The following is a 546,085-nucleotide window of genomic DNA, read 5'->3' as shown; positions in this document are numbered from 1 at the left end:
TGGAGTTACTGTGACCAGGTGACACTATGGAATAAGGGTTAGTAATCATTTCCTCAGTCAAAGTTTAACCTGGCTCTGAGGGAGGCGCAAATTCAAAGGCACAGCAGCTCCTGCCCCCCGTGGGCTGGGAGACCTTGGCTCTGGAGCCCTGGACGCCATGGGGCTGCCCCCGCCCCTCAGCATCCCTGCTGTCTCTTGGCCTGGCTGTGCTGGTGCGGTGCTGAGGGCTCACCCAGGAGAAGTGCTGCCCGGGGTCCTCTTAATCTGGGGGCTGGTGTGAGGCTGGAGCAACATCTGTGTGCTGTGAGGACTTCTGCGTGTGTGTGTATGTGTGTGTGTGTGTGTGTGTGTGTGTGTGTGTGTGGGGCCTGAGTCACCGGCAGGCATCCGAACCCCATGCGTCCCAGCCAGTGTGGCCCAGCCCACCACCCGTGGCCCCTCACGTCTACATGTTCAGTGTCACCAGACACCCCGTGGGTTCCTCAAGTTCAGTGTTACCCCAAGATCTCTGCCCCCTCCCCCAATCTACTCCCAAATCCTGTGTCTTGTTTCATGCCTTCTGCTCCTCACCTCTCAAGCCATCCAGTGGCCAAGCCCTACTAACGTCTCCTCCCCCACCTCTCTGTCTCCACAGCTGTCCCCTCCCTGGTCTCCCTGCCTCTGTTCCTGTCCCTTCAACCCATCTCCCACACTGCAAAACCCTCCTGTCAAATCCTGCTTAAAAGCCAGGGGGCTCCCCCTCAGCAGCAGCTAGCCAATGCATCCCATGGCCAGGGAGGGGTGGGGGAGTCAAGAAAGACTGGACCTGAGCCAAGAGAGCCCCGCTTGGTTGCAGTAGTTAATTCTCCAGGCTAAGAGCAACGAACTGTGTGTGCATGTATACCAGAGTGCACGGATGTGTGTGCCTGTGTGTGTACACGGGTGTGCAGAAGTGTGTGTACATGTATGTGCACAAGTGCATGGATGTGTGTGCATGTGTGTACACGAGTGTATAGAGGTATGTGCACATAGATGTACATGAGTGTGTTCAAGTGTGTGTGACGTGTGGCCGATAAAGAGTGGGCCATGGAGCAGTGATGGTGACCCAGCCACTTGTTCTCATGTGCTTTGGGGCACGAGGCTGCCCATTTTAGGAATATCTCCCCTCCCCTGCTTTTTTTTGTTTTGCCCACTCTTCCCTCTGCTCATTCATGTAACTAACAGGTACAACCTCTTCCCCTCCCTGGCCTCTGTGCCTCAACTCACCCACTCCTGCATGCACCCTGTGCTGGCTCAGTGGGCTCTGGCCCTTGCTCAGGCAGTGCCCTTAGCCTAGAATGCTCTCTCCAGGCTCACCCTTGGGCTACATCCTGCGTGTACTATAAGAGCCTCCTCCTCCAGGGAGCTCTACTTGCTTATTCCTGTCTCCCCCTGGAGCTGGGAGTGGGCAGTGGCACTTATCTTCACACTGTCCTGCTCCCTTTTTGTTATTGTCAAGCTGGCCTCAATTCCATCCAGTTCATGTTGGGCAGGGACCCTTCTTTAGAGCATCCTTGAAACTCAGGTTTGGACAGCAAACAAAGGTTCCACGAAGATGTGCTTCAGCTATTTTTAAAAACAACTTCTTTTTTTCCCCTGATAATAAAATTAATGTATTTACCTCCCCCCAAAATTCAGAAAATATTGAAAGATAGAAAGAAAACAAAGCTCTCTCCTAAACTCACCAACCAGTGATCACCACTGGTAACACTTTGGTGTAAATATTGATACTTCCAGACTCTATTTTAGTCATTGTATGTTCTGCTTCATAAGCCTGGAATGCAAAACTAAGCTTAACATCTCTTTTTGTAAAATCCAAGTGAAAAGCCTCTGCCTTTTACCTAGTAATTCTAGCCTATTTACACTTATTGTGGTTATGGTCACATTTGGCCTTTTGATGCATTTTCTTCTTTACCATATTTTCCCTTGAAATCTTTGTCTCCTTGTTTCTATTTTCTATGGGATCCATTGCCTTTTTCTTGTTCTATTTTTCTTCTGTCGTGGTTTGGCAGTGACACATTTTATTTCTGTTAGCCTTATATTTGAACACACAAACTAGGAGCTATTTTATACCATCTCCTCTCTTCAAAACTCCCACCTCCTCTTATGTCTTCTCAATAGATGTCTTTTCTCCTTATTTCACTAAGAAAATGGAAACCATCAGAAGCCAAAAGTCTGATTCACCAGCCCGCCTGCCTCAGTGCCCCCACATTCTGCTTTCCATCCTGCCTCTGTAAATTCCCTATGCATACCCTCACATCATGGGCAGCCCCTCCCTGTGTACCCTGCAGCCCACCTCTCCACCTACTCAAGACTCCCCTCCCTCTTTGGCATCTGTCTTTCCCTCCCTACTGGACAACTCCCATCAATGTACGAATATGCTGCTTTTTCTCTAATTCTCAAAACAGCCCCCTCCCTTTCAACCTCTCATCTCTCTTAAGCTGCCACCCTCTTTTTCTGTTTCTATTTACTGTACAATTCCACAAAAGTCTGTTGACACTCATCTCTAATTTCTCTCTTCCCACTATGTTTGGATTCCTCCCCATCAAGTTTTTGCCCCATCACTCCATGGTCACTAATGATGTCCAGCTGTGAGTTCAGTGGCATTTTCAGTCTTCATCTCACTTGAGCCATCACAACCTCTGAGCCTTCTCCTTTCATAAGACCCTTCCTCCCTGGGCCCCAGGTCTTGCCCAGTTGTCCTCCCATCCCCTCCTTCTCAGTCTCTTTGGCTGATTCCTCCTCTTCTCCCCACACTCATACACTTGGGTTGACAGGGCTCAGTCCTTAGTCCTTTTCTCTGTTTCTCTCCTTTATCATTGGGACAATTCACCTCTTCAAGGACCTCTTCTTGGAATGCTAGACTTTAATCCAACCCCCTAAACATAGGGGCTTGTTGAGATACTCAAGGTGCCAGATGGAGCTGCTCTTGCAGGGGGTGCCATGGCAACAAAGGAAAACAGGTAACATTTGTGTTCCTGTAAATGCTCTGCTTGACTAGAAATGCAGTGTATGCAGTCAGCTGGTCCCCAGATGCCAAGCCAACCCTGGGCTCTATACTTATTGCCTTGTTGCTTCTCATTCCAAACAAGGTTGACCATGTAGCCCCAGCCAATCATATATTTTCTGCTTTTCTCATCCTGTCATTCTTTATCCTATAAAACTTCCTGTCTTCCCTGTTCCCATTTTGCAGTTCTCTGAATGGAGACTGGTCTATGTCATGAAGTGGTTTTTGTTTGTTTATTTGTTTGTTTTGGGGTGGTTTCTTTTTGCAATTTTTGTCTAATTCACTGGGTTTTAAAAAATTTTATTGGAGTTTAATTAATTTACAATATTGTGTTAGTTTCAGGTGTATAGCATAGTGATTCAGTTATACATATACACATACTCATTCTTTTTCGGATTCTTTTTTCCCATACAGGTTATTGCAGAATATTGAGTAGAGTTCCCTATGCTATACAGCAGGTCTTTGTTGGTTATCGATTTTATATATAGTGTATGTATATGTTAATCCCAAGCTCCTAATGTTTCCCACCCCCCCATATTTCTCCTTTGGTCACCATAAGTTTGTTTTCGAAATCTATGAGTCTTTTCTGTTTTGTAAATACATTCATTTATATCATTTTTAAAAATTTAGATTCCAAATTAAAAAAATAAAAAAATTAGATTCCACATATGCCTTATTTCATATGTTATTTGTCTTTCTCTGTCTGACTTACTTCACTTAGTATGATCATCTCTAGGTCCATCCATGAAGTGTTAAATAAACTTTGTACACCTCATTTATCTTCTTTAATCATTTTCTAACAGGCCTAACAAACGTCCCACACTTACTGAGGCCAAAGCTGAGCTCCCTTTAACAGTTCTTCTCTGTGGCACTCCCATCTCAGAGGTCAGGGCCTCCATCTTTCCAGTTGCTGAGGACAAAACCCTGGTGCCATCCCTGTCACACCTCATCTGCCATTTGCCAGGATGTCCTGTTGGCTTGACCTTCAAGCTATGCCCGCTTCTCACCTCCTTCACTGCTACCCTCTTGGCCAAAGCTGCCGTGTTTCCCTGGATCATTGCAAGGGCCTCCTCATTGGCCTCCCTGCCTCCACCTTTGACCCTCTGCCATCCATTCTCTACAGGCAGATAGACAGGCTCTCTTTTACTTTGTCAATGAAAAAAATTAATCGATAGTCAACCTAAGAAAGAAAGGGAAAATTTTATTTGAGCCAAATCGAGGATTACGACCTGAGAGACAGTCTCTCAGAGAGCTCCAAGGGTTGTTCTGAAGAGGTAAAGGGGTGAGGCCAGCATAGATATGATTTTGGCGAAGAGGGTACAGGCACATGTCTCAGTAGAAGGTTGCCGCTAATCACAAGGAAGAGACATCTTAGTTAATAGCCTTAGTGCTTTTCTAAATGTGAGAAACTGCAAGAATCTGAGTTCATAAAAAATTTCTCCTGAAAATAGCTAATTATCCTAAGGCCTGTTCTGCAAGTGTTCCCAGAGCCTAAAGTACCGCATCTTGATCTTCGGCCTCAATTTTTTTAGGGTTACTGTAGGTCAGAGATTACATTGGCTAATGACTTGATTCTTGTAGAACTGGATGGTGGGCAACATTCTTTATTTTACAATCCCTTCCCTTTCGGACCTAGTTTTAACCAAGGTTTAGGAGGCATTTTGTGACCAATTTGTCCCACAGCACTAGGAATGCTCATTCCCAGGTCAGGCGAGGATTTTGTTGATAGGTCACTCAGTGTGCTATTCCTGGATAGGCCCTGTTAACAGTAGCCAAAATCTCTGCTCTGCCTGTCTTATTAGTCTCTTATGGTCTAGGAAACGGTTCCCTCTTGTTGCTTCTTCCCATATCTAGAGTTACACCATTACAATCATTGATCTTACAGAACTGAATATTTGATCTATCATTTCAAGTCACCTAATCATCACTAATTTTATCAGAGGCTCAGTCATACATTTGGTAATGCAAGAAACAGTAATCTTATAATTTAGGCAGAATACAAGTAATACAGCTAGTAACCTTAATAAAGTTGTACGTATTTAAGCTAAGAGCTTCCATTAGGTGTGTCCCAGTATCTCTTCAGGTCATCTAACCAGTCTGTTCTGGGCCATACAAAGTGGGTGGTGGGTCATCATGACCCTGTGCAGGGTTGAGAAAGGAATGCTATCTTCTAAGGAGTTGTGTGGCTGGCACCAGGAGAAAAATTGATCTTTATGGTTGAACAGGTATCTCTGCCATTGGGGAGGTCTGGTTAACACATAACGTGGACACAAGATGCACACCAGAGGGGAAGGAGGAGACCTAAAGGCAGAGAAAACGTTTTATGCTAAAAATTTTCTTGTCTTGCTTTAAGATGTGAATTTTTACTTTTTCAACTTCCATCAGACTGTGTCACTGCTGTGCCTCCTCACCTCATGCAGACTGAAAGTCAAAGTCCCCTCGCTTTCAACCTCTGCCACCTCGGTAGCCTCCTCCCTTGTCCTTGCTGCCTCTACACCAGCCCCATTGGCTCCTCCTGTTGCTCCATGTCTCTGCCTCAGGGCCTTTGCACTTGCTACTCCTTCTCCCAGGAACCCTTTTCTCCCAGAAATCCGCATGGCTCACTTCATCCAACTCTTTGTGAAGAAGTCTCATTCTCAGCGAGACCCTCCCTGACCCCCCTATTTAAATGTTAACTGCCCCCGCCCTTTCACTCCCCAGCCCCCTTCCCTGCTCCTCTTCTCCCCATTGCCCTCACCACCATCCAGCACATTTTATCTTTTACGCATAGATTCCCTTGTTGTCTGGCTTCCCGCTGCTGGGATGTAAGCTCCTTCGAAGTGGGGACTTGGTCAGTTTTGCTCACTGCTGTTTCACCATTGCCCAGAGCAACGTCTGACACTTAGGAGGCACTCAGTAAGTGTGGACTGAATGAATGAATGAGCAAATACTTAAACTGCATGGTACAAACACATTCTAGAATTCATCAGAATCAACCTCCTCCTGGTGGGAGGTATTCCACTCCAATGTCCAGCTCACTGAGTTGCTCTTTAGTTGAATTCATTCTTCTCTGCAGCTGTTCAGCTGATACTCTGATTTCCCAAATCGTGGGGATTTTAATTTCAGAATTTATACTTCTCATTTCAAAATTACTATTCAGTCCTTCCTACAACTGCCTGTTTGTGTTTCCTAACTTCCACTTCTTGTTTCCTGGGTGGCATCATTTCCTTGATCTCTTAGAGGATATCAAGTGTGTTTTTCTTTTCTTTTTTTTCATTTTGTTGATTGTTTCTTTTTTTCAATTAATTAATTAATTTTATTGGCTGGGTTGGGTCTTTTTTGCTGTGCGCAGGCTTTCTTTAGTTGTGGTGAGCGAGGGGTACTCTTCATTGTGGTGCGCGGGCTCCTCATTGCCGTGGCTTCTCTTGTTGGGGAGTACGGGCTCCAGGTGCGTGGGCTTCAGTAGTTGCAGCACATGGGCTCAATAGTTGTGGCTCATGGGCTCTAAAGTGCAGGCTCACTAGTTGTGGTGCACGGGCTTCGTTGCTCCACGACATGTGGGATCTTCCTGGAGTAGGGATCAAACCCAGGTCCGCTGCATTGGCAGGTGGATTCTTAACCACTGCTCCACCTAGGAAGCCCCCAAGTGTGCTTTTCTCTTACTATTGTGGAGATTCACTCATTCACTGAGCAGATTTTACTTGGCAGTGGGCACGCAGCAGAGAACAAAGCTAAAAGTCCCTGCCCTTGTGCTCTGTGGAGGCCATGCCGGTGGGGAGGGGAAGCAACCCAAGAACAAGATGAACATAAGCCAACAATGAGTGGTGATCATGCCATGGAGAGGAATGGGGTGGCATAAGGGCTGAGAGTGAGGGGGTTGCTTTAGACACAGCAGTCAGGGAAGACCTCTCTGTGGAGGTGACATTGGAAGAGACGTGAATAGGTGAGGGGACAAGGCGCACAGAACATCCTGGGCAGAGGGAAAAGCAAATGCAAAGGCCCTGAGGTGGGCATGTGCCTGCTGTGCTCAAGTCCTGGTGAGGAGGCCCGCTGGGGGCTGGAGAGGAGTGAGCGAGAGAGAGTAGGGCAGGTGAGGGCAGAGTGGTTATAGGACCGGAACATACAGATGCTTATAGGAGGGGAGCAGCGTGGTCTGACATGTTTTAAAAAGATCAGGACTTCCCTGGTGGTCCAGTGGTTGAGACTCTGTGCTTCCAATGCAGGCAGCACAGGTTCGATCCCTGGTCAGGGAACTAAGATCCCACATGCCATGCAGTGTGACCAAAAAAAAAAAAAACCTCTCCTGGCTGCTTTGTGGAGAATGCACTGAAAAGGAAGCACAGTAGGAGGGGGTCCTCAGAGGTGGAGTCCCCATGAGCAGAGACAAGGGTCAGCTCTAGGGCGTTAGGGCAGGTGGGAGAAGCACTTAGACTCAGTGTGTATTGGTTTGTTTTGTGTTGGGTGTGGGTGCTGAGAGGGGAGGGATGGATGACCCTGTGGTCGGGCGGGTGAATGGGGGGCCATCTCCTGAGATGGAGAACAGTGGGGTGAAGTGAGTTTGAGGGGGTAGTAAATCATCTGGCTTTGGATTTGATAACACTGACCTGTCGAGGACTTCCCTGATGGTCCGGTGGTTAGGACTCTGCACTTCCACTGCAGGGGCACGGGTTCCATCCCTGGTGGGGGAACTAAGATCCTGAAAGCTACGCAGTGCAGCCAAAAAACCAAACCCCAAAAACCAAAACATAAAAACCCTGACCTGTCTGTTGGCGGTGGCTGTGGAGTGAGAGTTGGTATTTGGGGATCACTGGGACTGAAAGGCATTTCAAGTCCAGGACGGGCTGAGCCCACCTAGGGAGAGACCTTTCACAGCAGGGAAATGAGGTCTGAGGCTGAGCCCTTGGTCTCCAGTGTTTAGAAGCCAGGAAGATGAGGCTCCAGTGAAAAAGAGTCTGGATCATGACCGTGGGGGTGAGTGGTGGGTGGAGAGAAAGTCAAGGAGCAGAGAGGTCAGGCAGTTGAGGCTAAGGGACCAGGGGAGGAGCTACTGCAGGAAGGTGCGGCGCCTTTGTTCTGGGGCCAGCCCTGGTGAATATCAGGGGTTATGACCAGCGAGGTTGTGTACTTTCCAAAAATGGGCACGGGCAAGCTGTTCATCAACATATTTTCTTTTGTCTTTTTTTGTTTGTTTGTTTTTTTGGACCTGGGGATGCGCCGTGGACTTTTCTGGCCAGATGGTGCAGCAGGTTTTTGTGATTCCTCCCAGCCCCCCATGTCCTGTGGTGACAGCAGCTGCCCTTGGTCCCAGGCCAGGTGGGAGAAAGGCCAGTAGGAGTGCTTACTGTCAGTGACTCAGCAAAGTCCCCAGTGGCCAGCAGGGCTGGCTGCATCCAGGCAGGTGGCTGGAGGAGACGGCAGCCCCAGCCAACGGGGTTTGTTCATGCCGCCGGGGTCCCCAGAACTTGGGACAGAGTATAATGCAGCACCTGAGCTCCATTCTCCTCCCCTCCCTCATCCACTTTGAGATGAGATGGCAATCCTGGGAGGACAGTCTGGGTTGGTCCCTCTGAAGGTGTCTGCCAGCCTCCGGCTTGGCTCCCTTACTCAAAGCCTCCAATGACTCCTGAGTGCTTCAGAGACAAGGCCAAGCCAGCCAGAGCCCTCCTCCCCCAGCCCATCTTCAGAGCCTTCACTTTGCCGCCTCCTTCATGTGGCCTGAAATGCCCTGCACCCCATTTTCCCTTGTGTGCTGTTTCTTCTCTCTGAGGGCCATTGCCACCATCCCTCCATGCTTCTTCCTCCCCATCCCTGCCCATCTCCCCCGCAGTCCCACCCGTGGGAGGAGGCTCGAGCTCTTCCCTCTGACGGGTAATGGGCTACAAGCTTCCCAAGGACTGGGCCTGAGTCATCACGTCCCCCGTGGTGTCCAGAGCAGGACCCGACACGAGGACCAAGGCCCAGGCAGGGTGCAGGGAGGCCATGTGGTCTTCACGGTCTCGGTTTGAATTCAGGCTCTCAGGGCCCTTCTTCCCTCATCTGTAAATACAGCCTCCCAACCCCCACTTTGCAAGGTTGCTTTCAGGAGAAGTCATGGTTCTTTGAGGGTCCTCACCTTCTCCAACCGCCCGAAGTGTCCAAGTAAGGATAATTAGAGCCTCTGACACATGTGAAGCCTGAGTGTTCCAACTCCTCCAGAACCTCTGAAGATCTGGTCTCCTGGGTGTTATTTTTTTCCAAACTCCTCTCCAGTTCTGAAAATCTCAGCCACCGCTGTCCTGGGTAAACACGCTGGCCCCACTCTTCGTTACTACCAAGTGTGCCCCAGATTTGGTCACAGGCTCAACTCAAAATTCCCTGTAGAACAGCTGAGGCTTAATGAGGATGATGGTGGTGAGGCTGGTGATGGTGTTGGTTGCGGTGAGGATGACGACGGCGATGATGATACCTAATGGTCCTTCATCCTCTCCCCCCGTCCCCGCGGTGTTATTGAAATGTAATTAACAAATAACGCTGCATAAGTTTAAGGTGTACAATGTGTTGATTCGATACTTTTATAAACTGCAAAATGATGACCACCATATATCAGCTACCACCTCTATCCCGTCACGTAGTTACCATTCCTTGCTTGTGATGAGCACATTTAAGATCTACTCCCTTAGCAACATTCAAGTATATGGTACAGTATTATTAGCTATAATCACCATGCTGTACAGTAGATCCCCAAATTTGTTAACCTTATAACTGGAAGTTTGTACCCTTTAACCAACATCCTCCATTTCCCCGGTGCCCCTAGCTGTTCTACTCTGTTTCTCTAAGTTCGTCTTTTTTAGATTCCACACATAAGTGATATATTGAGTCTTTACATGCGTTTAGCACAGTTCTAAGTCCTCTTCCTGAAATAACTCATGTAATCCTTCCGACAACCCTTGTAATTAGATAGATGATCCTTATACCCGTCTTCGCAGATGTGGAAACTGAGGCTCAGAGAGGTGAGTCTGAGTCATACAGCTACTCTGTGGCAGAATCAGGACTCCAATCCAGGTCTGCCCAGCTCCACTGTTTATGTTTTTAACTCCTGAGATTGGCTGAAGGCTTTCCAGTAGCAATGGAGGACTCCAGGAGGCATCCCTGCTTCAGCACCCTTGCCCCTCTGCCTGGGCTCCTACTCCATCAGATCTGCAGCCCCTTCCCTCACATCCTCTCTTCCGGGGCCCCCTTCCCCTAGCTCAGAACCTCCTTAGAGAAAGCCCCAAATCAATCCCTCTCACAGCCCTTCAGGGCCCAGGGAAGAGAGCCATTTACTTCCCGACGCCACCCGCTTGGCCTCCCCTCCTTCTGGACCAGATTCTAGCTTTACTTTTGTGTAGCCAAAAGGCCCAATAAAAGGTTTTAGCAGACAGAAAACCAGCCTCCCCCCAGGCTAACTTCCAGAATCACTCATTCCCACTTCTGGGGCACTGCGTGTGGCACCTGCCTGGTACCCAGCACAACCCTGCTTCCTGCCCCTGGCATCACTCCAGAGCAGTCACAGGCATTGGCTGCGTGGAAATGCACTTTCCTCCGGCTTCAAGGCTGCTGACCTCTGGGAGCAGGCGAGGCTGGACTACCTGCCTGTACCCACAGCCCAGGCGAGGGGGGAGGCCATGGGCGGTCGGCTCAGCCTCATCTCGGGCAGGTGGCCAAGGCTTGGGGGTGCGTGTACCATGGCTGTAATTGGCCCCCTTGTGCGGGCTGCCGCGGCCCTGGCCACAGCCCCCGTTTGTTTCGGCTTCCCAGGAGCCCCTGGCCCCAGGTTCCCCTGGCCCATTGAACACATTGGCTCTAAGTAGGTCAAGGAGAGCGCTGGGCAGCCGTGGCTCCGGCTCCTTCCCTTTCATGTGCCTGGCGGCTCCTGCAAGCCTGGCCTGCCTTCACCAAAGGGACTTCGCTCTCCTTGTTGTGTCAAAAAGATATTTCATGTTAAAATTCAACGGAGAGGTGTTAACCAGCCGTCAGAATAAGGCTCTTCAGAACGCGAGCTGCTCAAACAGGTTGAACTTTGCCCCGCTCCGCGGAGGGTCCTGGCCACAGCTGGCAGCGAGCAGCTGGCATATTTTAACAAGGCTGGATGAAAACACTGCCCCACCCAGCCCCTGCACCACCTCCCTGGAACCCGTGCCATGGGGCCCCTGTTCCAGGGGTCCGGACCCCCCTGCTGGCACCCCTGGTTCTCAACCTTTACTTTAGGATTCCAGCATCTCTACTAAGTCGTGTGCTAGCTTAGCTGCATTCTTAGGAGCGCCTGGTCCTCTAGCAGAGCACTGTCTCTTTTTGATTTTGAGGGTTGCAGCCTATTGTTAAGAAGAATAATTTCAGGTAGTTGCACAGAAGAGCTGGGGGGAGTGTAAGGGAAAGCGTGACATGGATTTTGGCAAAATCCCTCTCATTTCACCGGAAAACACAGGGGCAGGATTTGGCTGGCAGTGTGGAAACACACCGTGTGATCAGAAGCTTTCTTTTCTGCTTCTGTGGATGAGACATGCAGGGCCTGAGATTGGAGCAGCCAGTGCTGGCCATGGTTTTAGCAAACCCATGAATTCTCCCTAAATGAGAGGCAGTGTGGCTCGATGGTTACTCACAGACTCTGGGGCGGGCTGTCTGGATTTGAATCCCTGCTCTGCCCAATCTGTGTGGCCTTAGGAAAGGCGTTAAGCCTCAGTTTCTTCCTCTGTAAAATGGGTATAATAGTTCTGATGTCATGTAGCTCTTGTGAAGACTGAGTAAGTTTATGTAGATCACTTATAACAGTTCCTGATGAGAAGCAAATGCCTGTTATTAACAGTGACATCACCATCTTCATTTTCTTTGACCACGAGGACCGTGAGAGACATATACGGGACCTGGGAGACCACCTTGAGAGGGGCTTATGGGGAGCGGGGTTCGGTCCCAGATCAGATCAGGCAGGTATAGATGCTGTTTGAACAAACACCAAGCTGTACACCTCAGAGTGAGGCTGGTGTAAATCCGAGTCAAAATGTGATTCATCTTTTCACATATAACTAATGTTGTGTGGCGGTTGTAATGAAGAACTCTTATTTTTCGAGGAAGAACTCTTGTAATGCAATTGTCAGAGGGACTGGCCCTTTGGGCTCTCTCCCCATCCGTGCTATTTGAGCACAACGTAGGAGGGTTTTCTGAGGAGGAGGAGGGCGGAGGTGGGGCTTCCAGGCTCCTGCTTACTTCCTGTCCTGCTGGAATCGCTGTCTGCTACTGGCTTATGATTCCCTATGGTCCTCTCCTGGCTGGGTCTGTACCCTGGAAACTGAATGTCAGCCCCCAGCCTTTATTTACACAAACACACACGTGCCCACACACATATGCAACATTTGCCTAAGTCCTAGAGGCTTAAGGAGACAGAGGGCTTATTTTTCTGTAGCCATGAGAACATCCGTGCCTGGATGGAACTGGACAGGCTTGCTCGCTGGACGCCTTTGCCTATGGGTTCACTGGGCAGCCTCTACTCTACCCTCTCTTGTTGGCTTTCTCCCATCCCAGGATCATTCTGTCTTCTCTCCTGCTGCTGTTTGTCCTGAAAAAACTGGTGATCTCAGGGTCTCACCTTGACCCATGTGACCCAGCCAAGGGAGATTCCAAGGCCAAGATGGCTGTCCCCCTGAGAAGTCAGTGCTCAGCTGTGAGGACCGCTACATATAAATGGTGCTCCATTAGCACCGCCTTGGGGACCCAGGCAGGCACGCAGCCTCAGCACGTCCCCCACCACCCACTGAGCCTGAAGGGATGTGCGTGGCTCCTGTGGGTGCCCTGCCTTCCCCCCCCACCCGGTGCTAGGCCCAGGACCCCAGCGTAGCATCACCAGGCTTTGGGTTGGACCAACGCTATCCCCAGCTTGCGTGACATCAGGGGGAGGGTTGCACTGGGGACTTGGGCGCTGCATCCCTCCTCTGTCCTTTGCTTCTGCTTCTGTCTTGGCTTCATTCTTGCTGCCCATCTGTTTCCTCCACACAGGGGAGAGTGTGGCGGCCATGGCCCCAGAATGTCAATTCTTCCTCCTCCACCCCCAGAGAGGGGCTGATTTTCTCTCTCCATTTTCCTTAGAAATGTCCCAGGAGAGGGCTTTGGTGGGCCCAGTGAGGGCACACATAGCGCCTGGGCCCAGAGGACGCGATGACACCTTGGGGCGGGAGGGGCGTGGGCGGGTAGTGAGGTCTGATGTCTGTGTCTGGAGGGGGGTGGAAGGGGGTGTTTGTGGATGGGAGGGGGCCCATACTCTAACCTTGGGGGGGGTGCTTGAGGCTGTCCCCATGGACCCCAGGAAGGGCTGAGCTTTCAGCAGGTGGAGGCAAACGGAACGGAAACACCACGGAAAAGCGGGAGGCTCTCTTCGGCCTCCTCACTCTCTTCTCTCCCATTCATTCATTCATTTTCATTCCGTCATTCATTCACCCAGCAAACAATTATCGGATACCTTGAGTCAGGCCCTGAAGCAAAGCTCTGGGGATGTCGTGAGAGCAGGACAGAAGCATCCCAGCCTGCAGGGTGGAGGGAGGGGGCCACATCTCAACAGGCCCCCCAACCGCTGATTTCGTGAAGACAGATTCTACGGGTGATGACGGGCATCAGGAGGGCACGGGGGCAACGGAGGGGGGCCCTGCTGGCTGTCAGGACGGCCTCACCAAGGAGGCACGAGCGTTACCCCGGGGCGGAGAAGAAGCCTAGTGTCCAGGCTGGTGAGGCTGCTGAAACTGGAAGAGGAGAGTGGCTTGGCTCCTCCAGACACTTTTGGCACAAAGGCTGTGTTTTAAATTGAGCCGACGTTGAACATTTTGGAGATTTCACATGAAAATTGTGACCTCTGACTGATTTGCACCCTTGGGTTCACAAGCTCCAGGGGCACAGTGGTTGGGCCTGGGTGGTCACTGCCCTCACCCACCTTGGGTCCTCCACTGCCTGGTCTCCCCTGATGGGTGAGTTCACAACCTTCACTGTCCCCTTGGGGAAAAGAAGGCACCCGTCTCAGTAAAACGCCACCAAGCCATCCTTCCGACACACCGTACAAAGTCCCTTCGCAATTCCTCTTTCAAATTCCACTCCTAACCTTTCAGTAAACCCAAAGGACTCTTCCTACAAACCACGCCCCCACCCCATTCCTCCACGTGGGTACTGCTGGCATCCGGCCAAGCCAGTCACCTCCTGCCCAGACGCAGTAGCCCTGAATGGGTCTTGCTGCCCAAGTCCCTGGCCTGGTCCCCCATTCCCTACTCCCAGCCAGAGCATCTTCCAGAATCAGGTCAGATCCCATCAGCCCTCCGTTCAAAACCTTGCACAGCCCCTTCTCACACAGAATGAGTCAACATTCCTCCCCACAGACACGGGCTCCAGGGACCCAGCCTCGTCACCTGCGTGACCCCAGAGCCCACTCTGTCCCCCAGCGTCGTGCCCCCGGGCTACACTGGCCTCCTGCCATGAACTTGTGGCCTCGGACCCCAGTTGGGAGCTGTTCCCCTGCAGATTCGCGGCTGCCTGAGGTTTGCTTTCAAGCTTAATAAATGATAAAGGGGAGAAAAGTAGCAAACCATAGCCACAATCGATCACTGACAACATTGTGTCTCAAACACGTAACATTGCCGTTGAAAAATGTGGCTGAAGACCACGGGATTCCATGCTGGTGTCGCCAAACAGCGTGTTGCTGAGGGGGGTGTAAGTAGGTGGCACATTTGGAAGGAAAACACAAGAAGGTATGGTAGCGGTGACGTTGGGTCATGGGTAGGGGGCCACACGGGGGGCTGCTGAGTACTCACAAGGCCTTATTTCTTAAGTACATGGGTGTTTGATTATAATTTTTAAATTTGATTATAGTTTTCTTGAGGATAATTGACTGTACTTATTTAAGTTTACAAAAAATGTGTGCAATTTGATGCTTTGGGATATATCCACACACCTGTGAAACCACCTCCAGAATCAAAGTAATGAATGTATCCATCGCCCCAGAGATTCCCTGTTGCACCTTGGAAATCCCTCCTTCCCTCCTCTCTCCCTGTCTTGGGCAACCACTAATCTGCTTTCTGTCCCTGAAGGTTAGTTTGCCTTTTCTAACATGTTATGAAAATATACGTTTTATATAATTTGTATCCCATTGTATAGATATACCCATATCTGTCACCTGTTCATCCCGTTGACTGACCTTTGGGTTGTTTCCAGATTTGGGCAGTTGCAAATAAAGCTGCTGTGAGCACTTGAGGGCAAGTCTTCGCGTGGGCAAATTTACCAACAGAAATGGGAGCGGCTGGGTCCTATGGTTGGCATATGTGTAACTTTTTAAGAAACTGCCACACTGTTCTCCAGAGTGGTCATGCCATTTTACATTCCCACAGTTTTTCCACCTTCTCCCCGACACTTGGTCTTTTACATTTTTGCCCTTCTTTGGATGTGTGGTGGCATTTTGTTGTGATTTTAATTTGCATCTTCCTAATGATGTGGAGCATCTTTTCATGTGCTTATCTGTCATCTGTATATCCTCTTTGGTGAAGCAGCTGTTCAAATCTTTTGCCCGTTTTAAGATTGGATGTCTTTTTTGTTGTTGAGTTGTAAGAGTTCTCTATATTTTCTAGATAGTAGTCCTTTGGCAGATATAGATTTTTCAAATATTTTCCTCCAAAGTTTGTGGCTCGCAGTTTCGTTTTTGTAACAGTCTCTTTACAGTCTCTTTGGAAAGCACAAGTTTTGTTTTATGAAGTCCAATATATCATTTTTTTCTTCTATAGCTCATGTTTTGTGTTCTATTGAAGATATCTTTGCCAAGCCCAAGGTGGCTAAGATTTTCTCCTGTTTTCTAAACTTCTAAAAGTTTTATAATTTTAACTCTTATGTTTAGGTCTATGATACATTTAAGGTTAATTTTTGCATATGGTGTGAAGTGGGGTTGAGTTTCTTCCCTCCTTCCTTCCTTCCTTCCTTCCTTCCTTTCTTCCTTCCTTCCTTCCTTCCTTCCCTCCCTCCCTCCCTCCTTCCTTCCTTTCTTCCTTTCTTCCTTCCCTTCTTCTTTCTTCCTCCCTCTCTCTTTCTTTCCTCCCTCCCTCCCTCTCTCCCTTTCCTTTCTTTAACTAACCAACTGTTCCAGCATCATTTGCCAAAAAACATTATCCTTTCCCCATTTACTTTATTTGGCACCTTGGTCGAGAATCGATTAACCGTATATGCATGGCTGTATCTGAACCCTTGATACTATTATATCCAACACAAGTTGTCCAGCTTTCTTCCTCTTTTTGAAAATTGATTTGGCTGATCTAGGTGCTTTGCATTTCCATATAAACTTTAGGCTGAGCTTGTCAATTTGTACCCGCAAATCTGCTGGCATTTGACTGGGATTGCAGTGAATCTGTAGATGAATTTGTGGGGAACTGACATCTTGATACTATTGACCTTCCTGATACATGCACATGTTACATCCCTCCATTTATCTAGTCTTCTTCATCCCTCTCAGCAATGTTTTGTAGTTTTCAGTTACAGAGCTTGCCTTTCTTTGACTGAATTTATCCCTGGGTTTCGCATTTCCCCCAGGCCGTGTTAAATGGTATTGTATTAAAACAGTCCATTCCTGATTGTTCCTAGCATCCTGAAATACAATAGATTTTTATGTGTTGACCTTGTATCCTGCAGCCTGGCTGAACTGATCTATCAGTTCTAGTAGAATTTGGGGGGACGTCTTAGAATTTCCGACAACTATATCATCTGCAAATTAAGGCAGTTTTATGTCTTCCTTTCTAATGTATATGCCTTTATTTTTTCTTGCCTTATTGCACTGACAAGGAACAAGGTTGAACAGAAGTGGTGAGAGTGGACATCCACGCCTCATTCCTGATTTTAACAGGAAAGCTTTCAGTCTTTCACCATGAAGTACGATGTTACCTCTAGGTTTTTCATAGCTTGCCCCTTATTGGGTTGAAGAACTTGTATTCCTAGTTTGCTGAATGTTGTTTCTTAGGAATAGATGTTGAGGGACTTCCCTGGTGGTCCAGGGGTTAAGACTCAGTGCTTCCAATGCAGGGGGCCTGGGTTTGATCCCTGGTTGGGGAACTAAGATCCCATATGCTGCAACTAAGCCGGTGTGCTGCAACTACTGAGCCAGCATGCTACAACTAGAGAGCCTGAGTCCCACAACAAAGACCCAGCACAGCCAAAATTAATTAATTAATCAATCAATTAAAAATGATTTTAAAAAGGAATGGATGTTGAGTTTTGTCGAATGCACTTTCTATATCTATTGAGATGATTATACGGCTTTTCTTCTACAGTTTGTTGATAATTTAGTTTGTTAACCTTGATTTTTGAATCCTAAATCAACATATTGTTGGATTCAATCCTCTAAATGTTTGTGATGAATTTTTGTGTCTATGTTTGTAAGAGAAATTGACTTATAGTTTTCCATTCTTATAAAGTCTTTTTCTGATTTTGGTATCAGGGCAATGCTGAACTCAGAGAATGAGTTGGAAAGTTTTATCTCTTTTTCAGTTTTATGGGAGCTTTTGTGTAGAATTGGTATTATTTCCTGCTTAAATGTTTGGCAGAGTTAATCGGTGGAGCCATCCAGGCCTGGAGTTTTCTCTGTGGGAAGCTTTTAAGACATAAATTCAATTTCTTTAATAGTTACAGGGCTAATAATGCTATTTATTTCTTCCTGAGTGAATTTTAGTTGTTTGTATTCAAGAAACTTAATTTTATCTGTCGTCAAATTTATTGGTAAAATATTCCTCATAATAGTCCCTTATCATTTTTAAAATATTTTTTTGTTTATTTGGCTTCACTGGGTCTTAGTTGTGGCATATGGGGTCTTCATTGTGGCATGTGGGATCTAGTTGGCTGACCAGGGATTGAACCCAGGCCTCCTGCATTGGGAGCTCTGAGTCTTAACAACTGGACCACCAGGAAAGTCCCTAGTCCCTTTTCATTTTAATATCTGTAGGATTTGTAGTGATGTTTCCTCTTTCATTCTATTTTTAATTAATTAATTTTAGTTTTGGCTGTGTTGGGTTTCATTGCTGCCCATGGGCTTTCTCTAGTTGTGGTAAGTGGCGGCTGCTCTTTGTCACGGTGCACAGGCTTCTCATTGCCATGGCTTCTCATCTGGAGCATGGGCTCTAGGTGCAAGGGCTTCAGTAGTTGTGGCACGTGGGCTCAGTAGTTGTGGCACACGGGCTTAGTTGCTCCGCGCCATGTGGGATCTTCCTGGACCAGGACTCGAACCTGTGTCCCCTGCATTGACAGGTGGATTCTTAACCACTGTGTCACCAGGGAAGCCCCTCCTCTTTCATTCTTGATGTTGGTAATGTGTGCCTTTTCTCTTTCTAACTCTTTTTTTTTTCTGATCAGTATGGCTATAGCATCTTTTACAATTTTTATTTATCTCAAAAAAACAGCTTCAGGTGTCAATGATTTTCTTGATCATTTTGCATTTCTCTGCTTTCTGCTGTTTATTATTCCCTTTCTTCTACTTACTTTAGGTTTAATTAGTTCTGTTTCTAGTTTCTTAAGCTGAGGTATTTGATTTGAGACCTTCTTCCTTTCTAATGGAAGCACTTAATGATATAAATTTTCCTCTAATCACTGCTTTAGCTTCATCCCATAAATTCTGACACATCGTTTAAAGTTTTTTTTCATCCAGCTCAAAATATTTTCTAATTTCCTTTGTGATTGCTTCTTTGACTCGTGGGTTATTTAGAAGTGTGTTTTTCAGTTTTCTAGATGTCTCTGCTACTGATTTCTAATTTAATTTCATGATGATCCAAGAACATGCTTTGTGTGATTTAGGTTTATTATATGTGAAGTAAGGCTGGGGACCTATCAGGGCCCATTGGTGGCGGGGGAGGAGGGGGGCAGGGTATGCTCTTTATCTTGAACCACCAGAGGGTGTTACACACACAGGGAATTTGATTTGACTTGGGTTTGATTGGTCTGGTGTGCATCAGGTGTGAAAGTGGAGAAACAGGTGGGGGAAACTGGGGCTTCGGGTTTCTCTGAGCTGTCCAAGAAGAGTGGGCAATTGTCTAAAGGGTCTGGATCTCCAGGGAAGGGTGCAACTTTGTGATAGGGCTGCAGATATCAGAGCACAGAGGGGTACAGGTGAGGGTGAGGCGCTGGGTGTTCTGGAAAGAGCCCTGGACTGGGGGTCAGGCCAGGGTTCAGCTGTGTGACTCTGAGCATGTCACTCCACCTCTCTGGGCTTTAGTTTCCTCACTTCTGAAATAGGTGATCAGCCTCAGGGGTCCAATCATCTTCACAGCTTGGGCTGTATGAATGAGGAAACGGTGACCCCTCAAGACAGACACACAGAAGGGTGGCCCTGAAACATAAGGCTTAAATTTCTGTGCTGCCTTCACATCTGGTGAAACCAGGAGGGTCTCAGTGGCCTAAGGGCAGTCCCCCTCCTCACTCTGCTCCTGCCGGTAAGGTCCCCCAGCCAACAGCACTTCTCATGGCGGGGGCAGAGGGCACAGCACAGCTCTTGCCATCCTTGAGCAGTGGGGGTCGGCTCCCTGCCAACCTGCGGAATGATTCAAACAAGCCAATCACATGCTCCTGTGGAACCAGGGGTCCCCCCCACCCCCACATCCTCTTGCTACAAGGAAGCCCACCTCCCACAGCCTTTTGTGGTTCTCTCTGTTCCTGAGTGCAACCCATGTGACCCTGCGTGGTACACAGTGTTGACCTCCCTGGGCTGTGAGTGTATGTGGTTAATAGACTGGTGTGCATCTTATCTGTGCAGTGCTAGGTTGCGTCTTCCCTAAAACCATATAACCACAGGGCAGGAGGCCTTCCTCACCCATGGGGGTAAACAGGAGGAGATTAAAACAGCCCCTTGCTAGGAGTGAACCCAGCCTCTGTTAGGGCAAGTGGCTGAGTCGGTGCCGCCTGGGCTGGGTTTCTGCTCCATGTGCCTCCTCTGCGGGTGCCCCGAGGCAGGCCACACCTGGATGCCTGTTCCTAGCAGCTCTGGGAGCAGCTTCTACTTGTTGGAATCTGGTCTGTGTTGAGATCTGCTAACCTTGTCACCCACCCTAGGAGGTAGGTTCATGAGTCCCATTTTACTGATGAAGACTCTGTGAATGGTGGGGGAAGACTGGAACCCAGGTCTGTCTGGACCCTGCCCATGATCCACTCTGGAAGCTGGGAGATGAGAAACCTGCAGGGCCAGGTTCTGAGAAGTGAGAAGAAGGCGGTGGCTGAGTGAAGGTGTGAAGACGAGAGCCTGGCAGGGAAGGGAGAGGACCCATCGTGTTAACCAAGTGGACTGGGGGCAGCCAGGCTGGGCGTGCTTGTCTGCTGGGGGCTCCTGCGGGGCTGAGGCAGGTGGAGAGTCTGGCAGGGCAGGGGGAACAGAAGTGAGTGGTGATGTGGCCTTTAGCCTCAATAGACGGCCATGCTGCCCACTCAGCCACGCCAAACCCTCAAGGCTGCCCAAATCGCTTCGACCCTCTGATCACATAAGAGACAATTCCCTCCAGAGGGATCTTTGGCCCAAGGGGCTCCCACAGGCAGATTTTCTAGAACCAGGTGCTTTTTGTAATGACCACCTCTCACTGGCCACCCCTGGCTGCAGCTGGCCTCCTGGAATGATGAAAAGGGAGAGCAGTTGTGTGCGGTGATGGCTACAGGTCTGGGGTTTGGAGGGCAGAAATGGAGGTCAAGTCTTAGGTGAATGTAAGCTCTATGAGATTAGGGTTTTATTTACGACTGTTACTCACAACACGGGATGATGCCTGAAATGTAGTAGATACACAACAAAAAATGAATTAAGTGAAAGAGTAAATTAAGTCCTAGCTTTCCTGCCTCTTAGCTGGGTGTCCTTAGGCAACTTGCATAACTTCTCTGTGTCTTCATTTCCTTGACAATGAAATTGGACGGAACAGCACCTGGTGGGCTTGTTGCATGGATCAAATCAGATGCTGTATTAAAACAAGAAAGGCTCACTAAGCCCCCACTGTTATTATTGCTATTATCATGATCTTGGCTCCTGTTTAGCAAGGAGAGCGCCCCATGAACCCTGTTGCCTGAGACACAGCAGCCACATTTACTGAGCACGTGCTGTGAGCCAGGACTCTCCTTGGTGCTTTTGTATAATTACTCCCTTAAACCCAAATACAACTCTTTGAGCTAGACTGTTTTTGGTTTTGTTTTTGTTTTGTTTTTTGTAACACGCATTTTACCAATGAGGAAGTGGAAACCTAGAGGTGATCCTGGCTATAAAAGAAAGTTGAGGAACGTTCCTTTGTTCTGCTTCGCTTAAAGAACGCACAGGAGAATAGCATGGTTTGTTCCTGGAGGGCGGGGGGAAGGCACCTGATAATCCGTCTGGGCCTGAGCTTCTTTGCAGGAAGCCTTAAGGAGGATAGTCGAGGCTCTCTTTCTCTTCTTGCGTCAGTTTGGTAAGAGAGGGAAGGCACTTGCCCCTTGTAGGCAGGGATTTGGTCTTGGGCAGTCTGGCCATAGAGCTGGGCTCTTGACCAGTACATACTCCTATCTAAGGTACAATCACTTTCTATCTGTGAGGCCTCAAAAAAGTCAGTTCATCTCTCTGAGCCTCTTGTAAACCCCTCCTGGCAGGGATGTTGTAAAGATTAAATGGTTTCAGAAACACTCAGCCCTGAACGTGGCATCGAGAGCGCTCTGGGCACTGAACAAGCTCAAGCTGCCGGCGTCCTCACGATAAGCAGCCCGGTCCTGTTCCTGCCCTCTCTGCCCAGGACGTCTCCCGACCCTTGGGCTCTCCTGTCCCCAGGCTGTGGTGCACCTCTCACCATGTCTGCAGCCCTGCCCAGCTGCATCACTCCCAGGGTGACCATGGGTCACTCACTGTTTCTCCAGGTCCTGGATGGTGTCAGGGAGTGGAAGTCCCCAGGTCTCCGGGAGGAAGAGGACAACGAGGCTGGAAATGATGGGGATGATGCTGTAAGGAGGGGGGGGCAGTAAGGGCAGGACCTGGTGGGTCATCCTGATCAGGGGGCCCATCACAGACCCCAGCCGAGCTGCTGAATTCAGGCAGCCTTCTGCCACCATCCTGTGGGTAGAGAAGAGGGCCAGGACCGTTGTCACAGCTGCCACTTCAGAGGGGCTACTTGGCTGGGCCAGAGAATGAAAGACTGGGCAGATAGAGTCACTCTCCTCAAGGGCTCTTCTAATACCACCTCTTCCAGGGAGCCCACCTAGATTTTCCCATCCAAGTGGGCGTCTGCCTCCTGGAAACATTCAGAGTCCTTCACGGGAACTCTCCAGGGCCCACCCCATTCTTCCTGGTCTCAGGTAATTTGGAGGCTTGTCTCAGGGCTCCTGCTGGGCCACTGAGCTCCCAGGTCAGGCTTTCTATAAAGTATCAAAGAAATCAATAAATATGTGTCCAAAAAAAAAAAGAGTGGACAAGTGAGTGGGTGAGTGAGCGCCCCTGGGCCAGGCCTCTGGGGGCTGGGCTCCAGCCCTGCCCTTCATCTAAGTCCTTGGCCACCCTGAGCCTCAGTCTACCCCACTGCCCAGTGTGGGTGGGGGTGGTCTCACTCTTGACCACTGGGTTCTGAGGAGGTGACCTGGGGCTCCCTTGGGGCAAGGAGGGGACGGTGGGAAGCTAGCGGAGTTCCCCACTACCCTCCAGCAGCTCTTGGTCTCCTTGCCGGGGCTCTTATAAGATTTCACCGGAGCAGAGGGCCCTGTGGCTCAAAGCAGTTTCCAGTCCAAAGGCCTCCTGGGGGCCCTCTCTGGGGCTGCCCCTGAGCCTGGACTCTTGGGCGGGACTGTTTGCGGAGGCCCTGGCTGAGCAGGTGCCTTTGGGGGAAGGACTCCAGGGCGTCTGCTCCGTTCCCTGCGGGTGCTGGGTCCCTCTCGCCCTCCGCTGTGTGTCCCTGGGTGCCCAGTCCCTCCCCGCCCTCCCTGCGGGCCCTCACAGGGGTGTGCCTCTCTTGACCGCCCCAGGCCAGCAGCCAGCCCATCCTACCGCAGCGAAGTGGGGACGAGTTCTGGCTTGCAGCTCACGATGCAGGTTAAGTTAACGCCAAAACATTCTTTTCCCAGCGCAGCAAAGACCGCGTGCAGGGTCTGCAGATCTAGGCAGAGGGAAGCGCGAGGGTGGGGTCTGCCCAGGAGGGTCCCCAGGAGCCTGGAGCAGAGTGGCTGGGTTCTCCCACAAGGCTGCCTTGGGCTGAAGGCAGATCCCTGGCAACGTGACCCGGCGCCAGGCTGCCCCGGGCCAGGGGCAGATGCGGCACCAGATGACATTGTGGTGAGTGGGTTGGAGGCGGGGTGCAGGGCAAGAACCCAGGCGGGTCTGGGGTGGCTGAGCCTGGGGGCAGCTGCGGGTGGCGCTCGAGGGGGGACAGGGCCAGTGTTCCTTGGGCCCTGAGGGTGCTTCTTGCCTTGAAGGGGAGGGTCACGTCAGGCCCAGGCCCACAGCAGGGGCCCTGGGGTGCCCAGCTACCCAGAAACCTTCTAGCCACCCTTCAGCCTGCCTGTGGGGCCCCTGCTTCCACGGGGAGCCTCAGCCGGGAACTGAGGTGCAGGTCACACTCCAGCAGTGGGCCTCACCTCCCTTCCCGCACGTCCTTAGGAAGAGTCCTGTAACTGTCAAATGCTTGTCTTTGAAGTCTTTCTCAGGGCTCTGCATCTTGCTTAGAGTTTGGGCTCCGGACTGGCCCTCATCCTCACCCAGGCCTTCCCGGCTGCTGGTCCTCCCTCGCCTCCCTCCTGGCTTTGCTGCCACCGCGGGACGCCTGTCCCTGCTTCTCCCCCTCCCCCAGTCACCCACCTTGAACAGTACAATGAGACACAGTTGGAAAGGAGAGTGAGACCACGGCTCTCCCCAGCCTCCTCAGTGCTCCGCCTCTCACTGCTTTTTTTTCCTTGGCCATGTGGGATCTTAGTTCCCCAACCAGGGATCGAACCTGAGTCCCCTGCAGTGGAAGTGCAGAGTCTTAACCACTGAACCACCCTCTCGCTTGTTTAACAAGAGGAAACACCACACACACTCGGCCTGGCGCCTCTCCTGCCTCACTTGGAGCCATTCTCAGCCTCTCAGACCCTTCCTCCCATCACAGAGTCGGCCTCCGACCTGAAGTCTGGTCCAGTCCTGGCTCTGTCACTTGCAGCTGATCTCAAGCACCTGGCTCCGCCTCCCTGAACCTCAGTTTTCTCAGGAAAATGGGTGGGGGCCGCTCGGGCTGTGGTAGTAATGGCCTTGGGCAGAGCCGGGGCATGGGGGGGGTCCCTGCCCGACCTTGGGGCCAGGGGAGGGGGAGGGGAGGAGGCCGGTGGTGGGTGTGGGGTAGTGGACAGGCCAGCGAGATCCCCGGGTTCGCAGCCCCTCAGATCTCCCTCCTGCTGCCCTGGCCGCACCTTGTGGGACCAGCACTTTGGCCAGGATGGCGAGGCCGGCCACAGCCAGGGAGCCAGCCAGGGCGGGGCGGCGGCCTCAGCAGGAAGGTGGTGATGGTCCGGGCTAAGAAGTCACGGCCCCGAAGAGAACCTGGAGGAGGAAGATGTCGCTCCCCAGGTTCTGCAGGTCGAGGACTAGCCCGTAGTAGGAGAGGGGAAGGGAGATGCTGTGGGGAGAATCCGGAAGTCAGGTCCCTGCCCTGCGGAGGAGCGGGCACCCTGGCAGCATCACCCACGCCGGGGCAGCGCCAGGAGTGGAATGCAGGATGCATCTCCCCCAGCGTCAGGCTGTCCCAGGAAAGGGTGGGGAGGGCGGTGGCCCCATCCATTCCGCGTGCGGGCCTTGGGTGTTGGCCATGGTGCGCTGGGTGTCGCCTCTCAGGCTCCCTGTCCATCACCAGCAGGAAGCTGTGACCCTCTCTGGGCAGATGGGGCCGTGGGTCAAGCGGACCCGCCCTTCGTCAGGCTCTAGCGCCCTCTGGCTTTGTTTCCTGTTCCCCAGTCTCGGCCTGGAACCGTGATCTGGGCCCTGCTCCACTCGCTGTGAACCTGGGCGAGTCTCCGCCTGCCCCTCTCTGGATGCCAGTATCTCTGTCTCGAAACATGGGGTTAGTAACAGAACGGGGTCTCGGTGGAGGATGCTGGGCTGCCCCCTTCCGGATGGAAAGTCTTATTTCCCCAGCCCCTGGGAGTGCTACCCCCCAGCTGGGGAGAGCATCCCATGGCTGGTCTACCATGGGATGGGGCCTGGCTGTGACAGCAACGCCGCTACTTCTCCCCTGCCCCTGCTGCTTCCTGCCCTCCCGGCCCCCTCCCCTTCCACAGGAGGGATCCCTAGAACCGTCCGTGAACGTCCTGCTGGTGGACCTCCATCTCAGAGTCTGTTTCCCAGGGGACCCCTGCCACAGGCTCCTGAGTAGCTGAACTTGCAGTAGCTGAATTTCTGCACCTTGGAGAGTGAACCTGGCTCCGCAAGTGGCCGTGGTGGGAAACGATTCTTGACCGCGTTTCCAATCTGGCCCCATCCCTGCTTCACCTCAAGGCTCCCCCCAGCCCTCCCCTGCGAGGACACCTGAGTGCTGCCCCTGGGAGACATCTGGCTCCACCGGGCCAACAACTGCAGAGAAAAGCTGTGATTCCTGCAGAAGCGCAGGGCTTCCTGGAGTTTGTGAAAGGGACTGGGAGAGGGGCCTGGCTGGTGCTGAAAACAGCTGACCCAAGAGGCTGACCAGTGGCATCTAGAGCCTTAGCTGGTAACAGCTGGGTTAACAGAGATGAGAAAACCCACGAGGGTGGCTGCTTCACAGCCTGTGATTTGAATAACAAAAGGTGCAGAGCAGCCCCTGGGAGAACTGAGGAAGCCTTGATGGTTTTTGAAAGGATGGCCCTGGACATTCAGTGGCTCCGGGCACTCCTTCTAATTTACCAGAAAAAAAAATAACTTAAGAGAGAGGCAGAAAGAGAGGGAAGCATTTGATGCATTCTTTGTCTGAGATGTAGCCATTATAACCCATATGTGCTTAAATATAGTGTAAAATAAATGTTTTCCTAATTCTGAATTTTACTTTAAGATCAAGGCCCAATCAAACCTGACCCTCACTTTCAATCCGCTCTTCTGGAAGTCACTTAAACTGAATTTGTCTTAAGGAGGCTTTTCCTGGTCCCAGGCACCCCTGGGAGACGGGGCCTCCTGGAGCGGGATGGGGAGTCCACGCTGAAAGTGGGGCTGGAGGGTCACAGAGCAGGATGAGCAGGTAGCTCAGCCTGGGTTCAAATGCCTGCTCCATCATCTTGGGAAAGTTCCTTGCCTCTCCCAGCCCCTCTTTCCCGTCTGTAAAGTGGGGTGTAAATGAACTTATCTCATGGGGTGGCTCAGAGGGGGATGTGTGTGGCCCAGCACGTGGTCCCTTCCACACTCTAGGAGTCCAGCTGTCAGGGTGAGTCCAGTGCTGACCAGCAGTGGTCCTTTCCAGCTCTGAGGACACGGCTCGGCCTCTGCCCTGGGCTTCAGGCTGACCCTGGCATCCGGCTCAGGACCACAGCCCAGCCCTGCCTTCCAGCTGGCTTCCTGAACAAGCGGACCACCTCCTGACCACATCTGTACGTACTCTGTCTCCCCCACCTGCTAGGCTCCTGCCTCCTGGGGGAGCTACCTGTCCTGGCCAGAAATGTACCCCGTGAGGCCTGTAAGGGCTGTTTTCCCCCTGGATACGCCCTCCCTCCTTAGCCCTGGAGGGATGCTAAGGACGGCATACCTCACCACCAATAGCCTGCAGCTTCTCCAGTGGAGCAAGGGCACGTGGAACAGGTCCAGCACTGCCTGGCGGGACTTCGCAGAGACCACCTCCTCCTCCATGATGGACATCAGTACCTCCAGGGACAGTGGGGGCAGTGAATGTTGCGGCCATGGCCCGGCCCCACCCTCATGCTGGGGTAGATGTGCAGATGGGCAGAATGATGGGGAAACCTTGGCCTCTGGAGACTAGAGAGTCCTGGGGGTGGGGGTGGGGCTGAGGGCAGAAAGGGTTCTCTCTGGCCCCTGGCTGAGCTCTCTTCTGCAGACCCAGCCCCCTACTCAGAGCCAAGGAGTGGGTCTTGTGTCCCAGAGGCTCTAGCCTCTGAATTGCAGGCTGCAGGATGTTTTTGGCAATTACTTCACAGAGCCCTACCATCCCTCTTCATTCCTCTTGGCTGGCATCAGCACATGCCCCCTCCAGCCATTGGATCTTCCCTGCATCCCAAGTACCCATCCAGTCTCTACATGCACCCTGGGCCCGGCCTGCCCTGTGCTTAGCTCAGCCCTGGTCAACTCTAGCTCACCTCTTCCTGGAAGCCTTCCCTCATCCCTCTGCCCCCAGGGAGCTCTGTATCCTCTAGTCTCTGTCTGCACATCCTCCCACAACTACGTCCTTGAAAAGTTACCTTCAGATAAGCACATCCTGTTTCCCCAAATACGTTGAGAAGCCCCATGAGGTAAACGAGCAATATATTGGATTAAGGTGATGAATCATAGAGATGGGGATGTCCATGTGCTGTTGTTGATAATGGTGGTGGTGGTGGTGGTGATGGTGGTGGTGGTGGTGGGGTTGATGGTGGTGGTGGTGAGGTTGATGGTGGTGGTGGTGATGGTGGTGGTGGTGGTGGTGAGGTTGATGGTGGTGGTGGTGATGGTGGTGGTGGTGGTGCGGTTGATGGTGATGGTGGTGATAGAGATGGCGAAGGTGACAATAGTGGTGATGATGTTGATGGTGGTGTTTTGATGGTGTTCCGTGCTAACGAAGGTGGTACTGGAGCGGATTGGGGTGGTGTTGGTGATAATAATGGTAAAGCATCAGTGGATGTCCTTCCCTGGCTCATGTCCCACACTCTGGGTCACAAAAAGCAGCATCTCACCTCTACGGTCAGTGTCTTTTTGGCTTCCTTGTAGGAATTTATCTTGGCCACTTTTTTGAGTTCCTGAAGCGCTTGATCTGGTTTGCCCACAATAGTCAGCCACAGGGTGGATTCTGGCAGCCACCTGTTAAAGAAGCAGGTGCTTGGCTGGGTCTTTGCCTCCTTCATAGAGACTGGGCACTCCCTCCAGGTCAGGTGGGGAGGATTGTGTGCAGCAGACCCTCCGGCTGCAGCAGGAATGGGGAGAAGGCAGCTGCTTCTCCCTCTGCACTGCTAATGCCGGGCTAGGAAGTCCCTGAGGGTCTCAGAATAAAGATGAGTCCCAATGCCTGGCCACCTTCTTCACCAGCCCCCACTCCCTGCCACCCCATCTGGCTTCCCTGCTGCCAGGAGCCTGCCCACCCAAGCCTCACATTCAGCCAGCTCACAGGCTGACTGGACATGGGGTGATTCTGGGGCCATTTGTAAGGCAGAAATCTTGCATAATGCTGAAATTTTTCAAAAACACATTTAAAACATCCCCAACCAGAACCAGGTGGTTTTATAAAAGTAGTCGGCTTCTTCCCGGCCTCAGGGGCAGGTGGACAGGGAGAAGCATCTCCCTGGTGAAAGGGTCAGGGTTTTCCCACCCCATAGGAGCTCAGCGTTGTTTTGCAGGGAAGCTAAGAAGAACATCTGGGGGCAGTCTGACATGGTGGTTAGAAGAGCCAGCCTGCGTGGATTCAAATCCTGCCTCTGGCATGCAACGACTGTGTGGCCTTGGGCAAGTCACTGAATCTCTCTGGGCCTCAGTCCCTCATCTGAAAGCGGCCGTAATAACGTCATCTTGCTTTTTAGAAGAAGTGTTGATACACATCTGGTGTTACCAACAGCACCTGGGATATACGCAATCAGTGTGACCAGGGGTAGCTTTTTTTTTAATTAATTAATTTATTTATTTATGGCTGTGTTGGGTCTTTGCTGCTGCATGTGGGCTTTCTCTAGTTGTGGCAAGTGGAGGCTACTCTTCATTGCAGCCCTCGGGCTTCTCATTGCGGTGGCTTCTCTTGTTGCAGAGCACGGACTGTAGGCGTGCGGGCTTCCGTAGTTGTGGCGCGTGGGCTCTAGAGCGCTGGCTCAATAGTTGTGGCGCACAGGCTTAGTTGCTCCATGGCATGTGGGAATCTTCCCAGACCAGGGCTCAAACCCATGTCCCCTGCATTGGCAGGTGAATTCTTAACCACTGTGTCACCAGGGACGTCCCCAGGGTGGCTTAATAAGTGTAACTATGGGATGGTCTTCCTCCTTTCTTACTGGTCCTGTTGATACAATAAAACTCCATCTGGTCGGTGACTTTTGGTCTATTTTATTTGCTGATGGGTCCCCAATGCCTAAAGGCATGTTTGGCAAATAGCAAGAGTGCGATAAATATTTGAGAATGAATGAATGTGTCCTTACTCTTCTCTGCACCCCCACAGCAGACCTGCTCAACTCTGGCCCACGGGCACAAGAGAACTTATGAGGACAGGAATTTGTGTTTATTTCCCTGTATCTCTGCCTCTAGTCCCCACCCAAGCAGGTATTTCCAGACCTCAGGGATTTTCGCAGCACCAAAAATAACAGTAATAATATCTTTCCGTATCCGACGCCTGACTTGGATGCCCACAGGCTGGGCAAGTGATGTGAAGGAGTGAGGCTGGTGAGTGTGGGGGAGCTGGTGCCAAAGTGAGGGAGGACAGGGCCCTCAGCCTCGGGCCCAAAGGGCAGTGGTCTGGAAGGAACCCCAGACCCCTGGCTGAAATGCCAGCCCCGGAACTTTGAGTCCCCAAGATGTCGCTCCCCAGTGGGGTCTGCTCACATCATTTTCTTCCATGGTCTCGGCACCTTGGGAGCCATGGCCAGCCAGAGCGGTAGGGGTGAGGGGCACCCGTTCACCCCGGGTTCCCCTCTCGTTCAGTGATGTTCTCCCCAAGGGAAAAGACCCCACACTGTATCGACCAGGATATCAGGAAGATGAGAAGAAGGGCACTGACAAGGTCAGCTGAAGGGCTCACCAGTTCTGCAGGGCAAAGGCCAGGCTGCCCACGGCCGTCTGGCCAATGCTGTAGGTGCCTCCCAGGATCGTCATGGTGACGGCCCTTTTGCGGGTCGTGGTCCACTCCACCCCTGAAAGGCGGTGCAGATGGGGACTCACGGAGCGTCGCCCTGGTCAGGATGATGCCAGGCAATCCCAAAGCACGCAAAACTCAGAGGCCACAGTAGATGAGGAAACTGGGGCAACGATGGCGCCGACGCTGGCCACGGCCACCTGCAGGCAGCACCAGCTCAGAACTGGCTTCCACCCAAACCTGTTTCTGGAGACAAGCACAGTGGGGGCCTGGAGAGGGACCCTGGGGACTTGGGCGTAGAGGCAGGGACTCGCCGTTGGAGGGCTGAAGGAGGCTGGAGCACCTCCCAGTGCAGGCAGCACCTCCTTCTCGGATCTCCTAGGACCACGTTCACAGTGCATTTGTAATAAAAATGACAGATGCCTTGCTCTTCGGGGGGCAGCGTGGCCTCGCGGTCAAGAATAGATTTTGGCTTCAGATTTCTGGGTTTGAGGCCAACTCTGCCCTTCCCGGGTGACCTGGGGCACGTGACCCAATGTCTTTGGGCCACAGTTTTTCCATCTATAAAATGCAGGTATTCATGATGACACACTGAACAAGGGAGCAGCGTAGCAGGAGGCTGAGCGCGCGTGGCCTTGGGCGACTCGGGCAGCTCCTCCACGTCTGTACGCGGTGACGGGAAGGCCCTCAGCCCCTGGCCCGCGTGGTCACCGTGCTGCTGCTGCCCCGAGGTCAGTTTAGCCTGAGCCACGGCCTGCATTTAGCTGAAGTGTGTGTCGGTCAGACTGGAGCGATATGGGCAAAACCTGGCCTTGCCTGTCTGAGCAGTCTCGGGGTGAGGTCTGGGGGCTGACACCTGGCGCTGACCCAAGGCTCGCCAGGCGAACTGCAGACTGATTGCAGTTTGGCTCCTGGTGTGGGTGACCTCTGGGGTAGGAGCAATGGCTGCACGGCGGCCAGTCCTCTGAAAGTGCGAACTGGAGCCCCTCCTGCCCTGCTGCTCAGGGCGCTCGGGCTACTATAAGGCCCACGAAGAGCAACCACGGTGCCGGCCCGGCCCACGCTCTGCGTGTGGTTAACTCACTTACCCATCATAACCCCATGGGTAGCTGGCAGGGTCCCGCACCTACAGTAGGAAGCGAGGGACACAGAAGCAACAAGCCTGCCTTCTAAGAAGCCGGGACACATGAGCCCCAGAGCCTGCACTGCCCAGAGTCGGGAAACCACGCATGCGCTCAGCGTATGATTGTGTGCTACGTGCTGGGCGCTGAGGATACGGCCCCAAGGCCCCTGCCTTCTTGGAGCTACTTTCTCGTGCGGACACACACAGTGAGGAGCGCCGGGCACCGGCAGAGAGAGCCAGGAGCTGTGATGGGAGCGCGGGCAGGGCCATGGGACCTTTGTGCCTGAAGCCGGCAAGGCCTCTCCAAGGAGCGGCCTGGAGCTGAGGCTTGCATGCTGGCCGTGGAGCAGCTGTGGGTGGAAACCTCTAGGCGAGGCTCAGCCACTGGCTGCGGTGGGTTCTGCGGGCTGGGCGGAGCGGGGGTGCTTCAGGAGGGGCCGGCGTGGCAGAAGGGGAGAAGCCAAGTGCGGAGCAGGGGTGGCAGGGTGGGCGGAGACTGTCCTCTGTGTGGGGGCCCAGAGGACCTCAGGCCGGCAGCGACCAGATCCACACGTGAGCCTTTGCAAAGTCACTGTGAGCGCTGCAGCAGCACGGAAGGCCCAGTACAGGCAGGAGACCCCAAAGGAGGCCCTGTCCAGCCCAGGCCAGAGAGGGCAGTGGCTTGGGCAGGGGAAAGTGGCTGGGGGAGAGGGTGCTGGGCGGCGGCGGGGCTGTGCTTTGGAGGATGAGTGTCAGGGGTGAGGGAGGGAGCACAGGGCTGGCTCCTAGGGGGCAGTTTTCCAGGATGCAGTTTGGTGAGGAGGGGGCTGGGCGGGGGGTGGGGAGTGCGCGGTTCAGCGATGGCCCTGGTAAGTGTCAGGTGCCTCCACGTCTGCAGTTGGCTGTAAGCTGAGGGGGTGCAACGTGGGCGTTTTCAGACCTGGACAACGACGCCCCATGCAGGAGGGGAGCGCAGACCAAGAGAAGGTCCTGGACAGGGTCCTGGGTGCTCCACCTCAGGAGGGGTGGAGCGGGGAGAGAAGGGGCGAGGATGGGGGAGGAGGGAGAGGAGTATTTCTATTTCACTACACTTCATGTACTTGGAGTTAAAAGCAAGACGGGTCTGCCTCACCGCGGAAGAACACCAGCTCGCTGAGCGTGGGGGCTGTGCAGCGTTTGGCATGCAGTAGGTTCTCCATAAAGTTTGGTGCAATAAGGGGCTTCCCTGGTGGCGCAGTCGTTAAGAATCCTCCTGCCCATGCAGGGGACACGGGTTCAGTCCCCGGTCCAGGAGGATCCCACATGCTGTGGAGCAGCTGAGCTCAAGCACCACAACTATGGAGCCCATGTGCGGCAACTGCTAGAGCCCGTGCTCCGCGACAAGAGAAGCTACCGCAATGAGGAGCCCACGCACCGCACCAAAGAGGAGCCCCCACGCGCCGCAACGAGAGAAAGCCTGCATGCCGCAGTGAAGACCCAATGCAGCCCATCAATAAACAAATAAATAAATTTATTTTTTTAAAAAAAGTTTGGTGCAATAGCTGAAGATGAGAGCGAGTGTTCAGGGCGCTCTCTCAACTCAACCCGGCATCGAGATTCAGACATTGGGTTCTCAGCCCCCTGGGAACCTGGGATTCAGATCCCAGACCGGGGGAGGCCCTCTCTTAGGAGACACGAATGTTCACTGGACGTTGCCTTACCTTTGTCCCCATGATGCTGTTTTTGTTTTGAAAGAGCTGGGCGGGGGTGCTCACCGGTGGGAGAGGAGGCCCCAGACGATGCACCCCACCCTGGCCTCGGCCAGGTAGATGGACTGGCCTAGGGGCTTCAGGCCCTGGTGGTTGCACACCAGGCCCCACTGGAAGACAAGGAGGGTGCGTCAGCCCGGCTCAGGGGGTGTGGAATAGCAGGGTCAGGGTGGCAGAGGGAGGTCCAGGACCCCCGGAGGGGATCTGGCCATCCCCAGTGGGGTTCCCAGATTCCTAGGGTCAGGTGACAACTTGCGGCCGGCAGTGTGGCGCACGTGACACGGCTCCGGGTCTGACGGCAAGACGGCCACTCCGAGTGGACAGCGGTGGGTGGTGGTTAAACCACAAGGCTCGAAATCTGAGTCAGCTGATGACCGACATGCTGGTGACCCTGGGTGCGTTCCTGCACCGGGCTGAGCCCATCTCCAGAAATGGGGGTAGTGTTGCTACTCTCACGGGGCCTGAAGTTGAGTACAAATGGCTGAGCACATGTCACCGTGATTTTTCCCTGCTGCCTGCGGCGGACCAGGCAGCCATCGCCTGAAAGTAGAACCCCCCCATCCCCATCCCCCACCCCCAAGTCAGCCCTTCCCTTCACCGAGGCCTGGCCGCTTCGCCCACGGCTCCCTCTCCGTCTCCACCTCTCTTGCCTGAACCACTGCAGGAGGATCCCCCCCACCCCACACAGCATTCTCCACCCTGCAAAGTCACCTCTTGAAAATGCAAATCAGATCACAGCATCCCAAGCCCCCAGTGACTTTCCTTTGCACTTGAAGAAAATCCAGGCTCCTTCCCCACGCGCCCCGGCCATCGCCAGACCCCCCGTCCCCCTGTGCTCTTTCAACACCCAGACACGTCCTACTCGGACCTCTGTCCCATTTGGGCTTTCTCCCGACCTTCATGTGACTGATCCCTTTTCTTTTAATCCAAGTCTCATTTTAAATGTCACTTCTTCGGAGAGCTCTTCCCTGCCTGCCTCTCCCTTCCCTACTCGCAGAAGCCACTCTCTCCTTTGTGCTCACTTATGACACAGGGGCCTTGAGACTCAAGGCAGGACGGAAAGTGATGGAGACGTGCTGGTGCCTGGCTGCCTGGGTTGAATCAGATTCAAGTGTGCTTTAGCTGTGTATCGTGGGGCAAATTACTCAACCTCTCTGAGCTTCTGCTTTGTCACTTATTAAATGGGGTCAATAAGAAGACCCGCCTCAAGAGATAGTTGTGAAATTGTGACAACGGGGAAAGCTTCGAAACAGTGGCTGCCACTGAAAGGGTGCAGGATGTGGACACGTGGACTTGGTCTGCTGTTATTACTGGTTTGAATGTGCATCGATTCTGACTTCTCCAACAGAATGTTAGCTCCTAGACGTCTCCCTGTCCATCCTGTAACTCAGCGGTCCCCAACATTTTTGGCACCCGTGACTGGTTTTGTGGAAGACAATTCTTCCACGGACAGGGGGAGGAGAGGGGGACGGTTCAGGCGGTAATGTGAGTGATGGGGACCGGCAGATGACGCTTCGCCCACTCCCCCACCACTCACCTCCTGCTGGGCAGCCCGGTTCCTAACAGGTCGAGGACCAGTACTGGTACCAGGGGCTGGGGACCTCTGCTGTAACCCTAGCCCTAGATCAGAATCTAGGCCATTCCCAGTAATCAGTAATCAGGTATCGAGGGAGTGGCCTATCATTTAACAGCGGTGATGGAGTCAATCTAATCCTCCCAGTCACTGGGAGGCTGGGAAGGAAGTGGCGGGGTTGGCTGGGGGCGGGGAGGCCCTCACCTCGGTCACCACGGTGGAGGTAAAGGTGCTGCCGTGGTAGACCCAGCCGTCCACACACAGCTCCGTGCGAGGCAGCCTCACTCCAATTGGAGACTGTGCGTCAGGGTCCAGGAGCTGCCGCTGTGGTTGGCGGAAGCGGAGACACTGGCGGAGCTCCTGGTTGGGGCCCCGTGGGATGGAGATGGCCAGGAGGGCCTTGGGGGTAAGGTTTGCGGGGACTTCAGAGCCATTGTCCAGCATGTGAGCCCAGCAGCGGTGGCCTGGGACAGCGGCGGCCTGGGACAGCAGCTGAAAAGTTCTGGATGGGCACCCAGACAGAGAAGAGGAAAAAGGTGAGGACCCGTAGGGCCTGGAGGAGACCCACACCCCCAACCTGCTCCAAGAGTTCAGTGAACTCCATGGATAGAACTGCCAGCACCCAGGGTGGGTCTCTTGGGGGTCAGGGAGCTGGTGAGCACCTAGCCTGCTGCCCAGGACAACTAGCAAGTACAGGGTCGCCAGACCTTCTGCCTCCGCACACCACTCGGCCCTGTGGGGGTGGGGCAGCTGGTCAGCAGCCCGTCAAGTGTGTCCTAAGATGCCCAAAGTACTTTGAAGAAACTCCTCACCGGATTTCTAGGAAGGACCGCTCAAATGTTTCACTGCGATGGAAAGGGGACAAAACTCCCTGGGGCATCTGGGGCACACTTTTTCTCCAACACCAAGAGTGAAAAGCCAAGAAGATTTAAAAAAAAAAAAAAAAAAGACTCCATGCCATGATGTTACTGAATTACAGCTGTGGAATAAACATCAACTGGGCCGTGGGCTCATTGCCACGGTTAAGGTTAATATTCCAGCGAGGGATCCTGGGGGAGAAAGGCAGGCTCAGCCACTCCTGAGAAAGAAAGGCCTGAGAAAGGCCTCAGCAGCTCCCTGCGGGCGGCCTGATGGCATCCTTCAGTCTGAACTTTCAGAACCCTCTGCGTGCGCCCCTTTAAATCAGAAAACTGTTGCCCGAACTTTCATCCTTCCTGGACCATTTCAGTTCATTTTCATAAAGCATAGCAGTGAGGATTGGGTAGGGGGTGGGGCCCTTCGGAGCTGGGCTCCACCGCCCTGAGGCTGCAGGGAAGATGGGGGAGGTGGAGGGGGTGGTGAGCAGAGCTGGCAGGAAGGCTCAGGCCTGGGCTCTGTCCCTCCCTACTGTGCGCCTCCTACCAGGGAGCATGGGGAGACCACCTCGGCAGACACACTATTTCGGGAAGTTTCTATTTTGAGGTTCCAGGTTGCCTTTATTAGACTGTAAGCTCCCCCAGGGTGGAAACCATGGCTACGATTTCCTGGCATCCCCGCGAAGGCCCTTGTGGGCCTGGGAGCTCAGCAGGTGTGCAGACTAGGGAAGTGAGGAAAGTCACATCGCCCTGATCCAGTGTCTGATGCCCGCCCAGCCTGGTGTGGGGAGGCGGGGAGCCCCCACCCCAGCGCCCCACCCTGCGCTGTGCCTCTTAGTAACAGCTGCTCCTGGCACCCAGGGCTTGCTACAGGCTCAGCTCCATGCCAACCACGCTGCCTGTACTCTCATTCACTCCTCACAGCATCCCAGGAATGAAGCAGTGCTGATTCCCTCAGACAGGGAAACTGAGGCTCTGAGAGGGCAGGCAGTTTGCCCAACGTCACACAGCATAGTCCAATACAAACCAGACACTACAGCCTGTGCTCTCTCAAGTGCCCCTGGCCAGCTGCTGTGTGGCCTCCAGCCTGCCATGGACCAAATCCCAGCTAAAGGCTGGAATTCAGAATTTGGGGCAGAATTAGGGCCAGTCACCACCAAGGTGCAAGAAGAATTGGCTGAGTCAGTTCCAGAGAGAAGGCTGAAGGGTGCTGGAAGTGTGCGTGAGGTGTGGGTGGGTGTCTGGACCCTAAACTTCCCACAACCTCCCCAGGGAGCTTGGGGAACTCAGCCAAGATTGGCATCCAGCCAGCAAACTGGGAGTCAGGGTTCTGGGCCTGGATTTCAAAGCCTGGGCCCCTGCTTCTCGGGGAGGAACTCATTATGAATTTTAAAATAGCAAATAGACGGGTGGGGAGAGAACCAGCCCAAACCAAAGCCCAGGAGAGAGGGGCTGACTGGGAGCAGGCCCCTCCAGAACTGCCCCAGGCTGAATTTTACATGGAAAGAATCATGCTTCGTGGCTCGATTTGTGCGAACACCGCCCTCACAGGCGAAGGCCTGGACCATGACCTTGAGCAGTGACTGCCCCCTCTGGCCCCTGGTTTCTGACCTGGGAAAGGAAGTGTTTTTATGTTGGTGTTTCAGACCTTAGCTGGCATCAGAAACCACAGGGGTGCTGGTGAAGATACAGTTCCCCTGTGGGCCCAGGAATCTGCATTTAAAAATAAGCCCCAGGTGATTCTGCTGCACTAGGACCCAGGCCTCGCTTGGATAGTGGCTGGGCTAGAGGTGGCTACTGAAATCCCAGGGTCTGCGAGGGAATTCTTTTCTCCTTCTACCTCTTTCCGTATGCTTTAAAAAATGTCTCTTCTTCCCTGCCCTTTGCCTGTCATGGACGTCCCTAGGCTTTGCTTACAGCAGAAGGTCAGACTTCATGGATTTGCCAGAAGGCTCCCGGAATCTCCAACTGACTTTCCACTTCCAGGCCAAGGAATTTTTAATCTGTATTTTCTGTTTTCCTGGGGCTGCTGGGGCAGGGCTGGGTGCAGCTGCTCCGCCACCTGGTGGTCACACCCGGGACTGCAGCGTTCCCAGCATGAAGCTCATCCTCACCTAGGTGCCCATCCCCCAAGAGTACCCAAGCAGAGGTGGGAAGTCGGGGGCCTTGGGTTGGGATGCAGGCAGCCTCAGACTGTAGCCACCAAGCCCTCCAGAGTGTCGCATTAAATTAATTCATGTAAAGTGAACCCCTGGTTCTCGCAGAACCAGAATTGCCCTTGGGGTTGACTTTTCTAGCCAAGGGCTCCAAGCTTGACTGCTAAATGAGCTTAGGAAGTTCACTTCCCTTCCCTGAACTCCAGGGTCCCTTCTTTGGCTCTCTAAGGTGGAGGCCTTCCTCTTACCGTGAGATTAGAGATAATGAATGGCCTGACAGTGGGTATTCACCACCACCACCATCACTGGCATCACAATTGACCCTTTATTCTTCCCTTTTTTCTTTCCCACTTGAAGTCACAGCATTTCAGATCCAGCTGGGCGCACTGGATTTGGTCTCTCGCTGCAATCCTAGGAGATCCTGGGACTGGGAGAAGGTGAGGGTCTTTCCTGGGCTCACACAGCAGGGCTGGTGTAGGGCCTTGTATAAGTCACAGACTCATGGGGCAAATGAAAGGAAGGCCCTTTCTCTGCTGTCCTGACTCCAACACGCCCATGCCCCAGAGGAACCCACTCAAATACTTTTTTCTATGTATTCAGGAACACGTCAAGATTAATAATTAGTTGTCTCTAATGCGTACATGGCAAACGACCCAATGGTCCAGAAGTTCGTAAAACGACAAGTAAAATTCCTTTTCCCCCACCACCCTCACCTGCCTGGAGGCAGGTGCCACCAACATTGGATATTCTTCCAGAAAAATCTTAGAGCATCTTCAAATATATGCATCAAGTTTTACAATTGTTGAATAGGTAGTCAATTTGCCTGGTTCAAAACAGAAAATGTAAACAAGGTATACAACGAAGATGCTCTCTCTCCCATCTCCCCCCTTCCACAGAGTTCCCACTTGCCAAACACTCAGGTAACCACTTTAAATTTCTTGTGCACCCTTTCAGATTTTCCTCCTAAGAACATAAGCAGAGGCAAATGTGCATTCTTATTTTGCTCCCGTATATGCAAAAGGTAACTTTACACTTTGTGTTTATTCCCTCACAACAGTATACCTTGTGAGTCCGAAAACAGCCTGGTTCACTTTCACAGTTGTGTAGTATTCCATTGTGTGGATTTCCGTACTTTATCTACCTGGTTTCCTGTCAGTGGACAGTCGGATTGCAAGTAATATTTTGATATTACAAAAAATGTTGTCATGAGTAACTTGGCACATATGCTATTTTGAATGTGTGCCACTGTATCTGTAGAATAAAATTCCAGTGGTGGGATTACGGATTGAAATGTCAGTGAGCTGGTGGCCTTGAGAGGCAGCCCTGATGGCCTCCCCAGGGACACCATCATGTAGACTGTCCCCAGCTTCCTAACACACTGCATTATAACCACACTTGTGGGGTTTTCCCAATATCATGGGTGACAAGTAGTATTTCAATGCAGCTTTATTTCATCTTTGTTTTCTTACGAGTGAGGTTGAGCATCTTTTCACATATTTAAGATATATTTGTACTTCTTTTTCCATGAACTGTCTTTTTAAAAATGTTATTTATTTGTTTGTTTGTATATTTTTTTAGGCTGCATTGGGTCTTCATTGCTGCACGTGGGCTTTCTCTAGTTGCAGCAAGTGGAGGTTACTCTTCGTTGCTGTGCACGGGCATCTCATTGCGGTGGCTTCTCTTGTTGCAGAGCACAGGCTCTGGGTGCAAGGGCTTCAGTAGTTGCAGAAGGTGGGCTCAGTAGTTGTGGTGCACGGGCTTAGTTGTTCAGCGGCATGTGGGATCTTCCCAGACCAGGGCTTGAAACCGTGTCCCCTTCATTGGCAGGCGGATTCTTAACCACTGCATCACCAGGGAAGTCTCTCCATGAACTGTTTCTTCATGTTCTTGGTCTATTTTTTGATTACGGTCTGTGGCTTCCTTACCAGTTTCCACAAGCCCCTTATACATTAGGGAGGTTGGCTCTTTACCTGTGATAAAAGTTGTGAATATTTTTTCCAGTTTCTCTGGACTTTGTCACCATGCTATTGTTACTGATCTTCTTGCATGCAGATTTTGGAGGGGGCGGTAATCGAACTTTCAGTCTTTTCTTTTTTGACTTTCAGATACTTGCGTCATAATCCGAAAGGCCCCCTCCACTCTACAGTGATAAAGGACTTTTTTTTTAATGGTTTGCCTCTTTTTAAATCAAGAAGAATTGTTGAATTTGTCACATATCTTTTCAACACCTATGGGGTTGACAGGGTGACTTTTCTTGTTAAATCAATAAATATAATGAATTATGTTAATAAATCTCCTGAATTATATGAGTGAGTTTTCCAAAGAATGTTGAACCATCCTTTCATTCCAGAAGCAAACCTACTTAGACAAGGGGTGTTATTCCTTCAATGTGCAGCTAGATTCTGCTTGTTAAGGTTTTATTTAGAGTTTTCCGTGACTCTTCACATGTAAGATTGGGCTGTGGTTTCCTCCCTTCCTCCCTACAATCTTTGTAGGTTTTGGTACCAATATGATACTTCATTAAAAATAATTTGGGGCTTTCCTAGGTGGCGCAGTGGTTAAGAATCCGCCTGACAATGCAGAGGTCACAGGTTCGATCCCAGCTCCAGGAAGATCCCACATGCCACGGAGCAACTAAGCCCGTGTGCCAAAAAAAATAATAATAATAATAATAATAATTTGGCCATGTTTTCTCGTGCCCTGCCTCAGTTTACATACTAGAGGGTTTCTCTAGTATATAACAGGAGGCCCTGGGACCAGGGAGGAGAGATGGTGGGAGAGGGTCTGAGCCGCATCTGCAGGTTCCAGGAGGTTGGATTTGACCAGACAGTCTCATATCTGAGCTCTATTTCCTCAGATGGGTCCAGGAGGCCAAGCGCTCGTGTTCAGAGGTTGTCTCTTCTCCAGTGGACCCTGGTCACCACAGTCCCCTCCCCGCCAACCTCCCCCCTCTTATGCTTTGACCAGATGCAAGAACCATGATGTCTGGAAACTGCTGGAATCATCCTGCAAGCCACAGCGTTGTCCACTGGCCTTTCTCAAATCGGGTGGCCTGAGGCTAGACTTTCCCTCAGTCCCAGCTATGAAGATTCAGCCCTTAATATCTGCCTTCTGCTTACTTCCTTTGTTTCTGTGGGAAAGGGGGCCTTCTTTTCTGTGCCTTCTGACGGCACTGACAAAAGGTACCTGAGGGTTTTCTCTGGCTGCAGGAGCTCGAGGGGGCCATGTGGAGCAAGTCAGAAGCTTCAGAGACGTGAAGCCCCCAGAGCAGCCTCCAGCCCAGAGATGGTGGGTCCACCCCCAGCTTGTCCGGCCCCAGTGCCGTGATGGTGGCCAGCTTGATGCCATCCCCTGTGGGCCTCCTTCTCTTCCCTGTCTCCCCTCCCCTCCTGAGATCACCTCCGGATAAACAGTTTACACTCAGACCTTTGGAGGAGCCCAACCTAAGGCAGGGGGTCCCAAGCGTCTCTTGTGAGGCGTGACAGTCAGTCAACAGGGGCCCTGGGACTACATGCGGGCAGCAGGTCGATGCCTTGGTCGCGCTCCGGACACCCTCGGAGGTGCGTGGGTGACTCAGAGACGTCGGACGTTGTCCTCAAGCCTCACAGGGCTGCCACGGGGCAGTGAGCCCCACATCCAACCCCACCCCATCCCCTTCGCGGTGTCTGCTGCTGCGGGGTCCCCTCTGTGCATTTGGTCAACAGACCAAAGGGACCCCAGGACAGAGATGTCAAGACGGGAGGATCCTGAGATGCGTCCTAACCCCTCATCTTGCCACAGAGGAGAAGAGCCTCAGAGACGTAAAGTGCTGGCCCCCGGCGGGGAGGGGTGATGGCGGAGGGGCCAGGATCCCCACTCTGTTCTCTCCACGCTGCCTGTGGCCAGCAGAGAATGACCATGCAGTCACTGGTCACCCGGGCTCTTCCTGCCTGGACTGACCCACTCCCAGCTGTTACGAGACCCACTCTTGCACTTGCCTCAGAGGGGTTGAATGGTGGTCCCCAACGTGATACGTCCACGCCCTACTCTCCAGAGCCTGTGGATGTGACCTTAGTTGGCAAAAAGGTCTTTGCAGATGTGATGAAGTAAAGGATCTAGAGATGAGAACATCCTGGATTACCCTAAATCCAATGCCAAGTGACCTTGTAACACACACACACAGAGGCATGGGGAGGAAAGGAGGTCAGGTGAAGACAGAGGCGGAGATCAGAGCAATTCAACCACAAGCCCAGGAGGACCTGGAGCCCCCAGAAGCTGGAAGGCACGCAGAGAGGTGGTCCCCCAGAGCCTGTGGAGGGGCATGGATCTGCAGAGACCTTGGATTTGAACTTCTGGCCTTCAGACCCATGAGAGAATAAATGTCCGCTGTTGTTAGCCATCTGGTTTGTGGTGCTTGGTTACTGCAGCCCTAGGAAACTCAGACACACGTTTAGTTACTCCACTTGGTTCTTAAATTTTTTTCCAGAAATTTCCCTCCACCTACCAAGACTCAGATCCCAAAGGCTGTGAAATAATTCATCATTGCTTCAGCTCCACAAATACGTATGAAACATCTACCAGGTGTCGGGCCCCATGCTGGGCCTTGGGGACCCAAGATGAGTCAGAAAGGAGTTATGTCGAGTGGGAAGACAGAGGTAAAAAGTCATCATGACATAGTCTGATCGCACAATGTCAGCAGAACCCAACACACATCAGGACAAAGCAGAAGACTAACTGTTGGGGAGGGGGCTCGGGAAGAACCGAGAGAGGGCATAGGTCTGAGGCAGAGAGGGAGAGGTGGGGTGGGTATTTGAGGAAGGAGAACAGCATGTGCAAAGGTCCTGAGGCTGGGGGGCGGGCAGGGAGAAGAGGTGGGAGGAAAGGGTCTGGGCCCCAGGAGAATGTATGGGGATGGAGCACTATAGGACTGGAGTAGGTAGGGGGCCTGAGCACAGAGCCCACCCACTGGCTCTGTCCCCAAGGGTGATGAGCTGGTTCGAGCATGACAGCACCACTTATGTTCACGTTTTTCTTTTTTTTTAATTTTATTTATTTTTGGCTGTGTTGGGTCTTCATTGCCCTTGCGGGCTTTCTCTAGTTGCGATGAGTGGGGGTTACTCTTCGTTGCGGTGTGCAGGTGTCTCATTGTGGTGGCTTCTCTTGTTGTGGAGCAGGAGCTCTAGGCATACAGGCTCTAGGAGTTGCACCACGGGGCTCAGTAGTTGTGGCCCAAGGGCTCTAGAGTGCAGGCTCAGTAATTGTGGCTCAGGGGCTTAGTTGCTCCGTGGCATGTGGGATCTTCCCAGCCCAGGGATCAAACCCGTGTCCCCTGCTTTGGCAGGCAGATTCCCAACCGCTGCACCACCAAGGAAGTCCCTGTTCACAATTTTGAGAGATCTTCTTGGCCAGTGGGTATGGGCTTGGACAAGACGGGGCCAAAAAGAGGAAACGCAGCAAGAGGCTTTTGCCAGGCCCCATACCAGGCGGGGGGGCTGGGGATGGTGAGAGAATGAAGGTTCAATAAATGCTAAAGACGTACCCACACAAACCACCTGCAGAATGACGTGCTGGCCCCACCAACATCCCTCCAGATAAGTATTAATATCATCATCCACAACCCTTTTGAAGGTCTTGATGGCATGTACTGTCCTTTAGAATTCTTTTTTTTTTAATGCATGTATTTATTTATTTATTTATTGGCTGTGTTGGGTCTTCATTGCTGTGTGCGGGCTTTCTCTAGTTGCAATGAGTAGGGGCTACTCTTCATTGTGGTGCGTGGGCTTCTCATTGTGGTGGCTTCTCTTGTTGCGGAGCACGGGCTCTAGGCACGTGGGCTCAATAGTTGTGGCCATTCTTCAGAATTCTGAAGTGTCTCTTTTTGGTAACGGGGCATCTTCCTGACCCACAGAGCAAGCCTGTCTAGGTCACACACTGGATTAACCTTTAAGCCTGTTTATCAGGTCAGCCGCCCTCCTGACATGCACATCTGCCTTGAAAGGGGCCCTCGAAGCTCCGTGGTTGGGGAGGGTTTTCCCAGCTTGGTTCCCAGGGTGGCCCACGCCATCCTGGCCCCCGGCCAATACCACGAGCTGCTGAGTCACTTGGCCCCGAGACAAACAAGGGTTCCTGGGCACCCGCCACGTGTGCTGGCTCCATGCACAGCCCTCACTTTGTACTCACAGGGGCCTGAGGACAAACTAAAACAGGACGTGTGGATGCCCACAGGACCCCGTCTGACCCAGGCTCCCACTCCGGAACAGAGCCAGCTCCCAACGTTCTGAAGAGGGTTCTCAAGCCCCCAAGCGGATGGGCACTGTTCTCCCCGGTCAAACCCACCCCAGCACTTTCCCCCTGGGGTGGCATGAATCCCTGGCCAGTGAGATGCCCGGCAGGAGGGCCTGCAGCCCGGCCGGCCCAGCACCGAGACTCAGGCCTGCGCAGGTCTGGACTTGGGCACAGCATCTCCCCCAGAGACCGCAGGACTCTGCTCCTGGAGGGGTTCCCGGGGGCCCCCCCATCACCCACAGCTTGGGAGCAAGGGAATCACCGGAAGATGTGGCGTCCCTCTCCCCTTCCTACTGAAAGCATCAGCATCACCCGGGAACATGTAGAAGTGCAGGATCTCAGGCCCCACCCAGACCTCTTGAGTCAGAACCTGCCTTTACCAAGACCCCCGAGAAACCTGTGTGCCTGTTCACGTTCAAGGGGCGCTGGCTTGGACCGTTCTCCTCCACCAGCCACTGCTGCTCCAACCTTTCCACCTCCTCGAAGGAGCTTTCTAAGAGGCCTTTGTTGTTATTTCCATCACTGCTTTCTCACTGAAACGTAATCTCTTCAGGAATGGGATCTTATGTCATCCTAAATTTCCCAGCACCCAAGCTTCCCTGTGCATGCGAGGCAACTGCTGGGTGTTTGCTGTGTGAAGGAGGGAACGTTGTCAGGAAGCTTGCAGAATGATGCCTCATCAACTTTTTTTTTTAATTAATTAATTAATTTTTAAAATTTATTGGCTGCATTTGGTCTTCGTTGCTGCACTCAGGCTTTCTCTAGTTGTGGTGAGCGGAGGCTACTCTTCCTTGTGGTACATGGGCTTCTCATTGTGGCAGGTTCTTTTGTTGTGAAGTACAGGCTCTAGGCGCGTGGGCTCCAGTAGTTTGCAGCATGTGCGCTCAATAGTTGTGGCTCACAGGCTCTAGAGCACAGGCTCAGCAGTGGTGGCACACGGGCTTAGTTGCTCCACGGCATGTGGGATCTTCCTGCCCCAGGGCTTGAACCCGTGTCCACTGCATTGGCAGGTGGATTCTTAACCACTGCGCCACCAAGGAAGCTCTGCCTCGTCAACTTTTATTCTCTGCTGGCACAGAGGGCAGGGCAATGGACCCTGCTGCCCCTGCCAGCGCTGGGCTGGAATTTGCACTTTGCACAGAGCATTAGAGAGAGACACCTGGAGACGTGTGTTCCCCACCCCCTTTCCTGTTCTGCCCTTGACAGCAGGTAGATCCCAAACTCTCCTCTGCATTGATCTCAGCTATGGAAGGACCTCACTCAGCCACAGCCTCCCCAGCTACAGAGCATGCCATTAAGGAACCTGCCAGGTGCCATTGCCCAGGGGATGTACAGGGCCTGAGGCCCTGCTTCACACGGGTATCCTGAGCCCTTGTACCTGGTTTCCCAGGGTATGAAGGTGGGCCTGGGGTTCAAGATAACCTGCAGAGCACTTGTTTATCTCCCCTCCCCAAATTCAAGCAGATTGAGAGAGCTGACAAATGGCAAAGGAGGAAAGGAACACACGCAAGATATAAAGATCATGGGGCAGATGGACAAGGAGACCCCCCAGGCAGAGGGACCCACCACCCCACACAGGAGGAAAAGGAGGAGCTTTTGCAGGAGAGGAATAGTGCCAGGTGGGAGGCTGTGGGGGAGAGGAGGGGAGGAGTGTTTTGGTAATTAATAGAAGGGGTTTCAGCAGAATAGTCATGCCAGCCCCCCTCCCTAACCCCCCCTTAGCCACCAACTCCAGTGTTTGCCCAGGGCCAAAGCCTCAAGTACAGATAAAAGGGATTTGGAAACTGGGGGCTAGGCCCAGAGAATAAGGCCAGCATCCCAGCAATGTAAGTGTCCCACATCTGAATGGAGCCCTTTAATCAGAAACTCATGTCCACTCACTCCCCCTGGCTACGGGCCTTGATCTCTGGTCCCCACTTCACAACTACCATGGCCAGGGCTCCTGCAATCAGAGAGCTCCCTCACGGCTAGGTGGCAGGAATTCCCACTTGGCTTGAGGAAAGATGTTCCAGCAACCAACAATTTTGTCCAGACACCCCTCTTCTTCAAACATGAATGGACAACCAAGAAACATCAACACTTAGGCATTCCAATGCACTGAGAGAGAGAGAGACACCAGATCTATAAACAGAAGAATCAACTCAGGAGGTAAGTGAAGTAATGCAGTAAACAGAAGAAAAATCTAACATAACTACAGTTTATATTTTCAGAGAAATATAAGAGGACAACTGTTTCTTAAAAACAGGCTGCTGTGAAAAAGAAACATCCTCAGCATTTTGGAAATTGCAAACATGACTGTCAAATTCTGAAACTGTCAATGAACGGGTTGAACAGTGAAGTGGATGCAGTGACCTGGGAGTTCCCACTAAGGGAATTTCCCAGAATACAGTACAAAAGGACAAAGAGATGAAAAATACATACAAAAAGTTACAAGTCAGGGAAATTAGGGTTTTTGACATCTAATAGATGTTGGAGAAAACATTTAACATAGGATTTGAAATAATTGAAAAAAATAGAGGAGAAAACATCTCTGAGCTGAATGCTTTAGATAGCTGAGCAGGAAAAATGAAAAAATAACACACACACTTGGTGAAATGCCTAAACTCCAAGAACAGAGATGGGTTTATACATTAAGTTCCCACCGTGACTGTCACAATATATAGGTCACCTAGGCCTTCATTCATTATTTCAATTACAAATCTTTATTGAGGACCTGAGCACTGTGCCAATTACAGGTATCCCCACTTTTCAAAGTTCGCTTTACTCCAGTTCACTTTTTTTAATAGTATTTTCTTTTATAAATTTATTTATTTATTTATTTATTTTTGGCTGTGTTGGGTCTTTGTTGCCGTGCGAGGGCTTTCTCTGGTTGTGGTGAGCAGGGGCTACTTTTCGTTGCTGTGTGCGGGCTTCTCATTGCTGTGGCTTCTCTTGTTGCAGAGCTTGGGCTCTAGGCACATGGGCTTTAGTAGTTGTGGCGCATGGGCTTAGTTGCTTTGCAGCATATGGGATCTTCCCAGCCCAGGAATCGAACCCATGTCCTCTGCTTTGGCAGGCAAATTCTTAACCACTGCGCCATAAGGGAAGCCCTACACCGGTTCACTTTTACAAAGAGTTACATTAGCACCTTTTTTCATTAATTGAAAGAAATCTGAGGATGACTTTCACTTTTAAGGAAAAAAGTGAAAATAGGGAACAGTATTTGTTTTGCAGTGAGCCCTTATAGAGGCAGCACCACATCCCAGGAACCAGGAGTGGTCCTGCCAAGTTCCTTCCCCAGGAGCTACTCCCAGCACCTCACAGTTTCATAGGAATACCCTACTTTTGGATAGTGGCGGAAACCTGTACTACGGATATAAAGGTGAAAAAAACAGACATGACCTGATCTCTCAAAGCTTCTGGTCCAGGGGGAATGAAGCCAGACATCCAAGACAGAGGTGCATCTGGCAGGGGTTAAGAACACAGGGGCTGTGCAGTGTGAATCCAGCTCTACCTTTTCCCAGTTCAGTGACTTTGGGCAAGTGACTTAACTTCTCTGTGCCTCAGTTTCCTTCTCTGCAAAATGGGAATTCTAATAGCAGTTCCTGTCTCGTAGGTCGTGTTGAGGCCATAAGTAAAGCACTTAGAACAGTGACTTGGACATAATACAGGTGAGCACCATATACGTATTTGATAAAGACATAAAGGCAGTGGTAAATGCTAACGATCAGGGATATGGAAGTGCAAAGGAGGTGGCTGAGCCTCCCTGTGGGATCCGGGGGCCCTGAAAGCGAGTGGGAGTTGCTCTAAGGAGGTTTCAGGCCCGGGTTCACTTAAGCAGGCACTGCAGCCTCCTCCCCCGGAGTGGAGCCTCGCTGTCCACCTCATTCATGGAAGGACGGTGAGGCCCTGGGCTTGTCACATCCTGTCTGGGTGATGCTGACAAGGATGGCAGTGGCACCAGTGCCTGAAGGAAGCAGCCCTGGCACTCGGGATGCTTCACATCTCATGAGGGAGCTCTGTTCATCCACCAGCTGATTTCTTTTCAGCGCATCACAGTTCCTCAGCCCCAAGGCCAAGGGCCAGGGCCAATTCGTGGGCAAGGAGGGCCCTGACAGATGAAGAAAGTGGGGGAGGCGGTCTGTTACATTCATCTGGAATCGCGGCAAGGGAGGTGGCTGTGAGGGGCTGCCTCTCAGGCTCTCAGTGGAAACACAAAGAGAAGTAGAGCGTCTGGGGCACAGGCAGCCAGGAGAAGGGGCTTTGGGCCAAGTGCTCTCCCAGGGTCTGTCCTCAGGGACACAGTGGGGGGGGGAGGGACATGCAACCTCTGGGCAGGGGCTCTGGCGGTGAGTCTGGATTTCCATGAGGCCCTGGGAGGAGGACAAACACTGGTTGACTTGATAATTCTCTTCTCCTCTTGGAGGGTTCTGCTTCCTGCTTCTGGAACGATGGCTACAAAAGGCAAATGCATCTCCCAAGGGGCTGGGCTTGTGGTCAGGGGACATGCAGTCTGGGCTCTGAGGCTCTGGGGTAGCACGGGGACAGCTGGGTCCCATGATGTACAGATGCCCCGAGGCCCCTTTTCAGCTCCCCCATGGTGGCCTAGGGTCACTGACTGCAGCCCTCTAGGGCTTACAATGCTGGACAGACCACGACCTGGAGCCCAGGGGAAGAGCTAGACCCCCAGAGCCTGTCCCGAGTCCATGGGGACTCCAGCACCTCTGGGCTTTCTCTGTGATCTCCAAGGAGCTTCCTTGCCCTGTGATTTTGTCCCCAGAACCTCACCTCTCTTTCCCACTAGGTTCCCCTCACCATCCTCCATGTCCTGGGTGGTGTCTGGCAGGGGAAGAAATTTCAAGAAGGAGAAAAGGCCCCAGACTGGCCATACTTGGAAGGACGCGGTAGCTGATGTATGGAATGGAGGTAAAATGTCTCCTGTGACCTTCAAGACCCAGGCCAGGGTGCTCCCCAGGCCAGCGGATACCTGGTCCACTCCCCTGCTGTGGGAAGTCGGAACATTCTCCAACACCCCCATCCTGGAGGGGAGCCTGCTGGTCCTCGTTTTATGTTTCAGTGACCAGCACTCCCCTAACTCTGCCCTGGAAGGACAATGACCACCACTTTCAGTGCTTTCAGCTTTCCCCAACCAGGTGACACCAGCCAAGGGAGCAGTGACTATAGTCTAAAGAGAGGATTTCCACCCCCAATCCTTTGTGTCTCCCTCAGTCCCCAAAACACCAGGGCCCCTCCTGATGCTGTGGTCCCAGCACCTCTGCAGTAAAGGACGATGCAGCCCCAAGAGGTTCCAAGGCAGCCGGCCCCAGCAAAGTCCTGGCAAAAGGCCTGCGTTTCTGCAGAGCACCGTCTGCTGGGAAATGCCTTTGAAAAAGCTATCTGGGAACCAAATTGCCGCGCTGACATTGAACTACTGAGCATGAGGTCTGGGAAGCCAAGACCCTGTGAGAGTTCACAGCCCAGACTCTGGAGCCAGCCAAACTTGTTCAAATCCCAGCTCTGACCTCTGGGCAGTTAGCTAACCTCACCGTGCCTCAGTTTCCTCATCTGTAAAATGGGGACAGTAGTACTGATCTCACAGGTGTGAGGATGAAATGAAATATTAGTAAAGTTCTTAGAATAGTGCATAACCACAAAGAAAAGCCGTGTACATATTTAATAAAGAAATACTTGTTCCAGGTTTCCAAAATCCTCGAGGCCCAGGTTCAAGTCGCCAAAAAAGCCCAAGACAAGGACACAGTAATAAAACGAGTTTCTGCCCTGGCTGACGTTCATCATCTTGCTCTGAGCACTGTATTTTTTCAAACTTCCATCATTTACATGTCTTCCTGACTTCTGTCACATCCTCAATTCCCTTGTACTATTATTTATTTATGTTTTTCTTTCAGTCCACAGACTTCTAAATAATTTATCTTCTGCAGGATATTTGTCAACTACCATAACTGGAAAACCAGTATCACTTGTCATAAATAGAAGGAAACTGTAAAAATACATCCTGTGGAAATAAAACAAACAGTATGAATGTTCTAGCTGGATCCCTTCGCCTGCCAAGGGCTCTGAGCCTTCCCTTTGTTTTTAAGAATAAAGCATCGGCAAGGGTTAAGAAGATTCTCCCTTCAGCCAATCAGGGGGCGGAAAGAGAAATGACTGGGGAATTGACTTCTTACCCTGGGAACGCACGCATTTCTCCCTCCTGGGACACCGCTTAGAATGACCCCTGCCCCGTGGGGCGTGCGCCCCATAGAGGAGTGAGAGTTTGGGGGCAGCGCTTTCACAGTCGCCACGGCCAGATGCGCGCGGGCAGGGACCCAGAACAGGTGAGGCGGGAGGGGAGGGGCGGCCGCAGCTCAGCGCTGGGTTTGTCTAACTTGGGCCCCCTGGCGGCTGCTGCCTTTGGGCAGGAGCACGTGCGCGCGGGGTCTCGGTGGAGGACCTGCTAAAACAGCTGGGCTCCGGCCCAGGACCCGCTGGACACCCCAGGATATGAAGTCATTGCGCGACCACGGCGGGGGAAGGGGGAGGGATGCCCGCTCCGCCCCGCCTTCTTCCTCCGGTCCACCTCGTGGCCATGGGCAACATGGAGCAGACCGCTGGCACTCAGGCCCCCTCAACCTCCCGGAGACTCCTCGCCGCTCCCAGCACACGTCAACCTGGCTCTACCCGTAGCATCACAAGCCGTCCTTCCCCACCAAGCAGGACCAACAGACGTGAACCGCTACCAGTTAGTCAGCTCGAAGAGAGGGAGGGGCTCAGACCCCGAATGCACCAGCTGCCGTTCAGGGCTAGGGCGATGGCCCCCGTCTGCCCTGCGCACTCACCTGGGCGCCCAGGTGGTGACGAGCACGCTGGCTCCGCCCAGGAGCAGGACCAGCGCCCGCGCGACTCGGAGGCAGGTTTGCAGGCGGCGTGTGCACTTCGCCCAGCAGCGCAGGGACGGGGCTTGTGGCTCCCTGCAGCCTGCAGGGCCGCGGGGGCGACCAAACCTGCGGGCGGGTGCAGAGAATCTGCCTGGGGTGGGACAGCCTCAGGGCGCCCCAGCACCACCAACTGCGCACCAGGCGCGCCCAGGGCACGGTGGATCGGTGGATCGTGAGAGGCTGAATGCACAAACCGACCAAGGCCAGACCACATATAAAAATAGAACGCTGCGCGAGCCGCAGCAAAGCAGCCCAGGGAAGCCACACCTCAGCTTCTGCAGCATCAGCCCCAACAGGCCAGAACTCAATCAGTAGCCACCAGCGGCCCTAATTTTTCCTCCACTCCACCCTAGGACCAACCAGAGAAAGCCAAACCTGCTCCCCTGGCCAATCACATAGGATGCCCCCCTTCTAATTAGCCCACCTCCAGCTTCCCGGCGCTGACAGCCTCCAATCCCCGCACACCTGACGCCTCCCCTTTTCCACTGTGAAGCACCTGTGGTTGGAAGCAGATGGCGTGAGACTCAGGGAGCAGCAAGGGCTCGAGGGCCCCCAGGTCTGTGCCCTGGGTGGTGGCCTCGGGCTCCCCCATGGTCCTCATCCCTGGGAGCAGGCAGAGAGCTTGGGATGAACACTAAACTCATTCCTTCGTTAGTTCATTCATTCAACAGACGTTTCCTGAGCACTTGCTGTGTCATGGCTGAGGCCGCGCCCCTGAGCCCCCGCCGCACAGAACCTCCACTCCAGCAGAGGAAGAGAGGCAGCAAACAACTCGCAGCCATAGAAATGGAGGGCAGAGGACGACATAGCAGAGCGGGAGGGAGGAGGCCGGGAATCCTCTAACTCAGCTGTGGCATTCTTCCTGTTTGTTTAGGGCGACTTGGGAGAACTAGGGGGCACTACCCCCATCTCCCTGCCGCTGTCCAGGACAGCAGTGCTGCCCATGTTGCCTCGCAGCCCCCATCAGCCACGTGCTCTGTTCCTGAGGCACAGGAAGGACAGATGGGCAGCCAGCATCAACCCATGGGGACAAGCATCGCACGTGAGGCTGCAGTGCCCTCCGGAACTGGGTGCTTTAGGGTACCCCAAAGCTGGCTCAGGGCTGCGAACAGAGGCGTTACAAGACACAGCAAAATACCAGCCCAGATATAGGTTTGATGTCTTACTGTCCACAAGGAAAGGAATGTGGCTCAGCTTTGGAAAGAGGGAGCCGGGTGAAATCTCACCTTGTCACCATATGACGTGGGGCCAATTACTTAACCTCTTTACTAAGCCTCACTCTCAGCACCTGGAACCTGAGATGAAAAAGTAGCCCTCTCACAGGGCTATTGCGAGGTTTCCATGAGCTAATCTATGTGAAGCCCAGAACCTAGAAAACCCCTAAAACTTACAGTGAACACTACTCGGCCTGTGTTAACCTGGCATCTGGAAAGCCCAGGGGCTTAAGGGATGGGTGGTGTTTGCTCCCAAAGAGGAAACCGAGGCTGGAGAGCTTAACCCAGCCCCGTGAAGACTCAGAGTAGGGCTCTGTGGGTCCTTTTCCAGCTCACCTCCCGACCTGTCCAGGGTTCTGTCCTGTTCTACATAGCAGCCCCCAGAGAAGGCTCTGGTTCTGTCTCTCTTGCCTACACTTGACTTTCCACGGATTTGTCTGTGCCTGTATATATATGTATTTTTTTTCTTTTTTTACACAAATCATAGCCCCTATCCATTTCCACTACCAACAATTCTTGGAACTCATTCCATATTTGTACACACAGAGCTTCCTGATTCTTCTTTAAGCCCAAGTGATACCCTGCTATATGGATGGATGCAATTTACTCCCCACAGGTGAGTATACTGGTAGGTAAATTCCCAGAAGCTGAGTGGCCAACTTGGAGGCATGTGCGTTTGTAATTCTGAAACTGTCACAGTTATAATAGATGACCTGCCTCCCTCACCATCTACGGCGCCTGCTTTCACATTGTGGATCTTGGCCCATATGATGGGGGAAAACTGGTATTTCAGCCTTCTTTTAACACGTGTCCTGCTTATAATGAGTAAGCATTTTTCACATGCTCAATAGCCATTTGTACTTCATTTCTGTGAATCTCCTCTGCCCAGCCACACCGTTCCCCCCCTCCACCGCCACCATCAATTAGGCTGTTAGTCATTTTCTTGTTGATTTGTAAATGCTCTTTGTATTTTAGGAAAATTAGCCCTTGTCTGTGATGTGAGTTACAGATATTCTCCCCAGGCTGTCATTCAGAGCAGCAATTTTAACCTCTCCGCTAGAGACAATACCCTATGCTGTCTCTCTTTTTGTTGTTGTTGTTGTTTGATGTCAAGACTTTTTTATATTGTTTTATTAACCCAATCCGTAAGTTAAAAGGAAACGGAGTCCTGAGATTCTTTCTTTTCTACTAGTCAACTTAATTAGGGCTTGAATAAAATTCTTAGACTAAATTAGTCATTTCATTTCTCCCCCTAAAAATAATTTATAGACAAACTCCACAGAAATGATGGTGCTCTAGTTATCACAACACACCTGATAATGCAACACAGCTCTCAGTCCATCTCCCATTTCACACAAGAAGGACAGTCTCTGGCCCCTCCCATCCCCTGCGGTACCAAAGATGCATAGTTAGACACAAACGTACAGATATGTTGTCTCTCTTTTTAAAAACTCCGCCATTATTGAGTTTTAAGAGTTCTTTATATTTTCTGGATATAGTCCTTTGCCAAATATATGTATTGTGAACATGTTATATGCATTCTCCTCTGTGTAAGCACAGACTAAAAACAAATGACTACAGTCTTTTCATTAAAAAAAAAAAAATTCCCCCAGCATCTAGCACAGTTCTTTGCCTATGGTAGAAAATCAATAAATGCTTGACGATTAGATTAGTGGTGTAAAAACGTTCTCTATCATCTTCATTAAACAAAAAGTTTAAAGCATTATTCTCACCATTTCATGTGTATTTAGTTATAAATATATACTTAGACGCCTATCCTAATATATTAAAGATAATATAAAAGATAGTCAAGATATGGACATTTAAAAGAACAAGCTAAAAATAAATACAAATGGGTGTTCTGACATTTCTTCCCTTACCCCAGCAGGTTGTCTGGCGCCTCCCCTAGAAGCATGCTACCCCTTTTGGAGATCTCTGAATCGCACCTTGTTTCCTGTGAACTTCAGCTTAACTGCGATGTGAATTGGTGTGGCCCCTGGGGTTGGCTGTGAAATGTTTGGCTTGTCTCCCCTGATCTAACATCAGGCATCTCTGAGCCGTCACGGGAACCAGCTCATACCTGCCGGGAGTACAGGAAGGGGGATGGAGACAGTGAGGTGCAGGAGGTGCCAGTCTGGGTGCAGTAGCCCAGGGCCCCCAGCGGTCTGAGGCTCACCGGTAGTGACAGGCGATGATGGCCACCACTGTGGTTCAGGCCATTTGCCATCCACTCCACCATGGCAAGGAAGCCCACAGGAGAGGCTGCGTTAGGGCCCAGGGGGCCAAGAAAGGGACCCACAGCTAGGCCACAGGGTGTGCCACCTGCAGACTTACAGTGAGGTCCTGGGCTCGTTACCATACGAGCCACACCCACTGACAATGGGGCCACTGTCAAGTTTGAGCACCCGGGACCAATGACCGGGACAGGTGCTGAGACATTCTCCACTAAATGGTGAGATGTCAGCAGTTCGCTGGGGAAGAGGATGGACTGAAATCTCCCCAGGCCCCCCACTCGGTCCAAGGGGTCAGCAAGGGCCATGGGGCCCCTGGGGAAGAGTTGTGGCGTCACAGGGAGCCAAGGACAAGGACACGCTCCTCTTGCTGCTGTGACAGTGACCACCAACGTGGTGGCTTAAAACCGCACATTTCTTCTCTGACAGTCTGGAGTCCAGAGGTCCACCATCAGTGTCTCCCTGGTCTGAAATCAAGGTGACGGCAGGGACTTGCTCCCTCCAGAGGCTCGAGGGAAGAGTCTGGCTCCTTGCCCTTTCCAGTTTCCACAGCTGAATTCCTTGTGCTCGGAAGCATAGGCTCCTGTTTCAGTGCTCTCATCACCACAACTTTCATTATTTATTTATTTATTTATTTATTTTTGGCTGCATTGGGTCTTCATTGCTGCGCCAGGTTTTCTCTAGTTGCGGAGAGGAGGGGCTACTTTTCATTGCAGTGTGCAGGCTTCTCATTGTGGTGGCTTCTCCTGTTGCAGAGCATGGGGTCTAGGCACGCGGGCTTCAGCAGTTGCAGCACGCGGGCTCAGTAGTTGTGGTACATGGGCTTAGTTGCTCCATGGCATGTGGGATCTTCCTGGACCAGGGATCGAACCTGTGTCCCTTGCATTGGCAGGTGGATTCTTAACCACTGCGCCAGCAGGGAAGTCCTGCCTCTCTCTTACAAGGACACTTGTGACCACATTTAGGGCCCACCTGGATAATCCAGGATAATATTACTTAATCTCAAAAACCTTAATTCCATCACATCTGCAAAGTCTCTTTTGCCATAAAAGGTAGCATTTGCAGGTTGCAGAGATTAGGACCTGGATATTTGGGGGGGGGGAGGGGTATTATTCTGCCTACCACAGAAGGCAACGCCAAGCAGACAAGAGGCTCCGAAGACCAGAGGGCGTCAGGGGTGTCCAAGCTCATTTCTCACAGAGGCTTCGAGGTACAGGGGCTAGGACTTCCAATGACCCTCCCAGGTCTCTGCCATAGCCCAATGGCTGCTTTGGGGGGTATCTTCAAGTTAGGGATGGGGAGAGTAAGGTGGGAGCCTGGATCCAGGGCTCACATCACCGCCTCATGGGCACCATCTGCCAGACCGATTGCGCCATTGATCCAGGATGTTGGCTGGGCAGGTAGCTGCTGAGTCAGCCTCCTTCCAGCCTCCTAGCATCCCAATCCAAGGATTTTTCCGGCGTTTGGAGGACAGTTTTTGGGCAGAGAAAAGACTTTTCAGAAATACTTTGGCCCTAATTCTTCACTGAGCTTTCAAAAGCAATTCACAAATCTTATTCTATGAATAGATCCAGCCAATTTTAACAATCATTTTAAAGGCGAACTTTGATTAATGTTTGTAGCATTTACCTACTTAGCTAATTAAACTCCTTTAAACATTTTAAGCTGTAATCAAAATGTATTATATTCCGTTTTCTAAGTTTTTCAATTATCTAATAAATCTTCCCAAGTCCATAAGTGATCCTTATCAATCAGATATATTAAACTTATGATGATTTTTAAATATTCAAAAACTGTTTACCAACTTCGTAAGATTTCAATTTACAATCACAGGTCAAAACCAATGACTCAAGAGCACATTTAAAATTAGGCTCACAAGCCTGATGTTAACACTCAGATATGCCCAATTTGCTTAAACTTTCTGGGTTCTGAAAATGCCAAAGATACAAAGTAGATTTCTGAGCTTAACACAAAAAGATAAATGCTATACTTTTGATTCACTTCATCATCACTATACTTGGTTCTAAATTTCCCTGGGTTAAACGTGTTCTCCAAACAGATTTGGGGGTTTCCTTTTCAAGCGCATCCTTCTTAGCTGGATGTGGGTTCTTAACCCCCAGATGTAGGGCGAGTCAATTCTGACATGCACTTTCCTTCCATTTTGTGAATGGTCCACACTATCCATTTCACCGAGGCGGACATTCGGGTTCTTTCCAATTTGGGGTTCTCATAAATGAAGCTGCTCTGGGGGCTCGTGTGATGTCTCTGTTTGATGCACACTCATTTCTGTCATGTCTACACCAAGGGGGGACCCACTGGGCAGAGTGTGAGCATCTGTTTAGCTTTCCTAGACATCGCCAAACACTCTTCTGAAGTTTGCACCGCCAGTCTCCCTGCTCTCAAGAAAGAAAGCCCTGAGCAGAAAGGACGCAGCTTTCCAGCCTGTTTACTCTCCATCTGCCTTGCCTCAGAGCCCTCCCACAGCTCACAGATCTCTCAGTTCATTGTATCTCTGAGTACCTAACTGCTCCTCAAACCCCTGCGGCATCCACAATCGCGGGGTAGCTGTGTGTCCAGCACAGTGCTGACCCAGAGGGCCCAGGTGAGCCAGGCTGGGTCCTCATCAGGGGCTCATGGGGTGGGGAGGCAGGCAAGCAACTGGCCACCAAGGATGTGCTGTGGTCAGTGACAGCCCTGGCATATATGTCCACAGGGGCTCCAGGTCCGCGCTGGTGTATCAGAGAGGGCAGTGTAGACTTGGGCGGTGTCCCCAAGTATCCAGTGTTCCTTCCCCTTGTGCTAACATCAGCTCTTTGTGTAACACCCCTCCCCCACTCCTGTGAACCAGACTGAATCCATTTCTGTTGCATCCGCAGGATTGTGAGCAATCCCAAAGTTTTCCCAGGAAGTGACAGCCAAGCTGGGTCTTGAAGGATGAATAGGAGTTGACAGATGAGGGATGGGAGGAAGGGCAGAAGGAACCACATGTATGACGGTGAAGAGGCAAGAACTGACCTGGAACAATGGGAGAAATGCAATTCTGTCTGCAGTCTGGGAGATGAAGCGGGAATCGGCACCAGGTCCTGAAGAGTAGGACTGCAAGGCTAGGGATGTGGGATTTCATCCTAAAAGGTAACCCAGAGCTGTCAGTAGATATTTTAAGCTGAGTGACTTAGATTCCCACCTTGGAAAGCTTACTCTGGCCACAATGCTTAGGCCAGATGGAGGCAGGACACCAGCCAAGAGGCAGTTGGGATGGAGCCGGGCCAGGTGGAACGGGGGAGGGGAGAGGCCTGACAACAAGAACCAGGCTTGTAATAGGGGTGGGGCAGGGACAACCTATAGCAGCCCCGCTCAGCCATTGGTGGGTGCCACAGTGGGCCCCTCCCTCCTCTGTATAAAAGGAGCCTGAATTTGGACAAGAGGCTCAGTAACAGGCTGAGGACTTTCCAGACCCAGACCACAGCACGGTTGAGCTGACAGCTGCACCCTGAGCCCAACGAGCTATGGCCTTTCTGGAAAGTTCCCAGCTCTGCCCTGCCCCCAGTGCCCTTCCTCATTCCCTTCCCCACAAGGAGAATCAGCTGCTGCCCTTCCCTTGGGACAGCAAGGAGTGACATTTGGTCCTAATCTCCAGATCCTGTAAATGATACCTTATAGGCAAGAGACTTTGCAGATGTGACTAAATTAAAGATCTTGAGATGGAGAGATTATCCTGGATTATCCTGGTGGATACAGAAGCAGAGAGAGATTTGAAGATGCTACTCTGCTGGCTTAGAAGATGGAGGTGCAGCCTCTAGATGCTGGAAGAGGCAAGGAACAGATTCTCCCTGGGAGCCTCCAGGAGGAACTGGCCCTATTGGCACCTTGATTTTTGCTCAGTGAGACCCATTTCAGATTTTTGACCTCCAGAAATGTAAGATAATTTATGCTGCTTTTAAGCCACTAAATATGGGGTTATTTGTTACAGCAGCAATAGATTACTCATACATACACCAAGGTAACAGGAGCAGCCAGTCTCCACCAATAGGTGAGGATGGTCTTTCTCTGCCCCCGCCCCCTGCCCCGTACTCTGTTCTGCCCATCTGGCCTCTACAAGGCAACACAGCACCCTCAACCTCCTCTATATGGGGTCAGGTGGGGGCTTGGCTTAAATAGATCATCCCATCCTGCTGGGGCAGGTTGGACACCCCCTGCCACCCTGCAGGCTGAATAAGAAGCTCACTGCTAGAACTTCTTATCATTTGGGAGTCCCAGCATATGTGTTTTCTCCCTGCACAAGGGCCCCAGTAGTACTCTCTCTGGGGGACTGTAAGGCTACACTACAAAATCCAGAGGCTGGTCTGTGTGGTGACTCAAGCCCCCACTTTCATACTCAGCCCAAGGCAATGGTGGTTATTCTAAGCCATTTAGGACAGTCCAGCATTCCTTACAGCTAGAGGAAGCAGAACATGACTCAGCACTGACCAGCACCGTTGTGTTCATTAACCTGCTGTGCATTCATGTACAGAATCAGTATGAGTGTATTTGGTTGCAAGTAGAAAACCCAACCAGCTATATTTTAGACAGATGGGATTTCTTTTTTGTATGTAACTGTAAATCCAGAATGAAGAGCCTACCAGAAATAATGGGTGCATCACATTCAGTGGGCAAGAGCAGGAATGTCTTTAGTGATAGTTCCAGGACAAGTGTCTGCAATATGGAAAGGAAAGTTGGAGCCACACCTCACATCACACAAGAAAACAAATTGCACATGTATTAAATAAGAGGAAGAATAACCCCCAGAAATCTAGAAGACACTATTTATAAATGGGAAGCAATAAATAAAGACAAAGCAGATATCAAGTAGACTGTATTTGGTGGCTGGGAGGGCACAGTAGGCTTGCACCCCCCCCCATCACAGTGGGTTTTTTTGTCCCGTGTTAATATGACCCCAACCCCTACAAGAATGAACACTCACACACCTAATACCAGACCATCAAATTATGTGAAGCAAAAACTGATAGAACTGAAGGCAAAAACAGACAGTTCTATAATAGTTGGAGACTTCCATACCCCACTCTCAATAATGGGTAGAAAGACCAGACGGAAGGTAAGTAAGAAAATAAAGGACTTAACACAATGAATTGACTAGACTTAATGGACATATACAGAACACTCCACCTGATGAGGAGGAGGGGGAGGAGGAGGATGACAACAGCATACATGTTCTTCCCAAGTGCACAAGGGACATTTTCCAGAATAGACCATATGTAAATGGATTCTGAACCCAATTCCAATGTAAGGGGCGGGGGGTAGGTCAGAAGGGAGGTTCGCTCCACATCACCAAGCAATCCTCCAGACACCAGTTGGGTGTATCACCACTCAACACAATCCTGACACTGTCTACCTGGAGTAGCATCAGATCCCACAGATAAAGTCAGTCCCACAAGACTCTTCCCCTCCCCCACTTCAAATGCAAGTCACAAACCCAGATTGTCACCTGTGGTCCTGACCGACTGGCTATAGATTGCAGGTTCCAGCGACCCCCTCCTAGAACTTTCAGGTTGTGACTTCATGGATTCAGCCTAGTCCCTTTCCAGGGCCTGAAGGGGTAGGGAAAAGTAAACAGGTAAGTACAGATGACAGAGATAAAACAGAACTGAAGTCTAAGATCTGGAGCAATAGAGTCCTTTATTTATTTGTCTTTTTAAAGAAAAAAAAAAGGTGGGAATTCCCTGGTGGTCCAGTGGTTGGGACTCCTTACTCCCAATGCAGGGGGGTGAAGGTCTGATCCCTAGTCGGGAAACTAAGATCCCACATGCTGCACAGTGTGGCAAAAAACAAAAAACAAACAAAAACACAAACAAAAAAAGCAGAAAGAGAGAGAGAGAGAGATTAAAGAAAAAAGAAAAAAGGAAAGGAAAAAAAAGTATTCGAGGTGGCCCAGAAAGGGCTGACAACAGTGCTGACTCAGAGCCAAAGTCACAGGTCCAATAAAGCTCAGGGGTTAGGAGGCAAATACCAGTGATACAGTGAAGATGTGATACATTGAGAGAAGGAATTTTTAAAAAATAGAATAACCAACTTGAGGTCAGGAGGGGAATAGCTGAAGATATCCAATTAGTTGAATCAAGCCATTTTCAACACTGTCGCATAAAAAATTTCCCTACATAGAGATTCCTTCGAGTTTATAAATTTCTCTTGGAAAAGAAAGGAATCTTTTTTTTTAAAGGAAAGTTTTTCTTTCTTTTTCTATTTTTTATAAATTTATTTATTTATTTATTTAGGCTGCATTGGGTCTTCATTGCTGTGCACAGGCTTTCTCTAGTTGCAGTGAGCAGGGGCTACTCTTCCTTATGGAGCGTGGGCTTCTCTTGTTGCAGAGCACGGGCTCTGGGAGCATGGGCTTCAGTAGTTGTGGTGCATGGGCTTAGTTGCCCTGCAGCATGAGGGATCTTTCCGGACCAAGGCTTGAACCCATGTACCCTGCATTGGCAGGTAGATTCTTAACCACTGCACCACCAGGGGAGTCCAATGAAAAGGATCTTTAAGGGTCAATTCTTTGGGCCGTTTCCTACTTAAATTCCTCTGAATAGCAGAGACCCACTGGGTTAGGGCTTGGCTGGGGTCAGGGAAAGATGATATTTAATCAAGGACAGTTCATACAGTTGGAACTTTAAGGAATGAGACAGGGGACTGGGTTTCTCAGGACGCAGGGGCAGGAAATGGGGAGCAAAGTCCCAGAAGGTGGGAGGAAAGGATTTGGAAGAGTTGGTGGGAGAAAGACCCCAGCCCAGGGGTCAGCAGGGTCAGCCCCTGTGGTGCACCCCCTCGGGCGGCAGTGTGTACTCAGAAACAGACACAGAATATTGTGACCCATATTGTCCCACTGGGTTTCTCTTTCTTTCTCCAGCTACCTCTTCGGATATAGCCAGGGTGATTTTCAATCTTAATCATCACAAACTCAGAACATGTGCCTGAGGGTCCCAGAGCACACATGATTTGAGGGTCCACTAGTTTAATCATAGAACAATCTTTCAGCTCATTCCTACTCCAGTGATTGAACTGCCATCTAAGTAACTCAGCAGGAGGTTGAGCCCCACTTGCCCCCAGAGCGGGCAGGTTGATGTCATCCACAAAGACAACCCGAGAACAGAAAGAGAAGAGGTATCAGAAAATATTAACATCTGCACATAGTGTCCTATTAGGCAAACAAGGTTCAGGCAAAGAATTAAATTACCTTCTTGTTGAGTAACTAGGTGGGAAGTGATGGTTTCTTTTCCAATCAAGAATACTGTCCCTTTGCATCCATGCTTTTAAGGAACAGGGAGACATTCTCATTACTAACCTTCATAGGTTAATAGTTTAGGACTCCTAATCCTCTCACACAATTTATTTCTCAGCATATCTTGTCTTTTTTCCTTGTACAATGCCAATACATTAAAATAGATGAGAAAGGTGTGACTTCAAAATGAGCACAGCTTTTGAGTGGTGAGGGTGAGGGTGAGAAGGGTGTTCTTTGCAGAGGAACACGGATGAATCAGTGGACAGCTGGGCTGTTAAAAAGCCTAGATGGTCAAGCAGCTGACTCTGCTGAAGGTAAAAAATTCCCCAGATGAATATTCTACTTTTAATTCAAAGGGAAGCTGCTTGTTTTGAATGTCAAGTTGTCCAGTGCACATACAAATGTGACCACAATTTTAGGAAAACTTCTAAATCGAAATTTGTGATTTAAAAGAAAACTGTACACAAAGCAGTCAAGTTCAAGAATAGTTGGTTTTCTTGTTCTAACCACAGCTGTGTACATGAATAGGACTGGTACAGTCCTATGTGGATAGAAACCAGTCTCACCATAGAACAGTTACCAGTCTCTTGACCAAAGAACCCCAAGCTCCCTTTCTTCTTCCATCCCATTCTGATATGATACTATTCTGAGTTTCAGCTGCCGTAGTTGGTGCTGAGAAATTAATTAGCAGAGGCTTGTAGGTTTCCTTATTAAGTTAATCAAATAGAAAATTCTATATAATAGGAAATAACAAACTGAGCCATAGTTGGAATTATGTTTGCTATTTCAAAATAAACACTAAAGATCGTTGTTGACAGACTCAAATTTAACCTTTAAGTGTCACAAAAATGCGAAAAGAGATGGCATCCATGGGAGTAACCATCACCATGTTAGTGGACTGTCTCTATTCGTCCAGGGCATGTATCCGGTTCTCTGATTTCCACAACCACCACTCAGAGTAGGTTCCTTCTTTTATTTCTTTATTTCTTTATTTATTGGCTGCATTGGGTCTTCATTGCTGTACACAGGCTTTCTCTAGTTGCAGCGAGTGGGGCTACTTTTCGTTTCGGTGTGCAGGCTTCTCATTGTGGTGGCTTCTCTTGTTGTGAAGCACAGGCTCTAGGAGTGTGAGCTCAGGCTTCAGTAGTTGTGGCTCATGGGCTCAGTAGTTGTGGCTCGTGGCTCTAGAGTGCAGGCTCAGTAGTTGTGGCACACAGGCTTAGTTGCTCCACAGCATGTGGGAATCTTCCCAGCCCAGGAATTGAACCCATGTCTCCTGGATTGGCAGGCAGATTCTTAACCACTGTGCCACCAGTGAAGTCCCATAGATTCCTTCTTAACATGAAGTCACGGGACTGAGAGGGTAAGAAATTTGCCTAAGATCTCAGAGATGGGGCAAGATTTTGACTGCCATTTTTTCCCCAAATTAATGTCCTTTTTAACATACCTTATTGTCTTCCCACTTACATATCAAGTTATTTGAAAAGATAGATTATCAATAAAAGAATGACAATTAGGCTAAAAACAAGCTTATCCCCAGCTACAATGGAAGCCAGAAGACAGTGTAATGATATTTTCGAAGTGCCATTAATGCTCAATAAAGATTTTACAAACAAATAAAAATAGAGAGTTTACCAGCCACAGATGCCAACCAAAGGAGGTTTAAAGGAAATACTTCAGGAAGAAGGAAAACAATCGCATAAGAAAAGGCCTGAGATGAAAGAAGAAATGGTGGGCAAATCAATTGGTAAATATGCAACATGGATTATCCTACACCAACACAGACTGTGTTGAGAGATTAAAAAACAAATGAAAGCTAAGGCACTTTTATGTAGCCACTGTAATTTTCTGTCCCACTGCATGGTGGAAGAGGATGGACTGAAGTGTGCAGAAGTCCCTTATGAAATTATAGTCTCAGCTCCAAACCACCCTTCTCCACTTGGCTTTGTGATCCTGGGGCTGGAAACGTTTCTGCTTTGTCAGCAGGGTCCCTGTCAGGTTCTGCCCATAGGGGGCACTAGAGAGAGACTGTAAAGCTACAGGAAGAAGAGGGGACTAACTCCTTGTTTGCTTCCTGTTCTGGTGAACTTTATCCCAGTGATGCTTCTTCAGCCCAGCAGCAGCAGTTCCTGCCCACAGCAGCAGGTGGGATCCAGTTTGCAGTTGTGAACATTAATAAACAGAAACCTCATTTGAAATGGAGTCAGGAGGTCAGAAAGGGGAGCTCTCATGCCCTGCCACTTGACCTCCATTGCAGATCCAACAGGAAAAGCAGTACCTTGCCTGTCCAAGGAAGAACGTTGCAGCTTACCACCCAATAGGAGGAAGGAAGAATTTCTCCCTGCCTGGCAACAGCCCAACCAATGAGAGACTGTCACACTAAACCAATGAAAAGTCACTACATTCTGAGCTCCCAGTTTCCTCCAGTGGACTCTGTTTATAACAGCCCCTCCCAGCTCCCCCTTCCCCTCTATAAAAGAACATAGCTCTCCTTTGTTCTTGGACTTGCCTATAGTTCATAGTAGACTGTATGTCCTGAGTTGCAATACTTTGCTATTTTATGTTTAATTGATGGGATATTACACAGCTGTAAAAACAAATTAAGAAGCTCTTTACATACTAATGTGGATAATCCCTAATATATATTGTTAAGGACAAACTAAAACACATTTCAGAACTAAAGGCACAGGGGGACTTCTCTAGTGGTCCAGTGGGTAAGACTCCGTGCTCCCAATGCAGGGGGCCGGGGTTCTATCCCTGGTTGGGGAACTAGATCCCACATGCCGCAACTAAGAGCCTGTATGCCACAACTAAGAGTCTACATGCCACAACTAAGAGCCCACATGCTGCAACAAAGACCCGGCATAACCAAAAGGAAGGAAAAGAAGGGAGGGGGGAGGGAGAGAGAAAGAGAGACAGAAAGAAAGAAAGAAGAAAGAAAGAAAGAAAGAAAGAAAGAAAGAAAGAAAGAAAGAAAGAAAGAAAGAAAGAAAGAAAGAAAGAGAAAAAGAAAAAGAAAAAGAAAAAGAAAAAGAAAAAGAAGAAAGAAAAGAAAAGAAAGAAAGAACTAAAGGCATAGGATTTGTCTAAGAAGGGAGAAAGGAATATATGCATATTTACAAATGCAAATGATATGTTTATATGCCCATCTATACACATTTTGAACTATATCTGAGACACAAACTCAGTTAATGACTAATATTAGTTGCTTATGGGTGTCTGGCTGGGGGGAGGGGGAAAAAGGGACAGTTTTCCTTGTAGACCTTTTAGGCTTTTTGGATTTTGAAACTTTTGAATGCATTGCCTACCTCCCAACTAAAAGAAGAAAACAAAATTGTTTTAACCCTATACCTCTACATCACTCTTGAATCAACTGAGAAATCATAATGGAAATCTAAAAATAAATAGAACTGAATAGTAGTGAACACTCTCCAAAGGTGTAGGATGCAACTAAAGCAGTACTTGTAGGGAACTTCAGAACCACAAATGCATTTATTAACCAAGAACAAAGGCAGAAAATGGATGAGCATTTCAAACGAGGTCACGGAAGAGAGAGGTGTCTCGGATGTTTGTCAAATCTATCTGTTAACTGTGGTTTTAAAAAATAATGTTAAATAAATAAACTTTTGATTCCATCCCCAAGTAGTTTTTAAAGAGCTTAAAGAGTACTTAGAGGTCAGCTAGTACCACACTCACCCCTGGTTGGAGAAGTGAGGGCTTGGGGTCGGGGGAGGGTGTTTGGAAATTCCCTGGCGGTTAGGACTCGGGGCTTTCACTGCGGTGACCGGGGTTCAATCCTTGGTCCAGGAACAAGCTGCGAGGAATGGAAAAAAAAGTAGGGCCAGGGGAAGTTTGGAGACATCAGTGCTCACGTCCCCACCTTCTCCTACCTTCGTTGTGGCCTGACGGTGTCCTCACGCATATCCCTGTGGTCAGCTGCAGCTGCAGCTGATGGAAAACAGCTTTAGAAGGATGCTCCGCGGAGGGCTCTGAGACACTGGACTTTCAGGACCACAGTTAACCAGGCCATACGCGGTACTGGCCTCGAGGAAACTCTGTACACACAGGTACAGTGAGCTCAAGCTGGGATGGAGACGGTTCTGGCCAATGGAGAGGCAGCCCCAGAGGTCTATTTCCTCAAGGAACAGGGAGTCAGGGATGGGGGGGTGGGGACGGGGGGGGGGGGGGGGGGCGGGGTGCTGATCCATTAAAAGTGGAGTTCACCACAGGGGGCGCCCAAGATCACAGCCAAGTGTCTACCGCTCAGCCCCGGCCCCTGCCCAGGTTGGGCACATCTGGGTCCTAGAGGGGAAGCCTGAAACAGCTTGAGATCTTCTGGACACAGAGGGCTCAGTGGCAGGGCCTAATCCCTTCTGCAGACCAGGGAGGGGGCTCTTCTCCCCCACCTGCCACCTGGAGCTCTGGGAGGGCAGAAGCCTGGAGGCTGGGCCAAGGGAAGGGACCCCTTGGCCCAGCAGAGGCAGACGCTGGCGTGCTAACTGGTATTGGTACCCAGCAGAAGCCAGCTGGTAGCTGCCTGGACATGAGTGTAGTGGGATGCCCAGGAGGAATATTGGGGAGGTAGGGGGGGCAGGGATGCTCACTGAAAGAACTCTGCAGGGGGCTAAGACCCCCAACAAGGGTGGTGCCAGAGCCCATCACAGGTTTGCCAGACCTGTGACACCAACCACCCTCAGGGTCCCTTCACGCCCAGATCCGGGGAGGCCTGGGTGGCACCAGCTCCACAAGCAGATGCTTCCAGCATATACAGCCTAGAGAAGAGCTCTGGAGCCCATCAAACTACGTAACCAGCAACTCCAATCTCATGAAAACACAGGGCAACTGAGACCTGCTCAAAGAATAGAGAATAAAACACTTCGTGATTTACAGTACAGACAAGATTGCACATAAAAGGTTACGTTAGTTCTGAATTTGAAATTTACACTGGTTCTAAAAAGTACACATTTGCAAGTATTTTCACTTTAGAATATTACAAAAACAATTTCCAGAGGACATAAAGGTTCTGATTTTGAATTACAGAAGGGAAAGTGGAAGAGGCTGCTATCGGAAAATTAGAATAAATGTCAGCAAATGGCACAAACAGCAGAGCCATGATTTTATGGGCAAAACAGATTTCTTGAAGCAATATCAAAGAGGCTGAGTTGAGCAGTTACTTTGAATATCCTAATTTCCAAGGAATTTGCCTCCTCTTTGCCGAAACACTTTGCCTTGTCAGAACACACAAGCACACAGACACTTCACAACAAACATATTATTAAGCAAATAGGTTTTTGTTTGATAACCCCAAGTCCGAGGCAGCCTTGTTCCCAGGGGCAGGTGGCGGGGGGGGGCACGTACATCCCTGGGCAGCACAGCCAGGGCACCACACTGGCCCTGAGGATGCATTCGCAGGCAAGAATAATTTGCTCTCAGCCAGGCTCCCTCCACTGCCTTTATATACTGGGGGGGGGGGGGTGGCTTCTTGCAACAGAAACAAAGGGGTTTCCTCCAGAAACATCCTAGCCAAGAGATGCTTCCATGGCTGAAAGAAGATCTGGGAAACTGCTCTCCCACTACCACCAAGACCAGCCACAGAGAATGCTCACTTCTGCGAGGGCAGCCGTGACCAAGGGGGTGTCTGGTTTGGGGGTGAACATGAGAGCTAGGAGTTGGCTTCTCTGTCTCAACAGGAACTCTTATATTTCCTGCTCAAGGTGCAAACTGCTACCTCCGTTTGGAGAACAGTTTGGCCAGACCTGATAAAATGGAGAAGCACATATCCCTGTCTTGCAGTTCCCCACTTGGGTCTGTCCCCTCAGACACACACACACACACACACACACACACACAGATGTTCATGTTTTAGTGAAAAACTTGGAAACATCTGGAATGCCCATCAATAAGAGAATGATATGGTAGTCACTGTAAATTCAAACAATGGGATACTGAACAGCCAGGTAAAATGAACAAACTAGAGCTGCATCCCTCAACATGGGGGAATCTCAGACACAGCATGCTGAGTGGGAAAAGCGCACTGTTGCGTGTATCATGTAATGCTGTTTCTACAAAATTCAGAAACGTACAAGGCAATATCATATACTGTGTATGAGGACTTTCTCGTGGAGGAGAAGTTGCACCCCTGCTGGGATGGATAATACTAACAGAGGAGAGAGAGAGAACCACCCAGGAGGAGACGGACGGCAGGTAGGGACATACATCGTGTGGCAGCGTGGGGTGTCTTAGGTCAGGTGGCTGTACGTGGATTTCATTATCTTATTCTTGCTGCTTCTTTTTGCATGCTTGATATATTTCATTAAAACAACAACAACTAGGGGCATTCCTGGCAGTGAAAAACAAAAACAAAACAAGACAAAACAAAAAAAACCAACAACAGCTAGAAGGCAGAAACAACCCAAATGTCTCCAAATGTCCACTGGTGGATGGATGGATAAATAAAATGTGATTTCGTTAAAACATACCCAGGATTTGCTTTAATCAGGTATGGTAAGACACGTAGACTCAGAAACGATTGTCATGAAGGAAGAAGGTTACTCTCACAGATCTCCAGAAACAGGAGGCACAAAACTCCAGACAGGGCCATGTGGGGAAGCACCAGGGTCAATCGGAAGGCAGAAGAGAGAAGAAAAGGAAGAGCATGGCCCTGAGCCTTTATTGGGGTTTTTGTGGGAGGGAATGGGAGAGGAGGGTAGGTACCTTGAGTAAGCTTAGCATTGGATAATTTGCATAATTGCAGCAGGGTCTGCGCTGTAGAGGTGGTCCTGAGTTATCCAGCACCTGGCCCTGGGGTGATTTAGGGCAGGGAGAATAGTGGCTTCATGTGAGAGTTTGATAAAGGGGATGGTTGGGTGTGTGGGCCCTGGCTTGGTGGTTTGTACATCAAAGGCACACTCGCAGGGCAGTCATTTGCTATCTCCAGGAATCAGTGAGTCCTGATCAATGCCCCCAGTGCTGGCGCATCAAGAATACAGGAAATATGAAAAGATAGCCAATGCAGTGGTATAAACATACAATGGACTATCATTCGGCCTTAAAAAGGAAGGAAATGCTGACACACGCAACAGCATTGGTGGACCTTGAAGGAATTATGCTGAATGAGAAACCAGTCACAAAAGGATAAATACTTATGATTCCACTCATATGAGGTCCCCAGAGTCAAATTCATAGAAACAGGAAGTAGAATGGTGGTTATCAGGGGCCGGGGAAGGGGAGAATGGGGAGCTGCTGTTTAATGGGTACAGAATTCCTGTTGGGGAAGATGAGAAAGTTCTGGAGGTGGATGGTGGTGAAGGTTGCACAACTAGATGCGTGTGTTTAATGCACTGAATGGTTAAAATCGTAAATTTAATGTTGTGTATATTTTACCCAATTAAAAAACCCCATAGTGGTAAAAGACCTCTTTTACACGCGTTAATATATGTGATTCTTTCACTTATTCAGTTATTCTCAGCTGACTCTTTTACACGTAAGTGGGATATTTTCTGAGATTACTAAAATTTTGTTTTGTTCAAACAAAACAACAACACAGTGATTTGCAGAGCTTATTCCTAAGGGTCAGGGTGACCCATCTGATCCAGGGATCCTGGCTGAGATTTTATGTTTTTTCCTCAATGAGGGGATCTTCTGGACACCAGGTAAGGACATGCTGTCACATCCCTCCCACCCCAGCCAGCGCACGTCAGAGCTGGGCTCTGTTCCAGAGGAGAGTAAGATGGCTTGGGCCCAGCAGCTGCCTTTGGAAGACAAAGGACACAGGGTAGATCTGCAAGAAGTATTCGAGAAGGGCCGGATGTGCTAAGGGCTCAAGGAGCCTGTACATAGAGCACAGAGGGAATACAGAGGAGAAATACAGTACTTCCAGGCGGGAGGGCTGGGGAGACCAGCAAGGGGGAGGCACTTGGAAGGGCTCCCAAGATATGGATGCTGGTGCCAGCACTCAGCAATGGGGACAGGGAGGTGCTCTAACTGGGTCACACAACATCTGGGCAGAAAGGCACGCAACCTGCTCAGGGCAGAGGATATCTCAGCGAGGGATGAAGCCGGACAAATGCAGGCTGGAAACAGAGGGACCGAATCCCTGGCTAAGGCCCCTGGGCTTCGTCGGGGAGATTTGGGGACCAATGCACAAGCTTCTGTGGCAGGAATAGTGCAGTCAGAGCAGGGCTGTGAGAGCTTGTTTCCCCATCAAGCACAGAGGAAAAGGGAGGAGGGGCCGATGGTGGACAAAACCTGCCAAATTACACAAACAAGTGTAAACTGAAAACTGTGGCTGCTGTTCGCAGAGAGGGTACAGGTTCACAGGACAAGGTATACAGGGGGCTTTGATGTGGCTGCAGAGGTCACAGGCAGCCCCCCGAGGAAGCCATGCCCAAGCCAAGGGTTGCAGCGTGAGTAGAAATCAACTAAGTGAGGAGGAGAGGCAAGAGGCTCCCAGCAGAAGGAGCAGCATATGCCAAGGCCCTGTGGCAGGATGGAGCATGGGACATTCTGGGAGAAGGGGTGTGGCCAGACCAGAATGAGGGGAGGGGTGGAGAGGTTTGTGGGGTCCTTAAGTAAAAGATGCACTGTCATTTATCTGACCATCACCTCCGGGTGGTCCTGTGGCTTCAGACACCAGCCAGGCCCTGATGGCTCCCAGATGTGTACCTCCAATCCAGGCGCCAAACTCACACCAACTGTCTACTTAACATTGGCACTGGGCTAACAAGCCTCTCAAACTTAACAGGTCCCATCCTCGATCCTCCCCGGGTCTTGCTCCATCTCAGTAATGGCAGCAGCATCCACCTGGATGCAGGTAACCTGGGTGCCATCCTCAAGTCCTCCTTCTCCTCTACCCCCTTGGTTGTGTGCTCAACTGATCCCCTCAGATCCTCTTTCCTGGTTGTGTGCCCCTCCCCCAGCCACTGCGAGCTTCCTTCCTGGGCTGGGACCTGCCATATTTTCTTGCTCCTGGAGCCACTTTAACTGAATACCCCTGTGATTGCACCTTTGTTGGCTTCATCTTCCTTATCCTGCTTCTCCCACTCTCCTAGCTTCTCCTGGTCGCGCTTCCTCAATCAGTCCTTTGCATGTGAGCCCCATCTCACAGTCTGCGTCTATGAGAACACAATCTAAACACCCCTTGTTTACTCTTTTACCAAATCCTGTGGTCTGCCTCTACCACTTTTCCCCATCTCCCTGGACACTCTAAGCTAAACAAGTGCAATGGCCTACTAGCTGCTCTACCTGAGTTCTCTCTTGTCCCCTCCTCTCCTCCACGTTCTCCACCCTAATCACATCACTGCCTGTGGAAAGCCATCTCTCTCCTCTCCGATCAGCGAGGATGGTCTGTTTGGGCTCCTCTGGTGCCCACATGCATGTACACACACACACACACACCAGCTAGGGCAGGGATGAATCGCTCTGACACTGACATTTATTAGCTGTGTGTTCTCAGGCAAATCGCTTACTCTCTCTGTGCCTAGGGTTGCTTATTTGTATAATGGGTTTATTAAAACTTTCTTCAAGAGGTGTTGGAAGGATGTAAAGTACTTGGCACAGTGCCTGGCTCAGAGTAAGTACTGAATAAATATTAGCCAGTTTCCATTCATTCAATTCATCAAGCAAAAATCTATTAAGCACCTGCTGTGTGACAGGCACTGTTCTAGATGCTGGGGACACACCCGTGAAGAAAACAGTAAAGATCCCTGCCCTCTTGGAGCTTACAGTCTAGCAGGGGAGACAGGCAGTAAACAATAATTATAATAAACAAAGAAATGACCTAGTGTGCTGAGGGTGAGGGCGCTGCAGAAGTAAGACAAAGCAGAGCGTGCAGGGGGCATTAGGGTGGTCAGAACGCAATTGTAAGTGGGGTGGTCAAGGCTGGCATCAGCAAAAGGGTGGTGTCAGCAAAGACTTAGAGGTGAGGGAGTAAGGCATGCAGATGTCTGGGAAATGCATTCGAGGCAGAGGGAAGAGCAGTGCAGAGGTCTTGGGTTGAGGAAGAGCAAGGAGACAGGGAGGAGGGGATGAAGTCGTGGGGAGCGGTAGGAGGTACGATTATAGCGTCTATACGCCAGTCTATAAACAGATGATAAAACAGAAACAAATGCATAATTAATATTTTTCCTTTTTGCATATCTTCCAATTTCTTTAATGGGCATTTTAAAACCTGTTTTTTCGCTTTTTTTAAAATAGTTTTTATGTTGTATTCTTTTTTTTTAAAGAGCTTAAAACTTTTTATTGGAATATAATTGCTTTACACTTTTGTACCAGCTTTTGAGGTACACCAAAGTGAATCAGCTGTATTTATACATATATCCCCATATCCCCTCCCTCCCGCGACTCCCTCCCGCTCTCCCTGTCCTGGCCCTCTAAGGCATCACCCATCATTGAGTTGATCTCCCTTTGTTATACAGCAACTTCCCACTAGCTATCTATTTTACAGTTGGTAGTGTATATATGTCTATGCTACTCTCTCACTTCGTCCCAGCTTCCCCTTCGCCCCCCGCTCCCCCAACCCCATGTCCTCCAGTCCATTCTCTGCATCTGCATGCTTATTCTTGCCCTGTCACTGGGTTCATCAGTACCATTTTTTTTTTTTAGATTCCGTATATACGAGTTAGCATACAGTATTTGTTTTTCTCTTTCTGGCTTACTTCACTTTGTATGACAGACTCTAGGTCTATCCACCTCATTACATATAGCTCCATTTCATTCTTTTTTATGGCTGAGTAATATTCCATTGTATGTATGTGCCACATCTTCTTTATCCATTCATCTGTTGATGGGCATTTAGGTTGCTTCCATGTCCTGGCTATTGTAAGTAGTGCTTCAGTGAACATTACGGTACATGTTTCTTTTTGGATTATGGTTTTCTCTGGGTATATGCCCAGTAGTGAGATTACTGGATCATATGGTAGTTCTATTTTTAGTTTTTTAAGGAACCTCCAAACTGTAAAATCTGTTTTTAAAATCTTGCATTTCAAAAGTTTTCAAAGCGTGGAAAAGGACATCTTTTCACAATAAAGAAAGCTCTAGAGTTGTGGGGAGGGAAGGAGCAAAATGTACACTGTCCTTAGACATCTTCCCTTTAGCCCTTTAGAGAATCTACCATCTGGGACTTTTGAGGCGTTAGGATGATGTGGTGAGCTCCCTTGGGTCCTCGGGATCCTGGTTCCCTCCCCCCACCCACAGGCACGCTCTGGCGTCATTTTGGACCCTCATTCTACAGGATCAGCGGTCAAGGACAATGTGACCCAAGTCCACCAGTCAGAGGGCTGGGCCCCCCACTATTTTGTGATTTATCCCTTGACTGCTGGAGGGGGGGGGATGTGGGAGGAAGGCGGGCAGGGGAGATGGGGGAGGGGGGTCAGATTTGGTGGGATTGGGTGTGTATTTGAATGAGGTCACTGAATTTGGGTCTAAGTTAAAAGTTGTGAAGTTCTTTAAATTGTTCCTGTCGTCTCTGGTGCATCTCCATGACGGTTTGTCACCAAAGGAGAGATCCTAAGGGCGTTTGCCTCCAAGAATGCTGTATTTTGCTGGAATTTCAAAACACCTTTGATAATTAAGCACCCTGCACTTCCATCCTCTGCATTCGGAGCCTCTCCAGCCCAAATGTCCACCACGTTCCCATTATAATCCCAACTCTTTACTCTTTGTCCAAAGACTTTTGGTACCTTTCAGATTCCGGTGAATATTACATCACTGCCGGTGTTGGCTGGAGACCTACTGCCTCGGGGACAAGGGCACCTTGGTTCCCTGAATGCCTTTGGCCTTGCCAACCCCGGAGAAGCAACCCTGAGGAGGGAACAGACCTTCATGCATCCACCTCCCTATCCTTCCCTCCTCAGCTGTAAACGGCCCCTGAATCCTTCTGTTTTGTTGTCTCAGGGCCAGGCACCTGTTCTCTCCCATTGAGGCAGGAAAGACAGGACTGGGCCCAGGGACAGCCTTCTCCTGTATAGGCATTAGGCAGAAGGCAAAGCTACCTCCTCGCTTTGCGCTTAATGAGGCCTTGATGCATTGAAGAATGGCATCTAAAACAGAAACTTTGTAGCATCTGAGTAAGAAACTCTGACCAGGAAAACCCTAGCACATGCAATAGAAATGCACAGACTGCTGATGATGCCGTAGGACCTTCCACATGTGGTACCCGGCTCGCAAGGGAAAAGCGCTCTTAAAGTGCACGTACAGTGGCTACAGGAGACAAATGCGCGAGACCGGGGGCTGATGCACCCTGGTGCAATCCAGGCCGCACCTCAAGCCTCCCCTCAATGAATATTCCCACCCCACCCCCCCAGTCAAAAAGACTCCAACCCAGGTAAAGGGCTAAAAATAAGATTAAAAAAAAAAACAAACCTGCTGGGTGCCCCTCACTCGTGAGGATGCACACCTTCTGAGTGTGTCCTTTCCCTTTTGTCTCAATAAACTGCTTCTTTGTTCTCTGCTCCTCAGTCTCAGTGTGGGTCCCCCCCCCCCCCCCACTTTGTGTTCCTTGTCCAAATTCTTTTTGGAGTTGTTGAAAAAGAACCTGGACTTTGGATAAAGCTTTTCCAGTGTTGCCGTGATGGTTGATATGTGTATGTTTCCTTGTTTTCTTGTTTACTCTCTGTCTTCTCACCACACACACACCCAGGCTGCCCACTCTGGGGGGGCAGGAGTCTGACTTCTACCCCACCACACACTGTGCACCACGGCAGGCGCGGCTCTGGATGTGTTTTATGAATGAATAGTCACAGGTATCTTTTCTCACCGGGAAAGTGCCTCTTTCCACCTTTAATCAGGCCCTTCTCAGCCTTTCTCTGTTCCATGTCCTTCTCTAGTGAGCTGGGGTGAACTCCATTGGTACACATGTAATAGGGAAGAAACTTTGTATCCTATTACAAGTTAATCACTAAAGGGATGTTGCCTATAAGCTTAAATTATACCTAATGGCCCATCTCTGAGATCCATGCCTCCCAGGTAACCAGTGTTAAGCTAAAATACCTTTCTTTAGTTCACAGGAAACATCCTGACCAGGGCCGCCTGTGAGTGGCTGCAGGAAGGAAGAAATTAACACATCCCTCCAGAGTCTGGCTGGAACCAGGACTTCACTCCCTCCACTTTTAGTATGAAAGAAGACTGAATTCTAACTCGGGGAAGATGGTTCTTTGGGACACCAGTCCACCATCTTCTAGGTCTGCTGGTTTTCTGAATAAAGTCCCCATCCTTGTCCCAACAACTTGTCTCTCATTTTATTGGCTTATCATGTGGTGAAATAACACAGAGGCTGAGGCTTCCCCGTTGCCCGAGCTGCGGAAGCCGTCCCAAGGGTCCTGTTTGAATAGAAGCCTGACGAGCACTGTTTTTTCCAAGGCTGTGACCCACTTTGCTCTGCAACACAAGCCAAAGCTTTATAAAGCCCCACAGAGGTGGCAAGAGCCTCAGGCAGTCGGAAGTTCTGGTACAACTCACAGTGCCAGCCCAGCTCATGCTCTAAACTCAGTTCTCAGTGAGCAGAACCAGAAATGCGGGCGGCCGGGAGTTCACAGAGGCACTTTGTGTGTGGGTCACAGTGACTGGGTGGGGTCCTGTGATGACCAAGAATCACCACGCCTGCATCCTGAAAGACTTTCAAATGTTCCTGGACTGGACTTCCAATCATTTAAAATCATTATAGGAACTTCCCTGGTGGCACAATGGTTAAGAATCCTCCTGCCATCCCTGGTCCTGGAAGTTCCCACACACTGAGGAGCAACTAAGCCCCTGTGCCACAACTATCGAGCCCACGTGCCACAACTACTGAAGCTCACGTGCCTAGAAGCCCATGCTCCACAACAAAGAGTAGCCCCTGCTTGCCACAAATAGAGAAAGCCCGCCAGCAGCAATGAAGACCCAACGCAGCCAAAAATAAATGAATACATAATTAAATACATAAATAAATACATAAAATGTTTTTTAAATTCCATATTAAAATTTTTTTTAAATAAAATCATTATAAATGTACCATGGTTTTTTTAAAGTTACAGAATTGTTTTCAAAGTTAATTTTTACTAAAAGAGCCTGTTTATAATCATTCAGCACCTAAAAACTAACATCATTTCATATGGTTTTTTTTAATACACACAATTTTTCTGGACTGCAACCATCATGTGAAATGAGGGGAAATCGTATGGAAAGTGTCATGTTCTGATTTTTACTGAGAGTTGGTCACCAGTTTGGGAGCCCATGTCAGCAACAGTAATATCAGCACTTTGATACTTGCGTCACCGATACAGCACACCTGTATATTTGCGTCACGGACACAGCACACCTGTATATTTGCATCACCGACACAGCACACCTGTGTCGGTCAGCAGGTGTCGCTCTCAGGGCCACAGTGCTGGCTTCTCAGGGGCCTGTGGCAACACAGCGGTAGACTAGTTACGGAGAACTAACCAGTTTGCAAAACTGATGGACAGATACGGAAATGGGTGTAGATGTAAATGTGTGTATACATGCACACCTTCCCTAGCTGCTTTATCCACCGACAAGGCCTGGGAGCAATAGCAACCAGCCCGCCCAGTACCCAGAGTGCGGTTTCTCCCCTAACAGGAACCAGGGCTTCGTGGGAAAATGGCCAGTTTCAAGTTAGAGGCAGGAAGAGTACAAAATGAGCCAATAACATCTTTTGTGCCAGAATATAAGGATGTGCTCAGAAACTGATGGGGCCAAATCAGAAGGACAGGGGCGCCAGCTCGGAGGGGCTCCCACTGGCTCTGAGATAACTGAGCACCAGAATAAATAATAACAGATTAGAGCCCATGGGATGAAACAGCTAAAAAGGAATGACTAATTAAATGAGAAAAATACTAGTTACACTAAAATGCTAACTAATAAATGCAGAAGGAATGATGGGATTAAAAATTTATCCCTTGACAACCATCACAGTTATTCATCATTTAGCCTAGAAGTATCAATAGATGCTAAAACCGGTGGGTGAAAGTTTGAAGAGGCAGGGATACTTACAGAGCCTCAGGGTTCTTCCCCACAAAACACAAAATTTCAAAGGGAAAAAGAATGCCTCTACAGTAGGGACGCCTGGCAATTACCACGTTACTCAAGTGATCAAAGTCACAATGTCACATCACCGGTCATGGGACAAATTCAAGTTGTGTTCTCTCTGATCAGCTGCAAAGAGGAAAACATAACACAAGGTCTGCGATATTCCAGCCAAAAATGCATAACCTGAATCTAATCAAAAGGAAACATTAAACAAACCCGACTGGAGGGACATTCTACAAAATAGCTGACCTCTACTCTTGGAAAGTGTCAAGGTCATGGACATCAAGGAAAGACTGAGAAACTGCCACAGATGGAAGGAGACTAAAGAGGCCAGACAGCTAAATACATCTTGTGATCCTGGATTGGATCCTACGGCTATAAAGGGCGTTACTGGAAAATCATCAAAACTTAAAAGGGGGGTTCTGTTGATTAGATGGCAATAACATGTGAGTTTTTTAACATCCGGATTCTGATGGTGTCTTGTAGTTATGCAGGAGAATGTCCTCGTCTGCAGGAAATATACTATAAACTATCTGAGATCATGGGGCATCAGATTGGCAATGTACTCTCAAATGGTTCAGAGGGGGAGAAAAGCTATTTGTACTATTTGTATAATTTTCTGTAAGTACAAAATCATTTCAAAATTAAGATTATCTTTAGCATTAACAAGTAAGAAGAAATGATGAACAAAGAAATTGGTAATTATGTGGGCAAATCCAAATATTGACTATGAAACAATAATAATAATGTTTAATTTTAGAAGTTAAAATACCAGACAACAATAGTATATGAGTTGGGGACTTCCCTGGTGATGCAGGGGTTAAGAATTCGCCTGCCAAAGCAGGGGACACGAGTTCAAGCCCTGGTCTGGGAAGATCCCACATGCCACAGAGCAAGTAAGCCCATGTGCCAAAACTACTGAGCCTGCGTGCCACAACTACTGAACTTTTGTGCCATAGCTGTTGAGGGCTGCATGCCTAGAGAATGTGCTCGGCAACAAGAGAAGTCACCACAAAGGAGAAGCCCGCGCACTGCAACCAAGAGTAGCCCCCACTCACTGCACCGAGAGAAAGCCTGCACGCAGCAATGAAGATGCAACACAGCCAAAATACATAAATATAAAATAAAATAAAATGAAATAAAATAAAACAAAATACACACTCGTCACAATGTGTATGTGTGTATGTATATATACATAAAGAAAATCTTGATATCTTAAAAGTAGAGGATTTAAGACCACATCTTCTAAACATGATCCAAAATGATTAGGAAAAGTTAATACAGAGATGATCCCAAAAAGGTTCATGACTTTGAGACATGTTCCTAGCTTACACTTAGCTCAAAGAAGAAATGAAAAACCAGTGGCATACTATCTTGAAAGCAAAGAAAAAGCAGACATTTCATCCCCAATCTATATGAATCCTCAAAAAAATGACACTCAGAGGGAAGTTTATCACTTTAAATGCTTTTGCTATTAAAGTAGAAAGATGGAGAGTAAAAGAATTAATATCTTATATTCATTATGATAAATTAGGAAAGGAAAACAAAATTATCAAAAAGAAACGGAGAGAGGAGGAATTCCCTGATGGTCCAGTGGTTAGGATTCTGGGCTTTTACTTGCTGAGGGCCTGGGTTGGGTCCCTGGTCATGGAACTAAGATCCCCGGAAGCACATGGTGGCGGCCAAGAAAAAGAGAAACGAAGAGAGGAAATTAACAAAGGTGAAAAGTGCCGTTGATGGAGGGAGGAGCAGGAGGCCACTCAGTGCAGGGTTTGAGGATGGTCCAGATATTTGCATCCATCCTTGGGGCCCAGGGAAGCCACTGAGCAAGGCAATGTGATCAGAAAGCCTGCAGGGTGGAGGGTGGATGAAGGAGGGGGCAGAGAGGAACACACAAGGGTACAGATTGGCCCAAGCAAGTCAGATCACACGGATGGTGGAGGAGAGGGTATGCCAGGGGGCACTGACGGCCCTTCTCCAGAAAGACTCCCCCGAGGATCGGATTTAGCAGGAATCAGGTGGGATCCTGAACGTGTATTTTTCAACAAGATCCCTCACAGGATTCCATCAGAGCCACGAATTACTAAATTTACACAAATTACTACACAGCTATTATTAACTGGAACATAGACGGTGGTAGAACACGAAACAGAGCAGTCAGAGGAATCGCAGGAACCAGGGCCCCGTGGATTTGTTTGAGCAACGTGAGTGTGAGAGTGTGTGTATGTTTGTGCGTGTGGGCAATATGTGTGTGTGTGTGTGTGTGTGTGTGTGTGTGTGTGTGTGTGCGCGCGCGCGCGCGCACGTGTGTAGTTTCCAGGAGATGATCAAAGAATGAACACCCACCAAGGGCCTTAGTCATTAAGCAGAAATGTAACCATCATTTTTGAAAACACACGGGTCTCTGGATGTATTAATCAGATGCCCCAGTGTCCAATACTGGTCAGTATGAGGGCGAAGTAAGACCCAGCATCAAAGCGCCATGGTGAGGTGACAGGAAAGGACGAGCGTCAGAGGAGACGTCTCTGTGACCCTAAAATCTGCAGGGCCACGGGCTCACTCTGAGTCACTGCGAATAGCGATTTGGCCTCACCATCTTGGGATAAACCCTGGGGTGCAGCCCTGGAACCCCCGAGTAGGGGCGGCCAACCCCAGTGGACACCAGGAGGTTGTCGGGCCCTCTGACTGAGGTCGTTCGGGGAAAGAGCTCCATCCATTCTTCCCCCTCGACATCCGGTGGTTCCTTCCGGGGCTGTGTTTATTAATGGAAGTCTCCTAAATGGCTGAAGCTGAGCTGAAGGCCTAAAACCTGCACAGCCCTTCAGCCCTGAGACCCTGCTCTGGCTGATGGCCACGAGTATCCATGGCAACCATGGTGGACCACAGAGGAGGGTGCTGACCTCCCTGGGAGCAAACCCAACCGGAACTTGGATCCCGCTTGTGTGGGGCGCCCCCACGTGGTCAATTATGGCAGAGGCGCGTGGCTGTCTGGGAGACCAAGACATTGGATTTTAGGAAAGTGGCCAAAGCTGGGCTTTTCCTGAGCACGCGGCCGAGGGGAAGTGAGTTTGCCACACTGCAGATCCCCTCCCTGCCCCACCTTGGCATCTAGCAGTGAGTCATTCTCTGTCTTTGTTCGTGCATCCTCTACTCTCTGGGCCCAGGGGACCCAGGGGTGACAAGACTCATCAAGCCCCCACCCTGGAGGAAAGTGTATGACATCTGAGTGAGTGTGTCTCGTTCGCTGGGGTGAAACCATTCAAGTAGTCATTTTACATTTTTATCGTAAAACAAAAACAGAGAGTTTCTGGCGTAGCATGAACAATGCATAAGAATTTTTCAGGTAAAACAGATGTTCAAGTAATTTTACACTTGGGAGGGTCATTTCCAGCTCCTTCTCCGTGTCCCCAAGGGATGCACATTACTCTTCTGTGTTGAGGATGCTTCTGTGGGAACATTAGGAAAGGGTGGCACAGGCTTTAGAATCCGAAAGACCTGGGTTCAAGTCTCAACTCAGCCTTTAACCAGCCGTGTGGCCCTGGGCGAACTGCTTAATCTCTCAGAGCCTGTGGCTTCATCTCTAAAATGGAGGTTATATCTGTTTTCCACAAGGCAAAGAAACCTTAAATACATTCCTATGAAAGAAGAAGAGCCACAATTTTCTGAAAAGGTTATTATAATAGTCCTCCCTTTCTCTGATTCCATCTCTGTGTGAGTATTTTCTTCATATATTTCAATCAAAGCAATATACTACTATAGACTGAACACAGAAACAAACACCAGCTGTCTTCTATTAAGCTAGGCTTAACAATATTTGCAGAAATGTAAAATAATGCCACTTATTAAACTTCTTGTTTTGGAAAAAAAAAAAACATTCCTAAACCTTTTAGGAATTTCAGATTACAGTTGATTCTTATTATTCATGGTAGTTATGTTCTATAAAATCACCACAAACAATGAATTATCAAAATCCAACCACTGCCCATAAGGAAAATACAGGGTTAGGAAAACCTGCCAGCCTCTGGTCCCAACATTTTGTCAACCCATGACTACGTAACCTTGTTTTATGTGTGTTTCTGTTCAAAAGCACCTTATTTGATATACATTATTGACTCATTAATATTGAATACACAGCCCACAGCTCATGCCTGAAGCTTCCCTAACACAAATGTGTTCTAAGTCACATCCCATTCTTTTCCTGCTTGGGAGCAGTAGACAGCATTTCAGTGCTACCCTCGGGGGCCATTTTAAACAATAAAATCACTGCAAAAAAGAACAAAGGTGCAAAAACGGTGGCAGTAAATAGACTTTGAAAAGGACACCTGTTTACAGCATGACGGCTGAAGCCAGAAGGCAGAGGTCGCCCTGTTGGGCCTCAGCTAGGAATGTGCTCTTCAGACAATTCAGAAATTCTCATGCTCTGCGCATGTCCACAATGACTGGGAAAGCGTGGTGAGTATTAACTTGGGGTTACAAATAAATCTTAGCAAGTAGGCGGATTTGCAAATATGGAATCCGCAAATAATGAGGCCCGGCTGTGCCTACACTTGGGTTCTCCACGCCTCCATCAGCTGTCACCTGTTTGAAGCACTGAGCATTTTGTAGCTTTGGATTTGGGGCGCGGGGGGGGGGGGGCAGGGATCTGCCTGGGCTGGGACCCTCAGTAACGGCTTCTCACAGAGATCACTCAAGAGCAGGCCTACCCCACGCTCATATCAACCTTGGCAAAACCATGATAGAACAGCAAGGGCTTGATTTTCCTTTTGTCTTTTTGGGGCTTAGGGCAGGCTGCCCCAAGATATATCACAATGGCTTATAGATTATTTTGAATTAAAGTTACTTGAGAAAGAGCCGGTAGGGAAAAATGATATAAAAAACCACTCTGACTGCCCCCCCCCCTTTCCCCTGAAAGCAAGAAATAAATCTTCCATGGGAAGGTAGTCTCCCTATACCAGGAGGATAGAAAGCCTCTTTATCCCCAGAGTACGGGTTCAAGATAAGAAAGCTGTATAGGCAAATTCTGTTACTTCATTAGTCAGCTACCCCAAAGACAAGACTCTCTGTTTTGTTAAATCTTCAAAAAAAATTGTTTCTTTGTCTAAAAATGAAACAGCCTGCTTTGGTCACTTCAGTGGTCCCATCTCTATGAGATCTTTGTAAGTAAGAATTAAAAAAAAATTTTTTTTGTCTCTTGTTGCTCTGCCTTGTGTCAATTTAATTATCAGACCAGTCAAGAGAACTCAAGAGGGGTGGGGGGGAATCTCCCCGCCTGACAGCCTGAAGATCGTTTGGGTGATGTTCAATCCTAGGTCTTCACTCTTCAATTTTCCCTCTAATGAGAAAGGCAATAAAAAGAGACCAAAGTTCACCTCTGGGGCCTGTACTCATCCCTGTTCAAGACAGAGACCAGGGATATTGGTCCCCTATCACGTGGGGGGGAGGGGCATTTCTCCCTGATGCAGAGCAGAGAACATACCAGCTAAACCCCCATTCCCCACGTACCCACCCCTGCCCAGAGCTGCTTCTGAACCGCTCCTGACACCATCCTCAGCTAATTCCTCCAAAGCAGGACCAGCTACATAAATTGTGGGATCCCGGCAAAACGAAAATGCAGGGCCCCAGGTCCAAATTATTAAGAATTTCAAAGAGCACTAGACCACGTCTGGGCCCTTCTAAGGGTGGGGTCCCGCCTCAAAGCCCTAGTTCCCCAGGCCCTTCTCCCGCTCAGCCCCTACCAGCCTGGCGGTCCTTGCTGCCCCGGCCAGCACCCTTTGCAGGTTTCCCAGGGCGGCCAGCAGGCTCCACCCACTGACGGGGCGGGGGCAGGTCTTGGGTCTCCGGCGGGAGGTAAGTATCTGGTCAGGTAACCACTCCTTCCCCGCCTCCCCTCCCCACTCCTGGGTAGGACAAGTTTGTTAACTGTGTCAGGATATGAACTTGAACGGCGGGGGGTGGGGGACGGGGGGTGGGATGGGCGTGTTGGGGAGTGGTTGCCAGACCAGTCATGCCCAGAGCTGAGGAGAAGCTTGCCCTACAGGCGCCAGGCCCTCAAAGCCAATGCAGCTTGGCAGGCGAGGAGCCGGGAGAAGACACCCCCCCACCCTGTACTCTTCTCCTGCCTTCTGACCTCCTGCCAGGGCCCCCCACCCCCCACTGGCGGAGCCCACCGAGAAGGCCCTCGCCTTCTGCACGCGCCTCTGACAGCTCCTACCCCATTCTGTTGTGATTCTGCATTTAGGGTTTATGCGCCCCGCCCCGCCGCTGAATCCCTGTCCCGAGAAGGGGTCATGACATACTCATCTGGGAGTTAGCAGCGCCTGGGCCAGCACCACCGGATCCCTTCTCCCGAGGGCACCCCCTGCAGCGTTCTCATGAGCCGGCGGACCCCTTCCCTCCAGCCTGACCCCTTAGCACATCTTCCGTGATGTGCCCATCCGGGGGCACATCCGGAGTCCCTCCGTGGGGACTGCGCCAGATCACGGGGAAGCTCCTCTCCGGGCCATGCCGGCTGAGTCGGACCTCACGGTTCTCCTGTGTTTTCTTCCCCCAAATTCTCACAGTGATTCCTCACAAGAAAGCAGAGAGGGAGGAGGGCCTGCCGGCGCCCGGGTGTGGGAGTGAGGCCAGTGGCTGGTCCCGGTGAGAGGCCTCCGGGGGCTGCCAGACGGTGCAGAGGTCCTGCAGGGAGGCCGATGAAGGCAGTGAGGGAGGGGCAGAGAGATTCCAGCAACTTCTTTGAGTGGGGGACGTTGAGGAGGGGAGGAGAATCCTAAGCTGGACTTATGGGATTGCTGTTTATTGTCAGAACAGTAAGAGGGACAGAGTGACAGGGCAACAGGGAAAGGGGCCGTGGGAATAAAAATCCTACAAAGGGGCTGGAAAAAGTGTCTCTCAAGACAAATACAACAGCAGACCATCTGGAGTCTGTGCTGCCTTCTCTGTGCCTCCCAGGCCTTGACTCACTCCATGCTCACATCCAGTCCGTAATTATCCCCATTCTACAGATGAGGACACTGAGGCACAAAGAGATGAACTGACTGCTCCACAGTCACTCGGCCAGTGGTGGCGGAGCCGGGATGCACCTGGGTTGCAGGGGGTGAGGGGGAGTTTCCAGATTCCATATAACCAGTCTCCTCACTGCCTCCCGAACAGAATGAAATGCTTGAGGGGCAAGTTCTGTTGTCAGTCTCACCCTCGTTCCTTTCTTTCCCTTTCAGCCAGTCCAAAAAAAAAAAAAAATGATTAGACTGTTAGACTTCCCTTGACCTAGTTATGTGAATGATCAGCAGTGGCTTCTCCATCTCTAAGATGGAAGTGATTTCTTCCATTCTCCATCCAGAGCTGTGCCCTTGACCTTGTCATTAGGATAACAGTAGCTCTCCACTTTCTCTGGTCCTCACCTCCCATCCTCTTGCCTTCTAGGACCCAACAATTTCACAGCCCCCGCCCTCCTTTTCACCATCTCTCCCATCCTGCTCTTGCTTCTGACTGCAAAACTTCAGCCCAAGTTAAATGAACCTCTCCTCCAGCGCAGCTGCACACCTGGGAGAACCCCATCCTGGCCTGCTGCGTTCCCCTGGCCGTGAGTGTCACCCCTCCCCACTCCTCAACTCCCTACGGCCTCTCCCACCCTCACTTTCTCACTTCCTCCTCCCTGAGAACCTCTGTGATCGCTTCCCTCCCCACCCCTGCCCGCCCACCCGCCCTGCCCGCACATGCTGCACCTGCCCCCGGGCACCTTGTGGGCTCCCCCACCTCGGGCCAGCATCCCCCTTCTCGCCTACTTCATCATTGCCTTCCTCTCTCGGGTAATCAGGGTTTCCCTCTCTTGTCAAGACCGCCAGTGATTTCCTTGTTGCTACATCTGGGGGTCAGCTCTCACATCTTGGATACTTGACTTTTCTGTAGCACCTGACACAGCTGCTCATTCCTTCTGGGAATGTTCTCTCTGCTTGGCTCCCAGGGCTCGGCACTGCGCTGGGGACACCTGCTGTTTCCCCCGCTGCCCCTCCCCAGTCCACTAAGGGCTCGCTGGCACTGAGGCTCTGCTCTCTCCACACCCACCCCAGGCGGTCTCAGCCAGATCCACAGTCCAGCCGTGATTTCTACCTTTAACTCCCTTAAGTCCAGTTTTCTACTGAATGTCTCCAGTGGATTGTTCAAGCGGCGTCTCAACGTAACACGGCCAAATCCTCGCCATTGAATAGAAGCTACTTCTGGCCAGTGGCTCAGACCGAAATCCTTTAAGTCATCCTTGGTTCTTCCCTTTCTCTCACTCTCCACGCCCAATGCCCCCAGCAAATCTGATTAGTGCCACCTTCAGAGTAAACCCAGACTCCAGCCTCATCTCCCCTCTCTGTCCCCAACTCCTGACCTGGACCAGGCCTCCACCATCTCACTGGCCCTCCTGTCTCCACCCTCATCCCATGTCTAGTTTCCACCAGCAGCCCAGTGACCCTTTTAAAATAGTATTTCTCAGGGACATTTCCAAGGGCACATTTGGAGATAAGTAGGAGCCACTCTGGTTATTGCAGTGACTGTGCTTGGCATCGTGCTTGCCAGAGCAACCCCCGATGCCTGGGACAGGCTCTCCTGTCAGTCAGGCCCTGAAGGCAGGGTGGCCAAGAAGAGGTTTCACAGCTCATCAATGCTAGAACCTAAAACGGTCGAGATGGATGAGGTATTTGCAAAAGGGTTTCTTTCGAGAGAGCTGGAAGTCCCACCTCCCCCAAGTGGGTGGAGGGGATAATAGGGGGGTCTGCCTCCCACCTCAAGCCTGGAGATACTGGGCCTCCCCAAGGGCTTGATGGGGCACATTGATGGGGTAAGAGACTGGGGTGCCCCCATGGCCCATTTTACAAGCAGGGACCAGCCACATCCCAGAGTTGGTCCAGACAGAGGAGTCAATGGTCATACTGTGAGAGAGATGCTGGAGTCCAGTGGGTCACCTAGAAGGGCACACAGCCCTCTCAGAGCTGGGCTGCTTAGTTCCCAGGATCTGAGGAGGGAGGGAGTGAGCACGGGAATAAAGAATGTCCTCCAGGTGCACAGGGGCTGCTGATGAGGGACCTCTGCCCTGGAGTATCTTCACCTCGCCCATGTCAGCCCCCAGGAGAGGGAGTGGCCACGCCCAGTCTCACAGACCTGAGACAGCAGAGCGATCTTAGATCTTAGGACGTGCTTTTTCTGCTTCCCCATCCCCCTCCCCCATCCTGCCCCACACCCACACCCTCACAGCTCCACCCTGGCCTCTGCCCTGCAGCTGCAGAGGGGAAAGGAGGCCAGAGAGGAAGAGGATGCTGTCCAGCCCTCCCTCCCCTGCAGACAGCCATCAGCCTGCAGCCAGGTCAACGTGCCTGGGCTCAGAGTGAAGAAGGATGTGTGGACTAATACACTGGACTGGAAACCTTGAATTTCTGAATTGAGACTCTATTTTGGACTTAAAGTGACTATAGGACACTTCCCCCCGAGGGTGATCAGAAAAGTCATGGGACTACCCAAATTTTCATCTCCCACTGTACTGGGTTGAACAGTGTTTCCCCAGAAACTGTTCTGTCCACCCAGAACCTCAGAATGTGAGCTTATTTGGAAGTAGATCTTTTTTTTAAATAAATTTATTTATTTAGTTAGTTAGTTATTGGCTGTGTTGGGTCTTCATTGCTGCACGCGGGCTTTCTCTAGTTGCGGCAAGCGGGGGCTACTCTTGTTGCAGTGCGTGGGCTTCTCATTGAGGTGACTTCTCTTGTTGTGGTGCATGGGCTCTAGGTGCGCAGGCTTCAGTAGTTGTGGCACGAGGGCTCAATAGTTGTAGCTCATGGGCTGTAGAGCTAAGGCACAGTAGCTGTGGCGCACGGGCTTAGGTGCTCCGTGGCATTTGGGATCTTCCCAGAGCAGGGATCGAACCCATGTCCCTTGCATTGGCAGGTGGATTCTTAACCACTGCACCACCAGGGAAGGCCCAGAAATAGACCATTGCAGAGGAAAAAATTAAGATGAGGTCACACTGGATTAGAGTGAGCCCTACATTCAATGACTGCTGTCCCTGTAAGAGGAGGGAAATTTGGACACAGACACGCATAGATGGAAGACATGGGAAGACACAGAGACATGGGGAAGAAGGCCATATGATGACAGAGGCAGAGATTGGAGTGATGCTTCTACAAGCTAAGGAACTCCAAGATCACCAGCAGGTACCAGAAGAGAAAGAAGCTAGGAAGGATCCTCCCTAGAGCCTTTGGAGAGAGCATGGCCATGCTGACACTTTAATTTCAGACGCCTAGCCTCCAGAACTGTGAATGGACAAACTGCTGTTGTTTTAAGTCACCCAGTTCATGCCATGTTGTTAAAGCAGCCACAGAAAACTAATACACCCACTAAGTACAAATTTGAGTAAGGTAGTGGGGGACAAAAAGAAAGCTGCTTTCTAATGCCTGCAGGATGACTAGGTCAGCAAAACAGCCAACTACAGGCTCGTGTTTCATCTTTGAAACCTCCGAGGCGTTGCTGGGTCCACTTGACATAAGAAAACTCCTCCAAAATCCAAATCAGGCCTGCCAAGTGCAAAGCCAAAATCTGCAGTGTTCCTCTGAGGGACGACCCAGTGCCTCCCAGGCTTTTCTTATCAGCCTGTGTCAAGTGATACTCCCCACATTTGTATTCAGTTAGTTCATCGATTGGTATAAATCTAAGATGCCAAGGCTTAAACAAGAGCCCTTAATTCTAATTAAAATCTCACCAGCCACAAAGCTGCTGCCACTCTTGGGAAATGCCCGTATAAGACCATGTTTTCTTATCTCAGTGGTCAATGTGTCTCCGGCTTGCTTTTTCCCATTCATTTGTGCTGGTTTTCCGTGTGTTTTGAACTCCAAATCTAGTTTGCCCGAGGTAATCAGCCCACTGGGAGACCCTGCCAAATACCCATCTGGGCTCAGATTTCCCTGAGAAACATTTAATGCAGCTCGCTAACACTAGCAATGGCCGGATAACTAACGCTCACAGCAAAGAAGCATCACCGGCAGCCTAGCTCATTAGGGCCCAGGATGTCAGCATTGTGTACAGATTCTTTCTAAGTCAGAAGTCCACCTTTCCATCAAATAATTAGTGCCCAGAGCCAATGAAAATGGAATTGAATTTCACAGCTAAGTTAGACAGTCATACCTTTTTCTATTTACAACTGCACTGACTCTAGCTCCTTTACAGACAGCAATGATTCAGATTCTTTGTCTACTTCTTTCTTGTTTTATTTCTTCTTCATTATGAATGTTAATAATGCCTTTTGTTTACGGCCCAGACAACAGAGCCATCCTCATTTTGTAGATGAGGCTGGTGCAGCTACTGATTAGGTAGGCAAACTTCCAAAAACCTCTAGGCTCTCATCTTCAATTCAAGATTTTGTCGCGTGTTGCTTTCTCCTTAAAGTTAATGAATGAACATTTGCAGTAAAAGGACCTCGAGAGTCCACTTATTCGAATCACTCTGGAAAACTGGTCAGAATCTATGAACCAGAAGACCCCTTGCATGCAAGTCTGGTAAAATGATCCGAGGAGAATTCCTCCTCCCTCCCAAAGGAGTGGGACTCTGGCGAGAGAATCCCCCAGTGACGTTCGTCGCTTCTCCCAAACCAAAATTAGCAGAAGCACAGCTGTGTTTGTGACTTGCCTGCTCCCAGAGGGTTCCCAGTGTGGGCTGCTTGGGCCACTGCACTTACACTCAGTTCCCCAGCCCTGCCAGAGGCCTGGCTCTCAGGAGAGAGAGAGAGAGACAGTTTGCTAGGTTTTATGGGCTAAATTTTGCCCTCCCAAGATTCATATGTTAAAGCCCTAACCCCTACTATGTCAAAATGTGACTGTATCTGGAGACAAGGCCTATAAAGAGCTGATTAAGGTAAAATGAGGCTGTTAGGGTGGGCCCTAGTCCAATGTGCCTGATTTCTTTATAAGAAGAGAAAATTTGGACGCCTGGGATGCCCACACACAGAGGAAGACGAGGACACAGCGAGAAGGCGGCCATCTACAAGACAAGGGAGAGGACTCAGGAGAAATCCAAGCTGCCAACACTTTGATCTTGCACTACTAGCCTTCAGAACTCTGAGACAAGAAATGTCTGTTGTTTAAGCCACCCATTCTGTGGTATTTTGTTACAGCAGCCAGAACTGACTGATACACTCACTGCCCGAGTCATTTGACCTCCCTGACCTTAAGGTTCTCATCTGCCAGAGGGGATGGGTTCCTGCCCACCTCACAAGGTCAGTATTGAGGCCATGGACACAAAAGCCCTTTGCAAGACAAATAGCACCAAACACCCAGGAGACTGGAGGGTATGTGCCCATGTCCAAGGCTGGGGCCAGGAAAAGCTGGGGTCAGATAATCACAAAGCATCTGCCCCTGGCTTGACATGAACTTTCAAAGCCAGTGTGGGTCTTTCAGAGACTAATGTGTACAAAAATGCTGAAAATGTGCATTGCCTTAGGCTCAACAATTCCACGTCTAGGAGAGAAGCCAACAAGTGAACTGACATAATGGAAAAAAGATGTTCGTCCTGGAGTTGTTTATGGTGGCAAAAAAAAAAGTTCCAATAGGGAATGAGTTAAGGAAAAATCATATGACAGGAGAATTTGCATCTGTTAAAAACCATACAGTAGGAAAAAACTGATCAGATTGAAAGATGGTGTTAATAGATTACTGTCAGGAAAAAGAACTTACCTGACAACAGAACCATATGTAAAAACCAACTACTTTGTAAGCCTCCACCTATATCTATCTGAATATATACATAAAGAAAAAATAGAAAATACATCAAAATACTAACAGTGGACAGGTGATTATGGATTTAGGGATGTACTTTTCTTAAGCTTTTCAACGTTCTTTGATTTTTCTGCATTGAACAATTGTTCATGTGTGTTTTTTTTTAAAGCAGTAACCGCTATTTTAAAATAAATGTATAAATGGCACCTAGAATCCAGAAAATAAATCTCACAGTTAAATGAATGATTTTTATATGTAATAACATAGAGTGGTTTGGGCAGAAATTAAAAAGATGGATTGCATGTAGGACTGGGGTAGATATGGGGCAAAGTATCCTCATAAATTGCTGGTGGGGGTGTAAAGTGATATAATCTTTTTGGAAAGTAATTCAGCAAGATATATTAAAACTTTAATATGCATACTGTTTTGTACAATAGCATCCTTGGAAATCTATCCCATGGAAACCAAAGCAGCACTACCTAGGGATATGTGGATGTGAGTGTGGACAGTGAGAGTGCCTGGGACACAGTGAAAGGCCGTCACACAGGGTGAGTGAAGGGTAGTAGAGCCACATCATGGGCTTCTGTGCAACCAAGAAAGAGCAGGCAATTTATACAAATGACCTGGAGGATTCCTGTGGTGCATGAAGTGAAGAAAGCAAGATGCAGAGGAATATATATGATGTGGTTCCAATGTAAGAATATTTTTAATTAATTAATTAATTTATTTATTGGCTGTGTTGGGTCTTTGTTGCTGTGCACAGGCTTTAGTTGCAGAGAGCAGGGGCTACTTTTTGTTGCAGTGCACAGGCTTCTCATTGCGGTGACTTCTCTTGTTGTGGAGCACGGGCTCTAGGCACATGGGCTTCAGTAGTTGCGGCATGTGGGCTCAGTAGTCGTGGCTCATGGGCTCTAGAGCGCAGGCTCAGTAGTTGTAGTGCACGGGCTTAGTTGCTCCACCACATGTGGTATCTTCCCAGACCAGGGCTTGAACCCGTGTCCCCTGAGTTGGCAGGCGGATTCCCAACCCCTGCACCACCAGGGAAGTCCCCAGTGTAAGAATATTAAGCAATGATTCTGTTGAAAGCCCCGCTGTGAGTTGCTTGAAAGAATCAGTAACTATATTCACACAGCTAAGTTCTCTGCTCAGCAACCCTTGGAATGTGCTACAAAATCCACCCATGTGAGAAGCAAGTCACTTGGCACATTTTCTTGGCTGCAGACTTTCCTACCTGATTCCTGAGAGCCTGCACCGCAATAACTGCCCTTTAGAGAACGTTTGCCTGGGTCACAGCAGCCTCAGTCTGTGTCCATTCCAAGAGATCCACCCACGTATCCCTTTCCCAGATGTCCTTGACACTAGTGATCCACTCTTGTTCTTTCCTGTCCCCCCAGCTGTGACATAATAAGAAATATATGTTTGGTCTTTATCCCTAGTTCCTGATGCAGAGCTCCTAAATCCCTTGGAATTTCCTGAGTGATAGGAGCATCTTTTGTTCTAAACAGGCAACTCTTGGTGGGCACCTGGACCGCTTCAGCATGGAGGCTGGTCACCAGGAGGAGCAAACCCTGATTAGAAAGTTGGAACTTTCATCCCCACCCACGACCTCTGGGAGGAGGAGAGGGGCAGGAGGTGGAGTTAATAATTGATCTTGTTGTGGGAGGGGGGGGTATGGGGATATATGTATAAATACAGCTGATTCACTTTGGTGTACCTCAAAAATTGGCACAACAGTGTAAAGCAATTATATTCCAATAAAGAGCTTTAAAAAATAATAAAAAATAAAATTGATCACAATTCATCAAAATAATAATAATAATAATTGATCATGCCCATACGAGGAAGCCTCCATTAAAACCCTCCAAAAGACAGGGTTTGGGGAACTTCCGGGTTGACAAGTACCAGAAGCTGGAAGGGTGACTCTCCTGCAGAGGAGAGGGCATGGAAGTTTACGCACGCGCGCACACACACACACACACCATTTCTTCCATTTGGCTCTCCCTGATTTTGTATCCTTTATCATAAACTAGTATTGGTAAGCAAAGTGACTTCTTGAGTTCTGTGAATTGTTCTAGCAAATTGTCAAACCTAAGGAGGGACACGTGGGAACCTTCAATTTATAGCCAATTGATCAGAAGTGGGGGGGCAAGATTGCAACTGGGGTCTGAGTGGGAGCGGTCTTATGGAACTGAGTCCTTTGATGTGTGGGATTTGATGCTAACTCTGGGTAGATAGTGTCAGCATTGAGTTGAATTGTTGGACACCTGGCTGGTGTCAGAGAATTGGTTGATGTCTCAGTTTGGGCTGCGGTAACAAAGGACCACAGACTGGGTGGCTTATAAACATTAGAAATCTACCTCTTACAGTTCAGGAGTCTGAAGATCTGAGATCAAGGTTCCAGCCTGGTCAGTGATGGACAACAAGCCAAGCCCACATCAAGATGGTGGCCAGTCACTGGGCCAAGCCTGAGTGTGGGCCAGAGGCTGCTAGGGGCCTGGCCTATGGCTCTCCAGACTGGCCCACGCTCTTACTGGCCAAATGTGGCCCTTACTTTGCCTCCTTTGTGATCCCTAGGCCAGTGCAGGTGGTCAAAGCTTAGCTAAGGACTGATGGTCAAGAGCAAATGCCTGGGGACAGGGCACTGAACACTCTTCTTCTGTCCTGTTCTAAGTGTCAGATCTTAGTACCACATTGCTCCAACTTCAGGCATGTGTCACCAACGGTGCTGGGTCTTGTTCAGATTAGGGAGCCTAGCATTACCAAGGAGCAGTTTTTGTTTTTTGTTTTCTTTTCAAATCAAGGTCTAACAATTTCCCTAAATCACAATTGCATGTAGGCCATAGGCAAATAGTTTTCAGTTTTGAGAAAATGTAAAGGCTTTGTTTAATAGATCAGTTAAAACATGCCTGAGTTGAAGAATAAATTCTGTTTTTCCTGAGCTAATAGGACCAAAAGAAAATGGAGAGAAGTTGAAGCCTTCCAAATTCTGAAATACCCCCATAGCATCACTCTCAAACTTAGTTCAAAATAAAATTTGTTGGAAGAGAGAGAGGTGAGAATGGAGGGGTTGCTTTTTTCCCCCCAAATATATGATCTTTATTGTATTTTCATGATTTTACTACAAATACATGCTTCTTGGAAAAATATCAAACATTACAGAAAAATACAAAGAAGAAAGTAAAAATTATAAAAACCTACAGTCTTAGCATTACCACCGTTGATGTTTTGGAGTGCACCCTTTCACACATTTTTCTATGCATCACCCCTATATTTTGCATATGGTGGATCATAGTAAACATGTTTTTTTATTGTTTATCCCTTTTACATTGTAATTTTTTGATAGTTCCCCCCCAACATCCGCTCCTTCTCCTACCCCAGTTACTCAGTAGTCACACTTTCCCTCCATACTCATTTAATTATGCACCAAGTCCCTACGTATAGGGACCAGCTTGATTTATAATAAAATTCCAATTCATTGGTAACAGGATTTGTTATTCAATGAAAATTTTGGTGTAATTAGCTACCCATTTGGAAAGAAACAAATTGGATGTCTACCTTACACCATATACACAAAATACTAATTCAACATTCACACATATGTGTATATATGTATATATATCAGTCATTTGAAACATAAGACGTTGTATTTATAAGTTTGGGGTGAGTAGGACCTCTCTCTAAACATAACACACAAGGCCAGAAGCCAAAAAAGCAAAGGCTTCCATATTTGATTACATAAAAATTTTAATTTCAGTGCAACAAAAGACATTATAATTATAGTTGAAAGACAGGTGACAGATGGGAGAAAAATCTTTGTAGCACATTTGTTCATTCATCATTCAACACATATTTAGTGACTGTCTACTATGTCCCAGGCATGATGCTATTGGCCCATAAAATTATTTAGAAAATATTCACAAATTTGCATTTTTATTCCAGTTTTTAATATATATGTGACGAAGCAACAGGTTAATGTTCAAAATATGTGAACTGACACACTTAAAATAAAGCAACATTGAAATTAAACAACAAAATAAAAATAAAACAACAAAAATTGAAAATGAAGGCACACACATAAAAGATATATCTGATGTACGTTATGATTAGTTTTCGCTAAATATTAAAAGCCAAAAAGGAGTGGCTTAAACACAGTAAAAGTACATTTTTCTCTTTCACATAAAAAGATGCAAATGAAGGCCATCCAGAAATGGTACAGCAGTTCCACTGTCAGCAGGAACCTGGCATTCAACCTTCTTCTTGTTCCACTATTCCAGTACTTGGTGCCACCCTCAAGGCAACCTCACGTTCCAAGATGGCTGCCAGACTTCCAGCCATCCCAATCAGCATTCCAGATAGCAGAAAGGGGAAAGGGAAACAGAACAAAAGGGTGGACTCCCCACCAGGTTGACTCCCTTCAAGCAACTTTTCTGTCCTGCCAACATTTCATGGGCCACACCCTGCTGCAAGAAAGGCTACTTAATATAGTCCTTTAGCCAGGTGCATTTTCACCACGAACACGATTTGGGTCTGCTACTAAAAAAAGAATGGGAATCTTAATACTGCATGGCAACTAGAAACCTCTGCCACACTAGATAAATACTAACCAACAAAAGCTGGTCTGGCCATATTAAAATAAGAATTTATGGCAGAAAACATTATTGGGCATATATAAATAAATATACAACATAATGACAAAGTGTACTATCACCCAAATCATGAATTCATATGCACCTAACAATATAACTTCAACCTGCACAAAGCAAAAACTGACTCATTTATACTGAGAAATTGTAAAACAACAGGCATGGAGGAAGACTTTGATACTCGTCTATCAGAAACTAATAGAATAGCCAGATAAAAAAAGGTAATAATTATAATGTCTGAACAACATAATGCACAAGCTTAATCTACTTTATATATTTGGACCCAACAAATAGACAATGTTTATTGTTTTCAAGCACACACTGAACATGTGTAAAAATTAACAATTTACGAGGTCACAGAGGAGGCCTTAAGAAATGTCAAAGGGGAATTCCCTGGAAGTCCAGGGGTTAGGACCCCGTGCTTTCACTGCTGAGGGTTCGGGTTCGATCCCTGGTCAGGGAACTAAGATCCCACAAGCTGGGCCAAACAGTCAAAAAAAAAGAAAGAAAGAAAGAAATGTCAAAGAATCTATATCTTATAGCCAACAATCTTTGGGTACAAGGCAGTCAAACTGGAAAGCCACTATTTAAAACAATTTTTTTAATCCCACTCATTTAGAAATTAGCCTTAGATAACTATAGACTATAAAGGAACCTACAAATAAATGACAAAATATTGAGAACTACATGTCGACAGAAGTCGCTTTGGTTTTCAAAGCTTGTGGGATGCAGTTAAAGTGCATAGGTGCTTAGTTTTAAATTTATACCTTTAACTGTATTATATTTTTAAAAACAATGAAGATTGAAAACAAGGACTAAAAGCACTCAACTCAAGAATCTAGAAAAAACATTAAAGGAAAAAACCAAAGAAATTAGCAGGAATGAAATAAAAATGGTAAAAAAAAAAAAACCCTAATGAAATACTAACGAAATAGGTACTTTTAAATATTGGAGACAGTGTCAGGAGAGACTGTTTATTCCCTACTTCTGATGCTTCCCTCCAAGTTGAGGGAGGAATATGATGGCCCTCTCTCCTCTCACTTCACCTCATACTTCCTGGGGGACCAGATTGGGTCCCCTGACTGGACACCGACAATACGCATATGTTAACCTGCCTCTTCCCTTTCCCTCTTCTCTCTCAACCTGTCTCTGTCTCTGTCTCTGTCTTCCTCTCTCTCCCCACTCCAGTCAAGACTGTATTCCCTACTGTTCTTGACCACAGAGTAAGTCGAGCACAAAAACCCACTGAGTCTGCCTCACTCTGGGTTCAGTCCTGCAAGTGCCTTTGCCTCCACGTATCAGTTTCATTGTGTCAACCTCGTTGATAATAAAGATGATAATTTGGTGCTTTCCTTTCTATCTTATTTCCCAAGTGATCCACAAATTCCATAAGAAGGAATCTCAATCAACAGCAGCAAGAGCTGATTCCTTGAAAAGACCAATAAAATAAAGAAACTTCTAGCAAGTCCAATCAACTCAAAGGGTGAAGTCGTAAACCTTAACAACAAAAAGGATCATAACTATTAATACAGTGGGGATTTTTTTAAAGATTTATTTATTTATTATTTATTTATTATGTATTGGCTGCATTGGGTCTTCATTGCTGCGTGCAGGATTTCACTAGTTGCGGTGAGGAGGGGCTACTCTTCGTTGCAGTGCGCAGGCTTCTCCTTGTGGCAGCTTCTCTTGTTGCAGAGCATGGGCCCTGGGAGCACAGGCTTCAGTAGTTGTGGCATATGGGCTCAATAGTTGTGGCTCTCCGGCTGTAGAGCACAGGCTCAGTAGTTGCGGCGCCCAGGCTTAGTTTCTCCGGGGCATATGGGATCATCCTGGACCAGGGATGGAACCCAAGTCCCCTGCATTGGCAGGTGGATTCTTAACCAGTGCACCACCCAGGAAGTCCTGCAGTGGGGATTTTTAAAACAATTAGAGAAGATGATGAACAGCTTTAATAATGTTGAACCTGGGATGAAATTGTGTACAAAGTTTTGAAATAGTGTAAAAGGCAGACTCCACTTATTTTAGGAAGATAGACTAGTTGTTCAAAGATTGCACAAGAAAAGAAAATTATAAACCAATTTCACTTCTAAACATGTATATAAAAATCCTACATAAAATATAAGCAAAACAAATCCATGGTGTATTTGTAAAATATATGTATCATGAACAAGTTGGGAGTATCCTAGGCATGTAGTGGTCAATTTTAGAAAAATATTTAAATGGAATTTGCTGCATTAACAGATTAAAGAAGAGAAAATGTCACCATCTCAGTAGATACAGAAAAAGTGTCATAAAATTCAACAATTATTTAAGATACAAACTAAAAATAGAAAAGAACTCCCTTAGTTTGATCAAAGATATCTACCGAGAACTCATAGCAAATTGTCATACTTAATGTGAAAACATTAAAAGCATTACCATTAAAATTCAGGAATAAAATAAGAATGTCAGCAATCGCTCATCTTTCAACATTGCACTGGAGATCATAGCCAATCTAGTAAGACAAGAAAAAGGAATAAACAGTATAATAATAGAAAACAAAGAGCCAAAACATTGTGGGGGGGTTGCTGTTAATATGATTGTCTATATAGAGAATCCAGCGCATCTACAGACTTTGAAGAGTAATAAAGGTCCAGCAGGGTTGCCAGATACAAGGTCAACATAAAAGATCAATAATATCCTAGGCCCAGCAATAACCAATTAGAAAATATAATTTAAGAAGGCATCATTCACAATAGCAAAAGCAATTAGGAACTGAGATTAAAGAGAGAGATGTATAAAACCATTATGGAGGAAATTACAAAATATTACTGCAGAACACAAGAGATGTAAGCAAATAAAGATAAGTGACATGTTCATGGATGTAAAGACAACACATAAACAAAACAATTCTTCCCAAATTAATCTATAAAGTGAATGCAATTCCAACCAGATTCTGAATAAGGCTTTTCAGGGACCTTGACAGCATAATCCTAAAATGGAAATGGAGTAGTAAAAGATCAAGAATAGCCAAAACAATTATGAAGAAGTAGAGGTAAGGGGAAGGACTTTCTCTACCATGTATTAAGATTTATAAAGCTATAATAGTTAAAACAATGGCATAGTAACCCAGGGATAGAAAAATACACCCAGCATATGCGCCCAAAATTTGATATAATAAAAGCAATAAGAAAGTGTATGGGCTATTTAATAAATTGTACTGGAACAAAATAAATATAGGTTCCAGCTTCACACTGCTGTGGCCACGAGGGTGCCCTGCCTTTCATACTCTCGATGCAGACATGCAAATGTGTCCACTTACAAACACCTCTGAGATGCATGGGCTCCCATGCACCCGGCAAGAACCACCGGCTAGAAGTGCAGGCTGAGTCAGTGCCCCAGGAATGGCGCTCAGGTGGTCATGGGCAGAGTTGAAGGGTAAATACCACCACTTCCTCACCCCTCAAGCAGGACAAATGTGAGACTAGTTCTACACCATCGCCCCGAGGTCCCCAGGGGGTGCCTATTTGTCAGCACACCCTTCCTTGGCTTCCTCCCTTCCCCTTCCCATTGCTTGCACGCAAATCTTTCTCTTGTGTCAGCTCCTGGAGGAACCAAACCTAAGATAACACCAAGCCAAAAAAATAAAGCAGGTACCTAGGAGTCCCAACTATGAAAAGATGAAAAGCAAAGTTTTAAAACATTTACAAGAAGGATATATAGGAGAACCTGTTTTATGATGTCTGTGTAGGTGAAGGATTTCTTAAACAAGATGGAAAAAGCACACCCTAAAGGAAAAGATTGATACATGTGACAACATTAGAATGTGTAGCTCTGTTCAACGAAAGACACCATAAACAAAGTGAAAAAACAAACTACCGATTAGGAAAAGATATTCGAATCGCACTAAAGGGTCATGACCAGAATACACATGAACATCCTAGGAAGAATAAAGATAAGACAAAATTGGGAAAATGAACCAAGGATAGAAATAAGAAATCCACTAAATAAAAACGATAAGTGATCAATAGGCATTAAAATATGTTCTAGGGGATAGGGAGATATACATATAAATACAGCTGATTCACTTTGTTGTACAGCAAAAACTGGCACAACAGTGTAAGGCAATTATTTTCCAATAAAGAGCTTAAAAAATATGTTCTTCCTCAATAGTGCATAAGGAAGTGCAAATTAATGCAATGAGAGAGTCATATTTTATCTACCAGATAGGCAAAGTCTCAGGAGATGGAATTTTCTAGTAGGGGGAAGGACACACTTAAACACTTGCTCCGAACAGGCTTTGGTGTAACATTCTGGAAGAACAATTTGGTGATATCTGCAAACATTTGACATGCTATCCCGTGTGACCCAGCCATCCCCTCTTTGAGAAATGTATCCTACAGAAATAATAGCATGAATATATAAAAATATATTAAAGGGCATGTTTTTCTGCACTGTTAGTAAACAGAAAAATTTTGAAGGAAACCTAAATGTCTCTCAATACAGAATTTTTAAATAAAGAAAATGATACCACTCCAACATTAGAAGCAAGGGGTGAAGCGTGGTTACATACACAATGGAATACTGTTCAGCCTTAAAAAGAAAGGAAATTCTAACACCTGCTACAACATGCATGAACCTTTTGTGACTGGCTAAGTGAAACAGCCAATCACAAAAGGACCAGCGCTGTATGAATCCACTTATAGGAGGTCCCTAGAGTGATCAAGTTCATAGACACAGACAGCAGAACGGTGGGTGCCAAGGGCTGGGGGAGGGGGATGAGGAGTTCGTGTTTAATGAGGACAGAGTTTCAGTTTGGGATGATGAAAATGTTCTGGGGGTAGATGATGGAGATGATTGTACAACAATGTGAATGTACTTAATGCCACTGAATGGTACACTTAAAAATGGTTAAAATGGTAAATTGTACGCCATGTATATTTTACCACCATTTTTTAAGGCAAGGGGCAGATAGCATATATTGACCTAGAGAGAGTTGCTCATTTGCTCCTAAATGCTGGGGCTGACTTCCAGTGGGAGAGATCGACAATAAGTAAACAAACATAGACATGAGATAATTTCAAGCTGTAAATGCTACAGAAACAATACAGAAAATGCAGCAGGGGCATGTATTGACAAGGGGGCCCCCGTGAGATGGAGAGCTGGTGGGGTGCTCAAGGAGAAGGGGACATCTGCCTGAGGCCCGAGCAGTGACGACACTTCCTGAAAGCCCTCGTCTCACCTCTCCCCCTTCCAACACTCTCAGTCCCATTTCCCGCCTCCATGAGCCGAGAGAAAGCCCTGGACTCCTACCAGGGGAGGTGAATCCTCTCTAGATGTCACGGTAGTCCGTGAATGAGGGAAACCTTTGTAAAGAAACCCAGGGGGTTAAAAAGAAGTGAGTCATTTAGCCAGGGTTGGTGTTCACGAGGAAGAAAGCAAAGGTTACCTTAGTGAAGTGGGGAGGCTGTCACGGACACAGGATTTCAGGAAGGAAATCAACATCGGGGTAGCTGGTGCTGAGGAAGAGCAGGACACGGGGGTGCAGTCCTGCCCCGTAGATAGTATGTCATCCCCCCACTTCTAGATCCTAGAACAGTCTTGGTGCCGTATTACCACGCCCAAGACCGCTCCACTTCATTTAAAGCTGAGGCTCAGCCCTCAGGAAGCGCGCAGGGGCAGGTGTGTGTGTGTGTGTGTGTGTCCGTGTGTGTCTGTGTATGTGTGTCTGTGTGTGTGACAGGGAGAGGGGCTTCTTATTTTTCATACATCATTTTTTTAAACTAAGGTGAAATTCACATAACATGAAATTAACAGTTCTAAAGTATACCTTTCCGTGGCATTTAGTACACTCACAATGCGGCACGACCACCACCGCTATCCAGCTCCAAAACATTTCCATCACTCAAAAGAAAGCCTGTATCCATTAAGAATGAGGCAGGGGGCTTCCCTGGTGGCGCAGTGGTTAAGAATCTGCCTGCCAGTGCAGGCGTCATGGGTTGGATCCCCGGTCTAGAAAGATCCCACATGTCACGGAGCAACTAAGCCCGTGCACCACAACTACTGAGCCCACGCGCTGCAACTAGTGAAGCTTTCCCCAGAGGGAAAGCTCTGCAGAAGACACAGCAGTTAAGCCAGTGCACCCACCACCCGAAGCTCCATCTGCTGTCTCCTGGGTGGTGGGTCCCCCCCCTTGCCCCGCAGGGCCTGAGCCCAGCAGCCGCCCTCCTCGGCTCACACCAGCGCACCGAGCTGATCCACGGGCCCACCCACCTCCCTCCCCCCTCCTCCCAGCTGGTCATAGGGAGGCCCCCACCGGGTGGGAGCCGAGAGGGGCATGGGGGTGCCAGTGGTCCATGACACGGAAATCTGGACCATCTGTTCAGGCGTGTGGGGACCTTGGCGAGCCCAATGCACATTCACCTTGGAGGCCTGGCTTTGTGACCTGGAGGTGACTCATCAGCTTGTGGTGACAGACTGTGGCCACTGGGCACCGGATGCCCCCTGGTCAGGTGCCCAGTTCCTACCGGGGCCGGTGGCACACCAGGAGCCCTGCTCTGCGAGAGGCGGCCCGGCCTTGCTGCAGTGCCTGGGAAACCTCCCACAGAGTGACCTTTCCTATCACAGACACCTCTAGTCCCACGGGGTCTGGCGGGTCCCGTGACCCAAGCACGGATGCATACTTCACTGCAACTCCCAACCAGAAGCATCCTGTGTCACACAATCAGTGGGCCAAAGCAGTATTTTCAAGCACTGGATGTGCTGTCCTTAAACCCACAGAGGCCCGCTAGGAGGTGTGCTTCTTTCCTAATGGTGGAAAGTACGGGGTGCAATAAGCCGACCCTTACTTCGCAGGAGATGACCCGGCATGCAGGCCACTTCCCTGATGGGCAGGGCCCTGGATGTCAGTTTACCTCCCTCCAGCCTCCAGAGCACACACATTCTGCCAAGGCTTGTGGCACACCTACCACTCCTCGCTCCTCAGGTCCGGTTAACATGCCCGCTACTGCTGGAGTGGACGAAGGTGGCTGTCCAGATGGCCTGGTCCCTTTGGATCGTGTTGTATAGACAGCGGGAGAATGAACACAGCCCTGGGGGAAGGCCATCAATGCGTGTGTTGGCCAGATCAATAGCCGCACCACATAACCCAAGATGATATTAACCAGCTCCAGCAAAGACGCAGATCCTCCGTAGAGGCTGCACTGGGGGCTAAGACTTGGCTGAGTCTCTGGTCATCCACTGTCGTCTGCCACGACCCCTCTGGTTTTTGCAGGGGCCAGACTGGTGAATTGAACAGGGCTGTGATAAAGACCCCTACTCCTGCATCCTTTAAGTTTCCGAAGATGCCACTGATCTCTGTCATTCCTCCAGAAATTCAGTATTGATTTGGATTTGCTCTCTTAGCCAGGATGGGGCAGGGGAAGGAGGATCAAGGAGGCTGTATGCGGGGCTGCCACTCAGCCTTTCCTTATACAACTGCTCAAGCTCTGCAGTGCAGGGGACCCACATGAACGTTGTGCCAACTGCCAAATATTGTCTTCCATTCATACATGCAGGGACTGGGAAAATGACCACCAAGTGGGTCTCTGGATACAACAGGGCCATTGAAAGATGAATGATCACCTGGTCCCTGTGCTTTATTTTATTTTATTTTATTTTTGTCCATGCTGCACAGCATGCGGGATCTTACTTCCCTGACCAGGGATTGTACCTGCATGTCAGGTCATCTCCTCCAAAGTAAGTGCATTCTTATTCCACTATAACAGGAGGGCGTTTGGATCTCTGGTGTCATTGTCATTTTGGACCCTATATCCAACAGCCCTCGAACAATTTGGGTAGCCCAGGAGATGTCACCATGAGGCAGTGCTCTCACAGCCTCCACGTGCGGCCACAGTGTTGGAGCCAAGGCCATGCCCTCCCCTGGCAGCTCCGGGTCAATGGCGACACACAGCAGGGGTAGTAGGGCCTGGCATCCTCTTCCCAGTGAAGGGCAACCTCTGGGCTCTGGCTCCCCCAGAGCTGCACTATAGTTGGGGCTTCTCCTGCCCAAACCCCATTCCTTCCCACTCTCCTTCCACAGGCGTCAGACCCCCACCGCAGCCTGAAAGATTTCCTAGCCTCTCCTGCTCCACCCTTGGCCTTTCACAGGCGATGCCCCCATAGATCTCTTGCACCTGTGACTCCAGCTGCCTGCTCCCAGGAGACCTGAACTGACACACACACACACACACACACACACACACACACACACACCCCAAGTATGATTACTAGAATGAATGACTTAAGTTTCCTGTTACAGGTTGAATTGTATCTCCCCCTCCCCATCCAAAAAATGTTGAAGTCCAAATACCCAGTACCTGTGAATGTGACCCTATTTGGAAATAGGACCTTTGCAGTTGATCAAGTAAGATGGGGCCATTACGGTGGTCCAATCCAATATGACGGTGGCCTTATAAAAAGGGGAAATTTGGACATAGAGACAGGCACATACATGGGAGAAATGTCATCTGAAGGTGAAGCCAGAGGTTGGGTGATGTACCTACAAGCCAAGGGATGCCATAGATTGCCAGAAAACCACCAGAAGTTAGAGGAGTGGCCTGGAACCGACTCTCCCTCACAGGCTTCAGAAGGAAACAACCTTGCCAATCCTTTGATTTCTAACTTCTGGCCTCCAGAACTATGAGAAAATAAATTTCTGTTGTTTAAGCAACCCACTTTGTGATATTTTGTTACAGCAGCCCTAGGAAACTGATACAGTCTCTTTAGGGACAGACTGGAGAAATCGTTACTGTGTGTGCTTGCTATGGTATTGCAGGGTCCTTCCTCATGGAACCCACCCCTCTTTCAGCTGGTGGATTCTGACTTTGAGAACTGGTTCGAGTTCGGGCAAGGGATAGCCACTTTCCGTTGGGGCATCTGACCTCAGCCTCCTGCTAGTTCATTCTTGATCACTTCAATTATATGCATTAAATAACACCTGGCTGCTCGAATATCTTGCCCCTGGAAATGTCATGTCCTGTTAGCCATCTGCTGACCTCCCTCTCCTGCAGGTCAGGGCCCTTGAGCACCATCCCAACCTTGCTGTCCTTCCTGGTAATTGTACCCACCTTTGTGTCTACAGGAAAGTGCTGGCCTCTGGTATCTGCTCTCCCGAGATCCAATCATCCTCATTGCTACTGGGGAGCTCAGCTCTGTAGCAACATCTCCCATGGTCAGGCCCTGCCTACAGCAACCCCTGGGCTTCTCAACGATGCTCGTGCTGCCTCCCCAGCCCATTGGTTATCACCTTGGTAAAGAGGAGGACCTTCCCAGGAATTCAGTCAGCCCGCTGGTTTTCTGATCTAAAGCAGAAGACCCATTCTAGCTTTTCTGAGCCTTTGCACACTTTCCTCCATAGCCTGTCCCAGCATCTACTTCACTGAATGTGCACTATTGCTTCTTCTAAGGTTCCGAGAACCATCTCTCAAGGGCCTTCCCAAAAGTCAGATCTCAGAGAGTCTTTCAATACTGTTAAACTCTTCAATACCTAGCTTATATTCAGCCTCCTTGATCTGGAACCTTCAGAGTCCACTCCTAGAAATATTCTCCCAGTCTCTGCCAGCCCCTGCTGGCTTGCTCCTGCAGCTCCATCAGTGGTTAATTCCTCCTGTCCTGTAGCAGTAAAAACACTCCCCTGGTCAGGTCCTGCTGAGATGTTATTGTACTTTAGGGTCTGTGGTCAAGTGGAGAGGTGGGAGCAGATCCTGAAGAGGGTAAGCTTTATTTTGTAGGACAAGCACCCCTTATTTAAGGTTTCAGCATAGTCTTTAAGAAAGGCTGGGGGGACTTCCCTCGTGGTCCAGTGGTTAAGAATCCACCTGCCAATGCAGGGGACACTGGTTTGATCCCTGGTCTTGGAAAATCCCACATGCCGCGGAGCTACAAAGCCCGTGCACCACAATAAGAGAAGCCACCACAACGAGAAGCCCATGCACTGCAATGAAGAGTGGCCCCTGCTCGCCACAACTAGAGAAAGCCTGCACGCAGCAATGAAGACCCAAAGCAGCCAATGAATGAATAAATTAAACAAAAGTAAAATCCATCTTCCAATGCAGAGGACGCCGGTTCGATCCCTGGTTGGGGAACTAAGACCCCACTAAGCCCGCATGCCACAACTACTGAGCCCGCGCCCTCTAGAGCCCACGTGCCACAACTAGAGAGAAGACTGGGTGTCGCATCAAAAGACCCCACGTGCCGCAACTAAGACCTGACTCAACCAAATAAATAAATATATGAAAAGGGAAGGAAGGAGGGAAGGAAGGAAGGAAGGGGGTGATGTCCCTATTCCAACAGGGAGGATGGGCCACTTCTGTGGACCGAAGAGTACAGGAGGGTCTGGGGGTTCCAAGTTCTCAAGAGCATCTCCCTGACAGCTCCATCTCAGGTCTCGGGGTCCCTACCACTTCCCCTCAGGGCCCTGGCTTTGGAGGGGAGACTTCCTCTATCTGGGAATTCATCTTTCTCTGAAATTCTGTTACAGTTGGGTCCCAAGTCTGTCTGCAGCTGTCTGCCCTCTGGCTGCATAAGAGAAGGTTTCCTTAAACCCTGACAAGGAATCCTCCTGGCTTTGCTTTAAACAGGTGATCAATGGCCTGAACCAAAGCATCAATGTTCCCCAGCAATAGCCTCCCCATCCCACGGTCCTCAAGATTATTCTTTTCCCCACTGTCTCTCAAGCACCAGGGATACTGCACCAGCCGGTGCATCCCTGTCCACCTGAGTCCCGTCCCAGGTGTGACCAAGCTGAGTAGCTGGAACCGTCAGCTCTCCACCCCACAGTGACGGGCCTCATCACAACCGGCCGGCAAGGCATCCAATGCAGAATCTCATCCTTGGAGTCAGCTGCCTAAGACCACTTCCAATACTACCTGCCTTCGGGTGGCTGGAAGCAGAGCCCTAGACAGGGTTTCGGGAGCAGGGATTTACTCGGGGGAGCTCATCTGGACCAGCCCCTCTGGGAGTGAGGGAAGCAGGATGGGGAAGAGGAAAGCCCAAGGCCAACCTTAGCCTGATGCGCAAATTGTACCACAGACTCACCCCCATCTAGAGGCGAGGGGACAGCCTCTCACACCCTGTATAAGTTAGCCATTGGCTCTGGGCCATCCCCCCACTGAGGGCACTTCTCCAAGGAAGGGGGATTTGATCAGGACACCACCAGCATCTACCAGAACCACAGCCCTCTCTTCTGCTACCTCAGCCTGCATCACTAGCCAATCACCACTTCATGGTCTCTGGTGGGAGTCAGTCACCCACCCAAGCTGCAGGGGACACAGATCAACCCCTGTGAGCAGCTCTGTAAGGGCCTCTCCAAATCACCTCGAGGTAAGGTGAGTGGGGGCACCACAGGCCACACGATTCTCTTTGAAGAAAACACTCTGAATTCCCACTCCACTAGTGGCTTCTCTGACCTCTTTGATAAGCTGGACAGGTGTGTTTATCTTGGCGTTCCGAAGCCAGTTATCCACGACCAGCTCTGCAAGGATGGGAGACTTGCTGGCCTATTTTCTTAAAGGCTGCGCCCGAAGGAGCCAGAACGTCTGACATAACACCCCGTTATCTTAGTGTGTGAGCTGCATCTGATTCCAGCTTTCCACTCCCCACCCCTTATCCTCTGCACCAGGGCTCACCCCACCCCCACCGCCCAAAATCAGCAGAAACGGGGTCCCCGAGCTCCTGTCCCTCCGCGCACCGCCCTCCAAAAGGAAGCTAGGAAGAACGCAGAGGAGGAGAGCGCCACCTAGTGGACGTCATGGGAGGTGGCGTCTGCAGGTGGCTGAAGGGACTTGTGAGGCTGCAGGGCGGTGTCCCGGGGGAGGGGATGGCGGCGGCTGGATGGCAAGTGCAGGAACCAAGGCGCTTCCACGGAGGCGCCGCGAGCCCCGCCCCAGCCCACCTCTGCCCACACAAGGGAGCGGATTGGCCCACCCAGGGCACAGCGTGGAGCCTCTGCCCCACCCCTTGACTCCTGCAGGAAACTTCCTGAACATGCCAAGAAAGAGAAACTTAAAATCCATTTGAGTCTGGTGTTTGCATTATTCCAAGAAAAGAGGTAACAAAAATTCAGAAAACGGAGAGGGTGTCCCTGCTCCATGGTGGCCGGGGGCGGGGGAGCATTGGCCCACCCCGTAAGCAGTGAGCCAACGGCCCCCCGGAGGTGGGCATGGAAGGTCAGTCCTCCAGCCTTCCCCTCCAGACACCCCTGTGGGCAAAAAGGAGGCAGCTGCAGAGTTACAAGATATATGTTCTTCTAAGTACATTCAAAGGTCTGGAAGAAACTACCCAGCTGTTAGTAGAGGCTCTGGGGGGTGGGGAGTGGTATTGAGGGGACAGCTTTCACTTCTCAATTTACGCACTTCCCCAAAAAATGTGGCAGGATCATGGGTGAACTCCACTTTCAGTTTTGACCTCATTTTGTAGTTATCAAGTTAAAAAGCAGTTGGATAGATAAACAACCAGGACCTACTTATAGCACCAGGAACTATTTTCAATATTTTGTAATAACCTATAATGGAAAAGAACCTGAAAAAATATATATAGAGAGAGAGAGAGAACTGAATCACTTTGCTGAATACCTGAAACTAACACAACATTGTAAATCTGCTATAATTCAATTAAAAAAATTTTTTAAAAATCAGTTGTATCATAAAGACAGTATCACCCCCTGGGTCTGGGGGGTGCGGGCGATGGGGAGTGAGTGTTTAATAGAGACCATTTCCGTTTTACAAGATGAAAAGATTTATGGGGATGGGAGATAGTGATGGCTGCACAGCAATGTGAATGCATTTAGTAACCACAGAAGTGTACACTTAAAAATGATTAAGATGGAAAATTTTACATTATGTATATTTTATCACAATTTTTAAAGAGAGAGGAAAAAACAGTTGGAAACAATGAGACATGAATTGCCTCCTTAACACAGCAGCGCCAAAGAGATGCTGAACCAAACCTGAACCTGACCTAGCCTTAGATTTGGGCTCTGCGAGCCAGGGCCCCAATTCCAGTTTGACACATCCCTGCTCGTTTGTTTATGTATTGTCTACACTGCTTTCACGCTACAACACAGATTTGAGGAACTGCAACAGAACCCAAGTGGCACACAGAGCCTAAAGTATTTACTATCTGGCTTTTGACAGACAAAGTTTTCTACCCCCTGCTCTAGATCCAACCACCAAATTACAGGAAACACAGGGGACAAAGGAACATGCTGAACAACGCCAGTGGCATGCGACCAGCAAAATCCAGACTGCAGGAAATCATAGGACAAACCACCAGCGTCTCCAGTGCATAATTTCCAACAACAACAAAAAACGGAGGGGACCTACTGGTTTAAAAAGGGCTGGGCAGTGACAGATAATAGGAGTGGGGACACTAAGAAAGTAAGACCTCGTTTTCCATAGCAGCAAATGAAGAGATATATCCAAAGCTGAAAATCAGGAATTAAAGTGCAACCACTTCGTTGAGAAGTGGTGATTTAAAAAAAAAAAAAAAGAGGAAACATCTATTAAAAAGCTGAACGCGGTTTCTTCTGGAGAGGGGGTTTCGGGAGCCAGAGAAGTGAAGCCGAGAACTAATTTTTTTTTCAACTCTAGTGATAGTATTTGACTTTAAGTATGTATATGTTTAAACATAAAATATCAAAATGTAAATATTTGAATGAAATAGTAAGTTGAAATTTTAAAAATTTAACATTCGGGTGAATATTTTGATAATCTTGGATTATAGAAGATCTTTCTAAACATACTTGAAAATCAGAAACAACTGTGGAAATGGTTGACCTATTTGCATAAGAATCTAAAATGTCTTTATGGGAAAAGCCACTGTGTGTATAAGGTTACAAGACAAACAACAACCAGAAAAAAATTTGCAACAGATACTATGGACAAAGGGTTAATATTACAGTTGGGTTTTTTTGTTGTTCTAAGCAGTGGAAACTGACTTTAGCTGATTTAAGCAGGAAAGGGATGGATATTGTCTGGCATAGACTCTCTAGGAGGACTGGCCTCCCAGACAGGAATGGTGATTGTGCTACAGTCAGGCAACGACCCCACTGCTACCCCCCATACTGGTCACTGGCAGGGCCATAGGTCGGCTGCCATTGCTTCCATTCTCTCCAGAACAAAGTCTGCATAGTTCCTGCTCCCTCCCGTCACTAGCGTCCAATTGCATTTCTGAGACAAGAGCATCTGAGGGGCAGAGTCTCAATCACAGGCCTGCATCCTCTCTCCAAGGGGGGCTGGAAGGCGAGCCCCTGACATCTACAGCTTCCACTGCAGAAATCAGGGGATACTCCCAAGGGAGGAAGAGGAATCAGATGTCAGGTGGACAAGAATAATGACAGATGTGCACTGCGATCCCTAATACATCAGAAGACCTGACCAATCATTACCTAAAAGATGAAAACCTTGGTAGAAAAATAGGCAAGAGTAACACCAACAGGCAATTGACAAGAAGTGAAATCAGGCCATAAATATATAAAAAGCTGCTGAGCCTCACTAACGTAGCAGCCCCTGGGGGTCACCTACTCGAAATCAAGTCCCACCTTCTTCCTTGCTGACAAAATCCTGGTGTTGTTTGGATACCAACCCCACCTGCAAACAACTCAGGGAAGAGCTTGCGATCCAGTTCTGGTCAACGAGCTGTACCAGGAGACTTCCATGAAAGGTTTCTGAGTTAGCACAGGCTAGCTGCTGTAACGAACATACTGCACATCCCTACAGCTGACACAGCCGAAGTATATCTCTCGCTCATGCAAAGTCCAACACAGCACTCTTGGTTGGGTGCTCTGCCCGTGCAGTCCTGTTCCAGGGGGTGACTCAGAAACCCAAGATTCTCTCCACTGTGTGGTTCTGCCATCCTCAAGATACGCTCCCAGATCCCTGCACCTGTGCCTTCTGCTCACATTCCACGGGCCAGAACAGGTCACATGGTCACTTGGACCCACCCAGCTGCAGAGGACACTGGGAACTGTAGTTTACTCTGTTCCGGGAAGAAAACCAGCCAGATTTAGTGAACCTTGAGCACTGTCCTTGCCAGAGTGCTCCCTCTGGTCATCATGTATCCATTTGGCTCGTCCCCCCACATGAAGGACACTCCTTGATTGGGCCTCCACCCTCCGCTCTCAGCAAAGCTCTCTTTCCATTACTCCCCACGGCCTCAGGGTCCTTCTGCATTAACCTCCTTGCCCCGGACTGAAGTGGAGGTTGGGGGTCAAGCCCGCCATGGGGTCTGTACAGCTTTTGCCCTTGGCTTTCTGCTCCTTCTGCGGAGACCAGAGAGTACACAGGGCCCTCCCATAGCAGGCTCAGTGATGGGTCCCACCAGCCCTTGTTCTACCCGCTGGACTTCTGCTGCTGCTTCAAGCGGGCAGCCCCAGCTGGACAGGGATTCCTCTGCTCTCTGGGCGAAGGGAAGGGGCCTTAATGATACAGGTGAGAACTGCCAGCGGGGTGCACTCAGTACACAGAAAGGAGACATTGGAGATCTCAAAAGACACAACACACACGAGTTCCAGGATTAAAATTTAATAGAGGAAGTGAAAAAAGGAAAGGTCCTCTGAGAGCAGAAGCTGCATTTTAGAAGATGAGATGGAAAACCTTGCTCCCAGCACAGAGCCAAGACACAAAGAAACCAAAGCTCGAATAAGATCGTCAGACCCTGGACCGGAGAGTGTCAGTAATAGGGTTTCTAGAAGGAGAAAAATGACAAAAGGAGATGTGGTAATTTAAGGAATAGTCTAGTGGAAGAGAGACATTAATCTTGAGATTTGAAAGGGCTGCAGGCAGGAGGGATGAGTAAGAAACACACACTTCGACGCAGCCCAGCGAGATGTCTGAACTCCACAGATAAAGACGAAGTCTTTGGAACTTCCAGACAGAAAGTCTCCTGACAGACCGAGAGGCAGGCTTCTCCTGTGGTCCCTAAAAGTGAGTGAGGAGGGACGCAGCCAAAAACTGATGAGAGAAGGCAGTGGACCAGGAAAAGCCTCCTTCACCACCAAGAAGGAAAACAGGCCAGAAAGCACTCTGACAAGTTGGAAATCAAATTGGAACAGAAATTGTTTTTGTGTAGAAGACAGAGAATACAAGAAAGAGCAGTGAGCACAAAGCTTGCTTACAGTTACATTTCAGTGGGTGATGATGTGCCTGAGAAATAGAGTGTAATTGTTCAGGAGGGATCATTGAAAGCTAGGGAACAAACGAGAAGAGAAATCTTAATACCAAATAGCCTGAGGGACTTCCCTGGTGGCACAGTGGTTGACGCTGCCCTCCCAAGGCAGGGGGCCTGGGTTCAATCTCTAGTCAGGGAACTAGATCCCACGTGCGTGCCGCAACTAAGATTTCATATGCCACAACTAAGGAGCCATGTGCTGCAACTAAGGAGACCTTAAACCACAACTAAGGAGACTGTGAGCTGCAACTACAGAGCTCGCCTGCTGCAACTAAGACTCAGCACAAATAAATAAATAAATAAATATTTAACTAAAAAAAATAGCCTGAGACTGGAACTAAAATTTCTAAATGACATCAACAACATGCAGATGTTGGTTTGGTGGCAGCAACAAGGGAGCAAGAGAGGGGAAGTGAAGTGTCCCAGAATCCCCTTTTAGGGGGTTGTGGGCAGAGTGGGCAAGTAAAACATTAAGGGGTAAGGTATTTTTAATACTGAGCTTGGATAAAGGGGGAATTTGATGTTTAAATAGGGTTATTTAGGATGGAAAGTTAACCACCCTGTGAAAATTGGGAGCAGAATCAAAACTACAATGAGGTATCACCTCACACTGGTTAGAATGGGCGTCATCAGAAAATCTACAAATGCTGGAGAGGGTGTGGAGAAAAAGGAACCCTCTTGCACTGTTGGTAGGAATGTAAATTGGTACAGCCACTATGGAGAACAGTATGGGGGTTCCTTGCAAAAGTAAAAATAGAGTTACCATATGACCCAGCAATCCCACAACTGGGCATATACCCAGAGAACACCATAATTCAAAAAGACACATGCACCCCAATGTTCATTGCAGCACTGTTTACAATAGCCAGGACATGGAACCAACCTAAATGTCCATCAACAGATGAATGGATAAAGAAGATGTGGCACATAAATACAATGGAATATTACTCAGCCATAAAAAGGAATGAAATTGGGACATCTGCAGAGACATGGATGGACCTAAAGACTGTCATACAGAGTGAAGCAAGTCAGAAATTGAAAAAAATATATCATATATCAACACATATACGTGGAATCCAGAGAAATGGTACAAATCAACCAGTTTGCAAGGCAGAAATAGAGACACAGATGTAGAGAACAAACATATGGACACCAAGGGGGGAAAGTGGGAGGGGTTGGGGTGGGATGAATTGGGAGATTGGGATTGCCATATATACATTACTAATAAGAAAAAAAATAAAATTGTACACTTTAAATATATGCAGTTTATTGTATGTCAATTGTATCTCAATAAAAGTTGAAAAAATAATAAAATGAAAAATAAATTGGGAGCAGAGTGGGTGGGGGAGGAAAAAAATAAAAATGAAGTTGTTCAAACCAGTAAAAGTGAAAAAAGGAAAAAGGAAAACAACAAAGTCAAGTAATTGGAAAAACCCCAGCATCCCAACCTCTTGTAAAGCACCTTGCTGCTGGCTTGAAGGTGGAGAACAAAATGCATTTCCCAGCCTCCCTTATAGCCCTGTTCTGCCCATGACCTTGCTTCCACCAAGCAGCTGCACCTGGGTGAGATCTGAGAGCAAAAGTGAGGCCAGACCCTGCCTCTGCTTCTGGCAAATGAGGGTGATGGTGGTAAGGCCAAGGTCCCCAGGGCAGAGGCAGCATTAAGCATGGTCTGCTGGGGTGAGCTGTGGCCAGCCTGGGCCGTCCTGCAGCCCACAGTTGTGGCAGTGTGTCCTGACCTCCATGTCCAGCAGGGATGGTGTGGCCCTGGGCCAGCATCTAGGGTGGTGGTGGGCTGAGTCCCAGGCTTCCTGGTCATGCCAGAAACAGCTGCTCCCTCTGAGGCTGAATCTGTGGTGCCAGTCAGACAGTTCACTCCTGAAAGCTCAGCCCAAAACTAGTTCTTCCAGCTATTGCAACAATTTGGTAAGCACATGGGTCCTGATATAAATCTCCCTCTGCTTAAGCTAGGTGATTTCTATTACTTGCAACTGAACTGTAACTAATACAAATATAAATATAAAATAAGATGGAAATGATAAAAAAAAATAAATATGTCAATTGTCACAATAAACGTAAAGGGGCTAAATTCTCCTTTAACTTTGAAGTTGGGGAAGAAAGATATAAAGAGAGAGAGAGAAGAAGCTGAAGGGGAAGGAGAGGAGGAGGGAGAGAAGAAAAAGAGACAGAGAGAGAAAATCCCACATCCCATTACATGCAACCACTTTGGAAAACGATTTGGCCCTGTCTATCCACTAAAGCTAAACATATGCCTGCTTCCACAATGCTCCAGCAGCTCCACTCCTGCACAAATACACAAGAGAAATGCATGCATATTTCCACCAAAAGGAAAGTTCACAGCAAGATTACTCAATATAGCCCCCAAACTAGAAACAACCCAAATGTCCACCAGTGGCAGATAAATAACAGTATATTGATGCAGTGAACTACTACAGAGCAAAGAAAAAAAGAACAAACTACAGCTACACCTAACAATATGGATGACTCTCACAAACATAATACTAGGAGAAAAAACCCAGGCACAAAAGAGCACATATTGTGGGATTCAATTCATATGAAGTTCAAGGACAGACAATAGAACACACAAGAGCAACAGAAGTCAGAATAGTGGTTACCTCTGGGAGGGGCAGGAGGGAGCCTTCTGGTTGGGGGTGCGGGAAGGATGTCCTATGTCTCCATCTGGGTGCTGGTTACTCCAGTACAGATCTGTGTTCAATGTGAGCAAGTTGTCTACGTAAAATTAGTGCGCTTTGCACTTGATTCTAGATGTTTATTATACCTCGATAAATGTTTTAATCTAGTCATATTATTTAGAAAGAAGATATATCTAAAACAAAATGAAAAGAAATACTGAAAAGAAACTAATTTGCTTGAGGAAAAAAAACCCTAAAGAAAGATATTTCAAGACCAAATCTAGGGGGACTTCCCTGATGGCACAGTGGTTAAAAATCCGCCTGCCAGTGCAGGGGACACAGGTTCGATCCCTGGTCCAGAAAGATTCCCACCTGCCTTGGAGCAACTAAGCCCTTGTGCCACAGCCACTGAGCCTGTGCTCTAGAACCCCCAAGCCACAACTACTGAAGCCTGTGTGCCTAGAGCCCATGTTCCACAACAAGAGAAGCCACTGCAATGAGAAGCTCGCGTACCACAATGAAAGAGTAGCCCCACTCGCCTCAACTAGAGAAAGCCCACGAGCAGCAAAAAGACCTTACACAGCCAATCAATCAATCAATCAATAATTTTTTTTAAAGACCTAGGGACTTCCCTGGTGGTGCAGTAGTTAAGAATCCTCCTGCCAGTGCAGAGGACATGGGTTTGATCTCTTGTCCAGGAAGATTCCCATCTGCCTTGGAGCAACTAAGCCCATGAGCCACAACTACTGAAGCCCATGTACCTAGAGTCCATGCTCTGCAACAAGAGAAGCCACGGCAATGAGAAGTCCGCATGGTACAATGAAGAGTGAAGACTAGCCCCTGCTCACCACAACTAGAGAAAGCCCATACACAGTAACAAACACCCAATGCAGCAAAAAAAAAAAAAAAAAAGACCAAATCCAAACTCCTTTTGTGCTGCTCTCTTGGACTGTGCTTCTGGCTCTGTGGGAGGAATCAGCAAGTCCTTAAGAAGGGACCTCAAAGTCCCCCAGATCCCTGTTCCAGGTTCCTTTCCGCCTCCACCCAAGGGAAAATCTACTTCTTTCACTCCTGGACAGAAGACAAGACTTTTGAACTTAGACTTAAGTTCCCTGATTGAACACTGAGTAGGCACCTACTGCATGCACCACACTGCCAGGTGTGTTCTTCCCTGCCCTCCCCACCCTCTACACAGAAAAGCTGGATCAAACCAATTGCTCAGGCTTCTTGACTACCTGTCTCAGAGTTGGCTCCCAGCAGGGTCCTAGGGCCTCTTAGGAAGGGTCGAGCCCCAATGGAGTCAGCTACTGAAATGAGATGCTGACCCAAACCAGACTGTGCCCGTTTCACCCCATAGACTGATGTGTTAGCACCAACCCTATCTCTTGTGCATCACACCCTTGCTGTGGCCTGTTTGTGGGTAGGGGCACTTTCCTGTTCCCTGACTTTGAGGTTGTCCATGTGATGTGCATTGGCTAATGGCAGAACTAACAGTTGGCCAGGTCCTGAGAGGCCTCATGTGTTCCCCTCACCCTCTGGTGCCTCTGTCATAGAGACGCATGCCTGGCTAGCACACCAGCCCGAGAGGGATGAGATGCACATGGGGATGAGCTGCCCCCATGGCAGAAGAAGAACCTGAGCAGCCACAACCCAGCTGGCTCAGCCAAGCCCAACCAATCCACGAAGTCATGAGAATAAGTTGTTGTTCTAAGCCACTGAGTTTGGGGATGATTTGTTACATGGCAATAGCTGACCAATACATCCTGTCACTCAAGCAGTATGTGATCAGGACCACATGAGGGCATAATAGCTGTTGCAGCCATTCAAAGGAAGGTGAGATCAACGTGGAAGAAGAATCAGGAAGCTTCCCAGGGAAGGTAGCTCCATATATTGGCAGCCTGCTCTGCATCAGGTACTGTGTGTAGCCTCTCATTTATCCTCATCACTGTCTCTGCAAAGTAATGCTGGCAATGCTGAGCCTCTTCACTCTCATGTGACAACAGCTGACTAGAGCTGAGTGGTCACCTGTCCCTTCCACAGGACCCCTCCATCAGTTCACCACAGCCGCCTCCACTCTTTCTTGCCTCACACGTGGCCCAGGCCACTCCCCTACAGTACCTGCCCAGCCATTTCAGCCATCAGAGTTTGAGACCCCTGCTCTGCCCAGTCCCTGAATCTCTATCAGCTCTGCAGCGATTCACAATCTGTCTTTTTAGGGAGCGTACTGTTTCTGTGTTGAGAATTCACAACTTCCCAGGGCTGTCCATCCTCTCAGCAGAGACAGGGGACAGCTGGAACTATGGAGAAGGTGAATCTGCAGAAGACAAGGGAGCCAAGGGCAGACAGAGGGGACTCCAAGGGGAGGAAGTGGGACTCCAAGGGGAGGAAGTGAAACCCCAGTCCCCCAGGAGAGAGACAGAGATGTCCAGAGGCCAAGAGAAGCCTTGTCTCCAGAGGAAGGGATGCTCTAGATGCTGCTGAGGGGCTAAGAAGGGGAGAACCCAGCAAAGATCCCACATCAGACAGCAGGAGGGGGACCATGACCTCTGAGAAAACTGCTTCCACAGCACAAGAGGAAAGGAGCCAGACTGCAAAGTGTTGGGTTTGTTAGTTTTTTTTTAAAAAAAGAAAAAAACCAGAAACAGCTCCTGAGGTCTCAAAACCAGCTGCATGAAGGCTGATTGGACAAGCTTCCAGGTCCAGGCACTGACTGGTGTACACCCGGAGATACAGTACCGAAAATGGCTTCTCCGTTCCTTCCAAAATGTTCCTAAAATTGGGTTGTTTCCTCTGTTTTTCCCCAGGTCCTTCCATTTTGCTTTGCCTCACATTCTTTGGTACCAAAGAGAATAATGTATGTGAATAGGGTTGGGAGATTTCCCAGAAAAAAACAACAAACAGTTTGGTTTCCGTAGCTGTGAAATCGTTGCTTCCGTAATACTAGGGTCCATCATTTCTTTTCTAGACAAATCCCAGGAGAACAAGCCAAAATGCTACCCTGACTCATCCAGTCCCACCTCTGCCCCGGATATCTGAGCCCCAAGCAGGAGCATCAGTGGGGCCAAAGGTCAGACAAGACACACTGTCCAGTCCAGTCTCTGTGCAGGGCCAGACTCATATTCCAGAAGTTGTCAAAATACCCTCAACTAATAGGTCTCAGGAAAAGACACTGCATGAAATCTCCTCTCCTGTTCTTTCGTGGGCTGTCAGTGTCCCAGGCCTCCTTTCTCTCTCTTTCTCCCTCCTCTCCTCTCGTCTCCTTCTCACCAAAAATCTCCCAAACCCACCAGGGCATCTCCTAGCATCTCCTTGACTCTCTTTCCCATTCTCCCAATTTTGCATCAAAGAATCCAGGAACGGACCTGGCAGGGACAAGATTCATCTCAAAAGTGGGAGCAGAGACAGTGACCCAGCCAGGACAGAAGTCCCCTCAGGAGGCAGGAGGAGAGGGAAGGACTATCAGGGAACACTCACAGGGTGAAGAACTCTGCTCTTTAACAAAAATGAGCTCTTGTCACTCCAGAGCAGGTGGCCTCCGGACTGAAGGTCCTGCCCTGGTAATACACCACCCTGGCTGTCAAGCGGTATCATGCAGGATGCCCTCAAGAAAATGGGGAAATGTAACCCAAAAGTCCAGAGGTGAGGTGTGCTCAGACAGTATCATCTAAAAGCATGCTCTTTCTGTCTTTCTGCTCTGTCTTCTGAGGCACTACCTTTGTCCTACCCTCAGCCCCTCTGAGGGTCCTAGGGTGGCCACCGGCAGCAGCTGGGGCTGCCTGGCTCCTGGATCCCAGTTAGTGGATCAGTCAGCTCTCAGGGGCAGGGTTTGGTGGAGCTCTGATGTACAGCATTTGCCAATTTCTGTGGTGTAAATGCTCCCACCACGGTTGATTGCGAGCTACCAACTTGACAATGTATTTGGAAAAAGATGCTGACGATAGACTCATGCAAGCCAGTCCTAACCGACTCCATCCTTCTCTAGATAAAAGAAAATCCCCATGGAACAGAGGTAACATGGATTGGTTTAGACTAATCAGGGCCCACCCCTGGTCTGGGAGCAAGGTCAAGGTCAACTCCACCCAAACAGTTTGACAGCTGCACAGTGAGGCCCGGAGGAGGGACGAGCAGCTGTTGGGAGAGGCAGCCATGATGGACACTTCTCACCTTCCCAGATCTCCCTTCCCAACACTCCTCCCAGCCAGCATCTCGCAGCTTCCGGCAGCCCCAGGAGCAGGCTCCACCCAGGATGGTGGTGGGCCGTGGTTGATCCCTAGTTTGAGGAACCATGAAGACATGAGACAGACAGACCAAAGGACCTCAGGGATAACCAGAGGCAGCAAAGCCAACATCCCGCGAAAGGCCCCAGGAACCACGGCATGGGCCTTCATCACGCATGTGCGGAGGCAGCCTGCCTACTGGACAATAGTGGAGCCATTGCCAGGTGCAGTCACAGCCTGGCAACGTCCAGGCCAAAGGCGGAAGCCAGGACTCTTCACTCCCAGTCTGCAAGCTCTAGTCTCTTGGACCATCTCTGAAATGCACTGTAGGTGGAGGAAGCTGCGAGGCCAGTATCCCAACCACCTCTGTCGTGGTTCGCCATCATGTTGTCGGGCGGCTCATGTGTCATTCAAGCTGCACCTGTGGCTTTGGGAAGCCGGACAGCTTTGTGAGACGTTCACACCCCAGCCCTGACACGGCCCCCCAGGTCAGAGTTTCTGGCGCCTACTCCGGACCGAGACCGAAGCCCCCCTCCACCGCTGGCTTTCTGGCCCAGAGCGCGTGGTGGGCTGAAAGTGATCCTTCCCGCATCATCTGTGCGGAAACCTGTTTCTCTCTGCTGCCAGCAGAGCTAATTGCTGAGTTAATTGGCAATGTGTTGTTAGGTGAAGCAGAGCAAGTTATAAAACTGTATTTATAGTTTGACATTCTTGAGGAAAAGGAAATGTGTGTGTGTGTGTGTGTGTGTTGCAGGAGTGCCTGTGTGACTATAAATGGACCTAGGAAACAAGAACAGAGCAGGGGTTCTCACTGGGGACAATTTTGTTCCCCAAGGGACATCTGGCAACTTCTGCAGACAATTTTGGTTGTCATACTGGGGGGGGGGTATGGTGGGGGAGGTGCCACCAGCATCTAGTGGGTGGAGCCCAGGAACGCTGCTAAAACATCCCGCCATGCACAGGACCAGCCCGCAACAGAGACGTTGATGATGCCGAGGTTGAGGGAGCCTGATCTGGAGCAGTGGTTCTCAAAGTGGGGTCCTCGGCACAGGCAGCATCACCTGGGAACTCGTGAGAGATGCAAATTCTTGGCCACACCCCAGACCTACACTACAATCAAACAAACACTCTGAGGTGGACCCAAGGAGATCTGTGTTTTACAAGCCCTGGAAGTGATGCTAGTACACTCTCCAGCTTGAGAACCACTGGTCTAAGATACAGTGTTTTATCTCTGGGTGGACGGACAGTGACTTTTATGCTTTTCTTTCTCTCTGTGTTTTCTAAAATCTCTATATTTAAGTAGGTATTGCCTTTGTGACCAGGCAAACTATAATCTAAGTTCTTAATTAATCCGTGCAGCTAAGGTTTCCTTGACAGGGGAGAAGAGAACTGGGGGTTCCAAGATCAGAATGTAAATTCTGGCTCAATTTAACAAATGAGCTGTGTCACCTTGAAAGAGCAGGTGCCCCGAGCTTCAGCTTCCTCACCTGGGAAATAGGTGTGAGATGGTCACTCTCTCTCAAATTTATTGGGGGATGAGATAAAATATCCCAGGCAAAAGCACCCAGAATTGTTCTGGGTTTGTGGGAGACAGCCAGTAAGTTCTCTGCCCCTGGGGTGGCGTGAACGGTAGGTGGCTGGGGACAGGAAGAGTCCCTGAAGAAGAGGAGGGCAGCCCCCCCGTCACCCATCACTAGATGGAGGTCAGCGGAGTTTCGTTCTGTATTTCCGGCTCCCAAGTCCAGACAGAAAGCCAGGCGTTAGCTCTCTTACCTCTGGGGGACTGCTGTGATTGGACAAAAGCTCAAGTTTCCCCCAGTCTCTTTTTTTAAAAATCCCGAGACAGGGAGATTATCTGGGAGTCTTGGAGGGGAGAGAGAGGAAAGCAAAGATCCCCAGAGCTGGGGAAGGGCAGCACCCCCAGGTCCTCTGAAGAGTGAACTCCCAGAGACCCTGACTCACAGAAGCCGAGAAAGAGGTTGGCTGTGGTGTCCACAGAGAGCCTGGGCCCTGACCCCAAGGGGCCACAGAAACCACAGGACTCCAGGAGACCACGGGCATGGCAAAGTGTGTCTCTCTGGTGACTGTGAAGCCCAGAGACTGGTCCTCAAAGCTGCAAGCTGTGCAAGGTCCCCGGGACAGGGTTTGGAGAGGAGCCAGTGATGGCTGGGACTGCATTCCCTCCACCCGAGTCAGACTTCATTGGATGTAAATAAAGTCCTGTTGGGGCAACAACAACTCGTGTCCAAAACTTCCCAGTTACCACACACACTCCATCTTCTGAGGTAGGAATCTTCTGTGCCCATTTGACAGATGACAGAGACTGGAGAGGTAGGTACCTGGCCCAAGGCCATACACAGGGCAGGCCCTTGCTGAGTCCATAATGTCCAGGCTGTGCTGTCTCTAGCCTCAAGGTGATGCTTTACACCTGGCTTCTCCCACACAATCCTCAGAAGCCCCCTACCCACCAGCGCCACCCATGGAGCTCCAGTGCCCTAAGCCCCTCCCAAGAAGATCTCATCTGCAAAGATGTGAAGACACGTGAAAACAGCTCCAAAGCAGGCCGCACTGCACAACATGTTTCCCAAAAGAGGAAAACCAACAAGGAGGCACATGTCTGGGCACCAGGAGGCATGTGTCTTCTATTTGCAATGGGGGACAAAGACTGGGAGGTTGTGGAAGCAGCAGAACTTTCCAGGGATCCAGCATAGGCACCCAAAGGAAGACAGCCCTCGGGGGTCCAGGATCCCCACGGAGGGGTGGAGACGATGCTGTCCTAGTGTGAACCAGGCCACACAGGGACAAGAATCCCTCTGAGTCACCCCGGACCCCTCCCTCCTAACCAGAGAGCTAGGACAGTGCAATCACTGTGGGTGACGGTGTCCCCTCCCACGACCTAGGGAGCACATCAGCTCACATGACACCACTTCAATGTCCATGCATGCTTCTGGTGACGGGGACAGTGTGTTTAGGGGCATTTCCTCCACGGGTCCACCGAACTGGATGCTGTCAGATACTATTGTAGGACAAATAAGGAAAATGTCAAAGACTCAGGCCCAGCTCCACCGCCCAGCACTTGTGTGACCGTGCATCGGGCCGGGTGCACGGCAAGCAGACCCAGCGCCCTCATCCCCACCTGCCCCACGCAAGCTGGAGCCTGTCTGAGCCACGGTCAGAACTCGGGCACCACCCTGGGCTGCGTCACGAGTGGATCCTTTATACACATTAATGGTCAACTGAAAAATCTAGATACAGTTAGAGGTGTATAATCAATACAAGGTTATGTCCATCACCAGACCAGCTCCCAGCAGAGGGGACCTTGACAAGGGCAGACGGTCTGGGGCTGATTCTACAGGTAGGCAGCAGGGGGCCCTTTGGGTGATTTTGGACAGGTGACCTGAATTGATGGGGCTTCCATTCCTGCTTCTGTAAATACGGGTGAAGACAGAGTCCCCTTCAGGGGGTCCTTGTGAGGATTTGTGAGGTTGTGTGCCTTCAGCTCTAAAGGCCGCTGTGTCAGGTCTGGTTATGTGACACAATAAGTGCTGTTTAGATGGTGGGTCTTCGCAAATCTTACACTGCAACCACCTTACCACCAGTGACCACCAGTGCTATTCCTCCACTCCAGGAGCAGGCAGGGCCCTCAGTCTCAAATCCTCACAAATGAAGGCCCAGGATGGACTCTGAGCAGAAACACCCGTGTCCCCTGGAACCCCAGGGAAGACAACTTTCCGTGTACCCTTCACCCTAAACTACTCTCTCCCTGTGGCCTGAAAAGATTTGGGGTAAGCGGGGTGTTTTGAGAGAAAAGGGAGTGTTTATGAGATGCAGCCAGGACCCAGGGGAGGAAGCAGCACCCCCCCAAAGGCTCTCCAAGCCTTGTCTCCTCCCTTGGGGGCCCATTTTGGTGCCTGCACAAGCGTCTGAGCTAGCTTAGAAGGTGTCAGCATCTGGCTTTTAGCAGGACAAAGAAATAATGATCCTCAGAGGACCTGATGATTACCTTGTGGTTTCCTTGGAAACCAAGTCTCCCTCTCACCTTCCCCAGGCTTCTTCTTCCCTCCCTGCCACCTTGATCTGGGCAGTGAATCCAAGAAGAGCCAGGTCACTGTTGTAAAAGGGTGACCTCCCAGTAATGAAGAGGAAAGGACCCCACAATTTCCCTGTCTTTCATGTAGGGTCCATACTTTAGGGTCACTAAGGAACATAGCTGTGCTGAAGAAAAGAGTTCCTGCAAATAAATGTGGGAGGAATGGTAAAATTAGAAAAAGCACCATTTTGTAACTTCTAATAAAATAATGGATTGAGGCAATAATCACCGGGACTTCCCGGGTGGTACAGTGGTTAAGAAAACACCTGCCAAAAAAAAAAAAGAATCCACCTGCCAATGCAGGGGACATGGGTTTGATCCTTGGGCCAGGAAGATCCCACATGCCTCAGAGCAACTAAGCTCGTGCACCACAACTACTGAACCTGCGCCCCAGAGCCCACGTGCCACAACTACTGAAGCCTGTGCCTAGAGCCTGTGCTCCGCAACAAGAGAAACCACTGCACTGAGAAGCCCACCCACCGCAAAGAAGAGTAGCCCCTGCTTACTGCAACTAGAGAAAGCCTGCGAGCAGCAACAAAGACTCAACACAGCCAATAAATAAATAAATAAATAAATAAATAAATAAATAAAATTACCAATAGTTGAAACCTTGAGAGGGTAAGTCAGTGCATGTTCTGGTCAATAACAAGCCAACCAAGGCACTGTGGCTGACAATAACCATCCCATAGGCTGCCTTGCGGTCAGCGTGGACCCGGCTCAGCTGGGTGGGTCTCACTCCGGGTCTCTCAGACAGTTGGGATCAGATGGAGGCTGGGATTGGAATCATCAATCATCCTCTCCATCCATCATTCTCACGTCTGATGCCTCAGCTGAGATGACGAGAATGGGGCGACTGGTGGGGTATCCCTTTCATCGTGTGACCTTTCCACATGGCTAGCTTGGGCTTGCTAGCAGCATGGTAGACTCAGAACAGCCAGGCTTCTTACATGGCAGCCGGCTTCTCCTGGAGTGAGGTTCTGAATGACTAAGGGGGAAGCTACAAGACTGCCTCGGAAATCAGTGTCACTCTCACCACATGCTAGGGTCAAAGAGAAGGCTTAGAGCCAGCCAGATTTGAGAACTACAAAAGGGCATGAATACTGGGAGATATGGTTGGATGGGGGAACATGGGTGGAGACTAGCTGACAAATGAGGAGCCTTTACCGTGGAGGGGGACGACTGTCACCATCAAAACCTACAGATCATTTTTCGCGTCACTAGCAGAGGGACAAACTGATGTGTGTGTGTCTCTGATATGGTGCAGTGGGAAACCCTAGCCCCACCGTGGAGTATCGACTGATCCTAATTCTAATTGAGACGTCATTTCCCGAAAGTACAGGAGGAAAGAGGGAGCAAAAGGGGAGTCCAAAATGTGGAAAAATCCTCAGGGGAAATGACTAGACTTCTACAATAAGTCAATAGCATTACATTTAAGACTATACTACCCAAAGCAAGCTGAAGATTCATGCAATCCCAATCAAATTACCAATGGCATTCTTCACAGATTTGGAACAAAAAAATTTACAGCTTGCTTGGAAACACAGAAGACCCCAAATAGCCAAAACAATATTGAGAAAGAAAAATGGAGCCAGAGGAATCAGAGTACCCAACTTCAGACTATACTACAAAGCCACAGTAATCAAGACTGTATGGTACTGGCACAAAAACAGAAATATAGATCAATGGTACAGGATAAAAAGCCCAGCAATAAACCCACACACATATGGTCATCTAATTTATGAGAAAGGAGGCAAATACATTCAATGCAGAAAAGACAGCCTCTTCAGTACGTGGTGCTGGGAAAACTGGACAGCTACATGTAAAAGAATGAAATTAGAACACTCCCTAACATCATACACAAAAATTAACTCAAAATGGATTAAAGACTTAAATGTAAAACCAGACACTATAAAACTCTTAGAGGAGGGCTTCCCTGATGGCACGGTGGTTAAGAATCTGCCTGCTAATGCAGGGGACACGGGCTCAAGCCCTTGTCCAGGAAGATTCCACATGCCAAGGAGCATCTAAGCCTGTGGGCCACAGCTACTGAGCCTGCACTCTAGAGCCTTTGAGCCACAACTACTGATCCCATGCTCTGCAACAAGAGAAGCCACCACAATAAGAAGCCTGTGCACTGCAATGAAGAGTAGCCCCCACTCTCCGCAACTACAGAAAGCCTGCACACAGCAATGAAGACCCAACTCAGCCAATAAATTAAATAATTAATTAATTATTTTAAAAAAAAATAAACTCTTAAAGGAAAACACAGGCAGAACACTCTATGGCATAAACCATAACAAGATTCTTTTTGACCTACCTCCCAGAATAACGGAAATAAAAACAAAAATAAACAAATGAGGCCTAATGAAATGTAAAAACTTTGGTTTTCCAGCAAAGGAAACCATAAACATGACAAAAAGACAACCCTCAGAATGGGAGAAAATATTTGTAAATGAAGCAACTGACAAAGGATTAATCTTCAAAATACTCACAAGCAGCTCATGCAGCTCAGTGTCAAAAAAAACCAACAAGAAACCACAATCAAAAAATGGGTGGAAGACCTAAACAGACATTTCTCCAAGGAAGACATGCAGATGGCCAACAAACACATGAAAAGATGCTCAACATCGCTAATCATTAGAGAAACGCAAATCAAAACCACAATGAGATATCACCTCACACCAGTCAGAATGGCCATCATCAAAAAATCTAGAAATAATAAATGCTGGAGAGGGTGTGGAGAAAAGGGAACCCTCCTGTACTGTTGGTGGGAATGTAAATTGATACAGCGATTATGGAGAACAGTATGGAGGTGCCTTAAAAAACTAAAAATAGAAGTACCATATGACCCAGCAATCCCATTACTGGGCATATACCCAGAGAACACCATAATTCAAAAAGATATGTGTACCACAATGTTCATTGCAGCATTATTTACAACAGCCAGGACATGGAAGCAACCTAAATGTCCATCAACAGATGACTGGATAAAGAAGATGTGGCACATATATAAAATGGAACATTACTCAGCCATAAAAAGGAACAAAATTGAGATATTTGTAGTGTGGTGGATGGACCTAGAGTCTGTCATACAGAGTGAGGTAAATCAGAAAAAGATAAACAAATACCGTATACTAACACATATATATGGAATCTACAAAAATGGTACTGATGAAGCTAGTGGAAGGGCAGGAATAGAGATGCAGACATAGAGAACAGACTTGAGGACACAGAGGAGGGGAAGGGGAAGCTGGGATGAAGTGAGAGAGTAGCATTGACATATATACACCACCAAATGTAAAATAGATAGCTAGTGGGAAGCTGCCGCTTAACACAAGGAGAGCAACTCGGTGCTTGGTGACAACCTAGAGGGGTGGGAGGGAGGCTCAGGAGGGAGGGGATGTGGGGATATACATATACACACAGCTGATTCACTTTGTTGTACAGTGGAAAGTAACACAACATTGTAAATCAATTATACTCCAATGAAGATGGGGGGAAAAAAAGTACAAAAAAAAAAAAAAATAGCATTACATTTCAAAAAAGAAGGGAGGGGACCAGCACTAGATTGGAAAGATTTTAAGAGCCTTAAGGGCAAAACCCCACACACAGGACTTTTCTGGATCCAGAGTCCAACAGATCAACCATAATTTGGAAAGACACATTTGAGGAAAACAAGGAACTTTGATTATGGATTGGGTATTGGATGCACACAAGGGGTTATTATTTATTTTGTTAGGTGCGATCATGGCTTTGTGGTTGTATAAGAATGTGTGTGTGTGTGTGTGTGTGTTTAGAGAAATATATAGAAGTGAAGTCACATTATAATTGAGATTTTATTTTAAGTACTTCAACAGAAAGCAAGAAAAAGAGAGAGAGCGAGAGGAGTAAGTAGATGAAGCAAATGTAGCCAAATCTTGCTAACGATCCACCCTAGCTGGTGATGGGCGTACAGGCTTTATTGTACTATTCTTTCTACTTGTGCGTACATTGGAAATAGCTCATAATAAAAAGAAAAGTTTAAAGGGGGGCCATTGAGAGGGAGCCTTTTATCCCCGCTGCTCCTGACAGCACAGCCTCACACTGGAATCATTTGTCACAGTAAAGCCCAGCTGCCCAGACATCGTCAGGGACGCAGGCAGCCTTTCAAAGTCACCTTTCACAGAGCCAGAGGCCGAGTTTCTGAGCTGTCGCCTTCCACCCCTCCTATTGTTCAGTGGCGGCTCTGCTCAGCCAGACGGCAGGTTTTAGCGCCTGAAGAACAGCAGGGTCCCCCCCTAGCATGGCCCATCCCCAGCGGTCTGTCCCCATTGTGGGGGAGTGACATTGGCATCACATGGCTCCTGCAGGCCACGTGCGGCATCAGGGAAGAAACTCAAATACTTGGCACATAGAAGCCCACATGTGCATGTCCTTCCCAACCCACACGACAGGGATGGGGATGGAGGCACACTTGATGGGAACTGATTAGCAGTGACCAGTTCTCCTTCAGGCTGAATGATGCTTCTGCCTCTGTAAAAAGAAGGGCTAGATCAGGGTTACTCCCTCCTGGCCCACCCCCAAGTGATGTCTCTTCACAGGTATGAATTCTGCCTGTTTCGTAAATTCTTTGCTGATTTCCAGGTCATGGTCCTCAGAGCAGCATGTGGGGGCCCCAGGGCCTGAGTCTCTGGCCCCCTTCGGGCTCAGATGGGCTGCCTTAGGCCTCCTGGGAAGGAAAGGAGCATGGAGAGAGGTTGCTGGCCTGGAGATCAGGCAGCCAGGCCCAGCCACAGCTGAGCACCAGTGGAAGAGTCACCACACTTCTGGGTCTCCTCCGAAAGCTGGGAGCAAGGCCTGACACTGGGCCAGGGCCCTGACCTCTGGGATGCTATGACTTGTGAAAGGGTGAGGAGTAAATTACTGAGCACCTGTTCACCAGGCCAAGGCTGATGGCTTGTTTGACCTGCAGCAAGGCACAGCCACTGAGAGCGAGTTGGATTTCTCACAGGCAGGTCTGAGTCTAATATGTGCTACTTTTCCGAGGAGAACCCAGGCCGGGCCAGGGTGTCCCCTGGGAGATGTCCTCTGAGCCCCGGGTCTTACCTGAGCACAGGAGTGATAGAGCTTTACAAAGAAGGCATGGGAATTCAAGGTGTGACAGCATGGAGGGGCCAGTAGTGTGTATATTCAGCCAGAGGAAAGACACACGCCCAGACTGGGATGCCCTCAGCCCCAGAAAGATTCTTCGGAACCATTATGTGATCAAAGAATTCAACCCAATTGAATAAACCAAAATTAACCCAAGTTTTATTCTCTCCCATAGTTAACAAAGCTATAGAGTCTCCAGTATACCTGTCTAGCTTCCAGCTGGATGATGTCATGGAAACCCACTTGTGTACACACACTCAGGCACACGCAGAGTTCTTGGAAAGACATCAGGCCACCCAGAAAATGACTTTTTATAAGTCCCACCTGCAGACAAATCAGGTGCCCTGCCCCACCGTCACCTGACTAAGCCCTCCTTCTAAGGACCATCCCATAGATACTAGGCATTTCCCTGCCCCTCTCATCTGGAGGGAATGGATGGCACGTCCACAGACTGGCCAAGACCTGCTGGGCACTGAAATGGCACTAAACACATTACATCACATAACTGGGTAGGCAGTAGAGCTGGGGGAAATTTCAAAAGAGCCAGAATATTTTTCCTGTACAAACATTCCTATTTTTTAAAAAATATTCTTTCCTAACAAGGTGGCAGGGTGATAAGGGATTATTCTTTTCATTCTTCATTTTTTTTTTTGGCTTATCTGTATTCTCAACTATTTTTACAATAATCATGTAGAGCTGTCCCCATAATTCAGCACTATTACTATCTGGGGCCAGATAATTTTGCTGCTGGGGCCTGTCCTGTGCATTGCAAGACATTTAGCGGCATTCCTGATCTCTGCTTACCAGGTGCCAGTAGCATCTCCCCAACTGTGACAACCAAAAATATCTCCAAACATTGCCAAATATCCCCTGGTGGGCAAATCACCCACAGTTGGAAACCACTGCCCCAAAGTATCCCTGCTGAGACCAGGGATGGGTAGTCAGAGAGCTAAAGGAAGACCAGGAGACAGTAAGGACAATAATTGTCAGGTATTCATGCTTCCCAAGGGCCAGGTACCATAATCCATACTTCCCAGGTACCATCTCACTTAATCCTCTCAAGAACCCAATGACCATCCCCATTCTGTGGAAGCTAAATGACTTGTCCCAAGTAATGTGGCTATTAAAACCGTGTCATGAAAACCAAAAGAAAGGAGTTTCAAGAAGAAAGGATCTGTTAGTGGTCAAAGACTGTAAAGTGCTCTTAAAAATGAACATGTGGGTTTCCCTGGTAGTGGAGTGGTTAAGAATCTGCCTGCCAATGCAGGGGACACAGGTTTGATCCCTAGTCCGGGAAGATCCCACACGCCGTGGAACAACTAAGCCCACGTGCCGCAACTACTGAAGCCTAGAGCCCATGCTCCGCAACAAGAGAAGCCACCACAGTGAGAAGCCTGCACACTATAACGAAGAGCAGTCCCCGCTCTCCACAACTACAGAAAGTCCACACACAGCAACGAAGACCAAACACAGCCAATAAATAAATAAATAAATAAATTTATTTTTTTTTTAATGAAAATGTAAGTGGTACACCAACAAATTAGATAACTCAGGTGAAATGGACAAATTCCTGGAAAGACACACACTACAAAAACTAACTCTAGAAGAAATAAAAAATCCAAATATACATATAACAAGTAAAGAAATTGAATCATAAAACTACCCTCAAAGAAAAGTCCAGGCCCAAATTGCCTCGTTGGTGAATTCCACTAACCTATTTAAAGAATTAATATCAATTCTTTACAAATTCTTCCAAAACATAGAAAAGAACACTTACAAATGTATTCTATGAGGCCAGTATTACCCTGATACCAAACCTATACAAAAACATTAAAAGAAAACTGCAGACCAATATCTTTTATAAATACAAATGCAAAAATCCTTGACAAAATACTGGCAACCTGAATCCAGCAACGTGTGAAAAGGATTATACACCATGACAAAGTGAGATTTGGCTCGGGAATGAAAGGTTGTTTTAACACCTGAAAATCAATTCGTGCCATACATCCTATCAGTAGAATAAAAGACCAAAACCACATGATCATCTAAATAGATGCAGAAAAAGCCATCGACAAAATTCAACACTGCTTCATGATGAAAACAATCAAATTAGAAATAAAAGGGAATTCTCTCAACCGAACAAAGTGTATCTACAAAAATCCCAGAGCTAACATTATACTCAATGCTGAAAGATTCGATGCTTTTCCCCTAAGATCAGGAACAAGACTAGAATGTCTGCTCTCACCACTTCTATTCAACATTGTACTGGAGTTATAGCCAAGGCTATTAGGCAAGAAAATAAAATAAAATAAAATAAAATAAAATAAAATAAAATAAAATAAAATAAAATAAAAGACATCTATAATGAAAAGAAAGAAATAAAACTATTTTATTGATGATGACATAAATTTGCATGTAAAAAATCCTAAAAAATCCACTGATAATAACTATTAGAACTAATAAATGAGTTCAACCAGGTTGCAAGATACATGATCATAAACAAAAATCAATAATATTTCTATAATTGCAATAACAATTAAAAATGAAATTTAAAAACAATTCCATTTACAATGGCATCAAATTGAATAAAATGCTTTGTAAGAAATTTAGCAAAGAAGTGCAAAACTGACACTCTGAAAACTACAAAATATTGTTGAAAGAAATTAAGGAAGAGTGGAAAGACACAGTGTTCATGGATTGGAAGATTTAATGTTGTTAAGATGGCAATACTCCCCAAATTGATCTATAGATTTGATGCAATCTCTATCAAAATCCCAATCTGTATATTTGCAAAAATCAGCAAGTTGATCATAAAATTCACATGGAGGGGACTTCCTGGTGGTCCAGTAGCTAAGACTCCACATTTCCACTGCAGGGGGCATGGATTAGATCCCTGGTAAGGGAACTAAGATCACACATGTCTCACAGTGCGATCAAAAAATAAAATAAAATAAAATAAAATAAAATAAAATAAAATAAAATAAAATAAAATAAAATAAAATAATAAAATAAAATTTATATGAAAACTCAAGGGATCCAGAATAGCCAAAACAATATTTAAAAAGAAGAAAATGGAGAACTCACACTTCCCGATTTCAAAACTTACTACAAAGCAACAGAAATCAGGACAGTGTGGTATTGTCATAAGGATAGACATGTAGAGAACCACAGAGGACACAGAGAACACAGAGGACATTAACTTGGAGTAACAATCCTGAAAGCGAATGACAGGCTACATGGCTGCAAGCAGTTCTGAAAGCAAAACTAGTCTCAAAGGAAACGGATTGAGATAAAGCAGTCATATAGCCCAATGGCTCCAGGCTCCAGCTGTGAGTTAAAGATTAACTATCTCCCCTAGTAGTCATAAAAAACAAGGTGTTCTGCTTTTTTCTCTAATTGAAGCATATGCCTTGTGATGTCCATTATCGTGATTTATAATCCAGAATGCTAGAATGCTTTTGATCTTTCTCAATAAACACGCTATAGGAATCAGAGCTTGGGACTCTTGAGTTGCTTGGTCTTGAGTCCCCAGATCCCATGCTTTCCTAAACTCTTGTGTGAATTTTCTTAATTCCGCCGTGCCACTCACATTCAGGTTTGTTTGGGTGGATGAGGTCTCCACATAGACATATAGAGAAATGGAATAGAATTGAGAGTTCAGAAATAAATCCTCACATTTATGGTCAATTGATTTTTGACAAGGATGCCAGCAGAATTCAACAAGAAAAGAATAGTCTTTTTATTACTAAGTTGTAAGAGTTCTTTCCCTGCTGGGACAACTGGATATCCACATGCAAAAGAATTACACTATATACAAAAATTTACTCAAAATGGATCAAAGACCTAACCTATCAAGCAAGCACTAAAACTATTAAACTCTTAGAGGAAAATATAGGCATAAATCTTCATGACCTTGGATTAGGCAATGATTTCTTGATATGACACAAAAGTACAAGCTACAAAAGAAAAAATAGATGTATTAGACATCATCAAAAATAAAAACTTTTAGGGACTTCCCTGGCGGTCCAGTGGTTAAGACTTTGCCTTCCAATGAAGGGGCTGTGGGTTTGATCCCTGGTTGGGATGCTAAGATCCCACATGCCTCGGGCCAAAAAACCAAAAATAAAACAGAAGCAGTATTGTAACAAATTCAATAAAGACTTTACTAATGGTCCACATCAAAAAGAAAAAAAAATCTTTAAAAAAAAAAATCTTAAAAAAAAAAAAAACTTCTGTGCTTCAAAGAACACCATCAAGCACGTAAAAAGACTATCTACATAATGGGAGAAAATGTTTACAGGTCACATATCTCATGAAGGGCTAGTATTTAGTATATGTAAAGAATTCTTACAACTTAGTAGTAAAAAGACAAGTAACCCAATTGAAAAATGGCCAAAGAGTCTCAACGTACTTTTCTCCAAATAATATATACAAATGGCCAATAAACATATGAAGAGACACTCTCAACATCATTAGCCATTAGGAAAATGCTACTAAAATCACCATGAGGTACCACTTCACATCCACTAGGATGGCTGATAATCAAAAACAAACAAACAGTAACAGTGTTGACAAAGATGTGGAGAAATTGGAAACTTTGTATCCCACTGGTGGAAATGTAAAATGATGCAGTTACTAAGAAAGTCTGGAAGGTTAGAGTTACCATATAATCCAGCAATTATTCTCCTAGGTATACTCAAGAGAAATGAATATATCCATATTAATTAGCTTCCATTCAGAGGGAAACACCATCTGACCTGGTATCCAGATTCTAAGCTACAGCCTCACCCCACCCCAAACACTCAAAGACCAGAGATGGAGCAGGACCAGGAGCTGCAACTAGGAAGAGACTGGCAATCCCAAGGCACCAGGTCTTTTGGCCTTGGCTTCCAGAGGAAAGCACGCATCCATTGACAGAGAACTCCCTACTTCTGGAGCCATTAACCTCACAGCCTCTTCCGGAGACTGACCTCATTTTTCCTTCTGTCACCACTAAGCCTGGCCATCACCGTGTGCCTGTGCTTGACAACTGGTATCTATTTTCTCAGGTACTCCTACAGTAACCCTGGGAGGTTAGTGTTTTTATAGATCCACAGACCTTTTTCCAAAAGCCCTGAGGCCAGAGGTATTGCAGAAATCAGATTTCTTCAAATTTTAGAAAGGTAATGGGATGCGCACACTGTTTATTATGAAACACCCCCAGGGGAGCTGGGGCAGTGCCCTGTGATCAGATATATTAATATTTCCACAGTGAGATGGATGAATATTCACACTGAGTGAAATAAATAAAATCTATAAATAGCCTTTCATCAGTTCGGATCACATTTGCAGAGTCGAATGTATAACCAGGTCTGTCTGCTTTGAAGCCTCTGCCCTCTCCTCCTAGACATGCTCTTAAAACTTCAGCCGCATCCATTTCCCTTTTCCATCTTTCCATACAAAAGCCTGTCTTTGCCATATTCGGTGGCCCCAACCTATGTGCCCAGCCCTAGGGGGACTGAACCTATGTGCCCAGCCCCAGGAGGACTGAAGAAATTTGGTGCTTAGAGTCCATCCCTAACCTCCTGACCAATCCCTGCCTCAGAAAGCTCTTTGTGTATACAAACCCTGTTTAGGCTAAGCCAGGGACCAAATGCCCACCAGTGTGATAGTTTTGAAAAAAGAAATACTCCCTTGCCCTTTACCTTGGGAAAAGGCTCAGATCCCCTGACCCACTCAAGGTTTCACCTCTTCTGGGAAAACAGAAGGGCGGATTTGGCAGAGCAGACCCTGTTTTGAGTTTGAGACCTGCCATCATGTCCCTGCTCCAGAACTTGCTGTGGATCCCTGTTGCCTGTTATTTCCAATGACCCTCTTTCTCAGACTGGCCTTAAGAGAATTGGCTTCTGAATCCCAGTATAAGACTCGTCTACCTATATGCCAGGTGCTTCTGCAGAGACCACTTAATTTATTCATTCAACAAGTATTGGGGCTTCCCTGGGGGCACAGTGGTTAAGAATCTGCCTGCCACTGCAGGAGACCTGGGTTCGAGCCCTGGTCTGGGAAGATCCCACATACTGTAGAGCAGCTGAGCCCATGCACCACAACTATTGAGCCTGCGCTCTAGAGCTCTCAAGCCACAACTACTGAAGCCTAAGTGCCTAAAGCCCATGCTCTGCAATAAGAGAAGCCACCACAATGAGAAGCCCACATACTGCAACAAAGAGTAGACTGTGCTCTCTACAACTGCAGAAAGCCTGCATGAAGCAATGAAGACCCAATGCAGCCAATGAATAAAAAATAAAATAAAAATTTTAAAAAAATAAATCTTAAAAAAAAAGAAAGAAATGGAGATGCTATTTTAGATAGAGTAGTCACAGACAGCATCTATAAACATTTTAGCAGCAACCTGAATTAAACAAGTGAGCAAGCCAAGAGGATATCTGGAGGAAGAGCAGTATAGACAGAGAGAAAAGCAAATTCAAATGCCCTGAGTAGGAAATGGGCTTGCATATTCAAGGAAGGCAGGAAAAATGGGGCACAAAGGAATCACTGACCCATAGCAATTCTGATATCTAGCCAGGAGCTTAACTGTTTAGTTGAAGCCTGTGGACTTGAAGAATGCTTTGGGTGAGGACTTAAAGGAAACTTAGAGAAATGTGTTGGAAACTGGAGAGAAGAAGGTTAGCAGCCCTGCCCCCTGTGGTAACATGAAAAGTAGAAAATATACTTAATGAGATAGGTGATCTAGCTAAGGAGATTTCCAAGCAGAGTACTGAAGGTTCCACTTCATTTCTTCTTGCACGTGTTAGTAAAATGAGATAGGAGAGAAACAAGCTAAAAGAAGTACTGTTGAGCATAAAAGAACAAGGACTTTCTGGTTTTGAAACTCCCTAGCTTCTCTAGAAGGCAGATGACCCAAAAATTAAGAAATAGTTTCTGTGGGAAAAAAAATCAAATCCAGGGAAATATCAGGAAAATATGACCTAAAGATGAAGCTGAGGGTGTGGCTATAAAATCTGTCATTAAGCTCTTAGAGAATGTAAGGCAGTGCTTCAGGAAACCATTCACTTAATAAGCCTTCTAAAAAATTTAAAGGTGTTATCCCTCAGCAGTCTCAGCAGAATCTCAAAATAGAGAAAGATTTATCTCAAAAAGATTCATTAATGGAGAAAACCTCAATAAGATTTATAGGAGATCCAAAAAAGTCTTAGGAGAATTGTATTGTCAGAAACACTACTGGAACTGATAGAGACAGAAACAGTACAAAATGAAAAGAAGTCTTTGGACTTGCAAACTTCTACAGGTAGAAAGAAGGCTGAGAAAATCAATCAACTGCTAACATAAGCCACCTTTCATAGGAACAGAAAGATGACTCAGAAAGTGAAACCAAGATCCCATAGAGCCAAGAGCCATGGGGAATTATTTCCAGCCCTGAATTCCTAATGAAGTAACTCCCAACATGGGAAGTCCTGATATATTTCAGGATTGCTACTGACCAGTGACTCCTGTATGCCTCCTTTTTTGAATTTGGAGTGTCTAAAATAGTTATCCTATGCTTCTCAAACCACTGTATGCTCCATGAGTGGAAGGGTGGGGTGGTCATATAACTGTCTCTGTAGTTCACACATCTTCAGATCAAGAAGAAATGTCTCAAAGAGCAATCTTACCCAAGAAGTCATATCTGTACCTGATTTAGATGATGGGATTCTGGACTTTGGGAACCTTGAGAGGAAGTAAGAGAATTCACCTGTGGGGGGCACATGACTTATTGGGGACACAAAGGCAGACTATGGTAGATGGCCCCATATGATCTCCCCTCCTGGTGCTCACATGGTGACTTTTTCCCACATTGAATAGGAAGACCTGTGTAAACAAGAGGATATTGTTGAAATGATGGTGCATGACTTTTTTTTTTTTGGTTGTCAGGTCTTAGTTGTGACACACAGGATCTTCATTGTGGCTTGCGGGCTTCTCTCTAGTTGTGGTGTGCAGGTTTTCTCTTCTCTAGTTGTGGCGTGCAGGCTCCAAGGCCCCTGGGCTTCGTAATTTGCAGCACACAGTCTATCTCTAGTTGAGGCATGTGAGCTCAGTAGTTGTGGCACGTGGGCTTAGTTGCCTTGAGGCATGTGGGATCTTCGTTCCCTGACCATGGATAGAACCCGGGTCCCCTGCATTGGAGGGTGGATTCCTTACCACTGGACCACCAGGGAAGTCCCGGTGCATGACTTTTGAGTCTAGGTATAAAAGTCATTGTGGCTTCTTGCTCTCTCTTGGATCACTCATTCTGGAGGAATCCAGCTTCCAGGTTGTAAGGACGCTGAAGAAGCCCTATGAATAAGTCCACGTGATGAGGAACTGAGGAGTCCAACCAACAGCCAGCTCCAGTTCATCATCTATGTTAGTGACTCATCTTGGAAACGGAACTTCCAGCTCAGTCAAGCCAACAGATGGCTGCAGCCCTCAGCAACAACTTGACTACAATGTAATGAGAAACCTCTCATCTAAACCATCCCACTAAGCCATTCCTGAATTCCTGACCCACAGAAATGGAGATAATAAATGTTTGTTGTTGTGTTAAGCCACTGAGTTTGTGAGTAATTTGTGATGCTGTAACAGATAACTAATACAAATGGGTGTTCATCCTTTGCTTAAGTCCTTCCAGGATCAGAGCATTCATTTATTCATTCATTCAACAAATAGTTATTGAGCATCTACTCTGTGCCAGCCAAATAGTCACCACCCTGCCATGAGGGAGCTTGTATCTCCCCACCCCCAGTGATGACAGACATGGTCATATGACTTGCTTTGGCCAATAAAGTATGAACTGGAGTGATATACATTACTCTGAGCAGAGACTTTAGAGCCATTGCATGATTCAACCATACTCTTTTCCCTCTGCCTCAAAAACATCACTTTCCTAGCTGATCCTTCAGCCTGACTTCTGGAATGAAGAGGACATGGAGCAGGACTGCAGCTACACAGGCAACATGTACTATTATCAGCAAGAACAAACATTTGCTATTATAACTAAAACTGAACAGGACCCTATGGGGCTTCTGGGCACCGAAGCCATTCTGTGTACCCCTTTCTTTTTTGTAGGGAATAGATTCCAGCCTCCGTGACCTTCCCAGAGTTCCAAAGGACAGATTCAAAAAGTTGCTAATCAGGGAAGAGAGGAGATGCAGAGATAAGGGAGTAAGAGTCAAGAAACAATAGTGCAGCCTTGGGGCAGGGTCCTGGTTCTGCCTCAAGGGATACACATAATATCTTTGAGCTCCTCTGCAGAACTAAAACCCCCCAAAAATGGAAGATGTTAACTACTTGATGAAGCATTCTTCACTCCAGAGAGAAGGTCACAGTTTGATAACCTTGAGAACCACAGAAGCTATTTGGGAAACCACCTGAGGCCAGATTAAAGGAATGCAGGTCCTGCACACACCCTGATCCTTATCAGCAACCCTGCTCCTTGAACCATTGCTGTAAAACTCCTCACCAAATCCCCCTGGGTGGGGACACACAGTTTTTGAGGGCATGAGCCCACTGGTGTCCCCCTTTGCCTGGCAAAGCAATAAAGTTATCCTTTTCTATTTCACCCAAAACTCTGTCTCTGAGATTCAATTCAGTACCAGTGCACAGAGGCTGAGTTTTTGGCATCATAACCACTAAATTTTGGTGTTTGTTAATCACTCAACATAACCCAGCAGGAGCTGATGGATGACAGAGTTGCACTGCATCTGCCTCGTGGGATGCTGTTTTCTGAGCCTCTTCTCCTGGGTTTCCTCCTCAGAATGCTCTCTGGCTCATCAGTCTTCCTCAAAATGTGACTCCTGGGGCTCAGTGTGGCTCCCGGGGCTCACCACAACAGAGTCTGATCAACCCAGAGCAGTGGCCTCATCCCTCTCAGATCTGGTGTCACATGATCACTCCACAGCTTCCTGAAACTTGGGTGACTTCGCTCTCGACAACCTCACAGTCTGGAACATTGAAACCTCCCACATAGATAGAGACGAATGTCTCTGGGGACCAAAAAGACGTCATGAGTCCACACTCTGAGGCTTGGGAACTTGATCCTTAGGACAGCCTTCTATCCTCCTCAGAGTCTAAATTAAACATCTTAACCTACAACCTAACGAGCTTGATATGGTTGTCAAGTCCACAGCAGATTCAAAGGTGCAAATTCCAGCTAAATGGACATGCTAGGCAATGAGGTCAAATCAAGGAAAGAAATGATGGATTCGATGGATTCTGAAGGCCAAAGAGCGCCAAGGATGACCCAACTCACAACCACTCTGCAGGAGCAGTATTTACGTGCCCATTTTACAGGAGAGAGAACTGAGGCCCAGATAGGTTAGTAATTTGCTAAAGTCACAAGCTTGTCAGTAAGGATCCAAATTGGCATTAGCACATACTCTGTGAATAGTAGCTCCTGGTGCTTATTTTGACCTTGGTGTTGTTTGTCGATAAAGCAGAAAGAACCAGGCAGAGATAAAAGGGTGACAAGAGATTTTCATGGGACAATATCCCAGGTGGAAGGGGCACTGGGGGTAGGGGCACCTGAGAGCCCAGAGAACCCAGGAAAACCATCCCCACCTCAGTGAGGCCCTGTGAACAGGCTGCCCCCTTGCTCTTCTCCTGCAGAGACTGGCCTGACTGAGCCCAGCACCACCTCACCTGGGCTCATGCAGGCCTGGGGCTCTCTCAGGACTGCCCACTGAGATTGAGGGCCCTGAACCAACTAGGACGTATGTACAGGACCAGGTCAGACATCAGTGCTGGGTTTGCTGCTGGGAAAGCCAGACTGGAGAACTCATCCCTATGAACTGAGGTTGCTGGTCAAGGCCCAGTCGGAAGAAATGGCCAAGTGCAGGCCCCCGACAAGGGGTCCCCTGGGGGAGAGGAGACCAGGTGCCCCTGCACGTGGAGGCCCAAGAGACACAGAGACTGGAGGCTGGTGACCCCTGCTCCCCACCCTTTTGCCAGTCTCCATGATCCTCTGAGCCCTGTCTCCTCCTGACCTGAGGAGGGGAGCAGAGGCGCCCCAGCGTTCCTTCGCCCCGTTCCCTCCAGGGAGGTGAAGGGGATCCACGTCCCCCAGGAGAGGTGATGCATGGGCACAGACAGAGCTGGGAGGAGGAGCTGGGGTCGTGCCTCCTGTGTGCTCAGTCTGGAGACCCGGCCAAGACCAGAACCATCCCAGGATTTTGGAAGCCTCGGTGTACTCCTTCCCAAGGTTGACTTAATTTTTAATGTTTTTATTGTGATCAAATACACACATTAAATTTACCATTGTAACTATTTTGCAGTGTTCGGTTCAGTGGCATTAAGTACTTTCACACTGTGTTATCATCATTACCATCCGCCTCCAGAGTTTTTCCATTTTCCAAACTGAAACTCTGTACCTGTTAAACACTAACTCCCCATCTCCCCCTCCCCCAGCCCCTGGCAACCACCCTCTACTTTCTGTCTCTGTTTGACTACTCTAGGGACCTGATACAAGTGGAATTGTACAGTACTTGTCTTTTTGTGTGATTGGCTTATTTCACTTAGTATTATTATTGGTGTGAATTCACTGAGTCTTCAAGGTTCATCCGTGTTGTAGTATGTTTAAGAATTTCCTTCCTTTTTAAGGCTGAATAATATTCCATTGCATGTATAGACCACACTTTGTTTACCCATTCATCTGTTGATGGGCGCTGGGTTGCTTTCACATTTTGGCTACTGTGAGTAGCCAAACTTGGTGCACAAATATCTCTTTGGGACCCTGCTTTCCACTCTTTTTGGGTATATACCCCGAAGTGAAATTCCTGGATCATATGGTAATTCTATGTTTAATTTTTTGAGGAACCACTAAACCATTTTCCACAGTAGCTGCATCATTTTACATTCACATCAGCAGTGCACAAGATTTCAGTTTCTCCACATCCTTGCCAATAGATGTTACTTTCTTTTCCTTTTCCTTTCTTTCTTTCTTTTCTTTCTTTCTTTCATTCTCTCTTTCTTTCTTTCTTTTTCTTTCTTTCTTTTCTTCCTTCCTTCCTTCTTTCTTTTTCCCTTTCTTTCTTTCTTTTCTTTCTTTCTTTCTTTCTTTCTTTCTTTCTTTCTTTCTTTCTTTCTTTCTCTTTCTTTCTTTCTTTTTTTTCATAATGGGCATCCTAGTGGGTGTGAAGTGGTATCTCATTGTGGTTTTGATTCACACTTTCCTAGTGAGTAGTGATATTGAGCATTTTTCACATGATAATTAGCCATTTGTGTATTATCTTCGGAGAAATGTCTCTTCGAGTCCTTGCCTGTTATTTAATTGGCTTATTTCTTTGTTGTTCAGTCATAGGAATTCTTTTTATATACTAGATATTAACCCCTTATCAGACATATGGTTTGGAAATATTTTCTTCCATCCGATGTGTTGCCTTTTCACTCTGTTGATAGTGTCCTTTGATACACAAAAGTTTTTAACTTTGATGTAGTCCAATTTATCTAGTTTTCTTTTGTTGCCTGTGCTTTTGGTGTCACGTCTGTTAATCATTGCCAAATCCAGTGCCCTGAAGCTTTTCCCTTATTCTTCCTTCTAAGAATTGTATAGATCTTTGATCCATTTTGAGTTAATTTTTGTATATGGTATAAAGTAAGGGTCCAACGTCATTCTTCTGCATGTGGCTATCCAGTTTTCCCAGCGCCATTTGTTGAATAAATTATTTTTATACAAACACAAAAGCTATGTTTACAGTTCTTACAGAACTATAAGCCACAATGAATATACAAATTAAACACAAACAAAGCAAACGACCAGTACAATTCAAACAGCACTAAATTAACATAAAGGATGATGTTATTTTGCTGAGCAATAGCACAGCAGGTTCAAGCGATCGTCTCGCCACAGTTCTGCACTGGAACCGCTGCCTGAATACATCTGTCCCCCATTACTCCGATTCTTCTCTGTTCCCATTAGCTGTGACATTTAATACTCCAACGTGGTCACAAACACACACAGTAAGCATGAAACCACATGGCAGTGTGCATTCACACGTGGTCATGCAGGTGGTCCAGAATCAAGTGTCTAAGTTATGACTGACGTGAAACCCTAAATTAAGAATCCTTGAAAAAAAAAAAAACAAAACTTGTGAATCTCAAACATAGAGAACCGACTGGTGGTTGCCAAGAGGGAGGGGGTTGAGGGAGGGATGGAGTGGGAGGTTAGGGTTATCAGATGTGAGCTTTTATATATGGAATGGATAAACAACAAGGTCCTACTGTAGAGCACAGAGAACTGTATTCAAAATCCTATGATAAATCACAGGGGAAAAAAATATTTAAAAAAGAATGTATATATATTTATGTATAACTGAATCTCTTTGCTGTATAGCAGAAATTAACACAACATTGTAAATCAACTATACTTCAGTAAATAAATAAATAAGAACTAAATAAATAAATAAGAACTTGTGAATCGTGACGATATCTCCAGGACCTCAGGGAGACCACGGACTCCAGGTTAGAAACCTTGAGTTCGGCAGATGTAGCCCAAAACCTTCTAGAATACAGAGGTGTGAAGTGGCTTTTCTATGGCATTTAAAGGGTTCCTTTTACAAATGTAAACAATTAACTTTACAGGGGGCAGAACTGCATCTCTGCGGATTATCCTTGCTTAAGACAGATGTGTCTTTTCTAAATCTGGATTCCTGGGCTAACCTCCAGTAGGCCATTGGTGCTGCCTGGCCTCACTCCCCTGGTGGGGGCAACCCCCACTCCCAAGTGGCTACTTCATCCTCCTCTGCCTTCCTCCTCCTCCTCCCTCTCAGCCTGCATCCTTGCTTCCTTTTTCACTGAGAGCTTCCTCAGCCCCCACCGGCGCATCTGCTCAGCCTTCTCTCCTGATCCTTGGAGAATCTGTCCTGGCTGCTACCTAAGCTGCCCCTCCAGGGCATGCCAGAACCTGTCCCCTCTCTCGGGCTCAAGGACATCCTTCTGGTTAGTCTCCCTCCGCCTTCTGCTTCATGATGTTTTTCCTCTCTGTTCAAGCATTCCCATCAGCAACTCATTCTCCTGCCTTACATTTTAAAAACTCCTCTGGATCTCTCTCCCGCTTCAAATGCCATCTTACTTCTCTCCCCACTTCCCTCAAAGCCCCTCTGAAGTGTGGTCTCTGCCCTCCTCCCACTGTGGCTCCCACCCTCTCCTAAACCCTCTCCAGGCAGGCTCACAAGCCAAGCTGCTCTTGTCAAGGTCACTCCATCCCACGTTAGCAAGTCGATCGTCAGCCCTGTCGCACTTCACCTCCAGCAGCATCCGACCAGGCCCTCACTCTCCCTTCCTGAAACACCCCCTCCACTGGGCCTCCAGGTCACCGCTCACCTGGTTTTTCTCTTTCCTCATGGCCCAGCCTCTGCCATGGGTGTCCCTGGTGCACCTTGAGGTTTAAATGCCACCATATACTTATCACATCCAAGTTTACACCTCAGCCCAGGCATCCTCTTGCATCCATCCCTGGTTCACAGCCAGCTGCCAGTTCCACATCTCCATTGGGGGGTCAAACAGGTACATAAAATTTAACCTGTCAGGATTTCCTTGGTGGCGCAGTGGTTAAGAATCCGCCTGCCAATGCAGGGGACAGGGGTTTGATCCCTGCTATGGGAAGATCCCACATGCCAGGAAGATCCCACAAGCCTGTGTGCCACAACTACTGAGGCTGCGTGCCGCAGCTACTGAAGCCCATGTGCCTAGAGCCCATTCTCTGCAACAAGAGAAGCCACCACAATGAGAAGCCCTCGTACTGCAACAAAGAGTAGCCTCTGCTCGCAGCAACTAGAGAAAGTCCACGCGCAGCAATGACGACCCAACACAGCAAATAAGAATAAATAAATACTTGTTAAAAAAGAAAGAAACGGAATTTTAAAAAACAAACAAACAAACAAAAAACCTTGACCTGTCAAACTGAGTTCCCCTCCCACAGCCTTCCCCGTCTCACTTGCTGACAACTCTATCCTCTGGTTGCTCAGACCATCACCTTAGCTCCACTCATGGCCAACAAGCACATGAAAAGATGCTCAAATGGGATTTCCCTGGTGGTCCAGTGGTTAAGACTCCCTGCTTCCAATGCAGGGGGCGTGGGTTTGATCCCTGGTGGGGGAACTAAGATCTCACATACCTCACAGTCAAAAAAAAAAAAAAGATTAAAAAAACAAATGATGTTCCAACATCATTCATCATCAGGGAAATGCAAATCAAGACCACATGAGATACCCCTTCAAGCCCACTAGGATGGCTATAATTTAAACAAAAAACAGACAATAACAAGTGTTGGCAAGGATGTAGAGAAAGTGGATCTCTCATACATTGCTGGTAAGAATGCCAAATGGTACAGTCACTGTGGAAAACATTTAGGCGTTTCCTCAGGAAGTTAATGCAATGAGAAGCCTGTGCACTGCAGTGAAGAGTAGTCCCCGCTCTCTGCAACTAGAGAAAGCCTGCACACAGCAACAAAGACCCAACATAGCCAAGAAAGAAAGAAAAAGAAAGAAAGAAAGGAAGGAAGGAAGGAAGGAAGGAAGGAAGGAAGGAAGGAAGGAAGGAAGGAAGGAAAGAAGGAAGGAAGGAAGAAAGAAAAAGAAAGAAAGATAATTTATTTAAAAAAAAAAGTTAAGCATAGAGTTACCATACAACCCAGCAATTCCACACCTAGGAATATACCCAAAAGAATTGAAAACACATGTTCTAACAAAAACTTGTACACAAATGTTCCTAGCAGCACTGTTCACAGCAGCCAAAATGTGAAAGCAACTCAAATGTCCATCAACAGATGAATGGATGGACAAAATGTGGTATAATGGTATGATGATGCACTACTCAGCCTTAACAAGAAAGGAAATTGTGACACAGGCTACAGCACAGATGAACCTTGAAGACATTATGCTGAGTGACATAAGCCAGACACAAAGGCCAACATGTTGACTCTGTTTATGAGAAACACCCAGAATAAGTAAATTTATAAGAAACATCCAGAATAGGTAAATTTATAAGAAACACCCAGAATAGGTAAATTTATAAGAAACATCCAGAATAGGTATCTGTAGAGAAAGAGAGTAGATTAGTGGTTGTCAGGGACTAATGGGTGGGGGAAGGGGGAGTGATTGTTTAATGCATACAGGGTTTTCCTTTTCGGGTGATGGAGATAATTTGCAACTAGATAGATCTCGGTGTTGGTTGCACAACATTGTGAATGTAGTAAAGGCCACTGAATCGTATGCTGGAAAATGGTTAATTTTATAGCACGTAAATTTTGCCTCAATAAACAAACAAACCTTATTTCTTCCCCTCCTCCTGCACCTCATATCCAACTGCCATCAAAATCTGTCCCCTCCCACCCCTGTCACCTCTCACCAGAGGACTGCTGGACCCTCCTAACGGGTCGCCAGGATTCCATCCTTTTTTTAATTAATTTTTATTGGAGTATAGTTGATTTACAATGCTGTGTTAGTTTCAGGTGTACAGTAAAGTAAACCATATACATATATCCACTCTTTTTTTAAGATTCTTTTCCATATAGGTCACTACAGAGTATTGAGTATATTCCCTGTGCTATACAGTAGGTCCTTATTAGTTATCTATTTTACTCTTTTAATATTTATTTATTTATTTATTTGGCTGTGTCAGGTCTTAGTTGCAGTGCAGCCTTAGTTGCCCTGAGGCATGTGGGGGTCTCAGTTCCCCAACCAGGGATCGAACCCACGTCCCCAGCATTGGAAGGCAAATTCTTAACCCCTGAACCACCAGGGAAGTCCCTATCTATTTTATATAGAGTAATGTGTATATGTCAATCCCAATCTCCCAATTTATCCCTCCCCCTCTTCCCCCCTCTGGTAACCATAAGTTTGTTTTCTACATCTGTGACTCTATTTCTGTTTTGCAAGTAAGTTCATTTGTACCATTTTTTTTTAGATTCCACATATAAGCGATATCATATGATATTTGTCTTTCTCTGACTTACTTCACTCAGTATGATACTCTCTAGGTCCATCCATGTCACTGCAAATGACATTCTTTTGTTCTTTTTTGTGGCTAATACTCCGTTGTGTACATGTGCCACATCTTCTTTATCCATTTAGGTTGCTTCCATGTCCTGGCTATTGTAAACAGTGATGCAGTGAACATTGGGGTGCATGTATCTTTTTGAATTATGGTTTTCTCAGGGTATATGCCCAGGAGTGGGATTGTTGGATCATACAGTAGTTCTATTTTTAGTTTTTTAAGGAACCTCCATACTATTCTCCATAGTGACTGCACCAATTTACATTCTCAACAACAGTGTAGGAGGGTTCCCTTTTCTCCACATCCTCTCCAGCATTTATTGTTTGTAGATCTTTTGATGATCAGGCTTCCATGCTTGCCCAGCTTTGGCCTGTGTTTTTCACAGCAGCCGGGGATCCTGTTAAAACCCGAGTCAGATCCTGTCCTGCTTCTGTGCTAAACCCTCCCAGGGCCAGCATCACCCCTAGAGTCAAAGCCAAAGTACTTGCTGGGACCCAAGGCCCATGTAGCTTCCTGTCCCCATCCCCCCTCATCTCCACTATCCCAGCCACGTGCCAGCCACCTCCCTCACCAGCTCTGCAGCCACTCTGCTCTCTCCCTGCAGTGTGCCTCCCTGCTATCTGCATGGCTCACCCACTTCCCTCCTCTGCCGTCCCTCCCCTCTGTTTCAGCCCCACTCCCAGCGCCCCCACCGCCTTCCCTTATCTCTGTCACTTACTATTGTCTCACCTACTACAGTATGCAGTTTACCTCCTAACTGAACATGCAGTATGTCTCCTCCACTAACGCATAAGCTCTGTAGGGGCAGGGTTTTCCCCTTTTTCATTCACTGCTGTATCCTCAACATGCGGGACGGCGCCCCGAAGGGAGAACACACGAGCTCATCTATTTGTATTTGTTTTGCAGAGATTGCGTGTGTGTGTGTGTGTGTGTGTGTGTGTGTGTGTGTGTGTGTGTGTAAAACATTTGCCCTTAGAAACTTGATAGGAAACCAAGGAGGCAAAGTTGGAAAGATTTGCCACCATGGAGGGGAGGTTGTAAAAGGAACTGGATTAGCTTAGAGTGTCCCATACGGGATGTTACTCAAAAGTAAGTAACTCAGCCTCGGGGAATATTCCATGCTAGTGACATTTGCTGACAGCAGCTACCTTGAAGAGAGTAGATACTCCCACCATCATCCTAAGACAGGCAGAGCCTGGGCAGAGAAGTGAGGGCCTTTATCTGGGATGAGGCCACACCAGGCTGGGGGGCCTGCTGTGGGGCTGGGCTCTGAATGTGAGCACCTCCTTCAATTCCCCGCCCTCAGCCCCTCCCTATGGCCAGTTCCCAGGTGAGCTATACCTGTGAGCCAAGCTAGGGTGTCAATTTCATTTCAGAACCACAGCACAACTCCCCATAAAAGATGTCTTCATGGACAGATGTTTCACGGCGGCAGTTTGAGAAGGTTCACATTTCTTTGCAGCTGCTCCTCCTCTTCCCCCAAGCCTGCAGAGGTCGCGGGATGCATGGGGCCTGGAGAGTAATCATGAGATCTGCCGGTCAGAGGACACGGGCTACAGGTGTCTTACATCAAACTCAGCGGTGAGAGCAGCCGCATCTGGCCCCATCCCACCTCACTCCAGATGGGATTCGAGGTGGCTTAATGAGGATATATAAACTACAGCAAGAGAACATAAATTGGAAGAGATTGTGAAAGAAAATAAAATAAATGGGAACTACATTGGAATGAGCCAGAGGAGAGGGGGAGGGAGTATAAGAACAGAGAGGCGGATACTTAACCAGCCTGGAAGAGGGGAAGGCTTCCTGGAGGAGGTGGTATCCCAGCCGACTCTTGAAGGGTCAGCAGGAGTTTAATAGGCCAAGAACTGGAGGAGGGGCCCTCTAGGCTGAAGTACTGGGATGTGTAAAGGAACATGGTGAGAGAGGGAGAGCCCAGTGGGTAGTGGACCCCCCACAGGTGACCCCCTCCCCTCACAAAGTCTTAGACCCCTTTGGTCTGGCTCCCCAGGAAGTCTGGATGCACAGCTGGTTCCCCAGGTCCAGCTCAGGACACAGAAAGGCGGGTTCTGCTCCTGTCCCTCCTTGGACCTGCCTGAGCTCCAGGAGATCAGTCTGCACCACCTGCCTGTGAACACGAGAGATCAATTCAGAGGGGAAGGCAGAACCCTTGACTCCACAGTCCAGAAGCTACCAAGCTTCCACTAAAAAGCTGTGACCCACACTTGGGTCCCTGGATCTGTTCTCAGGGAGGAGGGGATGCTGAGTGATCATCAGGACCTCTCCCTCTCTGCACAGTGATCCACAGGGACTGGCATTCTGGGCCCCCGGTACCATGGGGAAGGGATGATGTCCTGGCCATCCGCAGGCCTTGAATCTGCACAGGATGTGACTGGCATTTATTAGAGTCACTGCTGATATGGAAGGGTGTGCCAGGGCAGATAAAGTCACATGGGACAAGGAAGAGGAAGAAAACCACACATGCAGGGAGGATTTCACCTTGGGATAGGTCAAGGCTTGTCCAGGAACTCCTCAAGCACAGACAGGACCCTGAGCTAAGATGGAGCTCAGGCTTGGATAAGAAGCAGCTGACCTCTGGGGACAAAGATTTATAGAGAGCTAGTCCCCAGGAGGCCAATGGAATAAAGTGGATTTTCAGTTGCATGTTTGTTTTTCCTTTTTACTCAATTTCTAAGCCAGCTCAGCAAACCTGGAATTTCAATTGCGCAAGCTCCAGGGGTGTGACTTTGGCCATTGGCAGACCCTGAAGCTGATGGGCCCCTCCCTTGAGCAGCCCCTGCCAAAGGCCAGGGAGGGGCTCAGGTAGAGCTAGAGTATGAGGTACCTGAACCTCATTTAATATGGGGCTGGGGGCATTCTTTAGAAAAAGAATGCAGAAGTGTGAATACAAATTGCTAGGGTTTGCTGGGAAAAAAAGTTAGAATCAGCAAAGGAAAATGGTGCATAGGGTAAGGTCAAGGAGAGACCAGGTGCAAGCTTCCAGCTGTCCTCTCCCAGTGGAGAGTTTAATGGGCCAAGAACTGGAGAAGGGATGGTGTTGAATTCTCCCAGTAACAACGTGGGACAACACCTGAAGCATTACCAACCAGCGACATCACCGAGCCTTGGTGTCCAGAGTTGTACTGGGGGTCAGTCTTGTAGGCACGTGCGCAGCACCCACATGGGTGACCTACATTAACCCACAGCCTCCCCAGAGGTCAGACTGATACAGTGTGAACAAAAGCAGGTGGTCACCAAAATCACAATGCTGGCAGAAACTAGCAGGTGGGGGCAAGGCCCCAGGGAAACAAAGACGCTCTATCAGGAAGGATGTTCCGAAGGCCCAGGCATTAGCTCCCAGGAGCTGGTCAAGGCCAGTTCTCTCTTGGGCTTGTGCAGACTTGGACCAGCCTACTTCCCACTCTTCTGTTGATTCAAGCCTTTAGTTCACAGAGCCCCTCCTACACAGGTGGAGTTAACATGGAACAGGTTCTGCCTGCTGGAAAAACTGCAGCTGGGTCCAGTGCTACTTCAGGAAGGGATTGCTTCTGCCGGAGTGAAGGGGTTTTGTGGCGGTGATGCTCACAGGGACAGGAGGGAGCAAGGCCCTTCCTCCTCCAGCCTCTAACATCCCCTATGGTCACAGTCCAGCCGGACCAGAGTCCCAGTGAGCATAACACCATAGAATAATATGGTACGCAGAATATAGCAAAATGTACAAATCAACCAGTTTGCAAGGCAGAAATAGAGACACAGCTGTAGAGAACAAACATATGGACACCAAGTGGGGAAAGCGGGGCAGGGGGGTGCAGAATGAATTGGGAGATTGGGATTGCCATATATACATTACTAAGAAAAAGAAATCAAATGATACACTTTAAATATATGCAGTTTATTGTATGTCAAGTGTATCTCAATAAAAGTTCTTAAAGAAGGAAAAAAAAGAAAAGAATAGTATGGAAGGGTGGTTTGAAGCTGCAAGATGCTAACTTGGAGATGGGCAAGGTACACCCTTTGCCTACTCAGCATCCGCATACACCCTCTGCTCACATTTGAACTTCCATACAGCAGCATAAATAACTCTATGAGGATATAACAAGATGAAATGATCTTTCACACAAAGACAATCTCACCCTCTCCCCCACATGGGAAGATGAAAATCCCAACAGTCACTGTGTTCATCCCAGGAGGCTGTAATAGGGAAGAACCTTTTGTATTCTATTGTGATTTAATCATTAAAGAGATGTTGCCTATAAACTTAAATTACACATAATGGCCCATCTCTGGGAACCCTGCTTCCCAGGTACTGAGCGTTAAGCTAAAATACCTTTGTTTAGCTCACAGGAAACATCCTGGCCAGGCCCACCCATGAATGACTGCAGGGAGGAAGAAATTAACACATCCCCTCCGGAGGCTGATGGGAACCAGGAAGTGTTTGACTGTACTCCCTCCCCTTTTAGTATAAAAGGAGCCTGAATTCTAATTCAGGCAAGATGGTTCCTTGGGGTCACAAGCCCACCATCTTCTGGGTTTGCTGGCTTTCTGAATAAAGTCGCTATTCCTTGCCCCAGCAACTCGTCTCTCAATTATTGGCCTGCTGTGCAGCGAGCAGTACGTACGAACTTAGACTCAGCAACAAGGCAAGCACATCCTCCATCTCCAGGACGTGCTAATTACTCCAATTCAGTCGCCACCCCATCTGAAAATTCTGCTACTTAAACTGTAAAGTTGACCTCCAGCTTGTATCAGATAATGATAAAATCAGGGAAAGGAGGAGAGAGAAGAAAGAAGAAACGAGCATTACAGAGCGGGAACCCGATGTCCCCTTGGTGATCAGGATCGGTAACCCCAAGAGTAGAGAAACTCCCTTTGCCTGTTGGTTAGAGAGTGAGGCGCCCAACAGGGCCAACTCAATTCAGTAACTAATTGTGACCCCTGGAGGAGGCAGTCCCTCCTTGGGAACTAAAGCCTCCAAACCAGCAGAGTTCAGAGCTGCCAGGAGAAGAAGCAAAAAATCCATGAGTGAGATATTAGGGTTGATGAGGACACTTACTCTCACCCTACCCCTTGATTCCTGGACCCACCTATTCCGGCCATGGAGAAGCAGCCCCATTCTTTGGTCCTGGGCTCAGGTGGATACAGCATCCTGTAAGGCAAAACTCCATCCTCTCAGAGTGATGTCTAAGTGAGTCTTCAGGAGGGCATCCCACCGTCCCATTAGGCAGCTGCTTCTGAGTGGTGGTGTATTTGGTAAAACCAGAGACTTCCATGGGCATAAAGCCATTGCCACCCTTCTTTTGCCGTGAAATGAACTCCTTGATGAGAAGAAAGCCCGTACCACGGCAGTGAATGAAGCACCCACAGAGTGTGTGGATGGTGATGCGGCGGAAGCAGGATGGCCAGGGAAGGCAAATCCATCTCCAGAATATGTGTCTCTTCCAGTGGAAGCACCATGGCCACAGTGAACGTGGACTCCTCCAGCAAGCGCCGACTGGGGAAAGAAGCCGAGGGACCTCCACAGTGAAACCCTTTCCTTCACGCCCACGTCATTCCGTCCACCTGACTCCTGAGAGCCTGGTCCGCAGTGAGGATGCCCCTTGGGAGCAGGCAGGGTGGTTTGCCATTCTGAGCACTCCAACCACTGATTTGTCTTTCTTGTATTTTTTCAGATCTATATTGCTTTACAATGTTGCTTTAGTTTCTGCTGTACAACAAAGTGAATCAGCTGTATGTATACATATCTCCCCTTATCCCCTCCCTCTTGAGCCTCCCTCCCTCCCTATCCCACCCCTCTAGGTCATCACCAAGCATCAAGTTGACCTCCCTACGTATGCAGCAGCTTCCCGCTAGCCATCCATTTTACATTTGGTAGTGTACATACGTCAATGCTACTCTCTGACTTCATCCCAGCTTTGCCTTCCACCCTGTATCCTCAAGTCCATTCTCTACGTCTGCGTCTTTATTTCTGCCCTGCCGCTAGGTTCATCAGTACTGTTTTTTTAGATCCACCACTGATTTCTTTTTGTTTGGTTTTGTTTCCGTTTTCTTTTTATAAATTTATTTATTTACTTATTTTTGGCTGCATTCGGTCTTTGTTGCTGCATGCGGGCTTAGTAGTTGTGGTGCACGGGCTTCGTTGCTCCACAGCATGTGGGATCTTCCCGGACCAGGGATCGAACCAATGTTCCCTGCATTGGCAGGCGGATTCTTAACCCCTGCACCACCAGGGAAGTCCCCACCACTGATTTCTTACCCATACCTCTTTTTCACCTTTTCATCACCCATCTTCCAGTTCTGTTCTTTCCAAATCCCTGACCATTCTGCTGGACCAGAGGTCAGCAGACTTTTTCTACCAAGTTATAAATACTTCAGGCTTTGTGGGCCGTATGGTCTCTGTCACCACTACTCAGCTGTGTCGTAATGACATGAAAGCAGCAGGACAGCAAGCAAACAACCGGGTATGGCTGTGCTCCAAGAAAACTTGATTTGCAAAATCAGACACTGGCCAGATTTGGCCTCCTAGAGCTAAACCATTAACAGCTGCCCATAAATTACTAGATCCAGAGTTCTGGTTTCTCATCAGTCCAAAGTAGAAAACTCAATGTCTTGCTTGAATGTCTGCTGCCTGGAAGGATTTCCCTTCACCACGTTCTTCGGGGCAACCCTGGATGTGGCTGCAATGCTGCAGGCATCCACTTGCAGTCAATGCCAGATATTAGGCAGAATCATCTATAAACCAGGCTCGCCATGTTTTCTCCTCGATCTCATGTTCATAAGGCCACAGGTGCAGATCGGGGGAGACCGAATCCGGGGTCCGTGTGGAAGAAGTCTGACCACCTGCTCACACAGCATCCTCACGCTGGAGCACATCCCCATTCTAAGGCAGGTGCTGCTGCATGTGCTACCTCCTGGTTTGGTGGGTCCGATGATACCCAGTTTCCGACTGGATGCTCTAGAGGATGCTGAGCTGTTCAGCGAGTCCCCCATCTCCAGGACGGTGCCTGCTGACGGCTTGCGGCTGAGTCACTCTGGGACTGGCTTCCGCCCAAGGACACAGCACCACCCTGGAGGAAGCCTGCTTCTGATGGCCAGGCCAATAGAGGGGGACAACAGCCCGGCTTCCCTGCCTCAATGTGGGACCTTGCTGAAGGGCTAACCGAGTTCCAGAGCTCCCCTGGGACTAGCTGAGCCCTCTGTTGTAGCTTCATCGTAGTTCAACATCTCCCTCTGCCCACTGCCATCTCCTTCATCCCATACAGAGGTTTATTTCTAAGAGTACTCCTCAAGAAATCTCCTGCTCACAAATCTCCATCCCAGAGCCTGTTTTAGGGGCACCCAGTCTGAGACAGAAGGTCAGCTGCATGGTCACTGGATGCCCAGGGTTCAGCCTCTACCAGGCCCACGGCCAGCCAGGGGATGTTTCTCAAAAGGAGAACAGGGAATTGTAGAAGAGGGTGTGGATTTGCTCCCAGATCCTGGAGGTCTGTGCCATGGCTCTCCTGCTGATGCACCAGCAGCTCTGGCAACATCCTGGTCCTCACATGCACCCCGAGCGCCACTGGTCAGCTGAGTCTTAACGCCCAAAGGGAAAGCAGCTTGCAGTACAGCCTGGACTTGCCGCAGAGTCTTCTCTTGATCTGGTCCCCACTCAAAACTGACACCTTCCAGCTTACTCAGTAAACAATTGGAGTAACTCAAATGTGGCGTCTATTGCCTCTGGGTTCAACAAAGAAAATCTCCATCCTTTTCGTAGGAGATGGTGCAAGGTACAGCAACTTGTCTCTAACCTTGGAAGGGATATCTTGACGTGCTTCTGAGCCCTGGACCCCCCCAGAAACCTCACTGAGGCAACTGGCCCCTGCATTTTTATGGGGTTGGTCTCTTTCATCTCATTTGCCTACGTCTTACTAATGTATCTAAAAAGCACTCTCTTGGGACTTCCTTGGCGATCCAGTGGTTAGGACTCTGTGCTTTCACTGCTGAGGACCCAGGTTTCATCCCTGGTCGGGGAACTAAAATCCCACAAGCCATGAGACGTGGCCAAAAAAAATAAAAATAAATAAAAAGCACTTGATCCCCAAGCCCAATCAGCACACTGCCATCCAGATAGTAGACCATTGTGTTGTTCTGTGGGTCATCAGAGATGGAGACCTTTGCTGATTACACAGTGGCAGAAAGCAGGAGAGCTGATGTGGCCCTGAGGCAGGACTGGGAAGGGGAGAAGTAAGAGCAAACCGCCCCGAGTGGGCACTGGAAATCGGTATAGAGAAAAAACGCATCGGGCAGGTCAAGCTCTGTGCCAGGGGCCAGGTGTGTGCTGCCTCGGTCCATGAAGATACTGTACCTGAAACAGCCGCTGCAGTTGAAGTCGCCACCTGATGAAGTTCCCTGCGGTGTCCAGTGATTCCCCAAGATCCACCCACCTTCCTGGAAGAGCTACAGACAAGGTAAATGGTGATGTGCTAGGAATCACCTCCCCTGCAACCCTCAAGCCTTTGATCTTAAAAAGCTGCCGAGAGTTCGGCACCGATCTGGTTTACTGTTCCAGAGGGAGGGGACGCTCCAGAGACTTCCACGTCACCCTCCATCCTCAGGGGTCTTCCTTCACAAGGCTGGAGGGCCAAGGTGGAATGTCTGCCTGTCCGCAAGAACTCCTCCAACTCTAGGTTCAGGAGCTGGGGAAATAAGCACAGGAGGAGTCCATGCACCCCCTGGGACTACTGTGATTGGAACTCAGGCCAAAACTCCATGTATCACTTGACCTACATTAACTGGGGGTCTGTAATAAAGAAAAGATTTTTTTAAAAAGCAAGTCTCCATGAGACTCTTACAAAGAGTGTAAGACTATGCATAGAAGAAAAAGAAAGGACCATGTAGGTTTTTATGTTTAAAAACATCACTGAGCCCACAGAAAAGCCTCAGTTCTCATCAATCCCAGCTGCTACACTTGTCTGAGAACTTTATTAAGACACAGGGCATACACCCAGAGAACACCATAATGCAAAAAGACACATGCACCCCAATGTTCATTGCAGCACTATTTACAATAGCCAGGACATGGAAGCAACCTAAATGCCCATCAACAGATGAATGGGTAAAGAAGATGTGGCACATACGTACAATGGAATATTACTCAGCCATAAAAAGGCATGAAATTGAGTTATTTGTAGTGAGGTGGATGGACCTAGAGTCTGTCATACAGAGAGAAGTAAGCCAGGAAGAGAAAAACAAATACCATATCCTAACGCATATATATGGAATCTTAAAAAAATGGTACTGATGAACCCAGTGACAGGGCAAGAATAAAGATGCAAATGTAGAGAACGGACTTGAGGATACAGGGTAGAGGGCAAAGGAGAAGCTGGGATGAAGTAAAAGAGTAACATTGAGATATATACACTACCAAATGTAAAACAGATAGCTAGGGGGAAGCTGCTGCATAACACAGGGAGATCAACTCGATCAGGTGATGACCTAGAGGAGTGGGCTAGGGACGGTGGGAGGGAGGCTCACGAAGGAGGGGATTTGGGGATATATGTATAAATACAGCTGATTCACTTTGTTGTACAGCAAAAACTGGCACAATAGTGTAAAGCAATTAAATTCCAATAAAGAGCTTAAAAAAAAAAAAGAAAGATAGCGATGTGCTCCCCTCGCCCACTCCCCTCCCAGATGGATTCATCAGAGTCGCCCGAAGTGGGACCTGAGCATGGGTGTAATTGTGATTGCAGTTGCTGGCAGAGTTGGGAAACGTCAGTGGGGAAGGAACTATGTGGGAAGGACCCATGGCTGGAAGCCTGACCCGCTGCTGCAGACACAGGAAGGACAGAAAGGAAGGCTCCTGCTGCCACTGTAGAAATAACACACACTACTCAAGTCCTAGAAAATTCAGAAGCCCATGGGAAAAAGACACTTTCCTGTCCCTGGGCCTCTGGGAACTCCAGGATTCGGAAGCCTCAGTAGCTGCTTTGGGTCAGGATTATTCTTTGGTGACCCTCCAGCTGAGACACCTGTGGGATGAGGGTCCCTGAAGTGAGATGCTCAGGTCTGGGGGATTCCTGAGTGAGCACAGCTGCTGAAGACCTCCCAACCCAGGGGCCAGGACTGCAGAAAATCAGAGCCGCTGCTCGGGGAAGGGCCTGTTGCATGTTGGGGTCAGGGGTGGGGGAGTGGGGTATCTCACAAAGAAATAAGAGGCTTTGCATATACTGGATGAGCACAGAGAGAGGGGGCGGGAAGCCTTAGATACATTCTGGAGACCAGAGTGACTTCACTGCAAATTTTGAGTTACCCAAGAAGACCAGGGTGTCCCCAACGCCACTCACTCTCTGAGAGGAAAGTGTGAGCCCACGTGGGTCTAGGGAGCAGGAGATACAGTTTGCCTCTCATTGGGCAATCTCCCCCAGTGGGGTTTAGATTCACGGTTTAGGGACGCTGGGTCTCCTGGTGAAGCTGAAACGTGCTTCTTCTTTTGCCTCCCTATCTCCGTCTGTCCCCTTTTCTCCAGCTAACACTGTCTCCTCTCCAGCGTGCGGCTGACCACTGGTCCAGATGGGACCCCAGGAATGTGTGTTTCTGGGTTCACAGCTGGGACGATGGAGGTGCTGTCTTTTATCTTTTATGCTCTGTGTGTTTGGGTCTAATAACACCTCATGTGTCTCAGTGACGGTGCCTCTATGGAAAAGTGAGGCTGGTAGGAAGTCTAGGATGGGGTTAACTTCACTCTGGCAGTGGAGGAAGAGCTGTGTCCACTCCCACAGGTGAGGCCAGGCTGCAGATGCCACCCAAGGAAGCCAACTCCAGAGTGTGGCCCCCAGGCTGGGGCGCAACACAGTAAGACACCAAAGAGGGAAGGATTCCCGATTCTAATTCACCTGGGCTTTACTTTATTTATTTTTTTAATAAATTTATTTATTATTATTCATTTTATTTGTTTATTGGCTGTGTTGGGTCTTTGTTGCTGGGCACGGGCTTTCTCTAGTTGCGGTGAGCGAGGGCTACTCTTCATTGTGGTGCCCGGGCTCCTCATTGAGGTGGTTTGTCTTGTTGCGGAGCACGGGCTCTAGGTGCGTGGGCTTCAGTAGTTGTGGCATACAGGCTCAATAGTTGTGGCTCACTGGCTTAGTTGCTCCACAGCATGTGGGATCTTCCTGGAGCAGGGCTCGAACCCGTGTCCCCTGCATTGGCAGGTGGATTCTTAACCACTGCCCTACCTAGGAAGTCCCTGGGCTTTACTTTAGATGGGAAAGGTGTTTCCATTTTTGAGCTTTGATGATGAGGCTTCTTATTCACATTTGGGCCATTTGTGTTGTAGGTTTAGTATGTTCTCCATATTCAACTCCCACCAGGCGCTTTATTGGACAATGTCATTTGGCTTAATTTAAGATGGAAAATAGAATAGGAAATGGATTTCTTCCTAGGGTGTCACATAGCTATAGCAGGTAGGAATGCTTCTGGCTGTGACAGAAAATCCACAGGGCGAAGGCTGAAGCAACAAGAGGCAAGATGGGAAGGGATGGTGCCAGGTTTGGAGTTCAGAACTGTCATCCAGGAGCCAGACCTCTTCTGGCTTTTTGCTCTGCTCAGCTTGTGGGCTTTCGGCAGGAAGAAAGGGGTATTCTTCTTATGAAGACAAAATATATTTCTCAGAAGCCCCCTCTTTCCTGCAGAAACGTCTTTACATCTCTGTGGCTAGAACCACATCCCATGGGCACCCCTAGCTGCAAGGGGGACTGGGAACATGAGTATCTGGCCCGGGGAAATCATATGGTCATGAGTGAGGGCTGGGCGCATTGCCTCCCCAAACAAAACCAGGGTTCTGGTGGCAAGAAAGAAGCAGGACTATCTGCCACTGTGGTCATTAACGTCCTATACTGTCATCTTTCCAAAACTGGAGGAACTCAACAATACAAAAGATATAACTCAATCATATATTTAAAATAACACAATTTTTTAAAATTTTTATTTATTTATTTATTTATTTATTGGTTGTGTTGGGTCTTCGTTGCTGCACACGGGCTTTCTTCTAGTTGTGGAGAGCGGGGGCTACTCTTCATTGTGGTGCACGGGCTCTTCATTGCAGTAGTTTCTCTTGTTGCAGAGCACAGGCTCTAGGCCCATGGGCTTCAGTACTTGCGGCACATGGGCTCAATAGTTATGACTTACGGGCTTAATTGCTCCTCGGCACGTGGCTTCTTCCTGGAGCAGGGATCAAACCCGTGTCTCCTGCATTGGCAGGCGGATTCTTAACCACTGCATCACCTAGGAAGTCCCAAAATAACACAATTTAAAAATGGACAAAGGATCTGAATAGACATTTCTCCAAAGAAGGTATACAAATGACCAATAAGCGCATGAAAAGATGCTCAACATCATTAGTCATTAGGGAAATGCAAATCAAAACCACAATGAGATACCACTGCACATCCACTAGGGTGCCTTTAATCAAAAAGAGGGACTGGGGGGTTTCCCAGGTGGTGCAGTGGTTAAGAATCTGCCTGCCAATGCAGGGGACATGGGTTCCATCCCTGGGCCAGGAAGATCCCACATGCGTCAGAGCAAACTAAGCCCGTGCGCCACAACTACTGAGCCTGAGCTCTAGAGCCTGCAAGCCACAACTACTGAGCCCATGTGCCACAACTACTGGAGCCTGCGTGCCTAGAGTCTGTGCTCTGCAACAAGAGAATCCACCTCAATGAGAAGCCCGTGCACCACCACAAAGAGTAGCCCCCGCTCACCGCAGCTAGAGCAAGCCCACGCAGCAAATAAATAAATAAATAAATAAAATTAATAAAAATTTTTTTTAATTGTTATAAAAAAAAAAGAGGGATTGGGAATTCCTTGGTGGTCCAGTGGTTAGGACTCGGCACATTCACTGCCACAGCCCAGGTTCAATCCCTAGTCAGGAAACTAAGATCCCACAAGCCGAGCAGCATGGTGGGGGAGGGGTGGGGGAGGGGTGGGGGAGGAGACTGAGGGACTGAGCAGAGTCAACTCTGGCCACAGTGTCCAACTTCAAGGACAGTAGGGGCTGCAGGGTCAGGTGGCACCTGGGGCACAGGGCCATAGGCTGCAGAGGGGCCAGATGTGGTGCCTAGTGCTCAGGGGTGGCCTCGGCAGACAGGTCCTATGTGTGATTTTGCCCTGAGTCCTGGAGCCCCCATTTCTGCTGCCTGGTTCTCCCGCATTCCGGGTACTTACACGCAGAAGAATTCCTTCTAGCCCCCGGGTGAGGTCAGGCGCCCCTCTCTTAGTGCTCCCTGGTACCACTTCCCTTCCTGCCCTCTCAGCTGCCGTCTTTGTCCTCCCACCAGACTAGCAGTCCCTCAGGCAGGTACCACGGCTGGCCATCTTCTTCGCTTCTCTACTCAGTCCCCCAGCCCAAGAAAGGCTTCTATTGTTAAATGAATGTCTGATTTTGGGGGAACAGAAACAATCCAGGAGGGTGTTGACCCAAAGGTCTCGTCCTGCAGGGAGACTCAAGGGATGAAGTAGGCAGGCTTTGAGAATCTCCCAGATCCAGCACTACAGAGGTGAGGCTTGGGAAACGGCCCCCAAAAGGAAATCAGGAAGCAGATCAGGGATGGACTTTCTAAGACCTGCCTGAGATTCAGGACCTTCTGTCCCCTCCCCACCAACCAGTGACCTGCAAGAACCACACAGAAGCAAGAGTTCTGGGATAACAGTCTTTCTCCCAAAAACAAATTCTAAGAAGCTGAGTGGTGGCCACTGCTTTAAAAGGAAAGGCTGGTCTCCGAGGCTTGTGGGAGCAGGGGGAGGGCTGGCCAGGGCCTGAATGGCATGGGATGGTGGTGCACGTGGGCCCTGGGGTCTAACAGGCCTGGATTGAGTCTCAGCCCTGATCCATGATGCAAGAGTTAAAACCTCCCTGTCCTCAGTTTTCACATCTGTAAATGGGGCTCCTGTGAGACCCACCACAGGCTGAAAGCAGATGACACCTGGGAGGTGCATGGCATACAGCAGGTGCTCTTACTGCTTTTTGCCTGCAGGTCACCATGAGTTTCCAAGATGGTGCCACCTGAGGAAAGACATGCAGGGAAATTCTGCCATGAAGAGTCTCTTTAGCCACTGCCAGCCTGGGGAGAAACAGACTTTGCTAAGAACACCAACCCCTTTTCTCCTCCTCAAGCTCCCCCAGCCAACTTCTGAGCCATTGCTGGCCTCTGCATTCAATTCCCCGCCAGGAGGGACCACTTCAGGCAAATTGCTGCCATCCATCGATTAGGTAGACAGAGAGCTGCCCAGCAGATTAATGAATTGGCTCTCCAGCCCATAAATCACCTCCTGTGACAAGCCTGGCCTGTTCCCAAGAGAATGTCCAGCCTCAGAGCGAGCCACATTCAGTACAGTTTTCCAAACCACATTCCAGGAAACCCTGGCACTTCACAGGTGTACCTGGGCCTGGGGTGGGAAACCCTGCGTCAAACAGGCATTGGGATGCAAGACTTCTCAGAGCCTTAAATATGTTAATGAACTTCGTGATTTTCCAAGAGGGGGCAAAGTAGACAGAGGATGACAAAAGCTTTTTTACAGAGCATCTATTATTTCTCACAACACCTTGAACTTTAAGGAACAGAGTTTGTAAAGTGCTCATTTGGGGCTGTTTCCCACTACTTTCCAGCTGAGGACACTGAGGTTCCACCCCCAGATGGGAGCAGCGGGAAGTCAGCCTGTTGTCCCCAAGCTGGGGGGTCTCCCCATGACATGAAATTTTGGAGCCGGCTGAGCTAAAACGCAGACCTGGGGTGTGAATTGGCCTCTGCCTCCTCCTCTGGGCCCTCCCCTGCACCCCCTTAGCTCCAGCTGGGCCACCGAGGCACAGAGCTCCCCCAGGCTCCGCGGCCACCCACCGACATTCCCCCTCTCCCAGCCAAGTCCTCTCTCCCATCCTTGCCCTGCCCACCGAAGGCTACAGGAAGGCCCCTCAGCAGTACCCACTGAAGCCTGGTAAATGAAAAACCTCAGCCCCCTCGGAAATCCTAACCCCTCCCCGGGACCTGCTCATCACCCCCGAGGGTGGGCGGGGCACAGTGGAAGGAACCCAGCCCCACTCCTGCCAGTCAGCTACCTGCTGGAGCACCGCGCCTCTGGGCTGGCCAGCGCCCACGTCCCATCCCACAGCTGATCCAGCCTTCCTGGGAACCTCTGCCATGGCCGAGCCCGCTCCCTCTGCCAGCTACACACATCTGCCCGGATGGGACCTATTGTTAGTGGACATAATGTTGTCTATGGGCTATAGGTAGCTATAGGGGCTCTGTGCTTCCTTGGCAATGGCTGGTGGAAACACAGGAGTGTGTATTCCATGCATCGTGACTTTGGCCAAGGTGTGACCTAGAATGGACTTGGGCTGCAGAGGGACAAAGTGGATGCCTGCAAGAAAATCAGGCTTTTTTAAGATGGTATAAGTGGGAGGGCAAGGATGCTGAGTACACTGTATGTGTTAAATGAAATCATGTATGGAGGCGGGGATGAAAAAGGAGATTGGGATTGACATATACACACCATTGATACTATGTATAAAATAGGTAACTAATGAGAACCTACTGCATAGCGCAGGGAACTCTACTCAGTGCTCTGTGTGGTAACCTAAATGGGAAGGAAATCCAAAAAGAGAGGATATACGTATATGTATAGCTGACTCACTTTGCTGTAGAGTAGAAACTAATACAACATTTAAAGCAACTATACACCAATAAAATTTTTTAAATAAAAACTAAATAAATAAATAAATGAAATCATGTATCGAAGGCACTTGGTGTTGGGCCAAGTTGAGTTGGTGCTCATAGATCAGTAGCGCTTTTCTTCTATTTCAACAAATATTTGAGGGACTTCCCTGGCAGTCCAGTGGTTAGGACTCCACACTTCCACTGCAGGGAGCATGGTTTGGATCCCCAGTCTGGGAACTAAGATCCCACATGCCATGTCGTGCAGCCCCCCCAAAAAAGACAGAAAGGTATATAAAATGAGCCTGAGGACTTCCTTGGTGGTGCAGTGATCACAGGTTTGAGCCCTGGTCCAGGAAGATCCCACATGCCATGGAGCAACGAAGCCCATGCGCCACAACTGCTGAGTCCGAGTGCTGCAACTACTGAAGCCCTCGCGCCTAGAACCCGTGCTCCACAACAAGAGAAGCCGCCACAATGAGAAGCCAGCACACCACAACAAAGAGTAGCCCCCGCTCACCTCAACTAGAGAAAGCCTGTGTGCAGCAACAAAGACCCAACACAGCCAATCAATCAATCAATCAATTTATTTTTTTAATGAGCCTGTATTCATTAAACAATGACCCCAAAGCTCCTACACATGATGTATATTTACAAGTGTGTTTGTATATGAGTAACAGGTTGTCAACATGGGCTACATGGAGGCAGGCAGTGAGGAGAATTCTAACAAAAAAGGGTAGAACAGAATTCCAGTTAAAAACCATGTGTGATATTAATGCATGTAAATGGAATTAGATAGTTTAAAAAAAAACAAATATTTTGACTAATAGTGAGCCCATCTTCCTTTAATGCTAATAGTTTGGAGAGTGGTAGGACAAAACAAAAATTCAAAGCCCTGATTTTTTTTTAATCAGTGATCAATCACTGTCTACATCATCATAATCAAGACCCCATCTTAGATTCTCCATCTGTAAATTGAGCGTTAAAATAACTCAGAAGAGAGACCAGTCATTATAAACTGTAGAGGCGCTGGCTGTTACGCTTCTGACCCTTGCTGTGTGTTTCAGATCCTTATTATGAGTATCAATTGGCAAAGGGATGTTTCTGAGGATGGATTCCTTTGGCAAACGGTAGGCCAGACAGGGCTGCTTGGACTGAGGTAGAAGTTTTTGCTTTAAAAATGAAAGTTGTATATACCTTTAAATCCATTCAGTTGAATTGCTGATTCAGTCAGCAAATATAGAACAGACTAAGAAAATTTGGTGTGAGCTCCAAGACAGCAAAGAGAGCTGTGAACTTCAAGGATCTTTACGGAGCAGTTGCTGAAACCAGCTTTGCAAAGGGGTAAGTCTCCACCAGATTGTAAGAAGGCTACCACACTGGGAGCCCAGCAGGATTTATGATGCTAATTAAGTTCATCAGATTCCAACTCCCTGTATGACCCACTCAGCTGCCTGAGGCTATAAACACAGGCTCTCCATACCCACGTCTAAACCACCAAGCATCTCAGCGCCCAGCTGCACACTCGCAGAGCCACCGCCCACCTCAGCGCCTTCTCGGGTGTTTCCTGTGTGGTTGGGTACAAGCCCAAACCTGTCTTCCTCCCTGGCCTCATCCCGTCTGTGTCCTCTGTTTCTACTGACCAGCCCTCCAGGAAAGCAGTACCCCCACTGCCGGCCATCAGGGCTGCCCTCCACCACTTCCGTGGTGCAAGGCTGCTCAGAGTCAGGTCAGACTGGGGTTGGGGCAGAAGAGCAAGGCTCTGTGCCCTCCCCAGAGCTGTCCTGTTCCAGGCCTGGAGGAGACACTGCCCGCGCCCAGAGGCTCACTACCTCTCACAGAAGCAGCTCCACGGTCTCTAGCCCCAAGCCCTCCCCTCCCCACCCTTCATGCTCCACTATTCTTGCCGCCCCCTCCTCTTGCTGGGCACTTCTGCACCAAATGCTTCCTTTCTCCCCTTCCCATCCTAAGACATGAAACCACATGTGGTCCATTCCTACAAAGAGGACCAGGCCAACACAAGCCCCCAGGCCTGCAAACTGCAGGCTTTACCTCCTGGTATACACACCCCGGGGGACACCCTCCTACATCCACATTAAACTCCTCTTTATTCAGGAAGAGAGATGGGAAATTGGTATCAGTTAAGAATTGCACCTGGCTATAAATAACAGAGAACCAAAACAACAGCGGCTAGAATAAAATAGAGGTTAAATTTTTCTCTCATGTAAAAAGAAGTCTAGAGGCAGCCAGTCTGGGGTTAATACAGCAGCTTCATAGCCACCCATGACCCAGGCTCCCAGCCTTGAGGTCACCTCGTGATCCCAAAATAGTCACTGCAGCTCGAGACATCACATCCACCTTCCAAGCAGCAGGGAGTAGAAAGGGGCAAGGGCAAAAGGGCATGCCTCCCAGCTAAGCAATCATGCTTTAAAGAGCATTCCCAGAAACCTCACCCAATAACTTTGCTTACATCTTATTGGCCTCTTCCTGAGAGGCAAGGAAATGCATTATAAAAAGCCCATTGACACACACAACACTATGAACTTCCTGTTACTAAGGAAGACAGGAGTGTGGATTTTGGATAAGGAAATAGCAGCCCTGGATATAGTTTCTTGAGAGCTAAACGAAAGTAAGGGAATAGAGCCTCAAACTAATTTCTCACCTGGTTTCTTGTGGAGAGCCACAGATGAGAATAATATAAATCCAAAAACAGTGATTATGGCATCAAAAAAGAGGCCATGTTGGGTATTCTTAGCCCAATCTGCACCTGAGATGGGATGCTGTTTTGTGGTGCTCACCTTAACAATTCTACTCCCATATTCCACTGCTAAGTAGATACTTAAAACTGTAGATACTAACACTCAACTGGTGATCTACTAGGACCTCAGGGTCTTTGTTTCCTAAATTTTTTCAGAATTTGTTACTCCTCAACCATCTTTTGTTCCTGTTGTTTGCTTTTCTGCTTGAAACGACCTACTCGAGAACCCTGTTTCTAGTCTTTCCAGACCACAGTCTTCACATTGTTGTACCACGTTGTTGATCAGAATGGAAAACTGAGCTGAGATGAGGGACACCGCAATGTCATGTGATGACTGGTATGTTTCATTTTTTAAAAGGGGTCGCTGACTTGTCTGCCTTTTTTGAGCTGGCAAGTCTGCCTCCAATAAAGAAAGGCCAGAGCTGGCATTTACGGCGCTTCAGGCTCTGCAAGTCGAGGCAAGAATCAGACCCTAGGTGCAAAGAAAGTTAAAACTTTTAGCAGAAGGAAGCAAATAACCACACATCTGTTAGGGGGAGACATCTTAAAGGTAGGAGATAACTTTGGGAGACAGTTTAACATTATGATTAAAAGGTTAGCGGAGGACTTCCTAGGTGGCGCAGTGGTTAAGAATCCGCCTGCCAATGAAGGGAACATGGGTTCGAGCCCAACTCTGGGAAGATTCCACATGCCACGGAGCAACTAAGCCTGTGAGCCACAACTATTGAGCCCATGTGCCGCAACTACTGAACACCACGCGCCTAGGGCCCGTGCTCCACAACAAGAGAAGCCACTACCATGAGGAGCCTGCACACCACAATGAAAAGTATCCCCCGCTCGCAGCAACTAGAGAAAACCCGTGTATAGCAACAAAGACCCAACACAGCCAATAAATAAATAAAATTAATTAATTAATTAGTTAAATAAAAAAAAGAGGTTAGTGGAGAGACCCGGGTTCCTGGGCCCGCACTCCTGGATGTGATTGTGTGACTTTGGACAGTTTACCTCTCTGAGCCTCATTTTCTTCATTTTATGGAGGTAAAATGATAATAACAGATAATAATAATAATGTAAGACCTAGTCGTGAAATTAAATCATCCATGCACAGTACTTGGCCCGGTGCCTGGCTCCTAGTACAGGTCAAGTGCCCCAAACATCAGCAATTACTATTATTCGTCTAACAACAAGAGTTATAATAAGGGTATTGACTTGTTCTGTTCGGCATGGAAGGCTTTAGCACAGGGTCTGGCACAGAAGACTCAATAAATGGGTTCAACATCACTATTTTCCTTGTCGGTAATGGAGGAAATATCCAGAAGGTGTTTCCTCTTTCCATAGGCAACGAAAGACACCACCGCCTGGACTTCCTTGGCGGTCCAGTGCTTAGGACTCAGCCCTTCCACTGCAGGGGCAGGTTTGATCCCTGGTAGGGGAACTAAGATCCAGCATGCCGTGTGAATGGCCAAAAAAAAAAAACCCAGAAAGACAGCACCTCTGGATCTGGTTCCCTCCAAGAAGAAGAACATTCTGGTGTGAGCCTCCAAGCCTCAGGCTGGGGAGAAGCAGGACATGGCAGCCCCTGTGGGTAAGCTTAAGGGACGCAGACCTGCAGGGTCTGCTTGGCATATGTGACTCCCTCCCTGCTGACCCAACAGTGCCCATCTGGGTTCATGGGCTCAAAGGCAGCTTCTCCCCACTTCCTTCTGTGTCCAGCATCCTCCCAGAAGTCTGCCTTGTGACAGGTTTTCGGGAACATCTGTCAGCCAGCAGGCCCTGTTGGTCCCTGATGGGCAGGAAAGCAACACACAGAGGATGGGGACGGGGGCATGATAGATGCCCCTACCCCACAGACTACCCTCCTTCCAGTGGAGTGATGATGGTCTGAATTTCTGGCAGAGGATACTGGTTTCTGAGAGCTCCTGCCATAAAATTGGATCTGTGTCGCTACGGAAAATTCCACGTTATAGAAAGCATGGCCAGTGAGGCAGAAAACTCAAGCTGGGAGCATTAGGAGACCTGGCTTTGCTCTTCTGCAGCCCTGTGACTGTGGCTGAGTCCCTTCCCCTCCGTTGTGCCTCAGTCTCCCCGTCAGAAAGGTTAGGGGCTTGGTGAGATGCATGGCTCTAAACGCTGAATGTGCATCAGGGAAGCTTGTTACAAAGGCAGATTCCAAGGCCCGATCCCAGAAACTCATTTTCAGCTGGACATAGAGGGCCCAGGAACCCTCCCACCCTCCTCCCAGGGGACCGAGCATCTCTGGCTACCACTCAGATGGCGGTTTCAGGCATCCCAGAGTCTCACTCTGAGCATGACTGTCTCCTGAGCCCCAGGGAGAGTCAGAGGTGTGGAGGGCCCAAGAGGGGAGCAGATGGGAGGCAGAGAGGTCCCAGAGGCCCTGGCCTGGTGACTGCTGTCTGCACACCACCCACAGCAAAGCCTGGCCACGTGTTGCACACCTGCCCCGGCACCAGCAGAGCAACAGCCACATGCAGGCGTTGCTGGGAGATGCACCTTATAGAAATCAGTCTCCTTGTCTTTCCTACTGAAAAGTCCTTACCTTTGAGGTTTTCAGAAATGTAAAAGGAACAGCTGTCTGGGCTCCCTGCACCCTTTAAGCAAGTAAGCAAGGGTTTTCTTTCAAAGAAGATGTGGTGCAAGACCACACTCACAGGCAGGTACACACCATCTTGTGGGAGCCAGCCTGGGTAGCTGGCTTGGATGGCAGTGACCTCCCTGCCTTGTCCCCAGGGATGCTTCCGCCCTCGGCCCCCTACTCGGCTCCATCATCAGCATTTAGTGACACCTGGGAGGTGTTTCACTCGCTTTGCGTGTCTCACCCCATCTAATCCCCACAACAAGCCCATGAGGTAGCCAGTATCATTGTCACCATTTCACGAATAAGATTACTGAGGTACAGAGAGCTTCAGTAATTTGCCCAAGGTGACCCAGCTAAGAATTGATGGAGCCAGGCTTTGCAGTTGGGCAGGGAGGCTTTCAGAGACCCGAGTGTCTTCAAGAGCTCGCCTCTGCAGCCCCACCCAGGACCACGAGACCATCCACCCCGGTCCAGGTCTGAATCCCGCACATCCCTGTTGGTAATAAAGCATAGCCGGGAAGCTGGCGGGGAGCTGGGGGGCAGGGCCAAGCAGAAAGAATAAGGTGGTTGCTGCAAAGCTTCTGCCCTGAGACTCTGTACCTTCCCCAGAGAGCCCAGTGAGAGCACACGCACACTCACACACACATTCACACATACACGCTCATATATGTGCACATTCTCACTCACATATACCCAAATAAACTCACACAACACGTGTTCTGCTCACACACGCACACGCAGTCACACTCTTACACACACTCACCCATCCTCACACACTCACACAACACATCCCTGGTGCACAGCACACCCACAGCCACACACCTGGGCAGACACCCTTGCACACGTTCTCGGAGCACACACATCCTCACACAATCACACACATGCATGTGCTCACATATCCTCACACTCACACACGTGTGACCTCACACGCGCACACACACATTCCTGTACTCACACGCACGCGGGTGTGTTCCCAACCGCCACCCACGCCCAGCTGGTTGGTGTGTTCTCAAGCTGCTGACAGCACGTCAGTGGGGAAAGCCGAGAGCCAGACTCACACAGGATGGTGGGCAGCAGGGGAGGGCGCCCATCTGGTCCCCACACCAGGGGGAGGCAGGGACACCGTCAGCACTGGTGGAAGCTGGAAGGAGGGCCCTGCGGGCTGCCGGGCAGGGGCCACAGGAGACTGGAGGGCACAAAGAGCATCCCCTCTGTCTTGCAGGACAAGGGCCCCTGTGGTGGACATGTCTCAGCCGATCCTCATTTTCCCTGGGTTCTCTTAATTTCTTCTCATTTAAGCTGCTATTTGTGGAGGGCTCACAGTGTGCCTGGCACCTTGCCAGTGGCCCTGCTGGACACCCCCCGGCTCTCCGAGGTGGGTGCAGTTCTAGTCCCACTCCACTCAATCGGCAGTGGAGACCCGGCCCCAGGGAATGGTTGACAATTGCACGGCTCAGTTCCCAGGCATCCCAGCCGCACCCCGCCTGCCCTCACCACACGCCAACTCCCTGGGTCTCCGTGGGGTTCACTGCCACCTTCCCCACAGAGATGCCCCCAGCCCATCCCCGCATGGAGGGGAGAGAGGGAGCGGCTTCCCATCATCACACTCAGGGGTCTCACGCCCCCACCTTCCCATGACAGCCCAGCCAGACTCCAGGCAGAAGAGAGAAGGGCCCCCTGGCGACCTCCAGGAGCTCTGCCAGGAAAAACGCAGGCAGGCGGGCGGGCAGGCAAGGACACACTCGGCTGGTGAGACATGTCGTTTCATTTTCAATGAGACAGCGTGTCTTGGATCTTGCCTGAGCTGCTGCAAATCACATACAATCTTTCTGAAGGGCAGTTTGATCGTATATATGGAAAGCCTTTAAAATGTGCAGGCATGGGCACATCCTTTAGTCCATTAATTCCACTTCCAGGAAATGCATCCTAAGGAAATATTGGGACAGGTAAGCAAAGATAGAGGCACAAGGATGTTCATTGCAGCACTGTTTAAGACAGCAAGGAATTGAAACCAGCCCAAGTAGCCAAAAATAGGGAACAGTCTAAATAAATCATAATATACCCACACAACAGAATATTATGTGACTACAAAAAAAAAAAAAAAGTTTCATGTAATTATTGACGTAGATACTCACAACCTATTTCTGAGTTTAAGGCAGGCTATAACAACTTATTTACATTTGATACCATTTCCGTTAAAAATCTCTATCAACAAAGAAAAATCAGGAAGTGGATACATCAAAATGTTCACTAACACAGATTATCTCTGGAAAGTAATGCCACCCATGAGTTCTCATTTTTTCCTGTCTGCATTTTCTGATTTTTTTTTTCTAAAACTGACATTCAATGAAGGTGAATTTTTTTCAATCATGTGTACATATTATTAGTTTGACTATAGTCATATATACATGAAATATCCCTGAAAGACTACATAAGAACTGGTAACCTTGGTGCCTCTGGTAACAACAGATCGGTGGCTAAGGGTCAGGACATATGGAAGGAAATTTTTTCACTATGTACCTTTGTAGCCTTTGAACCATATGAGATTATTTATGGAAAAACCCAAACAAACTTTTTGGCCAACCCAATACAAATATAAACTACATTTAAATTTTGAAACAAACAAACCGAAGATTCATGAGGCATCTTCGACATTTCACAAACCGCATTTTTGTGCAACAGTGAATGTGGAAGGAGACTACATGAGAGTTGCGGACTCAGATACCTACAGAGGTCAGGAAGATAAATGAGGGACAGAGCTGGTGTGAGCAATAGAGTGGCGAGGAGTGGAGCAAAGCAGAAAGCAGGGGCCCCCTCTATGCGGCAACGTGATTCCGCTTAGGCTGATCAGGCCATCAACAAAAGTCAAACATCCAGGCTTTCCTATGCAATTTCTCATTTTGAAACATGTGCCAGGACTTCCCTAGTTGTCCAGTGGTTAAGACTCTGCACTCCCAGTGCAGGGCCCGGGCTTTGATCCCTGGTCAGGGAACTAGATCCCGCATGCCGCAACTAAGACCCGGCACAGCCAAATAAACACATAATTTTTTTTTTTTAATGTGCTATTCCCCCCTCCCTGCAAAAACAAGTCTCTATAGGCCAGGCACTGGCCACCCGTTTGCAATCCCTACTACATCATTGTAGAATATTCTTGTTGAGAGATGCAGGGACAAATGGGGGTTGCGGGGCATGGACTAAAAGCCAGCACCCCGACTTCAGTTCTAACAACAATTGGTTAACAGTGACTTGGAGGGAGGTGAACATTTCCGGGCTGTCAGGCCTTCTCAAGGACATCAGCATTTTAAGAGCCGGGAGCCTGAGCTTACCCTCTGAGGCCATTTAAGAGTGGAATTAGAGGCCCTATGCAGAAAGCTCTCCCAGAAGACACAGTCTCCATGTAAGGCTGGGCTGGTCAGAGGACAAAGTCAAGGTGTAGAAGTAGGCTGCCAAACCGCAGGCCCTTATCACTTGCCTCTGGGCTCCCCACCTCCCTGCCTGTGGCCGCCCTCTCCCGCCCACTCTGCTGGGTTACACCGTGCCCAGCCTATAGCCCAAGTCTCATGCATCTCCCCTGCAGGCTCCCAGCCCACGTGGGGCAGAAGTAAGACTCAAATCAAGGCTGCTCATTCCTCTGAGTCCCAGCCCTTTCCATCCAACAGGCTCTCTCCTCAGGGTTTCTCTCATGCTCTAAGTCCCAAGAAATGAGGCTAGGCAGATCTTTCTTAGCGTGGCTGTGAGTTATGAGGGATGAAGGGTGAGAAAACTGAAAATAAGGGACTACTTTTTATCCATCAAAGTAGCAAAGGTTTTATCACTGAGTGATAACACTCAGTGCTTGTGAGCATATAATGAAATGGGACATTTTCACACCCTGCTTCTGAAACTGTATGCCAGTACATTTGTGAATGGCTATTTGAAAGTATATTTCAAAGTATATATCAAAGTACATAGGCAAATCTACAAAACAGGATTCAGTTGGGTGGTTGCCTAGGGCTGGAAGGTCAAGGGAAAGGAAGAATGATAGCCAGGGGGTATGGAGTTTCTTTTGGAGGTGAAAAAAGAGTTCTAAAACTACATTGCAGTGATGGTTGTACAACTCTGAATATTCTAAAAATCACTGGGGAATTCCCTGGTGGTCCAGTGGTTAGGACCCACCACTTTCACTGCGAGTTCAATCCCTGGTTGGGGAACTAAAAAAAAAAAAAATAAATCACTGAATTGTCTTCTCAAATGGGTGACTAATATGTTATATGAATAATATCTCAATTAAAAAGTGTATCTCAATGAAGCTTTTTTTTTTTTTTTGGCCACACCACGCAGCTTGTGGGATCTTAGTTCCCCAACCAAGGATTGAGCCCAGGCCCCAGCAGTGAAAATGCCGAGTCCTAACCACTGGACGGCCAGGGAATTCCCTCAATAAAGCGATTTTTTAAATGCCTAGATTTATGTACAAACTTGTCTCCTCATCATTTATGATAGAAACAAAGTTTTAAACAATCCAAACATCCAGCCTTGGGGTAAAATTAAAGCCCATCCTCACTACAGAACTCCTATGTTTGAGGGAAGTCTGGAATCAGACCACCAGGATGGAGGCCACTTCTAGCTGAGTGACCTTGACAAGGTGTTGACCTTCACTAAACACACTCTCATGTGTTCATTCTCTAGTTCATCCTAACTGCCATATGACTCCCTCTGGACAAATGGGGAAGCCTGGGACTGACTGTTAGGTGACTTTCTCAAATCACAGGGTCAGTAAAACAGGAGTCAGAATTAGGGATGCTTTCCCCTCCCCTCTCCGGACCTTCTCCTGGGCCCCTCCCTCCCCCTCACACCCCCCAACTGCCTTTGATCCACACCCATGGGGTCCCACCTGCCCACCAGGCCCACCTGGCTTTGCCCTGACTTGAGCATCTCTGGGGCCCCAGCTCCTATCCCCAGGCCTCCCAGTTACCTCCTCCTCTAAGAGGCAAACCTCAGAATAAGAGGGGAAGGTCCACCCTGAGATGACCCCACAGGGTGGCTACAGGTAGAGAGGGCCTGAAGCAGCCCAGAGTACTGTCCAGGCAGGTCCTTGGGGGGGGGGGCTCTCAGGACATCTGCACTGTATGGACACATAGCCCTGACCTGGGGGGCACAGAGGTGCTCAGGCCAATCTGCCCTATGGCCACAACCACCCAGCAGGGATCACACAACGGCAGTCTCACTCCCCCTGGCCCAGTGAGAGGGCCACACTCTGATCACTGCCAGGGCCATGGGTATGAGCTGCTCCCCTCCTGCTCTCCCTCCCTGACAGGCACCAAGCCCTGTCCAACTGGCCTCTGTCTAGGGACCACCAAGGGATGGTCCACCCAAGGAGCTTGCAGAGGGGAGTCCAAGATTCGGATCTAAGCCAATCAGCACACTGCATCCCTGGCCACAGTGATTGGTTCAGGGTAGGCACCTAAACTAAGTGGATCCAATCAGAGTACATCTCAGGATTCCCCTGGGGAATGCTAAAACAAGACCCTCTTTATCACCAGATTTCAATCTGTAGCTCCCTGGAGCACATGCCACCCATCTTGGGGCTAAAAGGAGAGTCCTCCAGTCTGCAACAACACCAAAAAATAAATAAATAAAATAAAAAGCTGAGACTGGGAAGCTGACTCCGATCATGTTTGTATCCTGACCAGGCCTTGCCTGAAGCTACCCCTGGACTGCGTAGTTCAAAAAGCCTAAAAATCCTGTTCTGCTGAAGCAAGTTTAGGTTAGTTTTCTATTATTTACAATCAGGAGAATCCTAAATGCTACATGTCAGAGCTGTCAGATACACACCCAAGATGATTGTTTGATCCTCATGTCAAAAGCCAAGGACAAAGGGTACCATCTTACAAAGAAGGGTCTGCCCTGTCCCTCCTCTTTGAGGCCCAAGTCCCCATTGGCTGGAAGTTAGCCCCAAGACCTCAGCCCCCACACATAACACACACGAATGCCCCACACAGCACTGGGTAGACTTTTATTTTAAAGTCAAAGGCACAGCCTGGATGGGCTGAGGCAGTGACTGTGGATGCCCAGCCCAGACCCCCAAGGCCCCACCCCAAGCTAGGGGCAGCTGTGCCAAAGGGGAGGGGATGGGTGAGAAGGGGGCCTCCCCTTTTAGGGGGTCACCTGCCTCCTTCCTTAGCCCCAATAGGGGGAAGCAGGTGACACAAAGTGAGGCAGAAATGCTTCATGGGGTCCCCCAGGGCCTCTCACTGAGCCCCCCAACACAGGTCTTTGGTGGACATAATTGCACAGACAGTCCGTAAAGTGACAGCTTGAGGGGTGCCCCCTCCCGAGAGCAGGACCTCAGAGGAGGGCAGGGGAGAGGTCCCAGTTTCTCCCTGTGGCAACTCAACTCAGTGCTTAGAAATGGAGGAGGAGCCCTGCCCTGCCGGGGCAGCCCCCTGGGGGTGAAGTGCCTTCCACCAGATGAGGCAGTATCTTGGCAGAGAGCGCCCCCCCACACACACACCCCACTCCCCAGCAGGCCCCCTCCCTCCCTGCATCTCTAGCTCTATTCTGGTAAGACATTAAAAAAATTTCTCTGCTTATAAAAATACATCTGCTCTGTCTGGGGGTGGGGTGGGGGAAGGGGAGAGAAGGGTGACAATCCCTGGGGATGGGGCGGGGCCGATGCAGGAGGCCTGGGGGCCGCGAGCCGGCCTCCTGGACCACAGCCCCGAAGGGGGTGGGAGTCACAGTGGCGGGGGCTAGGAGGGGGGCAGGGGACCGTTGGCTCGTCGGGGGGCTCCCTTGGCGGCGGGGGCTCGGCCCGGGGCGGCGGGCGCGGGGGAGACGCGGCGGGATGTGGCGGCGCTCCGCAGCTTCTGTTTCCGCCGCTTGGCCAGCGGCGCGTTTTCCACGCTCTTCAGGAAGAAACCCTCGCGTTTGCCCCGGTTGAACGCCTGGCGGAAAGGAGGACGTAAGTCCCACCTGCTAGGCCTCCACTTTCAAACCCCACCTTTGGCCCCCATCCCAGGCCCTCCTTCCCATCCCCCTAGGTCAGGGCCAACAAGTCTTTGGCCTCCAGCCTCTCAAAAGGTCAGGCCCCCGACAGGTCAGAGGCCTGGACTGGGAGAAACTCAAACTTTCAGGACTCTGCGGAGCCACCTCCCGGAGGCCCCGCCTCTCCGGGCTCGGTCCCCCACCCCCCGCAGGCCCCGCCCCTCACCATGAAGGTGGCGTTGAGCCCGGAGCGCACGGCGGACCCCGAGGACTCCAGCACGTCGGGCGTCCGGAGCGGAGGCGAAGAGCGCGCGCTGCCGTCTTGCAGCCACGAGCTGCCCCGCAGCCCCTCGAGCTTCAGCCGCTTGCTGGGGTCCACAGTCAGGAGCCCTGGAGGCAGCGCGGGGAAGTGTTGGGGGCCCGTGCGTAGAGGCTGTGCCCCAGAGACGTCCTATCAACCCCTCTCCCCCCCCACCCCGCCCCAAGTCCCCCACCAGGACACCTGACCCAGTGGCAATCCCTGTCCCATCACGACCCCATGGCCTCCCCCTCCCCAACCAAGATCTGTGACCTCTGGCTTCGCACCTCGGACCAGCTCCTTGGCTTCCTCAGATACGCCTTGCCAGGCCTCCCCGTCAAGGGAGAAGCGTCCCTCGCGAATCTTGCACATGATCTCCGCCGCCTGGCTCTGCCCGCCCTGGCCTGAGGCCCCCTGGAAGGGGACCTGGCCCGACAGCATCATGTACTGGGGGAGATGGGGGGTGGGGGGGAGAGGGGGTGTGTGAAACGTAAGACCAGTCCAGACTAGGGGACCAATGGAGGCCAGGAGACTGACAACCCACCGCAGGACCATTCACCCTCTCCAAGAGGCTAACTCCTGAGGCCCATGGGTGATGAACTCTTGACTTTCAACTGCTAAAACGAGGATGTACTGACCCCAGTACCAGAGCGACCACGCCTCTGTATTAGGATGGCTTCTGACCCCAGCCTCAGACCAAACCCTGCCACCCCCACCAAGAGGACTTCTGTCCCCAGGCTCGGGGACCCTGACATCTCCTCGGAGACCCCGTCCCATACCAGAATGACGCCGAGGCTCCAGAGGTCGCAGGATTCATCGTAGCCCTGCTGCGCCAGCAGCTCGGGGGCCGCGTACTGCAGCGTGAAGCAGGGCGTCTGCATGGGCCCCGCAGGGCTCTGCGGGCGCAGCCGCGCGAACCCGAAGTCGATGATCTTCACCGGGGCTCCGGGCGTGTCATCGGCGTACAGGATGTTCTATGAGGGCGGCGAGGCTGCCGTCAGAGACTGGCCCTCCGCGCCAGAGCCCTCCCAGTCCGCCGAGGCCCCGCGCCCACCTCGGGCTTGAGGTCGCGGTGCACCACGCCCGCCTCCTCGTGCATGAAGCTCACGGCCGACACGAGGCTGCGCAGGATCTGGCTCGCCTCGGACTCGCTGAAGTGCCGCTTCTTGCGGATGTGCTCCAGCAGCTCCCCACCCTGCAGTAGCTCCAGGACCAGGTACGTGTGCAGCTGAGGGCGGCGCGACGGGCCACGGTCACCGCCTGGGTTACTGTCACCACCCACCGACGGGGCCGGGCCCCACCCCCCAGCCAGATCCCGCCCCGCGATCAACATGAAGCTCCGCCCCCCCGCCCTCCGCCCCCAGCTTCAGGCTCGGTCCTGTTCGAACCCAGACCTCAAGACCACCCCAAGAACCGCCTTAAGACTCTCTTCAGGTTGTACCCCCTGCTGTTTTCCTGGCCCCCGTCCCTTTGGCCACCTTAAAACTCGCCCCCATAAATCCTCCCCCTGGCCCGTTCCCTTGGCCATCCTCAGCTCCGCCTTCCAGTCCTCCGGCGCTACTCCCCTCAAATCCCACCTCCCTGCGCTTGGGGTCCTCAGGCCCCCGCAAGGATCCTCAGGCCCCTCCCACGGCGCTCTCAGGCCCCGCCTCCTGTCCGCCTCCCCGCCCCCTCCCCGCCCTCCATGGGCAGCCTCTAGCGTCCCTGCGCTCCGCCCCAGCTCAGGAAGGCGTCACCTGGTCGTGATGCACTTCATGCAGCTTCACCACATTAGGGTGCGACTGGCACAGCCGCAGGGCGGCCACTTCGCGCTGCGTGTTCGTCTCCAGCCTGGGGGCAGGGCAGACGAGGTCAGGACGGCTGACCTCCGGCCCCGCCCTCCCCGAATCCGCTCTGCAGAACCCGGCCCACCCCGGGCCCGCCCACCTGCGGCTGAGGATTTTGACCGCGAACTCTTGGCCGCTCTGTAGCTGGCGGCAGCGGCGACACACGGAGAAGCTACCCTGGCCCAACGCGGGTTCCCGCAGGTCCAGTTCATACTGCTGAAAGAAAGGCGAGTCCTGGGGGCGAAGGGGACGCGTCAGAGGTCCTACTGGGAGCCTTGCGGCCATGCCACGCCCCACCCCCCGGAGAGGCTCCGGACCTCACGGGAGCCACAGCCAGCGCCTGGTGAAGCCAGGTCTGTAGTCCCCAAGCCCAGATGCCCCCAAGCCCACTTCTCCCCACCCTAGCCCAACCCACCTGCATCATGGCGCTCCTGGCCAAGGCTGCCCGACCGGGCCGGTCTCCAGCTCCAGAAGCTTCCAGCACATCGGTCATCACCGCGTTGTTGTGGTCAAACAGGATGGATGGCGCCACGAAGGAGTATCCCTGGCAGAAGAGGGGGGTTGTCAGGAGTGGATGAGCATCGGGGGCTGGAGGGGTAGATGGCGTCCCCAGAGGTCCAGACCCAGCTGGAAGACGGCGGGGCCTGAGGAAAAACCCTGGAGTAGGGGTGGGGGGGATGTTGCTTTTGCATCCTGGCACACACAGGATGCGTGGACATTTTACTGCACCTTGGCCTATGATTACTTGGGACCATGTCTGTCCCCGCACCAGTCTGTGACTCCACCTTTCTCATCACAGTGGTCTCCCAAGGGCCAAGGGCATCATCTAGCAGCAGGTAGTGGCCCAGAATATGATGGGCTGAATGCGTGAAAGAACAGTAGCCTGACATCATACATGCTCAGCTTATGAGAATTCAGCTGTACCCACTAAGGACAAAAAGTCTATATTCCTTCCTTTGAAATCAAACTTTGGCCTCCTCTGCAGGGTCGGTGGGGGGTATTGAGGAAATGTAAAGAGAACGCTAAGTTAATTCTTGGTCTTTCCTAACAATCCACATCCTGGCAATTCAAGGGATTCTCAGGGTAATTTTAACGATGTGTTGTTTTCTCCTAAAAATACAGTGCCACTGTGCACTAGAATGCAGGCTCCACACGGGGAGGATTTCTGTCTGTCAAGTTTATTGATACGTCCCCAGTGCCTGGCACATTGAAGGTACTCGATATATATTTTTGCATCAGTAAATGAATGAATGAAAGTAACCACTAATTCACAAGAAAACTTGCTCATTAGGACTGTGAGATCGAGGATGGATCCCAGTAGACTGAGGGATATTCACACACAGAGCTGTCACTTGTGAGAGCTTCACAGAGGGGACTGATCCATCCATACTTGACATTGGCCTATTCTTATTTAACATTTATGGACCGTGTGCTACAGGCCAGGCCCCCAAGCTGGCCCCAGGGACACAGAAATTAAACACATAGTCCCTGCCTGCTGGGAGCTTCGGACCAGGTGAGGCAGTCTCAGTCAGCGACAGGATACAACCTCACAAACTGCTTAGAAGGAGGTTTTGCAGGCTTCCCTGGTGGCGCAGTGGTAAAGAATCTGCCTGCCAATGCAGGGGACACGGGTAGAGCCCTGGTCTGGGAAGATCCCACATGCTGCGGAGCAACCAAGCCCGTCTGCCACAACTACTGTGCCTGCACTCTAGAGCCTGTAAGCCACAACTACTGAAGCCCGCACGCCTAGAGCCCATGCTCCGCAACAAGGGAAGCCACTGCACTAAGCCCGCGCACCCACAACGAAGAGTAGCCCCTACTCGCTGCAACTAGAGAAAGCCCACGTGTAGCAACGTAGACCCAATGCAGCCAATAAATAAAATAAATTAACTAATTTAAAAAAAAGAGAAGAAGAAGGAGGTTTTGCCTGCAGAGGGCTGGTGCACAAGGAAAGGGCTACCCAGGGCCAGAGGAGCAGGGAAGAATTCACACAGGGGCAGCACTGGACAGCAAGGCTTGAATTTTGCCAGGTGGGCAAAGGAACTCTAGGAAAGGAACTCCAGGTTGAGGGAACCGCATATGCAAAGGTACAGAGGTGTGTTCTGGAACCTCTCTGCAGTTCAGAGGTGCTAGAGCACCAAGTAGAATAACAGAGAGCACTGAGGCTAGGGCGCTGAGCAAAGACCACATGGTGCAAGGCCTTGTATGCTGAGCAAAGGAATTTGGATTTGTCCAACAGGCCTAAGCTGCTAAAACTGGGTGGAGGGGGCCTATGCCCCCAGGAATGCCATATGGTATGCCAAAGGGACACACAAAGCCACAGTATAAACAAGGGATCTCTTCTTAAGTGTTCCCTTAAGCAAGTAAATAATTTTAAATAATGTTTTTACATAACAATAGATATGATGAAAAAAGAAGGGAAGTTAACGTGAAATTTCAAGATGAACCAGGAAATTCAAAGACACGTCCTGCTGAGGAGGTCCCTATGACTGACAATTCCAGGTTCCGCACCAGTGGAGGGATCTAGAGATGCTGAGTCCTGATCAGGACACAGGGCCTGTGCAGTGCCCATAGGTCACCAGGGCTGAGGCTGGCAGTAGCATCCCACCTCCCCCACATCTGTGTTCTGTGAGCTCTCACTCACCTGGAAGATGCGAGGGTCCCCAGGTGGGGGGCTTCCAGGGGGTGAGTAGACAGGCTCCAGCCGGGTAAATTCCTCTGCAAAGTTGCCCACATCCAGCTCTGAGCGGATCTGGGGTTGGAATGGAGCTGGAATCTTCCTGGAAGCCAGAGCAGCCCAATCCAGACCCTGGAGAAAAGACATGAGAGATAGGGGGTCAAAGGGCAGGAAGTAGAAACCCCTGTCCACTCAGGCCACCCTCACCGGGCAGCTCCTCAGTGAGGCAAAGGTCTCACTGGCATTTGTGTGGGAAGCTGTTCTTCCTGCCTCCCCAGCTTCTGTTTCCCTTCCTCTGATAACAGAATCCCTATTTCCCTTGGAGAACCACCCATCCACCACACTCAGCCAATTCTGGGACTTTTAATAGAATTGGTGTGCAAAAAAAAAAAAAAAAAAATCTCTTTCTCCTTCTGGACTTAAATCTGGGAGGATATGGGCCTGGAACTGCTGGAGACCCCCTCAATGTCTAATGGTAAAGTACCTGTGCAGAAAAACAGAACCAAGAGACAAAGAAATTCCTAATAACATAGATTCAGCACCTGGATTCAGCTTTGCCTGAAACCAGACCACTTATCCTTGGACTTCTCATTTATAGGAGCTAAAACTTTCCTTTTTATGTTTAAACTAGTGTGGCAGAGCCTGTTCGTTGCCTGCCCAGCATCCATTCTCCTTGTCTTCCTTAGTACTATAGCCCCAATTTTATTTCAGGAGCTAATATACACAACTGAAAAATCGTATTTTACAAAATTCCTTGCAGTTAGCAGTGACCAATTACTTGTAGGCAAAATTAGTAGTAGGAATCCAGGGAAAAAGCGTGAAGAGGAGGGTGAAGAGTTGCTAAGTGCCCTTTTTGCCCTTCCCCTCCTTCTTCTTCACGCTTTCCACCTGGAGAGCAACTCAGATAGCAAGCGCTCCAGCAGTCATCTTGTATCAAGAGGCAACTCTGGGGATGGAGGCTACATGCTAAGAAAAGAGGAGCATTTAAAAAAAAAAAAAATTGGGGCTTCCTAGGTGGCGCAGTGGTTAAGAATCCGCCTGCCAATGCAGAGGTCACGGGTTCGATCCCAGCTCCAGGAAGATCCCACATGTCGCGGAGCAACTAAGCCCGTGTGCCAAAAAAAAAAAAAAAAAAATCAAGCTTGGCTTCATGAAGACACCACAGCAGCCCTAGTCTGCCAACCTCTGGACCTCTTTTATGTGAGAAAATAAATAAATAAATGGACCTCTATCTTGTTTAGATCCCTAGTCATTCTGATCTCTGTTCTTAGCAGCCAGACTATTCCACAGATATCACCATCTTGAGTTGGACTTTTTTTGTCACTTGCAGCCTAGAAGCCTGGCTTGGGCTTGAAGGCCCCAGTTCTGGGCCTGAAGAGAAGGGGGAATAAAGGTACCATAGACCTTGGGGGCCTCTCCAGTGTGACTACTGGTCCACCTACTCCCAGCATCCAGGGCCCAGCATGCGCTCAGGGTGGGTTGAGGAATTCACTCAAGGAAACTGACATTGCTCAGTCAGACATTGCTTCACCCAGAAAGGGACATCTTCACCCCGGAGAGTTAGATTTCTGTCCACGAAAGCTTCTCTGAGGGCCCTTCCAGGCAGTACTTGCTGGGAAGATTCATGGAAATGGTGCTCATAGCAAAGGTAACTGGGTGCCTGACCCAGTAGAAGTGCCCCATAAACGGATGCTTTTGTTACTACATCAGACAAGGCAAATTTAATACCCCCGTGTAAACAGAACATAACAGTTAAGAGCATGGGCCTTCAAGCCACCCAGACCTGGGTTTAAATCTGAGCTCCATCACTTGGCTCAGTGATCTTGGGCAAATAACCTCTCTGAACCTCAGTTTGCTCCCTGTAAAGGTGAGGGTAATCAGGATGGTTTCGAGGCTTACATGAGATACGGCAAGCAAGGGGCCAAGACACAGGTGCTCACTGTTACAGGGTCCTGCTGGGCAATGACGCTGGCCTCGCACAGTGCCTGAGCCAGCGAGATCTCACAAGGACGGAATTCACTCTGCACGGCCCCTAACCTGTGTGTGCTTTTAACAAGTGAACAAAACCCACGTGGCTAATTCAGACATGTCCACCTGAAGTACAGGCACACAGACTGTACAGGTACAAAGACCAAAACCCTGAGTGGATGCTAAGAGTCATAAGATGTGGGCTGACAGGAGACCTGTGCTCTGTTCCCAGCTCTGCACTTTCACTGTGTGATCTCGGGCAGGTCACCTCGCTTCTCTGAACCTGTCCAATGAAAGGACTGATGAATCCGTTCTCAAGTCCCTGCCAGCCCTACCAGGCAATGAACCTAGAATTCTTTCCCATAAGAACACATCTTCCAAGTTTCAATAGAGATGGATGACAGTGTATGTATGTCAATCCTAATCTCCCAATTCGTCGCACCCTCCCCTTCCCCCCCACCGTGTCCACATGTCCATTCTCTATGTCTATGTCTCTATTCCTGCCCTGCAAATAGGTTCATCTGTATCATTTTTCTAGATTCAGGATTAACATAGATACACTACCATGTGTAAAATAGATCGCTAGTGAGAACATGTCATAAAGCAGAGGAAGCTCAACTCAGTGCTCTGTGACGACCTCGAGGGGTGGGAGCGGGGTGAGGAGCGAGGTCCAAGAGGAAGGAGATATAGGTATACAAATAGCTGATCCATTCATTGTACGGCAGAAACTAACACAACATTGTAAAGCAATTATACTCCAATAAAAAAAAATTTTTTTTAAGTAGCGATGGGTGAGAAAAGTAGCCTGCTTTCTTTATCTGGAAGGGTTTCTAAATCAAGTGAAACTGGCCAGTCCCCCCAGTGTCCCCCAACCCAGAGCAGGAGCCCGGCCCCGGAGTGTGTAGAGAGGTATGGGGATGAGCGAGGAGCCTCACCTGGAAGAAGGGGTGGTTCTTAACTTCCTGTGCCCCCTGGGGTCCCGCACCCAGTCGCTTCTTGGGCTCCTTGCAAAGTAGCCGCTGCAGTAGGTCCTGTGCCACTGGCCCGATCCGGGGGGGGAAGGGAGGGGAGCACTTCAGGATCCGTCTGGGAGGATTGGGGGGGGCGTCAGGGGCAGCGAGCCCCCCCTCCAGCCCTGCCCAGGCCCCTCGGCCGCCCTCTGCTTCCAGCCCTGCTCACCGAGACACCTCTGCCTGTGTGTTCCTCTCGCCCTCCAGGGTGAAGGGCGAGGCCCCCGTCAGCAGCTCAAAGAGTAGGATACCCAGGCTCCACCAGTCCACAGCCTGCCAGGCAGAGCCAGGGTAAGAGCCTGCAGCCACCCCTGCCTCACTCCACCCTGCCTCCCGCTCCCCTGCCAACCCACCTTGCCGTGGCCTGATTTGCTGCGGATGATTTCAGGGGCCATGTACTCGATGGTGCCGCAGAAGGAGAAAGTCCGCTCTTTCTAGGAGGGCGAGAGGACCCGTTTGGACACCCAGCCACCCCCAAGGCTCAGAGTAACACTCGCTGGACTTGCGAGGGTCGGAGCAGTGGGAGCTGCTCGAAGGCAGAGCCTAGATCTACTCACCTCTGCACCCCCAAGCAATGCAGAACCAGGCCTGGAGCAGGAGTGGGGAAGGGAAGGCCCGCGTGGGGGTGCAGGAGGCCGAGACCACCCTTCACTCACCTCCTCCGTCAGGAACTCCTTGCTAAGCCCAAAGTCCGTGAGGACGACATGGCCATCAGAGTCCAGCAGCACGTTCTCCAGCTTCAGATCTCGGTAGATGATGCCCAGCTGGCAGGAGCAAGAGGGCACTGAGGATCCCTCCCCGACACCCCCCAGTCTTACAGCTCCCATTCCTGCACGGGGTCCCTGGGGAAGGGGATCTCCAGTGCTGGAGGGGCCCGGGGTGGGACTGGGCCATTGGACAGGGAAATCCATTTAAGATGTAAAAGCAAGGAAGGAGGACATCATGGAGAGGCCCCAGGGGAGCAGGTCCCGAGGTCCCAGGGAGAGGAAAGCCATGTGAGGAGCCCCATTTCATGACGGCTTTGGGAGCCAAGGCATGAGTTCTCCTTTTGAGGAAGTTCTGTGAATGTGGCCCCAGGAAGCAGCCTCGAGTTCCCTGTGAGAGGAAAGCCCCTTCGAGGAGGCTCCCGGGGAGGAGACCCCACCAGGCAGCACCGAGGCCTTCCTTCCAGGAGGCCTAAGGGAAGCAGTTCCAGTCCCCACCGAGGCCACCACCCCTCAGAAAGCCCAAGGCTGCTACACTTCCAGGCCTTCTAGGGCCCAGCCCCAGCCCTGATGGTCATAGCCAGGTGGCCAGGTCCTCACCCACCTTGTGCAGGTGCTCCAGGGCCAGCACGATCTCGCCCCCATACACGCGCACCTCAGCCTCCTTGAAGTACTGGCGCTGGTAGAGGTGGGTGAACATTTCACCACCGTTCACATAGTCTGGGGGGGAGGGTGCGGAAATTGGGAAGTAGCCCCCATGGGTGGCTACTTCCATGGCCCCCAAGGTCGGCAGGTGCCTGCCCTTACCCAGGATGAGGTGCAGCTTGGCATCCGTCTGGAAGGCATAGTGCAGTGTGACCAGGAAGGGCGCCTGGCGCACCAGCTCCAGCACAGAGCGCTCGGTGCGCGTGTGCTCCTGCGTCTTGGCACGCTGCACCAGCGCCGCCTTGCGCAGCACCTTCATGGCGTACAGCTTCCCCGCGTCGTGCCCGCCCGCCTTCCGCACCAGGAACACCTTCCCGTAGGCTGTGGGAGCAGCGAGTGGGTGGAGGGTAGGCCATGAGCAGGAGGGTGGTGCAGACTGGTGAGGGTGGGGGTGATGCCAACGCAGGAGGGTGTGCAAGTTGGGGGAAGGAGCCGGGGTGAGAGGCAGGTGTGCAAAAACTGGCAGAGCCTTCTAAGGAAAAGGTGTGCACACCCCCAGGCGGGTGCTCAGCAAAACCAGGGAGGGGGTGTGCAAACCAGGTGGCCGGGTGCACAATTCCCGGAGGCCTGCAGTGGGGGCGGGGGTGGGGTGGGGTGGGGTGGGGTGGAGGGCGGGTCATGTGCAAACCTGTGGAAGATGAGACAGATGCAAGAGGATGCAAAGGAGGGAGGATGCAAGGCAGGGAGGCAGACGAGCTTGCAGACAGGGGAAGGATGGTCAAACCCGAGGTGGGGAGTTTGCAAAGTGGGGGAGAGGGCTCTCACATCTCGCAAGGGGAGGAGCTCTGAAATCACTCTGGAGGGGTGCAAGCCCCCAAGAGTGTTGGCAAATCCGGGAGGACCTTCCAGGGAGGAGCGATGTCAACGCGGAGCAGCCCTGGGAGTGGGCATGCAAACCCTGGCAGGGCAGGGCGAAGCAGGCAAGGCGGGCTGTGCCGGGAGAGGGTGGGGGGCACTGCCGGCTGCCTGGCCCAACCCAGGCGGGTGTGCAGGCGGGAGGCCCAGGGCACCAGGCTGGGACACCTGCCGGTGGATAGGGGTCCTCACCTCCCGTGCCCAGCACCTTGAGCAGCTGGAAGTTCTCCACGCCCACCTTCTCCTCGTGCCCGGTCAGGTTGGCTGCGGGCACAGGGGGCAAATGAACCCAGCCAGTGCACGAACCCTCCCAGCCGGCCTGGGCAGCCATCCCCCGGCCTGCGCCCCGGGCCACCCCTGCCCCACCTTCCGTGATCTGCAGCTCCACCGCACAGCCCTCGTCCTCGTCCTCGTCCCCCATGGCCGGCGGGTCGATGCGGCCCGCGCGGCTCGGCTCCGGGCGGCGCCGGTTACATGGCGGCTCCGGCCGGGGCGGGAGCTTCCTGGTGCCGCCTCCGGGCCGAGGCGGGCGCCGGCGCCGCCTCCCGGCACCCCGCCCCGCGCGGCCTGAGTCAGGCGCTGGAACGTGACAGCGCCGGGCTGCGGGTGGGCGGGCGGGGGCGGTCCTGCCTCCCCCGCGGGCGCAGGGGGCTGGCGCCGGGGCTGTGCGCTCTGGGACCCGGGGCGACCTTCCTGGGGACCTGGGAACACCCCTGAGGAGCCATGCCTGGGGTCCGTGGATAACCTGGAGCCTCTATGGGGCGGACACTCCCAAGCCAGGTGTCGGCCCCAGGGCGGTAAGTCCACATCAGGTGTGCCCCAGGGAGGCTGGGGGTCCCATTCAGGTGCTTTAGAGCCACTTTCTCCTCCAGGGTGCCAGCCCTAAGGGCAGCCAAGCCGCTCTGTCCAATTCTTAGCCACCAGCGAAAGAGAGGGATTTCATAAAACTCACAACCCACTCACCTCATTTTTGCTCACTCCTTGATCTCAGCAAACAGGGGAGGGGATCTGTCAGTCCCCTTGCCAGACGAGCAGCCTGAGGGCACACGGCCACCCCTGTCCAGCTGCTGCCAGCACAGCCCCAGCCCAGCACCTCTCATTCAGTGTGGCTCTCATTCTTGGTGCTGGGCAAGCTGAGAGGGTCCCAGAAGCCACCCGGCCCACCCAGCTCCCTGTCTCTACCCCCGGCAGCCAGCGAGACCTTCTTCCCTTTAGACTTGCCTTTGCAGGGGAGGCCTGGGGGCACAGGCACCCTGAGGACCAAGCCCTGTCTCTGGGTCCCCCTACCCAGGAGAGCGCCTGCAGGGGGTACTGAGAGGGAGCCCACCCTGACCCCCCAGCATGGAGGGGCACCCTTTTTGAGGGTGTCAGAGCCACATAGGGGTGGCCTCCTCTCCCCATCAGGCCCAGAGACCCGGGCTGGCCTGTCCTCCAGAGCCTCGTCCCCCTCCCTGACAACTGATGGGGGCCACCAACTGGCTGGGCCGGCCATCAGAGCTCCCACCCTGAGGCCCACGGATGGGGGCGTCCCGCTGCTCAGCCCCACGGGAAGCCAGTGCGTCCACTCCCATGCCACCAACCTCAGAACCTCCGGCTGAGAGGAGGAAGGCAGAGCGGCGGGTAATCCCCAAGGGGAGAGCTGTGGAAACCCTGTGAGTCAGGCTGCAGTAGGTCACCCTGGGGCGGCTGGCCTGGCCACCCCTCCCAGCTCTTCCCACCCCCAGATTCAGGCTGCCTCACCTCAGCCAGGCAGCCCCAGGTGCCTTGACTCACGTCCTGTCGCCCAGGCTAATTGCCCCCTTCCCGGGCATCAGTCATCCTAGAGGCCCCGGTCAGAGACCCCAGTATCCTTCCCACCGCGTGTGTCCCTCCACGACAGCCCCTGGCGCCAGGCGGTAAACTCCCTGGGGAGCGGCTCAGCCCCAAAGGCGTGGAGGAGAGAGGATGAAGAGGTGGGAAGAAGTAAAAGGAGAGAAGGGGGTACAAGGGAGGGGGTGGGGGCGGGCCCTCTGGGTATTTTTACTGCCCCACACTCAGCAGCCCAGACCCCACCTTTCAAACAAAGGTTAAGCCCAGACTCAGACCCCACCCTCTGCTGGCCACCCAGAACCTCCGCCCCCTCCCCCCCACCACTGGGACTTCCAGACCAGCCCAACGGGCCCCTCCCATGAGGAAAGGCCTTTGCTGTCCCACGCAGGGCAAGGAAGCCAATGGCCACAGGCCCCTGCCTGCAGAGAAGGACTCCAGGCCACATGTACCCCTGGCACCTAGTGGCTCCTGGATGAGGCGGTAGACACAGAACGCAGATTCAGGTGGTTGCACCCCAGCTTTATTCTCGCGCCCCTCACATCCCAGCTAAGGCTCAGAGATAGGCCTGGGCCATCGTCCTCAGGGAATGGTCCTTGGCTCCCGTCCTGGACTGGGCAGGGGGCTCTCTTGCCCACTCCTGCCTGCCTCCTTCCGCTGGGGGCTTCCCCAGAGCCTGCCTCCTCAGGGAGGGCCGCGTGGCGGGGCCCCAGCAGGGAGCTCTTTGCAGGGGCCGGCCCTCTCCCCTGTCCACAAACTCATCCCAGCTCCAGCTCAGGGCCCTAGCTGTGGAGGATCTGGGGGCCCAGGCCTCCTTGTCCAAGGACTCGCCACGCGTGCCCTGCCTCCCCAAATTCTTGGGCTGCCTGGGGCCCCCAGGGAGACTCCAGTGTTGAGAAGACTCCACCCCCAAGCTCCCCGTCCACGCAGGGTCACTGGCTGAGGGAAGGGGCGAGAGTCCGTTTCTCCGGTTCCTGCACCTTGAGGCCTGGAGGGAAAAGCTCGGCTCAGGTTCACTCCCTCAGGGGACTCCCAGCCACCTTGCCAGGCCTCGAACGTGCCAGGCCTTCGCTTCGGCTGTTCCCTCTGCCTGGACAGCCATTCCCCAGACATGCGGACAGGACATGCCCTCACCACCGCCAAGCCTTTGCTCCAAGCTTCACCTCCTCTCAGAGACCTGCCTTGGGCACCCTCCTTAAAATTGTCACCTGCCCACCCAGTGCTCCTGATCTCACTCACCCTGCTCTCCTTCTTTTCCAAAACATTATCACCTCCTAATATCCTAGGGCTGAGCTGCCCAGTCTAGGACTGGGCACGTGAGATGTGGCTGGCCCAAACTGCAACGTGCTTGGGTGTAAAATACTACTGGACTTCAAAGACTTCATGTGAAAAAATAATATACAATAGCTCATTAATGATTTTTTACACTGACTACACATTAATAGTTTAAGCATATTAAGTTAAACAAAATACGTTATTAAAATTAACTTTACATGTGCCTTTTAGCGTCTTCTGATGAGGCTACTTAAGAATTTTAAATTACACATGGAGCTCACATCCCATTTCTACTGGACGAGCTGTTGTAGCTCATTATTATTTTTAGGCATATTATTTGCTGTCTCCCACCTCCCCATACCAGAATGTTCCCTGCTGTATCCCCAGCTCGCACATCACCTGGCACTTTGTAAAGGCTCGTTGTCAAATGAGTGCATGGGTGAATGAGGCCTGCCAGGGGCCCCAGGCAGGGCATACCCCCTCCCTCCCAGGCCCCTACCCACCCTCTCTGTTGACATCTGCTTCGTGTTCCGCCAGGGTCTCGACAGAGCCATTCCATCCCACGCCAGGTCCTGGGAGGGGCACGAGGCAGCCACTGGGCCATGAGGTCCACGACAGAGGCGGCAGGGCTTGTGGGGAGGCATAGACAGGAGGGAAGCCCCCTCCTCCAAGGAGCTGGGGGGTCCACAGGGAATTGGGGGGCTAATGGGGGCAGGGACCCTCTTTCCCTCACCTTTGCTGTGGGAGCTGGGTGCCCCCAGGGGACCTGGGCGCCGCTGTCGAAATCGCTGCCGGGGGGTGTCCCCGGGGCTGAATGATTCAGAGCTTCGCCCCACAGGGAATCTTGAGCTGAGTTTCCGCCGCTGCCCACCTGCCAGAGTCTCATCCCGCAGGCACAGGGAGCTCTGGGCCCGGCGCATGGGTGCCGGTGAGGGGGACACTGCAAGAGGCAGAGGCAGGGAGGGTGTCGGAGCAGTGCCAGGAGGGGCCGGGCAGAGCGGAGGGGCCAGCAGGGGGAAGCTGCACAGGGGCCGCAGGGGACAGGAGGCTGCAGAGGTGGGGGCAGGAGGGGGAGCAGGGTTGGGTGACTGAGGGCGGCGACGGGAGGCTGGACCCTGCACTGGCTCTGACACTAACCCACTGTGTGACCTTGGGCAAGGTGCTTTCCCTCCCTGGGCCTCGGTTTCCTCATCTGCTGACTGGCATAAATGACTTCTCACTAAAGTCCCCTGCTGCTCCGAGGTCCTCGGCACTGCTGTGGATGGGTGGGACCGGGTGGGTGGCGGTGCAGGCAGGGAGGATGGGCCAGCCCAGGGGGACACAGCAGGGATACAGGGCAAAGAGCCCCTGGACCCATCTGGGGGGTTGGGGGGAGGTTGCAGCAGGGAAGGCCAGCAGGGGGCATGTGTTCAAGCCACACAGGAAGACCAGAGACATTGGCAAACCCTGGGGCAGGGGGGAAGGGGACACAGGGTAGGGGCCATCTTGGTCACCTGGCCCCGAGACCCACCTGTCCCATCCGCCTCCCTGCCCTCGGAGAGCTCCGTCTCTGGGGGGACCCCCAGGCTCTCGGTGCTGCCAGCCCCATCGGCCCCTAGGCGCGGCCCCCCATGGGGGCCCCCCTCCCGCCGGGGCCGCATCAGCCTCTTCACCTTGTCTGCCAGCCAGCTGCCCTTCCTGGGGGCAAGAGGGCACAAGAGGGGGTAAGGCCAGGGAGGAAGGAGGGACGAGAGGGCCACGTCGGGGATGGCAAAAGCCAGGCAAACCCTCACTGGGGTCTGGACCTAGGCTGGGCCAGGGCTCAGAGGGCAGGGCAGGGACTAGGTAAGGAAGAGCCCCGGCCCACCAGGATGGAGGGGCCGCTCACTTGGTCCGGGGCAGGGGCCCAGGCTCCAGCACTCGGTACTGGTCCATGATCTTCTCCACCAGCTTCTGCTTCTCCCGGCGCAGGGCGTTGAGCTGGTCCCTGGGAGGATAGGGAGGGAGGAGGCGGGCTTGAGGCCTGGGCAGGAACACCCGGCTACAACGCTTCCTGTTAACACACTGATACACCCCTGCATGGGTGGATAAATCGCCGCTGCCCTGAGCCCCTTTCCCCAGGCCCTCCCAGGGCATCTCCCCATAAACAACACAAGGGGCAGCCACGCCGGCCCCCGCGGCCCCTCACAGGTACTCGCGCTGCTCGCGGTGCAGGTGGTCCCGGCTCTCGAGGCTGCGCTCCAGGAGCTCCCGGTTCTCCCGGCTCAGCGCCTGCACCTCGGCTAGCAGCTGCCGGTTCTCCTCTTCCTGGGCACTCCGGAGCTCCGTCAACAGCTGTCAGGGGCAGGCGGCAGGACAAGCAGGGGGTTTAACAGGGCTCAGGGTAGCCGCCTTCCACCCCCTCCACGCTGTCTCCAACCCCCAATCCCCCCTCCAAGCCACCCTCCCTCCCCAGCCGCCACCCGCCCTTCACCACACCTCACACTGTGTGGCCAGCCGGCAAGCGCTCAGGTCCAGCTGCTGGTTGGACTCTCGCAGTCGCTGGCTCTGCGCCTCCAGCTGTGCCCGCTCCAGCTCCAGCCTCGCCAGCCGGCCCCGCAGCTCCCCGCGTTCCCCCTGCAGCTCACCTCGCTCCCGGGACACCTCCGCCAGCAGCATCTGAGCTCTGCAGAGGCAAGGAGAGCCGCTCTCCAAGGGGACCTGCCCACCCTCCAAGACCCCTCGTGAGGGCCACGATGGGGAGAGGAGGCAAAGCAGGACCCCACGGGGAAAGTGACTAACTCACCACCAACCCACTTGACAGATGGGAACACTGAGAACCGGCCCAAGAGGGGAGGGGCTGCACCAGGGCTGGTACCTGTCATGCTCGCTCTGCAGCCTCCGGAGCTCCTCCTCCAGGCCCTGCTGTCGATGTCCGTCCTGCATCAGGCGTTCACGCTCTGCCAGCAGGGCCACCTCCTGCGCCTCCACGTTGGCCCTCTGGGCCTGCAGCTGCTCATGCCTGCGATGAACAAGGGGCTAAGAGGGTCGCAGGGACCGGGGCCAGGGCATGCAGGCAGCAGGACTGTCTGGACCTAGAAGTCCGATGTCTCCTAAGCATAGGCCCCAGGGCAAAGCCACAGGGCAGAGTACTGTGCCAGGCGCCCACCACTCCCGACCACCGATGAGCCCCAGCGTAGCCCATCCTGGAACTGTGAAGAGCTCAGCCACTCAAGAGGGCACAGCAATGGCGGTGGGTCGGCTGGTGGTGGTGCTTCCCTGGTGGCATCAGACCTGCCCAGAGAATCTGCTTGGGACAGGCAGGGGGTGTGCCCCGGAGAGCAGCCAGCAACTTGGAGGAGGCTCACCGGCCCTGCAGCTCCCGGTGAGCCAGCTCCAGGGCCCGCATGTTGGCCTTGAGGTCGCGGTGCCGGGCCAGCAGTCCCTCTAGCTCAGCCTCCTGCCGCCGCTGCAGCTGTGTCAGGGCCTCGTGGTCCCGAAGCAGGGCCTGCTGCTGCCTGCGGGTCTCCTCCTGGGAGCGCCGCGCCGCCTGCACCTCCTCCTCCAGCACCCCCAGCTTCCTGTGCAGCTCCTGGCCCTGCATCTCCAGTACAGACTTCTCGGCCTAGGCCAGAGGAAGGAGCAGGGGCTGCTGGGTGGCATCCCAGGCCGGAAAGGGGGTGAGAGAGAGGGGCAAAGGCAGAGGGTGGGGCAGAGGAGAGGAGAGAGAGCTGTCTAGGGAGCCGAAGGCAGAGGTGGCCGTGGAGGCGAGGGCACGTGGTACGAGGCAGGGCTGGCAGGGACGGGGCTGGGGTCGGGGCAGGGGCCGCAGGAGGGACTAACGGCTGGCTGTGGAGGAGGGCACTGGAGACAGGACGAAATGGGCACTGATGTAGAGGCTGGAGGCAGGGAGAGGCGCAGTGGAAGTGGGCAGAGACGGCGCAAGGGCCAGGTGCGGAGGCCGTCACCCACCTGCAGGCGGCTGCTGTGCTCCTGCGCCCGCTGACTCTGCAGCAGCAGTTCCTGGGCGCGCCCCTGCAGGCTTCCCAGCTGCCCCTCCAGGTGCTGCAGCTGCCCCTGCAGCGCTGCCTTCTCGGCTGCCAGCGTCGCATTCTGCCCGGAAGGCAGGGTTCAGCCGGGGCCAGGCCTCCGCGGCACACCCCCCAGCCCCGCGCCCAGCACACCCTGACACTCACGCTGCGCTCCACCTCGATGAGCCGCACGCTCTGGGCCTCCTTGACCCGCGGCTCAGCCTGCTCCTCGGGCCCCACAGCGCCCTGGCGCAGCTGCAAGGAGAGGCCCCGGGAGGTCACGCGGGGGAGTGGCAGTGGCCTGGGGACGGCGCAGTGGACCCTCACCCCCTTTAGTTGCCCTCTCACCCCCTTTGGCAGCCCTATCCCCCTATCACACCACCCCCCACCCGCCCCAGACCCCGCAGCCTTGCCCTCCTGGCTCCATCACTCTCCACCCTGCCCTTCTCACGTCTCTCAGTTCTGCAGCTGAGCCCGGCCTCTGCTCCTCCTCCTCTGGGCCCCAGTTTCAATACCACTTTCTCCAGAAAACCTCCCCTGACCAATCCCACACTTGCCAGCTAGGTGGTCTGCTGGGGGCCACTGGCATGTGTGCTTGCCTCTGACCCAGATGGGCAGTGAGCTCCCTGAGGGCGGCGGTGGCCTGATATGGGGCCGTACCACACCGGTGCTGAGCCCACGGCAGCAGGGGCGTCAGAAATGATTCCTGACTTACGACAATAGTCATCGAGCTCAGGAAGTGGGGGGACCCACGCACGAGAGACACAGCACTAAAGCCGCCAGGCTCTGTCCGTTTGAGGAATGGGGGAGACGAGCTGCCTGGCGCCCAGCACGGTGCTCCCTCCTACAGGCCCCGAAAGAGGGTGCAAGGCAAGCAACTGGCCAAGCATTGAGGGGCAAGTCCAGAGGGGGCGATGGGCGCGCACGCAGCCCTGGACGTCTGCATGCAGGATGGAGGGAGGAGTGGGCTGAGGCCCCGGCAAGCAGGGCGGTGGCCTCACCTGGAACAGCTCCTCCTCCAGCTGCAGGGCCCGCTTTTTGAGCGCCATCAGCGCCTCCTCCTTGCTGGTGGCCGCCGCCTGCAGCTCAGCTTCCAGCCGCTGCTCCAGGCCCTGGTACCTACAGGGAGAAGTCCTGGCACCCAGCCCTCCCCAAGTCCTTGCCTGCCCCTCTCTGCCCCTCAGCAACACCCCACCTTTGGTGCTGGAACTCCTGTTCCCGCAGAAATTCCTGGCGCTCCAGAGCCACCTGTTCCAGCTCACTCTGCAGACGCTCCAGCCGGGACCCCAGCTCCCGGCCCCGCACCACGGCCTTCTCTAGCTCCTGAGGGCAGGCAGAGCGGGCTCAGAGCCAGAAGGGAAGACCACCACCCTCACCCAGGACTGAGAGTCAGAGGAGGCCTGGCTCTCTGTCCTTGTTTTGTTGCCCTGGGCAAATATCTTTAACGCTTTGGGCCTCTACTTCCCCATCTGTAAAATGGGAGCAAAGCCTAGTCGCCTTGCAGAGTGGGTATGAAAGAGCTGGGGATTATAAGCCTGTCAGCGTGTGAGGGAGACCCCTGGGCCAGGTCAAAGACACTCGCTGGGCAAATGTCTCCACCTCTCTGAGCCCACGGTTCCTCATGTGCCCGGTGACAGCAGGACGAGCCCTATGTTCTGAGGCCACATAGGCCATGTGAAGGAAAGAGGGCCTGGGAGGAGGCGGGTCTGGAGAGTGCCCTCAGCCACAGGGGGGTGGCCACAGAGGGCAGGAACTCGGTGAAGGCCAGGCCTAACCACAGTGGCAGCTGGGAGGGGGAGGGCCAGGATGCTGCTGGCAAGGCAACCTGTGGCGGTTGGGCCATACCATTGCAGAAGTGGGTAGGAGACCCACTCTGGCCCCTGGGCCCCCGAGAGATAGGTAATACCATTCTGAGGTATGGGGTGGGGGGGTGGGGGGCCAGGCCCTGGCAGGATGAAACCATGGGGAAGGCCCAACCATGACAGCCACCTGCTAAATCCTGCCCTTGGACATGGAGTCTAGCAACCTTCGCTCTGATCTTCCTGGCTTAGCAACCCCACCTGGACCACCCCCCAGGGTCACTGCACTTTCAGACACCCTTGGCCACTGCCTGTCGTTGAAAAACTAGAAGTCCCATGAGTCCCTGCTGCCTGCGGCCACAGCCACAAGAGCCCGAGGGCGGAGAGTAGGAAGGCCGGCATCTCTGGCCAGACCCCTGCCCTGCCCCCTCCAAGCCCTGGCCACAGCCCTCAATGCCCCGTCCACTGTGCCTGCTGCCCTCCCCCTAGCTGGGAGGCCCACCTGGACAACCCCCTTCACCCCTGGCTCCCTGACCTCCCTCACCCAGCCAGCCACCTCCATCTGCACCACACCCAGTTATCACCAGGAACTGCTCCACCAGGAAATCTCACAAAATTCCCCTTTGTCCTCAGCCTCTTCCACCCTCTTGGTCCTCAGAGCTGGCTCTTCCAGCCACCCCGCCCTACCCCCACCTTCACTACCCACCGGCTGGCATTCCCTCTCCACGGATTAAGCCCATACTGAGTGCCAGGCACTGCCCCAAGCTCCCTACGTCCATCATCTTACAAGATCCTGTGACGCAGGTATCATTTTTATTCTGGTTTTACAGGTAAGGAAACTGAGACACAAAGAGGTTAAGTAACTAGCCCCAAGCCACACAGCTGAGTAGGGGATCTGAGACATAACCCAGGCCTGTCTGACAGCATTTCTCAGCCACCTCCTACAGAGCAGACCCCAGAGACACCCTCTCGGCCTTACCCTCTCACCCACACCCCCAATTCTCACACTCCCTAGGCCAAGCTAACAACCTGTTCCCCACTCCTCTCCATCAAGAGGCGTCTCGGAGCAAATAACTTCTCCTCTCTGAGTCTCAGTGTCCTCCTCTGTGTAACAGGGATGAAACGGGAAACTTCTCAGCTTCATCTGCTGCACGCCCTCCCCCAGCACTGGGCCCCTCTGGCCCAGACACCCATCCCCTCGCCTCGCGGTCTCCTCTGCTTCCCCCGAGGGGCCTCCAGACCCACAGATCAAACCCTAGCTCTGCTCACTTTAAACCCTCCAGTGACTCTTCATTGCCCTCGTGAAAACAGTTGCAACTCCTTCCTTTGCTCAGAAGGAAATGAAGCCCTGCCTGATAGGAAACCTGCTTAACGAAGTCTTAGTCTCACCCCCCTCCACTCCCAGCCTCACACTCCACCCCAACAAACGCAGGCCTGCTCCTCCTCCTGGCTCACTGCCATTCTCTCTCCTCCTCCAGGAAGCCTTCCTTGACGTGCCCCAGCCTGAGTCCAGTGTGCTTCCTGGACCCCCACGGCTCCCTGAACAGTCCTGTCTCCACCCCAGACTGTGAGTGAGCATCTCCCAGAGGATGCATTCGCTGGCTGCCTGGTACAAGGCCTGGTGCCAAGGAGATGCCCGCAAACACGCTTGAAGGAATGAATAGAGGGGTTTCCAGGTTTTCTCTCTCCTCCATCCCCCTTCCCACCTCTAGCCAGCCTCACCTGCCGCCTTTTTTTTTTGGCCGCACCACGTGGCTTGCAGAATCTTAGTTCCCCGACCAGGGATCAAATCTGTGCCCCTGTGGTGGAAGCGTGGAATCCTAACCCCTGGACCGCCAGGGAAGCCCCACACCTGCCACCCTGACCACTGGCACTGCCTCCTTATGGCCCCAGGTTCCCCTGTACACCACAGTGATCCTTCTCAAAGCCAGCCTCACACAGGTCTGCCCACACCCTTGGGTGAATTTCCCTGCCTGGGGATGGGGTACCAACACCCGCAACGCTGGTCCAGTGGACCTCTCCACCTTCCCCCACATTTCCTGGGCCCCTGAGCAGCTCTAATGCCTTCTAGTCTTTGCACATGCTCTTCCCTCTGGATGACATATCCTTCCCTGCCTAGCGAAATCTCAGTCTTTCCTTAGAATGCTCCCCGAAGCCTCCTCGCCCCAACCCTGGCCTCAGCTCCCCTTCCCATGGGCTCCCACGGCACTTTGCCCATAAGAACCAACATATCTTGAACCTCTGCCGAACACGAACTAGGCTCTTCACGCCATTATCTCCCTTGGTCTTCCAAACACCCCCTGAGGCAGCTCTGAAGAGCACCCCCATTTTACAGCAGAAGGCACTTGGGGCAGAGCTCAGTAAACCGCCACTGTCAGAGGGCCAGGATTTGCACCCAGCCATCTAGCTCCATGCCCGCCTCCTACAGCCACCCTGCAGAGGCAGGGGACATCCACCCCTGTCCCAGGCCCAGCACATCTTTGGGCGGCAGGAGCGGACTTTGCCTTTCTCTCTCTGTCCCCAGCTCGGTGCTGGGCACTCATTGGCTGCTGGTGGAATTAATAACCCAAAACCCCAGCAACTGGCCTGGAACCCTGTCTCCTGACCCCGGCAACCAGCCCCGACATACCTCCTGGAGGGCCTGCCTCTCCCGGCGCTCCCTCTCGGCCTCCTCCAGGTGCCCGCGGCCCTCGCTCTCCAGCACCTGCAGCCGCTCCTCGGCCGCCTCGGCCTGGGCCCGCAGCCTGGGCCCCTCTCGCTCCCACTGCCTCCGCTCGCGGCCCGTGGCTGCCAGCGCCTCCGTCAGCGCCTCCCGCTCCCGTGACGCAGCCTCCAACTCCCGGCCAGCGGTCTCCACTGCCTCCCGCAGGCGGGCCAGCTCCCGGGCCTGGGCCTCCACCTCCTGGTGGGCCTCGGCCTCTGCCCTCCGTGTCTGAGCCAGCTCCTCGCAGAGGCGGGCGACCTCCGTGCCCCGGGCCTCCAGCCTCCGGGCCTGGGCCTCCAGCTCAGCTCGAAGGGCCTCAGCCTCTCTCTTCAGCTGCGCCACCTCCTCCTGGAGGGCCTCCTGCTCTGGTACACTACTGGCCAGGACCTCCCCTGGGACCCGCCCCTCCCAGGTCTGGGCCTCAGGAACCCCTTCCAGCTTCTGCTGTGGTTTTTGTTGGACTGGGTCCTCAACCATCCCCTCCAACTTCTGTTCATGCTCTCTGGCCTCTGTTTGCCCCTTGGGTAGGTCCAGCCGCTGGTCTAGGGTCTCCTGCTCCTCCAACTGCCCACAGAGGCTGGGCTCCGAGAGTCCGGGCTTGCTCTCAGGGTCCTCCTGTCTCAGCCCTGGGGCCTCAGGCACTGACTCCCCAGTCTCTCCTCCCAGCGACAGCTGGGCCTGAATTTTGACCTCTGGACCCTGAGGTGGCACCACAGAGGCAGGGGTCTGGAGAGGGGCTCCAAGGCCAGCCTTTTGCAGGGACTCCTGTACCTCTACAGCAGGGCCTGACTCCTGGGGCAGCATGTCTAAGGGGACCATGACAGCCATCTGGAGACCAGATGCCTGGGGACACTCAGCTATCCCCTCGAGGGCTGAATCTGATGCCAGGGGAGCCGGGTCCAAGGCCTGGGGGCCTTCATCCCCTGCCTGACTAGCCAAGCCCTGGGGGCCATGGTCTGGGGCCAGCCAAGTCTGGGGAGCTGAGTCCGGCTCTGGAATCACGGAGTCCTCGTTCTGCTCCTCCAGCAGGGGGGGCTAAAGGCACATGAGAGGGATGGTCAAACCCAGAGAAGGATGCCAGGAAGGCCCTGCGGACAGTTGGGGGAGGGGACTCACCTGGCCACCTGGCTGCCCTTGCAGCACCCGTAGCAGGCCTCGAAGCTCCTGATTCTCCCGCTCCAGGGTCCGCAGCCGCCCAGCCTCTGCCTCCCTCACTTCATCGCGCAGAGAGGGAGCCGCACCTGGCAGGGGTGCTGCGGTGTGCGAGATGAGGTCAGGACCCCTCCACTCCCTATGGGTCCTCACCTACACCCCCCACCCCCACCCCCGACACACCTGGGGGAAGGGGATGACATCAGAAGCCGTCCCCACTACAGCTGCAGGAAAACACAGGCAGCCTCCCACCTGCAGCCCCTCCACCGGGGTCCCGCTGGCCCTCCCCAGGAGAGCTGGGGGGTGGCTCCAGGCTGCGCTGAAGCTCCAGCTCCAGCTCCACATTCTCCTCTGCCAGCTGGTCCACCTGATGCCTCAGAGAGTCCAGCTCCTGGGGGGTAGAGCAGGGTCAGACAAGCCCTCCCCCGTGGCCAAGCCAAGTGTGGGGGCTAGAGGGTCACTCCAGGAAACAAGAAGTAGGGGCCCCAGGGATCACCAAGGAACCCTGGGGACCACGGGGTCGCAGATCATCGAGTGGCCGGGGGTCACTAGCAATCTCACCGCATGGGCCTCGCCCAGCCGCGTACGCAGCAGCAGGTTCTCCCGCTGGGTCTCATGCAGCCGAGCACTGCGCTCCTGAGCGGCCTCCAGCTGTTCCTCCAGCAGCGCCTTCGAGGCCTCCAGAGCCCCTGAGAGAACCCGTTCCTCCTGGTGGGGGAGAGGAGAGAGCCGGTGGTGCCATGCCGCCAGCACTCCAGGGCCCCAGACCCTGGCTCCCCTCCGCCATGTGACCCTGCACCCCTGTTGCTCTCCAGGCCCCGCCCCTCCCCTCCATCTGCCCCTCCCCCTCCAAGGGGGTCTCTCCAGGTACCACTTTCCTAGCATCTGGCCCCGCCCTTTTCCTATGTAGGCCCTGCCTCTTCTCCCCAGGAACTGCCTTCCAAGGTGGCATCCCTCTGGGCCCCACTTATCCCCATTGCTGGGTGCTCTCTCCAGACACTGCCTCTCCTACAGCTGGCCCCACCCTCCTCTCCAGGACCTACCCTTACCTACAGCCTTCACCTCTCCCCTCCATCTGCCCCATCCTCCAGAGGGCCTGTCCCCAGACACCATCTCACCCAGTTCTCCTAACGGTGACTATTCCCTCCATAAGGCCTGACTCCTCTTGGCCCAAATTCGCTCTTCTCTTGGCCCACCACTTCCCCGGCAGGCCACGCCCGCCCCATGCCCCGCCCCCCGAAGCTCCGCCCCGAGGCCCCGCCTCCCGCCTCCCGCCTCACCTCCAGCTGGCCCTTGCAGGCCTCTGCAGCCCGCAGCCGCTCCCGGCAGCGTCGCAGTTCCTCCTGCAGGCGGGGCAGGCGGCCGGCCCGCTCCCGCAGCGCCTCTGCCTCCTCGCGGTACAGCTCGGCCCGCTTGGCCTGTCCCGACAGCGCCTGGGCCTGGACCAGACGATGCAGAGCTAGGGACGGCCACCCGCTAGCCAGAGGGATTAGGATGGGAAGGAGCCGGCTTGGGGGAGGCAATAGGAAAGGTGCGGGGGAGAGTGTTAAGGAATGCGCACCTCTTGGCGGAGCCTTCGAATTTCGGCTTCCAAGCCCTGCACCTCCACCTGGGAATCTAGCAGCAACTCGGCTTTTTCCTCCCTGGAGGGAACGGGCGCAGGAGGAATCTGGGGACTTGCACCCTCCAGCTCTTCCTAGGCCTGATCCCGACCTGGACCCCATCCAGACTTAACCTGCCGCCCGACTCCCGCCACCCCCCCCACCACATCCCTCCCCCCCAACCCCACCCCACCTCACGCCCACCCCCCGCCCCGCACTCACAGCTCCTGCCGCAGGCGCCGCAGCTGGGCCTTGGCATTGGCCAGCTGCAGGGCCAGGTGGTGCGAGGCGCCCTCCTGGGGAGTCCTGGCAGGAGCCTCAGGCAACAAGGGTGCTGGCTCCCGCTTCAGCAGCAGTTCAGCCAGCCGCTGTGGGAGGTCAAGGGTCAGGAATTAGGAGTTACCCATCCCAAGACCCCTACATCTGTCCCTCACTACCAAGAGATGAATCTGGCTGTTGCAGCCCTCCCGGCCCAAGACCTACAACACCAACGCCACCCCCTGCCCCAACGCCATCTCCCCCACATATCTAGCTCCCCATGGTCCTCCTGTTCCTCCTCCTGCCGCCTCTTACCTGGGCCCCCACATCACGCTCCCGTGCCAGCCTCAACAGTGTCCCCATCAGGCTCCGGGACAGCATCTCCAGCTCCGGAGGCGCCAGCTCCCCAGTCTCAGGCCCAGCCATCGCCAGCACCAAGCCCGCCCCGGGCTGGGTCACCTGGAGGCACAGGGAGAGCAGTTCAGCCAAAGAAGTAGGGGGCAGGGTGTCCCCAATGGCAGTCCAAAGTTGTACCTCCTGGATGGCAGCAGCCAGCTCACTCTGGACCTCGAGGCTGAGGCCCTGGATGTGTCGGATGAAGAGTTCCCGGTGTTCACACTGCAGGGGAACAAGGAGGGGTAGTGAGGCTGACACCAGAGTCTCCCATCTCCGCGGCCAAAGCTGGACCCTGCCTTTTCCTCCCCTCCGCCACCTCACCTGCACTGACGCCCCCAGCAATAGCCTGAGGATGCCTTCCAGCTCCTCGACCGCCTCCTCTGCAGGGCACAAGCCACAAAGGGTTAATGGGCAGGGATAGGGGGTAGAAGCAGGAAGGGGTGGTGGGAGAGAGCACCTGAGAAGGGGTCAAACCCCAAGGTCTGGAGGTCCGGGGGTGGCGACAGGACCAGCAGCTGCAGCTCCTCCTGGGATGGAGGGGACCGGAGATATGAGAAGGGCCTTCGTGAAGGGGGCTCCCAGGCTCAGCCTCCCCCTCCCGACCCCTCACCTGGTAGAAGTCCCTCAGTCGGCCCCACAGATGGTTCAGGTTCCACACCCGCCGGGCTACAGGACCATCATGGCCCCTGATCACTTGAGGGCCCCCTCGGGAACTGGGGGCACTGTGGGCACAGGGGCCGATAGGTGAGAGGGGTCACTGAGGACCCACCTCTCCTAATCCAGGCTCTGCCAACCACCCCTCAGGCTCCTCCCACCAAGCTGCCTGGCCCCCCTCCCCTCAGACCCCTCCGCAGCCGCCCCGGGTCCTCCTCTGATGTCCCTTACATGATGCCCAGAACCCGGAGGAGCAGGGCCCCATCGCTGAGATGTAAGAACCTCTTCTCCGGACAAAGGGGCCCCTCTCCTTCCTCCTCCTCTTCCCCCTCCGGCTCCTCCGCCTCCCCCACCAGCCCGGCCAGTCCCAGCGCCTGTGGGAACACAAAGGAGTCAGCTGGCCTGGGTGGGAGACCCTCACCAGTAGAGTGAACCCTGAGCCCCTCTGACCTGCCCGCTAAGCGCAAGCAGCCCCCTCCTCACCAGTTCCCTGAATGCCGGTGGCCCCGGGTCTGGACCCCTTTCCCTGCCCCACAGCTGCCTGGACTTCTCCATCCCCACTTGCGCTCACCCCTCCCCTCAGGCCCCAACTCTGCCCCCTCCCCCCCCCACTCCCACACCAGCCCCTCCCTGCTGCTCACTTCCCTTCCCTAGACCCCCTCCCGCTGCCGCCTCACCCAGGTGGCCAGGCTCCCACTCAGGAAGTCTCTGATCCTGGGCCCCTTGCCCCCATCCATGACGGGGTCAGGGTGTTGGTCCTGCTGTGGCAGCTACACCTGCCCTGAGAGGAAGAGGAAGTCCCCAAGTGGGGGATCCTAGGCCCAGCCACAGACACCCTGTGCAGCTTCCTCCTTCCGGGTGCTGCCGGGCCTGTGCACCCCCGGAGCCCTTCCTCAGCCTCCGCCCTTCGCCACTCCGCATCCTCCCGGTACCTCGGGCAGGGCCGGCCCAGAGGTCAGCAGGGGAAGGTGGAGTCAGGACCACCCAGGAGCAACACCCACAGCTCTCCTGGCTCGATGGACAATGGCGGGTGAGTCCTCCCCTTCTCTGGGCCTCGGTTACCAAGTTCGAAACCCAAGAGGATGACCTCAGCCTTGCACCTTCCAAGGCCTCGGAAGGGGCTCCAGGCCTTACATGGGGAGTCTAGGTGTCCACACCTGCAACTTCCCTTTCCCACTGATGTTTCTCAAACTTACCCAAACCACCCTCCGAACCTGTGAAGCTGGGGAGGTGCCGCCTCCCACATCAAGCCTCCTCTGAACACCTATGAGAATTGAGTACCCCTCCTGGGACCCCACCCTCCCCCATACTCTATATACACTGGACTGAGACAGGACGTCTAGCCCATGGGCTAGTGACCTCACAGGCCTCAATTTCCCGTCTATAAAAGAAGTGGGTTAGAATCCAACCACTGAGGGATGCAGTTCAATGCAGAGACCAGCAGCATGTGTCTCGAAGATAAACCAGGAGGACGCCCCAGTTCCCCCACTGCTCACTGCTGGGCTCTGTGTGGGACGCTGCTGGGTGCTGAGATGTAGTAAAAAGCCACATGGTTCCTGCCCCCTGTGGGATGCACAGCACGCTGGGGAGACAGCTATGCAGAAAATCACACACACACACACACACACACACACACACAATGTAACATTGCAGCTGTACTATGTGCATTGACAGGGAAGGAATTTAGCTTCAGTGGGAAGATCAGGAAAGGCATGGGGGAGGGGGTTGACCATGAAACCGAGATCAGGAATGACCTGGTTAACTAGGCAAAGTGGGGAGGAAGGACGGGCCTTCCAAGCAGCTGAAGCGGAACGTGCAAGGGTGCTGTGGCAGCTGGAAGCATGGCCAATGTAAAGTTCAGAGAACGTTCATGTTTCATTGATTCCCAGGCACTTTATTTCTCACACTTGAATCTCTAAAGTCGGGTTACATGGTAGAGTTGCTGGCTGGCTGGCAGCAGGCCTGACATCGTTGTCATTGGCTGCACGTGCCCACACTTCAGAAGCATCAAACCCTGCAGAAAGGGCATCAGCTCCTTGGAAGAAAACCCCAGAGATGAGAGCAGAGCACTCTTAACCCCAGGCCCCAAATGGTGGGAGCTCCCAGGGGAGGGGAACCAGACTTGTCAGCAACGCTACCGAAGCAGAAATCCAGAGTCAGCTCGCTCTGCAGTCCTGCAAAGCTGGCTCTGGCCTCCAATGGCTGCTGGTGGGTTTCCTGTTGTCTTATGACTTTTCTTCGTGGGTGGGGTGGCGGGCACGTGGCTCTCCCAAACTCTTGATGCCCCACAGGAGGGGATGGCAGGGAAACACACAGACCTCACACCTCTGTCAGATTCCAAATGTGAAGGAGTTTTCTGAACAGCGTAAACAATTTATTTTGCTTCTATTTTCCTTTGTATGTGTGCCTTAGAATTATATATGATGAGAATCTATGTCTAAGTCAAAAAGAGCTCCTTCGGGTGGTATAAAATAAAGAGTCTAGTGATGAAAGAGCCTTGGGACATAGTTAACTGGCAGCATTCCTCTTTAGTGGCAGCTTTTACAATCGTTGACATCTTAGACTTGCTGAAACAGGGCAGTAGTGCAGACACGAGCTTATCCTGAGCCAGTCCTGGTCACAAGCACGTTACACTTACTAACTTATTTGCACAGAACTAGGTTATGAAATAAGGACTGTGGATTAGCTCCAGTTTACAGAGGAGGAAACTGAGACTCAGAGAGGTTAAGAAACTTGCCCAACGTCACACAGCTCTGAAGTGGTAGCCTGACCAGGCCATGGAAAGTCGTGCGGGCTTGTCAGCAAACGAGCACACCCAGTTGTTTAAGCCTCCCTAGCCGCATCTGGAGATGCAGGTGATCCTCTCAGAGGGTTGTTATGAGGATTCTGTGAGATGGTGCCCGGCTTAAGGGTTCATTAAATGGTCCCTACTGTGGTTCTTATCTTTAGTGTTAATAATATCAAGGGTCCGGCCAGACTTGACCTATCTGCATCCTCCCTCCCCAGCCCCGCCCCCCAGGGATTCCAGCCTAGGAAGTACTCCATAACGCCCTGCCCTTGCTCAGCGGCTCCAGTCACACGCTTCCTCCAGCCTCCTGGGAGGCCTGGGCTGCACCGCCCCGTTGGTCTAGCTGATTGCTCTCGCATTCGTCACTCCAGACATGCCCGGCTGCACCTCAGTCCCTCAGTCTGGTGCTATGACTTGGTTCCGCTGAGTCAGGCAGAAGGCGGCTTGGGGGAAGGGAAGAGGCTGGGGAGGAGCTCCCTCATCAGCTGACACTGAGATCCTGGGATTTCCAGGCTCAATGAACTATCGAGGGACATTCACCAGGGGCTGGCAGGGGTCCCTGGCCTCAGGCTAGATTTTGTCCTTTAAAATCTTGTTCCAATGCAGGATCAACAATGTCAAGCTTGCATGAGGATAGAGAGAAAACGATCAAGGGTCTCGCTCAGCACGCCCAACCCCGGTCCCCAATGCCCCATTAGCATCCTCTGCGTCCTCCCTGAGCTGCAGCTGCCCAAGTCTGTCTATCACAGGTGGTTGCAGCTGCACACACACACACACACACACGTGTGCACCTCCATGCTTTGAAATATATTTCACTATCTGCTTCATTTCTGTTCAGAGCCATTGGCCTTGCCCTTTTGAATGGCTACATACTATTCTCCTGTGGGGCTATCCCATCATCACTTCGACTATCTCTCATTGACAAAGATTTTTAATATTTGCATCTTTTGCTATTACTACAGTGCCATAATGACTGTCTGTCTCAGAGATCTTTTTCTGGAAGTTTTTAAGGGGTGGGTTGGTGCCCACTGCCGCCAACATGTGGACCCAGGAGGCAGGCAAGAAGCAGAGAAAGACAGACAGACAAATGGACAATGTCGTCCACTGCCTGCGGCCTCCTCCCTCGGGGCTCAGCTTCCCTAGCTGCATAGGGTAGAAGCAGGAAGGACTCCCACTTCCCTTCTGGTTTGGAATTTTCTGGGTACCCCTGGTCTGACCCCAAAGGCCAGAGGCAGGAAGGCTCTGGGGCTCCGAGAAGTAGAGTCCAGGGAGGCCAGGGCAGGTGGCAGCTGGGTTCAACCAGAGCCCAGGACCAACTAGAGCTGAGTCAGAAAGCGGCTTTCTCTCCCTGCCTGCAGCGGCCCCACCTGGGCCCCCAGTGGCTTGGCTGGGCCCCAGCTCCCTAACCAGATGGTTCAAGAACGAAAATCCTAAAACAGCCTCCAGGGTCTTCTGGGCACCTGACCCTCTGGTGTTAGGTCTGAGGGACTCCCTCCTACCCAACCAAGTGTCTGAGAAGGGGTGGCTTTCCCACTCACCATTTGGGGGTGGAAATAGCCAGAGTTGGACAAGAGCAGGAATGCTCAGCCCAGTGGCCCAAACAAGCTGCGCAGGTGGGAGGAGGCAGTGGGGAACAGAGCCAGGGCGGGTGGGGCCCAGGGCCGTCTGTCGAGAGCGGGCCAGGCGCCCAGGGACTCGGGGTGCAGCCTGCAAGGCCTGGGCCCAGCTCTGAAGAAGGCCGGGTGCAGCCCAGCCCCCACGACCTGACACTCGGCCAGCTCTCCCTTCCTGCTGTCCCCAGGGCACCCCCACGCGCCTGGGGGCCCTGCCTCGCCCCGAGCCTCTCCCCAAGCCTGGCACCGCACCAGTCCTTCTCCTGGTGGCCTCCACCCAGTGCCCAGGGAGTCGTTCGGAAACGCTGACCGGCTTGTGACCCTTCCATGCTTAAAACCCTCCAGTGGCTTCTGCCTGTACTTTGAATCAAGTTCCAGCCTCTCACCATGACCTCCCAGGCCCCGCAGAGCAGCCCCGGCTCGCCATCTGACCCCTGCCCCTCATTGCACAGCCCCCTCCTCAGCTGCACACCCCCTCCCGTTGCCTCGGTCTCTCTCCCGCCCTCAGCACCTTTGCCTTTGCTGTTCCTCAGCCTGGAACACGCTTCCCAACCCACACAAATGCACACACACGCCCTCCCCCATCCATCTCCTTCTTACCCTGCTGGTGTGCCTAATGGCCTCTTTCTCAGAAAAGATTTTCCCTTTCTAAAGGAGACCCCCATCCTTCTCTCATAGTTGTCTTTTGTTTTTTCTCTTCTTTTTTTATTTATTTGGCTGCGCATGGTCTTAGCTGCCGCACACAGGATCTTTGTTGTGGCATGCGGGATCTTTTCATTGTGGCATGTGGCGTCTAGTTGCCTGAGCAGGGATTGAACCCGGGCCCCCTACACTGGGAGTGCGGAGTCTTAACCGCTGGCCCACCAGGGAAGTCCCTCCCCTCGTAGTCTTATGCCACCCTGCATCTTCCCTTGTTCGTTTCATCTGCTCTCCACTAGAGCGGAAGCTCCATGAGGGCAGGGACACCATGGGGTCATCAGGGCTGCAGTCTGGGCCGAAGAAACCAAGAGAGTGACAACACATGCTGACCATTTGCCCACGCTGGCTCTGTCCTTCACATGTTAATCACTCAGTCCCCTCTACAGCTGTAAAATACAGGTACCATTATTACCGTCTCCATTTTATGATGAAGAAACTGAACACAGAGAGGGTAAGTCACTTGCTTCAGGACACACAGCCAGGAAGTGTCAGAGCCATGATACAGAGACAGCGAATTAATGTGTTTGAACAAATGAATTCCTGTTTCAAGATGAGGAAATTGAGGCTCAGAGGGGTGTCAGGGGAGGTAGGGCATCTGAGGGTAAACCCAGGTCCTCGCTCTGAGAGCTGCGTCTTCTCCCCCGGTCCCCATGCCTTGTTGCTGCCTGGTGGGAGGGCAAGGCTGGAGCCCAGTTAGCAAGCACAGGGAGACCCAGAACCAAGGCCCGAGGTTGCCAGCCTCCCTCGTAATTAAAGACACACACATCAAAGACAGGTCCGAGGTACCACTGAATATTCATTAAGTGAACAAAAAATAAATCCAGAAGCTAAAACTCAGGTTAGCACACTGTGGGGAGAGGAACACAGGCACACATCCCCAAAGGCCTTTAAAATGGCCTCAGGGTTTTCAGACACCAGTGAAACCGCCAGCTCCCTTTGACTCAAGCACTCTTGGCATTTGGGAACATACCCAGAGGAAGAAGCCCAAGAGGAAACAAAATCAGAAACATGTCTGAAGCTGCCCCTAGCCAAATCGTGGAGATACCCAGATGTCCACCCGGAGAACTCAATCATCCATGGCTTGTGGATGGAATCCCAGCTCTACCCTCATCTGGGCTGCTTAGTCCGGACTCTCTTATCTGCCTCACCTTTAGCCTTTACACAGGCTGTTCCTGCCACTTGGAACACCCTTTTCATCCCTGCTCTTCTGGCTATCACCTCTTCATTTCTCCGCTGCAGCTAGAAGTCCTTTTCTCCCTTCCTTTCTCTCATGGGAGGTAGGGTAGTGGTCAGGGTCCTTCTTCTGTGATACCCCAAATGACCCAACCTGCTCCTCTCCTTCACAGCTTCACCATCCTGATTGCAAGCGCCCTGCTGGAGTCTGGTGCCTCCACTAGACTGTGAGCGCATGGAGGTGGGAACCAGAGCTGCACTGGCGCTGCCCAGGCCAGGAGCCCCGTGCTGGGGCCTGGAGTTGTGCCCTGCAGGGCCAGTGCCCGGCATAGTCACTGCTCTGTCCCGGAGCCCCACACAGAGCCTGGCACAGAGATGACTCTCAGCAAACAGCTGCCAGATGCAAGATACTGATGTGACTGTGGGGGTCCATGGGGGCAAGTGGAACCCCCGAAAGTCTGGACATGCTTTCATAAGTACACAAGGATGTGGACACATGCATTGCAATGCTCAGTGAGGCAAACAGCAGTTTCATCTTGGGAGAAGTCACTGAGATTAAAAATCTATCTTAGGGACTTCCTTGGTGGCACAGTGGTTAAGAATCCACCTGCCAATGCAGGGGTCATGGGTTCAAGCCGTTGTCCAGGAAGATCCCACATGCCGCGGAGCAACTAAGCCCGTGTGCCACAACTACTGAGCCTGTGAGCCACAATTACGGAGCCCACCTGCTGCAACTACTGAAGCCCGTTCGCCTAGAACCCAAAAATCTAACTTAGGGAATTCCCTGGCAATCCAGTGATTGAGACCCTGCTCTCTCACTGGAGGGGGCACAGGTTCTGTCCCTGGTTTCGGAACTAAGATTCCCACATGTCACATGGCTCAGCCAAAATCAATCAATCAATCAATCAATCAATCAATCAATCTAAGTAGCAGTGATGGCTGCACAACTTGGTGAATAGACTGAAAACCACTGACTTGTTAGCTTTGCAAGGGCAAATTTTATTATGATATGTGAATTATATGTTTAAAAAAACTCAATCTTTGATGAAGCTGAGGGTGTAGTCCGCATGGACTGGTTCAGAGAAGGGACCAGGAATAGACTGTTGTCCTCAACGAACAGGATGGATGTGGAGCCTCAAAGGTTAAAGTGACTTAGGCAGGGGTAGGAAAGGGATGGGCACCCGAGGCAGTGAACGTTGCTGGGAGATGCCGAAGAGGCAGGAGCTTAGAAGACCCACAAGCTAAGGAATTGGGGTGACTGTGGAGACCACAGTTGCAGGGATAGAGCTTGGGGACGTGAGGCAGCCACACAGGATCTGGGACAGCTTAGTATGTGCCCCTGCCAAGGCTGATGGGGGCAGCAGGGTAGTGACACTGTCGCTTGGGAGGCTGAGGAGCCCCCCAAATTTCCTCTGCTCAGAGGCAATCCCCTCATGTGGTCCACACTGCTTGTTGTCCACCCAAAATCCTTTCTCCTTTCTCCCATTCTCCCTTAGTAATATAACCCCTGACTTTTTTTTTTTTTTTTTTTTTTTTTTGGCTGCGTTGGGTCTTTGTTGTTGCGCTCTGGCTTTTCTCTAGTTGTGGTGAGCAGGGGCTTCATTGCAGTGCATGGGCTTCTCAGTGCCGTGGCTTCTCTTGTTGTGGAGCATGGGCTCAAAGTGCGTGGGCTTCAGTCGTTACAGCACGTGGGCTCAGTAGATGTGGCACACGGGCTTAGTTGCTTCGCAGCATGTGATATCTTCCGGGCCCAGGGATGGAACCTGTGTCCCCAGCACTGGCAGGCAGATTCTTAACCACTGTGCTACCAGGGAAGGCCCTAGTACTTGTCCCTGTGTCTGACTTTTAGTTAGACACACGACAGCCTGGAACAAAGTCAATGTTTCCCAGCCTCTCTGTGGCTACTATGACCACGTGGCTGTGTTCTGGCCAAGGAGATTTAAGCAGAAATGATACACGGCAGCTTCCAGAAAACCTTTTTTAAAAGACAGCTGTATCGGCCTTTTATCTCCTGTTCCTCATTTCCTGCTTCCTCTTGGCTGGACTTTGACTGTGATAGCTGGAACTCAAGCAGCCACATTGGATTGCAAGGTAGAAGTTACATGTTTAAAATGGCAGAGTGGCAAGAGGGAAGGAGCATGGGTTCCAAGTAATCATGGAACTGCCATACTAGCCCTAGATTTTCAACCTTCCTACTGCATGTCTGTGAGCTGAGCCTCTATATTAAGTCACTGGTATTTACATCACTCTCAAGCGAGTCTAGTTCTAGTCGGAACCACTATGGTCAAATTTATGTTGAAACAATGGCAGCCAATATCCAAGAAGCTGGAGAGAAGATAGCTTTCTCTCTCCCTCCTCTGCACTTCTTGACTCCTTCCCAAAACACGTGTTGAGTATTTCCCATGTTCCCTACCCTGAGCAGGGCACCTTACCTGTGTTAAGAAAAACATATGATGCCCAGCTCACGCCGGGAGAGCTGGTGCAAATATTAGTAACACAGCAGATTGATATGCGTGTTTATTTATTTTTATTTATTTATTTATTTATTTATTGGCTGCATCGGGTCTTCATTGCTGTACGTGGGCTTTCTCTAGTTGCAGCAAGCGGGGGCCATTCTTCATTGTGGTGCACGGGTTCCTCATTGTGGTGGCTTCTCTTTTGTGGAGCACAGGCTCTAGGCATGTGGGCTTCAATAGTTGCGGCACAAGGGCTCAATAGTTGTGGCTCACAGGTTTAGTTACTCCGCGGCATGTGGTATCTTCCTAGGGCAGGGCTCAAACCCGTGTCGCCTGCATTGGCAGGCAGATTCTTAACCCCTGCGCCACCTAGGAAGTACCAATATGCATGTTTATTAACACCAAAAATCTGTGCTTTCACACAGATGTTACCTAAACTTCTCTTGAAGTTATACAAACACACATGTATGTACACACACATACACACACACTTTCCAATGTCACTCCTCGATGCCTGTGCAGCCAACCAAACCCCAACCAAGACCAGCAGGGTGTGTTCACCTGGGGCCAGTAGCCTCCAGGGCTCCCAGTCATGGTGCCTGCATCATGGCTGCAGCCCAAGCCTAGTCCCAGAAGTGCCGGCACTCCCTCCAACCCTCTCTTGCTGTCAGAAGCTCAGGTTTGATTCGCTAGGAGATGACAAAGATTCCCCTGGAGATGTCTTCCCAGCTCCTTTGGGTGAGGCTTTGGGGGCCGGACAACATAAGGAGATCCTGGGGACCTAGAGACATTGGACGATAAGAGCATCGCTGGCCCCATTTTACTGAGGCCCAGACAGGCACAGAACAGGAATCACCATGGACAGGCCTGGGATTTGGTCTCTCTCCTAACTCCTAGCTCTTTCCCAACCAACATGAAGTCTGCATGGTGCAGCGCAGGGGTTCTTTTTCTTTTTCCAGCCATTTATTAGGCACTTAGTGCTAGGCACTGTGCCAAATGCTTTACGTAAACTGTCTCATGCGTTCCCCACAATGACCCTATGAGTTGGGTTGGATTATTTCCACTCTAATGATGAGGGAAGTGGGGTCAAGGAAAACTAAATACCCTGCCCAAGGTCCCTAGCTTCTTGGTAGCAGGCCAGGATTCAGAGTCTGGTAGTCTGAGCCTGAAGCCTGGCAACCCGTCTGCTATGATGCCTCCCAGGTGGGGGAGGGGGTTTACCTGGAATTCTGGTAGGACTTCAGGGGTTCCTTGAAACTTTTTTTAAATAAATTATTTATTTATTTATTGGCTGCGTTGGGTCTTCGTTGCTGCACACGGGTTTTTTTCTCTAGTTGCAAAGAGTGGGGGCTACTCTTCGTTGCAGTGCGTGGGCTTCTCATGGTGATGGCTTCTCTTTTTGTGGCTCATGGGCTCTAGGTGCGTGGACTTCAGTAATTGCAGTACATGGGCTCAGTAGTTGTGGCGCATGGACTTAGTTGCGTGCAGCATGTGGGATCTTCCCGGACCAGGGATCAAACCCATGTCCCCTGCATTGGCAGGCAGATTCTTAACCACTGCGCCACCAGAGAAGGTCCTCCTTGAAGCTTTTTTTCCTTTTTTTTGTTTTAATTAATTTATTTATTTACTTTGTTGCTGTGCGTGGACTTTCTTTAGTTGTGGTGAGTGGGGGCTACTCTTTGTTGCGGTGCGTGGGCTCCTCATTGCCGTGGCTTCTCTTGTTGTGGAGCAGGGGCTCTAGGCGTGTGGGCTTCAGTAGTTGCAGCACATGGGCTCAGTAGTTGTGGCTCACGGGCTCTAAAGCACAGGCTCAATAGTTGCAGTGCACGGGCTTAGTTGCTTCGCGGCATGTGGGATCTTCCTGGAGCAGGGATCAAACCTGTGTCCCCTGCATTGGCAGGTGGATTCTTAACCACTGCGCCATCTAGGAAGCCCCCTTGAAGCTTTTTAAAGAGCATGTAGGTGCCCCGTGTGTGCACACGTGTTCAAACGTGCATTTTCTAAGGAAAGGAGCATTGCTCTTAGCAATGCTTCAAAGGTTTTTTGTTTGTTTGTTTTTTTATTGGCTATGCTGGGTCTTCGTTGCTGCACACAGGCTTTCTCTAGTTGCTGCGAGTGAGGGCTACTCTTCATTGCGGTGCGCAGGCTCCTCATTGTGGTGGCTTCTCTTGTGGAGCATGGGCTCTAGGTGCATGGGCTTCAACAGTTGCAGCACGTGGGCCCAATAGTTGTGGCTCACAGGCTCTAGAGCACAGGCGCAATAGTTGTGGTGCACGGGCTTAGTTGCTCCATGGTATGTGGGATCTTCCCAGGGCAGGGCTTGAACCCATGTCCCCTGCATTGGCAGGTGGACTCTCAACCACTGCACCACCTAGGAAGTCCTCAAAGGAATTTTTGACCCAGAAAAAGCTCAGAATCGCTGATACTGAGCAGAGTCCTTGAACTTCTAGGTAGACGTTGCGATGGTCTTGGGCAGGTCAAGACATACCAGGGAGTTTTACTTGCAGATATGTCGGGTGGATGTTTGAAGGCTGGTTGACTGGTTTTAACGTTGGCCTTTCAGCCACCAACAGCCAAGAAAGGTCACCTTCAGTGCTCTGTCAGGTATAGACCCAGGCCTCCAGAACCTGCTGGTCCAAGCCACCGTGGCCTGGCCTGCCCTTATCTATGGGCCTGAAGCCTGATGTGTCCGCCCTGGAGGCATAGCTCTGCCAGATGCTATTGCCATGAGGTGGCTGATGGACCTTCCAGCACCTGGAGCAGCTCGCAGGACACCCGCCTCCCCAGTGAGCTGAGCCACGTGGCCAGCAGCCAGGCCCACTGAGGCCAAAGGCCCACCTCCACCCACACCCAGCTCCCATCATGCTGTCCAAAGGGGCCACCCGGGCCCTGGAAGCGCCCCCATCCTTCCCAAAAGGCCAAGGTAGCTGCAGCAGGATGCTGGAGGGGACACTTCCTCTCAGAGGCCTCACTGGACCTCAGCCAGCCTGACATGAGGCCAGAAGTGGAGGAACAGAGGCAGCTGAGTGGCATGGATGGAGACTGGGCTCGCCCTGAGGAGCACTGAGGAGCTGCCAGGGTAGCACGAGGTCTGCTGGGAAGAGGAATAAGGGCCCGTTTGACCCGCCACCTACACTGGCAGACACCTGGCTCCAAGAGCCCAGCTGCTGACTCGGTGCTCCTGGGGCCTCCAGACCACTCACCAGTGTGCGCATAGGTGACAGTGGGGGAAACCCTACATACGCCTCAGTTTCCTCATTTGTATGACAAGAGGATTGAGAGACAGTGTCCGGGAAAGAAAGGGGCTTCCCGCCATCCATCCCAGGACAGTGCTGTGACGCAGGGCTTGGCAGGGGCAGGTTACAAGGGCTTGGAAAGCTGGAAGGGTGGTCAGTCCCCTGCCCCCCGCCCCAGCCCGGGACCACTGAGGGGTGACAGGTTGTGGGAGAGAACTGAAGGGACAAAGGTCAGTGGGCATGCCATCTCGGGCAGGCTGAGCAGCTGGGACCCAAGCAGGGAGGCTGGCCCCCTGGCAAGGAACCACCCAGGTGGATACCACCCCAACCACCCACCCACCCCATAGACCTCCAGCTGACTGATCCCCTGGACTCACCCTTCCAACACCCACAGGTCCCGCCGTCCCAGCCCCCACCTCCTAGGCATCACTCAGTCATCAGTCCTGGCCTCTCCCCTGCCTCCGGCTCACCCTGCTCCAGCTCCACCTCCACACAGGAGCCCACTAGGAATCTGACCTGTCACTGCCCCGCAGACATCCTTCACTGGCCTGAGGGGCCTGCAGGTTGAAAGATAAGCAGCTTACAGAGCTTCGAAGGCCCCCCTGCCCTCCCGGCACTGCAGCGCCTTGGGGCTGTTCCACCCTTGATACCTATGGCCACTTTGTCCCCCACCAGGAACATCATTCCCCCCATCTCAAGGGTTGTGTCCTCCAAGAGACCTTTCCTTGACCTTCCCTGAGACCTCTCAGCCTGCCCTAGCCAGCTCTGCATCTGCCCTGAGCCTCTGCAGATGGCCAGGCAGGACAGGGCACATGGCAGGGCAGTGCCACACGAGTAAAGCTCCCAGAGGCCAAGTCCAAACTCCTTTTAAGTGGTTGGATGAGCCAGGCCTACTTACTTAACCTCTCTGTGCCATAACAAGGCAGTAACAGTTCACACGCCACAGGACTGCGGGGAGGATTTATAGAAGAACTCAAGCATCTGCCTCCCTTAGGCTGTGAGCTCCTGAATATGGCAGGTGTCTAATGATCACTGTCTGCCGCCCAACACAGGGCTTTCCATGGACAAGAAGCAGAGGCCCAAGGGCAGGGCCTGCAGGTGGCTATGAACCTCAGCCCCAATGCCTGCTGGCCTCCCTGATGCCCTGCTCCTCACAGTACACCCACTGCTGGGCAGGCCTCACGGCATCTCCTCCCCTCCACAGCTCACCCAGACTCTGCTCCCAGGAAGCCCCCCGGACTGAACCAGCACTGCCTCCACTGATGGAGTCCTTTCTGCCCATCAAATGGTCCCAAGTTGTCAGGGGTCTTTCTTGGGATGTGGGTCCTCCCAGAAGGGGTTCAGCAGAGTCTGAAAGAATGGTGGGTCTGAGGTTTGGCTCAGGTTGGGGTAGGGAGGGGCACCATGGGCCAAAGTTTCTACCCTGAGGTCTAAGGTTGAAATGAGATCAGCTATCACCCAGATATCAGATGCAAAAGGTCACAGACTCCAGACGAGCTCCCTCTTCACGTACTGCTCCTTCCCTCGCTCTTCAGACTCCTGGCCCTTTCTCAGCCTACGGATGGATGCTTCATAACACTCCTTCAAGAGGCCTTCGCTGATCACCTCTTAAGTTAAATCAGGGTCCCCTACTAGTCCCCACTTCAGCCCCTGCCCATCACCCTCACAGCTTGAGTGTCAATAAGACCTGGCCCTGGGCAAAGCAGCAATTCAAAATCAAGGTGGCACCATGGTTAAGAATCAGCCTGCCAATGCAGGGGACACGGGTTCAATCCCTGGTCCGGGAAGATCCCACATGCTGCAGAGCAACTAAGTCTGTGTGCCACAACTACTAAGCCCACGTGCTTCAACTACTGAAGCCCGCACACCTAGAGCCCATGCTCCACAACAAGAGAAGCCGCCTCAATAAGAAGCCCGCACATCACAACGAAGAGTAGCTCCCGATCGCAAAACTAGAGAAAGCCCACACACAAAGACAACAAAAACTCAATGCAGCCAAAAAAAAAAAAAATCAAGGAGACAGACGTGGACCAGAAGTGTTTACTGCAGAAATCTGGTCAAGGTTCCAATTGAGTAGCCCCAACTGAGGCTAGGCTGGGGCCCTCTGCTCAGGGCTGGGCAGGCGAAATAGGAAAGGGTAGAAGGAGTACATCTGGGCCCGAGGTCTCAGAGCTGTGAGATGATGTTGGGGGCCAGGCTGCAGGTGAGGCCTGTGCCATCTGGCTCCACGTTCAGGGACTTGACGATGCCATCCTCTATCACCATGGAGAACCTGCCAGAAAGAAGGGCCAGGCCAGCTGAAACAGCCTGGGCCTGGAGGCTGCGAATGGAGACAGGAGGGGTAGCAGGGGAACCCCATGGGGGACCTTCCTACTTTTACCTCTTCAGCCGTCGATTCCCAAAGAGGGACACCAGTGAATCATCTAGTAACAAATCTGTCTCCTGAAAGGAGAAGCAGAGGAAAGGTCAGGAACCCCTAGAACAGGCCAGGCCCCCTGGCTGCTCCCCACACTGGCCACGTCCCTCCAAGTCCCTGCTTCCACGATGGAGGCTGGGGGTGGGGGGAGTAGGGGGTGCACTCACCTTCCCAAAGGCCCCAGTGGGGTCTGCCAGGAGCCGAACCTACGGAGAAAGTAACGGTCACAAGAAAAATCTCCTGCTTGGTCCCTGGTCCCCGGCAGGACCCACACCTCACCTTGCCCTCTGTGTTGTGGGCTTGTCCCCACTCTTTCGTCACAAAGACATCATTCACGCTCACACACACCACCACCTGGATCCCCTTGGCCTTCAGAGCATCTGCCTGCTCCAAGTACCCTGGCAGGTGGGTCTGGGGAAGGGAAACAAACAGCAAACAGATAATCACCTCTGCTCTTCAGCCTACCCTTCATCTCCAGGCCCTCCTCACTTGCCTACTTCAACAGCTTTGATCAGACAGTGAGAACCATGTAAGCCACAGTTCCTTTTTGCCTTGGCCACTGGGAAGCTCGGATCCAAACTTAAGTGTTCCTTGGTCAAGACCATGAACTTCCCATGGACAGGACTATGTCTCATTTACCCGCATCCCAAGTCCCTTCCACAGTGACTGTCACCCAGCAGGATCAATGAGAGGTGATGGATTTCAGTGCATCACCTTTTCTCTGACATTCCTGGTACCTGTTCACAGGCTCAACTTATTTTTTAAAAACCCGATATGCTTTTTTAACTGTCACATCATCTACATTCTCTTGGTACAAGCTACCCAGGACTACATGGAGGACTAATGAACAATATAAACATGTACACAAGATCCCAACTGCTGAGCCCCAGAAGGGCAGCCCTCACCTGGGAACAGCCGGGGGTAAAGGCCCCAGGGACTCCAAACAGCACCCCCTTCTTGCCCTTGAACAGCTCTGCCAGGTTCACCTTGTTCCCAGGCTCCCCTTCAAATACCACCACTGATGGGATGGCATCTCCAACCTAGAGGGAATGACACCAAGGAAAGGGGGGTGGGTGGGTGCGGGAGGCCAAGGCCAGGGCAGCAATGGGGGGGTGGAACACAAAGGGCGGAGTAGCCCCACCTGGCCTGGTCCCGTGGAGCCAGGATCTGGCAGGGAAGTCCAACCTTGTTGGAGCTTCCAGAGGTCCCTCCTCAGCAACCACCTAGTTACCCCACATCCTCCAGGTTTCAAGGTGGCCCTATTCCTCTTAAGGGTCAGTTGGTGACAACAGAAAAAGGGAGAGGCCTCTCCGGGTGTTGGTGTTGCAAGAGGTTAAGTAAACAAGCTGTTACAGGAAAAGAGTAGGATAGATGGGCAGGAGGAGGAGGGGAGGAGGAGGAGGCCCTGACAACGTGAACGCCAGCCACGGCTGACTGTCCCAGCCTCAAGAAGAGAAAAAGGGAGGGCAGCAGAAGGAAAGCTGGGAAGCGGGCTGCAGGTTCCTACATCCAGATGGCAGAGAATAAAAGAAGGAATCTCTTGAAGGGGGAGGAATCAGTCCACCTGGGAGTGTGTGAGGGCTTCATGGGGCCAGAGGAGGTAAAGAAAAGGGAGAAAAGTCAAGGGTGAGGGGAGAGCCTCTGAAAAAGCAGCAGTTGGTTGTAGGATGGAGCAGAGGGAGGGGGTATCTCAGAAGACTGTGGGGGCAAGGGGGAGTCCCAAGGAGCTGGGGATGGTTCCAGAAGACGGGAAGGGTGAAAAACTCTGCAGAAGGGGGGGAATTAGCCACGAGTGGCGTGCAATGGGGGAGACAAACCAGGGTTCTAAGAAACACCACCTGTTTCAGAAGATGGATTGAGAGTGATACCCAATAACTTGACAAAAGCGAGCAGGAGAGTATGGAGGAGGGCACGTTATGGGGGTTGCAAAGGGCTCAGGAGGAGGAAGCCAATCTCCTGACAATGGCGGAGACCCATCACAGGTGTCCCAAAGTGGACGCAGGAGGGAGAGGAGGGGAAGGCCCCAAAGCCTTGGGAACTGTCCCAGAAGATGGGGCATGAGACCCCTAAAACTGGCGACAACGTTGCAGCCACGCGGCAGCTCTTGCTGAAGGGATGAGGGGGACAGACGGCGGGAGAAGCCTCTAGGGCGGCGGGGAGGGGTCCGGAGGGTAAGAAAGAGGGTAACCCTCCCCCAGACAAGCGGGACAAACGGGCTTGGGGAAACAGGCGAGGGAGCGGGGAGGAGGGGTTAAAGAGGTCAGGCCTGGCTGGGCCAGCGGTCACCTTGATTGGGGCCATGGCTACAGCGGCGCTTCTGAAACCTCGGACCCCAGCAAACGTCCACTCTAGACCTCCTTTCAGGCACCTTCCGGCTGCCGCTGCTGCCGCTGCCGCACACTCAAGGGTGGTCGCAGAGGAGACCACCGAGCCAGCTCTACTACCCAAGATGCGCAGGCACGCCACCGGCATGCCGGGTCTCTAAGCCACCACTGCCCCGCCCCTACCTCACCGCTGCGGTACAAAGCTGGGCGGGACCAGAGCCGCTATTACGCAACGCTGCGGAAGGCGGGGCAAAAGGCGGAGCGTAGGCCGCTCCGGCCCCCTGAGAGGAGCCTCCACTGCGCAGGCGTGGACGGCGCGCACGGGGCGGAGCTTCCTGCATTAGGGGCTGAGTCCCTTGCACACTTGCAAGTGGGCGGAGCTTTCGGAGGCCCCGCAGCTTATTTGCATACAAGGATAGGGCGCCGCTGTTTTGATTGGCGTAATTTACGGAGGAGGGCAGTACTTCCATGCCTTAACCGCAAGCAAGGGGCGGCAAATAATGGTGTCAGGCGCCTGTGTAAGAGTAAAGCGTATTTATTTTGCATTCCGCGAAGGCCCCTGGAATGCAGCTGTTTTACATATGGTTTGCACTGTACACGAATTGCAGCCATGTGAGGTCTGTCTCAGCCAAAACCAGGGGACCGGCGCCGTAGCAATCTCCCGCCAACACGCTTCCGGGAGCCGCGCGCTATCCCATCCGACCTCTGCTCCAGCGAGCTCAGGAAGTTCCAGCACCTTCGCGTTTCCGCTGCTCCCAGCTGTCCAACAGGATCGAGCGGAGCAGCCCCGGAAGTGACACCGCTGGAGTCGGGCCTCTTTCCGGTTCCGGCTTTGCGAGAGGGCGCTGCGTCGACATGAAGCTGCTCACCCACAACTTGCTGAGCTCGCATGTGCGGGGGGTGGGGCCCCGTGGCTTCCCCCTGCGCCTCCAGGTACCGGCCGCGGGCGACCTCGGGCCCCTCTCCCCGGGGCGGGGGTGGCTCCGGCCCCTGCCCAACTGAATCTCTCTGCCTCTCAGGCCACCGAGGTTCGCGTCAGCCCTGTGGAGTTCAACCCCGAGTTCGTGGCGCGTATGATACCCAAAGTGGAGTGGGCGGCGCTTCTGGAGGCGGCAGAGAACGTGAGGACCCTCCCTCCCTCGCGTGCACACCTTGGGGGGGGCGGTCTCACCGCAGCCCTTTACACCAGGCCAGGGAGCCTGGCCTCAGGGCGAATGTCAGGGATGCCCAGGGATGATTTAGGCCTCTCGCCCACAGTTGCATCTGATCGAGGTGCCCAAAGAGCCGATTCAGGGATATGAACATGATGAGAAGTTTCTCAGAAAGATGCACCACCTTCTGCTGGAGGTGAGAACCGGCCCATCACTTGCGTCTTGGCCATACACCCACACCTGGAGGCTGCCAGTGCTCAGCTCTGTTCCCCTCTTCCTGCAGGTGGATGTGTTGGAGGGCACCCTGCAGTGCCCAGAGTCGGGACGTCTATTCCCCATCAGCCGTGGGATCCCTAACATGCTGCTGAGTGACGAGGAAACTGAGACTTAAAACCGTGCCAGGCCCCCGTTTTTCATTCTACGACCGTGTGTACCTTTGTTTACATGTATCCTGTTTGCTAGTTCCGTCCTGTGTATCCCCAACCCCTGGCCCAGTGACACACTGGACACAGTGTTCTTGAGCTCGATATTATATTTTTTTTCTCATTAAAGGTTCAAAACCAAAAGCGGTTTCTTTTTGCAGCAAATATACATTAAAATAGAGTCTCTGTACAGCCAAGGGCTCTGGGCCCTGGCTTGCCCCATGTCCCTGCGCCTCCCTGGCCAAACCCAAAAATAAATATAGTGTTATTGCTCTGCAGGGCATAGAGGCAGTGCTCTCCCTATCCCCCTGAGGAGGCTGGGTGGGAGCTGATGGGGGGGGCCCTGGCCACCCCAGGGGTCCAGGGGCTGGAGCCTGCTTGGAGTTATTGCTTCAAGGGGGGGCAGTAATGCCCAATGCAAATGATGAGGAGAGGAGCGAAGGGAGCAGGGGCCTTTGCTCTCCAAATACCCCTCTGTTCTGGAGAGGAAGTCGGATTAAGCAGCAGCAAAAGCATCACCCACTGGGAGACTGTGACCTCCACTCCCTTCCCTCCCTGAGATCAGGCTTCTACCCCCCCCCCCCACCAGTCCCCTGCAGCCCCCTATGGCTTCCGCAAGGCCCCCTACACCCTGGGGGCACGTTATGGCTTGCAAGGGGCAGCACTGTGCCCAGAGCCTGGGCATGCACATTCCCAGCTTCTAACACCCCCAGGAGGGGGGAGGTGAGGGCGTAGGGCCTGCTCCCAGGGGCTGATGGTGTTCCCCTGGCCCTGCCAGCAGGCTGTGGCACCGACCAGACCCCAGCTCTGCCCCCTTTGGGCTGACCCCGTGCTGGGCGGGTCCTGCCAGCACCCCCACCCGTGCCCACCCCTTGCCTCAGTCCATCATGGCCTCGAGCATCTCCAAGAACAGCTTGTGCATGGGCACCTTGCCCTCCAGCTTCACCCCATAGAAATGGGCCAGCACTTTGCCCGCCGTCTGGCGAAGGAGCGGTAGAGTGAGCAGCAGCCTGCCTGCCCGCCTCCGCTCAGCACCCCCTCCGGGGCCTGCCCGGCCCGCTTCATACTCCAGCAGGGCCTCATGGAGAGCTTCCCGCAGCTGCTCCACAGCCTCAGCGTCTTCAATGTGCACAGAGTCTGCAAGGAGGGGAGAGAGAGTTGTTGATGGGGGCCGTCCCCAGAAAGAGCAGAGCCACACCTGCCTCGGCACTGCTGGATGGGGCCCGAGCAGCAGCCGGAGAAGGATGAAGGATGTGCTGAAGCACCGCTCATGGCTCCTGCCCAAGAGCCAGGGCCCACCCTTTCTTCCTCAGCTATGGCCACCTCCTGTCCCCATCACCTTCCCTCCCACTAAATGGTTCACCTTTCCACGAAGTATGGGCACTAGGGCTCAAAATCCTACGTGCAGTTCCTGGACCTGCAGTTGCCTGACTTTGTGACATTCAACAAGTCATTGTTCTTCCCTAAGCCTGTTTTCCTTGTCTGCAAAATGGGACTGTGCCACCGTCAGAATCAAAAAAAACAGAGGGCCTTATGGAAGGACCTTGTCAGTATCTGCCCAGACTCACCTGAATTGGCGAGGGCCAGCGCTTTCAGCAAAACATACTCCTCGCGCTCCAGCCGCAGGGCCTGCAATCGCCGCACCAGTTGCAGCAGAGCGGCCCCCAATTCCCCCAGGCCAGCTGCTCGAGCCCCCTCTTCATCCAGGACCAGGTCCTCAGCGAAGGCCAGCTCATCCTGCAGTGGCAGTGAGCGCTGGGCCACACCCAACACCAGTACCTCCATCCACACACTCTGCAGTACTGACATCTGGTCAGACAGCGACAGTGACGAGAAGCCTGGAGGGCAGAGGGGAGTAGAGCTGGCTGAGCAAGTGCACCAGAGCCCGGCGTGGCCTGGCCCACCCAGGGAAGCCCCACATCGCCTGGGCCCTTTACCTGGGATGCTCTTGGCCCAGCTAATGGTGACCACGATCTCTCGGTCAAAGAGGTCACAGAGGGTAGCCACGGCTGGGAGGTGTCCATCAGGGCCTGCTGGGTCGGGCATGGCATACAGCTTCTCAGGCTCAACCACCAGCAGGTGGGACACCAGTGCATTCACCGGGGCTGCAGTGATAGTTGGAAGAGGCACTCGAATTCATCACCTTGCCAGCCCTTCGGGGTCAAGCATCTTCCCAGAGTCAATCCCCCTGTGGCCTTCCTCAATAGTCACTGGCCAGCCAGGCTCAGACACCTCTCTCCAGGAAGGGCTGCACTATCTCCCAGGGAAAGCGGTCTGTTTCTGGACAGGTTCTGAGTGTTAGAAAACCTTCCCTGCTCCCAGCTGTACTGCTCGAGGCCTGACACAGAAAAAGGTATTTTTGTAAATACTCCTTGGGGGAAATGAGCAGATGAAGACATGAAGGGGAGATTTGGGTCGCAGTGCACAAGATAACTACTATCCCAGGTGAATGACATCACACAGGCCTCCCATCCTAGCCCTACCCCAACCCCAGAACCCCCAAGGACACCACTGCGCTCTCACCTGTCTTCCGAGGGCCTCCAGCTACTGCCAGGGGGCCAGCAGGGAAGGGGCCTGGGAAGGGCAGTGGGTCCACCTCTGGCCGCCGCTTGTACTTCTGTCGCCCACCCCGGACACGGTCCAGACGTACCCCTTGAAGTATAAGATAGAGCTGTGCCCGTGGGCTGGGGCTGGCCTGCTTTGCAGAGCCCACCTGCCCAGCCCACTCCGCCAGAACCTCCCAGGGCTCACTGAGCCCAACCCCATGCACTCAGCCCCCCAGCCTCGCCCAGGCGCCCACCAACGCTCACCCTCCTTGAGCATGCCCACCCGCAGGCACTTGGTGAAGCGACAGGCCTGGCAGGCCTTGCGTCTCCGCTTAGTGATCTCGCACTCGTTGGAGGCTGGACAGCTGTACTCGATGCTCCCTGCGAGGAAGAGGCAGGGCTCCAGTGGCGGCCTCCTGGGGCCCGGAGGGGGCCGAGCAGACAGGAGAGCCCTGACTCACCCCAGGCAAGCACAGGTCTGGGGAGAGCAGGAGTGCCGTGAATGGGGCAGGGAAGCCCAGGCACTGAGGGGAAAGGCTGCTGGGCTGGGGGCCCTCCTGGCCTGGGCAAGGGAGGGGCTGGGATGAGGGGAGTCAGGCTGCATCTGGCCCAAGCCTCTTGTCGAGTCACATCTCTGGGCTGTGCTGCCCTCATCTGCTCCCATCAAGGGCCACAATGGCCTCCACGTGGCTAGACCCAGCAGTCAATTCTCGTCCTTACGTTATTTGGCCTAAAGGAGCATCTAATGCTGTTGATCCCTCCTAGGAACAAACACTTTTCCTCTTTTGCTTCTAGGACACCGCACTCCAGGTTCTCCTCCCGCCTCATTGCCACTTTGTGGTGTCTGTGCCTCAGCCCATGCCCCTTCCATTGAAGACCCCCAGGGCGGCCCTCCGACCTGTCTCCACTGACCCACTCCCATGGTGACAACCTCACCCAGTCGTGGGCTTTCACATCTGTATCTCTGGCCTAGACCTGCCTGAACTCTATACACATATCCCACTGCCTCCTTTTGCATGTCCAGAAGACACTACAAACTTAACCTGTCCTAGGTGGAGCCCCTGACCTACCCCTCCAAAACCTGCAACCCCATGTGTGCAGCTGCTCAAGCAGTAATCGAGGAGACATTTTCAATTCCTCTCACACAGCCAATGCAACCTACTGACAGATCCTGGTGGGCTTTACCTCCTAATATGCCCAGAAGCCCACCCCTTCTGCCCCTGGCAACTGCTTCTACCCTTGACCAGAGTCACTGTCACCTCCCCTCCTGCTCTGTCTTTGTCTCCTTAGGTTACTGTCAACACAGAGGCATCCTGTTAAACCTAAGACAGGGAATTCCCTGGCGGTCCAGTGGTTAGGACTCCACGCGTTCTCTGCCAAGGGACCGGGTTCGATCCCTGGTCCAGGAACTAAGATCCCACAAGGCAAAAAAAAAAAAAAAAAAGAAAGAAAAACTAAGACAGATCCCATCCCTCCCCTGCTCAAAACCCTCCAGGTGAACCCCTGGTCCTCACCACCTTTCTGACCTCATCCCTCTTTGCACTCTGCCCAGCTCTGTTGACCACCTCGGTGTTCCTCAAACAGGCGCCGCCTCAGGGCGCACGCCTCCCTTACTGCCTCCAGGTCTCTGCCCCCTGAGGAGGCCTTCCCAGCTGCTGGGTGAGAGTGCCAAAGGCCCCTCAGCAGACACCTCCGGTCGCTTGTCCCTGCTTTACGGTTTCTCGTCAGCTCTTAGCACCATCTAATATGCTACATGTGTACCTATTCATCTTCTTTGCTGTCTACCCACTTTAGTGCCACCTCCACGAAGGCCAGGACTGTCTCCAGTGCTAGGAACAGGGTCTGGCTGAGCGAATGCATGGTGGCCCTCCCAGCCTCTCGGGGCTACCACAGGACTGAATGACACAACTGGCCAACACGCTCACAGTGCATTTCTCCTCGCAGCCTGCTTTCTCCTACACCCTATCCGGGCTTCTTCAGCTCATGACACCTCCTCAGGGAGGCCCTCCAGAGTCCCAGACCCAGCCAGGTTCCCTGGCGCACACCCTGCTCCTCACCCTCCAGCACTTACCACAGCTGTACTCTAACAATTGTGTGCAGTTCACTGTTTCCTCTCTCTCCCCTCTGCTGGAATATAAACTGCTTGAGGACAGGAGCGATCCTGCCTTAGTCCCCGCTATGCCCCCACCCCTGGAACAGTGGCCGGGACAGCAGAGCACAAGTTTGTGAACAGCAAGGATCCTGGAGGCTGCCACTTACCAGCTGTGTGACCTTGGGCAAGTCCCACTCCTAAGCCCTTGAACCCGCAGTTTTCCCATCTGTAAAACTGGGATGATTACAAACTACTTCTTACAAAGGTGAGTTGTGAGAACTAAATGGGATAATCAAGGTAAGATGTTTAGCACGGCTCACAGCACCTAAATGCTCAATAAATGGTCACTATTTATGGCTAGGGCTCAATTAATATTTGTCAACAGAGAACGAAGCATTCCAGGGTGGGCAGGAGACACCTGGACCTGGACCTAGACCTGTTGGCTCAGGTCTTGAGGGCCAGAAGAGAGCACAGAGCTTTTAGACCAGCGGGTCTCGGCCAAGTCAAAACTTCCTAGAATGTCACAATCTGTTGTGAGGCATCTGTCCAAAGTTCAGTTATTAGTAATAAGCAGAGGCAACAGTCTGGCCTTTACGAGCTTAGCTCTGGACCTCAATCGACCCAAGTTCAAATCTTGTTTCTGCCATTTTCTACCTGTAGGACCTGAAGAACGTTCTGAAAACCTCTCTGGGCCTCAGTTATAATACTGCTGGCACCTTAGAGATTGCCATGGGGGTTACTGAGGGCATAAACCTATTAGGACACAGTGCCTGGCACTCCTGAAACGTTCTCAAAAAGTCTACGTGTTATAACCCCAAAGTAACCAATGGTTTATATAAAAATATACGTAATGGGCACATCCCAAATAATGCTTATTACATCACCATCTTGCTGCCTCATATTTTGATATGCTTTCCTGAGTGAGAAAAATTAAGCACTCTTGGCAGGGATGCCTAATAGTCTTTGTAAAGTTAGGTGCTGAAATATGACATAGCCACTCTCAGTTACCCATAAAAACCTACCTTGTGCTGGTGCTGCTTTAGGGAAATCAACACAAAAGGGGGCATGTTTTCTGCTAGTGGGGGGGCAGCAGCTGCCAGAAGCCAGAATAAAGTTTAGGAGCCAGCAGAGGCTGCTTCGAATTTTTCAGAGCTGCTGTGGAAGGTACACTGGGCCTAGAGTACACAGAAACCTAGGAGGCATCCTGAGTCCCACTCTCACATCCCACATCCAATCCATCAACACATCCTGGTGGCTTTATTTAACTCTTAAGAAAAAGAGCATTCCTAGGAGGTAGGAGGGCCTGGAAACTCTAGGCTGCTAACCCCAAGTGGTACCATGGCAGCCTGGGGGCCTACTGCCACCCAGCAGTGCACCAGCTGGGTAGCGCCAGGCCCGGAGAGCAAAGGGCACAGGAGTGTAGTGGGGGCTCACCCTGGATGGTCCTCTTGAAGAAGGCTTTGCAGGCCTCACAGGATGCCACACCATAGTGGTAGCCGGAGGCCACATCCCCACAGACCAGGCAGAGGCGTTTGGGCAGGGAGCTGAGCACCAGCTTCCCACCACCCTGCTCGCCAGGCCCAGCCCCCTCCCCATCCTCCTCCTCCTTGTGGCCTGGGAGGCAGCGGGTGGGAGCTGGGCCAGGGGCCAGGGCCACGGGGGGCTCGGTCTCAGTCTCCGAGGAACCCTTTGGGCTGTCAGGGCTGGCCGGCTCTGCCTTGATGTAGAGAGGCTCAATGCCCACCACCTGGCTGGACATGGCTCTGGTCACCTGCGGGAAGAGACCACAGGGAGGTGCTGGGATGGGGGATGGAGACACCCTGTCACCCTGGTTGCCCAACCCCGGGCCTGGGGCCAGGCTTCCAGGCTCAGCAAGGGGGTTGGGGGGTGAACAGAGTCCAAGGAAGGAAGGAAGGCTGCCCAGGAAGAAGGCCCCCCCAGCTGTTGCCATGGAAACAGTCTCCAGAGCCTCCAGGGCCAGTAACTGACAGCAGGTCTCCCACTTGGGAACCTGCAGGAAGCCTGGAAACCCCCTACTCCTACCCAGGCCAAGGAACAGGGTAACCTTAGCGCCCAAGCAACCTTCAACCCCATCTGGAATCCCCAGCCAGGAGTGGGATACCTCTCAATTTTCTCCAGATGCTGGAGATCTCAGCGATCTCCCCCATACCTGGGTATCCTCCATTCAAGAGTGAAAGTAAACTGAGGCACACAAACCCAAGGGCAGTTGATGTGCTCACACATGCGTGCTTACACTCTCACACAGCCACTCATCTGGGTCTTCAGGTGTCCTCACCTGCACACACACGCTCACATGCTCACACACGATCACTCTGCTGGGCAGGTTCACACTCACACATGGCCTTTCCCAAACCCCATATCTCACTCACGCTCCCATCTGCCTTCGCACACTCCTCCTGAAATGCACACCCCATAACAAAGGCTCATAATCACACTCTTGCTCACACTCAAGGCTCATAATCACACTCTCGCTCACAATACTCTTACACACTCACCATGCCCCCACACTCACACACACAGGCACAGACCCTTGTGGAAATACATTCGGAGAGTCTCACACCTGACACATCGCCCCCTCCAGCCCCAGGCACACCAGCGGGCGCGGCTCCACCTCCTTGCACTCCCTCCAGCACATTCATTCTCACACTCCTGCTGCCGCAGAGTCCTCCACCACGGGGCGCCCCGCCCCCCCGCCCCCACCTGCGCACACCTACGGGAAGTTGCCTAAAGTTGCTGCGCCTTCCCTCCCCCTCCGCCCGCGGGGGACCTCTATCAGGTTATCAGGAAGTAATGGGGGAGCGCCAAGGAGGAGGAAGTTCTCCCCTGCCAGTACGATGACCTTTGACCCAGAGAGGAGGGTGGCCCTAGGCCCCTTCGAGCGCCCCCACGTGGTCTTCAAAGCCCCTTCCCCGATTGGGAACCCTTCCCATCTTCCACCCTGACCCGCCCCTGGGACTTCGGCATACTCCAGGTGCCGGATTGAACCCTGCCCTGGGACTGGATCCGAAGCCCAAGCCCGACCCTGGCCAGGACCTGCAGCCCGAGTCAGAGATGGCCCCAGTCTCAGGCCGGCGCTCTAAGACCTGGACGCCAGATCCCGCCCGGACCCTGACCCCGTCTGGCTTTCGACCGGGTCCCGACCGTGACCCGGGCCGGACCCCGCCTGTAGCCCGCCCCCCGCCCGCCTCCCTGCCGTGCTCGCACATGGCCCCCGCGCCCCGCCCGCCCACCCACCCTCCAGCGGCGCTCCCCTCCGCCCCCGGACCTGGGGCTCCGGCAGGGCCGGCGGGCAGGCATGGGGGCCGAGCGGCCCGGAGTGCCGGGGTGAGCCGGGGGCCGCGGGCGGCCCCACCTCCGCCGCCTCCTCGGGCCGCGCCGCCCCGCCGCGCCGCGTCCCCTCACTCGGCGGCGCCGCCGGCGGCTTGTAGGACACAAAAGGACATCGCGGCCGCTTCCTACTCCGCTTCCTCCAGCTGACAGCGGGGGCGGGGCTGGCAGTGCGCATGCAAAGCAGGGGGCGGGGCCAGCGCCCTATGCTAATCAGGCAAGTGGGGAGGGCAGCGCCTGCGCGTCGGGACGTGCGGGGCGGAGCCGGCGAAGCCAGGGAACGGCCCTTCATGAAGGTCCCCGCCCCGCCGCCGCCAAGCCACAGCGGCGCACTTGCTTGCGTAAGCGGCCGCTGAGGGGGCGTGGCCAGAGAAAACTCGGAGACTCTCCGGGAGGTGGGGCCAGGAGCGTTCTTACGTAAAGGAGGCGGGGCGCGCAGTGAGCGAGAGGAATGGGAGAGGTCTTTCAGTGGCCGCCGCTGTGGGGCCGGGAGACAAAATACACATGTAAACGAGAGGGCGGGACAAGCGCAGAGGCTAGCGTCTCTGTCTATGCACGGGGGGCGGAGCCTAGCAGAAGGGCATTAGAAGGGAGGTGCTGCCTCTTTCCCTTTTCCCCCTTACCCCAAGATAACATAATCGGGGCACTTGGACCGCACACCCAATATCCCCACAAAGCTGCAGAATCGGAGTGGGAGAGGCCGACCTAACGGATGCAAGAAGCCCTGGATTTCGAGTCCCGGGAAGGAGGAGCCGATAGGGCCCGAACCGAGAACGCTCAAGGTCACTGCGGTGACCGAGTGAAGGTCACAGGGAAAGGCGGGGCCACATGCGTCCGCCTCACGCGGGCAGCCACGCATTGACTCACGGACCATGTACAGACTCTTTTTTATTTCTCTAGGGCTCAAATTCCACGTGGATAGGGTCGGGCTAGGATCTGGGGACCGGACAGGGACCATTGCTGGAGTCGGGCGGTCACTCGAGCCCGAGGCGGTGCTCTCAGATCACCAAGACTTACAGCCTCTTGTTCCGGCGCCTTTTGAGCCCCTCGATGTATCGCTGCAGCTGCTTGGTCAGGAAATGGTCCCTGCCGATCTCCGATCGGTAACCTGAAGGGCAGAGCTCCACTCAGGGCAGTGAGCAGGGGCATGGCCTCCCCAGCAGCCAGTCTATGTTCCTTTGGGGAACTTTGGATCTCCAGGGTACTGGGACCTCTCGGTTTTGTTTGTTTCGAATGGCCAAGTCATAGACCTGTGCTCCAAACGGATGGGCGATTCAGAGCAGGATGGGGGTGTTGAAGTCGAGGATGGATGAGGAAGGCAAGTTTACAGAGGATGTTGCCGGCCTAAATTAGGTCAGCAGGAAGCTTTTGGGACACCTCTTGGACCACCCATTCTAAGCCGTTAGCACTCCCCACCCCACCCCAACTTTCATAAGGTAAGCAGGGCAAACCAAGGAAGTTTACTCAAATAATCCACTGTCCAAAGGCTCCTCACAGCACCCAGGGAGGGGCCAAAGCCACACAAAGGCTATCCCTCCCAATGGGCAAGTGGAGAAATGGCCTTAGAAAAGCCACATCAGGTTGAGAAGAGGCTGCACTGAGGCTAGAGCCCAGGCCCCTGACAGTCACCCCATCTCTCCCCATCGGGTCTCCTTGTGCCCAGTCTCCTCAATTACTTTTCGTGGTGCTTCTGGAATATTTGTGGGTTGTAAGGGAGTCTGACAAGGCAGACACATTCTGAAACCCCACCCCCAATGGCCCAAGCCCTGCAAAATCCCCCAGGGTCTCTTGTGGGAGCTGGGGGGTGGGGAGTGGGGACGCTCACTCCGGAGGGCTTTGGTGAGGATTTCCAGAGCTTCCTTCTCCATGAGTTCAGTCAGGGGCAGGGGCAGCTGGGGAGGCAGCAAGAGACTCAGATGTACAAGGGACCCAGCTCTGCCCACAGCTGAAATGCCCCCACCTGCTCCCTCCAGCCCCAAGACCCCCAACCGACCTGCCTGCTCCTCCACCCTACAAAACACCCCCACCCTCTCACCCCTTGCCTATCTCCCCCCCTCCATTAAACTCCCCAGTCTCCTTGGGTGCCTCCAACCCTGCTCTGCTGCTCCACCCAGTAGGCTCGATGGGGTCTGTGCTTCGAGATATTGAGCGATGACACTGAGGAAGACTTTTCTGGGAGAAGAGAAAAAAGGGATCAGTCATCTGCAGACTGCTGTTACTTCCCGGGAGCAGAGGAGATGTACGGGTAGGCATGTGAAGGGGGGTGGCCTTCAGAGACCAGCTCCAGGTGCCACTTTAGTGGGAAACAGTATGGGACAATGGCTTAAAGCCTGGGCTTTGTTGTTCCACCCTCCAGGGTTACAGTTCTGACTGACCCACTTTTTGAGACTTCAGGCTAATGACTGACTTTCTGACCCTCAAGTTCTTCATCTGTACGAGGGGATACTAAGAATGGCCCCTATGGAGCTTGTGAAGTTTAAACGTGATCATGCAAGGGAAGCCCAGTGCCTGGCACCACAGCAAGGGCTCAGTAAATGGCAGTTGTTATATTGTTATCTGTTCCAATTCCCTGATGAAGGGCTGGAGAGCAGAAGTGGTGGGGAGAAGGGGGAGGCATGTCCCAAAAAGCGCACAGCACAATGTAGGAAGTAAATACTTAAAAATCGTAACCAATGACTTAATGAATTAAAGATAGGCACCTCCTCAAACAGCGCAAATCCACAGAAAAGGCATTAACTACCTCCTTTCAACTATCCGGGTGATTCCCTTAAAAGCACAGATCGTGCCGCGCTGCCTTTGCGCATTTTCCAGGACGTCTCTATGGCCCCAGGATCTTGTACCACGCCTGCCCGGTAGGGGGCGTTCCTAGAATGTCTGGTTGATTCAAAGCGTGAACGATTAGCTTTGTCGCCTCTTCCAGAGAATCCGAAAACCTTGAGTCCTACAGTTTCCCCCCATTTTACAGCAATAGAAACTGAGGCTCTGGCCAGCCGCCTACCCTGTGGGCGCCCACAGCCCGGTGAAGCCACACTGACCGTCGTCGGTCTTGGAATCGTCCTCCTGTATACAGCCTCCCAGGGAGCTGCCGCGGCGCATCTCCAGCTTCATCAAGGTGTGCTCGTCCAGCTCCTCTGGCTTGAAACTGTCCTTGTCCTCTCCGTCATCCGATTCTTGCCAGCCACCGTCCGAGTCATGGCCAGCCTTCTTCTGGTTGTACGACCGGCGAGTCTTGCTGCTGCCGTCCAGTTCCGAGTCCTCGTGGACAGTGGGGAGCGGCACGTTCAGCTTCGGCTGCGACAGAGTGGCCGTGGTCCACAGGTTCCGGATGTCTTGCGGGCCCGACTTGCCTGAGCCACGGTGGCCCGAAGACTTGGCCAACGCCTGTGGGCCACATACAACGAGGGAAGCCAAGGGTCGTGGGGAATTGGGGAGGGAAGGAAGAGCAGGCTCAGGGCGGGGATCCAGAGCCCAACCAAGGCCGAGACTCCGTTGCGGGGATGGGGATGGGAGGGGGTGATTGTTGGGAGCTGCCCTGAGCCAGGGCTGAGTGAGAGGATAGCCAGGGGGCTAGGTGAGACCTAGGATGAGTCTGGGGGCTGACAGGGTGACAAGGACCAGGAAAACATTACTTCGAAAGGCTTTTCCTCCATAGTTCTGCCCCAACGGACCCAGTCGCCACAGGCCTCGGGGCGAAGAGGAGAGGGTCACGCACCAGGAAGGGGGAGGGGCAGGGTCCCGTCCGGAATGACGATGGGGGTCTCGCGAGAGGAGAGTTCAAGCTACAGCCCTCCACGCTAGACGCCATTACGTCTCCCATCCCTACCCCCATAGCTGTACTGAGAAGGGACGCACCGCCCATCTTGGCAGATTCCCATGCCAGACCCTACCCGTAACCTCCAGGCAGAGACACCTGTCCAAGCACAGCCAAGAGTGCCGCGCCTTGACCGACGGGAGCAGTGGCGGGGCGGCGGGGGGGCGGGGAGGGTTCGGCCTGGAGGTCCTGGGGGGTCCTGACTTGCCCCGGAGGTGCCCCGACGTCGATGCAAGCACTCGCACACCCTCTCGCGTCCCCGGAGCTGCACGCCCGCAGCGGTGCAGACTGTTTCCGTTTATTAATGCAGGCTTTGAGGCATAGTCGTGAGGTGTTGTGATGTTGTGAGGGACAGGCCCAGACGGGACAGCGAGACAGAAAGCCTTGGGGGTCTGGAAATGGATGAAGTGAGGAGAGGGCCAGGAGCAGGGGGTGGCAGACAAGCAACCTGTAGCCTCCTCCCCAGGTTTCAGTCCGCTCGGTCGAGAGAGGGCTCTTTGGTCAAACAAGCAGAGCATGCCAGGGAGAGAGCAAGAACGAAGCCCTTCGAGAGGCCCGGGCCGGGGTTCTGCCCTTACGCGGGCACTCCTTTGTCCCGGGGGCGCCCTGGGCCGCGGGGCCGCGCGGGCTTCCTGGGGGGGTTGAGGGGGTGGCGGCGACCCCTTGGCGCGCGGGGCAGCGCGCAGCCGCGCTCGCTCTGCGTGTCCGAGGACTCGTCGATGAAGGCCAGGTTCTCGCTGGGGTAGTCCAGCGCGGAGGCCGTGGGCGGGGTGGGCGGCGTGGGCGGGGAGGGCGGCTCCGTCTTCTCCCGGGCCGCAGGGGAGAGGGGCCTGCTGGCGGGCTGCGCTGCGCACGGCGGCGGCGGCGGAGGCGGGGGTGGCCGCTCCTTTTCCGGCGGCGGTGGTGCGGTGGGCCCGACTCGCTGGGTCACCCGCGCGGTCACCGTGCCGGTCCAGCTGGCGGCCTGCGCCGTGAGGCCGCCCATCTGCGCGGGGAGGAAAGGCAGTCCTCGACCCGGGGTCCTCGACCGTCTCCGCAACCCCGGGAACCTGCCCCTTCAATCGGGTATTGCCACTTTTTTCCTCCTGGTCCTCCTGCCTCAGGAGTGGGAAAAGGCTGGAGGAGGGAAAAGCTCGTCACCCAGCCACATGCTCTCCCCTCCTCCATCTGCCTAAGTGCCCTCTACTCCAGAAGAAAAGGCCGGGGTTTATTTCAGCTCTCCCTCCCGTGCCCCCAGAGACCTTTGCGCCTCCACCCGCTCCACGGCCGAGCGCGAGGAGTGGGGTTACGAAATACAATAATAAATAAAAATACAACAACAAATAAAATTTTAGTATAATTATGTCCCATGCAATATTTGGGACATATTTATACTCAAATATTATTTGTAACATCCGAAATTCACACTCAACTGGGCTTCCCTCATCTTTATTTGCTGAATCTGGTAACCTTATCCATGAGAGTAGAGATGGAGGCACCTGTAGACCTGTCCGAATTTATCCCTTTGTTCCCGGCCGGTGCACCCTGGGGGTCCCTCAGTCCCTGCCTTGGGGAGCCCACACCCTGGAAGGCAGGCAGGCACGTCAACCTGCCTCTGGAGAACAGCGCGTCAGCGCCAGGGCGCAGGCGCGGCGACGACGCAGGGGCGCCTACCTCTGCCCGAGTGCGGCGGGACACTACTCGCAGCCAGTTCCCGATGGTGGTGAGCACTGAAGCGAAGTAGGCCAGGCCGAGCAGGATCCAGAACCACACCAGCGGCTGGTAGGCTGCAGAGTTCTGGTTGGGGCTGGCGCCTGGGACGCCACCGGGGAGGGCAGAAAGAAGTTGCTGGTGAGGCATGCCTTGAACCTGTGAGCCTCTGGTTCACTGCCCTTCTTCCCAACTCCTTGAGAGGATCCACCCTCCCCAGGGCAATGGGTATGAGCTAGAGTGCGTGAATGGATGCAAGAAGGTGAGTGGGAGTGACTTGAAGGTATGCAAGAGAAAGTGGGGATGCTCACGTGCAAGAATGTGAGCGTGTGTATGAGGGGTGCATGTGTACAAGAATGTGGCACGTGTGAAGGGGTCACTTAATACGTGTGCAGGCGGGTACAGGCATGCGAAAATGTAAGTTGGCATGACGTGTTGCATCCCTGCAAAAATGTGAGGATGCATTCCGCGAGTGGAGGTAGGGTTTGGAGCGAGCCCCCTGTGGAATTTGGAGGGAGAAGCAACATTGCAGACCTGGGCAGGAGCAAAGTGAGTAGGGAAGTGCAACCCAAGAAAGGTGACCTCACCGGCCACATAGTCCCCGAAGCCCACCGTGGTGAGCGTCACCACGACGAAGTATATGGCCTCCAGCTTGCTCCAGCCTTCCACATAGCAGAACACGAACGTGGGCGTGAGGACAAAGAGCAGGCAGCCGATGAGCAGGAAGAGCACCGCGGATAGAATTCGCACCAGCCCTGGGGGCACGTGCCACTTCTGCAGGAAGGGGCAGTAAGCAGGGCCGAGGAGTCACCAAAACCTCCAACTCTTACTACACCCCACAACCCTCTTCTGGGAGCTCCCGTCCGAGGTTCGCGCCATTCAGGCGACCCCGCTCACGTGCCGGGCGGATATGTAGGGAAGGACATCCCCAGGCCAACGTAAGGGAGCGCGGGGTGTGGAGCAGCTCACCAGGAAGATGGCTTCGATGTGACCGATGCCGCGGCGTAGGGAGGAGCCCAGCCGGTCCCCGACCCCTGCCAGCAGTATGCCAAACAGCGGGATCCCCACCAGTGCATAAAAGATGCAGAAGAGGCGCCCGGCATCTGTGCGCAGGGCCGCGTTGCCATAGCCTGGGCAGAGGGGCCGTGCAGCAGGTCTAGGGTCTGCCTGGCACCCCCCTACCTCCCCCTGCGCCTTCCCCCATGGGAAAGCCCAGCCACCCCTTGCCTCCCCACACATGCCCAGTCCCCTCCCCCACCGATGGTTGTGATGATGGTGCCTGAGAAAAAGAAGGCGCTGCCCAGGTCCCAGGCTGAGTGGTTGCTGTTACTGGTTGAGTTGGTGTCAGGGTTTGCACCCCCTCCCAGGGCATCAGCCACCTCCTGCAGGACAAGGCGCAGAAGGAGGAACCTCAGTCCTTCCCTCCTGTCCTGGCCAACCCTCTGGCCCTCCAGTCTCCAAGGTGGTTCCCTCCTCACCCCTCCCAGCTCTCCCCTGACCTCTGGTCTCCCTGAAGGCAGTCCCTTAGAGCAGACATTGCAAATTGGAGGGCCCAATTTTGTTTGACCAGCACATTGTTTTAGAGACCAAAGTTACTGCCCCTTAATTTCACATAAAAGATTTCCAGTTTTACAGTGGTCAGGAGCACAGACTCTGGGACCAGACCGCCTGGGTTCAAATCTTGGTGCTATGTGAAGTTGAGCTGTGCATCTATTTCCGCAGCTATCAGCTGGGCTCAGTGATAATAGTACCTACCTCATAGAGTTATTGTTAAAGCACTCACAACAAGGCAAGCACTGTGTGCTTAAATCAGTCCCCATGTAGAGACCAAGCCCAGTGAGTTCCAACTTTCCACAGACCCCACCACTCCCACTGCCCGTTTGGACGCTGAGTTTGAGTCCCTTGCCTTCGAAAATCTGATGAAAGTTAGGGCCCCTCCCTCCAGAAAGGTTCACATACCAACAAATTTTGCATCCAATTTTAGGAGGGTCATGGACACACAAACCCCTGCCCACTCTGCTGAAGTCCGAACCAAACCCGGTGCTACATAATAGGTGCTCAATAAATGATTAAATTAATGAAATGGTCATGTGTCTGCCTCTCTTGCCAGCCAATCTGCCTTCCTCAGAGGCGGAGTCTGTGTTTTGAGAGTCCCTGCCCTAAGTGATGGAGGTCAGAGCATAAAGAGGGGGGGTGCAGAGGGGCACAGAGCCAAGACGCACAGGCAGTGGTGTGAGGGAGGTCATAAACCACCTTCTTTGTCTCTGACTGCAAATCCTCATTAGCAAGACACATTCCAAGTTAATTTTCCTGAAGTGACTGCCCCAAATCTCTGTAGCTCCCTGCTTTCTGCAGAATAGAGTCCAAACTCCCTAGCCCAGCCTGTAAGCCCCTTCTCAATCTGGTCCCAACCTCCCTTTCCCCAGTCTTCTCTCCTGGGACTCCCATTTTGGAACTGAAGTTACAGTGACCATATCCCCAGATTTTCTGAGATGATTCCATTTTTTTAATAAAGCCAAGAAGTGAAATGTATGATTAAAAGTGATTTAATTTTATTTTGCAGCACTTTTCCAATAAATTCACTACTCAGGGGAAAAAAATCCTTTGTCATTCTGTCTGTTCTAATTTTTGCTTCAAATGACTAGGCATCTGTTAAATCTGAGAACTGCAAAACACTCTGAGCTTTCCAGCTTCCATGCCTTTGCCCATGCTGTTCCTCTGCCTGGGAGTCTCTTGCAACCCAATCACACATTTCTAAAGTCTACCCATCTCACCTGCTTTGCTTCAATTACCAGCTCTTCCCGAAGGCCCCCAGCATCTCCCTCCTTGCTCCCAGCACCTAGCCCAGGGCCCAGCATACAACAGGCATTTAACAAAGAAGGAAGTAAGGAAAGCTCCCTTTCTACTAAATCCTACAGTGAACTTTCCATGGATTTGTCCCTTCACCTAGATGTAACATACTCTAGGGTAGAGCCTGCATCCTCCACCCCAATATCAATTTCCCTGCTCACCCTATGGTGTACAGCACAGCACCTAGCACACAGTAGGTGCATACTTGCTGCATAATTATGGAAGAGAAATAAAGCAGCTGTTGCCTGCCTTGCTTGGTTCTACCCTTCCTTTTCTTCTTTTCCTTTTCGTTTTTTTTTTTTTTAATCCAGGAAAAAAGCAATTCCTTTGTGAAGATAAAATAGGTCAGATTCCCTCCCTCCTCCGGCCCTGTGGTCTGGCCAGACAGTCTCCTACCCAGGCCTCTCGGAGCCTTGCTGGGTATTCTGGAGGTGTCAGAGACAATGTCAAGCTGCCTATGTCCTGGTCCCACCCCACCTTCGTCTCTGCTCCAGGTCGTGCCACCTTTGGAATCAGCTGGAACACTGAGGTTCCATGCTGATGGCTCCTCCCTCCAAAAGAACAGGCAGGAAAGAGGGGTGTTTTTCGATGCAATAATAATCATTAATGTGTGAAAGTTAAATGTTAGTTTAAAAAAAAATATGACAGTGGCTCAGAAATCAGAGAGAGAGCAGCGGAGGTGCTTGCCTGACAGTAGCCCAGAAGGCTGCAGCCCACACTTTCTTTAGTCACTGGTCCAAAACTGGCCCCATCCCTGACTTGCCCTCCCTCTAACCCCCACATCATAAGCATGTGTCCTGGTGGGAAGGTGTGTTCAACCTGGCACCCATGACAGCATGGACTGGCTTAGGGGATCCTGGAACCCTCCGAAATGATCGGTACATGTTTATACATGCACTTTTCTGGAGGTAGGTAGTGGGGAAGTGTTCACAGTGTTCTTGGGTTTCTCTGAGGCATCTGTGACTCCAAAGAAGCATAGGAACTAGTGTAGGGTTGCCAGATTTAGCAAATAAAAATACCGCCAGGGACATATTTATATTTTAAAAGTATTCATTCTTTAGCTGAAATTTACATTTAACTGGTTGCTCCAGACTTCATCTGGCAACCCAAAACCAGTGACTTAGACCTGAGAAAATGTACCACATCTCATCTGTTACAGCCATTTATTCATTTTTTCCTTCATGCGTTCCTTCATTCAGCCACCATCACACCCTGAAGGAGGCATTTTAGAAGGAGAATCCAAAGGCAGGCCCAGCAAGGAACACAAATGCCCCCCTGGCCGCCACACTGAAAACACAGAGACCTGGATCCCAGCCTGTCCTGTACCCCCCAGCGGCACCCTGCCTTCAGGGGTGCGGGTCTGGAAGCAGCACTCCAGCCCAGGGTCCCAGTGGCATGCAGCAAATATCAGGGGGTCATGGGTGACTGCTGAAGGGGCTCTCCCCCACCCACGCACCTTGATGAAGAGCCCCAGGTCCTGGTCGCTCACACATGGATGGGCCCTCAGGAACTTCTCTCGGACCTCCCCCAGCTCCCTTTGGGCCTGCTGCTCATGGGGCTGCTCCAGGGCCTGGAACACCAGGGCACCGGACACCAAGTAGAGCAGGACCAGAGCCAGCAGTGCCAGTAGTGTGGTGCTGCGCATGGCGCGCCCAGGGGCCCGGCCAATTCCACTGCCCGCTTGGGGAGGCCGGGCAGGGGGCTCCTGGGGAGCTGCAGTCACTGCGGGCAGAACCAGGGATGCTGGGATCAATAACCTAGCCTGACACCCCTACACCCTCCTTCTCCAACCCCTACACACCCAAAGGTCCTTGGAGCCCCCAGCCCTACTACCCATAGATGTCCTCTCCTCACATCCCTCTGGCCAGACACTTGGTACCAGGACACACCCAGTCCCCCCACCCATATCCTCTCCCTTACCTCCACTGCCCGGCCCTCAGCCCCTGTCCGGGGACTCCAGGGTGTGAGAAGATAACAGAGAACCGGATAGGGAAAGGAAGGAGAGTGAAAGGGGGAGAGACTGAGGCTGCCGAGGGAGAGGCGGGGCAAAAGAGGAAATGCTGGGGGCCTGGAGGGGGCGTGGGGAACCCGCCTTCCAGCTGGAGTCTGAGGGGGCGCAGAGGACCGCGCAGGGCGGGGACGGGCATGGCGGGTCCCGGCTCGTCCGCCGAGGCTGCGGCAGCATCTTCGCGGCTTCTCCCTCCCCTCCTGCCTCTCCTTGCTCCGCTTCTAGACGCGATGGGCCGGTGGGGAGCCTCCAGGGCCCCCCAGCGTCCCACTGGGCTTTCGAGGAACCCTGGGGCGGGTCTCAGTCGCTGCGCAGAGGCGAGGCAGGGCGGAGGGGAAGGGAGGGTAGCGGGTTCCGGGAAGGAGCGGGATGGGGGCGACCAGGGCCGGACCAGTGCAGCATCCCCCGGGACAGCTGTCAACCCCCGGGACAGCGGGCGGCGGCTCCCACGCGCACCCACGCGGGCACAAAGACCCGCGCGCCCACGCTCCACCCTGCGGCTCCAGGCGGCCCCGTCGCCCAGGCTGCACGCACACACCCCACCTGCACACTCCCCGGACTCACGGGCACACCAGACCCTCAGGACCGTGCGCGCCGGGCCAAGGCCCCCAGAGGGCCCACACGCACGTGTGCACACACTCACAGACACACACACCCAGCCTGCGGGGCCACCGCGCAGCGCCCGCAGCCCAGACACCGCACACCCGCCCCTCGCTCCCACCGCCTCTCCGCGTCCTCACGCCGACGCCTCTGAGCGTGACGGGCGGCGGCGGGACGCGCGGCCGCGGGACTCCGGGAGGCGCCCACGCGCGGGAGGTGGGCGCCTCTGCCGGCCGATCGCCCCCTGCGCGCCCCGGACCCCCGGGGCTCGGCCTGCGCCCCGCGCCGGCCCACACTCCCTCCCGCGCCCGCGCGCCCGCCCGCTCCGCCCGGCACTCACTGTCGGCCCCGCTGCGGCTGCGGCTGCGGCGGCGGCCCCGGCTCCCGCGCGGCCTCGGCGGTGCCGGCTGGGCCGCGGAGGCGGCGGCGGCAGGGGCGGAGCGGGCGGCCGCCGGTGCTGGGACCCCCCTCCCGCAGCCAGAAGCCCCCCTCCTTCCGCGTTTAACCCCTCCAGCGCCGCGCTTCCCTCGGTGCCTCGCCCTCGCCTCCGGCGCCGCTCTCCGCAGCCCCTTACCTGCGGCTGCCCAGCCCCCCAATCCCGGCCCGGCCCGGGAGATGAGTGGCGGAGGAGCCCGAGAGGGGTCGCCGCTGGGTCAGGCCTGGAGGCTCAACCTGGGGTCCTGGTACTGCCCTGCTGGCCAGCCAGCGTGGCCGACGGCACGGCCCCGACTTGGACATCAGCCGGCTCACCTCTCCGGACAGGCTCCACTCTAATCTACCAGCATCTTACAGGCCCACTACCAGATGGGAAGGGCCCTCAGCTCCCCGCCCCGAAGGACAGCCTGGCCCTTGGGCTCTGCACTCATGAGGGAGGAGACCCCAGGGAACAAAGGGGTGGGGAATCCACTGAGGCAACTGTGGACTTGGCCCTGGTAGGGTTGGGGCCAAGCTCTGGGAAATTAAGCTGGGGCACCTCCTGCCCCTACTCCTGTATCCCCATCGCTTGTCCCTCACTTCCATGCCCATCCCAGCCTGGAACTGGTGCCAGCACTCCCTCCCCCACTGTCTGAACAGCAGGGCCCTGGTAGGTCCTGGAACTCAGCTCCCCTCTGCTCTTAGCCACTTTACAACTCATCTTGCAAAAGACCCTCTTCTTGCCTGTGGTCCTCAGCCGTCACTTGAGTCACTTGGGTGGTTTTAAGCATGGGCCCTAAGGCTCACCACCCCCTACCAGTAGAGGGCCTAGACAGGTTACCAGATTCTCCCAGCCTCCCAGTCCCCTTACAGAAAAGGGATGACTAATTATCACCTCAGGATGCTGTTCTGAGCATTAAAGAGGTCAGTATTTGTAAATGCTCAAAACAGAGCCTGGCACTCACAATTAAGTGCCCTATAAATGTTAGCAATTTTCCTTACAACAAAAAGTGATTGTCCAGCTTCGAGCTGAGTATCTGGGCCTCAGATGCCCTCTCTCGAGGCCTTGAGGCCTGGAGCTCAGGATGGTCCCAGGTGAAGGGTTTCAAGGCAGGCTCAGTGCTAGCCCCTGGGAACTCTGAGGAGCTGCAACAAATGGCCACATACATGGGCAGGAGACAGATCCTCTGATAAATGTCTCCCGGCCACAGAACAGATGACAGATCTGTAAGGGCTGTGATGGCAGAGGGCAGTGACTGCACTGTTAGGGACAGTCAGGGAGGGGGCCCCGCAGGCCCACCAGGCAGACTCCGTGGGGGCAGCCCACCCACCTGGCCAAATCCACACCTGCTAGGGAGACGGGGGCTGCTCGGTTACTGGCCAGCTCCTCTACAGGCCTTGGCCTAACTCCTGGACATGAAGGCAAGGTTGGGCATAATGACAGCGGAAATAGGGTCTCTAGAAACCCCGATCCACTGCGGGTAAGAGGCATAGAGCCATGCAACTACTCTGCCAAGGGACCCAGGTGGGGGGAGGGCACATTTCCCTCACCTGGGGACGGAAGGCTCCATAAAGGAGGTGAAATTTGAAGCAGATCTTGAGGAAAGAGGAGAAATTGTTCAAGCGGGAAGGGGACTGGAGTGGGAGGACAGCTTTTCCGGTCTCTCCCCCCTCAGACTGCAGGCCCCTCCTTCTTCTTACCCACCAGCCTCGGGGGAGGTCAATGGCCCCTGCCCAGCCCAGCCCAGCCCAGCCCAGCAGCCCCCTTCGAGGGCCAGTGTCTGATCAGCCTTTGACCAAACAGGTGACGGTGTGAGAAACACAAGCAGACAACTGACAGACGGTGAATGGACTTGGGGCACAGACACTGTTTATTGAGTGGCAGGCGCAGGAGAGGTAGCTGCCTCCAGTGTAGAAGCAGAGGTGGTAGGTCATACCAGGGTGCTGTGGACATCTGGCGGCCAGGGTCATGCCCCCCACTCTGGGAGACAGCACAAGCTCACTACAACAGGAGCAGCAAGGAGTCGGCCTGGGGAAGAGGCAGCCACAGCCCCCCGGGACCCTGGGCAAGAAGCAGCAGATGAACTAGGCACAGAGGCCTGGGGTGGGAGGGACTGGGGTCTGGGTGTTCTTGGGGGAGATGGGGGGCGGGGATCACGTCTGTGGGGTGGAGTAGAGACTGTGGTGGTGGCTGCCTGGTCCCAGAACCTGGGAGAAGAGCAGAGGAGTGGTCCGCGTCTGGCTGCCCCCACACCAGCCTGGCTCCCGCCCGATGGCGCCGTACCAGCTGCTGGAGCCTAGGCTGCCTGACATGCTGCAGGCAGAGAAACAGGCTCAGTCCCACGGCAGTCACTAGGACCACAGGCACAAGAGTTGTGAGAGGGGGAGAATTACAGCCCAGTGACCCAGACCTCTCTGACTACGGCAAACTGCATCTCGCGGCGGGGAGAGATGGGGGCTTTAGCGATAGCAAACCAGAGGGGACCTCACCTGGTACAGACCATGGCAGGGGTGGGGGTGGGTGCCAAGGCCAGCTGTAGGTCCCCATGGCTCGACGAGGCAACCTGGGGGCCCAGGGGTCCTGAGGTAGGGCTGGGACTCCTACCTGGTGCTCTCGCCCCGGCTGTGCTCCCAAGAGCAGCCCTCATCCTCACAGTGTGCCCGGTCAAAGAAGTAGGATCGGGAGCCAAAGACCTGCCCGTTGAGGATGCGGCTGGTGCTCTGGGGGAGGGAGCCACCGTCAATGCTTCCTCCTGCCCCCCACTGGCCTCCCCCAACCCCCAGAACCCAGCCCAGGGACCCCCAGTGCCACCCGTCTCTCCACTGGCCCTCACCAGGTCCTGCGGGGGCCTATGCACCCGGAAGAAGCCCACCAGCAGAGTGGTGGGCAGCAGCTCCCACACAAAGAGGATGAGGCCAAACACCAGGTAGCCTTTGTTCCCCAGGTCGTTCACCAGGTCCGCCTGTGGGGAGGCAGGGGCTGTGCCAATCTGCAGTCGTGCCAACGGGGCACCAAGACAGGGCCCAGGCCAGCTTGGGGCCAAGAGCCACAGCTACTGAGGAGGCAGCAGACATGCCAAATGCCCACCTGGTCAGAGACGTTGTACCAGTCGTAATCGAAGGCGTCCAGCCGGCTCCGGGGGGCCAAGGCCAGGGCCGCCAGGTTGTAGCAGGCCCGGCTGGCATAGAGCAGGACCATGGCGCCACCCATCGCAGCTGCCTGGCACACACTGGTCCCCTGGCATAGATGACAACAGGGGACGCTTAGGGAGGGGAGGCTCCAGCTTTCTCTCTACTCTGAGGACCCCAAACACCCCAAAGGACACCCAGGCATCAGTGCTTCTGGCCCTACCTTGGCCTCCAGGTAGATGCTGGTGGAGGGGGCCCGCCGGGCGACAAGGCAGAGGCAGGCGGCAAGAGAGAGTGCACAGATAACAAACAGGGAGTCGCTCACCAGGACACGCACCAGCAGGAGGGCCCAGGGCTGTGCCCGGCGCCGGCGGGACAGCACTGCGCAGAGCACGTTCACCAGCAGAAAGAGCAGCGAGGCCCCCACGAAGGCCCCTCGGACGGCCAGCCTGCAGCCCACAGCACAGTCAGCCCCGGACGACCACCCTGGGCACTCCCCAACCACCCAACCTCCCCCAGGAGACCCTGGTGTCCATCAGAACCTCAGGTCACCCGGTCTGAATCCCGCTCCTCTGGTTTTACAGATGAGGAAACTGAGGCTAAAGAGGTCAGAAGATGACTGACAGCTGTGGTACAGCAGAAAGAGCACTGGATTGGGAACCAGAAATCTGGGCTTAAGCCCTCGCTGTGCCTCCTGCCAGGCATGTGATCTTGAACATGTTGCTTTACCTTGCTGGGCCTCAGTGTCTTCATCTCTCAAATGAGGATAATATCAGCTTCATGAGTAAGTTGTAAAAATTAAAGATGTTTGTGAAAACGCTTAATAAACTGGGAGATGTTATACAAATGACAGGAGTATCAGTGCCCAAGGTCACCCAGAAGTGCCCTTTGGCTTTGGAGCTTCCAAGGGCTGGAGCCTCCAGCTCTTCCTCCATCATGGATGACATTGGTACCCTCTCCTCTCACCATATCGCGACTGTTTCTATTATAGGTGCCCTTCACATATGCAATGCCTCTGCTAAGCCATCTGCACAGATGCCTAACTCTTCCAAGCCTTTCACAAACATTCTGGGCTGTCCTCACCTCAGCCCTACCCGGGGGGGGGGGGGGGGAGGGGGAAAGAATGAACACCGGTCTTCTCCCTGCCCGACCTGGGAGCTGAGCCCACCGAGTACTTACAAGCCTCGGCTCATCTGTGGCCGACGCTTGGCCTTGGCCTTGAACACCACCTGGGAGCAGAGACGCCCATCATTCTTTGGGGCCCTTGGGGCTTGCCACCCCATTGCCCACCCCCACCCATCACCATGGTTACCTGGGCAAAGTAGAGGTTCATAAGCGTCAGTGTGAAGAATTGCAGGCAGACAGGGCAGCAGTAGAGAAGCCAAAAGGGCAGGGGCCCCAGGCGGTTGGCTCGGGGTGTATCTCGAAAGTAGAAGGAAAAGAGGGTGGTACGCAAGGCAGCCCAGAGCAGACAGAGTGCCAGGAACACCGTCTGATAGCTGAGACGCTTGTGCCCATACAGGAGCACCAGCCAGAGCTGGGCATAGACGGAGAAGAAGAGCAGGGCATACAGAGTGGTGTAGGCCGCAGTCAGCCCCAGGGTCACGGCGGGTGGCAGCGCAGGCACCAGCCCAGCAGCAGGCACCAGGCCAGACAGGTTACTCTCCATGTCAGGGAGGGAGGCCTGAATTCCGGAGACAGAGATGAAGGGGTTGGCAGGGGGCCAGGGAAATAAATACGGAGGGGTGGGAGCTGTAGGGTGCAGAGACAGAGATGGGGAGCTCAAGGGGAAAGAAGTTGTGGCTGGCCAGGCCCGCCCCCCTCAACAGAGGGACCCTTGCCTTTGCGGAGCACAGGCAACCTGGGTCCCTCACTCAGGGGTGTGGAAGGACAGCTTTTCCTCTCCAGCGCAGAGGTGGGTGGGGAGGTGGGGTGTACCGCTCTCTGGGCCAGCCTCAGAGCCGGGGGTGGGGGGGGTGGGGTGCAGAGGCTGAAGTAGAGGGGTCCCTGGCCTTGGTCGCTGGAGTCGTCCTGGCAGGAGGGGGAGAGCTAGCCAACGCCAGTCTGCTCAGGGCAGCGGCCGCTGCTGGGGACGCTCAACGCCTGGCTCTCCCCCTCCTCAAACTGGGGGCTCTCTCCCCTCCAACAATCCGGATGGGGAGGGCCTCTGCCTTCCGTCCTGGGGATTCCGGACGCTGCCCCCACCCCGACCCCAGCCACCCCACTGCGTCCACTCTCCAGCCGCGGGGGGCGGGAGGAGGCCGACGCCGCGTCCTCAGGCCGCCGCTGGGGGAGCCGGCTCCGGTCGCTGGGACCCGGGGCTCCGGCTCCCCGGCTCCCGCCGCTCCGCCCCCTCCTGCGCCTGCGCGGCCGCCGTTCGCTACGCAAATTGCTCAGAGTCGGGCCCCTGCTACGCAGACGCGCGCCGCGCCCGGCGCAGAGCCGTTCGAGAATTGGCGCGAGTTGCGCCGCCAGCGGGCGCCAGGGGTTAAGAGAGGCGGCGAGCGACCGTGACGCTCCGGCTGCGCTGCATCCGGCCCGCGCCCGGGTGGACACTGTCCGGGGCCACCGGCCCTTGCTTCTTTGGGAGGCCGGCAGTTCCTATGCTTCTGTTCCCCATCCCCAAATCGAGATCGTGCCGCCCGACCCGGGGCGGTAACGACCTCCCTTCACCAGGTCTCTGAAGGAAACTTCCGCCCTCAGCCAAGATGGCCTCGGGGGCCCGCCCCCCAGGCCTTAACCCGCGGGGCCCCGCAGCCCGCGCCAGTCCGCCCGCCCGCCCGCCCGCTCCCCGGCCGGCGGCGGTGCCCGCTCACCTGGCCAGCCGTCTGCCAGGCGCGAGGCTCCGCGAGTCCTGTGGTCACCCTCATAGGGGCCTCTGTCCCTTCTGCGCCAGGGCAGGCATCCTGCCAGGGCGGAGGCTCCCTCGCTTATCTCGAGGGCTCCCCAGTTGGCGCGGGGAGGGGCGCCCCCGATGCGGGCGGTGCGAGGTTTCTACTGCGGGGAGGAGGGACGGGGACTTCCCGAGCCGGTCACCCGGTTCAGACGGAGCAGGGACAACGGCAACAACGGTTGCATCCGACGGCCGAGCTTCAGTTGCGGCTGTACAAAGTGCTTTCACCCACGGTAATCACCACTCAGTTTACAAGGATCACCGACTTCTGAGGGAGGTGTCATCATCCCCATTTTACAGGGATGGATATTAAGGCCCAGAGGGCCTGAAGGACTTGTGAGCAGGGGCTGGCCCCCAGATGGGGACCCCAGAGAATCCCTCATCTGCTCCTACACACGCCCAAGGCATAAGGAAGTCGGGAGGTGAGCACCCGGAGGCGCAGAAGGGACCCAGGAGGAAGGCGGTGGGCGGGGCCCGGGCCGGGAAGGGCCCCGCCCGCTGACCAGCTAGTGACATTTCGAGAGCCGATTGGGCCGTGTCGGTGACAGTTCCCGTTGCCCAGGCAACTAGGGCCGGGCTCCCTCAGTGCTAGAGGGACGCGGCGGGCCCGGTTCAGGGGCCTAGAGATCGGGCTTGGGGTGAGACTTGTGTGCCAGTCACCACGGGCGGGTCTGGTAGGGGCCTGGGGCTGCTTTACAGCCCCAGGGCTCTGAGAGATTTAGATGCTGGGTGCGTAGGTTGAGCTTCCTGCTGGGCGGGACTCAACGGACAGATTGGGGCCTGGGAGGCAGGGTGGACCTGGGGTTCTGAGGTGGGAGTGAGCCAGGGACGCCTGCGCCCCCATCCCTGCCGGCCACCGTTAGCCCCAGCTGTGCCCTAACCACCTGCCATCTTGCCCCCACAGCCCAGAGCATGTTCCAGATCCCAGAGTTTGATCAGAGTGAGCAGGAAGACTCCAGCCCTGCAGATAGGCGCCTGGGCCCCAGCCCCACAGGGGACAGGCCACCAGGTCCCAGCAATCACTGGCAGACGGCCCCAGGCCTCCTGGGGGAAGCTGGTTACCAGCAGGGGCAGCCGGCCGGCAGCAGCCACCATGGAGGTAGGCACCCCCCACCCCCAACAACCACCTGCCTGTCCACCTGGCCTCCAGCCCGGTAGCTCACTGCACCCCAGCGACATCCACACTCACTGGTGGCTTTGAGTGAGTCCCTAATCTCTCTGCACCTCAGTTTCCTTTTCTGTAAAACAGAGCAATTAATCACCCCTGTTGTAGAGCTGTGGGGATGATTAGCAGGGATATCTAAGAAGCACTAATTATAGAGCTGGTGCTCAGTAATGCTCAAAGTATGTAGCTCTTACCTTAGGACCAGGGCAGAATCACTGAGACAACCAGAGGGGGAAGTGATTTGCTTGAGGTCACATTTGCTTGGCATTTCCTTGGGGCCAGAAGATTCAGGTGGTGCCCTGCCCCAGATTTTCCCTGAGATCCTGGGAGCCAGCCTTCTAGTCCCCAGCTATGTTCTTTCCTGCCCTGTGGCTCACACCCATATGAGGGCTGTCCTTTCCAGTTGCCAGGGCCAGGGGACCCCAAGAGGCAGACAGCCCTACCAGGCAGTGGGTCTGTGTGGGGCTGGGGAAGCATCAGCTGTCCTCCACACCTACCGAGGGGGACTGAGATGGAAGGATGGGCCCTGGAGGGCAGTGGCCATTTCTCAGTAGACCCCACCTCCCCGGTGCCCAGCACAAGCCTTGACACCTGGAACAGCCACAGAGATCTCCTGAAAACAAAACTCATGTCCCTCGCCTGCTGAAACCACAGTGACACCTTCCCATTTTCAGGAGCAGAAAGGCTTAAGATCCCCTCCCCAGGGAATTCCCTGGTGTCCAGAGGTTAGGACTCGTCACTTTCACTGCCTAGGACCTGGGTTCAATCCCCAGTGGGGGAACTAGGATCCCGCCAGCCACGCATCATGGCACGGAAAGGAAGGAAGGGAGGGAGGAAGGGAGGATTGGTATTCAGTTATTAGTCAGGGATATAATCTCTAAAAAAAAAAAAAAAAAAAACCAAAAAACAAACCCTCCTTTGCCCGCTGTCTGTGACACTTTACTCCACAGGCTTTCTTTAACTTCCAGATTTTTGTACTTGCTGTTTTTCTGCTCAAAACAGCTTTCGAACCCCCACTTTCTTTCCCCCAAGGGACAGAAGATGGCTGTCCCTTGCCATCATCTGTATCAAGTGCTGAATATGTGTTCCAGCTGCCAGAGGTTCATCAGTGACCAGAAGAGAGAAGCCCTTGCCTTTGTGGTTGCGGGGCGAGACGAGCCAGAGACAGAGAAACAAACAAACCAGTGAACGATATAACACATTAGAGACGATGCACTGCTGACACACTCTTGACTTTCTCATTGGAATCCTGGAATCTGGGGTACTGGGAGGCCAGGGGAGTGATTTTAATGAGGTGGTTGGTGTGGAACTTGGCAAGAAGCAACATTTGAGCAAAGGCTGGAATCAGTCAGGGGTGAGCCAGGCAGAGGTCTGTGGGAAGACAGATGCAGGCAGAGACCTGCAGGAGGAGGGAAGGGCAAATGCAAAGGCCCTGAGGGCAGGACAGAGTTCAGGCCCCTGAGGGGAGGGGGACTGGAGACTCATCTAGAGTTAAGGGAGGAGGAGGAGCCAATGGGCAGGGCACTTTGAGTGAAAACAAAAACCTGGAGGGCTTTGATCTGATTTGGACCTTGAGAGGAATCACCAGTGCCCCTGCCCTGAGCCAGGTCTGCCATGGGCAAAGGCAGGGGCTGTGCCACAGGGGCGGATGGTGGCCTGTGCCAGGGTGGTGGCGGTGGAAGTGGTAGGTAGCTGGACTCTGGGTTTCTTTTGAAGGCAGAGCTGGCAGGATTTGCTGACGGACAGATGTGAGGTGTGAGGCACAGAGAGGATGGCTGCCTGGGCACCTGGAACCGAGATGGCATGGAGCGAGGTCAGCAGCCCTGTTTGGCCCAGGTCAGGTTAGAGGTGCCCTTTGTGCATCCAGGTGAGGATTTCTAGTAGGGGTAGATACACGTGGAAGTTGGCAGTCGCTGATGTAGTGTTCCTGGGGCCTGGGAGCCAGTGTAGACAGAGGAGGACCTCGGCTGAGCCTGGGGCTTCAACCTGCAGAGGGCAGAAGAGGAGGAGCCAGCACTGGGGTCTGAGAAGCAGGGACCTTCCTGGTAAGGCAGGGGAGTGTAGAACTGGGTGATGCTCATTCCAGGGCTGCTGGAGGAGGGCGGGGCTGCTGGAGGAGGGCGGGGAGTGTAGCACTGGACTGGATATAGGGCCCGGTGCAGCTTGGGTGGAGGGCAGGGAGGGATAATAGGAAGAGAACTGGAGGTAGAAAGGAGAGCACACTCTTGGCAGCTGAGCTCTAGCAAAGAGGAACAGAGGAGCGAGAGGCAGCTGAAGGCCCAAGAAGAGTCAAGGAAGGGTTATTTTATTATTTCTTTTAAGATAGAAAGGGAAAAGAAAAGAGCTTTTCTTTTTTGGCCACATCGCATGGCTCTCAGGGTCTTAGTTCCCCAACCAGGGATCGAACCCATGCCCCTTGCAGTGGAAGCGTGGAGTCCTAACCACTGGGCAGCCAGGGAATTCCCCAAAGAGCATGTTTACAAGTGATGGAGTAATCCAGGAGCCAGGAAAATACTGGAAGATGCAGAAGAGAAGGGAAGCTTGCTGGAGAGGTGTCCTTGTGTAGGAGAGAGTGGGCTGGTGTGCAGGGGAGGGCGGCTGCACTAAGTGCTTTGGGGGAGGTGGAGCTACCTCGTGGGAACTAGTAGAAGTTTCTCTCATGGGTGCTTCCAGTTTCTAGGTGAAAGGGAGCCAGGTCTTGAGCCAGGAGTGAGGGTGGGGAGAGGGATGGGGGCAGAGGAGGAGAGAGGAGCAGGTTTGAAGTGGTTGTCTCGGCCCAGAGTATGATGTGTGGAAGGTGTGCTGGGCAACATCTGGGATGCCACTGGGTCTCGTGGCCGTGAATTTGAGCTGAGGTGGCACAGCTGTGCTTTTCTCCAGCCACACTGGCTGCCTGTGGGAACTCGCAGGGAGTTGGCCTTAACCAGAGCTGTGTTGGTCTTAGCCCGGTGGGGGGTGGGGGGAGCTTAGCTCCTGTGCAGTGTAAGCTGGCCAAGTGTGAGGAGTCCCAGCATCATTAGAGTTGGGATGCCAAGGCAGGGAGCTGGGAAGGACCACTTTGGTGCTATGAATGAAGACACGAGGGGCTAAGAGAGAGAGCGGCAGGGAGCTTTAGTAACTTCCTGCACCCGTGAGGGGCCCATCCTGCAGGTGGGGGGTGCTTGAGGCCCCGAGGGGGAAAGGCTGCACAGCCCAAGAAACATTTGGGGTGGAGGGAGTGAGATTGGTCTGAAGCAGCCATAAGCCAAGGGGATGTCTACCCCAGTTCCGGGTCCAGCCATAAGGAGGTCTGCAGGGGAGAAACTAGCCACCAGGTAAGAGGACAGCACTGGATTCCTTAAACTTTTGACTTAGTTTTTGATGTCTAAAAAGCAAGCGGTTTTTCCAGAAAGGATCCACAAGTCCCAATGGCCTGCCAGAGCCACAGAGCCACTGCCGCCTCCAGATGGGCAGGTGCTGTCACTCTTCACATTCCCTGCCTCCACGCCCCTGCTGTAGTGGACCGTGTGTGTCCCCAGGGCAGGCCAGTGGCCACCTTGTGTGCTGTGACAGCTGCAGTGTATAGCCTGGTGCCTGGGGCGGCTGGGGCGTCCATGGAGAGGGGAGGAAGGACTTGCTGTGGGAGAAGCAGCCCAGTGCTGGGTCCTGGGCCAGACTGCACGGTTCAAACTCAGCTCTGCCCTCTATTAGCAGGTTGAGCTTGAGCAGGTTACTTATTAATTCACTCTGCTTCAGTTTTCTTTTTTCTTTCCTTTTCTTTTTTAATTGACGTATAGTTGACTTGCAGTGATGTGTTATTTTCAGGTATATAGCAAAGTGATTCAGTTATACATATATATATTCTTTTTCAGATTCTTTTCCATTACAGGTTATTACACGATATTAAATATAGTTCCCAATGCTATACAGTAAATCCTTTTTTATCTACTTTATATATAGTAGTATGTATCTGTTAATCCCAGAGTCCTGGGAATTCCCTAGAGCTCCAGTGGTTACGACTCGGTGCTTTCACTGCCGTGGCCTAGGTCCCACAAGTCTCGCAGGGTGTGGCCAAAAAAAAAAAAAATCCCAAAGTCCTAATTTATCCCTCCCCGCCTTCCTTTCCCCTTTGGTAACCATAGTTTGTTTTCGATGTCTGTGAGTCTATTTCTGTTTTGTAAATAAGTTCATTTGTATCATTTTTTATATAGACTCCACATATAAGTGATATCATATGTTATTTGTTTTTCTCTGTCTGGCTTACTTTACCTAGTATGATAATCTCTAGGTCCATTCATCTTGCTGCAAATGGCATTATTTCATTCTCTTTTATGGCTGAGTAATATTCCATTGTATACCACATCTTCTTTATTCATTCATCTGTCGATGGACATTTAGGTTGCTTCCATGTCTTGGCTATTGTAAATTGTGCTGCGATGAACATTGGGTGCCTCAGTTTTCTTATCTGTAGAATGGGAATAGAACGAGTCCCACCTCAGAGGGTTGTTGTGAGAATCTGATGCATTAATATAGGAAAAGTGCTTAGAAAGAGTGCCTAGCACAGAGGAGGGTTTGCTGTTCTTACTATTACTGCAGTTGTTATTATTGCAGTGAGTTGGCCCAGGCCCTGAGGAGACCTGGGGACTGCCATTCACTCAGCAAGGATAAGAGACATGAGTAACCATTGCCCCCCTGACGGCAGACAAGAAAGTGTAGGTTAGAACCACAATGTAAGTGCCTTGAAGGCCATGCCCGGGAGTTTGGAGTTTATCTCATAGGCAGCGGGGAACCATTGAAGGTCTTAGGCAGAGGACAGACATGGTTGAGTTTACAGCAGAGGTTGGCAAACCACAGCCGTAGGCTAAATCTTTTTTTTTTTTTTTGTACAGCCTGTGAGCTAAGAATGATTTTGACATTTTAAAATAGTTGACAAAAATCCAAAGAAGAACAATATTTTATTTCAGTATTCCAAATACAACTTTGGTGGAATACAGCAGTGCATAGTCATTTATGTATTGTTTACGGCTTCTTTCAAAGCTATGATGCGATGTTGAGTAGTTGTGACAGAGACTGTGTGGCCTGCAGTGCCCAAAATATTTACTGTCTGGCCCTTTACAGACAACATTTGCCAGCCTCTGCTTGAGAGTGTTTTCTGATTTCCTCAGCTCTGAGCAAGGTAGGGGTATGTTCTCTACAGGCCAGAAAGGGGCTTTTTTTTTTTTTTTTTTTAATTTATTGGCTGTGTTGGGTCTTCGTTTCTGCATGTGGGCTTTTGGTAGTTGCGGAGAGCAGGGGCTACTCTTCGTTGCGGTGTGCAGGCTCTAGGCACGCAGGCATCAGTAGTTGAGGCTCTCAGGCTCTAGCGAGTAGGCTCAGTAGTTGTGGTGCACGGGCTTTGTTGCTCCGTGGCATGTGGGATCTTCCCGGACCAGGGCTCAAACCCGTGTCCCCTGCACTGGCAGGAGGATTCTTAAACACTGCACCACCAGGGAAGCCCCAGTAAGGGGCTTTTGTACCCCAGATGGCTTTAGGGGCCACAGGAAGCCTGGGCCGAGACAGGACAGGCAGGATGCCTGCTCAGGGTGGAACGCCACGCTGCTCTCCTGCTGGCAGCAAGCAGCATGTGAACCATCCGCATGGTGTTTCAGGATCCAAACCCAGCACTGCCTGATGGCAAAGCCTCACTGCCTGGAACTGTCTGGAAAGCCACTGTTTTAATGAAGTGTGCAAGGATGCTCACAGAAGCATGAACGTGGTTGTGTCCAGCCCCACCCATGTACCCAGAAGCCCAATGGATAAAGAACTTAAAGCTTGGTGGGGGCTGGGGCACCTCCAGCTGTAGGCCCCTCCCAATTCCCCACTCCAGCCTCAGGCAGGTTCTCTGGAAGGATGGAGTGAGTGGGCAGGCCTGGGCACCTACCCATGCTTACAGCCAGGCAGGAGCCACGCCCCCTCCCTCCCCCTTGCCTTCCACAGACTGGGAGAGGCCACCTCTGCCCTGCCCCAGGGCATGTAGGGATGAGAGCTGACTGAGAGTTGGGTGGATAGAGTGGGGGGGCATATCCACTTCCCCCAGGGAGTTCACAGAAAATCCCTCAGGTTTTTTTCTAGTGGATAGAAGGACACTTAAATGTTCAGTTTACACACATGAATGTCATTTTGACAATGGCTGGCTTGGCATTGCTCAATCCACGGCTTTGGGGAAAATCCCCACTCCTTAGAGTAGGCTCCTGGTAGAGCTGGCACTTACAGAAGGTCCAGGGGTGCCTTCCCAGACCTTAGCCCCTAAGGTGGCCCATGGTGCTGCTGGAGTGAGCCTGGGGCGTGAGAGTTAAACACACAGGCCCAGGAGCCATACTGGTTAGGTTGGAATCCCAGCTCTGCCACCTACTAGCTGTGTGACCTTGGGCAAGTTATTTACCCTCTCTGTGCCTTAGTTTTCTCCTCTGTAAAATGGGGACAGTGAGTAACCTCCCTCATAGGATGTGATGAGGATGTAAGGTATCAATACACGTGAAGCACACTTCCAGCTTGACACAGCAAGTGGTCTTCTGCTTGTCCTGATTCCTAGGAGGGGGTGCAGTGCCCACACCAAGTGCCCACCTGCCAGCTACTCACCTTCTGACCCTTGGGCCGTGCATCTGTCAAGTGTGGAGGTATGTGGGTTCTTAGTGCTGGTAAAGGAGGATAATAGGTGATGGTTCCTGAGCATTTAAGTGACCAGGCAGGGTGTGCCGGCTGTGCAACCCCAGGCAAGTTCCTAACCTCTCTGTGCTTCCGTTTCCTCCTATGTAATAGGGAGAGCTTGGCCTCTGCCTCATTGGGAAGCTGGGAGCCTTCAGGACATGAAAAAGGCAGAACAGGGTGCTCTCCCTGTGTCATTTGTTCTCATGGAGGTCCTGGGGGCTGCCCCCATTTCACAGAGGACAACACTGGGGCCCCAAGGGATTAAAGGAGGGGCCCAAGGTCACAAAGCAGGAAGGGGATGGAGGTGGGGACCCCTGCCCTGCTGCCCACGCCCCACGGAACTGGACAGTGCTCTGCAGACCCCTGTTCTCATCAGGGGTCTTGCTGCTCTCAGCTCCTTAGCCCCCATGCCCAATCCCAACTGCTGACTTAGCTGCCTGTTCCCCACTGCCATCTCCTTCCTCAAAGGCTTTATGGTGCCCTACCGACCTGACCTCAGGCTTTGGTGAAGCCCAGGAGCTGTGACCCCCTCTTAGCCGAGGCTTTTCTGGATCCAGCCCCCTCTTCCCTTTTTGGCTCTCTCAGCCGTGTGTCTGGAGCTGGGACCCTTGGAGGCCCTGCAGCCCTGGAGCTGACCCACAGGCCTTTGGGGGAGGACGAGACAGTTACCCCTGGCTTGAAGACCTGGCCTAGATCTTACTTTCTCCAAAATGCCTCCCTGACAGTCGTGCCTTGCTGTGGATGCTGTTCCCCTGCACTTGTTCCGTGTCTTGCTTTCACTCTATACTTAGCTCTGGATTTTTGCTCCTGGGAGTGTTCTAGGTCTTTCTTTGGGTATGGGGGTGGGGTTGGCAGGAGTTCAGGGGTTGGCACACAGTACACAGGTCAGACACTCAGGACACACCTCTTTGGGTTTTTTGTTTTTGTTTTTAATTTTTGGCTGCATTGGGTCTTTGTTGCTGCACACGGGCTTTCTCTGGTTGTGGCAAACAGGGACTGCTCTTCGTTGCAGTGCGCAGGCTTCTCATTGCAGGGGCTTCTCTTGTTGCAGAGCACAGGCTCTAGGCACACAGGCTCTAAAGCACAGGCTCAGTAGTTGTGGTGCATGGGCTTAGTTGCTCCATGGCACATGGGATCCTCCTGGTGGAGGGCTCAAACCCGTGTCTCCTGCATTGGCAGGCAGATTCTTAACCACTGCGCCACCAGGGAAGTCCAGGACACACCTCTTTAAATAATGATCCATCATGCCCCTTCAGCTTAAAAAAGCACTTTCACGCTCTTTAGGTGACCCTTATGCAGTCACTGGTAGTAAGGACTAGGTTTATCCCCACAGAGAGGTGAGGACGCAGGCTCAGGGAGTTGAAGGATGGTTGGACAAGGGAAGAAGGGTAGCTCAGTGGATAATCACTGGACTCTGGATTCCAACAAACCTCTAGGGGCTTCTAGCCTCAGAGCTCCACAGCTGTGTGACTCTGGGCAAGTCTCAACCTCTGTAAGCCTCTGTCTTCTCATCTGCAAAGTGAAAGCAATGTTAGTACTCACCTCCCAGGATGGTTAGGAGGATAATAAGGTAATGCCCAGGGTCTAGAACACAGGAAGTGCTCCATAAGTATTACCTAGTCAACAGAACGTTCTGGAAACTTTACCAGAGTGGGTGCTGTGGGAGGTACAGATATGCTGCTGACAGGTTCTTGTTCTCTGGGGGCCCAAGGTCTCCTGTAGGCCACAACAGTGAAACAAATGGGCCCCAGCAGGTCATCTGCAGGTGGCCTGGCTAGGGTGATACTTCCTCATCCAGGGGCCTGGTTTCCTCTGAGGGGTAAGGGAGCTGATAAAAGAGCTAACAGCCCAAGGCGTTGCCGGGAAGCCCCAGGGTCTGGCACTCACAGCTGTATCTACCATTTCTCATGCCCTTATTTTGTGCCAGGCACAGAGGAAAGTCATTTTATACACTAAGGGCCTGGCCCATTATTGGGGCTCAATTAAGATTTGTGGGATTAATGAGAAGTTAATTCGAATCGTCACAAAAGCCCCATGAGCTTCCCTTAGGAGGGAACTGGGGCTCTGAGAGGTAGTGATGTGCACGCAAAGGCATCAGCGGGCCGGCGCAGCTAATGCTGAGGGCTTCGCCAGGGCTGGGGGCGCAGAGAAGTGGAGATTCACGTCGTCCCCGCCCCCTGACCTTCTCTGCAGGCACTGGGGCAGTGGAGACCCGGAGTCGCCACAGCTCGTACCGCGCGGGGACCGAGGTTGATGAAGGGACGGAAGAGGAGGAGCCCAGCCCCTTCCGAGGCCGCTCGCGCTCGGCGCCCCCTAACCTCTGGGCTGCACAGCGCTATGGCCGCGAGCTCCGGAGGATGAGCGACGAGTTCCACGGCTCCTTCAAGGTGAGCGCCTGCCGGGGCGCGCGGGGGACCGTACTCCCGGGGTTCCTCCCACTGCGCTGTCCCTTTCGAGTCCCAGGGCATTTCGGGATCTGTAGTCAAGACCCCGCTCCAGAAGGCCGAGGCTCCTGGGTTCCCCAAATCCTTGGAGCGCGAGGCATACTGGCATCTGTGCTCCTGGCCGACCCCTTGCGGATATCCGGGTCCTCGGACCTCAATTTCGGAACCACTTCTTTACTTTTCAAATTACGGTCCCCACCTTCCAGGTGCTAGATCTCCGGCTCTGGGGCTTACAGAGTTCTAGGCGTCTTCTCTTTCCGCCCCCGCCATGGAGGGTTTGGCCTGCTTAGATTAACTGGACTGGTTAGATTAACCCATACCCAAGGGCCCAAGCGATCTCATGCTTACTTGTCAGGCGATCCCTCCGTCTCCTGACAAGTAATGGTCTGCTGGGAGCTAGGGTCTTTATCTCCCCCGGGATCTCGCTTGGCTGTGGGATTACGGAAGCGGAGGGGCCCTACTCGCGCTGCCAGGATAAGCTAACTCATTTAACCCTTTCCTCCTCCCACCCCGAAGGGAATTCCTCGCCCGAAGAGCGCGGGCACAGCGACGCAGATGCGACAAAGCCCCAGCTGGACGCGCTTCCTCCAGTCCTGGTGGAACCGGAACTTGGGCAGAGGGAGCTCCGCCCCCTCCCAGTGACCTGTTCAACATCCGGAAGCTCCCAGCCGCTGCTGGCAGCCATCTTGGGAACGGGCGGAAGTCTTTTCTGTAGGCCTTATGCCAGAGGAGGCTCAGTTTCTTCCCTTTCAGAAGGAGGCGGTCTGACCCAGAGCCCAATTCCCTTCCGGTGTGTGCTTGGACCACAGAGGGGCTCGGCCCCCATCGGAAGTTTTGAAGTTTTTCCGCCCTTAGCTGCCGGAAGTGGTCCTGCGACCCCGCCCCCGGCGCTGGGCTGCCGCTGACGCCTGCGCCAATTGCGAGCCGGGATTAACCCCAACTTCGCCAGAACCCTTCCCTCAGCGGTAACGCTGCGGGCTGACGCTCACTACGAAACCTAATAAAGCCCGCGTCTGTGCCCTGGAGTCTCCTATGTCCGTCGCTTGGGGCTTCGCGGGCAGGGGGAGCGCCAGCACCGACAGAGTTTCAAAATGCCCCAGTTTTACGTATAAGGGAAACCGAGGCTCTTTTTTGAGTGACATCCTGGAGCCGAGATTAGGGAGGGGTTGAGGCGGCGAGCAGAGTCGCGGCAGCTTGGCCTCCGGGAAGCAGAGCGCGACCGGGCTTCGGGGACCTCCAGGTCCTTATCTTTAACATGGTAATTGGGAGCCGCAGGCCGGCTGGCCGGCTGGCCGCCAGAATTCCGCGCACTGCAAACCATGCCGCCGTCCCCCAGGGAGGGTCACTTGTTCCTATTTGGGTCAGTCCTTTTGAGCAGCTACTGTGTGGCCGGCCTGGGGCCAGCGCTCCTCGGGGAACTGGCAGGAGGAGTAGGGCGGGGGAGGGGGGCGGAAGGCTGGGCGCAGGGCTCTGAGTAGAGTGAGCGCTAGGGAATCCGAGAAGCTTCACCAGGACCTGGGAGCAGAGCTCAGAGCTCAATTCCAGAAAGATTTATTGGCGCCCCCTACAGACCAGTCAGCGCTTTGTATTAGGTTCGCAGAGACAAATTAGCCACAGCCCCAGCTCTCCCAAGCTTCCTGGCCAGGGGAGAGCCAGCCTCTCGCAGTGGAGTTACCGCCAGCCGCCAGCCGAGGGCTATGACAGGGACCTGGAAGCGGAGAGAGGGCAGCTCCCTCTGGCAGGGGAAAGTCAGGGAGGGCTTCAGGGAGGAGGTGAGCTACAGCTGGGACTTGAGATGGGGGTGGGGGCTGTTATTCCCAGTAGATAAAAGAATAAACCCATGGAAGGATGGGGTCTTTGAGGACCCGGGGACTGACATCCAGTGTTTATGTGTGGAGTCAGGAAGGTGGGAGTCAGCTGCTGAGGGGCCTGGGCGGGGCAGATTTGGGGCTAGAACAAGACCTGACCACATAAGCAGGGAAGGCCCAGGCCTGATGGTATTGACCCTAAGGGAGCAGGGCCCAAGGTAGAGGTCCCCAATCCTGGGAAGGCCCTGCTTTTGGAAGCCCTGTGTCTCTGGCCTCCCCACCCCTTCTGTTTGCCTGAGGTTGCAGCAAAAACAAAGAAAGAAAACACTCAGTTGGCAGGAGATAAGCCCAGATAAGAGTCAGCCTTCCTCTGGAGGAGGGAGGCAGTCAGCCCAGGAAGCTCCAGGAAGCCGGGAGAGGCCTTGAAGAAGTGCCAGCCTAACCCTGCTGCAGAACCCAGCCGCACCCTCGTTGCGGGGTCTCTGCCACTCCATGCTGTCCCAGGGCAGGAGGGGGAGGCGTGGAGCAGGTCCTCCAGGCTGGCCGAAGACAGTCTGCCATAGAGGGTCCAGGCCCACCCTGCCTCCAGGTCAGGACGTCTTGACTTAGTTGTGGCCTCAGTTTCCTCACCTGCAAAACAGGCATAACATCTCCCTCACAGGGATGAGGGGGATGCCACGTCTCCTAGCCCCTGCGAGTGTCTGTGACTGTCAGCTTCCTTTCTCCCAAGGGTCACTTCCAGGCCCATCCACTTCCCCCCTATTGCTGAGAGCTCAGGTCCCCTGATGGTGGGCAGGTTCTGAGATGCCCAGCTCCACCCCTAGCAGGTCCATCCCCCAATACAGTCAACTGCCTGTGTGGCCCAGAGAAGCAGCCTCAGCGGAAGATGCTGGGTGCTTGGGTCATATCAGGCAACAGGAAGGGGGGGCAGGGGAGGCTTCCTGAAGCAGAGGCCTGAGCCTCTGTGAAGGGAGGACAAGAAGAGCCCAGGAGGGAGAAACGTAGTGGGGGGTGAAGGGAGGAGCAGGAGTGATAGCCCAGGGCAGAGGGCATAGAGGCTGGAAAGCCTGGGGGAGGCCAGAGGGCCTCTGAGGTCAGGTCACTGGGAACATCTGCAGGCAGTTCCTGGGCAAGGAGGTCTCAAGGTTGAAACCCAGCAACCCTTCGTTGGGGGCCTGACCTAAACCCACAAGCCCATTTTATAGATGAGAAAACTGAGGCTCCAGAAGTAGCAGAGCCAGATCTAGGGCTCAGAGTCCTCTCCAGCACTGGCCCACCCCAAACCACACTGCACACAGGGTCCCTGAAATCCACTTTTATTCATGTAAAAAAAATCCCCAAAGGATAGAGAAAGAATGTGACCCCGACTTCCCGGAGCTTGAAGCCTCCACCCACTGTTCCCTGGGGAAGTGAGGGAGACGACTCCCACTCTAGGGTGTGGGTGTCATGGGGGTGAGGCCCTTCTGGCCCAGAGTGACCCATCCAGCACCTTCCCTAGGACTGAGGGCAGGAAGGAGGGGCTGGGGACTAATGAGGCCCCAGGAGGGTAGAGGAAGGGAGTTAGTGTGGGGTGCTCGCCCCGATTTAAAAAAATAAAATTTCTAAAGATAAAAAGTTAAAAAAAAAAAAAAACATTTAGTGTCTTCGCCTCCTGCCCGCCTCCCAGCTCCCGCCCTGGCCTGGCGGCCACCTCAGCCAGTTCAGAGCTTCGTGGTCTCCTCTTGGCTCTCCGAGTCAGCGCCGGACAGGTGCCCGCTGCTCCCAGGCGCGTGACCGTTGCTGGCACAGGCCACCAGGTGCCCGTCCCCCAGTCCCTCTGGCGCCTCGCCGAGCAGGCTCCAGCGGATCTCCTGGGGCAGCCTCTCCCGCTGCTCCTGACACTCCTGGGCCAGCTGGGCCAGAAGCTGCATGAGGAGGAGTATCACAGGTGAGGCCAAGCCAGCCGGCACTCCACCTGCCTGCTGCCCGCCTTCCCCTCACCCAAGCGCTCACCTTGGGCTCCTCTTCCGTCAGCTGCTGGAGGATCTGCTGCTGCGCAGCCACAAGGCGTTCCTGCCGCTGCTTCTGGGCCTCCTCCAGCTGTTGGGGGGCAAGGGCTCAGCCAGAGGTCTCCAAGGGAGGGGCCCTGACCCCAGGGCTCTGCCTGGGCATAGAAGTCAGGCAGGCGTAGGCTCCCGGGGTTGTGTGGCCAGGGTCCTGATATGGCAAATGTTCCAGACCCAAAGGAAAAGGCTCTAGAAGTCGCTCTAGGACAACACAGCACCAGGCTGGCACCCAGGATACAGGTCTACCGTCACTGAAGGAACAGGAGTGGGCTAGCGTGGCACCTGGGCTTCACTCACCCGACGGATGGAGTTGACTGACTCAGTGATGTGCCGACGGTTAATCTCTGTCAGTTCCCTGCACAGAAACAACGGAGGATGGGCTCAGTGCCCAGGCACCCGGCCCGGCCTGCCCAGTGCCCAAATGGCTCCCGGCCCCAATGCCCTTACGCCTCCTTCTTATGTTTCTCCCTGGTCTTGGCCTCTGAGATACTGTTGTGGCGCTTCCTGTCCAGGATCTTCTGCAGCTCCTTCTTCTCCCTGGAGGAGCCAGTGGGGGAAGAGGAAGGGTCAGTGGCAGGACTGGGGTCTCTGCCCGCCTCCTGGCACCACGGAGTACTCCCCCCTCTGCCTTCACCTCTCGTTCGTCTCCTTCAGTCTCTTGAACTGAGCTGTGTGAGCATCCATGACAATCTCCCTGAGCCTCAGCTGAGCCTACAGACACAGGTGACCGACAGGTGACGCGGGCTGTGACAGACCTGTCTTAGGAGGCAGGCTCTCCCCCACCGCCACACATCCCCCTCACCTGTCTCAGGTGCTCCAGCCTCCGCTCGGCCTCTGTGTCCACCTGGGCCTCCCTCAGCTCCAGCAGGCACTGCACCTGTTTCTTTTGGAACTCTTGATACCTCTTCACCTCTTCGTCCTCCTCCCTCTCATCCTCCCCGCCTCTGTGGGGAGAACCCCTCTGGGTGATGCTCAGGTCGTCACGTGGGCTTGGGCTGGGAGGGCAGGGGGACAGGGCACATCCCAGCAGGCAATGGCAGATGCCAGCCCGGGGGTGGGATCTGTTATGCCAATAAGGAGGCCCGTTAGCTCCACCCAAATGTTGGGAGCCTGTTTGGGCAGCAGTCTCTGGAAACAAGCTTTTATGGGGACTTTGAAAAGGGTATCGCTCCCTGGCAGAAAGAGCGTGGGACCCAGACTTCTCTGTCTTCTTTGCACCAAACCCTCCGCCCTGGGGGTCCAGGGGCAGCCCTTGGCCATCCCTCTACACCCGCCTAGTACAGAAACCCAGGTGCACACACACCCCCGTATCCACTTCCATGCCCACAGCACACTGGCAGGCAGGCAGGCTGGATACTCACAGGACACCCGGCCGGTGCTGGCACCTGTTCTCGGCCCGGGCTTGGGCCAGGCTGTCGAGCAACCGGCGTGTGAGGGCAATCGCCTTCCGCTGATGCTTCTTGTGTATCTCCCGAAAGTCCCGCTCTTGCCGGCTCCGGAGCTTTACCAGGGCCTTGTGGCCTCGGAGCTCATCCAGCGGGGTGGGGGCCACCTCTGAGGGCAGCAGAGTAAAGGTGGGCTGGGCTGGCCTGGTGCCGACAGACCCTGCAGGAGTAGCCCCGCCCCTGGAACGGGCCCGCCCCCTACCTGAGAGGATGCTGGCAATGAGATCATCGCGCTGACCTGGAGGGCAGAGGCAAGGCTGTGAGAAGCTGGAGGAGAGAAGGGCGGAGCCGCTCCCCTCTGCCCCCACCAGGCCGCCCCCTTACCTGGGCTGCCGATGGAGGAGCTGCTGGGGGAGGTGGTGGGGCCTGGGGGCCGGCGGAGGGAGGCATCCAGTGGGCTGGGTGTGGGGTTTGGGGTCAGTTGGGACCCCGGCTGCTGAGACTGGGTCTCCTGGCTTGTCTCCGGGCCAGCCTGAGCCTGGAGGAGAGAAAATAGAATGCTCTATGCTCTTTCCAGAAATGCTGTTCTCTCCAGACCCTTCTTTTTCTTTCTTTTTTTTTTTGGCCATGCCACACAGCATGTGAGTTCTTAGTTCCCTGACCAGGGATTGAACCCGGGCCCTCGACAGTGACGTGCAGAGTCCCAGCCACTGGACGGCCAGGGAACTCCCCCTCTCCAGACCCTTCTGTCCTTCACAACCTCTCTCAGCCCGTCTGGCCCTGAACTTCTCATCTGTAATGTAGCGCTGTTGGGACAACTCCATGACAATAAGAGGCATCAAATAAGCATTTCTAACCCCTCTTTCCATATGGGATGTGAAGAAGATAACGTGAGATTGAGTCTCTAGGATGCCAGGCCTCATTGCATATGCTTAGGAACTTCCAGATTGTTCTGGAAAGCCTTGGCCCAGCCCCAAGTTTCCTCCCCTCTCCGAGTCCCCCTCCACCCTTACCCACAGCTGCTCATCTTCCTCGTTGCTTAGCTCCTGATTAAATCAGCGAAGGAAATGACCGCAGAGTGGGCACCAGCCTCTCCTGCTAACAGCTCCAGGCAGCCTCCTCTCCTCCCTGCCTGCCGCAGGGCCCCGCGGGATCGGGTCTAGATGTGCGGCGAGCCCCTGCTCCTGACCCCTCCCCGCAGAAACCACTGCCTATCTCATGGCTCCCAGGACCCACGTTTTAAACGCTTTTAGCGCTTCCAACTGCCCTGGTGAAGTGGCTGAATCCTGCACCCTGGCTTCGAACCCGCTGGCAGCTGGAAGAATTCTAGCCCAAAATGGTCCTGAAGGTCTTTCTCATGCAAAAGGGGTGGTTTCCAGCTCCTTAAAATGGGGAGAGCATCTCAAGGCTGTTGAGCCTATTGAACAAGAGAGCCCAGAAGCCCCATGGCCAGCTGTGCAGTGTGGCAGAAAGGCCAGCGTTGGAAGCGGAGCCCAGGGTTGGAGAAACAGCGGTGTGGGTAAATGCATGAAGCTGGCCTTTGCAGCAGGCAGGGCACAGCCCCACTAGGGGAGAAGAGCCAGGCTACCACCTGGGATTGGCATGGGATGGTGCAGGTGGAGGAGGGCAGAGAAGGCTGCAGGGGGCTTCTCCACCAGCGCCTCTGGCCCAGAGGTCAGCCCTCACCACCCCATCGCACCTCCCGACCCCGACCCCAGGGTCCAGGTAAGCCTGAGCCCTGCTGCCTCCTGCCTGCCCCCGACTGCCCCAGCTCACCTCACTCTCCCCAATGAGGGCGGCCAGCTGCTTGGCCCTCTGGTCCATCAGGCTGACATGCTTGATGGGGTTGATCAGGGCCTCTGCATAGTCTGGGTGGGGGCAGAGGGCAAAGGGCTTAGAGATAGAACCCCGGGGCCACACCTTCCCTGGCTCTGGCATCACGGAGGGACCACAAGCCACCCTCAGATCTGTTTACCACCCTCAGTTGGGGCCACCAGGCCCTGGTGGTGTCCTTGTCCCCCACCGTGCCTGGCCTGCCCACCCCCCCCCCAGCTCCCTCCAGCTCACCCTGGTGGTCATCGGGGATGTAGTCGGAGGCCTCAGTGTAGATCAGCAGGGCCGGCAGGCACAGTGGCTGGTTGGCCTCATTCCGCAGGCAGATGTAGTGGTACCCTGCGGGGGCAGGAGGGCAAGGTGGCTGGGCCCCGATAGGCCTCCACACACCCTGCCCCCCATGCTGCCCAGAGCCCAAGTGGCCTCACCTGAGCGGATGGCAGAGACAGGCAGGATCCGGTGCCCCACGAACTTGCCACCCTCCTCAAAGGCCGCGATGCGCAGTGAAGCCAGCGTGGGCAGCACCACCTGAGGGCCCAGACTGGTCTGAGCCACGGCGGACCAAGCCACCAAGGCCGACACCCAGAGTGGGCCCTTGGACAATCTGACCCAACCACTGACCATCAGTCACCATCACCACTGAGCCAGTGGTGGACCCAAGCCTCTGTGATCTGGCCAAAGAGATGGCTGCCATCCACCAGAGCCCTAAGTCAAGAGAACAGACGGACCCCTGCAGGTACTGCTATGGTGGGACAGGTCTGGTCACTGCCAGCTTAGAAACTGGAGTGAGCCATGCATCTGGGCCTGGAGGCCACACCCCACCCCAGCGGGCTGCAGAGGGCCCATTCATTTGGGAGGCAGGGAGAAGCTGGGGTGAGCTTGTGGCAAGTCCCTCCTGCCTGGGAGATGGGGTGGGCTGTGCCCACAGGGACTACAGGACCTCCTGCTGTCTCAGCTTTGTGTTCTCTCCTCTCACCTCACAGAGGGCAGGGAGTGCGAGGCTCACACTGGGACAGGCAGGACCTGGGGTGGGGCCTGGAGGTGACAGGCACCCCCACCTTTAGATGCCTGACCGCCACCAGTGCTCCTGGTTCCCGTCCCCCCACCAAGAGAGCCCGGCAGGTCTGGGCTAGAGCTGCCTGTGCCCGAGGAGAGTGCAAATGCAGGGCTCACCTTGGGGAAGTCGAAGGGCTCCTCATCCCACACGGGATTGAACGAATTCCCCTGAGAGGTCCGCGTGCGGTACTTGCGCCTCGTGTCAACGGGGAGGCCGAACATGTCCACTTCCACGTAGATGCCCACCTTCCTGTCGGACAGGAACTGCCCCGAGATCACCTGGGGGGCCAGGAGGGTGAGGTGGCTGCTGAGAGACCCACCCCCAGGACGCCCCGACCTGAGCCCTCCCTGGCCCCACCTTGACCCGCACGGCATTGGCCACGATGCCATCCACGATGACCTCGGTGAAGGGGTCAAAGGACTTGTCCGGCCGCCGCATGAACTCGGGCTTGAGCAGGTAGCCACTGCGCCCGTTGTACTCGAACACGCCCGCGTTGAGCTGCATCGCCACATCTGGGGGCAACATGGGAAAGGCGAGGCTCAGCAGGTCGAGTGGTGTCAGGCGTCAGGAAGGACAGTGCCGAGCAGGGGGGACCAGGAGTCGTCAAGGGCAGATCAAATGGCACCGAGGATCCAGACGCAGGAAAGATCAGACACGGGGAAGGGTCTAGGATTAGCCAAGGTCAGGAGGTCGGGTCAGCCGAGGTCTCGGCTGGGTGTGGGGATCTAGGATTAGATACAGCCAGAGGTCCCTTCGGTCAAAATTAACAGAGTCGCGGGGCAGAAGTCAGTGAGGCTGGGGGCCAGAGGTCGAGAGTCAAGGCAGGCCAGCACTCACCCAGCGTCTGGAAGTTGAGCGCAACGAGCTGGCAGCCCACGTTCCAGAAGAGCTGGGGCATGTAGTTGGACGAGTCCACGCGCGTGCCCTTGGGGTAGATGCGGCTGAGCTGCTGCTTGTTGTATCTGAGGTTGGCAGTCAGGGGCCACGCCGGGTACGGGCCCCGCCTCCTGTCTCGAGCCCAGTGCTCCAGGCCCATCCTTGGCTCCTGTGAAGCCACCCCCCAGCCTTGGGTCAAGCTGCCCCTCAGCCTCCCCGCTTCTCGGCCCAGGCCCTGCGCGGCCTCCGAGGCCCGCTCGAGACCCAGACCGGGGAGCTAGAGTGTCAGGCCCCTGCGCAGGTGGTACAAGTGGGGTCAGAACAATCCGAGCCAGCCTCCAGGCGAGCAGCCGCACCCCGCCAGCCCCAGCAACGCGGAAGGATACTCCACGAACTCTAGGGGGCTCTTGGTCAGTTGCTCCATGGCTTTGGTCTCCACGAAAGACGACATCTCAAAGCACTTGTTCCTCTCTGCGGTGTGGGGGTGGGAGGGGGTCAGGCCTGGCAGGGCCAGACTGCCTCCCACTCCTCCCCTTCTCACCCCACTCACTGCGAGCAGCCTCGAAGGACTTGAACTTGACAGGCTCGATGTAGTTGACGAGTGTCGACATTTCCTCAGTGGCATTGACCTCACTGCTGGCGGTACCCTGTGGCCCCCAAATGCAGAGTCAGTGGTCCCACGGCCCCCAGTTATCAGCTGGAAGTTCCCTCACCTGCCCCCCACCACAAAGGAGGTGCTGACCCTCTTCCTAGCCCTGCCATCACATTGCCCAGTGGCTCTCAGCAAAGACCCCAGCCCAGCCATGGCCTGTCAGTCTTGGTCCCACCTTGCCAGGGTGGCTCACAAGAGCCTGAAACTCAACCCTTGCGACGTGAAGTCAGCCACCCCTGCCCACACCCTTCCCCCACTCTGGGCCCCTCCCAAACCCAGGCTCAGGACTGACCTTTTCTGTCACCTCCTCTCCTCAGAACTCAGCACTCCCTCTCTTGCTCTGCCCCTGCCCCCTCCACTCTCTGGCCCTGCCACAGGGCCTTTGCACACAGTGTTCCCTCTTCCTCAGGTCTGCTCACCCAATGACCCTGCCACGGCCTGACTCCCCCTTCTCCCCCAAGTTCTGCACCCTAATTCACCCCTCCCCGCCCACGTCCTGAACAAAATTTCACACTTGCTTCCATCGTTGTTTATCTGAGACCCCCTCCCCCATTCCACACACACCCCGCTCTGAACTTGGGGAGGGCGGGGATAACATGGCGGGCAGACCCAGCGCCCGGTGCTGTGCCTGGCAGTGCCAGGCCTTGGCAGACACTTGGGAAGTGAAGACATGCTGTCACCCCCTCTTCCTGCCTGCAGCCCTGACCTCATCCGTGGTCGGCTTTTTGGGGTCCGTCTGTTCCTCCTCTTCCTCATCCTCTTCCTCATCCTCACGGTAGGCAGATCCAAGGGCATCAGGGCCCCGCGGCAAACCCTCCTCACCCAGAGACTTCTGAGGCTCCAAGCTGGGCTTCTCAAGGCCCACCTCCTCCCCATTGCTCAGGCCTGGGCAGCTGTCAGAGCTGGGGGACCCTGCAGAGGACAAGGCCACAGGGGGTCAGGGGTCAGGGCGTGCACTGACACACAGGAGCCAGGAGGGGTTGTGCTCAGTGTGTGCAGAGGTGACTCACAGAGTCAAGGGGTACTCTCAGGGCAGTGTGGCTGGGGGAGAGGGGGGAGGTCAGGAGTTGGATGGGATCAAACCCAGTGATAGTGTAGAGTAGTCAAAGGTCAAAGGTCAGGGTCCAGACTTATATCCATCAGGGAGGCAGGCAGCTGGCTCAGAAGGGTGCGAACTGGGGTATGACAGTCTCAACAGCGGGGGTTAAGGATGACAAGGTGGGTTCCAAGTCAGGGGTCAGTTAGGGCCACACCCAACAAGGGGGTTTAGTGAGGTGAGCAGCCAGGGGGTGGATGTAAGGTGGACCTCAATAAAGTGAGAGGTCCAGAGCGAGCTGAGATTAGAACCAGCTGGGTGGGCAGACGCGGACTCTCAGGAGAGAGGTGGTTCACTGAGGTCAGAGGTCAGAGTCACAACCTGGTTGAAGGGGAGGGCTCTGTGAGGTGCTAGGTGGAGGCTGAGACTGAGGGGTCAGGAGGTGGATGGAACCAGATCCAACGGGGGTGTAATTCAGTGAGGTGAGCACTGGGGTCAGGGGTCAGAGGTCCCATACTCAGCTGAGAGGTGATGAGCGGTTTGCGGGGGAGGGAGTCCCTAGGGAGGGCTAAGCTCAGTGAAGTGGAAGGTGAGCGGCAGGACTGGGGTCAAAGGCTGGGCCAGGCCGTACCAAGCTGGGGCGAGGAGGGCTCGGTGGCGGCAGAGCTCTCGCTCAGGGCCGAGTTGCTCTGCTCCAGCGGCCGCTTGCGCACGGAGCTGTCGGGGACGCCGGTGCTGGGCCGGTGCCGCTTCTTGTTCTTCACCAGGATGCGGCCCATGAGGTCCTGGGGGCTGGGCAGGGGGACGCCCGGGGCCAGCTGGTGGGCACAGACAGGTCAGGGCCTGCTGGGCGCCCTCACCCCCATGCCCTGCCCTGGCTCCCGGCTCCGTACCGGGTACTTGTCCAGGGGGTCGATGAGCAGCGCGTCCCCAAAGATGGAGCGGCAGTACTCGGCCATCTTGGCCTGCTGCTTTGCCCTGTGGGGCCAAGGTCAGAGGTAAGAGGTTCCTGGGGGTGATGCTGAGGTCCCCAGGGAGGATCAAAGACTGGCAGGGTCAGTGAAAGGTCCCAGGGTCAGAGGTCCCAGGAGCAGTCCAACAGTGTCATGGTGAGGTGGCTGTTTCTGGGTCATCAGGGGTCCCCGGGCCGAGATTGGGGTCCCAGGGTCAGGGGCCCACTCACGAGTCCACATGGTTCTCAAAGGAGAGGATGACAGGGTAGGGCGAGGTCTTGAAGGCGGTCTCCGCGATGGCCTCGAGCACGTCTCGCAGCGGCACCTCCGTGGTCATGGTGAAGCCGTGGGTGATGAAGGGCTCCTCCTCGGGCGGCCGCCCTTTCCATACGTCCAGTTCCACGCAGCGGCAGCCCCACAGCAGCGCCTGCCGGTACATCTCCACCGACGAGGTTCCAGCCAGCTGCCCCGCTGGCGGCGAGGCTCTGTCACCACGGCCACCCAGCCAGCCTGGCTCCTCGCCCTCCTCCCCAGGCCTGCACTGAACCGGGCCGAGCTGGGGACGCGGAGCCCCGGGGGTGGCCTGGGCCTGCCACGCTCTGTCTGGCCAGCTTCTGATCACTCCTTAATTCACTGTGGAACCAGCACCATCTCTCCCCAGAGTCCCAAAGCCAGGCAGAATCGGCATCGGACAGGTTGGTGCCTCCTCCAGGTCTCACCCTCTCTCAGATAAACACCCACCACCCTGCATCCCACCCGCCTGAACCGCGGAGTCATCCCCAACACCCCCATGGCCCCTCGCTTCCCTCTCCTCCCTCCACGGCTGCTGCCCTGAAACAACCTTCACCACCTCCTCCTGGGGACAGCAGGCCCCTCCCCGTCTCCCATCCAATCTCTGTGGAGCACCTGGCGTCATCCTTCTAAAAACATACCAGGTCACATCACCTCCCCCTGCTTAACACCTTGCAAGGAGCCTGCCCATTCACTTAGGATCCGTCCAAATTCCTCCCATTCCTTCTGTGCCCCCAGGGTCCCTCTCATCTCTACCTGCCCCAGGCCCCGCCCCACCACACCTCTCAGCCTCCTTTCTGCTTAAGTGCACCAAGTAGTCTCCTGCTTCAGGTCTACACACAGGCTGTTCCTTCCCCCCCACTGGGGAAGCCTCCCCGGACCATGCAGAGAAGCCCACTCCTCAGGGCAGGCTGTTTCCTGCCTGCATCCCTAGCACGGGCCACCCCAAAAGGAGGAAGGCCGTCTAAGGGCCAGAGGGCAGAGGGCAGAGGTCGCGCTAGGATGGGCTCGCTCACCCGTGAGATAGGTGTTGTGTGATGAGTTGATGAAGTAGGCGCTCAGTGGCTGGGTCATGTCTGCACTCAGATCCAGGGCCTCTAGGGGCAGGATGCCGTTCTCCTCACCTCCCAGGTAGCGGCTGAAGCCCTCCATGGACATCTGGTCTGGGGGCAGAGGGCGGGGGTCAGCAGGGTCAGCTGGGGCCCTAGTGCCTGGCCCCCAGCTCCTATGCCAGCTCACCTCGCTCCAGGAACTGCCGGTTGGGTTCATACTTCTCGATCAGCAGCCGGGCCTGGGAGGGCCGCAGAGGCGGGTACAGCACTTCATTGAGCCTCGGGTCCCGCTGCTTCTGGTTGATGAAGTCCATGAGCTGCTCCAACGTCAGGTATGGTTTGCCCTTGGCGCCTCTGGAGGGGGCGGGAAGTGGAATGAGGCTGGAGCTGCACTGGCCCCTGCTCCAAACCCTCAACCTGGGAGAAGGAGTGGGAAGACCTGTGCCTGGCTCCACAACACTTGGACTGGGACTTGGACAAGTCGCTGACCCCGCTGGGCCTCAGTTTTCCCATCTGCCCTCCTGCCCACTTGGTGCTGGCATGGGTATCAGCAAGGGCTTTGGAAGCCACCAAGTGCTTGGCCCACCACCCCACACCACACTATGCTTCCAGATCCTGGATCCAATCTCAGCTCCAGACCTCGCCCACAACACATCGGAGCCACGGGGTCCTCATCCCCAGCGTGGACAGACGACAGCAACCCCGGCTAAGGGTCAGCATACAACGGTCCGCAGCAGAACCCCAGGCCAGACAGCTCCGAGCGCAGCCACAGCCCCAGCATGCAGAGACCCTCGACAGCTCCGCTTCCCCTCCCTGGACTGGAAGGAACGCCGGCAGAGGCCAGACACGGCGCATGGGGGGCTGGGAGGCAGGCCCAGCCCTGCTCACATCTCCAGCAGGATCTTGTCAATGTCTGGCCGCAGACACAGCTTGTTCAGGAACCGCTCAAAGATTTCCAAGGAAAACTCGTCAGGCCGGATGGACTCGCTCTAGGGGCCAGGAGTGGAGGGTGAGAACCCAGGGACAGCAGCCCTCAAAGAGCAGGTGCCCACCGTGACCACACCCCCGCCCCTGCCCCGGCCCCTGTCTCCAGCTCCCTCACCCGGTTGAAATTGAGGCCACAGGATTCCAGCGCAGTTTCCACCCGCTTCTTGTCTGCTGAGAACATCTTCAGGATGCTGAGCAGATGGGAGAGGTTAGGGTCAGTGGGGGCAAAGGTCACCAAGGTCAGAGCAGCAGAGAAGGTGCTGAGGGAGAGGGGTGCTCACTTCTTGACTGGGATCCGTCCATCCTGGTTCACCTGAAGCTTCAGCTTTGTGTATCTGGGGAAACAGGTGGAAGGGTCATGCCCGGGAACAGCCACCCGAACCCGCGATGCACCCGCCCCTCTGCCGCCCTGGGGCAGGCTCAAGGCTCACGCTTTGCGCAAGAAGGTGTTCCGGGAGGCATTCTGAGCCAGGATGTTCATAGCCAGCTTGAACAGCTCCTCAGACCAGACCTGAGGGGTCAGGAGCCAGGGGGAGGGGGTGAGTAGGGGACAGAGGGGCTGACCCAGCCACAGCTCATGCCCAGAACTAGGTCTGGTACACAATAAGTGCTTAAATACCGCTTTGTCAGAGGATGATTAGAAACAGGGTCAGAGGACAGCCTAGTATACAACAGGTGCCTACTAAGTGATGGTTGACTCAGCAAGTGAGGTGGCAGCTCCCCCAGGCCAAGCCATCAATCTCAGCCCACCTTGGCTGTGTCATCCTGCACGGCCATGAAGTTCAAGAATGTGGTATTCACCGGGTCTGGCCCGGCCACCACTGTCATCAACTTCTCCTCCAACCGGGCATCAGGGCCCCCAAAGCCCAACACCTCCCGGATCTTGGGGTCCTGCATGGAGGAGAGCCAAGGATGAAGAGGGTCGTCCCCATCCCCCATGGCCTCACTCCCATCCTGAGTCCTGGGCCCACATCTCTCACCTTAGGCAGGCGGGCGTAACGGCCCGTCCTCGTGTCCCTGATGGAACTGATGTCCAGTGTGTCCACCTCCTGGGGAAACCAGATGCCAAAGCAGGTCTGAGAGGCTACCGGGTCAGAGCTGGGAGCCCCCAAGCTCCCCACCAAGGCCAGGGAGTGTCCACCCCCTGCTGTAGCCCCCGTCTTAGCACCCCCCACCCCTTAGCACTTCCTGTCCAGGGAACCATGGGGGAGGTCAGGCAGTAGTGGGGACCCACGCCCATCGGCAGGGGCTGGGGGTGATTTCAGGGGTCTGGGGTGGGGGCCCTGGACCGGAGCAAGCTGCACCAGCACCATCCCTCACCATGTTGGGTCCTGTCCAGTACAGGAAGAAGCCATTGGGGTCCACGCGCAGGGTCACCAGGTTCCGACTGGAGGACTCCTGGGAATGAGATGGAGGGCAGGGGTCAGGGAGAGGGCTGCTGCCCAGGTTTGGTCCCTGGACCCCCTGGGGCCATTCCCCCCCTTCCCCCAGTCTTTCTGCCAGTGAGCAAAGAGGAAGCCTCAGGCAGCCCGTAGGTCCTTTGTGGCTCCCTCCAATCCTCAGGACAAAGCTGAGGTCCTAGGCCCCTCCCAGCCCCACCTCTCTCTTGCCCTAAGACTCTGTCACATGGACCACTATCTACCCTTTCCCCACCTCCAGTTTTTGCACCATTGCTCCTTTGCAAAGATATCCTCTCTTCCTTCTCTACCCATGAAATCTGACCTGCCTCCTTGGGGAGGGCTCCCCAGACCCCAACCCTGGGCTCAGTTTTCTCATAAGGTCTGAGAGCTCCCTGGTAGCTGAAGCCCCACCACAGCCCTCTTGGGCATATTTATGGAATGAAAGAAAAGGTTTGAAAGCCTGACCCCCGTGGTCCTTCTGTGTCACTCAGGTCCTTATGACAACCCCTTACATCTGCTTCAAAGTCCATTACCCCCCACCCTACGCTCCCCTGGAGTCCCACAGCTTCGAGTCTCACCCCATCTTACCGAGCAAAGACCAAATCCCCTTGGAATGGGACTCCCCCTGCCCTCAGGACCAGACAGTAAATTCTGTCCTCGCTCAAACAGCCCTGGCTGGCGGGAGGGCAGAAAAGGGTGCACTGGCCCCATTTTCTGGGAAGGGCCACCTTGTGTGACTCAGGACCAGCAGTGGCGGCAGGGGGTGGGGGTGGGGGGTGTCACTGGAGGCTTAGACTCAGCCAGGGCCCAAATGACCAAGTGACCACATGTAGAACTCTCCTGCCCCAGGCCAGAAGAAAACCCTGTCTCACCTTGGGGCCGCCCCTAAGCTGGTGGCTGGTGCTCTCTGGAGAACGATCACATGGTCAGTACAACAGCTCACCCTCAAGCTGTCCCTACTGTTTGCCAGGTACAGGTCTAAGCACTCAGTATCTAGGAGCTCACTTTGTTCTAACAGCCTGTGAGGTTTGCGCTACTGTTCTTCCCATCTTACAGGTGAAAAGACTGAGGCACAGAGAGACTACCTAGCTTGCCTAAAGTCAAGAAGAGAAGCCAAGATTTGCATGCAAGTAGTGTGGCTCCAGAGTCCCAAGGTTTAGGAAGCAGGGAACCAGGACCCCTGCCAGACTCCCAGTTCCTGGCCTCAGCCGCAACCCCACTGTGGGGCCTGGAATTAGTCTCCATTCTTCAGACTCAGTTTCCAGCTTCTGGGAGAATGGGGACTGCACGAGCCCCGCCCATCTCAGGCTTTGCTTACAAAGGACAGGAGGTTGTTCTCGCAGAAGAGGGGACAGGAGGCTTGGGAACTGCTGGGATCCTTGGGCCTCCCCACCTCTGTGCTGACACCCATCCTCAGCCCCTCTCTGGGATAACCAACCCCGCCCTGGGGCTCAGGGCCCCCCAGGGGTGTGATGAGGGGGGACTTCTGTGGGTACTGCTCCCAGGGCCTCCCCTTACCCCTCCTCAGGGGTCTGGTTTCCAAAGGCAGCCCAGTCCCCAGGCTCTCAGGCCCCAAGTCCTTGTCAGCAACCCCCACCCCACCCCCAGGGCCCTCTCCCTGTTCCCACTTCCTTATTTGGGTTTATCACACTGGAAGGAAAACGAGAAACTTTTCCCTTCAAGCCGGCCTGGGGGGAGGGGTCTCCCCTCGCCCCAGGGGCGCCCGGGCACCCCTCTGCGGCACACCTGTTACCTCAGGCCACGCCCCCAGCCCCTCCCCCCAGCTCCCAGGCCTACCCGCCCCACCCAGCCGGAAAGGAGCCGAGTCTTCCAGGCCGGAGGCCTGGCTGGGAAGGAGCAGCAAAGAAGCTCAGACTGGCTGGGGGAAGCCCTGGGGAAGGAGGGGCCCAGGGGGCAGAGGAGGGGGCGGTGTGAAAACGAGGGTGAGGCGCAGGACTGCTCTCTGAGCCGCAGGTGGGAGCGGGGCCTCTGGGCAGCCCCCGGGGCAGGTCAGGTAAAGGGGGGGCCAGGATTTATTGGGGTTCAAAGTCCCGATGCTAAGGAGTGGAGAGCAAAGTTCCCCCGGGGTGGAGGAACTTGGGGGGCAAACTCTCCACTAGGGGGTGACTTGGTGCTCCCACTTGAGCAGGGAGCTGGGCTGGGATCCAGAAGCAGGGCGAAGGGGTGCCAGCCAGAATAGGGTGAAAAAGTGATGAATGGAGAAGAATGTTCAGACTAGGGCACTGGGAAGAGTAGGGTCCCAGAGGCATCCACTCAGGATGCGGGGTACACTGAGCCAGACTGGGGGCCATGGTTCTTGAGGCAGACTGTGCAGTGCCGGGCGGGGGTCTGGGCACCAAGCCAGGGTTGGGGGAACCAGAATTAGACGGGCAGGGAGAGGTGAGAAGGACGAGTGAAAAGCGGGGTCTGGGATTTATTGGGGTTCGAAATCTCCGGGCCAAGGAATGAATGCCAAATTTTCCGCAGATGAGGGACTGGGGTGGGGGGTAGGGGACAAAGTCTTCATTACAGGGACGATTGGGGACTCAAGTTTCCGGAGCGCAGCCAGGCTGGGATGGGGGGGTGGGGGGCGCGGTGGCCAGGCCAGTCTGGGCTGGGGGGTCCCCGGCGTCTGGCGGAGCTGGGGTGAGGGAATCCTCGGATCTGGGCGGAGCAGGGCGCCCCTGCACTTACCTCGTCCCATTTGATGAACTTACTCCCGCGCCGCAGGGTCTCCACGACGGTGGGCGGCTCCAGCTGCAGAGCATGGACGCCGGGCCTGGCTCCCGCCATAGCCGGGCCGGGGGCGGGTCGGGGACCCACGGAGCCCCGACGGGGACCCGACGGCGCTGCTGCTCCCTCCGCGCGCTCCCGCGCGGCCCGCTCCGGCCCGGCGGCGTCAGCGCCCGCCCGCCCGCCAGTCAGTCCGGGACAGACCAGAGAATCGGCGGGGCCCGGCCGGGGCGGGGCGGGGGCGGGGCCGGGGCCGCAGCGGCACCGCCCCCTCCCACGGCGTCGGGCCCGCCCGCCCCGCGTCGGCTCCCCCTGGCGGCCGGGGCGGCGAGTGCAGCCACAGGAGGAATGGGGCAGGGGCACCCCCGGACCCCGGCACTTCGCTGCGGGTGGTTCAGCTGAACCGATCGGGGTGGGGGGAAGGGCGCTTAGGGACGGGGAGGCTGTTGGGGTGCAGCTGGCGGGACTGGGTGTAGAGGGCGCTGCTGAAGACCTGCCGGGGTCAGCCTGCTAAGGTTTCTGAAGGGCAGGGGCGGGGGTACTACCGGAGAGCAGGACTTGGGCCTGGGGGCACAAAGACCTGCCACCCACCGCACTCCTGCAGCACTCAGCTGAGTGCTGGAAAAACCACTCCCACCACTCTCTCTGCCCTCACGTCGCCTCACCCCTCCTGCAGCAGCTCGGCCTCCCCCCCCTCCCTGGGAGCAATTAGCAAGCTAATGGGCCTCCCGCCGGCAGGCGCCCCTCCCCCGTCCCTACCCGGGGAGGCCGGGCGCCTGCCGCCTCCTTTAAGGACTCAAGCACCCTGGCTTTCCAGAGCGAGCCTGGAACAGCGCCCCTCTTCTTCCGCAGACCCCCCACAGCTCAACCTGGAGCCTGTCCCTGTGGGGCTCCCGACTGCAAACTGGGAAGGGGAGAGCTGGCCGTTTGCCCAGAGGGGTCAGAAGCCTGCTGGGTGTCCATGAACTAGGAGGGTTGAGAAGGGGCTCTGCCGCGCCTGGCCCACAGCAGGTGCCCTGAAATCTGCGTGCCAGGGACGGGAGCTGGGAAGGCGCATGGGCACTGAGATGGGTGGGGGCTGCAGCCCCTCCCGCAGGGCTTGGCTGGGGGGGCTCCTGCCTGGGGGCCCCTGTGGGAGCCCCCCCAATACAGAGACAGTAGCAGCAGCAGGTTTAAAGTAGAACTCATCCAGAGGGGCCAGCCAAGTCACCTAGAAACCCAGAAAGAGATGGAGCTGGTTCTGGGGGAGGAGGGGTCAGTCAAGGAGGAGCCAGCCCTACAGGCCTCTTTGCCCCAGGCTCTCAGACCCCCAAGGGGAGCCCTGCCTGGCACTGGCCATTCTCAAAATCCTCACCATGTTGCATGCCAACTCTAACCTAACAGATCTAGGCTTTGGCTGAGGCCCTGTGGGATGTGATTATTATCTCTACTTGAGGCCCAGAGAGGGGAAGGGACTTGCCCAAGGTCACACAGTTTCATAGGAGGATTGCAGCCCTCGCTCTTGAAGCCCTGCTTATGTCCTGCCTTTACTCCTTGCCCTTGAAGAGACAAAGAAAGGAGGACAGGACTTGTGATCCTTGTCCTCTCTCACCAGAGCAACAAAGCCATACCCGTCAGAGACTCAGGGACCAGGAGGTCTCATTGGGCAGAGCCATGCAGGGTAGAGATTGGCCTCTGCTCCCACTGGCTTGGGTTCAAGTCTAACACCAGAACCTAGTCTCTCTGTGCCTCAGTCACCTTGTCCAGAAGTTGGAGGTTGTCAGAGGATGAAATAGGCAAAGGGTATGAGATTACCCCTGGGTATAGACAGCTGGATATCTAAGAAATGGAGAGCAGGCTGTGGGGATATCGGGGAGGAAGGAGGAAAGGGCTGGATCAGCTCTGGGGCAGGGGGTCTGCCAGCTAGTGCCAGGGTTAGCAGGGCCTGAAGTCAGGGCCTGAGCTTAGGTAGAAGCTCTAGCCAGCAGCTCCTTGGAAAACCAGATGGGAACCTGCTTCCTGGGCCTGAGCCCCTCCCCCTCTCCCTCCATGCCTGTGTCTCCTGAGGCCAGGACAACCCCCATTAGAGGGCTCCTTCCTCCTCGGACACTTTCTTCCAGCCTTGGTAATGGTAATAGGGTTTCTCGGCAAGCAGTAATGGTGGAAGGAAGGCAGTCTTTCTGGCCTCTGCCCTTGATTAAGGGAGTGGTCTCAGCCACAGGACCCTCCCTAGGGCCTCTGCTTTAAGGAGGTGCTGAAAGCAGCTTTAGCTGCCCTCTGGTGGAGGGGGGCCAGGACCCCAAGGGCAGGGTGCGGGGCACGAAAGCAAGGGCTGGGATATGGTCTTGGAGCACCGACCTGAGCCCCACATCACAAGAAGTCAGCAGAATCAGCCCCTTTGACGAAGCTCTGGGTAGGTAAGTGACTTGCCCAGGGCCTCTCAGCCTAGGGCAGAGGCAGGATTTGAACCCAGTTCTTCCACTCCAAGGTTCTGTGCTGGGGAGCCCAGCCTCCATGACAGCTGCAGGCCATCATGACCATCTGCACTAACTGTTCACAGGGTAGGTGGCCATGGGAAGGGACTGGACGGACAGGGGAGTCAGCCCCAGGAATCTGGGAGTGCCCTGGGGGTAACATAGGAGGTAGAGAGAGGGAGAATCAGGAAAAGCATCCCTGGCTCTTCTCTGTTCAGCCTAGAGAACCCTCAGGGGACATCTGAAATTTGCACATACCAGGAGGCCTTCACACCAGCCTTGAAGGGAGGAGGGACAGGAAGATCATTGCTCAGGGTCATAACATCTAGGGGGGCAGAACTGGGGCGGTACCCAGGTCTTTACTGCCTGTAGATTTCATTCCCACAACAAGCTATGGTATATCCTCCCTGGTAACCCTTAACCCCTCAAGGCCTGAATCAATGTGCCGGAAAGAGCAGACCCGCCCTGGTGGGTATGGTGGGAAATTTGGACTTGGGTAAATTGCTTCTCCCATCAGGCCAAGCTCAGAGCCTGAGGCCAGATTGGGGATGGGGCTCTCTTAGTAAGGGTGGGTCCTGCCTCCTCCACTAGAGCAGGGTCAGCCCTTCCCTGGCCCCCCAGGCTGGCCAAAGGGAGGCTAAGGCCAGAAGAGGGGCTGGGGAGGAAGGAGGTATCAGCCAGTCACTGAGCCTCAGGAACCTGCCCCCTACCCAGGCCCCTCAGGGAGGAGCCCACCTGGCATGAATCCCACACACACCATTCTCAGCCATTGCCTTCTCATTGTCTGTTCTCTCCAGAGACAAGGTAAGCCTAAAGTCCTGGGTTTGAGTTTGTCTGCAACACCAGCTGTGTGACCCTAGGCCAGTGTCAGCCTCTCTCTGAACCCCATCTACCGCAGGGGCTTCTCTGGCATCCAGAGAGAGGGTAACTGTGAGGGGTTGGGACTTACAGCCTCTCAGACCCTGAGACTCTGCTTGGGACTGCAGAGGGTGAGCCTGCTGTCTGTGGAATGATCTGAAACAGAGCGGCACAGCCTTGTGGGGTGGTATGAGTAGTGACTTTGTGTCAGGGGGCCTGGGTAGACAAGCTGAGCTCCATCTCCATCTGGCTGTGTGACATGACCTCTGTGGTGCAGTCATTGAAACCTCCATGCATTTTCCTATTTAATCTTTGCCACAACCTTCCAAGGAAATGGAGGCACAAAGGAAGCCATTCATTCTTTCATTCGGTCATTTGTTCAACCAGTAGTTATCGATCACCTACTATGAGTCTGATCTAGGTGCTGAGAGTTCAGCAAGAGTCAGATAATTTGCCTGATCCACGTAGGTCTGAAGTTCAACCATGGGCATCAGCCGTAAGCAAGGGCCAGACAGGTCTCGGCCTCAAGGAGCTCATAGTCGAAAAATGGGAGACAGACAATGAACAAATGAATAAGAGACACTATTTCAAAATAGAGAAATATAGAAAATCAAATCAGCTACAGGAATGCGACATACGGTCAGCTTAAGAGAGGTGGGCCACGTAAGGCTCCTGTGAGGTCTGAAGGGCAGAAGCAGCCGCAGAGCGAGGATCTGTAGGAGAGCGAGTGAGGTGCCCTCACGCCGGAACCGGCTCTATGGAACCGACCGTAGGAACTCTTATTAGGGTCAGCTGTTGTTATTATCTTTATTATCGTGTGTACCGGCTCCCCCACTTCCCAGCTCTTTATGCCTCCGTTTGTACACACGGAGGTGGCGGGGTACGGAGGACCGCGCCCCGTGGAGACCAGCCCTACGAGGGCGCTCCAAACAAATTCTGTGCTTCCTGGCCCCGGCTCCGCTGCGGGGGAGGGGCGGCCATGTGGGGCCGGACCGTGAGAACTACATTTCCCATAATTCCGTTCCCAGCCGCCATCTTGGCTGGTGGGCGGTGGCGCCCAGGGTCTGGCCCTTCAGGCCGCCCGGTAGGCTTAACTCACCCGCAACCTAAGCCTCCATCATGGGGGGCGTGGAACCCCGACAACTAGGATGTCAGGTGACCTGAGCAGCGCCTGCCTGGCTTCCCCACTCCACTCCGTGGATCGTGTCCGCCCGGTCCACGTGTTTGTCCGCGCGAAGAAGCCTGCTCGTCCCCCGCTGGCCAAGGGCCGGAGGACCAAGAAGGGGACTCCCACGTCTCCTCCTTGGACCTCTGTCCTGTATACAGTGCCCACTCCCCTCCGTTCTCAGACGGCCCCTGTTTTTGCTTCAATGAGGACAGAACACTAGGTTCCCCGCAGGAGCGCAAATCCTGGTACCGGGCGCTTAGAACGCCTGGGTTTGGGGCAGGGAGGTTAAAAGGGATAGCGGACAGTTAGGCCGAAACCTCTAAGGGGTAGACCCTCCGCTAGCCCCTGCCCGGGGGCGGGGTAGGGGTGAGGGGCCTGCTGCAGGACTGTCCCTTTAAGGGGGTGTGGTCGGGGGGCGGGGGAAGCGATCCAGACAGAGAAAGCGGCTTCGGCGGCTGCGGCTCGGGCGGCGGCCGCGGGGGACAAAGGGCGGGCGGATCGCCGGGGAGGGGGCGGGGCGCGGCCAGGCCAGGCCCGGGGGCTCCGCATGCTGCAGCTGCCCCCGGGCGCCCCCGCCGCCGCCCTCGCCGTGGAGCCGCGCGGAGCCGAGCTCACGAGCTAACCCGAGCCAGCGGCCCGGAGCCAGCCGGCGGGCGTCCCGGAGGCGGCGGCGCAGGGAGGGGCCCGACGCGCGCACGTGGCCCCGGCGGCCGCCATGGCGGACAGCGGCCCCGCGGGGGGCGCGGCGTTGGCGGCCCCGGCCCCCGGACCGGGGAGTGGCGGCCCAGGGCCCCGCGTCTACTTTCAGAGCCCCCCTGGGGCTGCAGGCGAGGGCCCGGGCGGCGCGGACGACGAGGGCCCAGTGAGGCGCCAAGGGAAGGTCACGGTCAAGTACGACCGCAAGGAGCTACGGAAGCGCCTCAACCTGGAGGAGTGGATCCTGGAGCAGCTCACTCGCCTCTACGACTGCCAGGTGTGCCCCCCACCCTGCGCCGACACCCTAAAATCGGTCTCGATTCGGGCCGCCTGTCACCCGAAGTAAATGGGCACTCCGCTTCCGTGCACTCCCCTGCTCTCCGTACCCCCGCCCCCAGTGTATGCTCTTTCTTATCTGACCTAAGTCACTCCTTTCTTATCTGCTGCCTCGGACGGGAGACACGGGGCTAGTCTGGGCTGGCGGGGAAAGGAGATCTTCCTATTGCCTGCTAGCCTAGACTAGTTAAAAAGCGCTAGCTAGCCTGGTTGGTGGGAGTACGGGTCTTGCTTATTCTAATGGGCTAACCTGGAGCTCCATCTTGGCATGGGGGGCAGGCAGGCTAGCCCACTCTCTGGGTTCTGGTTCTCCACCCTATGACTCCTTCCTTGCTCAAATGGTGACTCAGGCACCAAGCCCCAGGCCCCGGGGGACAGGGTGGAGGAGTGGGCTTGCCCTGTGCTGCCTACCCTAGCCCAGCCCTGGAATGCAGCTGGCTCCAGACAGGAGAGATGCTTCCTGGGGGGGAGGGGTGGCAGGCACCCCCTCCCTCAGCAAAGCATGGGCTCTTTGTTTCCCCTTTACCAGGCCTAGGTCCTTCCCACTGATCCCTCACCCTTCACTTCCTCCCCACTCCCGGGAAGCTGTGACAGGTGTTTGGGGGAGGGGAAGGGGCTGTGATGAGTTGGGACAGCTGGCCCCACCTGTGCTCTAGTTGAGGTGGGGGGCCCAGGAGTTGGGGAGATACATCTGCAGGGTTCCCAGCCCCAGATCCCCAGCCCTAGCTGTCTGGCACCCAGGGTGCCCAAGTGGCGGGGACAGGAAGCTCCCCCCCACATTGGGCAGTTTGCCTTGGCACAGGCCTGATCTGTTTTCTTCCTCGGAGCAGCTGCTGCTGTCTGCTGGGCAAAGAGGGCTGGCTTGTCTGCAGTAGGGCAGGGGCCTCAGCCAGAGAACCCCTCTCACACGCTCTCTCCCAACTCAGGCCCTTGTCTCTCCCTCCTCCCCCACCCCTACCCCAGGAAGAGGAGATCCCGGAGCTGGAGATTGATGTGGACGAACTCCTGGACATGGAGAGCGATGATACCCGGGCTGCCAGGGTCAAGGTGAGAGGGGCTGGGGGGCAGCAGGGCCAGGTCAGGGGAACAGGGAATAGAGGGCTACTTGGAGGCACTGCCCCTTGGGTAGGCAAGCCTGCGGAGCCAGGCCTTCCTTGGTCTGAGTCAGCCAGCTCTGCTTGGGCTCAGCTTCTGCTTCCGTCAAATAGGGCCAATGGTACTTGCCTAACTGTTCAATGGCTGTGACGTCTCCTGTGCCTCAGGGTTGCCCCAGTGCCTTGGAAAAGGGTATAGGTGAACTCTAGGCCCCTGTTCCCAAGACTCACAGTTACACTTTCCCCCCATGCCCCACTAGGAGCTGCTGGTTGACTGTTACAAACCCACTGAGGTAAGGAAGTGGTTTTCCCAGAGGGTGAGGTGAGGAACCTGGGGTCCTGTAATCTTGGGGTCCGGTCTCCCTAATGTCCTCCCTCCCTCCAGGCCTTCATCTCTGGCCTGCTGGACAAGATCCGGGGCATGCAGAAGCTGAGCACACCCCAGAAGAAGTAAGGGTCCTCGACCCAGGTGAACGGTGGCTCCCACAGGACAATCGCTGCCCCCCGACCTCGTAGCAACAGCAATACCAGGGGGACCCTGCGGCCAGGCCTGGTGCCATGAGCAGGGCTCCCCGTGCCCCTGGCCCAGGGGCCTCTTCCCTGCCCCCTCAGTTTTCCAATTTTGGGGTTTTTTATTATTATTAAACTGATGGGACTTTTTGTGTTTTTATATTGACTGCGGCGCGGGCCCTTTAATAAAGCTAGGATACGCCTTTGGTGCAGTTAACAGGCTCGCCTGGTCTCTTTTAGGGGGGACACACTGCTTTACGACTGCTGCCAGCTCATCTTCTCCCCAGGTGACCGCAAGCCTTCCTAAGGGCCACGTAGCCATGGCGATAGCCCAGTGCTGGCTCCCAGACCAGGAGCTGGAAGTGGCTGGGGAGGTGGGGGGAAGCTGTGTTGCTGCTGACAGGCAGGAATACTCCTTTTTGCCCTGCACAAGGGCCACCATGCCACCCAGAGCTCGGCCATCATGACCTCCATGTCACTGAGCCTTCTAGACCCCAAGGCTCTGCAAGCCAGCAAAGGAGAGGGAGGGATGGTGGGAGAATGAGGGAGAGGGGAGCCTGAAGCTATGGCTTCTAAGTCTCTCAGGACCCACAAACACACACAGGCTCACTTCATGGGCTTTAAGGTTTTTTTTTTCTCTTTAAACAGTCTGGTCCCTGACAGGGGCCTCTCCACCGCCCCTCCCCAGTTTGGCTACAGTTCTGAACGTCGCTCGATTTTGAGCAGCTCCACCTCGAACACCAAGGTTGCACCACCTGTGGGGGAGAAGGGGGATCAGAATGAGAAACGGGGCTACGGGGAGATGGAATGGGTACAGGAGATGGGGGCAGGAAGGTTTATTACCTGGAATCTTTGGGGGAGCTCCTCGCTCTCCATACCCTGCAAAGATGCACAAAGAAACAAAGTGAGCTGTGGCCACGCAGAGTAAGTGCAGTGTTCTGCAGATAACCTGGCTGAAGCCAAGCCTCTGCCCATCCCAGCAGAAGGCCAGAAATGGAGGAGGTGTAATGGAAATGGGAGCGGGCTGCAAAAGGTCTTGTAGAGGGCAGAGAACGGGCACCAGAGCCAAGTGTCCCAAGGGTCTTGCCCTGTCCTCAATGCTGGACACAGCTAGCCTTGGAAGTGGCATGTACTAAATGTACTGAGTGGAGATCAATGCAGAGGCTGAACCAGCCTTCACCCTTACATAGATACACACCCTGAACTCCCTATCCCCTCTCAGGAAGGGCCTCTTACCCAGCTCTGATGGGATCACCAGCTTCCGCTTTTCCCCCTCACACATCCTGCAGGACAACACATGTTCAGCATATGGCGACACCCAGGCTCCCTGCCCCCCACCCATCCCTGGGGCTTGCCTCCCACAGTTCACCTCCTGGACCACAGTCATGGCCCCTCGACTCACCCTAGCAGCCCCTGGTCCCAGCCCTTGATGACCTGGCCTGTGCCCAGGGAGAAGACAAAGGGCTGGTTCTGGGGCAGGCTGCTGTCAAACTCTGTTCCATCTTCCAGCTTCCCCTGTGAGACCATGAGAAGGCCAGTGAGGAGGAGGGTCTGCTCTGACACCCCCACCCACAGGTGCTCTTCCCATCAAGGTGGCACCCCACAGCATCGGTGGCCATAGTGCTAGAAGGGGACAGAACCTTAGGCAGCTCACAGTACATTGCCACTGCTTGCTGGTGCCAACCTGGGAGTAGACAGTAAAGAGCAGAATAGAAGCATGCAAAGTAGATGAGGAGACTTGCTGTAAGTCACACACCTTTTGGCAGAGAAACCTGGCTCCCAAGTCCTTTCTGGTCCCCGGAAGCCCCCCCCCCCAAAAGCTCTACTCCCTTACCCACCGTATAGTGCATGTGCAGGACATCCCCTTTGCGCGATTTGATGGGACAGTGGTCTACCCGTTTCTTGACTCCGATCTGCAGCTTCCGTTTGCCCTCGGCTCCCGCAGCCGTGACCAGGGCGCTCAGGCAGATGGACAGTACTGTCAGGACCCAGCTCAGCCTCATGTCTCTGTGGGGACAGACCCCGACCAACCAACCGGGGGAGAGGAACGGGAGGGCATGGAATAAGAGCAGGCACCAGGAGGATTCCACCCCACCATACTTTGCCTGCCCCTGGGGATCCCCTTGTCCCGGGTCACCGCCCCCTCCCCCAGGCTCCGCGGCCACACTTACCAGTCCAGTGAGAAGGGGGCTTGCCCGAGGACCCCAGCAGCGGGGGGAGGGGGTCAGGGGAGGCCACAGCAGCCAGGGTCCCGCCCCTTTGCTCACCCCCTGCCCTACCATCCCTCCCGGTCCCCAGTTCTCCTCTTCAATTCCCACCCGTCCCTTTCCGCAAAGTCCAGACCCTATCTGGCTGCACAGCAGTTGCCCCAACCGGGCGATCCCATTCACGCCATACCCAGTTGCCTCCCGCCCAGCACACCCACACCTCTGCGGCTGCCGCAGGGGGCCGGCCCCGAGGCACCCACACGTCGCCACTGGGTGGCTCCGGGGAGCCCCGGTCCTCCGGGGATACCCCCCAGGCTGACCCTGTGCCTCCGCCTGGGGCGCCGCCCCAACTCTGAGCCCTCGGGGGCCTGCGGGGCACCCAGACTGGCCCCGTGTCGGGTGGCCGCCGAGCCCGCTCCACCCACACCACCTCTCCCGGGGGAGTTCTCGGCCTACCGCGTCCCCAGGCACGGCCACCACGGAGACCGCCCCCGCGTGGACGCCCTGGGCCATCACCTGCTCCTACCCCTTCGGTGGATTCCTTGGCCCCACCCTTTAGAGGGCGTGGTTCCGCCCCCGGCCCTATAGCCCCGCCCCCGACAGAACGAGACCCCTTTTCCTGAACCGTAGCCACGCCACTCACCGGCTGAAGCCCCGCCCCCAGCGCCTGGGTTCCTTCCCCCTCGGTCTCCAAACCCGAGGCTCCGCCTTCCGCCTGTTCCAGCTCCTCCTCCAAGGGCCAGTCTCCGCCCCCCACCAGCCCTAGCCCCGCCCCCAGCCCTGGAGCTCCGCCTTCCACTGGCACCAGCTCAGAAGTCCCACCCTTCTCCGTTCCACGTCCCGCCCAGACTCCCGGAGCCCCGCCCCGTGAGGCGTGAGAACCCTCCCCCTGCGGCATCCCCAGACAGCTCTAACCCCAACCCTCAATTTCCTCGTAACCTTTCCCTCGTTGACACTCGGAGCTCCGGCCCGCTCCTGTCCCGCCTTATCCAGCCTGCCCCCTTGCACCCCGGCTCCCCCCAGCCCGGGCTGTGGCCCCCGCTCACCTCCTCGCCGCGCCCCCGGAGTCAACCCCAGTCGTGCTGCCGTCTCTGCGCAGGCGCGTCACCGTCGCCACCAGACCGGGCCACGCCGCCCGCCCTCATTGGACCGTGCGAAACCCGCTGCCACACGCCCGCCTGGGCGGTTTCTCCCCTAGCTCCGCCCCCCGCGCCGCCATGTGACTTGTGCGTCATGTCCGGTGGCTCTGTAGTCCCTAAGGTTAGGTGAAAGTGACTTCCGAAAGGGCCGAAGGCACTTCCGGCCGAGGTGAAATTAAGGTCAGGCGGGCGCGGGTTTCCAGAGGGGGTCTCGAGACGCCATTTTATGCCGCCCCCAGCCTCTCCCAGGGCGCTCCTGTTTGCCCCGGGCCTCTTCAGGATCCACAGTCCTCAGTTGCTGTGCAAGGTGCCTGACTTCAGAGTGAGCCCTGGGTTTGAATCCAGCGTCTGCTACTCATTGACTGGCTGTGTGACCTTGAGCAAATTCCTTGGCCTGGTAACTCGGGCTTGAGAACATCCACCCCGCAGGGCCCCTGTAGGATTGCTGCAGTGATCTGCACCCCACGGCCCTAGCTCAGGGCAAATGCTTTCTCCCTTTCTGCTCTCCCAACATACAGGCCTGCCTCTACCTGCCACACACTGACCCCCGAGTCTGACGGTAACCGTCTGGCTGGTCCATTCCCCGACCAAACTTATTTCCAGGCACACCAGCACCCAGGAGTGAACATCTGTCTATTGAAGTCATGAACCTGCAACTGGGAGGCAGCGAAACCTAAGCTGAGTGTTAGGGAGACAGCCGACCAGAGGTCAAATCCCCAGGTCAGCCTTTCTGAGCCAGTTTCCTCCACAACACTGACCTCAGAATTGAGGACTAGGCGAGAAGGCACATACAAAGCAGTGTGCGCACTGGGTGGGCTAAATGGGCTTGGGAGGTGGTAGCTAGCTAGCATCCCTTTTCTTTTTTTTTTTGGCACACGGGCTTAGTTGCTCCGCGGCATCGTGACCTCTACATTGGCAGGCGGATTCTTAACCACTGCGCCACCTAGGAAGCCCCTAGCTAGCATCCCTAACCTCATCTGTCTCACTCTGAGCTCTGGCATTTTTGGTGACAACATAGCTGAGAAAATGATTTGAAAGCAGCAATCACTGTCAGGAATTGTCTCTTCTGGTTTAACCCCGCTCTTGGTTTGGGCTCAACAAGATCACTACCCTACCCTCTAACACTTCAGAGAAGGCCTCCATTAGGGTAGCCGCTTTGGGTTAACCTCTGCCCTGAATGTTCTGCCTTGATGGGGCAAAGCATTGGTGCCCAAGGTCACCCTTCAGTTCACCCCCTCATCACTCAGCCCCAGGGGCACTGGAGGCTGCAGGCAGAAAGCTGGCCACCGAGAGCTTGGGGTGGGTCAGATAAAGGTCAGGAGAGCCCCAAGCAGGGCCTGGGAAGGGGAGCCCAAGGTGCAAGGGAGGCGAGAGTGGAGAAGTATGTGGTTGGGTGAGTGGGGCCCACCAGCCATAGACCTTTGGTGCTTCCTCCCTTTCAAGGACATGGGAGTGAGGCGGGGGCAGAGCAGGTGCGTGACTATCGAGTTAAGCTGCAAACATAGAGTGCAGCCCGGCAAGGAAGATGGGTGTTCTTTTCTATCACATGACTCTCTAATTTTGTTGGAGCCCAAGGGCCCAGACCACAGCAATCATCTCTTCCCTCCATGCGCACATCTGGGAACTGAGGCTCAGGAAGAGAGGGGCAGTGACAACCAAAGTCATTCAACGGATCTGGGTCCCACCCCAAGCTCACTGGCCATCTCCTTCCAGAAAGGAGCCCTTGTGTTGAGCAGAGGGGCAGGGATTCCTCGGGGCCTGTTAGCACAACATGAACACGAAAGATGCACGATTCTGGCTCTGTGACCTGTTGTGAGGCCTTGGGCCTCATCTCCTCCAAGCTCCGTGTCTAGGAGACAGTGTGACGCAGACATTCATGTCCAAACCAGCCAGCCTGGATGGTGACAAACAGTGACACAGGCAGGGAGTTTCTTCCATCTCTTTTATCGGGATTGGGGTTCACAGTTCTTGTACTGAAGCCCAACTCCCACTTTTTTTTTTGTAGAGGATCAGGGTCTTCTTAGCGAGGGGATGCAGGAGCCAGTTGTAAGATGCTCACTTGCACGAGGTGGTTAAAAACGGAGATGGGACCCCGTTCTCTCCCAAGTTGGTACGTGACCCCTCTTGCTGCCTCCAGGTCTCCGCATCCAACTCTGTCCACGTTGTTGGACGGCAGCCTCGGAGAGGCAAGGGGCAGCTGGAAAGCCCTCTGAGAGGCCCAGGTTCTGGAGGAGCTTCTGCCCAGGTTGAGGTCTTGGGGACTGGACTGTTCTCACCAGGCTACCCTCTTGTCCCCCTCTGGGGGTGCCTGTGAGGCAAGTGGCCCCACTGAGTCTCAAAAGCAAGGTGTCACCTTCGCAGCTTCTGGCACCTGAAAAGGGAGGAAGGGATCTTTCATGCTGGCACAGCTCAGCCCCTGCTCCTCTAGACTCACCCCCTTATTACCTTCTGTGAACCCCATTCTCCCCTAACACTCCTGGGAAGCCCCAGCTGGCCTGGCCCACAGGATGCCACCATGGCCCCGCTGTGGAAGGGAGGGGTGGTGAGAAGCACCTTGGACAAGGGTGGACCAGGGTTCCACTACATCCCCTTGCCTCTCAGAGCCTATAAGGTCAAACAAACATCTACCACAGGGGTTTCTGGGAAGGCTCAGAGCTTTGCAAATTGGAAAGCTATCTTTCTTATTTCTACTCCTGGCAATGTCACCTCTTCCAGGACGTGTCTAACCTCTCAAAGACAACATCAGGGGCCCTCACCACAGCCCTTGACATCCTCTGCCAGCATCATGTGCCCTCATGTCTGACTCCCACATCAGAACACGAGCCTTGTTTACACTGACCTCAGTGCCAGCAGGCCCTTGGTCAATATCTGTTCAACACTCAAAGCTTCCCCTTCCCTGGCTCTTCTCCCATCAGCAGGCTCACCTGGACCTGCTCCAGGATGGGCTCTTGACGCCACCCCCAACTCCTCACCTGCAGGTGTCTGGGTTGAGCTCTAAGCCCCGCCCTTGACAACGGAGGAAGCTGCGGCGTCGGCAGCGGCAGCGGCAGGTCCGGGGGTCAGGACGCTGGCGGCGCTGGGGGCAGCGTGGGCAGAGGGGCCTGGGGCTGGAGTGGGATGGGTGATGTCAGCTGGGGAGGGTGCTCCGGGGGCAGGGTCCCAGCCCGGAACAGAGCGGGGCTGGGGACGGTGGTGGGGAGTGGAAGCCCTAGGAGGAGAAGCAACATGTCTCGGGTGGGAAGGAAGAGCCTTCCCGGGAGCTGGGGTCGGGGAGGAGCATATAGTCTTGGGGAGCAGAGGAAAAGGGGAGAGGGGAACACGAGTGGGAGGAGAAGGAGGGGAGGGGACCACAACTTCCTGACACACTCTTACACCCCCTGCCCTACCCACACATTACATTCTGGGCGCTAGGCCTGGGCTCCAACCCCACCTCAGCAAGAGCCCGAGACTCACCTGTCCGGCTTCACAGCACTCTCTCGTTTTTTTGGTCTGAAAAGTAAGAGTGACAGACAAGAGACAAGGAGGAAGAAGATCAGGAAGCCAAGCATCCTACTCTTTTGCCCTAGATCCCAGGCCTCCCCAGGTCTACTCTTGGAAACCTGGTCCCCACTGTGGTGTACCACCACACCCAGCATCCCCCCCAAGCCTGGTCTCTGCGAACTCAGAAGTGGGGCCTGGCTGGCACCTGCATTCACACTGGCTGTGTTCTTCCAGGGACATCTCCCCCAGCTGACTGCTTGGGTACCGGATCATGAGTATCTGTGCTCAGGAGAACAGGGAGAGAGACAGTGAGAGAGAGAGGAAGGGGACACAGCACAGGCTGGAGAGGTGAGAACACCTTGCCCACCAGCCAGGGCTCTGGTCGCCACCCCCTCCATCCCCAGAACTCCAGCATCCAGCCAGGCACACTCCACCTGCCCCGTACCTGCATTCGGACTTGGTGCTGCCCAGTGGGCACGCACTCCAGGCCATCGTCAGGGCAGCAGCCGCCACAGCGCTGCACCGTCACGCAGCTGGGCACCAGTTGCTTGGCCACTGTGCCCATGAGCTCCATGGTCAGGGGCACCACCACCTCCCGCGGCTGGCAGGTGGCACGAGCGTACACGTCTATCCATGACACCACTGGGGACAGATGCGTAAGGGTTAAGTCCCCACTGGGTCTCCTGCAGCTGCTCCCTGGTTCCCCTACCGCTGTGCCCAGAAGCTATTCTCCCTAGTTCCCATGTCACAGCCACCCTCCACTAGCCCCACTTCTGTCCTCCAATCTGTCTACCCTGCCCTATTCATCTAGAAGCCAGGAACCCCACTGCCTCAATCTCTTCTGTGAAATGGGCAGAATAAGAGTTTGCATCTTACAGAGAGGCTGTGATTACACAAGATGAGAAATACACAGAGTCTGGAATCAGGGCTGGAAGCAAAGATTCTCGGTGCTGGCTAGTGCAAAGTTTCTATTGTTACTATTACCTTTCTTCTGGTGGCCAGGGACATCAGGCTGGGAGACAGGGGCCTGTAAGAGAGAAGAAACCTGGACCCAAGGTGCACTCCAGGAAGGGCTAGCCCTGGCGCTCTCCCCAGGGCTCTGCCCTTGCGGTCAGGAGCCTTAAATTTCTCTCTGACATTTTTCCAGACTGCTCTGTTCCTGGGGCCACGCTAGCTTTATCTGCCCTGTCCAGGCCACCTGGGACCTGAGACCTGCCCTGGCTGGCAGCGTCGAATCTCCAAGCCTGAGGACCGGGCTTGTTCTGGGCTTGTTCTCGAGGCCGCAGATCAGGAGCGGGCACAGTGGGCGCCGAACCGCGTCCTGCAGGCACCGAGGCGGCCCCGCCCCCGGCTGAGCCCAGGGGACGGGGTGGGGCGGGGGAGTGGCCCCGGAGTTGGGCCGGCGGGCCGGCAGGCCGGCAGGCAGGCGGGGAGGGACACCTCCCGGGGGATGCCCGGGCCGGGCTCCCGAGACGCCCCCGTCCGCGGCCCGAGCCCGCGGATCCCCGAGGGCCCGGCCGCTCCGCGCCTCCCCACTTCCGCCAACCTTGAGAGAGGGCACGGCGGGCGGGATGTCGCGGACGCACGTACCTGGGCGGGGGCCAGCTGCAGGAGCGCGGCGAGCAGCAGGCGGCGGAGCAGGGGGCTCATGGTGCCCGCGGGGGCCGCGCGCCAGGGGCGCCCGCATCGCCCTAGCCCGGCGGCGCGGGAGGCGGCGGCAGCCAGAGCCCCATGGCGCGGGCCCGGGCGCGGCGGGCGGGGGCCGGGCGCGGGGGGCGGCTCCTCCGCGGCCCCCTCCCGAGCCCTGGGCGCAGGCAGCGCAGCGCAGCGCAGCGGCGGCGGCGGCGGCGGCCGGAGGAGCCGGGCGGGCGGGCGGCCGGTGGTGGCGGCGGGCGGCGGGGACGGCGGGGGCGGCGGGGGGCCGGGCCCGGGCTGGCGGGCGGGCGGCTCATGTGACCCAGACACGCGCTCCCCACCGGGCCGCGGGGCGGGGGCGGGGCGGGGGAGGGGGGGCGAGGCCGCCGGCGGGGCCCGCCCCCTCCACGCACACCCCCCTCCCGCCGCAGCAGGGGAAAGGGGACGCACCGCCCAGGGGGCCGGGCTCCCGGGTTGCCGCCGCCAGAACCCGGAGGGCGGGGCCCGGGCTGGGGGCGCTGCGCCCGCAGGAGGGAGCCAGACACGAGCTCTGAGAATCACTTTATTGCACGCGTTTTGGGGAGTGGGGCGTCCCAGAAGGGAGCACACCGCAGGCTCCATCCAAGGTGAGCGCTCCAAGGTGAGCCGCTCAGGGGCTGGGGCCGGGGGACACCAGCTCGGGGCCTTGCGGAGACCCGGCTGGTGGCTGCAGCTGCTGCCTCCGCTGTTGCTCCTCCTGAAGCCTGGCTCTGTTGGCCCTGCAGGGGAGAGCACCTGGGTGGTCGGGACTGGGATGCTGGAGGACAGTGAGGAGAAGGCAGGAAAGGGCTGAGACAGACCTGGCCCGGGCCCGAGTGTCATTGTAGATAGCTGTGATGATCCGATCCTTTTCATCCATGAAGCTACGGTGCATCTGCTCCAGTTTCCTGCAGGGGGGTTACAGTTAACTCTGGGGTCCCCCAATGCCCGCTGTCCCCCAAGCCCCACCCCCCTCCACCCCACTCGAGGGTCTCACAGCTTTACACCTGTGCGGACCTCAGCCTAACTGCCTGTGCTACGTGAGGAGAGGGGCACAGAGTGGCTGGGACTTATCCAGGGTCTAATGGTGACCCAGGTCTCTGACTGTCCTGAAGTTGGTGACAGCAGCTCTGAACATCAGGGGGGTCCTTGAAGGAGACTAGAAAGGTTTGTTCATCTGACTCCATCACTGAGTTAGGCATGCTGCTAGCAAGTGGGCACCAGGTTTCAGTTGTCTTTACTGTTGAACCTCAGTGGCATGGCACGCATGTGAGGGTAGCAGGGAAACAGCGACTGCCAAACAAATGAGGACAGTTGCTGGTGAGGCCCAGTTCAAAGCACTTCCTTCTCGTGCAGGATTTTGGTTGGCTCCAGCACTCTCTGGCAACCAGCACCAATTTAAATTCAAATTATAGGGGCTTCCCTGGTGGTGCAGTGGTTAAGAATCCGCCTGCCAATGCAGGGGACACAGGTTTGATCCCTGGTCCGGGAAGATCCCACATGCTACGGAGCAACTAAGGCCATGTGCCACAACTACTGAACCTGTGCTCTAGAGCCCTTGAGCCACAACTGCTGAGCCCACATGCTGCAACTACTGAAGCCAGCACAAGAGAAGCCACCGCACTGAGAAGCCCGTGCACCGCAACGAAGAATAGCCCCTGCTCGCCACAACTAAAGTCCACATGCAGCAACTAAGACCCAACACAGCACCCCCCCCAAAAAAAAAATCAAATTATAAAAAACTGAAAATGACATTAGCCCTTAGTGCAGAGCTGCCTTTACCAAGTAAGAAGACGCTCTGGAGGAGACCTATTTCATGATATTCTTAGCTTGAGAGACACAAGAGTGCAGGCCACAGGGGTGGTGTGGCCGGATGGCTGACACTGGGCTTCGCCCACCCTCCTGCCCTCTGCCTACCTCCCTAGGAGGACGCGCACCTGAAGGCAGCATAGTGCAGGCCCATGCCTGCCAGCATGACCAGCAGGCAGTATCCCAGCACCTGCAGGTTGTGTTTGTGCTGCCGCTGCCTTGACTGTGGTCCCTGAGGCCTCACTTCATGAAACTGGGCCCAGTAGTGTTCATTGCGGGGTGCCCAGGAGCTGCTGGGAGGGAGCAAAAGGGACAGTGTAGGATGAGGCTCCCCAGGAGATGTGGGGGTGGCAAGCGGGAGGCAGGACGACTGTACCTGTGAGCCTGATGAGCAGACCTGGGATGGGCTGTGGTTCCCGGAGACTTTGGGGAAGCTGACCAGTGGAGCTGGTGGTCATAGCTGCGGCGGCTCTGCTCATGGCTCAGCACTTGGTATGCTTCACTCAGCTCCACAAAGCGGCTGTGCAGGGCTGGGTTCCCTGGGTCCCGGTCAGGGTGCAGCTGGAGTGGGGCAGGACACCCCTCATCTCCCTTTCTGATAATGTCCACCCACAAGGGCCCATATCATACCCAGAGGCCCTGCCTAGGGAGGGACCCTCACTCTCAGGCCTGCCCATCCCTCTAGAAGACCAGAGAGTCAGGAAGCACAGACTCCTGGCCCCTCCCTTTGTTCAAGCCCTTCCCACCTGCTGCCTGGCTCTCACTATATGCCTGGTCCCAGCTTTCCCAAGAGCAGGCAGGTCAAGAGAACCAAGCTTAGCCAGACAGGACTCCTGGCTCCTGCCCCCCAGCCTTTCCCGCACCTGGCTGGATCTCTCCCCTCGGGGCACCTCCCCCTCCCTATGAATGCTGAGGGAATGTGCACCAGCCCGAGTGAGTGAGCCTCTCAGCTCCATTCCTGAGAATTTGGAGCGTACCCTATCTGGCTCAGACTTCCCTTCCCCCCTCCACTTAAGACCCCCCTCCACTTAAGACCACCTCTTTGGACTTGGAGAAGAAAGCTCGTTTAACTTCTTCAGCGCTGGCACCAGGATGCACCCCCAACAGTTCATAGTAGTTACTGGGGCCAGACCTGTGGAGAGAGGCCCAAACCTGCAAGAGCTAAGGAAAACACGGAGGATATCCCTTCCCTGCTCATCCCAGCCCCCTGGGCCACAACCTTCAACTCAGCATCCAGGGGCTGAGAGGGCTGAGGCAGGTGCCAAGGGAGATCTCTCTAAATCACCCCTCCCTTTTTGAGTGTTCTGGGTATGGGACAGATCAGAATGTCTCAAAGTGTAGTTTTCATATCCTGTGCATCAGAAACCCCTGAAAAGCATATTTTTAAAAATAGATTTTTGAGCCCCACCTCATTCCTGCAAAATCAGAGTCTGCAGAGCAGGACCCAGGAATCTGCATTTTTGTAAGCCCCCCACAACCTTCCTGGGATATGCACAGTGATGCCTGACAACCACCTGAGTTGCGGAAAGCCCACTGGGTTTGGTTAGGCTCAAATTCCAGATCTGCCACTTAACTCTCTGTAAGACCTTGGGGGTCACCCCTTAATCTCTGATCCTGTGTCCTCAGCAGTGAAGGTGAGGGTAACCTGATAAACCTATAAGGCACCTGACACAGAGCGAGAGTTCACGACTATCCCGGCACAGGACCTAGAATTGGGCAGGCCAGCAACAAAAACCTACTGAACGACCGGCCGGCCCCGGCCCCGGCCCCGGGGGGCCCGACTCACCGCTGCCGGGCGGCCGCTGCGAAGAACCGAGTGGGAGGGTTGAAGGGCCACAGCCGGCACAGGCGCAGGGGCAGCATGGTGGCAGGCGGGCAGCTGGTGAAAGGAGGCCACAAAGAGGAGTGGGATGGGACCGGACTTCAACCACTGCAGAGGGGGAATGAGGGGTGGGGGTGGGGGTGGGGGGCAGAGGGAAGAGGCCTGGCCGGGTTTAGATGCGAAGGAAAACTGAAGCAGGTCCGGGGGACTCAGGGGCAGGTGCAACCTCCTTGCTGAAGACCAGACCCCAGTGTCCTGGCCCTGGCCTCTCCCCTGACCCGGGCGTCCAGGGCCCCTCTCTACACTTGTCTTGGTGTCTGCATAACCAGCCCGGGACGCCGAGACCCCCCTCCCAACCCTGGGAGCTCGGGGCGGGGGGGCAGGTGCAGGAGGAGCCACACCAAGCCCCGCCCCCGCTGCACTCACGGACCCCGCGGCCGCCGCCATTTCCTGGTCCTATTCAGGCCCCGCCTCCACACTCTCATTGGTTTAGGCACTCAGACCACGCCCGCTGGCTGAAAGGGGCGACGTGCGGCGAAGCCCCACCCCCGCACACCCATTGGCGATTGACGGCTCGGACCCACCCACTGCGACCACGACCGGCGGATTTGCAGAAAGGCGCCAGCGCCCACCCGGGGAGCCGGAGCCTGCGGGACGGAGCCAGACCCTCAGTGAGGCTTTCGGCTCAGCTGCCGTTGCTCTGTCCCTCGGACATGGCTGTTACTCCGCTCTGCAGGGAGACGCATTTCACAAAGCAGTTTCCACCCCATAGTTGGCCTGGAACCTCACCGGAGCCTGGCAAGAGGGCACGGCCCTCAGCCCGCAGAGGGGGAAACTGAGGCTGGGCTTTTCTTTTTCCAAAGTCACTTGTCCTGTCTCTCTCACCCACCCCGGGCTCTCCCAGCGGCCCCTCTCTGTCTCACAGAAACAGCAGATGCCAACAGAATCCAAGAATAAAGTCCTTTATTGTCTTCCAAGCTGTGGTGATAGGGCTGAGGACTCTAGGGCGACTCAGGTGGAACTTCACTGGAGCCTGTTGTAGAGGAAGATGGCACCTTTGGCCGAGGGGCAGAGCTCGGCCCACATTTCAGTCTCCTGCAACCTCCGCACACTCTGTGGGAGACAGTGAGACCCAGACATCCAATCTCAGGTTTCTTGCGGGAGCTGTGGCCACAGTTCCTGAGCCTCAGAGCCCTCTAGGGAGACATGTTAAGGGGGCTGAACAGGTCCCTGGCCCTCTCCCTTGGGCTGAGAGCATTCCCAACGAGGGCATCCCCTTGTGGCTCTGGAGGGGAGCTCTGAGAGATTTGGGAACCCCCTCCAACCCAGGCCCAGGATACAGACATGCATCACCAGGCCTCTGGAAGTCCCAACCCGGCTCCTTGTCCAAATGAGACACTTTGCCACCTCGAACCTGTGTCTCCACAAAGATGATTCCTGTGGATTCGTGGGCCTCTGGTCCCCCACTCATGTAGTGCTTCCTCACCTGCTCAGAAGTCAGACTGCACCTGGACAGGATGAGAGTGGCCTGGTGAAGTGCTGAGCCCCTGGAGGGTCCCTGTGGAGCCCCAGCTGCCCCAGCCATGCCCCTCAACCACCCACCTACTCCAGGACCCAGGATTCTGTCTCCCAGAGCTCACTCACTGGACATAGAACTCGGCACTGGCACGGCCGGCACTGGTCTCATTGCGGGCGATGCCCAACAGCAGTGGCTGGCTCAGGGTGAGCAGCGGCAGGTTCACCTGGGGCCGAGGGTACCACCTGTCAGTGCCCACTGCTCACACCCCTGCCCCTCTCAATGAAGAACAGCATGTTACCCTTGTACAGCATTTTACAGTTTGTAGTTCAAGTGCCCAGAATCACAGAATGTCAGATCTCAGGCATGTTCATCTCACATGGGAAAACCAGAACCAGAGAGATTGAACAGTTAGCCCAGGGTCACCCTAGGGAAGTCGATTTAGTAATTGGGACTCCCATTTACTCCTCTTTTCAACAAACCTGGGGGGGGGCGGGGGGTAGGCAAGACATTTACATTGATCCCATTGTAAAGAAGAACCTGAGGCACACAGAGCCAAGGGTTAGAATTCCACTCCAAGTGTGCCTAGCTGCAAAGCCAAGCTCTTTGCTGAGTGCCAGATGCCTGGGAATTTCCTGGCGGTCCAGCGGTTAGGACTCCACACTCTCACTGCTGAGGGCCTGGGTTCAATCCCTGGTCAGGGAACTAAGATCCCACAAGCAGCCAAAAAACAAAACAAAACAAAACAAACAAACAAAAACCAACAAAAAACCCCAGATGCCTGCAGACACTCCTGCCCGCCTGGACCTGTGGAATTCTGCCTTGTTCTACCCCCACCCTCCTTGCCCACCACTCTGTCCCGCCTGCCCCTCACTCACCTCATCACAGATCTCCTGGAGGACACTGGAGAAGAGCTCATGCACCACCAGCTCCCCAGGGAGGTTCTTGTGCAGGGGGCTGTCACCTGGGCACAGGGCCTGTGAGAGGTCAGGCTCAGCCCCTGCTCCCCTCTTCCCACCCTGCTTTCCCCCACAACTCACTGGCCCTGAGGGCCTGGTTGGGCACAGAGTAAGAGCCTTGATGATCCCTTGACCCAGGCCCTCTTTTTCCAGTGGACAACCACAGGTCCAGCTAGGTCCTCCATTCCCACGCCCCACCCTCAATTTTTCCCTAGCTTCCATGGGCCTGGGGCAGGATTCAAAAGTCTCTGAGAGGCTGCTCCAGAGACTTCTGGAGAAGCACCAGGCCAATTCCCCCTTTAAGGAATGAGGAAAACAAAGCCAAGCTCTCTGAGTCTTTGTGCCTTTGCACCCAGCCTGGCATCTCACCTGAGGCTCAGCGTGCCCACCGGGCACATCCACTAGCCCAGGTGCCTCAGCCACCTGCCCAGAGCGGCGCAGGAAGACAAGGAAGCCGTCAGCAGTGGCCAGTGCAGCGCCCACCCCCAGGGGGTCCGCCAGGTAGGCTTGCTTGTCACCCCAGTCGGTGGCCCCCTGCTGTCGCAGCCAGGCAGCTGAGTTGGCCCAGTTGGTGCCCAGGAAGTCTCGATAGGAAGTAAGGCCCAGGCGCAGGAGCAGCTGTGGCCCCGGTGAGCCAGTGGGAACCAGGGTGGCAGAGTGCAGACGGAACTTGGGGGCGTCAAAGAGCCAGGGCTGGGCCTGAAGGCGGCTCTCCCAGATTGCGGTGATGGCCTTGTCCCCTCCTGGCAGTGGGCGACGGTCGTAGGCTGGGCTCAGCTCAGCCCGTACCTGTTCCTCAGGCAGCCCCCCCGGGGGGCACTGCAGCAGCAGGGACACCTCAGGGTCCATGGTCTGGATAGGGCAGTTCTGGGGGAGGACACAGCCAGGCCTGTCACCTCGGGGGACCCGGCAGCTGGCTCCCTCTGCCACAGACCTCCTGAGGGTACCCCCAGCCCTTCTGCACCCCTCTGACCACTCCCTGGGCAGTAACCTGTCTTATCATCCCAGCAAGAGCATCGAGGCTCCTGCTACCAGACATCCCTGAGACTCTCGGGCATCCCTTCGACCCAGAGGTCCTGGGTCCTGTCACCCCCTAATGCCCCTGTCTGCCCAAACAAAAACACCCGGCCTCCAACCGCTGGCGCGCCGGGACCCCTCCCAGGGTCCGGAAGCTCCAGCCTCCAGCGGGTACTCACCTACCCGCTCTCCCCGCAGGCTCCGCCCCTTTCCCTGGAGCGGAAGTTCCCGCCCCCTTCTTCCTCGGCTTCTCATTGGCCGGTCCTGGCGCTCAGGGCCCGGCGGGGTCAGCTGCCCAGCACACCGAGTCGGTGAGCCTTCCCGTCTGTCCCGGCTCTGCCTGCCTGCCCCGCCCAGACAATTCCGCCCCGTTAGCCTGGTTGCCGGCTCCGCCTCCCCAGGCCCGCTTTGCGGGGCATACCAGCGAGCTTGGGTCGAGGACACTTGGCTTCTCTGGGCCCCGTGGCTGACGCAGTGTGACCTTGGGCAAGTCTTGTCTGCTGGGCCTCGGTTTCCCTACCTGCACCAGGGAGTTGGGGGTGGAAGTGAATTTACTGATCTGAATATCCCCCTCCCAGCTCTCACATCCTGAGGCTTTGTGACTTTCTGGGCAGCCTGGGGACATGGGAAGGTTCTTAACAGACTCCACATGTCACTGCTTCCCACAGGTCTTGGCCATGAACTCCTCTGGAGGAAGGAGTCAGGAAGCAGCAGGGCCCAGGGGTAGAAGGGCTCACAGACCCCGGGAACAGGTGTGCCCCTCTCCATCTTCACCCCCCACTCCCAGTGTGGGAGGGCAGGGGATGGAGGACTCTGAGCCCTGCTCCCTGGGAAATGCTGGTGCAGTGGGAGTGGGGGCTGATGGGTCGTACTGGTCCTGGGGAGCACAGGGAATCCTCTCCCTCCGGTGTCCCTCTGCAGCGGGTCACCCAGAGTTCAGGGTGAGCAGCAGAGCAGGGTCACCACAGGGACTAAGGGCCACCTCCTGGCTCTTTCAGAACCAAGATGTGCAACTGTCAAAGGCTCTGTCCTACGCCCTGCGCCACGGGGCCCTGAAGCTGGGTCTTCCCATGGGGGCCGGTAAGTGAGCATCTTAGAGGCTGGGCCCAGGAGTGGTTGAAGGCCAGGGAGAAGTGTGAGCCTGTCTGTGACTGCCTTGCCCCATGGCTCCCACCACAGTCCTGTGGGATGGCACAGAAGGTACATCCCTTCCATGTATAGGGAAGACCAAAGCCCAGAGCCCAGTATCATGTCCAGGGCAGACTGGGAGAGGAGCCTCCATCTGGGCCAGGCCAGTGGCCCAATAAATATTTATCCCAAGACTGGCACTGGGTGGGGGTGGGGGCACAACTGATGTTTACTAGTGTCTACTCTGGGCCAGGTACTGTGCTCAAAAGGGTCACTTGATCTTTGTGACCTTCCATGAAGCAGATTGTATTTCCACATAAGTTGAGAAACTGAGGCACAGAGAGGGGAGACTTTCTAAAGGTCACACAGGTTCTGTTCTTGTTGCCTGTGGCTCCCCCTGTTGACCCTGGCCCAGGCCAGAGCAAGTTCAGCTCCTGACCACCCCACCTGCCCACAGATGGTTTTGTGCCCTTGGGGGCCCTCCTGCAGCTGCCGCAGTTCCGCAGCTTCTCAGCTGAAGATGTGCAGCGCGTGGTGGACACCAGTGGGAAGCAGCGGTTCGCCCTGCGGCCAGGGGACCCCAGCACCGGCCCTCTCATCCGGGCCAATCAGGGCCACTCCCTGCAGGTGGGAGCTAAGGGGACACGTGGGAGAACCATGTGGGATCCCTGCCTGTGAGGGGGTCTCACTGCTACCCATTCCCCCATCCATCCCAGGTACCTGAGTTGGAGCTGATGCCCCTGGAGACCCCGCAGGCCCTGCCCCTGGTGCTTGTCCATGGCACATTCTGGAAGCACTGGCCATCCATCCTGCTCAAGGGCCTATCCTGTCGGGGAAGGACTCACATCCACCTGGCCCCGGGACTGCCAGGGGACCCTGGTGTCATCAGTGGTCAGTGCCCCCCGCTCCAGGCTGCTCCCACCCACTCTGTCCTCCCAGGTCCCCCTCCAAGGGTCATAGCTCCTTGTCCAGGGCCAGCCCATGCCCTGCATGCAGAAGCAATGCCCTTCCCCTCCTCTCCTCAATGAGCCCAGGACCCCAGCCCGCCTACGTTTGGTAACTACAATCAGGACGCCCCAGGCATCAGTTCCATTTGTCTACTCAGGCATGCGGCCAAATTGCGAAGTGGCCGTGTTCATCAACGGGCCCCTGGCCCTGGCAGGTGAGTCTAGACACAGCAGGGACTGCCCCAGGCCTTCAGAGAGGGCATGAATCATATCTCCAGCTCTGTCTGCAGATGGAATCCCCTTCTTCCGCTCTGCCAATGGGGTGATCCTGACTCCAGGGAATGTTGATGGCCTCCTGCCTCCCAAGTATTTCAAGGAGGCCCTGCAGCTACGCCCTACCCGTAAGAACCACCACCCCACCCCTGTTTTTTGTGCCTGAAGCCTGTGCCCTATGCCCTCACCTCTTTCCCAGCTCTCAACCCCAGGCTGACTTAGTTCTCCCCTCTCTAACCAACTCTCTCTTTTTTTTTTTAAGATTAATTTATTATTTATTTATTTATTTTTGGCTGCGTTTGGGTATTCATTGCTGCATGTGGGCTTTCTCTAGTTGTGGCGAACAGAGGCTACTCTTCGTTGTGGTGCACGGGCTTCTCACTGCCGTGGTTTCTCTTGTTGTGGAGCACAGGCTCTAGGCGCACGGGCTTCAGTAGCTGTGGCGCGCAGGCTGTAGAGTGCAGGCTCAATAGTTGTGGCACACAGGCTTAGTTGCTCCACGGCATGTGGGATCTTCCTGGACCAGGGATCAAACTCGTGTCCCCTGCACTGGCAGGCAGATTCTTAACCACTGGGCCATCAGGGAAGTCCATCTAACCAACTCTTGTCTGTATTTCAGGAAAACCACTCTCCTTGGCTGGTAATGAAGAGACGGAGTGTCAGAGTGGCCCCAGGCACAGCTCCAGAAGAAGAAGGATGATCCAACAATAAAATTTTTTTTTTTTTAAAGTAAAAAGATGACAAAAGAGAAACTCCAGTTTGAAACTATGAGTCATCATCTCGTAGCTGCGGCCAATCTTCCTCGTGTGCTTAGAGACTACAGCTGGGTCAGGGGTGTTGGTCTTGGCCACTCAGACAAGGGAAGGGTGGGTGCTGTACAAACAAGGGCCCACCCTCCCTAGCCTGGGGGATGGCAGAGTCTGGCCCAGCCAGGTCCCTGGCCTACCCAAAGCCAGTGACAGTGGGTGGATGTGGCCAGCTCGGTCAGTGCATGTTTGGAGAGGGTGTGGGCAGTGAGTCCCAGTGGGTGTGGGCTTAGGAGCGGTCATGGAAGGTGGTGAGCGGGACAGGGCAGTAAGATAGGCTTCAGAAGGCCTCGTGGCCTCCTGTGAGCTGCAGGAAGAGGTCCTCGTCCAGCTCCTCCCCACGGGCCCGCTCCCGAGTTGACAGGAAGATGTAGCCCCCGATGTACTCATGCACAATGCGGCAGCTGGCAGACACGCAGCTGAAAGCCACGTTGATGTGCTCGTCAAACTCGATGGCCACCTGTGGGGCGGGTGGTCAGAGGGCTGGTGGGGGGATGGGATGAGGGAGCAGCCCCTGCCCTGCCCTGGCTGGGTCCGGCCCAGCCCGCTGTCCCTCCCCTCCCCCACCTCCGGGCCCACCTGCCGGATGTCCCAGTTGACATTCCACTGGCGCATGTTGCTGAAGCGCCAGGTCTTGACCACGTCTCCCACTGCCAAGTCGATGCGGATAAGTCGGTTGTTGGCAATGCCCAGGATCTCGTCTTTCCTGCTGCCCTTGAACCTGGTGCCCAAGGGGAGAGTGTGAGCCTGGGCCCCACCCTGCATGGCCCAGCACCTGCCCAGACAGCCTGGTGCGGCGCTCAGGAGCAGGCCGGCAAGTAAGTCACCTGGGTTCTTTCGGTCTCAAGTTCCTCATTTGGACAATGGGGGTTGATGGATATAATCACTCTGATAGCATTTAGCAGCAGCAGGCAAATAATCCATGTCTTTCGATAGCAACTAGTTTTTATAGCCTCATCATCATCCATTTGCTCCTGTCTTTTACTTTTTTTTTTTTTTTACTGTATTTTTATTTATTTGTTTTTTGGTTGCGCTGTGCAGCATGCAGGATCTTGGTTCCCCGACCAGGAATCGAACCCGTGCCCCCTGCGTTGGGAATGCAGAGCATTTGCTTCTATCTTTCCAGGCTTGGAAAATGGGCAAAGGGGGCACTCCCTGTCACAGCTGCCACCCAGTCCTGTCCTACAGACCAGCTGCCCAGGGTCCAGAGAGGGAACGGTCTGCAGCAGAGCTGGAACAGGTGCAGGGTTTCCTTCTTTCCTGGCCTGATCTCTTTGTCTGTCTCTGTCTATCTCTCTCTCTCTCTCTCTCATGTTGGCTACTCAGGTGCGGGATGGAGGGGCTGCACACAGGGTGCCCTCGGTAAGGTCTCTCCGCAGAGGACAGGAAGGAAGGCTTCAGGTGCTGCCCACAGGCAGCAGGGGAGGGTAGAGATGGTGCTTGGCAGAGCGGGCTGGGGTGGGGCTCGTACCTGACCATGACGTAGGAGATGCCGAAGTCAGGCAGGGACTGCCAGGCCTGGATGAAGCGCAGCTGGGCCTCAGTCAGTGAGAGCTGGGCCACGTTCTGGTGGGCTTCCAGGATCCGTGGAGTGAGCTGTGGGACCACGCTGGTGAGGGACTGCCAAGGTCCCTGAGACCCCCTGCCTGTCCCCATCAGGGAGACAGGATGCTGAGCCTGGGGCAGGGGCAGTGCCCAGTGTGGGGCCACCCAAGGGCACCCTCTCACCATTCAGCACATATGAGCTGAGCCGGGCCCTGAGGTGGACATGGGCACCTGGACTGTGACCCCTCTCAGAGGGTGGTGACCAGCGCGCTCAGTCTCAGGGACCCGGGTGGGAGAAGGAGCAAGTAAGCATGTGCATGCTTCAGAGGGAGGCTCTGTGGAGATCTAGGGGCCAAGGGTGACCAGGTAAACCTTCTGGTCATTCCCACCACTCACTCCCTCCAGTACCTGCTTGGCCTTGAACTTTCGCTGGAAGCGGGGGGCGACAAGGCCATAGGGGTTGAGGCCCTCGGTGGAGGCATCAGGGCCCTGGGGGTGGTTGCCCGAGCCCCCGCCACCTGTCCGCTGCAGGCTGAGGAAGGCCAGGATGGCCTGCACCTCACTGGCGTAGCTGCTGTCTGCCATGGTGCGGCCCTTGGAAGCCAGTCGGCAGCCGGCCATCCAGCGGGCGTACTGCTGCTCCTGGGGTGGGAGGGACGGGGAGGAGGTGAGGGGCTGGTCCCCACTCCAGCCTCAGCCCCAGCCCCTGCCCGGCCCTCACTCACATCCTGGCACCGCAGGTAGATCTCACTCATGCCCTCGGGGGAGGGCACCAGGAGTTTGATGCAGAACTTCTGGCCTGCGACGTTGACATCGGGAACCACTTCACAGCCTAGAGGAAGAAGGGGTAGGCTAGGAGCCTGGGGAGGGGGGACCAGCTGAGAGGGCCCTGAGGGAATGCCAGCGCTGCATAGCGGGCTCGGGTCAGAGGGCATCTTCCTGGCCCCCAGCTGGAGATAGTGAGAGCATTCACCTGGCCAGCCCACAGGTAGGCCAGGTAAGTCCCCAGCCTGCCCCTGCCCTGTCCCTCTCCTGGCCAGGCCGCCCTCACTCACCCTTGAGGTTGAGCTGCTGAATGGGGTCCCCTGGGGCCTCGTCCTGGCTCTTGTAGTAGGACAGCGTGGTCTCCTTGAACACCACCCAGTGCTGGCGGTACCCCTTCAGGGTCAGCTTCCGGGGCCTGGGGGTGAGGCAGGAGGTTCATGACAGGACCCCTCCCTCCCTCCTGTTCTCTCTCCACACTGGGCCCCTCCAGCAGGGCTGCCAGCTCTGGGCCCAAACTCACCGGAAGATCCGGAGATGGTCCTTGAGTTCTGGGATGGTGGTGAGGCTGTCCTGGGGAGGAGAGGAGTCAGGGGGGGCCCGGTCCCTGCGCTTGACACTGACCCCAACCCCTGACCGGAGCTCCTCCTCACCAGCACGTCCGTGGGCGCTGACCCCTCCAGCTTCACCTCCAGGTTGCTCAGGGCTGCATCCAGGTCATCCAGCCCTGGGTCTGTGCCAGCCGGTTCATTTACCTCCCCGCTCTGGGACAGCTTGTTGATGTGGTACTGGATGGGGCACATGGCCAGGGAGGGCTGAGCAGGCAGCCCAAGAGCCCAAAAGTGCCCTCAGCTGGGCTTCCCCAGAGATGCGCCTCCCCCCCGCCACACACACACACTTCCGGAAGACCCTGTCTGCCCTGGGCCTGGCCTGCACCCAGCCACCCAGGGTCCCCAGGCCTGCCCGGCACCTGTAGGGCTGCAAACACCATCATCTCCTCCTCGGTGCAGTCAGTCTCCTCCAGCAGCAGGTCCCACCGAGCCTGCTCGTATAGCTGGGTCAGCCGCACCGGGTCTGTCTGGAGTGGTGGGAGGGGGAGACTGCCCTGAGCACCCCAGGCACCCAGCTTCTGCGAGCCTCAGCCCTGCCCTCTGTGCTATGCAACTCATTTAGTGGCTCCACAGGCACAACAGATCCAAACCCCAGCCTCCCAGCCTGCCAGCCCCATCTGCCCAGGCAAGCGGCAGCTCCTTCCCTCTAAACCTTTCTGTGCAGATATTGACTATTTGTCTACTGTGTCCCCTGCGTGCTGCTGAAGGGACAAGGGCGACTGGGTAAACCAGTCAATAAATAAGTGAAATGATTCAAGAATACAATCAAAGCGATAAAGGAAGTAGCTTCCAAAGGGCAGCTCACTTGTCTGCTCAGGCAAGAAGCCCACAGATTTGATGTGATGAGAGAGAATGGAACTAGGGTGAGGGGGGCGCTGAGGATGGACAACGAGCCACTGAGGGGAGAGTGGTAGGAAGAACATTCCAGAGAGAAGGAACAGGGAGCTCAAAGGGTGAGCCCAGTTACCTACAGAAGAGAAGCCCACGCTGCCTCTGAAACCCACCAACATTGATAGCAAAGGCGTAAAAGGATAAACCCAAAAGGACAAAGAAGAGAGAGAGGACTACAGCAGGTGAGAAACCAACAAAATTTTGGGAGATGAGAAGCAAAAACGTGGACAGGAACTGAGTTGCAGGGAAGGAGAGCTGGGATCTCTTGCCCTTTTCCCTCTCTTGTTCTATGGCAAAGGCACTAATGAGTTTTAAAAAGATCAGAAAGTAAAGAGCAAAAAAACCTAAAATCTGAACAAAGGCATCCAGTTCACATGGCAGACAGGCTCAGGTCTGGGATCCTCTGGGAGATGCGGGTGGGCTGAAATGAGGACCATAGGAAGTCTGTAAATGGAGCAGGTCCCTCCCTACTCCCTGCAGCCATGTGACAGGCAGCTGGCACCTGGTAGAAACCAAAGATTTCCTCTCTGGACACATTGAGCCAGGAAGTATGCCTGCATTTGGTACTGCAGGCACTGCTGGGTGGGGGTGCCTTGTGCTGAAAACAGCTGAATGAAGAGAAAGTTGTCATTTTGAAAGGTGAGACATCCCCAGCCTTCCCCACTTGTCACCAAAGACATTGGCAATGAGCCGTCTGTTCCCCAGTCAGGAGATCAGAGGGTTCACTGCTGAAAAGCCAAAGAGAAAATCCCCACAAAGAGTGGTATTACTGCTCCATCTCCCCCAGGAGGCCCCCAAAATGCCAAGCCCTGTTCATCCACTCAGGGTTTCCAATTGGCTTCTTAGAGCCTTACTTCTAAATATGAAAGGACAGGCAGGGATTACCCACATTTAAGGAAAGTTGCTGGCATGAACTACAGAGACCCATGAACTACAGTCAGGGGGAAAAAGAGCTTGGAGGGAATAAAGACAATGCAGGGAGCAGAAAAAACTTCAAACACTAGTCAGAATCCTTATAGAGACAAAATACTGCGCTCATAAAATAAGAACAGGATGCTATTTTTAAAAGGAAAGTATAGGGACGGCCCTGGTGGTCCAGTGGCTAAGACTCCCGTGCTCCCAATGCAGGGGGCTCAGGTTCAGTCCCTGGTCAGGGAACTAGGCCCCACATGCCGCAATTAAGAGTTCACATGCCATAACTAAAGATCCCGCATGCCACAACTAAAATAAGATCCTGCATGCCACAGCTAAAGATCCCATATGCCAAAAGGAAGAGCCAGCATGCCACAACTGAAAAAAAGATCCTGCGTGCCACCACTAAAAAAAAATCCCACGTGCTGCAACAAAGATCCTGCGTGTTGCAACTAAGACCTGACACAGCCAAATAAATAAATGAATATTTTTTTAAAAAGGAACATAATTATAAAGTTACAGTAATTAAGACAGCATGGCATTGACAAAGAGAGAAAAATTGATCAGTGGAATCAAAGAGTCAGAGAGAGACCCACACATGTATGTCCACCTGACTTAGAACAAAGGTGATCTTGCCATCACTGGGGAAAGGATGCTCTTTTCAATAAATGTACCTGGGTCAATTGGATAGCCATATAGTAAAAATTTTTTTAAATTAAAAAATTAAAAATTAACAAAAGTATTTGTATCCCTACCTCACACTACATACAAATATCAATTCCAGTTGGGTTGCAGATCTAAATATCAAAGTTAAAACAATAAAGTCTTTAGAGAAAAATAGGACTACATCTGTGTGATCTTAGAATAAAAGATCTCTTAAACAGGATGCAAAAGATATCAATCATAAAAAGAAAATATGACTCAGATTATATTAAAATTAGGAGCTTCTGCTTATCAAAATAAACTACTAAGAGAATGAAAAGGCAAAGTACAGAGTGGGCAAATATATTCACAACATATTTATCTGTCAAAGTACTCATGTACAGAATACATAAAGAACTCCTACAAAGCAATATGAAAAAGACAAGCAGCTCAATATAAAAATTGTTAAAATAGTTGGACAGAAACTTCACAAAAGAGGATATTCAAATTGCTAATAGCCATATGAAAAAGTTCTCAACTTGATTAGTCATCAGGGAAATGTAAATTAAAGCCACATAAAAAGCACATCAGTGGTTGCCTGGGGTTGGGTGTGGGAGGAAGAATGACTGCAGATGGGCACTAGAGAACCTTTTGGGGTGATGGAAATGTTCTAAAACTGGATTGCGATGATGGTTGCACAACTGTATAACTTTACTAAAAATAAAGGCTTACAGTGGGTGATTTTTAGGTATGTAAGTTATATCTCAGTAAAGCTGCTTGAAAAAACAAACCAAATACCATATGAGATACCATTACATACCTACCAGAATGGCTAAAATGGAAAAGGTAGGGGACCTCCCTGGTGGTCCAATGGTTACAACTCCACGGTCCCAATGCAAGGGGCCCGGGTTCGATCCCTGGTCAGGGAACTAGATCCTGCACGCAGCAAGGAAGATCCTGCGTGCTACAACTAAGACCCGGTGCACAGCCAAATAAATAAATATTCTTTTTTAAAAAAAGGAAAGGTAGGAAATACCAAGTGCTGGTGAAGCTGTGGAACAACTGAAACTCTAATACACTGGTGGGGGTGTATGGGGGTATAGTTATCTACTACAGCTAAACCAAAGCCTGCCCCACAACCCAGCAAATTCCACCTCTGGGTATATACCCTACAGAAATGTGTACATATGGTCACCAAAAGACACATGCTGGAATGTTCACAGTATCTCTATTCACAGTAGCCCAATCTGAAAACTGCGCAATGTCCATCAACAATAGAATGGAAAGTTAATTGTGGTATAGCGACAGCATGGAATATTACACACCAATGAGAAATCTGCACCGCTATATGCAACATGGATGAATCATACAACATAATGCTGAGTGAAAAAAACTCCCACACAAAAGACTATATATAGACTGTGTGATTTCATGCATGTAAATTCCAAATAGCGGCAAAACTAATCTGTGGTGTTAGCAGTAACATTAGTGGTTCCTCCTGTGGGAGATGTTGCTTGGCTTCTGAAGGCTGGTAAAGTTCTGTTGTTTGACGTGTTGCTTACATTTGTGAATATTTCTAAATGTATGTTACAGCTTCCTGTGCAGGGGGCCCAGATTCCATCTCTGGTCAGGGAACTAGATCCCGCATGTCACAACTAAGACTCCATGCAGGCAAATAAATAAATAAATATTAAAAACGAAACAAAACAAACAAAAAAACACTTTAAAAAGGAACAGTCAGAAAATAAGAGCTATTAGAATTTAAAAAGACAGTTGCAGAAATTAAAAATTCAATAGATCATTTCCACAGTTCTGACCAGGAAATAACACTGACTGATATCCTAAAGTAATCAATCATTTCGAAAGGGGCATCGTGCTTGGGCTGCGATGTTGGAGGGGTTTGGTTATGGAACATCCCACCTCATCACTCTGAAGACCCCCCACCCCACCCCATCCCCACCCCCTGGCAAACCACAGACTCACAGAGAGTGTCCAGATAGCCTTTTGGGGGTCTCTCTTCTAATTGTGCACAGACAACTAATAGAAAATAAATACACCAAGAAAGGAAGTATAGCTACTCTGTGGCTTAGCTAAGAGTGCTATTTATGTGTTACCATTTACAGCCACACTCATGTTGTTTTAACCAAAAGCTACAACACAGCTCAACTGAAAAGATGCAAAGAGATGCATGTGCTGTGGGGGAAGGAGGGAAGATGTAAAACACCAAAACCTTCATCTTTCATACAAAGGGAATAGATAATTTTTGAAATGAAAAAGTCAAGGGAATAGATATACATAAGCCTTCTCATATAGATGTAAACACTAGAATAAAAAGATACAGAGTCAAAATCTACAGTCTGTAAGGATCAGAAATCTGGAATAAGGAGAAATGGGGCAAGGAACTGTTTTATTTTGTTTTTGTTTTTGTTTTTTTACTGTTGTTATTACTATTAGGACTATTCAAATCTTTAAGCCATCATATGTTACTTTGATTAAAAATAAAGTTTAATTTACAAAAGAAACAACAAAGACTAAATGGATTTTAGATACTGGACAACAGACCAAACAGAATAGCGATCCCCGGGAAAAGGGAGACACGTGAATGGTGAGGTTGCCCCAGCTTGCTGCCTGGAGCGAGTGTAGCCAAGAGGAGGACCCCAAACGGAGCTCAGCATATTTCCCGAGCTGAGCAGGTGCCGTTGAGAATTTAGGGAGTGCAAGGCAGGTAGATGTCACAGGACAAAGTGCTGCAGAGGAGAGAGCTGCACAGAGAAAGCTCTGGATGGAAATCAGTAGAGGGCTCTTCTTGAGTCTTTAGCTGAGTAGTGATCAGTATACATGTATAAGGAAACAACCCAAGGCTGCTAGAAGAAAACACCAAAAGGAGCAGGTGGAACATTTACCAGAGCTCACATGAGGGTGGCAATAGTTCATACCCAATACAAATTAGAGAAACCTCATTATATATACCTATACATATATATAACACATCAGAATACTCAGAAGGCTGTTGCCACAGTAATGGGGTAAATTAGCCCTAGATTAAGGATGCTTTGGGGACTTCGCTGTTGGTGCAGTGGTTAAGAATCCGCCTACCAATGCAGGGGACATGGGTTCGATCCCTGGTCCGGGAAGATCCCACATGCTACACAGCACATAGATCTTCAAGCCACAACTACTGAGCCTGTGTGCTGCAACTACTGAAGCCCATGCTCCACAACAAGAGAAGCCACCGCACTGAGAAGCCTGCGCACCACAGTGAAGAGTAGCCCCCACTCGCTGCAACTAGAGAAAGCCCGCACACAGCAAGGAAGACCCAACACAGCCAATAAATAAATAAAAGATAATAATAATGAAAATAAAATAAAGTTTAAAAATAAAAAATAAAAGATGCTTTTGTCTGGTGTAATTATTATTTAATTATTATAAATTATAATTATTAATTGATATTCAGAGCAAACCTTAGAAGGATCAAACTGTTTCCAAGTGTCTTAACTTTATCCCCAAACAAGATTTAAAAATATTTAAGCACTACCAAAAAAAAAAACATCCTGCATCCAAGAACACAAGATTTGTAGTGTCTGGCATTAAATAAAAAATTAACAGACATGAAAACAAGCAGAAAAATACAACTCATAATTAGGAGACAAATAGTCAATAGAAGTAGATCCAGAAATGACACATTTTATAGAATTAGTAGACAAAACACTAAAAAGTTATTTTAAACATATCCTGTATGTTCAAGAGAGTAGAGAAAAGCATGAGCATGTTAAGGAGAGGTGGAAAATATTAAACAGGTCAAAACTGAACTTCTAGGCAGGGTATTAATGGCAGATTAGACATGGGAGAAGAAGAGATCAGTAAACTTGAAGATGGAGCAACAGAACTATTCAAAATGAAGCACAGGGGAATTCCCTGGCAGTCCAGTGTCAGGGCTCCACCCTTTCACTCCTGAGGGCCTGTGTTCTACCCCTGGTCAGGGAACTAAGCTTCCGTAAGCCATGTGGTGTGGCCAGAAAAAAAATTAAAATTCAAAAAAAAAAACAAAAACCCACAACACAGAAATAAGACTGGGAAAAAAAAAAGCTGAAGAGAGCATCTGAGCTGTGGGGTGATTTTAAGCAGTCTAATGATCATGTAATGAGAATCCCATGGCGGGGGGCGGGGGTGGTCAGAAAAAATATCTGAAAAAATAAAGGCCAATGTTTTCCAAATTTGATAAAAATCGTAAACTCAGTTTCAGGAGGCTCAACGGACCCCAAGCATGAGAAACCTGAAGCGAATCAAGGCATACGACCATCAAATTGTTTAAAACCAGTGATAAAGAGAAAACCATAAAAGCAGTCAGAAAAAAAGACACATTACATACAGATGAACAAAGAGAGACAAGCCACAAGCTTGTGAGGCAGCATTTTTAAGGGGAAAGAAAGAGTCAACCCAGAACCCTGCCCCAAATAGCAATATCTTTCAAAATCAAAGGCAAAATAATGACTTATACAGACACACAAAAGCTGAAAGAATTCATCACCAGTAGATCAACTCAACAAGAAATGTTAAAGGAAGTCCCTCAGGCAGACAGAAAATACAAGCTGGAAATCTGGACCTATACACAGGAATAAAGAGCACAAGAAATGGTGACTGTGTAGGCAGAGAGAAAAGACTGTTTTTCATACTTTAAAAATGTATTTGCAGGGCTTCCTACGTGGCACAGTGGTTGAGAATCCGCCTGCCAATGCAGGGGACACGGTTCGATCCCTGTTCCAGGAAGATCCCACATGCCTCGGAGCAACTAAGCCCATGAGCCACAACTACTGAGCCTGAACTTTAAAGCCCATGAGCCACAACTGTTGAGCCCATGTGTCGCAACTACTGAAGCCCACGCACCTAGAGCCCGTGCTCCACAACAAGAGAAGACACCTCAGTGAGAACCCCATGCACCACAGCGAAGAGTAGCCCCTGCTCGCCACAACTAGAGAAAGCCCGTGTGCAGCAGCGAAGACCCAACACACCCAATAAATAAATAAATTAAAAAAAAATAATGGACTCGTTAAAGTAAAAATGATCATGACGATGAATTGGTAATTCTACTCATAGGTATGTATCAAGGGAAATGAAAATATATGTTCACTCAAAAACTTGTATGTGAGATGCTCCCCTGTGGTCTAGTGGTTAGGATTCAGCACTTTCTCAAAAACTTGTACATGAATATTCATGGAAGCATTGTTCATAACAGCTAACAAGTTGGTGGTGGGGGGGGACAAATGTCTATGAACTGATGAATGGGTAAATAAAATGTGGCATATAAGTACAATGAAATATTATTTTACAATAAAAAGGAACAGGGACTTCCCTTGTGGCACAGCGGTTAAGAAGCTGCCTGCCAATGCAGGGGACACGGGTTCGATCCCTAGTCCAGAAAGATCCCACATGCCCTGGAGCAACTAAGCCTGTGCACCACAACTACTGAAGCCCGTGCACCTAGAGCCTGTGCTCCGCAACAAGAGAAGCCACCACACTGAGAAGCTGGCACACCACAATGAAGTGTAGCCCCCGCTCATCACAACTAGAGAGAGCCAGCGCACAGCAACGAAGACCCAATGAAGCCGGAAGAAAAAAAAAATTAAAAAAAGAAACGAAGCACTGACACAGGCATCAACATGGATGAACCTTGAAAACATTACACTTAAGTAAAAGAAGCCAGCCACAAAAGGCCACATATTATATACCACTGCATATACATGAGATGTCCAGAACAGGCAAATCTATAGAGACAGAAAGGAGATTAGTAGATGCTTGGGGCTGAGGGGGCTGGAGGATAAATGGGGAGTGGCTGTTAATGGGCGTGAGATTTCTTTTTGGGATGATGAAAATGTTCTAAGAATGATTGTGGGGATGGTTACCCAACTCTGTGACTATACTAAAAACCAGTGAGTTGTACACTATTTTTTAAAATTAATATTTGTTTATTTGGTTAGTTGCACTGGCTCTTAGTTGTGGCAGGCAGGTTCCTTAGTTGCGGCATGCATATGGGATCTAGCTCCCTGATCAGGGATTGAATCCAGGCCCCCTGCATGGGGAGCTTGGAGTCTTATCCACTGTGTCACCAGGGGAGTCCCTGAGTTGCACACTTTAAATGGGCAAATTATATGGCCGTGAATTATTTCTCAGTACAGCCATCATCATCATCATAACAGCAATAAGGATGACAATGTATCGTGTATCGTGGGCTTTGACATATGTAGAAGGGGAGTGTGTGATAACATGATCACAGAGGCCCGGAGGGGAGGGAGGGATACTGTTGTAAGATTCTCACACTGTAGTAAAGTGGTATTTTACTGGATGGTAATAGTATATGTATATTAAAACCCCTAAAGCAACCACAAAAAAAAAAAAAAAAAAGCATAGCTCACAAATGGAATCATGAAAACTACTCAATCCAAAAGAAGGCAGGGATGGGAATTCCCTGATAGTCCAGTGGTTAGGACTTGGCACTTGCACTGCCGGGGGGCCCAGGTTCAATCCCTGGTCAGGGAGATAAAATCCTGCAAGCTGCACGGCGTGGCCAAAAATGAAATTAAAAAATATTTTAAAAAATACAAAAGAAGGCAGGAAATATTGTACAGCACAGGGGATATAGCCAATATTCTATAATAACTATAAATAGAGTATAACCTTTAAAAATTGTGAATCACTATACGGTACACCTGTAACTTAGGGAATATTGTGTAACAACTATACTTCAACAGAAACAAACAAGCAAACCAAAGAAGGCTGGGAAGGTGGGAGGAGGGCACATCAGTCGGGAGGAGAGGAAGGGGCAGGGATGTGGAAGGAGCGGAAAGGGGGGCCAGGCAGGTGGGAGAGAGTGGGCGGTGCCAGGGACAGATCAGCCTGGTCCTGGGCCACAGGCAGCCACAGGAGCCTTTTAAACAGGAGTGACAGGACCTAATGCACCTTGTAGACGTTCATTCCAGATGCTGCGTGAAAGAAGGAGAGAGATCAGAGGAGGAGAGAGGTCCTTTAGGAGGGTCTGCAGCTACCCACACAAGAGAACCTGATGCTAGACAGATGAAGAGACAGAGAGGAACAGGAATTTTTAGGTCAAGGAAGGATAGACAGGACACAATGAGGGATGAAGTGGGAGGGAGAGGGAAGGATCTAGAATAGTGTAAGTGCGGGGCTTTTGCCATGAGTCCATGGTGGGAGGATGTGCTGGGCAGACTGGGAATTGAGAGTTCTGTTTCAGGCAGAAGCTGAGATGTCTGTTCGGTGCCAGAGCAGAGACGCCCAGTTGGACCCGAGAGTCTAGAGCTTGGGGGAGAGAGGTCTGGGCTGGCGGTGGTAAATCTGAGAGCTATAAACAGCACAGAGATGATTCTTAAATCCAGGAGGCTGGAGCTTCCTGGGAGAAAGGGTGGAGAGAAGGAGGCTGGGGAGGGAGCCCTGGAGCCCGCAACTCCCAGAGGCTGTGGAGACAGGAGGAAGGGCCGTGGAGCCTGGGCAGGGCAGTTGCAGACCCCTGTGTGCGTGGGGATCCCAAGTGGCCGAGTAAGAAGTGGACGGGGTGACTGCCCTGGTGGTCCAGGGATTAAGACTCCGCGCTTCCACTGCAGGGGCCACGGGTTCGATCCCTGGTCGGGGAGCTAAGATCCCACATGCTGCATGGCGTGGCCAAAAAAAAAAGTGGATGGGAAGTGAGTAGGGGACAGACAGCATGGAGGGCATGGTCACCTCAGCAGGACGGAGATGGAAGACTCCAGGATAGAGTTGGTTGAGGAGAGAGAGGGAGTTGAGGGGCACCCACAGGAAAGGCTTCTGGGGAGCAGAGACACTGGAGCCCAGGGTTATGCAGACAAGGGCTCTAAGCACTTTTGCAGTGAAGGGGGAGCAGAGAAGTGGGGCCACAGGTAGAGGGAGCACCCGGAGGTTTTCAGGATGGTTGCAAGGAGCCTGTTGGTTGCCGGTGGGGATGGCAGGCAGGGAGGGAGAGATGCACACAGGCGCCTGCCCGCAAAGCCTTGTCCTTCACCTGCCCCTAATCCCTGCAGGTCCCAGTGCCCCTGCCTCCAGGAAGCCTTCCCTGAGCGCAGGTGCGGGCATCTCCCACCTGAGCAGGCTTCCCAGGGGCACCTAGCACTGTCTACACTGAGCTCTGGCCATCATCTCCCTGATGGCTCTTGACCTCAACCGGGGCCCAGCACTGTGTTGATGGAGTTAGTAAACAGGGGTGTGGATGGACACACGGACAGATGGACAGCCCCCTACAAGCGTCTAACGTTCCCGGAGCCCAGACCCCCGACGTGAGGCCCCCGTGTCGCCCTGACCCAGACCCCCTTTCTCCCTGACCCGGCCCACCTTGGGATCCAGGTCGAAGAAGCTGTAGTACTTGAAGCGCAGCCAGAGCGTGTCCCCGGCCTTGACTCCCTGCTGCATGAGGCACCGCGACGAGTCCAGCCACCTGGGCCGCGGCACAGGCAGGGTCAAGGTCAGGGTCAGGGTCAGGGTGGGGGCTGAGCCGTGGGCAGCGGGGTGGGGTGCAGGGCTAGGCAGGGGCTGGGGCAAGCACACACACAGAGGAAAGTCCTGGGGACAGGCGTGGATTTGGGGTGAGCAGCACGCAGGGGAAGGTGTGGGTTCTGGGAGCCGGAGCCCAGGCACCAGGGCGGCTGGGGAACCTGCTGTGGATCTGGGTCTTGTCCGAGATGGAGCTGGGCCGAGGCAGGCGCTGGAGCAGGAGGGGGTCTGGTGGTGGCTGCGGCCGGCTCAGCATGTGGTAGCAGGCCTCCGTCTGAGCGCTGTCTGAGAAGTGGGCTGGCATCCCCCGGAACGACGCAGGTGCCACGCCTGGAGTGCGCGCTGGGGTCAACCAGGCCTGCTCGCCCCACCCCCCACCCCCACCCTCCCGCCCAGGCCTCCGGGGCCTGCCCCTGCGGCCGCCCCTGGGCTGCCTGGCCTGCGCTCACCCCCGGCCAGGACGACCTTGGTCAAGTCATACACCTCCTCCTCCGGCTCCTTTTCCTTCTTCTTCTTCTCCTTCTTCTCAGGAGCCCGGAGCAGAGACAGCTCCTCAGGGTGCCGGATGCCTGAGGGGAGCAGGGGCCTCCGTGGGGGCCAGGATCCTGCCCTCTGACCTCCCACCCCACCCATGGGCAGTTCGGGGCAGGGGACAGCCCCGAGGCCGGGTGGGGAACAGCTCAGCAAGGTCGAGGTGACAACAGCTGGGCCTAGAAGGGGGGGGGACCTGCCCCTGGCAGGACCCTTGCAGGGGGGTAGAGTGGGCACCAGCTGGGGACTCACTGAGGAGCCGGCAGATGGCAGCCACGGCCTGGAAGAGGGGCTGGGAGAAGCTGGTTCGGAGGCGCAGGGCGCGGCGATTGGGCAGCCGCAGGAGGACGGGCCGGTGCTGGGGCCCGAAGAAAAGGCGGGCATCGGCCAGGATCCCGTACTTGTCCAGCGTCCAGTGGGTCTGCAACAGCCATTGTCGTTTCTGTTCCCACCAAATGGCGTGGTCTGACCAGTCCTGCTTGCGCTCTGTGGGGCCACAGGCAAGGGGGGGTCACGTCAGCCTTGGGGGGCCTGCCCCCAACATGGTGCACAAGCCTGGGATTCAGCGGTGGTGACCGCCCCTCCCTGCCCAGGCCAAGGGCACGGCCAGGCTGGGTTGGCTTGGCGTCTGGGGCTGAGGTCGTGGTAGAACGGCTCTTTGCTGGCTAACCCTGCCTATCCCCAGGGCTCAGTTGCTACTGAGGGGAGTCACTTCCCAGGGGAGCCCCCAGCTCAGAATCTTGGTGCCCCCACTTCACACACTCCAGCACATCGGGATCCCCGGTACAGCACCTCCTGTGTCCTCCTGTAATTCCTGGCTTCATGGCCTCGCTCTGGCATTCCCGGGAGCCAGAGGCGACTGCAGGGCCTGGGGTTGTGTCGGGCAGGCAGCAGCAGGCACTCCGTACATATCTAGTGGTTACTAGCTCTTTGACCTTGGCTGAGACCTGAACCTCTCTGGGCCTCAGTTTTCTAGCTCCTGAGATGTGAACAGCGGTGGATGCTGAGCAGTGCCTGCGCCGTGTGGCGAGTGCACGGTTTCTGTGACACAGGCACACGGCCTCATCAGTACAGCGTGTGGGCCTTCAGTTAGAAACGTGAGCATCTCAAGTCACACAGATATTGATGGAGGACACATGCTCTCCTCTCCACCGTCCCTCCAGGAGCCTGAACTGGTGCCAGGAGAGCACGAAAGATGAGCAGAGCCCTCTAGTGTCTGACCTTTTGCCCTTGTTCTGTCTCCTCGGCCCCCCATCCTGGCCTGACCCCATCCTTCCCCGTGGGTTCAGTCAGAGGACCCCCTTCTCCCTCCTTGGCCATGGCCTCTTCCCAGGAGGTCTCATCTAGTCTGCAGCTTAATCTTCCTGCTCTGAGCCCCAGGCCCGAAACCCACTGGCTAAGGGGCACGTCCACTGGGTTCGATCATTCCAGAAACCTTTTTTCACCAGCCCATGTGCCTGGCTCTGGGTCTATAAATGCAATGACCCCTAGTCCCGGCCCCCAAGGTGCGTCTCTTCACCTCACTCTGTCTGACCCTGGACAGAGGCACCCCCCCCCCCATCAGCTCCGAGCAGCCCCTGGGGGCTGGGGGACAACAGCTCTCCTGCCAGGCCCCAGCGTCCCCCCTTTCACCTTTAGCCACCACATTTCATCCACGCCCATCCCACCTCCACTTCCACCACTGCCTGCAGCCCACCCGCCTCCGAGGCACCTGCCTTAGCCTGACAGCCTCCCGCTGGAAACCCTTCAGCAGCTGCTCCCCACCCCCAGGATGGAGTATAGGACGCCTTATGGCAGTCACCCCAGCCTCGTTTCTTGCCACACCCCAGGAGTCCTCCCCGGCCTAGAGGACCCAATTCAAAACCACCCCTGCTCCCCCCGCCCCCACCCCATGCCCCAGCATCTTGCCTTGCTTCTCCCAGCTGTGGCCCCCTCTCAGAATTCGTATGGTCCTGGGCTGGGGGGCGGCCCCCGTGCTGGCTTCCCCTGTGCAGCCGTCCACACTCACCCCTTGGCTGGCAGCTAAAGGGTGGGTCTCACCTGCCCGGCTGCGCGCCAGGCCAGGGGCTGGCACGCAGGCCTGGGTGAACATCAGTAGGCCTCGGATGTACTGCGCTCAGGAATGAGTGGGAGTTGGAGGGGTGGGGACAGTATCCTTGGGGCAGTGGACCCCAGGGGCCCAGCAGCAGATGGAGGAGTGGGGTCTGCCTGGCTCCTTGTTCAGGCCTCTCGCTTTGCCGTGGGCCGTGCCCTGGGGCCAACCGGATGTTCTCTTGGGGCACCTAGTCTTCACCCTCTCTGCCCTGCTCGGCCAGGCCTACCTGAGTCTCTTTCTGACGCCCGGTCTCCTGAGGGACCCTTTACACCCCACTTCTGCTTTCACAACCTCCTTGGGCCCTGCCTTCTGGAGGCTCCCCTTACCAACCCAGCCTTGTGGCCGGGCTGCCCTGGGGCCCCCATGCTGTCCACAAGCCACTGACCTCCCTCCTAGGCCGCACGTGGCGGGTTGGTTGGGTCGGCTGGGTCTGAGGAAGCCCGCCCACCCCCACCCACAGGCGACCCAGGACCCAGGCTGGCTGGGAGTATCGTGGGCCTGCCTTCCGGCTCTGGCTATCAGAGCGAGCCCGCCGCCCTCCCAGGAAGGAGCAGTCCCCACCCCCAGCAGGGAAAGACTATGAGAAGCCCCCATGTCACTGGCCCTGCTCCCCCCCAGGGCTGATACCACAGGCGGTTCTGCTGTAACTTCCTGTGTGGGGGCAGGGCCTTCCACCCAGGCTGGGCCTGTCATCAGCCTGCTGAGGGCTTCCGCCCAGGGAGAGGGTGTGGGAGCAGGTCCCCACATCACCAGGAGCCGCCTCTGGCCTCCCCTTGGCCCCCAGAATGGGACTTCTGCCTCAGCCCAGACAAGGCTTCTCCGGCCCCAGAAATGGGGGAACGGAGGACTGTGGCCGGGCCTGCTCCTTGGGGTCTTAGCAGCACGGGTTGGAGTGGGAGGAAGGGAGGAAAGACAGTGGGAGGGAGGGGAAGTTAAGTTGGGGAAATGTCTTTTTTGGAACCAAATGATTAAGCTGGTGCCTGAGTCACTGTGACTCCACTATCGAGGGCCGTGCAGCAGGGCTGGCCCGGAAGTGCTGGGGGACCCCGAGGGCAGCGGGGGGCCGTGGGCACTCACTGATCTCCTCCACGATCTTCAGGAGCACCCCGCCGATGTGTGATTCCCCGGTGACCCGGAGGGTGACCGACTCTGCCTCGGGGTCCTCCTCGCCTACAAACACCTGCAGCTCCCAGGTCGAGTCGATGTAGTCCCCAGCGGCTGTCTTCATCCCCGCCATGGCTGCGGCAGCTCTGCGGAGAGGGTGGGAAGGAGGCAGGGTGGGCGGCTGGGGCCAGTAGGCTGACTGTGGTGCTCAGGACAGGCGGGGCGGGGGGAGGGGGGGCGCGGAATGCCACAGCAGCAGCAAGCCGCCGGGGAGCTGAGTTGTTCCAGGTGAACCTCAGGCCCTGTCTCCATCATGGATGGTTGAGCTGAAGGGACCCTCAGAGACTGTGTTGCCCAGCCCTCTCCCTTCTCGCACATGGGAAGATGAGGCCCACTAAGGGTGAGAAGGGGCTCACTCAACATCACCCCACTTGACGCCAGAGCTGGGCACAACCTCCGTCTGCTTGCCCAGCTCACAGCCCAGCCCAAGCCCACACTGGCAGCTGCCCGCCCTGGAAACGGTCGTGAACCCAGGTCAGAAAATAGTTCCAATCAGGCCCAAAGCTCAGCTCCATCGTCCCAAACCAGCCGAAGCCTCTCTAGGGCAGTGGAAAGTCCAGGCTGCCGCACGGAGAGAGGCATGATAGGCAGAGGGGCTGCTGGAGGGAGAGGAAGAGAAGGGTCTTTGGGCCTTGAGCTGCCAGCGGCCTACCTTGCCTGCAAGGGGTTGAGGCTGCAGGTGGGGGATCAGAGTGGCAGCCACTCCTGGCTTCAGCCTGCACACCTGCAGGCCACTGCGTGCTTCCTTCCCTTCTACTTTCTCTTTGGAGCTTCCTTCAGAGGGCAGCCTTAGCGCCTTATCAGGAGCAGGGCGGGCTTGGCCCCTCCCCAGGGCGGGCTGGTGCTGGGTGCAGGAAGCGAGAGAGAGGGTTCCAGTGGGGCCCTGCCTTCGCTGCCAGTGAGCACAGGAAGCAAGTGGGCCTTGTGGACCCAAGACCACACAAAGCGTCCCCCTCATTTGGAGGAAAGCGCGAGTCAAGCTAGAGAAGCCACCAATTCGTGTTCCCTTGTAGGAAGCCATCTCCCATCTCCGACCTGTCATGAGCTGGGGGTTTTTGGGCTGTAAGCATCACCTGGCTGCCAAGAGAGCCGTGGAGTTGAAAGGATCGGATCTGGGTTATTTAGGGACCCGGCAGGTCAAGTCAGCTCAAGCCCAAGATGTCCTTTATCACCATAAAGTAGATCCTTAAAGGCCCTGAGGGAAACAACGTCCTTAAGTCTTTCCTGTCCCCAGTAAGGGCCTCTCTTCCAAATTTTCAACCTCAGGGCTGCCCGTAGAACAGCCGAACAGCAATTGGCCCCTGATCTTTCATGACCTGCTGCCCCCACACCTTCAGGTCTCAAGGCTTCAGACCTGCCCCCCTCCACCTACATCATGCTCCTCTAGGGCCAGTGCCCACGAGGCTCACTCCTGTCACGTCCCCACACAAATGGGACTCAGAGGGCCCCTGGTGCCCGATGTCTTCCTGTCCGTCACCTGCAACAGGATGTACGTTTCAGGAGAGCAAGGCCTTATATTTCACCACTGACTTCCAGAAGACATTCAGCCTTCCTAGACAATTTGGGGATGGAGAGAACTGAGCCTGAAGAGACAGCAGCACCAAAACGACAGCAGATTCCCTGCGGAGGACTGTGCCAGCCAGATGGGGGAAGAGGCCTGTAGGGGATTCCCAGGGGAAGGCCAGTTTATGCAAACTCAAGGCAGAAGTACAGCCAGCTGCCAGCCTCAGCAGCTTCCTAGCCCAGAAACGGCACTCTTGGAGCAAATGAGGAAGTTTTACTCCAGCCTCAGAAGCCACCCCAGTCCAAGAGGGTTTTAGAAAGTTTGTTGCAAACTGTGGAAAAGTGTAATTAAGACCTACTTTAAGCTCAGTTGAGAGCAGTAACTTCCTTAAGAACTAAAACTAATATACTGCTAACACACAGCAGCTGATAGATTTGATCTCTCCAAAAGGGAGTTCTGAAGGCTCTCTTCCAATGTAAACTCATTTGTGGTTCTTGGGTGGGACCCACTGTTCTCTGGATCCAACTGGTTTCTGGCTTCAGGAGCGTGTGGAGAGTTGACAGCACGGGATCACCTGGACGTTCACGTGACCCTCTGGAGCTGGAGCCAGTCTGGGTCCAGTGCCCCCACGGCCCCTTTCAGTTGTCTGCTGGGCGACAGCACCACCTAGAGGCCACTGCCCGAGGCCACGGAACAGATGAAGCTCGCAGCCACCCCACCCTCTACGGCGAGCGAGACTGGTTCCCAGCAGTCAGTGCACACTCACACCTTGCCCAATCCAGGCTGTGACCCCCGCAGGACATCTGCTTCAAAGTCTTTCGGCAAAAAAATTACTCAAGGACACACCAATGTATAACCACGCCTGACTGGCTTGTTTTATTGGAGAAGAGGACGTGGAGTTAACAATGTGAAGACAGTTGGGACCTGAGGTTGGGAAGAACACCCTCCCCTCCCCATACAAGCCCACTGCCCCAAATAAAAAATAACCAACTATGGGAGAGCAGCTGAGACAGCGACTGGGGATCAGGGGAAGGAGACCATGCGTGTGCTGGGAGGGCCCAGAGGCAGCGGCTGCACAAATATGCAAGGACAAGTCTCTGGATCTTCCACATAGGTCTGTATAAATATATAGATAAGTTGTTCGCTTGTTTCCCCTTCTCTCCTCCTGCTCCGTGCTGCCCGCCGCGGTCCCAGCTCCTCTTTCCACATGAGGGCGAAGGGAAAGGGGAGGATGAGCAAGTCATCACCGAATTGCAATCAGACCCACATCCATCAGCTTCTGGATCTTCTGCGCTATCACGGGATTCTTTAAGTGTCTGACAAAGAAGAGGCAAGGTTATTTGAAATGAGACAAGCTATAAAAATTCTTATTTGCTCGCAGAGCAAGCCCCAATGAACCCCCCCGCCCTGCCCCCGCACACCATCAACAAACAAGAGGTGGTGAAGGGGGAGTCCCGGAGGAGACTGCCCCACGGGAGAACTGCACGGGCCTCCTCTGCCAGCGGCTGGAACCTGACCAGCCCCGCTGCACAGGAGTCCACGGACACAGCTTGAAGCTGAGACCTTTCTACCAGCAAAACTGGTCTCTTCAACGAACCGCTTAAGCCATGGCCACTAACAAACGAAGCCCTTCCAAATCACTGCCAACTTGCCGACCTTTCAAGTAAGAATCACACTACAGATACTCCACTCCGACGGATCACACTGCAGCATTCTCACTGCTTTTGTCCATCTTTTCCCTCCAAAGCCGTCTTCCCCCAACTCGACTCACTCGCTGAGCGCCTGGGGGTCCTTCTGCATCTGTTCCAGGATGAGCCGCATGGCCGGGTCACTCATGATCTGCTGCACCTCCGGGTCGGCCATGGCCCGCCGCTTCACATCCTCAGGGCTGTCGTGCCGGTTGTACTGGGCCATCACGCAGCGCTGGTAGCCATCTGCGGCCTCCTGCATCCCGGCAGAGCCCAAAGGGGAGGGTGTTAGCACTACCTGGCTCACTGCTGCAGCAGGTCCAAGATAACAGAGGTAATTGAGGGGAAAACAGACATACAGAGAAACAGGTGCAAGGGGAGAATCAGAGAAACAGAGGCAGGGGAGAGCTCACTGAAGCCCAGAGCAGCCCTACCTTACAGTTGGAGTCCAGGTCAAGTGCCTTCTGGTAGACGTCCATGGCTTTTGTGTAGTCTTTCATCGCTTCCAGGGCAGCTGCTTTCCGTGTATAACCCTTGACTAAAGAGAGAGGCGAGGCATCACCCAAAACACACCTCCGAAGGCTGCTCTTTCATCTCTTCACCTGAACACCACCGTTCCTCAGCCTGACACTAGCTCCTAAATGTTACGAGCCCCAAAGACAAACAGGCGAAGAATATGCTCTCTCCTCTCAACCCTCTGGCCAGTCAGGGGACAGAGAAGCAGCACAGAAAGGCACTTACTGAAGGTCGGTTCTAGCTGGATGCATTCCTCACAGTCCTAGAAAGGAAAGGCAGAACAGAATAAGGCTCATTCCTTTAGAGGAGCTACCCTAGGGCAGATGGATCACTTGGAAATACAAATCTAACTGTTCACCCAGGGCCATTACAGAACATTCTACTTCTGTTCTAAGTGCTTCTGTTTTATTTTCCATGTTTTTTTTAAGTTTTATTGGCGTATAGTTGATATACAATGTTGTGATAGTTTCAAGTGTACAGCAAAGTGAATCAAATATACATATACACACTCTTTTTTGATTCCCATATAGGTCATTACAGAGTACTGAGTGGAGTTTCCTGTGCTATACAGCAGGTCCTTATTAGTTATCTATTTTATATATAATAGTGTGTATATGTCAATCCCAATCTCCCAGTTGAACCCTCCCTGCTCTAGTGTTTCTGTTAATCCCGGCAATTTGGTAATTTAGCAGCAGGCCCTGCAGAAGGAGAGTAGAGAAGCAAGGTAAGCAGAACCATAAGGGATGACAAATCCAGATCATGGATCATCTCATATGAGATAAGGGCCTGGACTCTTCAAAAGGCTGATGTTAAGAAAAAAACGACACAAACAAAAAACCCCAAAAGGTGGGGAAACTTCTAGTCTGAGAAACTAAAGAGGACATGATCACAGAGGACATGACCACCAGATGAAACAATGGACCTTGATACGGACAACTCTAAAACTTTATCTTTAGACAAGTGCAGAAATCTGAATACAGACACACAGCAGAGGCACTGTGGCCTTAACTTTGCTATTATCAGGCGCTAGTAACACTGTGACTGGATAGGGAGTCACCTTAGGAGATGTACGCTCACGAATTTGGAGGTCAGGTGCCAAAACGTATCATTCCCTTTCACAAATGGTTTGGCAAAAGTGTCAATGCTTGTGGTTGAAGAAAGGTGGAAAACACAGGTATTCTGTGTATTTTTGTCTGAAATATCTTCAAAACATAAAATTACGGGGGAAAGAATGCTATGCAGTGTAGCGTGTGCACCGGGGCCCAATCAACTTCTACCAAGAAGCTCTAAGACCAGAAGCAATTCTACTCATTCTTTCCTCCCACCTGCAGACTGGGAAAGTCCTGCTCTACCTCTCAGGTGACTAACAATGTTATTCTTTGCTTTACAAACCAACTGGCTTCTGACCCTGCCCTTGTGCAGTGCCACCAGCAGCACTGATGTCTCCAGTCCAGACAGATCCAGAAGATAGTGGCATCGAGCAAAACCATCATAGACGCAGATACTGGCATCTCTAGATAGACCATATTTTGTCTTGTTTCCTCAAGATGGTCCAGGTTTATCTCCTAGAGAACAGTTTAAAAATCGCCAAGAGGCACAGAGCAGCTCATGTTCAAAAAAGCAAAGGAGAGGAACTCCTCCAGTGCTGAACTTCTATCTGACCACACCTGTTGTGACGGACAGGAGCAGACCTACTTAACTGGAGTAAGAAAGAAAGGAAGGATGGTAAAGCTGCTGTGGAAAGGAAGGCAGTTCCTTAAAAAAACTAAACACAGAACTACAGCACTTCCACTGTTGCGTACAATACTTGAAAGAATTGATACCAAGGACTCAAACAGGTATCTGTACACCTACATTCACAGCAGCCTTGTTCAGAACAGCCAAAAGGTAGAAACAACCAGATGTCCATGGATGGATGCACGCACAAAAGGTGGTCGACCCACACAATGGAGTATTATTCAGCCATGAAAAACGAAGTAAATGCCGACATAAGCTACAACGTGAACCTTGAAGACATTATGCTACGTGACATTAGCCAGACACAAAAGGTCCAATACTGTATGATTCCACTTTTAGGAGGGCCCTAGAATGATCAAATTCAGAGAGACAGGAAAAGAACAGAGGTTGCCAGGGGCTGGGGGAAGGGGCTGGCTGTTAAGTGTTTAAAAGATGCAGTTTCCATTTGGGCAGATGAAAAAGTTCTGGAGATGGATGGTGGCGACGGCTGCGCAACAATGTGAATGTACTTGATGCCACTCAACTGTACATTTAAAATGTTAAAGAGGGAAAACAACAAAAATATAAGGAAGGGCAATGGGGACAGAAAAGGATCTACTTTCCCAAATATTCCCAACCACTAACAACTCCACAGGCCAGGACAGGGTAGACATAGACTCTGTATTTTTACAAGCCTCACACATGCACCACCACCTTGAATCTACAATCAAAATAAGAACATCAAGCTGATGTTGATGAAAACAGGAAGAGAGGAAAAACACATTCCTTATGTACAAGTTACATTAACAGTGATCCCGCAATCCCAGAGCCTCACCTTCAGTGCCAGCTGGAACTCCAGGAGTTTGGTGTAGCAGGCAGCTCGATTGCTGTACAATTTGGCATCTTTTGGATTCCGTTTGATGGCTTCTGTATAATGCTTCATAGCCTGCGGATAGTCCCCTGGGTAGGGAAAACGCAAACTTAAAAAATAAAGTAAAATCTCTCCCACCAGAGCATGTCTACCCCACAGTCAGCCAAGGCACAGAAAGCAACATGCACATCACTCTTAACCAAAAGTTTCATCATCTGAGCTGCAGGCACCTTTCTGAAAACATTCATTGCCTTTGTTCTTCTCCTCCAAGGCCAGGTCAGGGTTTATGTAGGCCAGCCGCTCTTGCTCCTTCAGGATTTTCTCTGCCTAAAAAAAATTCTCAGAATAGTCATTTAAACTCTCATAAACATAAATACGGGGCTAATAAAAAGCCTGATCAGAATTTTAATTTTCAGAGAGTACTGCTGGCAAGATTTAATTTTCGGTTTAATAATTTTATATTCCTTACAAACTACCATGTATAAAGTAAATAAGCTACAAAGATATATCACGCAGCACAGGGAATAGAGCCAATATTTTATAACAACTTTAATAGAGTACAATCTATTAAAGTTTTGAATCACTATGTTGTACAAGTGAAGTATAATGCTGCAAATCAACTTCACCTCAACTTAAAAAAAAACAATTCTATGCTCCTCGTTACCAAGGTGCGCGCGCTGTGAAAAAGAATGAGCAGTGTGGACACACACTTGGTACCAAAATACGCCCTATGTGAAAACAATGTATGTATTCACAACTCAATTTTCTGACCAATCTGCCTGTGAATAAAAGCACCCCTACATAACTTGGTTGTATAAGGTAAGAAAAAACTTAAGTGACAATAACCACCACAACACTGTCAGCGCACTGACCCTCAACATCAACACATGTAAGGTTGAAACCTTGGCGGGCAAAAGAGGACAGCAGAAAAACTGGGTTACTCCCTACATGTTGTCATCATGGCAGCATCATATAAAAGGACCAAAGACAATAGATTCTTTATTGAATAATAACAACAATAAATAAAACAAGAAATAACAAAACACCCCTTATTCCCTACCTACCTGTTGGCATTTCTTGAGCACATCTGGAGTTCGGTGCTCTGCCAGAGACTTGTTGTAGAAGTGGATGGCATCCTTGTACTTTTCTTCTCTGAAATAGGAGTTGCCAATTCTAGCGTAAGCTCTGACAAAGACAAGAGGAAAAACAATTTGCTGAGGGCAGAGCACAGACAAGGTCGGCCCCTGCAGAGAAAACACATCGGCAACCAACTAGATAGAAGTCCCACATCACTGTTCCAGGCACCATGCCCTTCCAACACATTCTGTCTTGGATCCTGCAGCCTCCTTTCCAGCCCACAGGTAACAGAGCAGCTTGTGCAGCCAGCAGCACCCCCCCACGCAGACATGGAACCCTCCACACCACTCAAGGTATTCCCGGTCAAGCGTACTTGGCAATCTGTCGGTAGTCTTCTCGGTTTTCCCGCCCCACTTCAATGGCCTTCTCACAAAGCTCCCGGCATTTACTGTAGTCGCCCTTTTCGAAGTACACAGCTACGAGGCAGGAGGGTCAAGAAAGAAGAATCAGCCCTTGCCTCTCCCCTTGACCACAAAACAACTCCCACGCCCACGCCCGCGTCCTGGGCCTCACCTGCTTGGTTGGTTATGTAAGTCATGTTAGTGGGGTCCAGGTCCTTGGCTCTGTCGTAGTGTTTCAAGGCTGTGTCAAAGTCTTTCTTCTTATAGGCTTCATTCCCCAGCTCTTTTTCTTTCAGTGCCTAGACGAAGTGTGGAAGAAGTGAGCACTGAGCACATCTAACGAGACAGCAGAGAGCAAGGGCCTGTGACGTCACAGGTACCGTGCAGTGCATACAACTAACAAGACTATGGAAGCAGGTTCTCCACACCCACAGTGAAGTATCAGCTGTTAGGATGGAAAATTAAGTTTCATCTCTGCTTCCTCTGAAACTCCCCCCTATCCCACCTGCCCTCCTGGATCTTTGTCAGGGGAGAGGAAATCCCTTCAGCTTGAAATAACTTCAGAGAGGACAACATAGTTCTGTGCTATGTTTAATTCTGAGGCTGAGCAAGTTGGTGTCTGTCACATGCTGTCTTGGGGTCTTAGCTGTCAGGGAACACCAGTAAGAGGGGGTGAGGAGAAGAAGGGACTGTCCTAGTGGAGCCTTCAGCAAAGCTCACTACCAACCCACACTGTAGGGCCTTTTTCCAGCTTTGAGACACCGCGAACAACCAACGCTTAGCCATTTAAAGGTGCTAAATTTGGCAACAATCTGCTGTTCCCATTTATAAGACGGGAAATGAAATCGTGCAGGCACATGCCTCCTTGCTCTGGAAGACTGAAAGTTGTCCACTTAGCAACACGGACAACTTTCAATTACACCCCGTATCCAACCAGGAAATAAAAGCATGAGGACTCATAGACAACATTCTTCTGGATCACAGAAAGGACAAGGAGCATACAACTTTACTGGCTGGCCCTGTCTCACACCCACACTGCCAGAACCACATCGGCCGTGGGAGTACAGACTAGTAGTTCCTGCTGCCTGAAGACTTTGAGATACACGATTCCTATGAAATTGCTTGTTACACAGACCTTTTAACACACTGGCCATTTTAATTAATAATAATTTTAGCACATGCTGAGCACTCAATCACAGCCAGCCAAAGTCTATAGATGGTCCCATCTAACACACCTATTTCTAGCTGAGTGGACTGTTTCTAAAGGCGTGATTGTAAAGAGTGCTAAAAAAAAAAAAAGAGAGAGAGACACCTGCTTCTTATTCTCTGGAAGATCTTCTTCCATTGGCTCTGGTTTTGTCTCCTTTTTGGGAGGAGGAGGTGGTGGAGGTGTCGAAATGTCCTCCTCTTCATCCATACCGCCTAGGTCAACTCCGAGGAGGACGCTGAGAGTAGTCATGATCCGGGGATCTTGCAGTTTCCTAGTATTGGGGGAGGGGGGGAGGGAGAAAATAGCACTTAGTCTTCTCCACAACTGATCTTTAAACCCATTTACTGCTAAAGCTCAGATTTCTGTCTATAAATATAAAGCTTCTCACCCATGAGAAGACTGCTAGATTCTGTACTAAGAGTTACAACTGGGGAGGGACTTCCCTGGCAGTCCAGTGGTTAAGACTCTGCACTTCCAATGCAGGGTGCACGGGTTCAATCCCTGGTCAGGGCACTAAGATCCCACATGCTATGGGGTGCAGCCAAAAAAGTAGTTACAATTGGGGAATACGCAACCCTTCAAAAATCCATATAATATGAGGTAGCAGAGATCAGATTTATTTCTTAAGGCCAGCAGATAGACAGAGAAATGAGTTATAGGTACACTTTGTCTGATCTCAGGAGCCAGAGGGATTCAGTCACAGACATCAGTACCAGATTTAGAGAGACATCTTTAGATGTGATGTCCTTTCGACCTTGAGTTTCCACTGCAATATACCAACAGAAAAGTGGGGTGGGGGAGGAGGGGCCTATGCGTATAGAAAGGATAGGGTTGGTGCTAGGTCAGCATTGTAGGAGAGCTGTGAAGAGGCAGGGGAGGGTTAGAAAAAACACTCCAGATTACTCTGATATATGCTCCCCCGACCCTTTCTAGAAATACAAATATACAACGATACATAAAGCAATAAACTCCCAATGCTCTTTGAATTAAAAACAAAGGCATGGGAGGGGGCGGGGGGTGAAGGGGAAGCTGAGACGAAGCGAGAGAGTAGCAGACATATATATACCACCAACTGTAAAATAGATAGCCAGTGGGAAGTTGTTGTATAACAAAGGGAGTTCAACTTGAGGATGGAAGATGCCTTAGAGGACTGGGACGGGGAGGGTGGGGGGGACTCGAGGGAGGGTGGGGGGGGGAGTCAAGGGAGGGAGGGAATACGGGGATATGTGTATAAAAACAGATGACTGAACTTCGTGTACCCCCCCCAAAAATAATAAATAAATAAATAAAATTAAATAAAATAAAAATAAAAATAAAAAATAAAAACAAAGGCAGAGGCTTCCCTGGTTGTAGAGTGGTTAAGAATCTGCCTGCCAATGCAGGGGACACGGGTTCGATCCCTGGTCCGGGAAGACCCCACATGCCACAGAGCAATCAAGCCCGTGTGCCACAACTACTGAAGCCCACGCGCCTAGAGCCCATGCTCCGCAACAAGAGAAGCCACCACAGTGAGAAGCCCACGCACTGCAACGAAGAGCAGCCCCTGTTCGCCGCAACTAGAGAAAGCCTGCGTGCAGCAGTTAAAACAAATTTATTAATTAATTAAAACAAAACAAAAAAACAAACAAAAACAAAAAAAGGCAGAAACCCTGCCGTCTGGTCAAGGGAACCCCTGCCACCGGATCTCAGGAAGAAAGCACAACATCCACATTCATTTCCAGAGACACACCGTGCCACCCTGACTTACGTGCCCAGGTCGGACGGCTTGTTCCGCAGCTGCTCTATCAGTTCCCGGTAGGTAGGATCGGTGAGCAGAGTCTTTGTCCTGGGATCACTCTCCAGCTTCTGGTAGAGATTAGGCATGTTGAAAGGGTTCATGAATTTCCTCTCTGTTTCAAACAAAGGAAAGCACATCACCAGGAAGCTGGTTACTATGCCCCTATATCCTACTAGACTGACACCAGGGGATGGAGGGAGCCTCAAAATTAATTCCGATTAAAAAATAACAGTAAATAAAAGGGGAAGGACAGTGTACTTGATGCCCACCTGCCAACCGGGCCTCCATATTCTGTAAACCTTCTTTGAGCTGAGGATTGTTTGCTTCATGTTTTAAACCCTCCTCATACGTTTGCTTGGCTTCTTCAAATCGGTTTAAGAATTCAAGAGCTGCTGCTTTTCGTGAATAGCCCTTAAACCAGCAAAGAAAAATACAAAAGACACCTAGAGGTAAATTCCCAAGATGAACTCAAAAGAATCTCCTTTACATTTCATGGAACAAAACGGGTATTAACATCAAGGCCGAAACAAACAAACAAACCCAGAAAGAGGAGCAGGATACAACAGCAGTATGAATCGACCCTGGAGAACACAGCCAAATATCTAAGGTACACACCCGCCCCACCCCAGTTCATCCTGTGACTCTAAGAGTTGTCAGTTTTTTGGGCACTATTTTCTTTCTTAGTAGTACAAAAAAAATAAGAGATGTCTTAACTGATGGGACCTCCAATTTGATGAAACATGCCATCACTCTGAGGAACAGTCTCAAACAGGTAGGAGGAGGACTGGGGGACGGGATAATCAACTATAAGTTTCTTGGGATAGGCAACTAGGCAGGCCAGGAGAGCGCGTATTTAAGAACTGCCCCCTTGGGGCTTCCCTGGTGGCACAGTGGTTAAGAATCCACCTACCAATGCAGGGGACACAGGTTTGAGCCTGGGTCCGGGAAGATCCCACATGCTGAGAAGCAACTAAGCCCGTGCACCACAACTATTGAGCCTGTGTGCCACAACTACTGAGCCCACGTGCCACAACTACTGAAGCCCGCATGCCTAGAGCCTGTGCTCCACCACAATGAGTAGCCCGTGCACCGCAACAAAGAGTAGCCCCCACTCGCCACAACTAGAGAAAGCCCGCCAGCAGCAACCAAGACCCGATACAGCCAAAAACAGAATAAATAAAAAATAAATAAATAAATAAAAATCTCATTACAGTAGCCAGAATTTAGGAATATCCTAATTCACCAATACTTGAATAATTAATACATTAAAAAAACAAAGCAAAAGAAACAAAAAAACTGCCCCTAAAGGAGCTTCTCCGCACTTGAAGAACCCCAGCTCACACACGGCTTACCTTGCCCCAGTCAGGCTTTAGGTCAACAGTCTTGCAGCCGTCCTCGTAAGCCTTCTGGTAGTCTCCCTTCTTGGCATAGGCCGCTGAGCGATTGCTGTAGAGCACATGGTTCTGGGGGTCTAACTTAATGGCTTCAGAGTAGCACTGTAACGCGTCATCGATGTTCCCAGCACTCAGGGCCTTGTTGCCCTTCTCTTTGAGCTCATTTACCTGAGAAGAAGAGGAGCCAATATAGTTTCTCTCCATAAAATGCTTCTTTAGGGTTTTCCTGGTGGCGCAGTGGTTAAGAATCCGCCTGTCGATGCAGGGGACACAGCTTCGAGCCCTGGTCTGGGAAGATCCCACATGCCGAGGAGCAACTAAGCCTGTGCGCCACAACCACTGAGCCTGCGCTCTAGAGCCCCAAAGCCACAACTACTGAAGCCCACGTGCCTAGAGACCGTGCTACACAACAAGAGAAGCCATTGCAATGAGAAGCCTGCAGGCTGCAATGAAGAGTAGCTCCTGCTCACCACAACTAGAGAAAGCCTGCACAGCAACAAAGACCCAATGCAGCCAATAAATAAATAAAAATAAGTAAATTTATTAAAAAAAGCTTCTTTAGTCCCATTTTCTTAGGTGACACTCATTCCTTTCTGCAGCTATTGACAAACAGGTTACTCTACAGATCAGAAAAGAGAAATCATAAATTAATTTACATTTCCCACACCTTTGGGAACCAGCAAGGAAAAAATAAAATAACCAGGAAGAAGCAATCTGAGACTGCTTGTTCATGGCGCCCCTGTGGATCAGTAACAACTCCAGCCACTCCTCCAAAAGGCTCTACTTTGAGCTGATGAAGCCACTCTAGGTCACACTGATGATTTCCTTTTGTGGAAAAAGAAATTTGTCATGGATTTCCAGAGTTCAAATGGCAAACTGAACACAGGCCTAGTTACTCCTCACAGGAAGAGGCACCCAGGAAGCAGACTGAGTGTGCACTGACACATGCTCCAGCAACCTGCTGGCTCCAGGGTGGCGCCTTCAGGAGCATGGAGACGCTCCCCTATGATCAGAGAACAGTCTACTTCCACTTACAGACGTGGTAACGTATCACAACATGGTAGGTTATGGCTCTGTTCCTTAACAGGTAAAGAAAAATTAGAAACAAATCAGTTTCTGCCATACTTAAATATTAACATACTACTAAATAGAAGAATAAAGAAACACTGTGGTTCAATCCCCCACCCTCTCAAATATCCAGGGCAAAAATAGCAGGAACACACCAAAAGGTTTAATGAAGTGAAGTGGACCTTGGCCATATCAGAACAGGGTCCTAATTAAAAGGCTTCTCCTAAGCAGGGAGCCCTACAAGAAGGGAGGGCCATCCCTCAAATGCATACACACTTGGTGAGACCAAGCTGTGTCACGCAAGATACTAAGTCATTCGTTCTCGGTATCTATCATCTGCCCATAAGCCAGTGTACTGACACAAGAAAGAATTCTGTTATGAAAAATGACTCTGAAACCCTGACGCACATCAACTGGGAGTCTTCATCAACCAGAGAGATCTTTTCCCCCCACTTTTTCTTAAATTTAATTTGTCCTATATAAGGTTTTATATACAATCAGTGTGCACTTTTACAGTTTTTACTAAAAGTCAATCAAGTTTACCTACAACATTAACTGGCTGCATAGCAGAGAGATCTTAGAGAGACAACCTCTAAGAGGGAAAAGTAAAGAGACTATCAAATTTAGCAAGCAAGGGATAAAAATCTTAGAGGAGGCAGGCCAGGAGGCAAAAAGTTTCAAAACTCCATCAGTACCAGGAGGCAGTTCAGAACAGCTTGGTGATGTTCTTGCCTATCCTACAAAACACTTTCCAAACTAAGCACCTACCTGCAGTAGGTCAGGAAATCAAGGTTGTACATAACTAGCACTTTAAAACATCAAATGGAATAGAAAATACCAGCATGTGGTACATACGATTCAATAAATTGTTTTGTTAGACACGTTATATAGTTGTATGTTTGCACTGGGTCAAGTTTAAAAAGTTTATCACTACGAGATATATCTGAAAAGTACTTAGTCAAACAAACATAACTGTGGACACTCAAATTTGTCCAGCTTGAGTACTTCCTAAAACTGAAACATGGATCTCAGAGTAAAAAATGAAAAAAGTTGTTACATACTGAATGGGCATAAGACAGTAGGTTCTAACACACCTGGAGTAAAAATGCCAGGCCATTTGTACAATGGGCATGGTGAACGTGTGGCCCCTGAGTTTAGTCACTCACAATCTACCTGTATGTACACTTCTAAAATAGGCAAGTGCGACTAAGAAATTTTTCCTATTTTGATAACCATGGGATGAGGGCTTTTCTTGAATTTAACACAGTTTCTCATGTGAGAAATCTGTTTCTTGTCTGTATCACAGCCTATTTAATCCCAGATACCATTTAATTATCACAAAGGCAGAAAATGTTTATTACCCTCTCCGTCTCCGCTCTAATTTTTAAAAATTTAGCAAAGAGGCTCCAGATATGGCTAAAGGGTTCGACTCTGTTGATCAGATCACACCAAAAAAGCCGAGCTGTCCCCCCTCCCCCAATCAATCATTATAGCCTAATAACAGCTTCCAGGTGCATAAAACCTCTCTAGGCTTTTCACAACCCTCAGGCCACCAGAGCGTACAACGAAGTCACCTCAAAACAACCAGCAGCAGCTTCAAACTCTTTCCCTATAATGCCGAGTGGAGTCAAATCACTTACTTCTTGCTGTTTATATAGTCTAAATTTTCTGCAGCAACTAATTCCTCTTTGTGCAATTAGAATCTGATGTTTTAGAAGTATCAGTCTTCAGTTACTCTTGAATCAAACACAACCAAGAAGAAACGGGGGGGGGGGGGAGGGGCTGCCCACATACTTGTAAAACACTGGTAGAGATCAGATTCATTCCAAGGACTTTTGCTGCACCCTCCCTCCCTTTCCTGTATCAAGCAAAGAAGCTGGCCTGCTGCTCATCATACCTTCACTCAACACTCTTCCATCCCTGCCTTTTCAGATGCAGAGAAGTGGGGTTTCCCCCAACTGGCTACTAAGTGCATCAACTACTTCCAGTGTATTCCTGTCCCCACATTCCTGCAAGTTAACTGTGGCCAAGTCCTGGGTGGCCTCTTCTTCCGAAACCCCTGATCCCCCTCCCAGCTGACGGATTCCCAGAGCTTGACCCGCTCTCCCCTGCCTTTCGCAAGGCCCCCTGCCCACCTCCATCCTTTGCAGCGCCGCGAGCGCCATCCCCCTGCTCAGCCTGGACCCACTTCCCGGGAGGCCTCCGGGGCCTGGCCGCGGCTCGTCTTCCTGCCGCGGGCCGGACTCATGCCGAACTGATGCCTCCCTCGACCCACCCCGCCGAGTCGGGTGGCGACGGGAGCTGAGCCGACCCTGCGCGCCCCGCGGCCAAGCCTCACTCCCCGCCCGCCCGCCCGCCGGCCGCGGCCCTCACGCCCTCGCCTCCCCGGCTGCTCAGTCGGCCCCGGCCCCCGTCCTGGCTGCCCGGATCGGACGCCGACCCCTCCCCTCCACCCGCGGGCCTGGCCTCGGCGGGTCCCGGATCGGCTCCGGGCCTCAGCCCACCCCTCCCCCTTCACCTGCTCCATAGCCCGGCCCGGAACCCCGTTGAATAGACTCCGTGCGCTCCGCGTTCCCAACCGCACGCGCCGCCTTCTGGAACCTACTAGAAGCTGCCGGGACCGCCGGATCCCGCCCCTTCCTCGCAGGCTCACTGGTCGCGCTCCTCCAGGGGGCTTTCCGAGCTTTCCTACTATTGGCTTGAAGTCTAGCCCATCATCTTTGCTTCTCTCTCATTGGACAGTGTGGACAGCTCTGCCTCCCCCGCGTCTCGGGATTGGACTTCCCCTAAAAGCCCCGCCCATTACATGCTCTAAGATTGGAGGGAGGGGCGGACCTCTGCGACAGCGATTGGTTACTTGGTCCGCCAATCGTGGCCGCTCTGGCCGCACCCATTGGTCCTGTTCTTTCTGGAAATTTCCACCTCTCCCATTGGGCTGACGGACTCCACGACGAAACCGCCTCCAGATTTAAGAAGATTTCAATTGGGCGGTGAGTTGCAGACACTTTGCTCTGATAGGTTTAAATTGCTGCCCTTCAAAGATCAGGGTGGGATTTTACCGCAGCCGTGGTTTGTGGGAGTCCGAGGTAACAACCTCCCTTTCCCCTGTCCCGGTGCTGAGACTGCTGCGGGCCGTTTCCTGCCTCGCTCTGCGGCGAGTCTTGCCGAGGCAATTCGCCTTTCCCGGGGAGCAGAGAGCGCTCCCTGGTGCTTAGCCCGAGCGTCGGGCTCGGGGGTCCGAAGCCGGGGTGACCGTTAGGGTCGGCCTCGGGTGAGCCCCCCGGCCCATCCCCAGATCCTGCTGCTGGGTTCTGGGTGCTCCACAATCCTGCGTGGTGGTGAAGGCGCTGGGGCTTGCGTAGGACAGGCCCTGCATCTTACCTTGGCGGGGCCCCTCCGTGGAGACGCACACGGTCTCTGAACCTCTCGGGTGGAGAGTTTGGTGATCTAGGGCCGTGGGCTCATTCGTGTTTGTGCAGTAGAGTAATTAGCACTTAATGAAGGGGAGTTGGCCCGGCCTAAGGTGCTGGACCACCTTCTGGTGGGCGGCGGCCACGGAGGTACTTAAAATCGTTACTCTCCTGGGAGAGGCATGGCAGGTACCCGGAGAGAAGAGAAAGGACTTAAAAGCGTGAGCGAGAAATGATTTTTCGTCCTGGAGCAGTATCACTGGGGTCTGGAGGGAGCTTGGATAAGGGTCTTGAGCCCTCTTCCCATGCCACCCCCTACTGGGTAATGCCATCCCTTCCCAGGGTTTTAACTGCCCTCTATGCCAATAGGTTGTCTTCTCAGCGCCCTTTTCCATCCCAGCTGTCTGACCCATTGTCGACACTGCAGCCAAGGTCACTGCAGATCTGCATGCCTGATAACCCTCTCCCTTGCTGGAAACTCTTGGAGGCTTTTAGATTAGGGATCAGGGCCTGTCTGTCATGGCAGGCCTACTTTCCCCACCTCTTTGTTCCCTGTCCTTCACCTTCAGCACCAAACTCCAGCCGCACTGACCTGCCTGTTCTTGAACTAGGTGGGCTCCTTCACATTTCCGCCTGCCTGCACGATGTTTCCTCTGCTGGGATCCCCCTTCTGCTAACTCTGCCAGGTTAGCATCTCCTGGGATCTTTCAGGCTGATATGAGCTGTCCCCAACGAGCTCACTAATTTCTGTCCGCCTGTTATTTGCTTTCACAGCATCATGGGCTACACATGTGTCCAATCACATATTAAACCAGAGACTTTGGTATCCATGCCACAATTTGTAGGGCCAAGGGCTTTGTGTTTGTTTTCCTTTATATCCTTGTTTTCCAGATGCATTGTACAGTGTCTTGCAGGTAGGCAAATAATCATTAATTCATCTAATACGCCCTATAATGTCTTAGATATAATTGTGGGCACCGGGGAAATGCAGTGAGCAATACCGACAAAAATCACTGTCTTTGTGGTGCCCATTTTAGTAAGAGAGACAAACTAAAAAAAGTTTGCATGGTGTATCTGCAGTAGAGACAAAGCAGAACATTGGGCAAGTGGGGTTGTGTTGCATTTTCAGTGGGAGGGCCAAGTCAGACCCCAGTGAGAAGCTAATATTTGGGGAAAAAAAAAAAAAAAAAGACAAAACAAAACCTGAGGAAGTGAAGGAGTGAGATGTGTGGAAATCCTAGGGAAGAACCTTGCTATCGGAGGAAACAATAAATGCAAAGGCCTTGGGGTGGCCAGAATGGCAGTGGCAAGGAAGGGGTGGGAGGGAGTGGGAGAGGGGGCTAGAGGAAGTAGGGGCAGATCCTGCAGAATAGGAGGCCACTGTGTTCACTTGGAAACATGCCGACAAGTTTTAAGCAGAGAAGTGATGTGATCCAACAGTTTCATCAGGACCCCTCTGATGGCTGTTATAAATGAAGAGGATGAAAGCAGAGGGACCTCTTAGGGGGCTGTTGCAGGTTCTTGGAGAGCTGCGATGGTGCCACGGGCCAGGGTGGGAGCAGAGGATGGGTAAGAAAAGTTGGATTCAGGATGCATTTTGGAGGAGCTGACAGGATCTGTTGATTTATTGGATGCAGAGCATGAAGGAGCAGGTGACTCCAAGGCATTTGGCCTCTTACTCATCTGCTTTCCTTTCTTCTTGGCACCGTCCCCAAACCACCACACTTCTACCAATCCCACTGCTGCCCCCCAGCCCAGCTCTTCCTCCACCTCTGGAGGCCTTTTCAGGCCTTCCATCATCTCCCCCACAGCCTCTCTCCAGGCTTCTTTCCATCCCTCCCTCTCTGTGACCTGGTCTCTGCTCTTACAGATCTTCTTTATAGTTCTATGTATGGCACACTATTCTGGGTACAGGGGCTCAACAGTAAACAAGGCAGCCCTCAGATGCAGCTTCTGCACACATGGATCTTGTTTTCTAGTGGGAGAGACAGATGGTACTTAAACTCATCGGCTGTGTGACTTCTAGCAGCCTGCTTCACCTCTCTGTGCTTCAGTTGCTTTCATTTTAAAATGTGGATGAAAAAGTTTCAATGTCAGAGTAGTTGTGAGGAGTGAATGATTTGATATTTAGAAAGCACTGAAAATAGTGCCTGATAATGGAATAAGTACCATATACATTTGTAAAATAAAAGTAAGGGTACAAATGAAGGTAATTCTAAAGAGTAGTGAGTGCTATAAAGAAAATAAAAAGTAAGGATAGTTACCAGGGAGGCAGGGAAGGAAGGAGCACCTAGAAGTGGGTGGTTAGTGAAGGCCCTTTAGACTTGGAGTGATGAGAAGCAAGCCAGGGTTCCAGACAGGGCAACAGGAAGTGCAAAGGTCCTGAGGCTGAAACAAATTTGGAATTTTCAAGGAACTCAAAGAAGGCTTTTCGAGTGTCCTTGTGTTACCATAAAGATGGTGAATTGCCTATGACTTCCCAAGGTCACTATGAGGATTAAACAAAATAACCCATACTCAAGTTTTGTCAGACCTGAAACAGAAAACTTTGAGAAAAGAAAAATACAGATGAAGAAAAAGTATGGAGCTTTAGACGGGGTGCGAATGAGGGACCCTGAGGTTTAAGCATATTCAGTGTCATGGTAAAATGCACTTCTGAACATTATTTCCACCAGCTCAGGTTTCTCCAAATCTCTGAGTGAATTCGGAGCCCTCCCTCGGGGGCCAGGAGGCAGTGATGCGGGCCGGCTGGCCAGTGTCCCCTTCCCCAGGTCTCTGGAACTCAAGCAGAAGCTCCACCACAGCAGGCATCCGGGTCCTTGGCAATGCATGATGCTTCGGAGTGATTCATGCTGCTATTTTGGCACTGCTGCTCTCTCGGTGGGAGCAAAAGGTTGAGGGCTGCTTTTGGAGTCAACTCTGAGGCTGTAAATCCTGCAGTGAACTGGAGACTGAAGGGGTCACCGCGTGTAACCAAGTTCTCTGCAGAGTAAATTCCCAGTTTTAAAGTTCTCCCAGGAGTTCCCTGGTTGCCTAGTGGTTAGGATTCCTGGCTTTCACTACTGTGGCCCAGGTTCACCCCCTGGTCGGTTGGGGAACTGAGATTCTGCAAGCTGTGAGGCTCAGCCAAAAGAAAGAAAAAAAAAAAAAAAAAAAAGGTTCTCAGGAAAAAGAAAACAGCCAGAGCTCAGGAAGCTTAGCCTGGAGTGAGGAGTGGGGGTTAGGGGAAAGTTGCAGGTCAGCATTCTGGGGTCTATAGAACATGGAATTTTTGTTTTTATAAGAACTTTCACTGTTGGAGTGGGAATTAAGACAACCTGAATTTCCTTCCCCACCACATGAGAGTGAAGTTCCATTCTGTATTCTTAGAAATTCCTAAAGAACATTTTCATTTCTCACTTAACTGAGTGATTCCAACTTTCAGCTACCCGCTAACACAGAATCTGAGTCCTGATTAGCAGGAAAAGCATGGGGGAGAATAAAATGCCATAGAGTTCTGCTCAATTCAGTGAACTCGTACAGAGCCAGGAACTGTGCCAGATACGTCAAGGACTAAAACGATGGTAATTATTATCTAATAATTATGCATCAGAGAACCCCAGAGCCCAGTCCAGGACCTCGCCATCCACAGGCCCTCCTGGCATGCTCTCAGCCAGTCTCGTGGCTATAAATACCATCTTGGATGACTCCCACATTTCTATCTTCGGCTCAGATCTCGCTCCCAAGTTCCAGACTTGTCTACCCAGCTGCCTCCTTGATGTTTCCACTTGCATGGCAAATGGACTTCCCAGTGTGTTCAAATCAGAGCTCCTGAGACTCTCCCCTGAAGCTGTTCCTCTCTTTGACTTCCCTCTCATCAGTGGCCTCCATATTCTTGGACTGGTTCAGGCTGAAAACTTTGGAGGCATCTTTGACTTTCACAACCACCTCCAGTTCATCAGCAAATTTCGGCAGCTGGACACAGGTCCTTCCGCAAATTCCCAGCCATCTCCTGGCTTTAGGAAGGGGAAAGGAGGGGTGGCTCCCCGAGCTGGTAGGTGGCCTGAGGCAGAAGGGACCCCCAGCTTGGGCCCTCAGGCCGTATCCAGGCCTCCCACACTAGATACTGCTTCCAGAGGGCAGGGCCTGTGATCTCTTCACTGCCATGTGCACTCAGGGCCTGGGACTTAGTCCATGCTTGTAAGAGTTGGGGGAAAGAGCCAATGGAACTGATCATCCTTCTACGCCCCCGTGGGGCCCTCAGCCCCTCCCAGGAAGGCTCTCTGGCCTCCCTCCCTCTAGACTTCCTTGCTCCCGATTCTGCTTACCCTTCCCTGGGCCAAATGGTTGGGTCCCTTCAAATTCAAACACCCCAATCCCACTATCTCCTTTCCAACATCTGTTTCTTGAGAAATACCGAGTGGTGCAGAGTATGAGCGTGGGGAAATGGGTAGTTACACTTAGTAACATCTATTTAAAATACAAAAAGCAATTCCGCCCTTCTAGGTTTACCCCACCTGGGCCCAGCCTGGTGGCACAAGGAGGTACACTGTAGCCCTGTTTGTGACAGCAGAAGGAACAGCACCCAACTACATGTGCACCTATGGAGGATACTGGGAAACACGATGCTGCTGCCGGAGGATGGGGTATTGGTGAGTGTTCAGAGGAACACTCCGGTAGATGTTGACATGGAAACATGCCCATGATATAGTGTGAAACAACAAAAATCATGGAGCATTGTGTGTGGTGAATCTTATTTTCATAAAAAAAAAGTGTATCTTCATATATGATTATATATGCTTGGGAAAAGTCTAGGCAGATATATAGCTAACTGCTAAACTTGTGGCTCCTGTGGATTGGGAATGGGGAGGGGTGTTACGTTCATTTGCTGGGGCTGCCATAACTAAGTACCACAGAAATTCATTTTCCCACGGTTCTGGAAGTCCAAGCTCAAGGTGCTGGCAGATCTGGTTTCTTCTGAGGTCTCTCCCCTTGGCCTGCAGACGGTGGCCTTCTCCCTGTTTCCTCACATGGTATTTCCTCTATACAAGCATGCATTCTAAGTGTCTGTGCATGCAGCTTTCCTCTTTTTTTTTTTTTTGGCCGCACCATGTGGCTTGAGGGATCTCAGTTCCCTGACCAGGGATTGAACCCCGGGCCATGGCAGCGAAAGCCTGGAATCCTACCCACTAGGCCACCAGGGAACTCCCAAACTTTCCTATTCTTATAAGGACACCAATCAGATTGGATCAGGGCCCACCCTAGGGGCCTCATTTTAATTTAATCACCCCTTTAAAGACTCTGTCTCCAAATACTGTCCCATTCTGAGGTATTGAGTGTTGGGAATTTAACATATGAATTTTTTTTGGGGGGGACACTATTCACCCCATAACAGGGTCTTTCATTTTTTATTATGTTATTAAAATTTGTTACAATGGGGACTTACCTGGTGTTCCAGTGATTAAGACGCTGTGCTTCTACTACAGGGGTCACGGGTTCAATCCCAGGTCAGGGAACTAAGATCCCCCATGAAGTCAGAGGAGGGGCAGCTAGCCCCCTGCCAGCTGGCTCCAGGGCCCTCTGAGACCCTTTCCCTGAGCCGCTCTGGATGACTGGCCAGGGCCTCAGACCCACCCTGAGAGGAAATAGATGAAGGGGCCTCTGCCATGCAGGCCTATGATTTATAGCTACGTGGTCCAGACATTTAATACCTTGCTACCCATCCTTCCCCTTCACACCTCTCAATATAATAATATTATACAATATTAGCCAATGAAACAGATCGTAAAACAAAGCTTAGGCAGGTGATAAAATACGGAAGAGCGCTACAACCTGGATGAAGGGAGGTGCAAAATTGCGATCACACAGCAAAGATGTTAGGGGGACCCAGGAGGTGCAGGGTTTCATCTACCTGAATGAGGCAGTAAAAAGAAGAAGGATGGCCAGGTAAGATGGGATAACGCTAAAACTTGAAAGACTCAGGAAGCAGTAATGCACTGGGCTTTAAATCAAGCCCCTGGGGAGAGAAGTGCACTGCCTTGGGGGTCTCTTTCCATCTGGCAGCTCTCCTGGGTCCTGCTCTGGTCTTAAATCTCAGACCAGAAGCAGGAAACCCTCGCTGTACAGTAGTCCCGCACCTCACTGCACGCTCAGCCCTGCTGAGATGGTGAATCTGCTCCTCTGGGTAGCATTGCAACCCTGAAAGGTGTGGAAGCCAGGAAAGCAAACCCAGAATCTTGCTACCAGTTTAGGAAGTTTTGTAATCATTGTGCTAGTACCTGAGTGTTTATTAAATGTTTTGAAACACTTGCGTCAATCTGCCCTATTTGACGTGTGGTTTCAATTAGAGAGGAATGAATGGGAGACAGCCCTCAATGATGGCTGTAACAGCGCCTCCCATCCCTGTATGCCTGCCATTTGCAAGGCAATTTGGCTGCTTCTCCCATGAAGAAGTGGAGTCTGTTTCTCCCCTTCTTGGATTCTGGGCTGGGCTTGTGACATGTGTTGAATGCCGTGACCATGTGAATTCTGTGCAATGGAATGTGGTGAAAGCGATGTAGTGTGACTTCCAGGTCAGGCCTCAAGAGGCATTTTGCAGCCTCTGATGTCATCCTCCTGGAGCAGGGCCTTGAGACCAGCATGCTGTGAAGATGCCCAGTCTGGCCTAGTGGAGGCCACATGGGGCAGAACCAAGGGGCACCGCTGACAGCGAGCACCAACTGCCAGTCACGTGAGCGAGGCCATCCTGGGCCCCCCCCCCCCCCCATTTAGGTTGTCAGATGACTGCGGCCACAGGAGTGACCCAGGCAAGACCAGCAGATGAACCTTCCAGCTCATCCCGGCTGAAACTGCTGATGCAGAGGCCTGGTTGTTATTTTAAGCCAATAAGTTTTCAGTGGTTTATGAGGCAGCAAAAGATAACTGAGACAGTATAAAAGGATCTACGTTCATAAACAGTGTTTGAATACTTAAGAGAACTGATTTACCATATTTATAAGTTTAATCTATTAGTGTATAAGAATTGCTAACTGATTAGAAAAAAATATGCTTGGCTTGGAAGGGGAGAATAAGGTAGGGGATGAAGGCATCTTTACCCCCTACTCCCTCCCTGTTTGTAAAGAAAAAAGAAAAAAGAACAAAATATGCTTGTTAGATGTGTAAGTCTCTCCTGCTGAGAGTTTGAGGTGTTTGAGAGGACCAGCTAGTTCAACTCTGTAAAATGTAGTTTAAAATCTATTAGGGAATTTAATTACCTAAGTTTGTAATTGGCATTCATTTTTAGAATTTAATCTGTGGAACCTGTGAGTTAATTAAATATTCATCAAAGACTAAGTGAAAGTAATTGTTCTTATTTTTACACAAAAATTAGATTTATAAATAGAAAACTAGATTTGCAAGTTGCATTTGGATGTTTAAGAAAAGCTAGTTCTTTTAATTTGTAAGTTTAATAAATACAGTATTAATTTAAACACAAGCAGCTGTAGGTAGCTTTTCTCTGCATGAAAGCCCCTTCTCCAACACTAAAAATCCTCAGTAGACAACATCGGGTGTTACAGACTCACCAGGAGATTTGGCATTCTAGACTCCCATGCCTTTGCTTCTGTGGGTCCCTCAGCCTGGAGTGCTCCAGATTTTACCTTTTTAAAAGGTCCAGCTGAAACTCTGTGAAGAGGTCCTGCCTTGCCAAGTCAGAATCACACTTCCCTGCTTAGAGGCATCCATGTGTGGGGCCCAGGCCTCTCTCAGACTAGACCTGGTGGGCTGTTGTCTGGGATCTTCTCTATCCTGGCTGCCATGTGAGAACAGAGCTGAATCCCAACAAAAAGAAACAGAAGGAGTCGTTCAGATGCCCAGGGTGTCCAGGGTGCTTCAATGGCCTGGCTGTGGGGAACATGGATTTCAGGATCTGTGCAGAAGGCAGCCTGCTGACAGGCATTGAGACTTTCTGTGGTTGAGTCCCCTGCCTTCCTTGTTCTCCTCCTCAGCCTTTGCCGGGAAGGGTGTAGTAAGCAGAATAATGGCCCCCAAAGATGTCCACCCAAAGATCCTTGGAGCCTGTGAATATGTTACGTTACATGGTAAAGGGGAATTAAGGTTGTAGATGGAAGTAAGGCTGATAATCAGCAGACTTTAAATGGGACCATCCTGGATCATCCCCGGTGAGTTCAGTTTAATCACAAGGGTCCTTGAAAATGCAAGAGGAAAGCAGAAGAGAGTCAGAGGGAAAGGCCACCGCAGAAGGCTGGTCAGAGAGATGCAACATTGCTGGCTTTGAAGATGGAGGAAGGGGCCCACAAGCCAAGGAATGGGTCGTCTCTGGAAAGTGGTGCTGACACCTTGATTTTTAGCCCAGTGAGACCCATGTCCAACTCATATCCTATAGAACTTTAAGAAAATGAATTTTGCTTATTCTTTTTTTAAAAAAAGAATCTATCTATCTTTGGCTGCATTGGGTCTTTGTTGCTGCACGTGAGCTTTCTCTAGTTGCAGTGAGTGGGGGCTGCTCTGTTGCAGTGCGCAGGCTTCTTATTGCAGTGGCTTCTCTTGGTGTGGAGCACGGGCTCTAAGTGCATGGGCTTCAGTAGTTGTGGCACATGGGCTTAGTTGCTCTGTGGCATGTGGATCTTCCTGGACCAGGGATCAAACCCATGTCCCCTGCATTGGCAGGTGGATTCTTAACCACTGTGCCACCAGGGAAGTGCTGAATTTTGTTTATTCTTTAAGCTGCTACATTTATGGGAATTTGTTATAGCAACAATAGGAAGCTAATACACAGGGGCACCCACATGCTTCATTGCCTGAATCAGTGACATCTGTGTAATCACCAGATCACAGATGGGAACAAAACAACCTTGACCCAAGCCTGGGCTCTGACCCCCACAGGCTATGTTGACCTTGGGCCGGTCCAGGCTTCTCATCTGTGCCCTGGGGTAGTGCTACCTTACCGGGCTGTGGGGAGCACATACTGAGCTAATGGAAGTAGAGCAAATGCGTGTAGTGCACTGGTGAGTTATTGGAGAAGTGGTGAGTTATTGGAGAAGCGGCAAGTTGGTGAGGTGACCTTCGGCCTGGGGACCTGACTACTGCATCCTGAACTCATCTCGCTGACCTTTTCCGGGAAAGGAGCAGGCCTCGTCATTGGTGGTCAGGGAGTGTTGGGAGCCCTGGGCCCTTCCTTCCTGTCCCCTGGCCTCTGATCTACCCTCTCTGCCTGAAGGTCTCCCACTGATCCTCTCCTGGGCATCACAGTGGTGCCAGGTGTATCCACAGGAGTGTTCTCTGACCCTCCTCACAGCCCTGTGGAGAATTATTGCCACACTCAGAGCCAGAGAGGCCTGGAGCACAAGGCAGGTCTGCAACCAGTCGGACCTGAGCACTCTCTTCCTGATATACAGCTTAAGAAGCAAGTCGCAAGGGGGCCAGTGTACCCAAGTAAGAACGAGCAAAGCTGGTACTGAAACCTTCTCTGGAACCCTGGCTCCTTGTCCCAGGTTATCCACTATGGGTAGTCCCCTGGTGGTCCAGTGGTTAGGACTCTGTGCTTCACTGCCAGTGCCCAGGGTTCAATCCCAGGTCCGGGAACTAAGATCCCGCAAGCCGCAAGGCACCGCCAAAAACAAAACAAGAAAATCCACTATTATATTTATCAAACAATAGAATGGTACAGAAAGACATTAAAATATTTATTTTAAAAAAATCCATTCTCACAGTCCTTGTAAAATATCAGGAAAAATAAAAAATCACCCCAATTCTTCCACCGAGAATGCCACTTGGAACTCTTAATTTTCTGCCTTCAAATTACACGATTTCCACCATTGCCTCCCCAGCTGCTCTAGATTCGGTTCCAGCGGCGGCATCGCCCCGCCCCCGGGGCTAAGAGGCGGCAGCTCAGCGGCCTGGGGAAAGTCGCCCAACCGGACGTACCCGTTCGCGCCGCTCATCACCTCCCCAGGGCCTGCGGGGACGCGCGGCTCGCGGGGCCTGGGGGCGGGGCCTGGGGCGGGGGTGGGGCCGGGGTCTGGGGCGGGAGGCACCGCCCACCAGGAAGTTGGCGGCGGCCCAGCAAGCCCAGAGGGGAGGCCGCGCGACCCTCCAAGAGTTGAGCTCGGGCGCAGCGCGACCCCACAGGCCGGGCGGGGCGCGCACGTGTGTATACGACTGCGGGGGCCCGTTAGCGGCCCGAACTACAAGTTCCAGGGTGCCCAGCGGCGCGCCTGGGTTTTCTGGCCGCGCGGCCCGCTGGCTCCAGAGCAGGTCGCCGCGGGCTGGCACGCGCCACTTGGTCCCCGAGTAAATAAGGGAGAGACTCCCCGAGCACCGTAAATAGAGTCCAAGTGGGCGGGGAGCCGCCCCGCGCCGCCCGCTCATGTCTCTGCAGAGCAGAGTGTCCTGCCGCCTGGCACAGCTGCGCGCGGCGGGGCAGCTGCTTGGCGTCCCGCGCCCTTGGCCCGGCCCCTCGGCGGGTGCCACGAGGACCCGCAGCACTGCGTGCGGTCCCTCGGCGTGCCTGGGCGCCTACGCCCCGCGTGCGCGGACCCCGGCGGGAGTTGGGGCTCTGGGGGGTGCGGCGGTGGGGGGGCAGAGAGCCGGGGTGCGCACCTGGGCCCCCCTGGCAATGGCGGCGAAGCTGGACCTGAGCACCTCCACCGACTGGAAGGAGGCAAAATGTAAGTGTTAGCAGCGGGGGGGACGGGGAACGAGGGCGGCCCTACGTGGGCCTTCTCAGGTTGGACCGCACCCCACCAGCAGCTTCATCCACCCCAGAGAACTGGGGAAGTTAAGGTCCCATGTGCCCCGGTATGAACCCCTATTAACAACCACGCCCCCCCATGCGCCCAGCTCCATAAACTACTTCACCCCGGACCAGGTCCCCAGTCAGTGAGGGCAGTGTGAGGAGGGTGGCCTAACCCCACTGAAACGGATCTCGGGGCACCCCCAGAGAGCATCCAAACCTAGCACCTTAATCTGTTGTGCAGGAGGGAAACTGAGGCCCAGTGCCAGAGCCAGTAGCCCAAGGTCACTTGGCGTTTGCTTAAGATCTGACAGTCGGCTCTGAACTCCCCAGGCTTTGCATATCTTGGTTTCTTAAGTGGTGGCATTTTAGGCATAGTGGCCGGGAGTGGGCTGAGGGGAGAGCTCTGGGGCTGGCATCCCTCCTGGTGGGATCAGATAGCCACAAGGGGTGGCCTCCCTGGGCAGGCCAGTTTCACCTCTTTCCCATGCCTGTTCCAGGGGCCTGTCTCTCTGGGCACGTGGTCTGGTGCCCTTTTGCCCTTATGGCTGCTCTTTGGACACTTGTGAGCAGTATCTGCCTCATTCCTGGGGGACACAGGGCAGAGGAGCTGGAGGGCAGGGCAGTGATGGGGCGTAGTGTCTGGAGAACGGTGACTTCCCCCCTCCCCAAACCCAGGGATCAAGCCATTTCCTCCCACTCCCGGGCATGGCATGAGTCCGAGTGGGCATGAGTCTGAGTGGGCATGAGTCCCAGGGCTAGACTCTGGCCCCAAACAGAGCAGAGAAGGCAGGCAACCTGACCTGCAGAACCCCAAATAGCCCCGGCTGCCTGTCCAGCTGCCCCTGCCCTTCAGGGCCTTCTCCCTGGGCTCTTGTGACCATTCCCCGCTGGATCCCCTTTCAAAAGGGCAGGGACGGAAGCTCATTGGCTGGTCCCTGTGGTGGAGTGGATTCAGCCAATGGGGTTGGGAAGGCAGGCCTGGGGCAGGCTGTGGTTGGGGGCGACGGGGAGGTGTCCTCTCGGGATTGGTGATAAAGTTCAGGATGACTTACCCCTGTGGTGAATTGCAGTGCCTTTGCTGCGATCTTAAAGCACCAGCAGGAAGCACTCTCTTTGCTCTGGGAGCACAAGGAGTGCTTGTCATCCCTTCAGCCCAGATCCCAGAACACCTGTCAGGGTAGGGACTGGGGGGCTAGCCCCCTGGCATGGGGACTGTCCCCACACAGAGCCCTGCTTTCCCTTCTCTGTCAGAGAACAGTAACCCAGGTGGTGGGAAAAAGAGCTGGGGAGGCCAGGGGCCCAGGCACCCATTCCTGGATCTGCCACTTTTTCTAGGACCCAGCTCTCTGCCCCTCCCATTCCTTGCTGCCGCTGAAAACTTCCAGATGTCATGAAGCTGACGGGCCAGGGATTCCCAGGCTGTTGTGGTGTCTCTCTGCTAGGAGCTGGGATTTCCATTCACTCAGTGCATTTTTATCGAGCGCCTTCTGTGTAGCCAGCACTGTTGTGCTGGGGAGACAGGCAAGGACCCTGCCCTCATGGAACTTGGATGGGGGAAGGAACAGTAGAGAATATGGTCAAGCAAATGAGGCAATGCCAGGTAGAGGTTAGTGTTGAAAAGAAGCTGCAGCAGGTGGGGCCGCCTGAGTGCCAGTGTCCAGCCAGGGGGCAGTGTGAGGAGGGTGGGCTTGCTCCAGGAACCCCAGCAATAGGTGTGAAGCTCCTCCCTGCCCCCAGCAGCCATTAGGTGGTGAGACACAGAGAGATCTCTGTTTTAGTTATCTATTGCTGCATAAAACAGATTACCCAGACAGTTACTGGCTTAGAACAGCAAACATTTATATTATCTCACAGTCTCCGAGGGTCAGGAAGCTGGGAGTAGCTTAGCTGGGTGGTCAGGCTCAGGGTTTCTCAGGAGGTTGGTGAGGACTTGGTTAGGGGTGGAGTGAGCCCTTCCCGGTTGGCTCACACTTGTGAAATGGCTGTTGGCTAAAGGCCTCATGTGGCCCACATTCAATGGGAGGGAAATTAGTTTCCATCTTTGGGAGGGAAGAGGATCAAAGAATTTGGGGCATATTTTTAAAACCACCACACTAGGGGACTGCCTTAACTGGATTCTGCCTCTGATTGGGGTCCAAGCTTTGACCTTTTATTTATTTATTTGGCCATGTTGCTCAGCTTGTGGGATCTCAGTTCCCTGACCCAGGATTGAACCTGGCCCCATGGCAGTGAAAGCGCCTAGTCCTAACCACTGGACTGCCAGGGAATTCCTGCAATCAGTGTACTTTTACCTAAGTCTCCAGCTGTGCAACCACTACTTTGAGCAATAGGTAGAACACTGGCATCGCCCTAGAAGGTTCCTTTGAGCCCCTTTCCAATCAGTACCCCTTACAGCTAATCTTTCTTCTATCTATTCATTTTGTTTCTTCTTGAACTTCACATCACCAGAGGCATACAGTGTGTCCAGTTCCTTTTACTCAATATCTGTGTGATTTGTCCACATCATTGGGTATACCGAAAGTGTGCTCTTTTTTTTATTGCTGTGTAATATTCCATGGTGTAGATGTACCACAGTTTGTGGACCCAGTCTCCCGTTGATGGGCATTTGGTTTCCAGTTTGGGACTGCTGGGAATGAAGCTTCTCAGAGTATCCTTGTACATGTCTTTGATGGACACGTGCTCACCTTTCTGTTGGGGATATACCTACATAGGCCTCTAAATGCCTGTCTGTGCCTGAGATGATCCTCTCTCAAAGACTGGCACGTAGTAACCAAACTCACAAGAGACTGATGTATAGTTCGGAGGGTTGAGATGCAGTTCACGGTGGGGAAATATAATAGCAGTGGGTCTGGAAACTCATGTGCACCTGGGCAGGGCCTCTCCTCTCCCTGTGGAAGAGCCATGTGGAAGCCAGATCGTAGCCTTAAGTTTGCTCAGCAGCATGTGTTATCAACTGGGGAGCTGGTTGAATGATTTTGGAAGCTGATCCCACTGCCCTGGGCAGGCTGGGTAAGCTTCCCTGCCAGGGGTGCACCTACCCACTGAGGACCCCCTTCCCCGGGCAGTTGCTCAGTATTTCAGTCCAAATGCAGCGCTGAGTGCCTGCTCTGGGCCCCAGGTGCAGATGCCCCAGGCTGTGGCCCAGCGAGTCCTCTGGACAGGTGGCCAGCTTCTGCTTGGGTTCTGTGCATTCCTTTTTTTTGGCTTCAAGCTGACAGCCTGCTTCTGTGGACCTATTCTCTCTCTAGGTAAGTAAATACCATCAGGCTTGATCTTCCTGGCTAGGAGACATTCAGTCTTTTTGAGAGACCTCTGCAGTATCTGATTTCATTGGCCAGGGGTTAATTTCTCTAATTTAATTCCCTCAGTTCTGGGGTGCCTCATTACCCCCACCCAGGTTGTGCCTTTTCGTCAGAAGATTGTGGAAACTGCCCTGCTGTAAGGCAGTTGGGTGCAAAGGGACTTAAGGGCACGCACTGGAGAATTTGGGGGCTTTGTCACCCCAGAAGGGGCCTGGCCTCCAGGAGAAGGGCACAGATCCTCCTTCCGACCTGCGCTAGGGCCAGAGCTGCGTGCTAAAAAGAGAACAGTACCACAGCTTTTATGCTCCCGGAGCCTCAGTTTCCTCATCTGTAAAATGGGACCAACAGCACCCGGTTTGTAGGTTGTGCTGGGATCACATTAGAAACCACTTTGTACACAGCAGCCAAAGGGTCCCCGGTGGGCCCCTTCCCTTGTCGCCCCTCAGGTCCATCTCCTCCTTCTGCCCTGTTCTGGCTATGGGGACACTGGGCTTGTGTAAACTTGTCTCCCCCATGGTCTCAAATGCTGGAGCCCTGACCCTCAGGTCCTGAGCCCTGTTTACTCTCCATGAGGGCTCACGTGTTCCAGGCTGTTTGCACGGGGCAGGGCAAATACTGATTTCAACCTCCAGGGGGATTTCATGCAGAGCAGATAATTTATCTGATTCGACTGCCAAACCAGGAAATTTTCCAGGCACATCTGGGGATTGGGGGGGGGGCTTCTCCCACCTGTCTTCTGGGGAAGCAGCCTTGGTGTGTCCTGGTGTGGGTGGAGGCAAGGGGGCCTGGGAGAGCAGAAAAGCTCCAAGGTGCCTCGTGCCGTCTCCCTGTTGCTCATGCCACAGGGTTTGATGAGCCCCTGCCCTTGGGGGGACAGTGAGCCCGGGTGATTAATGCCCTCCCTCTCGGTGTTCCCAGAGCCCTGCCGTTATCAGCCCTGCCCACCCGGTTTTCCCCAGAGGAGGAGCCTCTATCCATGCCAGCTCGCCCTCACCTTTCTGAACACCGTCTTGCAAAGCGCCATAAAGACACTTCTTAAAACACATCATCGAATCCCCGTTCGCCCACTGCACTTTATAGTTCTGGCACAGCCAGCTTCCTCCAGCTCAGCTTTCGGGCCCGGGAGCTGCTGAAAGCTTCATCTGGGGTCAGGCCTCCCCATCAAAATTTACTGCAAACATCTTTTTACAGCACCTGTCTCACTGAGCTGTGAAATACTCTCACCTTTCCAAAAAAGAAAGAAAATTAAAACGTATGTTGTACATCTTTTATAAGAACAAATAAAACTCACTTGTGCTTTAAGTCTGCACCTGTCCTTCTGGCAGAGGGAGGTAGCGCGTGTTATCAATGCGTGGGGCATATGTCCAGCTCAAGGGTCCTGCTTCCCTCCTCCCAGGGCAAGTGAGGAGGGCCTGGGGATGGCCCTGCTGGCAGATGAAGCTGAGGCTGTGAAGACAGTGCTCTGGTCCTCAGCTGGCTTCTCCTTTCCCATAAATCAGAGACCAGTGCAGCCTGTAGCTCCTCAGGGTTAGCCAGGCTGCAACCTTGTTCTGGAAATGAACGAGGACATGGCACCCCACACACTGGCCCTGAGAGATGTGCACTTGGGGACCACAGACGGGAAGGGCAGACTGTCAGGTGTCCCCAAGGTTGGCACCTAGTCAGCCGGTGGCTGAGCCGGTAGCTCTGGTGGTCTTCCTTTGCCATCTCCGGGAAATGGAGTCATGTTTTGGTCTTTGCTGGAGAGAGAGGACTGTGTGGACTGTGGGTCACTCAGGGCAGGCCCGGGGTACCAGGGAGGACAGTGCAGGACAGAGCTCTGGGCTGGGTCCCACCCCGGCTTCCTTTTGCCTGCCTGTGGCCAGGGCGGATTGCTCTGCTGCTTTTGTAAAGCAAGGTGGTGACATCTGCCAGGTGGTGTCTGCTAGGGGACCTGAGCTACCTCTGGCATCCCAGAGATGGGGTGCCTGGGGCTTGTCCCAGCCAGAGGGACTCCGCTCTTGGGAGTCCTGTGGGGTCAGTCTGGGGCCTGGCTGACCAGCCCCTCCAGTGTCACAGCAGGGGCTTTCAATCTGGCCGCAGGTCCAGCCGGCTGTGCGTACCGGCACTTGGGCATGCCGAGGCCTCGGAGGGGGTCTTTGGTCACAGTTGTGCAAGATGACAAATGTGGGGATCCAAATAACTTAAAAAGCTTCTCCACCTGCTTTGTCCCAAGTTGGAAAAATAGGTTTTGTCTTGTTTTTGTTTGTCATGTTTTCGTTTGTCTTGTTTCCATTTGCTGTCTTTGGGCCTTCTTATTTCACTCATAGGAAGGAGTGAGTGTATCTGATGTGTATATCACACTTGACAGCTTCCTCTGTGTTTTCGCAGCCACCTTCTCGTTCACAGCAAGCTTGGGTGCCAGGGAAGGCAGGCCTTGTCCCCATTCTAGAGATGAGAATACTGAGGCTGAAAGGGTGAGCGCCTTGCCCATGAACGTGATGGAGGGAGGTCATGATCCCTAACCTCGGGGGACTAAGGAGCAAGAGTAGAATCAAAACCCCAGCAGCGCTGGGCTGTGGGCCAGCACGTGCCTCAGACAAGCCAGGGAGGCTACAGAGCCCTGCTTTTGCTCTCCGGCCCAGCTGTTCTAGGTTTGTCTCCATTTCCGCACCCAAATGCTCTCTCCTGCCTCAGGGCTTTTGCGTGTGCTGTTCCCTCCTTCTGGAAGACCCTTCCTCTTAGCAAACTTGACCTCAACCTTCAGGTCTCAGCTACTTGGTTCATTGATTCATTCCACGGACGCCCAAGGACACTCACACATACCTTATGCTGTGCCAGGTACTGGGAATCCAACAAACACGACAGATCCCCATATGGCCAAGGTCAAGCAAAGCACAGATGGTAGGGGAGGGAGCTACTCTGGGAGGGGGGAGGGCAATGAGGAGGGGACTGTAAAGACCAGGCAGGAGGCACAGCAGGTGCAAAGGCCCTGAGGCAGGGAACAGCTTGACTGTTGGGGGAACTGAAAGGCTGAGGGGTTGGGAGCAGAGTGAAGTGCAGTGGGGAGGATGGCACGGGAGGAGGTTAGGAAAGAGGCAGGCTCTCCAAGCCTGGGTAAGGACTTGGAGTTTGAACTGAGCTTTACACAGAGAGACGGCTTCTGACTTTTATTCCTGAGATCTTTGGGCTGTTGTGTTAGAAATAGACCATAGGTTGGATACAGGGAGTCAGCTGGAAGTAGGGGTCTAGGGAGTGATCAGTGATGGAAGCTTGGCCCTGGTGGGGGTAAGCAGAGGCATGGTTTCTATGGTGTTGTGGGGGTAAACCCAACAGCCTGCAGATAGATGGAAGTGGGGAGGAAGAGAAAGGAAAGACCCTTGCTTTGGGGTCCCAGCAAAGTCTGGGGCCATTCACTGAGAAGGAGGAAGGATGGAGGGGTCGGGAGTTCAGTTCTGCACACAGAGAATTTGGGGATGAGAGCAGGCTATGGGTCTTGGGGAGCAGATGCTTAGAAGAGATGAGGGACTGGAGGTTCAGCCTCGGGGTCAAGAGGGTTTTCAAATGCATGGAACTGACGTGAACACCCAGGGGGAGGGTGTAGATGAAGGAAGAGGGGAGACAGCAAGGAGGCTGAGGAGGGCCAGAGACAGCCTGGGATCAGAAAGCGGGGGTCCCGAGAGGGAAGAAGGGGTTGGGGGTTCTGAGCGCACAGGAGAGGCCAGGAAGGGCCACTGAATGAGTTCAAGCAGCCAGTGCGGTGCCTCTGACCTTGGCCTTGATGGCAAGGTGGGTTGGGGGAGGAGTGTAGACAGTAGCGGAGTGGGGCAGAGAGACGAGGCCACAGCTACAGCGCGTGGAAGGGGGGGCGAGCAAAGGCTTTGTTTTAAAAGATGGGGTATGTGGGAAGGTGTTTGAGGGCAGACAGGACAGTCTGGTGGAGGGGAGCTGCAGGAGTGAGTCCTTGGGAAGGTGAGCTGGCGGCCTCGGCTGGGAGGAAGGAGCTTCGTGCCCAGTGACCTGAGGGAGGGAGAACGAGGTGTGCGCAGGTGGGGGGTGGTTCCTCGCTCGGTGGGAGGAGGAAGCTGCATCCCACGGATGGGTGGCTGGGAGGACCTGGGTGGCTGGGGGGGACGAGTGGAGGAGGCTTGGGAGAGCGAGAAGCGGGGGGGCCCATTTCCAAAGCAGCAGCTGGGGTGGCTGCCTGGGGGAGATGGAGAACTTACGGGGAGCCTCTGTTTGGTTGGTGGGAGTTTCTCTAGCGATTTGCAGCTCCTGGGGCAGACCAGAGAAATTGGGGGTACCTCTCCCAGGAAGCTGTCCTGGCCTCCCCTCTGCTCCGCCGGGCCCCAGACCTCACCTTGCCTCCCAGGCTTGTGCATGGTGGGTGCTCAATGCATATCTGTTAACTGACTGATCAGTATTGAAACCATCAGGGAGAGGCAGAGCCTGAATGGAGCCCGGCCTGATCTTTGCTCGGTGGTACCGTCTGCCGACACCTGAGAGCTTTGTTCTGTGCCCAGCAAAGCCTGTTCTGCTTCTCATTTAACGTTTCTCATTCCATACCCCCATTTTACAGAAGAAGACAAGCAAGGCTTGGAGAAGCACTTTGGTTCCTTCAAATACCAGCACCGTCCCCCTGCCACCATCCCCCTCACCCCCAACACACAGAGAAAGGAGCGTTTAAGTAGGAGCCCTTGGCCTGTTTCTCAGATCATGGGGAGGGCAGACCCTTGAGAAGTGGGCAGGGACATGGGCTGTGAGCATCCAGGGACCCTAGTGAAAGAGGGGACCGTCCACGCTGGGTACCACCCACACTGGATACCCTTGCGTCTTAGAAAGAATAAGGATGGGACTGCTGTGGGGGCAGGGGTTCTTAATCTCAGTCTGGTGGAATCGTTTTTAATCTGATTTGGGTGCCCCTGGGATGAGGTGCCCCTGCCTCCTCTCAGCATCATTTTCCCCCTGTGTTTGCCCCCTGCCCCACACCTTGATTTGACCCACCCGGGACCTTGAACATGCTGTTCCAGCTGGTGGAACACCCTTCCCTGCCCTGGCTACCTCCCACTCCTGCTCCCAGTCTCAGCTGAGCCCCCCTGGACTGGGGTTCCGGTTACCTCCTCTCCCAGCCCTCGAACATCCCTTCCATAGCACGCCTTGGAATTTGGATTGCTTGCTTGCTTGTGTAAAGCCTGGCCAGCCTCTGTCTCCCCTGCTGGACTGTACCTTCATGAGGGCCAGGACCACGTCTGCATTATCGGGGGTTGTATCTCCAGCACCACATGCAGGACCTGCGCGTGGTAGGTGTTTATGGAAGCAGGTGGGAAGTGGCTGCCAGAGAGTGTGGTTCTGTCTTGAGCTGGAGTTGAAGCAGATTCAGGGTGTAACAAGTTTTTTACAATAATTCACTGCAGGGTTGAGCTGAACTGTGAATGGGGCCTTTTCCAGGCTCCTCAGGTATCTTGAGGAGCAGAGGCTTGGATGGACTGACTTTAGCAGGGCAAAGGCACGTGTGGGGAGACCCACCTGTCCCTTGAATACCTGTCCCTCTCGGCCTTTCCCGAGAAGGCTCCAGCAGGCAGACCCTACCTCTCCCACTACCCCCTCTAAGTGCCCTCCCACCTCTGCACGTTTTCTGATGCTTTTTGAGTTCCTTGACTGTGGTCTTTGCTCTTCGTTGCCTCCGCCTCTGCTGGTGGTCGCTGGGGGCTGCTCCACCTGGGGCGTGTGTGGTGCAGGGGAGCAATGCTGGGCTGAGAGCCCGGCTGCCCAGGTGGCCTCAGGCCGGCAGGGGGAGCCCACGAGCCGCGAGCCTGGACCGCTGCTCTGCAGGGATGCTCCCCTGCCTGGTGCCGCCCAAAGGGAAGACCAGGCCCAGCAGGGGAACCAGCCTGGGTGGACCCAGAGTCTGTGAGTGGATGGGGGCGCCTGGCTTCCCACTCACTAGCTGTATGACCACGGGTGACCTCCTAACTTCCCTGAGCCCATTTCCTTATCTGTAAAATGGGGACAATTCCGACCACTCCCTTGATTCACGCTGGGGGAGACCCCAGCCGGGCATCTGACCGCGGGGAGCCCTCTGCCAATGCAGGGGGAATGTCACAAACAGGCATCAGACCCGCTTGGTTCTGTGGCTCTTTGAGGAGGACCATTGTCCTGGTTCCCTGTGTCCTGCTGCCTACAAATAACAACGATGATGATGTAACTGACTGATGAAATAACCGATGCAGTGCCCCCGACCTGCCTGGCCTTAGCATGTATGAGTAAGCTTGAAATTATTCTGCAAGGGCTGTCTTAATCCCCATTCTATACCTGAAGGTATTAGGGACCCAGAGGTGTAGATGCAACTGGAAAGTGGCAGAGTTGAATTCTGAACTCGGGTCTATAGTGCCTGAGAGACGCCCTCCACCTCCATTGGCCTCAGTTTCCCCTCCTAACAAAGAGGGTGGGGCAAGATCTTCTAGGGGAGCCTCCTCCCGTGCCCCCTCCCCGTGTGCTCTCGGGGAGGATGGCCACGCAGTGCCGCTTCGCATCCTTGGATGAGGCCCTGTGGGCGGTGGGGAGGCCCCCTGGACTGCTCCTCTCCCTGCCCGCCTGACTCTCCTGCCCACCCCACCCCGCCCCTGCAGCGTTTCTGAAGGGCCTGAGTGACAAGCAGCGGGAGGAACATTACTTCTGCCGGGACTTCGTCAGGCTGAAGAAGATCCCGACGTGGAAGGAGGCGGCGAAAGGTAGGCCCTGTGCTGGGGGGGCCCCGCCAACCAGATGGTGTGTGGCCCCTTCAGACCCATGTCTTGGGAGAATCGTACAAACAAGGCCAAGAAGAAGAGTGGCGGTATCATTTACGAGTCTTTTATGTGCGGGGGACTTTGCAGGGTCACCTCATTTAATTATTGACACAGCCTGAGGCAGGTTCGGTTTTGATCCCCATTATATCGTTGGGAAACTGAGCCTTAGACCCGCGATCCCACTGGAGCTGGGATTTGCTGCTTGGTGTAGTGGCCTGTAGCACAGCATCCTAGAGAGCACCTAGGGCCTGCAAATTGCAGGCCTGGTAACCGGGAACCCTGGCTGAGTCACTTAGCCATCCTAGGCCTCAGTTACCCAGTGTGTAAAATGGGATGGGTGGCACTGCTTCTCTACCTGTGTGTAACATTGTTGTGAAGCTTCAAGGAGATGAATGTGCTGCACACAGTAGGTGCTTAGTGTGGGCTGTCAGTACTGTGTCATCGGTCCTCCAGTGCTTCTGGAGGTGGAGGGCGGTTGATGGGGGCTTGCCTGACCGGTGGCCTCTGGTGGGTCACTCTGCAGTGGGGGCCTCCCTGTGACCCCGTGCCTGGCCACTGGTTGTTCCAGGGGTGACCGTGAAGGTGGAGGAGCCCAAGTACAAGAAGGACAAGCAGCTCAACGAGAAGATCTCCCTGTTCCGAGGTGATATCACTAAGCTGGAGGTGGACGCCATCGTCAACGCTGGTGAGTGGGGGCTTTTGGCCTGCCTGAGCCAGAGATCTGGGTGGCAGCCCTGTCACTGTGCCAGGCACGCGTGGACGCCACCTGGCTCCAGTGAGGCCTGGGTGGCCAGATGACAGTGGCCGGTTGGCGCCATGGGAGCCCAGCGTGTCAGCCGTGTGGACTCGTCTCCCCGTGAAACCCTGACCTGCTGTGTCGGGGCGTCTTGGCCGAGCTGCCTCGAAGCTCTGAGACCCATTAGCGGCTGGGAAGGGAGAGAGCTCGGCTGGAACCGCGCCGGGCTGCCCTGCCAGGAAGGCAGAGGCCAGAGCCGGTAGTCCGACCTCGGGGGCGGCAGATGCCCCGACTACTACTGTCCTTCCTCCACCTCCTGCCCGCCCAGCCCCACTTCAGACGGGGGCGTGCAAGGGAGCACGTTGGGGAGCACATCAGAAGGAGGGTGGGGCAGAGGCCCCTGCACCCATGTCAGCTTCTTGCGGCGGCTCTTGCTGGTTTGGCAGTTTCTTGTGATGTGTTGGGGAGTCTGCTGTTTCTCTCCCCTCTTGGGAGAGGGAGGAAGCTGCCTGCTCTCCTCCCAGGTGGTGGTTGTCTGGCCGAGGTCAGGAGTGGGGTGTCAAGGGGCGGTCAAGTCTACCTTGTGCCCAGGTGGTTCTCGGGACAAGGGCGAGTGGGGGCTCACTCCCCCCACTGTGGCTGCCAAGCGTCCTGGGAGGAAGGAGCCTCCTTCTTGGAGAAAGTTTCGCAGACCTGGGCAGACCCTCATGTCCTGGGCTTCGACTCCTAGGGAAACACCACTGTGCTAGCCCCCTCCCCACCTGCACAGTCTCAGGCACCCCCAGGAACATCTCAGGTCTGCTTAGACTCACCCTTGGGCTTGCAGCCATTGGCTAACCCCAGGCCAGCCAGGGCGTGGAGTGGCCAAGGGACTCTGGATGGTACCCATGCTGTTCTTGCTAAGTGACTGGGCTCGAGCGCCCAGGGGGCGAGGTGGCCACTCAGCCACTCTGGGCCTGCTTGTCTGTGGTCTGGGCTGCGTTTCCGGCAGTTGTGTTGCTCTGCGTGTCTCCCCGCTGATGGTCGCAGAACTGCATGGCCACAGGGGTGTTCCCTCCCCCCACGTTGCCTGTCTCGGCGCACAGGTGACCAGTCACAGGAAGGCAGGAGTTCTGACTTGGAGTAGGGGGTGGTGGGGTCACCTTTGGGTTTCTGCTGGTGCTTCTGATGTGTTTCTCTTGGGCCACTAGGATGGTGGGTGGCAGCAGAGTCCCCATCTGGGGAGACACGGGGCTAAGACAAGTCAAGTCATAGTGGCCTAGGAGAGAAGGGTCTTCTTGCTGCCTGGACCCCGGAAGGCTGGCCTGGGGTGGAAGGACCAAGCCTTGGAGCCCTGGCTGAAGGGACGTTGCCGCAGGCCTGCAAGGCTGCCCTGCCCGGTGCCCCTGGCCCTGTCAGTCACTGGCAAGGGTGTAGGAGGCGCCCCGCTGGTACTTTTCTTCCTGAGCTGCAAAGTGGCCAGAGGGAAAAGTAGGGCATCTTATCAGCTCCTTCCCAGCCAGGTTGATGGTTGGCAGCCAGGAGGGAGGGTGTGGGGACCAAGGCAGGGTGTTGACGCGATGCAGATGGAGTGGGGTGAGGGCTTTGAAGGCTGCTCGTGGGGCTGCAGGCATGATTAATGGCTCCTCCTAAGTGCCCTTGTGCCTGGCCAGACTCCGAGTGCAGTGGCTCTGTCAGCCCCTCGCGCTCAGGAAAGCACTTTGGTCCTGGCTCCGTGTGGTCCGCTGGGGGTGGCAGTGTTTGCCCTACCTCTCTGGGGACTCCCCTTCTCCACGTACCTGCCGGGGCTTGCATGATGGGGATGGTGGGAAACCCACCCATTGGATATTTGGGAATATTAGGAGCTGATGCCCATGAACTGTGATGCCCACACAGCCCCTGGTGTGAACGGAGTCCTTAGCACCTGCCGCTGTTGTCAGTGCTGGATTTGATGCCACCAGCGTCACTCTGGACATCAACCCCGGCCCAGGGATGCTGGGTACCTCCTACAAATGAGCAGTTTATGCCTCCCCCTGCCTGCCTCAGTTTATGCAGTACGTCTTGGTGTGTCTTTCTGGAATCTCCTTTTTTTCTAGAAAGAGTCTCATAGCAGGGAGCACCCAGAACCTGCCTGGAACTCTATAAAACAGGTGAGGCGGGTCCTGGACTCAGAGCTTCCACACAGAGCCTGTGTCCCCTGCAGACCCTCCTCCAGGTTTTCCCGGCCGGTGTTTGAGTGGCCTGAGCACTGATCAGACCTTGGGGGTCCTTGGTGATTTGGGTACCCTCCAGCATCCTCACTGGGGCCCCCCATGGCCTTGGCGCAGCTGAGGCCACTGCCCACCAGGGGGCAGCAGAGATCGTGGTTCCCGCGCCCAGCAGCGCCCGTAAATCAGCCTGTTTATTAGGGGAATAAAAGTCGCGGCAACGGAGGGCTTTTCGGGGCTGCATAAATCTGGTCTGTGCCTCGTGAAACCCATATGTGCTTAATTCATATGTAAAGTTTCAAGCAGGAAGAGAATACGTGTCCATTAAATTCTATTTGACTTGATTATAATCATTAGCCGTGAATAATTGCTCCTCCGCGGCGACCGCCGAGCCACCACAATGGGGAAAAAGAGCGAGCAATGATCTCGGGTGGGAATTTTTAAAATTTTATTTTTGAAGTCAAGGGCAGTGTTGGCCTCCCCGGGGTCGGTGGCCCATGGGGAGCCGTGTGGGTTGGACAGGGCTGGGGTCTTGAGGTCCACGGTGGAGCTTCTGGATTTTTGGGGGGTTGGGGGAGTCTCTCTTTGTCCCTGAGGCCAAATGGGGAAGGGTAGGGAAGATGCCATCGCTGCCTGGGCCTCGCTCCAGCTGCAGGGACCATGGAGGGGGGCTGGGAAGGGCCTGTGCAAGAAAGGGGTCAACAGCCCCAGAACCCCTCCATCCTGAAGATCTGTGGCTCAGGGGTGTCTCCAGCCCCGCGGGCTCTCTTTCCATCCCTAGGGAGGACCCTGGGGGTCCTTGGAGAGGGCAGGGGCTGCGTGTCCTCCCTGCCTGCCCCCTCACTCCTCTGCTTCCCGCAGAGTGACTCCACCATGGCTTCGCTCAGGACTTTGGAAAAGCAGACTCAATTTCCCAACTGTTCCCCTGGCATTTGAAGTCCAGGACTGGTTTTTACCCCCCTCTGTTGGTATTTGGTATGTGATTGGGGTGGATGTGCTATGTATGTGCCTGTGATAACGGATGTGTGTGTGATTTGTTGTGTCTATAGGGTGACGTGCGTGCATTATATGGTATGTGGGGGCAGGGCTGGGACAGAGAGTAGAAGGGTGTTTGCCTAGCTGGTGGCAGGGCATGAGGCCACAGGGGATAGGACCAAGCCCCCTCAAGCCCCCAGGTGCAGTGCAGGCCTCCCTGGTCCATCCTTGGTCTTGCCCCAGTGGCTGCCGGCCGAGGCTGCTTGCTCGGGCAGAGCCTGGAGAGTCCCAGGCTCCTGCCATCTGTGCTGGCCGCGGCTCCTGCCCACAGGGGCGCACTGCATCCATCTTAATTAAATTGGGCTGCCACGCTGACGAAATAAGCCAGGGAGCCCCTGCAGCCCCCATTCTGGAGGAGGAGATTCTCTGGGGCAGCGCCTGCCTCTCCAGCTCGGCCCCACGTCTCCCAAGCTGTGTCTGGGGAGAGCCAGGCCTGGCACCTCCTCCAGAGAAAGCTTGAGTCTGGGGCCTTCCACCCGGGGCAGGGAGTGTTGTGCATCAGCTTCTGGAGTGTTTGTGTCTTCTCTTTGCCATGGGATCTGGGGAGGGACTATGGAGGGAGGCAGCATGACCTTGACAGGGTCCCTTCCATGCCCTTGAGTTTCCCAGCTTACCAAGCCTGTGTTTGTGGGCCCCTAGTTCCTGACAGACAGCTGAGTCCCAGGCAGGAAATGTACCGACACAAAGAAAGACCCCCATTCTTGGCCAGTCCAGGGTCCCGCTGCCGGCTTTGGTCTTCAGGGCATAATGGGACAGAGCAGGGATGAATGTGATGCTTTGTGCAAAGACAGAAGGAAGCTTTCACTGCAAAGCTGTCCCAGGCCAGTGAATCAGGGCCGTGGGCACAGAGGCCAGGAGCTAGGTGGGAATCCCAGTGTTCCTGCTGGCCGTGCTGTGGCCTCCAGTCAGGCATCTCCAAGCCCCTATTTCCCCATCTGAAAAGTGGAGCATTGTCGGCCCCACCCCAGGGTGGACGTGAGGATGACATGAGCTCTGGCCCGTCCGGCACTGGACCCAGGGCCTGGCACATAGGAAGCCCCTGTAAATTAGTTTGGAAAGTCAGCGTGAGAGCAACTAAGTAGAATATAATGTGACAAAGCACTGGAAGTGAGGTCTGAACAGAGTGCCACGCGTCGCCTCAGGGACCAATTAATTCTGCAAGGCGGTGGCAGGAGGCGAGGCGGGTCAGGGGAGCCTTTGAGGGGCCCCGGCATGCGGGCTGGGCTGTGCGGAATGGGTGGGAAGCCGTGTTTCACAGCGACAAGCTGGCCTCACCGGGAGTTTTTTAAGCTGCTTATTTATTTAAAATAAGGCATGAAGTGGTGCTCTGTTTCCTTAAGTCTTGGGGCTTTGATTTGTGAAAACCTGCCAGCTGCTTCTGTCACCCGCCTCCCCGCAAGCCAGCCAAAGCCATTGCTTCCTCCCTTCTGCTGCCGGGAGGGCCCAGAGGAGCCTGGCCCCCTGGCTGTCCCTGGGCCACTGCTCGGAGTCAGTGATTTAGAGACCGCCTTGATGGACTAGCAAGCAGGGGGGCCGAGGAACGCCGACTGCCTTGTGGGAAGTGATCTGATGCTAAACTGTCGCCGTAAATCGTTTTATCTGTCACTTCAGATTTAAATGTGTTTTCTGAGGCTTGCCGGCTGGGCCTCTGCAGCCGCTTTCAGCAGCAACCTCTCCGCAGTGGGCAAGGATGGTGGGTGGGAACCTGTGAGCTGCGGAAGACTCCCTGGGACCCAGCCCCTCCCTCCACGCTGACCACTTGGCGTCCCTGCAGAGCAGGCAGGACTCTGATCCCCCATTTTCAGTGATCAGTCAAACTGAGGCTCAGAGAAGGTGATAACATGGCCCAGCTTGGCAGGTGACTGAGTCGGAATTTGAACTCATGTGTAGTCTTTCATTCATTCGTTCAGCAGATGTACATGGCAGGCCTTTTGTGCACCAGGCATTGGGGTAGGCTCTGGGCTGCAGAAGACTCAATCTCAATTCCCAAATGCAGGGTGAAACATACGAATGGAAAGGGACAACAAAGCGTATGAGGGATGGGAGTTACATCTGCAGGGGTAGGAGACAATCTGGAAGACTGCCTGGAGGAGGCAGCTATTAAGCTGAGAAGTGGGGATCTGAGTCAGAAGTTGGACAAGAAGAGAGAGGGAGAGCACTGGCAGGGAGGGGTTAGGTGGATGGGACTCCGGGGAAGCTCTGGGTGGCTTGGAATGAGCCGTGGTGGGTCCTGAGCTGAGGGTCTCCCACCAGGTCTAGGCTGTGTCCACACCCCATGCTACCTCTCCAGGCCTCCTGGTGTTATATCAGCCCCATGGTGTCAATGGGAAACTGAGGTTCAGAGTCTTGAAACAACTTATCTAAGGCTACACAGCTAAACAGTAGTAGCACAGGTAGGGAGGTTTGCCAGACTCCAGATCCTCCAGGAAATCCTCCCCCCCACCCCCCTTTTTAAAAAGTAATTAATTAATTAATTAATTTTGGCTGTGTTGGGTCTTCATTGCTGTGCACAAGCTTTTCTCTAGTTGTGGCGAGCGGGGGCTACTCTTCCTTGAGGTGCATGGCTTCTCCTATTTCAGAGCACAGGTTCTAGGCTCACGGGCTTCAGTAGATGCAGCATGTGATCTCAGTAGTTGTAGCTCACAGGCTCTAGAGCGCAGATTCAATAGTTGTGGTGCACGGGCTTAGTCGCATGTGGGATCTTCCCGGATCAGGGATCAGACCCGTGTCCCCTGTATTGGCAGGCGGATTCTTAACCACTGCGCCACCAGGGAAGTCCCTCCCACCCCTTTTTTAAGGGTAGCTTGTGGTGGGCTCCAGCTCCTGTGGCTGTTTGGTGATCCCGTGCCCAGTGCCTACCCCGAGCGCCCCCACTAAGCCCTGCTTCTGGGTGGGGGCAGCGTGTTATTGCATGTTCTCTCTGGGCCAGGGGCTGCCCCCACACTGCACACAGCACCTCATTTCTGAGGCAGGTACTAATATTCCCCCAGTTTAGGATGAGAAGACTGAGGCACGTATGGGGCCACGGTGGTGGGTAAAAGGCCGAGCCAGGAATCAAACCCTCATCTTTTGAACTTGTAGTTTGAGAGGGTTTGCTTTTTTTTTTTTTTTTTTAATTTATTATTTTTTTGGGGATACACCAAGTTCAACCATCTGTTTTTATACACATATTCCCGTATTCCGAGAGGGGTTTGCTTTTTCAGAAGCTCCCTCTGAGTCCTGTCTGGGGGTGAGGGCAGAGCGGATTGGGAGGGCAACAGGGAGGCCTGGGGTGCAGGTAGCCCTCTGCCCACATCAGAAAGCCCAGGACACTGGAGACAGTGCCAAGGCCTGATGATTTCCAGCACTGCAGGAGGAGGGAGGCTCATTTCCACAAGGTCGAGAGGCGGTTACGTAAATTCATAAATGATGGATCCCTCCTGAATTATTGAGATTCCCTGAGGGCTCGCAGGGCCTGGTCCAGTGAGCTGAGCTCTGGCCAATGGGCGGGACTCGAGGATCCTGGAAGGTCCTTCTGCCCCAAGGTCTTCTGCCAAGTTTCTCTTCACTAGTCAGATTGTTCCCGTCCTTCCATAGGGAACGTGACGGTGGGCCATGGACCTTGGACCCGATAACCCTTTGACCTGAGACTCAGTAAACGTTTGTTGAGTGAATGAGCGATCAGATGTCCTTGCGAGTTGGTCAGAGAGCAGGAGGGACTGGATGCACCAGTGATCCCCTCTGGGGCCCCTCCTCCTGCCCCAGCCGAGACCCTATGCAGCCCCTCTTGGTTGGTCATAGAAGCCAGGGCTGGAAGGGACTGATGCAACATGCAGGTGAGGACAGTGGCAGACTGCTGCTTGTGAGGGCTGCTCGTGAGGTTCCTGGCTCGGTGTGAGGCTCAGTGACCCAGTGCCTGCACCCAAGGGATTTGTAGTCTTGTGGGGAAGACAGGGGAGCATCTGAAGCCCAGAGAGGGATGGTGACCTGCTCAGGGGCCACATAGCAGGGAAGCAGCAAAGCAGGCCTTCCTAATTCCCAGCACTGCCCTTTTTCCTGGACCTTTTTCTCCCCATCACATCAGACAAATGGTAGGGTCCGCTGTCCACCACCCCCTGCTGAGGGGCCCTTTCTGTCCAGCTCATCTTGTCCTTGAGGCTGCCTGGCTTCAGCACCCACACCTGTGTGCCGGCCTGTGTCCCTGATGTGCTCTCCACCCCGAGCACTCAGCTGAGGAGGCCGGAGCTTGTGGGAATGTGTGTGTTTTGAAATTAATGGGGACCATTAAATTGGCCAAGCATGAAAAGGGCTGGATCTGCAGCCCTTGGCTTGCTCTCCCGGAATGATCCGCCAGCGCCTTGGCAAAGGGCTGTCCAGCCAGCTTCGGGCCTCCCCAGGAGGCTGTGGCTTGTCTGCTGTTTAACGCATGGGTACCCTGTGTCCGTAGGAGGTGAAGGGGGTCTGGCACAGCACGTGAAAGCCATGGATGCCCCCCTAGGAACTGGGGTCCCCTTCCCTTCCTCTCAACACGCAGCTCTGTGTGGACAGTGCTGTTTGTGGGGGTGTTGAGATGAATCTGCTCTCTCCAGACTCCTAGGGTGGGCTCACACACACACCAGAGCCTGCCTTTGGGGACTTCTGGGTGAGACCTGGACTTGGTCCCAACTTGGGGTGGCCTCTAGGACATAATATGACCTGAAAGAGAGTCAAAGGATCCAGCCCCCTCTTCCTCATCTCCCAATCTCTAGACAGCCCACCTGCTCTGGGATCTCTGTCACAGGACATTGAGGTTGGGAGTTGGAGTCCTGGGTATGAGTCCCAGCTCCACTGTGCACCCGCTGTGTGGCCTCAGGCAAGCTCCTTCACCTTTCTGAGCCTCAGTTTTCTCGTCTGTAAAGTGGGGATAAAAGTGAACTAGGACCCATGTCCTGGGTTGTCATGAATTTGAAAGGAGATAATTCACTCAGCATGATGACATCTGGGATAGAGGAAACCCAAGAAATGCCAGCTCTGCGCCCGCTGCTGTTGCTGCTTCCATGGAAGCGGTCCTGCTGTACACCAGCAGGGGATGCTGAGGGCACCGCCTTCCTGTCCTCTCTGTGGTGAGCTGAGCACTTGCTGGGCCCAGGCAGGCTGAGGAGGGCCCTTCCTGACCCTCCATCTTTTGGATTTGGGGTCTCCTGCCCATGAGCACGCAGGGCAGGTGGGCTAGCTCCCCTCCCCTCTGTGGCAGGGCTGTCAGTGTCCGCTCTGCCTTCTGTCGGGAATGGTGTGTGTGCCACACGGGAACAGCCCAGGACAGGGGATGGTCCTCTTCCCTGGGGGGCTGGGGCGGGGAGGGTGTTGACAGAAGCTCTGCTTCAGAGCTTGGCGGCCTCAGCTGAGCCTGAGCTGGCAGAGCTGAAGCCACCTGCAGCCTCCAGCTCCCTTCCTCTCCCCTCCTCGGGGTCTTCTTGCATTTCAGAAGCTTACCTTTTGGGCTTATTTATTTATCTTGTAAATTATTTGTGCTGATGCTTCCCCAGGCCCTGCTGGCAGCCGTGTTTCACGTGGCTGCAGTGACCGCATCACAGGTTCCCATTCCCTGCAATCCTTTTTTTTTTTCTCCTTTTTTGGCCGCACCAAGAGGCTCGTGGGATCTTAGTTCCCTGACCAGGGATCAAACCCTTGCCCTCCTCAGTGAAAGCGAGGAGTCCTAACCACTAGACCACCAGGGAATTCCCCCCTGTAATCTTGATTGATCATTTATGGAAAGGGTGCAGCTGTCCTGGGGGTGGGGTGGGGTCAGGCCCGGGCTGGAGGGTCCCCAAGGGTGTGGCACGAGCCGGCCTCGGAGGCTGCTCACAAAATAGATTGGGGCAAAATCCACTTCCACGAGGTGCTTCTCCGGTCCTCAGTTTCCGCATGTGCACCTCATGGGAGGTTAAAGAGGAAAAAATGAATTAGTGCATGTAATGCCTTGCGCATTGGAGGGGCTCAGTGAATGATAAATGCTGTTCTTATTAGTGAAGTATCTCACTGCACCACCCACTAGACCGGAGTCCCTGGAGGGCAGGGGCAGGGTCCACTGACTCTGAGTCTCCATCCCTGGCCAGGGCTGCTACACAGCCAGTGCTCATCTGTGGTGGGGGCCGCCCGAGAATGTCTGCACAGCAGTTCCACAGGAGGAACACAAAAGGACAGGAACTAACGCGTCATCTCGGCCGAGGAGCGCTGGATGGAAGCAGGCTGCCCGGTGGGCACAGTGGGGGGACTCCTGCTGCCTGCACACGGGGCAGGGGAGGGACCGCAGCTATTTATGTCCCCGTGGGAGTGTCAGGAGCCAGTGAGGACTTGGGGACTAGGAGCTTGGGCTGCAGCCCCCAGGGAGGACAGGTACTGGGACGTGGAGCCGGGTTTGACAGTGAGCCCGGGTGGCCCTGAGAGGGTGGAAGTGGGGCTTAGCTGGCAACACAGCCGGCCGGCATCACCGGCCTTGGTGCATTGAAACCCCATCAGCCACGCCCCCTGTCCAGCGGCCACAAGTGGTCCTTGCACAGCAGCCCCCACCCTCCGCTCCCCATCGCTGCTTCCTCCCCCTCTCCGGACGTTGTGATTGCCATAAAAATAGGAGCGAAGCTGCGTTGGTGGTGGCTGCGTAGCATGTGGGAAGAGAGAGGCCCGGCTGTCAGCCATCCCCCTGCCAGCAGGGCTCGCGTCTGTTTTATTACTGCCGCCTGGCTGTATTTCACGTAGGTTTAAACATCATCAAACGCCACATCCCTTTTGAAAAGCAAGAGCTACCTTGCTGAGGATGTTGAGGAGAAACAGGAACATTAACATCTACGAAGCAAATGGCCCAGAATTGACATTTGTGACGGGAGCTTTACAGCTTTGTCAAAGGAGCTAAGGTCTGCCTGGCAGCCAGCGGGGACCTTTCTGGTGAGGCTCATGGGTCACACAGAGGTGGGGCAGGCAGGTTGCAGCTGAAGCCTTGGGGCTTGGCAGGGAGGGGATGGAATTCTATGGGTCACCTGATCACCTCTCAGCCTCCCTGACCTTGACCTTGACTCAGCCTCATCTCCCTCCCAACAAGGCAGATGGGAGCCCCCTTTGGTGTGTAGAACAGGGTGCTGGGCTCTGGGGCTCAGGGGGTGGGAGTGGGGGCACGTCAGGGGCCAGGGCTGCCGTGGCCACTTAGGAGCTCTTATGACCTTGAGCGGGACACACCTCCCCTCTGAGCCTTGGTTTCCTCGTCTGTAAAGATGGTTTGGAGGATGGAGACACACGGAAATGCCTGGCAAGTCGTTGGAACTCAATAAATGGTGATGTTATCACCGAGCAAGTGGGCGTTTGAGCTGGAATTGATTTTTTAGAATGTTTAACCTACCTATTTCCATTGAAAAACAGGTATCATAAAACCGGGGAAGGATTAAAACAGGAATAAAAAGAAACAAGTGACAAGGAGGACGCTGACCTGGGCGTCCGATAAGAATGTGCCCCATGCTCTTGGCCACACCAGGGACCCTTTGGCCTGAATGCTCTTTGCACGTGCTTTCAGAACCACCAGCCTCTTGCCTGGTTCTTGGGTCTGCTCAGCCCTACCTCCTGCCATGGGATGCTAGTGTCTGGTCTACTGAGGGCCCACGGTTCATACCTGCCCTTGTATTTTATGCTCTTGGAAGCTGCTTGGGCAGCTTGGCTCCTGGCACTCACCTTGGTTCCGCCCAGAAGACACTTCAAGACTAGGCCATCGGAACAAGTCTATTGCAACTGAATATGAAAAGTGGCCTTGAGCTTCCTGGCAGCTATAGCAAAATGGGAAAGAAGATTTTAGGTTCTGTAACTCTAAACTTGGAAAGCCATTTGTATATCAGCTTACTGCCTCTTTCTCTTCCTTTCTACTCTTTCCCTTTCCCCTCCATCCTCTCCCTCTATCACCCTTGCCAACTCTTCTTTATTCCCCCTACAGACGCTTCATCTCTTGCTCCAGAGCCCCGTCTCTAAGTGATTTGCTCCAAGACGTGGGAGGCCCCTCTGCCCTCTTGTTTGTCGCTGTCCATTCCCTTGTCAGCAGCCTGGCCTCTGGGCCTCTTGGCCTCGTGCAGGCCCACTGGATCTGCCACTGTGATTTCTCTCAGATGAGCCAGTGACTAATAAGTGTTGCCCCCAGGGGGCCGGCAAAATCTTTCCCTCCTTAATATGGGAGTTTAAAAATGTGTCAGCATCGATTTGAAGAAAAGACTTGTTCCCGCTGAGAAAAGCAGCCTGGAGATTCGTCTCACCTTAGGAATCACACAGGCAGCTGCATAAATTCCAGGGCTACAGAGGCTCTCCATGCACACGCCGCCTCTCAGCCCCACAGCCAGCCTGGAGAGCCCCTCGGAGCCCACCCCAGGCTCCCGTGGGCTGGCACCCCGGCTCCCCACCTCTCGTGTTCCCACAGAGACTCTGGGGGCCCCTTTGCAGGGGGCATCCTTGGGTAGAAGATTCTCACTTCTCTCCACCTCTTTGTGGGCTGAGCTTGTGGCTAATTCCATGTCTCGATGGGCTTTAATCTTGGAGAAGGAGGAGGAGTGACTTCTGAGAGGGGGTCCCCACAGCCTCCAGGGGGAGGGGGTCCCTCCCTTCCCCTTGTCTGTGGACCTGTTGGCTGCACAGTGGATTTGCCCTGAGGGTGGGATTTTTTAGGGACTGGATGCCCTGTCTCCCTTCCCAGTTTCATCTTTGCGTGGAAGGGACCGTTGGGGTCATTTTGACCATCCTTCTGTCTCCAGACAGGCCTCCTCCCCTCTGGCTGCCCTCTGGCTGGCAGGCCTGCCCCTGGCACTTTGCCCTCAGACCTGGCCCAGCCTCCTGCCCCACAGCCCCAGACCACGGTCCACTCCTGGTCCAGCAGCTCTCTGAGCCCAGGATAATCATTATAACAATGACCTGGGAGGTGGCTTTTAGGATTCCCGCTTCTCAGGATGGGAAGCAGTGGTGCTGGGATGTTAAGTGACGTGTCTCCAGGCAGTCAGGAAGCTTGAATCAGATCCTGGGTGCTTTCCACTATGTCATGTCACCTTTGAATGAATGAGTGAGTGAGTCAGTGAGTGAAAGAATGAGGGGCAGTGGGCTCATGGTAACCACTCGTAGTTCTAGGTGTCTGGTGAGTGGGCATGGTGCCAGCCCAGGATGGGGGTATTTGGAGAGCTTGGGGGAGGTCATGGAATCCCATCCCCCTTCTGTCACGCAGCGGTCATTGTGGCCACCTTTGTGGCGGTGCTGTTTGTCCTCCTGGGAGGCTCACCCAAGCGTGGCGCAGAGCAGTGTGGTGACCTTGGCCGGCACCAGGATGGTGGCCTGCAGTCTGTGGTCTGGCTCTTCTGCCAGGAGCTTAGTGGCGGGTGGGAGAGGGTGGGCACAGGATGCCAGTGAGCCCTCCCTGGTTTTGGGGAGCCAGTGCAGCTGGCCACAGGGCAGTCAGGGAGAAGGTAAGCCGGCGGTTTGCAGCCTCCCTGGTTGCCGTGGCCCCATCAGAACACGTGCTGAGTGGTCCTTTACCAGCTGGTGTGGGGAGGTGTGCGGGCTGGTCCCTGCACCTGCCACCCCAGCTGCAGAAAGGGCCCCATGAGGGCTCTCGGCAGCCATTACTCCGGGAAAGGAGGGGCTTTATTTTTCCTGGTTCCTTGAATGTTATTTCCCTTGTAGATTTTAGAAATCAGTTTTATGGCCTGCATTGTTTTGACCGCTGAAATATAGAAAGTGCTGGAAGGAAATGAACCGCAGGGTTGCTTCTGGCCCTGAAAGGTCAGGTGGCCGAGGACGAAGGGGCAGGGCTCACATGTGTCCTCCACACCTGGGTCACTCTTTGGGGACTGTCATAGCTGAAAGGGGGACAGGAATGGTGTGCACCAGAGGGGGCCCTGGAATTCTGTTGGGAGGGTCAGCCTGAGGCTTCGGGACCTGCCCCTTTTGTTGGCTGGTTCCAGCTGAAGTGGGCTGGGTCGGTCATCCCTTCTTCCTGGATGTCCAGCCAAACCAGCTGACTCCCCTCGGGTGCCATCTGGGGCACCCCGCCAGCCCCTGCCAGCGTAGACGTCTCAGTATAGTAAAACATAAGCCCTCTGGGTTTTACCAGCTGAGATGCAGGCCTGGCAGGGGCTCCCACCTGCAGAAGGTGCTTGGTCTCTGAGCAGAGTTGGCCCGCCAGGAGCTGGGCAGGGGGAGGAGGTGGGAACATCCTCCTCCCTTTCCCGGGTCCTGAGGACCCTCGAGGGAGGCCCTGAGAGTCTGCCCCAGGAGAACCTGCTTCTCTACTCCTCTCTTGATATATGAACAGCTCCTACAAATCAATAAGAAAAGTGGACAAAAGATGTGGACAGGCAATTCCTGGTCAGAGAAAAACAAATGGCCAGTAAACAAGTGAAAAGATGCCGAACTTCGCTAATAATCAGAAAGAGGCTAATTGAGATGAGACATCATTCTCCGCAGCTGGAGAAGAGGCTAAGGCTGGAAGCACTGATACCCGCAGGTGTGGTGCGGGAGACAGGCCTTTGCTGGGCTTACCCCTGCAGCTCGCACCAGCTGGCACAAAGCAGGTGCTTGGAAATACTTGCTTTATTCCAGAAAACACCTAGAACTCCTCTTTGCTCACAGGGAGTCTCAGCAGGGCCACTGCTGCCTTTTGTGGCCCCTGGTTTGCCACACCCACCGCTGGAGGTGTTCCTGGGGGCTTCGTCGCCTGGCCTCTGGGATCCACGTGCTTCCTTAGCCGTGGTCTTTTAAAAAAAAACCTTTTAGCTGCACTGCAGGGTTTATGGGATCTTAGTTCCCCAACTGGGGATCGAACCCAGGTCCACAACAGTGAAAGCCTGAGTCTTAACCACTGGACCACCAGGGAATTCCCTGGGCCTGGCCTCTCGTGGGGTGGATGTTGTTTCCTGCTGCTGGGTAGTGCCTGTGGGTTTCAGCTTTCTCTGCAACCTTATGGTTGGTGCCAGGGCTGCACTGCACAACAGCGGGGAGGGGGGTATTTGTAGAGGCCACAGTAGACATGGGGCCCCCAGAGTTGGGCAGCCCTGGCTTAATCATGGCTTTTTCCAACATCCCTGGGATCCTCGATTTAGGGAAGTTCTTGTCCTAATAGTGACCTTGGCTCCCTGGGCGTGACTGGCACACCCACATCGTCTGGCCCCAAAACCTCTCCTGCTGTTTCTGGTTCCCTCTCCTACCCTCTCCATCCCAGCCCAGCTGAATGATTTGGGGTCTCACAACTGCGTGTTCTCTCTCACCTCCCAGCCTTTGCTTGGGCTCTTCCCCTGCCTGCCAGGAGCACCCTCTCCTCCCATTTTCACTTGGTCATGCTCTAGGTCCTGGTTCAGATGTCATTTCCTCCAGGAACCTGCCCCGACCTGGGTTAGGCATCCCTCCCACGTGCTCCATGGCACAGCCCTTCATTCATTCAGCAGGTGCTGGGTGCTGGGGCTGCACGGGCGAGCAAGGGAGATGTGGTCCAGGCAGCTGGGACCTATGTGGGAGCTACAGGTAGCTGCATGCTGGGGAGCTACATGGTTGCTGCAGTGACTTGGTCCTGGAGGCAGACCTGTTGGGAGGGTCAGGAAGGGGGAGCTGGGAGGAGCACCCCAGGGGAGCCTGGGGTGGCGCCCTGGGGGAGGCTCAGCTTCTGCCTGCCCCAAGAGGGGCGACCCTTATCTGTAGAGCCCAGCCCGTGCGACTACAGCAGAGCTGCCCTTGATGCGGAGCTCAAGGGGGAGGGCACAAGTCCCACTTCAAAGGGCTTCAGTCCCGGGGAATCTGGGTCTCCAAGTCCTTGAGTCATCCTGCCCTTCACATGCCTCCCTGGGCAAGGCTGGCCAGCGGGAGAGCCGAGGCCTGGGGGAGACCTCAGCCTGGAGCTTGGCTCCTGGGATCCCTGGCAGCCTCCTCTCTTGGCTCCCTCCTTCCTGTCCTCCTGCCCCTGAGGCTCAGCCTCCTGCCAGCCTTCTCTTTCTGGACCCCCCAGACTGGGGAGGACACAGTCCTCCTTCCTTCATTCAGAGAGTATAAAATGATGAAGGCCCAGTCCCTGCCTCAAAAAGACACTCAGTGTATAGTGGGAGCAGTGGGTACAACACCGGGTGTAAGTGCCGAGTAGGCAAATCCAAGGTGCTGTGGGCCAGTCAGGGAGGGCTTCCTGGAGGAGGCCTGCCTGGCGAGGCTTACTTCCCTGAAACGATACCTGGTGGGGGCTCACCTGTGCCTTTCCCTCCAGGTTCACAGATCCCAATCAGGCTGCCTAACTGGCCAGGACCTGGCTCTCAGGCTAACCTCTGTCACCGTGGCCTTGGGCAAGCTCTTTGCGTCTGGGCCTCAGTTTGTTTGCTTGAAAACGGCGATGAGCAGGGGTGGAAGGCAGGGACAGATGCCTGGTGCCTGGCACCATCGGGCCACACTGCCTCGCCTCTCGCAGACGGGCGCCCCTTTAGGGACCCCCTCCTAATTATGAAGTGCCAGATCGGGGCCGTCACATGGGAGGGAAGCACATTCATTAGGGGACCCAGGCACACAGCCCAGCCGTGCCAAGCATCTCTCCATGCCAGCTTCCTGGGGACCAAGGCCTCACTGAGAGCACATCTCCCGTGTCTTCCTGGTGACAGGTTCCATCTGCCAGCCTCTGGGGAGCCGCTGTCCCTGGTGACGGCCCTTGGCCCTTCACTCTGGGCTTGTAATCTCAGTGCTAAGGGACTGCAATCCCTTTCTCTGGCCCCACCACAGCTAATCCATTCGCCAGGGCCCCAATCCAAGAGAAAGCTAATTAAAGAATTGCTGCTCTTGGCTCAGCCTGGACTTTGAAGATTCCCCTTGGTCTTCCTGGAGTATCTGAAAACAGGTGGAGAAAGGGGGCCTCAGAAAGGGTGTCAGATAAGCCCCCGGAGGCTCAGTAATAGGCTTAATCCCTCCAAAGCCAGCAGGCGTCAAACAGTCCTCTGCCCAGCGCTGCTGAGAAAGTGCTTAAGGCTCATGGCCCTGTGGGCCCCAGACCGCACAGCTCCCTGTCCCTGGTTTTCTGTGTGTGTGAAGCTGTACATCTCCCCAAGAGGGTCAGGGCTGTGGAAGGTCAGGGCATGGGCCCCTCACCACGTGGTTTGCAGAGCAGTGAGAAGCACTGTGGCCCTGAGCCTTCTCATCTGTGACATGGGAGGCCCCTGCTGCGAGGGCGGCTGCGGTGGCTGGGACAGAGCGGATGCCGGGTCAGGTGGGCTCATTTCCTCCCTGCCTCTCCCTCCGGTGCCCCCGTGCCAGCATTGTTTCTTTCTTTCTTTTCTTTTCTTTCTTTCTCTTTCTTTCCTCCTTCCTTCCTTCCTTTCTTTCTTTTCTCCCTTCCTTCCTTCCTTTCTTTCCTTTTTAAGTTTTATTTATTTATTTACTGGCTGTGTTGGGTCTTCATTGCTGCGCACACGCTTTCTCTAGTTGTGGCAAGCGGGGGCTACTCTTCGTTGTGGTGTGCCAGCTTCTCAGTGCGGTGGCTTCTCTTGTTGCAGAGCATGGGCTCTAGGCGCATGGGCCTCAGTAGTTGTGGTGCACGGGCTCAATAACTGTGGCTCATGGGCTTAGTTGCTCCACGGCATGTGGGATCTTCCCAGACCAGGGATCAAACCCATGTCGCTGGCAATGGCAGGCAGGTTCTTAACCACTGTGCCACCAGGGAAGCCCCCAGCATTGTTTCTTTCAAGAGCTTGTTTGCCTTTTGGAGATTTTAATCAACTAACCACAAATATTTACTCAATGTTTACGAGCAGACCGTGTGGTCCATAGGCCAGGAGTCTTCAGGGTCTCGCTCCCTGCTATGTCGGGACCTGGCACACAGTATGTGCTCAATAAAGACCTGTTGATTGTGTGGCTGGTGGACAGGTCCTGAGGGAGGCAGTCTCTGCCCTCACAGAGCTTACACGAGTGCTGCCTTTAGAAGACGCCCACAGGGTCTTTGGGGACCACTGAGACCCTACGTGTGGGGTCAGGGGGGTCTTAGAGCTGGCCCTCCTTGTCGCTCTGAGCCAAGCCTGGTGTAACCCTGGAAAGAATCGGGGTGTCTGCTGCCACGCCAGCCTCTACCCTCACCCCCTCCCAGGCCCCTGCTCCCCCATTTCCCTCACAGCCCTGGGGCTCCAGGGAGCATTTAGACCCACAGTTCCCTGTGTGGGGGCCTCGGGCCTGCGTCGCAGAAATAAAAATGATAAAAACCTGCCACTGAATTCTGGGTGGCAGCAAATTACTTAACACCTGAAACAGGTTGAAATGTGGCCACTGTGGCTTTTAATAAGCCCATCTCTGATGCCGCCGTTTCCGCGGGGAGCCGGCCGGTCTCTTCTTGAGGCATAATTTCATCGCGTCCCAGGCTTGGCAGCAGTGCAAATAAGATTTCACTTCCCCTGTAAGTCTCCGAAGAGGGGGGGTGCCGGGTTTTCACTTGTGCTGTCAGTTAGCGGCTGGAGGGAGCCTATTTCCTCTGCCTCGGGAGGAGAGGGTCCCTCGGAGGTGCCAGTGCTGGACCTGGGGGTGGCGGGCCGTGCAGAAGCAGATGCTGACGAGAGGCCGAGGGGTATGAGTGGGGAGGGGAGGCAGCCAGCGGGTGGGCTGGGGGCGCCTGGAAGTGGTGAGCACGCTCCACCCAGCCCTGCGGAGGCAGCGTTGCAGGGCTGGCTGGGGACCTCAGATCCATCCCGGGCCTCGTATGCAGGCTGCTAAGAACTGGCCTTGGAACTTGGCTGTGGGGTGGGATTTGGGGTGTTGGACCCTTCCCGGGTTTGGTCGCTTCTTCTCCAGGATGCTTGGTGAGGGCAGAGTCCCCTTATGGGAAGTGGGGGCAGGAGGAGGGACGCTTCTGGAACCTGGTGGTAGCCAGGTAAGAGCAGGGTCCAGGGATGGGGATGGTGGCCACCCACTCTTCATCCCACTTGAACTGGGACTTGTAGTCCTGAGTGTGACCAAGCAGGAGGAGTGGGATACGAGAAGCAGGGGCCCCGGGATTCGGGGGGGCCCTGGGCGTAGGGGTGCCCCTCGGCTGCTGAGCAGCTATTCAGGGGCCTTACCCCACTCCTGTCTGTAACCTCAGCGATATGCGAGTCCTGAGATCTCTTTGGGGAGGAAAGGGCCGGAAACTGTTTGGCTGGAGTCGGGGCTGCAGCAGGGGGAGTCTGGGGTGTGTGGGGAGACCACCCTGTCTCCCAGGGTCCATCTGAAGACGCGACAGGGAGACAGGGGCTCTTCATTGTCGGCCTGTCACCTCCACCACCCACAACCCATGCCCCTTGCGGGGCCGGCCAGCTCTGCTTGCTGTCCTGTGAGGATGGGCCCGCTACAGCTCAGACCACCTCCTCCTCTTCAGAGAGGGTCAGTTATGTTTGGAGGGTCTTCTTTCCATTGACCTGAAGTACCGGTCCTGGACCCTCCCCCATGGTTCCTGCTGATTTCCTCCTGTGGGGCCCAACCTTGTCTGGGCCTCCAGTCCCCCCGGGCACTTATTAAAACTTGAGATGCCCCCATCCCCTCTCCTGTTCTCCTGAAGCCGAAAGCTCAGGTCAGCCCGAGAGCCCCTCTAGCAGGTTTCGGGAGCAGGCCGCAGACCTTGGGTGTGGTCGGGGTGCTTTGGGGAGCAGGCCCCATTTGGACGCCTCTCCTCTGAGCAAACCTGGGGGCCCTTCGCTGTTGTGGAGACACCTGGGCTTCCTTGGGAGAAATGCCGGTCAGCTCAGCACCTATGCCTGGGGGCAGGGATGCTGGGTAAATCCCGGAGGCGCCAGGGACGGGGCCTGCACTCCCCAGACAAGCGGGGACGGAGGGGATGGGAGCAGCGTTCTCGCGGAGGCCCCAGCACACACGCGCAGGGTCGGTGCTGTCATGGTGAGAAAAGCAAGAGCACACTTTACAGAGGCACAGGGAGTGGGCGGTGGAGCCTGTGGTCTCACCAGGTCTGAGGGGACTCCAGGGCCCTGCCTGAGAAGCCCCCAGGACAGGCGATAATCCAGTGGTTCCCAAACATGTGTGACTGTGAACCCTTCCTGGGCAGAACTTCTATTAGCTCCAGGGGCTGAGGAACAGTCTGGGGACCCGGCCCTCCTGCTCTGGCTTGAAGAGAGAGGCCCGGGGCACCTAGTTTGTGGCGCTGCTGCCGGCGTGTGGAGGGTCCGGTGAGCTGGGTCAGCCCCGTCCACGACTCCCCCTGCCTGGAGGGGGTGGAAGGAGAGGTAAGACTGCCTCATGCCTGGGATGCCGGGGCTGCCGCCCTTGGAAAGTCGTCCTCCTTGGATCCAGCATTGAGAGATCGATCTGTTGGTTGATCAGTTTGCTGGTGTTCATTGACTCACCCTCTCCGTTCATGTTTCCGGTGCCTCCTCTGTGCCAGGCCAGTGCCCTCTGGGATCTGAAGGGGTAGAAGGCGACACCTGCCTGCCAGGGGCCCCTAGTGAGCGAGGTGCTGGAAGCAGTCACCTGTGCAGGTGAGAACCAGCAGGTGGGGCCCGGAGGGGGCGGCCTCTCCAGAGACAATGCCTGAGTTGAACCTTCAAGGGCCCTCAAGGGCATCGGGCTGAGACGTCAGCACAGACCCAGAGCCCGGGATAGGGCCTGCCTGGGGAATGAATGGTACCTGATGCGGCCAGAGGCGGGGCCCGCAGGTGGGTCCTGTGCTTATGGAGGGGGCGGAGTCTTCCAGAGGGGGCACAGAATTGGACGCGCCTTCGTGCCGCCTGCCTCAGAGCTTGTGGTGGGCTGTGTGCCAGGCCCACTCCTTTGGAAACAGCCTCAGTGGAGACATGGCTCCCAGAGAGCCTCCCCACCGCGATCCCGTCTGTGAGCAACCTTCCCTCTCCCTCCGTGAGGCTGGAAGGGTGCCCCAGCCCCAGCCCCAGCACACAGTAGGCCCTCAGTAAATATCTGCTGCCTGGCTGGCTGATCATGTTCTAGGAAGATAAGTGTCAAGTGAGGAAGAGTGGGCAGCCCTCCTGAGCACCCACTATGCGCTGGGCCCTGGGAAGAGTTTGGGGAACCAGATTCGGTCCCTTCCCCGAAGCCCATGTGGTGCACCGCCCTCTAGAATGGTCTCCGGGCTCCTGCTGCTGCAGGGGGCCAGCAGTGAGGACGAAGAGAAGGGGATGGCGGCGGGGGGAGGGGCGCCGGTGGGGTCAGAGCACCCCGTGTCACCCCAAGCAGGCCACCTGCCGCCGAGGCATGTCCAGAAATAACTTTGCTTCCTTGGAATATAAGGAAAAGCTCATTAACCCGTATCCAGATGTGAAACCAGATCTAAGGCACAAGTAATGAGCTCTTATTTTACGTGTTAAATTTAGCAGAAACGGCTATTGTTCTCATGGAAAATAATTTTTTTTTTCCTTTTCCCTCTCTTTGGAGTGTGAGATACCAGGCTAGGCCTGGAGAGTTGTGAATGCGGTGGGTGCGTCTAGGGGATGAGGGATGTCAGGGGTGGGGGGACCCAGGCAAGCGTTCACCAGGCAGAGGAATAGCCGTGTCCCCAGCGCCCGTGCGGCTCCAGTCTTATCTGGGTGCCCACATGGTTGCCGGAGCCTTGCAGGAGATAATCCACGGCTCCGATTAATACATCTCCTCGTGGAAACCCTCTTGGAGTCCGCCTTTAGCTGGCGGTCAGCTTCCCTGGGGCCTGCGGGATGGGGTCAGAGGTCCCTTCTCTGTCCTGCGACAAAATCATTATTCTGGTTCCCGTGGTGCCCAGGGAGAGAACTAATAACCCAGAGCTCCCGCCCTGCCCTGCCACCACCTCTGTGCCCGTGGACCCTGACAGCGGGGCTGACCCTTGGGGTGAAGCCCGGGGAGGGGGTGTGGGCAGCCGAGACCGCGTGGGCGACAGACACCGGCCCCTGGCACGCTGGACCGCCGAGCTGAGAGTCAGCAGCTGAGAGGACTGTAAAAGTTAAATCTTTCTATTTATTTCAAGAAAGGACAAGGAAAGTAGACTTGGACATTTTATATGAAAACAGACAAACAGAAAATAGGACCAAATAGTTCATCACATTCATCTCAACATTGAAGTTTCAAGGCACCTACAAGAAGGAGGCCCAAGGGCGGTTCGCAGTGCACTTTGGTTTGTGTTGTCGTGGTGGGTGTTTGTGTGTCTGGTGGTGAGGTTGGGAGGGAGGCAGGTGGGCCCGGGGCCAGGCTCAGTCAGCCAGCCAGGTGTCAGATGGCAGCAGGCAGCAGCGGGGCTGGTCCCGTCGCTCAGACCCCCGAGACTGCTTTGCCCTTCAGAGAAAAAGGAAGAAGACAAGGAGCAGGTGGCCAGCTGGCCCCACGGGGCTGATTGTGCAGGTGGGGAAGGGCAGGGGCTCAGGGAAAGCCGCGGGTGCCTCTGGCAGGCGTCCCTCAGAGGGCGGAAGGGACCTTGGTCACAGCCCTGTCCTCCCCGTGCCATTGGCTGGCCAGGCATCCACCTTCTGCAGCAGAGGGACCCACTCCATTCACCAGGGTCTGGCCAAGGACCCCCTCCCCGCTCTCTTCCTCCCCAGGCTGCTAGGGAAGGAGTCTGCTGAGCATAGGGTTGGGTGACCCCACCCAGCACTCCACGCCGACGAGATACAGCAACCTTTGAACACTGGGAAGGGGAACTGCCTGTTGGTGGCGGTTAACAATATTTGCTCTGCATGGCTTATGCGTGGGATTTCTTCTAGTTTACTTTTCTCCTTTGCCTTCCTGTTCACACCCGCCTTGTGACATTCATAATTAGGGGCGTCCGCTCCAGCCACCAACAGAGTCGCACAACTGCACCGTCTCTCTGGCTCGTCTGTGTTCGCAGCCCTGCAGCTGTCCCCAACCTTCAACACCATCTCCCCGCTTCTCTCCCTCTCCGATGACAAACCTCGAATGCCGGGCGCTCCCGCTTCCTCCCCACGGCTCTCAGCATCTCTTCAGGTGCTGGACGCCGGGTGGGCTTCTCAGCTGAGGCTGGCCTGTGGGCAGGTGGTGTGCTCAGTTGGGTAAAAAAATCTAAGCCAGTTTCAGGGTTTTGTGTGTCTTCCTCCTGGGTACCCAGAACCTTTCGAAAACAGGACCAGGCAGAGGTGGGTGGTCTCTGCAAACCTCTGCAAGCATGTCCTCTGCACAGGGCAGGTGAGAGGCGCCCTGGACCAGCCTGGACCAGACAGCCCCGCGCGTCTGCTGCGGCTTCGATTGTTGGCTCATGTTACACTTGTTTTCCTCTGTCTTGAGGAGACAGCCTGGCTAGTTCCTCCCGGCGGGCTGCTCAGGTGCGGGGACTCTGGACAGAAGCATCAGACAAGGCGGGACACCCAGGTCTCTGCCCTCCTCGTCACCCACCTAAGGCTTGGCTCGGGGAGGGGGAGCTGGGCCACCCAGGCTGGTGGTTGGATCGCACCAAGTGGCTGGATTTGCCCATCAGGCTCACAGCTGGCGATCGCTGGGTCCGAGGGAGGGCAGAATGAGATGCTTCAGGGAGGAGGAGCCCCTCTCAGGCTGCCAGGGGAGTGGGTGCAGGATGAGAGGAAGGCCGTCGCCAACACACCCACCTGGGCCCTTTGCACTGAGCCCCAGGGACAAGGGAGGATGGAGGAAGAGATGAGTGACACCCCTGTGTGCCCGGCACCGTGCTGGGCCCCAGTGACCCCATGTGGAGGAGTGCGGGGACCTGGCATCTTGCCCGAGTGGCCTTCCACCCTGACAGCCGTAAAAGAGATTTAGAGGTGGTGACAGCAAAGACCTTCCTGCAGGGACTCTCCGGGCTTGGGCTTTTGGGCTTTCAGGTGTGGGGGCGGCATGGGTGGGAGTGGGAAGGACGGGGCCATGGCACCGTGGTGGCTCTGATGCCTCAGGGACTGACTTTGCCGGGAAGTGGGGGCCGGGTCAGCCCCCCACAAGACCCCCTGTGCCCTCAGTATGCCCACACGGCCCTCCCAGCACAAGTAACGGGGTGGGAGGGGGCAGTGACAGTGGTCTCAGAAAGCTCCTGGCCTGGGAAGTTCCCTGATTGCCTAATGGTTAGGATTTGGCGCTTTCACTGCGGAGGCCTGGGTTTGATCCCTGGTTAGGGAACCATCCCGCTTGCCACCAAAAAAAAAAAAGAAAAAAAAGCCCCTGGCCCTACCAGGCTTTCCAGTGGGGAGCAAGGCAGCAGCTGCCCCCAGGTGAATGTCCCCAGGGAAGACGTGGGGAAAGGTGGGCTTTGCCCCTGCAGCATCAGTGGGGTCTTGGGCAATCCTGCCGATCACGTTAATGTGAGAAAATGGGCCTGACCCCAGCGATAATAGAATTCCCGAAACTAGAGAAAAAGTGTCTTAAAAATGCACAGGGAGGGAGGAAGTTAAGGGAGGGGAAATCAAGAGCCAAGGGAATCTTCTTGAGTGTTTTTAAAGAAGCAAATGTGGATATTTCAGGCAACTACTTGGAATATTTCAAAAGAAATGGTAAATGCTTAAAAACATTGAGTGAAAAGTGCCCCAGGCAGCCGTCAACCTGGCTGAGACAGATGCATTGAGCCAGCAGCACTGAGCGTGTTGCTGGGAGAATAGCTGGTGGGATGGTGGTTGGGAGCTCAGGGGGGCTCGGGTCCGGGCACTGAGGATGGCCAGGAGGCAGCCTGGGACGGGGAGCTGCAGTGCCCAGGAAGTGGCCTGCTAGGGGCCCCAAGAGAGCCAGCAAAGGGGATGGGTCACCCTCTGTGCTCCCTGCCTGTCCAGACTCCTAGACACGGGACGGCACATGTCTGAATTTCCTCTTCCTGTGCCTCTTGGACACCAAGGATGGAGATTTTGCAGGCTGTCTGGTGGCACAAGCAACTCTTTGACGGGGCTGGGTGGGCTGGCAGCGGGATGGGACCTGAGATTTTCATGGGACATTGGTCGTTTTGAGCAATCCCTCGATATCTTTCTTACGGGGACCTCAGGAATGGTAAAGTAAGAGCAGGAACCGGGATCTTCTCATCAAAGAACCAGGCATTGGCTCAGGCAGGAAAATACCTGCCACCTCTCCAGCAAGTGCATGAATGCTCCCAACGACAGAGAACTCACTGCCTGATTCTTTTTGCTGGGCCAGATTTCTCTTCCCTGACTTCAGTTTTCCCTTTACAGTTGGGCCCACTTCCCTTTCACTGGCTGCAGGGAATGGATCAGAGACATAGCCACCCTGGACCAGAAAGGAAGCAGACAGCCTCCTGGATTTCGAGTCCTACGCAAGAAGGGACTGGCCCGGCCACTTCCCCTAGCTTTTCACCCTGGAGGCAGATGGAATCTGGAGGGCAGGGGCAGCGTCTCTGCCTGGATGCCGGGACAGCTTCTCAGTGACCTTGTGGGCCACGTAACTCCCCACCCGGGCCCAGAGGCTGCGCGTGGTACTCGATGGGGGCAGAACTGCTCTCCCCTCCGAGCTTGAGCCCAGGCTCCGTCCAACCAGTATATCCTGACCACTGGGGCCTTCAGAGACCCCAGCTCCGTGCAAGCCAGGCCCAGAAAATCTCTGCCTTGCGTCTGGCCACTGGGGGCAGGTTCATAAAATGTGAAAAATCCCCCTTTCCCTTCACCTCCAAGGAGTTTAATCTCTCCTAATCAATTTAGCAGACTCGCTTGGCTGTAAACGGTAATGATTTGCATTTTTGAGCCCTTTTATCCCTCCTTAAGAAAAAAGATGCCTCCTCTGCCTGCATCCTGGAAGGCCCGTGCCTGGCTGCGAATTGCTTGTTAGTATTCACCCTGGCACAAATCCAGCGCCAGGCATCCGCCGCCCGTCACCTGCACGGATCGGCGTGGGGGGAAAGAGGCGGGGGACGTGGGCGCAGGGGACGCCCCCAGCTGACCCTGCCCGAGCCCTGCCCTGAGAGCGTGGTCTGGCCCGTGGGGGCTCAGGCTGCCGTGCGCCCCGTGGCCCCTCCTTCTGGCAGATGCCCCAGCGTTCTCCCGGTTGCCTTCCCGGCTCCACGGCTCCCTGTCTGCCGCATCCAATTTTCCTTGTTGTATTTTTCATAAGCGCGAGCTCAGAAGCCCCGTCCTCCCTGGCACGTTCAGCAGGAAGCAGATTTCTGGAGTGGGTTGGCTTTGGGACTTGAGCTGCCATTGGAGGGGGGGTGGCGGTGTCCTCCCCTCGCTCTGCAGCTCCGAGGGGGTGACGGAGGGAGGCTCAGATGCAGTCCCGGCGTTTTGCTCAGTCAGCCCCCTCAGACCCCCAGGGTCCCTCGCCTGGCCTGTCCTCCCACTTTGGGCCTCTGTCACCTGCCATGGACCAACTAGAACCTTCCAGAATCAGCAGACAGGGCAAGCCCCCATTTGGCCTCTGGAGCCCCCAACTTTTCTGGGGGAAGCTAGACCTGGCCTCAGCCCAACCCTACTTTACAGAAGGGGAAACAGAGGCTGCGGATTTGCAAAACCCGCTTTCCCTGCATCTCCCTGGAAACGCTCCCTGACCCTTCTCACTCTGCTCCTTGCTGGGGCTGGTGGGCTTCCCTGGACCCCTAGGGGAGCGGGGAGGAGGCCTCGTGCCCATCGAGGAAGGAAGAGGCACAGGCGAGTGTGGGCTCCAGGCTTTGGGTGGGGAAGCCTGGGTCCCCCCAGGCACTGCCATCTTCCCAGCCGCTGTCACCTCTCCTGCCAGCGTCACACAGAGCGGGAAGGAGCGGTGCCCCAGCTCCTACCCCCAAACCCCAGAGGCCCCCTAGTCAGCCACGCAGCCGCCATGTTAATGGGAGGTGGTCCAGGAAGCAGGAGCCAATTTAAAGAAGAGGGAGGCTTCTGCGGGCGGCCGGGGGAAGAGGGAAGGAGAAAAGGGAAGAAAAGAAGCTTTTGATGCACATCATGTCTGCAGAATTGAGTATGACTAATTAATAGATCTTATTCTTAGTAATCTCTTAAGCATTGCATACGTTGGGCCCCGCGCCTGAGCTGAGCTTACAAGAGGCCTCACTAGCAAAATGCAAATGACTCGCCTGGCCCTGCTGCCTGCTTTCCTTGCCTTCTCTTTCCTCTTTTTCTTTTCTTTTTTTTAGGGGAAATTTAAAGGAAAATTGCCATGTAATAGAAAAGAGATTCCAATCACTACATCTAATTACCATGAAGGGTAAACCACTTAACCAAAGAAGTGTCATGGGCTTTTTTTTTTTTAACTTGAAACCTGCCTTAAATGCCACAAAATACCCTCATCAACGCTGAGGCCAGTGAGGTTGCGCTGGCTAGTTAGAGGCTGCAAGGGTTAGGTCGGCCACCCACAGGAGGGAGATTCTAGACAGAAGTGGTGGTCCAGGCCCTGTGTCCTTACGTGCTTCTAGGGGGTGGAGGAGGCTGGGCACCCTGGAGCATCCTGTCTCATTATGGTCCATGGCTGACGTGGAAGAGCGGCACCAGGAAGGGATGGGGTTTCACAGTGGACCTGGTTTCAGGCCCTATCCCTGGTGTGGGGGGCCGCAAGACAGCAAACATTTGGGGGCTTGTTCTTACATAGGATGCTGGAAAGATGTTGGAATGCTGAGGGCAGAAAAGGTGAGAGGGTGCCCCCGGGCCCTGGCTGGGCTGAGTCTCCACTGTCTTCAGCATTTACACCGGCAGGAGGATGCCTGCAGCAAGGCAGGCAGGGCCCGGGCTCCCCCTGGTGTGGGGTGGGTCCCGAGCCCCATCAGTACAAGAGCCGGGAGCAGGAGACGGATGAGTCCTCAGGCTCAGGCAGGCCTGGGCCTGCTTTGTGCTGTGGGGCAGGAAAGTTCATCACCCAGGCCTGGCCTGGAGGGCGCTGCTGGCACAGGCAGGCTCAGAGCTGCGAGGGCTCCCTTGTAGCCCTCCCTGTATAGGGCTACCTGCTGTGCCCCCAAATGCCTTCCTAACCTCTAAGGGGATGATCTGACCTCCCACCTGGCGAGGGGAGAGGAGAAAGGAGGACGAAGAATGAGAGCAGGGGACCAAGCATGTTAGCAGCGGGGGCTGGGGGTTGGGGGTTGGCAGTGGGGAGGCTGGGACTGACTTTCCTGGGACACTGGCCAAAGACCGGAGCGGTGCCTTTAGGGAGGAGACCGCATTTCAGAAACAGCAGAGACCTTGAACTTCTGACCCCCGGCCAGTGCCCCATACCCTTGTGCACCCTCTCCTCCTGGATGCTGCCAGCGGGGCCCCTCTGCTCCTCCCTGAGCCTCAGAGAACGGGCCTGTGTCTGGGAGGTGCCAAAGGGAGGGCGACCTTTACATGGATGCGAGATTAAGGCTTGGAAACGTTTCTCTCCTGACCTCATTGTATGAGAAAATGCTTCAGGTGGGAAAAAGGAAAAAAGCTTGAGTCTAGAATGAAATGTGTCTGTGACCCTCGGCCTCTTCCTGGAGCTGGGAGTCGGGGTTCCCCACTTGGTGAGACCATCTCTCCTGCCTGGCGATGAGCGCCGCACATCTTCTCCGCCTTGCTCACGTGGCTGTTGTGTCCATTTCTTTCAACCCCGGCCTGTTCACTGAGGGGCCAGCAGCATCTTTTCATGTCCAGCAAATGGCTGGGCCCTAGGCCCGTCACAGCAGCCCTGTGACTGCTGTTCATTTTCCTCTTCCTGCCTTTGGCTTTTGTCAAAGCAGTCAAGGCCTTTTGAAAACGCCACGGCCAGGAGCTAGACCCCTTCTCATCCTCCCTGCCCTCAGGCCAGCATCTCTCCTTTAACATTGCCCTTCCCGGGCGCGGGACAGCTGGCACCTTAACAGATGGTGACCTGAGTTCCCCGAGTGCCGGAACACGGGAGGTGTCAGAACCCTAGGCACCACTCCTCTCTTCTTTCCCGACTTGCTGTCATTATCTCATCATCGTTTTAATCTCATGGCTCGCCAGACAGCACTGTCAGTTGATAAATGATGGCAGCATTGATTCCAGAGGGAGGGAAAAAAATCTTAACTCTTCTGAGGGCTCCGGTCAGGACCCTTTAGGAGGCAGGCATTTTTAGAGAGATCTGGTCTTGCCTCTCCAGAGCAGAGTCCCAGGGGTGGGCAAGGCTGAGTGTTCTGCATTCTGGGGGGGTGCTGTCTCCTAGGGCTTTTCTGAGAATGTTCATGTCTTTTTCTGGGCTTTGTTTGAGCAGCCATGGAAACCATTAGGTCTAATCAGCTGATATTAAAAAAAAAAAAAAGTCCCTGCACCAATTACTTGTCTCTGGAGGAAGCACACTGCACAAAGTAAATGCTGAGAAAGTACCTGTTGAGGTGATTGCATCTGTGCCGGTGTGGGGGGAGAGAGATGAGGACACTGGCAGTCAAAGAATGCCCTTCTCTATATCAGAAAGGAGCTCGGCCCAGCTCTGGCCAACCTGAGATAGGACTGAACTGAAAACGCCCCTTGCCCAGGGTCTCCCCAGCCACCCGGCCAGGGCAGACATGCCTCCGCCTTTAGGAACAGCATTATTCCCCACCCCACTCCCATCCCCAACACACTTTGTCTACTTACTCAATGATTCCTAGGAGAAAGCAACATTTTTGTGACTCTATTGTCTCAGGAAATTGTACGAACTGACCCAAGAAGTACTGTAAGGACTGTATATGTGGCTCTATCTACCCATCTGTATATAGAGACACAACATAAAGATAGACAGGTAGATAGATGCACCTTCAAGCTGCTGGGAAAGCCACAGCTTCCATGGTGCTTCCATGGACTATGGTGCATGGAATTGAGGAGGGCTTCAGTATAGGAAAAAGAAAGTTTGTTTTTTAATTGACTACATCGTTGTTCAAAGAATGCAGTGAAAGATGCGCTATTTCTGCAAATCTGTAAGGGAAATGGCATGGAAAGAGCCAGGGAAGAGATTTCAGGACAATATCGCCATAGCAAAAGATCTTTTCTTCCCTCTCCTTTGTGAGGAGCCTGAAAACCTTCCATCATGTCGTCTCCAGTGAGCAGCCGGCAGTGAGAGCTGTGTGGGGGCTACGAGTGTCGGCTGCTTCTCTAACGGTTCCTTTGTGACGGCCCTGCACAGAGTGTGAGGCGTACACAGACGATGCACAGGTAGTATCTTTCCAGTCCAGGGAGAAAAAAAACCCCGACCCAACCCTTCCTGCAATATTATTTTTAGTCTTTCCTTCCCCACCTGGCATAATTTGGTATAAATGATGTCTTCAGCAACGTCAAATCCCCTTCCTGTCTTCTATTCTTTAAAAAAAATTCTTTTTCACTGTTGTGTTCTACAAAATTGTCAACCCTCCCCAAACTCTGCTTTCTGCTGGGAAAGTCATCATGGAAATTTTTTTTCCTTGGTCTGTCAGACGGCAGCAGGCTGGGCAAAGCCAGACAGTCGCCATGCCAGGAGGAGGCGGGAGCCGGGCGCCGGCATCATGTATAGGAGTAGTCTATGTCGGGGATGCCGCCGTCCCGGTAGCCCCGCGTGGTGCCGTAGCCGATGGTGTGCGTGCCCTTGCAGAGGCTGCTGCCGTTGGAGGGGAAGATGGTGTGGACCACGTACTCCTCTTTGCCGTGGTAAGGGTTGATGGGCAGCATCTGTAGCCCAGGGCCGCGAATTTCCAGGATGGAGTTATCTTTCTTGGTCCCCGACTCCATATAGTCGTCCTTTTTCCGGTTGCCCCGGTTATAGGCCCGCTCCCGGGTCAGCAGTTCGCTGGCCCGGTGCACGTACCAGCAGGTGGCCCCCAGGACCAGGAAGAGGAATACGAGGGCCACAGCGCCACCGATGATTCCCGCCAGGGGCAGGCCTGCCATGGGGTCAGCGTTCTGCTCCTGGTTGAGTGTGGTGGTGGGACCGTAGCTGTCGGCTGTCTCCGCCTTGGCACACACGGGCGTCTCGTCAGCCACGTAGGTGTTGCCGGTCTCCATGGTGACCATGCAGATGATATAGGTGGACTTGGGCTCCAGGGCCGTCAGCAGGTACTCTGTCTTGTCCCCCTGCACCAGAGTCTCCGTGATGGATCCCACGGCCGGGCTGTGGCCCAGGCGCAGCCAGCTCAGACGGAAGGAGGAGGCAGGCAGTGTGGCCTTCCACGTGATGCGGATGGAGTCCGCTGTCAGGGGCTTCACGTGGATGACCAGGGTCTTGGCGCTATCGCCCGTGGCCATGGGGTAGTCGAGGTTGGAGTCGGGGAGGCGCAGCCCTGGCCTCTTGGCCTTGAGGGTGAAGAGCGAGCCCTGGGGCGTGGTGGCAGAGGCATGGTCGCTGGCGGTGGTCTTGGCGGCGGCATTGGCTGCACCGCCCTGTGCCGCACCCTCAAAGCACTCGTCCATCTCGCTGGTGATGTCCTTGATGGCCATGCCCCGGACCTTCTCGGGGCCCTGGCACATGAGGCCTCGGACGTTGACCACGGCCGCCCGCGCCTTCACCCAGTCCCGCAGCCACAGGAGGTTACAGCCGCAGAACCAGGGGTTGTTTCGGAGCAGCAGCTGGGCCAGGTTCTCCAGGTCATCGAACAGGCCACGGGGCAGCGTGGTCAGGTTGTTGTTGGACAGGTCCAGGCGCTCCAGCTCACGCATCTTGGCCAGCGTGTTGTAGGGCACATGGCTGATGGCGTTGTCCTGCAGGTAGAGCTTCTGCAGACGGGCGCTGGGCAGGTTGAGAGGCGGGGCGGCTAGCGAGTTGCGCACCAGCGAGAGCTCGGTCAGGTTCTGCAGGCGGCTGAAGGTGTCGTCGGCGATGCGCTGGTTGGCCAGCAGGTTGCCATCCAGCACCAGGCGCCGCAGGCTGCTGAGGCCCTTGAAGGCATGTAGCGGGATGGTAGAGATGCGGTTGTCGTCCAGCCGCAGTTCTTCCAGGGTGCGGGGCAGACCCGAGGGAATGCTGCTCAGGTGGTTCCTGCTCAGAAAGAGCAGCTTGAGCTGCTTGCTGTCAGCGAAGGCGTCCTCCTCAATGCTGACAGTAGACACGGAGTTGTCGTCCAGGTGCAGCTTCTCCAGCAGCGGGATGCGGGCCAGCGAGTCCCGGGCGATGGTGCGCACATTGTTGTCCTGCAGGTGCAGCTCCCGCAGGGAGCGGGGCAGGTTGATGGGGAACTCGTCCAGGTCGTTCTCGTACAGGTAGATGACCTGCAAGTTGACCTTGGTCTTGAGGTCCTGGGGGATGCCGGCGTTGTTGATCTGGTTGTTCTGCAGGTAGAGGGTGGTGGCGTCGTCGGGGATGTCAGCGGGGATGGAGGTGAGCCCCCGGTCGTTGCAGTAGATGAAGCCGTTGTCGCAGCGGCACACGGAGGGGCACGTGGTGCTGTCAATGACCTCTGTCAGGAAGGCGATGAGCCCGTAGCAGAGGAAAAGCCAGTCCCGCAGGTCCATGGTGGCCGTGGTCATCACGACGGTGGCCGTGACGGTGGCAGTGGGCGTGGTGGTGGCAGTGGCGGTGGGGTGTGCCACCACCATGGTGGATGGCTGGGAGAGCCGGGCCCCACCTGACTGGTAGCCTCTACACCTGCAAGGAGCATAAGACACATGCGGTGAGAGCGAGCTGGGTGCCCACCAGCCTGCCACCCAGGGGTGGGCACAGTTGGGGCCACAGGGCAGAGGTCAGGCCTCGAGGCACACGCCCCACGGCCCTTCCGAATGCCAAGTTTACATCACAGGTGATCGCTCGGGCTGAGGTCAGCCTCTGACAACACCTGGCTGACGTTAATCTCAGCGGGAGCAAAGATGCTGCCCGTGAACGCGAGATGAACGTGGCCTTGGCCCTCCTGGAGTGTGACCGTGGGCCCCGTGAGGTTAATTTACTGGGAGTCGGGCTGCAGTTTCGGTCTCTTCTTTCAAGATCCCACACTAAGCCAGTCTTTACGGCTGATGCTGAAAGTGGCTGGTCAGCGTTGATGGGCTGGATTTAGAGCCACCATTTCTCATTGGAACAGGGAACTCGCATCCCTCTCTGGCTCGGAATCAGGCTCTGAAGGGGAAGCTTGTTTCTGCGAGGGCTGTGAGCTCAAAGGGGGGGCAGGGGGGCGTCACTAGAACCTGCAAGAAGAATCTGCCAGCGTCGTCACTGGCGAGCAGTGGAAAGTGAGGAACTTCATCGTCTGGTGTTAAAACAACATGTCCTGTTTGTCACTTGTGCATCCTATAGACAGAAGAAGGAGGTGTCAGCAGAACTGGTTTCTTGTGTATTTACAGAAATCGCTTTCCATCAGAGGTGCCCTTCCTACTGTGTTCCACGTAATGTGAGAAATTATTCCACACTTTGCCCTCTCCCCAAATCACGAAACGTTCAGCTATTTTTAAAAAAATATATATCTGTTTTCTTGCATTTAAAGACAGGAAACAAATAAAAGGAGGGAGGCGGCCACGCTCTGAGGGAATTGTCTGCAAGGTGTAATTTCGGTTTTCACAAATGGAAAAATTGCAGTGTAGATTTTTCTCATATTACTTTACTGTTCATAGTGGTAAAAAAATCAATTAAAGAGAAATTATCTTTCAACCTCAGTGGGGAGGGTGCAGCCAGCAGAGGTCTGCTTTATAACTCCAGGTTCACGAAGGCTTTTCAGCGTGAGACACAATGGCCTCTGGGAGTCTGAGCCAAGGCCGTGGCCTGGAGGGCAGCCCTGCTGTGCAGAGCAGAATTGGGACCCACTCACTGAATGAGACAGTGGTGACCTCACTCCCATGCCCCAGGGACCCAGTGTCTCCATTTCTCAACCATGTCCAACCCTTCTTCCTTCTGTCCTTCTCTATTCCTGGGCTGCTCCTCTCCATCCAGCAAACTTCTCGTCACCCTTCAGGACCATGCTCACATGTCTCCTCCTCTGCTAGGTCTTCCTCATGCCACACAGAGCTTCCCTCTGCTCCATCCGTCTGTCTGTCCATCCACCTATCCATCCATCCACCCACTGATCCATCCATCCATCATCCATCCATCTATCATCCACCCACCCACCCACCCATCCATCCTCCCACCTGTTTACCCGTCCATCCACTCACCCATCCACCCGCTCGCTTATCCATCTGTGCATCTGTCCCTCCAGCCATTCAGCGTATTTGTATTGAGCACCTACCACGTGCTAACCCGTGTTCTAGCCACTTGGGGTGCTATTTTGGTGGGATAGTAGTTCACACTATAATAAAGACCTCACTTCGGATTTTACGAATATTTAAGCCATTTCATCCTCCCAGCGAATGTCAGGTCATTGCCCTTGTTATTCCCATTTAACAGATGAAAACACTGAAGCTCGGAGGGCTGAACTTACTCAAGACCGCTTGAGAGGTGGCGAGGAAGAACCCAAGCCAGGGTCCTGACCGCCAGGCTTGTGACAATCGTCTCGTGCCCGTCTCTGCAGGCTGCAGGCTGCGCTCTTTAGTGGCTGGTGTTTTAAGGTCCCTGACTAAATGCTGGGTGCTCAAGGGCAGGAACTGTGGGCTGCGTAGGCCTGGCGTGGCTTGGCAGCAGTGACCACCCAAGGACAGAAGGGAGCCAGCCCAGGTTCCGGGCAAGGTGGGAATGCCTCTGCCCGCTCGCTGCCGCCTCCTCAACTCTTGCACTATTTGCATTACAGGGGCCTTTGCCCAGGCTGCTGGCAGTTCCAAGGCCTGCTGGAGGGAGCTCAGGCTTTGCCCGTGGCTAACGGCTAACACTTTAACTCCACTCAGGGCCTGTTAGTGGAATGAAGCTTGTCCATGAGGTGTGCCCAAGGCAGGTTGAGGGCCAGCTGAGGACACCCGGCTGGAAGCAAGTGAGGGCGAGGGGGAAGGGTGCATGGAGCCAGAGGGAGATGAGGTCCCGAGGCAAGCCGGGAGGAAGGGGGAGTGGTGAGACTGTGACCAACACTCTCGGCCTCTGAAGCCACCTCAAGCCCCCTCCCAGCCACCCCCGCTGGCCTGAGGACGTTTGCCTGCTTACTTCCAATGCTTCTTTGGAGGTTGCCCCTAGTCTGTGGGTCATGGCCCCACTCACACCCCTGCCCTTTGGGACTTGGAGTTCGTCTTTCCTTCCCTCACATGGGCTCCCGGCTCTCAGTGGGTTTGGACAGGGATAAACCCAGGCAGAAGGGGCGACCCTCTGGCCAGGCCCTGCTCACCCCCTCACAGGCACATGTTTGTATCTGTGCCCACCTGCCATATATACATGGGTCCTTGGTCCCATTTTATAGCTGAGCAGCATGAGGCTCAGAGAGGCGAGGGGCCCATCCAAGGTCACAGCTAGCCCAGGTTTCCAGCTGCACATCTGTCCCTTCCTCTGCATGGAGCCAGAGCCATGAAAGTTATGGAGCCTGGAGGTCCTGTCTCAAGACATTCATGAGCAAAGGGGCAGGGCCAGAGCAGGTGCCGGGGACAGGAAGGCTCAGGCCTGCTCAAGACCACCTTGCCCCAGTCTCAGGGTCAAGTCTAAGCCCAGGAGCACCTCTGCCCAGGCCCCCGGCATCTGGCTAGAGGATGCACACCCTCCTCTGAGTCCTGGCACAAGGGATGCTGGTGGCCCCTGGGCTCAGGGGTTCCGGAGCACTGCCCTGAGCAGGGGGTAGACTTGTTAAGGCCAAGGCCAGACCGCCTTCTCTGGCATGAACATCAGTTCCCAGTGCCCGCTCAGCTCATGGCCACAGCCCTCAGCCTCCAGAGGCCCCAGCATCATAATAGAGTCTAAATTGCACCTTTCAGAGATGCCTGATGGATAACCAAGAAGCATTTGGGAGGCAGGGACCCAAGGCCTTTCTGTTCCCCTGTCTGCGGGCCTCATCCATCTTGGCTGAGTCTCCCCTGCCACCCCCTTCCCCAAGGCCTCCCGACGCCGAGCCCTCTGGCTCCAGGAAGGCAGGGCGGCCCAGGGTGGGGAGGAGGACGGCATGCCTTGCCTGAGGAGCCCTTTAATTGCCCGGGTGGCATGAGGCCTTTTTATTCCCTTCTTGTATGTTTGATGGTTTATGTGGCCATCAAATTAAACCCGGTAAATCGCCCGTCTTTTACGGGGTCACTTGTCATTGTTGCGAGAATCCCACAGACTTCAGCATGGTGTGAGTTATGACCTGCCAGCTCAGTGACTGACAACAGGATCCTTGGTGTGTGATGGAGGTGGGGGAGGGGAGCAGTGAGATGGCTCAGACTAGAGGTATCCAAACCCCTGCTAGCCAAGGGAGGGACCTGGGGCATCATTCTTGGCATTCTCCATCAGTTGCTAGCTCTTGCCATCTAGGACAGAGTTCGAGTACTGCCTCTCCCACTTCCAGGCTGTGAGATCTTGGGCAAGTCACTTGCCCTCTCTGAGCTTTAGTTTCCTCATCTATAAATGTAGCCATCAAATTTCCCCTTACAGGGGAACTCACTACTGAGCATTCAGTGATGTAATACATGTAAAGCAACCCTCATAAGTGCAGCCTGTATGTACTGATGCATGAGGTTTAAAAGCTGCTGTAGGGAATTCCCTGGTGGTCCAATAGTTAGGACTCTGTGCTTCCACTGTAGGGAGCACGGGTTCGAACCCTGGTCGGGGAAGCTGCGCGGCCAGGCCAAAAATAAAATAAAATAAAATAAATAAAATAAAATAATCTGCTGTAATTCTGACTGCCCCATACACACTGGTCTAGCCTTCGTGTTAACTGCTTGTCTCCTTCCTCTGCAATCCAGAGGCCCCTTCTTCACTCCCCTGTCCCTGCTGTGCCTCCAGGATAGACTGGGAGGCTGTAGGCCAAGCTGCTTTCTGGCACAGATTCCTTGTCAGTTGCTGTGATGCTGGGTCTCCCCGACCTCACACTGTGTATCCTCAGCCCCAACCCCCCAAGCTAGGGTGGAAGCACTGACCCTAAGCCTGCTCTCCCTTGTGCTGCCTCCGGGCCTTTGCATGTGCTATTCCTGCTTCTTGAACACCAACACACCTTCCCCACTCAAGCCTCACCAGGCCAGCGTCTGCTTACCCCCCAGGCCTCAGCCTGGACACCTCTATGAAACCTGCCCTGAACTGTGTCCAGCTCTGCGTCCCATAACAACTTGACTGGTGGAAGTGGGTCCTGAGTAATATCTGTAAACACCTGCCAACTGGATGGAGGTGCCTCCCTGTTGGAGACCCCTGGCCTCCTGCCACTCTGCCCTGTGGTCCTTCCCAAATCCCATCAAGCTGGGGCTGCCAGAGGCCCAGGGCCCTCTGGGGGGTCTTCTTGGGGAGTCAGAGTGAGGGCAGCATGCAGGGGGGCAGCTGCAGGACCCCAGGCCTGGCACAGGCCCTGGCACCCCGGATGGAAGAGGGCATCTACTACTGCAGGCTCCAGGGGGCGGGGCATAGTTAGAGGTGAGCACACCAGGGGCTTCGCAGGGGCGGGGGCATGATTCTGGAGGGAGCTGGGGGTCCCAGGCAGGAGAGGGAAGTCTGGATAGGCCTCCCCCTGCATCCCAGCCCTGGCCTTCCTTCCTGTTTGCCAGTGAAGGCAGCTCATGTGGGGACGTCCTGATGCTGTATCCCCCGAAGTGCCGGGTACAGTCTCCATCCCCACCTTGGGAATCAGCGAATTCCAGATGGCACTGACCCCAAGAAGGAGGCGTGTGGACTAGAAATGTGGCTAGGCTCGAATCTGACCTCACCGGTCCTCAGCTGTGTGACCTGCAGTGACGCCTCTCTGGGCCTCAGTTTCCTCATCTGTAACATGTTGCCGAGAACCCCACTCTTCTGGGAAGATGGCGAGGGAGGGGTTGTGGGGAGTGCCCGGCACAGGCCTGGAGGTTTTGGAAAGGAGGGTGCCCCACTCTGTCCCTGGGAGGGACCCCGAGGTGGCCACCCACCTGTCTTGGCTGAGCTTCAGAAAGGGGGGGGCAGACACGCGTGGGTGAGGGGGCCACGGCTCAGACAGAAGGAAGCCCCTCGCCCGCTCCCTTTCCGTGCCCGCTCCCAGCCTCTCCCTTCAGCAAGAAGAATTCATTGTACTTTCCCTAAACCCTGCCAGGCCCTCGGGTCCCGACTGGCGGAACAGGGCCCGAGGCAGGAGTGAGGTGTGCAGGGCAGACTGGGGGTGGAAGCAGTTTCTCGGCTCCAGAAGGACCCCTGCCCCACAGGAAGCAGTGACCTCCCCATTGGGCTGGGAGCTCCACCAGAGCAGGGTCACCTCCACACCTGTGATGGGTCCTCAGCAAACCTTTGTTTAAGTTGATGAGGGGCCCTGCGTTTTCCTCCGCCACCAGCTGACACGCTCCCTCCGCGCTCAGCTGTAAGCAACATGGAGGGAGGGGGGCCGAGAGGCAGGAGGGCCAGCCCCCACCTCCTGGTGCTCAGGGAGGCCTGGGGAGAGCTCCCGCACAGGAAACCCCTGCCCGAGAAGGCCTTGCCTGGGCTCAGTCCAGCTGCTCCCCAAACCAAGAGTAGCCTTGGGTCTCAGGCCTTCATCTGTAAAATAGGACCATAAATGACCTACTGCCCTGGGTACTTGTGAGAATGAACTACTTTCAGTGCTGAGCAGAGGGCCTGCTGCAGGTCCAGGAGATGTGAACTGCAGGCAGGAGGGGGACTTGGGACTTTTATGTGAGTGGGGCTTTTCTGAGCCCACCCTCGTTCAGGCCGATGCCCCAGGACTGCTCCTGGCCAGGCCGGTCTAGGCCCACTAGAGGCCCCTCTTTCAGGCAGGGGGCTGGATGCCATGACCTCAAGGCCCACCCTGCGGGGCACAACTTTGCTCCTGATCTTGGCTACTTGTGCAATTAGGAACTTAGAATGCATGGGGCGGGGCGGGGGGGGGGGCAGGATTCTTTTAAAACCTAAAGTTAATTATTTTTCTAATTTCATGTTGCATGCATTATGCATCAGCTGTTATCACTGGCGGTAATTACACACAGGTATGCAAATCCACTGAGAATGTACCTCGAGTTCACCTCTCCGTGTAGGCCGTCTGGGCGGTGCCGGGGCGGCGGGATGTCCTGAACTTCAGAGAATGCAGATCGTTTTAAAAAACAAGACTTTAAAATTGTGTCTTAGCAGGTTAATTATATTGATAGCAGCGTTCGATATTAAACTATTCAGGGCCAGGAAGGGGTGGGGGGATGAAAGGAGACACGTGTAATTTTGTTTCTTTCTCTGTAGTATTTAATAAGATGCTCCTGCACCTAATGTTTCTGTCTGTCTGTGTGCATTTTTAGTAAAGCTGCCTAGACTGAGGCTTCATTCCTTCTGGGAAGGAACAAGGAAAGGTCAGGGGATTTTCAGAAGGTAGGAGAGGGGCCTGAGGGCTGTTACTCTGGGGGCAGCCCAGAGAACAGGGCGGGGGCCCTAGGTCTGCACTGCTGGATTTCTTAGCAGCCAGTGGAATCCTGGCAGCCAGGGGCTAGGAGAGGAGCTGGGTGACCAGCAAAGACGGGGGACGGTGGTGCTTACTGATCATAAGGCAGAGGCTTGGGTGGGGCTGGGGCCCCCCTAGGAGCTGTGTGGCATCCCCCACATGCCACACAGGCCCTATTCTTGGGGGGATCCCTCCCCTCCCCCACTTGTTTATCACAAGTTGACTGTCTGCCCCTCCCACTAGGATGCAAACATCTACAAGTCAGAATACGTTCTGTCGTGTTCACTGGCCTAGTATAGATCCTGGCGCCGGAGGTATTCATACACATGTTGAACGAATGTCTGAATGAACGCATGAGGATGCCAAAAGGGAGGCCCCAGAATCTGAAACCCAGGACAGGGCAGTAGGAGAGAAGAAGGAGGCTGGCCCTCTATCAGCCTCACCCCAGGAGGTAATAATGACAGATGCCCTCACCACGGCCGCCCAAAGGAGCAAAAGGGACTGGTCCGAATTGTGCAGCAGGTGGCGGAGGAGCTGGACACAAACCCAGGTCTTCCTTTCCCAGATGTCTTACCTGTCCCTCTCAGCTGCCCAACTGGGGCCACCCCAGGGTCCGAGGGAGCAAACCCAGGGAAAACCCCTGGCTGTCTCCTCTCATCTGCGCTGACATGGGGAGGCCAACCTGGCCCTGTCCAACTGCAGGTCTGCTTCCAGGCGTAGAGGCTGGCCCCTACACCAGCCTCTTTCTTAGAGATGGCCCCTTCCCTCCCACCCCCACAGATATGCACAAGGGTGGAACTCACCCTCAGTGCCCTGGAATGGGGGTGGGCTTAGAGGACTTTGGGAAAATTGAGTCCCGGAGAGGAGACGGGATGGGTCCAGGGCAGAGAGAACCCTCCAGCAGCCGTGGACAGCCCCCTCCCTTGCCTGCCTCCTCTGGTCCTGGCGTTGAACTCTCAGACCCTCTCCCAGGGAGCTGGCATGGAGAGGAGGACGGTGGACAGCAGGGACCTCAAGCAGGGTCTGACGGGGGCTGCCCGCCCCCGCAGCAGGTCTGCAGACCCCACGAGCCCGAGGGGTCCGGCCCACGCGCAGCCCTGCACAAGCGCACCTCCTTCCCGCTGGCCGCAGCCCAGCCGAGCCTGTGTCCCCAGGGCACAAAGGGGAGCACCCTCAGGGAAGGGAAGGGACGTCCCCAGGGTCACACTGCTCACAGCTGGAGGGCCAGGGTGCCACCCAACCTCTGTCTGGCCTCACAGCCCAGTACGTTGGTCTTTGCTTTCTTGCTTTGGGATGGAGGGACGCCGCGCCGCTCAGCAGAAGCGGAGCCCAGCACCGAGCAGATGCTCCGTAAGTATCTGGGGTGCGGGACTGCTGCCGCCCCACTGCGGCTCGGCCTCAGCCCCAGGAATTACCCCCCAGTCTCTCCTAGGGGACGGAAGGAGATAGAGGCAAGTGATGGGGCTGTAGGCAGGGATGGGGGAAGGGAGGCCAGCTGGGCAGGGGCTGAGCTCAGGCTCCAGCGAGCTCGCGACGCCTCACGGCCCCGCTGCCGGGCTGGCGCGCCTTTATAATAAATAACAGCAAATAGCCGATCCGCAGGGCATCTTTCACACCGGTGGCTAATAACACGGCTATTAATGCCCCCGCAGACGGCATGCGCACCGTGCGGTGCTGACGAATGTCTCAGGCCCTGGTGCAGTCATAAATCAGCCCCTCTCCTGGGGAAGAGCGCGGAGAAGTGTCATTTTCCATCTTGGTAATGAATTGGGGCTTCCCTGCCCTGCCCAGGGCGCTGCCAATAGAGGTTGCCTGGGATTTGTGTTTGCGGAGACACGTGCCCTCCCTCCTGGCCTCTGGGAAGCCGGGAGGAGTAAACCCCGCCCCCTACAAACCCCAGGCCAGACGCAGCCTCTGCCATGGAGCGCCCGCCACGGAGCAATGCTCACCGCCTGCTCTGTGACCTTAGGGCACTTACCACCTGTCTCTGGGCCCCATCAAGTCACCAACAAAAGGGCTGAACTGGGGGCCAAGCAGATAATGCCTAAGGGTCAGCAGGTGCAGGGCCTTGGATGGTGGCTTTGGATCAACCTCACCCTGGCCAGGGCAGGGGAAGGCCTTGAATGGAGGGGACTTGTGGACCCTCTCCAGTTGGAGGGCAGCGGGTGCCATGGCCAGTGGCTAGGTCACCACAGGTCCTGCCTCTCCAAGGCCTCACAGCTGCCCCCTCTGGTCAGAACTCAGAAGGGCTCAAAGTGAGACCTCCCCCAAGGGGCGATAGTGGGGAGGGGCAGGAGTTTACTCCAGGAAGGATCACCCCCTTACACCCTGGGTCCACCCACCCTAGGGCAGAGTCCAGCAGCACAGGGGCCACCAGGTAGCAAATGACCCCTCCCCTGGCAAGCAGATGCCACCAGTTGCTTCAACTGCAGGTGTGGGGTGGGTGGGGTGGAGCTGTAGACCTTTGACCCAGCCCAAAGAGGACAGGCCCCAGCTGTCCTGTGCCCTCTCTGGGCACGAGGAGTCCTTGGACCTTCCTGGGCCACCCAGAGCCCATCTGCATCCATCTTACCTCCTTTGCTGCAGCCTGGGAGCCCGCCGCCCTGGATGCCGTGCTTCCGTCGAGGTGGGCCTGGGCCGTGCTTATATTCCAGCCTGCCAGCCTTGGCACCCGGGGTGCAGACCACACACCTGGGGTGTTGGGTGGTGTGGAGGGTGCCCGGGGCTCGGAGAGGAGACCCTGTGCTCCGCTCTGCTGGTCTCTGCGCTCAGACGTGGCTGTGGGTCTGGAGCGGCATCCCCTGCACCCTAGGCTGCGGGCATTGCTGGCTTCTCCTCCCGGAATGAGGGGCTTGCGTGAGGGGCCTGCAGGGATGCCCCCCGCAGCCCCGGGGCTCCCATGCGCGGCCTGAGGGTGTTCTGGGCGCCTGCTCCCCAGGCATGCCCTAGGACCTGGCGCCCATCCCGGGGAGGGTGGCCTCGCTGCCCTCTTTCGACTTTCAACCTTTTGTCTGTTGGCTGCCACCTCTTCTGGGAGGCTTCTGCGTGGCTTTCACCCCTTTTTCTTTACCAAGGTTTTGTTTTTTTAATCCCTTTAAGTCACTTGGCAGAGTGGGCTGTGGTGCAGAGAGTGTTCTTGCGTGACAGAGCTGAGAGGGAGCCACTCTCCAAAGAATCGGTATTCCTGCCACTCAGGCTGTGTCTCCGGGGGGAAGGAGGGGGTCCATGACCCTGCGGAGGAGTTCAGATGTTCACCGCGGGGCTGGAGCTGCTGACATGCGCCGCTGAGCTGTCAGGCCCCGCATGCCCCTCTTTGGAAAGATGTTTGAGGGGGGGATGGCGCTCAGTCCTGCTTGGCTGCTTCTGTTTGTAGAAAGGTTTTCTTGCTGGGGAGGTGGGGGGGACGGGTTATTCCTGCTGCAGCCCCGGTCTCGTCTGTCCAAAAAGGAGTCCTTCTCACCCACTCCCTGCCTCCTCACCTGCCAGAAAACAATGGAAGTGATTAATCCCAGGGAAATTAGGAGCCACACAGGGACTGGCAGCCGGGGCTGCAGCCCCCTCTCCTCCCATCCCTCCGGAACCTGTTTTCTTGAACGCCACTTTCCCGTGATCTGGGAGGGGGCTGGGATTGTTCTCTGCCATCTCCCTTCTCTTTTCAAATCCAGATAACAAACAACTGGCCATGCAGAGCACCCTTCCTCACAGCTCCCTGCTTTCCCTTTTCCTGGGGGTGGGTGGACTGGGAAGAGAAAAATGAAGTTCTGAGAGCTCCTGGCCGTGCAGGGGCCACCCGCCTGGCCCAGAGCGGGCTCCGCTTCCCCCAGCACCTGCTCCTCTTGCTGAATGTCATTCAAAGGATCCGACTGGGCCACCACGGGCTCAGCTTCCAGAACGAGCGCTGCCTTTCCCCACCGTGGGACGCAGGAGCATCAGGGAACCGAGGAAGTTGCATCCCTGGCCTCCCTCCGAGGCCGGGGTCGGTGCCCCACACCCCGGCTGCCCTCCGCGGCCACCCTCCCCTCCACGGAGACCTGGGGGCAGGGCTGGCTGTTCCTCAGAATCTGAAACAACGGGAGCCCTCCGGATGGCCTCTCATTAGCGTGGCCTGTTGAAGGCCCACGGTGCCCTGGTGTCCATGTTCCCCCTGCAGGAGCCCCTCTTTAGAAAAGGGCTTTTATTACACATCTGAGAGTGTTAGCGCTGGTTTGAAATCGGATCCAGATGGGCTCGGCTGCATCTGGGCACTTTTCTTTGTAGGGCCGAAGGTGGCTGATTTGACAAATGCGTGTTGTCTGGGGCTGTCGCAAATAAAAACAAGGATATCTGGGGTGCATATTTTAGTAAGTCTAGAGGCCAGACTTGGGGGAGCGGAGGTCGCTGCTCACTGGGCACCCAGCCTGGCAGGAGGTATGTGGGAAGAGGGGCAGGTACTGGCCAGGTGGAGCTGATGGGCTGACAGGAGAGGTGGGGAGGTCTTGAGACTAGCTTCCCCAGGAGCAAGGAAGGTTAAGAAAGAGCACGGTTTGAGACGCTGCAGGACATCGCCCCTGAATGGCCAGGGTCTGGTAAATGTGTGAGGGGTGAGCAGGCAGGTGGGGGTTGGACAGGAGGGGAGATGAGGACAAAGTCCCCACACGAGGGGTGAATGCTGGGCTCCAGCCTGGCTCTTACTGCTATCACACCCGCGTGATTTCATCCAATTATAAATTGTAATTTCTCTATGAAAGCGAGAGGTGGAAAGAGTCCAATGAGGTCATCGCCTCCCTGGCTGGGGCGAGGAAATTGTTTTATACCTTGGGGGGTGGGGGTGGAGGCGGCTGGGCCTCCGTATTTAGAGAGGATGGAGGCAGCGTCCACAGAGCCCAGAGCCTCCAGCCAGCCATGGCTGGCTGATCCCCCACGACAGGGCTCTGCTTTCGAAATTACGAATTCAGGAAGGCAGCTGCATCCCGCTGGCGTCAGGCCCTTCCCACAGCCCTCAGGATAAAGGCAACCCTCCTATGGCAGCCTCCAAGGCCCCACGAGGCCTGCCCCTGCCGGGCCCCCCGGCCTCAACTCCCACCACCTCCCCCTAACTCCCCGAGCTGGCCCCTGCCCTGCCCCATGTTGTTCCCCCTCCTGGAAGAGTCCATCCAACATCACCCCTCACCTCCTCTCTGTCTGCAGGGTTGCACAAACTGTGACGGCAATGACATAATGTCTTGAAAGGAACTGTCTTCCTGGTTTGAGGAAGAGACTACATCCGCTCATCCGAGAGGCCGATCCCCTAGCGCCCGAGTCAGTGCCTTGCACACACTAGGTGCTTAATAAATGCACGTAGTGAACTCCCCACTCTTCTTTCTCACTTAGAAAATCAAAGGTCCGAGCAAGGCTCTCGGCGGGCCTGTCCAGCCTCGTGCATTCTGGGTCCCCTTTCCCTGCATCCGCCTTCCCTGCGTGTGGTCCTCCTGGGAACCAGGCGGCACTGCATGCCCCAGGCCCCACTGAGGATATGGGCTCCTTGAGTGCTTCTGGGTGACCGGGTGCCTCTCGGGCGTCTGGGGTGTGTGCGCTCCAAGGGCAGCCTGGCCACAGTCTTGCGAGGTGAGAGCGCTTTCCACGTGTGGGCGTGTGGCAGTGACTGTTACAGCCGCCTGCATGCAGTGGGCCTGGAAATACATCCTAAATGAGCCCCCTGGCACACACCTACCATCAGGGCCGTGCAGTGCCCAGTGGGCACACCACTGGATCCACTAAGCCTAGGCCACACAGTGCCAGCAAAGTCAGTGGTTGTATGTGGACTTTCCACGCAGCCAGTCGAGCTGACCGAGGACAAAATGAATCTTCGTGGTCTCAGGGTCTCAGTAAGCGGGAGCTGCTCCTGGGCCAGTTCTGGGCACTCGGACCGCAGGACAGCCTCTGCTCACCCCCCTCGCCTCAGCCGTCCCCTGTCCTCATAGGTCTGGTTCCTACGTTCCGGTGCCAGAGAACCACTTTTTTGGGTCAACATAATAAAAGCTTCCATCTGTAAGTACTTGAGATGCTTACACAGTTCTACTTTTTGTTATAAATAACAACATCATAACTGTATTAAAAGAAATTTCAAAGTGGGGAAAGAAAGCCAGGTCCACAATCCCACATCTCTACAGCTCTCCGCATTCTGGCCGGATCTGTCTGCCTGTACATATACGCTGTTTACAAGGGGACAATGTCCCTTATCCTCTTCCAGGTCATTTCTGCTTTTCCATCTCCCCTGAGCCTTGCGACAATGCAGCACAGCTGGCGGGGCAGGAAGGACTGTTCCCGCTGTGCAGGTGCCGTGACACTGAGAAGGCGGGGACTTGTCTAAGTTTGTATATCTTACATGACAGCCAGGACCTTGAACTCTGGGCCAGTCCCCTTCTCCCTGCACAACGCCAAGTCTCAGTGCAACAGAAACACAAGGTGGACCATAGGCCCGTGCACCCAGGGACTTTGGGTTTCTCCTGAGTTCCTCTCGTGCAATACCCATCCATTCATCCATCTGTCCATCCATCCATCAACCGTCTATCTCTCCATCCATCCATCCATCCAACTTTCTATCCATCCATTTCTCCATCCATCCATTTGTCCATAGCTCTCTCTCTCCCACCCTCTGTCTCTCCATTCATCCATCTACCTGTCCCTCTTTCCGTCTGTCTGTTTTTCCATCTCTACATCCATCCACCCATCTATCTGGCAAACATATACTGAGACCCGTCATGCTCCCACCACTCTGCAGGACACGTGGACCCAAAGAGGAGCCCCTGTCCTCTAGGAGCTCGTGGTCTAGTGGCGGAGGCCACTGGTTTGCAGAAGGCCACAATGTGAGACACACACAGTGCACTAGCAGAGCCAAAAGCCATGCCTTGCCTAGCCTGGGTGTGTGTGGGGGGCGGGGGATGGCTGGATCACAGGAGGCTTTCTGGGGAAGGTGACACTGTGCTGTTCTGGGGTCCTCTAGACTCCCACGTCACCACAGTCACCTGGGTTCACTGGCAAGCTACAGCGGGGCAGCTGTGGCTGGGGTTCCCCCATCCACCTTTCAGGGTGGCCGCCCCACCTTTGGACCTCAGGGCCTGCACCTGAAGTGGAAATGCTCTTCAACTTTACAGTTCCCACCTGCCTTGAAGATCACTACTCACTGATATTAATTCCTAGTTTAGCAATTAGCCCTCCTGCTTCTTTCCTACCTGCGGCTCTTTGGGATGGATTTTTATGTGTGTGTCATTAATCAGACAGCTGTATGTGCTGCTGAAAACCCAGGTGGGCTTTATGGCTGGGGACTTAGCCGAGTGGCGTTTTAAATGAACAACATGCCTGCCCCCCTCCCTGGGCAGAGCTGCCCTGTGGCAAAGAGGGCAGAGTTTAGATCATTGTAAGCAGGTCAAAGCTGGCACGAGCTATGAGACTCAGGGTGTCCTTTCATTTTAGACTTCCAGGCTGAGGTCAACATCTGTATCCGACCTCTAGAGATGAAAAGGCTCTTTGTGACTCAAACGTGGAGTTTGTTCTGTGGCTGCTGACTTCCTCCCATGAGGACAGCCATCCACAGGGCCTGTCCCTTCTCCCCCACTGCAGCGTGTGGGTCACTCCTCGCTCATGCCAACATGGACCTGGGCGCTGCCACAGTCACATGCCCTCTCTCCTGGGCGCAGGGGGCTGGGGGCCAGGGCCATGGGGCAGGGAGAGCTTTTCCTTTTGGGAGCGTGAGGACTGCTCCTACAACAGAGTCATTACGGTAAGGGATTAGGCAGGAAGGGCATTTCAGGCTGAGGGAACAGCATATGCAAAGGCTCAGAGGTGAGAGGGCTTTGTGCAGTGAGAAGGCTGGTGTCCCAAAGCTCTGAGTAAGCAGAGGGCAGTGATCTAAGCTGAAGTGGGAGATGGGATTCTGGCCTTGGGGGGAATTTCAACTGCTGAAGGGCTTGGTCTTCGTGTTGAGGGCAGTGGGGAGTCAGTGAGGGTGCCCAGGCAGGAAGGGGCACGACCAGACCTTCGTGGAGAATTGGAGGGTACCTGGGTGCATGGGAGGGGACCAGTGAGAGGCTGGGACAGCACCCTCAGGAGCAGGGGGATGCGGGGAAGGGGCTGACTCGGAGGCCTCCCTGAAGACAGGCCCGGGGGCTGAGTGGGTTCCCTTCCCCTTCTCCTCCTCGCTGGAGGGTGGCTGCCGGGACCACATGAGGCAGCACTGTGGGTGGCTGGCCCGTGGGGAACCCCGAGCCTGCTTGAGGGGGGTGTTGTGGGTTCTAGGTGCCCCAGACAGGGCAGCAGGGAGGCCTCCGGTGGGGGGGGTGTTGGAGGCTCCAGCTCCTTCCTCTGCACACAAGGCAGCCCCCCTGCGCCCTTCCCACCCGCTCTGGCCCCCAGGCTTGGCACCCGCGCAGCACAGCGGGTGAGACGGGGAGGAGGTGAGAGAGCCTGCGTTCGGGCGCGAACCCTCCCAGCCTCCACTCTGCTAATTAGACCATTTCCTGACAAAACCCAGACTCTCAAGGATGGGCGTGCAAGGGATTGTGTGAGCCAGACCGCGGCTGCAGGAGCCCCGGCACCCGGCCAGCGGGCAGTGCCCAGAGCAGAGAAGCCACCGGCTCCAGGGGCCCAGGCTCTTCCAGGCCTGGCTGTACCAGTTCAGGGTGCTGCCCCCACAATGTGGCTGGGCAGCGGGGACCTAGAAAGGCCGCCAGGTGGGCACCGTTGTCCCTGGGCAGCATCGAGACGGAAGAGCGGGCAGGCGCCTCAGGAGGCCTCCTGCGCCTGGAGTGCTCTCGTGCCTTTGAAATCTCCAAGCCAGCGGGCGGCGGGAGGGGCTCCGTGCTGTGGGGGCTGTGAGAGCGGGCAAGGGTGCGGGCCGGCCAGGGGCTCTGGCACCCAGCCGGGCTCACGATCGCTGCTCTCAGCCTCTGGGTGGGGTGGCCCCGCTGTTCGGGAGGGGCGGGGAAGGGGTGGGGGCACAAGGCCCTCCAAGGCCCGCCCCTCTGCCCGCATAGAGGGACACAGCCCCCTGCCTGTGCACGACAGGCAACACTCGTGGCCTTTGCCCCCTGCCCACGGCTCCCAGGAAGGAGCTGCCTGCTGGTCAGGTCTGCCCTGCAGGGCTGGTTGTAACCGGCTGTTTCCATCTTCCCTGAGATGAGTCTGGTGCAGCAGCGAAGGCCAGGCCTTTCTCAGGAAATTAGCCTCCTTTGCCAGCAGAACAGCGGCTGTGCGTGTCCCACCGCACCCCACCATGAGCTCTCACCCAGGCCCCCGGCCACCCTGGCCACAAGATGGGCCCTGCACAGTCTGCGTACCATAGCTCTCAAGCAGATGTCTGAAGCAGGACTTTGCAGGTGTGCCTGGTAGGCTCGGGGCCGTGGGGGTCCCATGAGGCCTCCCAGGGAGCAGGATGCGGAGCTTTCAGAACCCAGACTCTGCTCACGGGGTCTTAGCGCCCCTCCTCCACAGCCCCTTCCCTCGACCCCCTCTCCAGCCTCAGATTCCTTCAGGAGCCCTACACCCTGTGAGCACAGGCAGGTGGCCAGGGTTCAGCATGCATCCTGGGGACCGTCAGCACCCATCCAGCTGCTGCATTCAAAATGCCACTCCTCCCTAGACCTCCATCACTGACCACACTCAAAGCCGTGAGCTGGGGATTCCAGGCCACACACCTGCGTCCTCTAAGTTGCTCAGGTGCAGCTGGTGGAAGCTGCCTTTTCTTTCAGAAGTATCCACTTCCCTCTCGCCAGCTGTGCCGACCCCCAGCCCCCAGGGACAGGTGCCCTCTCGCCTGGCTCCCCCCGGCTCTTCGGTTTCCCTGCACCAGCAGAAACCTGTGCCAAGGGATTTTCGCCTCTGTGTTGGAAATCTCTCACCCCCTCCCCTCCTTCCGGTAAACTCACTCTCCAGCCAGGAGCAAGGCTGTGCATCCAGGCCAGGCAGCCAGACTTTGTTAATATTTACAGCCAGTGGCTCAGGAAGCTATTAGCTTCCTTTTCTTGTTGTTAATTGCAAGAGGAGAAAATGGTTGTAACACTTCAAAAGGACTTAAAGCATAGCCCCAGAGAAGGGCTGAATTGGGAGGAAGGGAGAAGGGAGAGAGTATTTTAAATAAAGAAAGGAAGCCCACACCCCACACGAGGGTGGACTGATGCTCCTTCGCGGCTCTACAGCCGCCTGGCTTTCCTCTGAGGTTTCCTCATTGCCGCTCATTGTATATTTTCCTTTTCATTTGGGAATCTGCCTGAAGGATAGAAAGAGGAAGAAAAAGGATTCACCATGCACTTTGTTAATAACAGGGCTCTTTGAAGCTGCGGCTAACGAGGCCCCTGGTACCCTTGCTCCTGGAGCACATGGGCTGGCCTCCCCTGGCAGCTGCTTCCCTGTCCTGTGGCCACCAAAACACCGGCACTCGCCTCCCAGGAGACAGGCCCAGACAGGGGGCATTGGGCTAAAGCGATTCCTGGGCCTCAGAATCCCCCCACCCCCATGGACCCCAGGGACAGCCAAGGATGCCGTGGTCGTGGTGGGCAGGGGGACTTTCTGAATCCTGGAAGACAAGGAGCTGGGGGTCCAGCATTGCCAGGTCTCTGGCCTCTGTGGTCAGCCTCCCCAAGCCATTTTCTCGAGATAAATGATCCCTCCTGTGGCACCTAAATGGTTAGCTCCTGGAGTCTGACCTATGATGTAAGCAACCAAACGGCTCTGCCAGTCTCCCTGCGGTCAGATGGGGCAGATTGGGTGACTCAAAAGGTCTTTGCTCTGGAAGCCTGCCATTTGGTTCTGGCTGATAAGTGCCCCCTCCTCCAGGAAGCCTTCCCTGACCCTCCCTTGTCCCCAGCCTGCTTTAGAATGGCCTCTCAGGCTCCCTTGGCACCCTGCTCTCTATTAGACTGGCCTTCTCTGTGTCTGCAGAGCAAGGTGACTGACTGCTCCAGACATGGAGGGACCCAGCTCATGGTTCTGGATGGGCTGCTTTAAAGGAGGGACAGACTGCACATTGAAGGAGGTCCTCTCCACCCTGCTCCCTCCCTGCTTCTGCCCTGGTCAGACTAAACAGGAACCCTGTTCCGTCTGGGCTCCACAAGATGCCACACTGCAGGGCAGGAGGCCCAGAGGTGCGAGAAGCGGCTAGGGAAGTGATGGAGGGAGGATGGGACAGTTCGGGGAAGAGAGCTGGTCCCCTGTCCTCTGTTTTCTGGACAGCCGACCTGGAGAAGGAGACCAGCCTATTCTGGGAGGCCCCAGAACTAGAAGGACCAGGGGGCATTCAGTTAAGGAAGAAACCTGTAACAGGCAGAGATGCCCAAAGATGGGCCACGCCTCCCATCACCAGGGGTGCCGAGGCCCAGGCTGGAGGCCACTCAGCAGGGAGGCTGGAGCAGGATGACCAAGTCAGGTGGGGGCCGAGCCACCCCAGGCTTCTTCCTGCTGAGGCCTGCTCTCGCAGCGGTGCTGTGGTTCCTTCCGGCTACCTCCACAAAGCCCCGCCCTGGACTCTCTGCCCTGGATTCTAATTGTCTCTTACCCCCTGGCTGTGACCTCTTAAGGGCAAGGACTGTGTCCGCAGCAGTGACAGCAACTGTAGCTAACCTGACTGAGCTCTGACTGTGGCCCAGGCACACCCAGCTAAGTGGATAATAAGAACACAATAGCAACAGCAACAGTAGCAACCCCGCATTAAGTCTGAGGCAGGCACTCTTCTTACATCACCTCCCTGAACCCACAGGCACTATTATTACCGTTTCAGTTTTCCACCCGAGAAAACAGAGAGATTGAGGAGCCTGCCCAAGGTCACACAGCAGGTCCACTGCGGGGCCCGAACACAAACCCACTCTTGGCCCGGCTCTGTGCCCACAGCACATGTCCTGTGTGGCCAGGACGAGAGGCCAGCGCTCCCCCACTCGGTTCACGGGACACATCAGCTGTTAAAGGCTCTGAGAAGTGCCGCCTCAAAGATACCGATGTAACCCCGTTGGCTCCAGTGGTTACCTGTTAACCTCGCAGGATTTGCACGATCTTCAGAGCACGCTTTGGGAGACGCAGGGTGACATTTGGTGAATGTCTGCTGCGTGCCGGGCAGTGGTGAGGACAGGCCTGTGTCTGCCCTTAGCCCCCCAGCTCGGTGCCTGGCACACGAGAGGCACACACATCAGCACATGAGGGCCGAGTGAGGGAGGGGATGGAGGTGTAGATGAGCTGGGCTGGGGCCACGGGAAGCCACAGGTCCCGGCCGGATGCAGTCTCTGTCCTCAGCCGCCCCCATCGCTTCCTCCTCCAGCCCTGGACCCGATGCTGCCCTCTCCGGTGACGCCCAGCCTCATCTTTTCCCCTGGTGACCAGGTGAGGCCAGGTGGGCCGGAAGTAGACTGCCCCTCGTAGGCCCCGCTGTGCCTCCTGGGCAGGTCGGAGCCCTCTGCCCTCACCCCAGGGCCCCTGCCAGGCACAGCACCTCTTTCTGTCCCTTCCAGCTCTGTGACTCTGGCCTTGACATTCCAATCACATCCCCCAGCCATGCCTAGAATACTAACTCTCCCGAGATGAAACCATCCGTGTTTAATTTTTTCAAGAGTCAGGCAGAAAGAAAAGACAAGAAAAGGGAACCATCAGTGGTGGAAGTTGGGGCCCTCCTTGAGGCTGGGTTCAGGGCGTCTCTGGGCGGCTGGCCTTGAGAATGGGAGGTGCCACTGCCCCCACCTCCGCCCCGTGGTCACACTGCCCCCGATGAGGGCCAGGAGGGGCTCGGCCCCGTGCAGTGCTACCAGCCATCCCAGGACCAACTTGCTGCCCCTAAAAAAGGCCAAGCAGGGGGGCAGCCCATTTTCCAGCGGGTGGGGGGTAGGAGCAGGGCGCCAGGCTGGCCTTCTAAACACACCGATGCATGCTGTCGGCCCTGGCTGGGGAGGGTTGTTTTTTGCGAGCTTCAGGAGGGAGCCCCCTTAAATAAGAGTGGGCAGTCAGGCTACCTCTCCCCTGTCCATCGTTTGCAGATTAGGTTTCTGCCCAGCTCCTGTCAGAAAATGGAGCCCGGGGCCTCCCCAGACGGGCTGGGGTCACAGTGGGGATAGAGGGAGGGCTGGGAGGCAGAGGCAACCTGGGGGAGCCCACAGCGGGCACAGGGAAGAGTGCTTCAGCGCTAGATGACCTTGGATGAGAGTTCTTGACCTGTTGGGGCCTCAGCTGCTTCCTTAGAGCACTGGGATGTGGCTGCGGTGAGGGGGGCCGTTACAGGAAGAAGAGGTGGTTAACAGCCTGGAGTCAGAGGTTGGAGTTGAACTCCTTGTGCAGCTTCAACAGCTGTGTTACTCGGGGCCAGCGTCATGTCTCCGAGCGTCCGGTTTCCGTATCTATGAGACGGAGTAATGAGGGACACGTGCTCATGGGCCTGCGGTGACAATCAAAGGAGGTACCGTGCGGATGCCCTAAGGACCAGCCTGGCCCTCTGGGCACGTGTAGGAGCCAGCGATTATTATTATCATAACCCCTGAGACAAGCGCTCTCTGTACAGCTCTTCCCTCCGTGTCCCCTGCCCCTCAGCCGGACCAGGTTTCCCCGCCTGGGAAACCCACTCCCTCCCTCCGCCCCAGCCTCAGCCTGTGGCCCCAGACCCGCTGCCTCCTCCTGTGTCCTGACTCTCACACCAGCCTGGCCCTGGGACATGAGCTTAGCTCGGTGCCACCTCCCTCCCTACATCCCAGTTTAATGCCCTCGTGTCCCCAGAGGGAAGAGTGAAATTGTAATGGCAGGAAACATGACAGAACATGAAACGTGATGAAATCAGCTATGTAAATTATGAAATCCAAATCATAGCCCTTTCCTTCTGCAGCAGGGTAAATGCTGGTAAAGGCTCTGCAGGCTGGAGACCCCACGGTAGAGGCCTCCAGGCCCCTGAATCCCTGGACTGGGCACTGTGAGTGGTGGCTGCCGGCCGCTCCAGCTGCCCCGCCAGCCACTCATGCCCCGGCCCTCCTCCTCCAGCAGGCAGGGTCCTGGAGATACTGACTGACCCCGAGGCCTCTGCAAGATACCACTCTGTGCGATTTCTGCTCTGCAGCCCCCGTGGATCAGATCCGGGCCAGGACCACCGCTGGGCTCGTGCCTTCCCCTGCCCTCTCCCGGTTCATGGCCTCCGTTAGGTTTTTCCCAGGAGCTCAGGCACAGGACCCATCTCAGGCCCTGCTCCCCTGGGGTCCCACCTGAGATAAACTCCAAACCACTCCATGGAGAGACCCGCTGCTGTCCCCTTGCTCCATTTTAGTCTTGCGACGCCTTTGGCTCGGAATGTGGTCCTGATTAGTGGTCAGGGACAAGCCTGGGGCTTTAGCTGCCTGCTCCCCTCTGCTCCCCTACAGTGACACCCCTGCAGCAGCGGCCAACACTCCCCCTTCTGCCTCCTCCCCTATGCGCCGGGCCGCTGGCCTCCCTCCCCAGCCATCACCCCAGCCGTCACCCCAGCCGTCACCGCCACCTGTGAGTGCAGAGCTGGTACAGGGAGGGTGACTCCAACCTAATGTGTTTTTTTGGCCACCTCCCCTCTGCTGCAGGGGTTGCATCATAAATAATTATCGACCCGAAGCCGGCCCGGGCTGGAGACGAGATGGGGAAATAAAGCACTGGGCTCAATAATTGTGCCCTGCTGCCTGAATTTACTTATTTGTGGCTTTCCTACCCACTAGGAAACTCGACGATAAATAACTGCTGACTATTAGCCTCCTGGTGGGGAAAAACACCTTTCCGTACACCCATCCCATCCGCCGGCTGGGTCTGATTTGATTTTCCCGGGCCCGCTCACCCAGGTAGAAGCCTCCTTCTCCATGTTACAGACGAGGAAACTGAGGGTCAGAGATGTGAGGTATGATGGCCCAGGTCCGGGGTGACCCACAGGTCTTGCTTCGCCGGGGGCTTTCCCAATTTTAGCACAAATCCTGGACAACCCAGGACAGCTGGTCACTCTACCCTGGTCTTGCAGCAGAGTCAAGGCCAGGACCCACCGACCCAGAGCCTGTGGGCGCTCTTAACCTGCGTGAAATGTCTTCACCATCACCCATCTGCATCCTGTTCCAGGGCCCTTGGGACTTGGCAGGGCCATGCACACTGTCCCTTCACATCACTATCCAGCCTGCTCTGGGCCCAGGAGGCTGTGGTCACCCGTGAGCTCCTGGAGCCCTGGCTTCCGGCTGGGCTTGGCCACGGGGAGCCCCAGAAGCCGCATGGGGCGGGCGGGGAGTCGGGTGAGGCATGGACTCCCCAGCCACGCGCCTCTCTTGTCCGGGGACCGGCTGACGGCTCTGGTTACCCTCTCTGGGTTGGTAACCCCTGCCTCCCCTCCCCCTCAGATCTGCGTGGTGACTCTCCCTACTGTCCCCAGCCCAGAGAGTCTGCCATTCCCGTGCGGGTTTCCCTAACCCCGTCCATGGCTTTGTGAACAGCCCCTCCAGTGCCTTCTGGTCCCCTGCCAGGTGACACAGAATAGCCGCATCCACCTCCTGAGAACCTGGGGTGTGCCACGCACGTTCAAAGTCTTCTACTATCTGCACTGACTCATTTCATACTCTTAATGAGCCTGTGAGGAAGCACATTGTCCCCTTTTCACAGATGAGACAACTGAGGCCCAGAGAGGTTAAGGGACTTGCTGTGGGCCACACAGCTGATCAGGGCAGCCTGGCTCTGAGTCTCTGTGGATGGAAAAACTGAAACCTAGAGAGGAGGGAGGACAAGCTGTAAAGGGCTGTGCACCCTGGAGCCACAGGGACGAGAGGCGGTGCCATCGGGGGCGGCCAGGCAGACAGTGTGCAAGCCCCTCACAGGCGTCCTGGGGCGTGTGACACAGTGCCGGAATGACCCTTGTGGGTACCTGTGAGAGGGATGCTGGGGACGGGCTGCGGAGGCCGGGGGGCACACAGATACCTCACGGGGAGCCCTGAGCTGGGCAGCTCTGCCCAGGAGACCACAGGGACTAAGGCATCACGTGGCTCCACAGCAGGTGGCCACGGTCCCGGCTGCCACACTCAGGTGACAGCAGAGGCGAGCAGGGAGCGGAGGCTGGTGGTTACCGAGCGCCCGCCTTCTCTGCTGAGGCTCGCCTTCGCAGCGGCAGCCCAGCAGGGAGCACGGTGGTGCCTTCCTCTCACAGGTGAGGACCCGAAGCTTCCAGAACACCTGTCTGAGGTCTCGTGGCCTCGGAGGGGCAGAGCTGGGGCTGGACCCAGCCTTCCTGCCCCCAAGTCCCTGCTGCCCGTCCCCGGCCCTGCCCGGCAGCTGAGTCTCTAGATGCACAGGCCGCTGCATCTCCTGGTAACGGCTCCCCAGGGCGTCCGCCTGGTCTCTCCCCAGGGGACACAGCAGCTTTAATCAACTCACTGGAGGAGTCCCCAGGTGGCTCAACTTTATTTTTGCAAGCACTGACTGAGTCACAGAGTCCCTGGGGTGGGGGCAGGAGACTTACGGGGGTCCAAGTGTCTAAGGGAAAGAACCAGAGGAGGAGGCCGGGAGAGGCAGATGGGGTTGGGGGGCAGTGCTCATGTGGGGACCTGTCTGTCTAGCCACACTGGGCTGGGTGACCTCGGGCAGAGCCCTCCCTGGGCCCTCAGTCCAGATGAGGAGGCCTGGACTCCCCTCCTGACACAATCCGGGCCTCTCCAGCCTCTCCCTCGCCCCAGAAGCTAAGGGGAGCTAAGCCGTCACCCACCCTCGCCCGCAAGCAAAGTGGTCAATGAGCCCTGTAGTGCAGAGATGTTGGACCAGGCATCCCACCTCCAGCCACCCACATGCAGGCTGCGGGGAGTGAGGCCAGCAGGACGCTGGCTCCAGCTCTGCCCATTCCACAGGCCACTGTTACCTCGGGGCATCTGTGGCAATGCCCGGCAGTCTGGGGCCTGGGTCCCTGTCTCCTAGCCCAGAACTCCATCAGGGGTGGTGAGGGTGAGTGGTTCGCCCAGCTTGACCCTGCCTGTTCTAGGGCCAGAGAACACAGCCTGCTTGCTGAGAGCCACACGTCCCAGGGCCCTCCCTCAGCCTAGATTCTCCTGTTGCCCTGAGCAAGGGGCTTGGGTTGTGGGGAGCTGGCCTGACCTACAGCCTGGGGCACAGGTGGAAGAAGAGGGAGGTCTGGGTGGTGAGCCCGTGATGGGGCTCTCCTGCCCTTATCTGCCCCCACGTTCCCTCTTTGGGCAGGAGAAACAGGATCCCCCATCTGGCCCACTCTCAGAGGGGACAGCCGCTGGCTTGTTTCCCTCCTTAGGGTCTAGGGGCCAGAGCAGAAGCCCCAGTTCTGGGCACTGACGTGGGGCTGGGGCCCCAGGGGAGCAGGAGGACAGCCCGCATGGGCTTCCGGGCCAGCGCAGGTGCGCTTCTACCAGACCCACAAATCCCAGGCCTCACTTGACTGCACCTTCATTTGTTTTAATGCCTTTGTGGTCCAGATTTGGGTGCGGGTGAAATACGGCCCTGCGTCGTTTGCTTGCGGGGCTGTTAATTGTGTGCCACTGATGCAGGACGAACGTGCATCTGGGGGAGTAGATGAGCTGCCCGGGAGGTGGCCGCATGGCCGCAGAGTGGGAGAAGGCCAGCAGGGCAAGGTGGGCCGAGGGCCTGGGGGTCGTGAAGGGTGGGGAGCCAGGCACCCTGCCTGTGTCAGGACACAGTGTGTTCCGGGGTTGTCAGCCAGGAGATGCAGGGGGGGCCAGGGAAGGGGTCTCTACATGGAAAAGCCGTCTCTGTTTTCCTCTCTGCACCCCTGCCTTGGAGGAGAGGGGAGAGCATCAGCCTGGCCGGGTCAAGGAGGACTGGTAGGCTCCCTCCTACCACCGTTTCCAGGGCAGCTTCAGAAGTCACAGGGCGGGGGAGGAAGGAGGGTGAAGTTAGAGTCCCACCGACCTCGGCTCTGCCAGCAAGTGCCTGGAAACACGGCGCGTCACCAACCCCTCAGTGCTGTCACCTGTGCTGCAGGCATGATAACCCTCCCTCCTTCCTTCTCTCCTTCCTTTCTTCCCTAAACGTGAGCCAACACGTACAGTATGATGCCTGGAGCGGAGTGGGAGTCAGCAGGAGGCAGAAAGGCGCGGGAGGTTCTGAGAGGAGCAGCCCACCCTGGGGGGGCCGGGCAGGGGGCAGGTCCGTCAGCTGGGGGCACCTGGGGCAGGGTTCTGCGCTTCATCCTGAGGGCAGTGGGGTGCCTGGGGAGGGTGGAGGGGCAGGGGCAGGTTGAGAGCTGAGAGTAGAAAACTGGGGTGGGGGGGGTGCCTGGGCGGTACAGGCATGTCCTGTCATCTGAGCTGGGGGTGCTGCTACAAGGCAGACTCCCCGGGCTGGCAGTTTAGCGGGTGTGGCTGGCTGTGCACCTTACCCCTCCGTAAACAACTAAGGGAAGATTCCCTTGGAGCTGCACAGAGGGCCCTGGGCAGGGTGACCGAGCTCCCCACCCCAGCCCCAGGGCTCCCATCACACCCCAGGGTGCACCGCCCAGTGCTCCAGGGGGAGGGGGCAGAGGAAGGAGGTCTGCGGGCCTCCCAGGTTGCTCCTACAGCAGTCACCCCCGCTCTTCCCCTTTGGGTGCAAGGCCACTCGCTGTCTTCTGGGGACAGGGGCTGTGGGGACAGGAAGGGGCACCCAGCCCACTTCTCTGACAGCCCAGGTTGGTGGTGGCCCCCAGAGGAGCCCACTTCTGTTACCCCCCAGGGAATTATCTACACCACCTTTCTTATTCCCCCTTCATCCTTCAGGGGACCCTATGATTCCCCCACTGCACAGCTGAGCAAACTGAGGCCTAGAGAAGTAAGGAAACCCACCTGCTGTCCAGGCAGAGGTGGAGCTGTGATCTGAACTCAGACCTTTCAGACAGCAGAGCCACCCACAGCCCACCTAGGCCTTCAAGGCCCCCAGCTGATGACACCAAGCTTCCGCCTGCAGCCAGGCCAGGACCTTGGCCAACCCCAGTAGCCAGTGCCGGGCAGGGCCTCCAGGCCTGTCCGTGAGTGACTGTCCCTTCTCCCCAAGGCAGGCAGACCCGGCTGCCCTGCAGCCACACGGAACAGCGGACGAAGCTGTCCCTGTGCCGGCCCAAGTTGCAGCCTGTGGTGGCCCTGGTGGGTGATGGGGACGGACTTGGAAGATTTATGAGCCGGGTTAAAATTTAATTTGGGTGGAAGATCCCGGCCAGCCGAGCCGGCTGCCCCAGACAAATGGCCTCATCCCGCCAGCTCCTGCCCGCCAGCCCCGTGGTCGGGCCTGGCCCCCATGCCAGCCTCCCCTGCACTCCCTCCGCGGAAGGCAGGTCGCCACCCGCAGAGAAATCATAGCACTGAATTTGATTTGGGGCGGGAGCAGCGGGCGCTGAGACTTGTTTGCACTTCAGCTCGAAATTGAACAGGACAGAATGGGCTTTGGGTGGAAACTGCCTCCGCCAGGGCCTCCCTCGGGGCCTATGGTCAGCACTGCCTCCAGAGGGGCCCTGCCAAGCCCACCAGCCGCCTCACTGCGGGAGGTGGCCCTGGGTACCCCACCTGTCCACTCCGTGTCCCACCCAGCTGCCCTCTGTCCCCAAGCCCTGTCTTCTGCCCAGTACCCTGATCCTCCCTGGGCCCTGACTGCCTGGGCTGGAATCCCAGGCAGGCTAGGCGATCTTGTGCAAGTGACTAAACCCCCTGGGGTCTGATTCCTCATCTGTCAAATGGGACAGTCTGTAAAAAAAGACCTTTTGTTATTAGCGGATGTAATAATGTAACCACGGCCCTGCAGGTGGAACCCCCTCATTGTCACAGGGTAGCGCCCAGGCTGCCAGGAGGGAGCAGGGGGTTTGCAGAACCAAGGAGGGTCTTTGACTTTCCAAGAATCTTGTGGTCTTCCTCCCCACCAGGGCCACAGGGTCACCTCTTGGGACCTCGGGGTGCTACTTTGGGTTCACCCAGTCTGATTGGATAAGGAACAGTCCTGGGGTCCCCAAGGCATGGGGTGTGGAGGCTGAGCTGTGGCAGCACAAGCACGTGGGCCCCCGTGCACAGCCCTGCTCGCTCCGGGCTGATCCCCTGCCTGAGCGGCCCCGCCACCCATTCTCACCCCACTGGCATGCATTGGGACCCTCTTAGGTGCCTTCCTGAGTAGGCACTGTCCACCCATTTTACAGATAAGGAAAGTGAGGCTCAGAGAGGTGAAGCAACCACCCCCTGAGATGTCTCTGCTGCCTCCCAGCTCCCACTCTCTCTCTCTCTCTCACACACACACACACACACACACAAACTTGCAGGCTCGTGCTGCCACTGGCAGGAATTCAGGCCCGGAAATCACCTTCCGAGGCTGAGTGCTTGTCGTTGCTCTGCCTGGGATGGGGGAGGAGGCGGATGGGAGGCGGAGGCTGCAGTAACCCAGGGCTGCACAAGGCACATGTACCTGCACCCACCCTCCCACCTGCACCTGCTCACAGACGCACAAACTCACACATACACACAGGATGGGAGGGACAAGCTTCAGATGCCACTGTCCTGGTCTCCTGAGGGACCCATAAAGGTTGGGCCTGAACCCAGCACCTTTCTTCTCCTCGTTGTGCAATGAGACCCTTCACCCCACTCTGCAGCAGTGCCTGGTTGGGGGGCGGTCGGCCCTGAAGAGCGGGTTGCCGCCAGCTCCTGGCCATCGCTGGACCTTAACCGGGGCCCCCAGCACCCTCACACACAGAGCTGGGACCAAGGTGTTGATGGGGGACCTTTGGGTGTCTCTTTGATCCTTTAGTCCCCCCAGGAATCTGAGGTCCTTCTTTCAGACACCTGGGGATCTGGGAGCCTGCACATGGCCTCTCCCAACGGCACCAGCCATTTCCACCCTCTGCTCCAGTCTGGGCTGGAGGGCCCTGCGTCCTCCTGCTTGGGGACTCAGCTCTTTCTCTTGCAAGTGCTGGGCTGATCCTCCCACTGTGATCCCAAGGGTGGAGGGATTCACGTGTCAACATATTTGCATTATACCGGGAGCGTCGGGGGCCTGGCTCTAAGGACTGAGCAGCACGGCCGGGAAGGCAGACCAGCTGCCGCTGCCACTGCATCTCCCAAGCCCCACGTGTGCACCCCCTTCACCCCCTTCCAATGCACCCGGCACCCCACCCCCCAGTGTCAGCCCCGACTCGCCCTTGACCTTGGGAGACCCAGCCTTGGGGCTGGTGCACCTCAGGAGACACACACATGCACACTCACGCACACATGCGTGCACACACGCACACACGGCAGGGCCCGGAAATAGTCCTGTCCGTGCTATCTTCCAGCTCTGACCTGGTGTCACCATCCCCCGTGGCCCCTCATTATTTACTTATGTATTTATGTATTTATTCCCATCTCGTCCTAAAGGATTAGCTGCAGCTTACAGAAATGCAACCTAATCGGAGAGGATCAGAGGAGGGAGGGAGGTGGGGTAGGAAAACCCCATGTCTGAAGCAGACAGGCTCAGGGTCAGACCCTGCTCTGCATTTACTTATGTTATTCTGCAGTCACGTCACCTCTCTGAGCCTCAACTTCCTCACCTCTGAAATGCGGGGAGTAACGCCCACCCAGGGGGTCGTTAAGGGGATGAAAGGAGAAGACGCCAGGGGAGACTGAGCGAGCGGGCGCTTGGCACACGGGAGGTGCAAACAGCTCTTGGGCACGTTCGTGGTTAGGAGAGACGATGAAGGAGAAGGCAGCCCGGGCAGGACAGATGGGGGTGGGGGAGCTGCAGCAGGCACAGCACGGCCCATCTCCGCATCCTGGGGCCTTCCGGGTCCTGAGCTGGCGGAAAGCGGCCCGGGCAGGGGTCTCAGCCTTATCGAATGCCAAGGTCCAGTCATTCCCCCCAGATTCCTCTCAGAGGGGAATCCCACCATCACCCCATCTGCCCCTCTTGGGGTTCCTAGAGCCCACAGGGTGGAGAAGTCTGGGGTTCCAGGCTAGGGGCCCCACCTTCACACCTAGTACTGGCACCCAGGGGTGGGGTCATCAGCTCCTGGCCCCTGAGCCTCGCCCCAAATCTGAACCCACTTCAGCCTTGAGCTCTGACTCCCATGGCCTTGGTTCACTCCCCAGGACTGGCTCTTGGTCCTAGCCTGACCTTCAATCCCTTGACCCAGCCTCCAATGGCCCCCAACCTCCTCTCCATCACCATTACCTCCTCTAGGGGGACTTGCCAGCCTGCCCTGAGCATGGCCTGGCTTCTCCCCAGCCATCAACTGCTCCAGGCCCCCCATTCTGTATTCTACGGTTTCCCCCAAATCCTCTTCCTCCTGGGGGCTCCAGGCCTGGCAGCCAGGAGGAGCTCAGGGAGCTGGGCACAGGCCCCCTGATCCACAGGCCTGCGAGGCCACTCCCGGGGTGCACAGAGCAGGCAGAGGTCCCCTCTGGCCCAGTCCAGCACCCTGGTGCTCACATATTTTGTAATCCTGTCCTGGGAGGCAGTTCCTACTCTGCAAGCGGTCAATTTGTTGACACAGCCATGGGGACTGAACACCTATTAGAAACACCAGATGGGAAGCAGCGCCCAGGAGAGAGCCTGGAGAGTCCAGTGCAGAACCCACCCCCCAGCGGCCCCTGGACCTGTGGCCTTAGTCTTCCTGTCTGTGAGTTGGGAGAATGGACCCATCCTCTCCCCAGCTCTTAGCTGCTCTTGAAGGAGGCAGGTGGAGAGAGGCACGTGCCTGCCCAGCTCAGCTTGGGACCTCAAGGGTGGGGGTGCAGGGCAGCCCGCTGCCTGTAGGAACAGGCCTCAGCCACCCCCTCACCTATTGGGTTCAGGTAGAGAAGGCTTTATGGGGCCAGAAAAAAACATCAGACACAGTCCACATCCTGAACAGGTCAGGCTCCAGGACCATGTTGCCGCAATGCTGAGCGTGCCTGACAAGCTGGGGTAAACTCGGGATAAACGGGCTCACAGTAACTGATTTTAAAAGAATTACAAAGAGTAGGCCTTTCACAGCAAGATGACAGAGGGTCCCCTCATTAGACTCCAATAACGTCACTGTGGGGACTTCAGGAGTGTCAGGGGTCCCCCCAAGTTCTCCCCTGCAGGCTGCGTGCTGTGACCGCCGGCAATGGCCACATGATGCCTCTTCACTTCCCTCACACTTCTCCTGTCACTGTCACCCCGGGGCCACACCAGGGCTCCGTGAGCTCACCTAACTGTAAAGCAATCCTAGGATCCCCTGGGAGGCCTCCGCACCCTCTCCTGTTTCCTGTTTGCTCACTCTTGGTTCTGAGTGGTCCTCCGTATTCTGGGTCTGTGCAGTGGGGAAGGAAGTTCTTTAGGGAAGGGGGAAACGGGGGCAAAGGAAGGGGCCCTTTTCTTGTCAAACAGGCCCCATACACTGTCTCCTATTCAACCCTCACTGCCTCCCTTTGACTCAGGGACTTTTTTGTGTCCCCATTTTACAGATGACAAACCTGACGCTTCTTTTTGGGATGATGAAAATGTTCTGGAATCAGATAGAAGCAATGGTTGCACAACTCTGTGAATATACAAAAAACTACTGATTCTACACTTTGCAAAGGGAATTTTATCTTATGTCAATTATATATATATATATTTTTTTTTTTTTAAAGTGAGTTTGAACCTATAAAGAAGGAAGCAAAAAACAGAAAGGCTCAAAGACGGGAAGGAACTTGCTCAGGGTCTCAAGTGAACAAATAACACAGCTGAGGTCATTTTAGCACTTCCCATGATACATCCCCGCTTCCCTCATTTATGGTTGAAGACAAGCTTTAATCTTACTACCCCCTCACTCAAGAACTTTCACTGGCTCCCTATCACTCCTTCCTTAGGCCCAAGAGCTCCCCCAAGGCCTGGCTACACCTCCAGATAGAAGTGCCTTCTTCCTCCTCACCCACTCCACATCCCCCTCCCCCATCTATTGCCCGGTCCTGCCTGCGCCCAGCCCACCCACTCCATCTATCCCTTTCCTCCAGGGGTCTCTGCTCCCATAGGCTTTGTTCAGGCCTGAAAGGGCCTCTGGGCCCCGACTCTGCCTCCAGCCCATCTCCCACCACAGATGCTTCCATCTGTCTGTCCCAGCCTCTCTGGACTGCTCTCTGCTCCACGACAGCTGGAATTTCTCCCACTACCCAGCCTTGGCACTTGCTGGTGGCTCTGCTTGGGATACTTCTCATGCCTGACTCCCCCCCGCTACCCTGGCTGCCCCTCGCTCATCCCTTGGATCCTGGCTCTGACACCCACCGCCCCCTGCACATGCCCTCATAGCTACCCCTTCCTGCCTGTAAGCTCTTGCTTCAAATCCGTCTCTCGCTTTAACCGCAACCTCTCGGAGGGCAGACCCGAGTCTAATTCCCAGAGGCCCCCACAGCACCAGTGCCGGGGAGCACATAGCAAAGGTGGGAGAGCCCCTAGGATCGATTATAAAGCACCACGTGGGCAACTATTCTGGTGCGAGCAAGGAGAGGCCACGGGGCTTCCCCTGCACACCCCCCAACACACACACACACAGCGGTTAGCAAGCCCTTTCAGAACCGACTGAATCCAACCACTTCTCTCCCGTCTGCCTGTCCACCCGCTGCTCCCACCCTGCTGTAAGCACCGCTCTGCTTGGAGCCCACGATGGCCTCCTCCTGGCCCTGCATGGTGTTCTGTCCACCCCGCAGCCAGAGTGAGCCCCTGGGAAACGAAGTCCCATCACAACTCCCCCCTTAGAACAAATCAAAGTTCTTTACCGGGACTTCCCAGGTGGTGCAGTGGTTAAGAATCTGCCTGCCAGTGCAGGGGACACAGGTTTGATTCCTGGTCCGGGAAGATCTCACATGCTGCAGAGCAACTAAGCCCGTGTGCCACAACTACTGAACCTGTGCTCTAGAGCCCGTGAGCCACAACTACTGAAGCCCACGAGCCTAGATCCTGTGCTCTGCAACAAGAGAAACTCCAGCTCACCACAACTAGAGAAAGTCCTCACGCAGCAACGAAGACCCAAAACAGCCAATAAATACATAAATAAATTAAAAAAAATAATAAAATAAAATTAAAAAAAAAAAAAAAAAAAAGTTCTTTACCAGGGTCCACAAGGCCTCCACCTCCCCCACTCACCGCCCACCACCGACACACTGGCTGCCTTTAGGTCCTGGAACCGGCCCAGTCCCTCCCCACACCCGGCTCTTGCTGTTCCCTCCACAGGACTGCCTCCCACGCCGGCCTCTGCTGCAGCCTCTCCTCCTCGGAGCGGCCGTCCTCCCCGCCATCACCCATCTGAAACCAGCTTGCAGATTTACCTGTGGCCTGTCTCCCCAGCTCGGGTACCTCCCTGAGGGCACAGCCCGGCTCTCCCTTGTCTGCTGGGTCCCCCTGCCCAGATCAGGCCCCTCAAAGCTCCGCGCTCAGTAAATATTTGTAGAATGATGTGTGACGGACTCTCCTGCCGGGCTGTGGGCTGCGAGCTGAGAAGCCTCCACAGCCCCATGGCTTCCCCGTGAGCGGGAGCCCAGTGCGCTGGGCACATTGCTCCCGAGATGGGCAGTCCGTCCCGCAGCCGCCCGGTGGGACCCCACGGGGCACAGGGCCAGCGCTCAGCCCACTGCCCACCCAGACAGCTGCCCCTCCTGGGCATCCCTCCGAGGCTGCCGAGAGAGGCCAGGGCAGAATAACCAGATTAGCCTAAGCGGCTCCTCTTGTTTCCTGGTGTAATTGGATTGAGGCCATGTTTCAGTGCAGCTGCATTTAATATCACAACTCTGGGGCCGCCTCGCCCTGAGAGCATTGGCGGATGAACACAGATGGGACTGGGTGGGGGCTTCAGCTAGAGAGGAAGCCGGGGGCCGGCGTCTCTCACCTCCCACCTGTGCAGAGGCCAAGCATGCTGACCTTGGGGTGGGGGGATGGGGGGGGTGTCCTTCTGAGCAAGGGACACGGCCTGTTCTTCCACTTTCTCTGGGCTGGGCATGGGCCTGGGAAGGGAGGAAGCGCAGGGCTGTCGCCAGCACCCAATGGGGGGACGGGGGACACTCTGTACATATCTGTGGACTGAGATCAAGACTCTCAAAGGGGCAGGCCACTCACAGAGCCAAGGCCTGGGGTGTGGGGCGAGCCCCTGGGACCCTGACTGAGGAAGGACAAGGGGAAGAAGGCCAGGCTGGGCCAGAATGGTCTCCTGAAGCCCACCCATCGCCATGGGAGGCCCTTGGCCCAAGTGACCAAGCTGCAGCCTTTCCAGGATCCTAGGTGGCCAGAGATCCAGGCCAGCAGTGCGTTGGGGGGGTCCTCTGTCAAAAACGTCATGCCAGTGCTAGGTGACCAGGTGATAACAGGCAGTGACACCAGCTGGATGCCCCTCCAGACCTGTGCTTAAATGTCAGTGCCTCCAGAGACCGAGGGAGAGAGGTGGGTGTGTGCCCATCCGCGTCTGGGCGGAGTGTGTGTGTACGTGTGTTGGGGGCAAGGACCCCCCCGCCATGCCCCCCACCTCCCCATCTACAGCGTGAAGCCCAGCCACGTCTCCACGTATGCCCGTCAGCAGCTGCATCCTGAGGTCAGGCTGATGGGTGTTTAAAAACCAAAAAGCTAAAAGAAAATTGAGAACGGGGCACAGCTGGGGAGGCAGAGAGCGCAGGGCAGCCTTGTCACAGGATCCTTGATTCCCAGACACCCCTGCCCCAGGCACAGCCCCAGTCCCACCGGATGCAGACACTTCCGGCTTCCCAGTGGGGGCACCTGTTGGGCAGATGAATTTCTTGGCTTGGGGTGCCTGGTACCTGTCCGGCTGGTCCTTCCTGCAGGTTCAGGCCCAGCTCTGAAGACCTCAGGCACAGAGCAGTTTCCCCCTCACCAATGAGAGGGGGCTGAAACCCACCTGGAGCTGGGGAGTCACCCCAGGGGCGAGGGCACTGGCTGGGGTCTGTGGACCCCTTACTGGGCCCCATCCCCCTCCCTCACTCCCACTACTGCTCCCCACGGCTGGAGGGCCTGGCGACAGTTCCCATCCATCACTCGGCCCTATTTTTAGGAGGTGATAACCCAGCTGTGAAAATTCACTCCATGCAGATCCCTTCCACGTGAGAAAGTCTTAGTCCCAAGCCGAGATGCGCAAGGGCAGGAATGTGAGAAGGAGAGAGCTGGGGGGTGGGAGGAGTTGGAGAGGAGACCCTCTGGCTGGTTTGTGGTTTGCATCAGGCACTTGGCAGAGGGCACGGGCAGCTCTGCTGAGCTGTGGGGTGGGGGTGGGGCTTGGGGGTCGTTCTTGGCCTGGCCTCCTGGGCAGCCCACTGAGTACGCGGGCTGAGAGTCCAGAGCCTGGGTCCTATCTTAGCTTTCTCAATAACAAGGCCCTGCGTGCTCTGGACCTTGGTTTCCGCATCTGTAAAGTGGGCTGTAATCTCACATTACAGCCTGGCTCTCACCCCCCGGGGTCCCTTCTACCTCTTCTTTGTAGGGCTGGCAGATAAAGTATAGGCATACACTTAAATGTGTATTTCAGGGACTTCCCTGATGGCCCAGCGGTTAAGACTCCGTGCTCCCAATACAGGGGTTCGATTCCTAGTCAGGGAACTAGATCCCACATACGGCAACTAAAGATCGCGAAAGCCGCAATGAAGATCCCGTGTGCCGCAATGAAGATCCCGTGTGCCGCAACTAAGACCCAGCGCAGCCAAATTAATTTAAAAGAAAAAAAGTGTATTTCAGACAAACAACCAATACTTTTTTTGGTATAAGTAAGTCCCAAAGATCACCTGGGGTATACTTAATACTACAAAAATTACTGGTTATTTCTCCAAAATTCAAATTTAATTGGGCATCTGGTATCTTTATTTGCTAAATCTGAACTCTATTTCGTTGGATCAAGTCTCTCTCCACCCCTCTGCCTGAGCCAGTCCAGCTGCTAAAGGAGGCATGGCCAACAGGTATTTGCTCCATCCTGGCTGCACTGCCCCCTGGGTCCTGCCCTCTCTCACCACTGGGGCAGCTGTCACACCCTCTGCTCTGGTGCCACAAACCGCCCAAGTCATCCCAGTGTTTGCTGGGACCAGACCTCCAGCTCCTGTGTGACCTTGGATGATTTCACATCCCTCCCTGTGCCTCAGCTTCCTCCTCTGGAAAATGGGGATAATAGTGTCTACCATATAAGGCTGTTGTGAGGATTAAATGAGCTGATACTGAGAGCTTAGAGTGGTGACATGAAAGTCAGCATCTCTAGGATCCTAAGTGCCTGCACAGAGCCCAGCACTGAGGACATTCATTCATTCACCCGAGCATAAGGCTGGCCTGTGATCTGCCAGGCACTGCTCTGAGCGCTAGAGACAGATCGGGGATCTGAGCCCTAGGCTGCTCTGGGCACCTGGGGAGCCTCCAGGCCTGTCCTGCCCTCGGAGCTGCTGAACCAGCATACAGTGAACAGGGTCTTTGACCCAGGAGGTGGGAGGTCTGGGGGTACCTCAGTGGGGGTGCCTGATGAGTAGTCAGAGGGCCTTGCTTAGGAAGTAGAAACCTACAGGGTGATATGCAGGGGGGCATGGGGCATGGGGCGGGGTGCATTTGAGAAGCAAAGGGAGAGAGGGGAACGGGTGATGGGGGCAGGGTGGGGGAGAGCTGGGAAGGTCGCTGTGGCCAGAGGTCAAGGCCCTATGTGGTCTCACCAGGACCCCAGGACTGGGCAGGTGACTGGCAAAGTAAGACTGTGTTTTAGGGAGATGCCTCTGGTTGCCAGGGGAAGGGGGGGGCACCAGTGAGGAGGCAGCGGAAAGGAGCGAGAACAATGTGGAATGGGACCTCTGGGCTGTTCCCTCCAGCTTCCCTCTACCCCAGGGCCAGGTTCGGGGTCTCCCCTCCCCCTCCTCAGGAGCTGTGTGGTTTGTCACCTTGAATGAGGAGGGAACAGGGCAAGAATCCAGCCACCAAGGGGAGGGTCAGAGGGCCAGGTAATCTAGCCACCTATGCCCGAGCCTCGGTTTGAGCCTGTACGGGGCTCTGCCACCTACCAGCTGGGTGGCTTTGGACAAGTTACGTAGCCTCTCTGAGCCTTAGTTTCCCCATCTGTAAAATGGGAAGAGTGGATTGTGATAAGGCTCCCAAAGAAGTGAAGCGTTTAAAGTGCCAAGCTTTAGACGGTGCCCAGGAAGTGGTTCAGACCCAGGAGGGCCACCTCCGGGCAGGGCCAGTTCTATCCAGACGGGGTGATGAGGGATCATCAGGAGAGCAGGGCCAGGGGCCAGCCAGGTAGGTCCCAGCCTGTCTAGGTGTGGCCCAGGATCCCCAGGGAGGGTCCTCATAACCCACCCTGCAGGGTCAGCCTCACCTCCCATCTTCTCCAAGTAGAAGAGAGAGGCTCAGAGACGATAAAGTGCTTCCTGGGGCCATAATGGAGAGCAGGCCTCCTCAAGGCTGACGTGCCCTGGTCCCCACACCCTTTCTGTCCTGCGGGTGGCTGGGGCAGGGTCTTGGATCCCAGGCCTCCACTTTTCAGCCCTGGGAAGTCAGGAGGCCCCAGGGCAGCGTCTCCTTGACGGAGCAGGAGACTCCCAGATGGAAAGGGTGTGCTCAGGACCCCAACCTGAAGTCAGAGGTCACTGGGGCAACCAGAGCCTTCCCTGCCCCGAGCTCCAGGAATGTGGAGATTTGATAACCTGCCTGCTGCAAGCGAAGGGCTGAGCCCAGGCACCCCAGGCAGCAGCTCAGGGAACCACAGGGCTGATTAATGGTGTCTGGCTCCTGGGGAAAAGGGGGTATTTGACTCTCTGGAGGCACTGGAAAGGTGTGGGCCCTCTCTCGAGGAGAGCCTGGTTCAGTGATGGGAGAAGAGCTACAATGGAGGGCACACAGAGAGGGAGGCTGAGGGCACAGAGGGGGATTGCTTGTCCACCCGTATTTGCTGTGTGACCTTGGGCCAGAAACTCAACCTCTCTGAGCTTGTTTCCTCCTCTATAGCATGAAGACAAGTCCTCCCTCCCAGGGTTGCTCTGAGAGACAGGTGGCATCTGGGGTGGGTGCAGCCACTAGGGTTCAGCACAGAGAGCTGTGGTTACAAACCTCAGAGGTGACAGGGCAGGGGTCGGGAAAGTTCTCCCAGAGCTGGGGCTTTGAAGGATGCACAGGAATTCAGGAGGTAGAAAAGGTGAGGGAAGCTCCCTCATAAGCCTTACCTCCCCAGTAGAGAGAGGAAAGAACCCCACAAATAGGATTCAGGGGCCCTGGGGAAGCCTTTTCTTTCTCCGCGCCTCAGTTTCCCCATCATAAAAGGAGACCACTGCCCTGAGGCAGCCTCATGTCTAGTTGTGATATTCTAGGTGACTCTTTCTTGCGGGGAGGCAGGACTGGAGTGAGGAGGGGGTATCCCCGCAACATCCCTCTGACTGGCTAGGCTGACAGGTCGCGTGTGGTGCCGGGGATGCGGTTGGCAAGATGCCTGCCCTCTCCCTTGTGCCTGGGCCTCCAAGGCACCCCCAGTGGCCAGGGCCCCAGCCTCCCTCCCTGCACTCTCGGTCCAACCAGGCCTGCAACCTCACAGCCCAGAGTCCTGGCTGCGGCTCTGGCCCCTGCAAGGTTCCCGGGGATGTCGTGCTTCCCCGCCGCAAGCCAAGCTGGACGCCGCCTTCTCCGCGGGAAGCTGCAGTGTTTACTCTGCAGAGGCCCAGCTTTTACTCCCTGAGGAGTGTGTTTAGGAGGCGAGAACCCACGCGCACACACACACTCACACACCATCTGACGCGCCAGACCACACAGGCTCCCAGCCCGGCCGCAGATGTGCACGCCCAGCGCCGTCTATGGGCTGCGCCTCCTGAACCGGGGCCAGCGCCGGGTGGCCTCCACACGGCAGGGAACTGGCACTAATTTTGTATTAATAAGTTGACAAGTGCCACATATAACCTCAGTCAGTCCTTCTCCAAAACTCCCAGCTTCCTTCTGTTGATCTTACGGATACCCAAACTGAGACTCTGGGCGGCTAAGTAACCTGGCCAGAGCAGAAGCCGGAAAGTGGCAATTGAGGTCCAAAGGCAGACCTGTGGGACCTGGAGTCTGGTGTTGGCTGTCTTGGAAAGGAGCGAGGATGGGTGTGGGGCAGCAGGGACCTACAGAGACCACAGGACAATGGCTGGGGGACAGCACATGGGTCACGACCCAGCATCAGGCAGCCCCGGGGGTCTGAGCACTGGTGCCCCACGGCCCTCAGAACCTTGCCGTGGGGGGTCTCTGGCCCCTCCCCAGGCTCCCTGCACATGGCCCAGCATCCTTTGAGCCATCAGCCTCCTCTGGCCTGCCAGCTCCGCCTCTAGCTGAGCACAGATGGGCTCTATGCCTCCCTGGGCCCCAGGACCCCTCATAAAATGGGGCCGTTGGAGCAGGTCAGGAGTCTTCACTTTCAGGGGGCTCACCTTGAGAATCTGATCCTGTTCCTGGAATATGAACCCCCTCCTCCAGACATGCAGGTTTACAAGGGAGTCTTGGGGTTCACAGACCCTCAAAAGGCCAGGTGAGGGACCCTGGGGCCACACATGGGGTGAAGCTACAACAGGAAGCAAGAGAGAAAAAAAAACCCAGATTCCGCTGGGAGCAGGGACCTCTTCCTGCACTCCTAGTGCTTTAAAAATCTTATTTCATCCTCAGAACAACTCGATAACCAGGCAGGGGCATGCTCTTTATTATCGCCATCTTATGGTTGCGGAGACTAAGGCACAGAGAGGTGAAGCAACGTGTCCAGGCCACACAGCGGGAAGCGGCACAGCCGGTATTTTAACCCCGCGGTCTCGGCATTTAACCACTGGGCTTAATTTGCATGGTGGGTTCAGCATGTGTGGTTTCTCATTATGCTTCATGACTTACAGAGATGCCACATGTATTTTTTGTATGTATCTGATGTTATATAATTATTTTAATTAAAAACAAAAGAGCTGGTCAGCTGACCTCCTAATTTTAGCTTCTGGGATTCCTGCACTTTTGGCTTCCAAAACCTCCTCCCCACACAGCCCCCCAAAGGCCACTGTCCTAGGCCTGCCTCCCCCGGGGCCCAGCCCAGCAATGGGGGCAGGACCAGCCCCTCCATCCCAGGGCAGCATGAGGATGACGTGAGGCCCTGCACCCCGTCCCTGCCTCCCCCCAGACCCCAGCCGCCACTCCTCCTCTGGCTGCCGGCAGGGCAGGGCTGCGTGGGTTATGAGTTCAGCAGTCGATTCGGGCTCACATCATCTTGTCTGCCGGGAGGATTTAGTGCGCGGTCGGTCAATAGTGCGTTTGTTTTGTTATCGACCTGCCGGCAAAGCACAGGAGCCGACGGGTCCCCCTTGGCCGCTCAGGCCTCTCCAGGCTGCGGAGCCTGGAGCTGGAAGCACCACTGGGTAGCCTGGGGGGCTCCCTGCGGTCCCCTCCTAGGCCTGTTGCCACCGCCAGCCCCCGTGCACAGCCTGGCCTGGTGCGTCCCGACTCAGGGGCCCCCAACAGGCCCAGTCTCCTGCCTCGCCTGACTCTTGGGCCTCCTGCTTGACAAAGGGCCCTGGTCTCGTGCAGACCCCACAACCACCTCACACATGGGGAAACTGAGGCCCAGAGAGGTGCAATGGCACCAGCTGTACCTGGAGGAGCAGGAGTTTCCAGGAACAGGTCCTTCGGTCTGGGGAAGGCCCCAGACTGGTCCCAGCCCAGTCCAGGAGCACGGGCCACCTGGGAAGCTGGCAAAGGGACTCTCCTTGGCCTCCGCCCAGCCCCAGTTGTACTAGGTTACAGCGAAAGGTAGACACGGGTCTCTGTCCATGACCTTCACTCACACATTCATTGAACACATATTGCCAGACTGCTGCTCTGTGCCGGGCCCCAGGAATCCCAGGCCCCTGCACAACCCTGCACTGGGCAGAAACTGAGGGCTGGTGCTGATGGGGGCTCAGGAGGGCTGGAAGGCTGCTTCCAGCTGCGGGCACCATGGGATCCTGGGAGGCGAGGTTTTTGAGGGGCTGCCAAGGGATGAGTACCGTTTTGACAAGGGCAGAAAGGCACCCCAGGTGGAGGACTCAGCAGGTCAAAGGCCTGGTGTCCCACACGGGAGCATGGGGACAACCGAGAGATGACTGAGGCCAGCACAGGAAATGGAAAATGGGAAAGTCTGATGCACTGTATGCGCTGTTCCTTGAGAGCAGTGTCAGGACAGCCCCTCCTGGCTTTACTCAACCAACCCCTGGAGGACGCGGACCCCCGAGCATCCCCTTTCCTGACAGTGTCCCAGACGGGCCCCCCGCCTCACTCCTCCTTCCTCCTCTCCCCGCTTCCAAAATGAGAAAGAACAGAAAAACTATTATTGTTCACACCTCATCTCCCACCAAAGTTATTAAGTTTCATTCCACGAACAAATAAATCCATTTTTATTGCAGCGGGAGGAGCGGGCCGCGGTTTGCTGTTTTACGTTTTTTATTTTTCAAAGTCCTGTGAAATCTGCCCCGATCAGCTGGGCGGCCCCACGGCCCCAGCACGCCCCGGTTAGTTAAGGTGTTTCCTTCTCCACCACTGTGGCAACAGCCCTTCCCCTGAATGGCGGGTGGGGCTGGATCCCTCCCCACCTGTCACTGGCTCTCAGGTGGCCCTCCATTCACCTGCAAGGAGTATGGGGAAGCTTCCCGACAGCCTCTTGTTTATCTGGCATTTTATAGTTTTCCAGACACTTCCCGCACTTTTCCTTCTGAAGCCCAGCCCCGCCATTTCACGGGAGAGGAAACGCAAGCTCAGAAAGGCTCCGGGACTTGCCCGAGGCCAGGAGAATCCTAACCCTTCGTTCCATCTCTGTGGGCCTGGCCCGGCCTCCTTGGAGGGGACGTGCTGGGCTTTGATCCTGGGTCTCTGTCACCCACCATCTGTGTGGCCCTGAGCACACGACCTGGAGTCTTGGGCCCTCAGTTGCCACGTGTGTAGAAGGGATGTAATAATAATAGCATCTCCTGCCTAAGGCCGCCATGAGGACTGAGACGCAGGCAGCACCTCACACAGAGCTTGGTACCTGCTGATGCCTCCCACCACCAGCCTCCCCCGGCCCCCCAGCTTCCCACAGGTCTCCCGGACCCCCTGCTCCGCTCTCCTGCCAGGGACGTGGATCAGGTGCCCGGGGATGGGGAAAGCACGTGCCTTCGTAGCTGAGGCCTGGGATGGGCGCCCAAGATAAATCCTCATCACGGCTAGTTTTTCTCCTGAAACCATTTGCTGAAGACTTAATGATGGTCAATAAGCAGCCTGTTGCGTCGGCAGCACCGCAAGCTCGCAGAGGTTTCCCGGTGAAGCGTTGAGGTGACACAGCAGCCCAGACCAGGCTCGGGGGTGTCACTGCGCCCCCTCCCACGTGAGCAGCCCACTCCGCACGTGTCGCTGCAGGGAGGGGACTGCCTCCCCCAGTCCAGGATGGGGTCCAGCCACTGCAGGGCAGAGGCCGCCGCCCTGCCCACCCCCAACGGGCCCCACATCTGGGAGGACTGGTGGGGTGGGGAGCGCCCCCACCTCCCTGCCCAGGCTTGCAGTGGCTGTGCTCACCCAAGACCCATCCCCTCCTCCAGCTGGCCAGAGAGGCCACCCGCCCAGCCAGGCGCCGACAGCTGACAGTCTGCACCTCGGCCAGGCTCGGCCGCGTCGTCCCCTCCCGCTTCAGAGCTGTCTCGGGTGTCCGATGGGCTGTGATTCCAGGTGAAGACATCCACCACGCCCCTCAGAACACACACACACACACACACCCCCCAGTGCCTTCCTGCTCTCCTTCCCTCCACCTCTCTGGACCACCCAGCCATCACAGGCTGGGGGAGGGGTGGTCACCCGCACGCTCGCTCCCCCCACCTCCCTTCTCCTAGGCTCCATCTCCTGCGCCATCCTTCCTCACCCCTCCCTGCCACTGCTCCCTACGGATTCCCTCTTCTTTTGCCTCCCAGGCTGATTAGCTCGTGGCACTATCAAGAAAGGCAGCTCCAGATAATGTTCCCAATGCTGCCTGTCGGCACCTGGGGCCGCTCCAGCCTGGGGGAAGGGGTAGTTACCTGGGGGCCCATCTCCCGCCAAGTCCCCTACAATTCTGAGCACCTCCAACCAAGCCCAGAGGCTGACCCTGGCCCGTCTGGGAGGGCTGCTCAGGGACACCGGCCCATGGTGGGTGCAGCCAGGACCTGAGTACCAGGCTGGCAGCCGGCCAGCCCCAGCTTCTCTGCCCTCAGCAGGGACAGGAACAGAGACACAGACAGAGAAGTGATATCAGGACCCTGCATGCTGGCTGGAAGAGATGGAGGCAAAAGCCCCTCGGTATGGGGAGCCCTTCCCATTTCTGCCTGTGCCTCCCTGGCCTCAGTTTACTTGTCAATCAAATGGGAATGCCGGCCTTGCCAGCTTTGCAAGGCGCTCTAAGAGTCACTCAGCAGTAAATACGTGTGACAGAGATACCCACCACCATCACCCAGGACCTCACGCCATGCCAGGCTCCACCCTGCACCAGGCCTTAACATGCCCGATCTCCCTATTTCTTGATGCCAGCTGGCAATACAGGTGTGGTGGGCACCTCCATTTTACATGCCCAAAGCTGGGCCAGAGGCAGGGAGCAAGCCAGCCAGGGTCCCTGCCAGGGCTGGTAGGTGGAAATGTCCCGCAAGATGGAAAGGGGGGCCAGGCGGGTGTTGGGTGTGGTTGGGGCCACCTCGCCCCCCCCGCGCCCCAATGCCGGGGACAGAAGGGGTTTCTGGCACTGCACTGCCTGGAGGCGCCACGTCACCTGAACAGAAGGCAGAGCCCTTGCCAACGCTCCCCTCGCACGACTCCTGCCAATTCAAACGCTGTAACTCAACGCCATTAATTTACATTTTGATTCGACTTTCTTAATTTTACTTTAACTTTGCACGACTCTGGTTTGAGAATCGTTTTCATGTATTTATCTGCGAGGCAATTTGTTAAATAACCCCCAAGACTCGGTGGTTTTCCGTTCTGAGCTTTTATTGCAAGGCTGTTTTAAATTAAATTAGTTGTCAGGGTCCCTGAGTGCATCGTAACGGGGATGAGTTCTCCGCCAGCCCACTTGTGAAAGTCGCGCGAACACCGGCTACATGGACAGGAGCAGGAAGTGGGCCGCTCAGGTCCTCCCAGACCCCTCGGTGCCCGTTTGGGGAGCGCAGGGGTGCAGCTGCCCGCAGGCGGGAAGGCCACCCGCTCTGGCCGGGCCATGCCTGCCAGGCCCCCAAGGGCCAACCGAGGCCCATGCATCCGGTGATGCTGCAGGCTGGGGCAACTCCTGCCCTGGGCTCCCTGCCCTGCGGACACCAGGCGCTGTGTGGGCACACGGGCCACAGGCACGTCTGTGCCGTCACCCCCTGAGGGCAGCAGGGAGCCAGAGCCTGCTCTCTGCTTTGAGTCCCTGAGCCCCAGGGAGAATTGTTGGGGATTCGAGGCAGGTGAGGTCTGTCCTCGCTCATCCTGTTATCTGAGCCAGCGTCTGTCACCTGGGCCGGGGGCATGATTTGTGAGTCGAGAAGTGCAGGTATTGAATCTATATTTCATTTTCACATCAGTAGCTGCTATTTGCCTGATAATGGACTCCCCCCTCACTGCTCCCTGGGGGGAGACCGAAGCGATGGGGAGCAGGCCAAGCGTCCTGTTTGCGATGACGCTGCTGTGCCGATCAATCGGGCCAGCAGGTCGCTGAGCAAGGCTCTCCCCGCCCACCTCCTGGAGCCGCACGCTCCTACAGGGGGGCGCACTGGCCTCCCACCCTCACCGTCCTGCCTCCCTGCCTCCCAGCAGCACTCAGCCAAGCCAGTCCCGGCTCGTGAGAAAGCGACACACTGCCATTCTGCCCTTTAAACCTCACATACACTGGGGAGCTGCCAGCCCCTGGCAAATGGACCAGGACACTGGTCACTGGGAGTCCCTGGACACCTCACTGGTCTCTCCAGGGTCTGCCCAGCACCGGGGAGGAGGGCCGGGATGCCGGTGACACTTTGGTGCCTTCTTCGCAGCACCTGGCAGGGGCCTGAGACGGCAGGTGTCTGGTACGGACCCGTCTTGTGCATGGGGACAGCAGGGCACCCTGGTTATCAGCGTGGCTGCTACCACTGGGTGCCAGGGTCCAAATCCCAGCTCTGCTGCTCTCCAGCTGTGTGACCTTAGGCAAGTTGCTTTCCAGTGAAGCAGCCCTTCTGTAAGACGGGTCCTCAGAGAAGCGTTGTGAGGATGAAGTGGGTCAAAGTGTTCAGAAGCACCTGGAAGTGGTACGCCTCACCATGTTCCCACCCAGAGGCAGACATCTCCCCAGGGGAGCCACTCGTTAAATACACCTTTATAGCCACTTGGCAAACTCCTATTCATCCATCAAGGCCCACCCAGAGGTCACCTTCTCTGGGAAGCCTTCCTGAGGCAGGATGAGTTGTCCCCCTTGGTGCTGGGATGAAACTTACTGTGTCCTCTCCCACCCATTGGCTGTGCACCGAGGGACGGTGGACTCTTTTCTCATCTTTTAAACCTTCTCTAGCTCAGAACAAGCACACACCCCTCCAAGTTCACTGTGGCCTCCATGCATGTTGGGTTTTGGAGCGGAGGGAGGAGAGAGGGATGGAGATCTTAAAAGGCAGATCTGACCGTGTCAGGTCCTGGCGTTCAGCCCTCCGAGACCGCGGCCACCTCTGAACAAAGCTCAGCCTCCTGCACGTGGGCTGCCACCCCCCTGCCCCTGCCTGCCGCCCTCCGCCTCACCTCTCACGCTTCGTGCTTTACCCCCCACTCTTGTCCTCTGCACCATCACTCCTCGGCCACTCCTACCCCAGCCCTTCTCCTGAAATGCTGTACCCCTTTCCTTGGCCCCCACCACTGCACCTCCAGACTCATGCCCAGCCTACTGTCCCCCTGGGAAGCCTTTCTGAGCCCCCAAGTCAGGGTCAGGTGCCTGTCTGGGTTTCCTTCATCACAGCTCATGTCCCCAGCACCATCACAGGCCATGTTTGGCCTGTCCCCCCACTAGACTGTGCTGGGGAGGGGGGAGAGGACCCGAGTCTGTCTCAGTGACTATGGGGTCCTCCTGCCCGGCTGGTGTGTCCTAGGTGGGCTCTGGAAGCACTCGGTGAGTGAATGAATGAAAGAACGAACAAATGGCTGATTAAGGTCTTTGTGAAACTCTGGGCTTCTGGCCAGATATTGTCTGGCAGCCCCCTCTCTGCCAACCTTCACTGGGCAGTGGGTACCAGGCCTGGCTGCCTTCTGGGAGGCAGGGGAGAGGAAGGGGGAAAGCTGAGAGAGCTCCCTATTCTGTACTACTTAATGTCTGGCCAGAGGCCCCACCTTCTGCACCCTGCTCTCATGCTGTCAGGACACACTCTGGGTTTTAATAGGGCTGGAGAGGAGAAGCCACATCCCGCGGGCAGGTCCCAGGCGAGGGCCGCGTGTCATGTACACACATGCCCGGCCCCACATGCCCAGCCAGGGCAGGGCCTGAGGCCTCTGGCTCTTTGGCCAGGAGAAAACAGAGACTGCTTGTTCCTGTGCCAGGAGGAGAGGCGTGAGGAGTCAGGACCCCAGGGCCCCAGCCCCAGTGCTGACATCCCACGTCCCCTCCCTGTGGGGCCAGAGGCATTGGACGGGTCTACGCCAGCATGCAGGCCCTCCCTGGGCGAGACAACCACCCCCAGCACCCGCAGCAAACGTCCCTAGCTTGCTTGCTTTCTGTCCCCAAGCCCGGGCTGTGCAGTTTGGGATTTTGCCCCCCTTTGCTGATGTTTTATTCATGGAAACCCAGCCTGCATCTGTCCTCAGAAGACAAGAGAGAAGATGCAGGATGGAGAGGGAGAGACAGGGGGACTCGGAGAGATTGAGGGGCTGGGAGAGAAGGAGACCTCGGGTATGTGTGGGTGTCCCTGTTCAAAGCCAGATAACCTACAAAGATCCAGCGAAGATGTGCTCTCTGCTGCCTGACAACGAGAGGAGCCGTCACTCGGATGCGACTCACTCCATCACCGGTTCCTTTTCAAACCTCTCCACAGCTCGCTGGGGAGGGCCCGGCTCGTCCCTTGCCCTCCGCCACCCTCTCTGGGGCCGGGGAGGAAGCGGGAGGCTTTGTCTGTGCTAATTGCATTGTTAGACCGAAGGTGCTTGCGCTCCACTGTCTAATTTGGGGCCTTTATTAAACATGATTGCTGGCTGACAGGCAGGCGAGAACCAGCCGCGCTGGGCTGCCCGTGCAGGGGGAGCCAGGTTTCAGCACGCGCTGACGCCTGTCCCTACTACCCACCCCCCCACCTCCCGCTCCCTCCAACACACACAGCCATGTCAACCAAACCTCACTCCTCGAGGTGGCTTTATTCCCACATGGGCTTCAGCGAGCAGAGGGGGAAGCAGCTGCTAGGAGCGTTGCTGGCCAGTAATGGGGGCTTCTTGGGGCCCTGGGACTGCCCTCCCCCCACCCCTTGACGAACTCCCGTTCATCCTTCAAGAAGAGCACAACGTCACCTCCCCCGGAAACCTTCCTCCTCTCCTTCCTTCATTCCTTGGGCTTCCCTGACACCTTGGATGTTTTTAGTTGACGCATGAGTGGCACTTCCGACGAACAGGCAATCTTCCAGGTGTTTTCACTCCTGCAGCCAATATTAACCCTAGGGGGAGTGCACTGGTATCACTCTCTACACGGCTCAGATGAGGAAACTGAGGCACAGAGAGGTTATGCGATCGGCCTGAGGGCACACAGAGCCTGAGTTCACCCTGCTCCCGTGTCTGTGCTCTTGACCACTCCACAGTGGCCTCTCCACTGCCCACATCGCTCCCTGAAAGGCTTCATTCAAATGGAGACTGCACTACAGCGACGGAGCCCTCACACGAGCTTAACCCCCTCAACAGCCTGAGGGCGGGGCAGGAACCCTGTCCCCTTGCAGCTGTGGTGTCCCCATCCCAGCTCATCAAATGTTAGTTTGTCAATGTGACTCCACCCCCAGCACCTGGAACAGTGCCTGCACAGGGTGGGTCTTCAGTAAAGGCCGGCAGAGTTGTTGCAGGAATCTCACACTCACCCCCGTTTGGGTACCGGAGTCCCAGAGGAGACTGGGCTGAACTGGCTGAAATCTTTGACACTTCCTTCGGCCTCGTAGGTGGTGGGATGTGCCCCTCCACGTTCAGAATGCCCAGGTGGTCCCAGGGTGTGGGCAGAGGACTCAGCAGATAGAAGACCGGGATTGGGGGAGACCACTTCATAAGCCCAGCCCGAGTCGGCCCACAAACTCAGGGCTCCTTCTGGGAGACAGCCAAAGCTCATCACTTGTGCACTGATTCACACTCCTCACGTTGACTGAGCACCGACTACCGGCCAGGCGCTGTGCAAGGTGCAGGGGGCTGCTCAGAGAAGCAAAGGGGAGCTGCAGCCCTCACCGCAGATGCCAGACCAGACGCGTGTGTAGAAAGACAGCTGTATGCCCACCCAGAGGAGTGAAGAGGAGGGATCCCTGTCCAGGGAAGTTTGAGAAGGCGTCACGATAGAGGCGGGTATTTGAGCAAGGCCAGGTGGACATCCAGGCAGAGACGGGGCTAAGGCATGCCAGGCAGAGGCTTGGACAAAGTCTCAGAGGCACGAACAAGGCAATATTTGTTTGGAAAATTAGCCAACAGAAGGAATGGAAATGGGGGCAGGGAGTGGCACAGGTGGCCAAGCACAAGAGTGTCTCATTTTACTCCTTGGAAAAGTAAAGTTGGCACTTGATATTCCACTGAGGGTGGCTCCCAGAAGTGCCCTGGCTGCCTAAACTGGGGCCAGAGGGAGGTGTTTTAAAATGCAGATTCGGGACCCCACCCACAGATAATCCAATCCTGCAAGTTAGGGGTGGCATCCAGGACCATGCATTTTGAACAAGGCCCTGGGGTCAGAGGCAGGTGACTTAGGAAGCCCATGCCGGCACAAGGAGGGACCCGAGGCCCCCGGAGGCTGGACTCTCCCCTAGCAGAAGGGCCCTCACCTCCGGCTGGGGGCGGGACGGAGGCATAGCGTGAAGGAAGGGCGGACGACGGCAAAGTCAGCGCGCCGAGCATCCATCTGCCCTGACAGCCAGCAATTACACCGCGTGATCGCCAGATTACTCCAAATGCATTTATTACAGGGGTTAGAAGCGGGGGACTTATTTACTGGCAAATCCATACTCATTACAAGACTCAGCCTAGCCTAGACTGAAAACAGCTCAACTGAAACAAATAATTACCAAAGTCCTTCCAGCGCGAGGCTCTCAGGTGGTTGGGGAGGGAGGTGGAGGGGCGCCGGGTACTTTCCATGAAGAAAAGGGAGGAACATGCCGAGGGTTGAGGATGCTCGGCCGCCCGCCCCGACGCGATGCGCTGCGCATGCCCGCCCGGGTCATGAATATGCAGATAAACCCCGCGGGGCGGGTGGAGCTGACTCGTTTGGCCCGGAGGGCTCCGGCCACCGCCCACACCCGCCGAGGTCGCAAGAGGCGTGGGGAAGGGGAGCCACCTGGGGCCAGTAGGGTTCCAAGACTGGGCCTTCGAGAGGCAGCACAGGTTCTGCATTTTCCAAGAAAAGAAACACTGGGCCAGGCACAGAGCAAAAGCCCCCAAGGTGTTGAATGAATGAAAGGGCGAAGTACAGCCCAGGCAGCACTTGCCCTGACCTCCCAGTCCTGAGGACCCACTCTCGGCCCTCAGACTGGAGGGGCGTGAAGGGGCCACCTCCCAGGGTATCACCGGGCTGGGGTCTTCTCCAGCAGGTATCCCTCACAGGCTCACACAGCTGACAGACGCCGGGCATCCCCTAGGGGTGTATACCTGCAGGGCACCACACTGGGCTCTCAGGCTCCAAATAAATGCCTTCCGCACCCACTTGGGACTCTGCGGTTCCAGAAATAAAATCAATCCAGGGACTTTTTAAGGAGTGACAGAGCTCGCCTGGACGCCTGCTCCCATCCGACAGATGAGAAAATTGAGGCCGGCCGCAGTCTGCCTGTGCAGGGATGGAGAGCGCCCCGCCACTCTGTGCACTTGGGCCTCCTGGGTGGCGGTGGCGGCAATCCATGCCCGCGTGGGGAGCTGTCAGGCCGATTGAAATGTGGGCTCGGCCTCTCTGCCCGCTGGGCAGATGCTGGCACCGCCACCCGCGCCTTAAATATTCATTCACTTGACAGAACACTAATTAAACAAAGTAAGGTGCATTATTACTTGATTAAATTTTTTATTGGCAGCTTAATTGGTCTGTTAGTTGCCCCTCGGGGAGTTGGTCAACCGCTTCCCCCTCCCCACGCTGTGTGGTGGGGGGGGCCTAACCATCCCTGCGCCTTCCGGGCCTCCAGGCCCTTCCGGACCTGTGGGGCCACCTGGGCACCCCGCCCCCACCAGAGCCCCAGCGCCAGTCTCGGCGCGGGGGGGGGGGGGGGGGGGGGGGTCTCGAGGCCTGCCCCAGGGCCACCAGAGTAGGAGAGGCAACCCATTAGCGCCTAGGGGCGGGCGTCTCGCTGTCCAGCTCTCCTGGGTTCCATCTCAAAATGCGCATCTGAAACACCCTGGAGAGGAAATGGGCCCAAACTTGGAGGGGAAGACCTCGGGTTGATCGGCTTGGAGTGGCTGGGTGATCCACCCCTCTCTGGGCCTGGGCTTCGGTTTCCCTATCTGCACCACCGCACGGCTGCCCCCATAGACCCTCTATCCAGGCACAGATCCTCCCTGCCCACAGCCTCGTTCCCCCAGTCAGAGTGGGGGTGCCTTGCAGGCAGGTATGGCCTGGGGGACCCAGAGCCCACACGGTCCAGCTGCGGAAGGCCCTGGGAATGCCCCCACAGCACAGGTCCAGCCTTCCACCACCCCTACGAGTAGCCCACTCTGTGGCACCCCTCCTGGGTGCTCACCACCTCCCAGGTCTGTGGCTGGACACACTCACCCCAGAACCTGTGGCGCTGCAACCTGCATGTTCCCCTCTTCACAACCTCATATGTGCTTCTCCCACCTCCCCTCAGGTTGATGGGAGTCTGGAGCCAATCTTTGCCCCTTTCAAACAGGCTGCCCCTTCCCCCAGTCTATCCTCTGGGGAGTCGCAGCAGAAGAGAAAGGCCAGGGGCTGTTCTGTTGCTTCAGCACTAGCCAAACCCCTGTGAGCCTCAGTTTACCCCAGTACAAAATGGGTGCCTGTCCTCGTCCTACGGGCACGGTTCAAGTGCAGGACACTGAAGCGGGAGCTCACCCTCTCCACTCTCATCTCACCTGCTGCAAGGGCACTGCCTCCATCACTCGCATTACCGATAAGGCAGTGGGTGCGGAGGGGCTCAGAGACATGTCCGGGGTCTTCTGGGTGTCCCAGGAGAGAGAGGAAACAGGCAGCAGGGAGGAGGGTAGCAAGGCCGGGGGACGCCACTAGAAAGCCGGGGGCAGGCAAAGCTCTGTCTTCTGTTCACATGCCCACTCGCCAGCTCCTCAGCCCATTCAGCAAACAGTGAACCCACTCTGGGGGGTGGGGACAGGAAAGAAAGGATGGCCTGGGTCTGCGTGTCATGCCCCTGCCTCCGGCCATGCCCGGTACGACCCCCATCCCTGGTCCTACTCACCCCATCACTGCCCTCTCCGCACCCCCCCGCTCTCCAGAGAGGATCCAGGCCTGGCCGATGGCAGAGGAATCGCCTGGCAGCCCCGGAAGCTGCCGCTGGCGCACAAGAGGCGAGGTAATTGGCATCGCCGGCTGCGGGAGCAGGAAATGAGCGGCCGCAGCCCGCGCGGTGCGGGGAGCTGCTCAGTGTCATCGGCCTTATCTGGGAACAGGCTGCCCAATTACAGGGCCATGCCCGCTACACCCGACAGCTGCCGGCTCCGCTGCTGCCCCTCCCCAGTGTCCTCACGGCATCTCTGGGCCTGGGGCATCCGCTGTCCCTTCCAGAAAACACCAGGCAGCTGCTCAGAGAGAGGCCTGCCCTGACACTCCCCCATCCAGGTGTGCAGCTCAGGTGCCCCCTGGCCAGGCCCGGCATCCAGGGGAGCAGCTGCCGGGTCCCGCCCCCCAGGCCCTCCTCACCTACAGGTGACGGTCCAGGCCAAGCCCGCCCCGGGCTGCCTCTTCTCCTACGTATCAGGAGTATTCAGGCCGAGAGCTGAGATGAGAAGTAAGGGGCACACAAGTGCGCTGGCAGGGGTCCCCAGCTGCCCCATCTCAGGGCTCCCTCAGGGGAGAAGGAGCAGGTCGCCCTGCTCAGATGCCTTGCCCCCTCTACCAGCCACCGAATGAGAGGATTGATAATTCCGTGGGTGGACAATGTTCAGAAACGCAGCGCCACTGGGGGCTGTGATGGTCTGTCATATATTAGGAAAACAGGACTGTCATGGGTTTGCAATTGTACATAACGCAGCCTCATATTAGCAGATCACGCTGTGGCTCACAGATCGGGGAGGGGACGGCTGTCCCAGGAGGGCTGAGCCGAGGGTGGGGCTGGGCTGCCCTTCCAGACCCGCGATGGGGAGGCGTCTGGCAGTGCTGCGTGCGCAGCCATGGCCCAGGGGTGGCAGGGGGGAGCGAGAACTGGCTTTGGGGTTGGACCCGCCTGCATTCGAGAACGGTGACTTCACCGACTCGTGCCTCCATTTCCACATCTGTAAAGTGGGAATGTGGCTGCCTGCTCACGGGCTGGTTGTGAGAACTCAATGGGCTCGTGGACAGAACGCTTGGCTAAGCGCTGAGCACAGAGTAAATGCCCGACAAATGACCGTCCCCTCCCCTCCCCCCACAAGAGCTCCAGTGTCCCCGCTCATCAGACCCTCCTTTCTGAGAAGGTCTCTGTCAGACCTGCAGACAGAAAGGGGGACCCTGCACGAGGGACACCTTTCCACAGCCCCCTTCCCTGATCTGGCCCTCCGCGGCGGCCCTCGCAGTGACGGGTGCTGGCGCGGGGCTGCCCTTACACGACACACACTTACGCGCCCGCTGGGGCCCACAGAGTCGTGCAAGAGTCCCCCTCCTGTTTGAAGATGCCCTTCTCCAGGCAGAGAGGAGCCAGGTGGCCTCAGGATCTCCGCCTTTCCGCCTTTCTCTCCTGGTCTGAAAAGGGGCCATTACAGTCTGTTTGGCCCTGGAGAGCATTGACTCCGTGCCCGGCATCCTCGCTAGCCGGGAGCTTCCCCAGGGCTGGGACTGGGTCTGTCTGGTTCCTGCCTGTCCTGGAGCTGGCACTGAGCGTGGCACTGAGTGATCGCTTCCCACGAGGTTCTGATTCCACCTCGGCAGGTGAACTACTTATCAGGCAGGAGCTGTGCACGAACAGGGCAGACAAGGGGTCCTGCCATCCCTCAGGCCAGAGCACTGGGACCCCACCTGCTCTCAGTCCATAGGTGGGGGGACTGGAAGGAACTGAAGTAGGTTGTCCCCTCCCTTAAATCCAGCCTCGGGCCAGACACCTGTTTCCTGTCCTTTCTCCCAGACATATAAACTGGCAGCTAGCTGAGGCCAAGAGTGGTGCAGGGGCCACCCAGGGCCACCAGATAGGCCTACCGAGAGCCCTGTTTAGTGATAACCGCTGTGGTGTAGACTGGCCTGCAGGGAGAGGCCTGGTAGCCCGGATGGCCTAGGGAGGCTTCTTGCGGGAGGTAGCACGGGAGCAGAGACCAAAAGGAAGGCCAGGGCAGGCCCTGGGCTGGGCAGGGATGCTGGGGTGGATAAGGGGGCTGTCCCTGTGGCAGTGAGTCTGGAGTGTAGACCAGCCCTGAGCCTGGAGCCTTGAGTCTGGGGAGCATACACGTGGTTTATAAGACAGACTGGGAGCCTTCCCAGGCCCCTCGCCCAGTGCCTCAGACCCCTGACGTCATACCTTCAATCCAAGGTTCATACCATTCCAGCCTCACGTCACGGAGACCCCAGGATTGGCCTAGCACCCCCACCGTGTTCTCAGCGGTCCCCGCTGAGCGCCGCGAGTGGGCAGAGCCCCTGGAGCCCTTCTGCCCCACAGCCTGTTGGCCCCGCATCTTCATCACAACCAGCCCTACCTGCTGCCCCCAGACGCAGGACCTACCACCCAGGCCCCATCCCTCTGGGCCACGAGGGCTGGGCTATGGGCGGGTGGGGCTGGCCGTCCCCCTGGCCCCCAGCTGTCACTTACAGACGGAGACCTGGGTTCCGTCTCCCCGTCTGTCTGTCCACTCTCTCGTAGAGCCTCCTGTTCCCGCAGCTGCTCCCACTTCCTCACCACCGTCCTCCCACAGACAGCTTGGTTGGGCTGTGGGTGTGAATTTCCACTAGGAGGGAGGGCCTGTTCCTTCTGTTACTGAAGCCAAGTCTGAAGAGGGAACAGGAAGCAGTGGGGGGGCCTGGGGAAAGGGACTGGGTTTCCCTGGGGGCCCTGCAGATCGGGGCTGAGGTCCAGCTCCCTCGGCCTCTCCTGCCACCAGTTCCTCCTGCGAAGCCAAACAGGCAACGGCACCCAGGCCTGGATGGCCCAGAGGCTGCGAACAAAGCCGACTGTGGTCCCAAATGCCTTGGCTCCATATTGGGGGCTCAGAGCCTCCTTTCCTCTTCCTCCTCTAACGCGTCCGCCTGCCGGCCCTTCCCCACAGGAAGCTGTGCTCCCATTTTGTGGAGGGGAGACCCGAGACCCGAAGGATTGACACTGTCTCCTGGGGGCCCACTGCTCCTAGAGCTCCCCGAGTGCCTGGTCCATGTGGCTGTTGGCGGGAGCCAGCATGGCCTCTGTCCCCACTCTGCTGTGCCCTGCCTGCTCCAGCAGCCCCCAAGGGACAAGAGCACACCCAGCAGTCACAAGCCAGGCCTGGTGCTAAGAACTGTACCCGGACCAGTGTCCTCTGGGCGGAGGGGGAACCAAGGCAGTGCAGAGGAGCAGGGACTAGACCTGGCACTCCACCCACGGCGCACCCTCCATCCATCCGTGGATATTTACTGCTTGTCTAACGTGCCAGGCCCTGGGGAACAGGAGAGAGCCGAGGCTCCTGCCTCTGCAGCGCTCGCTGCCTGGTGGGGACAGACAATGGAGAGGAGCTATGCTATAGATAGAAAATGTCACGTTGTGCCCAGTGCTGGGAAAGGACACAGGTGAGATGCTCCCCAGCTCCTCCTAGATCCCGTGGGGCGGGGGGAACCACACGGGATGGGGACAGGCAGACCCTGAGCTGCCTGCTCCCACCCCCAGCTCGGGCTTTGCCTCCCCTCCCCGCCCCCCGGCTGTGCAAAGCTCCTGTCCCCTGTGGTCCCTGCTAATGAAGCACAACTCCACCCACCCAGAAACCCGGCCGCTTCCAGCTGGTATTTAAAGAGGTGTCTCTGTGTGCGATGATGGCGTTTGTTCCCGGTCCTGTCTTCCGCCCACCCCACAGTGTCCCTCTCAAGGTAAACTGGAGACAGAGCTACTGGCTGCCCCTCACCCCTGCTCGGGCCTGGAGGAGTGCCTCATCCTGGCTGGGCTCCCTGCCAGGCCCTGGGCAGGGCGTGGCAGATTCAGGGACAGCTAAAGCCTAGGGCTGCTCTCGGGTCACACCGCTTGGCTGTGAATGAGGGTCAACTTCTGGATCCGGGTGGAGGAAGCAGGGAAGGCTTCCTGGAAGAGGCAGTGTCAGCACAGAAAAGAAAAGAAAAGAAAAGGTAGGCAAAAGCCAGACTTCAGTGCATTGGGAAATGGCAGGTGGGAGATTCATCAACTATTCCGAGAAATTCTGCTGTGAAGGGGAAGAGAGAGAGAGAGGGCAGCAGCTAGAGGGAAGAGGGAGGTCCAGGGAGGGTGTTTTTAACAGGAGACACTAAAAGTCCTTAAAAGCTGCCTGGAAAATGCTATCTGAGGAGGGGTGGCCACTCATGAAAAGAGAAGATGAGTTTCAAAGGGAGGGCCCCTCAAGTCAGGAAGGGGCTGGCCAGGGCTGGGTGGAGGCCAGGAACAAGAAAGTTTCTAGGTTGGGCAGGTACCAAGAAGAGGGGAATTTCTATCTTCTCTGAGAAGTGAGAGATGAGGTCATCTTTCTCCCCAGGAAGGACTGGCCCATTTAAAAGATGGGAAAACTGAGGCCCAGGAAGGTTCCATGGCTTGCCCTGGCTCGTAGACCCTCTGGAGCCTACTGGCTGGCTGCTGGCCTGTACTCCATCAGGCGACTCTGGGCTGAGAGGGGATGAAAGGGGTGAGGGCCCGAGGGCATCCTACGGGGAGCCCAGCGCCTGCTTTATTGCTACCTGCTGGAGACGCCGCCCAGCCTTTGTAGGGCAGGGTGTTTTCCAAAGCACTCAGATCAAGCCCGCTGCCGAGCGCAGTCTCCTGGGGAAGCAGCTGCTGCCTCCTTCACAAACTTGTTAATAATCCCTGCTGCCAGGCGGTCCTTCCTCCGTCTAACCTAAATCTCTCCTGTTGTGGCTGAGCCAACGGTCTCTGCGGGGCTCGGCCATCCTGGAGCAGGCTGCCATCTGCCCCCCGACCCCGGTGGCCCGCCCTGCGTCATCGCCCTTGGCTGTGGGCACTAAGGGCAGAAGTGCATTGAGGCCTCACCCTCTCCAAACCAGTGGGTGCCCATCTCACAAAGACATCTCGTTGGTCTCTTCCCAAAGCTCCTCTCTGAGCTGGGACTTGCCCTCTGGCTCTGGTAGCACCCGGCTCCTCTCCCCTGCCCTGGTGGGAGAAGGCCGGGCCACTCACAGGCTGGGGCACCTCCCACCCCCCAGGCCCAGGCCTCCCTTGCTGAGCTGGGCTGGAGACAGGAGTCAGTGGCATCACCTAGGTGGAGCGCTCAACACGGTGCCCAGAACATAGGAAGCGCTTGGTCAGCAGGCCGGCCCCAGGCCATCAAGTGGGTGAGCAGGATGCTGTGGAAGGAACCCGGGATGTGGCCTCACATCCCAGCCCAGTCACTAGCTGCCCCCTGCCCCTCTCCAAGTCTCTTTCCCCAGGTGCGGGTGAGTGAGGGGCTCTGGAGCCAGTGGCTGTGCTGCCAGGCTGAGAACAGCCAGAGAGAGGAGGGCAAGGGGGTCAGGGACTCCAGCTCCCCCAGCCCCCACCCCCAGACAATCACACCTGAGGCCTCCACTGAGCAAACGTCCCTCGTGGGTCCCCAAGGCAGGATCCCTGCGTCCCTCCCACTCCAGCTCTGAGCCCAGTTTGTGCTGAGGCCTCTGGGTCCAGAGGTCCCTGTGGCCTCAGACCAGCCCTGCCTGCCGCCCTCCAGGCCTGGGTTCCCGGCCACACTCCCATCGCGGATACAGACATCCCTGGCCTATCCTGACCCAGCTCCCCAGCCCCCCAAGGACTGCAGGCCTAGCCGAGCTGCCATCTCCAGATCCCAACCTGCAGGAAACCGTGGGCTGCAACAGCCCTGTTTTCAGAGCCCAGCCTGGTTAATCTGCTTCATTAAAGGCACTAATTAATTGGCTTAACTGAAAGGGTAACCTGGAAGCCACCAGAACCACCTCCTAAGAAGGTTGTGCAGAGGCGGCACTGGCACCGAAGAGGGGAGCCCCTGCCCCTGCCCGTAGCGTGCCCCGTCCTCGGGCCCAGCCCAGCCCTTGGCTTCCGGCAGCGCCCAGCCTGCATCGGCCTGGTGACTGCTGCCCGGCTCCCTGACCCCGTACACCCCTCCGTCAGGCTCAGCGTGCTGGCGGGAGTCAGGAGTCCCACATCCATATGCACGACTTGGCTGCAGTTAACAGCCTGGAATGGAAGTGGCCGTAATTAGACAGCACAGGCAGGCTGCAGCTGATAACCGTTAGCCGGCTGGGAGGGAGGGATGGCCGTGGTGGAGAGGCCGTGCCTGGCCACACTGTGCCTGTCCCACGGGGAGCTGGGCGGCCTCCAGCAAGAGTGCTATTGGCACTGTGGCAGGACTCCACCTAGACAAGGAGCCCCTGGACCACCAGCTTCCATGATCCCTATGCTTTGGGGTCAAGCGAACCAGGTTTAAATCCCACCTCCACCTCGAGAGACTGGGTGGTTGTGGCAAGCTACTTTGCCTCTCTGAGCCCCCATTCTTCATTTGCAAAACACCTGTCAGGGATGCCCGGCAACTTCCCTTCCCAGGCAGGCCCTCCCCAGCTCGGCAGAGGAGAGCACTGGGATTGATTGGCCACGTCTGCCCAGGGCCATGGGTAAGGACTGGAGGCTCACGTGCCACTCTGATCCCAGCCATCCCGCCAGCCTCTGAAGAGGCTAATCTCTGTGTCAATATTTCAAACCTTTCCCACAGTCAGAGGAAAACAATTTTCACAACCCCTCGAATATAAGGCCTCAATGCTAAAAAAGGGTTTTAATAAATATTCATTTGTGCTTCCCGCCACCCTTCAAGATGTGGAAGTGAGCACACCTGGTTCAGAACCAAGGCTCTGGGGTGGCCTGTCCGGAGCCATCCCCCGGCCCTGAGGGAGCCCTTTCTCCCTGGAAGGAGGAGGGAGAGCGTTTCATCCGAGGAAGGAACTTGCCCTGGCATGGAGACCCTGCCCTCCCCCTCCCCCAAACGCTGCCCAGATGCCAGCCAAGTTCACGAGCAGCCCCCACCTCTTTCTCAAGCAGAAATGGCACAATCACGTAACGCAGTGCCCGGGGACCACGTGGTCTTAGAATATCCACTCACTGCCCTTCTCAAAGACCCCCAGAGATGAAAGACAGGACCTGGGGATGGGGTGGGGTGACCCCCAAGCTCCAAAAGAGCCCGATTAGGCCCCAGAGTCCCTGGGGGATGGGCAGGGAGTGAGATCAGAGGCCATGGGCGCTCTGTCCATCCGCTTAGGACGTGGAAGGGCCTGTGGGGGTGGGAGGGAGCCTCTGAGGGTCTGAGCCCCAGCCACCCCCATCTCATAGACGAGGCCTAAAAGCAGTCTGGCCAGCCCACTGTGCAGGGAGGAAATCACCGACCTTGGCCCCCTGCGCCCACGTGCTCAGGGCCCCTGGGCTCAGAGAGGAGAGTCGTCTAGGCCCAGGTCCCGTGCACACACGGCCATCAGCTCTCAGGCCTCCCCCGCACTGAACCTGCAGGGGGGCGGCTCAAGGCCCGTCTGTCAGACCCGGACAGATTTAGTCTCCGTGCAAACAGCTGTGAGCCTGCTCAGCGGACAGCGCTGCCGCCAGCCCCGGAGCCAGAAGTGAGGTTCCAGCGAGGGTGCCCCCGCCCTGTAACGATGAGACTCAGTCAGAGCCAGGCCCCGGGGAGGAAGGGGCCGCCACGCGGCTGTCGCTACCAACAGCGTCAGGCCCAGCCACCGGAGCCCCCGCCCCCGCCCCAGCTTGAAGATGCACACACCCACCCTGTCACCTACGTGGGGGCCCCGAGGGCTGTCAGTGCTGGTGTCTTCCCAGAACTGCTTCACCCGGAGGGACCAGCCCCTTCCCTCCCCTGGCCAGGCATCCACGAGAGATGCGCGTCTGCCCACATCATCCTGTCTTGGCATCCCTGGCCCCACGTTACAGATGAGGAGGCTGAGGCCTAGAGAGAGGGCCAGGTGAGTGTCTAGGATACTCACACCTAGGGGTCTGGAGCTGCACCCAGAGGGAGGCTTCCTGGAGCCGCCCCCACCACTGGGTCTGACCCCCGCACCCCCCCCCCCCACCGCAGAGTGCACGGTGGGGGCATCAGGCTGTCCCCTGGCGAAGCTGAGTGAGAAGGACTTAGGAGTGGGGGCTGAGGGCACGGTCAAGGCCACCTACGGCAGGAAGGCCTCGGAGGCTGAACAAGAGCCAGGCTGTGGGGGCCGGAGCCCCCACAGACAAAGGAGACTGGGCCTCGGCCCTCAGGGCCCTCTGGTCAGAACCCTGCCCGGGGCCAGTGACCCTTCTGCACACGGAGCCGCAGCCCTGCCCTCACTCCCGCCCCAGCAGGCATGTGTGGTTTGCCCAGAACAACGTGACTCTGTCCCTGCTCCATGAGAATCCTAAAGTGCAGGGTGGGGTCTGAACCAGCTGGAACCCAGCACAGTCCGGGTGAAGGGAAGGTGCTCGGTCTGCTGGCCGGGTGACGTCCATCAACCGCTGTGTGGCCCTCACTGTGCCAGGCCTGCACACAGCCGTGGGAGGGGGGACTGTCCTCCCCTGAAGACCCATGGGAACCGAAGGACAGAGGGGGTGCTGGCCCAGCAGCATCGACAGCTACACAGTCAGGAAGGGGCGGGCCTGGGACCACTGTGTCCTCCCGAGGGTCTGCGTAAAGCTCTGCCCACAGGACCGCAGCCACCCCTGGGGCAGCAGGCAGGCCACGTTGCTGGCCTTGTCCAGCTCCCCTCAGGCAGCTGGCAGGTTTCCAGAAGGGCAGGGAGGGAGTGCGCTGGACTCAGAGTCAAGTCCTGGGACCGAGCCCTGGCTGGGCCTCTTGGTAGCTGAGCGTCGTCTGGGACCGCTTATGTCTCCGGCACTCCGGTCCCTTGTGTGGGAAACGGAGCAATCAGCCCCCACCCACCCCTCAGACTGCTGTGAGGGTCCCGGAGAGAGCCGGCAGGGTTAAGGAGGGGACCTGGAGCCTGGCACCTGGCTCCCCTGCAGGGGTCACCTGCGCCTGCCCAGGAGGTGCTGGAGCATAAGGGCCCGAGAGCATGATCTGCCATCCTTGGGAGAGGCCTCAAGGGAGGAGCCGACGATCGCCCTCATCATCTCACCAGGCCGCTTGTTATGAATATTAATAGCATTAATTATTTCTAACCCGGCGTGCAGGCCTGGGCTGGCTGTGAGTGATCGCCAGGCCACCAAGCTCTCAGGGAGGCTTGGCCAGCTCCCCTAGGCTGTGGGGTCTGGGTCTGGGTCTGGGGCAGACTCCCAAGGGCAGAGCTGGGGGAGGTGAGAGGATGTCCAGCCCACCCCAGCAATGAGGGGGTCTACAGACAGGACTTCACCTGTGGGTCCCCTAGGAAGAGGCCGCACAGGCTTGGCACCCATTTCCCACGTGGGGAAACTACCCCAGCTCAGGATAAGAAGGCAAGTTCAGCAGCGGGACACTGGCCTGCAGAAGGTCACTGAGGCTGCCATCTGGCCCCACCCAAAGCCCTGTCCCTCCCTCAGCAGACACCTCTGACCCTGAATCATCAGGATGTCTGTGCCAGAGGTCAGGGTCCTGGGGGGGATGGGGAAAGGCTGTCCAACCAGCTGAGCTAGGAGACCTCAGGGGTGTCGCCTGGGGGCAGGTGCCTTGGTTCCCTCGTTTGTATCATGGAGATAATAACAGTAGATCCTTTATAAGGTCCTTGTGAAGGTTAATTAGGTATGCGGGTCAACACTGAGAACTGGGCTTGGGACACAGAAAGTGCTCAGAGTTTGCTGTTCTCCCCGATCCCCGCCCCAGGTCAGCGGTGGTGTCCTAGTGAACAGTACAGACTTTGGGGGCCCATGTTCATTCCCCATGGCTGTGGGACCTGGACCAGGCCCTTTCCCCCTCTCATGCCTCAGTTTCCCTGACTACACAGTGTGGATATAACACATGGTCTCTGAGGGTCCTCCCAGGAGTGACTCTTGGTGAGGGCTCAGCCTCAAAATCCTGGTCTCTTGCTGGGACTCCGTCACCTCCTCCACCACCCCGTGCCGTGGGACCTTGGCGCCACCCACAAAGTTTGGGCAATTGTCCCACCTGCCCCAAAGGGCAAGCCTGAGGGAGAACCCAGATGGGGAAGCCACATATAGATGCAGGCTGCCCCTCACCAGCCAGGCACCCAGACATCTCCCAGAGCATCAGTTTCCTAGGCCCTAAGATGGGGTGACGGGGCCTCCCTCACAGGCGACTGCAGGGCAGATCAAGAGCGACGGTTGGGAATTCCACAGGGCGGGGCAGGTGGCTCTGTCTCTGTACACACGGGAGCCACGTGGGTGCTCGGCAGGGATGGCGCTTAACCGTGGGCTCTGGATGGGGTCCCAGTGCTCCCCTAGAGCTCTGTGACGGGCGATGAGTGTCTAACCTCGCAGAACCTCAGTTTTCTCACCTCTAAATGGGGCAGATAACTGTCCACCGCGTGTAGGGCTGCTCTGAGGAATCGATGTGATAATATAGATACACGGCTATCAGCAGACACACAGTAAGAGGTCCACGAACAGCAGGAGCTGTTGTCATTATTGCTGTTATCATTGTTATTTTTTTAAATTAACCCTCCAGCTTCCACACCTCCTTCCCAAGCCTGGGTCAGGCGAGGGGCCAGCCCTGTGCACTGGGATGAATTCCTGGGTCTTGGCAACACAGACCACACCCATCCTAGGCCATCCAAGGGTCTAGGGCAGCCCCTCCCCAGGGAGGTCCCCACCCTCTCACAGACAAGAGCCTCTGTCCCGCTGACCCTGGGTCAGGGCAGGGGCACTGCTCTGGCACAAAGGCTGGGCTCTGTCTGTGCCTGCGGCGGGGGCAGCTGCCCGCGGAGGGCCCTCCTGCCACAATGAGGCCTTTGAGCAGCTGCCGGCGGGAGCGGAGCTCTCCTTGGAGGCCCCCGGCTCTCACAAGCTCTGTCTGTCTGTGCGGCCACCAGGCCAGGCAGGCAGCTGCCGTGGGGGCAGGGCCCACGCCCACCCTGCTGCTGGGCACACCGCCTCCCCAGGCTCTTCTCACCCGGAGGATGCCTGGCCAGGGCAGGCTGCAGACCTGAGGGCCAGGCTGGGCCTCGGGGGTGGAGGGGAGGGCTTGTCCACATCCCTGCTCTGAAGTGACAGCTCCAGCCTGGCACACACAACACAGGAAAAGCCCCTATCCCTCCTACCCAGGGCTCTCAGGAAGTCACTGCACGGCTGGGGCTCCGCCTCTAAGCTTCCCTTCCTCACTTAGCCTCAGTTTTCTCATCTATAGAATGGAGCCTCCAAGCACATCCCCTACCTCCACCCCCAGAGCATCTGTGAGACTCACGTGAGACCTGCGTTTATGCTCTACTTGGCGCCAGGCAGGTGCGAGAACTCAGGGATTGCCAACTTAACCATGACCCCGTCACTACTCCCAGCTGGGACTGGGCTTCAACCCCAGCTCAGCCTGGGTGACCTTGGCCTGGTGACTGAACCTCGCTAGTCTCTGGTTTCTCTTTTATAAAATGGGCTAATGTTCTCTCAGGGCTGCTGTAAAGACAAAGCCATTTCTCAACACGCCTCAGGCTCAGGAAGCCTTGGTTGGATGAATTTAATGAATCCCAGATTCAACTCCAGGGTTAAGCAACACCTTGGAGGGCCTTGGGAGGGGGAGGAGGAGGAAAAAAGGTGGGTGGAGGTGGGGCAGATGTGTAAACGCAGCCACCTACACCATCACAGGGAGGCCGGCCAAGTGCTGGGGCGGTGGGAGGCAGGAAGCATTGGTTCCTGCAGGCAGTCAGGGATGGTTTCACGCAGGAGGCGGCGGGCACCCCAACGTGGGGATTGAGGGTGGCCTCTGGACACCAGAAACAGCAGAGGTGTGAGTCGTGTCACCTGCAGGCCTAGTGAGGGAGGGTCTGGAGGAGAGGCTGGTAGGCCAGCCAGGTGTGGGAAGGTCTGAAATGCCAGGCCAAGGGCTTTGGTCAGTGTTTCAGGTAACAGGGAGCCCCTGATGATCTCAGAGCCCGTGAGTGACTGGATTTAGTATGAGTTCTTTACCTGTCTGGCAGTGTCTGTGCTAGAGGGGCAGGGATGGAGGACATTTCCACGTGGCGTCCTCTTTCCCGCCACTGCAGCTTAGAGTGGACTGGTCAGGGGTGAGTGTGAAGGGCCATCTGGAGCCTGACCCTCTGTGGGGTCCTAGTCCCAAAGCCAGCTCTGCCCAGGGCTACCCTGACGTGCCCCTGTGGGCAGCCTTGCACCCAGCACAGGGGATACAGAGCCTGGGTTCAAATCCGGCTCTACCCTGACTTGATGCAAATGACACCCCCTCTCTGAGCCTCTGTTTCCATGTCTGTGAGGGAGTAAGGATGCCTGAGCCCCAAGGTGCCCCTGGGACGTGGAGGTTCAACACTCAAAAGTGCCTGCAGGAGGGGGACCCCTGTTCCCTCTTCTGGGCCTTCCTCACCTTGGAAGAGGGGGGTTGGGGACCAAGGGGGAGCCGGGTCTCTGTGCAGCCCCAACCAGAGGCAGTAACTATGCTGAGAGAGGCTGGCATTCAAATCCCACCCCTCCCTCTTCGGAGCTGTGTGGTTGTGACCCTCTGTGCCTCAGTTTCCTCACGCATAACAAGACACTAGACACTCTATCGCACAGAGATGCTGTGAGGATTGCGTGAGACGCTACCGGTGAAGCACTCAGCACATGTGAGCGCTCAGTAAATAGGCTGGCATCGCTGCTGTTTCCAGGTTGTTAGCTCTGAATCCCTTCCCGACCCCCAGAGAGGCGGAGGCCTCCTCCAGTTTCACGGTGTCCAGGGGTGCAGAGACTTGTGTCACCACACAGCTGGAGGCTGCAGGGGTGTGGGGCCCCCAGTCACCCCCTCCCGGCAACCGGCTCCCCCTTCCCACCCTGGAACCCCAGGAGTCATCTCTGGACTCTGCATCCTCAGGACCCAACAAGGTTGCCCCCACCCATGCCGGCATCAGGGCAGCAGGAGGCCTTGGCGGCTGGGGCTGGAGGAAGCTGCAGGGAGCCCCCCCTCCGCTGCAGGTGTGGGTCTGGGGCTTCTGACTCCCAGGGCCCCAGAGGATGTGGCCTTCGCCTCCCCCAGGCTTCCCTCCTCCCCTGGCCCAGGCCACCCCAGCTGCACCCTCACCCCCGCAGGGCCTGGCTCCCCCCACCTCCTGAATCGGGGAAGGATGGGGCGCCCCCACTCAAGCTGCCCCACGGAAGGGCCGCGCTGCAGAAAGCCGGCTGAGTAAATAATGACATTTCCTCTTCTCTCCTGCGCTCTTCGCCCCTTTCCCTTCCACAAATAAATTATCAACATGCCCAGGTCCCGGCGGAGCGGAGCATATCGCAGGGAACAATGAAAAAGCTTTTAATAGGATTCCAGGAGCTGCAGCCACTCGCTCTGGGCCCTAATGGAGATTGCTCCGTGACCGCAGCCCCGCGCCCCGCGCCCCGCGCCCCGCGCGCCGCCAGCTCCTCCCCCCGGGGGGCCGCCCGCTGACGTCACGGGCAGCGTCTGGCTGGAGAGGAGCCGGAGGAGGGGGAAGCACGTGCCGCCTCCCAGCCTGCCCCCCGCCAGCGAGCACAGAGAGCAGCCCCGACCCCACGCCCCCGGGAGCCTGGCCCGGCCGGGAGGGCCCCCGCCTGGCTCTCCCTCCAGGCTCCTGGCACCTCGGCCGGAGCCCTCCCCTGATCCTCCCATCCCACGCGGGTTAAAGGATGCCTGCACACAGTGGGGGCCCAGGGAAGGCGGGCTGAGTGGGGGTGCCCTCCAGGAGGCATGAGGCTCTGAGACCAGAGGAGACAGCCGGGGAGGGGCAAGGTGGAGGGGGAAGTGTGAGAGATGAACCTCTGTGCCTCAGTGTCCCGTCTTCTAGGGCATTTGTAAGGACCAAGGGTGCCTCGACGCCTGCTCTTCCTTGGCGTCTCGGTTTCCTGGGATAAAATCAGGGTAATGATAGAGCCTCCCTCAGAGACTTGCTGGAGGATAAATCCAGTGAATACCACCGGGTGTGTAGCAAGTGCAATCCGGGCTACTACCTCTAGGACAGTGACCACCATCTCCTTATGTGTTGGGGGGTAAGATGCCCTGTCGTGGCTGTGCGACCTTGGTCCAGTCCCTTTATCTGTCTGTGCCTCAGTTTTCTCTTCTGTAAAATAGGCCGTTGTGAAGCCTCAAGGAGTCCTGCACGGGTAGAGTCTCTAGCTTGGGGCTTCATGGCCTGTGGCGTAGACAGTAAGCACTCATTAAAGGCAGCGGTCATGGCCTCTCTGCTGCCCTTACGGGAGGGATCTAGTCACTGGTCCGTGTGCCTGGCTTCCACCCTGAGGCCTGGCATACAGTAAGTAAATACCCAAGGCCTGACCCCATACCAGGGGACTCATCTGGGCAGGAGGTGACATTTGAGCCCCACACTCTCCCTTTTCACAACTTGGCCCCTAACCGCTCTCACACCTTACATCCCCAACCCTACTACTTCCAAAAGACCTCAGAGGCTCTGTTCTCCCCAATTCTCCCAGAGTCACCCACATTCCAACCTGCCCCTCATCACAGCTGAGTGGTCTGGGGTCCCTCCCCTCCCATCTATCCACCCACTACCCACCTGGGCCGCAGACCTCAGAGGCCGACCTCTGCCCCATGAGGAGCTCAGCAAATGCCCCGAGAGCCTGCCAGCCAGGAAGGGTGGATGCTCCTGAGGGCAGAAGGCTACTGTATGCAGCCCTCCCCAGGCCCCGAGCTCCCCAGAGTTCCAAGCAGAGCCAGGACCCCAGCCCCGCGTCTGGCAGGACCTGGCCTATTTGCTGAAGTTCAGTAACTGCAGGTTCCTACAGAGCCCTTCTGTGGACACCGTCACGTTGAATCTTCCCACAGACCCTGGGAAGTGTGCTCTCTCGGTCCATTTCACAGGTGTGGCGATCAAGGCACAGAGAGGGAGAGGGAGGCATCTAGGAGCACCTAGCTGATAAGTAACAGAGGTAGGATTGGAACCCAGGTCCACCAGACTCCGGAGCCTGGGCACTTTCATTCCACAGCCCGGCTGCCTCCAGGTGGGTCCTGACTTCCGCGTGGCCTTGGGCAAGGCATTTCTCCACTCTGTGCCCCAGCCTCCCTACTCACAGTGGGAAGAAGACAAACCAGGCAGAGTGGGGGCTTGGCACTGCCCAATTCCCTCACTAGCCCGAGCCTTGGGGGGTCTCAGGGCTCAGGGTCACAGAGCCATGGTGCTCTCGGGCCCTTTGGGGCCTGGTGGTCCAACCCCTTGGGCAACAGTAGTGAGGAAACTGAGGCACAGAGAGCCCCAGACTCTGACGGGGGGAGGGGGGAGGGGAGTGTGTGTGGTCTGTCTCCCTAGAACAGGTGGGCTGTCTCTAGGGGGTACAGTCTCCATGAGGAGGGGAGGGGCTTCCAAGACCCCCGCCGCCCTCTCTCTGCTAGGAGCCCTCTCTCTGTTCCCTGGCCAGCCCTGAGCAGCAGGCCAGCCCCTCCCCTGTGCCAAGCAGGTGGCCCTGCTGAGTGCCATGCCGGCCTGACTCCTGGGCTCCCTCCTGGGGTCAGAGGTTAGGCTGCAAGGCTGACAGTCTCCTCTCGCCCCAGCTTCTCACTCCTTTGCATCCACCCCTCCCCAGAGAGGGACCCAGGGAAAGCACACGGGCGACAGACGGCCCTGTCTGCGAGGTCAGGATGTGCAGGGGCCGCACGGGAAGAGGCCACCCTGGGCAGACTGGGGGCTCATTCACCAGAGCCCAGCTCAGGCTGGCTCAGGGAAGGCAGGTTAAGAGGGATGGGTGTGAGCTTGTTGTGCAGCAGTGTAAGTGTGTATGGGCGTGCGGGAGGTGTGAGCACGGTGCGTGCCTGTCTCCCGTCCTGACCTGGCTCTGCCAGACTGGGACTGGGCATAACTCATGAGTGGCGGGCTCTGGGCCTGGCCCACCCTAGGCAGCTTCTCTGAGCCCCCCCACCCCCACTGAACCTAAGCCCCCTACTCAGGACAGGAGCAGCCCGGCCCAGTCTAGGAGCCCAGTGGGCCTGCCGGCAGCCAGGTTCCCTGAGCCAGAGCCAGGCCCCTCAGGTCTGACCACAGAGGAGCGTGGTTTTTTTGTTTTTTAATGTTTTAATATTTATTTATTTATTTGGTGGCGCTGGGTCTTAGTTGTGGCATGCAAACTCTTAGTTCCGGCATGTGAACTCTTAGTTGCGGCATGTGAACTCTTAGTTGCAGCATGCACACGGGATCTAGTTCCCTGACCAGGGATTGAACCCGGGCCCCCTGCGTTGGGAATGTGAAGTCAACCACTGAGCATCAGGGAGGTCCCAAGGAACGTGTTTTAAATCAAGGTCATTCCAGGAAAACCAGCAGGCAGCTCCTGGGCATGGCCTGCAGGGAACCTCATCGTTACTCTGGGACTCGGGGGCGAGTCCCTTGAGGGGCAGCTCAGCCCAGTGGTTTTCATCCCCAGGAGTCCCAGCTGGCAGGCTGCACTCTCTGCTGTCACCCACACCAGCTCCTGCCATCTTTCACTCATCCGTTCATCCACCCTGTACCACACTGAGCACCTCCTATGTGCTGGCCCCCCTACCAAGACCTGGGGATGCACCAGGGAGCAGGACAGACAGACACAACCTCTGCCCTCAGCCATCCCTGCCGCACAGGGCCTCCGATCCCTCATCTCCAGCTCCCCAGCACTCAGGACCAGCCAGCCGGGCCCTCCCCGCCAGAGCGGTCCTGGGCGCTCCCCATGGCCCCCTGAAAACTCAGCTCTCCCCTCTGCTCCACCAGGCAGCCCTTGGCAGCCCGCCCCCAGGGAAAGCTCATCCTGGCGCCAGCGCCCAGCGGCGGGAGGACATGTTCCCGCAGCACTTCCCAGGCAGGCGTCACTGGAGGTGGAGGATGGAGGGGCGACGGGGCGACAAGAGCAATTTGCTTCTGTAGATAAATGCTGGCGTCCTCTCCTCCGAAGTGGATCCCCCTTTCTTTTCTCTCTTCCTCGCTCGCGCGCGTGCTCTCTCTCTCTTTCTTTTTTTTTTTTTAACAGTTTGCTAAATCTGTTGTAATCTGGTGCCAACGATTAATTCAGGCAGAGGGAGGGAATGGGGAGCACAAAACATGCTGTCACAGAGCTGCTTCTCGGGAGCAGTGCAGACAGGAGCGGCCAGGACCAGCGCCTCGGCCACCCCTGTTTTAATCCCAGTTTTAATTAAGTACAAAGCTACTCCCCAAAGGCCCGGCCACTGCCTCCCTGACTGCGAGCCCCCCTCACCCCCACCCCCACCCTGTGAGCAGAGCCTGCAGCACCGGGGCCCATCCACCCTCCGGAAGCCTGGGTCCTGCGCTCTGCCTGGGAGGCAGTGTCCCCTAGTGGTTAGCTGAGCCCCGTACAGCTGGGTCCTGGTGACTCCAGGAGACCCGGCCTTCACCGCCTGCTTCCCCAGCCCCTGTCTGAGGGACATTCAGAGCCAGGGGAGGGTTTCTAAGGAACACCCTTCGTCACTAGCAGCCCTCGGTCTACACCGGGGCCACTGCCCCCATCACAAACAAGCCCAAATATTCTCCCTTCTGGCCCATCAGAGGATGAGTCAGGCTGCCCACACAGGCGGACACACAGCTCTCAGGAACAGGGGACTACCCTGAGCCCAGGAAGCCCACCTTCTAGGAGGCCGCCCAGGAGGACTAGGCAGCCGGTCACTGAGGCAGGCCCAGGAGTCCCGAGAGATGGAGACGGACAGGCCAGCAGAGACCAGGGAGACAGACCACAAGCTCCGAACAGACCCGCCATCCAGATGCCTCCCGACCCCCCATGCTCCTCACACCTGCCAAGGTGTCCACACTCAGCCCCTTCTGTTGGTTCTGTCCTCGAGGCCCCTCATTCCTGTCCCTTCTCCTCACTGACTCCCGCTCCACTTTCACGTCCCTGGCTCAAGCATCCACTTCCCTGGTCCTCGGCTGCAGCAGGCTCCCGGTCACCCCCCTTCAGAGGGTTACCTTCCTGCCTTCAGAGCCCAAGGCTCCAAGGTGGGAGGGGAAGAATCTGATTGCAGTCTGTCCCCCACTCCTACCTGTAGCTCCCGGAGGGCAACACTTACAGCTGCTCTTGTTTCCTGCTTTCCCCCAGAGCCCAGCACTGCGCCCGGCCCACAAGCGGCGCCCAACACCAAATGAATGAATGAATGAATGAATGGGGAGGAAAGGAGGGAGGGAGGGAGACAGAAGAACCAACCCCCTACCCCTACAGCAATGCCTGTGGCTGACCTCCCCTCCCCCATGCTCACTGCCCACCCGCCCAACCCCCTTCCCACCCCCCACCCTCAGGCTGTGTGCAGTGGGAGTTTCAAAACCCAGGGCTGCAGTGAATCCACCTTTCACAAGGCAAGTCGAGGCCCCCCGTGCTGACATCATCCGCAGAGCCGCTGACCCCTGGGAGCAGCTGGGCTCTGGGGGCCGTAGGCGGTGGCAGTAAACAGACATCCACCCGGCGCTCAGGCAAATAGGCCTGCACAAACACAGCCCCCTCCGTGGAGCCCTCTCCGCTCCAGCTGCTAGGGGGTGCCAGGTCGGGGTGGAGGGGGGGGCGGGAAGCATGGCAGGAGCACCCTGGGGTCACACTGTCCATTCCCCTGTCTCTTCCTCCAGCCACCCCCCCCCCATCCTGGCCTTCTTGGGGTGACTGCCTTGTGGCAGAGGACAGAATACAGCTGCCTCGAGTCTGATACAAGCCAGAGCAGGCATGAACTTTGTCTCAGGGAGAACAACCCAGGTTCTGAGGAGGGAACACCCCCAAACCCTACATCAAGGGCAGCAAGCAGGCCTGAGACCTGCTCCAGCCCCACCCTTCGAGAGCCTTTGTGACTTCTCCGGATGGTAGCGCCCTGGGGCAGCTCCCCCCACTGCAGGCATTGAGGACCTCCAGCCACGCCCACACCCCTCACATCCCTCCTGGTCCAGTCCACACACTCACAGCCCGCACACCCCATCCCATGAGGGCTGCGAGACAAAAATCCCCCAGCCTCACCCCTGTGGCTCCTAGACACTCCCACTGTCACTGGAGCGGACACCTCCAGCCAGTTGGCAGGTGAGATCCGACTCGGAATGGACTCGGGTGGCTGGGGTGGGGTGCCGAGGGAGTCCTTCCTGCTACTCCAAGGCCTGGAGAAGCTGAAAGCCCTCAGCCCAGTGTGATCCAGGGGTGGGGACCCCAGGGGGCGCCACAGGGCTAGGCATAAACTCTGCTAGACGCTTCATATCCACCACCTCATCGTGGGTACCCCCAAGGTGGGTACTGCTATTACTGCACTTTACAGGTGAGGCTGTTGAGGCCCAACGAGATCCAGTCACTTGCTCAAGGTCAGCAGGCCAGGCAGAGAACCCTTCCCAGGAACCACAAGTCCCTAGGACCCTGGGGCAGGAGAGCTGGCCCAGTCGGATCCCCGCACAGCCCCAGACAGGCCCCATCTCTGAGATCAGGCCATTTCTCAGCCCTGACTCCAGGGCAGCCTGGCTGGCTGGGGAGGTGGCTGCCAGCAGGTCCCCAGGTCCCCCCCAGGACACACAGTGGGGCCACTACATCTCAGGGCAGGGCCTTCACCCACTCTCCACAACTCCTGAGACATCTGCCCCTTCCTGGGGTTGGGGGGGCAAGCTGCCCTGCCCGCCCAGCCCAGCCCTGCCTCCCTGCCCCTACCCGCTGCCTCTGCCCTACGTGACTGGGCAGAGGGGGCTGTGCCCAGCCGGCCCCAGAGGCCTCATCCTCCCCTACACCAGGGCACCGCTTCTTGACAACTGCCCCTGCCCTGGGCCTCTGCGGGCAGTCAGCCGGCTCTGGGCCTGCCTCTCTGTCCCTCGACACCCGCCGTTTGAGGTCCACCCGTCCATCTCTCAGCTAACGTGTAAGCGAGTACACACACCACCTGCCCCTCTCTTGTGCACTGCCCTTCCCTGCCGTCCCACACTCAGGGTGCCCACCCATTCTCAAAGGGTGGGAGAGCCACTATATTCCCCTGTGCAGGCGAGGACACGGGTCCCCAGAGGTGCAGGCCTGGGGTCACCCAGTGGGTGACAGGCTCCGCCACCAGGCCTCGGTCTGCACAGAGCGGAGCCTTGCTGGCCAACGCCCTCCCCGCAGAGCCCTGGCGGCAGGGGACGCGATGGGGTCGCAGCAGCCCTCCCCACCCACCGCCTCCTTAGAGACCAGCTCCGTGGACCTCCCAGGGGCTCGCGGTGGGAGGCCTCAGAGCGGGTACGAGGGGGGACACCAAGAAGGGCGCTGCTGCTGACGGTCGGCGTCAGGCTGATGTCTACCAACAGCCCCCTGGCTGGGGGGGATGCTGACCCCCCTCAACCCTCCAAGGCGTCTGCAGGTGCCCGCAGCCCTCGGGACCCCTTCAACCCCGGAGCAGGCCATCTGTCCACCTCACCCCATTTTATAATGTGTCCTGTTCCACCCCTGCCCCAAGCTCAGCCTCAGGAAGTGAGTACACTCAACAAGGCACACGGAGGCTCAGAGAGGCAGGGACTTTCAACCAGTAAGCGGTAGAGCACCCAGGCTGGGGTTTAGGGGACACTGCTGCAGGCTACAGCAGCCCAGGGCATGCCTGGCTTAAGCTCATGCCAGGGAGGCTTTTTACAGAAGAGGATCCAGCCCTGTGTCTATGTGAGATCACGGGGCCAGGGACGTACACATAACACCCCCCCACACACACCCATACACAGACACTCTGTCTGTCCTCCTCTCTCCTGCTCTCAAACCTGCCCATGGCTGACCCTTCAGCCAGGATGTGACAGCCCCTCAGCTCTTTCTGCTCCTCACACACTTACCAGGGCCCCCTCTCTGCCTGCTCAGCTGAGCAGTACCCCCTCCTGGGCATGGGACCTGGCAGCTCAGGCCATTTCCATGTAAAAACCTCTGAGGAAGCCCTGAACAGTCGCCCACGGAGTCGGCACCAGCTGACAGGTGATGTGTGCGCCTCTCCTCCTGGGGCTGGCAGGAAGAGATGCAGTTGGCTTTCCCTCCAGAAACCTGAGCCTGGAGCCCCTGAGCGTGGCCACCTTCGCTATGGCTGCTGAGCAGAGGGGCATGCCCCAGCCCACATCCCTCTGCCAGGAGCATCCTGCGTTCTGTGGGGCTTTGAGCCCCCACGCAGGCAGCCTCCTCCCTAACTCCTAAGCCACCTGGGGAGGGAGACAAGGGAGACTGGTCTCTGTCCTCCCTGAGGATGTAGGGGCCAGGGTGCGGCAGGGGCCAGGGTGGGGCAGGGCAGGACCCAGATGCCCCCCACCTCTGGCCCCAGCCTAGGCTTTATTTATTCACATCAGGGCTCTGGCTTGGGCCACAAGGGCCTCACAGAGCGCAGCCGGGCTGTCTTCTCTTAAAATCACACGCCTCTGAGAGCCTCACAGCCCTCGGGGCCGCTGGGAAGCCTGGGGCAGCTCCCTGATGTCCATGCTCCACAACTTTCTCCTCCTCGGGGAGCTCGGATCAGCCACGGCTCCCTGCAGCTGGGCAACAACACTCCCCAGCCTTCAGTTCCCGGGAGGAGGGGCGTGCGCCCGGCCTCTGGCTTAGCGGGGGGCGGGGAGGGGGACACAGGCTGCCCCAGGTCTCCAGCCCCCGGAGGTCGCACCGTTCCAGCAGCCAGGCGCACCGCCCTGGTCACCTGCCCCTCACTGGGCTGACAGTCCACCGCGCGCACAGGGAGGGAAGTTGGAGGCCGCTCATGCCCCCCTTGAAGTCGTTTTAAAAATAAAACCTCGCTCCAACCGTGACTCACGCGGCTGGTGGGGACGGGAGCGCGGCGCCCGGGCAAGCGGGCTGCCTCTCTTCGCCCGCCTCAAGCCCTCTGGTTCCTGGGTACTGGACCGAAGCCGGAACTGTCCAGCCCACCTAGGCGACCCCCGCGGGCAGGGCTGTCTCTCTGGGGGCGCAGCGAGGTCTCGGGCAGGGGCTCCCGCCGAGCCCCCGCCCTTTCCAGCCTCTGTTGGGGAGAGTGGAGCTGCCAGCCGCGCACCCCGCGCCTCCCCGCGGCAGAGCCAGCGCCATGGGTACTCGGCTGTCGACTCTGGGGGGCCCCCCTCCCCAAATCCCAAAGGCTGCGCGGTCCCCGCGGCGGCCGGGCAAAGCCGGGCGGCAGGATCCTGCGGCGCCTCCCTGCCCTCCCCCAAACCCGCCGCGCTGGCCCCGGCGCCCCGTCCCGCACGCGCGGACCCCGGCCCCCGCCCCGTGCATCCATCCTTACCTGCGCAGCGGCCGGGGAGGCGGGTCTCCTCGGGAAACTTTGCGGCGACGTCTGGAGCCTCAGGGGTTATTCCAAGGAGCGGGCGGGAACTGGAGCCGCAGGGCGCCCAGGGGGGCCCGGGAGAGGAGCCCCCCGCGCGCGGCGGGGCGCGGTGGCGGGCCCGGGGCGGGGGGCGCGCGGCGGCGCATCTGCCCGGCTCCGGCGCCCGGCGGAGCCGCGGGGGGCTTGCGCGGGGGTGCGCCCTGCGGCCGGGGTGCGTGTGCCCGGGTGGGTGCGCTCGGCGGGGCGAAGGCCAGCAGCGGTGCTTGCGCGAGCGGCGGCGGTGAGCAGGGCGCGGGGAACCAGGCTGTGCGGCCGCCTCTCCCCTCGCGGCGGCGGCGGCGGCGGCAGGGGCCGTGCGTGCAGGCGCGGAGCGGGGAGGGAGGGGAAGAAGGGGGAGGCAGCGGGCGGGGAGGAGGCGACGGGGGCGGGGGCGCCGCGCTGCGCACTGGCCGGCGGGACCCGGCGCGGGAGGCTGCGCCGCCGCGCGGGGACTTGGGCCCAGCCTGGGAGAATCGGCCTCCGCGTCCCTCTCCTCCTGCCCTCGGCTAAAATGGATGGGGAGGGCGGGGAGGTTGGGGTGTCGGTCTCCGGTGGGGGGGGGGGGAGGGCTGAGGAGGGAGGCTCCCAGAGCCAGCCTCCAGCGCGGGGGCGGGGAGAGAGGAAAGGGTTCTCGCCTCCCCTTACACCCCTCCTCTGCACTCATTCATTCATCCTTTCAACCATCCATCCATCCATTCATTCACAAAGAGTTACCCACCATCTACTCTGCCAAGGTAACCCCTTCCTCCCCGCTTGGCGCCCCTGCCCCACATGGACCCCCTCACGTACCTTGCTCCACCAAGCTGCCTGAGCTGGCAGTGCCTGGCTGGGGTCAGATCCCAGCCCCGCCTTTCCCCTCACTAGCTGACCGTGACCTTGAGCAAGTTACTTAACCTCTCTAAATCTTTGTCCCCTGTTGTAAAACGGAAGCATTAACATCCTACCTCCAAGGGTTCACAGGAGGCTTGAGGTAGACCTTGAACAGGAATGTGGCTAGGGCCCTGCCTGGCACCCATTAGGGACTTAGGAAATGTCTGCACCTGTTGTGGGGGATCTGGTGTGGGGGTGAGGGTGCGGGTAGACCAGACCTCCCTCCTCTGAGCCTGGAAGGTCTTCATGTTCCTGGCCTTCTGTAGGATACCAAGGAGCTCTCTGTCTGCCTGGCCTCCCCCTGGCCAGGGGCACTTGTCACTGAGCTCAGTCATCAGGCCCTGCAACCCTTTCCCTGGAGGGCTGCTGTGAGTGAGTCCTTGCTTCTACCTAGAACCCCACCACCTCCACCTAGGCCCCACTGTTTGCCGGTCCACACCCAGAATCCCCACAATCTGGCTGGGACCCCTCCCCCCAGACCCATCCTAGCACCTCCCACCCACTGTCCCAACTGCAAGCCCACCTTAAACCCTTCCAGGAGCCCAGCACACCCTGTGCTTTGCTGTCCTTCAATGCCTGGCCAGGCCACCCCTCCCCTGGGATGCCTTCCAGCTTCTCCCTGGGAGAAGGTTGCCGTAAGGGATACTGGCCCCTCTCTCCCCCACATCCTGTGCTCTCCTGCCCCTCTCGCCCCAGCCCAGGAGCCGGCGGAGGCCTTGCCTGAGGCTGCCACCCCTGCACGCCATCAGCACCCCTGCCTTGGCCCTTCTTGCCTCTTCCCTTCTCACCCCTCCCTTCCCATTTCCTCCCCTTATCTCCCTTTCTTCCTTCCCCTGCTTTATACTCAATTCACCAAACAGCTATTTTTCCTCCCAATTTTTATTTATTGTCCAAACAGCATTATACCAACAATAAAGGAAAGAAAAATCACCCACACCGCCACCACCCTGTGGCGTCAACAGCCTCCATTCCTCCACTCCCTTCCAGGCTTGTCCATGCACTGTCGGCTGTAATTTCTACAGAGCTATGGTTTCCGTTCCGCCTCCCCAGACCCCCAGATGGACTTGGGGGCCCTGGGGCTCTGTCTTCCCTCCATCGTGACACTCAACGTGTTGCTCAGAAATTATGCGTGTGTCTTCCTCCTCTTCTAAACTGAATCCCTTGAAGGAGGAACCCTGTTCCATCCCTGCCACCCCTGTGCCAAGCACAGGGCTGGCACAAAGCAGGCACTTGGGGCCTCCAAGTGGAGTGGATGGTATGGATATAGTTCTATTTGACAGGTCGCGCTTAGATATCAAAATATCTTCATCATAGTGGGGTTTTTTTTCTTTAGAAATTTTATTTATTTATTTATTTTTGGCTGAGTCGAGTCTTCTTTGTTGTGCATGGGCTTTCTCTAGTTGCAGTGAGCGGGGGCTACTCTTCATTGTGGTGTGCAGGCTTCTCATTGTGGTGGCTTCTGTTGTTGCAAAGCACGGGCTCTATGTGCTTGGGCTTCAGTAGTTGTAGCCCACAGTCTCAGTAGTTGTGGCTCACAGGCTCTAGAGTGCAGGCTCAGTAGTTGTGGCACACGGGCTTAGTTGCTCCGGGGTATGTGGGATCTTCCCAGACCAGAGCTTGAACCTGTGTCCCCTGCATTGGCAGGCAGATTCTTAACCTCTGCGCCACCACGGAAGTCCCATCATAGTGGTTTTAATGGCTGCATGATATTCCATCAAGCTGATGTACCTGGTGGCTGCACACATTTCAGGGAATATGGGGGTCCACTGTGCCGGGTGCTTTTTGCATACCAAAGACCAAAGGGAATCAGGGTCTGCTAGACCCCACCCTGGCAAAGCTGGAAATCCAACGGGGACCAGGAGTGGGGGTGGGGTGGGGGGGTGAACACCTAAATAGTCACATGGCTTAGCAGGATCTTGCTGAAACAGACATCAATACCACGTGACCCCAGGACACAGGGGCCAAGTCAACTGCAACATCCAAGGACAGCTTCCCAGAGGAGATGGCTCTTGAGCTGGTCTTGGAGGGTCAGGAGGAACATTCTGGGCACTAGAAGCTCATTTCAACTTGTTCTCAGGGGCTGTGACATGAAAGAGCCTGGCGTTTGGAGATCTGGAATTCTTGGTTTGAGATGGGGGGTAGGAGTCAAGGGGGGCCATGGTGGAAGATGAGGTGACTGATGTCAGCCAGGCCGGGTATACAGGGCCTTGGACAAGCCTGGAGAGTCTGGCCTTTATCTTGGAAGGGGTAGGGTGCCAGGGAGGGTAAGTATGGCAGAGGCACTATTGGCTATGAGATTCTGAAAGATCACTCGTTTTTTCAACTAACACTTGGTGAGCCCCTGTGTGCTGTGGGGCTCCCTGAGGGCATGGGTTGGTGGGGTCCTGGCCCAGGAGGATGGAGCGAGTCTTCGAGCCAGGCGCTCACAGAGATGCTCTCAGCACAAGGCAGCACAAATCATGCAGGCACAATTCGTGGCTTCAACCATGGGCTCACCAAGCCTTAGCTCCCCAGCCCCCAGGGCGGTAGTAACCCAGGCCGTGTCTGGCATCCAGGTGCAGTGGACCCTACTGCTGGGCAGCCAAGGTCACGCTGGTCCTGCCTGCAGCCCCCTGGCCTCCCCCACCACCTGCCTACCCTCTCGGGGGTCCTCGGATGTGGGTTCTGCCCACCACCTCATCACTTACCCACTGCTGACCCCAGGTACTGTCCCAGCCTCCCGGTTCCTTATCGTAGTGGAGCCACCACAGACCTCCTAAGGCTGCTGTGACAGTCTCATGAGGTCCCAGGAAGAAAGTGCTTTGTATACTGTGAAGTGCAGGGAAAACACAACTCACTATGGTTAGACTGTTGTCAGTCACGGTTGAGCCGCCCTTGGCCCTGCTTGGGCCTATTCTGGGCTGGGGGCAGAGAAGGGGGGGGGTCTGTCCCCCTGGATGCTCCGTGGGCATCACCAGGGACCCCTTGGCCCCAGGCTTGGTGCTGGGCGTCCAGGAATGAAGCCTCCTGAGGGAGGGGTCAGGGGTCAACACCACTGAAAAGGCCAAGAGCTGCTGTTCAGAGCGCATGACCTTGGACTTCAGCCAGCTGCCCAAGAGTCAGGTTCAGCCTGCCCCATAGGCCCTAGCTTGGACATCATCTCCAGGGAGGGGTAGACCTCCAGCCCTTCACCTGGAGCCAGAGAGCCTCTTCAAGGACTTTCTGCCGCATCTGTGGGTTCTTGGTCTTGGAGATCACTGCCCCCCAAGATCCCCAGGGTCCCTTGCATCTGGGGGCACCTGATTGGTGGGGGGGCGGGGGGGGTGGTGCGGAGAATCGCAGTCAGTGAATACCTGGCCATCCCAGGTCTCTTGGTGACACCCAGGTGCGTCCTGCTGTGTTTCCATGAATCATAGGCATGTGGCCTGTGAGCAGGCTGGCTGGGCACACCTGGCTGGGCACACCAGTTCTCACCAGAAAGCCCCAGCAGCTTCTCTGATCCAAGTCCTAAAGCCTCCACACTTTCCCTTCCACCACTGTGCACTAAACCTTTCCATCACGCACAGCACGGAGGGTTGGGGCTTCTTCCCATGAGCACGGGGTCAGGGTACAGGAGAGGCAGGGGTGGGCCCCAGGGCAGAATTTCAGGGACAGCAAGGCCCCAGCCCAGGAGGAAGTCCCAGAGAGGGTGCTCCAGGGAGCGGGCGCAGCAGGAACAAAGTTAGGTAGGACAAAGCCAGAAACTCCGGAGGATAGGTGCTGGGAGCAGTGGGGAGTGGTGGCCAGGGCAGCTGGCCTGGAAAGCCGCTGGCCAGGCCGGGCACACAGCTGGCCCTGCTTCCCTGCACTCTGCCCCCTCTCTGGACTGAGCCTGCTCCTACGCACCCCTCAGCCCAGGGCTTGACCATCCTGTCCTTTGAGAGGCCTCCCCGAACCCATGTTTCCCAATTGGGTCACCTTGTTCTCTCTGCCCCCTCGGCGTCTCCTTGGTAATGCTTAGCTCAGTCTGTGTCTCCGCGCCATTTGTGTGACTCCGTTTTTCATCTACTGGACCAAACTTTCACATCTCTAAAATCAGGGCGTGGCCGGCAGTGTGTTTTCTTCCTTAGTCGTACGTGAAGCCGTGGTGATACTCAGAATCGATGGAGCCCGTGTTCCGTGTTGTGTGTCTTCTTAGTGTCTGTCTCTCCCAGTAGACTGTGAGCCCCTTGAGGGCACATCCTGGGCCTCTTGTGGTCCCTGCGTGTCCCCAGAACCTGCTGCAGTGCCGGGCACCTGCAGAGAACAATGAGGCGTTGCTGAGCGCCAGGCTGAAACAGCCCTGCAGGCAATGGTGACAAAGCTGCCCGAGGCCGACCGTGATTCCTAAAAATGCTCCAGGATGATGGTTCCAGGGGTTCAGAGGGAGGCCAGACACACTTCCAGCTACTGGAGTATGGCAGGATGGGGCCCTGGTGTGTGTGTATGGGTGGGAGGTGATGGGAGGCAAAGGATGGAGGTCAGGACTGAAAGCTACCACTCCAGGCCCCTGAGTGGATGGGGAGAAAGACACCAGAGAGAGTCAGAACCGGGCCTGGGCAGAGGCAGGGCCACGCCACCCCAGGGGCAAGGCTTCCCCACCAGCCCACCCTCCCCGGCCCTAGCAGGACTGAGGCTGCTCCCCAGGCTTGTCTCTGATGGGCCCTCCTCTCCTTTGGGAACCTCCTCTTCCCCCCACAAGTGTCATCACCACCACCACCACGACCCCCATCTCCTCCAGGCACCCAGGGCTGCCTCTCACTCCCTCCCTCCCTTACCTAGGCCATTATTCCCAGTGGAAGTAACGCTTCTGATGGTGACGTAAGCATCTCTTGACTCTGGCTATCATTCACCTGTTACACACATCCCACGTCAGGTTCACGAAGGGAGACGTGAATTGTGTCTTAAAGGACAGTCCAAGTGGAAGGACCAGCCTGTGCCAAGCACAGAGGGCTGGATGCGGAGCAGCTTGTGGGCAGAGGGTTGTGGGAAGGGGGGTCAGAGGTGAGGCCAGAAGTACAGGCCTGATCAGGAAGGAAGTTGGAGGGAGGAGAGGAGAAGGCACATACCCAAGATGTTGGGGAGCCAGAGAGCAGCGTCCCCCTGATTGCCTGAGGAGGGAGAAGGGGAGGGCAGGGTGGAGGATGGCGGGGTGGAAAATTCGGGGTTTTGCGATTGGAGGCTCAGAGACCTCTGCTGGAGCCCAGCCTCCCCTGACTACCCCTCCACCTCACCACTGCCTCTCCTGACCACCTGCAGACCTTCTTCTCGGGGCTCAGAACCCCATTCTCCTCCTCACCTCCTCCCTCTCTCACCCCTGCCCAGTCCGACTTTACTGCCTTGGGGGTCCACCACCACCCAGGGGCTCTTGCAGCCCGATGCCCTGAGTAGGCCGCCTCCCTGGGGACTCAGACTGTTCCCTGGCCCTTCCCCTTGGGTCCTCTCTGTCCCTCCAGCAGGCCCCAACACCTCAGCACAGCTGAAGACACTGAAGATGGGGGTGGAGCAATGGGAATCTGCAGACAGGGTGTCCTGAGCCCGGAATCCCCCTCCCGAGTCTTGGTGGAGAAGATCTGGGGTCCAGGGCTGGGGTTGGGAGGGGTCACTCAAGGGCCCTCACCTGCCCGGCACAGGTGCAGCCAGGCCTGGCGGGTTCTGAGCTAAGTACACCTCTCAGACTGGGCGCTGGGAGGAGCCACAGAGGAGGGGTGGAGGAGGAGGGGGAGGGCGCCAGCGATGGTGGGGGGATGGGGTTGCCTGGCAACCACCACGCTGCCTCTGCGAGAAGGGATCCTTAAAGAGCTGAGCAGAAAGGCTGGGCTTTGGAGGAGCGGAGGCGCGGCCTCGCATACCAATGGCGGCCACCCGGCCGCCTCCTCCTCCTCCTTCTCCCTCCAGGAGTGGAGCTCCAGCTGGGAGGGCAGCAGGACTGGGAGGAGGGGTGCCCAGCCCAGGGGCACCTGAGGCAGCCAGGCCAGAACCAGGCCGAGGTCCTATCTTGTCCCACAAGACACAACCAGGGAGGGGGCAAGAAGGCCACCCTGAGGCCCTCAGGGCAGGGAGCACCCTGGGCTCCCGGACCCCAGGGCCTGGGGCAGGAGGGACCTGGGACTCCTCAGCCCCACCCCCGGTCCTCCCACCCAGGAGCACTAGTTTCAGAGCCAGATGAAACCGCCTCTTCCCAGCTGAGTGACCTTGAATGGGCTGCCTCTCCAGCCGTGTGTCCTGAGAGTCCCAGGTGGCCGGCCACAGGACTGTTAGCCGTGGGGTCTGACAAGGCTGTGTCAGGTGGGCGGAGTTTCTAAGGAAGTCCTCCCTGGTGTCTAACTTAAATTCCCTACCCAGCAAGGGCTTGCCGCCTTTCCTCTGTCTTTATCGGGAAGAAGGGAATGTCTGTTTGGTCTCAGTACCACGCCTCATGTTCCAAAAGCAAAAATAAGGGTGAGGATTCAGCTGTGTGGTCTTCTTCTAGTTCCTTTCCTTTTAGAGCCTCGGTTTCCCCATCTATACAGAGCAGGGCCGGACTAGGTTAAGGATATCTCGCCGGGGTCAAAGAATTCTGGCGCCCTCTCGGAAATCACGGGGAGAGCTCCCTCCCAGCTTCCTGCAGTGGTGGAAGGGGGCGGGGGCGGGGGGGGGGCTGTGGGGAGGGTGCAGGGGGCGCAGAGCCTCGCCGTTTCCTCACAGCAAGCTGCTCCTTCCATCGACTGGTTTGAGCCCCATTTGGAAGTCAATCCTATGCGCGATCCAATCCTATCTCCTGTGGTCCTCTAATTGGTCCCTGTGGGTTTAGCATCACCTCTCCTCCTGGCACTCCATCAACCCATCCTCGGCCACCACCATCCCCCCAGCCCCTACCTCCGGGTCCGCTCCCTTCGATTTGCTCCCCCTCAGCTCTGAGGAGCTGCTTTCTAAAGTGCAAGCCTGACCCTGCCGCTCCCTCACTCTAGCACCTGCCTTGGTTCCCCACGGCCGTGGGAGAAGGCTAAGAGCATTGTGGGCCTGGCTGCCCCTCTGTCCTCAACTCAGCCTCAGCCCGCTCTGGACATTTCAGCCAGATGGGGCTGAATCACCATCTGTTGAATGAATGAATGGCACTGAGCAGAGCTTCAGTGGCAGCCATGCTGGCCTCCAGGGCACAGGAGTGACCAAAGCAGAGCAGGCCACCTCCCACAGGCTGCTGGTAAACCAGCAAATGCTGAGAGGATAAGATCACTACGGAACGATGACGTGGGCTCTGAAGGAAATAAGCAGGGTGATGAAAGGAACAGGGTGAGAGGCACTTCAGGGGAGGCCTTTTTCAGTGGAGGTGACATTTTCACTGAAGACCTGAAGGATGAGCAGGTGCCAGTTTGGAAAGAGATGGAAGAAGAGTGTGCCAGGCGGAGGGAGCAGTATGTGCAAAGGCCCTGGGGCATAAAAGAGTCAGACGTGTTGGAGGAAGAGGTAGAGGTCCAGGAAACTGGGGAGAATGGAATCTGGGAGGCTGCCACGCCTTTGTGGAGGGGAATATGGATTTTTATTCTAAGTGTGATAGGAAGCGATTTGAGAGTTTTAGGCAGGGAAGTGACATGATCTAATTTGTATTTTAAAACGATCGTCTAAACAACCACTTTGGAGAACAATTTGGCAATAACTAATAGAGCTGAAGATATGTATAAACCACAGCCCAGCAGTCCTGCTCCCAGGCGTATAGGAAACAAACTCCAGCATGTGGGCTCACGGGCCGTGTGTAAGATGCTACTGCAGCTGGGTTCGCAAGAGACAAAACTGGGCACGCTTGACTGGTAGTCAGTGGGAGGACGGATGGAGGAGTGTGGGATGGTCCCAGACTGGAATATTACACAGCAGTGAAAGCAGACCAACAAGAGGAGCGTGGGCCTGTTGGGGTAAGCCTCCCAAGCCTCGCCGTGGAGGGTAGCAGCCCATCCCAGGAGCTCCACTTTGTATAAAACTAAGACACGAAGACCTGGGTAATAGCCTGTGGAGGGACACACACAGTAAAACTCTAGGCACTTCCCTGGTGGTCCAGTGGCTATGGCTCTCTGCACTTCCATTGCAGGGGCCATGGGTTCAATCCCTGGTTGGGGAACTAAGATCCCACGTGCTGTATGGTGCAGACCAAGAAAAAAAGCCTCTAAAGAAAACACATGCCAAATATGCTAAATTCAGGGTGCTGAGTTCCTCTGTGGGGGAGGGGAGGGCTTCAGCTCTTCTATGATGTTGTATTTGTTGGGCTGTTGGTGGCAGGGCCGCGCGCGCGTCTGTGTGTGTGTGTGTGTGTGTGTGTGTGTGTGTGTGTGTGTGTGTGTGTGCACGCACGAGCCAGCTTTCATCAATAGAAAAGGAGCCCTGATTTCTGGAGAGGATGGAGAGGAGGGTAAGGGCCGACAGAGGAGCCGCCCATGTGGGAGAAGACGAAAACTGAAGCTCAGAGAGGGCAAGGGGCTGCCTGAGATCACCCAGCAAGCCTGGGGGCAGAGGAACCTGTGACCCTTCCTGAGAGGTAGAGCGCCTCTCCAGCTAGGGCTGAGCAGGGGGTCAGGGCTGCCTTTAGGACCCACCCACACGGCCCTGGGAGCAGTGGACAAGCGGCCTCTCCAGGCCTCTTCCCCAGAACACATTCCCCTCACTGTCCACTCTCCCACACGCCGGGGCTTCTTTGGGCCCCAGCTCCTCGTTCCTGCATGGCTGGAGACTGCGCCCGCCCGCCCGGCTGGCTGGGGCCCAAGTCATCTCTTGGTAATTGGGTTTCAGAGATGCCCATGGTTATGCTAATGGTGGGATGCTGAGCGCTGGGACCCCTGGCTCCTGGGGGAGGGGAGGTCCAGGCAGCAGCTAGGGTCCCACCGCGCTGCAGACTCAGCACTCCCTCAGAAATCAGACTGCCTGATTCAAAGCCTGGCTCCCTTGAGCAAAGTCACGCCACATCTCGGAGCCTCTATTTCCTCATCTGTAAAGTGAGAAAAATAATAGTACCGTGTCATTAGGCTCTCTAGGGAGGGAAGGGTAAAATGAAAGAATCCACTGGAAATACTTGGCCTAATGCCTGGCACAAAGAATTTGCTCTATAAATGTGTTATTAACTATTTTTTGGTTTTGTTTAAAGTCTAAAAGTTCCTCCAGGAAGATGTGAACAGGGGCTAGCTGAATCGGTGTGCCTCACTTTTCTTTTGCTTTTTGTGTATGTTTTCCAGTTTCGGGCAATGAACATGAATTTCTTGCAAAACAAAATGCCAACAAGTGAAAGGTATCTGGAGGGGCTTGGAGAGTGGGTGTTGAGAGAGGGTGGGATCCAAGAGTTTGGGGTTCAGCTTGGGGGCCACCGGCTGGGAGCTTGGGTCTCCAGGGGCAGAGCCCAAGGAACCCAGGCAGGAGGGGAGGAAGGAGGGGCCTAGGCCAGCAGGAACCACAGCCAGGTCACCTGCTTTGAGCTTAAATGGCTGGCTGGGGCAGCTTTTGTAGGAAGAGGCAGGGGGGTGGGATGCCCGGGGTAGACCAGGGAGGGGACTGCAGAGCCGGAATGGACGTGGGTGAACGGGCAGGAGTGAGGGAGGCCCATCTGAGGTTCAGGAGAGCAGAGGAAGGGGGGCCTGACACAGGGCCAGTGGGAAGGAGGAGGCTGAGGGGGAGACTCTAGAAGAGGGGCCTCACTGGGTACACCTCCCAAAAGATTTGGGGAATCTCAGGGCTCTGCTCAGAGAAGATGGAGTGAGGAGCTTTGTCCTGGAGGCAAACAAGCCAAATCTGGCTAAGCAGGATGCTGAGTGGTCCAGGATTCAGAGTCAGACCAATGGGATTGAAATTCTATCTCCACGACCCTCACTGTGTTGCCTCCGGCCAAGCACTTATCCTAGCCTCAGTTTCCCCATCTGTAAAATGGAACTGTGTATCCAGTGAGGTCCCCATGGCTCTTCCTAGGAGGCTGGTGAACAAACCTTGATGAGCGGAAGCTGCTGTCAGTATCATTGTTGTCATTATAAACGCAGCCTGTCAGCAGGCTGATCTCACCCTTCTCCCCTGCTGATTGGGGAGAACTGGGGACCCCACTCCTATACCCAGTGCCACCATGAAGCTCTATGATGCTGTAACAGTTTTAGAGGCATTTTAAACTTTATCACCAATGCCCTAAAGGCCCTCACTTAACTGACCTCCCCACCCCATAGATGAGGAAATCAAGGCCCCAGGGAGTGGAGCAACTGGCCCAAGGTCACAGCTGGGGGTTACAGGACAAGGCTGTGCAAAGCACAAGGACGTTGGCTCCCCTGATAAGGGCTGTGGCCTTGGGCAAGGCACTTGCCTCTCTGGGCCTCAGTTTCCCCATCTGTAAACAGGGTGGGAAGGAGTGTGTGTGTACATGTATACACATGTTAAGATGATCAGCAGGGACGTCCCTGGCAGTCCAATGGTTAAGACTCTGCTATCCCAATGCAGGGGGCCCGGGTTTGATCCCCGGTCAGGAAACTGAGATCCCACATGCTGTGCGGTGTGGCTAAAAAAAAAAAAAAAAAAAAAAAGGATTATCAGCAAAGGTCTGTGTGAAAGCCTGGTGCCGCTAAGTGTGAGGCCCTTGCCCCCCGTGAGGGCCCCCCAAGGCTGGGGAATGTCCAGTAAGCCTCTCACTTTCCACCAGGCAGCACCACCTCACAGGACAGTGACCTTGGCCTGGGGGACAGAGCTTGTCAAACACAGCAACTGCTCGCGCAGCTTGAGATGCCTTTGAAGTCTCTTGTTTTATCTTCAAAAATTCAGCACATTTCACATTTTATTCCATCTGTGGGGCGTTTCTAATCTAAAACATGTTTTAAGCGGCTTACCCTCAAGTAATGTGGACACCCACCGCAGGCCTGCGGGAACTCGGGGAGGCAACGGTGTGGATTTCCTGGGAACACAGACCTCTACCCCCCCAAACCCCCCGTGGAGCCGGGGCCGCCATTCCATTCCATCAGGCGGGCGGTCAGTCAGTCGTCACCTCTTAGGTACCAGGTGCTGTGCTAGACTCCAGGGCGCGGGGGGCAGCCGTGGGGGCTCGGCCATGGGGAGGCAGGCCAGGAATGGGGCAGGTGCGGTGGAATGGTAGGGGCTGCTCGGGGATGCACAGGCACGGGGGGCTCACCAAGGAGGAGGTGTGTGAAGGGGTCACCTGGAAAGTGCAGTAGCCTCCAGGTCTCCCTTCTGCCCCATTGTCCCCTGACCTCCTTTCCTACGTCTCTCCTCGATTCACTCTGCTTCAGAATGACTGTGCCTCTGAAGTCTCTCCCACCAGGCCAGCTCCTGCCTCGGGGCCTTTGCACAGGCCAGCCCCTACCTGGCCTGTGCTCCCCACAAGCGGCTCCCTTTTCAGCAGCTCCTCTACTCCTTCTAGATGAGCCCCTACCCACCCGTCGCCACTCTCTCCTCCCTTCTATCCCCTTCACAACCTCTGCCGCTAATGGTAATTCCTGTTCAAGTTTATTTTGTTGCTTCTCCATTGTCTCCCTGCTGGATGATGGGCTCTGTGCCAGCCGGCCCTGTCCGTCTGTGTCCCAGCGCCCGGCACGTATAGGCGCTGATGTGCCTTTGTCAGACGATTGAGAGCTGGCCTTGCAGGGAAGGGTGGAGGAAAGATGGCCAGGCACGGGGGCTGGGTGGGTTTGGGGGGGCAGCCCTCCCCCCCAGCCTGGCCAGAAGCCTCTCAGGCCCTGGAGGCCAGAACCAGGGTAGCCTTGGCCTCCGGAAACACCCACAGGGGCTGCGCCTGCCGCAAAGTCACCGCTGTGCCCGCTCACCTGGCTTCCCCCGGCCCAGTAACATGCTCAGCGCTTTCCTCGGGTCACCGGGTCTCCTCTGTGGCGGCCCACACGGGGCCCCCCCCCTCAGCACTCCCCGACCCAGGCTGGAGGATTTAGTCCCCATCAGGGAAAAGCCTAGGCAACTCCTACACCGCCTCTGCCTCTGCCCTTGAACCAGCCCTGTCGCCTGCATGGTCCCACCCCAGATCCTGCCACCTAGGTCCCCCCCGGGTGGGCTATTCTGCAAGGCCCAGTGGATGTGAGCCTGGCCTTCAGAGCCAGGGGACCCCGTGCTGCCTGGCGGAGTGACTCTGGGTTCAATCATTGCCTGTCAGGTTCATTCCGTAAATTGTTAGGGGTGCCTGCTGTGCGCTGGGCTCTGTGCTGGGTGCTGGGGACACACTGTGGGCGAGACACACGGGGCTGGGGGGTAGGGTAGCAACACAGGTGCTAATCTGGGAGGTGAGGATGCTGGAGGCAGTGATTCCTGGCCCACGGGAGGGTGTAGCCAGAGACCAGCTCCACACACCCCTGGCTGTCAGGGCGGGGGATGGTGAGGGTCTCCTCCAGGCAGAGGGACCAACCCATGCAAAGGCCCTGGGGCCAGAGGAAATGGTGCAAGGTTGAGGGCCTGGAGTGTGGCTGAGGGATAGATGAGGGGGGCAGAGGGGACAGAGATAAGGTGATGAGTCAGCAGGGTCATGGGCCTGGGGTGTGGGAGCAGCCGGTTCTTTATCCTGAGAGCCAAAGGGGACATTTGGACTTTAACCAGGAAGCTGGGGGTAACATAGGAGATGCTCAAATGTGCATAGTGAGAAGATCTTTCTCCACAGGTCAGCTCTCTCATCTGTAAAATAGGTTAGTAAGAGTGTCTTCCACACAGGGTCAGGGTTAATTGAGCCCATGCGAGTATAGAGCTTACCTGGCCCAGGCCCTTCTGCCACTGTGGGCCCTTCCTCTATCAACATATTAAAAGTTGGTTGTATGCCTTTGTCGGCATAAAGACAAATTTATTAACATCATATATTGTATGCAGAATGTATTTTATTTGTATTTAACATTACCTATAACTTTTTTTCAACCTAAAAGTTCATTTCTTCGTCTGATTTTAAAAGAAATTATGTTTTCATGGTCCCTAAGAGTATTACGGGCCCCAGGCACACGCCTACTACTCCTCTCCTGGGCTGTCAAAGTGAGGTGCTGCCTGGCAGGGCAGGAGGGGGTGGGCAGCAGGGAGCAACCAGAAGAGGAAGAGGAGGGACTTCCCTGGCGCTCCAGGGGTTGAGACGTCATGCTCTCACTGCCAAAGGCCTGGGTTCAATTCCCGGTCTCAGAATTAAGATCCCGCATGCTGCACGGGATGAGGGGGTGGTGGCCAAAAAAAAAAAAAGAGGAAGAGGTGTCTCTGTGCCCCCAAAGGCCCCAGCCTCCCCCCGTCTCCCCACCCCTGTTCCACTGCTATCCTGGTCAAGCACATTCTGGCCCCTTTGATCCTCTCTGGGCCTGTGGAGAGTCAGGTGAAGCCGACCTCATCCTTCCCCAGCATAGGCACCCCCGTGGCTGCCCATCCAACCAGGGAAACACTCAGACTCATTTCCGGGCATGTCCTTCCTTCCCTCCAAGCTGTACCGCCACCTCCTCTGTGAAGCCCCGAGTCTCCAGGCTGCTCCAGCTCTGGTACCCGGACATTTACATGCTCCCCCAACCCAACCTGGGTACCCCTGGTGGCCCCTGGCACACAGTTGGCACCCAATTAAAATGTTTTCTGCACAGAGTAACAGAGGGGCCACTGGGCCCCCTGCAGCGAGAGTGGCCAAGCTCTCCGGGTCTGGTCCCCTCCCTTTCATCAGGCGGCGGCCACACGCCAGCCCCTGAACTGGGCTGGGAGCTGGGGCACAAACTGGGGAGCGACCCCCCCACCCTCAGGACAACAGGGGCTGAGGGTCGGGGCAGGGGCTGCCCCTCAGGTGCCCCGGGCCTGAGAAGGTGTGGAGTGGGCAGAGGGAGAACTGGGGGTCGGGGTCTGGGCTGCATGAGGGGTGGTGTGGGGGCGGGGAAGGGCTGGCAGAATGTGTGAGGGGCAGGGGGCGCGGTCCCCAGCGCGCCCCAGTCCTGGGCCTGGTGGGCCGCTGTCAGCGCACAGAGGATTTGGCAGTGACTGGGGTGGACCTCATTTCCACACCAAGGTCATAGGCCCAGCACTGGGGCTTGGAGCCAGTTAATCGTGTCCAGCAGAGCATGACACAGGCACGTCCGCGGGCGGGGCCGCGGCAGGGCTGGACCACCTCGCCCCGCCATGGGGGCCGACAAGCAGACTTGGACGGCAGGTGTCGGACCAGGCATATCACAGCCCCCTTTGGGGGTGCACCCTCTGGCCCAGGAGCCGATGGCCCCCACAAAGCCAGAACAAGCCTTAAGCCCCCTGCAAACCCCAGGGCCAGGCCTGGACCCCCTCACTCAGCCACTCACAAGCTTGATGACCCTGCTTTGCTGGGGCAAGTTTGGGTCCTTAGGGCAGGGCTGGGTTACAGACCTTGGCTTAGGCCTGAAGTCCAGTGCTCGTCTACATCTCACTCGCCCATCACCCCGCCTCAGCAAGGAGGCCCTTTCAGACAGAGGGAATGTGCAAGGATTAAGAAAATGGGCGCTGACAACCAGGCACCCTGGTTCAATTCCCTTACCCCCACTCACCAGTCACACCGTGAGCCTCAGTTTCCTCATCTGAAAAATAGGCTAACGACCAGTTAAGATTTAGAGCCTCAAACCAAACTGAGGGGAGCATGGGGGCGGCGGTGTGGCAGAAAAGGGAGGAGCAGGGGACTCAAGGCCAGTGTCCGGGTGAGGTGAGGCAGGAAGGGCCAGCCCTGGCTGAGGAGCAGGAAGGCCTGGAACTGCCCCGCTTTGGGTGGGAGGCTGGGGAACCACTTGTGGTATTTTTGGCTCTGTGTCCTATTTTCCGTGTTCCCCCCAAGCCTCCAGAACATCCCCCCAGCTGTGAGTGCCCCCTATAGGGGCACCATGTGACCCAGTGTCCAGGCCCCTGGGGAGAGGGCCAGACAGGGGCCCAGGGGAAAGAGGAGCAGGAGAGGGGCGTCTAGACCACTGGATGGCCAGCCTTCCCCCGGAGCCCCCATCCACGGGACTGCCAGGCGTGGTGGGCTAGGAGAAGGGGACACTGCGGACCAGCATCCTGGGTTACCTGCTGACCCGGGGGCCAGGCTGGCTCCTTCACGCAGCTTGCGTCTGAGCCCCCAGTGCTGGGCCGCACCCGCCCTCTCCCACCTGTGGCAGGCAACGCCACCTGGCTACCTGGCCCCCCCTTCCCCCAGCTCAGCCCCTGCCCCAGGCTCACCTCTCTCCTCAGTCCCTGGATGTTCTCGGCCTCGTGGACGTCGGGCCAGTTCACCCAGGTCCCCTCACCCAGGCAGGGCCACGTGTGGTGGGGTTTGGGGGTGCAGGGCAGGTAGATGTTGGCATCTCCTTCCAAAGGGGCCTGCAGAACGGCAGGTCAGCGCCCCCTCCCCTCCCATCCCTTTGCGGCTCCCTGCCAATCCATTTGGCACGGAGCCCTCCACCGGCAGGAGCCAGCTGGTTTGCAGCCGGTGCTAATTAAGAGAGAGGTGATGGGGGGAGGCGGGGAAGGGCCGTGGAGGGCAGCTTCCGACAACCTCCACGACTGCCCTGAGGGCCGAGGAGGCTGGGAGCTGGACCCACTCTGACCTGAGATGCCTGGGCTTCCCCCAGGGGCTCCAGGGTGGAGCTGCCCAGACATCCAACCCCTCCTCTCTGCAGCCAGCCCGCGGGGGCGGGGGCGGGTCAAGGCTGCATCTGAGGGGCCTGCTGTGTGCTCTGACTGTGTGTGCAGGAGACAGGCCCCAGCCCCGGCGGGGGGTGGGGAGTGGAGGGTGGGGGGCAGGGGGAGCCTGGGCGGTCTGCCTCAAGGTCAGCCTGCTTTGTGGCTTCACTTAGGAATCAGATCCAGTTCCGATCCTGCTACTGTGCAGCTCAACCTCTGAGCTTTGATTTTCTTATCTGTAAAATGGGAGCAACCGTGCCACCCATGTGACTTTGTTATGATCGTAAGTGAGGTCAGTGTGAGCCTGACAAACAGCCCTCACTCGGTCACGGGCAGTGTGCGTTCCTGGGGCAGAGGCCACATCCCCAGCCTTTAAGGGCCCAGCCACGTCCGCCTGGCTGTCCCGCTGTGGTCCATCTCCCGCTCTCCCACTCTCCCTCGGCTCCGGTTCTGGCTGCCTCGCCCGCCTGCTCAGCCCGCCTCCTCCCGCCTTCCCCGCGGCCCCCCACCCCTGCTCTGGGAGCGCCCAGCCGCTCTTCCCCTCTCCATCTTAATTAGCTGCTTGTATTAATCTTGCAAGTAACGTGGCAACTTGCAGCCCTGGGTTTTGGGGCTGTGGAATTAATTATTCCCCAAGCGAGGAGCTGTCAGCTCTGAGAGTCCAGCCACTCGGAGCCACCCGACACCACGTAGCAGAGCCCACAGCTTCCCCACGCCACCCCGGGCTTACGGCCTGGCCAGCCTGGAAATGGCCCCCGCTCCTGGCCCGGGCTCTGTTCCATGTCCCCCTCCTACAGAGGGGCTGCAACAGGACCTGGGAAGGTAGGGAGGGGCGCCAGAGCGGTGTCGACGCCGAAGGCCCTGCCTGGGAGCCGGGAATCCTGGGGCCAGAGGGGCCGAGGGGCCGCCGATCCATCCCCCCCACCCCCACCGGGCAGCACCTGGGCCTGGGAACACGCCTGCCCCGGCTCGCCCGTCACGTGCTCTGATTAGCATCAGCGCTTCACACAGAGGCAGCTGTGCGGCCAGAAGCTGGAGCCTGGGCTGGGAGGGGGCGCTGACCTGCACAGCCCGGACATTCCCGCGAGGGGCTGCCAGCTTCACTTTGCCACCGTGTCAGCCCCGTGGGGAGGCCGGAGAGGGCAGCCGGGCGGGACGCGCGGGACAGACGGGGCAGCCATGGCAGCCGGCGGTCCAGCTCCAGTCAAGGGAGGGGGCCGGGGGCCGGTGCTGATTCCTTGACCTTCACACCCAGCCTGTAAGGTGGCCTGTTCTCCCGTTTTACACGCAGGGAAACTGAGGCGTGGAACAAATCGGCTCAAGTCACCCATCTGTTCCCGTCTGGTTCCAGTCCCAGTGCCCTGGGCCCTCCCTGGGCTTCCCCGGAGTGGGGCCCTGACCTCGCACCCCGGTGCTGTGGCCCGTGAGGCTCCCAGCCCTCGCTCACGGGTCTCACCCCCACACACTCATCCCCGGGGCAGCGCTTACCACGGCTGCGGCAAGGCAGTTTGTTCCGGGTGGCTGCAGGTCTGTGACCCCCCACAACCTGTGAGCCCCGCATCTCCGCACCAGGCCTGGCCCACATGGGCTCGGGAGACCCCGTGGGCAGAAAGAAGGGGTGAGGGACGTCCCTGGTGGTCCAGTGGTGAAGACTCTGTGCTCCCAGGGCAGGGGGCACGGGTTCGATCCCTGGTTGGGGAACTAAGTTCCTGCGTGCTGCACCGTGCAGCCAGGAAAAAAAAAAGAATGAGTGAATGAATTGTATCTCAATAAAAGCTCTTAAAGAAGAAAAGAAGAATGAGTGAATGAAGGAGGCGCGTGGCCGAGGGTCGTCTGCCACTCTAGACCCCACATGCAGCTGCTTCCGCAGTAAGCAGACAGGACCCTGGTGCCCCCAACCCCACAACCCTACAAACCCCTGGCCCCTCAGGAGCCTCAGCAGGAGAGGAAGTCCCAGCCCCCTCCACCTCCCGGTTATCTGCCCCTGCTCCAGAGACCCTGTGCCCAGGGACCTGGGCTGGCATTCGGGCCCGGCTGGCCGCTCCCTATCACCCCCACCAGCCTCTCCCCGACTGACCGCCTTTGTCTCTCTCTCTTGCAGCCAACAGCTCCCTGCTCGGAGGTGGCGGTGGTGAGTAGACCCTTCCTGCAGTCTGGGGCCTGGGGGTGGGCGGGGGTGGGCGGGGGTCTGCTTCTATCCTCCCTGCCCCCTCGCCGCCAAGCCCAGCTGGCTGCCCCGCGCCTTCCCCGAAGCCTTCCCCCTCGTCCCCACGGTGCGCAGCTCCCATTTCCCCACCTCTGCCCCTCTTTACCACCTCCCGCCCCATCGGCCCCACGTGGTCTGACATCACTGTGGATGAAGCCGGACACCTGAATGGCAGGCCTGGCGGTTCCTTCACCGCTGGGCGAATGGGGCAGGTCCCCACCCTCCGAACAGAGGAGGCCTCCTGGTCTGTAACTGGGGGCTGGAGGGCCTCCAGAGGTTTCACAGGCCTGGGCCTGGGCCTGGGTCATTGGGTGAGGTGGCGGGGTGGAGGGCATGCACGGGTGTGGTGGGGAAAGCCCAGCCCTGCTCCTGACGCACACGGGCCCTCGGCCAACCCTGTGCGCCTTTGGCCTCAGTTTCCCCACCTGTGAGGGCAAAATTAGCATCTTTGCTCTGCTCTGCAGCCTCGCACGGTGGCTCTGCAGCCAAGACAAGGTCTGGTCAAATCAGGGAGAGCTCTGCCCACAAGAATGCGTCTGTGTTCACTGCTGTCAAGGACCACCCTGAAGCAGGGGTTTCGGCGGGGCCAAGTCGGCAGGGGGTTGGAGGTCAGGGTGGGCCTGGCCCCCAGGGACGCAGGGCAAGGTCAGCAGGTGCCGGCGGGGAGGGGCAAGGGGGACCGTCCCTATGCCCCCGGTGCCTGGCCAGCCCTGCCCAGACTGGCCACCCCAGCCCCTCGGCCCCAGCCCCTCGGCCCCCCAGCTGGCGGGGCTGCCCGCTGCGTCTGCAGGCAGCGGCATGATTGGTAAGCCAAGGGGCAGGGGTTAATGCGCCGTCGGATAAATCCCAGGGGCCGTGTTTATGGCAGTGGTGGCGGGGTCCAGGCCAGGTTTTAAAAGGGGGAAAAATAAAAGGGGCATAGAAGGTCAGGAATAAATAAGAGCAGCGTTAAGAGCTGTCGGTGACCGGCCAGGATGCAGGATGGGGGGGGGTGGGGGGGTCTGTTTGTGGTTAGAGATGTTTTCTTTCCCTCCCTCCCCTGCTTCTCCTCCAGCTGTCCCTGTGGAGGTCACAGCTACGCTGGAGGCCTCACAGAATGAGGGGGCTTCCCTGGGGACTGGGGGTCCACAGACAGGCCCATCTAGGACCCCTTCTGAGCCAGGTGCCTGGACAGACCAGAGGAGCCTGCTCCCTGCCTCCTTGAGCTCACAGTCCAGATGGGAGCACCACCATGGCAGGGTGGTCTGTGCAATAAGGAGGGTGGTAGGGCTCAATGAGGAGCACCTGTCCAGGCTTGGGAACCAGGGAGGCTCCTGGAGGAGGTGTTGCCTGCACTGGGACCCAAGGGATGGGTAGGAGAAGGCTGGTGAAGAGCAGTAGGAAGGGTGTGCTGGGCAGAGGGAACAGCACAGGTGAAGCCTGGAGTGAGGGAAAGTGTGGGACATTCGGGGAGACTCCGAAGACTGGAGTGGTCAGAGTCCAGCCAGGAGGAGGGGAGATGGGACAGGACCCAGGGGCCTCAGAGACCACATGACGAGCTGGATTTTTAGCCATTCAGCTGGGAAGACAAAGGATCACAAAAAGGTATGGGACTTGTAAATCCTAGGTCGGGTCATGACCCCTCTTCTGCTCAAAACTCTGCCAGGGCTCTCACCTCACCTCCTTCCCGTGGCCCACAAGGTCTCCAGCCACCTGGCAGAGTCCCCACCACACTGCCTGGCCCTCCCCACTCTGTGCCAGCCACACCGGCCTCCCTGCAGTTACTGGAACAGACCTGGCCCACTCCTGCCTCAGGGCCTTTGCACGGGCCCTACCTTCTGCCCCAAACGCTCTTCCGGCAGATAGCCATGTGGCTGCTCCCTTCTCCTCTTACAAGTGTTTACTTGCGTGCCATCTCCTCGGTGAGGCCCACTCTGACCCCTCGCAATTGTAGCTGCCTGCCCCTGCCCCTGCCCTACCTCCCCGGGCCCCTCACGCTGCTCTAGTTTTTATTCCCCTCCGAGCATCTCTCTCCTAACGTGCTGTATAATTTACTTGTTTATCATGTTATTATGTTCATGGTTTGTTGTCTGTCTCCCCGCTGAGAACAATAGCTCCAGAGGGCACGACAATATCTCCAACACTTAGAACTGTGTCTGGTGCACACAGTCGGTGCTCAATAAATGGTTGACGAATGAATGAATGAACTACAGGCAAAGGCAGGGATGGCCTTACATGTCTAGCAAAGGACTTGCTGACGAGGGCAGTGGGAGCCACTGAGGTTTCAGGCAGGGCAGGGAGTGGCTCACAGATGACCTGGTGACCTCACTCTGGGAGGTCAAAGGGCAGCTGCTCTGGCCAGACGAGGGGGGAGGCCCAGTGGGGTCCCTCTAGCTCCCCTTCCTGCAGCACTGAGGGTGAGAGGAGGCTGGAGCAGGCCCCAGGCACAGCCTGACTGATGCAGAGATGGATGGGGTGGGCCAGGACCCAGGAGGAAGTGGGCCCGGAGTCCAGCCTTTTAACGCTGGCCAAGATTTATGAAGCCGCCAGTGCTCGCTGAGGCTGTCACTCTGCTAATGTGATTGGAACAAGGCGGAGGTGGCGGGGAGGGGACAGGGGTGGGAGGAGGCGGGGGCTGGTAGGGACCTGGCACCCGCCTGGGGTGGGAATGCAAACAGGCCCCAGACCCCCAGGATGTCCTCTGCTCTCACATCTGCCACCTGTGCCCTCCACCACCCCCTGGTCCATCCAGTCTTAACCGTGCCTCACCCCCACCCCCAAGCTGCCAGGAGGGAGGGCACAGGCAGGGGCAGCCTGGGACTGGGGGTCCTGGATCCCCATCTAATTCTGCCCAGAAAGACCCTGGTCTTCCCCTTCCCTCTTCTCCCAAGTCCAACCGTGCAGGGGTTCAAGCCTCTACCCACCCCCAACCTCCCATCACCACCCACTTACCTAGCCATCTACCACCCACACATTTAACAAGCATTGGTCCTGTTCAGCCTGCCCCAGACACTCTGTTGAAAACTCCCGCAGCCAGCCCAGCCCACCACGCTGGTCCTGTCCCCTGCCCTGGTCCTGTGCCCAGAGCACGGACCCCCTTTCAACATGCTTGTGTTTTATGTTTGTTGTTATTGCTTTTCTCCCCGCTAGAACATACTCTCCCCAGGAACAGGGTTCAGGGGATTCCAAGGCCCTAGATCAGCCTTTCTGGGGTGGTTAGTTGCACCCCGTGTGCCGGGTGCTACCCTAGGAGCTGGGGACTCACAGCCCTAACCTGCGGTTCTCATCCGGTCCTGCTGGGGAGGGCAGCTATCAGCTCAGAAAGGAGCTCTTAAAAAAGGGGCCGAGGTTGGCCTGCAGCGCTTTGGTGCAGTGAACCCACCGTGTTTACAGCAAGGATGCAGCGGAGGGAGTTTGCTGGCACCCCAAACCTCAGTGGTAGCCCCCAGGGGCCACTGGGGCCAAAAGGACTTAACCCAAAGGATCCGGGCCCCCTGGGCCTGCCTCACTGGAGTTGGGCGCCCACCAGGCCCTGAGGCCAAGGTAGGCGGTCTGACAACACAGTGAAGGCCCCCTACTCCCATTCCTTCCCAGTGCTCTTTCTGAGTGTGTGTGTGTGTGTGTGTGGAGCAGAGGAGGACACCTGTATCAAACCCTGGGACTCAGGACTTGACTCTGCCTTCAAAGAAACCCATTTTGGCAAAAGTCTTCCCAACAGAGGGGGCATTTGACTTGGGCCCCGAAGGCTGCATAGGAGTTCGTCAGGTCCAGAGGGATGGAGAGGCCCACCAGGTAGAGGGCCCAGTGTCTGCAGTAGAGAGCTGACAGGGCTGGGACAGCCACCCAGCCTCCCAGCCAAACCATCAGGCCTGGGGACTGCCAGGCCCACTCCTGCTCCCACCTCCTTCCTCGAGAGCCTTTTCCTGGCTTGATAAAAATAATTTTTTTTTAAAAAACGCTCTCCTATTGTATGGTAAGAAGGGAGGCGGGCCCTAAATCAGGATGAGAATCGACAGGGCCCTGACGCGTGTCTCTCCTGTTTATTAGGACTGAAATGTTTACTCGGCGATAAGGAGCTGGGTTTCTCGTGGAGATTTGTGCGCTCTTTTTCAATTACCCCTCGTCTTTCTCTGCCACTTTTGCACTAAAGGGATAATAAATGTATCGGAGCGTTTCAATTATTCATCTAAATCATGACTGCGCCTGCCACGGCCAAGCTTTAGTGACAGATTAATTCAGGGCCGCCTTCCTCTGCTTGCAGCGACCATCTCCACTCCAGCCTGGCCAGTGCCCCAAGGGCCGGCCCGAGGGATGGGCGGCTGGGGTCAGGCAGATCCCTGGCAGGGGCGGGGAGGATGGAGCCCCGTCCACATATAGCCACAGCCAAAGACCCTCCCTTCCGGAGGTCAGCGGGCCCCCCCAAACCTGCAGGCCTGTGAGGGCACAGCCACCCTGCCCTCCTGCCCATCGGCTCTTCACAGCCCTGCTCCCTATGCACACACTGCAAGTCCGTGTGTCTCCCTTGCACTGCAGGGTCCCAGGCATCTCACAGCAGGGTCCCAGGGTGGCTTGGCTCCCAGCATAGCCCTCCCTTGGCACAGGGCCTTTGCACATGCTGCTCCAGTGCCCGAGGGGTCCTCTGCCCTCCCCCCACCACACCTTCCCACCTAGTTATCTCCATGTCAGGGCAGCCCCTCCAACCGGCAGCCCCTCCACACACACACACACACACACACACACACACACACACTGCTCCTCTATTTACTGAGGGGCCTGCCACGTTCCTGGCGCTGTCCTCTGTTCTGGGACACAACAGACACTGCCCCTCTTGGGCCAGTATTCTGTCGCCCTTGAAAATCAGACTCTTGTTTGTGTGATCAAGTACCAACTCCTCCCCATCAGACTCCCCCACTAAGAGGCACGCACAGGGCGTCTGTCTGTTCACCTCCCAGCAAACACTAGGTGTTCAGTGGGGACCTGTTGGTGGACCGGCCATGCCCAGGGGCACATCCCCCAGCCCAGGTATCCGTGTGCATCCCTCCTCCACCCACATGGTGGCATGTGGCACGGGCAGAAGTTGCCGCCAGGGGCCCACCCTCTCCTCTCTCCACACAGGCACCCGTGACTCCGGGAGGCGGGGGGGCACCCGCTTTCCTCTCTGTCTCTGAGTTTCTCTCACTTTCTCTGTCTCTGTCTGAGTCTCCCTCGCCCCCACTTGGTCTGCCTCCTGCTGTGCTGCTCTCCCTTCATCTCCCCGTCTCTCTCCTTCACATGCGCTCGCTCTGACACGTGCACTCTCTCCGTCTCTCGCTCTCCCCTGCTCACGCGCTTGCCCTCCTTTGTTCATGGATGGTCAGGCCCAGGAGGATTCGTGAGGCCTCTCGGGATTCAGGCCTCCGCTTCCGCCGGCTCCCTCGCCATCCCGCGCACCCCCACCCAGCACTCTCTCCCGTCACCCAGCGCCGCTAATTCGTGATGGCCTCCCGGCTCTGCTCTCGTCGGCTGGGGCCTGGCACAGTGGGCAGTGACCCCCGTGGCCCTCTCCAGGCCAGGCTGTGTGCAGCCGGCCAGCCAATCCTGAGCACGGCTCTGTGCCAGGCTGGGGCAGGTGGGTGTATGGGGAAGGTGTGGCCAGAAGTTGTCTGGAGCAGGGGGCTGTGCTGTGAACAGGGGGGAAGGGCATTCCTGGATGAGGGCACAGCAAAGGGCCCCAGAGGCCATCTCAGACCACACCCCTCCCCTGCTGGAACCTTCCCACTGGGACAATGGTCCCTGCAGAGGCAGCCCTCCCCTCCTACCTCTCCCCCTGGTGCCCTTCTGAGCTCTCTGCCTGGACCCCTCCTCCCCAAAGACTTTCTTCCTGTCACTCAGGGCTCTGCTCAGATGCCACCTCCCAGGAGGTGCCTTCCCGACCCTGAAAGTGAACTGTTTTCTTTTCTTCTTCTTTTTTTTTTTTTTGGCTGTGTTGGGTCTTCGTTGCTGCTCGCAGGCTTTCTCTAGTTGCAGTGAGTGGGGGCTACTCTTCGTTGTGGTGCATGGGCTTCTCAGTGCGGTGGCTTCTCTTGTTGTGGAGCACAGGCTCTAGGCACATGGGCTTCAGTAGTTGCAGCACAAGGGCTCAGTAGTTGTGGGATGCAGGCCCTAGGGTGCACAGGCTTCAGTAGCTGTGGCACACCGGCTCAGTAGTTGTGGCGCATGGGCTTAGTTGCTCTGAGGCACGTGGAATCTTCCCAGACCAGGGATTGAACCTGTGTCCCCTGCATTGGCAGGTGGATTCTTAATCACTGCGCCACTAGGGAAGTCCTGGACTCTGTTTTCTTCTGCTATTTCTCCATGGTGTTATTAAAGTCATGTTTCGCCTCCCTCGCACAGGGCCTGGAGCCTGGCGGGCCCACCTCCCCACTGTCCAATGCCTGTGTCAAGCAGGGGAGGAGACAGGAGAGGCACACAGAGGCCGGATGTCGTCTAAGGTGGAGGCCAGAGGGAGCCCCAGCCTTGCTCAGAGTTGATGATCTTATTTCGTGGACTCTCGGGGACCATGAGAGGTTTTACGAGCAGGAGAGTGACACAGTCTCCCCAAGTAAAGGCCCCAGTTGAGGAGGAAGATGGAGGTGCTAACAGCTGCGGGGATGTCAGGGCCTCGCTGAGCTCTCCCTGCAGAATCTCACGTACCCTCATCACAGCACTATGGGACACAGGTACCTTCAGCATCTCCATTTTGCAGATGAGGAAACTGAGGCACCAAGTCCCTTAAGCTGAACCACATTCCCCACTGCCACCCCTCAGCCATTCCTCCCTGGGTGGGAGAGAGAATGGCGGGGCCTCCAGAGTCAGCCTGTGGGGCCCGTGCCCTGCCCCCAGCGGGCAAGATGCCACCAAGCCCCTGCCTGCAGCCGCCACAGGGATTTTTAATAACGGGAGTGATTTTTGCATGATGAATGAGGCGCGGCCGCTGTGTACATAATGAAGCCCTAATGTTTTCAAATCCCCATTTAAGGAGCTGATCTCACCCCATAATGAATTTCAGAGCACATCGCAGAGCTGTCGTCCATCCATCTTCTCCCTGGGGCACCCACCCGCCTTGGCACCTCGAGGGTGGGGCCTGGTGAGGGTGGGCTCTGGACCCCCCCTAGTGGGCTGAGCCCAAGCCTAGCACAAAGCCGGGGCTGGCACAAGTTTGTTGATTGAATGAGTGACCAGGAGGGTGTGGGCAGAAGCCGAGACAGTTCTGGCAATGGGGTATCACGTGGGGCTGAGGTTCCCAAGTCTCACCCTGAGCCTGGGAGGAAAATGGAGGCCAGTGATGAAGAGGGTAGGGAGGGCCCGAGAGGAGGGGCCCCGAGGCCCCTGGGCTGGGTCACTTTGGCCAGGCTTTGTGGCTGGGCCTGCTCCCTGCAGGTTCGGGGCCTGGGGTGCAGCAGCTCAGGCTTCTGGCCCTTTCCAGCCCTGGCGATTGGCGTTTGTGCAGGTGGCTGGGATGGGCGGCAGCTGCAGCTACACCAACGTGGTTGGAGTAGAAGGGCCCTCAGGCCAGGTGCCAGACCCCTGGGGCCTGCGGGGTGAGATGTGTAAGCGGGGAGTGGTCCTGAGGGCCCAGACCCAGGTGCCTTCCCAGGCTCGAGAGGTGCACCCCTCCCCTGGCCCCTCGGGCTCCCCAGCCCTCTCTCTTCCAGGGCTCTCTGGGTAACATCTCCACCTGGCAGTGTGTCCCATCCCTTGGGCAAAGGCGGCCTGAAAACGTGAGGGACAGGGGAGTCTTCTGCCTACGGAGTCTGTGGCTGGGCCTCAGTCTCCCCATCTGTAAAATGGGGTGACGTGATAACATGCAGGGCCCTTTGGTACCGTCTTGCACTGAATGCTCACACCAAACGCAGAGGGAGGTGCTGTTACTGACCTTGTACTGATGAAACTGAGGCACAGAGAAGTGAAGTGATCCTGCAGAATGGGTGGGAGAGCCGGGGGGTGGGGGTCTTGGGTCTCACAGGGCCGGGTCTGCCCTGCCACCAGGAGCCATGCCCCACGCAGCCCCAGTGAGCTCATTTCAGAGTCTCTGAGACTCGGCACCCTGGGAGGGCACCAGGCCTGTCCTCTCCCTCCCCTGTCCTGACGGCCCGCAGGAGCCCAGGAAGGGCAGGGAAGGGCTGAGGGCTGCCCAGGCAAGGCTTACAACCCCCACCCGGCTGAGAGGGGCTTTGCCTTCATGAGCCTTTGTCCCTGATCCCGTGAGCCAGGGTCTGGGGAAGCCGCTCTGAGCATCTACTCTCCTGTAACTCTGAGATTCAGACAAGTTGCTTAATCATTCTGGCCTCTAGTCTCCCACCCCCCGGCCACCTCTCAGCAAACCTCAGTCCTCCCCACAAACTTTCTGAGGCCAGTTCTGAGGCTCAGAGAGGTTAAGCGACTGGCCCAGAGCTACTAGCAAGCTTGTGGGCAGGATTTCTGGGAAGAGAAATCCCCAGAGGGGAAGAGCAGGGGGCCAGACCCACAGGACGGGAAGGGGAATGGGGGAGGCCAGGAGATGGAGGGGCTGGCCCAGGGCCGGCCAGGGTCTCCTGCCCTCCGTCAGGGGCACAGCTGCCCTCCTCTCCCCCAGGCCACAGGCCTCCTTGTGTTCCTGTAAATAATTAATTAGCCCCTGCTTGCTTGTTTGTTTAGCATGAGGAATGCTCCCCCACTGAGATACATTTATTGCTGAATAAATTTAAATATCTAATCTTCCTTTCATGAATATTACAGCACCCTAAATAGCGGCCAACATAGCCTAAGCGCCTTGGCAAATGGCCCCCATGGGAGCCTGCCTGCTTCGCCTCCCACCGGCTCTGAGGAGGGCCCGGCTCCAGCCCCAGCCCTCTCCCAGTGCCCTCCTGGCTCTGGACTTGCTAGGAAGGGGCTGAGTCTGAGCTGATGTTCCTGAAGGCTGAGTGCAGGGCTGTGGAGGCCACCCTGATGGCAGGAGGCTGGGGTGGGCTTCCAAGCAGGGGTGGTGGGGGAAGTGCCTGCACCAGGGCGGAGCGTCAGTGCTGGAACAGAGACAGGGCAGACTGGGCCCCCCAGACAGCAGCATCTGAGGAGCTCAGGAAGGTGGCAGAAGAGTTCAGGGAGGCAGGAGGATGGGGAGAGCAGGTCTCCAAGGTGGCCTTGCTGGATCGCATGGAGACAGTGGTCAGCCTGTGGGTGCAACTGAATAGTCTTGCAAGAGGAGTGGTCCCAGACCGCTCAGCAACCAAAGGTCCCCAAAGCAGTCCCTCTGTTGGGAGGGGGATGTGTAGATGTGGGGAGGGGACAGGAACCAGGCGGCAGGGGCCAGCAGTGAAGAAACAGCAGCCGTAGAAACAACACCTTTCTGAAGCGTTTAGGTGAGGAGGGCAAACAGTAGACAGACAGCCAGGGTGGGAGGGAGGCTGGGGATGGGAATGGAGAGACAGGTCCTTTCATGGTCCTAGAGGAAGTAGAGCAGTCCTGCTGTGTGACCTTGGGCAAGTCTCTCACCCTCTCTGTGCCTCAATTTCTTCTTTGCTAAAGCAAGAAAAATAATAGCACAGCTGGGCTGGGAGGACCAGATAAGACAGTGGAGGTACGTGGCTCAGCGCCTTGCTCACCAAGAAGCTGTTGAGGCTGAAATTAAGGAGCCAGATCTGGGAGCTCAAAGGTGGAGGAGAGAAGAGAGGCTGAGGAGGGAGGCAGAGTGGGCCTTAAGGCCATCTTCCAGTAGAAAAAGGGTTCAGCCTTGATCTAGTAGAGAGACATCTGAGGAAGGCCCATGTCGTCTCAGTTTCCCCAGGAGAGACCCCAGGTTTTCTGCTGATGCAGAGTAGGGTGGGGGTCAAGTTTGAGATCTGAGGGTTTTGGGATGTGGCTGAGGGGACCAGGGAGAGGACTGAGGGTCAATTGGTATCAACTGGGGATACCCCCCAACCAGGCAGGCCCAGGGCCAGCTGCCCCAGGGTCAGGTGGGATGTGGGGAGGAAGGACATCGTCCTTGTATGGGACCCCAGGGAGCCTCCTCCTTCTATTCTCCAAGGCTCAGCTTAGCCCAAGTGAGAGCCAGGATAGGGCCTGGGAGTCAGGGCCAGGGCAGGTGCGGGCGATGATGGGACACATGGGAAGGGACATTCCTTTGGGCCTATGGCTAAGGACAGGGGGCTGGGGGCTTCCTCTGGCACTCAGAGATGGGAAAGCCACAAGGCTGCTGTGTGGACACGGAGCAGGGGCAGGAGGGGGCCAGGCTGCTGAAAGCCTGAGTGCCAGGGCCAGTCTGGGCTCTGGTTTGTTGGGGGAAGGGTGGGTATGGGTGGAACCCCGGGCCTGTCCCTCATCTGTGCTTTGGGTGAACGGCTCCCTGGGCACCTGCACAGGAGTCACATGGCCCTGGCCCTGTTCTGGTTGCTGCTGGGGAGACTCCAGCCCTGGGGGCTCTACCAGTGCCAATTCCTCCTGCCTCCTCCCACCTCACGCCCCCGGGTCAGTCTTAAAGGCCTGGCTGCAGGCCTGTCCACTTCTGCAGGAAACATTAAGTCCCTCAAACACAGATCTCACTGAGCTCCACTTCCGCACGGCCCCCACAGTGGGCCAAGGTCACCTGCAGGGTAGACAGCACTTGGAGATGGCAGGCAACCAGGTGCCAAGTGGATGAGACCCCTGGGGCAGGGCCGGGAGGGCCGCAGAAGAGCCGGCTCAGGCAGGTCCCTGTGCTCACCCCCTATGCCCTGGACACTGCCTCCCACCACACTCCTGGGTGTACACACATCAGGTACAAGCTCATACAGTCTCACTGACCTGGTTATAACCATCACCTGTGTCACTTTCACTCATCCCAGGCTTTGGCTTAAGCACGTTACAGGAATTAACTTAATCCTTCCAATACTCCTATGAGGTGGGTACTACTATTATCCCATTTTACAGATGGGGCAATTGTGGTCCAGAAAGGTTAAGTGCCCTGGGTCATCACCTGTGGCTGGCAGAGCTGGCGCCTGAACCCAAGCTGCCTAGCAGCACAGCCCCTGCTGTTGCACACCGTGCTGGGTGGTCGCCTGGCACCCCCACTCAGGAGACACACTGCATGTGGACGCTGTACACCCACTGTGCCACACCTTGCACACACAGCCCAGGGCCCCACTCTTTGCCCCTCCCATTGGCTGCAGCTACCCTCATCCCTGCCCCTGAGAGGAGAAGGTGGGGGACACAGTCCCAGATTCCCTCCCAGGGTTCCCCCAACTCCTCTACCCCACCCACCCCCACTCCTGCCATCTCCAGGTGACGTCACAAAATTAGGTTTAATTGGGCACACACGGCACAAAAGAAAACAAAAGAAATGGGGGTGGTCCAGCTGGTATCCCTGGTCCTGTGCCCGGAAGTTGAGGGCAGGGCTGTGATGAAGGAGCTAAGGCCTCAGTTTGCACATCTGTAAAATGGGGAAATGATAGTCCTTTCCTGCTGCGGAGCGTTGAGCTCCGCGTCCAAGAAGCCCCTGGCACAGGTCTAGGGTGCAATCGGAGCTGGGGACCTGCCAGAGGTGGGTCATGTTCGCCTGGCCAAGTTGTTAACTCCTCCCCTATGGGGGGACAGTCACTGTCCCTATTTTTCAGATGAGGCAGTGGACAATCTGGGAGAGGGGAAAGGGCTTGCCAAGGTTCTGCAGCCGATGAGGGGTGAGGCCGGGCCTGGGCAAAGTCTGACAAGACAATCCTCTCTTCTGCGCCTCCCGCAGCGCCCGCGCCCGAGTTGTTTACCTGGGTCCGGGTCCCCAGGGTAGCTGGCGAAGCCCCAGAGCCGCCCTCGGATAAACAAGCCCAGGCCCGGCCCCAATTAAGCCGGATGCACTAACGAGGCGGCTCGTTAACGAGCTGGGGTGAGCGCCCTGAGACACCTGTGCGGGCCGGACCACCGTCCCGCGTGGCGCAGGGAAGGAGCTGGAAGACCTAGCTCCAGGCCCGGATCGGATCCGCCTCTTGTAACTAGGTGGCCTCAGTTCCCGCGTCTGTAAAGTGGGTCTTAGAGTTTGTAAAGTGGGTCCGAGGGGCCCCGCCTTGGGAGCTCGGCCTTGAGATCCCAGGCTCCTCGGGCGGAGCCGGCGACTGGCAGCTGGCCCCACGGCGCGTCCGGGCAGGAGCCGGGAGGGTGGCCTTCCCGGGCCGTGGATCCTGCCGTCGCGGACCCCGCCTCCCGGAGCCGCCCCCGGCCGGGGAGACCCCCGCCCCGCCCCTGCCGCGAGCCCAGGAAAGAGCAGGGCGGGCCGGGCGCGCCCCCTGCCGGCCGGCCTGCGCCGGTTCCCGTCGGGGCCCCCTTTGGCCCCTGTCTGCGCTTCGATTTCCCCAGATGTGAAACAAGTGTGGGACCGGGGGTGGGGGTAGAGGGTGGAGGCGCGAGGGAGCGTCTGGAGGCCGCGGGAGGAGGGCGCGGTGCCCGGTGGGTCCCCGCACAGCCAGGCGATTGGGAGTAGTCAGTCCGTGGGCCTCGGCCCTCTCTGTAAAACGGGCTCAGGCGTGCGGCGGGGAGCCCCGAGGCTCACTGCTCCGTCCCCTGCAGTGGACGGCTGCATCCACCGGGCCGCCGGACCCCTGCTCACCGACGAGTGCAGGACCCTGCAGAGCTGCGAGACCGGCAAGGCCAAGATCACCTGCGGCTATCGACTGCCGGCCAAGTGTGAGTCCCCGACACTCCCACCCCTGTGGGGCGCAGACAGGGCGCCTTGTGTAACTGGTGTAACTGGGGATTAGGGGTGCACCCCCCCCACCCAGAATTGCTAGAGGCTTCCTCCGGGGGCACTTCTTCAGTGCCAGGACCTGGCTTCTCGCAAACCCCAGGAAGCCAGTGGTGGGAGGGGATGCGTGGAGGCTGGGGAGGGGCAGGGACTGGAAGGGAGGGTAGGAGCTAAGGAGGCAACGCGCCATTGTCGCAGCCGGGTCCACACATCGGTGCGGAGGGGGCCCAGCGTGGGCCTGCCTGTGCCTGTGGAGGTGTGAACTGAGGCTCGAGGGTACACCTGTGTGTCCACATGGGTGGGGTCCTTCCCCGGGGAGTCTCAGAACTTGGGGAGGAGGGGGCTTGTTTCCGGTCCCCTCCAGGGCCCAGGCCGGCAGGAGAGAAAGCCGAGGACCTCACGGAGCCCCTGGCCGGTCTGATCTCGTCCGTCGCCTCCCACAGATGTCATCCACACGGTGGGACCCATCGCCCACGGAGAGCCCAGCGCCAGCCAGGCTGCCGAGCTCCGCAGCTGCTACTTGAGCAGCCTTGACCTGCTGCTGGAGCACCGGCTCCGCTCGGTGGTGAGGGGCGGCGGGCGGCAGGCGGCGGGGGCGGGGACAACGTGAAGCTGGGAGCGGGGGAGACGTGAAGCCGGGGGCTGGGACGCGGTCTGGAAGGAGGTGGAGCGGAGAGTGACGCGGTGCCCAATCTCTTCTCACCCCCACCCCACCCCAGGCGTTCCCCTGTATCTCCACGGGAGTGTTTGGTGAGTGGGGTCTGGAGGAGGAAGGGGCGCAGGGAGGGGGCCGGGAGGGCGGGGCGGGGCGGGGCCTGGTACGGGGAGGGGCGGGGCGAAGCGGCGAGGGGCGGGGCAGAGCTCGGGACTCACTCCCGCCCCTCCGGGTCCTGTCCGCAGGCTACCCCAATGAGGCGGCGGCCGAGGTAGTGCTGACCACTTTGCGCGAGTGGCTGGAGCAGCACAAGGACAAGGTGAGGCCTAAGCCCAGCCGAGAGGACCAGGCAGGGGTGGGTGCCGGGGCGCATCCAGGCCCCGATGACCAGCCCCACTAATCACGTGCTGATCGCCGGGCACATAGGGTTCAGGCCTTGCCCTTGCTCTCTGCGTCCCCTCTCTTTTCCGCGGGGCCCGTTTCCTCCCCTGCGCTTCGGCGGAGAGAGAAGGGGGATAGCACACCACACCATGAGCCCCTACAGGAGCCTCAGCTCTAAACTCAGGTGGAAGAGCGCCCCAAGGGCAAGGAAGGTGAAAACCTGCAGAGGCGGGGGCGGTGATAAGACCGGGGAGCCGGGGAGCGGGTGTTTTCTGTCGAGGCTGAACAAGCCCTGGTACAGGTGGACCGGCTGATCATATGCGTGTTTCTGGAGAAGGACGAAAACATCTACCGGCAACGCCTCCCCCACTATTTCCCCGCCGGTACGTACCCTGGGGTGCGCGCCCCGGCCAGCCCCTGTCCCGCCCCATCACCCCCCCACCCCACCCCGGGCGGGTTCTCACTGTCCTCTGCCTTCCAGCGTGACGGCAGCCCGCCGCCTACCCTGACCAGGACTGGTAAGCAGGGCCTGGCCCTCCGTGGGGCCGCCCACTAACCTCGTGCCCACTAACCCACCAGCTCACCCTGCGCTCCACTCACCCCCACGCAGGGAAGCCAGGGAGGCAGCCTGGGAGGCTGGGGGAGGCCCACAGCCCACGTGCTCTGACCGCCCCGCTTTACCCACAGACGCGCCGGGGCCTGCCGGACTGCGCTCCCAACTCTAAGAAGTCTCGGAAGCCTGCAGCGTGCCTGGCCGGGCCACCCTCTTCCTTCCCCCCAGCCCCCACCCCCTCAGCAGCCTCCTAATAAAGACCTCCACTGTTGCAGCTCCTCCGGTCCCAGCCCTGGCTGGGGGTGAGGGAGGCAGCCCAGGTGTGGACAGGTGCTTTGGCTCCCAGGGGCTGGCGAGAGCTCTCGGTGAGCCAGGCAGGTGGAGGCACGGGCCGACAGCAGAGGTGGGCAGCAGCACTTCACGTTTATTGAGGGCCTGCCCCCGAGGAGCTCACAGCCTGGGGGCCAAGACCCCACACGTGCCCGGGGGCGAGAGAAGAGGCGAAGGCAAAGAGGAAGGCAATGCAGACACCACGGCCCAAGCAATGGGGGTGCAAAGCAGGCACGGGCAGGGGGCTGAGGGGAGGGGTGGGAGAACAGCAGCCTTGCAAGCCCCGCTGGACCTGGGGACTGAGGGCCAAGCACAGGCTTGCAGACTGCCCCTCCCCCGCCTGGGTGGCACCACCTGGGGTGCTCTGGGGTGCCCCAGCTCCTCCAAGCCAGGCCACGCCAGCATGCCAGCCCTCTCCACCCAGGACTCCTCCACCATGCAGACCCCTGATGGAGGGCAGGCAGCCCAGGCCCTGGCCAGGACAGGAGGGTGGAGGTGGGGCCTGTGAGGGAGCAGCTTGAAGCTTTGGTGGTCCTGGGTCCCTGGGCAAGTCTCTGAGGAACTTCCACATCCCCGTGGAAGCCCTTGGCCAGCTAAAGAGGGAAGGGGCAGAGGCCTGAAGGGAAGGAAGCAGAACCCTAATAACCAGGAGGGGTCCCCAAGAGGCCTAGCCCCCTCAAAACTGCTCCTGGTGGGGAGGCTTGGGAGTGGACAGGTGGAAGGCTGAGAGGAACCCACCTGAGGGGAGGGGGGGCAGCCAGACACAGAGCAGCCAGGCGGGCAGCAGCAGAGCAGGGACACGCACACACACGGCTCACCACCAGCGTCCCCTTTAATAAAACATGGAAGGTCATGTGACAGGGAAGGGGGTGGGGGAGTGAAGTATGACCATTTACAACCACAAAAAAACCTCTGTACATGTCTAGCGCCTGGCAGAGGGGAGGGCAGGCAGGGCAGCGGCAGGCCAGGGCCAGCCCTATTTGTAGAGGATATCGTAGTGTCCAGGCCGGTAGAGAAGGTACACCTTGGGCTCGGAGCCCTCAGGGAAGATGTGGGGGTTGGTGGTGCCACCCTCGCCGCGGTCCATGTACTCCACCTGGATGGAGACGCTGAGCGCCTGGGCCAGTGCGATGATGTGGATGTGGTCACTCTCCTTGCACATGGGCTCCACCTCCTACGGCACAGGGACAGCTCAGGGCCAGGGTCTCGGCTCCCTTCCCCCTGCCCCCCAGGCCCGGGGGGCTCCCCACCCTGAGGCATGAGAGAAAAGAAGGGCCCAAGTCTGAGGAGTAGGGAGGGGGCAGCACCTGCTGGCAGAACTCCTTGACGGTCCGCCCACCCTCAATGAAGTGCTCGAAGAACTTGCTCTCGCGCTGCAGGTAGCCAGAGGTGAGCAGCCGCAGGTAGACCACCAGGTAGTCCGAGGTGCTCTGGTCGTTGAAGGAGGCCAGCAGGTCGGCCACTGAGGTCTGCTTCTCCACCTGCTCGATCAGGTCCATGAACTGCCACCCGAGGGGGACAGAGGGCAAGATGAGCGAGGAGACGGGTCAACCCCACCACAGCCAGGCCACCCACCCTCCACCCTGGCCAACTAGGCGACCGGGCAGCTGGGCTCACCGTGTTGTGGAAATCCTCAATTGTGAACTCAGTGAAGCCCTGGGACACCAGGTCCTCTTTGCTCTTGGCAGACACAGCCTTAAACCTATGGATGCGAAGGAAAGAGAGGCCGGCATGGGCTCCTAGGCCAGCAGAGCAGGGGCCCAGAGAGAACAGCCCAGGGGTGGGGGACTGGCCAGCACTGGGGCCCCAGCTTTGACAGAAGCCCCAAGCAGGGGCCCAGCCCATCGTCGGGCCTCAGGTAGAACCGCACCTCCCAGTCATCAAGAGGGAAGAGGGGACCCACATGCCCTTCACGGAACCCTCCCCTCCTCCTTCGTGCCCAAGTGCCCACCCTCCTCACCGCTGCAATTCCTTGCTGTCATCCAGCAAGGCCTCCAAGTGGGAGAACCCGAAAGCTCGATAGAAGCAGTTGCCGTCAGGCCTGGTCTTGCGGATGTACGAGTACTTTTTGTGAAGGTCCTGCAGGGAGGCAGCCCCCACCCCACGCCCATCAACATCAGGCCAGAACCAGGGCTGGCCCCGGAAACCCCCCTCCCCGACAAAGGCCACCCCACAGCAGGTGGCAACTAAGCTCCAAGCAGCCCCCTGCCATCCTCGGCTGCTGACTCTGGTGATGAGGGTCACTTAGCAAACCACCGCCAGGAGCCCCCAAAGCCTTGGGAAACTGAATTACGGACACACGGGTTGCACGTGTCACCGAAGTGGTCGCCAGCCGCTGGGCAGGCCATGCTGCTGGGCCTGAAGGGCTGTTGCTTCATGTGAACAGGCCGGTGAATGGGTCCTTGACCAGCACAGCTTTTCCAGTGACTAGTCTTTCAAACCCCGAGAGCTCCGGGGCAGACAGGGTAGGGGCACACTGCCGCACCTGAGGCCCCCAGCGCACAGCCCCAGGCGGGAAGCAGCCTCCCCCGCCTCCATCTAATCTCTACCCTGCCCACTCACTCACAGGTGCTGGTGCACTCTTCCCGTCTCCTCCTCAGCGCAAAACCTCCCCACAGGGGTGGAGGGTCTGGCCCTCAGTGTGTATGGCAAACAGGCCTCACTCCCCTGGCCTGGGCACCCTTCCCTTCTCCCCAACGCCTATGTCATACCTTCTCCATTCTCCTTAAGCCCCACCCAGTCATCCTGCTGATGACCTTGCTTCCTTTCCTACTGAGGACTTCCACGGAGAACCCCACAGCCCCCACAGCACACCCACCCATGGCCTCTATCTCTATCCTCGAAGGGTCTGAGGCTGCTACCAGAGCCACCCCTCCCTTGGACTCAGGACACTGTTCCAGGAAGTCTCCCCACTCCTCCCGCATCATCAATTTCTCTCTTCCAACTGGTTCAGACCCGTCAGCATATAAACACAAGATGAGTTCTCCCTTCAAAAAATGCTTTGCTTCCCGTGAATTCCTTTCCAGCCACCATCCAATTTCTCTGCTCTCCTGTAGGGCTTCTCATGAAGCCGTCTGTGCCCACTGTCTCCACTTCCTCTTCTGCTATGAATTCCATCCCAGCAGGCTTTTACTCTAGTGAAGGTCACAGATGCTCTCCTAAGCCCTAAGGGCAAACCCACTCCTCCCCAGACCAGCTGCTCAGAAGCATTCACCTGCATCCACAGGTGTGGTGACGCCCTCTCCCCTCTTCCATCCTCCCTCTCGTGCTGCCGGACCCACTCTCTCCATGCCCTCTGACCTTGCCACTGCCCCCCCTCATCTAACCTGTGACAGTCAGGGCCGCCACCAAATCACACAGCACCCTTCAACACCCCATGTGTCACCTGCCAGAAGACAGTCACCCCACAGACAACCCACAGCTCCTGCCGTGTGAACAGCACAACTCGCTCAGGCCCGGGGCAGCTTCCGCATCAGCTCTACTCCCTCTCCTGACCTCACGGCTCTCGTGGGATTTCAATGTAACCCTTGGCCCTCCCACTCCTCGGCCCTCAATTCCAACTTTGACTCACACCCAACTGCCGGGCCTCCACCCCCTGTGACCGGCCCAGCCAACAGGCAGCTCCTGACCTCCCCACAGCCCTCCCTCAACTACCCACCCTCCAGCCTTCAGCTGTGGAGCCAAAACCTCCCAGCCATTGCCGACTTCGCCCTCGCACCCCATCCAGCCCAGCAGCAGACCCTTTCAGCTCTGTCTGCCGGCGTCCAACCGCTTCTCACCTGGGCCGCTCTGAAGCCTGGGCCGCTCACTCCGTCTCGGCTTTGTGGCAAAAGCCTCCACATAGGTCTCCCTGCCTCCACCTCACTGCTCAGTCTATCCCCACCCCGGCCACCAGGGACCAGAGAAACCCATTAAATACTCAGCTCCCTCCGGGTCCTTTCTCAGCTCCAAGCCCCCAGTGTCTCCCATCTCCGCTCTCACCACGCCGGCCCCAACCCGGCTCTGCCCAGACGGCCACTCCGGCTTGCTCTCTTGCCTTTCTACGCACACCCCCCAATACGTAAAACTGCAAACCCTCCCCCTCCCAATCTCCTCATCCCACTTCACTTCTCTCCACAGCACTTACCACCTCTGACATACAATTGAGTTACCTCTGGCTTAATGGCTGTCTTTCCACTATGAACCAGCATCTCGAGGGCAGGAGTTTGACCGCTGTAATCATCACTCGATCTCCAGTACCTAACACAGTGCCTGGCCCACAGTATGTGCTCATAAATGTTAAATGAATGGGACAAAATGTGTACAAAGAGCTCAAATCACTGCCGCTACCAGAATCACTCTGAGCACTTCCTCTCTGCCAGGCCCTCTGCTGGGACTGATGGCCATTAGCCTCCTACTCATCCTCCCAGGGGCCCATTTCACAGAGAAGCCACATCACACAGGTCTGCTTGGGCCCTGACGTCTGGACTTAGGCTCCTCCCAGGGAGCAAAGGTGGGCTCAGGCACAGCACAGAGTGGGGTGTCGGGCACTGAGGCGGGTCTCCTGCAGACAGCACAGGGTGGACACTTGAACATTCACCCACTGACTCAACGGGAAGAACCTGAGAGGCCCAGCCTGTCAGTTTTACCAGGGTGGCCTAATGTGACAGGCAGGCCTCGCACCCTGCTATCCCACCACATGGGGAAGAGGAGGCACTCAGCTTCCGAAGCCCTGGGCGCTGGCCTCAGCACCTGACCACCTCATCTCCTTCAAGCCTCACACCCTCCCTATGAGACAGAGACAGCTCCACCCAGAGATGACAGATCCATGGAGGTGCCAAGAAGTCCAGCATGTTGCCCAAGATCACACAGAAGGGGAGAGGCCAAGACTCAAACCCAGGTCATCGGGCCCCAGAGCCAGCGCTTTCCTCTCTCCACAGGCCTCTTGGGTAAACCATAAACACCCTGAGCAAGGGGTCAGAGGACACCACAAGCCACACACAGCTGGATCTGTCCACAGGTGCTCTGTCTGGCCGACACGTTTTAAATCTGAATTACCTGCCAACTGTTAGGAGTCTGGAGATTTTACAACAAAATAATCTGTCTTGTCCTGGAAGCACCAATGGAGTGACAGGCAGGGACACTCCCAGTCGCCCCACGAGCTTCCACTGCCAGCTACTGGCTGACCTGAGCTGTGGCACGGCTGTTCACCGCCTGACCTGGCCACCTTTCGTCACCTGGGTTACCTGCCTGGCCCCTGAAATGGCTAACCCCAAAGGCCACTCCTTTCAGGTGGAAGGTTCTAAGCATCGCTGATCTTTGGGGGACAGAGGGGAGGAGTAACATTTACTAAACCCTTAGGCTGTGCAATTAGACACTGTTTACACACATTCACTGTCAAATTTCAAACTCCTGGCTCACAGAGAAGGAAGTGAGTGGTTAAGGGACTTACCTCACTTTGTAAGTGATGCAGCAGAGCCTTGCACAAAGGTCTGTAGGCCCCTTTTCCCCACTGCTGCCTGCCTCTCCACACATCCCGGAAGCAGGTTGCAAGACTGTGCCCCTTCCGCCACTCTGCTCCCATGGCCGGCCCCAGCCCGCTCAGCCAGACTGTGAAACCATCAGCTCCCCGCAGCCAACATCAGGCCCCACAGGCATCACCTCCCTCAACCTCACAACCACCCTGTGGGGAGATGCAGTCATCATCCTGATTTCACAGATGAGGACCCCATGCTCAGACACACCAAAGGAGCTGCTGAGGTGGCAGAGTCAGGATCTGAATCAAGGTCTTTTCGGTTCCAGAGTCTGCACACGTGAACCAGTGACCAGAGGGCTCCCCCAACATCCTCCCCTCTCTGAGGCCAGGCCCAGTGAGAGGCAGGTCTAAAGCAGGCACACTCCTGCTCCTACCCCAGGGCTCTTTCTGCCCCTGCGGCCAGGCTCCCACCTTGATCTTCTGTTGATAGATGTTGTCATCCTCAGCATACTCTTTGTATAGGACAGAGAGCTCCAGCCGCTCTGAGACCAGAGGGTTCTGCACAGCAATCTGCAGAGGGCAGGAGATCCATCATGTTCTGACAGGTGAACGGAATAACCCACACCTATCAGCCAGAACACCTAAATGAGAGCTGCTGGGCCAGGCACCCAGTGGCACAGTGACCAACCCCCCATAAAGGCATCTAGTACCCAGCTCAGCCTGGAGAGGAGGGTGCTTCCAAAGTAGAGGAAAACAACAGGCCTCAGGTCCAGCCTATGCATCCCCAAAGCAGGGCCGCTGGCCACAGCCCCTCACCTCTTGCTGAATTCGGTCCTGCTGAGCCATGATGGCTTCATCATAGGCAAGACAGTTAACACCTAGAAGAAGGAAGAAGGCCAAGGATTACAGTGGGCCCTGGCTCTCCCCACTCCAGGCAGCTGGGCCAAGGACAAGAGCAGGCCAGGAGAGCAGACGGCTGGAACCTGGAAGCAGGCATCACACCCTGCTCCACCCCAACTGTGTGATCTTGGCAAAGTCCTTTCCTTTCCTGGATATTAGTTTTCTCATCTTTAAGGTGAAGAGGCCAAGTGATCACCCCCCAGGTACCCTCTTCCAGCTCTAACAACCCCTTTCCCCTGCTTTCTAATATCACTTCCCAGCAGCCCAGGGGATGCTCCGGAGCCAGGCGGGGTCTCTTGAGGAAAGAAAGATGAGGAGGCAGAGTCTTGGGCTGGATGAGAGCTTCCTGTGAACCTGCACTTTATTCAATCACACCCTTTCTCCGCCTGCCGTCCTGGATATTCTTAATGGTGCCCATTTTACAGATAACAAAACAGATGCAGACAGGTGAAGTAATCTGCCTAAGGTCACTAGTAAGACCTGTGGTCAAACCCAGGTTTGTCTAATTTCAAAGCCTGTGCTCTTCACCACAATAACTCTGCTCTGCTACCTCACTGCAGAGGCTTATCCTCAGCTGCGAACAGGGACTAATACCATCACCACCCCCGCTTCACTGAAATGTGATGAGCAGGTGGTACCTTAGAGGCATAATTAAACACTCCTCAGTGAGTTGGGCAGGTCCATCCTATGGGTCCCTCTCTGAGCAGCCACTGGTGAGGGGCCAGGAGGCCTGAATCCTGGCCCTGGCTCTTTCATAAGTGATCCTGAACAAGTCCCTTCTGGGGGGCTGGGTCTCTGAAACCTCAGTCCCTCAAGCGTGCCGTAGGAACGGGAGGTGTTTGCTGAATGATTTTTAAGGCCAACCCTTTTGAGCTTGAGCGTCCGGGATCGTCAGCTGGGCCTCCACCCATCCCCTATGCTGCCTGCAACAAGGCGGTCCCTCCCATCCTAGCGACCTACTCAGTCCCCAGCCTCTAACTCAAGGGTGAAGAGGGTGGGACCGTTTTGAAAGGCCCAACTCTTCAGGGGTCTAAGGAAACAATGCCTACACAGGCGGAAAGAGGCTGCAAAGCCAGAAGAGGGGGCTCCACCGGAAACGAAGGCTGCTGCCCTTCGAGGCACACACCTACGGCCGCTCACAACCCCGGGCCGCCCGCAGCATCGCCAGCGGCCCGCCCAGTCCTTTGTGCTCCACAGCCCGGCGTAATTCGACGCCGGCCCGGGGTCGAGCTGCTCTGAAGAAGGTGGACAGCCGGGCCCGCACTAGGCCCGGGCCTGACTGCAAGGACCGGGGCAGGAGAGCTGGGGACCCGAGAGCCCTGCGCCCGGCGCGGAGGGGGCTGGGCGGGGGGCGGGGCGGCCTAGGCCCCGCCCAGGGAGCGCGCGAGGGGGAAGAGCCGCGGGCCTGGGCCCGCCCCGCCCCGCCCGCTCCCCCGCCGCCCGCCCGGCCGGGGGTCGCGGCGGCGGCTCCTTCCATTGTGAGGGGGAGGGGAGGGGAGGTGGCGGAGGAAGGGGCCGTCCACGCGCTTCGCCGCCGGCCGCCCCACTCCTGGCCTCCTCGGGAACCGGCCATCCGGCATCGCCCCCGCTAGCCCAGGCCGAACGGCCCTCCCCCGGTCGGTACCTTCGGAATCGCTGCCAAGCGACTCCTGCTTCTGCTGCTGAGGCTCCTCCGCCGCCATCTTTAAACAGCGCCGCACTGCCGACCGCTTCCGGGTTAGCAGTTGCCCTCCTCCCGGAAGAGAGCCCCTCCTCGTGGCCCCTCCTTGGTAACGCCCCTAGCAACGGGATCGCCTCGGGCGTTGTCACCTGAGGGGCTCGCAGTCCCGTGTGGCCGCTGCGGAGGTCGAGTGAAGAGAAGGCGGGCCCCGTCCACCTCCCCACCCACACATTTGCTCGGCTTCACCTTCCCAGGCTCCCAACGTGCCTGGCGGTGATAAGAGCCTCCTGGGGCCACTTCAGTTTTCTTTTCACTGGAGTTTGAAGCGCGGATCGAGATAAGCAGGAAGATGAAATTAAAATCACCGAAGGCAGCATTCCTGCTGCGGGCTCCCGAAGAGAAGGAATCGTGCTAATATCAGAGTCCTGGGACGTCACCCCCGCCCCCCTCCACTGAGCCTTGGTTCTGAGCGGGCTTTGGTGTCCTGCTTCCGTCAGGGAGAGTGTGTCCCTTGGGGTCAAGGACCTAGCTTTGGACTCCCTGGTCTTCTGGTTATGAGAAAATCAGGGTGTTTGTTTCTTTGTTTGGGGTTTTTTGTTTGGTTGGTTGGTTTTAAGAAAGGATTTGATAAAAATGGAAAATTGATTAGTGGTTGCCAAGGGTTAGGGAGGAGTAGGAGGCGGGAGGGACGTGGGTGTGATTGTAAAATGGAAACAGGAGAGAATCCTTGTGGAGTTGGAAATGTTCTTTTGATTATATATGAATATCCTGGAATATGCTGTACTGTAGTTTCAAATGCAAGATGTCACCAGTGCAGGGAAAGTGGGTAAAAGGTAGGCAGGATCTTTCTGTGTATTCTATTAAAATTGCCTGTGAATTATCTAAAAATAAAACTTAAAAAGTAGCAAGGCCTTGAATGCTAAAGATGGTGTTGTTTAGAGAGGTTATAGTTTGGGGCTCTGGTTTTCAGCTTTTCACTGGAGGGCCTTTTTCATGATGTGACAGCACTTGAGGCTATGCCTAAGCCCCAGTCCCATCCCTCTGTGACGATACAGGAGCGGAATATGATGGAATGCCTCACGAGCTGCATCCAGTCCTGGAGCAGGGGCAGTTGGTGCCTGGGCTCACCACACAGCCCACAGTGGCGCTCTCACAGCCATGCTACAAATGTGAAGTCTGTGGCCCAGCAACACTGCAAATTACTACTTACTGGGTCACTCAGCCTTGGGGTGGCTTCCAAACTCAAGGAAGCAAAGGGCCCCCTATTTGGATCCCATGCTTACCAAACGGCTCATTCCTTTTCCCAATTTTAACAATGCAATCTGTAACTGCCAATCAGATCTCAGTCAGTACCACTGATGTTACCAAATGAGGAGCTAAGATAGTTGATGACAAAAACATGATTTCTATTTGGCTTTACAAAATCTTGAAAATAACTATAAGACAACTCTGCCCTTACCCCCCCGCCTTTGACTAGGGAGTCTGGGGGACAGGAGGCACACAGGGGGAGCTGGGGTTGGAATTAATGGTGGGGACACAGACCACAGTTGGTCTGGAGAGTAAGAAGAAATCCCATTTGTGGCCCAGTGCTGGACCGCAGCTAGGCTGCCAACACCAAATAAATGCCTGCCTCCCACACAAGGGTCTAGGGCTTGAAGAACAGACCTGCACCCTCCATGTATGCGGGGTGTGTAAATGAGGGGCCCTCCTACCTGCTACCCACTCTCCCCCTCTTGTCAGGCAGAATGGGAAGGAAACGGCCAGGGGGAAGCTTTGGCTCTTGATCCAGCCCCAGGACAGTCAGCTTTTGCCCCATTCTTTTCCATGCCAATGTATTTGGTGGTTAATGACTGTTCTCTTATTCTCAGTACGTCTCTCCTGGTACTTTTTACCTTTTTCGCGTTTTGATTCTCTATCCTGAAGCATCTAAAACCCAATAGGAAAAAAAAAAGAAAATTAAAAAATAAAACCCAATAGCACATTTGCCAGGAATCACCAGCATAGCTCCAGACGTTTATCTCTGCCTCCCAATTTGCAAACCCAGCACTGCTGGTCCTGCCTGCTGAGGCCTATAATGAAATAGGCAGCACTGGTGCTTGGGTTCAGGCTGCTGTTGGAAACGGTCACAAAGGTGACAGGCAGCAGATGGAACTTTATTTTCCATAGCACCGGCATGGCATAGATGCCTCCTCACAGGCTCAGAATGTGTCCAGACCTCACATGCATGTCCACAGGATTCTGTCAGGTGGAGGGAGAGGAGACCCTGTACCAGGATCCAGGGACTTTGAAACCTCAGCCACAGAGAGTTTACGGAACGGCACAGAGGCCCTAGAGAGCCACAAGGCTTCCAGGCCCACCCTATCTCTCAGGGGAAGGGGCCAGGCAACAAGGGCACAGCACGGGCCTTGGGAAAGCCACAATCCTTGCAGGGGGGTCGTACCCAGGAGAAATCCTCAAGGTGGGCCAACGATGAGGCCCCGGCCATCCTTCCCGAGATAGGCTTGGCAGTCAGGCAGCTGCCCCAGTGCCCAGCCCAGGAATGGACCTCTGGAGATGCCACTGCAGGAATGCGCAATAGTCCACAGGCAGCCGCCTCCAAAATCATGGTCTATCGGCGCTTTGATGGTGCAGCCAGGCTGATGAAGCTGAGCAGGGGCTTTCCTTCGGGGCCGCTGGCTGGGCTGATACTTGCCTGCAAGTTTCACGCCACGTAAGGCAGAAAGCAAGCAGAGGTGGGGTAGAAGTGGTAAAGGGAGACCACCCCTCCCCCCTCCCCCCACCCCCCGACTTACACCACCCGCGCTCCTTCTCATTGGGGCACCTTCCTCCTGCAAATGCCCCACAGGGAAATTCACCTCATGTCTGTCGAGGATGCAGCCACTGATGCCAGCCCCTCCCGTGAGAGCCTCACAGCACCAGGAGAATGATACACTGGTCTCTTTACTGCTGTCATAACAAATCACCACACACTTAGTGGTTCAGAACACAAATGTATACTTTTAGTTTTAGAGGTCAGAGGTCTGGTGTGGGTTTCATCAGACTAAAATCAAGGCATCTGTAGGCTGTGTTCCCTTCCAGGGGCTCTGAGGGAGAATCCGCTTCCCACTCACGCAGGCTGTTAGTGGAATTCAGTTCCTTGCAGCTCTGGGGCTGAGGTCCTCACGTCCTTGCTGGCTGTCACCTGAGAACTGTTCCCAGCTTCCAGAGGCCACTGCTTTCCTTGGAACGCAGCCCACTTTCTCCATCTTCAAAGCCCCAAGGGAGGCAGAGTCCTCAGGTGGCATCTCTGAGATGTGAATTACCTGCCTTCCCCGTCCACCTTAAGGACCCATATGATTATACCGGGCCCGCCGGTATAATCTCAACACGCCTACTTTTAATCACATCTGCAAAGCCCCCTTTGCCATGAAGGTAACAGATTCACAAGGGTCCAGGAATTAGGGCATGGACATCTTGGGGAGGACATTCTTCTTCCTGCCACATCACCACCTTCATTTTACAATCACGAAAACTGACACCCAGAGAAGCTAAATGACTTGCTCAAGGTCATGTAGTAAATGGCCAAGCCAGGCTTCAAACCCAGGCTTCCTGACTCCCAGTCCACTATTCTTGACGTTATATCATCTGCCATGACCCACCCCTCCAACCCCCCAGCATGCACATCAGGACCCAGACATCCACCCCTCCAGACTCAGGATTACAGACATCTACAGGTACACACAGAAAATGCTGTTTAGGAGCACAAGGAGCCTTGCTTTTGCTACAAAGAATGGCCCCTGGGCCTCTGACTTGGTTAGGGATGAGAGAGGGACACAGAATGGTGACCAGATTTAAGCTTAGTGGCTACACTGAGGACAAGGGGAAGATGGGGTCCAAGCATGACAGCTCACTCATATCCTAAACTCTCCCATCCATCCCCAAGTCTACGACCCTGCCCCCCTCCAGTACACTGTAGCCCCCCTCCAGTACACTGTAGTACCCCGCCAGGTGTGGGAGCACAAGGGCTGGAGGGGCTGTTGGGCTTCCTAAGGGCTTTCTGAGACCAGGGTCCTAAAGATCTGGCCTGTAACCACTGGCTTCCCATCAGTCTGAGTGGTGGCTTAAGAAGCACTGCTTTGGACTAAGGTAGCCCTCCTGGGCCTATGGGACCATTGTGTCTCTTTGGGATCCAGGGGCACAAAACTACGGGTCACCCAGTCAAACCCTTGCAGGGCAGTGGAGCTACCACAGAAACTCAAGACAGCTCACAGCCTGATCTGTGCCCACTGCAACCAGGCATCACACAAAAAGGCCAAGAAAGACCAGGTAAGGGAGGGAGAGCAGGGTCTCCCTTCAGCTCCTGTGAACATAAGTCAGAAAACAAGCCCTGCAAAAGGGGCTGGTGAGATGCCTGTTCTGACACCCAAGGCCTAAAGCACACTTACCCTAGAGCCCCTCAGCTCTCACCTGGCATCTCTGCCCACCATTTAGCAGCTCCACAGGGGACAATGAACCTGAGTCTGCTCAGACATCATTCGTGTCACCCCAGCAAAGAGGACGCAGAGGAGAACTAAAGCCACATCCTCCTGCAGGGGTGGGTCCAGCAGGTCAGAGCCTTCCTTCCAAACACTGGCAGTGAGAATTCCTGCTCAGTGGGGAGCGCTTCACATGCCTATCCCAGCTAAGGAGGCACCCCCAGGAAGAATCACTGAGGAAGGGCCCTGGGGATGGATGGAGGAGCAGCAAACTCTCCAAGCTAAGGAGGGGAGGGAACAGGGAAGCAGGCAGGGAGAACCAGGAAGCCAGTCAGTGCATAAGCATTTACAAATATGGTGCTAAAAGGAAAGGGGCCCTAGGTTGACTTAAAAATGCAAGATAGCCCACAACTAGGAAGGGCAACAAGCACCTGAGAAATGGCTGGAGCCCACCGACCAAGGACAGGGAAGGCTGGCCCCACTGGGAGAGACAGACACAGACACACGGTCTCGAGCTTGGGACAACCAAGATAGCTAGAGAGGAAGCAAGAAAGGCTGCCCAGCGACAACAGGATTTGTTTTCCACAGAAGCCAGAAAACATTTAAACAGAGGAAAGCATGCAATGGAAGCACCACTTCCAGGCACCAAGAATGGCTGAGCACACTTGACCTACCACAGGGCAGCAAGCCAGCAGGGCTGTGCATCCAGCCAGGCCCTCTTCTCCACATCCCACCCAACACCATCCTCAGCTCAAGTATGGAGGCAGGAGCCCAGGCCAAAGGCATGATGACCTTCTGAAGCACCACTTATTTTATTTACTTTTTGGCCACGCCACGCGGCTTGCAGGATCTTAGTTCCTTGACCAGGGAATTGAACCTGCACCCTCAGCAGTGAAAGAGTGGAGTCCTAACCACTGGACCGCCAAGGAATTCCCTCTGAAGCAGGATTTAAATAGACTTTATTGTTACAAGGGAGGCCCTACCGAGCAGGGCCTTATAATCGGATACGTGTGGTCCCAGGATGTCAACATGGAGAAATCCAGAGGTCATGATTGCAGAAGAGGTCACTGTAACTGAAGGTCATGATCCAGGGGAGGCTGGCAGCCAGGAATGCAGCGGACATGATTAGGACAGGCCGGGGTGGTCAGGTCACAGGGTGAGGAAGAGGACAGCTCCTGTCACTCCCGCTTCTTGTAGTTCTCCAGGTGTGACAGGACCCAGCCCGACGGCAGGAGGAAACACAGGAAGCAGGAGGTGAGCCCAATGGCGAGATCCTACACAGAGCAGAAGAAAAAAGGAACCCCCAGGGTCAGGATTCCCCAAGGCTTCTCGAAGTCCAAGCAGTCTTCCCAGACAGGGGAAAGCCCCCTCCAGGCTCCAGAGGGCCAGAGCGTGCAAGGCCCACTCTAGGCATTAAAGCAAAGGATCAGATATGGAGGCAGGAGTCAGCCTGGGTTAGGTTAGGATCCATGGAGAAATCCACCAGCAGGGAACTAGGAAGTTACACCTGTTTTAAAGCTGGTCTGTTGGGAACCAGGGACCTCGCATAGACCAGTAACTCTAAAAAATGCACCTCCCCTTCCTTGTCTTAAAAAGCCCTCCCTTCCCAAACCTGTGGGGCTTGAGACTTTTTACAGCCCCTTCCATATTCCCTATAGCGGTTAAAACCACTGCACAATTTGGGGTCAGACATGAGTTCCAATTCCTTCTCTGCCACAGAGGCTGTGACTTCTGACAAGCCAATACACTGCTCCTGAACTTCGGCTCCCTCAACCACGAAAGGGAGATAATGGTCCTTTCTTGGGTGACTGGGAGGACTGCATGAGGCCAGCACAGCAGTCTTAGTACACTGCCTGGCACACAGCAGGCACTCAGCTGGGATGACTGTCACTATTATTTCGTCCGCCGCAGCGCTCTCCGGGCTCTGCTCCTAACCAACGGGAGGCCCACTAATCTGGACTCTGAAGACTCATTCAAGGCCGAGTTCTGCCACTGAGGCATAAATGGATTGATAGAAATGTACCAAACAGGTGAAAGTCGTTAGGGGTTAAACTCTCCCACGTTTCTGGGAATTACTAAAGCCTGCTGGGGTCCTCTTCCCAAGTAATTAAAAGTGGTACCAATGACAGCGCTGACAGCCGTCAGGCATCCCCCAGTGAGCCGATGGGTAAACAGGCTCACAGTGGGCTAAGGAAGCTTGCTGGAGACTGCACAGCGAGGAAGCCACAGGGCTGCACTGACACGGTCTGACCCGAGACCCCGGGGCTGACTGAGCACCGACTGTCGGCCGGGCACAGTCCCCTCGTTCGCGCCCTCCGGACGCCCAAACCAGCACTGCCGCTCCCCGTTACGCTGCGGGCCGCGAGGTGCAGCGCGCCAGACCGCGATCTGCCACGGGATCCCAGGTCTTGCCCGCGGCATCTCCCATGCCCTTCCCGGCCCGTTCCTCACCATGGTCCCAAGCTGCTCCCGCGGTGGCTTGGAATGGAGCTGGGCACGCGGCACTGGGAGCCGCCGGGCCGGGCCTGTCAGGCCCCTCAGCAGCAGTGGAGTCAGTACGGACATGACCGCACGCAGGAGACTGCGGGTACCAGAGAACCAGAGCCCAAGGTCGCGAAGTCAAAATGTCGGCCCCCGCCGGAAGTTCCGCAGCTGTAGAGGCCTGGGAAAAGCACGGCCCGGAAGTCCCTAGGAAGTGACGTAAGGATACACCTCCCGCCCGCCCTTGTCAGTTTTTGGCGCCTTCCTCGAAATAGCCAATCGATGCCATCCTACCACCGATGGGCGGGACGCAAAGGGGGAGTTCCTTTCAGCTATGCCCCGCCTCCAAAGCAGCCTATCTTCGTGAGTGACTTCCGTGGCCCACCCAATCACATAAGCCGGAAGCCTAGGCGGCACTCTTGACTCCTCCCTCCATTCATACTCAAATCTCTATTCAGAAATGCCCTCTCCCCGCCTGGACTCTATTATTTCTGGCCCGACCGCCTGACACTAACCTAACTGAACTTTGCTCCTTTGCTATCACCCTCTTTAATTCCAGTCTCCGTGTAGCAGCCGACCTTCCTCCGTCCCTTCCTCCCTTCTCTTTAAACATAAATTTAGGGCTTCCCTTGTGGCGCAGTGGTTAAGAATCCACCTGCCAATGCAGGGGACACGGTTGAAACCCTGGTCCGGGAAGATCCCACGTGCCGCGGAGCAACTAAGCCCGTGCGCCACGACTACTGAACCTGCCCTCTACAGCCCATGAGCCACAACTATTGAGCCCGTGTGCCACAACTACTGAAGCCCACGCGCCTAGAGCCCATGCTCTGCAGCAAGAGAAGCCACCACAATAAGTCTGCAAGTGGCAAGGAAGGGTAGCCCCCCGCTGGCCACAACTAGAGAAAGCCAGTGAACAACAACGAAGACCCAAAACAGCCAATAAATAAATAAATTAAATTAATTAAAAAAACAAACATAAATCTAACCAAGTCATACACCTAATTTAAAAGCTCCTCATTGCTTACTAGACAAAGTCCCAGTTCTGGAGGTCAGGCTCCAGCCTCATCTCTAAATATTTTACACTTTCCTCCTTGCTCTCTGCTTCCTCCCTCCTAACCAGGAAGACTTTCGCTTCTTTGTTTCTTATGTTCTGCAGAACACTTTTTCAACTCTTACCTACCTAGCCTTCCTTTTTCACCATTCCAACTCCTACTTCCAGGCCTCCACTTACTGATATATCTTACTTTATTCAACAAATGTTTATTAGCCCTACTGTGTGCCAGGAACTATTCTAGACACACAGTGAACAAGGTGAATAAGGACTTCCTTATCACAGAACTGACATTCTAGAGGCAAGAGATGGACAAGAGACAGCACTTAATGAGAAGCTATTGCAAGCACCATGATTTGATAGGAAATGAAGGGGTGGCACTGCCTCTGGAAGCCTTCCCTGGCCACCCCAGGCCTGTGCTGCCTCTGTGCCCAGCAGCCCCTGTGACAGCACTGCCCACAGGAGTGGTCTCTGCCTCTAGGCTGGGGGCCATCTGAGTGCAGAGCCTGTATTTGGTTCACCACTGTCTCCAAAGGGCCTGGCTCACACTTAGGCACTCAGACAAGGTTTACGAATTACGAGAGACTGAATAGTAAGTAGAGGAGAACAGAAAAGGGGGTGAGGGGTCAGCCACTGAGCCAGGCCTTAACTACATAATCTCATTCCACCTTCACAACAATGTCACGAGGTAGATGCTATTATTATTTCAAATGTTTTACAAATGAGGAAATAAGCCTGGAGAACTGGATGACCTGCTCAAGGTCATGCAGCTCCAAGGCTGCCTAGCCAGATTCCAGGGCAGGTCTACCCACTCCAAAACCCATGCTTGTAACCACCACAAAAGCTGCTGCAAAGAGGGAGAATTTCCAGCAGTTCCAGTTTTGATATCGAGGTCAATAGCATCAAAGGCTGCAGCAGGGGATGGGGATGAGGTGAGGCGGCAAGAGACCAGGAAAACAGGGGCTTTGGAGGAGAGGCCTCAGCACCTTACGAGCAGGGAGGGGTGCTCACAGAAAGGTGGGAATAGACCCAGAGTACCCCAAAGGGCAGGCTGTGCCTGAACTTCTGGAGAGGTGGGCTCCTAGGCCCTGAGCAACCCAGGGCCCTTCTCCATCCCTCCCCATCTCTCCCACCCTGTTCATGGGAACTGTTAACGTCCAGCAGTCTTGGCCCAACGTCACCCCCAGCTACCAGGCCCCCTGCCCTCACCCTGCCCCGGGCCCTGGCAAACAGCCCAGGACAGATGCTTCTAAGCATCTCCCCCCACCACATCCCAAGGGGCACAGCCTAGGCACACAGGGCTGGGAGGCCCAGATCCCAGCTGCCTGCCCCTGGGAGAATGAAGGGACAGGGACCTCCCTGTGGCCCCACAGGGCTTTGTCAGGCCTTTGTCCTGTGAACAAAGTAATAACGTCCAGATTAGAGCACTGCCAGGCAAGAGGCCTGGAGAGGCTTTGGGAGGGGATGGCCTTTCTGTGGTCCTCTAGGTCACTCCCTTGTGGAATCTCATGTTCCTCTCCTCCGCCCACGGCTGGAGGAAAAAGAATGAATGTTGAGCAGGCGCCTCTGTGCTCTATTCCACGGCCTTCCTCGTCACTGGCAGAGGTTCAGTAAGGCAGCTGAGTCTACAAATGCCAGGGCAGGGTTTGCACCTAAGTCTGTTGGATTAATACCTACGTCTCTGCTCTCTCCCCAGTCCCCCAGCAGCCCACCCCTCCCCCAAACTAGGGACAGTCCCTTCAGCAAGAGAGCAGTGAACCCCCAGTGGTGTTTTATACAATGAAACACCATACAGCAGTGAAAGTGAACAAACTACAGCTACAGCACGGATGGTTCCCACAGACATAATGCTGAGCAGAAGAGGCCAGATGTCCAAGAGCACAGACTGTGTGGTCCTGTTTATATAAACTGCAACAGCAGGGGACTTCCCTAGTGATCCAGTGGTAGAGAGTCTACCTAAGGGACTTCTTAGGTGGTGCAGTGGTTAAGAATCCACCTGCCAGTGCAGCGGACATGGGTTCAATCACTGGTCTGAGAAGATCCCACATGCCGAGGAGCAACTAAGCCCGTGTGCCACAACTATGGAGCCCATGTACCGCAACTACTGAAGCCCACACGGCTAGAGCCTGTGCTCCGCAACAAGACAGGCCACAGCAATGAGGAGCCTGCGCACCACAACAAAGAGTAGCCCCCGCTTGCTGCAACTAGAGAAAGCCCATGTGCCGCAACGAAGACACAAAGCAGCCAATAAGTTAATTAATTAATTAATTAATTTAAAAAAAAAAAAGAATCCACCTTACAATGCAGGGGATGCGGATTTGATCCCTGGTCAGGGAAGTAAGATCCCACGTGCCTCGGGACAACTAAGCCCGCATGCCACAGCTACTGAGCATTTGTGCCTCAACTAGAGCCCATGTGCCACAAACTGCAGAGCCCACATGCCCTGGAACTTGAGCGCCACAACTAGAGAGAAGCCTGCTCACCACAATGAAGAGCCCGCGTGCCTCAACTAAGACCCTACCCCACCAAAAAACAAAAACAAACAAACAAACAACTGCAACAGCGGGCAGGATTAAGCCATTGTGCGCTGCGGGTGGCTGGGGGGGGGGGGTGTCAGGTTGTGGGTATCCTGGGGGAAGAGGGAGGGCACAGGGATCGGGAGAGGAACGAGGGGGCTTCTGGGTGCTGGTTACACAAATGTGTCCACCCATGATAATTCCGCCATGAGTGGCTGGACATTCACAACTTGTGCCCTTTTCTGTCTTCCTGTTACACTTCAGTTTAAAAAGTTTTAAAACAGACGAGAAAAAAGCAAGGAAAACAGAATGTGTGACAGGATCTTGTTTTTCTAAAACAAAGAAAAAAAATCCCTAGGGAAATAGATATGCATAGATAAAAGTTTGGAAGGACACACAAATTGTGGACAGTGGTGTTCTCTAGATGGTGGTGGGAAAACGGTCTTTTTCTGCTGCATTTTCCACAATTGCACAATGGGCGCTTTTTTGTTTTTGGCCACGCCACATAGTATATGGGATCTTCCCAGACCAGGGATTGAACCTGTGCCCCCTGCAGTGGAAACGCAGAGTCTTAACCACTGGACCATGAGCAAAGTCCCTTGGGCACTTCTTTTGGCATAAGGATAAGCAAGCATGGAGGAGGAGAGCTCACTGGTCCAGTCAGGGAACTTTGCCCTGTGGGTGACAGACTCTCTGGCAGGCAGGGATCTCCTCTAACACCCTGGCAACTGCCACGCAGTCTGCAAGGACGGGGAGCTCATGCCCCCGCCCCAGGACTGCCCACTATGCTCAGATTGCTGGGAGTCTCTCCTGCATCATTGAGGAGACCTAGAGATCCCAGCCTGGGTCCTGGCTCTGATCCAAGGGCCCAAGCTGTCCCCCCACCCCACTCCCTTCCCCAAATGGAGTAGTTAGCTCACAAGCCTTGGAGATGGGTGGAGGAGTTGGTCCTTACTCCTGAGACCAGTGTCACAGTCCAGGTCCTCAGTCCCTGATGGTCATATATGGACTGGGAAGATCCCAGGTGCCCCATCCCACGGCTGACCCCCAGACCCTGCTGGCTATACATGCGCTACAGAAACACTGGGTGACGCCACTCCAGGCTTGGCCCCTGCCCATCAAAGGCTCTGGCCCAACAACTCCTCTCTCCAGTATGAAGCTGTGAGTCCTAGGGAGGGGGCCAGACCTCAGTCCTGTGGGGCAGCAGACATAAACCCTCAGCTGACCGCCCCTCTAAACACACACACCTGGAGTTTGCGGCCTCAGAGAGCATCTGGCACAGAGCTGGTCTGAACCTGAGCTAGGGGTTTCCAGTCTCCCCACTGACCGGAACTCCCCTCTGGGCACATCAAGTGAGTGCTAGGCACTGAGCCCCAGGGCTATGGTGTGAAGGGACCCACCCCAGGGCTCTGAGAGCAGCTATGGCCTCTCTATAGGCCTGTGGGGACTGTCTCCCTAGGGTTGGGGTAGCAGTAGGAGGACCCTGTAGACTCTCAGGAGGCCCTTGTAAAGTCTCCTCCAGTGTCCAAAGGAGAAGAGTTCAAGAAGAGGGAAGGGATTTATTTTGCAATAACTCAGCAAGGAAGGTGTGCCTACTTCTATAATAAGCAAACAGGCCCAGAGATGTCACAGGGCCAGTGAACAGGACTCTCAAAGAGGTCTTCTAGCCACTCTCTCCCTCCACTCCCACCAGACTGCACACTCTATGAGGTAGAGGAGAGGTCACATCTACCATTATTTGCCAATATATACCCACTGCTCAGCACACAGTAGGTACTCAGTTCATACCTGCTGAATGAATCCTCCAGGATTCAAATCCAGGTCTGAACCCCAAAGTCCATGCTCCTTCCACTACACCAATTAAATGTATATACTTGTTGTTATAAAGCGTAATGTGTGTTGTTTTTTACATGCAGCTGTGAAACTCCTCCCACTGCCATTCCTATCAAAGTAGTATCTCTATGACTGCCAGTCATCATAGTAGTTCTATGATGCTAGGGGTCAGACAGAGAACTTAAAAATGGGGGCTTTCATGCAAAAAAGGGGAGAAAGGACTCAGCCCTAAAAAAAGAACGAAATAATGCCATTTGCAGCAACGTGGATGCAACTAGAGGTTATCATACTAAATGAAGTAAGTCAGAAAGAGAAGGACAAATACCATATATCACTTATATGTGGAATCTAAAATGTGGCACAAATCGGGACTTCCCAGGTGGTCCAATGGTAAAGAATCTGCCTCCCAATATAGGGGATGTGAGTTTGATCCTTGGTCAGGGAACTAAGATCCCACATGCCGCGGGGCAACTAAGCCTGTGTGCCAAAACTACTGAGCTCGTGCCTCAATGAGACAGCCCGCGCGCCACAAACTACAGAGCCCATGAGCTCTGGAGTCCAGGTGCCACAGCTAGAGAGAAGCCAGAATGCTGCAACTAAGACCCGATGCAGCCAAAATAAATAAATAAGTAAATAAAACATTTTAAAAATAAAATAAGGACTTCCCTGGTGGTGCAGTGGTTAAGAATCTGCCGGCCAATTCAGGGGACACAGTTTCGAGCCCTGGTCCAGGAAGATCCCACACACCGCAGAGCAACTAAGCCTGTGCGCTGCAACTACTGAGCCCATGTGCTGCAACTGCTGAAGCCCATGCCTAGAGCCTGTGCTCTGCAACAAGAAAAGCCACTGCAATGAGAAGCCTGCACACCTCAACAAAGAGTAGCCCCTGCTCGCTACAACTAGAGAAATCCCACACGCAGCAATGAAGACCCAAGGCAGCCAATAAATAAATTAATAAAATAAACTAAATTTAAAAAATAAACTAAATAAAAAAATAAAAATAAAATAAAACATAGCACAAACCTAGCTACAAAACAGCAATAGACTCATAGACATAGAGAACAGACTTGTGGTTGCTGAGGGAGAGGGATGGACTAGGAGTTTGGGGCTGGTAGATGTTAAAGTCTAAACTATCACATTTAGAATGGATAAACAGCAAGGTCCTAATGTATAGCACAGGGAACTATACTCAATATCATAATGGAAGAGAATATTAAAAAAGAATGGATATATGTGTATAACTGAATCACTTTGCTGTACAGCAGAAATTGGCACAACATTGTAAATCAACTGTATGTCAATACATAGAGCTAGAGTCTGTCGTACAGAGTGAAAAAAATTTTTTAATTAAAAAAAAAAGTGGTGGTGGGGGGCAGAAAGGGGTAGGAGGAGCTGGCCTTGGTCTGGGTTGTCCTCAACAAGGAGCAAGGAGTCCCTGGGGGAGTGGGACAGGGTCCCGAAGGGGCACCTGCTCTTCCTGGGGCACAGTTGTCACCAGGCGCCAGACATGCAGGGCAGGCCAGGACACAGCTGTCGAGGGCGGAGCAACATGGGAGGGGGCGGGCAGGGGGAGGGGCCGGGGTGCTCCTCCCCCAGGAGAACGCAGCTGTCCTGGCGGAGGCACCCTGCAGCTGGCTGGAAAGGTGCAGCTGCTGAGGCACAAGGAAGCTGCGGGCTGGGGCAGGGGGATGGGGGGGACCGGCCTGGAGCCAGGTGGTGGTTAACCCCTTTCTGCCCGCAGCCCACAGCCAGCGGCCAAGTGTGACGAGCCAGCTGGTGTGTGACAATGGCTCTGGCTGGGCAAAGGTCCCCCACACCTGTGCAGGCACAGCATCAGGTCTTCAAGTCTGCCTGCCACCACCCCTGCCCCATAGTAGAGATGGGTAAACGGAGACCCACAGAGGGGGAGGGCTGCTGGGCTGGATGACCCCCCAAGCACACCCAAGCCTCCTTTCCCGGCTCCCCAGGGCGTCATGATGGCCTTGGGCCAGGACTCATATGTGGACAAGAGGCCCAGAGCAAGTGCAGCATCCTTTCGTTCAAGTACCCCATGGAGCACAGCATTGTCCCCAACTCGGACGACACAGAGGATCTGCACCTCAGCTTCTACGACAAGCTGTGTGTGGCCTGGGAGGAGCACCAGGCACTGCTCACCAAGGCCCCACTCAACTTGAACACCAACAGCAAGATGAAGACCTCTTAGGTCATGTTCAAGACATTGAACCTTCCTGCCACGTAGGTGACATCCAAGCCTGTGCTGAGGCTATATGCCTCTGGCCACACCAGTGAAGACTGGGCCCCCAGTCTTACCCCTACCACGCAGTGACCCTGCATCCAGGCCCCTCTGCCTTCTGGGCCCCCAGCCTGGAGTTACTACTCTAAACCCTGGGCCCTCTCTCCACCTTTGGACCCCTGACCTCTGACCTCCAGCCCTGGGCGAGCCCTCATATCTTTTCATTGCTCTCCATACCCCATCTCACGGCCAGATCCCCAGAGGGTCCCAAGGCCCTGCACCTGAGAGCCTGATCCCTGACCCCCATACCTCTCCTGCCACATCCCCCACCCTTCCCGCTCCTTGTATCCAATTTTCAGGTCGTGGGCTGCCCCAGGAGTACAGGCCACTTCCTGGCACCCCATCCCCAGCTCCATCTGAAGCCCCTGTGTAATACTGGGTCAGAGGGGGCTAAGCTGGGCTGCAGGCTTTGGAGCCAGGGCTTCGGCAGGTTACGCAGGGACATGGGGGAAAGCTGGGATCCGTGGCCCTGGACTTTGAGCATGAGATGACTACGGCTGCTTCCTCCTCCCCTCGAGAAGGCAGCTCATCACCACTGCCCCTGGCCCTGTCCTAAGACCCTCTTCCAGCCCTCCACTGTGGGTGAGTCTCTGCCCCTGCACGGCAGACATTCCTTGGTATTGACCCTTTCAACTCCAGTCCCCATCTTCCTGGGCAGCACCCTGCATGGGACAGGAGGCAGGCCTCTCTCAGGAGAAAGCGCCCCTACTGGCCAGGCCATGAGAGGGAAGACAGGACCTCAAGACCACCAGGTGTCTGCCTTGTCAGGCGTGGAGTCCGCCAGGACCCCCAAGACAACCCACCACTCCATCGTGAAGTGTGACATCAACATCCGCAAGGCACTGGGTGCCAACAACGGCCTGTCTGGGGGCATGACCATGTACCAGGGCAATGCAGATGTAGATCCTGCCTGGGCCCCCAGCACCATGAAGAGCAAGTGTGAGTGGTCGCCGGCGCAGCAGGGGATGCCAGTTTTCTTCCCCGCCACCACAGCCAAGTTAACAACACACCTGCCTCAGTCGGGCTGTCCAGCCTGTCATGTCTCTGCAGCACCTTCCCTACCGCCCCAGACCCTTGACCTCAGGTGGTAGAGAAACGACCTCTGTTGGGCTTGGAGAGGAAGCAGCAGAATAAACTAGAATAAATCTGCCTGCGTTTGAACTGACCACTTTCAAAGGCTGGCGGTGACCAGGTTTCTCACACTGGCGAAACGTAGCCTCCTTCAGACCAGCTCAGGCTCTGACTGAAATTGAGGCCCTCTGGTCCAGCGACTGTGCCTCTTGCTGCATCCCCCACTGAAAGGGCGGCGCTCAGCCAGTGCCACCTGAGTGCTGAAATCTGAGCTGCAGGTGGAGGGAGGGGTGGGGGCAGCCACCTCGGAGGACCACCTAGGAAGGTGGTATGGAGGGCGCAGGTGGGGCTAGCCGTGGCGAAGGCAGGGCCCTCAATCCTTCCAGCTCTGGCCGTTTATCCCGCGGCAAGGGGATGGTCATTCCAAGGAATTCCTGCCTGGGATTAAAACAGGCTTCAGGAAACAAAGAACTTGGGGGGCAGAATCCTGTCACAGAAGTCTGTCGAACGATTTGGCAGCATTTGAAATGCTCTCTCCGTTCCCAAGGACTGGGATGCCTTTCTTCACGCCTCCAAGGTAAGGCAGCTGCACAAACCACCCCCTGGCTGTGTCCCCACCCACGGGGCTGAGGCCACGACATGCTGGCACCCACGACACAGCTGTTAACTCTGCTCCTCTTTCCCCAGATCACTGCCCCACTGGAGCGCAAAGACTCTGTGGGGCGTGGGGCTCCATCCTGGCCGCCCTCTCCACCTTCCGGCAGATGTGACCACCAACCAAGCAGGAGCACCAGGAGGCTGGCCCCTCCAGTGTCCACAGGAAGCGCTCTGAGCCCTGGCTCCTGGCCCACTTCCTGCCTTGGCTCCTGGTTCCCTTTGGGCCAGGCACGGCCCTGGGAGAGAAGCTGCACAGCTCCATCTGTCACACTTGAGGGGCTGGAGCCTCCCCCAGCTCGTAACTTTCCTGCCCTGTCAGGCCTGACATGAGTTACCCTTCCTTTGAGCCTTTGTCCTTTGTAAGTGGAGGGAAGAGGGGGCTGGAGTCTTTTTAAGAGACACAGAATATTCTGAGTAACCCAATAAAATAAAAAGGAGGAAAGATACACCGACACTCTTGTCTATACACCTCCCACGTAAGTGTCCTGGAATTCACGTTTACCCACAGATGTCAAATGTCACAACGCCTGGCCTGGGCCTCTCTCCAGCACGCAGAGAAGGCGCCCCTCAGGAGAAGACCTAGGACCCGTACCCAGGACTTTGGGGAAGTGGCACAAACACGTGTTCCATCTCAGTTCCCACGTCTGGCTCCTTGCCCCAGACACCCTGAGGTTTTCTCAGCCCAAGGGTTCCCTTCACAAGAGGACGTGTGGGGCCATCACAGCCATGTGTCCCCCAGGATTTAGGCCCAATACTGGGATGGTCAGAGCCCACACTGCCCCCGGCACCCCAGCGTCAGGAAGCCATCCCAGCAGCTGAACAAAGTGTCTTTTATTTGTGACATACAAATACAACCAATGCAAAAAGAGATCACTTTTTCCCTTTGATTCCAGTGATAACAAGTTGCTAAAGAAAATATATATATATATATATATATATATATATATATATATATATATCAAGGAGTTTATCTTCAAAGTTTCCTCTAAAAAAAAAAAAAACACAAAAAAACAGAAAGGGTTAAAAAGAACCATACACATCTGACAATCAATGAAAATAACCTGAAATAGGGTGGATACAACTAAAAAACAAATCTCAAAATTAGTATCTTAACACGCCCCAAACAAACAAACCAAAAAGCCTGGTGTAAAAGGCCTGCTATCCTTCTTAAAACCAAGACCTTGGGGAAATGGAGAGACTGATGGTTGAGGACTGAATGGGCTCAACACCAACAATGGAGTGACCTGCAGGTCTCAGGCAGCGCCTCCCTGACCAGCCCGACCCCCCAGCAGCCCTTGGGAAGTGGCAGAGGCAGCTGGACAAGCAGGGCCCAACACCAAGTGCCCGGCTACCAACGGGGCTCGGTGCCAGGTGTCCAATGAGGGGAGACATGTACACTTAACTCCCTTTATGTGGGATTTACACTGGGGTCCTTTTTGGTCCCCTTGAGCAGGAGGTATCAGAAACCCATGATCTAAGACAATAAATATTTCTCATTCTGTGTCCTTCAACAGACAGCAGGGATCAGAGGAAAAGCTCTTGCTAAATATGCTTCTGTTATCCCATGATTCTTGGAAGGTGCCCTCCAATGCCCTCCCAGTAATGAAAACTCTCCCCTTTGGGTAAAATCTCCTGGGAGCCAGTAGGGCAGGGGCAAAGGTGGGCTTATTCCAGTGTAAAGCTGCAAGGTCCTCTCCAAGGGAGTGCCACGTCCACTGCTGGCAGGTCAAGAGCAGCGCAGAGCACTCGGCAGAGAGGCTGTGCACACAGGCCTGGCCCAGGCAGGAATCGGGGGGGAGAAGCTCCGGGAGATCCGCCGGTACAAGCGGCCTGAGTCAGGGCAGACGGTGGGGGCGCAAATGGACTGAGGTCAGAAGGACTGACAGACCTCCTTGGGAGCAACCTCGCAAAGGCAGAACCTTTGAGATGCTCCCTAAGGCAGAGCTCAAGGTTGTTCAAAGGGAGGTGGTGGGTGCTTTTTCCTGGATAAGGATTTGGTCATTTTCTTCCCTGGAAGGGGAATAAGGTCTGGGGATGAGGGTGAGACTAAGCTCTGACCCTGCACCCTCTCCATCCCACGAGAGGGGAGGAAGCTTCTCCTGCTCCCACCCGCTGCTGCAGGTGATACCAGAGAGAAAAGCAGCTGTCTGGCCACTGAGAGGTGCCTTCCTGAGGCGGCGGGGGTGGGGGTGGGGGTGGTAGGCTGGGGAGTGCAGGCAGGGGGCCTGCTGCTGGCTGGGGGCTCTCCAAAGAGGGAGTGGCGGTACGGAGGGATGCCCACCTTCAGAGAGCTGACAGCACCAAGATATGAGAGAGGACACGGTATAATTTACAGCAGGAATAAGGGGTTTTCTGGGGGAAGATGAGGGGCTCCCTGATGTTATTCCCTCCTTGCAAGAAAGAACAGGGGTATTGAGTGGGGTGAGAGGCAGGGGAGAAAGTGGTGAGAGGTGATGAAGAAGAGCAGGCAGGGCTCCGGCTCTTTTCCGTGAATAAAAATCTTGAGTCATTGCCTTGGATCAAGAGGTTAAGGTCAGGATGCAGCCAAGTCCCAAAGCTCAGAGAAGCCATAGTTTCCACGGCAGGCCCCACTCACACCTGCTCCTGGTCCTCTGGGCCCCTCACCAACAGCAATGGGGGGGGGGGGGGGGGGGGCAGCTTTTCTCCCAGGTCGGCTGGTCCCCCGGGACAACTCCACTCTAACTGTGGATCCACGAAGGCACAGCCAGAGAGCGCTCCCTTGCTTCCCTGTGCTGTGGCACAAAAGACCTTCCCGAGCTCTCCATCCGAGCATCCTATCCAGGAAGCGGGAGTCTCTCTGACGCCTCTCTCTACAGTCAGACCTTACACCACGTCCATTCCTCTTTGGGAACCAGCCAGACCCTGACCCAGGGCTCCAGGGCTTTCAGGAAGGTGGGAATAAACACTCCATTTGTCCAGCAGTGTGTGTGGTAGGGAGGGGGGCCTGTCAGGAATCCAGCTGTGGGGACGTCGGAGAAGCTCACGCTCAGGGGCTCAGGGCCGAGTAAGAAGTCAGCCACCATGAGAGGATGCGGCTCGCACCCGGCCCCCACAGGCTCTTCCCGCAGCACCCTCTCCTCTGCTCCCTCCCGGCACCCTGCTCTTCTAGGAGAGAGTAAGGGGTGGCGCAGACCACTCCTCCCCAGGGTCGGGGCCGAGGAGGCCACAGCTCTGAGGGCACCTGGCAAGCGGTGAGAGACCGGGGAGAGGACAGGTCTTGGAGAGAGCTTGGGAGTTCAGTGGCAGCAGCCACCACAGTGCCCCCCAGAGTGGGAGTGCTGGCTGTCCCCAAACTTGGTCCTCCGGCTCAGGATCTCATAGGAGCAGTCCTCCCCACAGCAACCGGACATGCTTGGGGAAGAGTCGTCGATCTCAAATCTGCAGGTGGGTGGGAGGAAAGGGCTGGCTGTGGGCGGCTGACTGCCTTCCTCCCCAGGGGTCAGGACTCAGGAGTAGGTCAGGGGACCAAGCCACGGGTGCTTCCACACCATCTCTCCAACCCCCAGCCCCATGGACTTCAGGACCAGGAGCCCAGCGTCACAATGGATGGGGCCAGGACAGGGAAAAAGACACGGGGGCAGGCAGCTGCTACCGCCCCGAGGGTCCCACACCGGGGTCCAGCTCCTTACTGCAGTGCTTCTCTGAAGAACTGGTAGGCGCCATGGTTGTGCTTAAATACCGTTAACATAACTTTCTTCATCTGTGTGCTGAGAAGGAAGCAGAGAGAACCTTCCAGAAAGAGAAACAGGTGCTAAATCATGCTTGCTCTCTCATGTCTCTGCCTGCTGTCCCCCACTTGCTCCTGAGAAGTGTTCCTGAGCCCCGACTCTAGCCTGCCTTGAGCACCCACTGCACTCGGCATCGCCCTCTGTGATGGGGCTAATCAGGCCCCCACCTGACTGGCTTCTCCACGTCCTCTGCACCCCCATCACTCAGTACAGAACAGGCACTCAGAGGTGCCTGCTGCCCTGAGCCCAATGTACAAAATCTGGAGTCACGGCAGCGCAGGGAGAAGCTTACTGGTTCTACACACCTTTCTTCCAGAACATTCCTAGGAGCCCTGTCCCCCACGAGGGAAGCCTGAGGCAGTTCCTCGCAAACGAGAAGCACGTGGGCAGCCCTCACCTGTTGGCCATGAGCTGCAGGATCTGTATGAGGAACTTCCCCAGGCCTTTCCGCCGCACCTTGCTTTCCAACTGCACTTCGTAGCTGGGAGAGGGAAGCAGAGAGGCTGCAAGGCCTGCCACAGGCCCAGAGGGGTGTGCTGGACTCCACCACGGGCTGGAGTGCCTCCTCCCCCAGCGCCTACCCCCAGGCCTGGGCTCCTACCAGTACAGGACTTCATCCCCGCACTCCACGTCAAACCGGAAATGAGAAAAGGCGACGGGGACCGAACTGTTTTCCCAAGCGATGAGGTACCAGGCTCGGTCATCTGTCATTTCCTCGCGTTTCTCTCGGTCCTTCCAGCCCCACTCGCTCTGCTCATACCTGGGAGACGGGGTGGGCGGGGCGGGGTCGCAGTCAGGACGGGGACTCTGGAGAGGAGGGCCCGGCTCCCCACCCGAGAGGGCGTGCTTACATGGTCTGCATGTTGGTCTTGGTCAGGTCGAAGGCCCAATCCACAGTGGCTGGCTCCAGGCCGGACACTCGCTTACATTCAATGGAGACGTTTAACCTGCGAAGAGGAAAAGGAGGCGCCTGGGGCTGGCGATGGCCCAGCACCACCCACGGCCCTGACAGCCTGACGAGGAGGTGCGCCTGGTCTCAGTTAATCTACAGAAAAAAGCCGAGCCCGGACATGACTACAGAAGGTGCCTGTGAAGGAACTAAGCCGTGCAGGCCGAGATTAACAACTGTCATCACCAGCCCACCACCCTGACCACAAGTCCCATTTCCTGCCTCCCCTGAACAGCCCTTATCAGACTCAGCACTTTGTAAACTACTGTCTCTCTCTGCCACCTCTCTGCTCTTTCCACCCTCTCTTCTGTACTTTGTTACAAACACCCAAGTCTTCTCTGTTCCCTTAGTTCCTGTCCTCAGGCGTTTTTCCTGTTGCTTTCATTTCTGAATCAAGTCCTCACTGGGCTCCCATCGGACCTCTTCCTTCTTATCTATCAATCTCGCCTACAAGAGCGCCTGGATGACCTTGGGCCTTTCAAGAAGACTATGCCCGCCCCCCCAGGAGTCCTGCCTCTGCTTCCTCTGAGGACACAGTGCGTGCTCTCAGCTGATCAAACAGGGTGGATCGGCGTTCACCCTCATGCTGTTTTCCTAAACTAATCAATGATGTAGGCATTAAGGTATCAATGTGACATTTTTTATTTTTGGCCGTGCCGCACGGCTTCCAAGATCCTAGTTCCCCAACCAGGGACTGAACCCAGGCCGCGACAGGGAAAGTGCCAAGTCCCAACCACTCTACTGCCAGCAAGCTCCCTCAATCTGCTGTTTACTTCTAAATGAATTACATAAATTACAGTTAAACTCCTTGGCCGAACTGTGAAATCATATTTTCCAGGTAGTGCCACACTCTGAAAGGACTGACTCGACTCCTCAGAGGACGTCACCACTGGAGCCCACCGTCACCTCTGCCGACTGGCACGTCACATGAGCCGCACATGTGCGAGGCCTTACGAATGCAGAACTTCCTGGCTCTGAAGAGCCTTCCTTTCTTTGCAAGGACTGACCATGTAGTGGTCAGAAATGCCCAAACACGGCACTGCATCTGTCTTAGCTATAACTTTTCTCAAGGCGGGTTTGCAAGTATAAATTCTCTACTAAACTGAGTTCTTTGAGTACATGAAAGTAGGATCACAGACACACAAATCACACACAATTCCAGGTACCAAATGAGCCCAGAGGCAGCTGGTAATGCCTGCTTCTGAGCTGGTCCACATTTCTGGAAGTCAGTGGGAGTGTGGGATCGGGAACACCGAGTGAGATCACAGTAAGGACTCTCTAAACTATGTCAAAGGACTTCCCAGAAGCTGAATAATGACAAAGCTTCTAGAGGAACTGTACTGCATCTGATCACAGACAGGAAGAATAAATTAATACGATACTACGAAATTCAGACACAGCTATGAAAGGCAAATGTAGTACTACCTACTAGAGTCTCTTCTTGGTGTTTCATGCATTTACATTTGTCTTATCTCGTTCATTAAACACTCACACCAGCTGCTACTTACAGAGCTGGATATAGTCTCTGTCCTCCTTAAAACCACCTTGCAAGTTTGGCATCATCACTCCACTTAACATAAAAAATGAGGCTTGAAAAGTATGTTGACTTAACCAAATATGGTTAATAAGAGGCACCGTTATAATTCAGACCCATAGTGATAACTCCGTAAAATCACAGCAGCCAATAGCACGTCAGGTAAGACAGGTCACACTACCTACTTTACAAACCAAAGGAACAGAAAGGGGAGGGGGGGCTTTAATGCAGATTCTGCAGTGAACTGGATTAGTGATAAGAACAACAGTGAAAACAACGAACCCTGAACTAGCCTTTAGTATGTTCCAGGCACTAACACTTCACATCTAATCCTCCGGACGACTCCATGAGGTAGGTACCCATTTCTGATTCGAAAACTAAGGCACAGAGAAGGGAAGTAATTTGTCCAGGGTCGCAAAGCCAATAAGTGGCTTTTAACAATCAAACTATATAGTCAGGGAAAGAATGCTGGACCGGGGCTTCTGAGCCTCGGTCTCCCTCTTTACGAGGGAGTCGGCCTTGATGATTTTTCAAGTTTGTTTCAGCTCTACGGTTCTTCGTCGGAGAGAATAACAAGTCCCACAGAGACATCAGTCTGAGATCAGGCAAACTTTGCTCATTTGCAGATTCCTCTGTCGCCTAACTGGGGGATTTTATATCTACAGGGTACTGGCCAACGTTTCTGCTTTTTCATTAACAAAAAAGAATGAAACAATTTGGGTCTAAGGAGGCCTACTCGGGAAAGGTGAATTCCTGAAGAGACTCAAGGAGACAACAGTTAGGAATGCTGAACACTCACCCATTCCGGTCATATTTCTTGAACACTGGGAAAGCCTCAAGCGGGTCTCCAAGCTGTGGAGGGAAAGAAGAGGAGTGACACAAACACTAGCCTGGCAGAGCCACAGGCTCCACCCCAAAGCACCACGCTGTGTAGACCCACATGCAGGCTCAGCTCCCAGGCCCAGGAGTGGCCCTTATACGGACCCTGCATCTGCCTAAGCTCTGAAATCACACATAGGAGGGAGGCTCTGCGAAGAAGGCCCATCAGGGTTTTAGCTTCATTTGTCAGGGTAAGAAGAGACTTTACTGCCTAATTCTAATGCTGGCCTCTGGGCATAAGACCTATTCAGCACCCACCTGGCTCAAGAGAGGAGAGGTCCCTTGATCCACTCACATACTTCTAAAAGGCCCCCAACCAACCTACCTGGTCAAAACCCAAAATGAAAAATCAAGTCCCTATGCCACATGCTTGTAAGTGTGACTTTACTGAATGGACTAAGAGAATAACAAAAACTGGGACATGAACTGCGGCAGGAAGGGTGACCAGAATCTCTCTGGTTCCATTGGAAAGCTGAGCCACTCCCAGTCAGGCCCACTGTGTGCTCAAAATCATGGCTACTCCTTCCCCGACTGTGGCCCCTCGAAACCAGGCTGCATCCCCCGGTCCCTGGCACAACCTGTGGTACCTCATGGGCAGGCAATGTTTGAAAGAAAGAACGAGAAAATTATACCACATTTTACCAGGGAGGTTTCCTCCCCAAAATGCAAAACCCTGACAAAAATTTCTCCAGACACTCTTCTAGTGGTAAGGAAGGAGACCCACAGAGAGAAGCTGCCACTTCCACTTGAATCCACACCTCCCTGCACGCCTGGGCCAGTCGCTGGCCCTCCTTGCAACTCTCTCGCAGCCTGGCTAGTCCCCCCCACCCCGGCGCAGTGAGGAGGCAGCAGAGGTGTGGATGCGTAGTAACACAATTCTGACACAGGGTGGCGCCAAGAGAAATCAAATTAAAAACCAAGCTGAAGTCCCCGGAGGAATGGACTAGCAAGGAGGGGAGAGTCACCCTGTTGGCAGCATCCACTTTGGCACAGACAGCATCCATGGCTGCTCGCTCCTCCAGCCGCTTCTGTTTCTTCTCTTTTGCTTTGCTCGACTTCCTCTGCAACAGGGAAAAGCAAAGTTGGCTGTAAGGCTGTGACCAACCAAAGACCTGACTTTGACTTTGGAGACCCTAAAGGTCAGTCCCCAATATACAGCAGAAACTCCGGATCTGTGCTGTCACATGCTTGGTTGCTTAGTTGGGTAGGAAAGACCCAAGTGCTTTCCTGTTGTGAGACCTTGGGAGTGTCACTAGACTTCTCAGCTTCCCTACCAGGAAGAATACTGACTCTTGGGACCACTGGGTCACTGTGAGGACTCAGTGAGAGCACGTGACAATACCTGAAGCAGAGCCTTGCCCCCCCCCCGCCCCAGCAGGTACCTAACAAATATTCACTCATTTATTCCCTCCTAAGGTGGGAACAAGTAATTTTAGACACTCAGGGCAGGTTTCAGGGAGGCGATGGCATCTGAGGTAGCTGCTGACGGCTGCTCTTAAGTATAAACTTATTCAAAGCCTTTTCGGCGTCTTCTGGCTTAAGACAAAGATCTGGTCTGGGGGCAGCCTCTTGGGGAGCTGGGTCCCCTTTCTAAGCTAGGGCCGGGGCACTCTGGCTTAAGGGGATGGAGCTGTTCCCAGAAACAGCTGCTCAGCCAAGGCCAATGAGCGGCAGGCACACCGAGCACCTAGTAGCAACAGGGCAGAGTGAAGGGCCCTAAGGGGTTCACCTGGGGACAGAGGCCATACTGACACGTGATCAGCAAAGCCAAGCTACAGGGAACACCGGCAGAAGGGGAGGAGCAAAGGGAGGCTGTCCTTACACAGAGACACAAACTGCAAACCGCCTGCAACTCCAGATGGAGCAGATCCTGTTTGGAGGCTCACGTGGGGTTTTCTCAAGTCTAAATGGACCCTCTTACCCTCCTGTAAAAACTGGTAACACAGGGAAAAGAGCCTAAGCTCTGGGGTCCAACAGACCTTGTCCAAAGCCGCTTTCTGCCTTTCGGGTCTTAGGATAAGACACAACCATTCTTTGGGCCTCCTTCCCTTATCTGATGACTGGGGCCCTTAATACCTCCTCTGAAGCAGTAAGCCCGTGAGGATTACTATGGCCTGTGTTCAATAAATGACACTTCTCATTCTCACTCTCAAGGAGGCACAGAGCAGCCCAGCCATCCGGAGGTGCTTGCTCACCCAGTCCAAGTCCTGAAGGTACCCCAAAGGCACTGGAACGATGGCTCTGCTTTTTACCAACTGCACTGCCTCTTCTGACCCCACCCCTCACTTCCCTGACCTCACCAGAGAGAGGTTTTACCACCTCCAGTCCCACCACAGCCGACACTGACTGGCCCAGGAAAGGGTGAGTTGAATACCCAACTGCTGGGTAAATTCTACCCTTGGTTCTTCAAGGAATGACACTGCTTAACTCCTACTTCAAGCCAACAGGAGGCAAGAGCTTAGATACCAGGAACTCACAGGGATGGCTCTTCTAGGTACAGACTCACCCAGCACCAGCTGTGTACTATCTGTAGGCTGAGCACTGTGCAGGAAGCCAGGCTAGCACCCACTTCTTACCTTCCTAGAGGAAGGAACAGAAGAGGATAGACTGTCTTCAGAACACTAGGGTCTGGGGACGGAACCAGCTCCTCTCTACCTCAGAGAGGTTTTAGGTCATCCATCTTTTTTTTTTTCCTCTGGGAATTTGGGTTTCGAGACAACACTGAGAGATACACTCATCTTGAAAAATATTTTCACAAACATTATCTGGTTCAACACTCAGGGCAGAAACCATCACCTCCCTTCACACAAAAAGAAACTGAGGCTCAAAGGGATGGCGTGACTTGTTCAGAGTTCCCCAGAGAGTAAATGGCAGAGGGGAGACTCAGTTCCAGGGGCTGGGCTGCAGATTCAGTGTTTGTCCCACTAGCCACACTGCCTCCCACTGGGAGAGCCTACACCAGCATCCAAGACCTTCTCAGCTCTGCCAAGATAAGGTCAAGGTGAGACCTCAGGAGCCCTTGAGGCAGCCACTTGGTGATTCATTTCCCATTACCCTTCTGGCTTGGTAACAGCTGACATGACATGCCCACATAGTGCCACCCCAGACCCTACCTCCACACTGAGGTAAGGGTAAGGAACACGGAAACTTGACACGGAAGGTCACCAGGGCTGTGCGATGGGGCAGAAAGAACATGAGCTTTGGCATCAAACAGGCCAGGCCGCTGTTCCTCCTGCTGCCCCCTGAGTGACTTGTGAAAGGAACTCCACCTCCAGGAAAACAGGGACTCAACTGCTGGCCTCACATAACAGCCGCAATGATAGGTCAGAAATCAGCACACCTTCACAGGGGATGCCAGCTCCCTGCCTCCCCCTGCACGTTAGCTCTCTCTCAGCATGACACAGAGCTGTAGGATCAGAGGTGCTGGAAGCCAAGTGTGACTCCCAGGACCCAGAAAGCACTGAAATGTAGGCTCCCTCCATAGCATCTCATTTCTAAGCACAAGAAGTAAGTAATTCCTGAGCACAAACAGCAGGAGGACGAAGCCCGGGCTTCCAGGAGATTTATGGGCTCATTCATTCAGGGGAACAGGTGAGCCAGGCAACTCTCAGTGACGCCTGGGGCCGCTGGGGCCTGAGACAGCCCGCGGATAATGAAAGAGCCCCTTAAGCGCTTCGCTGCCTGCACACAGGGTATGAGGCAGGCTGCGGCAGGCTGGGCCAGACAGGCAGGGGCCCTTCCTCGAACCTAGCACATGCTAGGAAAAGTGGTCTCCTACTGTTCCAATTAGCTCTGTCCTGCCTGTGGAGGTAAGACTATCCTGCAGGGACACAGGAAAATTCTCCTAATTAAAATGGGAAATAAGCACAGTGAACAGTAAAGCTCATTGTGGTTAAGTATCTTTCCCAAGGGAGCTTTATATAATAAAGAGTATGGGATTTTGAGTCAAGAGACCCAGATTTGATTCTCAGCTCTTCCACTTAACAGCTGTGTGACTTTGAGCAAGTTATTTACTCTCTTTCCAACAAGGTACTCAGTTTCTCTGCACTTCCATTTCCTCACCCACGAAATGGGGCTAACATGCTTATACCTCACAGGACTGTTTTGAGGAAAAAAATGACACCACGTACTAACTAGATACAGAAATTCTTTATCATAAGGACTTCTGTTTACAAGGACCCGCTAGCTATAAATACTCGGCGAGTGCTTTAATAAAGATGATTTATTTTACTCTTGGCAATAACTCAGCAAGGAATGCATGCTTACTTCTTTGATGAGGAAACAGGCCCAGGGAGGTTAGATAACTTTCAGGGTCACAGAGCCTGTGAACAGGACTCCCAAAGAGGTCTTCTAGCCACTCTCTCCCTCCACTCCCACCAGACTGCATACTCCATGAGGTAGAGGAGAGGTCACATCTGCTTTATCTGGCCAACGTACACCCAGTGCTCAGCAAACAGTAGGTACTTAGTTCATACCTGTTAAATGAATCCTCCAAGATTCAAACCTAGGTCTGAACCCCAAAGTCCATGTTCCTTCCACTACATCAATTAAATGTATATGACACTTGTTATAAAGTGTGATGTAAGAGCTGTTTTCACCAGCAGCTGTGAAACTCCTCCCCTTGCTATTCCTATCAAAGTAGTCTCTCCTTTTTTTAGGCCATACCTTGTGGCTTGTGGGATCTTAGTTCCCCAAACAGGGACTGAACCAGTGACCCCACCAGTGAGAGCACGGAGTCCTAACCACTGGACCTCCAGGGAATTCCCTCAAAGTACTATCTCTATGACTGCTAGTCATAATAGCTCTATAACTGCTAGGGGTCAAACAGAGAAATTAAAAAACAAAAAACACCCAGGTGGGGGCAGGAGGCACCTTTCAGAAAAAGGATTTGGCATCCCTTAGCTTTTTAGTATCAATGCCTCCATCCCAAAAAGAATTCAGAATCCAGAAAAAAATTGGTTTTTGGCAAAGGGAGACAGAGCTCTAAATTACAATTCCTAAAAGACAACACGTGTGGCAGCAAGAGTGAAAGAACTTTGAAGAGAACAGTGCTCCATCTGCTGCCACTCTCTCAGCCTGTGGTCAGGCTGTCAAATGGAGCAGGGCCCTCTGCTGGAGGGTGATGACTAGGAACCATGACCTTCCTGACACTGAGATGGGGAGTCCACAGCCCCCACCCATAAGGCATGAGGATAATGAGAAGGTTCCAGCTCTGCTTCAGGGAGGAAAATTCAAGTTTCTCTTCTGCAGTGAGTTTTAGGCCAGAAGAGACTAGGTAAGGGCTGTTCTGAGAAACACATCTGTAAAGTATGAGTAATAAGAGGGGCCCTAAAGGAAACAGCAAGGATCGCAGGATCTCTGAGGCCTGCTATTTCAACTCAACCAATGAGGAAGTGCTGACCCAGAATGGCATGCTATGCTTCTTGTTTTCTGCTCTGTCTGGAGTGGCTGATGCTGGCTAGACGTGTACTAAGTGATACCAGGGACACAAGAGTTTATTTAGTTTCAACAAGAGCTGGGGTCTGAGACCTTTCACTAAAATCTAGGTTAAATAGTCTCTAGATTTGATTTTCTACACATTAAGCACACAGTATCCAAAAGTCCTTGTTGAAACATGACGAATATGTTTTGACATGGATTTACATAAAGTGCTTTGACATGGATGAGACAACTATTTTTGTCTAAGTTGATTTATTCAGTCAATAACTATTTGAGTGGAGAGGGGGAAAAAATCTAGGTTAAAAACAGTAGGGACAAACCCAATTGGTTCAAAATAGCACAAATCTATTTTAGATAAAGGCTGAGAATACAGGCAAAAATAACAGCTACTATTTAAGAGGCACCTATGTGGCTATTTACATCCACTATCTTATTTTATCCTCACATCTGTCCCAAGGGGGAGGTATCATCATTCCATTACATCGATGAAGAAATTCAAATCCCCAAAGGCCAGGTCACTGGCACAATGTCATGCCCACTAGCCAGGGAAGATGACCCTGAAACTGAGGTCTCCCTGGCTCCAAAGTCAGGACTCCCTAAAGGTGGTGGAAATTTCAGGTAAACACTAAGATACATGCATGGTACCAGGGAGGGCCAGTTAACATTTTCAGGAGAGCGACTGGTGCTACTCTAACTGGACTTAGGAGGACGAACTCACAGAAACACGCGAATAACTTTTACGCAACCCTTTCTCTATCAGCCCATGCTAGGAAGAGCATAAAATGCACCTCCAGGCTGCCTTGCGCAAAACAGGTGGTCACTACCCATCTGGGGCGGGGGCCATCACCAGGACCCCTCCATCGCCCCTTCGCTCACCTTCTGCACAGCCTCCCCATGCAAAGCCACCTGCCCTACGAAGACTACTAACAAGTAGTAAGTAATAAGACCCACTTCGGTGCGTGTGGGAGGCCTTGAAGGCAGGCCTCTGTCGAAAAGGAAGAGAATGTTTTTGGAGCAGGAGGAACCTGGTGGAGAGGTTTCGAAAGGGACTGGGGAAAGCAGCTTGGCTGAGAAGCCGAGTAGCGGGAAGCGCAGCGGCCGGGGATTCGAGAGCCCCGAGTCGGGGGTCTGGCCTCCGGTCACTGCCTGTGTGACCTTGGCTGGGTGCCTTCTTTTCTCTGGGCCTCGGTTCTCTCCAAGCCGGTGTAGGCCTAAGATATGGGAAGCCGCGAAGCCGGTGACAGCCGGGTGATGGGGGACCCCCGGGGGCGGGGGGAGGGGGGAGGCCAAGGCGATGACACGTCCTAGAGGAAGGCAGGGCTGGGTGCGACGCGAAAGGCGGGGGGCACCGGAGGGGGTGGGGCCCGGAGAGGGGGCTCCCTAGGAGATTCCCGGGCTGGGCCGGGCACGGGGGTCACTTAGACTAGGGAAGTCGCGTCATGTGGGGGCTGGGGGTCACGTGAGGCCGGAGGGGGTTGGGGTCACGTGAGAGGGGGGTTCAAGGAACAATGGGGGCGCAGGGGGGGCGAGGGGAGCGGGGAGCCCTCCCGGCCCTAGCGTCTCTTCTGCCTCCCTCACTCACCCCCATGGCGGCGGCGGCGGCGGCGGCGACCCTCAGCTCCTCCTTCCCACACTCGCCGGCAGGGAGGCGGCGGCGGCGGCGGCGGCGGCGACACCAGAGCGGCGGCGGGCCCCGCACAGCGCATGCGCCTCGCGGGCTCCCCCGCGAGCTCCGGCGGGCACCGCGCCGGCGCAGAGCCCGGGGAGGGGACGGGTGGGGGAGGGCGCGCAGGTGGAGAGCCTGGGAGGCGGGCGGAGGGTCTCTCATCCGAAAGAGGCGGGAGGCGCCGAGCTGCGTCGCGCTGGGAATGACGTCGCCCGGGCCCGCCCCCTCCTCGCCAGGCTGTGTCTGTAGCTATGGCAACGGCCGCGCTGCCCCGGGAGAAGCACGCCGCTGGGCAGCCGGGTGGGTGGCAGCGCCGCCCCTGCGCTCCGCTCCGCATCTCCCCCGCCCGCCCGTCAGGCTCAGCAGCCACCTTCTCAGCCAACCACAGGCGTCACAACCTCTGAACTACCAACCAGCCCCTCCTACAACCCTCGGGCACAGGGGAAATTGGAAAATTTCCCACTTTCTAGATCATGAACTCTTGAAATTCCTTTTCTAACCAGAGTCATTCATCCATCGTCTAACCATTCATTCACCCTCCATTCATCGCTCTCTCAATAAACATTGACTAGCACCTACACCTTACGCTGTGCAGAGCCCAGGGGGCACAGCAAGGAGCAACGTGCCGTCGCAGTCCAACACTTACTCTTTAAAGGGGACACAGGCATGGAACAAGTGTTTACTGGAGAGTGGAAGGTGCTGTGAACATCAGACATTAGGCGTCCAGGGTGATATTAATTTCAGTCTATCCCAGCAGACCAGTGTGACCCCCACTTGACCTGCATCAGAATCACCTGGGGAGCCTGTGCGCTGTGCACGCCCTAAGGCCTACCCCAGAATCTCCAGGGGTGGAGCCAGAGTCTTTGCTTCTAAGACTCCCCAGATAGCGTCGTACTCGTGAAAATCAGGAAACCCCTGCCCAAGACAAGCTTCATAGGCTTTGTCAGGTTTTGTTCATTACCCCACCCTCAGTGCTCAGCACAGGTGTGGCCCCCAAACAGTCGCTCAAGCAGTATTTGTTGAGTGCCTGCCATATGCTAGGCACTGTTGCAGGCAGCAAAGAAAATAAACAGAAAAGGCACTGCCCTCGCAGAACTTGTATTCTAGAAGGAAGAGGCAGATAATCAACTAAATGAATGAACCAGTAAAATACATAAAATGTTAGATGATATAGATTCAGTGGAGGAAAATAAAGCAGGGGAGGCAGATGGGAAAAGTCAGCTTTATAGTTTTCACTAAGATGTTCAGGGAAGACAAATGAGGCGTCTGTTCTTTAATCTTTTGTTTTTATTTTTTTATTTTTATTTTTTGGCTGCATTGGGTCTTCATTGCTGCGTGCGAGCTCTCTCTAGTTGCAGTGAGCGGCGGCTACTCTTTGTTGCGGTGCGTGGGCTTTTCAGTGTGGTTGCTTTTCTTGTTGCAGAGCACAGGCTCTAGGGCACACAGGCTTCAGTAGTTGTGGGTCACGGGCTTAGTTGCTCCTTGGCATGTGGGATCTTCCCAGACCAGGGACTGAACCCGTGTCCCCTGCATTGGCAGGCGAATTCTTAACCACTGCATCACCAGGGAAGTCCCAAGAGGTGACATTTGAGTCAAAATCTGAAGGAGGTAAGGCAGCAAGTCATGAGGCTATCTGGGGGAAGGGCATTCCAGACTGGGGGTATGGCTAGTGCAATACTCCCCAGCAAGAGCATGACTGGAATGTTTGAGGAACTACACGTAGCAAAATGTGGCTGGAGCAGAGTGGGCCAGCAGGAGAGGAGTGGGAGGTGAAATCAGACAAGTTGGAGAGGATCATTTAGGGCTTGTAGGTTTTAAAAGACTTTGGCAGGGACTAGAGTGAGCTGGGATGCCGTTAGAGAGTTTGGAAGGAGTAGTAGGATTGGCTTATGTGCTCATAGGACCGCCTGGCTGCTTGGTTGAGAAAAGAGAGTAGGGGCAAGGTCAAAGGAGGGGCAGTGCAGAGGCCACTGCTATAATCCAGGCGAGAGTGATGGTGCTTGCACCAGCTGGATGGCAGTGGAGGTGGGAGAAGGGTTCAGGACGTGGATGTGTATTGAAGGTAGAGCCAATAAGACTTGCCGATGCTGATGGACTGGATGTGGGGTATGAGGGAAAGAGAAGAGTCAGGATGGCCTCAAGGTTTTTCGCTTGCGCTACTGGAAAAATGGAGCGACTACAACTGAGAAGTAGATGACTTTGAAAGGAGTAAGGTGGGTTGGGGAGGGGAAAGTCAGGACTTCAGTTTTGGCCACATCAGATCTGAGATGTCTTCCCTGTCCCCACCACGCGCCTCCCCCCCACCCCCCCGGCACCATGCAGCCTATGGGGTCTTAGTTCCCCAACCAGGGACCCAACCTGTGCTCCTTGCAGTGGAAACTCGAAGTCTTAACCACTGGACCACCAGGGAAGTCCCTTGAGATGTCTTTTTAGATATTCACATGGAGATGTGGAGTAATCAGAGTCTGGAACTCAGGGGAGAAATCCAGGCTGGAGATAAGAATTTCAGCCCAGTCAGGTATGGGTGGTATTTAAAGCTAGATGAGACTGGGTAAGACTCTGGAGGGAATGTAGGTAGACAAGAATGAATGAGTCTTTGCCCTACATCCCGTTCCTGACTCAGAAAATCTGGCTGCTAGCACTCTGGGGACCAGAAGAGGGAGCTAAGGGTGGGAGGAGGGTGGCCAAAGTAGAAAGAGGGGGCTTCTGAACTTGAAGGTGTAGGGAGCAAGGATCCCAGGGAAGGAAACAGTATTTGCCAGCCAAGAAAGCATGAAGGGGTGGGGCAAGGGGATTCACAGAGGGAGGAGGGGCACACTGGGACTGAGGCTTGCCTCCTCACCCCCATTGAACTTCATGGTCAGCTGTTTCAGGGAGCAGATGCCCGCCACTGTGATGCCCTGTGCCCTGTCCCTTCTGCCACTCCCCACTCTTGGGTCCATCCCTCCCCCAAGGCTGCAGGAATTTGCTGGACACCAGGCAAGGGACTATTTGTGAGCCCAGTAGTCCCCTGGGGAGGTGATATCACCTACCCCCCCAAGAGGGCTGAGAAGGCCCAATGCCCTATTTCCACCCCACAGCAGTGTCCTTCTCCCTGGGGGCTGCCCCTGATTATGGACTGTCTCCTGCTCAGGGCTTCCTTGGTCTCGCAGGGTGGTGGACAGAGCCTGCTTTGGAGTCAGACTGGCCTGGGTTTCAACGTCCTCTCTGCTACTTCTCTCCTTTGTGATCTTAGGCAAGGTGCCACGAGTTTCCTTGTTTATAAGGTGAGACCACCAATAGTAGTCGTCTTCATTATTCATGTCATCTTCCAGGGGAGGTAGTGAGCATTAATGAGAGTAAATGAGAAGAGGGACTTCGCTGGTGGTCCAGTGGCTAAGACTCTGAGCTCTCAAAGCAGGGGACCTAGATTTGGTCCCTGGTAGGGGAACTAGATCCCACATGCATGCTGCAACTAAAGATCCTGCATGCCACAACTAAAAATATCCCCCATCCCTCAACTGAAAAGATCCAGCATCCCGGAATGCAGATCCCACACTGGGTAACTAAGATCCCGCGTGTGGCAACCAAGAGCTGGCTCAGCCAAATGAATGAGTGAATGAATGAATGAGATGAGATGTTGCAAAGCACCTGGCATGGCCTGGGGTGGGAAAGGAATCCCCACCCTGGGGAGTATATCTCCCCCGCCCACACACACCCCCCCTTCACCACCCTCCCTCCCTTCCCTGCTAAACCTCTGCCTCTAGTGACCAGGCTATTGTCTAAGCTGCCTCATTAGCCATGCCCTCCAGCTCTCAGGCAGGGGGCCGGGGCAACCTTCTCCACCCTCCTCTGACCTCTCAGGATGGGGACGCTTTCTCCCCTCTCTCCCAGGCCCTGGACCCCTCCCACCTCCTTCCCGGACTCCCCTTCCTCCCAAGACAGCCGCTCCCCCAAACACCGTGCTTTGGCCTCCTCACTCCACAGCCCTCCACTGCTCCCAACCAAGCATCCCCTCAGGCCTGGGGGCTGTATAGTCCTGCGCGCTGGAGAACAGCCTTGGGAGATAGTCCCGCCCAGCGGGCAGCCCATCACAGCACTCAGAGCACAGTGGGGAGGGATGGGCAGACTTTGCACCCTGTGATCAGTTGGCCAAGGAGAGTCCCTCCATTTTCCAAAAAAAAAAAAAAAAAAAAAAGACCAAGAAAGAATCTGAACAGGCTCCACACTCCCCTCCCTGCCGCCTGGAGAGCTGAGCCTCCTCCCCTCAGGGTCCTTCCCTTCAGTCACCTCTCCCTCCCCCAGCATTCCTCAACCCTGCTCTCCTGCTCTCAGCCTCCCTCGTTCCGAAAACCTTTGGAGAAGGTGGCCTACCCTGACCTTGCTTCTTACACTGCCTGCTCTCAAGTCACTGCAGCCTGGCTTCTGTTCCCACCGCCCCACGGAAGCCTCTCCCAAGGCCTCCAGCAGCCTTGCTGCCTCCAACGGACACGTCTCAGTCCTTATCCTTCTGGGCCTCCCTGTAACATCTGGTCTGTTTTTCACTCTATCTTCCTTGAAACACTCTTGTTTCTTTGGCATTCGTGACATCACCCTTTTTCTAGAACGCACATCTGGTGGGCCAGTTAAAGCCCTCCAAGGTTGCAGGCTCTGTTCAGAGTTGGGGACTGCATATTTGGTGCCTCCCACCTGGCCAGGGTCCCATCCCCCCGCCTTTGGAAACCCTCTTTCCTCCTATCTCTGGGGTCCTGGCTTAGAGGTAGGAAGCCTTCTCTCACTCTGTTCCCTCCCACTCCCGCTGGCCCAGGCTCACTCCCTGGGTCTCCTGATGCCTTGTTCTCTCCCTGTTGCACCTGTCATCTCCCCCACAAGACTGTAGGCTCCCTGCAGTTGAAGGCGTCTCTCCTCCGCTACTGTTAGCGTTGCCAGATGCAATTCGGGGGCAAACTTAAACTCACTCTGTATCTGAAATTCAGATTTCACTGGGTGTTCCATGTTTTTGTATGCTAAATTTGGCAACCTGAACTTCTGAACCCTTGGGACCCAGCTCAGTGCCTGATATAGAGTAGGTGCTCAGTAGATGTTCATTGAAGGAACATGGTAAAGTGATGGTGGCAGGCACAGGGGCTGTGGGGCACAAAGGAGAGGTAGCAGGCTCCCTAGAGGAGGTGACACCTGAGCCAAAGCAGATGGAGGTACTAGGTCATGGCATCAACCAGCCCCTCCGTGAGGATGCCTCCTGTAGTGGGTCGAATAGTGTCCCCCAAAAGATATGTCCAAGTCCAACCCCTGGTACTTGTGAAGGTGACCTTATTTGGAAATAGGATCTCCTCAGATGTAGTTAAGGATCTCAGGATGAGATTTAGGGTTGGCTCTAAATCTAAGGACTGGTGTCCTTATAACAGAAAAGAGAGGAGGATTTGAGGCACACATACAGGTGGAAGATGGCCATATGAAGTCGAAGCAGAGACTGGAGGGAAGCAGCTGCATGCCAAGGGATGCCAAGGGTTTCTGGGCGTCACTAGAAGCTAGAAGAGATGCACGGAGCAGATTCTGTCTCAGAGCCTCTGAAAGGAACCAAGCCGGGCAACACCTTGATTTTGGACTTTTGGCCAAAATTGATTGCTGTTGTTTTAAGTCATCCAGTTTGTGGTACTTTGTTATGGGAGCCCTGGGACACTAATACACTCCTATGGCTCCATCTTTCCCAAGTTCAATCTGTAAGATTCGTCCTTCATGACCCTTTGCCCCCAGAATCCTTTCTGGTACCAGATCTCTTATCCAGCCTGTGGTGGCCAGCCACCCAAATAGCCCCAGTGATCGTTACTTTCTGGTATTCATGCCCTTACAAAGTCCCCTCTGACACTGAGTAAGGCCAGTGTATGTGATAATAAAATACTTCTGAAGTGACAGTGTGTGATTCCCAAGATCAGGTTGTAAAACTTAAGACGAAGCCTCTTGCATTGCTCCCTCTGGGAAAGCCAGCCGCCATGCTGTTAGGATGCACAAGCAGCACCATGGAAGTGAGGAACTCAGGCTTCTCACCAATAGCCAGTCCCCACTTGCTGGCCAAGGGAATGAGCCACCTTACAAGATGATTGCCCCACACTAGTCAAGCCTTCAGAGGACTGAAGCCCAGTCAACATCTTGGTAGCAACCCCACGGGAGACCCTAAGTCACAATCACCCAGTGAAGTCATTCCTGAGATTCTGACTCCCAGAAGCTTTGGGTCATTTGTTACACAGCACTGTTGTGGCATAACTAATACAAGGCAGTTGAATATCATGCTTGTTATTCTCAACTTCAAGGTCCACAGGCCCTACTCTTGCCATTAGAAGTAAATAGCAGGACTTCCCTGGTGGCCCAGTGGCTAAGACTCTGTGCTTCCAAGTCAGGGGGCCCAGGTTCAATCCCTGGTCAGGAAATAAGATCCTACATGTTGCAATTAAAAAACCCTGTGTGCAGCAACAAAGATACCATGTGCGGCAACTGAGACCTGGCGCAGCCAAATAAATAAATATTAAAAAAAGAAAAAAAAAAGTCAACAGAAGGCAACAACTGGTAGCTGGATTTAACAGTGACAGCTGGCCTCACTGGCCTCAGGTGAGACTCCGAGTCCTCAATAGCAGCTGGGAGGAGGCCAGGTACTCATCTAATCTAGGATGCCAAGGATGCCAAGGCCAGAGAGGGGCCCAAAGGTGGGATGGCAGTGAGATGTCCTGACTTGGAGGCCCATGGCCTCTTCAGGTCTTTGAACAGGTTAGTTGTGCCCCATCTGAACACACCCCTGAGCCCAGAGGCCATTGTCCCATGTTGTAGCTTCCCAGGGCTGCTCTAACAAGGCACCCCAGACTGGGTGGCTTAAACAACAGAATTTTACTGTCTCACGGTTCTGGAGGCCGAAAGCCCAAAATCAAGGTGTTGGCAGGGTTGGTTCCCTCTGAGGGCTATGTGAGAAGGAGCTGGCTTGTAGATGGGCGTCTTCATGATCACATGCTGTTCCCCATATGTGGCCGTCTGTTCCAAATTTACCACCATTATAAGAACACCAGTCATATTGGACTAGGGCCCACCTATTGACTTCACTTTAATTTGATTATTTCTGTAAAGATCCTATCTCCAAATAAACTCTCATTCTGGGGCACTGGGCGTTGGGCTTTCAACACATGAGTTTGGGGGAGGACACAACCTGTAACACTCTGGGGTCCCCTCTTTAGGGTCGCAGTCTTTCCATAATTTGTTGTTTCCTGGACTCTCTCCTCCTCTCTGCCTCCCTGCCACTCATTCTGTGCCCATGACAGATATTACTAATTCCTCTTGGTATGCTTTCTGCTGAAGCAATATGCAGACCCAGAGTCCCCTTCAGTAGTCTCCAGGCAGCCTGTCCACCAATATCGGCTGGTTAAGACTTTGCAGAGGAGAGGGAGGAGTCAGAGGAGACGATGGACAATAGGTGCTTGTTGAATGAATGACTGCATACATCTAACCTTCAAACAGTTCAAAATCCATCAGCTTGTCTGTCTGTTCCAGGTTATCTGTCTTTGCAGACTTGCCACTGGGTCCAGTGAGCCTGCTTTCCACCAGGAACTGCAGCCCCCTTTGCTGGTTTTCATCCACAGAAAGGTGGGCACCTGGAGGCCATGACTTCAGGGTCATAACCAAGTCTGCTGGGGAAGAGAACCTCCCTACCTCCTTCTGTTTGTAGTTCGGTCAACAAATATCTCTAAAAACTCTGATGCACGGAGGGTGCTGTGTCAGGTGGATGGGGAAGGCAGCAGGGGCAGGGTTTCCTGTCTACCCAACAGCCATGCTTCCTTCTTCCTTACTAACAGAGCCCCAGCTGCTTAGGTGATGGGTGGAGATTGCTGGATGTCATGGTGGGGGTGCCATGATGGGCATGAACAGGATGGGTCTGGTCCAGGCATGGGAATCCTATGCTCCTTTGCCGGGGATTTGTTTAAGGGGCACAGATCTGCTCAGGAATTCCTGAAAAAAGGTTTTCTCTTTGATAAAAGAGACGTGCTAAGGAGAAAGCCCTTGCTATATGTCCCCCCCCCCCAACTCTGGAAATTGTCCTCCAAGGGTGGGATGCCCAGAGCAGCTGCAGCCATCTTGTGACCATGAGGGGCAATCTTCTGATGCATGGAAGAGGCAGAGTGCAGAGATGAGAAGCACCTGAGGCCTCGGTGACCACTGAGCACTGTCAGTGGTGACACTGACCTCCACGCTTCTTAGGATAAATAATACAATGTCTGCTTTGCTCAAAGCACCATCAATTGGCGGTTCCTCTTGGAACAGCCAAATTCATCTTAACTGGAAGGAAGTGGACACAGCGATATGAAAAACAGGACTCTGGCATCAGCTGGCTTGAAACCAGTCCCAGTTCTGCCATTTTCAAGCTGTGTGATCTTAGGCAAGTCATCTTCTGAAGCCTCAGCTCCTCATTTGTAAAATGAAGATAATTAGAATACCTACCTCATAGGGCTACTGGGGAGGAAAATGAGATAATTTAGGTAAGCATTTTGCACACTGTGCTTGGTACCTAGGAGCATTCAATTTGTTTGTTATTCATCCACTAATTTATTCAACAATAGTTATTGAGCATTTACTATGTACTTGTACTAATCTAGGGTCTGGGGAATATAGCTGAAAAAAGAAATAGCAGGCACTCACAGAAGTTGGCGTTTTCTAGGGACTTCCCTGATGGTCCATTGGTTAAGACTCTGCTCTCCCAAAGCAGGGGGCCCAGGTTCCATCCCTGGTCAGGGAACTAGATCCCACATGGATGCCTCAACTAAGGAGCCCACCTGCCACCACTAAGACCCGGTACAACCAAATAAATAAACAAATAAGTATTAGAAAAATAAACTAAAGATTATCACTTAAAAAAAAAAGTTGGTGTTTTCTATTATTATTGTAAATCTTTGCCTAGAAGGAGCTTCCAATAGGTTGGCAAAATCAGGGGAGATTTAGCAGATGTGATTTCCTGGGACCTGGGAGTGTAGGTACCTGAGGAGTGAGGGGGCTGGGAATGCACAGGTGAGTAAGACAGATGCCCTGCCCTCTCAGGACTCACAGACTCAAGGAGGGGACAGACAGGTCAACAGGTATGTGGTTACATTAGAGTGTGACAGAGCTGAGATGAGGAGGGGCAGGTGTCCTAGACTGGGTGAAACTGAGCTTCATTTTGCAAGGCAAATGAGAATTAACAAGGAAAGGAGGGGCATCCCACCTATCAGGAATCGCATCTACAGACTCCAGGGGAATTGCAGGTTGTTGGGGGGGGCTAAAGTGTAAGTTCAAGTGGTGTAATGTTGAGAGATGTATTATTTCAGAGGCTGTGGTTGCAAGTGACAGAAAACTGAAATCAACCAGGCGGAAACAACCAAGGGAAAATATTGGCTCACGTGACTAAAGTTCAGCGGTCCACTGGCTTCAGGTGAAGCTCATGTCACGGAGAAACCAGTTTTTTCCCATCCCTTCGTGGTGCCCTCCACAGTGCTGACATTCCTTGGGGATCAGCGATGGCAGCCAACACTCCTGGCTCAGCTTTCTGGCCTTCATCCCATATTTGTAACTTGCGGATTGGGCTTAGTCTCTTAGTCCACTTCTGAGCCAATCATGATATCCAGGGCCTTGGGAAAGGCTGACATTGGGGTGGAATCAACTCCACAGCACCACACGGATCCCCAAAGGAGAAAGGCAAAGGGGGAAGGGATGTCAGGAGGCCAGATTTTGAAGGAGATTATCAAAGGATAACGAAAAGCAGAGGATTGACTTGATTGGATTGGATCTGAGAAAGATTCCCCAGGCTTCTGAATAGAGAATAGATTAGCGGAGAGAGGAAGGGAGGCCTGCTGGGAGGCTGTTTCATGCACAGGGTGAGAGGGAGTGGCCGTGGGGGAGGAGACTGACAGATGTTGGAGACTTTTGGATTCGGAAGCGAAGCAGCAGGCGGAGTCCAGGGCATTTCCTAAGTTTCTATACTTTGGGGATTGGTGGGGAGAGGGGGGCAGGCAGTGCAAAAGGGTAGTCAAGGGGCGGAGATCCAGCTTGGACAGGCTGAGCTTGTGGTGTCTGAGAGAAAACTGAGCACAGAGGTCCAGAGCCAGGGGCAGGGGTCGGGCCTGGAGATGGAGGTTGCGGTGTCCGCAGCCCGGGGAGTTAAGGATGTGGCCTGGGACTGAAGGATCAACAGCAAGGGTTTGGAGGCAGAAAGGATGGGCACCAGCTGGGAGCTGATGTCCGGGAACAGGGGTGGCCCTCTCTGGTCCGTCCTGCCCAGAGGTAGATTGAGTCCAGGCCCGTCAAGGTTCCTTTGGGTTTAGAGATGACAGCCACTAGGGACCCTGGCAAGAGCAGTCTCCATGGAGTTGCAGAGGGTGACACGACACTGCAGTGGGTTGCAGAGTGAGTGGGAGGTGAGGACAAGAATGAAGGGGTGTGAACAACTCTTTTAAGGAGCCCAGCTTTATTTAAAAAAATTTTTTTGGCCGTACCAAGTGGCTTGTGGGATCTTAGTTCCCCAACCAGGGATCAAACCCATGCCCCCTGCAGTGGAAACATGGAGTCCTAACCACTGGACTGCTTCTTCCCTAAGAAGCCCAGTTTTAAAAAAGAGAGAGAGAGAGAGTGTGGGGTGGGGGTGGGGGGAAGTAGCAGTAGCTTTCAGTAGCTTTAGCTGAAAGGAGTAGCTAAAGGTGAACTTGGGATGGAGAAAGGGGTGCTTGTGGGTGTTAGTGTGTTGTGTTGGTGTACATGGGGAAATGCGAGTGTCTTGGGACGAGGATGGAGGGCCTTAGGCAGGTTAACATGCTGAAGGGGAAAGAATGAGGGAAGAGAGATAAATGAGGACCAGACCAAGGCACTCAGCACTCAGGAGTGTGTGTGTTTGAGCGTGTGTGTGTGTGTGTCTGTCTGTCTGTCTTGCTGAGAGATGCGGAGCCTGGAAGGGAGGTCGGCCTTAAAGGTGGAAGGTATATCTACAACTGGAGGTGAGAGGGAAGGAGCGGAAACCTTGGGTGCAGGGGCAGGCCTTGGAGGGGTTCTTCCCAGAGGCCTCAATTCTCTCTGGAAGCGGGAGGCAAGGTCATGTGCTGAGCCATGCAGCAGGTGGGGTGGAGGAGGAGGAGCAGGAAGGGTGCTTGTAGCCAAGCCAGGAGCCCTGGATGTGCCCTGATACAGAGCTGGCCAGCAGGACCCAGTGGTCCCAAGGGACTGGCCAGGCGTGGCGCATGCAAATAGGTGGGCTGGGCCAGGGCCTACAGAGTGGACAGGGTATTCTGGGGCACCAGGTAGAGCTCAGCAGTAGTGAGCAGACCTGTTCAGCTGGATCAGATATAGGCTAGAAAGGCCTTGAATACTGAGGTGGGAGAGTAGTAGTTCCAACTTTGCCCGGAAGGCAATAGGGAACCATGGAAGGTTATTGAGCAGGAGTGGGACCTGATCAAAGCAGTATTTCAGAATCTATATCGAGCTATGTTTGCATGATGGAGAGATCAGACTGAAGGCAGGGCTCTGGAGCAGTAGACAAGTCAGAGGGAAAGTTGTCAAGTGTCAAATGTCGCAGAGGAAGAGCTTTTAGCTCCAGAGGCCAGAACCAAGAGCCCCAGGTGGCAATGGCCTTCAGCTGGTCCACAGAGCATGGGCTGCCTCACAGAGCAGTGAGGGGTGGTTTTCTCGCCCAGCTGTTCAAGAGGGGGCCCCTGCTTCAGAAGGAAACCAGCACTGATGGAGATTCCAATTATAGTCCATCTGAGATGATGTTGGATCCTCCCAACAATCAGGTGAGATCAGAGTTACGGTCCCCTTTGAGAGATGGAGGGAATGAGGCTCAGAGAGGCCAAGCAACTCACCTCAGGTCACACAGCAAGCAGGAAGCAGAGCCAGAACTCACTCCAGGTCTGAGCTCCTTGACCTGCAGTGCTGCTGCACTTTCCCTGCTGTTCTCTTCTCCTCTGCCATTTCTCTAAGGGTTTCTGCTCCACCCGACTTTGTTCTGGGAGGTTCTGGGTGGCTCTGGGCCCAGGAGACGTGCTGGGGATTGGATCTAAAGCTCAGCTGGCCCCGCAGGATCATGACCCCCACGCACTTGCCCTAGGAGAATGGTGCTATGCTCAGATTCCCTGGGAGGACATCTGTGGCCAGGCTGAGGTGGGACCCCCTTGGTTCACGCTGTCACCGCCAGAGGGCGCCAGCTGTTGCCCAGGTGAAGGTGAGGGGAGGTTCCCTTCCTGGCTTCCGGAGAAATCCAGAGGGCTCCCAGGTCTGGAAGCTGCCCTCTCGTGGGTCCAGGGAACCCTTGTCGCCTTCTCCAGTCTCTCCGCTAAGGTCTCCCTGACCCTTCCGCCCTAGTTCCTGCTTTGCTCAGGGAGTCAGATTTCGTCGGCGTGGGTGTCAGGAAGCCTGGGGTCTCCTTGCTGACCTCCTGCCCGCTTCTGCTCTGCCTGCTCCCAGCACCACTCACAGATGTGCTGGCCTGGCCTCCTTTAGCCCCCCTCCTCAAGTGGCCTCAGGGCTGAGGCAGTGCCAAGCATCGGATTGTCACCTCTGTCACCTTCTCTCAGCCTCTTCACAGCCCTGGGTGGCATTAGAGGCCAGTTCAGGAGATTACTAACTGGGCCCAGGAGGCCATCGCCCTGGGGCACACGGCCTGCCAGCGGGCCCCGGGGGCCTGGGGGGAGGGAGGAATCAAACTCCTGTCTGGGCAGGTTGAGGCGGGGGGCCCTGGAGGGAGCGCCCCATGCTCCTTCTGCACTGTAGCTCACCTTCTCCATTTCACCCGCTTCATCTCCCCTTGGCCTCCTGTCCAACTCCCCCAACTGCTCAGCCAGTTTTCTCCTTGGACCCTGCCACCCTCCCTCCCTCCCCCACCCACGGGCCCGCCTGCCTGCCACCCTCCCCTCCCCGAGCCCCTTGGCCGTGGCCACTGAGGGCCTGGCCAGGGTCCCAGGCACCACACCGCAGCGGCCAGCCTCGCCTGGCCAGAGCTCAGGACAGTCCCAGTCTGTCTGGCAAGGCTGCGGGTTCAGGATTGGCTGGAGCTGCCCCCGCCTTTGGGAGGAGGGAGAGGGGAGGCTTGGTGGCTTGTTCAAGGTCACCCTCCTTTTCTCTCCCAGCATCCCTGTTCGACCTTTGTCCCCTCTGCCTCACCTCGAGGAGGGAGGAGGCAAGATGCCCAACACACAGAGGACAGGGGAGCTCAGAGAAGAGGAGGGTTTTGGGGGCTTCTGGCATTTATTTATTCAGCAAATATTGAGTGCCTACTAGATGCCTGGCACTGAGAACACAGCAGTGAACACAGTGGACCCAATTCCTGCCTGCAGCCCTGCAGGAAGACAGTCAAGAAATAAACAATCACACAAATAATGTAAACTTGTGTCCCTAGCAGTGTGGCAGGCTCTGAGCGCCTGGGTCTGGCTTCCCTGGGGATCTCAGGGGTGAGAAACCTCATCTGGCCCAGGGGTGGGGGTGGGGGGTGGGAGTGGGGGGTGGGAGGCAAGCTTCAGACGCGGCCAGTGGCTTTGGCTTTATGGAGGCCTGTGTGTGGGCTGACCCAAGCCTCAGTTTCCTCAACTGGAAAACGCAGGAAATAAATGTGCCCAGATCACCGGTTGCTGCCTAGGGGCCTGCAGCCCTGAAAAACCAGGCTCGGGCATCCTTCTGAGGAAGGGCGAGGGGGAGCTCCTCAGTGAGAATGGCGGGGCGGGCACTCCCGGAGAGCAGCAGCTCTCACAAAGCTCAGAGGTGGCCTCAGGAAGGTGAGGGACCCCAGTACTAGCGCTGCGCTACTGAGGCCCCTCCGCCCAAGGCAGGAGAGGAGGGGCTGGTCCCTGGCTGCCTCCTTTCTCTCCCCTCCCACACCTCCTGTTCTGGGCCACGTGGCACCTTGGTGCCCCCCCCCCCCCCCCCGCCGCCTGGGGGACGGTGATTCCTCACCTGGGCCTGGGGGAGCGAGGGAGAAGTGGGTGGCACGTGGGGTACCACTGAGACCGGGTCCTGTGGAGCGCCTGCTCCATCCCGCCCCACAGCCCCAGGGCAGGGAGGGGGTGCTGTCTCTTTAAGAGCCTTCAGGCTGCTGGGAGCAGATGGCCAGGCCGGCCGGGGCCCCTTGTCCTTTGTGTGGCTTTGCACAAAAGAGGGGGCCAGCTGGGGAGGGGGCGGCTGCAGCAGGTGGGAGGGTGGGGCCTTGCCCCTCCCCCTCCTAACCCTGCACCCGTTGCCCTTTGGGGAGGAGGTTGGTCACTAGGAATGTGCCTGCTATCTGGACACTGTGGCCCCCACAGTCATCCCCAGATTCCTAGGACACCCCTCCCATGTCTTGTACCACCTCCTAGGCAGAAGCCTCACCACACAGGGCCTAGGGACTCCCCCCTCCCCTCCAACTCCAAGGAATAAACCTCTCCTCCCCGCCCCCACCTCCAGAGCAGAATCCTCCTCTGGCCCTGAGCTCCAGGCTCTAGGGAGAAGTGAGAACAGAATTAGGTTTTTACTGGGAGGAGGGCTGCTAAGGAAGGAGGGATGCCTGTGGCTGGGGGTACCTGGGGCAGTCCAGGAGGAGGGAGGCCAGAACAGGCATGTTGCTGAGGCCTGGGGGTGGGGTGAGGTGCTGTGCCCTGGCCCCTAAGTATGAGTATGGAAAAGAGGCAAGGGGGAAATAGGGGACCCAGCTGAGGCCCTGGCTGATGGGGGACTGGTGTGGGCAAAATGGAAGACTCCATCATAGGAGGGCTGTGAGCAGCGATGGCTGCCTGCCAGGCAGGAGGGGACAAGATGAGAGGCTCCGTGAAGATTGGAGGTGCTGGGGGCGTGGTGGCACCCTGCCACTCAGGAGGGGTCAGGCTGGGGAGGCTCTTTACATTTGAGCTCAGACCTGCCCTTGGCCCATTCCTTCTCCTCTATCCAGACCTCCCCACCCTGGGGCTTGGTGCCCAATCCATGATTTAAGAGGAGGAAAAAGGCCCCAGGGCTCTGGCCGGAGGTGTGGAGGGCAACGTGGCCGCCGGCTGGGTGGCCCCAGTGTGGCCCCATGTGGCCCGACATCACCGCAGCCGGGTGGGGTCGCGCCTGACTTTGCCCGGCCGCCCGCGGGAGCCCCCAGGACCGGGAGGCCCCAGCCGGGTCGTGGCCCGACCGCAGGACCCCGGCCGGCTGGCCGCAGGCAGTGGGTGGGGGCGGGGATCCCTGGCTGGGCCCTGGGTTGCTTCTAAATTTAGGAATCTGATTACAGAGCGGCCGAGGAAGGGAAGGGAGAGGAGGGTGCGAGTGCAGGCTCGGCTCAGTCTGGGCACAGCGGGGTGTGCCGGGGTGGAGGTGTGTCTGGGAGTCTGGGGCTCAGGTGGGAGGGGCGACGGGCGGGAGGGGGCTTCGGCCTGTGTGCGCTGCAGCACGTGCCTGGGGCGGCGGGGACGGGCACCGGCGCAGCTCGCCGCCGGTGTGTGTGCTGGCTCTTTGTGTGCCTGGCAGGGTGGCTGGGTCTGGCTTTGAAAGTCTCTGCCCACCCCCCTCCCCCATCTCCGTCTGTGCCGCTCTACCCGCTTCCCGGTCTGTCACTCTGCCCGTGCTTGTCCTGGGGGAGGGGGTGCTGCTCCCGGCTGGGGTGACAGTGAACCCAGTAGGGAGGACACCCAGCTCCTCCCTCACCCTGCAGTCCTGATCTTCCCCTACGCTTCCCACTCCCCATCCCGCAACCCCTTATGCCGCTGTTTTGGGGTGCGCACTGCAGCAGTTAAAGGGAATCGAGGTGACCCCTGGGGACCCACAGATGCACCAGAAGCCAGGCTTTGGCCCGGTAGCTCTTGGAGGAATTCATTCCTCGCCTGTCCGGCCTCCCATCCGCTCTGGCCCCCAAGGGCGCATGAAGGGGGGGGTCCCCCCTGCGGAAGGGGGGGCGGGGAGTTCCTTGGCAGGAAGGGAAATGGAAGGAAAAGCTGGGCTCCACCCGGGCGGGCGGGCAGGCGGCCTCAGGGCCCCCGGGGCAGGCGGCGGTAACCCGAGCCCACTGGTGTGTGGGGCTGGTGTGCGCGTGGGTGGGGTTGAACCCCGGCTGCTCCTGGGGGGCAGGGGGGTCTCCCCCAGGGGCAAGTCTGGGAGCCCGGGGGGCCCGCAGAGGAAAGCACTCTCCACCCGGGTCCTGACCCCACCCCCTGGAGGTCTAGCCCCGGCCCCCAGGCCCCGCCCCCCGGGCCCTCCCTCCCACCCCAGGGCCAGATGTTCAGCTGGCGGAGGCATCGGCTGGGGGAGGGGTGCTGAGGCCGCAGCCGGCACTACTTCCCTGCCAGCAGCTTCATTGTGTGCGCGAGGAGCGAGCGGCGGCGGAGAGCGAGCGGGCGAGCGAGCAGCAGCCCGAGCGCGCCGGGGAAAGCGAGTGCGCCGGGGAGGGTGCGAGGCGGCGCCCGCGGCTGCGCTCCCCCGCCTCCCGGCAACTCTGCCCCAGCGCCGTGCGCCGTGCGCGCCGTCCCGCCGCCGCCGCCGCCGCCTGCGCCGGGGCCCCGCCGGCTGCCGTCGCAGGCAGGGGTCTGGTCCGGACAGGGGTCCCCGCCCGGGGACTGGGGCATCCTGGTGGAGCCGAGAGGCTCGGAGCCCGCGGGGGGCGGCAATTGCGCCGCAGCGCCCGCTCGCTGAACTGCGTGGGCAGGCGGGCACGGGGGCTCCGGGGCGTCCCCGAGGGCAGGGTGCCCCCACTTCTCCGGGGAGCCCCAATTCTGTGGGGCGTCCAGAGCGAGCGCGCCCCAGCCGCACCGGACCTTGCGCGCATCCCCCGCGTACCCCACTTCTGCACAAACTTTTCTGACGCCTTCACCCGTGGGGGTCGCGGAGAGCGCTGGGCTGCCCGCTGGGCTCTTTGCCCCGCCGGACCCTAGCCACGCTTGACCTCCTGCCTCTCGTAGCCTCAGTGGCGACCTCTCCAGGCCGGGCCGGGCACGGCACTCCAGGCGAGCGCGGCAAGCACCGCTGCTCTCCGAAGGCTCCCGCGCCCCCCGGGGCAGCTGGGCGGGGTAATGCCCTCGGTGATGGAGAAGCCGAGCGCGGGCTCCGGGATCCTGTCCCGCAGCCGGGCCAAGACGGCGCCCAACGGCGGACAGCCCCACTCGGAGGATGACAGCAGCGAGGAGGAGCACTCTCACGGTGAGCCCGGCGGCCTAGGGTTAAAGGCGCACCGGCCTGGGGGGCGCGGAGCGGGGCGTGGGGGAGAGTTGCTGATCACGGGGGTATTATACGGATGGTTCCTGCTTTCCCTGGACTGGAGGCTGTGCCTTGCTTCTCCTCCAAGCCGGCACAGGGAATCTGGAGGCTGGGCCCCTAGCTGCCGAGGAGGCGGTGCTGCCTGCCCCCGCCCTGCCCTCAGCCCCCGAGGGACTCAGGCCAGGCGTCCCTCCCTTTCACAGCTTGGGCTCCTACCTTGCCACCTTGCAGGGCACTGAGGTCTGGCTGGGGCAGGAGCTGGAAACACATCTCCACACGGAGCTGTGAGGCTCATGTGGTGGGGAGGAGCCTTGGATTGCCTGCAGGGCTGTGGTCCAGGTCTAGGGGCAGACCTCCAACCCCCCCAACTCGCCTGCCCCCCCCCCCCCCCCCCCGAGAGAGAACAAAGGGCTCTGCTGGGCCTGGGCTTTAAAACTGGCCCCTGTCCTCTGCGGCCGCCCCCCCCCCCCCCACCATGGCTAAGGCTAGGCAGGTTTCTCCCTTTTCCAGTTCCTTCTGTGGCTGAGGGTAACTAAGGGGAAGATCAGGGAAAAGTGAGCCTCCTGGAAGGTGGGGGCCCTGGGTGGTCAGGAAGGAGAACTCCAGGCCAGCCACCTCCCCCGCCACATCCTCCCGTCCTCCCTCCCTCCCTGGAGTCCTGACTGCCTCCCCCTGGCTCCACAGACAGCATGATCCGCGTTGGAACCAATTACCAGGCCGTAATTCCGGAGTGCAAGCCTGGTGAGTGGCAGGACAGGCTGTGAAGGGAGGGGACTGGAGGGCCCATGGCCTGGCCCTGGGCCCCACCTGGGGGAGCCCTTGGCTGGCGCCCTCTGTAAGGACAAGCGGGGGTGGGTGGCCGGCCCTGTGGCATGGTTAGTTTTCCTTCTGTGCCTTCCTGTCTGGGTCTCTGCCCCTCCTTCCCCGCTGGGCCTCACCTCGCAGGCCCCGCTCCTCCGCTGCTGTCTGGCCATGGGTCCAGGCCAGCGCCACCAGCCTGATGGTGTCTTCCTCCTCTGTTTCTTTGCCTCTCAGAGAGCCCCGCACGCTACAGTAACAAGGAGCTGAAGGGGATGTTGGTGTGGTCGCCCAACCACTGTGTGTCAGATGCCAAGCGTGAGTGGGCTGGGACCCCGGGTTCATGCATACCTTTGGGAGCTGGGGCCTGGGGTTCATGCCAGCACTTCTCAGAAGTGGGCTGGAGGCTGAGGTATGTGGGTTCAACCCCAGCCCTAGGGCTAAGGCTCAGGGGCCCAGCCCCTGGGGGCATACCTCTGTCTGGGCAGGCCTGGGTTAGTTGTAACCCCTCCTCCAAGACCTGGCTCCTCCCGCCCCTGCAGTTGACAAGTACATTGCGATGGCCAAGGAGAAGCACGGCTACAACATCGAGCAGGTGAGCCTTGGCCCCGTGGGGATTTGAGGCGGAGACAGGATAGTGCTAGGGGCAGCTGAACCTGAGTTGTCCCCTCTCCTGGGCCAGGCACTGGGCATGCTCCTGTGGCATAAGCATGACGTAGAGAAGTCGCTGGCTGACCTGGCCAACTTCACCCCGTTCCCAGATGAGTGGACGGTAGAGGACAAGGTGCTGTTTGAACAGGCCTTTGGTTTCCACGGCAAGTGCTTCCAGCGGATCCAGCAGATGGTAAAGCCCTCTGTCCCCGCCAGTGCTCCTTGGCCCCTTTCTGATAAGCCTGCCCGGGGCCCAGAGTCTTAGGTGGGCCCCAGCCTCTGGCATTGCCCCTCCAGCTGCCTGACAAGCTGATTCCCAGCCTGGTGAAGTATTACTACTCTTGGAAGAAGACCCGCAGCCGGACCAGTGTGATGGACAGACAGGCTCGGCGGCTGGGGGGCCGAAAAGACAAGGAAGACAGGTAGGGGCCCGGGGAAGCTCTGGGTGGGGGCAAACCGAGTTCTTGTGGGGCCCTGGCCCCTGCCTTACCCCTCCTTGGCCCCCGTGTAAGCAGTGATGAGCTTGAAGAGGGACGAGGAGCCGTGAGTGAGGGGGAGCCAGACGCTGGAGACCCCAAGAGAGAGGTGAGGTCCCCCCAGAGCTCCTCTGGCCCTGCCCGCCCTCTCCTTGGGCTCTGCACCACCCACCTCCTCTCCTTTCCCTGGCAGCCTCTTCCCTCTCGGCCCCTGAATGCCCGCCCAGGCCCGGGAAAGAAAGACGCCCAGGGCTCTCAGTACCGCCACCATCCGCTGCGAACTCGGCGGCGCCCACCCAAGGGCATGTACCTGAGCCCTGAGGGCCTCACTGCTGTGTCAGGGAGCCCGGACCTGGCCAACCTCACACTTCGAGGCCTCGACTCCCAGCTCATCTCCCTCAAGCGCCAGGTGGGAGGCCCAAGGAAAGAAGGGGCCATGCAAAGGGGATAGTGGGCAGCTGAGAACTATGATTCGGGGCAGCCAAGGTGATAGGGAGGTCGTGTGGATGCCAGGCCTGCATCTGCCCCTTTCTCTGGGTTTCTGGGTAATTGGTGTTCTTTTCTGAGCATTAAAAAACAAAAAACAAAAACCCCCTGGTCTTTGAAAAGGGGCGAACCCCAGTGTCTCCCCTACTGAATGGTGAGGGAGAGATGAGTAGATGGTGGGTGGCAAAGAGCTTTGTTGGGAAGTAGGGCCCTGGTGAGGGTTGGTATCGATTGCCTCCCTGGCATCATGGAGTTGGATGTCCCTCCCTTGCCTTCCCAGGTGCAAAGCATGAAGCAGACCAATAGCAGCCTCCGCCAAGCCCTGGAGGGGGGCATTGATCCACTCCGCCCCCCCGAGGTGAGGCTGCTCTTCAAGTTTGGGTGTAGGAAGTGGTTCTCTCTGGTGGCAGAGCAGAAAGGGGAGTTTTGCTTGGAGACCAGGGCCTCTGTTCCCATACTTTGAGTCTCAAGG

At 54.9% G+C, this 546,085-nt stretch overlaps 26 protein-coding genes, 1 long non-coding RNA gene and 1 other non-coding gene across 50 annotated transcripts in view; 7 read left to right on the top strand and 21 right to left on the bottom strand.

Annotated features, from left to right (window-relative positions):
- Window positions 1–20,882: 20,882 nt before the first annotated feature.
- Window positions 20,883–34,919, bottom strand: SLC22A11 (solute carrier family 22 member 11). Its single transcript, XM_057725466.1, is given in 13 exon segments — window positions 20,883–20,943; window positions 21,852–22,055; window positions 22,980–23,088; window positions 24,374–24,579; window positions 26,668–26,783; window positions 27,806–27,929; window positions 29,783–29,801; window positions 29,804–29,975; window positions 29,977–30,056; window positions 30,059–30,132; window positions 32,749–32,852; window positions 34,520–34,807; window positions 34,809–34,919. Coding segments are annotated over 13 exon segments (1,614 nt in total). The 3' UTR covers window positions 20,883–20,936.
- A 134,974-nt stretch (window positions 34,920–169,893) lies between these two features.
- Window positions 169,894–181,510, bottom strand: RPS6KA4 (ribosomal protein S6 kinase A4). 5 transcript variants are annotated; one of them, XM_057727544.1, is made up of 17 exons: window positions 181,312–181,510; window positions 181,138–181,209; window positions 180,193–180,411; window positions 179,990–180,105; window positions 179,338–179,445; window positions 179,035–179,115; window positions 178,851–178,954; window positions 178,607–178,757; window positions 175,671–175,835; window positions 173,442–173,570; window positions 173,127–173,239; window positions 172,937–173,030; window positions 172,255–172,428; window positions 171,980–172,174; window positions 171,488–171,647; window positions 171,129–171,335; window positions 169,894–170,862 (listed from the first exon to the last, which is right to left on the bottom strand). In XM_057727544.1, the coding sequence occupies exons 1-17, from the start codon at window positions 181,364–181,366 to the stop codon at window positions 170,321–170,323; spliced, it is 2,685 nt and encodes an 894-aa protein (XP_057583527.1). In that variant the 5' UTR covers window positions 181,367–181,510; the 3' UTR covers window positions 169,894–170,320. The 5 variants fall into 5 exon arrangements, with proteins under 5 accessions (XP_057583527.1, XP_057583526.1, XP_057583529.1 ...); XM_057727543.1 differs by having other exon boundaries at window positions 173,127–173,260; window positions 181,312–181,506; XM_057727546.1 differs by having other exon boundaries at window positions 171,129–171,292; window positions 173,127–173,260; window positions 181,312–181,501.
- A 1,748-nt stretch (window positions 181,511–183,258) lies between these two features.
- Window positions 183,259–197,316, bottom strand: CCDC88B (coiled-coil domain containing 88B). Its single transcript, XM_057727548.1, has 27 exons — window positions 197,257–197,316; window positions 196,811–196,953; window positions 196,536–196,647; window positions 196,383–196,452; window positions 196,247–196,305; window positions 196,064–196,147; window positions 195,845–195,988; window positions 195,494–195,639; window positions 195,232–195,313; window positions 194,951–195,109; window positions 194,232–194,378; window positions 193,923–194,061; window positions 193,635–193,771; window positions 192,444–193,553; window positions 189,211–189,338; window positions 189,017–189,134; window positions 188,181–188,270; window positions 187,957–188,097; window positions 187,353–187,609; window positions 186,863–187,006; window positions 186,484–186,670; window positions 186,194–186,339; window positions 185,894–185,992; window positions 185,537–185,703; window positions 184,760–184,966; window positions 184,530–184,598; window positions 183,259–183,739 (listed from the first exon to the last, which is right to left on the bottom strand). The coding sequence occupies exons 1-27, from the start codon at window positions 197,314–197,316 to the stop codon at window positions 183,684–183,686; spliced, it is 4,401 nt and encodes a 1,466-aa protein (XP_057583531.1). The 3' UTR covers window positions 183,259–183,683.
- Window positions 197,317–210,562: 13,246 nt separating this feature from the next.
- PRDX5 (peroxiredoxin 5) lies at window positions 210,563–213,490 on the bottom strand. Its single transcript, XM_057727277.1, has 6 exons — window positions 213,247–213,490; window positions 211,866–212,000; window positions 211,240–211,371; window positions 211,128–211,166; window positions 210,925–210,986; window positions 210,563–210,816 (listed from the first exon to the last, which is right to left on the bottom strand). Exons 1-6 carry the CDS (start codon window positions 213,430–213,432, stop codon window positions 210,711–210,713), a joined length of 660 nt encoding a protein of 219 aa, XP_057583260.1. The 5' UTR covers window positions 213,433–213,490; the 3' UTR covers window positions 210,563–210,710.
- A 575-nt stretch (window positions 213,491–214,065) lies between these two features.
- On the top strand, window positions 214,066–215,001 carry TRMT112 (tRNA methyltransferase activator subunit 11-2). The gene is made up of 4 exons (XM_057727278.1): window positions 214,066–214,217; window positions 214,304–214,405; window positions 214,542–214,631; window positions 214,719–215,001. The coding sequence occupies exons 1-4, from the start codon at window positions 214,140–214,142 to the stop codon at window positions 214,824–214,826; spliced, it is 378 nt and encodes a 125-aa protein (XP_057583261.1). The 5' UTR covers window positions 214,066–214,139; the 3' UTR covers window positions 214,827–215,001.
- An 87-nt stretch (window positions 215,002–215,088) lies between these two features.
- On the bottom strand, window positions 215,089–222,993 carry ESRRA (estrogen related receptor alpha). Its single transcript, XM_057727275.1, has 7 exons — window positions 222,782–222,993; window positions 220,930–221,266; window positions 217,668–217,784; window positions 217,381–217,509; window positions 216,795–216,962; window positions 216,426–216,695; window positions 215,089–215,994 (listed from the first exon to the last, which is right to left on the bottom strand). Exons 2-7 carry the CDS (start codon window positions 221,252–221,254, stop codon window positions 215,735–215,737), a joined length of 1,269 nt encoding a protein of 422 aa, XP_057583258.1. The 5' UTR covers window positions 221,255–221,266; window positions 222,782–222,993; the 3' UTR covers window positions 215,089–215,734.
- Window positions 222,994–223,856: 863 nt separating this feature from the next.
- CATSPERZ (catsper channel auxiliary subunit zeta) lies at window positions 223,857–226,493 on the bottom strand. Its single transcript, XM_057729473.1, has 5 exons — window positions 226,473–226,493; window positions 225,879–226,224; window positions 224,936–225,015; window positions 224,669–224,735; window positions 223,857–223,951 (listed from the first exon to the last, which is right to left on the bottom strand). The coding sequence occupies exons 1-5, from the start codon at window positions 226,491–226,493 to the stop codon at window positions 223,857–223,859; spliced, it is 609 nt and encodes a 202-aa protein (XP_057585456.1).
- Window positions 226,494–227,228: 735 nt separating this feature from the next.
- KCNK4 (potassium two pore domain channel subfamily K member 4) lies at window positions 227,229–232,853 on the bottom strand. The gene is made up of 6 exons (XM_057728876.1): window positions 232,650–232,853; window positions 229,602–229,725; window positions 229,313–229,473; window positions 228,931–229,117; window positions 228,308–228,447; window positions 227,229–227,639 (listed from the first exon to the last, which is right to left on the bottom strand). Exons 1-6 carry the CDS (start codon window positions 232,836–232,838, stop codon window positions 227,229–227,231), a joined length of 1,212 nt encoding a protein of 403 aa, XP_057584859.1. The 5' UTR covers window positions 232,839–232,853.
- Window positions 232,854–236,054: 3,201 nt separating this feature from the next.
- Window positions 236,055–240,289, bottom strand: GPR137 (G protein-coupled receptor 137). Of its 3 annotated transcripts, none has more exons than XM_057728323.1 (8): window positions 240,161–240,289; window positions 238,657–239,028; window positions 238,524–238,573; window positions 237,568–237,793; window positions 237,304–237,453; window positions 237,050–237,178; window positions 236,821–236,936; window positions 236,055–236,529 (listed from the first exon to the last, which is right to left on the bottom strand). In XM_057728323.1, exons 1-8 carry the CDS (start codon window positions 240,212–240,214, stop codon window positions 236,370–236,372), a joined length of 1,257 nt encoding a protein of 418 aa, XP_057584306.1. In that variant the 5' UTR covers window positions 240,215–240,289; the 3' UTR covers window positions 236,055–236,369. The 3 variants fall into 3 exon arrangements, with proteins under 3 accessions (XP_057584306.1, XP_057584308.1, XP_057584307.1); XM_057728325.1 differs by having other exon boundaries at window positions 237,670–237,793; XM_057728324.1 differs by lacking the exon at window positions 240,161–240,289 and adding an exon at window positions 239,186–240,032.
- Window positions 240,290–240,343: 54 nt separating this feature from the next.
- Window positions 240,344–251,531, top strand: BAD (BCL2 associated agonist of cell death). 2 transcript variants are annotated; one of them, XM_057728326.1, is made up of 4 exons: window positions 240,344–240,470; window positions 241,142–241,336; window positions 250,262–250,455; window positions 251,029–251,531. In XM_057728326.1, the coding sequence occupies exons 2-4, from the start codon at window positions 241,150–241,152 to the stop codon at window positions 251,152–251,154; spliced, it is 507 nt and encodes a 168-aa protein (XP_057584309.1). In that variant the 5' UTR covers window positions 240,344–240,470; window positions 241,142–241,149; the 3' UTR covers window positions 251,155–251,531. The 2 variants fall into 2 exon arrangements, with proteins under 2 accessions (XP_057584309.1, XP_057584310.1); XM_057728327.1 differs by lacking the exon at window positions 240,344–240,470 and adding an exon at window positions 240,797–240,875.
- LOC130849439 (uncharacterized) lies at window positions 248,833–251,032 on the bottom strand. Its single transcript, XR_009052741.1, has 3 exons — window positions 250,387–251,032; window positions 249,685–249,784; window positions 248,833–249,580 (listed from the first exon to the last, which is right to left on the bottom strand). It is a non-coding gene; the product is annotated as an uncharacterized LOC130849439 (long non-coding RNA).
- Window positions 251,532–252,104: 573 nt separating the features above from the next.
- On the bottom strand, window positions 252,105–268,823 carry PLCB3 (phospholipase C beta 3). Of its 2 annotated transcripts, none has more exons than XM_057728330.1 (31): window positions 268,582–268,823; window positions 265,808–265,885; window positions 265,468–265,536; window positions 265,238–265,378; window positions 264,919–264,998; window positions 264,769–264,822; window positions 264,603–264,678; window positions 264,389–264,489; window positions 263,688–263,854; window positions 263,465–263,611; window positions 262,388–262,628; window positions 262,098–262,182; window positions 261,836–262,022; window positions 260,875–261,080; window positions 260,067–260,163; window positions 259,903–259,987; window positions 259,478–259,602; window positions 258,998–259,152; window positions 258,757–258,918; window positions 258,012–258,111; window positions 257,818–257,922; window positions 257,527–257,618; window positions 256,135–256,288; window positions 256,013–256,048; window positions 255,727–255,919; window positions 255,168–255,309; window positions 255,000–255,076; window positions 254,813–254,902; window positions 254,663–254,720; window positions 254,313–254,399; window positions 252,105–254,224 (listed from the first exon to the last, which is right to left on the bottom strand). In XM_057728330.1, the coding sequence occupies exons 1-31, from the start codon at window positions 268,678–268,680 to the stop codon at window positions 254,021–254,023; spliced, it is 3,693 nt and encodes a 1,230-aa protein (XP_057584313.1). In that variant the 5' UTR covers window positions 268,681–268,823; the 3' UTR covers window positions 252,105–254,020. The 2 variants fall into 2 exon arrangements, with proteins under 2 accessions (XP_057584313.1, XP_057584311.1); XM_057728328.1 differs by having other exon boundaries at window positions 253,263–254,224; window positions 255,168–255,426.
- Window positions 268,824–273,631: 4,808 nt separating this feature from the next.
- PPP1R14B (protein phosphatase 1 regulatory inhibitor subunit 14B) lies at window positions 273,632–275,947 on the top strand. Its single transcript, XM_057730080.1, is given in 6 exon segments — window positions 273,632–273,680; window positions 273,683–273,789; window positions 273,791–274,072; window positions 275,095–275,178; window positions 275,486–275,518; window positions 275,611–275,947. Coding segments are annotated over 6 exon segments (609 nt in total). The 5' UTR covers window positions 273,632–273,646; the 3' UTR covers window positions 275,680–275,947.
- A 402-nt stretch (window positions 275,948–276,349) lies between these two features.
- Window positions 276,350–279,129, bottom strand: FKBP2 (FKBP prolyl isomerase 2). 5 transcript variants are annotated; one of them, XM_057727681.1, is made up of 6 exons: window positions 278,989–279,129; window positions 277,574–277,742; window positions 277,138–277,250; window positions 276,972–277,018; window positions 276,579–276,614; window positions 276,350–276,490 (listed from the first exon to the last, which is right to left on the bottom strand). In XM_057727681.1, exons 2-6 carry the CDS (start codon window positions 277,736–277,738, stop codon window positions 276,429–276,431), a joined length of 423 nt encoding a protein of 140 aa, XP_057583664.1. In that variant the 5' UTR covers window positions 277,739–277,742; window positions 278,989–279,129; the 3' UTR covers window positions 276,350–276,428. The 5 variants fall into 5 exon arrangements, with proteins under 5 accessions (XP_057583664.1, XP_057583662.1, XP_057583667.1 ...); XM_057727679.1 differs by lacking the exon at window positions 278,989–279,129 and adding an exon at window positions 278,586–278,606; XM_057727684.1 differs by lacking the exon at window positions 278,989–279,129 and adding an exon at window positions 278,459–278,509.
- On the bottom strand, window positions 278,033–278,980 carry LOC130849085 (uncharacterized). The gene has a single exon (XM_057727678.1). It carries the CDS (start codon window positions 278,838–278,840, stop codon window positions 278,043–278,045), a length of 798 nt encoding a protein of 265 aa, XP_057583661.1. The 5' UTR covers window positions 278,841–278,980; the 3' UTR covers window positions 278,033–278,042.
- Window positions 279,130–281,007: 1,878 nt separating the features above from the next.
- VEGFB (vascular endothelial growth factor B) lies at window positions 281,008–284,389 on the bottom strand. Of its 2 annotated transcripts, none has more exons than XM_057728958.1 (7): window positions 284,152–284,389; window positions 283,546–283,588; window positions 283,007–283,203; window positions 282,767–282,840; window positions 282,535–282,570; window positions 282,054–282,188; window positions 281,008–281,452 (listed from the first exon to the last, which is right to left on the bottom strand). In XM_057728958.1, the coding sequence occupies exons 1-7, from the start codon at window positions 284,209–284,211 to the stop codon at window positions 281,431–281,433; spliced, it is 567 nt and encodes a 188-aa protein (XP_057584941.1). In that variant the 5' UTR covers window positions 284,212–284,389; the 3' UTR covers window positions 281,008–281,430. The 2 variants fall into 2 exon arrangements, with proteins under 2 accessions (XP_057584941.1, XP_057584940.1); XM_057728957.1 differs by having other exon boundaries at window positions 282,054–282,289; window positions 284,152–284,388.
- A 50-nt stretch (window positions 284,390–284,439) lies between these two features.
- On the bottom strand, window positions 284,440–288,316 carry DNAJC4 (DnaJ heat shock protein family (Hsp40) member C4). 4 transcript variants are annotated; one of them, XM_057728955.1, is made up of 7 exons: window positions 288,276–288,316; window positions 287,810–287,902; window positions 287,062–287,155; window positions 286,421–286,584; window positions 286,152–286,313; window positions 285,036–285,122; window positions 284,440–284,954 (listed from the first exon to the last, which is right to left on the bottom strand). In XM_057728955.1, the coding sequence occupies exons 1-7, from the start codon at window positions 288,290–288,292 to the stop codon at window positions 284,846–284,848; spliced, it is 726 nt and encodes a 241-aa protein (XP_057584938.1). In that variant the 5' UTR covers window positions 288,293–288,316; the 3' UTR covers window positions 284,440–284,845. The 4 variants fall into 4 exon arrangements, with proteins under 4 accessions (XP_057584938.1, XP_057584937.1, XP_057584939.1 ...); XM_057728954.1 differs by having other exon boundaries at window positions 284,443–284,954; window positions 286,400–286,584; XM_057728956.1 differs by having other exon boundaries at window positions 284,443–284,954; window positions 286,400–286,584; window positions 288,272–288,292.
- Window positions 288,317–288,791: 475 nt separating this feature from the next.
- Window positions 288,792–291,569, bottom strand: NUDT22 (nudix hydrolase 22). 3 transcript variants are annotated; one of them, XM_057728934.1, is made up of 6 exons: window positions 291,517–291,569; window positions 290,690–291,187; window positions 290,240–290,338; window positions 289,490–289,587; window positions 289,260–289,353; window positions 288,792–288,958 (listed from the first exon to the last, which is right to left on the bottom strand). In XM_057728934.1, the coding sequence occupies exons 2-6, from the start codon at window positions 291,167–291,169 to the stop codon at window positions 288,869–288,871; spliced, it is 861 nt and encodes a 286-aa protein (XP_057584917.1). In that variant the 5' UTR covers window positions 291,170–291,187; window positions 291,517–291,569; the 3' UTR covers window positions 288,792–288,868. The 3 variants fall into 3 exon arrangements, with proteins under 3 accessions (XP_057584917.1, XP_057584919.1, XP_057584918.1); XM_057728936.1 differs by having other exon boundaries at window positions 291,521–291,537; XM_057728935.1 differs by lacking the exon at window positions 291,517–291,569 and adding an exon at window positions 291,457–291,502.
- Window positions 291,570–291,594: 25 nt separating this feature from the next.
- On the top strand, window positions 291,595–294,453 carry TRPT1 (tRNA phosphotransferase 1). Of its 3 annotated transcripts, none has more exons than XM_057728931.1 (8): window positions 291,595–291,648; window positions 292,006–292,089; window positions 292,336–292,417; window positions 292,923–293,092; window positions 293,182–293,356; window positions 293,571–293,627; window positions 293,703–293,813; window positions 294,305–294,453. In XM_057728931.1, the coding sequence occupies exons 2-8, from the start codon at window positions 292,015–292,017 to the stop codon at window positions 294,394–294,396; spliced, it is 762 nt and encodes a 253-aa protein (XP_057584914.1). In that variant the 5' UTR covers window positions 291,595–291,648; window positions 292,006–292,014; the 3' UTR covers window positions 294,397–294,453. The 3 variants fall into 3 exon arrangements, with proteins under 3 accessions (XP_057584914.1, XP_057584915.1, XP_057584913.1); XM_057728930.1 differs by lacking the exon at window positions 291,595–291,648 and adding an exon at window positions 291,720–291,823 and having other exon boundaries at window positions 294,305–294,437; XM_057728932.1 differs by lacking the exon at window positions 292,006–292,089.
- On the bottom strand, window positions 294,387–312,934 carry FERMT3 (FERM domain containing kindlin 3). Its single transcript, XM_057728929.1, has 15 exons — window positions 312,811–312,934; window positions 312,072–312,244; window positions 309,152–309,385; window positions 308,818–308,937; window positions 308,530–308,698; window positions 308,210–308,312; window positions 297,769–297,876; window positions 297,452–297,586; window positions 297,322–297,371; window positions 297,092–297,216; window positions 296,762–296,868; window positions 296,445–296,678; window positions 295,963–296,087; window positions 295,071–295,212; window positions 294,387–294,951 (listed from the first exon to the last, which is right to left on the bottom strand). The coding sequence occupies exons 2-15, from the start codon at window positions 312,229–312,231 to the stop codon at window positions 294,772–294,774; spliced, it is 1,992 nt and encodes a 663-aa protein (XP_057584912.1). The 5' UTR covers window positions 312,232–312,244; window positions 312,811–312,934; the 3' UTR covers window positions 294,387–294,771.
- TRNAA-UGC (transfer RNA alanine (anticodon UGC)) lies at window positions 306,315–306,388 on the top strand. Its single transcript has one exon. It is a non-coding gene; the product is annotated as a tRNA-Ala (tRNA).
- Window positions 312,935–314,508: 1,574 nt separating the features above from the next.
- On the bottom strand, window positions 314,509–327,992 carry STIP1 (stress induced phosphoprotein 1). The gene is made up of 14 exons (XM_057729297.1): window positions 327,899–327,992; window positions 324,271–324,480; window positions 323,188–323,329; window positions 322,889–323,030; window positions 321,244–321,412; window positions 320,104–320,230; window positions 319,904–320,006; window positions 319,518–319,638; window positions 318,684–318,780; window positions 318,418–318,542; window positions 316,092–316,128; window positions 315,785–315,888; window positions 315,434–315,606; window positions 314,509–314,978 (listed from the first exon to the last, which is right to left on the bottom strand). The coding sequence occupies exons 1-14, from the start codon at window positions 327,905–327,907 to the stop codon at window positions 314,906–314,908; spliced, it is 1,632 nt and encodes a 543-aa protein (XP_057585280.1). The 5' UTR covers window positions 327,908–327,992; the 3' UTR covers window positions 314,509–314,905.
- Window positions 327,993–338,944: 10,952 nt separating this feature from the next.
- Window positions 338,945–487,419, top strand: MACROD1 (mono-ADP ribosylhydrolase 1). 2 transcript variants are annotated; one of them, XM_057726793.1, is made up of 11 exons: window positions 338,947–339,436; window positions 349,415–349,516; window positions 350,142–350,258; window positions 472,750–472,779; window positions 485,359–485,475; window positions 485,977–486,098; window positions 486,253–486,283; window positions 486,434–486,507; window positions 486,871–486,952; window positions 487,051–487,087; window positions 487,257–487,396. In XM_057726793.1, the coding sequence occupies exons 1-10, from the start codon at window positions 339,136–339,138 to the stop codon at window positions 487,053–487,055; spliced, it is 981 nt and encodes a 326-aa protein (XP_057582776.1). In that variant the 5' UTR covers window positions 338,947–339,135; the 3' UTR covers window positions 487,056–487,087; window positions 487,257–487,396. The 2 variants fall into 2 exon arrangements, with proteins under 2 accessions (XP_057582775.1, XP_057582776.1); XM_057726792.1 differs by lacking the exon at window positions 487,051–487,087 and having other exon boundaries at window positions 338,945–339,436; window positions 487,257–487,419.
- FLRT1 (fibronectin leucine rich transmembrane protein 1) lies at window positions 379,298–381,819 on the bottom strand. The gene has a single exon (XM_057726791.1). It carries the CDS (start codon window positions 381,802–381,804, stop codon window positions 379,780–379,782), a length of 2,025 nt encoding a protein of 674 aa, XP_057582774.1. The 5' UTR covers window positions 381,805–381,819; the 3' UTR covers window positions 379,298–379,779.
- Window positions 487,420–488,266: 847 nt separating the features above from the next.
- OTUB1 (OTU deubiquitinase, ubiquitin aldehyde binding 1) lies at window positions 488,267–495,564 on the bottom strand. Its single transcript, XM_057726794.1, has 7 exons — window positions 495,432–495,564; window positions 493,724–493,785; window positions 493,379–493,477; window positions 489,413–489,531; window positions 489,070–489,154; window positions 488,760–488,954; window positions 488,267–488,626 (listed from the first exon to the last, which is right to left on the bottom strand). The coding sequence occupies exons 1-7, from the start codon at window positions 495,487–495,489 to the stop codon at window positions 488,429–488,431; spliced, it is 816 nt and encodes a 271-aa protein (XP_057582777.1). The 5' UTR covers window positions 495,490–495,564; the 3' UTR covers window positions 488,267–488,428.
- Window positions 495,565–500,863: 5,299 nt separating this feature from the next.
- Window positions 500,864–502,578, bottom strand: LOC130849366 (cytochrome c oxidase subunit 8A, mitochondrial). Its single transcript, XM_057728205.1, has 2 exons — window positions 502,373–502,578; window positions 500,864–501,195 (listed from the first exon to the last, which is right to left on the bottom strand). Exons 1-2 carry the CDS (start codon window positions 502,484–502,486, stop codon window positions 501,100–501,102), a joined length of 210 nt encoding a protein of 69 aa, XP_057584188.1. The 5' UTR covers window positions 502,487–502,578; the 3' UTR covers window positions 500,864–501,099.
- A 10,079-nt stretch (window positions 502,579–512,657) lies between these two features.
- On the bottom strand, window positions 512,658–526,357 carry NAA40 (N-alpha-acetyltransferase 40, NatD catalytic subunit). Its single transcript, XM_057729670.1, has 8 exons — window positions 525,956–526,357; window positions 519,900–519,995; window positions 518,855–518,907; window positions 516,424–516,519; window positions 516,174–516,332; window positions 515,970–516,053; window positions 515,474–515,551; window positions 512,658–515,222 (listed from the first exon to the last, which is right to left on the bottom strand). The coding sequence occupies exons 1-8, from the start codon at window positions 526,199–526,201 to the stop codon at window positions 515,081–515,083; spliced, it is 954 nt and encodes a 317-aa protein (XP_057585653.1). The 5' UTR covers window positions 526,202–526,357; the 3' UTR covers window positions 512,658–515,080.
- Window positions 526,358–543,018: 16,661 nt separating this feature from the next.
- RCOR2 (REST corepressor 2) overlaps window positions 543,019–546,085 on the top strand; it is a 4,602-nt gene continuing 1,535 nt past the window's right edge. For both annotated transcript variants that reach the window (XM_057728053.1, XM_057728054.1), the window contains exons 1-9: window positions 543,019–543,145; window positions 543,887–543,943; window positions 544,238–544,318; window positions 544,543–544,595; window positions 544,683–544,844; window positions 544,949–545,073; window positions 545,167–545,236; window positions 545,321–545,536; window positions 545,894–545,971. In XM_057728053.1, the coding sequence (XP_057584036.1) occupies window positions 543,019–543,145; window positions 543,887–543,943; window positions 544,238–544,318; window positions 544,543–544,595; window positions 544,683–544,844; window positions 544,949–545,073; window positions 545,167–545,236; window positions 545,321–545,536; window positions 545,894–545,971 (969 nt within the window). The remainder of the gene's footprint in view (window positions 543,146–543,886; window positions 543,944–544,237; window positions 544,319–544,542; window positions 544,596–544,682; window positions 544,845–544,948; window positions 545,074–545,166; window positions 545,237–545,320; window positions 545,537–545,893; window positions 545,972–546,085) is intronic.

The sequence above is a fragment of the Hippopotamus amphibius genome, chromosome 3, assembly GCF_030028045.1.
Source record: "Hippopotamus amphibius kiboko isolate mHipAmp2 chromosome 3, mHipAmp2.hap2, whole genome shotgun sequence".
Lineage (NCBI taxonomy): Eukaryota > Metazoa > Chordata > Mammalia > Artiodactyla > Hippopotamidae > Hippopotamus > Hippopotamus amphibius.
Note: the sequence above shows the minus strand (reverse complement) of the source record. Positions and strands in the feature narration are given on the sequence as shown.

What these genes read in the sequence shown, in the direction of transcription:
- MACROD1 (XM_057726792.1), top strand. Translation starts at nt 339,136, where the DNA reads ATGTCTCTGCAGAGCAGAGTGTCCTGCCGCCTGGCACAGCTGCGCGCG. An exon ending in CTATCGACTGCCGGCCAAGT is followed by an intron (nt 485,476 to 485,976) that starts GTGAGTCCCCGA and finishes CGCCTCCCACAG; the next exon opens with ATGTCATCCACACGGTGGGA. An exon ending in AGCACCGGCTCCGCTCGGTG is followed by an intron (nt 486,099 to 486,252) that starts GTGAGGGGCGGC and finishes ACCCCACCCCAG; the next exon opens with GCGTTCCCCTGTATCTCCAC.
- NAA40 (XM_057729670.1), bottom strand. Translation starts at nt 526,201, where the DNA reads ATGAGAGACCCTCCGCCCGCCTCCCAGGCTCTCCACCTGCGCGCCCTC. An exon ending in CCGCCGCCGCCGCCATGGGG is followed by an intron (nt 519,996 to 525,955) that starts GTGAGTGAGGGA and finishes TCCCTGTTGCAG; the next exon opens with AGGAAGTCGAGCAAAGCAAA. An exon ending in GGGGATGAAGTCCTGTACTG is followed by an intron (nt 516,054 to 516,173) that starts GTAGGAGCCCAG and finishes TCCCTCTCCCAG; the next exon opens with CTACGAAGTGCAGTTGGAAA.
- TRMT112 (XM_057727278.1), top strand. Translation starts at nt 214,140, where the DNA reads ATGAAGCTGCTCACCCACAACTTGCTGAGCTCGCATGTGCGGGGGGTG. An exon ending in GCTTCCCCCTGCGCCTCCAG is followed by an intron (nt 214,218 to 214,303) that starts GTACCGGCCGCG and finishes TCTGCCTCTCAG; the next exon opens with GCCACCGAGGTTCGCGTCAG. An exon ending in TTCTGGAGGCGGCAGAGAAC is followed by an intron (nt 214,406 to 214,541) that starts GTGAGGACCCTC and finishes TCTCGCCCACAG; the next exon opens with TTGCATCTGATCGAGGTGCC.
- OTUB1 (XM_057726794.1), bottom strand. Translation starts at nt 495,489, where the DNA reads ATGGCGGCGGAGGAGCCTCAGCAGCAGAAGCAGGAGTCGCTTGGCAGC. An exon ending in GACAGCAAGGAATTGCAGCG is followed by an intron (nt 489,155 to 489,412) that starts GTGAGGAGGGTG and finishes TCGCATCCATAG; the next exon opens with GTTTAAGGCTGTGTCTGCCA. An exon ending in TCAAGGAGTTCTGCCAGCAG is followed by an intron (nt 488,627 to 488,759) that starts GTGCTGCCCCCT and finishes CCTGTGCCGTAG; the next exon opens with GAGGTGGAGCCCATGTGCAA.
- PLCB3 (XM_057728328.1), bottom strand. Translation starts at nt 268,680, where the DNA reads ATGGCGGGAGCCAGGCCCGGCGTCCATGCTCTGCAGCTGGAGCCGCCC. An exon ending in GTGGCCTCAATTTCAACCGG is followed by an intron (nt 264,490 to 264,602) that starts GTGAGGGAGCTG and finishes CCTGGCCCCTAG; the next exon opens with AGCGAGTCCATCCGGCCTGA. An exon ending in AAAAGCCGACCACGGATGAG is followed by an intron (nt 260,164 to 260,874) that starts GTCAGGGCTGCA and finishes TGGGGGCCACAG; the next exon opens with GGTACCGCCAGCAGTGAGGT.
- GPR137 (XM_057728323.1), bottom strand. Translation starts at nt 240,214, where the DNA reads ATGAGGGTGACCACAGGACTCGCGGAGCCTCGCGCCTGGCAGACGGCT. An exon ending in CCACAGATGAGCCGAGGCTT is followed by an intron (nt 237,794 to 238,523) that starts GTAAGTACTCGG and finishes TGTGGGCTGCAG; the next exon opens with GCTGGCCGTCCGAGGGGCCT. An exon ending in AGCCGGGGCGAGAGCACCAG is followed by an intron (nt 236,530 to 236,820) that starts GTAGGAGTCCCA and finishes CTCTGCCTGCAG; the next exon opens with CATGTCAGGCAGCCTAGGCT.
- RPS6KA4 (XM_057727543.1), bottom strand. Translation starts at nt 181,366, where the DNA reads ATGGGGGACGAGGACGAGGACGAGGGCTGTGCGGTGGAGCTGCAGATC. An exon ending in CCCTGGAGCACCTGCACAAG is followed by an intron (nt 179,446 to 179,989) that starts GTGGGTGAGGAC and finishes TGCTCCTGCCAG; the next exon opens with CTGGGCATCATCTACCGAGA. An exon ending in GGCTCAACGCCACCTTCATG is followed by an intron (nt 170,863 to 171,128) that starts GTGAGGGGCGGG and finishes CCTTTCCGCCAG; the next exon opens with GCGTTCAACCGGGGCAAACG.
- TRPT1 (XM_057728931.1), top strand. Translation starts at nt 292,015, where the DNA reads ATGAACTCCTCTGGAGGAAGGAGTCAGGAAGCAGCAGGGCCCAGGGGT. An exon ending in GGGTCTTCCCATGGGGGCCG is followed by an intron (nt 292,418 to 292,922) that starts GTAAGTGAGCAT and finishes ACCTGCCCACAG; the next exon opens with ATGGTTTTGTGCCCTTGGGG. An exon ending in GGACCCTGGTGTCATCAGTG is followed by an intron (nt 293,357 to 293,570) that starts GTCAGTGCCCCC and finishes TTGTCTACTCAG; the next exon opens with GCATGCGGCCAAATTGCGAA.
- NUDT22 (XM_057728934.1), bottom strand. Translation starts at nt 291,169, where the DNA reads ATGGACCCTGAGGTGTCCCTGCTGCTGCAGTGCCCCCCGGGGGGGCTG. An exon ending in GTGGGCACGCTGAGCCTCAG is followed by an intron (nt 290,339 to 290,689) that starts GTGAGATGCCAG and finishes GACCTCTCACAG; the next exon opens with GCCCTGTGCCCAGGTGACAG. An exon ending in TCCAGGAGATCTGTGATGAG is followed by an intron (nt 289,588 to 290,239) that starts GTGAGTGAGGGG and finishes CCTCGGCCCCAG; the next exon opens with GTGAACCTGCCGCTGCTCAC.
- PRDX5 (XM_057727277.1), bottom strand. Translation starts at nt 213,432, where the DNA reads ATGCCGGTGGCGTGCCTGCGCATCTTGGGTAGTAGAGCTGGCTCGGTG. An exon ending in TTACCCCCGGCTGTTCCCAG is followed by an intron (nt 211,372 to 211,865) that starts GTGAGGGCTGCC and finishes TCCCTTCCCCAG; the next exon opens with ACCCACCTGCCAGGGTACTT. An exon ending in GGGAATCGACGGCTGAAGAG is followed by an intron (nt 210,817 to 210,924) that starts GTAAAAGTAGGA and finishes TCTTTCTGGCAG; the next exon opens with GTTCTCCATGGTGATAGAGG.
- CCDC88B (XM_057727548.1), bottom strand. Translation starts at nt 197,316, where the DNA reads ATGGATGGGGGCAAGGGGCCCAGGATCAGAGACTTCCTGAGTGGGAGC. An exon ending in TTCGAAGGCTCCGCCAAGAG is followed by an intron (nt 195,110 to 195,231) that starts GTGCGCATTCCT and finishes CGTCTGGTCCAG; the next exon opens with GCCCAGGCGCTGTCGGGACA. An exon ending in ACCCAGCTCCCACAGCAAAG is followed by an intron (nt 184,599 to 184,759) that starts GTGAGGGAAAGA and finishes TGCCCCTCCCAG; the next exon opens with GACCTGGCGTGGGATGGAAT.
- FERMT3 (XM_057728929.1), bottom strand. Translation starts at nt 312,231, where the DNA reads ATGGCGGGGATGAAGACAGCCGCTGGGGACTACATCGACTCGACCTGG. An exon ending in TCTACCTGCGGTGCCAGGAT is followed by an intron (nt 296,679 to 296,761) that starts GTGAGTGAGGGC and finishes CTCCCACCCCAG; the next exon opens with GAGCAGCAGTACGCCCGCTG. An exon ending in GAAAGTTCAAGGCCAAGCAG is followed by an intron (nt 296,088 to 296,444) that starts GTACTGGAGGGA and finishes GTGGTCCCACAG; the next exon opens with CTCACTCCACGGATCCTGGA.
- KCNK4 (XM_057728876.1), bottom strand. Translation starts at nt 232,838, where the DNA reads ATGCGCAGCACCACACTACTGGCACTGCTGGCTCTGGTCCTGCTCTAC. An exon ending in CTTCGGGGACTATGTGGCCG is followed by an intron (nt 228,448 to 228,930) that starts GTGAGGTCACCT and finishes GTGGCGTCCCAG; the next exon opens with GCGCCAGCCCCAACCAGAAC. An exon ending in CCCGCCGCACTCGGGCAGAG is followed by an intron (nt 227,640 to 228,307) that starts GTAGGCGCCCCT and finishes CTCCCCGCGCAG; the next exon opens with ATGGGCGGCCTCACGGCGCA.
- LOC130849085 (XM_057727678.1), bottom strand. Translation starts at nt 278,840, where the DNA reads ATGCCGCAGGGGGAGGGTTCTCACGCCTCACGGGGCGGGGCTCCGGGA.
- BAD (XM_057728326.1), top strand. Translation starts at nt 241,150, where the DNA reads ATGTTCCAGATCCCAGAGTTTGATCAGAGTGAGCAGGAAGACTCCAGC. An exon ending in CGGCAGCAGCCACCATGGAG is followed by an intron (nt 241,337 to 250,261) that starts GTAGGCACCCCC and finishes CCTTCTCTGCAG; the next exon opens with GCACTGGGGCAGTGGAGACC. An exon ending in AGTTCCACGGCTCCTTCAAG is followed by an intron (nt 250,456 to 251,028) that starts GTGAGCGCCTGC and finishes CCCACCCCGAAG; the next exon opens with GGAATTCCTCGCCCGAAGAG.
- CATSPERZ (XM_057729473.1), bottom strand. Translation starts at nt 226,493, where the DNA reads ATGGAGGAAAAGCCTTTCGAA. An exon ending in GGGTGGAGCAGCAGAGCAGG is followed by an intron (nt 224,736 to 224,935) that starts GTTGGAGGCACC and finishes CTGCCTCCCCAG; the next exon opens with CTGCCCCTGCCCCTGACTGA. An exon ending in CCTCACCAAAGCCCTCCGGA is followed by an intron (nt 223,952 to 224,668) that starts GTGAGCGTCCCC and finishes TCTGCCCTTCAG; the next exon opens with GTTACCGATCGGAGATCGGC.
- LOC130849366 (XM_057728205.1), bottom strand. Translation starts at nt 502,486, where the DNA reads ATGTCCGTACTGACTCCACTGCTGCTGAGGGGCCTGACAGGCCCGGCC. An exon ending in GGGAGCAGCTTGGGACCATG is followed by an intron (nt 501,196 to 502,372) that starts GTGAGGAACGGG and finishes TGCTCTGTGTAG; the next exon opens with GATCTCGCCATTGGGCTCAC.
- FLRT1 (XM_057726791.1), bottom strand. Translation starts at nt 381,804, where the DNA reads ATGGTGGTGGCACACCCCACCGCCACTGCCACCACCACGCCCACTGCC.
- ESRRA (XM_057727275.1), bottom strand. Translation starts at nt 221,254, where the DNA reads ATGTCCAGCCAGGTGGTGGGCATTGAGCCTCTCTACATCAAGGCAGAG. An exon ending in GGTGGGCATGCTCAAGGAGG is followed by an intron (nt 217,510 to 217,667) that starts GTGAGCGTTGGT and finishes TTATACTTCAAG; the next exon opens with GGGTACGTCTGGACCGTGTC. An exon ending in TGGAGGCCCTCGGAAGACAG is followed by an intron (nt 216,963 to 217,380) that starts GTGAGAGCGCAG and finishes CTATCACTGCAG; the next exon opens with CCCCGGTGAATGCACTGGTG.
- STIP1 (XM_057729297.1), bottom strand. An exon ending in AAGCCGTCCGACCTGGGCAC is followed by an intron (nt 321,413 to 322,888) that starts GTAAGTCAGGGT and finishes CCCCAATACTAG; the next exon opens with GAAACTGCAAGATCCCCGGA. An exon ending in AGTTCCAGCTGGCACTGAAG is followed by an intron (nt 316,129 to 318,417) that starts GTGAGGCTCTGG and finishes TTTCCTTTCTAG; the next exon opens with GACTGTGAGGAATGCATCCA.
- FKBP2 (XM_057727681.1), bottom strand. Translation starts at nt 277,738, where the DNA reads ATGAGGCTGAGCTGGGTCCTGACAGTACTGTCCATCTGCCTGAGCGCC. An exon ending in TGGGACCAGGGGCTGCTAGG is followed by an intron (nt 277,019 to 277,137) that starts GTGAGTCGAGGG and finishes GTTGTCCTGCAG; the next exon opens with GATGTGTGAGGGGGAAAAGC. An exon ending in AGCTCCCCCAAAGATTCCAG is followed by an intron (nt 276,491 to 276,578) that starts GTAATAAACCTT and finishes TCTCCCCCACAG; the next exon opens with GTGGTGCAACCTTGGTGTTC.
- VEGFB (XM_057728957.1), bottom strand. Translation starts at nt 284,211, where the DNA reads ATGAGCCCCCTGCTCCGCCGCCTGCTGCTCGCCGCGCTCCTGCAGCTG. An exon ending in CCCTGGCCACCAGAAGAAAG is followed by an intron (nt 283,204 to 283,545) that starts GTAATAGTAACA and finishes ATCTGTCCCCAG; the next exon opens with TGGTGTCATGGATAGACGTG. An exon ending in AGCACCAAGTCCGAATGCAG is followed by an intron (nt 282,841 to 283,006) that starts GTACGGGGCAGG and finishes TCCTGAGCACAG; the next exon opens with ATACTCATGATCCGGTACCC.
- DNAJC4 (XM_057728953.1), bottom strand. An exon ending in TCTTCTCCAAGTCCAAAGAG is followed by an intron (nt 286,585 to 287,061) that starts GTGGTCTTAAGT and finishes GCCCCACTCCAG; the next exon opens with CTGCACCCTGACCGGGACCC. An exon ending in CTGCACTATGCTGCCTTCAG is followed by an intron (nt 285,123 to 286,151) that starts GTGCGCGTCCTC and finishes ACCCCCCTGCAG; the next exon opens with GAAACTGGAGCAGATGCACC.